The following is a 469288-nucleotide window of genomic DNA, read 5'->3' on the forward strand; positions in this document are numbered from 1 at the left end:
GCTCTGAACTGTCTCCAGTCCTGTGGCTTAGAAGAAATGCCCATGTCAGACTCCTTTCGATGGAATCCTAATGAGACTTCAAAGAGAAAGGACCAAGCTCCTACCTCCAAACCATTCTCCTTAGGGATTTAACCTAACCCAGCTGGATGTAATGGGAGTTTTCTATCATTTCAGTTGGTGCAGTACCAAATCTAAATGATCAGAGATGGGTTAGGGTCACAGAACACAGGTTTTGTGTTTTCTTCCCCTTATCACTCAGGGATCATGTCTTTACACAGAAACATCCTCCATCAAAGTCTTTTAGTGGAGTTTGCTTCTAGAAAATTAAGAGGCCTTGGTTTTCTTAACAAATCAAGTTTTAAGAAAAATAAATTGAGCCATCATGTGAAATTTCACAGATTTTCATTCACTAAAGTAAACAAGAGCTACAAAGATCTTCAACTATCATGTAGAGGGGATAAGAAAGTTTATGGTTTAGAAACTGGTTTCCCAAAGGAGGAAAGAAGCAGATTATCATCTCATCAGAGAGAGACCCAGGGTCACTTTTTTCCCCTAACAGGGCCACTTTTATCCTCCACCACCACCCTCCCCTGCCATGGTTTTGGTCTCTGGCTGCCCAGACAGATCTGCTGGCAGAAGTTTCCAGCCAGGCTTTGCTGGATGTGGCTCAGTCACTCCCTGCAGACCCTCTGGTCCCACCTCCATCAGCTGCTTCTTTGAATCTATTGACCATGGTGTCAGAGTAATGAGGCAGGAGTTGTCTGTACAGCCACTGACTCCATTATCTCACACAATATCAGGAGTGAAAAAATGGCTGCTGGGTTTTTTAATGGTCTGCCAGAAGAGCCTTGTCGATAATAATTCTTTAGTTGGGTTTCCTGGAAATTACAGCCATCTCCTCCACTGCAGCATCTTGCAGTTCTATGGGAAATAATTCTGAAACAGATTTTCCAGCCTTAGAAAAAAAAGAATAATGGAAAAAAAAGCAAATTTGTCCATGTTGAACATGTCTTCCTCTCTCTTAAGCAACAATAAATGAGACTCTGGTTTCCGAGCTCTCACTCCTGCCTTATTATTTAGGAGTCAGTACTAGCAAGATCCTCTCTGGTTCTCAGTTACAATTTTGGATTTATCTGACTGATCCCAGCACACTCCTGGATCCCTGACTGCAGCTCACTAATGCAGATCTCAGCAGCACTTTGTGACACGGGGCAGTCTCAAAGGGACAAGCAGCTGAAAATCTTCCTTCTGTCGCTTCCCCCTGAGCCCAAGTGAGCACAGCATCAGCACATCCTGCTCCCCACAGAACCTTCCCCAGGTCCCATGCAATGCTCCACAAGCCTCTTGATCTCATACAAGATGCAATAATTGCCTAAAAATCCCCACCCCTGCTGTAACTGGGGCTGTGCTGGGTTCTGTCCCTGTTACGAGAACTTGCTGTGACACTGCTAGCAGCATTTTTCTCCATGTTAAAAAAAAGAAAAAGAGACCCTGGGTCCCTGGGTCTCTCTGTTGGCTTGTTCAGTGCAAAACCAGTCTCATCTAAAGCTTGTATGAAATATGAAATTTCTTGGGGGTGCAGAGACTCAGCTGGTATGAATCTGAGTTCTTCCTTTGACTTCAGTAGACTCATGCCACATTACACCAGGTGCAGCTCTGATTTGAGGTATTTAACTCATTTCTTCTCTGGATGTTGTGCTGGCCATCTCCTGAGATATTTCTTGCAAGTTGTCCTTTAGTTTGGGTTCCAGGGAGAAATAAACTCTGCCTTCTATTATTTTAATGACAGGCAAAACTCTTCTAGGCATTTCCCGCCACTAATCAAAAGAGACAGACTCTCTCTTACCTCAAAATCTTCAGTAAAGAAGCTTTTCAGGTGAAGCTGGAACTGCAAACAGTGTGTCACTGTGGTTGCCTGGTCATTTGGCAGGGGCAGGGTGTGAGGGGTGAGGGTGACCAAACTCAAACGTGGCACCTGTATTGTGGGTGTCAGTGGTGGGAAAACAGGGCTGCTTCAGACCTGACAGACAGCAGACAAAGAGTCCTGCATCACCACTCACAGCAGCTGTGCAGCATGATCTATTCCATTCAAGAAGCAGCTGTAGACCAGGAAGAACAGACTGAGGGTGGAGCACCTACAAAACTTCCAGACAGAAATGTTAATATCATCTATAGAATCCAGAAATGTTAATATCATCTATAGAATCCAGGACAGTGTGAGAATCCACTGATTGGACATACTGTGAGACAAGAAAGGATTTTTGCCTGGCTTGAGTAAAAAATATGGAAAATGGAGGACATAAAGCATGCCAATGGGATGGCCAGGAATTGTGGAATCATAGAACATAGAGTTGGAAGGGACCCACAAGAATCCTTGAGTGGCTTTACAAAGGACAAACCCAAGAATCACTCCATGTGCCTGAGAAAGTTGTACAAACACTTCTTGAGCTCTGTCAGGCTTGGTGCTGTGACCACTGCCCTGGGGAACCTTTTACAATGCCCAACTCAAGTAAACACAGGCAGGAGACCTTTCTCCTTTTTAATGCTTTTATTAAAAGTGATCAGCTCAGGTGGGGAGAACCGACAGGTCTGCACTCACGCCGCTGCTGCTGCTCCCAGGAGTGACTCGGAGGAGGAGGAAGAGTGCAGCTTTGTCCACTGGTCTGTGGGCAGAGCTGGGGGCTCTGTCCTCACCAGAGCATCAGGAAATCCCTTGGTCTTGTGGTTCAACATTCAAGGTCCTCTGTCTAGCTAACATGTTTAGGTTAGGGTGAGGGATAAAGAGGGTCTTGGAGGATTCTATTTTTCACATCTAGACATTGCTTTGATTCATCAATTTTGTGTTGACTCATTGTTTTTAGGGATTTTGTCTAGGTTTGGTGAGGGGCTTCTCCTGTTGCATGCTGGTTCTGAGGTAATTTGCATGCTAACTCGATGTCTCCACCTCTTCACCATCCAGGTGCCATTCTCCAGGAAGCAGCAGGGTGCCACTCACAAAAGGGGGAATTCTTAACCATCAAGGACAGGTAGTTAACGAAAACTACTGGTGATTGCAATAACAAACAGTTAGAACTCTACCCTGGCAGCAACTAGCCCAACCTGTGAACTCTGCAACCTTTTAAAAAAATGGGCAGCTTTTTTACTCATAACACTACCACCCTTTGGATTTTCAAATATCCAACCTGAACTACCCCTGACACAGCTCCAGCTCTGTCCTCGAGTCCTGTCACTGGTCAGCACAGTGAAGAGATCAACATCTGCCCCTCATCTCCCCCTCACAAGGAGGTTGTAACTGCAGTGAGGTCTCTCTTCAGTCTCCTGTTCTCCACACTGATCAAACCAAGCTTCTCCTAGTGCATCTTCCCCCTCAAGGCCCTTCACCATCTCCACCCTCCTTTGGACACTTTTTAATGGATCTGTATCTTTCTTATATTGTGGTGTCCAAAACTGCACACAGGACCTGAGGGGAGTGGTTTTTGGGTTTTTGGGGGAAAGGAGTGTGGGACACATAGGAGAGCTACAGGAGGGAAGCATTGCTGAGTCCTTGGCTGGTGCTGTGTTTCTGCCATAGCAAGAAAAAGGCATCCAAAAAGGGGCAAGTAGTGGAAGTTAGGAGCAGCCACAAAAGAGGGCAAGAGAGAGGTGATGGAGAAGGGATTCGAGATGGCAAAAGCAGATGGAAACATTTGTTCAGAAAGAAAATCTCCATCAATGCTTAGGAAGACAAGAGGAACCACTTCCAGAAGAAACAAATTAGAAAACAACATGAAAACTTCCTCCGAATTCAAAGAGCTTTTAGAGAAACTATGAATGAGAGAACTCAATACAAGGCTGATTTATGTATGAATAAGTTCACCTTCTTTTAACTCAGGCTAAACCACCAGCTACTTGCAAGGCCTGTCAACCTCTCTCTCCTGTCCCCCAGCCAGCAGGGCAAACACATCATGTTTGATCTCATCTCTGTGCATGCAAAGCCAGAAAGGGCTAAAGATCCACTGTCTGTAGGTCTCTAAACATTGGCCATCTTTTAAACTTGACAGTCAGTCTGTTTTAAAACCGTGTGCCGCACAGCAAATCTGGGAATTCTTTGCCTTGTCCTTTATTTTACATTTCTCCCTGGTTTTTCTCAGATGGGGGCAGGCCCCTCACTGCTGAAGTCTCCCATTTACTTCCAGATGTTCTGTCCTGGATCACAGTCCTTTAACAGGGTTAAACTCAAACCATTATAAAGCAAACTGAATTCAACATGCACATATTTGCCAGACAAATTGAATTTGCTTTCACTCAGTTAATTAGGATAAGCATCAATTCTCACATCAACCGTTTTGCATTCGTGCACAGACACAGCCTCCTCTTCTTCTCCCTACAATTACAGCAGAAGGCCACCAGATTTCAGATTTGCAGACATCCACCTTGTGGCTCCTCTGTGGCTCAGTCAAAACCATCTTCTGGTTCTCACAAGACTCTTCCTAGACTTTGATATCCAGCACCTCCTGGAGAAGGCATCTCAGTTTTCATGATCACATCTCGGGGCTTCAAAAGAAAAACTTACCAAAAAAAAAAAAAAAAAAAAAAAAAAAAAAAAAAAAAAAAAGAAAGCAGACCAAAATTTGCTTAAGAAAGTTGTTTAAAAAGAAAATATCTTGCTTTTTTTTTCACCCTGTCCCAAACAGATAGCTTCAACTCTCTTGTAGGCCAGCACAGATTAGTTTGGTTAATCAGGAACAAGAAGTGGCCTAGAAAACACCCATCCCAGGACTTGGTGGTGCTGTGGTTGTTACCCCATGTCAGTGGCAGGGATAGCCACATGTACCTGTATTTCAGTGTCCTTCACTATATGCCAAAGCACAGAGCCACAAGACACTATTGATTTATTACAGTATTCATTTATCATTATTATTATCCAAAGTTTCCTTTTTGCTCTATCCTAAGGCACTCCCAAAGAAGGATTATTCAAAGAGGTGAGCTCAGCTCACAATAAACATATTTCTTTTTAAAATTTAAACATTATATCAAATCTTCACCTTTTCTCCCCCTTCTCCCCCACGTGTTCCAGAGGCCTGAAGTACAATATTATTGCTTTTAGCTGCACTAAGATCTGCAGAATAAGGCCAAATTCACTCATCTACCCTCATTGACTCAGCCCAGTTCTTCTAAGATAGATGCAAGCACACAGGAGCCTAAAGCACTGCAAAAGCTGAATCTTAATCAGAGATATTTGGTTACAGAAAGATCCCAGGAACATCCTTACCTAGCGGCAACCTTTGTCTTTGAACCCTTCTTCCTTGTGTTTTCCTGTGAACCTAAGTCCATGCAGCTCCTTAATCAAATCACAAAATAATCAGCTCCTGATCACATTTTAAGGGATAAATAGCACATGACCAGCATTAATCACTCATTACACCCCATGTGGGTGGCTAATTCCCAAGGACTCCCAATAAAATCTAGAAAGTGCTGTGTTTTCCTTTGAACTCAGTAGCCTTCATCTGAATCAAATGGAATTTTTTTATCACTTCTAATTTGTTAACACTGCAGATCTCAGAATAGATATTGGCAATGCTGCTAATAAAAACATTTTAAAGTTATTACCCTCATTGAAGTCCTATAGGATTTTATTAAAGCTAATGCAATTCCCCCAGACTCTAATGGTTAAACCACACTTTTCAAATCATCTTACAGGCGTATCATTGCCATTACTGTACTTATTGGTTTCCTTAAATACCAAAATATTTCAAGGAGGAAAAAGAGATTGTTTAAGCAGGTACATTTCCCACAAAACATTGTATTAACCATGCTCTAGCATAGCTCTAAAATCAATAGATTTATATCTGGGAGACAAAAGCAGGAAAGGTCAGGGAATGGGTTATTGTGAACTGGTTGGTGATCAATCCTGACTGAAGACATGACTTTCCAGTTCCCATACTACAGAAAACCCCAGCCCCCACTGCATTTTGTTGTGTTATGCTTTTCCCATTATGCAATGTAGTTTTAAGAAGTGCACCCTACAGATTGTGACTGCTTTGCTAATATTCTCATCAAGCCAAAGTGTTCAGTTGTTGCAGCACAGTGGGTGGAGGGGGGGAATATAATCTTTAAAAATAGATCCTAAAGTCTTTACTTAGAATGCAAAAAAAAATTCTTAAAAAAAATTTAAAAGAAATCCAAGCTACCACATACTCCCCCATTCATCTGAAAGTGATTTGTTGGCAAGAATAGAAATTTGGTTTCCAAGGTACAGTGAAAGAGCATAGAGACAGCCTGAGGAATGGGATAAATATGCCATATTTCTCAGTTACACAAGGTGCTGTAGCTAAGGGGAGAGGCAAAGGGGGTACCAGCGTGAAGCTGCTTGCCAAAAACGCCCCAGAACATTTGCATGTAATGCCTTGTGTTGGAAAGTGGAGTACAGGTGTGACTCACTGCTGAGGCAGCCGTGCCAGCCACTCTGCACAGACCCTGCAGGGCTCAGAGATCCTTTACAGCTTGCTCAGACAAATTCCATGTGCCAGCTGCTCTTTGAATGGGGACAGGCTCCCTCCAGCTTCCACAGAAGGACCCAGTGATACTTGCATTGCTTGTAATCCTTCTATGGGTCTGAATCCTGCAGGAGTTTCTGGTGCCTTTGCTGCAAAAATCAGTATTTAGAGAGATGCAGCCCTGCACGGCCTTTCACAGGCTGCCAGCTCCTCTGGCCTGCAGAAACACAGCCAGACCTGCCAGATGTACCAGGGGACAGGGGGGGCTTGTCAGGCCAGGAGAGGGATGGTGAAAAGTTGGGTGTAGGGGCATGAAACCCAAATCCTTGGGGTGGCTGCTCCCTACAGAGCCGCTTGCAAGAGAAGGGGGATTTAATTCCACCTGAATTTGCAAAGGGCTCTGAGGCTCCTGCTGAGCCTGGGGCAAAGCAGCAGAGGCTGTGGGAGAAGGGGTTGGAGGAGCATTTCACATGCTGAGCTGCCTTGGGGGAGTCACAGCCTGTGGTGGGATGAGTCTCACTAAGGCAGGAGCATTCTCAGTGCTGTTTCCCATTGAGATGTCTGTTCCCATGCTCAGCCTGCAAACCAGAGGCTCTCAGGGGGATGCTCACCCATTGTTCAGCTGCTGGGCTCAAGCCTGCCTGGGCTCCTGCTGCAGCTTGGCCTTTGCCAGGGCCCCTTTTGCTCCTGTGCACACAGAGGGTCCTGGAACCCAACTGCAAAGGGGACATTGCCACTTCAGATGGCAAGGTGGGGCTAAACTGGATTGTGAACGAGTCAGAAATGAGAGATAAGAAAACACCAGCAGTGCTGGAGAGGAGAGAGCAATGTGCTTCAGGCTGCCATGGCTGGAGTAGCCCTGGGAAGGCTCCAGTACATGAAGACCAGGCTAACTGTGCTGATCACTTTTTCAGTCCCCATTGTGAGGTATACTTTGTGACCCAGCTTTCTTTGCAAAGTTCCTTCTCCAGACACCCTTTTTAGCAATAAAAATTGCTTTAGTTGTCAATCAGTCAGTCAATCAATCAGCCTCATTTATGTTAAACCACTACCCTTACTGGAATATTACCTTGGAAGCTGATACACAACAATGCATAGTGGCCATTCAATTTCATTCCAACTTCTTCCCTTCAGGAATAAGAGATCTCAGCTCTTTCTTAGGCTGAGAAGCCCCTTAATCCATATTTCCCATTCCACAGTCCATGTGAGATTCTCCTCAAGCTTGTGGTGATGTGAAGATCAAGCAAGGGCAGTGAGGTGCCCTGGATTCACTGCAGAGAAAAACATCCAAAGACACCCATAGATACATATTTTCTTCTCATGTGAAGTACTTTTGCATTCCTGGTTTATCCCATAAAAACTCCCAGCCCTGGACCTTTTGGTTTTCCAGGTGGGCCCAGCTGGAAGCATCTACAAACTCCTGTGGTGGAGTGGGAAAAGACACCAACTTTCTGTGTGTCCTTCCAGCCTGTGGGAGTGCTGGGGGAAAGAATGAAAAGTTTGAAAGACATCAAGACCCAGACACATCCTCCTGTGAAGTGCCTACAGTGTAGCCAAAGCTTCTTGCAGGTTATTTTAAATCCTGGGAGTCAATAAAAGGAAAAAGAGACAGACATAGGACACCAAGCACACTTCTTGTGCCTCCACCTAAACCATAGCACAGAAATGCCCCAGCTCAGTGCTGCCCTGGCTCCTTGTGGTGGTTTGACAGGAAATGCGTTTTCTGGGATGCTGTGGTTAGGCCAATGAATGTTCAGATTTTAATATTGGCACCTAATGTGGCCATTGGGACATTGGATCCGCCTCTGAGAACACGGGGTTAAAGCAGGGCTCTACCCTGGGAGGCTCTCTTGGGTTCCGATCAGGGAAAGGTTCAGAGCTCCCCTGCCCGGCTGTGGGCTGGGCAGGGCAGGGGAAGCCACACGGCCGAGTGAGGTAGGCCCAGGGGCAGCCATGGGGCCGGGTGAGGTAGGCCCAGGGGCAGCCATGGGGCCCGGTGAGGTAGGCCCAGGGGAAGCCATGGGGCCGGGTGAGGTAGGCCCAGGGGAAGCCATGCGGCCGGGTGAGGTAGGCCCAGGGGAAACCATGGGGCCGGGTGAGGTAGGCCGGGCCCTGGACAGAAGGGAGGGGAAGGCCCCTGCAGGATGGAGGGTGGAGGAGCACTGAGAGGCATCGGGCAGCCACCTCCCCTCAGGAGAGACAGAGACAGAGCTGGTGCCTGTGCTTGGCCGGCCGAGAAGGAGAAGGGGGGGTGGCAAGAAGGTGCCCGGCTGGGCAGCCATGGGAGTTCTGGACAGACAGAGCCTCAGATTTTTAACCCTTTCCTTGGATGGTGGAAACCTTACAAATGCTAATCCTCCTGGAGCTCAATGAGAAGAGAGATATAGAGGAGATAAGAGGAAATGGGCCACAAGAGAAATAGAGAAGAACTCAGGTGGAAGAGATGATGGAGTAGCTTATGCTGGACTCTTTTTGTGTAGCCATGGACAGAGCCATGTTTCCTTGTGATACAGAGACTGCATTCTAGGGGGAGGCAATGCCTCAGGACCAAGAGGGTTCGGTGTGGGTACCCCTCAGCCCCAGGGGCTGAAATATGGGGGAACAGATGTCCCAAAGTTGAGACTGTGCCTTTTTGGAGTGGGACAAAGCATCCTTAAAAGTCGACCCTAGAAGGAGCTCTGGTCCATGTTCAGTGGTGAGAACACTGGACATGAAAGGAAGAGGTCACCATTGGCACAAGAAGGACTCCTTCTCCTCTTGATGAACTGAGGATTGAGTATTCTGAAGGGTGGTGCCAGACCGAGAGTCAATGATTTGGGGGATGTATTGTATTGGGAATTTGGTGGGGAGGAGGAGATGTATTTGTGAAGTTTTTATTTTCATTCTTGTGTGTTTCTTTTTTTTACCCTTTCCCTTGTCCCTTGTAGTTTAGTTAATAAACTTTTTTTTTTCTTTTTTTCCTAAGTGGGAGCCTGCTTTGCTTATTCCTGGTCACATCTCACAGCAGAAACCAGGGAGAGGGTATTCTCATGGGGGCACTGGCATTGTGCCAGTGTCAAACCATGACACTCCTGCATAGCAGTGGCTGCACAGCACTGATCTACCCCTTGGGCAGAGAGATTTCTCAGGGTTAATTCTTGAGGCTGAGAGACCCCTTATCCAACAGCTGATATCTAGAAAGAGATAAGAAATATTTCACATTGGACTTACAAGTATATTGTGTGCTAACACCATGTATAGAGCCACAGGTTAAGTATTTGAAGTGGAGTAAGTAGCAGTGTTTGACCACTTTTTAAATCCCTTTTAGAATCATTGTCAAATCACTGTCTAAACTATCATTCAAATCATCACCAAAATCACCATTAAATATTTGCCAAATCATTGTCAACTTGTTGTTAAATCCCTGTTTCACTAACATTCAATTATTGCTCAATCACCAATTGATTTTCACTCAATCACTAAATAATTTCCATCTGATCATCATTTGATCATTAATAAAAACTTTAAGTTAACCTCATAGCTGTGGCTTCTCATAATTCTCCTCTGACAGAAGTCTCAAGGGACTCTCAAGACACATGGTAAAGTAAAGCAATTTTGGCACATTTAGCCCCAAACCCCCCAGCTGTGCCCACAGGTCACCTCACTGAAACACCCCTCTCCCTGTGGAGCATTGAACTCTACTGAAGCTGAGCTGGAAATGCATATGATTCATAATACAGATAGCATCTAATGGTTGGGTTATTTTCCTTTAATAAACCTTTCCTGAACCCAACAATTTTTCCTTTCTGTGTCCCCACCCCTCATCCTGCTTCCGCCCATAAAGTCATTTCCTATTGCAGCCACAGGAATGCTCCGTCACTGCACCCAAATTTCCTACAGCCCTCTCAACATTTATCCTCTGGATCTGCATGAAGGCATTCACACAGCTGAACAGCTCACAGAACAACTGGAGGAGAGCTCAGCAAGATGCTGAAAAGTCAGCAGCAGGTGGCTGGGTCAGATTTGCTCCTCCTTCCCTGACAAACCTCTGCAGGGAGTGGAGGTGGGAATGGAGCATCCCTAAGTTGGAACAATGCTCTGTCTCCCCTGAACTCAGCCATCACAAGTTTCATCTCAAGGCTTTTGTTTTGAAATCCCTAATTTTCATGGTGTGTTTATTGATTTGAGCCGATAAAGCATTGGGTAGATCAAATAGCTTATTAACTTTCAGCAGAGTTACATTGCATCCTGATTCCATAATTTAGATATTTTCTCGCAGAGCTATACTAGGTTTGGGTATTAAATCACCTTTGTATTTTTTATTTTTTTTTAATGAGTATGAACATGGGTTATTCCTGGGTGGAGGAACATTATTGTTGCAAGCCTGGACTGTGCCCAATCTCACCTGGAACATCGGGAAGAAAAGCTCTGGTGACGTGGTGGGTGCTGTCATTTGTGTTTTGCTCACTGGAAAGGTCCCACCCAAGCCCTGTTTGTCCTCAGTGAGCCTGGGGGGGTGTCCCTGCTGCAGAGATAAGGGGGATTGGGTGACACTGGGGTGGCACTGCAGGGCTGGCAGTGCTCATGTGGCCCAGGCTTCAGGATCTGGCTGGAGGGATCAGGGCAGGTGATTTCAGGCTGTGCTGTGCAGCTCCTAGGGGAAACAGCAGCACTGCTTCTCAGAAAGATTATTTTTCATTTGATTTCACTTTTTCTTGCCAGTAAAAGATTCCCGCAAACACTGAGCTTTTAAATTAAAGGGAGTTAATGAAAGTGTACCTGTGGTAACTATTACCAGGTCCCTTGTACATTCAACAGTCGCATTAAGATGATTTCTTATTATCTCTAAATCCATTCCAGAGGTATGTTCTTGCTGTTACAGCCCTCCTGTGCACCATTGCAGGTGCAGGTTTGCTGCCCAGCATGGCAGATAAAATACAGCCCAACTGTGTTGCTACAGCCCTGACTTGGTTTTTTAATTTTTTTTTTTTTTCCTGAGACAGAGAAGCTGGGGCTTACCAAGAGTCCTGCTCAACCTTGCCTGTGGATAAAGCATGTTCTTGTATCCACATCCCCTGGGCATTCCTAATGCAAATAGATACTTCACCTAAAAGGAGAGATCTTTTGTTCTAAGAACAGCAATGCAGTTTTCAGCTGAGACTGTGCTGCGTTGTATGAGACAATATTAAACAAGACAGAAATGGAATATTATTTTGGTATAGACAAGGCTGTCGCAGCCTCTCCAGTCCCCTGAACGGATTAGGCAGGGTTTACTAGCAAGGCAGACTGTCCAAAATATACTTGGTGCATTGTCGGACACAGGCAGCCCATGAAACACACATTTTCATACAGCAGTTGCTTTATTTTGATTGAACCAGGCTTTGGTCCCTGAGCTCTTCTCTCTGATACAGATGGGGAGTTTTGCCACTCTTTTAGTTTTGGTCCAATTCTGAGTAATTGATTGTTCCTAATTCACAATGCCTGGGGTTTTCCTGGAGGGATATTTCTTTACTGAGAGGTCAGGTCGAACACTAGAAGCAGCTTCCTAGAGAACTGGTCAGTTCCCCAGCTTGTCAGTGCTTAACAGTCACTTGGATAACAACCTTAATAGCTTTAATTTTTTGTCAGCCCTGAAGTGGTCAGGGAGTTGGACTGGATGACCATTATAGGTCCCTTCCCTTCCCTTCCCTTCCCTTCCCTTCCCTTCCCTTCCCTTCCCTTCCCTTCCCTTCCCTATTGCTGTTGTTGGACCCACAAGCCCAAGGTGCTCCACAAGCACAAGCTGAGGGTGCCTGGTCCATCTTCTCCCCTGCTCCTGTCATTGGGGTTGTGACACACTCTGGCTGTCACTGCCTGCAGCTCCAGAGCCTCCTTTCTTAATGTGAATTACAGTATCCTCAAGACAGAGGCTTGAAAACAGTTAGGAGTTGTCTTTTTATCTTCAGGTGGAAGTGAGAAAAAAAGCTGCTGAAGTGTTTCCTCCTGGGAAAGACTGTGGAATAAAAATAAACTTTGGGTCAAAGTAAGAAAAGCCATCTCTACACATGTGTGAGACAGTTGTCTTTCACTCCTGAGCTCTGTGGGCTGGTCTGAGGAACTCTGTCCTTCTAGGCAGCAAGGATCTTCTCCCAGATCCTCCTACCCTCCCCTGGACACAAACAATATTTGGGGTGTTCTGAATATGGCAGAGAGCAGAGGCCAGAGCACCCCTGCTCTGGAGTGCCATGGAGCTGGGGTTGGCTGTGCCCATCTGCAGTGCCAGGGCCTGCTGTGCCCTTCAGTGTTTGGAAGAGGAGCTGGGACCCCATCAGCAGTGCTGAGTGAGATGTGACACTCACCAAAGCTAAACTTGCTGCGTGGCAGCTTCACATTCAGCATTTCACGTGTGGCACTGGGACCGAGTACAGAGATGTTGTCACCAGGCAACAAAACACAGATTTTGCAGGAGACAGTGAGGTGATACTAAACCTCCTCTCCTCCTGCCTCCTCTCCACTGCACCAAGGCCACCAGAATCAGTCTTACCTGTGTGCCAGCAGTGGACAAGAGTGTTGTGGATTAATTCAAACCAAACGTGCCAGGTGTGAAGGGAGAGCCCAGACAGGCAGGAGTCATCCTGTTCTCCCAGTGCCTGACCTTGGAATCAGGCAGGAGCAAGGCAGGAGCTGGACAAGCCATGAGATGCACTTGAACATAGAGAGTGAAGACTCCATCCATGGCACAGGATGAAGGACTCTGAGCATTCCAAACCCAGAAACCCAGGGCTTGAATGAACAGGAAAAATGGTATGGTCTGCTTGCAGAAAAGAGACACTGAGAACAGTGTGGAGCTATGAAATAAATAAATCTGATGTCAGGAAAAAATACCTTGAAACTAAAAATCTAAAGAAACTAAGGGAGAAAGAGGTTTAGAACTGAGCAAGAGAGCAGTGAGCAAGAATTGTGCAGGGGCTTTTATGGTATTGAAAGCTGACGTCTGCCTGGTCTGTCTGTCCCCAGCATTGCTGCCCTTTGCATTGCCACCAAAACAACCAGCCAGTGTCCCCAGCATGACGAGCAGAGACAAGCTGACCCCAGTGGTGGTGATGGGTGGCACATTTCCATTAGTGTCCTGCATGTGCAAACAGATAGAGCATCACCTCCCAGCTGCCAAAACACTGCTGCCTTATCTACAGCACAGCCAGGGGTGCAGGGCACAGAGAGAGGGAAAATGTGACCATGCTCATTCAGGAACAGCTCAAAAAGCCTCTCAGCTGAAGGTCTCATCAGGGCAGGTTTGCACAAAGCTGAGATAAAGCTGCAGCAGGTTTTCCTCTTCCCCTGGACATTTCACATGGGTGCTCCCCAGGAGAGCTGCATTTCCCCATCATGTGGCTCCTTGCTGACAGGCTGCCTGGTGCCCTGCTGGCCCAGAAGGTCACCCTGCACCTGGCCCATGGTGGGTGCAGTGAAAAGGAAAAGTACTGGGAATGAGACAGTCCCCATGTTTGTACCACAGCACCTGAAGTACAAACCTGAGCCCCATGGAACTGCATCCTGGATGGGGAGGGAAAGGGTTTGCTCTGTCTGATCTGCAAAGAAATGAGTGTCCTGTGCTCAGAGTTTGGGTTCAGAGGTGTGTCCCTTGGTCCTTTGAAACTTTTAAACACATTTACTAACTTCATCCATGCTTGATGGGACAGGTCATGGGGATTTATAGGACAAGGGGGAATGGCTTTAAACTGACAGAAAATAGGTTTAGATTGCTCATTAGGAAAAAATTCTTTACTGTGAGGGTGGTGAGGCCCTGGCAGAGGTTGCCCAGAGAAGCTGTGGATGCTCTGTCCCTGGAAATGTTCAAGGCCAGGCTGGTCTAGTGAAAGGTATCTCTGCCCATGGCAGGGGGGCTGGAATGAGATCCTTAAGGTTCCTTCCAACCCAGATCATTCTGTGGTTCTGATTTATCTCATCTGAATACACTGGTCAGATAAGTGGATGTATCCATGTCAATTTATCACCCTGGCCTCTCTTTACAGCCACTGGCAAAACCAGACATTTCAGGTTGGAAATTTTTCTGATGCCGGGTGGGTGTCTCCTTACAGAGCCTCCTTGCCCTGTGGATATTTTGGGAAGCACAGATCCTGTGACTCCTGTTCATATCCAGTGTTTTTTAATAAAGAAGTTTGTGTTAAGAGCATCACTGATCCCTCCTGTTGTTTCTCTCAACAGAGCTTGTGTGACCCTGAGCCCCCAGCATGGACAAGCCTTACAGGATGTGATTTTATATTGAAACCAACAGCAGCAACACTTGGAGAGCTACACAAAAGGGAAAATCTGGTAGATCTACCCAATACTTGTGTTGAAAATAATATTCCAAAGCATATGCACCTATTTTGTCTTATTTTTGTGCGACATTTAAATGCATATTGTCCATGGGCTTTGTTCTGACACCACATGCAAGTGGCTAATATTGATACTCAATTCAAACATTACAGAGCTGGGCCAGGTCCCAGTGCCCTCCTCAAGAGACTTGGGAAAACTCAGTCCTGGCCAGGACTTCAGCCAAGGAAAGACAGGAGCATCTTCTTTCTCTTCCATTGTGAAAAGAGTCTTGAGAGCTCTGCACAGGAATGAGATGGGATGGGATGGCTTGGGATGGGATGGGATGGGATGGGATGGGATGGGATGGGATGAGCAGGCTTTATGCCTTCTCCAGGGTTATGGAGGATGACATGCTAGGGAAGGACAATTCTTACCTGGCCTGCCTTGTGCTGAGGGTCTGCAATGCATCTTCTCTAGGTGACATCCTCCATGTAAGCAAATGGCCAGAGCTAGATGTAGGGTTCATTTTAATAAATTAAATTATAATGTTCAAGTCTTATTTCATGGCTCTTCTGTTCTTCTCTTTACTTAGTTTACATTCACATTACTTTTGCACTTGTGCTTTCTCCAGGGATCTGCAGACACCCTGGCTGGCAAGGTGACATCCTGCTGGGGTGACATCCCTCTGCATCCCTGGAGTCCACACCCCCAAAACACACTAAACACATTTGCAGCAGATGAGAACACATCCAAATACTGTGTGTTCCATAAAACCTTTTAATTCTCAGGAGCCTGTGGCCTTTCTCAAGCCAGAGGTGAGGAAAAACAATCATTATTAAACTGGTGAATTGAGAGTTGGAGGTGGGGGTGGGGGAATTGGTGTTGGTGTTTTGTTGGTTTGGGGTTTTTTTAGGAGCAATAAAAAGGATGAAAGGGGCAAAAGTTCCCTGTTTCACAGTTCCTAAGGTCACACTTCATATTAAGGCTCCATTTGCAAAGAGCACATCATTCCTTGATACATGTTGAGGTGATTGATGAATCATTTATGGTGTATTGCTATTGAACTGCAGGTCTCCAGAGCTGTGATTTTACCATCTGTAACACCTGCAGCTGCCGTGGACACGGCCATCGATAATGCTGGAACACAAAGTATTTGTGTGCAGAACGTGCTTGCCACATCTAACATTTATGAATGCTTTATAAACAATTCATAAATGAAATCTTAATATACAGCATAACCTATTTTTAATGTTGTGGCAGTTACATAACCTGTTTCACCTTGATTCATCTCAGTAAACTTCGGGCACCTTGTGGAGGTGTCTCTCTTTGTAGCCCTGTATCATTGCCCTCTGCAATTTTTTCCCTCCCTTCCTCCCACTGGTCATTTACCCCTGTTCTGCCCCAAAAGTTCTGGTCTGGGATGCTGCAGCCTCACAGGCTCCTGTGTAATGATGCAGCTTCACATCAGCAATTCACTCACATGTGCGCACACTAAAGGAAAACACTCCCCTGCCTTTTCTTTGCCCCTTTCAACCCAAATCCATTACATGGGTTCAGCCTTGTGTGGCCACAAAAAGAGGTGAATCAGGCAAAGGGAGGGAGGGAATGGCATCTCTGCTCTGGATCTGGACTGTTGGGAAAGGAGGTGGAAAGCCTGAATCAGACCATGGCATCACTTCAGCCACCAGCCTGGACCAGTTTGTAAGGACATGGGCAGACTTTGGAGAGCAGAAGGGCCCAGTTTCTGACACAGATTAGTGATGACATCCTCACAGTCATTAACAAGATGCTCATTGTTAAACTGTTTCAAAAGCTGGCCTGATTTCTCTCTGGCAGTGTCTACATTGTTTTTTTTCAAGCTGAATCCAGGCTGAAGAGGGGCTGAAGTTGCCCTTCTCCAGCCACAGCACCAGAGAACTCTGGGCTGTAACAAATTCTCTGCAGAGCATCCATCCCAGAAATGGTGCTGAGCTGCCTCATTGTTAACAGATGCCTTCCCTTATGCCAAGTGATTCCTGAGCTGCTCTTGAGGAGTTTTCCTGTAGCTGTGAAGATGAAGAGGCTGGGAGGCACCAGCTCTTGGGGGAGAAACACTTGGAAGAGCAACTGCAAGCAGGAGGTGGCTGAGTCCTGCTTTGCCTGGTGCACAGTGCTGGGGACAGTGTGGCTCCCCAGGCAAGTCTGTGCATGTGATTTACACCTCCAGGGTGCATTTCTGTGGTTGGTACAGCCAGACACTGAGCACATCTTGGCCTGGGAGGATCTTCTGCACTGCCAGACTTGCATAAATGCAGTGCCAGATTTTGGTGAGATGCCTTCTCCCTGTGCCAGGGGTCCAGGGAGCCACTGGTGATGGCCCAGGCAACACAATGGCATGTGAGCCTCCGTGTCAAAATTGCAGGTTCAGGTGAAGATTGCACATCTGGGCACAGGGTTAGCAAATTTCCCAGGGAGTGACTGAGTTAGCTGTCAAAAGACGGCCTATTAATGTGTTATTAATGTGTTTTTATTGATGTGTTTAACAGTAGACACATGCTTGGATATCTGCTGAATCAGGAACACAGGGACAGGAAGGGAGCAGTGTATGTTAAATGAGATGTCACCTACACACAAAGTCCCACTGGCATTAGGGAGCTGATGCATGGTGAACACAGAGGCCTAAAGTATCCTTTCAACAAGAAACATCAGATTGTAACAAAACAGACAAGATCCTTTTTCAACTGAAATAGCTCAAGATGCTTTAAGGAGAGCATCAAACTCCAGTTTAGCAGCTGAAGTTGGGTTTGAAGCATTTTTTCTCCATCATGGCCAAAGTGTTAGGAAGGCTCTAACAGAGATGCAGAGGAAGGAAAAAAAAGAAAGGGACAAGTTGATCCTTTCTGTTGGGACCAAATAAAGAAAAGCAGAAAAGTGGAGTGAGTGGAAGAGTCAGTGGGAAGGATGAGGTGAGAAAGAGCAAGATGAGAAGCTGAGAGCTAAGGAGATGCTGAACAACCCAAGAACCCTGACCTAACCCCAGAAGGAAACAGCTATCATGGAACACTTGACACAAAAATTTTGTTCAGATCTTTTGGTGTCTTCTTTAAGAAAAGAGCACGAGTGTTTGCAAAGCTCTGCAAAGCAGCCACCTGTAGGAAAGCCTTTAAATGCCCCCTGTGCCCACACCTGAGCTGCAGAGGGCTTGGTTCCACCCCAGGAGCTGGCAGCCAGCACTGCTCTGGGCTGTGCAGGACAAGCAGGAGGGATGCACAGCCCAGCTCCAGGGGCAAACAAAGTGCCCACACCCAGGAGAGAGCCAGAGGAGTCAGGGAAGGGAGGGTGCAGCTGGCCCTCACTGATGAATCCTTAAGAGCTTCTAGGTTGGGAATCCAAACACAGGAGCCCCAGGACTGAGAAAAGGAACTCAGACAAGGCTGGGCATCAAATGGTTTTTAGTGCTTGCAGTCAGTCTTCCAAGATGGTCCTTCCAGCCTTTGAGCTGTTTCTCAAAGGATGGAAAGGGTGAAAGAATCATGGAATGCTTTGGGTTGCAAGGAACATTTACAGGTCTAGTTCCAGTCTTCCAGCACTGAGCAGGGATATCCTCAGCTGGATCAGGTTGTTCAGAGCCCTGTCCAAGCCAGCCTTGAATGTTTCCAGGGATGGGGCAGCCATCTGGGCAACCTGTGCCAGGGCCTCACCACCCCCAACACCAGTACTGGGACACTGAGGCATTTCACAGTCACAGATTAAGCCAAGTTGGAAGGGATCCACAAGAATCAACAAATCCAACTCCCACCCCTTCACAGGACCATCCCCAAGAGTCCCACCCTGTGCCTGAGAGCATTTTCCAAACACTTCTTGAGTTCTGTCAGGCTCTGGGCTGTGACCCCTTCCCTGGGGAGTCCATTCCAGCACCCAACCACTCTCTGGGGGAAGAACCTTTTCCTAATATCCAACCTGAACCTCCCTGGACACAACTTCTGGCCATTTGTTGGCTTTCATGTGAGTGCCTCTCCCTCTCCTCAGCTGACACAGGAGCCACACCACAGAGCAGACAGGGTTCACCACCCCTGAGTTCATCTAGGAAGAGAAAACTTGAGTGTCACCATGATATTTTCTGAAAAATCTCTTCACCAGGGTTTCTTCTTCTGGGAAGTTGGGAAGCTTCAGCTTCTCCTTGTTTTGCTGTTTTGGAATGTAATTTGGAGAATTGTTTATCCACCATGGGAATTGTTTTAATTTAATGACCAATCCCAGTCCAGCTGTGTCGGACTCTCTGAGTCTGTCACGGGTTTTTATTATCATTCTTGTCCAGCCTTCTGATGTCTCCTTTCTCTTTCTTTAGTGTAGTTTTAGTATATAATTTCTTTTAATTTAATATAATATCACAAAATAATAAATCAGCCTTGTGAGAACTTGGAGTCAAATTCTCATCTCTCACCTCGTCCTGGGGACCTCACAACACCACACTTGAGTGAAGCTGAAATTTCAGCTCTGGAGTCCAACACATTCTTTCAGAGACACAACACAGAATCAAGGGATACACATTATTGTCAGCAAAATCACAGAACCCACCCAAGGGCTACAGACTAAAGAGACTGGCAGAGGTGAAATAACAAGCCACAAGTATTTATTCAGGTAAAGTTACATAACTTATGCTTCTCCAGTGCATTCATATATGGGATCAACATCTGCTCTCAGCAATGGCCATTTAAATTAGGAATAATTTATTGCAACCACTGGTTCGTATCAGATTTACAATGAACAGTTCAGCTCATCATGTTCAAAATAATTGCTGGGTGTTTCAGAGAAAGAAAAAGAAGTTTTGAGTACCAAGAAAGGAAAGCAAATAAGAACTATATCATCCTTCTTTCAAGCAGTACAAGGACTGACCCTAACAGCAACCCCAGTGATTTTAAGCACCTTTCCCTCAACCCCTCTCCAAATTACACTAACACTTAAATATCTTCCTTCTGGATAAAGTTAAAAATGATCCCCAGAAGGAAGAACTTCTTGTATTTCATCTCTTCCACCAAGACAAGTAGAAGTCTGGAAAATTGGGGAAGATATAATAAATGCCAAAATCAACTAAGTGTCCAAGTTGACAAGGGACAGAATCTGCTATATAATGAACAGATACACCTTTAAGGGTCAGGTCACACATAAGAACTTATATTTATGTTCACATATGGCAGATTTATAATGGCATATTGGATACCTAGAAAATATGCAGCCAGCTTTTGTTATAACAGGACCTGTTCCCATTCCAACAGCTTCAGTGGGCTGTAGATAAGGACCCTTCATAAGTAAAAGGCACAGGATTGTTGCATCCCGGGATAGGCTCCACAGAACAAGACTCTCTATTCTCAGAGAATGCTGTTGAAATATAATTAGAGAACAGTCCCTTAGCTGAGTAAATTAAAGCATCCTGACTACAACAGCATCTACTTTACAATATTTTTTTTTCAGTGTGGTCCTTATAAAGCCTTAGCTATATTCCTAGAATCTGCAGATGATCTTCTGGGAACACTGAATAAAACCCAATTTGAATTTTATTCCAACAGTGTTGTGCAACATAGTCCAGACACTCATGTCAAAACCAAGCTTTTAGAGAAGATGTACTGAGGGTTTAGTTCCTGCTCTCCTTGGATCTTATTTTTCTGGGTGTTACCTATCCAATGACAGAGGATTCAGCCTCATGGCACAGTCTGGTCAGCCAAGCTCCACCAACTCAGAAAAGCAGGCCCAACTCTGCTGTTGGACCCTCTTTCCAGGGGTTTTGTTACTGGACCTCACTGGCACCTGACAGAGCAGTGAATCATTGCAAATAAATCCTCAGCAGGGCTCAGATTTTCATCAGGTCAGGACTGAAAACTTCCACTTTCAAGGCTGAGTCCAGAGCCCCAGCTCAAGCACAAACATTGATAACATTGCCACAACACAGGATTTTAGAGATAATGCCCTGCATATACTGGAAATGCAGCTACCATGCTACAGCCACAGTTCCCTAGGTTGGGAATATTTTTAGGGTGAACAGTCACTTGCAATGAATGGGGTTTGGAGCACTATGGGAAACACCAATCACACCTAAAAGTACCCCTGGGCTTGGTGCAGAGAGCCAGAACTGAGCAGGAAGGGTCAGGCCATGCATTCAGAGGGGGCCCATGTTTGCATGAATTCTAAAGAAACAAAGAATCTGCAGAGAGGTTGTGCAGGTAGATTTAAATAATGTAGAGTTAACTGGAGTGTCCCTGCCACATCTTGGTGTATCCACCCCCAAGGCATACTACCACCAAATTTAACTATGCATTTAAGAAAAGACTGAGATAGTTTTTAAACATATGGTCCACGAAATAATGTATTAATCATACAGATAAAACATCTCCCTGCTTTACATGGGGTAAAAACATGTCTCACTATACAAAAACATTATTCTGAAAAATAGGCTAAATTATCAGTACATTCAACAACTACTCTCACACTCAGTAATTCCATGGCCTTAACTGCCTAATAATTAAACTTAAAAAACCCCCAAACTTTAAGAAAACAAAAAAAAAAAAAGGAAAAAAACTAGACACATTTAAAAAGCAGTATATCAGTATGAAAAATCTGGTGAGTAGAGTTTGCAAAAACTCATGAAAAGTTATATTAATGATCATCTGATTAATTCTGGTGGATCTTTTAGAGTCTGCAAATGTTTCAAGTGACTATGACTGTGTAGAACAGAACTGTGAAAGCCTAAATTCACAGCCAAGCCTTAGGCAGCCCAAAAGTTGGCTTATTTATTCTCTCAAGGACAAAACTCCTTTGCTCTTCCTCACCCTCTCTCCTTTCTAGTTCATAGATCTGCCAAACTAAAGGCAGTGACTTTACCAGGAGCAAGTGGCACTGGGCTCAGGGGAGGGAGAGAATAACTGGAGGCTATTCTTACTTTCAGTAGCACACTGAAAAGCACCACTACTGCTATTTACTACCAAAGACACCAAATTCTCAGCAAACAAATGAACAAGAGCAAGCCAGTGAACAAATCTAACAGAGATCTATATCCCAAGGGAACATGCCATGGGTCCAGCATAAACCAAGAGGAATTTCATACAGACACACAAATCTTACTGAAAAAAATGATCAAACAGGATTATTCAAACAGGATTTAAGACCTTCAAACACATGGCAAAATTCAGCCCTCAAGACTCTTTCAAACCACTGATATCAATGGAGTATATTGAAGTACAATGCAAATAGTTTCAAAGGCTTTCTGAAAACAGAGGAAAACTTCAGCATAGTTATAATCTCTCTCTCTCTCCCTCTGAAATTAGCTGAAGCAGCTGTCCAAATGACTGTCAGCCAATTCAGAAAGTGTTCAGCTGTTCCTCCAGAGCAGAGACCGTGTCCTGGGGTTGGACAGAAACAAGCTGGGGTCAAGCAGAGGATGTGCCAAGCTCTGCTGTGTGCTGTGGGTGATCAATAGCACCCGGTGCATATTCACAGCTTAGCTGGGGCCACAGGCTCTGTGGCACGGATGTGGACACTGGGAAGGCAGAGCCAGGACAGAGGCAGCTCCCTGCTGCTGCTGTCTTCATGGAATTTGATATTCAGGTAGAAATCGCCCGTGTAGAGGAAGAGAAGTGCTCCAAAGTACACAGAGTCTTTGGCTGGCTTTACCTGGCAAAGAGAATACAAAAATCAGTACAAATAAACCATTAACAAAGCAAATTAATTGCAGTTTGCAATCCATTATCTCCTTCAAAGGGTCTCAGAGTACTCCAGATTCACATCTCAATAATGCTTTCATACAAAAATGAGTAAACATCTCGTCCCTATTCTAGTAAAAATGTTACTTTAAAAAATTAATCCTGTTATTCACTCATGCAGTAAATCTGTGCCACAGCTCAAAACAGAATATGAACCTTTAGGAGTACCTGATTACAAAACAGAATTTGTTTAAGGTAGAGATCACCCTAAATGTCTCCTTAGACTGCATTTACCAACATCTCTATTAAAGTTCTAAATCACATCTCTGAATTAATGTTAAATACATGGTTTAAACACCATTTAACAGCTTAGCAATAAGTAAGTTCATTCTCCCTTATTACTGAGACACAATCTGACTGCAAATTCTAATCAGCAACTTGGGTGACTATCATTGAAATAATGAAGTTTAGAAAGAAACTTCCCAGAAACAGTAGCCACCCTGATTTTACTTGTCCAAATTAAATATACAGAGTTCACACTGTTTCTACATTTATGTATCTTCCTTCATTACAAATCCATCTACAATCCATATCTTCACAACAAATAATATATCTCAGTCCATCATTTCAGCAAGACACTTCAGTAATTTCTAACTTTAACACTCCCACCACTGTTCAGCATGTGATAATGTTTGAATTAGTATCTGCTTCCACAAGATGTTAAATCCAGTTTCAGGACGCCTAGAACTGAGCTACAGCAAATGCAAAACACCAAATCAACACAGAGCCATTCCACTGGATGGGATTTTTCCAAAAATTGTGAAAAGGCAGCTTCATCCCAGCAGAAGAGTCCCAAAAAAGGCTGATGCTGTGAGAGAGGTGATCAGGGCTGTTCCCCACTACAAAAAATGTCATTATATGGTAAATTGGGACATGAACAATGGGTTGTGAACTGGGCAAGTGCTCATGGACACCCTTTGCTGAAGGACAATTTGCCACTGCTTGGGAAGACCAGAGCAGGGATGATGGGAAGGTCATGGAGGGAAAGAGGGGGAAGGCAAATGATCAACAGAAGATTTCAAGGGTGCAGGAAACTCAAGAATATTCCAGAGAGCTCCCAGCCACCTTCCATGAGGCAGATTCTCTGTAGCTTTCAGAAGTGAAGGGAATGAGCTGTTTCCATTTTCTCCTGTCCTAGCTTTTTTTTGGACTTTCACTGCTGGGTTCTTTAGCCAGGAGACATCATCCCATATAGTCCCCTGGGCTATCAGTCTGCTTTGTTGGACCTCCCTAAACTGGAAGAAGTCCAGAGAGGGGCCACAAGGTACTGGAGCAGCTTTTCTCTGAAGTCAGGCTGAGAAAGTTGGGGTTGTTCAGCCTGGAGAAGAGAAGGTTGAGTGGAGACCTCACAGCACCTTCCAGTATTTGAGGGAGCTACAGAGAAGCTGGAAAAGGCTCTCCATCAGGATCTGTAGTGATAGGACAAAGAGTAAGGGGATCAAATTTAAAGAGGGGAAATTTAGGATATAGATAGATAGATAGATAGATATAGATAGATTAGATATAGATATAGATATAGATATAGATATAGATATAGATAAGATATAGATAGATATAGATATAGATATAGATATAGATATAGATATAGATATAGATACAGATATAGATAGATGTAGATATTACTGTGAGGGTGGTGAGGCCCTGGCACAGGCTGCCCAAGGAATCTATGGATGCCTCATCCCTGGAAGTGTTCAAGGCCAGGCTGGGTGGGGCTTGGAGCAACCTGGGATAGGGGAAGATGTCCCTGCTGGAATGAGATGAGCTTTAAGTTCCCTTCCAACCCAAATCATTCTGTGCTTCTATGACTCTAAAATGCAGCTCCTGCACAAGGGGCTCTCTGTTCACATCCTCAAGCTGCAGAGCCCAGGCTCCCTTTGGTTTTGGTGCTGGGCACTTCTGCTGACCTACAGCAAACTTGTATCATCATCATGTCATCCACATGAGGGATCAGAGCAGCCACAGCTGTTGCCCTGACCCTGTCCTTGGCATCTCCCCTCCTGGCTGGGTAACAGCTCCTGCCCTCTGGCACCGCGTCTGGACACGCAGAACAACATCCAAACATGTCCCCTCTTGCTCCCCTGCCCTTCTCCCAGGGCTGCCTGCCTGATTTCTGCCTCACTGGAGCTGGTGTGGACTTTCCTGCAGAGGAGGGCAGAGGCAGGCACTAATGCCAGCAGTGGGTGCAGGCAAACAGCAAACGAAGCCTCCTCACACCCTGAGCTATTCCAAGCTCCTGGTCCATTCCTCCTAATCTGGCTGCACCATAAGGAATGTCTGTGGCAGCACAGCTCAGAGCCCTTGGCAAGCAGGAAGGTGGCTCCAGGCTCATCAGCATCAACACCAGACATCACCTTCATGGTTTGGGCTCTACCCACGTCTGTGTGACACCACCGCTGTATCCACACTTTGGAGAAGAAACAGGGAAGCAAAATGAGCTTGAAACCTTTGCCTTGCTCAGGTGCAGGTGGCTCTGCAGAAGCTACAAGATGTTTCCTTCAAAACAGGAACCAAAATTGGAATGTAAGGCTGAGTCTCCAGTGGGGCTGCCTACAAAGATTCCCAAAAGATCAGACATCCAGCTGCAGCAGTCAGGTCAGCAGAGGGTCACATCCAGCCCAGCTGCTACACCAGGCACAGGACTAAATTTGAGGTTAAACCTACATTTAGGAGTAAAAGGTATCCAAGGTCCTACTACATAAGGAGGATACCTAGTCAGTGAGACAGTGGAGCAGACACAGAATGGTATCCCTAGGCAGCCTGCAGAGCCAGAGCTGAGTTGCCTAAACACAGGTAAGGGGATGGCCTAAGGCATTGAGGACTGGGAAGGTGCCCAGGATGTCTTACAGGATTTCTGGCAGCATCTGGTGGCTGGTAGGAAACCCACAGCACCTGTATGATGGCAAACATCTACTTTTAGGCAACTGAATCTCAGCCCTGTGTTAATGAGCCAGGTTCTAGCTGCTGCAAGACCACATCTCCATGGCCTCCTGGGAGCTTAGTGGGGCAGCACCCCTGGTAACCTCCTCATTCAGGTGTCTCAGTCTGGATCTGAATCCACTCAAGTGTCTGAAAAGTGGATATCCACATCTAAGCCAGCTGTTCAACACAAGGGTTCACCTGATCAAATGCAGCATGAGGGGAAATGTTCCCTACACTGCATTAGTCTGATTACTTGCTCAGCCACTCAGAGTGGCCTGTTCAGGTGGTCACCTCCATGGCTGGCAGGACACAGCACCCCACAGCCTGCAGTGCCTGACCCAGCTCAGCCACGAGGAGCACGGCTCCTGCCTGAGCCAGACCGAATTCGTGTTGTCCTCCAGCCCAGCAGCACACAGCTCTGGTGTGCCATGCCCAGACCTGTGCCTGTGTGTCTGCTGAATCATTCATCAGGATGCTGACATTCCTGAGCCAGGGCAGAGTTAAAATAGGTTTTATTGAAATTCCACCATTCATGGAAACAAAGATGAGCAGCTTGTACCTCAGAAAATAACGATCGAAAGAAAATCAAGGGAAAAAAGTCCACATTAGTCCTTTGTTCCACCAAGATAGAAGAAAAATTAAGTTTCTAGCTGCATCCTAATCCTTCCCTGATTTAGGCTACCATGTGGGACTGTGATTGCTTAGAACTAATTACTACTTATTTATACTGCTGTAGTACTTAGGGAGCTCAGTTGGAGATTAGGGCTGGTGCCAGCTACTGCTTGCTGCCCCAAAGAGTTTACAGTGTGAATAAAACAGTGCCAAGAAAAATAATTTGTTCCAGATGGGCCACAGAGGACCTGCCAGAAGTGAGCAAATGTTCACCATGGCTTCTGAGCTGATTCAAAATGACCATCTACTAATGAATTTCTCCTCATCTCCCACTACCAATCGCTTGAGCTTGTGTGTGATAACACACACAGGAAAAAATCCTGCTTGAAGATAAGTGATGGCACAAGCAGGGACAACAAGAGAGGATGAATTGTTGAGAGTTACAGGGTTCTCCGCAGAAGGCAATATTTTTGGTTTCAATTTGGCAAAAAAACAACTCTGTCTGATCAACTAATTATTCAACAAAAATCAGAGGTAAGAACTAAGAAAATTTAATAACAGAGCAAAAGATAAACTTTATGTTGTGAAGCAACATAAAAAAATAAATCCACTGTATTTTAATGGGTAAGTTCCACCATGTTAACTCGTGTTTCAAAATCACCCACTGAATAAAAAAAGGTAAATATTTAAGTCATAATGGAGAAAGTCACTTTTTCTGTCAAATACAGAGAAAAATAAGGTTAGCCAAATTAGAAGTTTTCCTTAAAAATGCAGACTTTACTTAATTTAAAATGCATGGAAATAACTCAATATCCTTCAAAAATTTTCCAGAAAAGACTTTGCTTTTTGAAGTATCATATCCAGCAGAGACTTTGTGACACAAACCCAGGCTGCTGCATCGAACTGAGGTAAAAGCACAAAGAGGTGAATAAGCATCACTACATTACTTCCAAGATAAATCTTCTAACTTTGACTTCAAGCCACAAAAAAGGGAAATACAAAATTGTGCGACTTTTACCCTTTCAACAATTTATATTCACACTGCAAAGCAGCACGTGCATCCTGAAAATTCCCATATATGTCCCTTGTCTTCCAGGTAGCAGCAGAAACTGCTTTGAGACTTTTTAGTCTGGAATCAAAAATAACAGTGAATTTTGAGCATGAGACTTAACATTTAGGAAGGCAGAGGGATCTGTTGGGGTTTTTTTTTTGTACCAATAATGAAGTTTCTGCATGACAGCAGAGTGAATTTTCAGGGTGTGAGGAGTATCTGCCCTTGCTGCAATACCTGATGCTCCCACTCCTTCTTGACCACGCACCAGTGATACACCAAACCAGACCTGATTCTCCATCCTTCCTCCCACCCAGCTCAGCCCTGCAATAAATCATGTCAGCATCCCTGGGCCAGTGTCAGTGTGAAGTCAGCCCAATTAACCTAAACTGCTGACCAATGTGGTTTTTGCTAAACTGGACAACTTTGCACAAAAACAAGTTCTCACAGCATCTGTCCTGATGGGCCTGCAGGGGGAGAGGGGAGCATCTTTCACAAGCAGCTGGGAAAGGGCAGCACCTCAAGCCACTTCCACTAAACAAGAAAAATAGCCAAGTGCCCATGACCTCAGGTTAAAAAAATGATGGGGACATTTTTAACAGCTTCCATACAGCAGCACTGAGTTGAAAACCAGCAGGGAATCTGGTCCACTATCTCAACTTTTGTTTATAAAAAAGAGAAACTCTCTTTGTCTTTCATCTCACCCAGCTATGAGCTTCTTTGGTTTTTTTAACCAGCTCCTGTCTGGCTTTTGGCCAAATTCAGAGCAAAAGCACAATTCTGAGCATGGTGGTTCTTCCCCAAAGCATCAAATGCACAAACCAGGACTTCTCATCCCCCCCAAACAGGTGGAACTTTCTGAAATTTATTCTAAATTAGTCATTATGAGGGGAGAAATGGCCTCTGGCAGACATAAAGGATTTTCTTCCACAATCAAGGCTCTACACCCCAAAGAAGGTGACCAAGCACTTTCCCTTGGAGCCTGTGTGGCGTCAACACCACACACAGTGAAATGTAACACTTCTTGTCTAAGAGTCGACATTTTGTTCATTTCACCTTTTTGTATGGAAAGGAGGACAAGCAGCAGAAAACAATTCTATTTTTAACTTCTTGGGGATTGTGTTTACAGGAGAAATGTCAAACTCCTGAGCAATGGGGCAAAGGCAGGGACCAGAACGTATGAGAAGGCTGCCTGGGCAGGCACCAGAGACGTGACCTCCTGACTTTTTGCCCCATAGGAGACTCAATCAGAAGGTAAGAATACATCACACTGACATCTCCCTTTTCCCTCATTAGCCTGGAGGGTCAGGCCCTTTGGCAGCTGGGCATCCAAACACCACCACTCTGATTAAAAACTCCACATTTTCAGAACCAGAGTCAAAGAAAGCCATCCCTGGATGATTTCTGTTGGCATATTTAAATTATTCAGCTACAAGAATGCAGTTAGCCCCCATTAAAAATCGAGCTGTGGTATATTTCATGCTCATTAGCTTTTAGAAATATTTTCTTCTGTGATGCGTAATTGAAAAATATGCATGGTGACTATCTCTGTGATTAACCTTTCATTTCTTTCTAACTAAAGTTCACTTATATATTTAATTTTGACAGGTACATTTTATTACCAATCTGAAGAGCTGACCTAAACAAAGGTCCTAAGCACAATCCCAAACATGCCATTCTTCATGTTTATTTCATGAGTTATCAGAAATGCTGCTCATTCCATTCTGCAGCATTGCCTGCAAATTTTCATTCCAGGTATTTTGTTGTTGTATTTTTGGGGGGGAAGGATGTGGGAGAGAGTAGTGTTATCTGTATTTTTCTCGCCTTAGAAGCAAAAAGCTCCCAGACTTGAATTTTCTAGAGAAATTGAGAGAAAAATCATAATCTCAATTGTTTTAAAAAGGGGCTTTTTTTTCCTTTTTTTTGCCTCATTTTATGCATTTCTTTATGGTTTTATAACAGTATGCTAAGCATCCAGGAAATGAACCAGCTCATCAGATTGGCCATTAATGCTTAGCATTTTCTTTTTGCAGTCTGTTGTGTTTCCTCAGGACCTGACTAGAACTGATTTGCTGAGTTCCTTGGCTCAGCCTGGGGAATGTTTCTTATGGACTGAAGAAAAAAAAAAAGTTATTTAAAATCTATTACTGCAGGCTGTGCTGGGAGACTCAGGGGACTGGCAATATGGTATTGAACATTCAATCTAGGGTTACCCATTCACATTCAGCCAGATCTGGAGTGACCAGAAATTGCTGCCTCTGATAATTTCCTAGTGGTTTACATGGTAAGAAATTGCAGTCTTAAACCATTTCAGAGACTATTCCAGATGCATGCAGCAGCACTGTTAGCAATAGCTGCCATAATCGTGGGTATTTCCAAATATTAATCTGCTTTAAAATGCACAGTAGAGCAATGAAGCCCCTTTCAAATGCACATCACTCAAAATGCTGATACTTGTGACCAAAGAACTCACGGCGTCGATGTGGAAGGTGTTGGAGCCCACGAAGGTGATGGCATCCTGCAGCTCATAGTTGTGCACCCCATTCTGGTAATCCTGGTAGGGCATCATGGTCAGAGCAAAGGGCCCCACGCTGTGCTTGCTCCAGTTGGTCAACTTCACCTGCAGGGGGACAGGGTCCCCCACCTGGCAGGTCACCACGACGTCGCAGTCACAGACCTTGCCATCAACCAGGATGTCTGCAAGGCAAGGAAACGAGTCCTCATTAGGCTGGACACCTGCTTCAGAAACTGTATTAATGTTGGCAGGAGGCTCAACATGAAAAAAGTAACCTCAATGAAACCAGGAGTGTGGGACAGTTAATTCTGGGGGAGAAAACCCAGCGCTGTGCTGTTGTACAGGGCACCTGCTTGAGAAAAACCAGCTCATGAGGGGCTGATATCTGTCCAAAGATGTTGAAAGAGCTATGAAAAAACCCCAATTATGATATATACACAGGCACCAGAAGATATTTTTTTAACCTCCTCCCTTGAAGGCCAAAGCCACAGACCATTTCTCATGGTTCTGCAAATCAACAGCACAAGGTGAAGGGAAATACAAACAGGAACCATCAATACAAACAACAGCTAGAGAGATCCAGGGCTGGAGGCTCATGTTCATGTGTTACAGCCAGAATAAATCCTTCTGTGTGGAGGTGAGCTTTTGGAGCAGGACAGACATTGGCAGAATTTGCAATGTAATACATAAATTAAAATACTGATTATAAGGAAAAGAGGGATTTTAAAATTATACTGAAGTACTACAAGCTTGTTCACTCTTTGCACTTTAAATCACTCTGGGATTTCTATTTTTAATTTTCTACTTTTCTTTCCCTTACTGGGACAGCAGAAAATATAAAGCCTCTAAATTGGTTACTGCTGGGACAATGACAGCCAGAGTAATGTGTCCATTAACCTTGCCCATTTGCTTATACAGAACCAAAATGTTTCATTACCAACACACTATGAAATTGCCAGTCCAATTCCCTGCTCTGAAAGGGTTCCCAGTTGTGCAGTATTACTGTATTTTTCAGATGAGGGTTATCTCCAATGCACTATTAATACAGGAACATTTCTATTTCACTATGGGTTCATGTTCAGAGATAAGAGAAAGCCCTGGGCACATGTAAGAAAGCATCCTTTCTGTGAATACCTATCCCCACAATCTCGTATGCCCATGAGGCATTTCCATCACTCCTGCTCCTCCTTGGATGCTTGCCTTTTGACATACATCATACTATTCCTCTGCATTGGATTTACATTAGTAATATCCCCTCTTCAAGGAAAGACACTATTTTTATGCTTCAGGAGTTTTCATAGAAAAAAAAAAATACGCCAAAATGATTTTTTTAACTTAGTTTTGTTTTGTTGCCTTGGACAAAAAGTGCAAAATGATGCATGCTCTTGTGATGCCCTTTAGCCTTGCAAACTGAACAAGCCTCAACACAGGCACTGGATAAAAAACAAACTAAAATTACTGCCAAAAAAGAAAAAAGTTCAGAAAGGAACATTTATTCCAGAGGTCAGGCCAGCAAAGCTAAGATAGCCAGATGAAAACCTCTCCTCGACCAGAGCTGCCCAAATGCAGCAGTATCAGATACAAGAGGTTTGGCAGAAAGAGCACAACAAAAACCCTTCAGTGTTCAAGCTGAAGCTATCGAAAACCAGTGTTGGTGTCCCAGTTGGAACAGCCCCTGTTCCAAAATTTCCTTTCTCTCTTTTTTTTTTTTTTTTTGACAATAAGAACACTGTTGAGGAGTCCTGGAGTGCTGTGTCCAGGTCTGTCTCCTCATTACAAGAGAGACAGGGACACACTGGAGAGATTCCAATGCAGGGTGATGAGGAGGATTAAGGGACTGGAGCATCCCTCCCATGAGGACAGGATGTGAGCATGGGCACTGCTCAGGCTGGGGAAGACTCCAGGGAATCTCAGCAGTGCAGATGAACACCTGGAGGGAGGTGAGAGGACAGAGCCAGGCACTTTCACTCAGTGCTGCCCAATGGCAGGATCAGTGTGCACACACTGAAACACAGGAGCTTCCCTCTGACCACCAGGAAATAATTTCTTTCCTGTGAAGGTGGCCCAGCACTGGCACAGATTGCCCAGGGAGGCTGTGGAGTCTCCATCCCTGGAGATTCTCAAAACCCATCTGCACATGGTCCATGGCAAGTGGCTTTAGGTGGCCCTGCTTGAACAGGGATGGGACCACAGTGATTTCCAGAGGTCCCTGCCCATCTCTGTGATTCTCTGAAAGGAAGTGATAATCACCACTGCATTTAGGGAAGGGACAGAAAACCTTTATGGCATTGGATTTCTCCTGCAGCAGCACACTCTAATGCCATGGCTGTCCTGCCCAACATGATCAATCTGCTTCTCGCAGTTTTGCCCTAAGATCATAGTGGTGAAGTAGTGGTTATAATGGTATCCCATTATCAGGGATTAACTGACTTGGGTTTCCCAAAATCTCAGGTTTCTGTGGTTGGGATGACCCTGAGGTGTCAGAAAGTCTCTTTTTCCCAGCCCCACGACCGAAGAAGTCATCGAGATTCCTCAGTCCCGCTTTCAAGGTTGTTTATTTTTTCTTATCTATTACATTCTTTCTCTGACCTGCTGGGATCTGTCCTGCAGGTCAGGTTGTGGCACAGCACTTGCCCTTCGGGTGGTGTTATGTTATTTTTTATACTAAGAACTATGTGTACTTTATTTACAACAATTTTCCAATACCTATCACCTATGTTAGACAGTCTGTCTCCATTCTAAACCAATCAAAAAGTGTCACCATCACAGCAGAAGATGAAGGACAAGAAGAAGGACAGGACATGTCCAGATTCCTCCATTTTACTTCTTGAACCCCCATTCTAAATCCCCAAAATTCTGCTTTTTCACCCTGTGATAGTTAATTTTAACTATCATTCTACTCAAACTCTTGTGGCTTGTGAATCTTTGAGCCTCTTGCCAGGGTCTCAAATCATCCAGAGCAGCCAGAGGAATGTCCTCGGCTCCGACACCAAAACACAAAGAATGTGTGTTTGTGGATAACCTTGATGCTTCCCCATGTCCTGGCACAGAGCTGAAGTCCAGTTGCTTCCTTCAAAAGCAGTGCATTTATATCAATTCATTACTTTACATCAGTTCATGTTTCCAAGCTTCTCCCTGCAAGGTGACTCCTTTCATTAACTAAAAAAAAAACCCAAAAACAACAACCCACTTGTTTTCTGCTTCCTGCACCCAGTGGGTTTTACTGCTGTATAAAGGGTTAGATCCCCAGACCAGCACAAACCTTTGGAAATACTCCCTAAGCTTAGTGGATGAATCTATATTTTCAAGCTGCTCATCAATTGCCTCTTAGCTTCAATGGTCTGCTGTAGGAATTGTAAATGAACCCTTTGCCCTCTATCTCTACCTTTGTATCTAATAATAGCTCAGAGCATTTCTTTCTAATATCTTCATGAGAAAATAGAAAATCCAAACACAAGGGAAGCATTTAAGTCTGGCTCAACCAGATTATTTTTTTTCCTCATTCCTAAAAAAATAAAATAAAAAATTTCCATTCTTTTAGATTGATTTAAAAGTGTGTGTGTGTGCACACATGTGTTTGTGTACATATTGAGAGATAATTTCCTTCCTTCCCAGAACACACTCCCCTCCTGCAGTACCAGAGCCAAGGATCTCAATGAGATGTCAGATGAGAGAGCACACATGGCTGGCGTGCAAAATACTATGGAAAGGAGTGTTTAAAAACAGCCCCCTTTCATCAGGGAGAACAGCTTGGTTTGACAGGCAGCTGCACTCCCTTCCTGACACAGAAAACATCTCATGGACCAGACGGATTTGCTTTAATATTTTCATCCATGAGCAGAGGAAAAGCCATGTGCACAGGGTCCCGTTTCTGCAGATTCAGCTCCCTCTCACAGATGGCATATAAAAGCTGAGACTGCTCACACCACTGCTGTGAGAGTGAATCATTACTGGCTTCAGAGTACAGGAGCTCTGAATCAGAAGATGCAGTCACTAGCACAGAAATCAGTCATGGCTGTATCTCCATCCTACGAAGATTCAGATATGAGAGAAACAGCGCTTGAGAAAATTAGAAGGACCAAGTTGAGTTCCAACTGCATTTATAAATTGTATTTTAAAAGTGGCAGCATAAAACCTGGATGACAGAAGGGGGGGAAGCATAAACACCTAGCAATCTCCCAAACTCCTTTAATTAAAAGTTAAATCATTTTTGAAGTAATGCAATAGACCAACAGAATGCTGTCCTCCCCACCCCTTTTCCTCCTCATTTACCTACAATGCCCACTTGTGTTGGCATCCTTGGGTGTCAAAATTACCCTGCAGTGCCTGACAGCCATGAAAAAAGGACAGGCATTGTCTCTGCCACACATTAATGAACAGGCACAGGGCCATTCTCTTTTCCCTCCAGGACCTTCCCTAAGTGATTCTTGTATCAAGGGAGAAAATGTTATCCAAAACATTTTAGAAGGTGGAGGATGAGGCTGCTACAACCACTGAGAAGGGTGATTAGGAAGCCTTGCTTTTTCATTGACAGCCTTTGCCAAGCCTTTTAGGATCCCAATGAATTAATCTTTAAGATGGAAAAGCTGCTTCATGGCCCAGCTGATGGGTGATGCTTATTACCACCACAGGAAGTCTGTGAGAGACCATTATGTAAAACTAATACATCAGTATTCTTATAATGTCTTTCAGGACTTCATAACTCTCAAGAAAAGAGAATGAATGTTACTATCAGAAAGACAATGACTATTCCACAAGAAAAATATCATTTACCATCACCTGCCAGGTGCACTTGTGTCTACATCACCCAAAGGAGCTGCTTGGAACTGAACACCAAACATTAATAACATTTTTTGTTATTTACTCTGCTCATATTAACACACAGTAAGTTGTTCTTGCCACTTTGTCAAGCTCCCATGCAAGAACTCATTGGTCCCCCTGTTTATCAAGAGTCCTGAGTCATGGTTAATTGCATTTTCACACCCAAGTCCCTCTTTGCCGCTGTCCAAGTTTAATTTTGGAAAGCCACATACAAATACATTTAATCCCAGTGGAAATGCATATTCCAGCAATGTTTTCTCTCCTCACTCATTTTTGAGCTGGTTTAAAACAAAACAGGCTGCAGAGAAAGGCAGAGTGGTTTTGCTGATCTTTACAGGGGAGGGATGGAGAAATGTCCATTGGATATTTCCCTTTAAACTGGATGCTGAGTCCCCAGCTGATGCACTTGCATTGGCCTCTGCCATTCTCTGCAGCCCTGAGGACTCTGAGCAAACACCTCACAGAGGAATGGCTTTGCACAAACACTTTGGCCAATAAATCTCAAGGCATGAGATGCCCAGATGAGTAAAAACTGCTCACATAAAAGAAAAACCAGAAAATCAAGAAAATCAAGTCTTGCCTAGCTTTGCTGTTATAGTTAGGGTACTCTGTCAATCAACCATTGCAATTGTTAATTAAAAAATTCTAATTTAACTCATCTTGGTCTGTGGACCAGGAGAGCCATGGCCTGGGGAGGGGAGAGGAGCAGCAGCATCACTGGCATTTCTGGATAATGTCCATCAGGTACTTTGATGGAGGAAAGCCAAAGACCCAGAGCCCATGCTAGAGCTGCTGCAATGAAGATCTCATGGAATGATTCAGTTTTGCTGTGCTCAAAAAATCTAAAATGCTGATTTAAATGTTTGCCCAGGCCAGCTTTCCTTCTAATTGCCTTAAAAGAACACAGAAAAGGCCAGCCATGATGTCTGGAACAACTTTCTATATTTCTTTTTTTCCTTAACCTTTTTTGCAAGAGTATTTGTTCAGGACTTTGCAAGAAGCTTAACACTGAAAAGGGAATTCTTTTTGACACCATTTATTCAGAAATAGGTTTAGTTTAATCAATTCTCTCAATTTCTGACCTTACATTTTATGCAGCTGCAAGAAAAGATCAGAAAGGAGGAAAAAATCTGTACTACAGGCAAACTCTCTGTTCAGAGCAGTCTCCACACAAGCAAGTTTCCCATCCCTCCCCTCATGCTCTGTGTCAAGTCAGCAACAGATTTATCAGCCTGGTTTTTGGGGCAGCTCAGAGGAGCAGGTGGCATGTGGCATTCTTTTGAGACAACAGGACCCCTGGATTTTCCTCTTTTCCTCTAAAGTATGAACCTAAACACTGTTTCTGTTTTCCCTCTTTGCACTTGTTCTCCCTAGAGTGGAGCAGTTTCCTTTCATTTTCCAAACCATTCCTGCAAATTATTTGCACAGAGAGGCAGATTTGGTTACATTCATTTGTGCATGATGAGGTCCTGCAGCCCTTTCAGAGCTGAATACATCCATACAAAAGATATTTCTATGAATATAGAAACTGTGCTCCCTGTCACTTTCATCAGGAAAATGCTGAATGATTATTTAATAACACAAGACCCTCTTAGATACTTGCATTAAACCTTCTGTCTATGATTTGGACCTGCTCCCTGCACCAAACCTGAACATCTTAATTTGGAATAACATCCTCATATTCATTCATTGCTATACTGACACAACAGTGAGGCAAACCCAGCCCCTGCCGAACTTCCCTGCAGTCAGCAGTACCAGAGCACAGAGGTATACAGATGTTTGTGTTGTAACAGCTTCAGACTACACAGATATCTCACCTTTTCAACCACTGCTAGTCCTGTCCTAAAAACTGCCCTCATACTCGGCTTCTGCTTCTCCAAACCCCCTGTGGGCCTAAAGAGTTCAGCTCCTCTTTGGGCCGAGGCCCTTGGACAGTGATGAATGAAAAATACAGAAAAGGATATGAACAAACCATTGCAGCTTCCTGCAAGTACCATCAACCCAGAGACCTTCAGCCAACATTGGAGCATGAACCAGAAAACAGGAAAGTTGGCAGAGAATGGGATAACTGGACATGAATGTAGGCTGGTGAAAGAGGCAATTGCTTTCACAGGACCTCTGAGCTGCCCCGTTCGTGGCAGACTTCCCATTCCCAAACATTTTAGAATTAAATTAAGGACACTTTTTTTTTGCTCCAAAAGCAATTAAAAAGAAAAACACATTTAAAATCTAGTTCTAGCAACAATAAGCAATTAGTGTTTGATAATTGTCCGTGTCTTCCTATTTAATCACTCTTTTGCAGTGCCCAGTATGCTGATGACAGATCCCAACTGGTCCCATTATCTTTCTTGCCAAATTGTTCCCAGTTTGTGTCTGTTCTTAACTCTGTGATGGCAAGGGGCTGAGGATGCTGCAGCATCCCCTGGGACTCGCTTGCAAAAGGATTCCTCAACTTTGTCCTTTGCCCTGAGTAAGATTTCTTCCTCCAAATCAGTGCAATGTTTATGTCCAATTTAAAACTTCAAGACATGTGACCAGCATTCAGTTTTAGCACTACTTGATCTTGGCTATGAACATTTAAATGTGGTACAACCTTCTTCCATTAACTCCAAAAAACAGGGTCATGCTGGCTGAGGAGGGAAGCATGAACGTGATTCTGGGGTTTGACTGCCTCCAGCTTCTGCTTGGGATCTTAAAACCTGAATGCACATTAAGCACAGATTTATTTCAGAAATGTGTCAGTTCAGTTTAACCTCCCTGGTTTTGGTGGGAGTTATTTTACTTCACACATGCCTTTTATGACAGACATTTCTCCTTCCCTAAGAAACTGCTGGCACATGGATGGCACCTGCTTGTCTCATCCTCTGGCAGCCAAGATAACCTGTGATTTGGTGCTTTGCCCAATTTGCTATCAAGTGAAAAATCACTTCAGAGTTTATTCTGCTTTTGCCCAGTCCTAATCTAAATGCACAAGGGCAGATCCCTGAGATTTTAAGATGCTCAAAGCTCTGTGTTTTCCAGTAAGCCTGAGCTCTTTTTGACTTATTTTAAAATATTCCATGACATGGCCCCAGCTTGCTGAAATAGTCTCGTTTATGAGCATGGGCCAACCCTTTTTTGTCTGTTAATCACAAGCAGGTTTGATAAAATTTCTTTTATTATCTGCTATACAGCCTGGAGGTCAGGCTGGCATACAGTGTGTGCCTTATGTTTGAAATTTCACAAGCCTGGGATTTGCATTTTATTTTAAGTTATTGAGAACTTTATTTCTATAGCTTGTCTGTGTCAGGACTACTTTCAGAGCATTCTAATGCAGCCCTGTGGGGGAAAAAAAAGGAGAGTGGAAAAAGCCCTATAATACATTTAAACAAAACTAAAACCTATGAGGAAGTATCATATAACACTGGTTTTGGTATATTGGCAGCTTTGTGCAAGACCTCTGCAGGAACTGAACTGCATCATATAATACCCTGAATTAGAAGGGAACACACAAGCATCATTGAGTCCAACTTCTGGGTCTGCACAGGACAAGCCTAAAAATCACACCATGACATAGCTTAACCTATAGTTCACTGAAAGCAAATCACCTCTTTCCTCACTGGTTGCTTAATGAGACTTTAAATTTTCTCCTTTTTTTTCCTGCCATTCTGCAGTGATGGATGTTGGACAAACCTCTCCCTCTGTAGAAGAGATTTTCAAAAGCCTCATGCCAACTTTGTCAGAGTGTCTGACTTGTGGCTGCAAAAGTTAATGGTAAAAAAGGAGCCTATAGCACTTTGTGCTGTTTTGGGAGCATGTCTCAACCTCAAAGCAGGTTCAGTCTAGACACTGGATGGATTGCAGACCTCCAGGGAGTGTTACCTGCTCTACAAATCAGTGACAAGGGTGGTGATTGTGGCACGTTTGCCATGGAGATGGCAGTGAACTGCAACTGCTCACAAGAGAAGCAATGCTATTTAACAGCAGAGGCACAAAACTAGGCTGCTGCACTCAACTTTGTGCATGCAAAGTCAAATATGAGAGTTCAGCCACGCAGTTTACTTACCCAAAATATCATGGAATTAGGCAATATGGAAGTGCATTTTTTTCCCCTCTGTATTTTCTACCATTTGAAGTGGAAACAGTATTTTCTGCATTACCCATTCAACAAGCACAGAGTGATGCTCTGGATTATTACAGAGGTAACACCTAACAGGGAGTTGGGTTTTTTTTAAGTTGCTGATTAAACTAATCCTACATGCAGTATGATTGTCTTTTTTAAGGCCTGTAGGAAGAGATCTCTGAGGTCCTGTCTGAAGCAGAAGGAACTCAAATGCAGGTGAGTGGAGAGATGAGACAGCAGTATCTCCCTGCCCAGATGTACAGAGACAGCAGTGCAAGATGCTTTAAGTAAAAAAAAAAGTTATACTGACTATTTGAAGAAAAAAATTGTGGGTCTGTGACTCATTTTCCATACCTGTCTTTAAAAAAGCCCATGAGACACTGCATGAGATATCCAGGCCATAAGAATTTTTGTGTCTTTGCAGATCAGGCACAGCCTGGTACGAGATAATGTATAACCCCCCTTTAACAGGCAGGTAGATGATTTACCACATTTCAGTGGCTGTGTAAACATGAGCAGGAGGACACTGAGCCTCCTTTAGCCCAGCCACGACTGAAATGCACCCAGCTGAGCTAAATGAGGGCATCAAACAGGGCCAGGCACAGACATTGGGGCTCTGTGCAGGGCAGGGGTGACCTGTGGGTACCAGGCCACTTGTGCCCAATGTCCACACCCTGGGGATCCCACTAAAATGAACATATTCTCCATGAAGCTTCTTTGAATTTAACTCACAGCATATTTCAGTCTGATGACTCTTAATTGTTTCACTTGCCAATGGATTGTCTTATTTTTTTCCCATTTTCCCTATGTAAGTTTATTTCACTTTTGCATTAAGCCATGAGACAATAATCCAGGCAGCTTCAAGCTGGAAACTCTCAAACTCTACTATGACTTCTTTATTCTGATTGCATCCTGCTTCTATATCTGACCTGTCTCAAAATCCAATTTGAATGCACAAAAGAACTCCAGTAATAGATATGTGTAGATGGAAGTTTCCAGTCATCCTCTGTGACACAAATCCATAGTTTTCCTTGCTAGATTGGATATGAACACTCAAATAACAATCAAGCTTAGAGAAAACAAGAAATCTTTAAGCCTAGACTCATCAAACCAAACTACTTTTGGCCCTTCTCGGAGGTATTTCTGTTAATAATTTACTAGTTCTAAAACTGAACATGCTCAAAACCTAGCTCCTGAATTTTTCATGAAATCCTTTTCCCCATACCTGTCTTAATTTCAGAAATAAAATCAGATTCCTTCCTGCCAATCTCAGCTTTCACTTTGACTTGATATCTTCTCATGACTCATACCTCCACAGCCTGTGATTAAATCCTGATGCCACTTTCTAGAGAACTTCTCCAAAACTGACCTTTTTGCTCTGCCTACACTGCCAAGCTCTCCTCTGAGATCTAACTGGATTATACACTTTAAAAATTAAAGTCGCTTCATCACTGCTTTTGAGACCTTCAAACTTTCTATTCTCCTGAAGTCCCTGCACCAAATATCATCCTCTAGGTCCATGACCTGGCTATGTCCACATGGCACCTTGCATAGATCTCATTCCCAGCTTTCCAGATATGGCAGTAAAGCTCAGCCCAGGCTAAATTCCCTCATAATGACCCAACTTTTCCTGTGCCAGCAGAAACCCATTGCTGAGGTCACACAGCAATAACCACAGAAACCTGGTGATAATTGCTGCAGAGGTGGCAAATTGTGCTCACTGCTACCTGTGGGCTACAACCTGTGTGCAAAACTACTTCTCTCCTATCACTCTGGTATATTATTTTTCCTATTCCTCCTCCCTGCTCACCTTTTTTTTTTACATATACCATATATGTATTTATAGCATACAACACAGACATATATACATGCATGTGTACATATCTATATATTTATATAGATAGATGATGTAGATATACAGATATGTAGATATAGATGATAGATTAAATATAGATATAGATAGATATAGATATAAATATAGACATACAGATAGAGATATCTATAGATAGATATCTATATCTAGCATTTTATATCTATATCTATCTATATATCTATATATTTATATCTATCTAGATAGATAGATATAGATATAAAATGCTGGACTATAAGCACTCAGGGACAAAGACTATAACCTCTTAGGGACCACAATACTCATGTTCCCAAGAGCTTAGCAGAACAATTTGTATGGCACCTAGGACTACACAGACCTACTTTCCTGGGATGGGAAGATGGCCCTGTTAGAGAATCAGAAACAATTAAATAAAAAAAAATACGCAAACCTAACCCTAAATAAATAAAACAATTCTTTATTTATGTATCTCAGATCTCAAATCTGATGGGGCAGGGAAGTGAGCACTGCACCAGCTTTCCCCATGGGGATTCTGAAACATTTTAGGGAGAGTTAACCTGTCCTGGGAAGTGAAGTAAGGAGTTCTCACTAAGCAGAAATGAACTAATAAGCTACCAAAAAGAACTAAGAGGGGAAGGTGACTTCCAGAAGATAAAGCAAAACATCTTAATTGTAAGTTTTCAAAATCCCCATGCTGGCTCACTGAGGTACCAGCTTCTTACAGGAATAACTCTTACATTAAACCAAAGGTAAAGCCTGAGGATTTACAGGACATGCAGGAAGAGTGTAGAGGGGATAAAAGAAAACCCAACCACAAGGAAAAGTAAATTGAAATAAAAATAATGCTGTTTAAAGGAGAATTCTCTGAGAAAAGGCTTAAAGTAAGAGCCTAGAAGTCCTTTCTTTCCCATCACTGCATTTTGAGGGAAAGGAAACCTCAAATAACAGCACAACAGAGTGCACAGAGGATGAAAATTTTGCGTTTAAATAAAACTGCAGATATGACATTGTGGGAAAAGAAGAAAAGAAACACTGAGTTCAGCTAGACAGAGTAAAAAATTAAATCCTCTCCATACCCAAGACTGCAAGGCATGCCTTGGGCTTCATCTGTCAAGTGCTGCAAAGCATTCCTGCAAACCCCTCTCCCTTCCATTGACAACCCGGCTGCCAAAACCTTTTTCCTCGCTCAAACCCTGCAACTGTGCTCCAGCCTGGAGAGCTGCTGGGGAAATGAGCAATGAGCAGGTGTCAAATTCTGTCCTTTTATCTCTGGCTTTAAAAGACAGACACAATTATGTACAAATCAGCCTAGTCAGGCAGCTGATTAAGTCCCTTTTCTAAGAATTATTTTCCCAAGGCTCCGTGCGCAGGCCAGCCAGAGTTATCAGCTCATCTGCAGACACAGTATGGTGGCTGCTCCACCTTCTAGAGACCCATAGACATAGAAACAGAGATGAGAAATTACTAATTCCTCACCCTCCACATCAGGCAAAGAGCCCTGCATCGTCTGACAAGGCTTCTCTGGCACAATCTTTGCCTGGTTTATGTATTTTGAGATTATGTGGGTATGTTTGATACCTATTAGTAGAATGCCTGAGAAATGAAATGAGATTGTAAAGGACAGGAAGTTGAGAAAGTTGAAAAAACTAAAGGTGAAAGTCTTCAAAATTTAGTGCATGGAAAGACTTTATGGCTTCTTCAGTCTACCTCTGAAGTCACGTTTCATTCTGTGATTTTACATGTGAAGTGCAAAGAACTGCATCGTGTTTCAACCTACAAAACAGGAGCAGAAAATTCTCCCAAGACCCATCACCTGCTGAGACCAGATTTTTAACCTTATGAAAATCCATGGATTTACATTACCTAGGGGTCTGGCAAATGTTTTTTCTTAGCCATGCTGGAAAATAGAGTTGGGGGATTTTAAATTAAAAAAAAGGGATTAAAGAAAAATAGCTTTTGATGGTTTGATGGTTTGAACTGGCCTAAGAAAGGAAGTTACCCATATCATATCAAAAGGAAATTTTCCTTGCAGTCTTAATACAAAGCCTGAGTGTACTTCCAGGGATCCTGGTTGCCAGCCCAGCCCCAGAAGCTGTGCCCCTGGGAGGGCAGTACTAAATAAAGCTCCTGATGCCATCTACATCAGTGCTGCTGTTTGCATAAGCACAGCTCCAAACTGTGCCTGTGGGATATGCCCCTCAGTGCTAACTTATCATCCTTACATCCAAACCAAGAGAGGCTTTATATGCATCCTCATTATGCAAAGAGGAAAGGAGAGAGGATCATTTTGTCCTGATCCTTTCTAAACAAAAGAAATAGAAGTTTTCAGTGCCAGGGAAATTTTTTCCAGATTTTTTCAGGTCTCTAGCAACAGTTTAGCCTATGCTTTTCCAAAAATATCTTTGAAGTAAGGGAGTGGAGAGAAGCTCATGAGAGGCTTGGAAAGTATATAAAGCAAACAGTGACATATAATGGAAACTGTTCCCAAGAGCATTTGGATTTCAGCAAGTACACGGCGCTGGGAGTTAACCACTCTATTATGAGGGTTGTCTTTTCCAGCATTAATTTGTGAAAAAGTCCATCTTTTACACACTTGCAATCCAAACAAAAGAACAAATTAAGAGAACCAAGCACAGAAACCATGCTGGGCAATGGAGCACTGCAGACAAACGCTGCCAGTAATCTATATTCACATTGGATTGCATGAACTGACCCAGAATTAACTATGGCTGCCCTCTCCTGGAAAACTCTCTGGAACAAATGAAGTTCTCTCATCCATTTCCATTAATGGCATTAGCATGCTTGGTGGCAAGACCACAGCAGAACAACGGGATAAACAGCTACAAGGAAGCAGAAACAAGCAACAATAGAAAGGAACTATTTTTCCACAGAGGTCCTTAATAGATATTCCAGTGCCTCTTGTAAACCAGGGATACAACTGAGCTCACCCAGAGAATGCAAACTGTGCTTCCTGGCTTTAGGTTTTAAAATGGATGTCAAATGTCAGGATGGGAGTAGGAAGAAAGCAACTTGCAGTCAATTCATAGAAGTTCTTCACATTCAGATACCTGAGAGCTTTAGGAAACTTCATTGGAAATCGTGATCTCCTTGAGGTTCACTGATCAAATATAACATGAGCCCATGAGCTCCAAGGGACTTAGTGCTGGCTCCAGGCTCAGCAGATCATCCTGCTGGTATGACTTTGTGCACATCTAGAGAGCTCTTTCTTTCTTCAAATAAAAATGGAATTCCCAGAACAAATGAGGATGGGCAAGGATGCTACTATAGTCAGCAAAATGTCCTGACCCATAGTCTCAGTGATATTGCCAGAATGCAGGAAGGGTGCAGGTGGTTTCAGCCTCCTACCCACAGCTACATAATCACCAGTTAGGAAACCATTCACAGACCTTCCTCTGAAGACATTTTTTGGTTGACCTCATTCAGTAAGAATCTCTTAAAATCCTTTCTTGATAAACAACGGAATAAGATGATCATTTTGGGAGATCACTGGCCAAATCCAAGTTATAACTTCTTCCATAAAGGTATCACTGAGTCATATCTCGTGATAACAGCACAGAATTACATGCTAATATTGTAGAAACACTGTGAGATTTCATTAGATTTAGTTATCAAATTGATCGATAGAGTATCCCCGATCAAAACAAATGAAAGGAAAACCAGAGGTAAAGAATTAATCACCTTCATGAGAGGTTTGAGTTTGAAAGCATTTTAAAAATTGCATCAATCTTAAATATCCATCAGAGTAGAATAATCTGTTAAATGAAGCATTCCTCTCAAAACTACAAAGTTCAGTTCAAGCACTTTAGAAGCTCAGTAGTAAATATCTACAGACATAGGATTTTAGTAAATTTTCTTCATAATTTTCCTCTTTATCCCCATTGTTCCTGACCATTTTTAATGTCTCCAGCATTTGCCTCTGACAGCATCTACAGCACACCAGGCCCTACATGAAAACAGGCAAAATCTGTGCCCTTAAATAATCACTTTGTCACATAATGACCAGAGAAATCTCCATGTATGCAATGAGCCCTTTCAAATGCCACATTCAATCTGCCTCAATGAAAAGTAGCTATAATAGGAGGCAGATGCTCCCCAACAAGTCTGCCAGCTGTTCAAGCCATATCCAGATGTTGTGCCCACTGAACTCCAAACATACGACCTTCAGGAAAACAGGAATTTGTTCCCTGTCTTAAAAATGCTGAGCCAAGATCTTTATCACTATAAAATGCAATAAAGTAACTCTGCTCCTGGGATTCCTTCACAAGTACAGAATAACAAACCCACAAAACTAAGCACCAAAAAATGACAGAAAAAATAGAGGATAATTGAGTTTGACAGGAAAGATCAATTCCAGTTGTCTTTAATGACCTGAATGATATAAAACTCAACTTTAGAATCCACCCTCTTTTTTCCCAATTCTATTTGTAGCTGGGCTCCATTTTTATCTTCCAGAGCATGGCAGCCTCAAGGAAAAAAAAAATGCTTTGTATGAGCAGAGGTTTATTTCCTCTGACACTTTTCTTTGAAATCTAATATAAATAAATATCACTATCTTCTCTGTATAAGGACTAATAAAATTGTTAAATTGCTTGAAAATCAGGCAAGCTTGAGCTACTCTTAAACTAATCTAAGTATTTCTTTAAAAAAAGAAACCAGTTTCTGCCACAATGTGCCAATGCTTGTTATTAACAACAATCTGAAAATGAATTTTTCTTGAAGGTGTGGCACTAACAGGAACTGAATATTGTCTCACATCAAAGAAAAACCAGTAAAGACCAGCAGGAGGTCTGTTGGTATTTAGAAGTTTTATTTAATTTTTAACATCTCAAAGTCATTCAGCAGAATGGATTGCTGTCTTTATCATCCCAAAGTACCTCATTAAACAAGTGAGTTAAACAAGTATATTCTGCTAATGAGAAAACATAATTAAAAAAGTTCAGAGAAGAGGGAATGAGGAACAAAATTCACAAGAAGAAAACATCCTTTCAACCCAGAAACATGCCCGTGGTTCATAAAATGTAAGTTGCAGTTTGGATAACAAAATGTAAGTGATAATTATGTCTTCTGTGAGTAAACAGTAAATAACCTGGTCAAAAATACGTGGGGATACTTTCTGATAGGAGTCATGGGGATAATTTCTGTCCTGCCCATGGTTTGATGGTCTAGAAAGGAAGAATCTTCCTTTAAGATAAGATTCTGTAATTAATATACAGGGCTGTATACCCTGCTATGGCTTTGGCATTTGGGCTATTTGCATTTATTGAAAATTGGTATTAGGACCTTGCTGAACTCCTGATAGGTATAATTATCTATGTATACACCCACTATGCTTACAGAGAAATACAGGTAATCACGCATTCCAGGTATCAGGTTCATTTTTAAGATAGCTAATTGATTAACTATTAATAATAGTTAATAACTGATTGATAGCTGGGAGCTATCTATACATATCAGTTACATCAGGTACATTTAACCATGGCAACTTCCTTTGCCCTTTGCACACTTGAGAGTCACTGCAGCATTTCAGATCTTGGAAGTTCTCGTACATTCCTTACCCATCCCTGTCCATAGCTCACTAAATATAGAATTTTCTTCTGAATTATGCCTGTCCAGAAGGACTCCTTCCTATTCCAGTAACAGCTTTTCTATGCCTAAAAGTAATACCTGGAATATTTCTACCTGATACCAAGACGGAAAAAGGGCTTCATTTGCTCAGTCAGCCTTTCCCCTGCAAATGCAGGAGTATTTCGTGAGCATATTTACTCATGCACTGTGAATTCATGGACTTACAATAACCCCAGCAATATATCTAAATATTTGAAAGCAACTGTGGCAGAATCACTTTGGAAAATCCTTCTGAGAATGGCGTGATGCTCATTTTCTTGCAGCCTGCTGAAATATTTACACAAATCTTTGTTCTGTGATGCAATTTGCCTGTTAATAGTACTGAGCAGCAATCTACCTTGCCTAGACTTATCAAAATGGTCCTAAATACTTGAATCCTGTAATGAGAATAGGCATTGTCTGGAACTTTGGACTGTAATGTTCTCTTGGATCATTTGCAAGCGTGGCTCTTTATTGCTTGGCCATGGCATGAAATGCCATCAAAGCCAGCAAACACCATTTCCCTGACTGCCCACTCACCAAGTCCTGGGTAGAACAAAAATATGACACAGGCTGTACTGAGAGCCCTGGAAAACCACCTGCCATCTTTGGCCCTGGGAGCTGAGAAATTTGTCCTTTGCAGTCACAGGAATGGCCTTTCTGTTGAGATTTCCAGGAGAGAAAAATACAGCTGTTAATCAATAAAACAGCCAAAGTTTATCTGCAGATTGTTTCACTAATAAGCAGAGGCAGTATTATGACTGCAGCTTTTCCAGCTTCTCTGATGCCTTGCAGAAAGAGACCTGGAGCAATGAAAGTAACAGTGATTATATGAAGTGTGTCCTAAAACTCCTGAAAGAGTTATTATTCAGAAAGATCACTTACATTAAGGGGAGATAAAAAATTCCTTTCTTCTCCAAAGACTAAAAATTTTTTTATTTGTCTGGTTGCTTTCTCTTACATTTCTCTCCTTTATCTTCACTGCATTGCTGCCATGGGTCTGTTAAATTGGCAGCACCCAAAAGATGCCTCAGGAATGAATGAGTTTCCAATGAAAGCTGGTATCACATGTCTAACACACCAAACAGGGGTGATCATGGCACAAGACTCTTGATGGGTTCAAGGAAAAAGACTCAAAAGTGGCAAAATAGCCTGGCTTTATGTCCTGGCCCTGACTGCCTATACTTCACTGCAAAAAAAACAGTCAGAGTTGCTGCTTAGAACCACAGAATTGTTTTGGTCTGTAATGCTGTGCCCCCGTCTCCATCCATGACCATGGCCTTGGTTTTCCTCACACTCTGCCCTGCTACCAATTGGTCTCAAATGCTCTCCAGCTTCTCCTAAAATACCTGTTATCAAACCCAGCTCTTCAGAAAGGCACAAACCTCAAATGAAGAATCAAAATTCAATTTTATCGTATAACTGCTGTCAACACAGACATGCAAAGAAATCTCTTTTTTTCTGCATTCTGCATATTTTGTCCCAGAAAATTTTGTTAACAATGGAAACAACCAATCTTATTAGTTCTTTAGGGAGCAAGGCAGGGAACAGGCATAGTTCTGCTCTCCCCAGCAGGTAGAATTGGAGGAAAATCAGAGCTCTGGTGCTCCTCGAATATACTGGAAAAAGCTACAGATGTCTTTGGCAGTGCAGCATTCTCAGGTAATCCTCTACACAAACACAGCAAACTCTCTTCTCTGTAAATTCTTTCCAGTCCCACAGAATGAGCTCTATAAAGCAAAGGAGGCAAAACAGCCAAATTTGAGATTGAAAAGACAGGTAATCTCCCTCTGTAAGAAGACTATGATTGCTCCATGTGCAGTAATTCTTCTGAATTATCCAGTCTAGTTTCAACTTAAAAATGAGGAGACTTCCCCCATATCCTGCAGGAAATACCTCCACAGTTCAATAGATCTTACTGTCAAGGCTCCTTCAGTCTCAGTCTAAATGTTCCCATTCTAATTTTATCCCATTACTCTTAGTTATTGCCCATATTCTGGCCTCAGAGTAATTCCACTCGCACATGGTGCTGGTATCCTAATATTTCTATCCTCCTCTACCCTCTGGCAAAGGAAGACATTAGAAAAATACACTAGAATAAATTAAAATTGTCAGAAAAGCCAATGAATGCCAGATAATTTTAAGATAAATACAATTAGAGCAGTTAAAGATGGAGGAGGACTATTAGATTACCGAATGCATCCCTGAATACAGGATACCTTAAATTAATCCAATATTAAATGTGATCTAAGACAAAAGGTCAAGAAGAATCTTGCATATCTTCTTTAATTTAGAACTTCCTGGCCTTTATACAATATCTAAAAATGCCATACAGCAGCACCCAAAGGTATGCTCATTTATTTCTCAGAAACCCACTTAATTTCTTTTTAAAAAAATGACGCACTTTGTCTTTCAGCAAACTTATCTCCAGTGGGAAGGCCTTGGACAGGACTTAAGTTGCCTGTCAAGCCTGTGCTGTCTCCAAGCTGAGTGGGAAATATTTCTGTGCCTGTCTGCAGTCAGGTACAACTGCTGCATCCAAGCTCATTTCAGCTGCAGTTTCAACAAACACACATGGGAATGCAGTACTGGAATAATATTTGATTGTGTTTGTTTACCAACAGTGTTGATGCCAAGCAGCTCTGCCTGGCAAAAAAAAAAAAAAGAAAAAAAAATTAAAAGGAAAAAAAGGATTAAATTTGTTTTTTAATAATTCCACAACTCTGATAGGAACTGTGCCACAAGAAATACCATTTCATCATCAGAAGATAGATGGTCTTAATGAAACTTCAAAATACATCAAAATCTCAAACCTCTAATTCTTGTGAAAGTTATTTTAAAGGGAATAATAAATTTAAGTACATATTCCTAAAGTCAGACCATGTACCATGGCTGTGATCACCAGCAGTTTCACTTCAGTTTGGTGTGGGATTTTTTTGTTTAGTTTCCTTTGTGGTTTTACCTGGATTAGTTCAAGATACAAGGAATTTCACTTTTTTCAACATAGAACCCTCAGGGAAGAATGGTAAAGTTGTTCCTAAACTTTTAAAACTAATATATCCCAGTCAATTTCCAAAATATCTAGCAGGCTTCAGTTTGTTACAGTCTGCATTTACTTTTAAACATTTTTCTGAAGGACCAAAAAATTACCTTGAACACATCAGACAGCTCAGTCCAGAATGAACTCTGTTCCTTTGAATGACATTGATTCAGATATCTAGACTCAAGAAAGCATTTTCATGTAACAAAACTCTTCATTTTGGGGTCAATTAAAAATAGATTCAGGAGCAAATAAGGTTCCTTAGCAACTTAAACAAAGCAGGAAAAACCAGCCATTGCTAACACCAAGGGAAAACCAAAGTGTCTCATCTCCCTGCTAAATTACCTTCTTTTATTTCATTAGCAGCCTCTTCAGGCCTGTTATGAGGGACATTTGCTGCCATGTGTAATGATTTCAGAAAGGATATTTTCACTCTGCTAACAGGCTTGGGTAAGCCAGGTTGTGCTCAGGAGTCCCCATTTTTGTCCTTGGGGTGACTCTGCCCTTTGCTCTCCTGAGACCTCACTTTGAGCTTGGGGGCTCCCAGCACACGAAGGACCTTGTTGGAATGAGCCACCAAGTTGAGGGAGGGATGGAGCACCTCTGCTATGAGGAAAGGATGAGATAATTGGGATTGTTCAGTCTGGAAGAGAGAAGGATTTGAGGTGATCTAATAGTGGCCTTTCAGTACCTGTGAGAAAAATGGAGATTTTTCCCAAGGGCATGGAGTGACAGGACAAGGGGGGATGGCTTCAAACTGAAGGAGAGTAGGTTTAGATTAGATATAGGAAGAAATTCTTTCCTGTGAGGGTGGTGAGGCCCTGGCACAGGCTGTCCATAAAAAAATGGCCCATCCTGGGAAGTGTTCAAGGCCAGGGAGGGAGCTCTGAGCAACCTGGTCTAGAGGAAGGTGTCCCTGCCAATGTCAGGGCATTGGAATGAGGTGATATTTGAGGTCCTTTCCAATTCAAACCATTCTGTGATTCTGTGTTTTGCTTTGTGCTTCTTTGGCATCTCATTTAAGAGGTCATTGCTTTGCTATTTTGATTTTCAGGCACTATGAGCAGCAAGCACTTCAATAACAATACTCTGGTTTGTATGGAAAAAGTAGTGTATACAGCAACAATGATGACACCTTCTACTTGGAAACTGCAGGGAAAGAGATCTGATACATCATGAATAAATGAGAAAAAAGCTTTTATTCATGATGATAAAAGCCTGCAGAGTCCAGAAAATCTTTTTCAAAAATTTATTTTTTCTCAAGATCAGTCTGGCAGACTGTAGGTTGAACCATATGCCCCAAACACTATTTGGATTCTCACCAGTCTTTGGAAGGTCAAAGGGATCAATTAAGATTTTCAGAATTTTAATCCAGGGCCAATTAGTTTTGCAACAAACTCTTAAACCAGGTCTGACCAGCATAATTTGGATATCAATTACAACTCTTTTGATTTGGATTCTGCAAATAGCCTCCTGAGTCATGGGCTGTGTTTAAGAAGCTGTTGCCAGACACTGCAGGAAAACATAAGACTTTTTGGTTATTAATTACTAACTAAGTGATTACTATTTCATATCAAAGGGAGAATTTAAAAGTCTCTAGTATGTGTATGACCTTACTGACTTAGACTTTAAGGAGAATAACTGGCAAAACCAGATGAGAATGGCAAAGAGAACACAAAGCACCGGGAAGAAACCAACCACAACTCCATATTTATGAAAATATGTTTTAGAATCTCAAAAATATTTCTCTTCAGCTGGAAAGACAGGTTGAATCAGGTCAAGAGTTTATTATTTATGTTAATAATATGAAAAAAAGCCCTGCTAATACACCTCAGCTCTTCCATCCTATATATCACAGTGACTTCTGTCTGAGAGAAGGAGAAATTTCCTTGAATTTCTTCCTGATCTTTCTCAAGAGAGAAAGGTGACTGCCAGCAGACCAAAGCAGAGCTGTGCTGCTGATGTTTCCCTCTTCTTCAAGCAGTGTGCACCAGCTTCCCTCCACTCCTATCTTGCACACAGGCTGAGATTTTGGTGAGCAGAGTAAATTCACTGAGCCCTGGAAATGACAGCAACATTTTCCATCATCTGCTGGATAAAGGAAAGGCTGCTTTGCCTTGGTGTCCTTCTGCAGCATTTTGTATCATTAAATGTTAGACCACAAGGACTGGTAAGGGAGAAGCAGATGGCTCATGCCCTTCTCCTGTCTTTTTACCTATTTTCCAGGGGATGATTCCCTTTTTATCCTCTCCTTAGCAAAATAACTGTGTTCTGCCTGTGCCTCAGGATTCAAGTAATTTTTAGATGCTACATCAAGGCACTTACACTAAGTGGCTCATCAAATAAAGGGTTTAATAACTGGTATGAAAAAGGTACCTAAGTATCACTCCAGACTTAGAAGACTAGACTTTGTTTGGTTTTTTATCATTGTAGCAGAAAAGTATCATCTACTATAATAACAATTATTATTATTAAGCACAGCTATTAACATAAAACTAAATTATTTCCTTTGCCTGACTAACCTATGGCTTCCTTTTCTCCGACATTTTAAGTGCCGAGACAAAAAGCCCACACACACTTCACAATCCTTTTTAAACTGATACTTTCAAATTTTTACAGTATTTTAAGGATCAAATTAATTTTTAGCATGTAAAGGTGAAACCTCAATAAAAGTCATAAGCCAAGTTGCACAGGGTGGACCATGACATAAGGAGGGGAGCTCAGGGAAACATTGTGCTGCAAAAATGTGTCCTTTTTCCCCAAAAAAGGCCTGGGCACTATTGTTGAAGGTTTTACATAGAAGACATGAAGTCAAGAAGCGGCAACTGTTTTTAGAAAATCATAGAATATCCTGACTTGGAAGAGACCCACAAGGATTACAGAGTTCAACTCCTGGCCCTGAACAGGGCAGCCCCAAGAACCACTAAGAACCTACAATAAAAATTACAGAGTTGAGGGGTGGAAGGAACCCTTTCATTTACCTCAACTTCAAGCTGGATAAAGCAAGCTTTTCCTCCCTCCTAATCTGTTTTGTAATGATGCTTGCACAGTGCAGAGAATTATTTAATCCAGCCCCAGCAGCCACGGTGCTGGACTGGCACAGGAAATGCACATCAGTGGCCAAAGGGAGGATCAGATTACGGCCCCCAGGTGCCTGGGGGTTTATCCCCGGACAAGCACCCCAATTCCTACCTCCAGATAAACACCCCATCCCCATCCATTACACAAAAAGTTGGAAGGGAGGTGCTCCTAACACGAATAGCAGGGCTAAAGCAATATTCCCCCCTACCACAGTGTTACATGAAGGGCAATTTTCCCATTTCTCCCATTGCTTCCAACATTTGCCAAGAACACTAATCCTGAGGGTGGAACATCCTAGCTGTGTTAGGGCTCTCAAATGCTGACTGCCCTGCTCATTTTGACTAATAAAAATGAAAGCAAGCAGCACATTGAATGTATCCAGCCATTCTATATTGCTCACAAATTCCCCTGTATTAACATCTCATCTACAGTGCAATGATCTACAATTTTATAGCTTTCCAGCAGCAAAATAAGGCACTATTTGGAACATTCTGTAGAGTTATTTCACATCAAAATAATGGCACATTTGCAAACGGTTTTTCAATCCCTGGATAAGTTTTATCCATCTGCCACTGAAACCAATCTGTCTTCAATTTTTTTAGCTGATCCTCACCTATACAGCAGTATAACAAGCTCCAGTCTTCTACCTGCAAAATGAGCCTGTGATGAGGTACAAAGTTACAAAGGTACAGAGGAGATTTCCACCATAGCATATATAAAGAACAAGGGGAAAAAAATCCCATTACTTCTCATATTAAGCTTTTTTGCTCTTTGTCTTAAAATATCCCCTGATGTGCCTCAGGAGTTGCAGGGAGAAACTCAGGTTGCACAAGCATGGGCTGTACAACTCAATTACCAAGATCTGAAGGAAACTCGTGTCCTCAGACAGCATCTCTGAGGTTTCACCATGAACACTGCCTGATCTAATTAGGAAACACTCAGCATCTTCGTGGCAATTACTAAAGAAAATAATTATGACATGATATGACCACTGTCTTCTTTCAGCTGGAAAAGCAGCATAAAATGACAGGAAATGGAAGTCGGACAGGAATTAATAAAACAGCCTTGGGCAGGAAAGCAGAGAAGAGATGATTCCATGAGAAGGTACAAGGTTTTTTGACTGGAAAATGAGGAAAAAGTAGCACATTGCAAGCTAAGGACCAACAGAAAGAGTCCATTTAGTCATAAATGAGCCACAGTCTCAACGTAATAAAATAGGTTATGCTTGCAGACAGATGCCTATCACAGCTTATTATAAGAAAAAGAGGTTTTATGGTGCCATGGTTCAGTTCATGGCTGTCCTACTGTCACATGCTTGCCTTCAAGAGATACCAGGTGACAATGCATTGACAATCCTACACCCATTAATGGCATGAATTAAATCTCTTCCAACACAGAAAATTATCTGAATCATTGAAAATACTTTTAAGTCCCCACAGGAGTTAATCTGGTGGTTACAACAGAGAACTGGGAAATAAGATGCTCTTAAGTGCAGCCCCAGCCTTAATTACTGATCTGCAGGAATTTTATCACGTGAACTTAACTGCCCTGCCTCAGTTTACTGATGAGTACAATATTAACAGGTGGCTCTGGAGTAATCAAAATATGGCAGACACTTTCCAAAACAATGCAGGTGATCAGTGCAGAGCTCATGCAATGCAGAGGTGTGAGTCTTAATTAATGTTTATAAAGTGCCTGAAGAACCTGCGAGAGCTGGCGCCGAGGGAATAGAAAGTATCATTACACTTATTTTGCAAAGAGGCATGAATATGTGATTATAATTTTATTACCCACGCAGATTTATAAGGAGGGTTTGAGCACAAAAGAAATTAAACTTTTTTGACACTTTCTCCGCAGCGCAGGTTCATTATCAGAGCCGTGTATCAAATGAAAAATGTAAATTTAACAACTCACTCTTAAGATCAACTGTGAAATCATACCCAAACCCTCACTATCTTCAAGCAATGTATAAGCAAAACACTGTGTGACAAGAGTGTTTTAAAAGTCAGGATTGTTATGTGGTTACAGCATGACACAATCTCAGTACTTTCAGAGCATTCATTTACTGTAGCAGCTGTATTTTCCCCTATATTTTGATTATCTTGACATTTTCTAATCATGAGAGTTATAAAATTTAAAATTATATGGCAGGCTTGATGGGCTGCAGATTCACCACCTCAAGTGAAGTTACTTTTTTTATTAAATGTTAAATTGCATTTCTACAGAAGGAGAATTGTGTTTTGGTTAATTTTGCTTTTTGAATACTACCCCAAATTTCTTCTGAAAATGCAGTGGTCTGAGTGACAGCAGAGAGATTTTTCTTTTCAATAATCCTTGTTAAATATTGACCAAAGATGCCAGTTCTGTCTTTCACCATTGAGATGAATTCATTTTGGCACAATAACAGCAGGGTTTTTTTTTTTTTATGTTTCCTAGTATGACTCAAAAGTTTCTAATCTGATCTTAGAATTTGCACAGATTTCTTTTTCCTCAGCAGCTCTATCAGTTTCAGGCATTTTAGGCAGGGTCTGAAATTTGGCTGGGGAGCTACAGCTGCTTTCATCTAAAGCACAATGCTTTTCCTCCTCAGCCCAAATTCCTATAAATAATACTTTCTGTAAAATACTGTCCTCTGCATTTGTAATCAAGAATTTTTATGCAGATGCCTTCCCTGTTCCTTTCACTGAGCAGTCCCATTTCCAGTACCAGGTTTCCCTCCCAGGCTCTGTGTCCAGCCCAATCTCTAACAGCTGTGAATCAACTTAGAGACAGCTCTACAACTTCTTTGCTTTCAGACAGATTTATGGCCCAACTGAAAACAATTCTTTAGTATGACCAGATTACCTATATCCTACCCTCTGTTCCTTTTCAGAAATTATTTATATATATATATAATAATAATGGTCTATCACATGGTTTCAGTTAAGAATTTAAACTTTTAGTTTAACTTTTGAAGAGACAATACTATCAAGCCTCACTTCTTTAGAGATACCATTTGAAATAGTCTCTTTTTTCATATTTATTTAACTGCTTAATAAATATACATAAAGGATTAAAAAATAAAAAAACCTTCATATTCTGGCAAAGAAACATCCCAGTGTGGGATTACAGTCCTCTGTCCTGAATCTACAGCTCACACATTGGACAATGGTGTAAAACACTTCTGGTGTTTTGACAGATGAAATGTAAAGATGAAAATCTATTCCAAGGCAGAAGGATTTCTAGGTTTTCAAACTGTAAATGAGTTTTGGCTTTGACCCCCCCTAACAACACAGGGAGGAATGTCACCATTATTAGTCCTAGAAGCAGGACATGAATTTGGATTTGAAGCTCAGCTCTCAAAAGGGGGTGTTTGTGTACAATGAAGTCTTCTCTCTGCTTAAACAGCAAATAAAGTAGGTGCAGACATCAGGTGGATAAAAAGGACTGAGATCTTCAACCATTTCTCAGAAGACAACTCTTAGCAAATCTGCACTGAATACCAACAGAGAGCTTAAACTGAGATTAACACACTGTGCTGAGAGTCAGGCCAACCCTTGCAGCAAACACATCTGAAATATTATTCCTTAGTCATATTTTTCAAGAGATCACAGGTTTAGTCAGGTTGACCTAAAGCCCCTCCAGAAAGTCAATGTACTGAGAAGTCTATTACTTTTACTCATCCATACCTCTCCCCATGGATCAGCTCAGAAAAAGAGGTCACAATGCAAAATCTGCCTTGTTTTCAGAACTCGTTCTTCCTGCATATATTTACAGTGACCAAGCTCTTTGTTTAGACACAGATTTTCACTCAAAATACAGCTATCTCAGAAGGCCAACAGCAAGGCAGAAAGAGAAAGCAGATTATCAATGCTGTCTCTGCAGCAGAGCCGAATGAACTCCCTAAAATACTTAACCCATGAATAAAAGTTCTGATGGAAACATCATTACCCAAGACCCTCAGGGAGACCAACGTGGGATGACCAAATGGTTAAAGAAACAAGGAGCTCAAAGTTAGATTGCCTTTGAAGTAATCAGATCACATCACTCTGTACTGTAATAAAAATACAATGCCTTGGAGAAATAAAGGAAGAAAAGGACTATTTCTCATTATTTTTTGGTAGATCCTGTGGTGTCCTAGTAACAGAACCACATCCCTTAAACTGTAAAGCTTATGGTGCTGAAGCCTCTCAAAGCCACTGCAACTACACATGTTTTATAGCATAGCAGAAATAACCTCATTTTACATTCTGTAAGGAGAGGAAGGTGGTTTAGAAATACATCCATTTATGTACTCATTTCTATTCTTGGCAATTTAAAAAGATCTACACAGTCAAAAGAGGATGGTGGGTAATAGAAGAAATATCCTCTTCTACATATGAACAACCAGCCACATAAAGCATAAAAATGTGGATTGGGCACCAACTCCTGTTTATTTGGATTCTTAGGTCTTAATATTCCAGCTGCAATGCTTCAGGCTGACTTTGGATATACATAGATGTGTCCTCTCCTAAATTTTAAAAGAAGCATTCAAAATACTTTGCAGTGTAATAGCAGCAGGATATGTACATTTCATAGCTTGGATCTCCAATCAGACTGAAAAAGCTTTATGAAGGAAAGATCATTAGCCCTACTTGATCATGACAAACAGGTACAGAGGGGGAAAACAATTTGCTTACAGTTACACCATCACCAAATCCATGGGTGGGAATAGGACCCCCAAATTCCTCAGCTCTGTCCCCTCTGATGCTGCCTCTAACAACAAATTCGTTTTCAACACACATGAGAAATAATTGCTCCAAATTTCAAAAAAGCAAAGAACTTAAAGCTAGGTAAAAATAGTTTTATTCCATTTTCTGCAGAAGAATGTCATCTTTTGAGGTTTGTTTTTATTTCATTTGTAGTTTATTCCCTTTCAGCATAGCAACCAACAGACTCATCACTCCTTTGAAGTCACTTTCTTTTTCCCACACTGGCATTAGCTACATAAACAATTCTTTTCTCCCCTTCAGCAGGGAAGGGTGAGCTGTAGTAGAGATGTCTGGCATAGAATTAGGATATTATTTGCTATGTCTCTGTAAATACTGTAGTGTATCTGCTTTCACAGCTAACTTTCAAAGCAATACAATGATAAATAATAATGGATTTTCTAGGAATCATCAAAGTGGAGACAAGGAAGTACAGCCCTGCACAAATCAAACTTCATGAAACGAAGCTGACAAGAAGAAAAGTAGAAATAAGTGAAATTTTGATGTCAAGGTGAAGTAACAGAGAGGGTGCAAGAGTGGAGACCCTGAAAAGTTCTTCCAGTTGAAGATCAAAAAGGCAGGTTCCAGAGGGCAAGTGGTCAGTCTGTCAGCAACAGAGTAATGGTACAATGAAAAATAAGCAAGGGAAGAAGGAAACCTTGCTGGTTATCACATCAACATTGGCCAGATGTTGCAACTGGAGATACCAGAGGTAGGAGAGAGGCTGTGGGGATGAGCCACCATTCACCCTTGAGGTGTTTGCACTCTGTGCAGGAAGAGGGAACAGACCAGACCTTCCCTGGGTGAGTGGCTGTAGCTTTGCTGCAAACTGGCAGAATGTAAATGGCACCTGCCAAAACCCAGCACACAATCTCTTATCACTCCATCACTGGTGATCCTGCACCCCAGAGGCACATCCTGGACAGCAGGAAAGAACTGATCCCATTTCTCTGCAAGGCAGCTCTGCAGCACTTGGCCAGCATTTCTGTTCATTACAGCTGCTCTGGTCAGGTCTCTGGCCATCTCATCTACCATCCAACGTGCTCTGACTCACTGCTGGTAACTTGGATGAATTTTCAAACTTTGTTTCTGCAGCTGCCTTCAGTACAAAAAATGCTTTTCTTCAGTTAAACAAGTTTACCATGACACTGACCTTACCTTTGCTACCATTTCTGCTTAAACCAAACAGCTTATTTTTCTATGTTACTTGAATGGTCCTTAAAACATTCCCACAGGTGTTAAACCTACCTCTCCTAAAATATGCTTCATTGAATACAATGCATGCATGACTGGAATTGAGCACTTAGAAAATGACCTACATTGAACATAATTTGCTACTTAAATACATGAATTTGTCACTCATTGCTGCTCTTTTCAGAATAAATGTTAAAAATCTTTTCAAAATGTTGGTTTATGAATAAAAGCAGCTATTGTCTAACTATGAGCCTGTGAAGTCTTTTCTTTTGTCCAGTTTGAGCTGAAATCCAGATAATTACCATCCAGCATCTGCCTGGTCATTCTCTTCTTCCTTTCCTTCCTCCACCTGCAAGGGCATCACATCACTTAATCTCTACCAACTGTACCAAAATGCTGTGGCCTATTCTGTCTCTGGATGATTTCCAATACTTTCAGAAAGCAGATTGCAGTGTACCAGTAATTGCAGTTAAAAAGAGTACATAGCTCCAGTAGCTGTTATTTATTCATTTGACATTCTTAAACATACACTTGGAATCCCTACAGAGTTTCAACAAAGCTTCAGTGAAGTCTACACCTGCACTTAGTTTTTCATCCCTGTAATTTGCAGGTCGGTCTTGGGGCTTCTTTTATTGCCAATAATTAAGTGATTCAAGGTAGATTATTTCACTCATGAAAATTTACATTTTGCTCTGAGGAAACATGCCCTGGGAAAGTTGTGCTGCAAATCCTTCCCACTTGCTGTCTCTACACGGAAACTCCAAGCACATCCCCAGAAATCAGGTACCTTGCTCCTCATGGCTGCTTCACTGATGTAAATGAAAAGAAGGAATGTGTTTTTTCACAGAGCTGTGGAGTCACTGAGGCTGGTAGGAACCTCTGAGCATCATCCAGTCCAACCTGTGCTCAAAGCAGGGTCAGCCACAGCAGCTTCCCAGGTTTGAACAGCTGCAAGGATGGAACACAACCACAACCTCTCTGGACAGCCAGTGTCAGCTTTCAGACACTCTCACTAAAAGAAAAAGGTTTCTTATGTTTAAATAGTCATTTCCTGAATTTCAATAGGCACCTGCCATCTCTTGTCCTTTCACTGGATACCACTGAGAACCTGGCTCTGTCTCTACACCCTCCCATCAGATATTTGTACTCATGAATAAAATCCCCTTCTCTGGGGTGGCTTCTTCCTGCTGTCCAAAGAAGGCCTCATCTCCTTCTTCCTTCACTGTCAGTCTGTGTAAATGTTCACCACTCATTGCTCTGCTCTCTGAGCGACCCAGCAGCTCCCAGCTGATCCATCATCCATCTCAAGGCAGAGTTCCATCAATTCTCCCTCCACTCTCATGCAAAGTGCAAAACCTGCTGTGGATCCTCACTACCCTCCCCTGTCATTCCTGTTCCTATTTTTTGCCCCACTTGGCCTGGCAGATCCTGTCTCTCTGTAGCCACCTTTGATTCCCAAAGAAGATCCCATTGTCATGGAAGCTAGATCGTCACTGCTGACAAGAGTGCTGACCTCCAGAATCTGTCCACTCCTTCTCTGGTCCTCCCCACTTAAGGAGAAAACAGAAAACAAAAATCTGGGCTGCACATGCTCAATCACAACCTGTGAAACCATCTGGAAATACCTGCTATGCTCCAGGTTTCCTTGACTACATCACTGGAGCCCACTTGGAAGGGGACAATTGCCCAAGGGCTGGACAGGCCTCAGCAGTCTCCAGCACTCTAGAACTGAGTCCTGGCCAGCAGAAAACATCCCAGGAGTGGTCAGGCTGAGAGATGGGGGCTACGGCCCCCATGGGAGGGAGTCAGCCCTGCTGCTATCAGCCACCCTCCTCTGGCTCACATCTTCTCTGGACAGAGCTCCCAGCCCCTCATCCACACCCAGAAGCTGCTCTGGAGCTGCAGAGCTGCAGGTGGAGCAGGAGCCTCCCTCCAGAGGCCAAAGGTCACAAGTTTCTGAGTTTGCCATCACAGAAGTCTTCATTTCCCACTCTGATTAGCACAGACTCCCAGCACATCCTTCAGTACAGCTGGGAGCTCAAGTCTTTTGTATCCTCAGCATCTTGGAGAAGAATCAGTCACTCTCTCTCTGGACCACTTCTGATCCAGCTGCTGCATCAGGGACCTGTGCCTTAAGGCCTGCAGCTGAATGGCCTTCTCCATAGCGTCACTGTCATATTTTCTGAAAAATCCTCTTGCCCAGGATTTTTCTCCTGGGAAGCTGAGAAGCCTCAGAGAAAAAGGAAAACAATATGATCTCCTTTGCTTCCCCTGTATTTTGTTGCTTTGGAATGTGATTGGAGATTGTTTATCCAACATGTGAATTGTTTTTACTTATTGCCCAATCATGGTCAGGCTGTGTCAGACTCTGAGGAGAGAGTCCAGAGTTTTTCTTTAGTATCTTTTAGCCTTCTGAAAGTATCCTTCCTCTATTCTTTAGTACAGTTTTAGTATAGCATAATATAATATAATATAATATAATATAATATAACAACAAATTAGCTTTCTAAGAACATGGAGTCAGATTCATCATTCCTTCTTTTGTCGGGGGGCCCTGAAAATACCACATCCATAGCACCTGCTGAAAGGGTACTTGATTTTCCCCAATTCTGATCAGGAATGGCTGGAAGAAGCTGTTAGAGCCTGCTGCAAGTTATCCTTTCCAACCAAAGCCAGCACCACGAAAATCCTTGAAGAGCTCCCAGGAGACCTCTGACAGCCCTGGAGGTTCCCAGGAGACCTCAAAGGAAAGCACAGAAAATGTTCATCTGTCGGCTGCCTCTTCCAGCTGCACTCACCTCCTGAATTTACTGCTGAAAGCATCCTTTTCTATTTGGAAATAGAGGGAAGAGTACAACTTTAAGGACAAACAATACAAAAGCCACCAAGTGGAACCTTCTTAGTTTGTAGTGGAATAGAGTTGCTAAATCCTATCCCATCACTGGCCCAGACAGTGAAAATTGACATTTAATCAGAAATACGGCAAATTTCTACATTACTTTGACATTATCCATTTTTCTTGGTGCCTTTATTTTCCTGTGCAACCAACAGCTGTTACAAATCTCTGTGTGAAAAATAAAATGGAAATACTTTAATGATTTTTAAAAGTGATGGGGGAAGCAAAAAAACAATTAAGTTTGCAATGTTGCAATTATTTAAAACCCATCTACCGAAACTCAAACTTCCAAACATTAGGGGGCCACTATGGTAGATCAATGAGGCATTACATAAACTCTACAAATGAGGTGCTGATTAGAAACTGCACTAGAGAGAACAGTAGTAGCTGAACTTCCCATGGAACAGACAATGTTGGCAGACAAATGACCAATTTCTGTTCTATAATGCTGACATCACTAGTCCAGAAAGAAAGCTTTTGTAGTTGTTCCTGCAGCAGTGGTTGTTACTCTTCCAGGACTACAGGTAAAAGTAGAGATCAATGCATTGCAGTGATGTATTTATGCATTTTTGCAGTAAGTGAAGAAATATCTTATTCTCATCCTTCTGTCTTCATAAAAGAAAAAGTAATTCCAAAGGTACTGATAACCTACAGCTTCTTCTTTTTATGGTTGATTGACTCAACATCAGCTTCTTTTGTGAAGAGCAGGCTAAGGGGGCCATAATCTCAGCCCACCACTATTCCAAGGGATTTTAAAGATGATGGAGACAAGAGCTTCTCAGTTATGAGCAGAAGATCACAATGTGGAGGTTCAGACTGGATATCAGGAAATGATTCTTCACTTGCAGAGTAGTGAAGTGCTGGAAATGGTTATTGAAGGACCAAATCTCTGCTCCCCAGTCAAATCTCCTGCCTTAGAGATGTTTGAGATTCATCATAGGCAAAGCTGACCTGATACACTTTGGACTGCAGGACTTGCAGCAGCCTCATCCAAGAGACATTTTCACCCCCTATGACAGGGGCTTTGTGGTGCCTGCAAGAGTTTTTGCCCAAACTGCAACCTGCTCATCAGTGCCTTTCCCTCATTCTCTCAAGTCTGTCTCCTCTCCTCCAGATTGCACAAATTTGTAGGAATGTCATTGTCACTGAACTCTCTACCTCTCTATAAAATTGCATAAAAAAGTGGTAAGCAAATTCAAAAGACATTTGGGGAGACTGAAGGAGAAAAGAAATTCAGAAATGCAAGCACACTTTCTCTTTTTTTCCAGACAGGAATGATCACACATTTAATTTTCGTTTTCCTCCCACACAATGGTTCCAGGGGCCAGTGCCTGTGGTAATTGCTGTCCTTTCCAGGATGTCCTGAACACAGATGTATGAAGGCACAGAACCACCATTCATCTTCCCAACACATGCACAGTCCAACTCTCCAGAACACTTCTTTTTCTGAGACCTATGGAGCCAGCTCTGCCAGACAGGATCCCAGACAGGGCAGACAACTGCTCTGACCTGCTGTTGTAATTCCTATGTTCTGGCTCCCATGTAACATCTATTTCCATCACCTGATCTGCAAATCCAGATGAGGATATAGGGCAGGACAGAGCAGATGGAACAGCACCTTATCACCTCCTGGTGGTATTTCTCCTCATGTAATGACTGAGTCGAGAAAAAAAGTTACAATGTCAGACTCTCCAAAATGCTAAAGCTGAGATCAAAGTTAGCAAATAAAAATATCAAGTGAAAGATGTTCCTGTGCATCACAATAGCAGCACTGTCAGGCAGTGAGTCCAGTGGGACAGATCTAGCTGCCCATGCTGGGAAGTTGTGAGGACAGAAGCTGGAACACTTCATGTTTCATGTATTTACCTGGTCATTTCCACACTTAATGATTAACAATGTGCACCCACACAGTGCATGAATGATGCCTGAAATACCAGCCATTACCTCAACTGGGTTGAGAAAAGATAAGTTTGGCTTGCTTGGAAGAGATTAATTGTCCATTATACACTCCCAGGCAAAGCTTCTGGCCCAATTGCTATGGGAAGGAAGACAGACAGAACTCCAGTGAGTCTTTTGAGCTCTGACTCCATCATAAAATGTCCTTTATTTACCACCACCTTTCACCAAAACCTCCTCAAACATCTCATGTAAAAAAAATATCAAAAGTCCTTTGAGTTTCTTGACAGCAACCTCTGTCTTGATAACAACCCTAAATGAGACAGAGCTGTTTGATCTTTCTTTTGTTTCACTGTTTGACAAGGTTGGCTTCTGCCTGGCAAGTGAGAGCAGCAGCACTGTGAATGCCATTCATTAACTTCCTCTTTTGGAAAGAAGTTCAGGCCAATTTCTGAGTGATGGTCAAGGCTTGTATGGGCACCATCTGTCCACAGGCACATCCCAGAGGCAGATCTCTGCTGTCACAAACTCCTCACCCGCAGATGAACATGCCCAGAGCTTTCTGACCCACCTTGCTCCTTCCATTTACAGAGGGGGAAATCAGAAATCCCAGTATGCTGAACTATTCAAAGCCATTCAAAACCTTTTTGTGCCCATCTGAGCCAAAGGAGTTTCAAGAGACTGACAGAATTCATCTGCTTCACCTCAGGGGTCCTGCTACAAAAAAATATCTTATGAGTTTCCCCCTGGATTTGGGACTGTGTATTGTGCATCACTCATCTTTTCTGTGTCTTATTCCTCTCTCTCATTTGCATTGTTCTAATTATTCCTGGTTTTTTGTTGGTGGGATTGCTATTTTTTATATCATATTTTACTTTATTTCAATTATTAAACTGCTTTTAACTCAACCCATTGATCTCACTTTCCCTGCTCTCCTCCCCATCCCCCTGGCGAGTGGGGAGTGAGTGAGTGCTGCAGAGTTAAACTGCAACAGAGGTAACAACAGTACTTTGCTCACATTCTTTAAGACTCAGAGTATTAGTCAGCTAAAACCCATTAGAAAACCACCCACAAACTTCCAATTCTTTTTTCTTTTTTTTTTTTTTTTTTAATCGAGAGGCTAAAATCATCTTTGTCAGAGATATGCAAGAGAATTGTGTAATGCACATTTTATTCTGGTTTTCTTAGCTTTTCCTACGCTTCTGAGCTCAAGCATCCCCATTTTCTCTATTCTTTGCCTCCTATTTGCACAAGTTTTTTTATTCACCCATGAAATTCATTAGACATTATTGAACACAACTCTAAGCACAACACACACCAACTAACAAATGGGGAAAAAACCCAAACAAGGATGAGTGAGCATAATGACTCACATGGGACAATTAAAATGTGTCTGTAATTATTATTAGTGCTAAAATTTTACAGCCTGACAATGAGTTAAAACCAACATAGGACTAAAAAAAGCAAAGCAATGCAAAACCAGCTTGACAACAAGCAACCATATAAAAAAGATAAAGAGCAATAGTGAATAAGTGAGTTTGCTAAATATGTTCATTGGCTTCACCATTATCAGCTAAACAAAATCCTATTTGCAATACAAGGCCTTTTTTGTGCAGTTCATTTCACTCCTGTTTTACAGGTTCCTGACTGAACACTTGGGATTTTCCCTTTGCACATGACTCAATCCTTGCCCAAAAATATGCATGGCCACTGGGGAAAGCACTATTACTTCCTACTTTCTCCTTATATATTTTCCCCTGAATTTTACCTTGAAGTCAACCAGATTTTCATGTTCCTCTACAGCTATTAAATTTGGAAATCAGAGCCAAGCAATGTGCACAATTCCATCCTTTTGGGTCTCCAGCTGTTTCAGCAACCTTTTTTTTTGTTAAACTGTACAAGAACTTCCTTCCATTCCTAAATCCAGGGCTTTATTCAGAATAATCTGCTCCCAGTAACTAATTTAGGTATCACGACTGCTCTTCTGCTCTGACAGCACAGCCAGCCTGGTCTGGCAGCGCTGGATTGTAGGTGGCCTGAATCACTGATCATTTTCCCAAATTCAGATGCTAAAGATAGGCTCCTGTGGAAAAACAGCCTGAATATGGCCCCACATCTCTGCCAGTTTTTCTCTCATGATTTGTGTTTGCCCAGCCCTGAACCTCTCAACATCTCACTAAGGATGCTGCAAGAAACTCTCATCACTTCAGTGTCCCTTTCCTGGAACTTGCACCATAACCACGTCTCTGCTTCACAGGGTCTATCCCTCCTTCTAAATGCTTCCCTTGATTTAAAGTATGCAATCCCTATTTGCAAATAATCCTGTTTATATTCTATTTAATAAAATTTACAGACTGGTGCTTAGAATGGGGCTGGTGCTGCACAAAGCATTACTGACCATGTAATCCAAATGCCCTCCAAACAGGACAGAAATGCTCTCTGATTCAAGCCATCATCTCTATTTATTTAAGATTTTTTTCCCCCTTAGCATGTCTTCAAAATTTTCTGATTTAGGTGAGCTGACTATTAATTCATCTACTTTCTATTTGCCAGGCTTCATTGCAGTCAAGGCAAACACAGTCAGGTGACTGACATGAAATTTGGTCGGAAATACAAATGGCTGTGAGAATTTTAGTGCTTGATTCTGCCAGCCTTCATTCTAAAAAGAAAACCTGATTTTTATAGAAGGTCACCTTTGAATGAGCAGCAGCAATGCTGATAAAAATCTGCAGGACTGAGCCTTATAAATGCAATTTTTTGCAGGTTATTTAGAGAGAACAAAACAAGCAGACAATCAGATTTAGACATCTGTTTTAAAGACAACTCTGCAAATTGTCTGGAGACCAAAATAGATTATTAGCAGGAAATGGAGTTTTCTTAATATTGAATTTAATCCTGCCCCACTGAAAATCAATGGAATTTTGTCGCAGATTTTCATGTGAAGGGGACTTATCAAGCAACATATACAAAAGCAGAGTTACAGGAACTGTCAAGGAGAAAGCTCAGCTAGGATAAACCTTTAATTTCAATATAAAAGCATTCCTGCTTGAGAATGAAAGAGAAACATGGGAAGAGATAAATGTCTGATTTGAGTGGAATTGCTGAATGCAGTAGTGGAACCATTCAGCTTTCTTCATAATCCTTGAAGTATAAAAACTGAGGGAAAGCAAAGAAAATCCAAATGACTTAGGTCCACAAGGGTGTGGTTCCATGCAGAAGTGTTCACATGGAAAGCACTGGTGCTTCCCTTAGTGACGCTATTTTCATTTTCTATCGTCAAACAAAAATATCAGAATATTTTACCCATGTCAATTAACCCAGAATCCTTCTGGGACACACATCCTTATTACACCCATTTTTGCAGCCTACAATGACACAGAGTTTGACTCATTAAAGGCCAGAAAATGAGTCAGCAAAGAAAAAGAACCCCAAAGCCCCAATCATCCATTGTCTGCAATAACCACTGAATAACCTCTCTCTTTGTCACTACTCAGCCTTGGGAATAAAGTCACTTATCTGAGAAATAAAACTACTCCTTACTTGATGTTTCCCTTTTTTGTATGTTTGTTTTCCACTATGATTGCCTCCCAACATTTCCCAGCCTTGCACACAGACTGATGCACTTAATTTTGACAGATACAAAATCCGTCTTGAATCTGCTGCAGTGTTTATACTGGGATGCATAAAAATGACTTTGTGAAACAGAGTCTCGGAATAGAAAATGAGATTAAAATATTTTGCACAAGAAGACTTCTCTAGGCTATGAGAGAATAAGGCCATACAAACCTTATTCTCCTTCTCCAGATCGCCTAAAGGGGCCCCTACAGCAGAATTATTATCTTTAATCTTATTTTCTCTTTTCAGCATGTATTTTATTTTCTTCTCTCTGCTAACAATACCCTAGCCTCTTAATAGCTCCTGAGTTCACCTCCTAAAAAGATATTCTAGGGTAAGCCTTGTCACTATTAGATTTGCAAAGGTTTAGAAACAGCTTGGGTTCTCTCTGTGCTAACAAACAATTAGTGATAAATGCCTTCTCAAGGAGTGTATTGCAGAAGTGATTTGGTCAGTGTATGAGCCAGTTTGCTTTACAAGCATGAACTTCCCTGGCCTGCCAGTATTACTGCAAAATAGAATAATTTTCCTAAATGGTTTCATTAAAGGGACATTGTGAGGCTGAATAGGAGCTATTGAATGAAAATGGACAGAGTGAATTTTTAGTCATGCCAAACCAGTCTGTGGCATCAGTCACAGGGGTTTCACTGAAAAAAAAAAAAAAGAAGAAGAAGAAAAAAAAAAGTCTCCATCACTTTATTTGGAGTTGAACTCATTTGCAATGATTCTGAAAGATTCACTGCCACTGTGGCTACAGAGCCCTCATAAGCCATCATTGAGCCAATCTGTCAGAAGAACCCAGGATGAGTTATTGTCTGACAATGCCAAGACTTTCATTTGCTGTGGAAAATCATAATCTTCCCTTTGCTTCAAACAATTCCCATTCAATTGTTTCCCCCCCCTCAACTTATTCAACCCATCCAAAGCCATGATGGGAATACCAAGAAGGAAGAGCGAGGCACACGGAGCAACCACAGCCTCTCCTCGAAGGGGTGTCACAGTGAGCAGCAACAAATTCTGCATTTTAATGAAAACCAGGAAGATGAGGGCCAGGAGAGCATCATGTGAGACAGCTGTTGCTATTTTTAATGTACAGCAAATGCTGGAGTACAGACTGTGCCTCCCATGCTTTGGGATTTTTCAACTTTCCCTGGGAGATGGGAGGATGGGAGGATGGGATATCCTGAAGGAATTCCACCTACACAGTAATTTAACATGGCCCATGGGCATGGGGACCAGGATTTTTCTTGCTTCTTTTTCTGCCTGAAGCCCACACTTGAATTTCTGGAAGACTGAAATCCAATCCCTAATGTCTTCAGGCTGGTAATGTTGTAGTTGAGTGACACTTAGTGGGCTGCGACAAAAAGAGTTGATGATCTGTCCTTCATTTCTGCTGAAACTCTGTGTGTACTTCCACGTAGGAGGGTTTTTTCCTCACTTTTTCCTCAGACCTGTCCCATTAAACAGGTGCAATTGCAAAGTCTTCCACATAAAAGCCTTATAAACTAATACAACCATTCCCATCAATAGGATTCATCTCCTCAAACTGCAGCCACGCAAAAGCAAGATCCTCCCTAAGTTCATGGAGATAAATACACTTGCAAATGTATTTCCACTCCATCTGTCCTGGGCAGCTCTTGTAGGTTGGAAGAACTGGCCTGGGATTGTATATCTCACTCCACTGACAGTGGACAGAGCCTGGACTTTCAGGCACTTCAAATTAAAGGAGATTAATATCTATATCTATACCTACAGTCCACAAGTGAGCTAATTATGCACAAACTCCTGCAGTCACAGCCTTAACAGTAATTCAGTGGGATGCCTTTTTATTGTTATCAATATTTTGAAGGCACATTTCTAACACCAAATCCATTTTCAGATAGCATGGGCACAATAACAGTTGAGAAATATGTAGGTGTCACAAGTGTAGGTGGGGTTTCTGTAATTCATCTTGCTTCATATCCACTGTAAAGATAAATATCAATGCATGGCAATACTCTTGGAGTTTGTTTATTTTGCTGCTGATTCATGGCTTATTGGTCATTAAAGGGAAATCAGTGGCATGAAGTTATATTTCTGTGTAAGTAGCAAGCAATGCCAAAATATAATGAGGACAAGCAGATATAAACTTTCCATGGCCTAGGGAAAACACATGATTTAGCAAATGTGTGGTGTTATGCACAACCTCCTATAAAATAAAAGGAAGAAGAGAAAGAAACAAGAAAAGGGGAAAAAAAAAAAAAAGGGGGCTGCCTTATTTCCCTGGACTCTCAGCCACCTTTCCTTCCAGCTTGCTCTGCATTACAGATCCCACATGCATCTCTGTCAAGACAGCCTATGTGGGCTCACTGAAAGCTCCTGTCATCCAAGCTGGGGCCTGAAACAAAACTGAGAGACCAATAAATCATGCTACAAAAGAGAAACTCACACACCACATAGTGGGCTCTTTTCTCCTTTCTCTTTTGATTTCCCAGTGCCTTTTTTTGGTCTTATGTGTTGCATCTTGCAAAGGCACTTGGCAGATCAACAAAGCTTGTGCAGCAAGACAATTAATCCTCATCATCCTCAGTGTGACTTGTGCTAGCCAACTAAATCTAAGATCATTTTCTTTGTAAAATGGGATTGGATCAAAACCCTCATATCAGAAAGCGACTGAACTTTCCAGAAGTTCACCAGAGTGAATTTTCTTGATATTAAGAGTTCCAGAATATGACCTCAAATATCTATTGATGGAACCAATTCATTCCATAGATTGATTGAACCTTCCAAGTACTGTGGGATGGTTTCTTTTTTAGACTTAATTCTGGTGTTACCTGCAATAATAACATATTTGTGCAACAGCTGTACATCTGTGTAGTTAATGAATTATCAGAGCTGAATCAGGCCAGTCATTCACTGTGTCTGCTTGTCTAGATACTGAATTTGATAATAGACTGTGCTCTTAGCAACAGGATGAGTATTTCAGGATGGATATATTATGGGGGGAAAAAAACCCCTAAATGAGATGATACTGACTACAGCACAGTCAGGGATGGGAAAGGACTGATCCTTGGAGAGGGCTTTAACTGAGCCAAGCAGGAAGCTTTAGCCACACACAGGGTATATTCATAAAGTATAAAATAAAAACAAATTGGCATCTCCTAGCCAGTGTTTCACTCCTGCTCTTAACAGATAATGATCAGTGCTAAAAATACATCAGAAGAAAAGGCAGTCTGGGTACCCAAAGGTTTCTTACTTCCACAGAAAAGCTTTCAGAGGAGCCTCTTTGCTGTGATGACAATCATAACCATGGAGGATTTAAATCTCCAGCATTTTCAAGAGAACAATATTAACCAATCTTAGCAATCATAAATTTTCTCCTCCCATGCAGATCATCACTACCGTGGCAAAACCCAAATTAATCTCTGGGCAAATATTCAAACCATTTTGCTGTGCTGTTTTTTTGGGAGGGTTGTTTGTTGGGTTTGGGTTGGGTTTTTTGTGGTGGTTGATTTGTTATTTTTCTTCTTCTATACTTGAAATAAGTTGCCCCAGAGGCTGTTCAGAGCAGAGTACCACCCTCCTTACTCCAAGTCCTGTGCTCTCAAATTTCAGATGCAATTACTCCACTCTGACCCCTGGAAATGAGAGGAGTTGGACAGAAAAATCTCAGTGAAAAACAACTCAGAAGTGGGTGATATTTACAGGCAAACAGTAATTTGCCAAACCTATGGTTGGGAGGCAATTTCACACATTCTTTTCCAGGATCCAAGGGCCTCTGTACCATGTTTTATGCAACTGCAGCTGAAAGCCTTTTGCACAGTGTGAACTGCCCAATTTAGTGCAAATAAGTTAGTTTGCCTCCTATATCAATACCTGCCAATGTTTTAGCATAAAAAGAAATGAGGATATTAAGGCTATTTATTTTTCAGACAGCATCTGGTTGGCTATTGTGAAAATGCTAGGGTAGTTGTTCACATCCATTTTCCATTTAGCCTAAATTAGCCTTTTAAATTTAAAAATACCCTAGATTTCCCCAGTTTATAGTTTTTGCCTTTGATACCATTTCTGAACTGATGGAAACTTCAATCAGAATGTTCTTAACCTCTGACAAATTGAATATTGGGAGAGTATATTAAGCAGAACACAAAAACTAAATAGATTTTTGGAAGGGTTGTAAAAGGCAATAAACAAACTAAAATAAAAGACAGTTGGAAGAAAAAATAACATTGATTTGTAAGACTGAGATCTGATTTAGGGCCAGCCCTCATTGAGAAGGAGTACCTTGTGTTATAACAAAAAAAGAAGTAATGATTAATGTTAAAATAATAGTTTCCATTTCAATTTGTGTGGGTACAAGTAAGTTTAAAAAATGTTATGCCTTCACAGTGGTAAATTAGTGCATTTTGCCCACACAGATCTTTTTTTTAAAAAAAAAAAGACAAAGTCATAAAAACCACAATTTCCCTTTTGCAATGCCTAGTCACTGAGCCAGGTGCAAAGTTTTAAGCCTCAGGATTCTCAGCCTCGTGTTCAGACCTCAGAATTAAATGACATCATCTCTTCTTTCATTTTCTTGAACCCAAATTCAGAAATACCTACTACCTCAGGGTGCCTGTTTGATACTGTCACAGACATAACATTTTCACAGGTTACCTGCTTTTGATTCCTCACTCTGGCTGAGGCAGGGCTACAAAATCGAGCTGACCCAGACAATAATTATTGATAATCAGAGAGTTTCCTGCCTTCAGATGAGATGGAAGAACAGCAGTGACAGCCTGTGCCACGGCACTTCACTGTCTGTCTTTCCATTTGTGATCTGAATCTGTGTGCAATGCATGTGATTTGAAGGTAATGGAAAATCTGGCTTCTGAGAGAGATCACTGAAAATGTGGTATTTATTTTTCCAAAAATATTTCAAAGAGATGAAACCCATGAGGGTGAGCCCTGAGATCTAGCCAATATTTCCATTGACAATTTAAGTTCGAGGAGGAGGGGAAAAATAATCTCAAAAAATAAAGGTAAACGAATTCAACTTAGAAGATGCTGCTGATGACTTGGAGCAAACAATAAAATTCAACAGGATTTTGATGACAGCCCAAAAGTCAGCAAAATGCAATTCACTGAAGAGGAGGACAAAATACCAACACACAAATCTTCAGTAAGAAAACACAAATGTAAATATCCAGCTGCTAAAAAAAAGAAACCTACCCAAAAACCTGGCTTGGGGACCAGCAGCTCTGGTCCAGACTGGCTAACCAGGCACAAGTGGCTTGTAAAGAAAAATACCAGAGGTTCCTCTGGGCTGGGCTGATGTTCAGGAGAGTCTGAGGGAGCATCACTCCACCCCAGGCAGTGCTGCTGGGGCTCCAGCACCAACAGAGCTTTGGGTTTGGCCCACACTCAGCAGACACCAGTGGGAAAGAGGTCAGAAATCTGGTAACAGGAGAGGTAAGAGCTTTCACTTCACCAAGAGGGAGTGTGTTAGTTATGCTAGAGAACAGGGAAAAGCTGTGAGGGGGAAGCCAGCTTCAACCAGAAAGGCTTTTAAACAGGATGGGGCTGGAGAGCACAACAGGGCTCAAATGTCCAGTGGGAATCTGGTGTTTATTACATCTTGAAAGCCTGTTTCAGGTAAGATTGTATTTAAATCTCAGCTCCCAAAGAGACATAAATTCCCTGCTTCTCATATAAATTTTTAATGCACTTCCATTATTAAAGCAAATTTTATTCCAAGGCGCTTTGCCTCTAAAATTAATCAAAAGATTTTTGTTGTACTCCAGATGAAGCAAACGCAGAATTCCAGGAGCCTAACATAGAAACCAGACTTCTATAAATAGACTGTGTGGAGCCTGATTTGCTGCAAGTCAAGGGGGTAGGTCACATATCACATCTCTCCAGGCTGATCAGCATTGGTCAGGTATTGCTTGAAAGGCAGCCCAAGATGGAAAGCAAATAGATTGATTCAGCACTGAGCTCAGAAACACACACTGCTAGGAAATGAGAGCTGAAACTCACTGAAATGCACTGATTTCTCTATACATTTGAAAACAGAGTTTGAGGTGTCTTTTTTTCTTTCCTGCCTGTTTATTATTCTGCATGCAAATGCTGAAAATAAAGCATGATGGTTATGAATAGGTGGAAGTTATATCTCCATCCCAAACAGAAATATATCCTAAAGCATCTCTCCTGGTTCTTCCCAGTTTGGGCAAATTAACTCCTGCCAACAGCAGAGGTGCTTTGCATGACCAAAACCAACAGGAGCTCCAGCTGGGAGCACTAAACCACATGGTCCATGCCCATGGTCTGCCCTCTGTGCTAAGGCAAAGCCCAGCAGAAGATCATGGAAGGGGTTTTCTGATTCTGGACCCAGTGTCAAGGCAGAGATGGTCAGCACAGCAGCACTCAGACATGAGCCAATGAAGGGATGAAGATCTAAGGGAGGCAACAAAAAAGTGTTTGCAGATACAGAGAGGTCTTTTGCCTGCCCCTCCCAACTGTTTGTGGGGTTACACAGAGCCATGATCACACTCATGAATTTCATGCTATGGGTTTTGTTGAAAACAGGTTTAAAAATGCCTTCCCAATCCTCTTTCATTGGCATGTGACAAATAGTCACATACCTAAATACACAGCAAGATACCTTCAGTGAGAAAATCTTTCTCCTTGAGAGGAGGAATTTGGTCCAAAAATCAATTTTCTCATTAATTATTTGTATCAACAGAATGCTGACACATCAAACAATTTACTTGGCTTCTTGTATATTACCCTCAGGTAATATACAGCCTTTTGCTCAGTGCCCAGAAAAATATTTCAAAGATTTCAAAGCTGCTGCTTTTGGGGACCTCTCCCCAAGACTGCAGAGATGAAGGAGTTCCAGGCACCTGGCATTCAACCACTGAGCTTCACTCACTGCTTTCACATCCTTTTCTTTCAACCACACACTCAAAAAGGGCAGAGTCATTTTCTAACCCACTGCTTCAGAAATGGAGAGGGGGAAAAAGAACATTCATAACCTTTGCTTGAAGGTTTGTCCCACAAAATTTCTATTGTGAGACTGAGAGAAAATGGGAGAGTAAAAACCTGCATGGATGCTACTTTGATCTTACAGCAGGAACCCATAACACCCTGTGTCTGACTCCATTTTGGCTAGACAGGACTGGCTTTCCTCAATGTAGGAGACAGCAGAGGAGTTAGGTCACGTGCCTGGTTCAATTCCAGCTTCCATCCAAAGTTGCTCTTGACACAAAACCAGAGAAAACTTGGCAGCATCATCTCCCAGCCTTGGGTTGAGTCCCGAGCAAAATACCAAATGAAACACAAGGTCCCAGATCTGCATGGAGCCAACAAGAGAAAATGCTGGCACTGATGCTGGCAAGAGAAGCAGCAAAGTTTTGCTGATATCTACGTGGTCCTTCTCTTTCAGCTGCCCACAAAGAACTAATATTGCTTTGTGTGGGCTATTTGCCCTGGAAATTGGGATCTAAAGCCAGTGAGAGGGATGTCATGGGAAGCAAAACTAGTGTCAGGCCTTGTGGCAGGGTCACCATCTCCCAGGTCACCAAGAGATCACAGCCAACCCGCACTGGGCAGTGCTGGAAATCCCAACAAAGAGAACCAAAAGGAAAATTTCAAGAATGACTAAATAGTTGATCACATCAAAGAAAACAGCTGCATTTTAGCTCATGAGGATGGATGGATGGATGGATGGATGGATGGATGGATGGATGGATGGATGGACGGATGGGTGGACAGACGGACGGATGGATGGGTGGATGGATGGATGGACGGACGGACGGACGGATGGATGGATGGATGGATGGATGGATGGAACTATTCAAATTGTCTCTGTGTAAGACGGAGGATTGGGGGCTGATCTTTCTGGAATATTTCCGGCATAATTAGGTCAAAATCACCAGAACTGTGACATCTTTGCTCACATCAAGCAGGATATTTATACAGGGGTTGAAATAGTGCTCAGAGTGAGTAAGGATGCCAAATTGCCACTTGATGCTTTCCATGATTCAGCCCTGGCTGCTCCCTGAGATGCAAGGCAGCACTGGTAACCACCCAAAGTCAAAGCAGCCCCGCACAGGCCTAAGTGCCATGAAATCATAGCACAGATGACACTGCAGAGACACTGAACAAGCCTGTGACCAGCTTCTTCCTCAAACAGAGTCACTTTTTCATTAGCCCAAACTGAATGGTGCCCACAGAATAGAGTCAGACCTCCATGGCCAAGCGCTCAGGAGAACGATGTTCTCAGAGCATTACAGACTGGGAGGAAATTTTTCATTCCCTGGAAGTGGGCAGAGAATCAATAGCTCATTTTTCATGTTATGGTTATTATGCCCAGTGCATCACAGGCATTGTGTCATATACAGCCTCTATAGCAACGGCTCAGATTCCTCACTCCTGTTTGCTCTGTCAGTGGCAGTAATTGCAAAAAATCCCCAGGGCTCAGGAGTGTTTAGCTCCAACTGGGAAACACAATAGTGGACCCAGTAAAAGTAAAGTAATAAAGAGAGGCCACACAAGTATGAAAACAACTGCAGCATGACACCTTTCCAGTTCCATTAGAGTGACTACCCCAGTGGCAACCCAGGTCCTCAAAGAAAGCCTCTGGTAAATGGTTGGGGTTTTATTGAAAGTGCCTTTCACCATTCTACAAGAATTGCTCCTGAGCACTGTAGAAACATCACAACATTGCACACACTGTTTGTAGACATCCTCTGCATTCCTTGAGCAGCAGGAGGGCTGGGAAGCTGATAATAACTTGGAGTATGACTCTCCTGTCCCAGGCCTTCAGGCCAGGGCAGGGAAACCTCATCTCTGTGTTCAACTTTAATCAACCTGTGAGTGCAGAATGGACGCGCCATGAGTATGGGCTGGGAGCTGAGGGGAGAGAACAAATAGTGTCTGGTGAAACACCCCAAGCTATGAATCCCCAGACCACAGCATAGAAATGAACATATTTTTGTTTTTGGCCTGCAAAAGAGCCTGAGACCTGACAGCCAAGAGAAACATTAAGACAGTAACAGCAGAAACAAGAGCAAGCAGGTTGCTAAATACCCCTGCAATGGGCTTGTCTTTCAGGTAAGTGAAACAGGGCATTGACTACAAAATGGCTCCTTGGTGGCAAAGACTTCCAAGCCAGTTAAGAATTGTAGAATTGTTTGGGTCAGAAGGGACCATTAAAGGTTACCCAGTCCAATCCCCCTGCAATGATCAGGGACATCTACTAGATCAGGTTCCTCCCAGTCCCATCCAACGTGATCTTGAATTTTTCCAGGGATGGAGCATCCACCACCTTTTTGGGCTACCTGTGAAAAATTCCAAAAGTTTGTGGGTCAAGGGCTGATTCCAAGAGTACAGAGCAGGGACTGGACCCGCAGCTCCCCCTGCACTGAGCAGGACTGAGATTGCAACAATGCATCATCAGTAGGTAAAACCACCCTGCCTCACAAAGACCTAATCCCAGCTCACATCCCCTACCACAGTGAGCAATCCAATGCTTGGTGAATTCTGCTTCCCAATGGCAGGAAGAGCCAAGATGAAAGGATCAAAAAGCAATGTTGCTATGAGCACTTGGCTGCCACAAGCCAGTCCCCCCTGGTAACTTTCCTGACACCTCCTGCTTAAAGCACCAAAAGGCAGAAGAACCACAAAATTTGTGGCTTTCATGGGCTGCATTTCTACTGAAAATGGGCATGGAGTGAGCTCCTGCCCTTGCTCTCCACGGGAGGTTTCTGTCCCCACTGAGCTCCCTCAGGACCCCCATGTCAGGCTGTGACAGCTGTACCCCCCTGTGACACCCCCAATCTGCTCTGTCCCTGCAGCAGGACCCTCCTGCACCTGCCAGCTCCTGGTGCCAGGGGGGAGCAGGAGGCAGCAACTTCTCCCACTTCACTGGGAAAGTGAAAAAACAATCAGAATGAAGAAGGCACTGAAGAAAGACCCCCCCCCCCCCCCCCACCTGGCTTTCTGCACCAACTTCTGTTCAGGGCTGCTTTTCATTCAGTGCAGACTTGGGGATGTATAGAGGAGAATCCTTTTTTTAAGAGCTGCCCTGCAGAGACAATGACAGGATACACTGCCACTGTTACCTCTCCACCTTCCATTCCTAACCTCTATAAAAGTTCCTCTGACAGCTTGTGTAGCAAATAGAAGTCATTTGCTACACCTTCAATTCACAACTATAAAATCCCAAAATTTCTTATCTCTGCAAAATATACATATTTATACATATATATATTCTCATAAATATCTTTAAGTGTAAAGAAAACAAGAATATTTTCACCCAGGTATACAGTAGGAAGGTTGAAGCTAGACCTAACAAACCTTTCAGCCTAAATGGAAGTTGCCTGCTTGTATTTACAGGAATGTAGAAAACATTTTCATCAAATTCCTTATAGACAAGAAATGAAAAGCACTGATGATTGAACAGCAGAAAAAGAATGAGAAAGCTGGTTAGACTCTCATTTTCTCCTGACTACACAAGCAAATGATCTATCAATAAAACTAAAAGATAAAAATTGATAGGATGAAGCAGCACACACAGACCCTAATTCAATTAACCTGCAGAAATCCCTGCCAAGAGTTTCAAACCAGGGCTGATTTTCATGTGTATTAATACAGTTTTCACTCACTAGATTTAAAATGTCAGAATAATTTATAGCACCAGAGAGCAAACTGATGGTTGCCTCTGATCAAAAACCTGCAGCAATGTTCCAGCACTGTTTACAGTATTTACAATTGCTGATACACGTTTGTCTTCTGTACAAATATTTAGCTTTGGCCACTGCCAGAGCAAAACCAATTTGGTCCTGAAAAGATATTCTACTATTTGCTTTATTCAGTGTCTTTAAAAGGGCTATCTATGCATATAAATAAAGGGTATTTGATGAAGGTTTTGCTACCATCAGCCTGTGCTGAAGTGGTAATACACGTGCTCGACCCAGGTTGTGTTGGGCACTGTATTTCCAGGCAGTGAAAGGGGCTGGAATGCCAAATTTCATTAATTCACTTCATCCAGCAACTGCTTTAAAAGGATTTAGCATGAGAAGCAGAACACAAAGCTATCAGAAGAGCACTGCATGAGTGAATAGAAATTGAAGACAAATGAGTTCCTTGTGAAATACTGCAATCACTTCTTTAAGCAATAAAGAGGTGGTTTGTTAAATAATAGACTAGAACAAGTCCAATAAAATAAAAACTGTCAAAGTACCCTTTTCAAAGTTGCTACATAATCTTCCAATTTTGCTTTCATTAGTAAACAGTAACAGATGATCAGATTCTATCGTCATCTTGTCTGGACAATATCTTAGCAGCATTTGAATACATTACAAAATGAAAGAATACCAGAAGAAGAAAATTTAATGTAATTACCACTTTCTGAAAATAGATTGAGCATAACATTCACTTAATATAGCTCAAATAAAGTGAGAAAGAAATCAAGGATGGGGAAACTGTTTCCTGTTCAAGACCAGATACCAACAGCTTGTCCTAACCATCTCTTCAGCATCCACTTCCCTACCCTGTCTGTTGGACCAAATGAGCAAAAATATTTCTGCCAAAAGTAGCATCACGTTACTGCCTGACCAGCAGCCTCAGCCTCAATCACCCAAGGATGCTCTGGTTTCCCTGGCTGCAGACCTTGAGTCAGATGAATCCTCTCCCACAAACACTTTTCCTTCACAAAAAGAGAATGAAGGGACACAAAGTGAGAAATTTGCAGTAAATTGTGTCCCAGTGCAGCAGCAGCTCTGCCCTTGCACAATGCCCTCCCATGTGCACACAGAGAATATGTTTTCCTGTAAGCAGGAGAATAAAAAAATGCCCAATTTCCCTCACAAGCTTATGATTACTGTCCCATGTCCTGTCCCTGGCTCCCACCCAGTCTCTTGTGACCCCATCAAGGGTACAAGAAACCCTCTCTGTCCCACGGAGATCTTCACCTCTGCCAACTTGTAGAACATAATTACTTTCTGAGATTTCTGTCCTGTTTCAAATACTGTTGAAATCAATTACTAACTTGAAAAATTACTGGGGACAGGCATACAGATAGCATTGCAGCTACCAATTACCTTAGGAAATAAAGCTAAAAAACAGCTTCCTGCCTGTACTGCCAGACAGAAATCCTCCTTCCTTAGCCCCATGTGTCTCTAGCTCTACCTGCAGCCATCCTAACTTACAGCCAAGCTAAAGAAACAAGGAACAGCCTTAGTTACATCAATCATTAACAAAAGAGCAGCTGATAACCAAAGTGCACCATGTCCATGTATCTGTTTATCATTAGAACTGCAAATATCCTTTGGCCTTTTTTTTTTAATTCTCAACCAGCAGAGAAAAAAGGCACAGTTTTGAGGGAAGAAATACTACATTGGGGCTTTTCTTAAAGCCCTTTACCCCTGATTACAGAGAATGTTTTTTGTCCTTTTCTCAACCAGTCTTCACCTGTTGATCACAAACTGAAAGGCAGAATGGAAAAAAAAAGGACCATCACCTGGGTCACCATATCTGCTCAGGAAACTGATATTAGAGACTGCCTTCATTTAGTTGACATTGAAAAGGTGCTCCACTCTAGCAAAATCAGCATGACATCCACTGGCAGAGGCTAAACCTAGAGGAATTAGAATGGGAAATTAAAGATGAATCATAGGGATGGCTGACTTTTAAAGGACATGGAAAATTCAAAGCAAAATATGGTATTTGTCTGAAAATCCTGTGGCACATCAACCAAAATGTAGTGGGTCCAGTGCAGAAATGAAGAAGTTAAGTAGTAGCATCTGTGATATTTCGGAACAGAATGAGCACAGCAATTCTCCTTCAGACCCAGTCACCAGATCTGTGAAAAGGAAGGAGAGAAGGGAAGCAGGATGCCTTAAAGGAAAAGAATACATTGGTCAGGAACTCTGATACCAGGTTTTTGCAAAGAGATTTCACGCGCAGTTTGCAATTCCAATATTTCCTTGATGTTTCTTGAACAGGAGTTGGGCAATGGCTGAGCTCCCTGTGCCCCAGTGCACGATGCCCACGGCACTTGGAGCACCCAGTGGCACAGCAGAATTCTGAAATCCTGCATTTGGGGCAGAGCCATGCCACTGGTGTGCTGGGCAAAGCTCACTGTGAGCTTTGTTTTTAGCACCTGTCAAGTGTGAAGGATGCCCTTGGGGGTTTTCTGTTCACTGCTTCAAGGTCTACTGCTGAACAATATTTCAGTAAAGTCATTGTTACTGTTAACTCAGGAAACTTTTTCTGGGGTTAATTGTAAATCTTCAATACAAAAGATAAGAGTGTCATTTTTTCCTAAAATAATAGGCTCACACTGTAGCAAGCATCTGCTTTGGAAATTAAACACCTTACTCAAAGTGAAGGCAAAACCCTTTGAAAAGAGAACAAAAAGCTTACTTTTTTTTTTAAAACTTCTAAATTCTTTCAATGCTTTTCTCCTCTGCTGGAATCCAGAATTAAAACAAAATTCTAAATTATGTATCTCCAGTTTTATCAATGGACACCTTTGATTTTTTGTTTGAAAGGTTGCTTACTTGCCACCCCCCATCTGAAAAGAATATACAAGATTCCTGCTGCATTGATAATCTACATGTCTATTAGGAATAAATTTCAGGAAAGGTTAGATGACACATAACTTACTGGGAACCACTCTGTAGGATTGCAGGCAAGGTTACAGTAATGTCCTTTCAACAGGATAAATAACATATCCATTCACCACGAGCCAACCCTGTCATGTTACCTCATTTTAATCAGCCCTTTCATGATACAATATTCATGTGGAAATTGGGCTAAAAATACCCCCTGCCAAGGTGATTGAAGAAATAAAACTGAGAACTTTATTTTGCATATTTTAAGATCAGGTTTTGTCCAGAAATAATGTGGCATATTAATTTGAGTTTCATGTTGGGGAAGAGAGGGAATGAAAGCAAGGGGAGGGAAGGAGGAGACAGGCCAGGAGCTATTGCCTGTCCATCAATGATTAACCAGGCCAGGCTAAAGCTAACACCATCTCCTTGCACTCCTCAGAAGCAGTCATTCAGCACCTGTGATTGCATTCAAACAATCAAAATTAAACAGCCAAATGCTGGGCTTGCAGGCTGGACTGTCACCACTCAGCAGCATCCACAGAAACCCAGGTGGCCAAGTCAGCCCTCGAGCTGCTCCTGGCTGGGTGTGTGGACAGACCTGGCACACATGTGCTTTCCCAGGAGAGGAAAATATTGCTCCTGGGGATGTGTAAGGGGAGGAGGATTTCCTCTAGCTCTAATCCCCACCACACAGCAAAAGTCAGCTGCCTAGGGAGTCATTAAGAAGGAGAAAAAAGTCATCTTGCTCTATTTGAAGAGGTTTATAAAGGAAAGGGAGAAGCACTGACTTTGTGCATGAAAGCCATGCACAGCCATGGCATTATGTGGTCTCAGAGCTACTCCCCCAATGGGTCTCATTCTCTGCTTGCTCAGTTTGCAAATCAAAACAAGATATTTCATGTTGTTCAGGCTGCAAGCCCAGCCTGGTGCACGGAAAGATCAGCCAGTGACCTTTTCCCCCCCGGTATTCCATCCTCATCCCTGCGCCGAGGAGTCCAGAGACACAACCAAGCTCTGCTGGATCCTTCACTCTCATATTGGCTGTGCCACGCTGACAGCAAAGAAATTTGTATCTGTCAGGTTATTAAACTGATCTAAGTGAAAAGAATCACAGGGGACTGAGGCTGTGATGAGGTAGTTCTCTCCACAGCCACATGCTGAAAACCTCCTCCTCCTTTTTCCCCAAATCCTTCAGCCAAGCACACACAAACTTCTGTCAATCAAACTCATCTGAGGCTCAGTGTGTTCATCTTCCTCAGGCATAAGGACACATCAATAGAATGGAGACCAGGACCAGTCCTGGCAGTTCCATACCAGTGGTTCTGTGAAGCTTTAAGCTGGTTTTTGAAAGGGCATTTTGTCAAGAATAACTGCAGCAGTACTTTTGACTTTTTGCAGCTGAACTGAAATAGATGAGAAGTAATAGTAAACCAATTAGAACAAATTTAACTATCACACTGCACACAAAAAACGACAAGATGATCCTTTTCTGCTTTTTTATGCAATAATTCCACTCTACTACACTGTCATAATACTCAGCAAAGAAAATTTTCATTCAAAAAGCCCCCATCTAATATTAAGAATTAGACTTTCTCATTTCAAGTAAAGAAGAGCTTCTGTTACTTCTATTATTTTCTTTTTCCTTGCATAGAAAGAAACTGAGCATAACCAGCGAGGTGCTTCTGAGCATGAACTTTCACAGGGATCCAAGGGATGTTTCTCTGGGGTCAGTACCACAGCTGACACCATTTCCCATCTACACTTGGCTGATCAGATGAGCTCTCAGCAAGTCTGCAGATGGCCCCAAAATGGGGACGAAGAGCTGTCAAGGTGCTGCAGGATTTTACCGTTCATGGGGACACCCAGAATGGGCTCCCAGAAGCTGCACAAGGCCAGTCCTGCATTGGGGAAGGAACAATCTCAGGACAGGTGTCCAGGCAGCTAAATGCACATTGGATTGCTGCCCTGAGTCTGCAAGTTCCCCACCCAGCTGCTTCCCCTGGGATACAATGTCCAGCTTTAGAATGCCCCCAGCACAAGAGAGATGCTGACAAAGTGGAATGAATTCACAAGGCCAGGGGCTGGAGCACACCATGGATGTGGAAAAACTCAAAAAAGCGGGAGAGGAGGCTCAGGGGCTGCTCACCATCAATGTCTTGACAACAAGGGGAGCTTACACAGAAGACAGGGTAAGATTTTCTCAGAGGTGCAGAGAAGGAAAGGGGAAATGGTTAAAAGTTTTAGTGAAGGAAATCTTGATCAGAGATATGAAAAAAAAAATATGCACACCAGCAGAAAACTCCCTATCCATGTAGATTTGCTGGTGCTATTCAAGCAATATGACCTAGCCTTGGAGGTTAGAGCTCTTTTGAAGGGCTTCCAGGAGGCCCTTCCTGTCACAGACATGTTTTATGAAAAATCCTTTCCTTAGGATTTTTTCTCCTGAGAAGTTGAGAGGCCTTGGGAACAAAATGTAAACAATGGTTATCTGCAACAGGTGGATCTGTGATTGGTCTCATGTGGTTGTTTCAAACTGATGGCCAATCCCACTCAGCTGTTTCAGACTGTCTTGGTCAGTCACAAGCCTTTGTTATCATTCCATTCCATTCTCTGCTTTCCTTTCAAGCCTTCTGATGAAATCCTTTCTTCTATTATTTTAGTATAGTTTTAAAATAATATAATATATATATCAGAAAATAATAAATCAGCCTTCTGAAACATGGAGTCAGATCCTCGTCTCTTCCCTCTTCCTGGGACCCCTGTGAACACTGCCACACCTTCCAAACAAAAGTTTTATATGATGCTCAATACTTAGATCTCCATTCCTGAACTATTTTTTATGATGGCTGCTGCAGGAAAAGGCAAGCCAGGGAGTCAGTGCTTTTCAAGAAGAGAGAAGTAAGGGTACAACTTAGACTTGGCACAACTTATCCACATCTTTAAGGACTCCAGAAACTGAGAGGCAGAAAGGAAGCCAAAATCTACTGCTCATTAGAGATGAGATAACCTCCCTGTTTCTTGTGGTGTTAAGAGAAGGAGCACCTTCAGCTTCTCAGTCTGACCAAAAGCAGTTGATCTGCTGTGATTCAGTTCCCAGTTTTCCCTCTGGGAAATGAAGAAATAAAATCCAGAGGGCAATAGCAAGCACAGAGACAATTATTATGTTCTTCACAACAACAGCTGTGTCTCTATTTCATTGTGTCATGCTTAGATCATTTTGAAAAGCAGCACCCCTGCCATGCACCCTGCTGCAGGCGGGGAGCTTCAGCAGCCAAACGGGCAGAAAATCACCTCTGCTTTTCAAGTTAAAAAATTAGAGATCAAAGAACAGGGTGTTTTCTAGGTCATGGTGTCAGATTCCAGAGCTCACAGTTATCAACAGGCTTCCTGAAGAACAGCACAAAGACAAACCTGCACAGTGGTTTTATCTGCTTAGTCCAGAGAATAATTTCACTACAGGCTGGGCTGGGGAACAACTGCTCTAACTGTGCTGAAAACTTACATCTTGTACTTTTAATTGTAAGTAATTAAGCATCTGCACGTTTTTCAAGTCAACAACCTTTTGACAAAAGAGACAGATTTATTTAAGAGCAATAGAGCATGAAAAGAAAAAATATTCTTGGGATAGTATCCTACTTTTAATATTTTGCCTCAGTAACACTTGTGTCTTAATGGCCTCAACAAAGGTTTAACAGAGAATTTACACCTAGCAAAATTATTTTTAAAATTCCTGAATTTAGACTATAGGGAGTTATATTAATTCCATTAAAATATTCAGGAGAAATGTAAAATCATTGTAGAAATAGTCCCTGACAGAGCATGGGAAAGGACTGAGCTCTGGTGATCAGGACAGTAAAAAAGGAAAAGCAGCTACTTGAGTATCTGTGCCCCTTCTCCTATGACTACTGATTGAAACAGTATTTAGCTAGCAAAAGTAAAATTACTTTTTCATTTTATTCATAATAAAGTCACTCATATACTGGTATAACAACACTTATTTTGTTCTGGGCTTTTAAGAAGTTTCCAGGGCATTAAGATGATGTATGAAATACAAACTCTTAGAGGGAAATTTTAAAAAATAATTAAATAAAATAAAAAACCCAACAAAACAAAACACCTACAGTTTTAGTGCCTTGCAGCATCCATCCCCAAAACTCGAAATTAAGGAAGCAGCAGCTGAACTAAGAGTTGGCCATTTCTTTGCAAAACTTTTCATGCTGGGATCATAGATCATGTTTCATTTTTATGGAAGATATGTCTTTAGCAAAGAGGCATACCTGAATATCTATAGGCTTTGATCCAAATTTAGCAACTGGAATGGCTGTGTTCTATAAAGCACAACATACACAGGCCTTCCACATGGGATCTCCAGTAAATAACTTCTAAAGAGCCAGTCTGGAAACAGTAGGAAGGAAACAAACACAGCTTCTTTGTAATAGCAGAGCACCCCAAGGAAAGGTATTTCTATACAGGCAGCAGAAAATTGAAAGAAAAAGGAAAGCATAAAAATGAAATGGAAAGTTTCTGGTTAACCTATCAGAGCTCCTTTACTAATTTTAACTCGTGAGTCAGAGAAATGTCATTGCTCTATTGACTAATCTGTTTGGAAATCAAAACAGCTTTGGTTCTGTTATTGATTTACTCTGTTAAGTGATTAATTAGTTGGGGTATTCCATCCCTCTCTTTTCCTCATCCTTTTTCATTTATTAAGCTATCCAGGGGTGCAAAACTTCACAAATTCCCAGAATATTCTGAGTTTGAAGTGACTCTGCATCCCAACAATCCCACCCTGTGCCTGAGAGCATTGCCCAAACACTCCTTGAGCTCTGTCAGGCTTGGGGCTGTGATCCCTTCCCTGGGGAGCCTGCTCCAGTCCCCAACCACCCTCTAGGTGAAAAACAATAACATTTTTCTAATATCTAACCTAAATTCAAACAAAGGAAACTCTTTGGGTTTTTTTTTTTTTTTTTAATCTGTGGAAAAACATTTCTGAGGACTCATTGCCCTAACAGCAATATCTAAGTGAACTGGAAATTTAGGAAGAAAGATAACATGGACATTTTCAATTACTTTAAAACTCTGAGACTAGAACTAGACATGCAGTTCTCAACAAATGATGCTGTAGCACCAATAATGTCTCTAAATTGCTTGGGTGAACTGAAGCTATTAAAAAGGCGTAAGAGCACGCTGTAGTTCCTTCTCCTGTGCACCATTTTCTTTCCTGTACTCATACACAAAGAAGTGTGATAACTTCCATTTAAACTGAAGGATTCACAGCACCATGGAACAAATATTCATTACTCAGGAGAAAGGATCTTTGAAGACAAACCAGCCACCATCAATCTTACAACTCCAGCTGACCCCAGTTACACACACACACACACTTTATCAGCACTCCTTTATTTCAGAGTTAGAAAGACTCATCCTCTTACTAATATGATCAGGCAACAAAGTTTATATCAAGGCTATAAAAAGTAACAGCATTTTAAAAAAACAGAGGCCTATTAATTTTTCCACAAGCTAAAACAGGCCTTTGAAGCACAACCCAAAATTAGATGCACTAGGTACAACTTTAATCTGTAGCACTCTGGGCCCCCTACAAAACATCCAGAATATTAAGAAAAGTATCCTAAAAATTTAAAACAGGGAAGTTGCCAATCATGCAGGAGGAAAACTGGAAATTCTGGGTTCAAAAGGGGGAAAGTGGGGAAGAGAAGAAAACCTGTTATTCCTGAAATGAAACTTTAGAAAGCAATTTTTTCTCTTCCCTATTTCCTGCAGAAATAGCTCTTCAAAGGCCATCTTCATGCTCTTTGGGTGACCTTTCTGCTGTTACATTTCACTGCCTGCCCTGAAGGATATCTTTTTAATATCTTGTTAAACGGGGAGGGAAACGTGCAACGAGCAAAACACTCTGAAATGGAGGCATTTCTGCTTCAGTAAATACTTTGAGGATATATAAAGTGCAAAAAAAGGGTCTCTTATTTCCAAAGGCCAGAGATATTTAGAGTGCTTTTTATCAGTGTGTAGGGAAAGTGGTTGCTATACAGTAAAAGAAAAGGAAATGAGTGAGGGTTTTATTGACTGCTGTACATACTGGCAATGAGAATATCATTATTAATGCAGCTAAACCCACAATTTTAAAATAAACCAATAGTGGCCAATCCCCTAAAGTCTTTGAACACAGCCTGACATTTTATTAGGGATTCCAGAATGCAGGAGGAGAGGCATTGCCCTGATCAAGCATTAAATGAGATATTCAGCTGGGAACATCTTTCAGTATCACTGTGAAATAACACACCGATCCCATTCACCTATAATGAACAGAAAAACAACTTTTTCAAAAACTTATAGAAGATATTTTCTTTCTTACCCTCATTTTTCCTGCAGTGAGAATTTGGTTAAGCTTTTGTCACCTAACAATGGTTCCCCCAGTTCCTCCCCTTCCGTGGGACACAGAAAACTTGAAAGTCTCTTTTGTCTAAAAATTTTGTGCTACATTTTCTGCAAAAGACACCAAATTACCTGTATTCAGATAGACTGCATTTCATATGTATCTTTTCTTTGGAAGAAAACCCTGGCTAAGATTAACAGGCAAGCAGAACACTGGTTACTATTTTAAGGGCATTTTGAGGGGACAGAAATCAGGCTTTGACATTAGAACACTTCTCGAGTCAGAAAGTTTATTTAAAAAATAAAATGTTGGGAGAAACAACAATGCAAAACCCCAAGGTCTATAACAGGAAAGATTTCTAACTCTTCACTTTCACCCTTTCTGATCTCCTCAGCAGCAGCAAATGCCTTGTATAGTCCCTTCCACCCAAGTGTGCTTGACAGGAAGGCTGTCAAGTTAAAAATTACTTTTTTTTAAATGATAACTTTAAAAATAATTCATTCCCACAAATCATTGGGACAGCCAGGGAAGAGAAGCAGAAAACCAAAGAGGGAGAATTTACCACCCTCTGCACTCATAAAATGGATACTTAGAAAGAGCAGGACAGGAAATTTCTCCAATTTCTCCACTTCGTAGTCTGGGGGTACCAAGCCCACGAAGCAAACCTGAGTTATGAAGCCCAAGACCTCTGCAATTCCCCTCCAGCATGGCATTTCTGGCCACGTGCCCCTCTAATCCAAGGCACAGCTCAGCCCAAACCCAGGGTGCTGCCCCAGGCAGTTCCCAGCAAATTTGCTGATCCAAACCTGTGTTTCTCTGGAAAGTGCCCAGGAGGTGCCTGAGGTGAGACAGTGCTGTTAGAAAAATCAAATTCTCCTCTTGCTCATGATCCTCCACACCTGGTGATCATTCAGTGATCAGCCTTGACTCCCCAGATCTTACTGGAAAGCTTTTGGGCTTAAAACAATGCTTCATTTCCCTTTTTTAGATATGTCTATCAAGTAAAGTTTTATATTCCACCTAATGCCTTCATTCACTTGGACATTATAAATTTAAGCTTTAGCTCTCAACCTTAGACCCGACTGTAAAATAAACTTGTAAAAGATTATTTCACTCTCTAAATCAGCAGTGTAATAAGAGGTAGAAGAATGCAGCTGACAGGAACTGCCCTGGACATGTCATCAAGTCATTGAACAGAGATGCAGTGATAATCACTGAAAAAGTCATTTACTAAGTTATTCAATCAATATTATGCTATTTATGAGTTATTGTTCAAGTATTTATAAATACTGAGGATAGTTCATCAAAAGATATTAAAATCCATGAGATTCATTGTCTTCTTGAGCAAAATACCCATTCTATATATTTTAACATCTTTATGCTAGAATTGTCACTGAATCTATATATCCTTTTGAAAATAAAAATATCTTCTGCTTTCAAATTACAGCTCTCCCCACCTGTGTGATTTTATACTTTCAATAGTATAAATTACAACTTTCAATAGTCTGAACTTAGACTACAGATTTATTTTAGGGTTTTAAACATATGCTCTGACACACAATTAATTAAATCGACATTCTTTGCTATTATCCTTGTACTGATGTGCTGGCAAGTAAAAGCAAAACTTTTAGCACTTAGGAGAATATACTACTGGTACAAAGAGACATTTGCTTGGACTAAGAAATTATATAATGTAAATTAGATGGTTCTGAAGAGTTAGAGAATTTAGGTTTCTATCAAAACATAAGGCTCAGGTTTGCTCCCTGGGACAGACATGTTCTTTTACTATATTTTACTGCTGTATTGCATTTTGATGGGAAGGTCATCCTGCACCCAAAAAGTGAATAAACTGATCTATGGGCCTAGAGTTTGTATTTATATCTTGAATTATGTCATGGCTGATGGACACAGGTGCTCAGCTCCAGAATCCTGGTTCCCCAAAACCCAAATCAGGGTCCTCTTGGAGTGCACCATGGCTCCCTTGCTTTTTGCCACCTGACAACTGAGAAATATAGAATACAACTCTATGACAATCATGAGATTTTAAATTTTTATTCATTAGAAAGCATTTTTGAAGGCAATATTTGAAGATTCCTTATAAAGCCTAGACGTGCATGAGATTGTCAGAGCAGAGTTGGGCATTTGGAGATTTTGCAGTGACAATACAATGACTTGGACCTTTAAATAACGAAATTAAAATCACTGTCGAACAACTGCAGTATGAAAGTACTGAGATGTTTCCACGCAGTTCTGCGTGAAGTATCATAAAAGCTTTCACACCCCCCTCCAGCAGCACCTCAGCAGCTGTTCCAGGCCAGGTTGGATGGGGCTTTGAACAGCCTGGTCTAGTGGAAGGAGTCCCTGCCCCTGGCAGGGGATTGGAATGAGATGAGCTTTTATGTCCCTTCCAACCCAAACCACTCTGTGATTCTGCTGAAGGAATCACAAAAAGTGCTGCTCCCTTACAGTGCTGCAGGGCCATCAGAAACCACTCACGGCGTGTGTAGATGGAACATCTCCACATCCATATCTTTAAAGTCCCATCTGGACAGTTTATTTAATCTTCACTTTTAGAGCAGCATAAAACCCTGTAAAAAGCAATGCCCAGAATGGGGGCCCTGAGGAGGCAGCACAAACTGCCTGTGGCTAGAACGACTCATTGTTTAGACTGTGGAGGGAGGACAGAGATGGAAAGCCATAAAAGTGATCCATGAGACTGAGTCTCTGGAAAACAATGTGTTCCTCCAGCAAATCAGCCTTTCATCACACAAGATGTATTTCAGTATGTGTAAAGCCATTCTGAAAAAATTGCTTATGCTATTGAGCAATGAAAGGGATTTTTTTGGGTGCAGTTCCTCATCATTTCTGTTCATTGTGCAGATGGTGGAAGCACAAGCAGACCCTACCCCATTGTTAAATGTCTGCTTTACTTTGGCAATCCTCACCATCAAACACTGACTGCCACACAAATGCACCTCACCAGGACATGAGGCCAGAAAAGTGAAACCAGAGATTTTAGAAAGCCCTCACCAATATCCTAATGGCCTCTCCTCTCCCCAAAGGACCAATCCTCTATCAAAAAATGGAGACCTAATATTATGGCAGACCTGAAAAAAGAAAAATTCTCACCCGTTTTTATCATTTGTGACTTAGAGATTAACATTTGGTTGGTCAAGGGAAATGCTGGAGGATCTAGCTGTGCATGCAAAATAATCTCCCATCATTCACAGTACAAAATTGTCTTCCTTACCCCAAAGTGGTACCCACTATTTAAAAAAAATATTTATTTATCTGTAGATATCTATCTATATATATATATATATATATATATACTCTTTCTACCTGGGGATACCCAAAACCTCATTTCAATTACTGGAGTTATGTTCAGAATGCCAGAATGCACAAAAGTTTGCAGAGCCCAGCTCAGAAATGAAAAAGGGAGATTGCTGCAGTCCTCATTAACATGCTGCATTTCAGTTTGTGTCTTTCCCTTCGGGTAGTCACAGGCACAGCACTTTCTTCTGACTTCATTAATTTTTGCTGCTATCAGGTTTTGATTACTTTCCTCTCAGACATGCTCTTAAAGCCAACCAGTACAGTCACATTCTAGCAAAATCAGACCAACATCAAAGAAGCCTGTGTTTATGCCATAAAGTCCACACAATCTAAAATTATCCCCTCAGTGACAGCACCAAATCATCACACAGGGAGACAGGAGTTTCTCAGGAGCACGAGATGTCACAGCAGGGCTTTAATTTGCCCACTGGAAAATCCATTCTCAAGTGTTTACAGAAAAGTGATAGAAAGATAATAGATGTGAGACACTGGAGACAGATTGTATCATCTTCTCATGAAATTCATTCATATTCCAGCTCCTCCTTGCATTCAAACTGAAGAGTCTTGCAAACCTGAGCTGTGACAGCTGTCCCTGCTCCCAGCAGCAGCTCCATGGATCCTTCACCCAAGTGCCCGTGCCAGGCCCTGTGTACTCAGGAAAAAGAAGATTATGCTCATCTTTGTCATCCCTTTACTGTCAACAGCTGGAGTCTCTTTTTTGGTGTTTAGATGATAAATTCAGTGTATCTTCTCTGCATGCCATGTCTACTGCAATAAGGCTGGGAGCTGTATAGTAACAGCAACACCAAAAAGATCAAATCAAGACCCTAAACCTAAAATATGTTCAGTGAGACTTTCACTATATTATTATTGCACTATAGCCCACAATTACTGCTAACATAGGACTACACACAAGTAATATTTGTTGGGGAGACACTTTTCCACCATGTATTTTAACAAAGTTCAGATAGATACAGAAGAGTATTCCAAGAGAGAAACAAGTAACCACATAACTGATTTATTTAGGTAGTGAACAAATTCCCAGAGCACTGGGCAGAAGTTAGTTCATCCCCTGAGATGAATTCAGCTTCCTGAACTATGTAATTGTCTTTATTTGTCACCATAGAAGTCTCATTAAAATTCAATTCAAACTTCTATTAAAATTCAACCAATCATGACATCAAACACCACTGGCTGAATTTATACAGATGCCTAAAGGAAAGATAAAGGCTAAAGAGCCTTATCTCCTTCAGTGCCAGACAACAGCCTGTCAGTCAGTTCACAAGTTCCTCTCAAAAGAAGTTCATCCCCTTGAAAAGGGCAGTTTAGTATGTGAAGGGAGCAGAGAATGAGAAACAACTCAATGTAAGAAGTCACAATAATTGACTGGGAAGTTCTGAAGAGAAAAAAAAACAGATTTTTCTTGTTCTCTCCACTGACTAAGCAACAGAAATGCTGTCACAAATTACTGGTGCAGAAGGGATTTACAGGAAGGAGAATCCTTCCAGGTCAGACACTATCCCTGCAAAAAGGTAGAAAAAGGAGCAAAGTCTATCACAGTTCCCCCCATCACTCCCATTTCCATATCTTCTCCTTGAAGACATCTTACCTCTTCAGGACTATGAAAAAAACAAAAAAAGAAAGAAAACTCTAAGCCTTTTGGAAATCCAGAAGTTAATTTGTCCTTCAGTAAGAATTTATATAGTTCCTCTATATTATATTGTATTAGATATTCCATCATGCAGTTCCCCTCACCCATCCACAAAACACCACCCCAAAATCAAAATCTAGCTGCTCTTTATAAAATATGCTTGTGGCTACTGTTTCTTCAAGTCTTGATGAAGACAAGAGGTTTAATAGACAGCATTTCAGAGGGATTGTAGAGGCATCAGGAAAAAAGTCTGTCTCTGAGCCTCTCAGAATACAGTTATACTGGATTTAAAGACAGCAAGGTCAGAGGCTTTAGCTGTACAGAGAAATTACTACATATTTTGCAAAATTAAACAGAATTCTGATTAGTAAGGAGAGGAAGATAGGGCTAAAAATGTTTCTTTAATGTCAGCTACTGAGGGATGGAAATGAGCAGGTCTCTGAGCATGCTGAGACACAGATCTCCTTGCACAAAGTCCATCATTTGGAAATGTGCACCCATCAAACCTCCAGCACAGGGGAGCAGAGAGCAGCATTTCTCTCAAGGCTGCCTTTGAAAGGCATCCTCCTACAGGCAGAAAAGAGCAGAAATACCATAAACTCTCTCCAGCTTACAGACTTTCAGTACAAAAAGGACTGTTCTGGGACTTTTAACTAAATCTCAGTATTTTTCAGACACTTGAGGCCAATTGCCCAAGTAATGTCCACAAAGAACAACCAGAAGCCCCCTAGAGATGGAGAGCTTGGAGAAATTCCAAAGACAAAACTGTTCTTCAGAATGGTGAGTAATCCAGAAACATATGGATTATGGTCTGGATTATCTGGACCCAAAAATGCTACTGAAAGGGCCCACCATGAGGGACAATTACCATGTTACAGATTAGGACCTAAACTTAAAGGAATCAGCCTCTGAAGCTGATGTAACCCAGGGAAAATGGGAAGAACAGGAGGGCTGAAGCTCCCTGAGAATCATGTCAACAAAAATATATCAACAGTGTCTTACTCTACTGAAGGTGCAAAAGCTTGAGACACAGTAGAGCTCTCAAAATGCCCTTTTTATCCTCCTTGTGCCTCCTTCAGGGTAGAGACTCCCTGCACAGTAATGGAAGGAGAGGCACAGCATAAGGAATTCCAGATAAGCTCCTGGATGGGTAGATTTGCTTTATAAACCCAAATCCTGCCACTGCCTTGTTCTGACAGGACACCCAGAGTGAGGTGAGAGGGAATCTTTCAGCTTGGACATCTTCCAGTCAGCCAGAAGATTTTGCAGAGCCAGATCTGTTTCCCTGCACAGCCCAGAGCAGCCACATCTGGGGCTTTTCCTCCATCCACTCCACTGGGATTTGAGAAGCCCTAATGTCCTTCCTAGAGCTGGATGCAAACAACAGACAGGATCAAACAGAGAGGCCATGGAAAGAGTGCAGCCTGGCAGGAAGAAAACCTGGAGAACCAATGCCCTGCCCTGCTGCTTTGGAAGCAGCAGCACAGGAAACCCCTTTGGACAAGATGATAAAAGTAAATTAGAACTAAAAGGGCATTGCCTACTTCTTTTTTCCTCAGCTGGACACCTTTCCACCACAGGCACAGAGTCTTGGAAGGTTATTTTGTCTGGCCACTGGAAGCTTCTACCTCTTCAAAAGCCCGTGCACAGCCTGGCAAGCAGACCATGCAGACTCCTGACATTACAGATTATTGGGTTTCCCACTGTTTGTTTTCCATCTCAGCCCTTCATAATGCCATCAATTAAAGGCTAAATTTATAACTGGTGTGTTCTTTGTAAAAGAAATTTACTCAACACTTCTCACTTGTAATGTGATTATTTTTTCTTATGGTCTCCTAAAGTGTTTCATGAAATTAAAAAACTGCAGTTAGCTGCAAGACAGGAAAGAAATACTGGAGCTTATTCTAAGCAGCATGGCATCAACTCCCAATTACCGTAAAAAACTATTTATTTAATATGTCAAGGCTAATTGTGGCAGCCCACCCAACACTTCCAAATAAATAATTAACAGCTGAATTTAGGAGCATGAGGTAATCAAGTTATCCACGGCATATGACATGTTAAAAAAATGTATTGGTTTTACTTGAAAAGAGAAGAACCTTTGCATGAAGAATATGCTATTTCTGAGTGTGAATGTATATGTATGAGATAGGAGAGGGGAAAGCTGGAGGAAGAGCCATTATTCACTTATAGCCCTAATTCATAGAAATTTCAACAGAGAATTTTTAGAGCAAGTAATCTATTTTCCTCTCCTCCTGGTAAACTAGAAGTTAGGAAACTAAGAAAAAGTGGGAAAACATGTCTGAGTCTCTGTTTCCACTCTGATATGCATTTAGTTGAACCTAGGAAAGTTTAAATCAGTCCCAGTGAGGTCCTATGCAAGAAATAGTTTATAGTTATCTCTGGATTTCTCACAGCATCTATTCTTTTTTCTGTGAAGTAACACCCACGCCTATTTTCACTCCCAAATTGACTTTTGATTTTGGATCAACAGACTAATTGGTTATTCCAACAATTCAATTTAGTACAAGAAAAGTTCTATTTTGATGTGCCAAGAAGGAAAATCACCTTCTCAAAATCCCAAAGTCACTGCTTGGGACAGTGTTGATACTGAGACCCAGCATCCATCTGGATTACCAAAAATTACTTCTTTATGAGAAATCACATTAATTAAAAAACAAATACAAAAGGCAAGGCAGGTTCATAGGACACTGCTGCTGTAGCTCATGATTAAATTACGCTTTAAAAAGTTGTGCAAATCTGAGAGGGGCCATTGAAATACTGAACTTTGTGGTTTCACACACAAGTCCACAAGTCAAGCTTCCATTCTCTCACCCTTGCTAGAACTGGGGAACCTTTACCTTCCCCAAATACCAGCCACAAGTGTGTGAAAGACTCATCTTCTCTCTTCACTCTGGCAGAGAGCTGTGGTCAGGCTCTAGACTCATTTTTCAGTGTATTGCAGGATTGTTCCAAGTTTCTACATGACATTATTCCAGGTTTTGGACAGGTACTCATTAGAGGGACCTAGCCCTATCTGTATCAGGATCATAAGAGGCAAACACAGCTCAGAAATGGATTATTATATGGAAATATACTCACATGTTCTACTCACATCTGCTGGAATCAAAAATCTGTATTACACAAATCCTGGAGGTGTCCCAGGAAGCACTGAGTGACCCAGGTGAGCATATTCCCTCTTCAAGACTGCAAAAAACTGCTTCTCCCCAAGCCTTTTACCCAATTTCCTTTTGGAATTCCTTGGGAAGAGCCTTCAGCACTGCACTGTCAACACTTTCAACAGACCAGTGCCGAGCCATTGCCCATTACTTCCCCTGTTCCCATTTTAATTAGAATTTTTTTTCTTTTTGTTGTAATAGTAGCATACAGAAATGAAATAACTTGGTTTTCACTCTAAGATTATTTTTATGAAATATTTTGCAGGTTGGGTTTTTCAAATTATCACCAGCATCATGTTAAAAAGCACTCCACCACTGAAACCCTTTTATGCAATGCTGTTTCCTTAGGTGACCAAGCACATGGAGCAAGCTACTCATTCAGGAGGTGACTTTGTGCCAGTGTGTGACACAGCCAAGAAGGGACAAGATTTGCTTTTAATGTTTTCTAACAAGAAGTTCATAACTGATCCTCTCCATGTGAGGCAGGGTTTGAAGAGCTGATCTTTCCATGTCGAAATGAACCCTTGATATTTTGTATGGATAAGAATGTATTTTAACTGTGCAAAATAAAATATTTCAGCAACAGCAGATCACAGGGTTAAATTCACCAGAAGTCATGGAGCTTTCCTAATCTGCCTCCCTAGAAGAGAAGAATTGATAGAGTGGTTTTTTAAGTATTAGGTATAGCAATCCTTTACATTAGAGGATGGTGTGTATTGCCCCATCCCAGGAAGTGTCCAAGGCCAGGTTGGATGGGGCTTGGAGAAACCTGGGCTAGGGAAAGGTGTCCCTTTCCATGGCAGAGGGCTGGAATGAGATGATCCTAAAGATCCTACCCAATCCAAACCATTTTATTTTTTATTAAATAGGTAACTTTTCCTTCTAATGCCACACTGCATTAAAATTTTTGTGAAATACATAAACAGGCCATAAGGAGAAATAAATAATTTACTTTTCCATTTGCCATTGGTAACATTAAACCTATAACCATAATGCTGGTCTGATGTCAGAACAGAATGCAGGACAGTAGGGAGGCAGAAAAGAGGGGGGAAAAACCCCTTGAAGGTTGGTTCATTTTCAGTAACAGACTTTAAAAGCCTAACCTGTTTAGGCTTTTATCAGAAAGTTTATAAAAATTGATTAGTGAGTATCTCTATGGAAAGAAACTTAAGAGCAATAAAAAACTCTCTAGTGGGGAAAACTGTTACTAAAAGTAAGGGCTGGAAGCTGGAGCAGAAATTGAAATTAGGCAGGGAACAGGAGGATTACTCCTATCCTGACCTCTTCTTATGAAGACCAGGGCCTTTGTACAATCAAACCTGAGCTTGTGAGCACAAAGTATTAGCAAGGTGGGCCAGGTAAGCTCCCAGAACAAGGAGGAGATCAGACTGAATGGCACCTTCCCACTGAAGGTGTTTATAAATCCCATGGAGTCAAGGAGATCCATTTGCAGTGGTTAGTGGGAAAGGAAGGAATGACAGCAATAAGCTGGGGCTTAGAATGGGATATCAGAAAGTCTCTTGTCAAAACTGGGTAGAGAATCTGCCAGAAAGTGCAGTCAGCAGCTGTGAAGGGCAAGGCTGGGTGGGAGGATCAGGAGTGAAGGATGTGAGGGGTGAATGCAAATAAATGCAGCTCAGCAGCTCCTGAAGGGACACAGGCAGGGAATGACAAGAGCAGGGTGGCTTCCTGAAGCAGGGAATATGGGGCATGAGCCCCTCCCCTGGGACAGGGATTCAATCCCTCACAGTTTTGCTTGTGTTGCTGCTCCTTAGTCCCTTCTGGGGGTGAGCAATGGGGGAGGGCAGGAGTTGGGGTAACACATTCTCATAAAGATGGAGACAGAGACAAAGCAATAAGCCTAAAACACAAATACAAATTACAGCTTTTCTAGATGTCATAGATATGAAATAGATGATATCTGAGTTGGCTTTGGAAAAGCAGGGAGCGTCTGACAGGGATCTAATTTATTGGGTCAAAATGGCCATTAACAAAGGGTTCTCTACAGAAAAGGAGATCATTTCCAAAGATCTTCTTAAATGCAATGCTTTTTAAAGAGATCTCAAGTCCATATTAGCTTGTATTGAATGTAAAAGGGAGGACAGATCCAGTCAGAGGTCTGCAAGAACTAGGAGTTTTTCCATCTTCTTGGACTCAGAGCTGTTCATAAAACTGATTGACTGCTCACCCTCTCACATATTTATTCATTTGGCAGCCTGGTTTTCCCAGAAAGCTATCTCAATTCAACAATGCCTGTGGAGCAGAGACAAAGCCTGGAAACAGGGAATGATGGATGGTTTGCTGGTATGGCAGTGGAAGAATGGAATGGCAAAGGCCTCATCCAGACGTCCTCACAACAAATAGAGGAGCGTAAAAATATTCATTACCAACTAAGAAAGAAGGCAGCATCAGAAAAAGAATGGGAGCTAAAGGGAGCCAGGCAGAGCAGTTGGAAGACAGAGAGGGGATGTGGAAGCAGGAAAGGGAATGTCTGAACTGGTGCTACAACACAAAGATGTCATCCCTCAGAAGACAAAAGCAGCATGTTGATCTTTGTATCATGCAAGAGGCAGAAGCCAAACCAGTCTGCAGCTCCTGTGAGCAGAGCAGGGGCCTGAAGGCATCGCTGCTGTCCCTGCTAAATGGAACTTAAGGTGCAGCCTCTGATTCCATTTCTGTGTTGTGCTTCCTATATTGTTTTATGTCATTTTAAATAACTACACCCGGTGGATCTCAGTGCAAGCTGGTCTGTGGACCAAGAGATTCCACTAACAGCTGTTTCCTTCATTTTCCTTTTCCACATAAAATCATGTTGTGTGAAGTTATAGCTCCCTGTGCAACTCTGAAGAATTTCTGGGAGCGACTCAGCAGTGGGCAGGGGTGAATTAGTTAACACAGAAAACCTTCTCCAAATTTCTTCTTGGACAGTGAGCAGTACCCAAGAATACACATGGGGAAGACAGGACCAGGAGGTTTTCTGAAGCTTTGTTGTGTGAACTGGAGACTGTCAGACCCAACATCCCAGTCCACCTCACAGCCCAGTTCTGTAGTCCAGTTTGTCTGTGAAGATGTTATGGGAAACTGTGTCAAAAACTGCTCTCCTGAAGTCCAGGGCAGTGCAACCACCATTTTTCTCATCTCCTCAGGATCCTGAACTCCACCATCCCATGGTCACTGCAGCCAAGGCTTCCATTGACTTTCAAAGCCCTAACTAGTTCTTCTTTGTTTAAAGGGTCAGGCCCAGGCAGATCATGCCCACCCACCAGCTCCTCAACCACCTGGGTCTGGAAGCTGGCACCTATGTACTCCAGAAGCCTCCTGAATTACTTTTGTCCTGCTCTGATGTCCCTCCAGCAGTTTTTGGGATGGTTAAGGTCCCCTGTGAGGACCAGTGCCAGTTTAGGTGAGGCTTCTTCCAGCTCCTTGCATAGGGACACCCAGCACAGCCTCTGCCCTCTGAACCCAACCCAGCAGCTCCCAGCTGTCTCTTCACCACTTTATGTTTACATCCTTCTGTCTGAACATATTGCACTACTTCCAGCTTTGTTTTCTGTTTGGTATTAAAAGCAGAGAGTTACAAAGTGCTCTGGTTTATCTTTCCTGTTAGCAACACTCTGGCGCTTCCCAGGGATCCTGCTGAACCTACCTCAGCTCCACAGGGAGAATAAAACTAGAAAAGGCTGCATAAAAATATTCAGAAAATATTTAGAAAGGAGTCACAGATGGAGATGTTTCTTGGCCATTGGTATTGTGGAGAGTCCTTGACCTCACTAAAGTTCCTTCCTTTTTTCTAGGACCATTCACTGTGAAATCATTTTTAGATGTGCATCTCTATAGCCAAAAGCATGCTCTTGAATGTCTTTATTTTCCATTGCTTTGAGAAATTCTGCAAATAAAGTGTTGTTTTAACAGTTTGCATGAAAACACAGCAGTGACTAAGATCCATTACACTACATTTTGAGCCCAGACACCTAGAGAATTAGCTAAATGTGCACAATCTACCTCCTACGTAAGGGAAGATTATGGTTAACTCTCTTGAAGTCGATGCAGATAAGTCAGTGTAAGGTAAGATAAACAGGAGTAAAGTCTACAGCATTATTTTAAAAAGGAGGAAATACAAAAAATAGAAGTAAACAGACCACAGTCTTTCTGCTAGAAAGCACAAACAACCACCTACATGAAGAAAAGTGAAGTAGGTGTGTGTTGGCCATTATTGATATAATTAGGAACTGTTTTTAAAAAATATGTTTTTACAGAGGAGAAGTTACATAGTAAAAATGTGTGTCAGCAAGTTATGTCATTTTAGTTATGTAATTGAAAATTAGGCTTACATACATTACATTTTTTCTGTAGAGAAATCTCACAGGATGCAGAAGATGGATATTAAAGAATTTAATGTTACTTTTAAAACTATAATTTCAACATTTGACATCCTAAAAGTTGCAAAAAGATCAGAGCTTCATTTGAAAGAAGACACTGCTGGACCTTGCTCACCTTTTTTAGGGTGCTTTCACCTAAGCAAGGTAAACTGAATTAAATAAGCCATTTCCTTCTCAGATATCTGTGCACATGAAGAAGACTGGGATGAGCCCTGGAAGTTTTGGACTGGCAGCAGAGAGCTGGTGGGATGGAATGGGAAGGGCTGAAGGACAGAAAGGTGGGGATCAATGGAGGTTAACAGATGAGCTCTGGCTGCAGTGGCCAGCACTGAAGTGCAGGAGCAAAATGTGACCAGAGTGGCCAATTAAAAGAAATGAAAAATTGCTGGGGAAAGAACCCGGCATTAATTTAAGAAGCCTGACTGTGAAGCAAACATATTCCAAGCTAGGAATGAAACTAAGTTTGTGGATAATAAAAAACACTGTAAATCTTATTAAGCAGGAAGTCTAAAGAGGCTTTTCTCTCGTTTTGTACCTAAGAGTCTGAAAATCATTGCATTATTAGATTAGCTTACAGAAAGGTAGTCATTCATTATCCCAATCTTATCCATGGGGAAAAAAATTTTTGAAGAAGAAGATTTATAAAAACCACTGATGCCAGGGCCTGTAATTGGAGAAGAAGGATGGTTTAGCCCAGAGTTGGGATAACAAATGCTAGCCCAGGGAACTCAGACATTGAGTTCAATGGGGATTATAAAGCTTAATAAAAGGCAATACTAGTCAGCTCTGGCTCATTTTTTTCCCAGCATTGAGACAAGAAAGAGTTGCAAGTGCTGGCTGCAATTGTTCACACTCTCTGAGCAGTTTCTCTCCGGCCCTAATCAGAGTCAGAGGAAATGTCCAAACCTAAAATGAGTTCTCACTCCTTGGTCCAAGTGGGACTGAAAGGCTGCATGGAAAGAAACAAATCAAGAAGGCAGTTCACAACTGCAAGATTTAGTCACATTGCTCTAGTCAAGGACTTGGGGGACCCAGGCTTCTCTCCCTGCTCTGCCACAGTGTTCTTGCACACCTTGAGGCATGCCACAAATTCTCTCCCCTTGCTTCTCAGCTGCATAGCAGAGATAAAAGTTCTTCTCTAATTTAGGAGAGTGCTGTCAGCCAAACAAAAAACAAATAGGGGGTGCTCAGACATAACCACACTGTAAAAAGTCAAATCTTAAAATTAAAAATTCAGGAAAGGACTTGCATTCAAAACAATGTTAAAGTACAAGCTAAATATACAGGTTTATTTAAACCACTGTGGAATAATTAAAAATTTAAGGGCACTTCAGTTTCAGCACATTTTCATTCACTATCCTAAACAACATTTTGAATACAGCCAAAGCATGTTCATTAATTCCTAAAGATGCACATAGAATCCTGAAACTGTCAAAAGAAAAATTAGCTGAAAGGAGTCCAGGAATTGAACTTCCAAACTAGTCTGGCATAGTTAGCACAGTAGAAACAAGACCCTTCCAGGAGATAAAAAGAACTTTTGATTTCATACAATTTTGTATCAAAATTCTCTAAACTATAAATCAATTTATCAGCTCAGTGTAATGCAAGCTACAAGCTTTGTTAAGTATTAATTATTCCTAAGTATTTAATACTTAAAGCAAACCAAGCATAGTCTCAGCTCCTGTAACTCACTCAGATGAAACAGAAAAAATCGAATTTTCCAAACCATCACTATATTATAACCAACCTCCTTTTTTTCAGATGTTGAAGGATAGTCTTTGCAACCAGATATCAACATGGAGAGACAGTTAAATATTTTTCTATCTGCTCTTCACTGCTGAAATTTAATCTCATATGCCACATGCCAGCCATGAAGGTATTAGAGAGCTTCATGTCCATCACTTTTTAATCATATGCCTGTTGTACTTTCAACCTCTACTAGTAAAAAACTCAAAAATTGGATTTATCTTAGCAGCATTTTGGAGTTCTTTTTGGTTATTTCCTACATATCAGCAAACATTGCCTGCCAGGTTGTTTGTCTGATAGCCTTCATAATCTTAACAGTTGTTTTACTCTTTCTGAGGTTATGCTTTGGTTTTGGTTAGCAGAGCTGTTTTCTAAAGCTCTCTGTAACATCAAACATGAACAAAACAGGGAAAACACATGGACTTTAAGCTAGTAAAGAAGAGTTTACCAAATTGATAAACTGGCTTCAATCTGAAGGATTCACAGATTTTTTAACTGATTGTCACAGCATAGGCTCTACCCAATATCCCACAAACACTCAGCACCTACTAGGAGAGACAAACAACACTTTACCCTGCATTTACAGAACAGTATTTTTAATTGGCCAGAAAAGAGGCAGATTCAAGCACGGGATGTCTGCACCAGTCTCAGTGGGGTGTTCTCTTGAAGAGAAGTTGGTACAAGCCATTGACAAAGGCAGAGGGCAGCTCTGTGTCCCCATTTCTGATGCTGCATTGTTGGCACTGGCTGAACAAGCTCCTGTAGTGTCAAGATATGGAACAATTCTGTATTTCCAGAATTTAAATGTAAAACATCCTTTTTTATCTACATAAAAAATAGAGAGAGGATAATATACAGTTTCCTTCTGGTAATAAGATCCTTTTTAAGCAAAGCTAATATATTCCTATTTGAGTAATAATTACAAATTTTTGCTGTTTCCAGTTTTACTTCAAGTTCCTCTTATTTCTCATTACCCAGTCTTTGCAGATATTACACTTATTGTCATTGATACCTCTCCAGAGCTTTTCTGTCAATTTCTGGTGAATCACCAACACAATTAACAACTTCTCTGTACTATTGATATTACAGAACACAGAATGGTTTGGGTTGGAAGGAACCTCACAGATCATCCTGTTCCAACCACCCTTCCATGGACAGGGACACTTTCCACTAGACCAGGACGATCAGAGAGTCTTTATCACAATTATATTTTAAAGGAAGCACAGAATCCACACACTGCATAACTTCACGTTGTAGAAAATATCAATTTTTTTTCTGGTTGCTTTCTATTTGCTGCAAAAGGCTGATTTTTCTCTGCTGTATCATTCTCATTAATTTGCCTCCCAGGTTTTTTCCCATTTATTAACAAAAGGTTGAAATCGCCTCAATGTGAACAGAAACAAGAGGTTTTGAAGAGATCCACCAAATCTCCATTCCTAAACCACACAACTTCAAAGAATTTTTTCTAGAGATAATGACAGTTACAAAATTCATTTTAATGTACTATCTTGGGATAAGTGGGAAATGTTCTGGCACCCCCTAAAAATACATTTTTGAATCAAGAATGGTAATGTCCTGCTAACAGCAGCTCTGAAACTTTTTCCCACATGAATTTCCATCTTCCTTCAGCTGTTGTTTATGTCTTTGTAGTGCCTATGTTGCATCCTTTGTTATGTTTATATTCCTTGTAGACATTGATGGAGACCATAACTATTTAAGGTATAAAGTAAGGAGTTATTTTCCTTTAAGAGTTTTAAAATTGAAAAAGTTGTTGAGAGACTTGTATCCCCTTCTGGCCCCAGTGGTTCTTGGGTTTGTACTTTTTGCTTCAAATGTGTAGCCTAACATTGAACCCTAAGCTGATTAGAGATGTAAATCAACATATTCTCCTGAAATTCTCTTAAATTCACAGAAGTCTTCATTCAAAATTGGAGAAAAATGTCCTAGCACTGACTGCAAGCAACTTCCTGGTGTGGTCACTTGGCACATTAGTGCATCTCAAGGCATTGTATCAAGAGAACATTTCTGCCATAATTTTATTTCTGTGACTACCAAGGCTGCTCCAAGCTGTTCTGAGTGATTATCTAGCACTCATTTTCACTTTCTTAATAATAAGTTGACAGCATGCAGCAGATAAATTGATTCACACAGCCACAAAATTGATAAATTCTGAACTGGAAGGAGATTGCTGTTGCCATGCAAGTCAGCAGGAATCCTGAGTTTGCTTGCTTTCCTCCTCCTCTCTTCTCCACAAGCTCAGGCAGAAGGGAGTTTGTCAAGAAAACTTTGGGAGGGATAAAAACAATTATCAGAGGCACAAAATGCTTTCACAGAACAAATAAAAGAACAACTGTGCATATGTACACAGGGAAGGAAAAAGCTGTAAAAAGCTTTATCATCTAAACCTCTCTGAAGGACCACATCTGTAGTGTGTCCATTCCAGAAGGGAAAACTGTTCACAAGGTCTCAGCAATGGCAGGAGTGGGAATAGAGCAGGATGGCTGTCAAGCACCTCCACACCTCCTCAGCTGCTTCCCCACACACCATCAGCCTCAGGAAAGGAAGCCCAGGAGTCCTGGCAGCTTCACATAAATGTGGTTTTCCCACTAGAGTCCACATCTAAGATAATGAAAGAAAAGTAATGAGACCTCAATCAAAACAAGTTCACTTGTAAAATAACAAGAATTAACATGGAGCCATGGTAGGTCCCACATCTGTATTTTGAGGCAGGCCATTAACTGGGGCCTATGAAAAGCTTCAATGTCCATCAAGATCCAGAGTCATACAAGAAGCCTTAATTTCCCCATTTCCTGACTCCTTAGGGACTCAATTTTGCCAGTCAGTCTTACCTTTCCTGGCCTAACCCTCTTTCAGCATCGTTTCAGAAATCACAGAGGCACACACTGACTCCAGCAGCAAACTGGCTTTGGGGTGTCTCATAACCAACAGGTTTTGATGATGAAGCAAAGAAAAGCTGACCAAGAACCTCACTGCTGAGATTTACAGGCACACAAATCATGGCCTCACCTTGAAACTGTCTTGAATAAAGAAAGTGCATTTTTCCTTCCATCTGCAGAACCTGATATTGTCACATTACAGCTGAGGAGTCTGTGCCCCATTTGGTGGAATCAAGACTGTTTTTAAGCAAAATGCGGCTTTAGACTACTCTGGTATTTTTAGTGACTAAGAAAAACTACCAAAGGGAATTCCCAAGCAGTAATGCAATTTAGCAGGCTAATACTCACTTGTACTTTGAAAGAAAACCATTAAATTATGTCAGTATAAAATATGCTGAAGAAAAATTTGCAATGTAGGTACACAAACAACTGACACAAACAGATTTAAGGAAAGCTACCACCCAAGGAGACAATGTTAGGGTTTAAGTGTAAATAAAATCAATTTAAGGTGCTTGATGTGTCCATACAAAGGCAAAGACTTTTGGTAGTGAGAACAGAAGGCAAAGTATTGGGAAGAAACTTCACTGTGAGGGTGCTGAAACCCTGGCACAGGTTGCCCAGAGAAGCTGTGGCTGCCTCTGGATCCCTGGAAGTGTCCAAGGCCAGGCTGGATGGGGCTTGGAGCAGTGTGGGACAGTGGAAGGTGCCCCTGGCCATGGCAGGGGGTTGGAACTGGATGATCTTTATGGTCCCTTCCAACCCAAACCATTCCATGCATCTCTTTTTGTACAGCCACTCTCAAGGAGCTGATGTTCCTAAGGAGTCCATCCATACTTTCTAATACTTCCCTCACCTCTCAGACTTGAAGTGATTCTTAACTGCTTTCAAATTAAATCAGGATGTTATTTTTCCCTACATTTGCTCTGATTTAAATATTTGGTTAAATACTTTCTAATTAAGACAGGATATTATTTATATGAGAAGGCTGATACTTCATTAATGATGCAATGAGAGAGCTGCAGCTCTTTCCCATGGAACAGTCTCAGATCACAAGATTTTCAAAATTATAACTTGAAACTTGAAAGGCTGAGATTTATTCCCTCCCTGTTGACCTTAATAAATAAAATCTAAGAATTTCAAAACTTGGTGTCTGGAGTGAAGGAGCCTTTCTTCTTCAGAATATTCCCTCCAAAGATTACTTTTTCGAGGAAAAGCTGAAACAATTTCTGAAACTGTGATGGGTTAATTTTCCAGAAATGAAGCTGCACTGAAAACAGCAATGAAAATTGACATTTGACAACAGTATTACATTATTTAGTGCTGACATTAAACAAGTAATATCTTTTGCTGCCACTGCAAAGCTTTATATTGCATCTATCAAGCACTTTTCAGGTTTCCAATGCAGTCAAAATGCTAATCAAGTTAAATAGTTACTGGGCACATCCTGATTTAACGTTTGCTTTGAGAACTTGCAAACTTCATATTTCTTTATTGGGCCTGAAGTTCAAAATATTGCGTGGTGTCAGAGAGGAGAAGGACCATAAGAACCCAGATACAGAAAAATGAAGAATCAGCAATCAAGGGTCTAAAAATCAGCCTATTTGGGCCCAAGTTAAACAAAAAGCCAGAGGTAGGGAGATGAATGTTAAACCACACTGAATTCCCATTTGCAAGATTAAATAAAGATAATGAAGAAACAATTCTTTTTCCTTCTGCACAAACTAAGTCAGCCTCTGATCTCTGAATACTAGAATACTATCATTATTATGCTGCATTAATATGCAATATAATACTTTTCCACCATTTTGAACACTCTGCAGGAGTCTGGTGGTTAATATTGCATTTTAGAGAAGGCAACACTGTGAAAGGGATGGCAAGTAGCAGGCTCTAGACCACACATTAAGACAGAAGCATCTATTAAGGTAATTGCTTCATCCTCAGGATATTACAGCATGCTAATATTTCCCAATGAAAACTCAAAGTCTCAGCCCAAACACAGCATGAAAATGCAGTGCCCAGCCCTAGCTCCTGGACAAACATCACAAACAGCATTTTGCTTAGGTTCATGCAGAAACCACACAGGCTGGAGTGGCCAGCAGTGCCTGCCTAGTGAATCATCCCATTTCTGCAGGCTCTCCAGCTACAACAGCCAAGAGCCTGAACCACCTGTTTGCAGTGTAATGAGCTATTAGCACCTTTGCTTCAGCAATTCACTGATAAGAAGTGTCCCAGCACAGCTATTTGGGGCTGTAAATGAAATTCCTGCAGTTGACAGATGCTACCACGACAGAGCTGCCTGCTCCCACAGGCAAAGATGTTGTTGCCCTGATTATTAAACTCTATAAACCCCACAGGGGGGAGTCAGGGCCATCTAAGCAACTCTATAGGGATCATCATCTATTTTACAGCTGATTTATGTGCTCCCTGTTGAGAAGTAACACCATGCTTTTAACTGCAGCTGTTTGTTATCTCACCACACTCAGAGTGGGGGTGTAAGAGGAGGACTGGGATGAGCCAGAGGCCCTGGTGGGAGGAGGACACTGCCCTTGGTCTGATCACCCTTTTCTTTTGTTTCTTTAATCGGTAGAATCACAGAATCATTAAAGTTTAAAAAGACCTCCAAGATCATTGAGTCCAACTTTTGACCAAACACAACCAGGTCAACCAAACAAACACTGAGCACCACCTCCAGCCATTCCTTGAGCACCTCCAGGGATGGTGACACCACCATCTCCCTGGGAAGAACCTTCCAAAGCCTGACAAACCTTTCAGTGAACAAATTCTTCCTGATTTCCAACCTGAATCTCCCCTGGTGCAGCTGGAGGCCATCCTGTCACTGGTCACCTGGGAGAAGAGGCTGATCCCAACCTGGTACAACCTCCTGTCAGGGAGCTGTAAAGAGCAATGAGATCTCCAATGTTCACATAAAGAGTCAAATACTGAAGATAAATATGTCTAAATATCTGAGATAATCTGGCACAGAAAGTATTACCAGGAGTTTCTTCAGTAGTTTCTTCCATTAAGAAAAGGCAGCCTGAAGGCAGAGCCATTCTAATTAAGGTATTTAATGAAAACTGAAGAAGGGGAAAGGCTACTACAGAGCACCTCTCACTGCCACATAGCAATCCATTGTCCAGCCACAAGAAAGAAGGAAAAAAAATCTCAGTATTGCCCAGAGGATGAAGACAAGGTTCTGTTTGAGGGTGGGATAAAAGACAAGTCATATTTTGGGAAAAGGTAGAGAGGGGAGACAAAATCCATCCTGAAAAGGAGATGCCACTTCAAACCTCTTAGAAATAGTGAAAAACAGTGACTATAAAAATTTCTCTGACATTTGGCAGGGAAGGAGAGCTCCCCATGAGATCTTATAACAGTTGAGAAACACAAACATGCCTACATTTGATAAGATAAAAAATTTGAGTCCAAGCTATTAAACTGATTTGCCTCAGGCCATTTGAAAGTTTCACAGCCTCTGGGTGTCCACACAGAGACCTCCACCAAAAGCCAACGTCTGCAGGGGGAACTTCTCTGGCTGTCAGACTTGGTCTGCAAGATCAATGTAGCAACAGAAACTTTTTCTGATCCTCATCCAGATCATCACACTATCCAGCAGAACAACTCCCTGTGAAAGGACTGGTACCTTCACCTGTATTTTTTAGAGCTAATCTGCAATCCACTGATCATCTCACTTCTTCTTCAGTAGGAAAAAGTCAGCAGCAAAAAGAAAATGCAAAAATTTGTAAGCTTTATGTCACCCTTTTTTTCTATTCCTTCCATTTAGATTATGATTTTGTTTATGACCCAATTCCTAAATATTATACTCTAGATAACTTCTAAATTTTTCCTGGAATATGTGAGGTCATACTGTCCTCTTAATAACTATAAAATAAAACATATCAAATACAAGAACAAATACCAAAAAAAAAATCCTCTTCTTTTACCAGATTCATTCTCATCTTTCATAGATATAAATAGAGAAGAGATCGATGTTTTCTTAGATAAAAAAAAAACACTAACCAAAACCAAAGAATAAGTTATTTTTATGATATATTTTGTAAAGAATTGAAAATTACAAATCAGTGGTTCATTTTTTTAATTGTACATCTTTTCCTGATACATTGAGAATACATTAGCTCAGCAGTATCTGTAGTTTACAGTAGCAATTAGCATCCTGGGGAGTCAGCTGCAAATAACAAATTCATAAACAAAATATAATTAATCAAGGGAAAAATTAAAATAAGGAGGAGCTTGCATAATCTTAGGATGACAGAACACCTAAGGGAAGACCTTGCTCCAGGCAAGGATTAGTCTGTCAAAATTATGGTCAAATATTTAAACACTCTTTCCTTAATTGTTTCTGAAGTTAATGCAAGGTAATTATCCAATTAAATAATAACTATATTATGTCCTGTCTAACAATTAAATTCAAACTATAATAACCTTGCTAAACTTCAAGATGTCCTTGCAAATTTTTCATTTCAGTAAGAGAAGGTAGAGAGGAGATGCTCTTACCTATTAATAATATTTTGTCTGCATAAGCAGACAAAATAATGGACAGCAGTGAAAAAAATCCCAAAGTCAAACTGTTCCTTAATGTAAAGATGTGGAAGAAATTTTTTCTGCCATTACATGGTTAAATTATCAGACCAAAATCAAGTAAAAATCAGCCCATGCATTATTTTATGCACACAAGATGGAAAAGGGTGGGAAGAGCACAGAGCTGCAACCTCACCTCTGCCAGCTGAAATCTGCCCTTCCTAAAATGGAACCAGGCTGGCTTGGGTTAAGCCAGGCTTTTCTCAGGCAGTGCTGCCTCATTATCCTGTGCTGGGTATCAGGCTACAGCAACAGAAACAAATCCACAAATCCCACATGGATTTCTTCAAGCAGTGAGAGAAGAGGATGGACAGAGAGGAGGCAAAGAGGTCACTTGGCTCATTTACCTTTTCTTACAGGTAACAACTCACAACAGAAACTAAAGCCACAATTCTGAAATCCCAGTCATGCTGCTGCATGAAGTGACCACACACTTCATAGTCTGCTAAAATTATCTGCCAAATCAGGCCAAGACCCCTGGCCAGCCCTTTACCTGGCTCTGAGCTGCAATCTCAGACTGGGCAGCAATTCCCACTAATTATTCTATTCATATTATCAGGGCCATCATTTCACTGGCAATGTGTTGGGGTTTTTCATTGTTCCCAATCCATGCCAGTCTGGAAAAAGCATTCCTTAAGGAGGATATTTTTAACAAAGCTCAGCATAAAACAGAGCATGGATGGGGCTACAGCACTTTTGACCAGCAGACAACTCCCCCAAGAACACCAAGCTCAGAGACATTTTACCAGCAATACACAATTTTTAGTTTGTTTGGGGTTTTTTGTGTAACAGTACTTTACCAAGCATATTTATAAGGAGGAAACCACTTGAAAGAACAGTACATGCAGTCTACTGGAAGCTTGCTATGGTAAATTTAATTTACTTAGAAGTGCTGAAGTACTGACAAAGAGAGAAACTGTAAAAAACAAATAAACCAAAACCAGAAAGAACAAAGACAGAACAGAGATAGAATCATCTAAGTGTGTAAGAAAGGCTGGAAACACTATCTTGGATACACTTTACTGGAGTATACCTTGAAAACCTACAGGAAAATTCACAAGTGCAAAGTTATGTCCTTAAACAACAAGATGAGGCTGTTATTGAAGTGCTATGATTTGTTTTGCATCTCTATCTAAATCAGTTTCCCTTTAGAACATCCTATTGAAAGGCAGAGAAGGGCTCTAAAGTGTTATTTTCTTTACATTTGTGAGAAAAAGCCTTTGTACTTAATATTGGTTGAGACCCAGAGTATTTTAGGATTGCAAAGCCCACTTAGATTGCTCATCTCGGACATGAAAGCCCTGAGAACAATTCCAAAACAGCAGAATTAATACAGTCTTAAAAGAGAAAAATCAATGCAGCATTTGTACTTCTTTATTTTCTTTTTTTTTTTTTTTTTTGCCCCCATGAGCACCAAAACATTCCCTAATTAGACTTCATAACACTGCTCCTGGCTAGGTAACAATTATCTCTTCCATTTTACAGGTTGCTAACGAAGGAGTTTTGCTCAATTAGAAGTGAGAGGATCAATATCAGGCTATACCACATCTCAAAAGGACAGAGGCCACTGCAGCCTGAAGTGCCTCAATCCACTGGGTGACAAGATAAGGTGCAATTAGTTTTGCTTTTTCTCTGATCAAAGAGAGAAATTTCTAATGGACTGCCCTGCTCTGGCAGAATGTGCCACTACCTTTCCTCTTTGTAACAGCAAAATTACAGTGAAAAGAAACAATTTTCTACAAAGCAAGTCCTAAACACAACAGCACAGGAGCTATTTTGGCAGCTAATGCTCAATGTTTTGTGCTGCCTTTATTCTTAAGGCAAAGGGTACACATTTCATCTGAGAAGTGGATCTGTACACAAAACGAAGATATCCCATGCCTTAACAGAAAGGAAAGCAGATGAGTCACTTTAAATTATAATCAATGGGAACAATAATCCTACAGCTAAGTCCTGATATTTCTCAAGTACTTTCATAAATTTTCAGAAGGGGCATTTCTACCACTTAAGCTAATACAAAGCAAGGGATCAATATTACAAGGGTTTCTGTATTGCACCAGAGACTTGAAAAAATTCAACTTGCTTCTGTGCTTCAGCTTTTCCTATCTAAATTCTCTCTGTTCTCACTGGCCTTCAGCAACACACAGTAATTAAATGAACAAGCTCAAATTTTTCTAAATATCTGAAATATTTTATTATTTGTACCATTTTATGCAAGGTATGCATCTTAAAAGTTTTTCAAGGATATTTATGAGGTCAAACAGAACTCATGGAGGGCTTTAAATCCATGCTATCCATGAGGAGCTATTTTAATTTCCCAGAGCCTTGTACTAACTGGGGCTGGCTTGCCAGGAGAACTCAGCACTGGGCAGGTGTTTCAATTCTTGGCTACAAAAATACTTCATCTCCCTTCTCTTCCCATTTCTTTCAGTCTCTGACCTTCATTACAAATCTCTGCAAGGTCTTCAGAAAGCAGAGTTGCTCTGACAGTCAAACTGAAAGCCTGGAACTCTGTGGAATGTCCTGCACAGTAAAACCTCCTGTGCATTATCACAAGAGCCACCTTGCCCACAGGCTGCTCCATTGCTGTGTCTCACTCAGCCCCTGGGACAAGACCCAGAAAGGCCATCCTGGCTCCAGCAGGGAGCTTGCCAGTGCTGCCAGATCAGGAGTCTGTGCTCCAGCCCATCATCTTCTGGCCAAGACTGTGATGCTCTCATAAACAAGGAGACAGATTATAAACTGACTTGATGGATTGTAATGATGGAAGTGACATACATGGAAATAACACTTTCTCTCTTCTGGCTGTGTCTCATAATCTCTCTCTGCCTTCCCCCATGACTTGAGTTTTTCTATTTATTCTCTTCCATATGTTTCTGTATAATGGAGAAAGCACAAATAAACTGCAAAGTAAAAAAAGGAGAAGAGACATCTCTCTATAATTATAAATCTTGTTGTGTGATGCTTTGTATCTGTGGAGCATTTGGGGAAACAGATTTTAAGAACAGGTTCCATTAACAATAATGGGACAAGTTTCCAAAGTAATACAAGCTGGTGCACTTCACAGGAGCAAAGGCTTCCATGACAGGCTTCATGTCTCATTCATATTTTCTGGAAAAATCCCTTCACCCAGAATTTTTCTCCTGGGAAGATGAAAAGCCTCAGAGAAAAAGGAAAACAATAATTATCTGATTTGCTTCTCCTGTGTTTTGCTCATTTGGAATGTGTTTGGAGATTGTTTACCTGTGGTACCTGTTTACCAATGAACAACAGGTGGTTGTTTCATTGGGTTTCTGGTGTGAGTGTTTTCATTTTTTGGCCAATCAGGGTCAGGCTGTGTTGGGACTCTGAAGAGAATCATAAGTTTTCATTATTATCTTTTTAGCCTTCTGTAAGTATCTTTTCTGTATTCTTTAGTATAGTTTAGTATAGCATTCTTTAATATAATATAGTATCATAAAATAATAAATCAGCCTTCTGAGAACACAGAGTCAGATTCATCATTCCTTCCTTTGTCTGGGGGGAACCCAAATACAATAACTTCAGGCAGTTTTTCCCTTTGCTCTGCTAAACCACTAAATCTATGGAGTAAAATCTGCAGGTTTTGCCTACTTCCATAGTGACAAAAGCTACAGAGTAAAACTCTGCCCAGGCACACCAATGACATAGTGATGCACTGAAAGAATAAACTGCACTGATGCCCAAGCAGGGTCAAATTCTTGATCTCTAACACTCCCAAGCAGGTCCATTACCTCTATATTGTGTCCACTAAAGTGCTCAAAATAGGCAGAACTACCCAAAAGAATTTAATGGATGTCCAAAAGCATATTTAATTTGGCAGAAGCAGCACAACAGAGGAGCATGTGAACCATCAGCACACCCAGCTTAGTTATTTCCATGAAGCAACAGATTTATAGTAATGGGTTTTAGCTTGTTTCTCATGAAGGAATTCTTTTGGACCCCATGAAGGAATAGGTGTCCACCTGTGCTCATGGGGATTCCTGAAGCCAATGGAAAAGAAAAGCCTGAGGTGTGAAGGTGAATGTGAAAAGATAATGTGAAAAGATAACCAGGTGGCCACTGTGGTCCCTTCACACCTCACCCCTCCTGTGATTCTGGGGGTATGTATTTTCCCCTTCTATCCAATTAACCTGGTGATCATTTTCATGTAAAAATTTGCAAACAGGCTCTACTTTTAATATGCAGAGTGCTAGAAAACTCTTGTGCTAAGACACTTTGCTAGACATATTTCTAGTTATGCATGCAAATCTACTGAATTTCACAGAAGCTGGTGTACCATACCTCAGCTTTACCAACATACATCTCCAATGCTCTTTTTTCACTTAGTTCTTTAAATAATTTAACATATGAAATTGGAAGGTGCTGATTTTTTTTAGTAAGTCAGAATTTAAAATTTCTTCACAAAACTCAAAAGATGCTCTGATGACATTGGATGGGACAGCAACAAGCATTGCTGCAGCTCTCTCTCAGCAGGCACAGAGAAGTTTTCAAATACATACTGAGGATGAAGCAGATAATGCTGTTGAAAAGCAAGTGCTTTGCTTAACTTTGCTCGGTAAATTTCAGAAATGTTATCATTAAAAATTGAAATTAACTTTCAGTTGCTTGGGTTCTATATTCTGTTTCAAGTGCTTCAGATGCAGTGGTCTGGTTTTCATAAAAAATTCTAAATTTTTGCTCAAGGATGTTTCTGTATGATTGCCAAGTCTCCCTTTTAACTAATCTCCCCTCTCTTCCCGTCCACTGTAGCATTTATCATTGCTGCACTTTTTAATTTTTAAAGCTGCCCTTCTTCACAGGAGCTAAATAGGAAAAAATGGGAAGGTGGAACCATGACAGATAATATAAATCTGGAAAACAATTTCCTTCTCCATTCACAGCTGCCAAAACTCAAAATACCCCCCTCTTTATGACTTCATGCACTGCTGGTGACTTACAAGTGAAGAAAGAATTCCTTCCCTTGCATTTAACAAATATGAGGAACAGCAAATTGGCATGGATGCTTCTTTTCAGTAGCAGTCATCTTGTCTGGCCAAATACACTTTTTCCTCCTTCTGTGGAGACAGAGAGATCTCCTGGCTGGCCCCTTTCCTACAGAGCAAAGCAATACAAATCCAGACAAATCCTGTAACTTCCAAGCATTTTGTCAATTCTGAGCACCCTGCCAGTGATGAAACCAAAAGGTTTCCTGCTGAAAATATCACCTGCACTGAGCTAGGGACAGTTCTTTTCCAAGTTCTGCCCCAGTTCTTCTCCACAACAAAACTGTTACCCTTTAGTGTTATGGCATTTAGCAAAAGAAATTCCTGGACCCTCTGGGTGCTCCCCTAAGGTGGTACTTTAATACAGATAAAAGAGGCAGAATAGTCTCAAGAGAAATTAGAGATTGGGTTTAGATTGGGATTAGAGATTGGATTTAGACAAATCACTGTCTTTGAGATCACATTGTGGCTTACAGGAATTATGATGCCATTTTTTGATACAAAGCAGTTGCTAAACTGACAAATTTCTATCCAAAATTCTTTTGTTTTGTTTTGCTTTTTTCACATGCAGTCACATTTGAAATAATAGTTTAAAACCCTATGTGTTTTCTCTTTAGCCATAAGAAAACTTTCTTTAAAGGAACCACAAAGTCTAAAGCAAGAAAAAACCATTACAGAATCAGAGAATCACAGAATGGATAAGGTTGGAAGGGACCACAGTGGGGTCCTCAGTCCAGACTCAAATACTACAAATTCTGTTTAACCCTTTAAGGGTTAAGTTATCCCTTAAAGTCCCCTTAAAAATAACTATAAATTATTAAAGCCTTTAAATATATTCAAGCTGTGGCTGATGGTGCTCTATACAATCAAAGATATAACCTGAGCTGCAAGATCTATTTGCTTGTGCTTATTTAATAATAAGAAAAATACTATTTCTGTCTCCCATTCTGTTCAAAAGTACATGAACAAGTTTTACTCAAAGTTGAAAAGCCATGTATTAGTCTTCAGGCAGATAGGAGGATGGGAAAAATTCTCCTCAGAGGAAAAATTCAGAAATGTTTAATGTCACAGTCAAAGAATTAGGATGGAAATATTCATGCAACCCTAAACGTGAGGATTTTTGCAGCGCTTTTTGTAATCAGTGTGGATGTATTTAGGTAAAATCTGATTTTCCAGGGAAATCATAAACGCCTCATTTTCCCAAGAAGCCTGAAGGAGACTGCATGTACCAGAGATAACACAGAGATTGTATCAGAAGGCAATATCTTTGGATATAAATAACATGAGGAAGCACAGATGCAATTTCATCAAATATCACCTCCCCAGAGTACAGACAAGACTCAGCCTCCTTCCTGGTACACACTGAGCATCATCCTGGAGCATTCAGAGGGCTCTGGATAGCAGGACTCACCACTGCCCTGCTGCCCAGCTTCAAAATGTGCCCCTCACCTGCCAGGTGCTGCTGGGATTTCTCTGGATAAGCTCAGACAGGGCTAAAAGCTGCTTTGCAAAATAGGAAATGGTGCTGGTTTCAAAGTGTTTTACAGCACAGGTCTGTATCCACATCTTCCAGCCCAATTCATCCCTCTAGCTACGAGGCTGGATGCTTTAGCTCTTGGCTAGGAAGAACCACAATATCTGCAGCTTTTCCTAATATGGTTTTATTTCTCTCAAGAGAGGGCAGGGGAAAAAAATTGCCATAATTTGGCAATTGTAAAATGCTGTTCAGCCCCAAAATTACAAGAGAAATGCAAATATTTCCATGTTTTATGAATACTAAAATAACAACCATTAACCAAATTAAAAAAAATGCTCTTTTATCCATCATCAACAGGGATACTCTCATTACTTGAAATAAAATACTGATGTTTCTTCATTCTTCTATTTCAGAGAAAGGCTGCAGTGCAGCTGTTCTAAAAATACTCTTTCTTTTAAATTTTTTTTCAGAATCTTCATGATCACCTTTGAAATTTGTAGCTATAACTTCAATTTAGTACGTGGAAGAACAGGACAGCTCTGAGTACTGTTTCAGATCCTGGCAAACATCTTGGAAAGAATAGATGAGCATCCAAAACCACCAGCTGAGAAAGTGGTAGAAATCCCACTGCTAGATCTCAAGAGCAGATTAAAAATAAATACTAAGAAAGAAGTCAGCTTTCCACAGAGGTGTTGGAATAGGCCAGGTTTTGTTTCAGAGCCTCACAAGTTCAGGTTTCAAAACCTGATAGAAGTCCAAATTTAATTCCTTACATTAATGTCCACTCTCCAGACACACAGAGCTGGATCCTATTGGTCTCCCTCTCCTCAGGACATTGGAGATGTTTTTGTGAACCAAAACACATCTCCTCCAGGCTCCCTGATGGTCCCACCTTTCACACAGCACTTGGCATAGGCAGGTACATGACCAGCAGCAGGGCTGGGCACTCATCCAGGAAAAGCAATCCTTATTTAGCCCCATGTGCCACTGAGTGCTTCTTTAACACAGGCAAATCTTGTTTTCATTGACACATTTTAAAAACCAAATTTTCTTTTTGAAGAAGATTCAAATCATATCAGCAATTTGTGTCTTTCTTTTTTTCTGTTTTCCCCATCACTATGTTTCTCTTTAAAAAATCATTTCAATTGGATTAAAATAGAGTTTTTCTTCTTATCAGATCCGTTTTTCAGAGGGAACTCCCCAGCTTTAGTGTTTGGTCAGGCTGGCTCTTTCCACCTTTCTCTCTTGTCCAACAGAGGCTCAGGAAAAGAACAGCAGGAAGTCAAAACACAAATGGAATAATGTCCTCTTCTGACCAGTTGTGCTGACCCACACATAAGGCACCTCCCCAAGCAACTTCAGACAAATTTACAGGAGACTGAGCAGAAATTCCACCCCAGTCTTCTCAGACCTGTGGAGGTGCCCATCCTTCACTGCTGCCAGGTTGAATGACTGAGACACAGCCCAACGAGCAGAGATCCATCACAGGATTCCTCCAGGGCATTTGGAGAGGGAGGTGGAAGAGAGCACCAGGATCAATGTTCACAAGAGACCATTTCACCAGCACTGGAGTGATGAGCCACCGCAGCATCCAGAAGGTATAAACTTGTCAGAAGAACTGGATTATCTTTTAATTGTGGCCCTTGCAAGCATCTATCTGGAGACAAAGATGCAAAGCCATGGCAGTCTGCAGCAGTGGTTTCTAAACATTTCTAACCACAAATTCTCCTCCCTGAGCAATGAACTCATTTTCATTTACTCTGCCAGGGTCTTTCCCCCAGTCTGAGAAATGCTGGTCTAATGGGGATGCACAACATAACCCATTACACTCACAACTCATTTCTGGGATTCTGTATGACCTAAAGGATCCCACCAGGCACAGGATGGTTTGACCTCACCTCTTCTGTGGAGATCAGAACCATAACTTAAATCAAATTCTGATGACAAGGTCTTGACCCAGGGTAGAACACATGAGTGTGTGTGATAGAGCAGCACAAATACTCATTGGAACATGGTTCCTCTTCTCAAGATTTTATAAATTTTTAGTGGATTTTTGTTTTCCCTTGGAAACTGACTTGCCATTAAATAAAGTCCAATATTAGTACCCTCCACTAAAAATTAAGACCTGAATTGTTTCCTGGGCACTGTAATTAAAGCAAGTCTAAGCAGACAGAGCAGCTCTCAGCGCTCTGCCTTCCCTGCAGCCATTTGTTAACAGTGTCTGATTTAAAACAAGAAAAAATAAACCCCCTAATGCAAATTTTACACATCTGAAAACACCCCACATTGACACCAACTAGCTGATTAGTGTTTTAGATGCAGTAAAATCAAAAGGCAATTTCCTACAAGTCTTTCAAACCTATTTCTCCAAACTAAATCCAATGGCTCAGTAAGACTTTATAAATTTCCTTCCCCTACCAAAGGAATGGGTCATTATTTCAATTAATAAAGAACATGTGGTGGAGAGGCACATTTTGACCTTCAGAGAAGCAGGTGAGACTGTGGGAGGGCTGTGGAGTAATTTTGTCTGTTGTCAAGTATTTTCAAAGGTGCTGGACCCAAGTGTGTTCAGCTTTGCTCAGAAGACCCAGAGGAGCCTGGCCTGGGAAAAGTGACTGGCAGGAACCACAGGAAAGCTGGTAGGACAAATTTTATGTTCCTATTTCATTTTACATCTACTGCCAATGAGAAGAGAGAAAAAAAATGGAGGAGTCAACAGCCAAATTTTATGAAAGTTTATTCCCTAAATATGACTTTTGAGTTTTGTACTTACAGACAACACAATAATGGGGTGTGTTTATTGATGGGGGGAGACTGCACTCAGTTTAGCACTATAACAGACTGAGAGACATTGCAGTGATGTGTCAGGAAGGCTTGGTAGAGACTAAAATTAAAAGCAAGCCTCACTAAATCTTAAAAATGGGATTGCTACATCAACAGCTTGATGTATAGCTTCTATTGTTGTTCACAGATAATAGTTATTTTCTGTACCTATGAAGTGCTTTCTGTATTAAAGTACTCCTGCCATCATAAAACACTTGTGAAAATTAACAGCCAACTTCTCTTCTGCACTGAATATTAATTACTGTATGAACATTTCTTGCCACACAGCTTTCAAAACATCTTCTCTCCTAGGATATTTAATTTCATGTGGAAAGCAATTTCTCATCAGCCTCCACAAATTAGTGAATGGAGAGGACATGGTGCATCTGACTGCCTGAACTCCAAGCAAGCCCTCTCCCCACTGTGAGTTACAGGGCTTGAAATGAAACATTAATTATGGTTTTTATTTATAAACAGGAATTGATCAAAGGACAGATATGGAGTGGTAATGGTAGATGTCAGTGGGTTTATTAATAAATGTTAGAGCTGTGAGGCAAATGATGGAGCTGGGTTTAGTTAAAATGAAATGTTTCATACATGTCACTGGAGTGAGCCTTGCCAATACTGTCAAGATGGAAAAGGTTAAAATACAGGTATGAATGAATGTAGAGTGATCAGGATTGGAGTTACAGCAAGCATTGTAGGTGAGGGGGATTAATATCAAAAAGATATTTTTGAAATAGATGTTCAGGAGGAGAGAAAACTCTTGAAAGCAGCAACCCCAGAGCCCCCAGAGAACCAGTAGACAGTAACTCAGACACAGCCTTAAACTGGCCAAGACAGCAAGGTCACTGGCTGCTTATGGAATACATTTATTAGCCCAAATTAGTAATTCTTGTTTGTCACAGAGGACTTCACATCAAAACCAGTTCATACACTTCAACACATCTCAGGGCTGGAGAGGTTCAATGAGATTTCTGAGCACAGTCAACATTAATCATTCAAGAGCTGAAGTGCCTAAATTAGTATGAAAGATACTGCAGTAAGTGCAGCTTGGCCAAATAATAATTAAATTACTACTGTGAGGAAAAGAAAAAAGACAGAGAGACTGCACTGTACAAGTCCTTGGTTTGAGGAAGGGGGGCAGGACCCAGCAGAGCTGCCTCTCACTGCTCCTTCTCCTTCTGAACATTTCTCTGTTGGATGCAAGGTGAATCAAAACCTCTACCAGCTATTTTCTCTTTTTAGACTTAGCCCTAGAAACATTTATAAACAACACTAAATCTTTGCTTCTACACATCTGAGTCGCTGCAAAAATGTGTCCAAGATCAGCTTTCTCCACCCCTACTGAAACTTTACAAGGGATTTGTAAAGCTGTTCATAAAACGCAATCTAAAAGTTCATACCTTATTTCCCTAGGAAAAGCAATTGAAATGATGCTCCATGGTATAAACTAATTAAGTTGTTGCTTCCTTTCACTTGAGTCAAATACTCAAACCTGTCATATTATTTTCATTTTCTTCCTGCTTTGAACTGGTATCAGATAGCCCAAATAAAATATTTTGCTGGTCAAAACCTTAAAGAAAGAAAAGGGAAAAACATATCAGCTTTCTAAATTGTTTTTATATAAAGACCCTTTCTTGTTCTTGATAGTATGCCTATAAATAATTAAAATACATGAACAGCAATAATAGCAAAATACTTTTCTTATAAGGCTTGAACTCAACTTTCTATCACCATGATGAGCCTCTATTTATCTTGCCTGTGGTAATACTTTATAATCATTTTACATAAAGAGGTCTATTTTGGGGAGGTTATATCTTTGATCTCTCATTATATACATAGAAATCACTTGCAGCTGACAGATCCATTACACTTACACATGATACTCTTTGTCTGCAAACAAAATACTTATGGAATCATTTTGTTTCCTGCTGAAAACTGCTTTCCTGCTTCTCTTAACACATATCACAGAGTCACAGAATGCTTTGGCTTGGAAGAGACCTTAAAGATCATCTCATCCAAGCCCCCTGCCATGGGCTGGGACACCTTCCACTGTCCCAGGTTGCTCCAAGCCCCATCCAGCCTGGCCTTGGACACTTCCAGGGATGGGGCAGCCACAGCTTCTCTGGGCAGCCTGAGCCAGGGCCTCATCACCCTCTGGGTACTGAATTCCTTCCCAGTATCCCAACTAACCCCGTCCCCTGTCACTGTGGAAACATTCCCCCCTGTCCTGTCACTCCACCCCTTATCCAAAGTCTCTCTCCACCTCTCCTGTATGCACTGGACTCTAAGGTGTCCCCAGAGCCTTTCCTTCTCCAGGTTGAACAGCCAAACTGTCTCAGACTGAGTCAGAAATAATTGAAAACACACAGTGAAAATGAAAGAGGGCACTGATTCCTCAGGCAAGCACGTAGAATTCATCACATAGATGTTTGTTATTTAGATTTTATTTTTTTTCTATCAACTGACACATAAATACATCCATTTTAAAAAATTCTGCCTGCAAACAAGGCATTTCTAAGGCTGGTACAGTTTGCTGGAATTTTCTAGAAAGCAGAGAAAGTGAGAAAGGTGAAGGAGGCTTTTTTTAGTTTGCCTTATGGAGGAAGCACACAGCCAAGCCCTTTGAAGCACAGGCCTTGTTCCCAGTACTGCTGAACCCATCTTGCCTCCAGCACCACCTTTCCCATCAAGTGCTTCACCCCCTCTTTCTGAGGCCTTGTCTTATGTAAGATCATTAAATTCTTCATGTGTTCTCCATCAACTGAAGAAGTTCCAGGAATTGTGGACAAAATACATTTCCAGTTGCTTTTCCCCTAATGTCTTCAGTAAATGTCTTAAATAGGTTGTGTTCATCGTGTGCCTCACCTGAAAATAGTTGCAGTGATAGTTACTAGACCACAAGGAAGACACACAGGGACAAAGCCAAGATGCCTTGATATCTTCTGTCAAAATCTTGTATCAAATTTGACCTACATATTCCAAAGGAAGAATGAGGTCAAGACCACTGGGAAAAGGAATTTCACAGGACCCATGTATCAAGGAAACACTATCATCTCAGTTTCTCATCAACAAACCTGTCCATATCCAAGTGTCAAATAAAAAAAAAAAAATTCCTCTGCCTTGAACTTTGATTCCTGAACAAGAACAGCTCATGGGTTTCTCATGTTTCAAAGGGTCCTGAAAATGCTGTGCTGTTTTATCTTTATTTATCCCACACAAAAGACATCCCCTGGTTTAAGTCAGATTTAAACATGGTATTAAATGGGGAGAACTGCTGTTAGGATGGCACAAGCTTATTTACATTAGTCCCAGATTGATCCCAATGATCTGCAAGCAGTTTCCTCTGCTTTGATGAACTCTATTGACAAGATAGAATGAAGGCTGCAAAGCACTTATTGATGTGCAAATAAATATGCATTTGCCACCAAGACTTTGTACAATATAAGCTCTAAGCTCCAGAGACAGGGAAAATATGGGCTGTACTGGGCTGCATGCTCTCTGCTAGAGTGTGACTAAATCTACTCTGCTGGCAGAGTAGATTTAATAACGTTCTTCTCCCTCCCAAGAATGTTATAAAGCTGCATTAACATCCTCAGGCAAAAGTCTCCACAAAAATGAAAAGGAATATTGTTTCTATTTTAGAGATGTGATAAAACCCCATAGCCAGCCACCTACATAGTAAGTACTTCCATTCATCTTGGTAGCTGAAAACCCAACATTCAGATCACTTCTAAGTTTAGAATAAAGTATATGGGAAGTTAACCACTTGAGGAAATTCAGGATTGCAATTACCTTAGTTAAAGTGCAATCCTGATTTATCACCCAATTTTTACCAGGAATCTTTCTGTCATCTTTCCAGAAGGAATGCAGATGACTGCACAGAAGGCTCAAGGCATACAGCAAATAATATGCACTACATGGATTTTGGAGAAGACATCCTTTCATGAATACATCAAACCCTAAACACTTCATTGAGAGACAAATTCACATCCAGTAGAATGGAAAAGAAACCACCAGAAAAAGAAAGGTAAAAAATCATTTCAGCACAAGGAATCAAACAAACAGACCCAAACTGCACTTCCTAAAATAATTTAAATTCCTATTTATGATGCTGCTTTAGGTCTCTTTGCTAAACTACCTGAAAAACAGACCAGAGAGTTCATGCACAGAAATTTTCAGCAAAGCTCTGGTTTTATTGTTAATGTGGAATATGAAACAACAACTCATTGTTCATGACCAGATACTATGACAATGAGCAAATTTAAAACAGGCTCAGCACTGGTATCTGCAGCAGCAAGGACTGGGCATGTTACCAGCACTTGCTGTACAACTGTTGCCTTACAGTTGTACTAACACTTAATCCTTACCTCTTTCACTTCTCTTTTACAAAGCCTAAGTGTAAAATGGCACTAAATGCAGTGTGAAAACACAGTAATTCCCAGTTGCCTTATTAAAACATTGACAAGGTTGCAGTGAGATGTGCTGGAGAGGCAGCTCTGCAATGTTATTACCATGTGGTGGAAGGAAACCTTGTCTAGAAAGTGAGCTCATCGAGATGATATATTCATATTTCTTCTGACTAATTACCTGTTCAATAAATAAATATATCTCTATTTTAAATAAACATGAAAATTGTATATTTCTTCATTATTACTTAATGTCCACCAATAAAAGCTTTTTTGTAAAGGAAGGGCACAGTACCGGGCAGAGATTCACCAAAATCTTTCCAAATGCTGTAATGTCATAGTGGCAGCACAAACTACCCATAAAAGCACTTAAGCTGCCAGTACCCAGAACAGCACATAAAATCCAGGAAACTTATGGGAATTACACTGGTACTTACAGAAAAGCTTAGCACACAGACAAATTCCTAACAACATCAGAAAGCTCCATCACTGTCACCAAGCTGGACACATCATGGGCAGGGCCAGTGTTTAGGTGACACTGTACAAGCAGGAATAATCCACTTGAGTGACACCTTAATTAATGGCTCTTGAATTGCTGGGGCATACATGCATTTCTCAGATACTTCAGAATTGTTAAATAATGTGGTGAATCCATTACAACAATCCTGCCTGAAGTTCCTGCAAGTCTTTGAAAAGTTCCTGTAAGTCTTCCTGGTTACTGCTGTGATCTTTGATGCTCCACTGTCCCCTACACCCTTGGCAGACAGCAGCACATAGGCAGGGGCATGGCATTGCTGGGAAGCTGGAAGATGCTGTTCTTAGCAGAAAAGGAATGTGGTGAAATCAGTAAAAATGCTGGAGCTGATTTCAAACTGCAGCTGCATCTGCATCTGGTCTCCTGTCTCCTCCATCCAGACCTGGACCTGAATCCTGGGCTTCCTGGCTTGGCCCTGGAGCTGTCTCCAGGCTGTGGATTTCCTGGGCTGTGTGTGATGCTGAGCAGAGCCTCTGGACCCACTCCTGGCTCAGTCTCTTTGCCATCACCTGTTCCAGGTGGCCACCACGGCACCCTCTGGCCTTTGGAGCATCACTACTCAACAAGAGGCACCTGAAATCCTCACAAATCTTCCTGAAATGCTGCTGAGCACAAAGCAAACCCAGGGAAGGGTTGGATCCCATGTTGGGATCAGGATGTGACACAGCAGTCAGTGCCTTGTTCCATGACCAAGGGATGACAGATGTTGGCTGCTCCCTCAAAGTGATTTCATTGGAGTAACACTGCAAACCTGGAGGAGATATTAAACACGACCTGTGCCTGCCCCTGGAACAAAGAGCCACTAACTGGAATTCTCATTCTTACTAACAGCAGCATGATTCTAATGTGAGCATGAAAAGGTCCTTGTTCCTGGTGGTCCTCAGGTTTGTGTGAGAGGCAAAGACCATCACTTCCCAAAACATTTACAGTGGCAAAACTACCAAGATCGTAGAAATTTAAAAAGGCTTTTATCACAACTGTCATTTTGTTGTTTTAATTCTTCAGACAAATTTGGAAGACAAGTTCTGCTCTGCTAAGACTTGTATAATGCTTTTTGCTTCTGGCCTTGTCACCCATCCTGACCCAACCAGCTTTTCCAAGAAAGAAAGCAATTTACAGTAGGGACATCTTTCCATGAGAACAGGGGTGGTGGAACCTTAAACTGTGAAGTTTTTTGAGAAGCAGTACCAACATGGGCACATGTTATCAAATTATCCATGTGCCAATACCAAGATGAATCCACTTTTTAAATCTTTTTATTTTAAATGTGGTGCCTGGCAACAAAGATGAAGATCCTGCTGTAAACTTGTATTCCAAAATGGATTTTGAGTTGTAAAGCACACTTGGACAGTGGGAAAACTTGGTGACAACTGTGATTCCTTCAGACTGTTTTTGCTTGTAGCTCAAATGTTTAACCTTTTCCTGTGACCAAAAGGGACAGCAGAATGCCCTTGCCTACACAAACATATTCTAGATATAGAACATGAAAAATTCAGATGCATCTCTGAGATAATATTAAATCCAAAAATTTATTTGAAAACTAGATTCTTTATTCAAAGGATAATTCATAAATGCCTTCAAGAATAATGATTCAATGCCATGAACATGGAATTAACAACACAAATCCATTGCTCATTTGTGACAATTTCACAGTGAACAGAGATGAAATGTCTTCCAAACCAAAGAGAGGATTTTTCTAAGATTAGAAGTAATATGTAGCTTTAAGTGGGTTAATATTTATGTTAGACCAGTGTAGCAAATCTAAATACACAAAGAAATGTAATTCAAGCTTTAGAGAAAACTGCAATTAAAAAATGAATTAAAATCAAATTAATCTTTGCCCTGTCCCAGTGTAATGATTTAATTGCAATTATGAAATCTGTAGCAGAAAATAATTTAAATGAAGAATAAATTACACATATAACTGAACAAAGGCAGAGAAAGCTAAAGGAGAAGTACATCAACTCAACAATAAAAGGGCTTTGCTTGAGGTCAATGCTTATTATTTGCCTTAGAGGTACTTGGGAGTCATCTGCATAGCAGAAGAAAGCAATTTTATAGCAAACTTGTGAAGTTTTGAATGAAGTAGACTGGCATCTGGGAAAGGATATTTCCATAAACAAATGTTGACACGTGACAGATGGATAGAAGGGCTATTTGAGGACTACTGTATGCATTCATGCTTTTCATACCACATTTCCCTTTACAGGCTTCCTAGCAACAGAATTTCTAACTAAATCCCTCAGAAGCCACATGCTCTCTGAAGGACTCACTACCCTCCCCCTGAAAGAGTATTTGTGGGGGGAATTCAAGAAAGTCATTCAAGAAAAGTATTAAACAAATGTTCCTCCTGGTTAGCAGAGAAGTACATGAGCCATCTGAGCTGCTTGAGATGGAAAATTTTTAAAAATATCTTCCAGACAGGATTTGTTCTATTTGTGCCCCATTTTGTTTTATTAAAGCTGAGCCCTGAAAACATTTCCATTACCCAGGAGAGGACAAACCACACATGGTGAAGGTGTGACTCCTGAAAGGTTCACACATGAGGAACGTGTGACTCCTCAAAGGTTTTACAGGTTGTACATGCTTTAGGGGCATGAGCCAGGTAAGCACTGGCAGCAATGCTGAAAGCTGTGAGCACCTGTAGCTGTAAGCTCCTTGCTGGCCTCTGCTTTGGCTTTTACATTTCCCCTGTCTGTCAACAATGCTGGAGATATTTTGTCTGAGGATATTAGCTCAAACATCATGAGGTTCAAGACCTGAAAGTGATGTGAAGCAGCCCTGGAAGACAGGGCAAAGGGGAATGCCCAGGGAGCTGACTGTGGAGCAGTAAATTTAAAATAATCAAACCACACAAGGTCTTCAAGGCATTGGACTACACATTTCCCCAAGACAAGCATACATTGCTTCTCTGCAATTGAAAAATAGAATTCTGAAGGAAAAGTCACTGGAGGATGATGGTAACTTCCTTCATTTGCCAAAGGAACAGTGAAAAATAAAAAGCCAAACTATTCTGCTACAATCTGGTATTTCTGCATTTTTTTTCTAAATTTCAGAGTGAAAGATGTCAGAATTGCACTGGACATGGTCCTAGTAAAGTTTGACCCTGACTCCATCTCACATTTTTAACACATTGCAGCAGATATACCATTTGAAGCCATTAATTCAACCCAGAAAGAATATTTTGGAGTATCCAGGACAATGAACACAAGATAGGCAAAAAAAGAGCATTATCGTTAAATGCATTTATATTCCTAGCCATGAACTGGGTTGTTGCCTTGGGGTATGTTTAATAATATATTTATATTTTTATAAACAAACTTTTTTATATATTTTTAAACAAAATATTTTTAAACAAAAAAAAATTAAAATATTTTTTATATTTTTTATGTTAATAAACATACCCCAAGGCAACAACCCAACACTGGGTTGTTGCCTTGGGGTATGTTTATTAATATATTTATTTTTTTTCCTTTTTTTTTCAATTGGAGCCACATAGGTTTTTATGGCTTCTCAACACACACAGTTCAAATAAGGAGACATTGGATATGAAATACATCCGAGTTAAAATCATGGTCTGCCATTAATTCACTAAGAGAGAGCTACATGATTTCCCAAAGATCAAAGCATGCATTTCTAAGCCACAGAGTGTGAATTTATCAAGAATTACTCTTCATTCACTAACACATCATAAGGATCCTTTCATGATTTAACCATGCACTGCATATGTGAACTTGCTCAAGTGCCAAATACTCCTATTAGCTCAGCATGTACTTCCCTTAAAATCTTGAAGACACAAAGATGTTCCTCAAAATCTCCTCACATGTGTGTTTCAGGCATCTCTTCACCTTCCATTTTAACAAAGACATTCTTTTAGAAGGTTCAAATGCCTTTTTTGATTGTCCAATTTACACTGAAAACTTCTTATTTGCTGCACGGCAATTTGTCTGGAGATCAAAACCCTTCAAATGGATAATTAGTCCTGTGCTTGCTCTTATTTCCACTCAGGACATGTTTTTTACAGAGTCAGGGCAATGCTTCATCCCACTGCCACTTCCAAAACCCTTTCTTGGCATGTTCCTGTTATTTTAATACATACACCAAGAATCCACAGGCTGTCAATTTCTCTCAGAAGACACAGGCATCAAAGAGAATACTCTTTTCCTTCCAATCAAAACTAACACACAGGAAGTATTATGCTAAAGCCTATATTGACTGTAGTCTTTTTGAGTATTGTCAGCAAAAAATGTGGAAACACAAATCCCTGGAGGCAGCATGGACACCCATGGATGTGGCAGCCCAGCCCAGCACACCTTGGACTTTTAGGGAATTAATTTACCCCAGTCCTTGCTATTGCCTCAAACACCCACTTACTTACATTAGAGCCAGCTCAGTTTTTATGCTCTAGTTTTGATAATTCATGTACTGGTTTTTGATATATTATTGGGCATGTTTGCTTGTTCCTTTTTTGCCATGGATTTGGCCATGTCCTTTTATTGCCAGGGGACTTTCTGCCATATATTCATTACGATATCGGTCGTAATTTTTAGAGAATCTATTACTCTGTAGTTCACTGAGATATTTCTTAATGCCTGTCACAAGGAAAACTGTAAGTTTTTGCATTTAAAAGATGGAAGAAACCTCACAAACTTCTGGAATAATTTATTGGATTTATGCCACTTGGTGCTTTTAAATCAGAGTGCTGATGACAGATGCATTCCCCTCCCAAATGCTGACTGGGCTCATGACACAGAGGTTTTTCATCTCAGACTTCCAACATCACAGCATTTACAAAACTAAAGATATCTCTCCATCCATGGTCACTCCTCTGGCAGACACCTCCAGCTATGTCAAGTCTCTCTGCAGAGATGTTTAACTTTTCCTTGGGTTTTTATGATATAAAAACAACTTTTAGTGAAGATGCATTTGGCTACTTTCCCACTGGGAAAGGAAAGCAATAAGGAATGGTGCATTCTTGACTGCTGCATACCTTCAGGGATCAGGTTTGTAAGAACCACAAATTAAATGGAATAGATAAATGAAAATCCATCTGCTGTTGGGAAAACCAAGCCTCATAGCCTTGAATCCCCCAAAAGAAACTGTACAAATTTGTCTTCTGAATTAACATCAAAGGTTGTGGGGAACAGACACATATGAGATCAAAATAGGAATGTATCACTGACTTTACTGTGGTTCTACCTGGTAAACTTTTGAGGGAAAGGAACTGTGACTTATTTTGGTGAATAGCAGGGCATAAAGTGATGCTGTTTGGGTTTTGCCTTTTTTTCTTTTATATGTTCTTTCTATCTTCACACCTATATTTGTAGCTCTGTAGCCTATTGTATTAGTGACTGGTTTTCCTGTATTTATCCTTGGTCTTTCCCTAGGCAGAAACACAAAACAAATTCCAGAGCTCCAAGCCCCAGGAGGTACAAGGCCCTCCACTATCTTGGTTCTTCCTGAGAACCAAAACCAAGAACAACTCATGGACTTCAAGATCCATTCTCATGGACAAAGTACAGCCAGTGCTGACTCCAGAGAAGGGGCTTCACCTGGGGGGAATTGCATCACCACTTGTCCTCCTAATTGGTGCTTTTTATCAATGATGCTAATTTCCTAAAACCTATAAAAATGTACCCACCCCTGGGGGTATGGGCTTTTGTTGGCATCTTTCCATAACAGCCCCAGAAGGCCTTCATTAAAGATCCCCTTTTATATTACCTCCTTACTAAAATTATCTTGAGTTTCATTTCCAGGTTGGGCAAAAGGCAACAAGAGCAGTCAAAAAGACCCCAGTATGTCCCCAAGTAGGACTTCAAAGGCATTAAATCAGTGGTTTAGTTTTGAGTGATTAAAGGAAAACACATGAAGTAAAATCTATTTGATGTAGTACTAATAACAGCTGCAAGTGCCTGGATGGTGAAATTCAGCTTACCAGCAAACATATTTGAAAAACTATTCAAATTTACTCACCTATGTTTATCACAACATTCTGAACCAAAATGTCAATCCCTAATTTAATTTTGCTGAGGAAGAAATCAAGTCATAGTTCAATGGCTCTTTCAAGGCCCAGAAAGGCCTCAGTGAGAAGCTCCTATTTAATCTTCCATCAGTGGATAACCCATCTTCCTTAGTACACAGCTCAGTAAAGTGCTTTATTTAATCCCCTTCTCATTCAAAATATCAGAAGCTGGAACTTTGCTCTTTGTTTTGTGTTACAGATTAGCACCTTTGTTTTTGCTCTGAAGGAAATCCCAATTACGCTGTATTCCCCAACATCACACAAAAACCTGCAGTTTCTTACTGTATTCCTTTACTAGTTTCCTTTAAGCTGAACTTAAAGTTTACAGCTTGGCTGTGAAAAATGTAACTGGAATAATTTCTTCCTGAGGTGACAATTGGAAAAGAAAAAAATTACAGAGGAGGCACATGCACTTTTAATTGACTATCATGACAATTGTATTACCCCAGAGATACTCATTTGGAGGAAGAGTTCTGGCAATAAGACATTAAAACAACTATATTTTCTATGTCTTGGGTATCTTTCATCAGAGGTTCTCAGTGCATTGACAGTCATTCATTAATTAAACTGTAAGAGCTCCCAGTGTCATCAAGCAATTACTGCTTATCTCCCCTTAGTAAATACCAAATCAGGGACAGGGACAGTTAATTCCTAGGAAGATTTTCAATATGTCCTTCCCAACTGACATGACTTTTATAAATGAATTAGGTTTCCTAGGTGGGTATTTGAGGTGCTGATGAGTTGGATGAGGCAGAGAGAGACGTGAGGCACAAGCTGGTGCACACAAATGATGGAGCATCCGAGGCAGCTCAGAGCCAAAGGCTCTGCACAGAATTGAACCAAAGGAGTCCCAAGGTAACTCCAGCCCTCCCTATCTCGTAAAATGCACAACAGCCCCAAGGTGCAAAGTTCCTTTACAAGGAAAGCTGTAATAATTGTTGAAACTCATAATTTCATTGATTTACACAACAGGCTATATCCTTATGCACCTTTTTTGGCTTCTGTGAGCTTTCCTCAGGTTTTTGGTCACGATTCTTTTCATTGTTTTTGGACCCAGATGCAAGCCTGTCATAAAATCTTCTAGTAGCAGTAATGTCACACCCAATTCTCTTGTAGGATCAAAATGTAGTTCTAACACCAAAAATATAAAGTCCTTACTCCTTCAAACAAACCTAGGACATGAATTCTCCTCCTGTCTGCTAACAGTCGGCTTTGTTAAGTATTTCAGATGCACTTTTTATGCTGGACTATACTCATTATGCTTTTAATGTCCAAGAATTCTGAAGACCTCGTAAAAGCCTTATGGTTTAAATAAGAATGTAGTCATTACTTCAGTTTAACTTTAATTAGTCCTTTGCCACAAGTCAGAATTAAAAAGAGAAGGCTGCCTTCCTCTGTCAAGTAGGTGTTTGAATCACCCTGAATGAGCAGAAGTATTTCTTGGGGGCAGATAAGTACTATAAACATTGAGAGGTTCCAAGGCACAATGGTTTGCATATAATGTAACAGCCTTTTCAATTCAGGAAGCTGAGATTCATATCTACATAGGACAGAAAAATTAATTTGGTGGCCTCAGTACAGACCTCTTGGACCTTATCAACATTCCAGACCTCTCTCAGAAACAGCACTTGAGTAGTTTCTTAAATGAGAACCCAAACGAAATAACTCTGTAAAGCCTGAGGTGACAAAGCTCAAAGGGAGCAGTCATTTTGGTTCATGATTATGTTTTCTATAGAAGAGGGAACAGAAATGCATATTAATGAGAATGAAGGGTTTGGAGAGAGATGACCTCTTCTTACAAACTTTATCTCATTTATATCATTAGATATCAAAAAGAGTCAGGCCACCCCTTTTGCACTGTTGTACTATTTGCTCCAACTTTTCACCACCTGCTTCCAGACAATAGTGAAGATAGAGAAACTCAAATTCTGTTTCATCTACAGTGCTAAAAAGATACTGTGGATTAAGATCTTTTATCAGCACTAAACAATGCATGACTGAAAAATGAGTTCCATAAACACCATCCCTCAGCAGGCTCCAGAGCAGATCTAAAGCCATTGGTACAATATGATACCTCAGCCTCCACCTGTCCCTTTATGGAGCCCTTTGAGTGGTACTGATAAAGAAAAAAAAAGTATAAAACATGTTCCTACTCACAATTTTAATCAAATGAAAATATTAAACTGGGGAGATCATCTTTTAGGCTAAGAGAAATCATGGTCAGTGTAAGTAAGACAATGAAAATGAAATTTCTTAGAAACATAAACAAACCTACCTAAATCCCATGTTAATTCTAATTGCCCTTGCAGTTTTTAAAAAGGACATCTGAGAAATTTCACTTGTGTAAGTTTGATGCCAAGCAATCATCAGCTGAGCAATAAATGGAGCAAAAGCGATAACTTAGCAGAGCCCAAGTGAATCAGTGAGGTGATCTTGTCTTACCCTTTAGCCTCAAGCAGTCACTTGGCACATGCATGGCATGAGGCCCTTTTCCCATTTCTCATACAGAGCAGAATTGCCTCCTATCAGCAGAAATGAACATTTCTCCATCCTTTAAAAACACTTCCCTTCGTATCTCTCTATTCTGTGTGAGCCCAGTGAAAATTCCAACAGCAAGACAACAAGCACACTAAAAACCCCAACAGCAAGAATCTCTGCTCCTGTAAAATAAACAGCAGGAAGCTTCCTAGCTTCTCACGTTCAACAGCAACAAATTTATTTTAGTCCAGCAGACCAAAGACACATTCCTGCTAAAGTGACCCTCACTCAGTGAAACAGCAAAGCCATTTTCACCACTGCTGACTCCTGTTTTGAGCTGCATTGCACCAAACTGCATTATGTGGGGAGAGAGCCTACAGAAAGCACCATAGCAAGCTGGTCTGAGGGCATCAACGCCTGCCTTTTCATGGACCTCCCTAATGAAGAGTGTGGGCACATATGTGAGGGCAGCATGAGAACTCATTGTGCTACGGAGGCTTGCTGTGAGCCAGACGTCTGAGCTACTTGAAAGTCCCAGCAAGTCTTTGTCTGAGAAAACAAGTAAATAGCTCTTTTTATTTGGCCTTTATTGGAATAATTGATGTTGCTATAGAGAACACAGTCATAAATTTGATCATCATTCTCTCAGAAAACCAAAACAATCTTTCTAAGGAGCAGTCTGAAAGCAAGCATAGTAATTTAGCAGATAGATTAAACACGACCATAACTGCAGAGAGAATTTACCTTGCAAATTAAAAGCCTACAGGTCTAAATCTATACATTTAAAATGGTACACAATGCCACCTTTCCTCAAAGGCAGTTCCAAATATCAAGTGAAAACAGAATTTTCAGATATCATACACTTCAAACATTGACTTTTGACAGTTTGTACTTACACAGGAGAAAATCATCCCAAAGAACCGAGGTTCCAATTAAATCTCAAACTTTTTTATCTGAGAATTTGGTGGCCAAAAAACTCTTTCAACTATGGGCACAGTAACAGAAGGGATTCAGGATACTTTTTTTTTCCCAACCCAAAATAACTTTCAGCAGATTTTCACAAAACTCTCTTGTTATCCATCCTTTTGAGCATAGATGCCAGTGAATCCTGGGGGAGAGTTGGGAAAGCACCCTTAGAGACCCTTCTTGCCCTTTTCTGGCCCTTGCTTGCTTGAGTTCTGTCTTGGCAATCATGTGTTACTTTCTGAGTGGTGGATGAAGTTCACAGTTCAGAAAAAGGCATTCTCCATTGGGGAAACCATCCACAAGGCCACTTACACTCTCTTTTCCTCTCCTGACAGCAATTTGTTAAAAAAAAAAAATTAAAAGGACTTTAGGCTGCAAGGTAGATTTGAACCCATTATTATCCAGACAAAAGCAGCTCAACGGGAGCTTTCCGCTGGTTCTTTAAAATCCCTTCTCTCAAGATGGGAAGATGTAACAATTTTCCCACCAGTATGTCTCAGAAGCATGAAATTTCACTCATCTTTACTCATCCTCTGTCAGAAGGAATCTGTGGTTTCAGTACCCAAAACATCAGGAATGTAATTTTATGGAAGTTCGTGTTTGTGGAAATCAGATGCTGAATTGCACACAAGACTCATCCAGACCAGCACTGCCTCTGCACCAGGTACTCCAGGAGGAAATGAAAGAGCTTCATCCTCTGGTACAGTGGAAGAGGGAGAGACAAAACCTGAGCAATAAATTATTTTAATTCTTCTGCCATGGTCCCAAAATACCTAGCATTTTAAAAAAAACGTGAATTTTCCAACAGAGGCTGGAAAATGGTACTAAACTTTTTTGAAATTTTCTTCATAAAATATGAATTAAATAGAAAGTGAGTACCAGTTTTAAAATAAAAGTAACTTTACCCATTTCCCAAAAGTTTCTCAGTTTTCTGAAATGCCACTCAGGTTGGCATAAAGTGATTTCGTGAAGGTTCCTTTGCACCAAGGCATCCCTGCCCAAACTGCAGGGAGAAGCTGGCAGTCACCCCCTCAGCATGCCAGTGGCACAAAACAGGATTTTTATGGGACTGCAGACAAGATCAGACAGAAAGAAATAAATTCTCCCCAGATGAGCCAATGGGAATTGCGTGTCAGCACTTCATGAGGAATCAAATTTCCTTCATTTACTACAAATCACATTATATTCCAGGAATTCCTACATGAAATAGTCATTCCTCAGGCAAGGTCTCCAGTTACTCTTGCCTGAGGTAGACTCTGAGTCAGATCTGCAGAGCTGGGCTCCTGGGTGTTGGTGACACACTGGCAGGGGGAAAAGCCTCCTCCAGCCTCAGTGTCACAGCTGATGCAGGGCAGAGCCCCTGAATTTCAACAGGAACATGGATTGGGCCCATCACTTCTGCCTTTTAGAACCAAAATGCATAAATAAGTATCTCAGGGAGTTCTTTAATTGGCAGCTTTCTCTGAAGAGAAGACCCGATCAGTTAGTAAAGAATTCTTGGTAAAAACTCTCAAATTTTACTCTTTACTCTTAAAGGGTAGAAATTCAAGTTTGTAGCTCTAGTCTGGCATGCTTCCAAAACCTGAACATCTGCAAACTTTAAATCCTCTTTTTACTATAAACTCAAAACAGGCTTAACCAGGAAAGAGTTTGAACTGATTACTGAAGCCAAACAGTACTAAAAAAAATAAATTTAAACCTGAAATACTAATTATTAGTACACTCTTTCCTGAGACAAGAGTGCTTTGGAAGAACATGAGCAAAAATAAGAGTAATATCCAAAATATTACAATTCTACTTCACATTTTGGGATTTTGATTTATCAACAAGGGCCTGTGACTTTAACAGATGATTCAAAACCCAGGAAAAAACCAAAACAATAACTGTATTTCCTGGGGAACTTGCCCAAAGTTAAGACATTTATAATTTCTGCATATTAATGAAACAAACAAGACAACTTCATCTATTTTTCAGGGTGTTAGAAAGAAAACAAACAAAAATTCTCCATTGTCCTTAGCTTCCCTTAATCTGTCCAACAATCATGTTAGATACCTTTTCACTTCACAGTTAACCCTTGGAAGGGAACGCTATTGATAACAACTATGAATATTCAAGAGTTCCTTTCCTTTCCTTTCCTTTCCTTTCCTTTCCTTTCCTTTCCTTTCCTTTCCTTTCCTTTCCTTTCCTTTCCTTTCCTTTCCTTTCCTTTCCTTTCCTTTCCTTTCCTTTCCTTTCCTTTCCTTTTTCCTTTCCTTTCCTTTCCCCTTCTCCTGTCTTATCATTTTTATCATTTGGGGTCAAAATCAAACAGGTGCTGAGGATGATCAATTTACCTGAATCACCACAGGCTGTGGAATCAAAGGACAGGCACCAATCTCCTCGGGGTGAGCTCCTTAATGCCATGTTCTGATATTTACACCCTTAAAAAGGAAACCTGAAGAGGGATGGAGTATGAAGGCTCGAGGAGAAAATGGACATCTATTCTTTTTCACACAACTATTAATGGTCAAAATGTTTGGGGCTGTGTGCAGGAAGCAGAATGTCCAAGGCTTACAAAGAGCATTGCCTGGCACAGAAACACACTTCTGGTAACAGAAACCCAAATTTTACTAGCAAAAACCCCCTCAAGGGAACCTTAAATATAATGTGGTGGAAGGCGAAGATAATTTCTGAGAAATTATTTCCCAATGGCTTCCACCAGAGAAAGGAAAGCAAGATAACTGAAAACAGAGCAGACCTGCCTTTGCTCTAGTCCTGTGGCAGAAAGACACACATTATTCACAAACTCAGTTTCATTTATTTTCTGTAAGTTCTAATTACAACCAGTACTTTAATTACTGCATTTTGCAGAAGACCCACACAATAACCATTGAGAATAGTCATTAAAGCTAATGAAAAATTCAATTCCAATGACTTCACTAGGTTGGCTTCCAAATTCAGCTTTTAGAGGCTTGGAATAAAAAACTTTGACAGTTTACATCATTAAATAATTGAATGTCATATAAATGCCCTCTTTTAGTCATCATTCATTTAATTATCTCCACTGTTGAAATAATGCAATAAGCCCATGCTGATCAGTATGACTTAGCATTTCCAAGTCCAGATCTAAGAATACAAAACCAGTTATAGTATTTTTCCTCCAGAAAGTTCAATTTCAATTTCAGGAGTGTATATCTTCTAATATACATGATTATTAGCTCCTACTGTTGGGTTCACCATTCAACTCAGACTATAAGAGAAATATATATTTACATATACAAAAAAAATTTAAGAGGGTAAGAATTGCTGATTCAACTAGGGATTGAAATAAAGAAGGAGATGGTAAAACCCAGATCAAATATTACTTTTTTTTCCTCTGTATCTCTACAAATAGATTATTTTCCCTTTTCCAGTAACTTGTCAACCTTTTGTCCCTGGAGTGTAGTTGATATTTCTTGTTTAAAACTCCATGGTAGCAAACTCATCACGGTTGTCCAGGTGTGGGATTTGAAGGTAGAAATACTGCTATAAATTTTTTTGAAGTGTATGTGTATTAAAAGTCCATACTGGAGTTTGTAACATAGTGGTATCTGAGGTATTCTTAGAATGGATGTCACAATGTACAGAAAACACAGTATTTTGTGTTCTACTGATTAGTACAGACCAGTAAATGTATATTTTTATTATGATTTATTGGTCAGTAATAATTTTCAAGTAGCAGTACTTCTATATTACATCCATATACCAAAATGTTTCAAACTAAATTTACAGGAACTCACAAATATGGAGATGTTTACGTGTGCCACTGCTACAGGTTTCTGTGCAGAAGAGAGATGCTGTATGTGAAACAGAGGTACTGTTCCTAAAGGCTGTAAAGTCACTTTTATTCACACTGAAAATAATCAAGCACATGCTGGCTACCAGGAGGAATCCTCAAGCTTTTCCTCTCCAAAAGGGACATTTCTGCTTCTTACAGGTTGTTCACTTGCAACAAAAGAAACCTGGGACTTAAATCATCACCACTTCCTTTTAAGTATTTAATATTCCAGCTTCATTCATCCCATTCTCTGAATTGTTTTCAGCAACTATAAAATGCAGAGTAATGACAATTTTTTAAGGAGAGCATGGTAGCATGGAATTAATAATCAACCAAGAGTCTGAGCCTTTGTGACATTCTTCCAATATTGTACTACCTCCAGTGAGGGATGAATGAAAAAAAAGTCTAAAGAAATCCTGCATCCTTCTCTTTGATCACTGCAGACTTGTTTTGAAGGAGATCTCAATTTAGAAAGAAAGTAAAACAGAAAAAAATAAAACAAATCTGTACAAAAGGTCTTGAAATATAACAGGCACAATTCTTGCCATCAATAAGCATGGACTTCTTTAACCTCCTCTGGAGAACTCAGCTTGTGGCATTAAGCTTGCACTGGGAAAAAAATGCAAACTGCAGCATTCTTATTTTCAATCTAAGTCATGCAATGGGATGAATCATGTGCCTGAGAGTGGAGCAGAAAAGCTTGTCACTTTGAAAAATCATTACCTAGGTATACTGGCTACACTGATTTCCCTCCAACATTCCTGAGTAATGAGGAGAACAACTGAACTTCCCCTTCTTCTCATGATGGAGCAGGGACTGCTCCTGCCAGTCTGCCTACTACACACAAAGGACTTAGGGCATGAGGAGTATTACCAAAACATTCAAAAATTCAGAGAGCAATCCCAGCCCTGATGAAACCAGGCACCAAGGCTGGCTGAGCTCATCCAGAGATCACACTGTCACTTCCACAGTTGCACCATCTCTAACACACCCACCTGGCCCCAACCCAGGGAGAAAACAGAATTTCTCAGAACTTGCAGTGTGACCTCTACAACACATGCCACCAGAATCCTCCAATTTATCTGTGCTCACATGGGAACAACTTGTAGAAAAACATCAGGTGCTGAGTGCTGGTAAATCCAAACTCTTCATGTGAGTGTCCCTGTGATTACTGAGTTGTTCTCTCTGTTCAGAAAAGCAACCTGGTTCAAGTCTGATGTCCAGCTTCAAACTCCAGTTTGGTGGATTGTTTCTTTGTCACCACCAGATTTTTTCTCCAATTTTCCAATTCCATTCCTCGAAAAAGATATGCACAGATTGTAATCAACAGCCTGGATCCTTGTCTTCCTACAACAAAATAAACTGAGCCCCCTCCCAATACTTTTAACACATTTTTCTACTCATCTGAGCATTTCTGAATCTCATTCAATTTTTCAAAACTATTTCTATTTTTCTTTACATCAACAGGCTAGATGTGACTATGATGGTCTAAAGATGTAAGTACATCAACATCTGCTCACGTGTTGGGAACCCATATAGCTTTAACATAACATTTTAAAATCTTTATTATAAAGGTATTACTTGACAAAAAAGGAAACATAAAAATAACCTACAACTGAAAATGTGCAAAGAGTATATATAAAATGGATATATATATATAGATATATATATTTGGATTATCATATTCAGGTTTTATCCAGATTTCCACAATGCTGTTACATAAGATAACTGGGAAAAGACTGAATTTAATGCACTCTACATGATGTCTGCTGCCTTTAACAACGAAATCTTGCTGGTTAACATTTTCTTAAAGGTTTCTTTGTAAGGAACAGGGCCAGCTCAGAGAAGAGGATGGGCATAGACAGCCTCAGCCTGGGAAACTGAAAACACGGACAATGAGATAAACCTCTAAGAAATAACAAGTCTTCCTTTGCATGCAAACACCTAAGAAAAATAAAAATGCCCACAGTCTATCACGACAAATTTATAATTAATTCTTATTCTGGGCTGGCAAGGGATGGCTGGTTAAAAGACACACATCAAACACATGCAACTGAGGCAATGTGACACACCATATGGGTGTAGACAGACTGCAAAACCTGCATTATTCCATGATGCAAATTTCTTTCAAATCTAAAACATTTCTGACATTGAAGTATTTGTCCTGCCTTAATGATAATTTCAAGTGATGAGCTTACAACATGACTACAACAGCACAGTAGGAACCAACTGGAACCTTTAACTTCACATTTTGCAGGAGTGATGTAAATTAAGTAACTCTGGTTATCTGTCTCACAAGCAGCTCTAAATTCACTGATACCTGAAAAATGCTGAAGGTAATCAACAAGCAAAGTGAAAATATTTCTGTCTTATAGAGTTGCTGTCTAGAGTTAGTTGCTCCCAGATTTGAAAATAAGCATTTGGGTGCAGTGAAATGAAAGAGGCAATTGGAAACCAATTAGCTGAACTGAAAATGGAAATGGTTTCAGCCCCAGATCTGCAATCTGCACTGAGACTTGCATCAGTGTTCTTATTATATCTTATGCTTTGAATTGGGCTTCACGTGTTGAAGAGCTGCAAACACTCCCTGGTTTTGTACAACTGGAGTATTTTGATATTTATCAACAATGGCAGCAACACAACCACCACCCATGTTTTGGGTTATTTCCTGAGTTTACAGCTGTTTAGGCAGGTGGGATTTTGTCTATTCAGAGATATTAAATTCAGACTGGGCATTTTCACCCAAGGCTGCTCCTGCACACAGTTAGAAATTAATTCACCAATGGGATTTACCATACCTAATACAGCCAGAGTCAGGACACTGGAGAAAGCCTTCCTGGGCTTCCCACTTCCCTGGAATGGGCATTTGAAAAGCAGATATTTGGTCACAGTTGGGCTTAATACATTGTATTAAGGAGCAGCACATGAAACACAATTATTTTTTTGGAGCTGCAGAGATCTGTTAATGAGACATGGCAACGTGGCCTGCTTGCTCTCACTTAATGAACTTTGCTGTAATGGTAACTGGTGAGTAATCTCCCATTCTTATTTCACCCCATGAACTTTATTTCTTACTCTCTCCTGTCCTGTTGAGGTAGAGGAGCAATTCAGTGGCTGGGGGGACATCTGGCAGCTGGTGAAGGCCAGCCCACTACACACCTCCCCCAGGAAACGACTGCTCGTGTGCTGGATAAATTTAATCCTGTGTGTGCATCCCTTCCACACACATCTAGAGTTCCAGTGCCACAGACTTCATCCTGAATGCACATGGTATTCCTCAGACACTATCATGTGGCTACAGCCAGACAGAAATACTCCATATGGTGTTGCTACCGTACCTATAAAAAGGCTTTAACGAATTCTGACTTCATCCTGCCACAGAAGAAGTATGGAAATGTAATGCCTGCCACATTTTGTTGCTCTCAGCCTCTCCTGAAGTCTGTCCTCCTGTGTCTTTTCCTCTCTCATTCTGCACTAGGAGGCTGTGCTCACCTCTAGCAGGCATCTAAGAACATCCATCGCCCATCTGTTTGAGTTTAAATCAAGCTTTTTTCTTCAATCTGTTGCTCATGCTGCCCATTGGCTCCTGGGAGAATTTTTCTGCTTTATCCCCTCCTTGAAGCATTTCCTTGGCTTCACAAGGGTGGTGCTGTTGACATGTTAGAGATCACTTCCTATTGTGGTGAGCCACAGCATCTCCTGGTTTTCTTGCGTCCTCCCCAGCTCATTCAGTAATTTCCTTTCATCTTTCACACAGATGGTTATTTCTGGAAAATCTCCTTTTTTTGTCTCTTTGCTTGCAGTGCACCAGTTATTCAGCAGGATTAGCAGGATTTCTAGGCTCCATGCTTGTACAAATAAGAAATAATAATCAACTGATTAGGAGTTTGGGAAAATAAATAAGCATTTTTTCCATTTTCATAGATGGTATTTCCTAATTTGCTTTCCCACTTTAGCACTTATTAATGCTTTCAAAAAAGATACTTTATTTTAGGTTTCTCCTTATTTTTCCTCTTTTTTAAAGAAAAATTATCCTAATACTAGCACTAAAACTATTTCTAAACATTAGAAAACTATTTCTACACCTGAGACACAGACATGTGGAAATACAGTCTAACTTGCAGATACCAATGGGATTTTCATTGTCGAGCAGGAGCAATTTATATCTCTGGCTAGTGCTGGATTTCCAAAATCCTCACCAGGATTCATAGACATGGACAGAAAAAGCAGCACTATTTTAGGCTGCTGGAAGAAGGCCATTAGTCACCATGAACACTTTACAGCTGGTGTACATTGCAGGGGCTGTTGACCAAATGAACCTTTAAAGGAGAGCAATTTTAAGCCTACTAAACTTGGACACATGCCAACTCATGAGGAAAAAAAAATCTTGGGAATTAAGGAGAAAAAAAGCTCTGTTAAATCACACAGCTTCTTGCTCAACATGTGCAAGAATCCCTCCTACAGCCTCAAGAATATGGAGAGTCTCATGGAAGGGCAAATTAAATACTGTCCGTTTAGAAGGTGCTAATGAGCTCAGTCAGTTCTAAATACATAGAATAAAGGGGGTTAGGGTTGCTGATTTTATGTTTGGGGGTTTTTCTAAGTTTCTGGATGCATAATTTCAGGTGATATTTTACCTGAATTGTCTGGTGGCCAAATGTGTCATGAAAGACATTCAAGCTTAGTGAGAGAAGTAAAGGAATTCCAGGCTAAGCAGTCAATGGGAAACAAGAGAAGGAAGTTATGAGGCCAAGGCAGTTCCAGCTGAATATTTCATTTTGGGGTAGGAAATACACTGAGGAGTTCAAGCATATGAAACAAGAAAAGGATTGGTCCATATTTTCCCATGTTTTTTTTCTTAAATAGTGACAAAGGCCCTGCAGTGATGGGACAACCACAACTTTTCCTGCAAGAAGACCTAATATGCAGAATTTTCCTTTTTTCTTTGGTTTTAAATTACATTCCTTTGCATCACATAAAAATTCATGGTCTACACTGCTGAAGAGCAAAACTGTAACAATAGAAAATAGGTGTTGCAGGGGAAACAAAGGAAAATTGCTGCTATATTTACAGAAATTCAGTATAATGCATTATAGCTACCTTTGGCAATGCTCTAGAGAGAGCCCTACAGAGCTGTCAACAGAGGATTCAGCTCAGGAGATCTCATTTGTTTTGAAAATGATCTCTCTTTATCCGAGTAGCATCTGATTTCTGGGCTACAATTTAAAATAAAATATAATGAAGAAAGTTACTCAACTCCAATAACTCCAAAGATCAAGGGAACAGAGAAAAGCAAACAAACAAGAACAGTTTAGCAGCCAGTTTCATTTACTTTCACATTTTCAGAAAACAAATTAGTGTTTTAATATTCTAGGGGCAAACTACAGTAGTTGAGCTGTCAGATTTCAAGACACACTCTGAAGCTGTTCCTCCTCTCAATTTTGTGTATTAAACATCCCATCTGGTTTGGGTCTGATCCAGTAAAACTAACCTGCATCCTTCAAATGTCCCCTAAATGCTGCATGCTGGAGTTTTAATAACTTTATGAATATAATGTATATTCTGCTCTTCCTACTCAATGAATCGAGGGCTTGCTCATATTTCAGTGTTTAGCACTTTGTGTGCCCCTTAAATCCTGCCCTCAGACACATTTAGAAATATTACAGAGCATTCCAGGTTTCCCAGAAGCAAATTCCATTCTGAAATTTTTATCTGAGACAATAAACATTCCCTAAATTACTTTAGTGCACAAAGCAACTATTTAAGTAGAGTTCTTCTAATGGTATCACCTTTTGGTATTACCAATCTCATCTCATTTATAGTTTATATGCACAGTGCTTGCACATTCCCTTCAACATTTAAATATTTATATACCAGTACTGCTCTGGGAGGGAACACATGCCAGTGGCTGTTAGCAGGATGTAAAGCAACATTTGGGTTGGTAGCTAGTGCAAACCTTGCTTGACTTCTTAATAACCATCAAGATTTCATCACCATGCCACCCTAAAGCATGGCTGGAGTTGTTCCAGTGCCGTGCTCTGCAGCTCACAGAGCTGGGGGAAAAAACCCAAACTTAGCTCCTAATAATTAAGGCAGAATTCATCTGAGCAAATGTAGCAGGGTTTCAGCAGTTTTACACCTCCCTCTGCTCCCCTCAAGGCTGGTGGGGGACACAGACATCCTGAACCAGACAACAACACAACAGCTCCAACCTCGCCAGTGCCTCCTGCTACACTTCCAGCATTAGAGGCAGCCCCACACAACAGGGTAACTCATGGACAACTACACAGGGTAACATGAATCTTGTCCTTCCTGATTCTGTTTGAATACACCTTCCTTTCACCAAATATCACCTGAGATAATTTTAAAAATACATATAATTTTTTCTTGGATGTTTACGCAAACAAATGAAGAGTCTTTCTAATGAATGCAAGGCTGCTATTTAGTTGTGGTGGTATCAGTTGCTGGTTTTTTTGGGTCTGGATTGAAGGCATTTGAGACAGTAGTTCATGTTTGCACTCAAGTGTTTATTATTTCTTATCAGTAAAACAGTCTCATTACTGTGAGTTTGGCAGCTTTTCATTAGAAGGCACAAAATGGCCAACAATCTCTTGTTACAAGGTCTTTTAAGACTAAACTATCCAATTAAGAGCTGACACCTGGATTATTTTCCCTTTTAACCCAATAACTGATCCCAAAGAGCTGCAATGTAGACTTTTCTGCCCAATTACAAAATGCCACCCAAACCCATGAAGAAGAAGGAAGAAGCAGCATGAAGAAGGAACCCAGGATGACGCCCTGTGCTCCGCATCTTGTTTCCATCCACAACATACTGAAAATCCCAAAACCTAAATTTCTCACCAAGTGATACACCTACACTACTCTCTATAATCTATTTCACACTTTTGTGGATTCTAGTCTATCTTGAAGTCTAGGAAACTTTCTCCATGAATGAGGGTCAAAGTCAGTGCTCCCCTGGGGGTCAGGGCACCCCAGAGCAGACAGAGAAATATTCCCAGTGCCCTGGGTTTCCACATTTTCTTTCTCCTTAACTACTCAAATCACAAACCCTGTTTTGAATGGAATAGATTTATTGATTTGTTGGTTCTCTTCCACAGCCTACAGCAGCCTTTCTTCCAATAACCCTGCTTTGCACCTCTGATGCCAAATGGTGGATTGGTTTTGAGGGGTTTTTGGGTTTTTTTTGTTGTTGGCTAGAAATGGAAAGGGAATAGTAGTGTGTCATAATATACCTTCATCAAACAGTAAAATGTGATGTTAAGCCTTCATGTAAACTTTGGGCAGACCAGGAAGTAAGAAATTGTAGGTATGGTCTTTCCTCTTTTATGGATTTCATGGAGCCATGCAGATCAGTGGGAAAATATCGGGCAGGAACATTTATAATTTCTGCAAAGATAATCTGAGATTTCAGGTTCTCATATACCAGGTGAAGTGACTTTGCTGCTGTTCATGGTGCAGAGAGGCCAAACACCAACCCAGCAGTTTGGCTTAAAATAAATTCAACAGGAAAGTTGCTCAGATTTATGAATGTTTCCTTGGGGACTTTGCTCCTCATTCACAGACATTGCCACCAACAGGTAATATTATAGCTTCTTCTCTGACCTCTTGTATGTCCCAGCACACATAATTTCATTTCTTCCTCCTACTGAAACTCCAGTGCCTTGAGTTTGGACACAAATCTCCCCCACAGGTTTTCAGGAGATAAAGTTTATGGTTTTCCCTTTCCAAGGGGTCACAGATGAATCTCTACTGAGATGCTGGAAATTCAGCCTTCTAAAGGAGCTCCAATGGCCTCAAACACTAAATTTGTATAAAGAAGGAAAGCCTGACCAGGCAGGTAAGTTCCATGGCAAGTCTCACAGGCTTAAACTCCCTTCCTCCCCATAAGAGTACATCCTCACAGCTCCTATTATTCCCTTTAAGGCTGACAAATTGTATGATTTGTGACTGCAGAGCTAGAAGGACTGCCGAAGAGATCTTTATATCTATAGATACTCTATTCCATATTGTCCTTCTCATTTTCTCCTGAAGGAAATGGAAGACAGGGATGGAAGGGGTGATTCCTCAACAGGAGCCAGCCACTCTGGTTCTCTTATTTTCCTCTTGTATCAGCAGAAAGCTAAAACAAGCCCCTCTGGCACAGGGTTAATGGCTCAAAATGGACTCATGCCTTTGATTTTCTGGCTTTGCTTCCTGAAACATCTGCTGGCAAAAAGCTTTCCTGAGAGAGCTCAGCAAAAGGACTGTTTTTCCCCCAAAGTAAGTGCAATTCCAGGTATAATTCAGAACTAGAAAAACACACTGCAGAGACAAATCATTATCTAGAAATAGTGATTTAACTGTTTCAAAGACAGGAATTTCCCTCTAAATGAGAAGAACTAGCAATCAGGAGTGCCAGGAAAACTAATGGAGGCTCTAAAGACCCAAAGTTGAATGGTAGAAGCAACACAACTTCCTCCACTATGGTTCCTAAGAGTTATTTACTCTTTTAAGGAGCTATGAGCACCATGTAGAAGGCTACAAATGAAGTAATTTGCTGCAGTTAATATCATTAATAATAGGCAATAAAACACAATAGATTATATACCATGCAAAAATAAATAAAGCACAAATCCAAGAGGATGGGAAACCATTTGACAAACTCTAAGATCCTTGCTTGGTTCACAGTAGTGTGAGGAAGAACCACATTGTGGTCACTTCCACAGGGAAATTTCCTGCATGGCAAAATACCAAAGCAGAATCTAAAATGGGAATGTCTACTTTGGGACCCTGTGGGAACAGGAGGAAAAAACCCCAGAATCTTTACCTCTATATTAATTATTTCTTAGTTTTCCTTCCCCTCAGTCCTAATGTTGTTTTTATGCAACTATTTGCATTTATTAAATTATAATTTATTTCAGATCAAAAGGAAAATAAACATCTGAACGCCTTGTACTGGAAGAGAAAACCAATACGACAAAGAAAATTACTAATATGATAAAAAATTTATATCTAACCAAGGCAGAATATCAATCCTGCTGCTTCTGGCTCACATTCAATCTCACGAAGAGGCGGAATGAAAATTTTTAAAAATATTTTAATAAGCAACACCACCCCTGTTAAAAGCAGGCTGCCAGGGCAAAAGGCAAGCCTAAGCAAAAGCACACTCTGAAAACTTTGTAGATGCAGGAAGGGTAAGCAGGGTAAATATAAATTTTTTCCCTATCTATTTTTACCAATGAAAGTACTAATGGACCAAAAGGAGTCAAGAATAGCAAGTCCTTGGGTATTTATTTATTTATTGCATTCATTGAGCCAGTGACAATCAGGTGCCTTAACTCGGTCTCATCGTGACTGGCAAACGGTCTCAACCAGCTGACAAGAAAAGCAGAGAGAGAGAGAGCCAGGAGAAATCTCTCACCTCCCCAGATTTCAGCAGCTCCAGAATCACTCCCATGGCTGGAGATCACTGATGTGACTGTGGATGTTCACAGCTCTGTTCCACCCCCCCAGCACAGCCACGGGCACGACACGAGCGCTGCTCTCCCTTCTCAGAGCCAGCTCTGCAATGGGCACACAACTTCCAGGGAAATTATGTTACACCATGCTCTCAAATAAATTCAATTATTAAACAACACCATATGTCACTCCCGTCCAGCTGGAAGCACAGCATAGACTTAGTTTGGTAAAAAATCAAAACCTGCTGGTGGAAATAATATTGGGTGTGACTGAGGAGCCTCATTCTCTGCTGTGGGATGGGGTGATAGCGTGATTATAAATTTGGGTAAACTTTCACCTCCTCTCTGAGCACTTGCTCAATTTCTCTTTCATTTCACTCTCCCACCTGCAAAATGTTTGCCTATGTAAGTTCTCACCTCTGCTGTTAAAATTACCTTCCTAGCCTTGTAGTCTGGAAATATCCTTCCCTTCCTCCCAAGCTACCTAAGCTATTACTGTACAGAATCATCCCCTCCACCCAATGTGCCACCTCTAAAAACAGCACGTGCATGTTCTTGGCTCTTGATCCTTGCTTTGTACCTTGGATTTTATTCCTTCTTGTGGCCCTTTGCTCCTTCTTGAATCCACCAAGCCCACAGCCTTTCCTTTCTCCTCACTTTTGTTCTTATTGTTTCTCTTTAATCCTCCCTCAGTTTTCCACAAATGGAGCTGAACAATATCTATTGCTGCAAGGTTTTCCATTAAAAGACTTTTCATTACAGGAAAAGCTCAACAATTTCCAGACAAATTGTATATAAACAACTATAAAAATTTGAAACACTTAACACGTTATAATCTTGAAACCAGTGCTTTATAACAAGAACAAATTTTGGATTCTTAAAACTATATTTTCCTCCTGTGCAGAAATCATTACCTGCAGAAGTTTTACAATTTCCTCTGGGGTTTATAAGGATACATATTATGATAATAAGGAACACTGGCAGCATGGATTGGCAATTTAAAAGCAAGCTCAGGTACTTTAAAGTCCCTAAGACACACACACTCTGGTATTAATCTTTTACAACCGCCTGTTAGTTGCATTCAAGTAGTTTTTTTTCTAATTTCTGAATTTGCCTTTATGTTTAAATTTTTAAAAATATAAAAAGGAAGCGGAACACTAATGAGACCAGGAGCCTAGAGTGCCACTGCTTGATGCCAGAGTTTGAAGATGGAGAATTCAAAATTTTCCAAAAATACCAGTGCCTGTTCACTCCCTAGCTGTACTCCTCTGGTTATGAAACAGATACTCCATGGAAGGGGGGAATTACCTGTGCTATTCCCAACAGAAATTCCCAGGAGGATTCACAGCTCTGGATACCACGTGGGATTTGGCAAATAAAATAAGGTGGCTCAAGTGGGAAACAGAAAATTCAGAGGAGATAAAAAAGAGCCTTTACAAGGGAAGAGGCTCCTGATGAGCTGGGATCAGAAATCCAATCTCCAAAACTGAATCAAAGAGGCACTGCAAGTGCAGGCTCTAAGTCAGAGATAAATGCATTTTACAAGCTACACCTAAGACAAGACCAATAAGATAAAGATTATTGGAAAAAAAAAAGAAAAAAAGAAAAGTGCCCTACAGAGAACATGGAGAAGAAAAGCTGTGTATTATAAGGCTTCCAGAAGAGATATCTTATTAAATATTAAAGCAAGCCCATTATTCTCCTCTGCCTGCTAAGAAATACACTGAACACTGTAGATACAAGATCACCCACCAATTTAGGGTGAAGAGGCTGGAAATAAAAAACAAGCAATATCCTTACAGATTCAGCCCCTTAAAACTATGAAAGATTTCTCAGAATTGGAAGAAAAGGATAAAAAAGAAATGTATAAAACCCAGAACTGGCTACCAGCATGGCTATGATGAAAGCACCCTTAATTGATAAAGCTTCCAATCCTAAAACCCAGGCACTGAATGCTATCTGACAAAAATCTCATTAGCCCTGGAATTTAAACACAAGGAGATCTAAAACTTTACAAAGAAAATAAGGAAAGGAGAAACAGCAAAAGACAAGGTAAAGAAAACAGTAGGATGCTAAGTTTAAGGGAAAAAATGAACAATGAGACCATTCAGTTCATTAGGAATAGCAAGAAATATCTGATAACTAGTTCAGAAGAAACAGTAAAAGTTTTTGGACATGTTTTATAAAGGATTATGTAGAACAGATACATCTTCACATAAAAGACAACCAACCCTGCTATGGATTGACACCAGCTTCAGTAAAAACAAGAAGGTGAGAGGATAAGGCTGGATAATCCAGTTATACATGAGTTTATATCTGAATTTTACATGCTTTAAAGGAGCTTAAAACATTTATTAGTAAGTCTCTTTTATAAAATCTAGCAAGTAAAAACATTTCCTTCTCCCACGACTAAGGAGAGCTGTACACAGGAACTGGAACAGCAGCTTGTTATATAAATCTGTTGATAAAAATGTTGATGCAGAAATGCTTGCTAAAATGCCAACAGATAGAATAAAAGCTATACTAATTGGATTTATGCACTTAGAAAAGGATTTGTGGTAAACAAAAAACCCCACAATTGCAGGTAATCATAGGAGCTCCTTTAGGCTGCCTTAAAATATGCATTTAAAAAAAAATCACTCCCTATGATACAGGCACTGAAAAGTACAAGTGTGGTTTGAAAGACTAGTTAGATAAATCTGTCTGAGAAAGTTCAGCATGACCTAATAAACACAAAGCTGGAGATCCAACTTCTGGCTCAAAAAGTGCCCAGGATGCAGTTTTCCAAAAGTAGAAGGGAACTCATTTGGTAAAGTGTTGCTTCAGACTTGACATTTTATTCCCTAAAAAACCCTTAATGCTACTGGCCACTGTTGGAAGAGGGATACTGGGTTGGGGACACCTCTGGTCTCATTAAAACAGCTTTTGGTGTGGCTGCTCTTTCTACATTCCAAAAAGCTGAAGAGAAGAATTGAAGGGCTCTAAGAAAATGTTTATTTTTCAGTGCAACCTATGGGCACCTATTTCTGGTTTGTATGAAGGCTGGATGGAAACACAGGAGGGTCAGGGTGAGACTTTCTGATATGTGACATCCCACAAGCCCAGACACAGAGGATGCTACACAGAAGTTCAGCAGTAAAATGCAGAAAGGGCTTGTTATTTATAGGTAGGCACCAGACTGAGAACAAAAGGGGCAAAAGGACATCTCAGGTCTGAAAAATTCAGATCACTCTGTCTGGAAAAGAAATGAAACCCCAGTTATTTTTCAATATGCCTTCACTTCCCTGCCTAAATATGAGAAATTGTGATCTTCTCCTACTAAATAAGAGTTTTAAATGTGGTGTGATCTGACTCTTCAGGTTCCAAACCTCCTTGGTAAAGTATAAGAAATCTTACTAAGAAAAATATCCAATATCCCAATTTTCCAGTGTTCTCCAAAGAAAAATGAGAAATTTATATGAAAGAGACCTCTGCTGACCCCCTTTTGAGGGCCTGAAATGCACAGACCAATGGTTATTTTTATTTGCTTCTAGGCTGAGAACTTTTCAAATGTAGAAGGAATGAGCTTCTTCCCTTTCTGAAATCTTTCTGTGTTCTAAGAAAACCTCAGAGCTAAAAGCAGACCTCAGTTCCACCTCTCAGAGTAGCCAACTTCCCAGACTCTGTGTGCAAAGGCTGAAATGCAGCCCTGCTCTGTGTTTTAAGGCACTTCAGAAAACATCCAAACATGCTTGGGGTTTAAATGTGTTTGTCACCTAACAAAAAAGTTTCAACAGTAAAACCATGCAGAAAAGCAATCATTTGTCCTCTCACACAAACATTGGCCTCTACCCATGTGACCTTGCAGTCTCCCCTGTTCAGCTTCAAATTGTCTACACTGAAAAACATGGAAGTTTTCTATTTCTTCCCCAAAATGCACTATTATGTTAAATATATTTAAATAATGAATATATCTAAATATATCCAAATAATAAATATATCTAAATAATATATCTAAATAATATTATATCTAATAACTATGTTAAATATATCTGCAGATGAAGAACTCTGTATTTTTCCTTTTTGTATTTTTCCTGCTGAACTCCCAGCATCAGGTAATAGCTTCCAACAACAGCTGGGCCTCTAAACTCTGGGAATAAATTATTTCTTTGGTGTGAGTTAATTTCTAGAAGAGATAATCCTTTTGGGTTAGACCAACCACCATGGCTGGCTACCACAGGTGTCCAGAGCTCTTCCCCACATCCTAAAGTAAAGCAGAGCATGTTCATGATCCCATAAGTTAAAGATTGGCCTCATATTGAAAGGCATTGAGGAAGCAGATTCTACCAGGATCCAGAAAGTGGTGAATCCTCTGTAAGGACATTTTCACCATTGCATTGGGAAGGTGTCAGTGAAGCCAACGAGGTGATCCTGTACAGAGGGCAGCAGACATTTTCTTAAGCTGGTGACTTGCCATAATGCAAATCTAGGACCAATGTTTCTCAAGAAAACAACTGAAAGGGCTTTTTTTTGGCCAAAAATAAGAAAGTAAATCCATCAGATTTTCCATTTTGTATCACAATGAGGAATAACTGAGTGACTTCCTAATCACTGCTGCCAAAATGGGAAACCATTTGAGATGGCCTGATGAGAAAGAGGCCACTGAGTGACCATTAGCCCCTGACATAGAGGATGTACATCAGAAAGAAGGGGTGACAATGACACACAAGATCAACTTGCAGCATAACTTGTCTAACTATGGTATTTCTTTTTGCTCTTATTTGTGCTGCAGACAATCTTTATTTTACTCAGATGTGCCCCATGCCACCAGGCAGTGGCTTACCCAAGAAATGTGCAGTACTCACTGCTTAGCACTACAGGACATTTTCATGTGAGCCACAAACACATTTGGATACAGGACTGATGCTGTGTGCCCACTCTAAAGATTGTCCTGGGCTCTTCCAATCCTATCCCAGAGCCATGTGCTGAAAAGAAACCTAAATTCAGCCCAGCTTGGTACCTCTGCTGTGACAGCCAAGATCTGGAAGTTACTGCAGTGCCCATGGCAAAGCAGAGCTCTGCTGAGGCACCCAAGCAGGAACCTTGTCCAAACAAAAAACCCACATCCCCCTGACAGAAGCATTTTGACAAACACCATTTACACAGCACAAATGTGTGATTTTCGGGGTTTCCTCCAGGCATGGCATGAGTCAGCTAACAGAGGAGATTCGTTTTTGGTGGGAACTTAATTCTGTTCTGAGCCCTCTATGCCAGACACCACAGCCAGGCTTCATGACCACTGCGTGCTGGTAAATGTGCCCAGTCTAGAATTACATATAAAAATCTGCCTGCAGAGGGATAAAAACACATTGCTGTTAATCAAGACAATGAAAACAGGGCAAATTTTGTATATAAATTAATTATTGGAAATTAAAAAACAGGTAAGGGATATTCTAACTTTTCTGCATTTTCTAGTCATTACCAATTATTCAGTGACATAAAAAAGCTTGACTTCTACACCTGGATATTCATAAAGCAGTTGAAGGAGTCACCAGCAGGGATTTCCTAATTGCAATGAGAATTTCTCAACCTGTAGAATAGAAGGGACCATTTCAGATCCACACCTTGCCTTCTCCTAGTCCAGGAGTTCCACTAATAATTCCCATTGCCAGACATATTTTGTTGTCATGAATGAAGCAAGGTCTACATGAACCCCTTGAATGTTCAGCCTTCAGATACAGGATATCTGTATCCAAACTGATGGGATACACAAGTGGGGAAAAAGGAATAGCAAGGATGAGACATCATTAAACAAACTGTGTCCTTCAAGGCATGACACTGACACCAAAATTGCTCCTAAAAATTGAATTCTGTCACTTATGAGCAAAACAGAGCACTCCATTTGGTAAAGGGTGCTCAGTAGTATTTAACATTTAAATACTACTGAGTATTTAAATGCAGCACACACAAGACTGGACACACCAACCACCCAAGCTGACACCCAGGTGAGGGAAGCTTTGGAAAGTTGAAGCTGCTTGCCAAGTTTGATAGGGAAGACTTGAATCCTGGCCAACATGTTCTCTTCTCTCATCAGCAAAGTTTCAAGAGTCTCTCTGTATGCCCAGTACAGCAGGGCTTTGTTTTCACATCAAACCCATAAAAGGCTGTGAGAGTTGTGGTGCTCGAAGCTCATTTTGAGCTAATTCAAAGGACACAAGAGAAAAGGCTGCAGAGATGAAAAAAACTCTGCTGGTCATTTTCAACCAGCTGTGAGATCTGGCAATTGATTAGAAACTTTAGCTGAATATCGATGACTGACACAGGAAACAAAAGAAGGAGACAACTTTAAAAAAATTGGAATTTCAGAACATATTCAAAAACCCCCTTTTTCTTGTACTTGTAAGTTTGAGGCCTGGAGTTGACCCTTCAGAACAATACACTGTACTTACAGAAAAATAAATTTTTCTATTTTTATATGAGGCTAAAACAGATCTAAGATTGAAAGTCTACAAAATTGAAAGGAAGCATATGGCTGTTTTAAACTGTTATTAGCCTCATTCAACTTTATCATTAGCTCAACTCAGAGGTTAACACGTTACATATTTCAGCTTAGCCAGTCATATCTGCTAGAGGCATGCTGAATAAATATCATATAAATCACAGAGCCTGACAAGACTTAATAAGAAAAGCTGCTAAATTGACCTATAAATATAATGGATTACAATGCATCAGCTGGTGTTGCCACTTTCTTGGAAACAGTGGAAGAATTGGGATAGTTGTCTAATATCCTCCTATGAGCTTTTTTACATGACTGTGGGATGAATATTCAAAAACTTAAACCCAGGGAAGTAATCCCACTATCAATGTTTTACACCTGAGTTATTCTTCAATAATATGTTGAAATTTACAGCAAGACTCCAACAACTTCCCCTATTCTAATCTTCTCTGATCTGTCTGAAGCAACACTTCACCTCTTTGACAAGTGCATTTACAGTTATTTTAAAATCACTTTTTTGAAATCCAGCAGTTCTGCAAACCCAATTTGCTTTGAATCTCATTCCCTCTTTGCTGGGGGAGGCAGAATTTAATATTCATGATCTGTGCTCCTGTAAGGGAGTATTTGCAATTCTTCTGATACATGTTACTGGGTTAATCATATTTTCTTTCTTGAAATGTATCTTTTGTTCCTACAAAGGTAATGAAGGAGAGTTACTCATCTCCATAATGAATCTTGAATTTTAATTAAACCTATTAGCTGAACATGTCAAATGTTTGTCACTTTCAAAGCAGCATAAAAATTACTCTTAGTAATAAATGTTACTTATTCCCATATTGCCCTGGATTATATTGCAGACACAGTATCTATAACAAGATCCTCATGCTATTTTATTCTATATTAATATGATTTATTATGTTGTAACAATGTATTTTATTCACTCCTCTGCACGACCAGCAGCACAAGGATAAATTGTGTTGTAGAACAAGCTGGCATGTTCTGTACAGTACACCCTGAAATAAATGAGTCTGCAATGACACAGACACACTTTCCCTTATCTCCCTTAACTTTGCATAACACACTCAAAATGCACTACTTATGCATCTCCTACTCTGCAACCAGTCTAGTCAAATGAACAATCCACATGAATAAACATAAGGATGTAAGAAAGCACTTGAAAGATCAGAGAACAAATTAGCAGGGTTGGGATATCCTTTGCCATGGTACCTGAATACCTGATAAAAGTACACAGTTTGAAGGACACTGGAGATGAGAAGCAGACTCTGCTTGGAAAAGTATTCCTGGACTAACAGCCTTATGGATTTCCATGCTACGCCAGGCTTAGCACAACAATTCTGCTCTCCTCTAACAGCTGCTGCTCCATGATCAACCCAGCATCTAAAACTGAACCTGTGTTACCATCTCCTCACAGAGCACCACCAACAGCAAAGATCACACCAATGCCATCAACACCAGTTAATTAACACAGCCCTACAGTTCTTAATGCCTCCAAGGGATCTGCAGACACCCAAATTATCTCCAAATACTCACTTTGGGGATAAGAAATCCATTCCTCAGATACAACAGGATCTGAAGGCTGAGTAATCACTGCCATGCCCTCACATCCCAAACAGAAATGTATCATGTTAATGAATTATTCCCTTAACTAGCTCCTGTATTTCCTTACATCAGTTTTTCCTGGGAAACATGGCAAGAACACCAACAGTGTTTATAAAGTGAGATGTCATGATGGATGCAGTACAGGTAACTGCATCAAAGGGAGCAGAAGAGTGTGTTTCCAACAGTCCAGCACAGCCCTTTCAGGAAGGCTTTAAAGCCTCATGATGATGATGCACAGGCATTAGTTGCCTGTCTTTGGTGAACTGCCTCCTAGGGTCCCAAGGAATAAAAGCAGAAAAAAAAAATTGCCACACAACTCAGGAAAAAAACTACATAGATAACAGAGCCATGAGCAAGCTTTAAAGAGTGGCATAAAGCTCCTTTCTAGATAACTTCCTTCTAAGTAAAACTGGGAAAAATCAGGTTGTTTTATTATTATTATTATTGCCGTTGTTGTCATTATTATCTGATAGCTCCAGCTGACATAAACACAGTCAGCTCTCTGCATATTAATATGCAAGTGTGACAATGTCATTTTAGTTTTCATTACTATTAGTCTGTAGGGCAGGAGAACAAAGCACATTAGCACTGAGATGTTTGGCTGTTGGAAATCAGTGCTTTCACTCCTGTTTTGATGTGTTTGGTGTAAATGTAAATATAGAAGTGTTTTAATCAAGGAGGGGGTGATATGGAGCATTCCCTGTAGCTACAAGATAAATAAGAAGTAACTGCCTTCACAGTGGGCTTTAGATTGTAGCATAAAGCACCCTCGTTTACTCTGTTAAAACATAACACAAACAACAAACAGGACTCTTTACCTGGACTCCCAGGCAAGAAAACATCACATGAACCACCTCTTTTATACAATTTTTGTCAGTCAACATCATCCCAGCCTTCTGAAGGGCTGGAATACAGAAACGTTAAACAACACTAGAGACACTGCCTAATTCACAATCTTAATGGATATATTCTTGTTCCATTACACTAAATATCGATTTACTCTGTATTATTACAAATATTATGGAAGCTGCTTGACACTGATCTGCTTTGCATGCCGGTAATCAAAGAGAAAGAAGTGTATTGACCAAATCTATAAAGAGAAACATTTTTTTGCAATCAGATAATTGCAAGAGCAAAGTATGATGATGCTAAAGTTATAGAGATAAGGACAATCATGGATGTTCATATGGAAAAAAAGAAAATCCATCTAAACCCTTTCCTCTCCTGATTACCTATGTGCTAAAGCCAAGGTGGCCACATGGAAGCTCTTGGAATGATTTGGAATTTCAGTGACACCCATAACACGCAGAATTACGCAAAATAATATGCATAAATAGCCCTTAGAAAGTGACTGAAACAGTAGAATTAGGAAAAAAATACACAGGCAATGCCTTATATCTAAATGAGATTACAGTAAATGAAAAGAGAACAAGAGTGGTATTTAACACTTAAACCAGATGAACATAGATGAGGACAGAAATAACAAGTTTTGGCCAATGGGAGAATCAGCCTCAGGCTGGTAAAACTGAGATTTCCTCTGCGTTTTCAAATGCACCATGAACTCCGTGGCTCAGGCTCCAAGGAGTGGAAATGACAGAGGACAGACCTGCAGCTGTTATGGCAAGATACCCTGAAGGAACTCCAACAGGAGACACTGCTGGAGACCAGGGCAGGTGGGAGGGAGAGGAGGAGCCACACAACTTCTGCCAGATGCCTTGGGGAGACTTTCTCGCTTGCTCCAAGTGACAGTCACACATCCTCAGCTGAGTGCAGAGGCACATTGCACATCTATTTCCATGGATCTCAAAATGATCAGCTCCAACTTCCATCCTTACAGAAGTGCTTTGCCTCTTTCCTCTCCAACATTTCCAAAACTTCCTCTAGGAGGTTGTGTGAGTTGGTCAGGAGACTCCTCAAATCACTTTTTCTCAGTTATTTAATCAAGCTGACCGTGGTCCTCTGTGGCCAACCCAGCATATGCATAATTTCATTGAACCATAAAATGGTTTGGGTTGGAAGGGACCTTCAAGATCACCCAGTTCCAACCTCCTCCCATGGGCAGGGATACCTTCCACTAGCCAAGGTTGCTCCAAGCTCAGTCCAACCTGGCCTTGAACACTCTCAGGGATGAACATCCACAGCTTCCCTGGGCAGCCTGTGCCACAGCCTCCCTATCCTCACAGGGAAGATTTTCTCCCTAATATCCTGCCCTCTGTCACTTTGAAGCCATTCCCTCTGCCCTATCACTCCATGCCCTTGGCCAAGTCCCTCTCCAGCTCTCTTGCTGCTCCTTTAGGTACTGGAAGGTGTCCCAAGGTGTCCTCAGAGCCTCCTCCAGGCTGAGCCCCAACTCCCTGAGTCTGTCTCACAGCAGAGCTGCTCCAGCCCTCTGAGCATCCTCGTGGCCTCCTCTGGACCTGCTACAACAGCTCAATGTCCTTTCCATGATGGAGGCCCTGGAGATGGATGCTGTGCTTCAGGTGGGGTTTATTGATATACAATAAATACAAAATATCTTTTCAGCATCTTAACAACACACAAAACACTGCTCTGCATAATCATTACATGGGTAAGCTTGTATTGACTTTTAATAAATGTCTTATGTACAATTTAATCACTTCTACAGCAGTAACAACCCAGGACAGTCTTTGGAAACTCCATCCAGGCTGCCAATCAATGCTGTTGGGCACTCAATTCAGACTAGACAAAGCAGGATGATCCTCCAATGAAGAAAAAGGCCAAAATTCGGCTGCATTTTTGTTACAGCTATTAGACAGTCAACATGCAACAGTTGTTGCAACTTCTTGCAGCTGATAGGTTTAATTAGCCATTTTCTGATACAGAGCCAAAACTATTTTAATCATCTATCTTAAATAATTATTGACAAAATTAAAAAAGTACTGTGATCACAGAAAAAAAAAAAAAGAAGGTACAAGTAGCACTCATTCTCAAAGCAACTGGAGCGATGAAGGAAAAGCCCTCAACTCCAGCAGGAAGAATGATTTTTTTAAGTAAAGGACAATAGTTTAGACCTGGAAATAGATCAGAGCAACTTCCCAGGACTTGTTCTGTGTGTCCAAATATAGACTGCCTTGAAATTCGTCATGATACTTTATAGCCACACAACTGATTTAGGAAATTCAGACCAGTCTGTCTGGAAACATTTGGAGAAAGGAAGATAAAGAGATAAAATCTACAGTTACAGCCAAAAAGGAAAAAATTATTTTCTAGTCACTGTGCACATGCAGTTATCAACTGAAATACATGCAATGATATTAAATTAATTCATATTTAAAAAATAATAAAAACAAAACCACCAAACAAAAAACAAAACAAAAAAAAAACCAAAAAAAAACAAAAAACAAAAAAAAAAACAAAACAAAACAAAAAAAACCCAAAAAACACTGAAAAAAATAGATGACTGGAGTCTCTCACTAAAGATACAAATTCAGAGCATTGTAAAGCTTCTAGGAACAGAGATTTCCCCACATGTCCATGCAAGCCAATGTGTGGAGAAGCACATCTGTGTCTAATAGAAAGGATGCACAGAAAATGTTACAGATTATAACAAATAATCTCCAGCCTTATACAAATACAAACCTGTATTACTTCTCTTCTTTTCCCTCTCCTCTTAAATATTCATTTACAGTAGGCAAGCAAACACTCTGTAGGCTAAAAGATGCTTGTTTCATTTTTCTTCTACAGAAGACACTGAGCAAGGATGCTCCAATGATGATTCACTTCAAGAGAGGCAGATGGATGTTTTTGGTCTGATGATCTGATGTTGCACCACATACCAATGTTGATTAACTATTACTGCTTAGCATATGAAAAGACAGAGTCCAGAAGCACAGCTCATTCATTACTTTGCTAGTTCACATGTACTTTAAATAAGTATTTTAAAATGCTGCATCCTATCAGTGATGGATACAAAAAAAAGTGATCATCAATTTACAGGCCTGATTATGCTTAATTTTCTAGAAATGACATGAGGGGTAGAATAAGGGAAACATTTTTCCTCCATGAATCAAACCATGCAAAAGGAATATAAACCCAAAGAAAGCTGCCCTTTACTGATCTACCTTGAAAAAAACAGGCAATCCATCCATCCATCCATCCATCCATCCATGTACCAGAAATTATCTTGAAAACTGCTTCTCCTCTCCCGTTTCTTTGTCTTCCACAATGAAACTTTTCTGTTCTACACAAACATCAAAAGATTTGGGTTGGAAGGGGCCTTAAAGGTCAACTAGATCCAAGGTTACTGCCGTGGGCATGGAAACATCTGTTCTGACAAAACTTCCCCAATATCCACAGAATTCCCTGTGTGTAGTTCACACCTCAGCTCAGGCAGGGTTCACACCAGAACAGACACCCCATAGACACGTGGAGCTTTTTTGCTGGTTGTGTCAGTCTGAATTTCTGCAGTGTGCACGTGCGTTCCACTGGCTGACAGGTAACAGAGTAAATGTGGGGTGTCTACCTGCACACTCAGGGGCCTCTCTTTCTGGCAATGAAGGCAGAGATGAGACAGAAGTGGGAATTTTATGTAACACAATAATAAAAGAAAAGCCTTTTGGTAAGAATATAATCAGATGAGCTATATTCCTCAGGAAACTCTTAAACCTGAAGGATTAAAAAGTGTAAAATATGGATATATTTCTTTGGGAGGAACTAATACATGCTTTGCTGTAGCTGTAAGTTAATGCACTGCCTCACTTTCAATTTAACCCGTTCCACCCAGACAGGCTGATGTAACTTTTGAGCTTCAGTAGGTGTAGAGGACAAAAAGAGCTACAGAATGTTAACATGACCCTTTAAAGAGGACAAAGGGAACCACACAAACACAGAATGGCTGGGTTGGAAGGGACCTTCAAGATCATCAAGTTCCAACCTCCTGCCATGGGCAGGGACACTTTCCACTAGACCAGGTTGCCCAAAGCCCCATCCTGAACACTTCAGGGGATGGGACAGCCATAGCTTGCCTGGGAAATTTGTGTTAGTGCCTCACTACTCTCACTGCAAAGAATTTCTTCCTAATATTCAATCATCTCTTGACTGAATATTGGATATTGATTAGTACTCTCTTTAAAGCCATTCCCCCTTGCCCTATCACTCCATGCCCTTGTGCAAAGTCCCTCTCCAGCTCTCTTGGAGCCATTTTAGGGACTGGAAGGGAGCTCCAAGGTCTCCCTGGAGCTTCTCTTCCTCAGACTGAACAGACCCAACTCTCTCAGCCTGTCTCCATAGCAGAGGTGCTCCAACCCTCTCATGAACTTTGTGGTCCCCTCTGGGCCTGCACCAGCATTTTGGGGGCCCAAGAGCTGGATGGCATCAGTGTAAACAGAGCACTGTGATTAGGTATCACGGTCCTGCCTCCAGAGGTGCTTTATTTTATAGATTTTGATGGCGTCTGCCTCATGAGCTCACTAACACTTTAAATCTGTGCCTTGGTTCGGAAGCCTTAAACAACACAACTTCCACAGACCTTGAAAATACAAGATAAAAAATGAAGGGCCAAGTGCTCCCCACTAATTTTGTGGCCCCTATGTAAATGGTATTTTGAGTATTTAATTCCTTGCATACCAAGCAGATGTGGGGAGCAGGAGCACCTTCTGAAAGTGACTCAGCACTGACTTTCCAGGGAAAGGTGCTCTGATATTGTATAGCCATGACAGCAGCACCAAGTGTGGGCACAGAGGTATTCACATCATATACAAGGGAAAAAAAGTGAAGCATCAAGAACATGATTAAATGAATAGATCAGACAGCAGAGTCTATTTTTAAAGTTCCAATAATAACCACCTATGAGAAAACAAAATAAAAGTGCTTTAGGAGATCAGCCCTAACATCAGCTGCCCAGTATGCTCCTCATCTTTAGGGACACAGACAACATAGAATGAGAATATAAAAGCTATTTTGGTCATAGTTTTATGTACTTTAAGTTCTTGCTTTCTTGACACAATATAAACCATCCATTGACAATGTAATTCTGCTGCCATACCTTTCCCTACCAGAAAATATTTGCTTGATATTTTTTAATTGACTATCCCAAGAAAATTCCAGGACTGTCTGCCTGATTTGGGATGAGTTTGCAATGCACTGAGATGTAGCAGTTTGATTATAAGGAGACCACATCAAACTAAGAGGTGTAATGACCGAGCACACAGCAGTTACTCCTCCCATGGAGCAGTGCTGTGGATGTTATCCAACAGCAAGTACAATCTAACACATGTACTCTACTAGTTGTAGAGTCTGCAAGCCTAAAGCAGGGTCAAAACAAAAGATTAAAAAAAAGAAAAAGTCTTTCCACCCTAACTGCCAAATTCTGAACTTCTGTTTCTGCTCCTTGGAGACAAGCAGTAGTATTTCTGGGTTTGCAGAAGCAGCTCAGGAATGTGTGAAATATAAGACATGACTGGACAACATCCATGCAGCTCCATGCTGTACTTCAGTCTGCTGCCTCTTCCATGCAGAGCAGAAGGGCTTTTGCAGAGCTCCAGGGCAGGTGATCCGTGCCAGGCCAAGTGCAAAGCTCTCCCAGCCCGTGACACGAGCTGAGCACAGCCCTGGCAGAGCTGCAGCCCGAGCGCTGAGCGCTGCCTAAAGCTCTCTGCTCCTCTTCCAAATGGATTAATTTTTAAAGATAACTTGCTTTTCTCTTCCAGCAGGGAAAGAGTGGGGACAGACTTCCAAAAATAGGCCAGCCTGTCACAACTGCTAACTGTCACACGGTGCTGAGATTGGAGCTGATCTCTTGGGGAGGCGGCTGAGAACAGAGGGGAGTAAGGAAGCAAAGAGAAAGAGTAATTTCTCTTTCCATAGCCCAGCCAGAATGGAAATGAATAGGCAACCTGTAATCAATCACAAATAGTACATAAGCCAAAAATCAGTCATTCTGAGTAAAAATACATAAACCTATCAGTTTACCAGCATTTATTAGCACAAGTGCTATATTCTGCAGCATCAGAAATGATGCCCAAATGTACTCTCTGATCAAGGTCTCACCAGGAAAAATACAAGATTATTGCCCATTTAAACAAATTGATCCAGCAAATTAAACCAAAATGCTCTCTTTAAATTCAATTTTCAAAATGCTATCCTAAAAAGGCTCCTGTCCACGTGGCCTCTGCAGTACATAGACACTGAAGTCACAAGATGACTAGAAAAAATGATGTTTAGACTTTTGTGAGATGAAGCTCCTTTCAGATTACACAAATTGAAAGCTTATTTTAAAAAATTATAATAAACTCATTTAAACCCAGGCAAAATTTGCCCAGTACCAAATATTTAAAGAGAAGGTAGAAAAAAAACTACAGCTGCATCATTATTAAATGGATGAGAACATAATCTCATTCAACAGTGATCTTAGCCCTGTGCATTCATTTTATTAAGAGGTCTAAAAAGGAATATTTAAAAACAAAATCTTATTAAGAAAGTCTTCATCATCCTTGCTGCACAAAGGAAATGTATTTTTTTCCTGTACAATCTTTACCAATAAGAGACTAATTTTTTTTTCATTGCCTGCCTTCATTACATGTTGTTGTGGAACATTAAGTGTGCACTTAGTTGAGTTGCAACACCAGGTGTTTTCAGATGCATCTGTGCAAGATGCTAATCTCAGCATCAGGACAAAAAAAGTAAAAGATGACATAAAATTGGATATCATCACTAATTCATGAATTTAATTTCCCTTTTTAGGTCTAAAACACAGCCTACTTGTCTGCAGACAATAACAGGCTTTTGTTGTGTAGAGTCATGAAACACTGATTTAATAAGACAGAGATAGTGACTGAAGAAGATTATTTGATTTTTTGAATGATGACCATACCTAGAGGCCCCAAGAATGACACACCCATGATTTCAGGGGCTGGGTACAAACTGTGCCAGTGTGTGCTCTGCCTGACAGCCCCTTCCTTCTGTGTGCTCACTGCTTTATTTGTACTTCTGAACACCACTCTCCCAAAACAGAACAGGCATGGGAGCTAAACTTTATTATTATAATACTTCTTGAATCCTATATAAAGCATTGCTCTGCTCCAGACATGAATGTGCAGTACAAACACCAAATATTATCACTTTCATGGATAAACACTGCAGTGCTCCTCCAGAGCTGCACACCAAGGGGCAGATCCCACGCCCGGAGTCCGGGGAGGGACAAGAGAGCAACAGCTTCAATTCCTGCTCCTCAACTCAAAGTTCTTCTACTAAATGTCTATGATAACCCATTAAAACAAGGTTGATTTGATAGGGAACACAGATGAGTAAGGCCTCTGGCAATGCACACCATCATTACAGTCATTGTAGATAACTGAGGGCTCTTACACAGGTGTATCATAGCTTTGTCCTCCCCTCCAAACTTCAATTATCTAAATAAAAGCCTACTTCAAGAAATAATAACCAGTGGCATTTTTTTTCCTTAATGTCAGATATAAAATAAAACTAATTCCAGTAAACAACTGTTGAACTGAGAGTCTGAAGAACAGCACATAAAAAACACAACACACCTTTTCAACAAGCTCTTGCTGGGAGCCCTTTATTCTCACCCAGTGTTTATGGGAGCTTTTTATGAGAGCTTTTGTGGGGCTCATCCCTATCAGAGCAGACACAGTGATTACTGTCAGGGACAGTGCTCTAATAACACACATGGCACCTCGCTGGGAGCCAAAACACCAAATATCAGCAGCAAAATATCAGCCAGATCACAAAACAGCCAGATAGGAACAAAGCAGCAGCTCCCTCTGGGTACAGCAGGAGAAATCCTTCTGAAACGAGGAGGTGACTGGAGTCCCAAGGCAATTATTTTGTTATCTAAAAGTGGCTTTCAAATTCAGACATTCTGCCCCAAGACCTGAGCAAAGCAGCATTGAGGTGGCTGCATGGAGGTTTGTCACAGTTTTCAGATATTAACTCTCTTCTAGTATGAGTAGCTCAGGGAGAAACAACAGATTTTACATGTATCACTGGCTCTTTGATCATATCCTAATGGAAAATTTGACCTAACTTGGATCTTCTCTTTTTGTGTTAGGGATGCCCATTCATTATTGGTGACTTAATAGAAAGAAGGGGATAAAAAAGCCAAATATCTCTAATGAAGTAGTTATAAAAGACCATGGCTTTAAAGCAACTGATTCTGCACAGAATAAGGCATCTAGAAACAATTGCTGCAATTTCTTCCCTGATTTGAATCTCCTCAAAGATAGTTCTTTCAGGCAGATGGCAAAGAAAAAAAATACTGAATGTATGACATGGCCATTACTTATCTCCTGAAACACCTTGGCAGCCTCAAAAATTGGCACATCCCATGACTCCAGCTCAGGGACTGACCCTCACTGAGAACATCCATCTTAGGCAGTCATCCTGATGAAGGAGCCAGGGTCAAGAAGCAAACTTTGCACTGGTGGGGACAAACCTCTCAATTCCACATTTCTGGATGGAAGGGCAACTGGATTTCTGGATGGGAGAGACAACTCTTGGGGGCACATAAAAACATCCTCTTCCACTTATTTTCTCAAATCAAATCCAAAGGCTTGCCAAATTGCTTGGACACTAACATGCATTTACCAAAGCAAAATCCTGATTCGGTGCCCTCACTGGAACAGAATGATGGTTAATACTTTTTGCCAATTATCTGCTCCTACCTTTCCATTACTGAGATAGCAATGCATGTATCACAAAGGGGTTTTGAGTGTGTGACAAAGAGTTTTGGCTACTGAAAAATAGTGCTGCACAATTTGCAAACCCAGAAGGTTATTTCAAGACAAAATTGCCATGAAACACTGTCATTTAAATAATGAATGGCTATGCTTGCTTGCTTGCTTGATTTCTTTCTTCTAAAATAATTTTTCTTGCTTTCTGTCAGTTGGCAACAAATTCATCTTAACATTTGCATTTCAAGCAAGAAGAGAAACCCAGACAGTTGCTCCAAAAGGACTGGAAAATGTACTCTGAACTCTGGTATGTACAAAGCTATCAGAGCCATCCAAACTTAGCCATTTGTAGTTTGCCAGGAATTCAGAAGGAACCCCAACTTTGCTTAGAGGATTTGGAAGTTGCTCTTCCCTCCCATTTGAAAATGCTTTTCAGTCTCATCCCAGTCTGCAGCACCCATTAATTCAGATGAAAAAGGGCACCTCATTCTGCTCTCTCCCCATATCCACACAAAGAATCACAAAATGCTCTTTGCATAATTTATGAGCAAAATGGCTCCCATGGGGTCAAGTTTGCAGTTGTTGCATTGGGTTTTTTTTTTTGGTGGTGCTGTTTTATCACCAACAGTCACTGTGGAAATCACAGGTCAAGTATTCAAGAAAAAAATGCCTATCCAAGAATCATCAAATAGGTCCAACTCTCATTATTATTCAGCAATAAACCAAAAAATGGGCTCCACTGCTACCAGAGTTCCTGTTTGCAACAGTCTACCTTAAGCAAAAGAGAGATGTGGAAAGAAAACCTATTTCAATTGCTTACACCACTACAGAGAGCAGGGCAAATTTGGGCAACAGATTTTAGCCCAAATTTTAGTTAGTAAAAAACAATACAAAACTACAGCATTTGTTTGGGCAGAAGGGAAAATAAAAGTAACACCCCCCTACCAGGTTTTGTGCAAATATTTGGCTATGAGATGCCTATGAAGCCAACTGGTCAAGCATTTTGTCTGATAATTGAGTTTGCAGCCTCATGGACACAATGAATCTCCTTTGGAAGTGGTCTCAGCTGATTTCTTTGTGTGCTGTGGGCATTGGTCAGAGGTGCCAGGCTGAAAGGCTGCAGCCTTGGCACATTCTCCTCCCCCCTCAAATGGAAAGGAGCACAGAACAAGCCTTCCTAACCCTAAATTCCACCCCAAAAGCAGCCTCACCATCCTTTTGCTGCAGTGACTTACCAAGTTAACACTAAGAGAAAACACAGTGCACAGAAAACACTGCTCAGGAATAGCCTTGGAATTTTTTTAATCTAAGGTAATAATTATGTTAAATGTGATTACTTCACTGATGCATTACCACATCAGAGTTCACCATACATAATTTGCTGTGCATGTTGGCACTGAACTAATGGTGTGTGACATAAAGAATCTGATTGGGAACTGGACACAGGAGTTCTACAACTTCAGACACACACACACACACACACACATGGGTATAAATGCATTTAGAGAGACAATAAAGATATCCACACACATTTCCACTCTTGACTCTGAGCTTACTGGGTGGGATGTTTTTAAAAATTGTGTCATTTTATCTCTGCCTCTAAGACAGCTTCCTTGTGAAAAGAAAGAAAATATTCCAAGGGTTTAATTATTTTTTAAATCTTTTCAGCGATCCCTCAGTGAATTATTTTCACTGCATTCAAACAGCCAAAATAAATCCACCACAGGCTAACTCCTACCTCCCTCCCACCCACAAATAAATCCTAACTTTTGCCCACTTCCAAACACAAAAGAATGGTAAGCAGCAACAGCACAGACTTTTAGGTTAAGCTGAAATTAAGAGAGATGTAACATTCAAAACTATTTTAGAATAGGGGCAACATAAAAGCCACAGAAGAAAGGCACAAGATACAAGCCACTTGTTGAAAAATATTTCATTGAGAAGTTCTATGAAAGATTAGCATTGAGGAAATGCAGATGTGAGAAAACAAGAGATTTCTTATCCATATTATTAAAAATGGCACAATACTCTTGTTATACACAAATATATGTTAAGACTGGTGAACTTGTACAGGCAGAGGGTGGGTGAGATGGCCTCCAGAAATTGTCATCTTTGGAACTGAAATTATTCTATGGAAAGGAAGCAATGACTTTACAGGATGAACTGAGGGTGGCAAATCCCTGTGGAGAAAACATCCTCTAGGTACTTGAATAATTTATAGCAGCATGGTGCAATGGTCACTCCTGGTAAAACTCTGCTGTACTCAAAGATTCCACAAATTCAGAAGTTTTAATCATTTTATATATTAAACTCACGTCTCTGCATCAACACAGCCTTTCAGAATTAAAAAGGTTTTCACAGTAGCATATCAAGTGGATGATTTTAATGGTCTTTCAAACACAGTGCCAGGCAGAGACTCAAGTGACATAGCTTTGAGGAGAGAAAGTGAATTTAGACACAGCTATTTATGTCTTCCTTATATGCCACTTTATTTCAAAACACTAATTCTAAGGGATTACAAATGCAACAATTTAACATTAATGCCTATTGTTTGAGTCTCTAATGAAGAAATTAAGCCCCAAATCCATCTGCAGTCTCATACACAATTGTCCTTTGCATTTTTTATCCATAAAGATGCTCCAACTCAAAATGACTTTTAGCTACATTTTTTCTCACAAACTAAAATAAACACCAAGAGAAGCTTGCAGCATTCAAAACAATCATCCCTGAGCTCAAAACACAAAGATAACAGCCCCAAACAACAGTTATTAAAGAAAATAGGCAGAAAACAGTCCTGTCATCAAAACCTGGAGGCCCAAGGCCATCATCACAGAGAGCTACAGCACCCAGGAGGTGACAAAGGTGTGCATAAAACCTCTCACAGCTCTGAGTGCACCCAGCACCTCCAGCTGCCCAGAGCCAAGCAGGAAATAAACCAAAGCTAGGTAATAAACCCTGCCTTAGGGTAAAAAAAGTGGTGCAACTTTGTCCATGGGCATGTTTATACATGGACACCCCATTTGGTAAAAAAATCCTTCCAGTTTCTGAGAGGTGCTCTACATCCATTGCTCACTGTCACAATTGCTGCTCCTTTCTGACATATTGCATTTTTTAACTCCTGTGAAATAAACCCATGGACAATGAGAGTCCAGATCCAAAACCAGTTTTTACCTGGCTAATGAGAAGTCTGGTAGGAGCTCAGCCTGCAACCAGAACTTTGAGAAGTTCTGCACACAGGTGCATGTTCAGCAGTGTTCAGCACCTTCTATGTCAATGTATCAGGGCCCATTTTAGCTTAAAATAAACAGCTGCAGGCACCCAGATCAACAATTCCAGCACAGCCTGGCAAACCTGGCAGTCAGATCTCAGTGATCTCAATCCCATCTTAAAATACTCATGTCTGCTGTGTTTTACTATTTGCAAGGATACTCCTAAGACTGAATACTTGGTAAACCAAGTATTTAATATAGTATTGGTTTATAGTATTTACTATAAACCACTAGAAATCTCTTCCTTGGATTTTTCTCTGTGTGTTCAGATTATTCTGCACACTGTGTGTAGGGATGCCTTTAAATCCAGCAGCAGAAGGGCTCATCTCTCATGCACCACACTGCTCTGAGGAGACACAGCTTTTTTGTCTTCAGGTTCATAGGACCTATGCTCCTACTGGCCTCAAAAGGACAACTTAGGCACAGGCATTAAATGTGCCTTTTATTATCTCACAAGAACATGGCCAGTGATCAGGACCTTGCAGCATGCAAAGCAATTTTCTCTATTTTGTTACCCAGAAAGTCAATCACTAAATGTAGTGATTTTCCTCTCAGGATCTGCATTTATTTTTAAAAAACATGATTAATGGGTCTTAATGTAGCAGCAGCTCTTACACTTGACAGAAAATAAAAACTCAACCCAACATGCTCAACTTTAAAAAATGCATAAGGGTAACTAGAGCAAAAACAAAGCAGTTATGTTCTACAATGCCATCTCAGGTCTGCTCCCAGAAAGCATTAGCAAACTAAGATATATTTAGTAAAAATTAAGGTGGCACTATATGTCTGATTTATTCAAAAACCTCAGAGGAACTGGGGAAAAAAAAAAAAAAAAAGTTTTACTTTCATCCCTGCTTTTGTGCTTCCTGAAATGTTAGCAACCATGGCTACCAGACGTCAATGTGCTCTCATTTTCATCACCATGAACTACCAAAAAGCAATACATTCCCACTAAAATTTCTCCCTCTCTCTTTTTTTAAAATAGAATCTTCACATAGTTCAGTATCAGCACAATGGCAAGGTGACCCCACATATCTGACCCTTTTTTGCCTAAGAACTTGTGAAATCAGCACTCCTTAACCTGCAGGGTAGATTAAAATCAGGAGCTACAGTGGTAAAAATTCACAGAAACACAAAACCAGAGAATATCCAGAGCTGGAAGAGATCCACAAGGATCATCAAGTCCAGCTCCTGGTCCTGCACAGACACCCCAACATTCCCAGCATGTTGTTGTCCAAACACTTCTTGAGCTCTGTCAGGCTTGGGGCTGTGAGCACGGCCCTGGGAACTGTTCCAGTGCCCAAGCCCTCTCTGGGTGAAGAACACTTTTCTAACACTCAACCTAAGCCTCCCCTGACACAGCTCCAGCCATTCCATTGGGTCCTGGCACTGATGGCCACAGAGATCAGGGCCTGCCCCTCCTCTTCCCCTCGTGAGGAAGCTGCAGACCAGAACTGGGCACTATCAGTCTTAAACAACCTCAGGACTTTGGTCTTCAGTAACATCTGGGCCAGCACAATCTACAAAAAGAACAATGAAGCCCCATGTCTTCAGTGTTCACTTACTTTGGAGACAAGAAAATTAATAAGCAAAACACATAACCCCCTGGGAGATATGAACAGGGGTTGTACTTGCTGGGACGTGAATTTTGATTACCTTCAACCACATCCTGGTTCTCCCATCCCAAGCCAGAGCAGCTTTTGTGGGATAAGAGGCTGCCTGTCTCCTCTCCTCCCAGAATAAGCATCTGCAGCAGCTTAATTATCAAGTTACAAATAAACATATTCAGCTTGGTGCATACATTCAATTACAGATAATGAGCTCTAGACAAAAGCTATTGAACTATAACTGAAATTCTATGAGCCGGTACACAACAAACCAAGATTAAATGATATGGACTAAGGACAAGGAAAAAAAAAATTCTTCCCTTGCAAGGCATGCAAAGTAAGGAGATTTTCTGGGGAAAATCTGACAAAGAGGTAATTGTCAATACCCATTATTTTCTCTAGTCTCATCCATTTTTCATAATGTTCCAGCAAAAGTTCAAGTGGTACTCAAATTGTTTCACTCTGACTGTTGCTGTTAAAATGAGATGTTTACAAATAAAAGCTTAGTGTTTGCTCAAAGTCCAACTTTATAGTACCATCAGGATGAACCATAATGTGCCACAAGCCTGCAAATAAAAGCTAAGACAAAGTGAAGCCTGAAGGCACATTTTGGAAATTTCTGTAATTTTAAACTCTGCAGTGATCCACCAAATAAACTCCAAGTATTAGAAAGTTGGGAAATTCAGACATACAGTTTACTTTAAAGGAAATGAAAACATCCAGGGTTCAGACAGGGAGAGATGAAGTCAGTGGAAAACCCTGACGTCTGTCCAATGCGTCAGACACGGTCAGGAGCTGCACAGATTAATTTTCTCCAGCTTCAAGACAATTTACAAATGTACATAGAGTTCTTTGAACACATTATGACTATGAATGGTTATGAAAATGTTTTGCTCTCTCAGTTTTCTGACATATGGGAGTACTCTTTACATTGGCTTTTTTCCTTATAAACTGAGTTTTCATTTGCAATGGAATGAAGATTCTAGGATTCTGCATGCAACCCTTATCAGAAGTACAGTTTCTTTATCTCTTCAAAAAGGGCCTGTTGTAGTGTTCCATCTGAAAGGTTTGCTGTAATCCTTCATCCTGGATTTAGTTTATTTAGATTCTAAATATAAAATAATCTGGAAATGCTAACAATTGCTTCTGCTCAGTATCTGCCCAGTGGCTGCAAGTTCATCATAATTTTTTATTTCGGACACGTCAGTTCAGACTGCACTCTCCTGATAGAACAAAATTAAAAACTCAAGTGCTGCCTCCTACTTCCAGCATAGCAAAACCCAGACACAGACAAGCAGGATGATTACAGATCACCGAGGGCTTTTGCAAGAGACATTTCACTTTGTTTCCTATTGCTAGAGAAAATTGATTTCTCTAACCACAACCTGCAGCAAGCTTTCACAAGACTGCAGCTGTGACCTTACAAGCATCCCAGTCAGCCCCTGGATAACCAGGGAGGGAGAGCAGGCAACTCTGAACAAGTTCCAAAGTTGACTTCTTCCACATCCACAGGATGCTGAGAACTTGCTACACAGCAAGAAGAGACAGGTTTTCCTCCTTTCCAGGGTAACTGCAAATTAGTGCAATCTGCCAACAGCCAAGGAAAGTTCACCCCATACAAAAGAACATCTCCCAGTAGACCTGGAGCATGTTACCCTGACAAAACCCAGCTGCTTTCTCATAACTCAGCTGTCAGATGGCCACTGTTTGGAAAATATTGCTCTGTGAAAATTCCTGCCTCCAGAACCCACTGTCCTGATATTGCATATTCAATGTCTCTGCATCCCCTCTTGGAGCCACCACACTCTGCTGTTGGGGCTCTGAGGTCACTTTCTTCCCCTCTTTGTGTTATAGCTGAGGACTGGAGCTGTATCTGGAAGTGGTCACAAGCCTGGCAGAGTTCAGGGAGTGTCTAGATGAGGCTTTAAGTCAAGTCATATGGTTTAGTTTTAGGTAGCTCTGAAAGGAGCAGGACTTGGACTCCACAATCCCTATGGATCCCTTCCAACTTGAGATTTTCTGTGATTTTATTATTCTATATAACCCTTTCTCTGTTATGCAAACTCCAAAACTGACTCCTGTCATCCAGGACTTATTGTAGGGATGAAGAAATTTTTCTCAGAAGATTTAGTCTGAATGATTACACAGAGTGAGAAAAACTGGGCTAGACAGCAAAAACAGAACAAAAGAACACAGAGTTTTGGGTGAAAAGGAGTTGAATTTGCTTCATGTTCCTGTAGTAGCCACTGGCTGCTGCATGGCAGTACCCAGTGAATCAGATTTTCTAATGAGGTGGGAGTCAATCTTTTGTAAGGATAAGCTTTGGATTTATTTCCTCAGGTATTTTTACAGCATAGGACACATCTTGTCATTTCAAATGGTCTGGTTCTCTCTCAGCTGTATCAATTTTTCTGCTCCAATCTTGGCACTGAGGCACTTGATGTTTATTACTCGGTGCCTGGCACAAACTGTGTGTCCAGGGAGGTGAAACAGTCACACTCAGAGGGTGCAGCTGGCCTCACACAGGCTGGGCTTAAACTCAGCAATCAGTGCCAGCAGCTGAGGAACAGATCATGCAACAGCTCCTCTAGAGGGTCAGGGATGGGTGATTGGAAGGATGGAGATAAATGTGCAGGAACCTCTGAGGAGACTGAGGAGCCCCCTGATGGACAAGGGACATCTGAGCTGACCCACTGCTGGCAGCACCTCTCTCTGAATGGGAGACCACCATGGGGTCACCAAAGTGTCTGCAGCTCAGTGGAGGCTGAAATTATATGAACATTTTATAAATACCAAGAGAAAAAACTTCTTCCAGCCCCATACAAAAGGCTGCTGTAAACAATGTAATATTGAAGGTCAGGAGGACAAAGCAATCAGTAAAACCACAGAGGGGATTAACCAAACAGATCCTCAGGATCTATTATTGTTGTTCCCAAAAATACTCTCTGTCCCATGTTGATGCCTATATCTTATCACTAGGCTGATTTAAACCCATCCTTTGTGGCCAGCTACATTCAAACCTGTTCTACACATCAAGTTAATTGTGGTGTCTCCATGTCTCTATGGTATATTTCATATTTCTGAAAACTATCTTCTACTTATGACTATCCTGTTAGAAGACCCCAAAACAACAACAAAAAACCCAAACCAAACCAAAAAAACCCAAAAAGAAACAAACCACAAACTTGCTACTCTAAATAATGTGCAAGCATCAATACCTAGTCGTGTGTTGGTTCCATAACAATTGACATGTTCTTTAAAATAAACTGTTATTAAGACATAATTCTAGGAGTACTTGTGCTTCTAACAATCTCTGCTCCCAAAAAGGCTGCACAGCTTTTTCCTTCCTCAAATCTTTCACATAACTTAAATAAAACAGAAAAGCAATATATCTGCTCAATGAAACTACAGGGTAAATTCCATTAATTCACTAAAAAGTAAGACAACAGATGAGCACATGACAGCTCTGAAGTAGGAAGACATTTCCTGGTACAGGCAGCAATGGGAAGAAATTGCAAAGATTCTTGTTAAAATTATTTTCCTTGAACTTAAATCTAGTTGTCACTGTGAGAATGCTGAAAACTCTTCCCCTAGTCCCACCAATTATCTTCACTTCATTCTATTTATAAACTGTGCTCATTTGTGCATTGCTTTTACAGAAGAGGAAGGGAACTTGAAGAAGCCAGAGATGGTCAGAACCAGGGCAAACCAATGTGGCATTTATTCTGCTATGAATAATTTGCAGTGATGAACAGAGAAAACGAGTGCCAAAGTGCCACATCTTTGTCAAGAACTGAACTTCCAGCTCTTGATCCCTGTCACATCTTCAGGATGCAATTTTAGAAAGAATTTTGAGTAATACTTGTAAAGAGTTTGAGAAAAATCACAATGCAGTTTTAGAATGAATTCCCAGTAGTAACATCCCCATTTAACTAAAAAAAAAAATCTACAAGATTAAGTCTTCTGCCACTGGAATGTGACAATGTCTGATGCAAACACTTTAAGGATGAAGCAAACTTAAAAATGAGGTTCAAAACCTGTGAAGCTCTTGGAGGAAAAAGCAGAATTGAAACACAAAAGCTGAGGGCCAAGACACACAAACTAAAGTGAGGTGCAAGCAAATAAGGTTTGATACAGGATCTTCATGGAGTTACAGTCTGGTCAACAGAGGTTCAGGAAAGGAAAATCACCCTTTTAATATGAATTTAAACATAAAAGTTCTGATCAGGAATCTACATGATCTTAAAAGTGAGCTAAAAGTGACACAAAATATGTTAGAGGCCACATAAGAGGAAAAAAGAAGTCAATTTGCTTAAAAGCTGAAAAAATTAAAGCAAAGCAGAGAATGTGGAACTTGCTTTGAGAGGTGAGAGCCACACAGTTTTGGAAGTGAAGCCAAAGCTCTTGCTACCTGATCAAATGATGAGCTGGGAGCCATGTGTGAGGTGTTTGGTACAGTCAAACACACAGCAAGGATCTTCCTGCAATGATTTCAGTTCCCACAGTATCAGAAGGGTACAAAGAGTGCCAAGAGGGTCAATTAAGAACATTTGTGAGCAGCTGAAGGACACTGCCACAAATCTGTCCAACAACTTGAACTCCCCACTGTCTTTTGCATCCTGTATCCAATGCCTGGGCACTACAGTAGCTGAAATAACACTGGGTGAAATAACACACAGGGGCACCTTAACAAAGGCCCAAGTCAAAATGCACGTGTGAAGAAGCTGATGTTACTCCCCTTCAGCTGGATTTGGGGGATGCTTGCTCTGCTGTGGGGAAGAAGTGAAATTCAGACAGCCCAGCTACTGCACCCACAGCTTCTGTCATTAATATACACTACAGTAAAATTCTTAAATAAGGAACCTTAAATGCATTTTCTGCCTTTTCTCTAAGAGTTAGGTAAGTCAAAAAGAGATACAGCAAGTAAACCACAATAAAATCATACCCCCAACATCTTAAAATAATTGGTTTTGATGACTATCTCATTGTCCATATTTAATTTTTTTAAAAAGTCCAAACAAATGAAAAATAGAAGAGCCAGCACAGTGCTGTTGTTTGATGTAATACTTGAAGGCAACCTTAAACAGATCCACATTAGAGTATTTCCTCTCATCATCTAATTTCAGACTGACTGGATGTGTGAAGGACACCTGGGCTGAGGAGCTGCTGCTCCATGGACCCCAGGGATCCAGGGAGGCTCCAGAGGGGAGGATGTGTGGAGGTGACAGGTGCATATTTACATCCTACCCCTGACTGAGAGCAAAACCCTTTCAAACAGCAGGGAAGCAGTTTTGTTTCACTGAAAGCCACAATCCTAATTTGTCTCTGAGTGAAATGCAAGTGTCAGCCTCCCTGAAGAAACAGCCACAGGGTAAAGAACTGATTCTGCCTTTCTTGGATACTCCTAAAATGTGGTAATCTGCCTCTCCTACTGCCCCCAGCATGAAAAATCTTTATCAGGAGCACCACACTTCACCCACTGTCACATCTTTGGGACAAAAAAGTAGCAATTACTCAAGAAAAAAGGGAAAGACAATGAAATGGCTGTGATGCTCTGCATTGCCTTCCAGGTAAGATCCTCCAAGCCAGGTATGCTGAAGAATCTCTACACTGTGGCTCATAATAACAATTTTGCTTTCAAACACACATGGCCAGTCTTCCAATCAATCATGCAACTGGTGTGGTTAGCACTCCTGCTCCCATCATTCAATAGCTTTGTCCAGTCTTCTCTTCATCACTTCTGCTAATAATAAATCCTCTGCATATTTCACAAGTAGTTTGGCCACAAAAATATTCACTTCAATAATCAGCAGTGTGATCTCCCCACTGGTGCACATGTATTATTCATTACTACGTAATCTCAACAGCTTGCTCAACATGCCTGGGGCTTCTTTAACTTCCCACAAAAAGGCTGACAGAGAACTTTTTTCCCATTTTTAAGCATCCACAAATTCAGTTTAGTCTATATGCTAAAGCTTTTCTGTTTTCTCTTCCCCCAGCTCCTGAGCATAAAAAATCACAGGAAAATCCATCAGGAAAAAGTTTGACTAAATGATTTCTAAACTCATCATCAGACTATAGTTTCAGTCTGTTGTTGGGATATGAGTAAACCTGACTGTGTTTGCACTCTTCTCCTTCTATGTGAATAAAGGACAAAGTAACTAAAGTAAAATTTTGACCTGTTTTCTGCACCGGAATTAAAAATCCCCCATGTATGATAGCAAAACCACATTTGCTTCAAGAAGCAGAAATTTAAAATGGGCAAAAGCCTTATACAAATACTAAGAAAGTGAGTACCACCACAGGAGAAGGGGAAGGACAGAGAAACATCAGAAACTTCATCCTGTTTAGGACAATCAGGTTGGCATAGGCATCTTTTTCCAGGAAACATCTCTTGAGTAAAAACAAATCAGTATGACTCACTAGATCTCACTCACCTGGTAGTCACCAGATGCCTTTTCACTGCTGAACTTTGGAGCTCTCAAATGTAGATTCAAGCAGGGTAATGAGTGTTGCCAGGCTCAGAACAGCTTATTTCTACATGCCACTCATTCCCGCAATTGTTTCTTCCTGAGGTAAACTCATCATATGAGCTACACTAAAACAACTCACCAGAATACCTTCCCCAAAGCTCTGCAGTAACTGATTCCTGCTGTTGCAAAGAAAACCAGGCTGCAAAGCAAGGCTCTTCTTGCAAATGAAAGCCATTTAATTCCTCCTTTCATTACCTCAACTGCATCTTTGTCTTCCTCAGCTCGGACCATGTGAGTGCTGGCCTTCAGCTCAGTGACCTTGCCATTCCAGTGTGCCATTCCCTAGGGATAACATGCTTTCTTCTAAGCCCTATGGGATGAAGGATCCTGGGCTGCCACCTCCAAAAAAATTCTTTTCTTTCCCATCCCTTTTCATCATTGTCCAGTAGCTCAGATAGAAGCCAAAACAGTATTTTCAAATAACTTTGCACATGCTGCCAATCTGTCATGTCCCAGAGTGTGGCTGAGCAAGTGTGTGAGGACTGACTCTGCACCTCTAAACTGCATTTAGTGTTCTCATGCACCAGTCAATAAGCAATTCACTCACAAGCACATACTAAAATGACATTGATAAAAAGCTCATGAATGTGATTCAAAAGCAATTGAACAGGTGAACAGCCAGGTGCCAGCTGTGTGCAGCCCATGAGAAGAAACGTGAAGCATCTTCTGAAAAGCCTAAGTCTGGATTCTACTGGCAATTGGATTTTCAGGAGGTTTTTTGCCTTATGAATTTATTTCTAAATTCAAAATAGCTATTTTTGATTAGCCATCAATAATGCAGGATGCCTCTGAAATAACAGTTATTCTTTCCATTCCACTACGAAAAGTGCCAAGAATAAATCCTTCCATTTTTTATGATAACCGAGTAATGGAAAAATTCTACTAACCCAAAGCACGTTGCACTGAATCTCACTAACTCACTGATTCCAGCAAAGAAGCCTTTCAATGACAGCTCAAAGTCATATGGCCAATCAGGCAAAAAATAAAAAACCCAAGTACTTCTAAAAATCAGAGCCTGTGTTTATGGTCTGTCAATTAACAGATGACCAGGTTTTTGAACAGGTATTAAGTAAATATTCTGACTTGCTTTAAGACTAAAAAGACCTCTTGTTGATTATATTAACATCCTCCACTATTTGACATACAGGCTTGAACATTGTTTTAGCACATATGACAGTTCAGGTCAGGTCCCAAAGAAGCAGGTTGTGAAATTCACATCAGTGACAAAAATAACTGGGTCTGTAACACACCTTGAGAACTGCCAGAAATGCCTGATTCTTATGAAGAAGCGTGATCTTTTTAAGCATGACTTTTGATGTCGTACAGCACTGCCCCATATGTCCAACCAAATGCCATTTTTAAACCCTGAGGATATATTTAGCACCACATACATCATCCTACTGTCGTCATTTCACCAAACAAAGCAAAAGACAGGATCATGCTAAATGATGCAGCCTCAGCTTGTGTGAGGAGCACAGCAGTGAAAGGACTGCAATACCAATGATGGCTAAAAAGCAGCCAAGGAAGCTGAGGAAATAAGATGGCATGGTAGATATCAATGGATTTGAATTGTGAAGTCAAAAATAAAGAATGGAAACATAAAACACGCTGACATATGAACTGTATCTGCTCCTGACTAATCTCTGCTCCCCTGCCATTTTCATAAGGCACCATCTGATCTTCCAAGTTCCTGCATGCATGATGAGCTCTTGGCTACAGCCTGGGCTGGTGCAGCCAAATCTTTGTGATTCCACCTGGGCAGGACAGAATGCAAGTTATCACTTCCGACTGGCACCATTTCCTATGCCCAGAGTGACCCTGCATGACAACTCTATGCCTCATTACACCAGCCAAGAAATTAATGTACATCACCAGCCCTGCAAAGCTTACTGTCATCTCAGCAGAAGCTTGAATTATTTACCACAATTCAGAACAACTGATGAGGTTTTTTTTATTTTTTAAGAGCAACATTTAGTAAAGAATAAAATGTAACTGTTTTGGAAAAAAACCTACAGATATATTTTGTTATTCTGTACTCAATGTCCATCACAACAAATCATTTGTTCCTCTCACCTTCCTGCTAATAAACTGCCTTTCTGATGTCTTTGGAGCCTCGTCAATCACTTTGTACTGGTTTGTAAAGGATGAGAGCCCCTTTCCCAACAAACCTGAGTGCACAATCCTTTACTGCACAAAGGAGAATCAAAAAGCAAAGCCAACTAATTCAGCCTGTATTGAAGGACAAAAGCAAGCCAAACAGCTCTTGGCATGTACCTGAGTTTTAAAGTAGGCTTTAGAAAGTGAGTTTTGTTCAGTATTTAGGGAGGTCTAGAAGGTACTTAGACACACTTCAGAGAGACACTTCACCATTGGATACTGCTGATCAATCCTAAGGGAATCATTTTGGTTTTACCATTTACCCACAACAAAAACCAGTCTTTGTGCTGAGCAGTATAAACCAAAATATCATCTAGTAAAGAGCCAGCCGAGTGAAGCAGCTTCAAAACCAGGAGTTTGAGAGGAAAGCAAAGCACAGCCAGGGCCTCGTGCAGGAGTCCTTGATGCACTTCATGTGTCCACACCAGACAGCTGCTATTTCCTACAGCTTCTGTTCAGAGCTTCCCCTAAGACTCAAAATAACTTGTCCAAGCTGCTAAAAACCACCAGAGCAAGCAGGAGAAATGCCAAAGGATGTGTGTGCTCTGCCCCTCCAACCTCTCCATCACAAGGTCACCTTCACTAAGCAAAAGCAGTTAAGCACTGGGGTTAATTTGGACCTACAAATGGTTGCTGCCAAACACAAAATCATTAAGGTTGGAAAACACCTCTAAGATCACTGAGTCCAAACATCAGCCTAGCAATTCCAGGTCTACCACTAAACCATGTCCCTAAGCACCACATCCACATCAACCAGACAAATTCTTCAGATTCTTCCCAAGTTCAACGACATTGGGGTCCTTTTCTTTAATTTTTTGTAAAACTGATAGATCTTTAAATGACATTTGAGTCCTCCTCCACTAGTTTTAAATTTGGGGTTGGTTACCTGACAGGTTAAAACATAGTGAGAGTGAACAGAGATAAGCAAAAGCCTAATTCCACAGGGATTAGTCAAAACAGACTAATAAATGCAGGGAATAACAAGTGAATTCATAGTACAGGTGTGCAAGAATGGGACTCTGCTCTCAGCTGAGATGATTGCCTAAAGACTTGACATTAAATGAAATTCCTTCTCACATAAATCACTTCAGTGAGAAAACATGTGCATCTTTTAAATATTTGGAAAGGAAGCAGTTAATTTTGTTTTATTCCTTGAATGTCCCAATTAAGACATTTCTACTAAATTAGTATGGCATTTTCAGTATTGATTTGGGGGATTATTGTCAGCATTAGCTTGATACACACTTCATCCAGTTCTTCAAATCCAACATTATCAAGGTAAGATTAAACAAAAAATCCATAGTTAGACTTTCTTGAATTTTTACTGTATCAAGGAAAATGCTTCTCTCTTTTCTCCCCATGCCAGGCACTTTATTTCCCTTGTGCATATTCAGAGAAAAAAAAAAGGAAAAAAAAAAAGGCTATTTTCATGGAATTGTCTAACATAGCAAGCTCATTTTTGGAGCCCAGCTCTGCTCAAAGAACAAGACAAGCCAAGCCATTCACCTGCCTCTCTGGACAAATCTGTTCTCATCACCAAGAATTTTCTGGTCCACAACAGAACATGATGCTGCGTCAATTTGGGAGATCATGGACTCACAGTCCTTAAATGGTTTGGGTTGGAAGGGACCTTCAAGATCACCTCATTCCAACCCCCTGCCATGGGCAGGGACCCCTTCCACTACCCCAAGTTGCTCCAAACCCTGTCCAACGTGGCCTTGGACACTTCCAGGGATGGGTCAGCCACAGCTTCTCTGGGTAACCTGGTCCAGTGCTAAATCACAGCACATCAGATAATTCAGGGAACTTCATGATTTCACTTGTGTCTGCAGTGAAACATCCCCCCTGCTGGCTTTCTGTCCTGGGAGTTTCTCTTTGCAAATGCTAGGCCTGCATTTGATTTTTATGAAGATTTAGTGCTCAACTCTCCCAGAGTTTGCTCGGAGTTCACGAATCTTGAAAATTTGACATGCATGGGAGATCACCCCTGAGGGACAGGTTACCTGTTGCAGACATCTTTTTGTGAAAATCTTTTTCTTAGGATTTTCTCTCTTCTGAGAAGCTGAGGCCTCAGAAACAAAATGTAACCGGTGGTTATTTGCTGGTGTGGAATGCATCAGGTGTGTCTGTGATTGGGCCGTTTTGAATGTTTACAATTAATGGCCAACCACAGACCAGATAGCTCGGACTCTCTGTGTGTCTGAGCCAGCTGCCTTTGTTATTCATTCTTTTCTATTCTTAGCTAGCTTCTGAGGAAACCTTTCCTTCTATTTCTTTTTAGTATGGTTATTATATAATATATATATATATATTATAAAATAATAAATCAAGCCTTCTGAACATGGAGTCAACATTCTCGTCTCTTGCCTCATCCAAGAACTCCTGTGAACACTGCCACAGGTTACCCACTGCATCCTGTGCTACCTGCTGCTGTAATTAAACAAAACCTCAGTTTCTCCTTCTCAGGACTTGTCTTGCAGAGTTTCTGGGGCAGTGGAATCCCCAGAGCTCCCACAGCTGCTCATTCTCTGCCTACACCTCTGACACACCTCAGGGGACTTTGAACTCTGCTCTTCCTGTAAGTGAGAGAAAACCCCAACTACAAAAAAACCCCTTCATATTAATACAGAAAAAAAATAAAAGCAGAGTGTGAAGATAGATTAATCCAGGTTCTCAACCACAGAGAGAGATGACTGAGAACTACCACCAGTGCCCAGGTCCCAGCACACCTGAGGTTCACATGAAGGTCTCCCATCTCAATTCACACTTACCATCATCTTGGCAATCTCTTTGCAACCTCTGCAAGGCTTCAGGGGTGAGACATCCAAATTTCAATTGGAAGAAGAGCTACAGAGAAAACAAGGGATGAAAGCAGGGCAAATCAAGGAAAACCTCTAATAGAAGTGGGAATGAGAGGATAGTCAATTTACAGATAGGCAACACTGAGTACCAGGTACATTGTCAGAAAAATCACCAGTGATGGCAGCAATTGCCAAATATTCCAATTGTTACTGCCACCAAATAACAAATGACTGAAAACTAAAGCAAAGAATCTAAGCACAGGAATCATCTTCTGGTCGTGACTGCCAGTTCCTTCAGATACCAAGGGCTGGAAATTTCAGGACATGAGAATAATTTCTAGGGAGTCAGATTGACACGTGGGGCTACGGACAGAGAATATGTTCACACCAGGAAGGGTGGAAGGGCAGAGCACAGCTGACAGTCTAAGGCACACAGTCTTTTTCCTGTAGCACAAATATTTAGATATGCTACCCAGAATGCCCAGACCCAAAAAAACATTCTTTATTAAGTGTGGCTTGATTTACTCTGAATCCAAATACATTTTCTCTTGTTATGCTACAAAACTGAATACTAAGAATACGACAGCACTGCAAGACAAAAGCACAAATACTGCATGTACCATTTGCCTTGTGCATATACATTGTCTGTGTGTGTCAAGATGACATCTACTTTTTCATCTCATTCTGGGAAGTATGAAATATTTAAAGCATGGCCAACCCTTCCATCCTAACTACAGCAAAGTGAGATGTCCCATGATGGACTTTTTCCTCCTCCTATCAGTTCTTTTGTTACACCTTTGCTCAAGAAGCTCCCAAGTCTGTAACAACATCCTTTCTGAAGCACCCACTCCTGTTTGGAGAAGTTCCAGGATTCAGGGTAGCATTTTACAAACATAGGACATCACTGCTTTGAGGGTAGGTAATATGCTGAGATGGAACACTTCACACGTGTTTGGACAATACTCTTATTTAATCACAGTAACTCAGAGCTGCCTGTGCCACAGCAGTGTGAAAGGTATCACACCACTGATCCTCATTTTTAACTATGACAATATGTTTAGCAAGAAGATGTGTGAGGGGACGTTTAGGATGGATATTAGGGAAAGGTTCTTCACTCAAAGGATATCTGAGCATTGAACAGGCTTCCCAGGGCAGAGGTCACAGCACAAGGACTGACAGAGCTCAAGGAGCATTTGGACAGCTCTTTTGGGCACATGGTGTGACACTTGGGGTGTCCTGTGCAGGGCCAGGAGCTGGACTCAGTGGTCCCTGTGGGTCCCTTCCAACTCAAGATAGTCTATGATCCTATACATACCAGTCTTCCTTCATTCTACATTTATCTGCTGGTCCAACTTTGCTGGCTTCCAAGTTTTGTTCCATGCCTTCAGAAGCTTTTTTTTCCCCGTAGAACACATTAAATTTTTCCTCTTGCCCTCCAGATGTACATGCCATCAGATAAGGACTCTACCATCTTCTCAGGACATTGACAAATAATTTAATGCCAAAATTTTAACATTTTATATGAACTTTTACTGGAAACAGGTTCTGAAGCACTTTAAACACTTCAAACTGATTGCATGAACTATAGAACAAATTCTGCTCTTCCGTTCATACATAAAAAGTTCTGTTTCTATAAGAACTGGGGCATAAACCATGGTGATAAGGTGAAGTTCATTGCTTGGATGCAACATGTAGAGGATAGTTAGATGTCTACCCAGAAAAGACACCCTCATTTTCTCTAGGGAGGTCTCCTGTGTGCCCAGGGGAGTTAAAACAAAGCCTGCTTACTTCATTCAGTCATTGCTGCGGAGTGGAACAGTGAAGAGGTCCCTGGATAAATTTTGAGGAGAAAGTCCCACTCCTCTGGATATTTAAGGACCTTTCAACAGTCTTGTTTTGGGTTCCTGACTTTAATATGTGGAAAAAAAAATCAGAATTTTTAAAATAAAATTCAAATTAAAAATGAAAAGGCTTTGCTTTAATTATTAAGGATTAGAGAAATTGCCTGATAGTCTGAAGTGCTGAGCATCCAGCAAGTCCCAAAATATTGTTTGGCACTGGACTGACCATAATTTCTACATGAATTTAGGAACAGAAGTGCATGGTGTTGGGTTTTGGGTGAGTTTTGTTCAAATCCCTGGGCAATTTCACGGAACAAAAGATTTTACCATTCATAATTCAGCACTACAATATTGGTAAAATTGATTTACATTAATCTATTTGTAAACATAAAAAATCCAATGCTACGAGTGGAGTCCTTATAATTGACACAGTTGTGTCATACTTATGGAATTGCTGCCTTCCATCCTTGAAAATCATTCAGGCAAAGCCAAATAACACAGTAAGATCAACACTACAATTGAAAAAAAAAAAAACCCCAAACTGAAACAAACACCAAACCAGAAATAAAATGTGCATGACTACCAAAAAAATAGTAAATAGCCCACAGAAATGGAGGCTCCAGGGGATGCTGCCATCTACAAATTGCCTCATTTAGGATTAGCTGATACACAAAAATGACTGAAAACTTGCCTGAAGAAAGGATATTTTAAATGGTTTAACTAGCCATGTGAACACACTTTGAAAAGCACCAGCATGTGTAGGAGTACACAAGAGCAATTTGGCAATTTTATGGTTGGACTCAATGATCTCAAGGGTCTTTTCCAGCCTGAATGATTCCATGATTCTGTGATTGGTGGCGTGCAGCTAAGGTGCTTCTCCTCAGATGGAAAAGACACGGGACCGAAACAGTCCTTGGCATCACCACTTATGGGAACAACATCAAAGCACAGCAAAGACAGAGACACAACTCTTAATTAGCTCTGTCTTAATTAACAAAGGTGATAAAACCCAACAGAGAGCAGAAAGGAGCTGTTTCATACAGGTAGATATGAAACCTCTTTGGCTCCTCACCTGGCACCTTGGGGCTCTGGGCTTGTCCCACATTTAAAACACGAATTTCATGATTCTGTAGAGAGCACTGAGGATGGTTTTTACAAAGTACCAACGAGCTGTACTCAGTCCTTAATTTTTGGCACTGATGTGAAGGCTCCATTTGGTGATGCATCTGCAGTGCCGGGGAGGTGTTTGAAAGGTGGGAGAGAGGGTGATTCCCCTCCTCCAGCATATGCTGTGATTATTTGGTGATTTCAATACACATTCCAAACGCCAGCTGTGGTCAACGGGACCTTCTGTTTCTGTGGTGTGTTGTGTTTCTGTGTGAATTGCTGCAGCTCAGGAAAAATCAAAGAATGGTTTGGGTTGAAAAGGCTCTTCAAGATCATTAAATTCCACCCCCCAGCCAAGGGCAGGGACATCTTCATTATCCCAGGCCGCTCCAAACCCCATCCAGCCTGGCCTTGGACACTTCCAGGGATGGGGCATCCACAGCTTCTCTGGGCACCCTGTGCCAGGGCCTCCCCACCCTCTCAGTAAAGAATTTCTCTTTAATATCTGATCTCAATCTCTCCTCTTTTAGTCTGAAGCCATTCCTCTTGTCTGGCCACTTGAGGACCTCATCCAAAGTCCCTCTCCAGCTCTCCTGGAGCCCCTTTTAGGCACTGCAAGGGGGGCTGCAAGGTTTCCCTGGAGTGTTTTCTTCTCCAGACTTAACAGCCCCAGCTCTCTCAGCCTGAATCCATAGTGAAGGCTCTGTATCACTCCCTGATCATCTTTGTAGCCACAAAATGCAGCTGATTTCTGTGTTGGAACATTGCCAATGGGTGGAATTCATGCTCAGATATACAGATTTTTGCCAGGCATGTATTTTTTATCATCCACTGCACTTTATGGAACTGTTGGGTGTAAAACATACATACAAGTGCTCCTTTCTAATATTAAGTATTCTTTATGGTCTGACTAGGCTAATTACCACTGAAAAGCATAGCAGCTATGTCCTAGAAAAAAAAAGGTAAACTTTTAAAAATCTTTAGGTCCAATTTGCTTTACATGCTTTTGCTTCACTTTGTTTCTAAATAGGCAAAAATAAAACTTGTCTTTTCCTTTTTTTTTCCTGGAAATTCTGGTAGAAACTTTGTTCTGTTTCCCTTTGTACTAAATACTGTAGATAAATAGCCTGAGAACAAATACAAAGAAAAGAAATAATTCATCCTGTGATCCTGGATTCTGCTGACACCAAACTTTTTCTAAGAATATGCATTACCTACTCACAGTACTGTTAATTCCTGCAGCACTCTCATGTTTTGTTCATTAACTTCCTTTTAGCACTACTGTAGAGTCGGGGAAAAATATATGCAAATGGAGCAGGAAACAGAGCAGGGACTACAGAAGTTTGCTAGTTTAACATGAAGCTCCAGGAGCAATAACATTTTCAAACAAATGCAACACAAAATCTTCCCACACTGCAGTGTAACAATCAATTTGTTTGCCCAGAGAACTTCTAAAGCTCTCATAAGGGAAGAAAAATCTAAGACAGACACTTCAACAATATCAGGAGATAGAAATCCGTAGCAAAAGCTCCCTACAGCAAACTGTAGGCAAAAAAGAAAGCTTCCAATGAATAGACACAAATTCATTTAAAAGCAATAATTACCAGTCCTGTCCTTATTGCAGTAACACTGCCCCCTTTCACGTGAGTTTTCATGCGGGGAATGCTCAAAATAAAGTAACAAAGTTGGGATTTTTTTGCAAAGGGAAAAAAATACTCAAAAGGGAAGATTCCTGGGAAAAACTGGAAAGCTGTAGGAACATGGAATGCTCCAATAGTACCTTATTTCAGAAGCAATCTTCCCAATCTCATCCCCCATGCATGAACTGCACTGTAAAACTGTGAATAAAGCCCCACTTCTATGCATGTGCCTATAAATGTAGCCATTTTCACAGAATAAATGAGAACATGGACACATTTGAGAGGAGGGAGAGGAATTCACAGAAATACAGAAATAAAGTACAAATAAAGCCATGAAGAGTGAAAACACCATCCTTGATACTAGAACCTGTACCTTGTTCCCCTTAAATAAAACTCCCTGCAAAGATGTATTTCATTATAAATTCCAGAAGTTTAAAATAAATGGCTTCCCTGAAAGAGAAATCTTTAATAAAGACAGATGCTCTGCAGATGCATCAGTGTCTGTTCATTTTTCTTCCTTCTAATTAAAAGACCATTCTAGCTCCTGGTTGAATTTTTTCCCATCCCAGTGCAGCGTATTCCAGAGGGCTGCAATAACACAACTTCACACACTCATCCAAACAGGATTTCACATCTGCCCAACAGGAACTTTGCCTCAGATTCCAATTTACTCCATAATGGATTACATGGCAGAGATTCATTCAGCTGATTTCCATAATGACAAGAGTAGCTGAAAAGAAGTACTTGCCTACTAAATGGAAATGTGACATCAATATTAAGGTAAACATTCGAGTCCGTTGAATACTTTATTGGCAGCAGCGCTATTTTAGCTTCGAAATAAATTTTCCCCAATAGCAGCTTTTATTTCATTTCAAATCCATCAGCTCTTCTGGCTGCTAATTCCCAGAGCTGCCCCTTCAAGTTTTTTATCTTATCTTCCTAGTGTGAAAGAGCTGCAGACCAGCACTTTTAAACACAACACTGCAACAGTTTTTGAAAGCTATATAAATCGTGTGAAAGACTATCCTATTAATTCCCTTTCTTATGACCAATTTTTCTCTTTTATTTACACGGCTTGGGGACTTGAAAATTCAGTTACTCCGAGGGAAGGAAGAACTTCAATTTCACTGGGACCTCCCCTCTGGCTCTTGACATTTTCAGAAACCTGTGGGACAATACCATTCGGGTCAGCCCAGACATGGAAATTGTGCTAAGCCTGAACCAGATCAATTTTAGTTTATAGCTCTCAGATAACGACTTTGTGCTCAAGGCATTGTACAGAGACACCAGCAAAACAAGATATCCACCTTCAGAGTATCAGACTGGTAGTACTAAGAAAACCCTGGCTGGAAAAAAGATTGGTAAACTGATTAAAGAGCACCAGAGGGTAGAGAGGCAACTGGTTGTTTTATTCTGCTCACAAGGACCAGGATCTTTGTGCCAGGTAGGAAAGAAATCATCCTGTGAGCTGTAAATAGACAACTTTCCTGGTTTAGATGCAAACATCTGCAAGTAGCAGACAGAGAGCAAGTGAAAACAAATATTTATTAGATAATTACCAGAGTGCAAGCCTAATGTTTTATGGGACTTTTGTTTTTTAAACATTAATTCTCCAAAGAAAGAAAGGATTAAGATGATGCCAAATGCCACTAATAAGCTACTGCTGAAATGTTTTATTTATCTTCTCTGAGTTAGAAGGGTTGATCTAAGTGTCTGGAAGTTATGAATATTAAAGATAAGCTAAAATAACTTGTCTCTAAGGCAGCAAGTTCTGGCTGATAATGTAACCTTTGGCACCACTCTAATCTGGGCCATAAAATTGCACCAGCCATCTGGATCAGGATCTCCCCAGACCAGCCTCCTTTTCCCTCTAGTGGTGCAGTGGCAGCTGGAAGCACTCTAAGAAAAGAAGATTTGCATCTCTCCAAGCCCCCTTAAAGGAGATGCCACACACAAAAATTCTGCGCTTGCCCAGTCCAGATAAAAAACTGAGTTTGCTGCAATAGATGATCTTACAAACATCAACATCTGTATGGTCAACTCCCACCACCAAATGACCTCCTCCAGCTCACCCAACCTCTTGAATACCTGTTTGAGACAGTGTCCCCATCCCATCCATCTCCCTGAGCTCAGACATCGATGGCATTCGGTGCCACCGAGACACTTCTGGAATTTCACAGGCTCAAAAGTTTCTTGCCTGCATCCCATCCAAAAATAAACCTTCAAAGATATGAGTACCCTTGAGCTGTGCTCAATTCCTCCTTGTCACACATTTGGTTTGCTCAGAGAATTAATTGGCTTTGTGGAGCATGAAGAAACAGAAATGGCAATATGTACCTCAATTAGACTCTATTTTTAAAATAATTTTTAAACTTCATAAATTATGAGACTTTAAGGACTTTAACAAGTTTGCTTGATTCACTTTGATCAAACAAGGTTAGGGATTCATTATACCCATACATGCAGCTGTTTAACAACATTAAAATACACCATCAAGTCAATCTTTCTCTAAGTGACTTCGCATCACACAGCAAGCAGATCTAAAAAGCCCTGTCATTTGCAACTGGCAATCATCATTCTGGCAGCACTGTAAGAGGCTTTCTTAATTCCACTGGTGTTTAAATTCATGAGCCAAAACTCATCATAAATTGTCTTCTATGGCTGTCAAGAACAATGATGTATATTCTCTTATTTAGCCCTTTGTGACTTATGGGAGCCTCTGAGTGCCGGAGAAGTGTTTGCTACACTGAACAGTAGACTGAGACTCTTCTATTTTTGTGTTGGAAAGACACAGCACACAAAGTAACAACCTTAGAGCCTGCAGTCAGAACCCACTGGTTCTTTATAAGCAGACTTATATCAGCTCTTAATTATTTTTATTGAAATTCTATTTATTAGAAATTTTTAGTATGGTGAAAATAGAGGGTGAATGCTCCAACTCTGAAAGAAAATGCCACCTTCTGCCAGAAAACTGAGGCTGCTTTGCCATGCTCTGCCAGAGCCGAAGGGGAATATAAATGGACTGAGGAGGAAACACATGATGTGTCACTGATAAAATAATCTGGCATTACAAAAGGACCAGCAGCTACAGCTCCACCAAGAGATCAATATAAGTGCAAATAGCAGCCTCTTTAGAAATCATTGCTTTCCCTCCAATATGTGGTGACAAACTCTGTGACAGCATTTACTTCATGCTATCAGCCTCATTAAATAAAGCAGCCTGTCCCCATGCACCCAGAAGGCCAACTCCAGAAGTCTATGGAAAATATTGATTTTTCTTGACTATGTTCAGGTCAACGATGCAATGCAATAAAACAGCTTAAGACAACTATTCCCTTTCCAGCTCGTAATTAGAGCCTTGAAACCGTGTTTCTAGGTCTTGGTCTGAGATCTGTTGTCAATTCACTTTGACCTTAGGCAAGCAAATTTCAACACTGGGGAACTCACTGCTTGCTGTAAAATGAGCAGAGTTAACTTCTCTCAGAAGGCTGCTTTGCTGGCTTTGAGACTTTTTGATCCTTTAAGGTTTAATGATGTGATAAAATGCATTTCAGTTTGAATTTGTTAGATAAAACACATCCTCAAGTGCAATCATTGCATGTGAATGATTATGCACCTGAGGATCTGTGCCAGGAATTGAGCCTCCCTGGATGTCAAGGAAGAGGAACAGAGGAGGATCTCCAGAGACACCCTGCACCATCAGTGGAAGGAGTTTTTCCTGCATTGCCACTCCTGGGAGGACCCACATATTTTCCAGGAAAGGATGAAGTTTAGAACAGCAAAGAGACACCATCAGGAGAGTTAAATCCAGAAAAGAAGAAAAAGCAATTTCAATTTCTAGGTTTAGGTAAGACACAGAACTATTTCCCTGCTATTGCAAGGACCAAAATCAGCCTTTTTCTGCTATCTACTCTATATACATCCTTTATATACTGCACAAAGGATGGAGCCCTGAGGAACAGCAGAGATATCAAACCAGATATCAAACCTCATCTTGCCAGACCTTCTATACAGACCTACCCCTAAAGGACAGACATAGAACATCATAATTTTTTTTTCTTGTTGGATTATCTGATCCTTCTTTGATTATTTTTACCATTAATAGTGAGCATGTATAAACACCACTTTTTCTTCACTCCATACAGCAGCTGATAGCTGGGGTAGGTGCACCCCACAACAGCTACAAGGAGAACCCTTGAGTCACACTCTACACTCACAGAAGGAAAAAAAATCTTCAGGTTCTGAAATATATTGATAGGGAAACAGTTCAATGTTTTAATAAGAGAAGTAGAAAAAAATTGCTGGTCTCTTCAGCAGTGCTACTTAGTCTTTTATTGCACTGCAAATTTAGACAGTGACCTATGGGAGATTCTTGTGTGATTTCAAAATTTGGAAGAGAATCCTCTCCATCCTGAAGTGCTCAGACAGGCCTCAACAATAGAATCAAGAGTTCTGGTCTTTCCAGACTAGGACCAAGCAAACACTGGTTATCCACATTATAATTTCAGCCTCTTTCACTTTCTTTCCTCACGCTGTCTGCTTCAATTTTTGAAGCAGACAGCATGAGAAGAACCTGAGTTTTGTGGCATTCCATGAGGTTATAACCCCTTTCTAGTTTAGGAGCTGAATAGTGAAGGCTGTGACAAACATCAACCATCCTTAACTACCTTGCACATAAAAAGATACACAAAATCATACAAAGTCTTTGAGACTTTTGGAGTTTGAGGCTCAGCTTTGAAAGAAGAAGAGCTATCATCTTGTTTCCCATTTCTGAGAGTACAGCCTGTGACAGCAGTGTGCTGACTGTTCTTGCTCAACTCTGTGATTTCAAGGTGATTTACTCTTCTTGGGCACTGCACACCCACCTGCTGAGAGTTAAACAAAATTTCCATCTTTCTCTACCATTTGGGTGATCACATAGCTCTCAAAGGAACTATGGTTTATATGGTCCAAAAATATCCATCCAATCACCTGAAAGTCAATCTTGTTCCCTCTCTTCCTCATGGAAAACAGAGTAATAAAGGGACAGATTTGAGTCCAAATGTTGGTGCAAACTCTATGTACTTTTTCAGTTTTGGCTTAATATTTTCCCAGCAGCTGCATCCCAAAAATTGTGCATGAGCATGAGCTACACAGAGTCTAAAAAATATTTTGAAGACAAAAATTCTATTTAGTAGTGAAGTATCAAAAATACCAAAATTTAAATCTTTATATCTGATTTTTTCTAGATGGCATACAAGATGCACATTCAGGTTGTTAAACTGCCTCTTCAGGATATATTTATAGGATTTGTATGAGCAAAGAGCTGCACAGAGGCAGGGAGCTTGATTCCCATGGAAAAACACCTGCTCCTCCAGCCAGCAGAGCAAGGCACTCACTTGGGCTCTTATGAAACCTCCTGGTCAACATTGGGCTGCCACTGACTCATTTCATACTTTAGGTCAATGCCACCATCCAAAAAGTGACAGGAATTCACTATATAGATGAAAATAATAGAGTGGTTTGGATTGGAAGTGACCTTAAAGATCATCTCATTCCAGCCCCCTGCCACGGGCAGGGTCACCTTCTCCTAGAGCAGGGTGCTCCAAGCCCCATCCAACCTGGCCTTGAACACTTCCAGGGATGGGGCATCCACAGCTTCTCTGGGCAGCCTGTGCCAGGGCCTCCCCACCCTCACAGGGAAGAATTTCATCCCAATATCCCATCTAAACCCTCCCTCTGTCATTTGAAGCCATTCCCCCTTGCCCTATCACTTGATGCACTTGTCCAAAGTCCTCTTCAGGACTCTTGGAGGCCCTTTATGCACTGGAAGGGGCCCTAAGGTCTCCCCAGAGCCTTCTCATCCCCAGGCTGGGCATTCCCAGCTCTCTCAGCCTGTCTGAGCCCCAAAGACAGCTTTAACCTTGTCACCAGCTGGCCACAGTGGTGTGGACCATGGGCTGATTCACCTCACTCTCCCGGGATGATTCCATCACAGCATCAGCAAGAGCACACAGACAAGAACTCTTTTTCCATCTCCAAAGCTCAAGTGCTGTCTGAGTGTGGCCTTCAGCACCACTGAGGAGGAGCTCTGAGTGATCCACCAGAACTGTTTTTTCTCCAGCAGTGAGAAGACACAGTCTGCTAAAACAACATCCCAAAGTAAAGGAAGAGTTTTTTGGTTCCTCACCCCACAGGTACTTGACATCCCCACAGTGCGCAAAATCTTTCTGTCCTGGTGCAAACAAAATCATTTCAACTTAAAAAGACATGAGATTTAAAATATAGGAATAAGAAATTATTTTTTTAATGTTACAAGAGGCAGCTCTCAAAACTGTTCAGAACAGAAAATGGCCACCAGCAAAAAGAAAGCAGAGAGAGATAAATGAAACTGCATCACCAAAGGAAAGAGCAGCTCCAAAGTCTCTCCTTTTTTGGGTGCTTTCACCATAACTTGTTGCCATGAGCACACTAAGCTTAGAACATTGTTTTGATATTGATATGGAAAAAACCTTCATAAAGCACTACTCATAATGTAATGACAATGTACCAAAGTTATTAAAACTGTCCTTTTATTTAGCTTTATGAAATTGCAGGAAAATTAAGAGGTCTTGAATACAAACACAGTTCCAATGTACTACACTGCAAGCAGGAGAAGAGCAGAAGCAAAAACATGAACATGCTGAAACTTGAACAAGCTGAACATTTCTTTTTTTTTTTTAAGCCATCAGGATTTGAAACTGATCCAGAAGAAAGTTGGTATTTGGTGAAATTTGAAATCAAAAGTAGAAGCTTTTAGAAAAGGCTGTTGTATAGAATCTCTTCCTTATTTTTGCCTGCAAAAAGCAATAGGATTTTGTGAACGGGCCCTGGCTCACAGTGCTGGAGGGATTTTTAGCACCATCCTTTTCCTTCTGGTTTGTTGTCTGTTATCAAACCTAGTGATGTTAAATGGCTGTATGAAAGCCATGAAGTCTGGTATATGGAGTGCAAAAGTAGACATGAAAAATGAGGAAAATAAGAATGTGATGCTTCAGCTCAGGTCCTTCCTCTCAAGGTAAAGTATCAGCTAAATATAATAGTTACAGCAGCCTTAATTACAACAGTCATCTTCAAATATTACACAGCTTGACAAAGCCAACTGAGGGGCAATCAGGGGGGTCAGCATCAGAGCTGGAAGCAAAAAAACAACTCCCTGACTTTTAGGAAATAATAAAAAACAAGTGTTAACATGCAAACACAACTAAGACTATTAAACACTTCAAGATCTTCTGTATTGTCATTTGTTACTCAAATGCAAGCTGTGCTTGCTCTCAGCAAATCTTAAGCCATTATTCAAAGGAACTTTTAAAACAGCCTTTGAAACATCTCTCAGGTTGTTAAATTCCAGCCTGATGAGACTTTGGAGTTCTTTGTTTTCCTGTTCTCCCATTTATCCTTAGATACTCCCCTGTTCCTCAGCATGTGGTTTCTGAAGAAAGGGTAAAAATGAAAACTTTCTATTGCTCCTTTTTTCTGTATTCTGCAGAACCTTAAACTTAACCTCACCATTTTAAAATTAGACGTTAAATTTGTAAAGCTTACTACACATTCCCGCTTCCACTGCTAATTAACAGCTTAAAATAAAGACATTCATGTTCTTCAACTCTGCTGGAACACAATTATAGAACAAAACACAGAAGAAAAAGTCCAAGTTACTGAGACAGGCTGTTCCTAAAATGCAAAACCAAGCAGAAGAGTAACCAGCAATGTCAACTTGTCTATGAAGAAAATATTGGGCAACTGAAACTTAGAAGATATTTTGGGGACCAAAAAGAGGATATCAATTGGAAGGAAGGTAAAAAATAATTGGAAATTGCTAGCAAAATGAGTCAATGCAAAGGAACAGCTCTTAACAGTATTAAATTTTTGTACTTTCCTTTAGTCCTACTGTATATAACAGCTACAAAAAGTAGACTGAATATTTATAACTGAACTGGCAAAGCAGCGGTTTTGTTGTGTCTTTTTCATTTAAAATCATCACAGTTCAAGAAGTGGCTCAAGGATGGAATAAGCCTCATGAAAAGACCTAAAATCTTGAAAAAGAGGAAAGAATCAACCTAGTCATCCTAATGGAAAATGTCAAACTCAAAAACTTTCAGGCTGATAGTTCTGCAAAATATTATTTATATACATAAAAGTAAAAGCTGTGTCCTTTTCTGGAGGCAGCAATCTCAGAAACAAGTTAGCACTACTGACTTTGGGCCAGGGTGTTATACTCAAGGATTTAAGGATGAAACAGTTTAGATCAAAGCCCAGGATGCAGCTGAAGTGAGGAGGTGCCTCAGACAGGGGGAAAAGCTACTGATATTTAGCTGCATCCATTCAGTGAGGGCTCAAATTCCAATTTTTCAGCTAACAGGACAATAATCACATGTTACCATCAAGGGAAATTTAAAATTTAGCAGCATGCTTTGAATAGTACAACTATTTAAGAAGCAAATCTCTTTCTGAATGGTAACATGCAACACATGGTCAAGTTGTGAAAACAGCACTTAAATCCCCGTGTTCTTCCTCTTTCCTAAGTGACCTTTTTCTATTTTCCCTGTTAAAGAAATCTCCTCCCTGAGGCCCTGTGTCCTATGTCATTTCCCTGACCTCTTCCTTAATTCCCTGACAAACTTTTCCTGGTGAAATCTGTTATTTCTAGGAAAGAATGAGGACAGAAGAGAGGGATACAGTGCTGAGGTCTAACACAGGGAAGCACAGCCCCCACTCTGTGGCTGAGGCAGCCACTGGCAGGGAGTGAAGGAGCAGAACTCGAGTGTTGCTCTCTGTGGTGGAAGCTTTTTGCTTTGTGCTTCATTTCCTCCTCTCGAGTAATGCAAGCCAAGTTCTCAGAACATCACTGAAGTGGGGCTTCACTCACCCAGCACTGCTGTGGGTCCTTCTGGAGCCTCTGGGCTGTAAAGAAGCTGCTGAAAATGAGGGAGCTCAGAGTTAGGGCTGACAGGGCCTTAAAGGACCAATTTCTTTCTGCAGCTCCCACCTGACAGTGGGAAAGGAGAATTAAACAGAAACTGATTTCTCCATCTCTTGAAGCTCAAGTCAGAACCAAGCGTAACTCAGGGATCTTTTTGATTTAACACAATATTACAGCTCATACAGTTGGAGAAGTCTACTTCCCATTTACATAGAAGAACTGCTGTACTTTGCAGTGTTTGAACCACAAGCCTACAGAACATTGCCATTGAGAGAGAGCTCCAGTATTTTTCACAGAATGATGAAATGGTTTGGGTTGGAAGGAACCTCCCAATGGTTGGGCAGGGACACCTTCCACTGCCCCAGGCTGCCCCAGGCCCTGCCCAGTTTGGCCTGGGACACTTCCAGGGACGGGGCAGCCACAGCTCCTCTGGGCACTTTTCAGTTTATTCCACAGGTTTGAAAATCAATCACCTCCTCTGCCACACAAATGAAACATGAGGAATAGATAATCTCTAAGCACAGAGAAAAGGCAAGAGTTTATTTTGGTAATTGATGCTCCACACCAGAGCTGGGCAAAAGAAACCCTCTAAGACCAAGATCAGTGTTTCAATATGTTTTAATATAGGCTTCTTTTTTTTTTTTTTTTTTTGGTTTTACCTGATTTGTGCCTGTACAGGCAGCTCCCTCATTTCTGGAAAGCTGTAAGACAACACTGGGCTACCTTAATACAAATTCAAAAACAGACTTCTGTCATTTTTTCTGAAAGTACTACACCATGTACCCAGATATAAAAATATCTGCTGTTTAGCTTCTTACATAAATTGAATAATAACAGCTAAATTATTTCTAAATATTCCATTTAAACTTCCCATTGTCACTCAAGACAGTTTCTTTAAAATGTCTGAACAATATTAAATGTCTCAGCATCTGCTTTTTTCTTTGGATTTTTTTATTTAAAGCAAGCTTCTGGTAATGTTATATTCACATGTCAAACAGCTTTATGTGTTGTTCTGTAATTAAGCAAAATTTAATATTGGGTATTTAAAATATCAGATTGCTAAGAACTGAGCTTCTCCAATATCTTATTTTCAAATAAATTGAAATTCTAAATAAATTCTTAATTGAAGAACAAGCAGCAAAGAAAGCAAATTTTCACTTAGCACTTACTTTTCCAAAGTTTTGCTAAAACAATGCCAATCTGATTCTGAGGCTGATATACTTCCAGTATGAACACTGCATCCCCTCTTACAGTTTTCAGATGTTACAAAATACATATAATGATGAAAAAGCAGCCCACTTGAGCTGAGTGCAACACAGGCCCTTGATAGATCAGTGTTTTCTCATCTTCTGCCTCCACCCTTTTTGCCAATTGCAACCACTCAATCACACATAAAATCACCAAATCCTGCTAAAAGAGAAATGGGTGTTTTCCATTTTACCCATTATTACAAACTTTTGCTTCTAGTAGGAAGATAGAAAGGTAAAAATGGGGGGAAAAAAATCAATCAGTCAGTATTCAACATGTTTTTGTACACGAGAAGCCATTGTTTTAGATTTTTTCTTGAAGTACTGTTCTCAACTGTGCTGATGGAATCAATAGCAACATCTCAAAATTGTGACAGATTTTTAAACAAGTCAGTAATTACAAGGTTTTTATCTTTTTTTCATCTACATTCAGAAGATAAGACTAAAGAATACTAAAACTCAAAACAAATACACTATTATGAAAGCAACCATTAATTTGAGATTGAGCCACTAAACATACAGGAAGTCAAGGAAGAAGTTCTGGTTATTAAGAAAATAAAATATTAAAAGGAATAACCATAATATCCTCTGTTCCACCTTAGAATAATACTTTATCAGCAGTAAATAAAAAGGAAACTGAGAAATTGTCAGCCTTCTGCTTGCACAGCTTCAGTTAGACACAGAAATCAAGGTGTGGGCTGAATTTCACTGAATCAGTGAATTTATACTGACATAAAACTGCAATGAGACAGAGCTGAATGGGAACTATATTCCTGCAGGCTCAGCTATTTCACCTTCTCTAATTCTACCTGTAGACCACTGAGCTGCTGACATAATTTTTCTCACTAGTAAGAAATGCTGATGGTAAGTATAAATATGCGTATATACATAAAGATGATAACATTTTTAATTAATTCCACCTATAGCACCTTCTTACACTTTTACATTATAACACCTCTCCTGCAATTTAAATTCTTTTTTTAAAAGCTCATTTTTTATTCAAGCTGCACCTCTTCTCAAAGTTGTTTTGGGTTTTTTTGGTTTGTTTTTTTGTTGGTTTTTGGGGTTTTTTTTGCAAAGGGAAATCTGCAGCATGAATATTGTTAGGGCTAGGGCCCATTGAGTTATCTAACTTTTTATATTCATAGGGTACACACAGGACTAAGAGATGATCCATTCTTGGCAGCAAACTCTCTGTATCACACACTAACATAGCATCAGAATATGGAATAACAGCAACCTCGACCACAGTTTTTCATTTTTATTCACTACATGTGCAGGGAATCCATTTATTTCAAATTCTTTATGAATTCAACTCAATATGTTGCAAAACAGTCCTGAAAAAGCCTCAAGTCAAATTGCCTAAAGTAAATAAAGAAAAGCAAATTACTTTAAATTCTTCACCTCTACACTTCCTGCAAAAACACAGGGTTGTGCATATTGCCAAGCATCTTTTCACAATAATCAGTTTCAGAGAAACTGGAGATAAAACAAGATTAGCAGGCTCTTTCATCCACTACCCTGAAATATTAACAACTTCTGCAGATTTTCCAGGGTTTTCAAGCAGAGGAGAGAGTCCCACACATTTGGGCACAGAGAGCACTGCTAAAGGTGACTTTTCCTGGGCCAGCTGGTGCCTTCCTGCCAAAGTGCTTGATCAAAATCCTGCCTGGGGGTAGGATCCAGCTCAAGAGCAAGGCATCTAAATTTGGGCAGCTGCAGGTGGGTTTGCCCATGTACAGTTGGTTTTTCCAGCCCCGTGGAATGGAGATGGAGCTACCAAAGCTGGTGATGTGCAGGAAGAGGAGGAGGAGCACCAGGACAAAAACTCCTGGGAAGTGCTCTACCTCCTCCAACCTTTCACTGTTTAATATCCCAATCACACTGAAAAATCCCTCTAAAACATATCATAACATACATATCGTGCAAATTTTTTCACACATATTATAACAGCATAATCTAACATACGCATTTGAAATTTCTTTGGTAAGTTTTAAGACATTTTCATGTGCTTCAGAAGTATTTTATTTAGACTGATCAACATCAGGCAATAAAATTGGCCTATCAAACAAAAGAAAAAGTCCAAACAGTTTGGATTCTCACCTGGTTATTCTCTTGTTGTTAAATGTAGTGCTCATGAACATACCCCCTGCATCTCTCATTCCAGGTTTCATAAAACCACCTCCCTTCCCACTCTTCCACTTGCATAAGAAGGCACAATTTATTACCTTCAAATAACAGCTGGCACCTTGTGGAAAACTTAAATAAAACTTTCCATTTTGAAGGAGTTTTCATCATGTTTGGTATGGGTTTTTTGTTGGCTTGTTCATGATGTATAACATCAAACTACTTGTTCAGGCAACACCTCTTTTTAAGGTCCTGTTCTCAAAGAGAACAGTGGTTTCTACAGCAACCAGATGTGAAATCTTAAGTCCAAGATTAGCACATAAATAAAGCAAAGTGTGAAGGAAAAGGTTCCTTTCTACCAAAAACCCAGCCTCAACGAGGTCTAGTGAAAGAGCTATACATAAATATAAAGTTTCAGGAACTTTATCAGCCACATCAATTTACCAAAAATTTCTTCAGCAGTTATATTGAATCATAAACATCCTCATCCTGTGTGCAAGAAAAATTCTCAAAGTCAGCTCTTGTATCACATTTATTTCATGGATCTTCATAAGTCAATATTTTACTGTCTTTTTTTCCTGATTCTCTCCTTTTTTGGCATAACCAAGCAGAGTCAAATCTTTCTGGAGGCTCCAGTGTATGAGCAGTGTGCAGCATGGAAAAAAATCATATTTGGAGGAAGACTCAGCCTAAGGATCATCAGTGGGGCTAGAGAGATGGCTTTATCAGAGGGACACACAGAAACTGGAAAGGTCCATGTGTCTGGACAATAATTGGAGCATCAAGATGTGGATGAGATGACAGCACTGAATGAGAAGGGAGCAGGGAAGGGTGCTAGAACATTTGCAAGGCAGTCATGGGGTTATACTTTTAAGCAGAGATTAAGCAGCTAATTAATTGATTAATCAAAACAATTAGCAAGATGTCAAATCACCACAGTGGCAAATTTAAAGTCAATTAATTCAAATATTCAAAAGAACAGCAAATAATTAATAAGGAATTAAAGAGTTTGTTAATTATGTGGCAGTAGATTAGTTATGCAGAAAACTAAGTGAGAAGCAATTAATTAATTATGCAGAGAATCAAATGAACCACAAAATAATTATGCAAAGAATCCCCACAAATGGGCAGTTTAAAAGCAGATGGTGGGAAAATGCTGGGGTAGGTTTAAAAAAAAGTTTAATAAGTTTCAGTTGCTGGCAACTGTAGTTAGCTGAGCTATTAAGAAAACCATTTGAAACAAGAATGGAAGTGAGGTCAGGAAGCAATTGACTGAGAAGAATCAGGTTGTCAAACAGATCTATGGCAAAGCCTCATGGAGACTCTGGTTGTTCTTGACATCTCCAAGGGGCAGGTCTGGGTTAGAAACACAGGACAGTGAAACTCAAATGGATGCTGCAAGCAGACCTTTGTCACATTATTTTATTATCATAATGTCACCATGTGCTTTGCCTCTCCCCTTTGCTCACTGCCCCAGTGCTGTACCCTGCACTGTGTTCAGTTTGGACTAGAAGTTAATTAGGATTCTTGTCTTACATTCATGTGCAAATTGTCGTGCATACAGCTGTAGTTTCAGACAAAAATAACACTCTGCACCAACATGCCTTGGTTAAAATTGTAAATGAGCTGCATAAGGGAGCTGAGAAAAAGGCTCTGTTTACATCAGTAAAAGGGAGTGAGATTCACATTGTGGTGTCAGTGGAGCTGGAATGGAGCTTACACAGATGTGATGCTACAAACTTCTCTGAGCAGAGAAAGCTTCCACGCTCAACCACAGACAATACCAGGCCTCAGCAAGATGAAATGTGGTGTCTACTGAGTAGAGATATTTCATTTCAAATGCCTGATTCATTACTCAGAAGACTGAGATGAATGTTAACACTTCAGCTAATGCTGACTTGTGGGAAAAACAACCCCACTCAGCTGGAAATGATCACAGGGCTGGAGTCGCTTCCCTGTGGAGCCAGGCTGGGAGAGCTGGGGGTGCTCACCTGGAGAAGAGAAGCTCCAGGGACACCTGAGACCCCTTCCAGTGCCTAAAGGGGCTCCAGGAGAGCTGGAGAGGAACTGGGGAGAAGAGATGGAGTGACAGGACAAGGGGAAATGGCCTCAAACTGAAAGAGGGCAGAGTTAGATTATGTATTAAGTAAGGATTGTAAAGAATTTCTTTACTGTGAGGATGGTGAGGCCTTGGCATCGTTGGCCCAGAGAAGCTGTGGCTGCCCCATCTTTCCCAGACAGCAAGATAGAAGCTTTCCAAATGGAAAAAGAACTGCTAATACTTTTCCATCCTTAGAAAATCTAGCCTGAAAATTTTTGTTCAGAATTTTAAATTCAATAAATCTTTTCAGGAAAAACATTCACCCCACTCCCCTCAGACCCGCAGAGGTTTAGAGAAGACACCATAAAAACCTGACCTGAGGTCTGGAGCTCCAACATGAAATGCTTCTACACTTGTGTGAGATTTGGGATAGAAGCACTTTTTATCAAAGAAACATTTCACATGTTCAGGAACATGGTCAGAAACAATGCAGAGTTGTGCAAATCTGTACAGAGCAAAAGTGGAATAAATAAATGGTGACAATAAAGCACCACATTAACCTCTCCTTGATTTAAAACTGACCCCTCACTATCATTTCAAGACAAGTCTCAACAGAAAGAGACAATCACCATAGCTGAAAGGGCCTTTGTGCTCCCTTAATAGCTGCAATGAAAATCACTTTTAGGAACCACAGTTTTATCACCTGAATGTTTTCTGGAAGTGTATTTGTCATTTAGAGTGACTACCTGACAGGTTATATGCACTGCAGTGAAAAGCAAAGTAATTTTTATTTTTCTGACACACACCAACTATTGAATGATGTCATAGGAATATAATAAACTCATCTTGGCATATAAAGGCATTTAGCAGAATTGGAAGGTATATTCTTGTAAGTGCCCTCTCCCAGACTTCTCTCCAGGCACTGTGGTAGCCCCTTGCTCTGTGAGATGCTCAGTCATAAATAAGAAAGAAAATAAAACCAGTAAATGATACTTAAAATAGTGTTAGAGATAGAGTGGAATGAGATTCTTGACAAGTGGGGGAAAAAAAAAATCAATATTATTTAACACATTTCTAGATTGCCAACCACCACAGCACACAGGAGCTTACAACAATAAAAATACATTTCAATACAGAACCAACAGCAAGCAGCAAGAGAATCGATCAGGAGCTAAGTGAAATGCATGAGGCCTTGGTTGCAGCTGAGAAAGCTCTCCTGTCCTCCCAGAGCAGCCTGCAGAAAGGAGAGGGGGCTCTGGATAGAAACTCTCATGGTAACAGCAAAACTAAGGAAAACCAGCCTACAGCCAAGGTTGAGAATTGAGAAAAAATGTTATTAAGTGGAAGGTAAAATAACTGAATGCACAGTATTTCAAAGTGACTCAAAGGTAAGAAGAGATGGAAATGCACCCCAGTATTATTTCTCCAAAAATAATTCTGAATTCATTGCAAGACTCCACATTTAGAGCTAGAAATACATGTACTGGTCAGGGACAGTCACATGAGATTTTTTTTCCAGGAAGAAAAACCTAAAGCATTCAATGAAAAAGCCTATTGACATCAAAGATCTCAGTATACCACTTTACTCTGCCTAAGGACTCAGAGCAATGAGCATTTCCTAGATTTACAACTGAATTTCAAGTGAAAAATTGCTTTCTTCCAAGTGTTCATTCATTAGTAAATGAGAAATAAGAAAAAATGTCATTGAATGCTTCTCATACAGGGCTTTATCTGACTGGGAAATTACTTCTGTTTTCAGGGCAAATACAGCATTTTACACATACCCTTAGTATCCCCCCCCACAAAACACATGTCCACATTGCTGTGACTCTTGGCAGCTCTGAGCACATGAGGAAAAGGGGGAGGCAGCCCCAACCTTTTGATTTACATAAGGGCCGATGAGGTATTCCCAGATATCTCTGCTAGGAAATGATGTTCAGACAAATTCTGAGGTATTTTTCCAGATAGCTGAGAGGCAAATCTGAGTCAATCTGAGTGTCCAGAAATTCAGCCTCCAGTACACATCAACTCCATGGGCAGCAATTCCACATAAGCCAGCAAACAACAGCCAAAAGTGTGTGCTGACATTGCCATGAGCCCAGAGACCTATGAGGGAACAAATGCACAGTGAAATTTCTCTCCCAAAAAATCCTGTAGAGGAGCATGCAGACATGTGCTAAGCACCTGATGCATAAATGGCAGCTGGTCCCCGCCTCCTGTGCAGCCTGTGCTGCTCTCCCCTCTGACTCTTGAGGGTGGCAGGACAAACAGATCTCCTAATGAGCAAAGTCACAGGGTGCAGAGAAATGCAGGAGTGCCCCAGCATCACCCCAGAACAGCCAAGGCAAAGCACAAGACTGGAACCACCAGGACAGAGGCAGGGGAGGAAGGCTTTTAGCCTGGGGAATGTGCAGCTGGAGGTTCACAAAGCAGAAAACTGAAACCCAGGCAAAAATGGCCTCTATCCCATTTCACCTGGTCACAGAAGTATTTTAATCAAAGTTAAGCTCCTCAGCCCAGTGTCTGATTCACTGGATGACATGAGGTGCTTTCAGCCCTCAAGTTAAACAAAAAATGATGAATTTTAGTATTAGGCCTGGCAGTGTGACACCATCCAGGGCAGTGACATCTTCTCACAACCCAAATCCTGGCTTTGCAATATGCAGAAGCAGAACATTTCACATTCCAGACCTCCACCTGGCCTCATGCCTTTTCCAGTTAGGCAGTCTTTATTAATATTATTAATACAAAGAAACATATGAGCCAAATGCTTTTATTGCTTTCCTAATCACCTTTATTGATATTTGCATGGAACCTGACTATTTTCTCAGTCCATCTGTTCCTGCTGCTCATTTATAATGTGAACTCTTAATTCTGCCTTGTTAGAACTGGCTCATATGGAGGTAATTATGTCAGCAAAAACAAAGGATTGTGATTTCTAGAGGAGAATGGGAAGCAGAAGCTACTATAGGCTTGCTATTAATGGCATTTCTAATAATCCTTAAATAGAACTGCTTGTACATACAGACCTTTTCAGGATGTATCGACTGTATTAAAAAGTCAAATAAATGTTAAACTAAAAAGCCAATCTTTTTTAAAAAGAGTAAACATATTATCTCTTTTAACCTTTCTTGAATGCAGCCAGAGCAATAAACAATAAGATCTGTGATGTTTAGAAGACACCAAGCTAATTTCACTACCTATGAAATGTTTAATTACACTAGCCAAGAAAGAATAATTTTTGACAGGATAAATTATATCTCCTCTATACCACCATGGGAGCAGCCCACTAAAACATTTGTAATGTAGACTATTGATCATGTGCTTCACTGTGCCACAGTAAATCTGAGATTCAAGCCTGCTTCACACATCCTAATCCATATGTCCAATTTTATTTTTGAAATAAATATATATGAGAAGGACCTGAAAATTCCCTGAGCTCACATCAGACCTATTCAAGAATCTATTTAATTAATTGTACTTCATTTTTCACTGGGAAAATAAAATGATATGTGTAAGACATTCACTACTTCATTAGCAACTTTCACATATTTCTAGTTTGAAACTCATTTCAATTTGCCAAGATAAATGCCTTGATTTTCCCTCTCTGCTTAGTAACAGCATGCAGGGTAATAGAAGCTGGGAAAGGCAGCATTTTCCTTTGAGCAAATTCTACTCAGCAGGATCCAAAACCTTAACTGGAGAAAATCACCATAATTTGTTGAACATTAAATGCTCAAGAAACATTGAGCCCCACCTTTCTGAGAAGTCCTGAAAAAAAAAACCCAAACAAAGAAAACCTGTACTTTTTTATTAGTGTGTTAGCCTGCAGAAGTTCAATTTGATTAGGGTAGTCAATAATCCTTGGAAATGGTGATACATAACCCCAAAGAGCTCTTTCCTAGAAAACTGAGCTGTAATGAATGAACCAGGCACAGCCGCAATGCAGAGCTCTCCCAACAGCCAGAGCTGAGAACTTCCCCACCAATCCTCCAAACTGCAGCTGTGATTTCTTTTTCTAATTACAATTCACTCCCATCTCCCCCCACCCCAAGCCCAAACTAATTTTAACCTAGCTTCTTGTTAATTAACTACGTTAATTGCTAATGCTTCTTGGCAAATTTAGCAGGTTTCTGCAAGCACTGGCTCTAATATCTGTGTCTAAATGCACAGTCATCCTGATAAAATTCATAAAAATCCCTCCCTCCAGCCTTTACATACTTCTAATTCAAAAATCTATCTTCTCTTTACCTGAAATCTGGCTGTGAAGTCCCAGAAAATTCGGAGAAAATCACTGCTGAATACCCTATAAGCCAGAAATTAATTGAGCACACCTCATGCTATAAACCTCTGCTCTTCGGGATATTTTCTCCTCAGGGTCTCTGGATACAACATAGTTACTAATTTCTGAATTTATTAGTGGAAGAAAAATAACATGCAAGTGCAAACTAATTTTATCCAGCCCTGAAAATACATTATTAAGTACTGAATCTTCTCTGAGATTTGGAATTTAATGAATTAAGGAGTCCAAGTCACCTGTAATGGCGTGGAGCTGAATTTAGCCACAACCATTATTGACTCAATGGAAGCCACTGGGATTTAGCTTCATTGAAAGCTGTTTGTTTATTTATTTAGGCTTTCAATTATTTATTTACCCAGGCACTGAGCAAACTATAGATTTCAAAATGCTGCCTTTTATTATTTTAAATTAGTTTTTAAACACTTACCTGTGCATTACAGCAATGCAACCAAAGGATGTCATCACAATGATGTTTTAGCAGGATTTTAGGGAAGGGAATCTTGCATCGAGATTGATCAAGAACTCAACACCTTGCACTGAGAAAGTGCTGTGGATACCCTTTATAAACAAATGCTTGTTGAAAATAGTTGCAGAATGCTACTGCACAACTCAATATTCAGGTTTTGTGCTTTGAACAGAGGTAAAGAAAATAAAATCAGTAGACAGCAGCATGCCCCCTACTCTTGTCTTGCCCTCCTTCCTCGTGCACTTTGCACAAATCTGGAGCAGGACAAAGGGCTTTTAGGATATTACTTTCTAGAGGAGCACATGCTTTCCTGCCATACTGTTCACTGCAGGGATGATCCTGCAGTACCTAGAAACAAGTGACCTCCCCCAGAAGTGTGGGAATCACTCCAAGCTGTGACTCCAATTTGTGCTAATAGGAATATCCAGGGGAAGCCATTCCCCCTTGCCTCCTTGCTGCTGTTCTCAGGGCAGGACCACTTCCAGCATGCTCTGCAATGAGGTTTGTTAAACACAGCCCTGCAACAAGACTGGTGAGAAGGGGAAAAAAATACTTGAAGGCATTTGAAAGCAATTTTAGAATGAATTCTGCAGCCACATAATAACAGCACTGGGCCCTGGGAAACAGGAGCTGCCAACTGAACTAACAGGTAACTGAGTCAACAGGAGAGTGGAACTGCTGGAAAATAACTGCTAATAGGACTGGGAAGAAAAGTGATAACTTCATCTGCACCAGGACTCACATCCACAGCAACTTATTCTTGCAGCAGAACAAGCAGTTCACAAGTCTTAGTCCATAGGGTAATGAAAAGCTCTAAAAGCTGCTCAATTTTCACTCACTCATTACAAAGTGACAACCATTACAGTGTCAGAAAGGTGTCATCACTAATTTGTCTCTGCACCTCTTTAATAAGATAGGTTGTGATTTTAATGTATGTCTAAAAAAAATACACCATGTTTGCCCTCTCTATTCAATCTTCAAAAGCAGTTTTCATGATTTTGTGTACTGTTCCAGTTTTTCCTGGTGGAGTTCAGAAGTACTATTGAAACTTTCTCCCCTCAAATCCAGCATAAACTCTTCTTTCAGAAGCCCTTCAGAGCTGAGAGACCATAACTTCCAGCAGACAAAGGACTGAATTAGAATTAATACAAGGAGTAATTGGGGAATAAAACCCACCCTAATTCAAAACTGCCTTCTGAAAAATCTTCTTCACAGCTCATCAGTCCAGAACCCTGCCAAGCTTCTTCATTCTCTCAGATCCTAATCTCCAGCATTGGGAAGAATAGCCAAATATATCAGCTAACCAAAATTAAGTGTGAGTTAAAGTAGCAAGTAGACAGAAGCAGCTCACAGAATGCATCCTCACCACAAACATGAACAGCAGCAGTTGGGATTTGCCAGAATTGTCACAGCATGTGACTCCTGCCAGATTTCCTGGACAATTTTAATGTACAGCCATAGAAAATTCCATACCATTCCACAGTATAGGAGAGCTCTCAAGCTTTAGGTACAATAATAAATTAATAAACTTCAATATATCTATTTCCCCAGTGGGGTTTCCTCTGTACCCAAACTCTAATAAATGTACCAGTCTTCAAAATCCAGGTGGATTTTGGTCTAATTACCATTTATACTGAACTTTTTTTTTTTTTTTATAAAATATTTTACACACCCATTTTTATTATTTTTCCTTTTAGCTACTTCCAAAAAGATATAAATTCAACCCTAACACTAATAAGCAGAGTCTCCAAGGGTTCCACTTACATCTGCACAAAAAGTACCAAATTAAAGAAAAGTTGTTGCATCCAGCTAAACTTCACATTTTGTGTGAGATTTCTTGAATTTAACTCCACATGGTTAAGTATCTGTTAGGTATAATAAAATATATTAGCTTACAAATAACATGTTGATTTACTGGTAGCCTGCCCCATTTGTAGTTGCAGGAATACTTTTATTTATTACAGAACCACAGAAATATTTGGGTTGGAAGGGACCTTCAAGATCATCTCATTCCAATCCCTGCAATCACTTCTGCGGGAACTTTCCTCAGATTGACAGAATTTGGCCTTCCCTTAAAAAAAAAGGCAGAACAACAAAAACAACAACAAAAAAACCCCTGCAATCTAAATATATCAATGCATCTGGTAAACAGCTCACATGATGACCATTAAAATCTATCACTGGAATACTACTGAAAACTACTGCAATATAAACTTTTGATACATTATGCTGTCTAGAGTTTTATTCCACCATGGCAGCATACACTATCATACAATTTAAGAAAATACAGCAAAGGATATTAAATACAGCAGCATTGATCAGACAGTTCTGCTTTAGAAAAAAAGGACCATAAAATTGAAATATGTAAACATTACTTCATTGTGATGGCCAGCCTAGGGCTGTAGAGCAAACCAACAAAGGGAAATTGTACTTATGTGCATCTAAATATGGGGACTATCAGATGATCAATAGTTTCTTGCTTGCTATTTTTCTGTCTAAAGAATCATAACACAGCAATGGCTGCAGCAAAAAAAAAAAAAAAAAATCATTTCACAGCTTCATAAATCTTCCTAAAAAAAAAAAAACCACTTTTCATTTATGAGCAATGCCTGAAGGCTGATGGTGATTCATCCTTAAATGTCCATCTAATCCCAAAAGAGGGGATGAATCTCTCCCAGCCAAGGCAGTCATGAGCCTCCCTCCAAACCCAAAAGGTGAAGGGAGTTCCCTTCAACACCTGCTCAGGTGTAATTTGGTGGTGATGAGAGCCATGTGCAGAAGCCCAAAGACCACCAAATTCTTTACATGTAGTTCACTGGAAAGCTTCAAAAAGAAACATGTCTGGATATTGCAGGAAAAAAATCCATAGCTTTCTAAAATTATAGTTTGCTTATCAGTTCTCCACAGCAGGGAAACACACAGGGGACCTGTGGATTTGAAAAGATTAACACATGATCTGGAAAATGATTGACTAGAATAGTTATGAAGTTTGCTGACAACAGAAAATCATTTGGAATAATCAAAATCAAAAGTTTGCTGCAGCCTTGCCCAAGGCACCCAAGTGATGGGGAGATAAAATGGGAGCCCCCAGCTGCACTGCTGGGGGGGAGATAAAGGATAGGAGAGTGAGCTTAAACCCAAGAAGGGAGGGATGAGGGAAGGTGTTCTAAGATTTATTGATTATTTCTCATTATCCCACTCTGATTTCATTGGTAATAAATTACATTTTCCCCCCGTCAAGCCTGTTTTGCCCATGACAGTACCCAGTTAGTGATCCCTCCCTGCCCTTTTCTCAACTCATGAGCCTTTCATTCTATTTTCTCTCCCTGCCCAGCTCAGGAGAGCAGTGACAAAGTGGCTTTGTGGGCAGCTGCTGTCCAGCCAAGGTCAATCCCCCTGGATAAAGCACCTGAGGGATGGGGTGATGAAAGAGCAGCTGGAATGCAAAGGGAAGCAGAGAGCTCTGGAGTGGAAGGGAAGCACTGACAGCTTCTTACTCATCACCACTGTGTGAAGCAATCTCAGCTACATGGCCAACAGCCCTGTGAGAGCCACAGCACACTACATAAAACAATTATTATTGTGAGACAATAATAAAGAGAGCAGGAAAAAAAAAAAAAACAACAAAAAATCTCCAAAAGGTATGACCAAAAAAAAAAATAAAGAAAGAAAATCAAAACCCACAGTACTTTCAACATGAGAAAAAAGCCAAGCATTTTCATTACATAGCTGGTAAAACAGGAACTGATACAGATGTATAAAATCAGGAAATATAAAATAAAGATGACAAGGAACTAATTTTTCCACAGTTCCACATGACACAACTGGGACACGAATACAGTTATCAACTGACAAATGTAAAGCAAACCCTGGAAAATACATTTCAGACAGCACAGATGAGCTGTGGGACTTTACCACCACCAAATGCCATAGGGGCCATGAGTCCAGAAGCCCACAGAGACATCAATACCACTTGTGGAGCATCACACCATTAGCAGCTATTAAATCACTGGAGCTGCAGATGAGAAAGTCCTGAACGTGTCGTTCCCAGAAGCTGGGAATGTAAATCCTGGCCATGAATTTATGGGAAAGGATCGTGTGGCATTGTCCCTGCTCCTCACACTCCCTTCTGAGCCACCAGCTGGGACTGGAAGACAACTTGTGCCACCAGAAGAAATAAATCTGTGTCCTTCTCCTGTGGGCAGGTGGACAAAGACCTGCTGAAAGGTCCAGAATGGGAACTGGAAGGTTCCAAGGGGAACTGGAGTGTCCCAAAGTGGACTGGAGTGTCCCAAGGGGAACTGGAGTGTCCCAAGGGGAACAAAACTTCACTGGGAAGTTGAAAGGACACATTACACAACCCCATACTCCTCCTCCCTGCTTCTGTGTGATTTTGATGTTCTGAGTGGCCACCTCACTGTTCCTCCCAGTTTAAGGACTCCAGTGCTGTGGGATCCTTTCACTATTCCATGTACTGAGCCTCTAATATCACAGATCTGTCTTCCTGCTCCTGGGGAATTCAGGCAGTCTCTTCTTCCCCAAGAGAATATTTAAGGGCAGAAATGTGGTTTATGATACCAAATTGTCTAATGTTTACAATCTGTTTCTGTGTAAAGGTGAGCATTTTTCCAAGCAATATTAAAGGAGAAATACAACAGATAGCAAGGGCTGGATAAATAGTCTCCTCTCCCAATTTAGAATCTATAGTATTTTACACAAAAGTAATTTTAACTGAAAGGAAAATCTAAGTGGTCATTCATCACTGGGCAGAAATGCTGTTATGAGTCTCCAAGTCTAAGAGCTGAAGCTGTGAGAGGCTGAGATCACTGTTCCCAACAAGTAAAAAATGCTTTTTTTAAGTACTGATATAAAATTCTGCTGCTTGGTACTTCCATTACGACAACTTCCAAGAAAATTTTAAACCTGTGATACATATTTAATAACATGGATACCTTACACATCAATAACTTCTGCTGACACTTTATCTTTTCCCCTCTTTTCCTTTAATAATATTTAAATTACAGAGGATGATTTTAAGGTATCATTTTCCAGATCTTAGAGTACTACTGTTAATGTCTAATAGGTTTGCCAGCACTGTTCTAATGAGATTTGGGGGTGATTCCTACTGTTGCAGTTGAGTTTAGACATTTGAACAATCTGTAGGTAATTTGTAGGCAACTACTTCAGAAAGATGACAATTAAAAGACAGATACTTGGAGAACACTCAAATTCCCATTATTTTCTTTTTTTTTTTCCTCTTTGTAATCAATATGCAAATTTAGGCATTTAAAACCAGATGAGAATTAGAGAAAAATGGTACATGTATAAATAAAACAGGCACTGTGATTACACTCCCCTTTTAGTAAATGCCTTTAAAAGAATAAAATGCCTATAAAATTCACTGTTATAGTTTGTCTACAGTTTTGTCAGCATCATAATGGAAATAAATCTTCTGAGGGGATCTGAATTTTACAAGGAGAGTAGGCATGGGGCTGGTAAGAGATGAAATAAAGACAAGGGCAGATGGTTAGGCATGGAAAAAAGGCAAGAAGCTTGATGTAACTGAAGTGATGGACACTGCCTAAAAATCTAGAGACAAAGAGACTATGAAAAAAATCAAAGTATATGTAGAATAGTCTGTTCCAAACAAGATGAGAAAAAAAAATTGAAAGCCAAGAGAATACAATTGATATAGCAGTAAAATGAAAATGAGGAACATCAGAGGCAAACCTAAAGCCTCCATCTGATGATTCAAGCTGACATTGTGTGTGTGTGTCCAAGGCCACTATAAAAGAATTCCACTAAGTGTTTCAGAGATGAATTAGAAATATTTCCATCTAGTAACACAGAAAACTTATTTCTAATCACATAAATCACTCTATTGTTCAACACATTCAGTACCAGTTTATTTTTATAATAAGTTTGACCATCTTATAACAGGGGTAAGAAAAAAGACATTTTTGAGGCATATATTATCCATTACTAGAATAATCCTGAGTACAGCTTCCAGCTTGAATGGTTACTTGTTTCAACACTCTTTATCATACAATTTCAGAATTCATTTTATCAGCAGTCTTCAACATGAGAACATCAATCAAGCTGCAATTTCCACTGGAACTGGAATTCACTAAGAATTATGTACTAAAGGACTTGAGGAAGAGGCACTCCAGTGCACAAGACAGGGAAAAGGTATTGTCCTTCAGAAGACTTAAAAAGCACCTAAAGGTCTATAATAAAATTGATGACTTCAAGAGTTTTTATACTGCTAAAACGTTTTAAAACCACAAGTCCTAAAGTTTTATGCACACATTGAGTGGCAGGAGGTTAAATGCTCTTGTGACTCTCATGGATTTATATTCTCACAAATGCAAAACAACCAGCTGGGAAGAGACTGCTTGGAAGGACTGATACCAAACAACTACATTCCTAATAAAAAGGGGAAGGTCTCTTACATTTGATTATCATAAGTAATGAGCTAAAACAAAAATAAAATCTAAAAAAAACCCCAGGCTGTCATATCACCTCCAGGTGCAGTTTTATGTAAGTGCACATTCTGATCATAAGGACCAAGCCAGCTCTCAGTTACAGAGGTGAAGAAAAGCCCTGATGTAGAAGAGATTGATTGATTGATTGATTGATTGATTGATTGGAGTTCATGCTATTCAAAAAGGGACATTTGTAAGTAATGTCCCTGCTGCTTGGAAAATGTTGGAAAGTGCAAATTCTCCATCTCAAAACAGCTGTAACAAGGAACATTTAAAAAGTCAACTCTTCTCTCAAGAGAGAGTGCACAGAGACATTTTAAACATTTCCAGAGAGAACAGAGCCTTCCACAGCAACCAGACAGTGCCTGTTAATGAAAAATCCTCAAAATGCCAAACATTATTTGAAAAGGAGTTTAGTTTTCAGAATAATCATGTTATAGCTTGAAGTTACTTTGAATAAATGTTTATATGTCATTCCGGAATTGCATAAACCATAATTTCAGAAAAAATGGTGTAAGACTTAATTTTAATTAAGAAAAAAATATTTTTTCTCTAAATCCAGAAAACTTTTATTACATGACCTGATGGGCAGGCCATCTTAACATATGACATTAAAGGTGAAAACCTTGTTGCCACTCACCCAAAAATCAAATTCTTAAGAACTGAGATAAAACCAGGATTTATCTCTGAGAACTTAAAACCACACTCATGGGATAGATGACATGTTTCACTCAGGGAAACATCCAGCACCTGTGGAAGCACCTAGAAATACACTGCCCAACACTCAAATGGAAATTATAACTGCTTCAGGAAAAGAATTCCTGGGTTTTATTCACATGGAGGAGAGAGGACTGAAAGCTCAGCAGCATCAGTTGCTGCATTTTGCAAAGATAAAAAGAAGCAGCAGAGTAAAGTTCCCCTTCACCACAGCTACAGTTGAGTGTCTCCCAGGAGTACAAATATTCAGTAATTAAGAGGGTCTAATCAGCTCCCAGGACCCACCTCACCATTTCATTCTCTTCAGACTGCCAATAAAGATGCCAATTACAGCTAAATATAACAGAACAAGACATGCTCTTGTGAAGTACAAAGAAAGATCACATCTCATTTCAAATTGGTCATCAAATAGCTAATAAATTCTAACGGGCTTTCATTGCTTTGATTTTGAATACAAGAGAGTAAACTGCAGTAAAGATCTTTCAGAGCAGTTGCACCACAACTCAGCCAACTCTGCCAGGTCTGGGAATGTGATAAATACATTATTTTTTCATAGAATCAGAGAATCATGAAGGTTGGAAAAGACCCCTAGGATCAACTATTAACATAAGACTGCCAGGTTCACCAATAGACCATGTCCTAAACACCATAATGTGATCTACATTTGAAAAAAATACATATGTTGAATTTCCTGACATTCCCCAAAACAGCAGTAGTTGAGCAATAGTAGGGTTTATAACCCACACCATCCTAAGTGAAACTATGAAAATTGAAGTAAAATGCACAGCATTTCACTTTTTCTCCTTCAACCATCATGGTCTGTTCTGAAACAAAATTTAACAAATAAATAACACCCCACACACATTTTTCTACCTGCTCTACTTATTGCCAAAAGTAATCCATCTTTACACACTGGGCAATTAAATACTGAATATAAAAGGTACTGACACTATTAGAGCTTCCTCCCCCTGCCTGAGTAGCAATGTGCAGAGCCTGCAATTTTATTTTCACTGAAGGAAGTCATAGACCCCTTAAGGCTGCCACAGCACAGCTGCTAATCTTGAATACCTCTCTTACATCTGGATCAGTAAACTCCAAATGGGAATGAACAAACAAGGTAGGTGGTGGATTTTTAAGAGGCAAGTGAAACAAAAATAGAAGGATCTTTTTATAGTAAGAAAAGCCTGGGGGAGATCTCACCACCTCTTCTCTCTGCTGAAAAATGCTATTTGCTTTTTAATTAAAGCTTCTTCAGTCTCTTTTTGCAGCCCAATTTTCTCTGAGCGCCAGCACGTCTGAGGAGATGAAAAATGCACTGAGTAATGAATTTTAGATTTGAAGAAGTCAGCTCTAGAAATAAAAAAGGCCTCCACACATAGCCAAAATTTGAAGGTGAAGTGATTTAATGGCTGACTCGACTTATTATAATTATCATTATTCATGTTGTGGTGCCACCCAGAGGCTTTGTGTTAGGTACCATACCAATGATACCATTTCAACAATAAATCTGTTTGCAGAACTGTGCAGGGGTTGAAGAACCCAGGCAGAATTCAAGGAAGAGGAAGAGCAGAGGAGTGGCAAGAGGTGGGAAATGAAGCTCCAGCAGCTACCAGCACTTTATCCAGTATGGGTTTGCTTGTTAACAGGAGAGCAAACACTTCTAGGGAAAATAAAATAACCTGGCACAGGTAGCAAGGGAGAGAGGACACCAAGAGGGACAAATATTGCAGCAAGACACCCATGACAGAATGGGATCCACCCATCTCCTCTCCTGTGCTGGGAACCTTAGCACTTGCATGGGTATGGCAGGAACAGCAGAGGAAGAAGGAAATACAGTGTACACTGCAAGCTGAGGGTAGGGGGAGGTCAAAAAGAGTAGTTAGGGCCAAGAGGGAATAAAAACAGAGGTGGCATCATGAAAGACATTAGGAACAAGGGAGGTGCCTGTGGAGCAAATGTGAAGGGTTGGTATTATGTGGGTAATTTATAATGAGTCAAAACAAAACAACAATGCATGGCAATGTTGGTATAATGGAATGGCAAAAGGAAATTTGATGCTTCAAGTGATTGTCTTTAGGCTTTTTAATTTTAGATTATTCCTTGCCCAGTAACAATGCTATGCTTTCTTCATAGTAAATTTAGCAAAACTCTTTGTGGGCAGCTGCCCACCACCTTACTTACACAAGAAAATCCACTCTTTATATAACTTTCCAAATTAATAATTTAAAATAATTATGTAGAAATTCTGATTAGACATACCCAAACAAGATCAGAGCTGTAGGATGGGAGAACAGATTGAAAATGCATGTACAGAGGAGAGGGAGGAGTCAAGTTACTGTCAGTAAGAAGTGTTTTTTCTGATGTCTCAAATTATTCAGGCCATATCCTTCACTCTGCCAATCACAAAGCTCATGTAAACTTCTCACCAAAATTTAAATTCAATACAACTGATATGAAATTCAACTTTGCTAAATTGATAGAAATCTGACCTTAATTGCAACAAAAGCAAAAAAAAAAAAAGACAGTAATTTTCTATGATGCTGTGGCTATGCCCTGAGAGCTCTCCAAGGTTTACTCATGTTTAGTAGTAATGCTCAGTCTCTCTTCAAAGGATATTCACATCTGTGATGATAACAACTATTAAGATGCTTTGACCTGTGTGTTCATCAGATCCAACTAAAGAAAACAATAATATCACTAAAATAATTCCAATTATTATACCCAAACTCATGCTGTTCCACAAGTACATTGGAACTTGGCTGGGGGACTGTAAAGCAAAATATTCTGTATTTGCCATGAGAACCTAAACTCAGCAGCAGTTACATTAATGTACATTTTCTGCTTCACTTCCTTTGACTTTATCACTGCTCATCATTCACAAGGGTTTTTCAGTCCATCTTTGTGCAATAAGAAGGTTATCAAGCACCAAAAGTCTTTAACCATTTAACCAGCCCATCCTCTGTGTTTATTAAAGGCAGGTGTCCATTTATTCTCACAGGCACTACTGGTTAAATAAAACATAACTGCAGCCACTAATTCCCAGCCAGCCCTGTAAGGACAGAAGTCAATTATTTCATCCTTGTAAATTAAAGACTGGAAACAGCATACCAAACAACTAAAAGCCTAACAAACAGGCTGCTTTCATTACACTTCATATCAATAGCAGTTGTCAAAATGAAAAGAAGCAAATTCAAGCTTCATTTGGTTCCCACAAGCCATTAGAAAATGTGTAAGTTTCTGTTTTGATATGCAAAGGAAGGCTTTATAGACTCATAAATGTAAAAATAAAAGAGCTAATTTATGCACTCATCAACAATGGAGGATACAGCTTGACAAGTTTATATGCCTGAGCACACACCCACCAATTAAAATGGTGAGGATGGGTGATCACAGAGATTTCTGGTGTACCACACAGGGCAGCCTCACGAGGCTGTCATAAAAATCAGAGGATCTTGCTCCTGGATAAGACATCTGCTCCATTCCTTTCCCCACATGAGTGTCTTGCTACACCTGATCATTTCTGAGACATTTCTGTCTTGTTGGACCTCAGAGGCTTCCATGGTGAAGCCACCACAGCCTCCCAAGACAACCTCTTCCCATGACTTTGTTGTTTTTTTGTGTTTTTTTTCCAAATACACTGTATAAAACCACACTTTTCACAGAACTTTACTTCAAACTTTTTTCTTTTTAACCAGAAAAACAATAAATGTGTTATTTGTGTGTTGAGGTTAACCCCAGCCCTGCACAGCTGCTCGCTCACCCCTCTTACTCGGATGTGGGGACATCTGGAAGGGTAAAACTGAGAAAACTCATGGATTGAGACCAAGACAGTTTAAGAGGGAAAGCAAAAGCTATGAACACAAGCAAAGCAAACCAAGGAATTCATTCACCCCTCCCCACGGGCAGGCAGGTGCTCAGGAGAGCCAGGATCCATCCAGAACAGTGATTGGGCAGACAAACATCACCCCTTCCTCCTTCCCCCAGATTTTACTGCTGTGCCCAGCCTGACAGGGTTTATGGAATATCCCTTGGGTCACTGTCCTGGCTGTCCCCTCCCAACTCCTGGTGCACCTCCAGTCTCCACTGGCAGGGCAGAAGCAGGAGCAGAAAAGGCCTTGATGCTCTGTAAGCAATACCTAAAACATCTTCATGTTATCAACACTGCTTTCATCTCAAATACAAACCACTTTACAAGCCACTGTGAAGCAAATTAACTGTCCCAGCCAAAATCAGTACAAAGAGTAACATATTAGAGGGCTGTCATGTACCTCCTGGTCTTCTGTCAAGCCAAGAAAAGATTCTCTCATTCTGCTCTCAGCTCCCACTGTGCAGATGTCTAAGCAAAACCACAACTGAACTCTGAATTCTCTGCCTGCTACAAAGGCACACCAGAGAATCAACAAATGCTTCTCTCCTGAACTCAGGAGCTTGTCCTCATTCCTATAAAAATCTTTACATTTTCCACTCTAGTTCTTCAAGTAATTTCTCTCCCAGCTTTCCTTCTAGTCCACCAACAGGGCTGGTAATGAAAATACTCATCAGAAAGTCTTTGCTGAGTTCCATTCCACAAATCCTGCCAGTCTCAATGAACCACTCCTGATTCTTCTACAGGTGGTTTTCCAAGGAATTCCACATTCCTGCACAGAAGACTAATCCAAACCACGTGTGTCCAGCTTCAAGTGTTATGAGAAGCAATGTCAAAAACCTTACTAAGCTCCCCAAAATACACAACCTGGTTCTTCTCTCTCCTTTGAGATTTTCACTTCCTCCTGCAAAACCAGATTATTTTTTTTTCCTTGATGATTAATTTTTTTTCCTGCTCATTAATTTTAATCTCTCATTTGAGGGTATTAATGCCTTTTTTTGGTCTTCAACTCAAAAGGATAACAACAATTTCAATCTGTATGTAACCAAATGAGAGGTGGACAACCCAACACATCAGAACCTGTGCTACTCTCAATTTGATGAGCAGCACACATACAAAATTCACCAGAAGTGCCAAAAACCAACTCCAAGTAGAAAATTCAGCTGTTGGAAAGGGCAGAAACATGGCACACATGATATTCCTTACATTCCAGCCATTTCAAATAGGTTGTTGGCCACTTTAAATTGTGAGCGCAGTGCTCATTCTTGCTGCACTCCTGGGTTATGCCTCCTCTCCTTTTGCACAGAGCACTGTGGCTCTGCCACATGAGACTATTTCAGAAAGACAGTAATAAATGGCTTTGGAACACTGATATTTTTGTGACTCAAGGTTTCTTGTCTGGCAAAGACTGCAGATTAAACTGGCTGAGTGGGCACTTAGCAGGCCACTTTTTCAATTATGTACCTTCACAAACCCTCAGGTTGATACAAGTGTCATAAAGAATGAACACAAATACACCAAACCTAAACAAAGTATTACTTTAAAAGATATGGATTTATGTTCCTGAACAAACACTAGCAAAAGCCAACTGCCTCATCTGAAAGCAAATGTGCACCAGGACAGCTGCAAAGTATTCCTGAAATATTATTTCTTTTTAATGCCATATTTTAATCAGATTCTTAGTAAAAAGTACCAAGTGTCTTTAAGCTGGTTGTTTTGAAACAGAAAATCAAAGGGAATGAGAAGCAGAAGTAGCACAAACAGACACATTCCAGTTCAAAAACTGGGATTTCCCAGGTGAGTGCAGCTCTACATTCACTGAAGTGAAAAACTAGCATGAGAATATTAAGGAGAAATGAGGAATGTTATTGCAGAACTATTTAAAAACTTGGTTGTACACCCATCATCTCTGTGAGCAGAGCTTTAAAGAAGTGCAGGGATTTTAGAAAGCTGAGAGATTTTAGAAAATGCAGACTCCTTTCTGATGGAAAAAGAATTCCTTTCTGCAGAAATTCAGATGAAAGTGAGAAGAAAAGCATTTTTGTCCTGCATTTGTAAATTAGAATTCACACTTGTAAGAACTGAGCAAACAGGAATTTTTATGCTCTCACATCACAAGCCCAGGTCTCCTTTAACACAGCTCTCACTGGAGTTCTCACACCAAAGAGGAGAGGAAATTTTGGGGTTTTGTTCGTGAATGCTGAGTGAGCTGCTAGGAAAGAGAATGTTCAAGACAAGAGTTTTTGACAGAAAGATGCTCAGCACAAACTTCCCACTGCCAGGGAAGGACAGAGGGGGCTGGGAAAAGCAGAGAATATTGGTCCCCAGTTCTGCTTTTCCCATTTCTGGTTTATTCCAGAGTGCTGAAGAGCCCAGTGGTAGCTCTTGAAAACTTCACCTTACAACAGTAGAAAGTTACAAATTTTCAAGTAACATGTCAGGAAGGTCACTATATTTCCCTGTAAACACAACAAAATACCAAATGCATTAACCAGAATTTCAGAGGTTAAAATTTTATCAGGTAAACTTGACAGGTTTGATATAAAATTCAGAGATAACCATAAGTGACCCATCTTTACACATCCTTCTGCTCACAATTCTTTCCTATACCCAAGGCAAAAATTGTGGCAAAATAGAAGTAGCAACAGTTTAACACTTCAAGACACCAATCCTTCTTTGGATTAGTAAGAGAGAAATAATTTTATGAATCAGTATTTGCTTAGGAAAAGCTATGACAGAGATGTGATTCTCATGTGTGGTGATTTATCTCATCAGGATGGATGAGAAGAAGGCTTTTATTGATAAACAATCCTTCTTTTCATCAAAAGTTTTGTGGTAAAAGAAAGCAGACCTAAAAAAAAAAACAACTTACATCCCATCTGGTTTAAAGCATATGGTTTTAATGCTACTGTAACAAATCTTGCTCAGATCCAAAATATTGCACACTTCAATACTTCTCCCTGTGCCACAGAAATTAGTTCCAGGGGAAAATCAACTGACACAAAGTGATTTTATAGCACAATGACATTTATAAAAAATTAATGTTTTGCTAATTGATTGGCTGGGGCAAAACATGGAGCAACTCAGGCGAGTTTGAGTTTGATGACAATTCCTGCAGAGTGGAAAAGGCAAAACTCTTTGTGTGTCTGATTCAGATTTGCTCAAGTGTATCAGGTTCTGTAATAAAACAAGGTTTAGTCAATCACACCATCTTCAAATTAAGTTGTCCCTTTCCAATAACATTTTTTTAAAATATATTTTATTACTTCAACCAAATTTGACAAAATGAGGAGAGTTCCTAAAGTATAATATTCTGAAGGGCTTCTCAAAAAGTTAATGTTATAGAGGTGAGGAACTTCACCAGTTCTCAAATTAAACTAAATGAAAGAAGAAAGCAAATACCTTTTAGCTATTACATCCAACACTCATTTTCAAGTATTCTCCTTCATCCCTGCCTACAAAGGAAAAACAAAATCCACCTCCCTGCATCTCCAACATGTCACTCTCCAAAATCAGGCACAGCAGTTCTGCTCTCCCAGGATGTTCCAACATGGGCCTGGGGAGACACCTCAGCATCATTTGTGCAGAGCCCAAATGGTAAAGCATTTTGAAATTAAGACTTTTCCAAACATTACCTGGCAAGGTAAAGCAAAGATAACATTAAAAGGTAAAGCATTAAAGGTAAAGCAAAGATAACATTAATGCACATAAAAGCTGTTACTTGCTTTTTGTTTTGTTTTCTAAAGTGGCTGAAACAGAAATGGGAGATATCAGAGTTGGTTCAGGTCTGAAACAACACCTGAGAGTCCACAGCAACTTTTGTGTTCAGTTTCATTCTTCCACTTGGGTCACAAATGCAAAAGAAAAATAGTATTATTTTTTAATTAAAGGAAAAAATTTTCCTGTGTCATTAGAAAAAAAACCCCAGCATATCAACACCACCAAAAAAAAAATTAAGTCTGTGTTGAATCTCCCCCTTTATAACCAACAGAAAAACTAGAGACAAGATGTGGGACTTAAAACTTTTCCTCTGCTGGTTTCCAGCCAGCTGTCTCCTCCTGTGCTGAAATTAGAAGTAACAAATACATTCTATGAGTTACCAATTTTAAATCTTGTCCAGTCATTTTTAAAGTATTTATCAATGCATTTTACTGCAACTCTCTCTTTCATTGTTTTAAAGATCTAATTTGCATTTCCTTTGTCATTTCATCATGACAAAATCCCATTTATTTAGACCCCTATTGCCATGAAAATGACAAATACTTCAAAATAAATTTACTCAGCTAAGTTATTTTAATTATGAACACAACTTGGACAGGTTTTAAGCAGTCCTAAAGAAAATACTTCAATTGCTGATTCCAGCAGCAGCCTACAATAAGAAGGCATATTTTCCTAAAAGCAGAGCTCCAGAGTGAGGTCATATTTTCCAATACTCTGCCTCAATCTGGGAAAGAAACCTTGCAGAACTTTTGATTGATAATTTCCCTTCCAAGGTGATTGATGCTGACCTTTCTGCCAAGGTCTGAGGTGCCATTTTCAGACCAGAGACTCCTTCCCTCAGCATCCAGCAGTCAGGTTCATAATAATAATAATATTTTCATGAGAACTCAACACAGCATCCACAGCATCCTGTAATATTTCACATTTCCAGCTTCAACTCTTTTTCCACCTTGTGACATAGTCTCAAGCCAACACTTTATGTTTTCCCTTTTCTTTTTTCCCCAAGAGGAATTGGTGATGCTAATGAACACTTGGAAAATAAAACCCACAAATTAAGTGCTCTCTCATGCCACCAATAAAATGACAGCTCAGAGTCACTGGTTCAGCATCCTGGAAATCACTGAGGGATTATTCCACTTGGCACTGTGTGGGTGTATTACACATCATTAGGCTTCAAGCAATACAAATAATAGATTTAAACATAACAGAATGTAATTTTTATCTTTATTTCATCTACACAAGCCAGGGACAATTGATGACTTCCAAACCTGCAGAGAAGACAAGGGCACTCTTATTTCAGGAGCTGAGATTAGCAAATGAACTGAAAAATTTGCAGAACTATGTCTTTGCCCAGAAAAAAAAATTGTATCACCAGCAAAGCATCCACCAGCATTGATTCACCACCTCTTGAATTTTGTCATAACTAAAAATAATGTTAAAAATTAATACTTCAGAAAACAAGCTGAAATTAAACTTTCTTCTTTGAGTTCTTAGGAAAACCGATTTTCAAATAAGGAAGTAAATACTGTTTTCTCTAAGCCCCTGTCCCTCTTCATACAAATGACAATTTTCAACAGGTCTGCAAGGCTGGAGCACTGCAATAAAAACTCCCCTCAGCCTTCCCTAAAAATCTGGGCTTTATTAGAAGAGTTAAGAACTGGTCTGCTTCCTCAAGAAAACAGGATTTCTTTATCTTGTCCCTTCCTGACAATTTAGGATGCAAAGAACACAGTGGTCTGCAATAATCCCTTTTTCTGTGCTATGCAAACCTGCCAAGGCAAATGCAGTCACTGCTTTCCCTCTGACACCCCAAACTGAGACATGCATAGGATTTTTTTTCTGAATTTTTTTAAAACTGTGGTTGCATTTGACATTTATTTCAAAACCAGGAGCACTCACACAGGCACCCTCTTCCCCCTTAGCTCCTGAGAGAGCCCCAAAGAGAAGGAGCTGACAGTGGAGCTGAGGAAAAACTGAATTAATGCTTCCAAGAACCACCTGCTTTGTGTCTCCAATTCTCTCCGCTTAATCAGAGCCCAGGGCAACACTGCTTAATGTCAAAATTACCCACTCCCTTTGCTACCAAAATACATCAGTGGTCTGAAACCAGTGAATAAAACCCATTTCTATTATTAATGTATATCTCATTCATTTCTATTGCCATCAACATTTGGAAACTCTTTACTTTTTACTTTTTTCTCCTTGCAGGAGAACACATTTCCTAGGAGTGCAAACACTGACAAACTGAAGGTAAAAAAAAAAAAAGAAAAATAGATGAACACATAATATAATGGAACATCCACTGGAATGAGTACAAAAAGATTTATAATTTATTTATATTTTATGAGAAAGAAGATTTTGCTATTTGCTTTGGGAATCAGGAGAAGCACTTACAATGCCTCCTAAAAGCAGCACAAATGAAGCAGCAAGAGCCTGAAGCAGCTCCCACATCCCTACTCCATCTGCTGACTTTACAGTGCATTATTTGTATTTCTACTGATGCTTACTCCAGGTAATACCACTTTAAGCACCTAAAACAAAATACCACACACATGTCAACAAACTATTCACCTTCCAGTGTAATTATGAAGGATTTCTCAGACTCTCATTCCAAAGTGAAAACCTTATAACTATGGCTTCATAAAAATGAATGCTAAAAAAAAAAAAAAAAGACATTACTATGAAAAAATAGATGTATTATCTACTTTTTTTTTTTAATTCCTCTTGATTGGCAGTGCTGCAGGCACACAGTTTGATGTGTTCAGGGAGAACCACCCCAACTCTCTGCAGCTGCCACTTGCAGCACGAGGATCCTGCAGCGTGGGGACCCATCCTGGTGCCCTGAGAGAAGAGCCAGGGTGTGATGGGAATCACAGGACCTGTCACTGAGCTAAAGCTCTGCTACATAAACTCAGGAATAGGGAAGGCAGCCAGTGCAGTACAGTAATCTAAAGCTGATTTCATCAATATTTGGGCAATTTTGGATTTCTTAGAAAGTTTTCATCTACTTTGCAGACATTGGTAGAGAACTTTGTTCATGTGTTGTATTATTGTGTCCCTAAAACTAGAACAAATCTAGTTCTGGGAGTGATCCTGTGCCTTCTGACAGTGGTAAAACTTTAAACCTGAAAAGAAGAAACCTGAAAAGAAGAAAACCACTTTTTTTAGTGGTTGAAGAACCCCTCATTTTCTACATTGCCTGTTGAAGAAAGGCCAGACTTTCTGCCAGGCCTTCTGAGCAGAGCATAAAAACACCAGTAAAACTCAGTGTACAGGGCTAATCCCCACTCAGGAGATCAATCTCAGAATGCTCCCATGGGAAACCATTGGGTGAATGTGAATCCATCACAGATACCCCTGGCTAAACCAAATTTCAAAGCTTCAGCTGTGCATGGGGGCTGCTAACCTCCAGCTCTGAAGGGAAACTCTGCTCTGAGAACCATTCCATTCTCCACACAGTCAAGAAGACACAGACTACACCCACAAAATTTAAAATATTGACAGTTCTATAAAGGTTTCCAGCATTTTTAAAAAAATAATCCTGAGTACAGGCAAGGATGGTTACTTTACAGCAAAACAAAATCATCTCTGATTTATTTCCCATGTTGCACTGCACATCAACAAGGACCTCAAAAATTCAGGATTATCCACCTAACATTCTGACCAACACAAAGGAACTTCAGCCACTTCCTGAGATAGTGTTGAAAGAAGTTTAGAAGTACCTCAAAACCAATTGATGGATGGCTTTGTGAACTTCCATGATACTTAAACAAGGATAGATCTTGTTGGAATTCTTCTCTGAAGTGGGGGTTGCTTCGTACAGGGGAATGGACTGATCGCTGACCATAATAGAGAGGACAATCCTTCTTTTTAATTTATTTTCTTTTCCTGAAAGCTTCCTGTTAAATTCCTTGTCTTGGATGAAATATTACTGTAGCAAATTGTGAAATTGCAAGAAGATGCTGCAGTAGTAAAAGCCCAGTTTGCTGCAGGAGCTAGCAGGGAAAGGAAGCACAAATACAATTGCAAAGGCTGAAGTGAGACAGGACACAACCCTCAGAACTTTTGGTGGAATAACTACAAATTTTCCTACAATATGAACCAGAATTTTCTTTGAATGGAATTTAGATTTAATTTTAGGTCCTTCCAAACCAAACCATTCCATGATTCCATGGCATTGCAGGGTCACTCTCACACCAGGGTCTGCACATTGAACTTGGCTGCAGATTCAGGTGACCAAAGGAGGTTATCACTCATTAAGATTCTGAATGAAATTAAGACTTTTCCAAACAATTTAAAATGAGAGGAGGAAGCCTGTTGGTTTAACAGCACCATGTTCTGACTGTGAAACAACTGCCCTTTGCTTAACTTTAAAAATGAGGGAGAAATGGAATGTTCAATTGAGCATTTTATATAATAAATATGATTTTGTTCACTTCAGCTCCCTGAAGTTAGGCAGGTGCCTGGATTCATGCCCTGGACTAAACCACTACATTGAACTTCATTTGATAAATTTATTAAACTTGGTAAGTTTGATGGAAAAAAATAGAAAAAAAAGCCAAATGAGGCGAGGATTGGCTGAAAGCTGAAGTTTGTAGGTAACCATTTGCTGTTGCACTCCACAGGCAATGCAAACCTGGTACAGCAGGAACTTTTTGTGCCCTTTTTGCCCTTATATCCCTTGCATGGTCACTCATGTGTGGTTTGTAAAATATTTCAGTATGAACTCATTCTTGATACTACATATTTCCACTTTCAACTTCTATTCTGTCAATTCAGTTCCTAAAAGAGGAAGAATGGGAAGAAAAAAAAAAAGTAAGCATGGAAATTATTTTTAGTCTAGCCAAAGAAAGCAGTAGTGCAGAGAAGATAAGCTCTCCTGGTATGTCATGTAAGAATTGGGTGCAGACAGAAAAAGTAAAATACACAGCCTATAGAATTACCTTTTGATAGCTTTGCTGCAGCCACAGCCTGCCCAGAGCCCACAAAAAAGCCCAAGAGAACTCAGAGCAGCTCAGTGTGCACCAGGAGAAGATGCCTGAATGAGCATCCCTGAGAAAGAAGAGTTCACTCAAGTGTGAGACTGCTTCTGGTTTTAATTCTGATTTTATTACAGGTCCCCTTTAGGATTTGTCTCTACAGATCTGTGTCCTATTTATGCACAGGGTAAAAGAACTGCACCATCAAACAGGGATTTATAAATCAGGGAAGAAGAGGGAGATTTCCTAAAGGTTGATTTTCCTGCAAGCAATACAAAGGCAAAAGCAATTTTTCCACTGAAATGAGAGAAGGGCTGGTCCTGCAGGATAAGGGGTAGAATGAGGAGCTGGCAGATAAGGGCTCTACTGCTCTGCTCCTGATTTCTTGGAGCAGAATTTGGGAAATTTTTGACACAGTGTCAGAATTTTCTCTCAGAAATATCAACAGAACCCCAAAAAGGTCAAGGTCTGGATATTTTTAGTTTATCAAGGAGGCTGGTGGAGACACTGTGTGACCTAAAGGATCTCTGATAATATTGGATTGATGCTGTACAATTATTAAATGAAAACTGCTGCATCATTAAGACCTGTCTCAATATGAAGTATAATTTAATTAAACACATATTATTTTAATTCACTGTCCATGGTATGGCTTGCACTAATATCTGCTTTCCTGCCAGAATGGGTAAACAACTGAAATCCAGTAAAATAAACCTAAATTGAGTCTATCCTGTGGTATATTTTGTAAAGAAAATGGCTTTTTTTCACTTGCTTTCTTAGGCAGAACAGGAACTATGTAAAATTAGAGGGATGGAACTATAAAAAAACCACAGGGGAAGTTGGCTCAGTGTGTGTATCACTTTACACTTGGTTTTAAATAATTATTTTGTAAAATATGTTCTCACTGAAAATTATTTTTCTGAATACAGTTTTACATTTCTTACTTTCTTGTAAGCACACAAGGAACTTCAACAAATACTGGTGCCCACTCACTCAGGCAGAATTGGTGGAAAGTTAAATATAAAGTACATAGTGAGCAGGGGAAAATGCAGCCAATCTCCTCTTCTGAAATAAGGCTCAATGACTCTAAATTGGAATCTATAAGGAAAAATAGTAGAAAACAAAATTGTTCAGAAAATAATCAAAAGTCATAACTATCAATGCATCATATTTGGTTTTTTTAAAAAGGCATCGCAATTTTTTTAAGTTCTATATGAATATAAGGATAATATTTCATTTAAAGACAGCAGTTTTTAAAATATTTATAACGATCACTGGAGAAAACAAAAAGTCTTCAGAAAAAAGTCTCCTTGGGATTAAATGCTTGTTAATCAGTTTAATTTGTATTTTCAAAAGCCCTTGTGCTAGCCATCATGTACAGATGCATTGCAAAATTGAAATAAGAAGTTGGTTAAATTCAAATGGATTTTTGCAATGAAGAGCAAAAAAAATTAATCAATCCAATACATACAATCCTCAATATTGCTCCAAAATACAAAATAAAAATTCCAGATTCTTCTCTTCCAAACATTTTTTACCCATGGAATTGCAATTGTGCAATTGCACAACTGAAAGTGGCCCATAAGGGAAACTGTGTCAATAAATGAAAACTGATTTTCCATAATCTCATCAGCAGGTAAATGCCACAGCATCTAACACCAGGAATAACCTGACATTCCTGAACTAAAATCAGATCACTGATGTTTCCACCATCATCATCATCACTGAGTAGAGGAAATGAGCTACATAGGACATTCTTCAGGCATCAAACCAAGTCAAAATCAACTTGAAAGTCAAGAAAGCCACCCTCTTCCTAAGAACAAACTTCTTTTCAGGCTTCTCTCCATCACAGGAAAACTGAAGGCAGATTTTGTAGCTAAAGTTTCACTCTGAAAATCTTAAAATAAAATTTATCATTTGAAATTGGTTCTTATGGCAGGATTTGGTTGAGGCTGGTGAGTACAGTTTAAAATGCTCCTTGTAAGCCTGAAAGGTCTTGGATGTTCTCCTGTCTAGAGATCAAAGGACTGGGCCAACGTTATCAGCTGCTGCAGAATTGTATTATTTATTATTCTGTTGAAATAAGCAACTGTTGTGCTCCTCCAGAGCAGAAAGAAATCAAATCTCTCAGAAATCTGCATCATAACTCAACTTCTGGATCTGCTGCTGGTCACACTTGGGCTGGAAAGGAGAACTGTGCATCAAATGATATTGAGAGGGTAAAATCTGGGCCTTCCAAGCTTGATTTGGAAGGGATGTTAAAGAACATCTCATTCCAACCCCTGCCATGGCAGGAACACCTTCCACTGTCCCAGGCTGCTCCAATCCCATCCAACCTGGCCTTGGACACTCCCAGGGCGTCACCAAAAAAACACCAGAAGCAGCTGCTCCAAATGCTGCACTGGGCAGGCACAAGGACAGCTGTGATTAGTTTTGATCAGAAAAAATAAATTACTTTTAAAAATTGCTTTCCTTTTTTTTTGCCCCTTCAAAGCAGCTTTCATGCCCCAAGCATAACAGCATGTGGGAATCCAAAGCTCACTGAGGCATTTCTATCACACCTGATTTTTTCCAAATACAGTGATTTTATTATAATAAAAATATTGAATGAGAAATACTGAATGGGCTGGCTTAACTACAAAGATTTTCAGAAACATCTAGAATAGAATTTTTATTTGTCTCAAGTTCATGTCTTTCACTCTTTTTTAATTTAATCTGAAATGAAAGCAGAATTATTTTTATTTTATTTGCCACTTTTTCAGGGATTTTAAACCTGTATAAATCAACCTCTTCTATTGTAATTATTTACCCTCTCCTTAAAGTAGAATTACCACTTGTGATGTTTTCCTGCATTATGATTTCAAATTTCTGAATGGAAACATCCAAGAGATTTTTCTTTCCCTCCTATTGTAACATCATACATTGTTGTCAATGCAACTTTCTTATTTTTCTACTCAGTATTTTTCTTGTCAAACCTTGTGGAGCTGATTTTTGAGGTTAAGCCTATCCTGAGACAAGCTGGTTTTTCTAACAGCCTTTGTCACTGAAGAGAACAGAAAAAAAAATTCACCTCAGAGTAATTTCAAACAATGGAATTAAAGAGCTACAAAACAATTTCAAGGAACACAGGTCAGCACAAATGCCAGGATTTTGAATGGCCAAGAAAAATAGAAAGGGGAGAGCGAGATGAGGGAAGAACAGCCCTTAATTCTGGATTGCAATGAAACATTAAAATTCTTTCTGTGGTGAAGAGTGATCCCTGCTTGTTCACTGGGGCTGATGAATGCCACCAATTTTGGTTCAGCTTCACTTTGCTAAAGGGCTTGGAGAAAATTTCAGTAACAAAAACCAGAGCAATAATGTCATTATGGCTCTTTTCTCTTTCTGAGCTGGAAAATCACAAGTGTGTATAATAAAATTCAGCAAAGAGGGAAGAAGGGTACTTCAGGTGACCTGGGGATGATCATTCAAGAAACAGGTTATTGGAAAGCATTGTACTGGCAGCCTTTGCAGAGCATGCATTATTTAGATAAACTCACTTTATTTACCTCTAAATGTTATGCAATTCCTGTGTGCAGCACAAGAATTTATTAGCTAATTTGCTGACTTTATTTGTCCCTGTTTGCATTGAAAGGACCACATCAGTTTGTTCACCCACAGATTCAGAGTTTGGGAAGAAAATGGTTTCAGGAAAAGACAGTAAATTATCCTAATTATTCTATTTTTAAAATACTAAAACTAATCAAGTAGAAATTCCTTCAGCAGCCTGTTGCCAGTTTAGAACTCAAGGTCCACATTTCTGCCCTTTTCAGCATTGCTTTCCCATTTATCCTTTGTCACACACTTCTGGCATGCTTAAGAATATGGAAATATCTTAAACACAAGACAATTCTAACCAAAAATATGAAGTCCCAACGCTGCTCAAAGTCCCAGTAATACAAAGAGCTGTGTCTTTACAGTGTTTCTAACTTCCTATTTAGTTTTGAACATTTTTATTAATTCTCAACAGCCACACATCAGACTTTGACAGGGATGGTGTGTGTGTACCTTATAGGATTTATGAATTACTCTTTATGAAATGTTTGTAGAATTCAGTACAAAGCTTAATTAAGAAATACAGAAGTTTTAATCAAACACATTATGAATTTTACACATTTGCAAAGCAGCTAGTTAGAGCATATTTTCATCCCTTAAGGATTTGCTTATTGCAGACTAACCAAAATAGTCATGACACCTAATTACTTTCTTAAAAAGAAAAAAAAAACCCACAAAAAAAAGAAAAAATATTCACTTGAAATATTAATTAATTTCAATATTTCTTAAGGGCTTTTATACCTCATTCTGATACTCTAGGTTGTTCTATTTAGTGAAAAGCCAAAATGCAACAGCAACAAGCATTTATCCTATTTTCAGCTAGGAAAGGAACAGAGGAGGGAGTTGGGTCACAGGAATGAGGGAAAGTGCTGCAGGCCAGAGCCCACCCAAAGCAGTGCCAGCTGCACTCTCTGTATTCCATCTGTACTCTCCCATCCACTTCATGTTTGGTCATTTACACCCAGACACACAAGATAGGAACTGAAAGAGCTGCCATCTCCTCAAACATGACTCAGAACCCTTGGCGTCCACACAGGTCCTGAGGCTGGAGATGCTTCACAAACTCAGCAAGTTAAAAACTACAGTGAATCCTTTTTTAATTTTCTTTCTTCTATTTTTACTCCTTTTTTTTTCTTTTTTTATATATGGCTTTAATATACCCATATTCAAAGTTTAATTTGGTCTGCCTGGGATGGTAAATAGCAATGCACCACACTCAGCTGTTATTATGAAGAATGAGTGGCCCATAATCTGTGTAATAGAACAATTCTCTTGCTAATCCATCAAGCACTTTGCCAAGGACACTGCAGGGACACCACAAGCACCAGTCCCAGGATTTCTGCTCAGGATGGAAGAACTTGCTGGGATAAGGGAGAATATAATTTGTTGTTGACTGTTGACTAACAGAATTGATCTTTTGAAAATAAAAGTCACTCCACAGCAAAGCTCTTTTCTGCTGATCCATTTTTCTACCACTGTTAACATTTGAAAGCTGTGAGGTTTGCAGCTATCCAGAGCTGGACCCCAGCATTAAGTTTCTCCCTGAACTTCAGTTCCTGACAGGCAAACCAAGAATGGATGATTTGACTGGAATGTGACACTGCACACAGGTCTGAGTGGAAGCCACAGAAGTGCACAGTCCACTGAAACCACACCTTGTCTGAAACCACACCTTGTCAATCAGCTTCTCAGATTGTTCTGAAAATCTTTTGATTAGCCAGCACCAAATTCTTTCAGAAAATCATTGAGAATTCACATTTTTTTCCCTCTTTGAACTCTGCAGGAATTATCTTCAAGCAATAAAATCACATTGCCTGCCAGAAAGACAAAAAAAAAAGAAAACAAACCAAAAAACCTAAAAAACCCCAACAACCCAGCACTTCTATACTGCTCATAGCACTGCAACATTTATGAACCAGTGAGCTTTAATGAAAGCTGCAGCATTCAGCTTTTCCATGAAGCATGATGAGCTTTCCATAAATTGCAGCCACATTTCTCCTAGAGGGATATGAATAAAATCTATTTACAGAATATTCAGCAAGTGGTTGCAGGGTGAAAAATATCACTTGTTTCTTCAAAAAAACTAAATTACCAAGTTTCTGTATCCTGGATTCCACAATTTTTTTCTTCCCCTCCAAATCTGAACTTCTTTTTCCCAAATACACACGAACTGCATAAACTAAGCTGACCCACATACAGCCATAGTGCATTTTTGTACATGTAAACATGCAAAAGGAACTCTATAAATACAAACTCATAAAACTGTGTCAGAAATAGGAACAGCAGCAAAGACATTTTATGGAAAAATGTGAAAGCAGAGACAGAAGATATGGACACCCTTGAATGAATACCAGGATGATCAGGGTGAAGGAACAAAGACCATTAAATCTTGAAAACTCCCAATTTACCTTGGCCAATTTGATTAAGGTGGCAGGAATATATGCCACAGTGTGACAAACACAGGTAATAGTTATTCACCCAGAATTCATTATGTGGTAAAATCCTATTTCCAAGGAAACCAAATATCCATTAGTCTCATGTTTTGCTTTTACTTTAATATACAGAAGTTGTATGTTCCTGAACAGGGAGGGCATAATTCCAAAATCATTTTTCATAACATTTACCAAATAATGAGCATAATTAGGAATAAAAAGCCATTTCCTATAACATCAGGCACTTGATTCTAGCTAAAAGGTAAGAACAATAGTCAGACTGTATTTAAGTCAGGGATCCAAATATTGCTAATGCTGAAATTAATGACTGCCTTCAACAGACAATTAAAATTTTAAAAATCACCTGTTTTGCAAAGGTCTGAGGCTGTTAAAATTCCATGTGCCTTTTCTCTCTTGGGATGATAAATGCAGCCAGCAGCTGATAGGATGTTCTACCATAGGTTCTATTATTAAGCCATGTGAAGAGCCATTGGCAATAATTACTAATTTTATTTTAGGCTTCAGCACAGAAAAGTAGCTGGAAGAAGTTCTTTTCAAGAAGTTCTCTCAGTCTGTCCAGACAGATAAAATGCAGCCATCTTCCCAAAGAAAATGTGTGGGGTTTCAATATCTTGAAAGGTCAACCATTCTCACAAAATTAAGTTCTTAGAAGTTCTGGTGTTATTTCGTGGAAAGAAAACCTAAATAATAATAACATAATGAAGATAGCTTAGCAACAAGTTTCCAGGAAAGAACCAACTCTCTAAAGAAATTATTAGAGAAAAATTATTAAAATCTCTAAGATGGAGATTTTCATAGAAAGCATTCTCAGGGTGCCCAGGAAAAAATGGGAGTTAAAATAAAAAGCTATTACATCTACTGCATTACTTATTTATATGCATTAATAGACTCTGTAGCAGTACACACCCTAAATGCCAGGACCAATGAAATATACAATGTATTAAATACAATGCAAATACAATGTAAATACAATGTCAAAAATGTAACTGTAAATACCACAAATTTGCCCAATGGTTCAAGTAAATCTGGATTATTTTCAGTATATGTGCTCATCAGTAGGATAAGCACTGAACACAAATACATGCTTCTTTGGATTAAAACTTATTTTGTGGGGTTTTTTAAATAAAAATCATGTTGTCACACTTCCAAGACGATGCCATATACTTTAGCAGATGAAATTACACAAGGAGAAAACAGTTGTCTATGAACAAGTTTTCCTGTGTTAACCTTGCACCTTTTTAACACCTTAAACTAAGGCAACAGATTCTGAGCTCCCATTCTAGAAAAGCTTTTCAATCCTCACAACTTGTTTTTCCCTTTCCTCTCCATAACCCTAAGTCCTTCCTCTCACCTTAAATTCTAAATATAAATAATGTAACTACTGAAGAAAAGCTTCAGTGCATGTAAGAGGCCTCAGCAGAGATCTGTGAGGAAATTAACTGGGAGTGCTGGGGTGGAAACATGGAATCAAACCTGGCTCTAGTGCACATGTTGGGGTTGGGAAATTACAATTACTCCTTTCCAAAGCCTGACTTGGCATTTCCCTTGAATAACAGCACTGGCTCTTCTCTGAGTGGGGTCTGGAATGGGTGATGGCAGCTCCTGTCCACCCACATTCTTTAAAACTTCAGGAGCTCACTCACAATACCCCTTCAACAAAATTAAACCAAACCAAAATTAAACCAAACCAACCTCTCCAAAGCATCTCAACAGATCTACAATAAAGGTGGAAAACTCTCAGATATTCTGAGAGTTGAAACTTCAAGATTCCTCAGAAACTTATTCCTTCCTTTTCACTCCTCTTTACTTAATCCTCCACCCTTAATCTAAATGCTATATTCTGAAACTCTGGGTTTATGGCATTTAGGTGTGCTTGCAAAGCACTTCAAAAGTGGAATGTAACCACTAGGAGTGATTTTATAGCTATAAACTATCAATGTAATACATGGCATTTTTCACTTGTCTTTCTTCCTGTTCCAAAACATGCAGTGAGAGTGTTAAATGAAAGATGTTATGGTGCAGTCTCTACACAACATAGATTGGATTAGATTTAGATTATATTTTAGGAAGAAATTCTTCATTAAAAGTGGAGAGGCCCTGGCACAGGTTGCCCAGGGAAGCTGTGGAAGTGTTCAGGGCCAAACTGGTCAGGGCTTGGAGCAACCTGGTCCAGTGGAAAAGGTCCCTGCCTGTGGCAGGGGGGTGGAATGAGATGAGTTTAAAATCCAAATCCAACCCAAACCATTCTAGGATGCTATGATTCTACAATTCCAGGAAACTAGAAACAGTATAGATACTAAATAAAGTGTTTCCATCTGTGATTCAAAGCAAACTTCATACACAAATAACAACTATACAAACCTCCATAACCTCCCACATCATTATGTGGGTATCAAATTTAATTCCAATTCTGTATTTCCAACCCTCTGGGACAAAGCAGAAACATCTGTCTTTATTTCAGCTGCCAGTCTAACAGTATGTTTTAAGATAAATCACCCTCTATGAATAATTAATACTGCTTTTTCAGTCAGATTTGTGATTATTAAGTCATTATTTGTTTGTTTTCAGTGATGATTAATCTGTTTTCCCTTCTCATGCTTAGTCATACAACTCTGGAGGAAAACGAAACCCTCAGATAACTTGCAAATTCTGGTTAGAACTGAGCAGTCAGAAGAGCTTTGTAATTCAAAATATGCAGCTGAAAAGGTACACAGACCAAGGGATATTCTGCAGTGGGGTTTCCTGTGCACAGAAAAAACCCTGGGTTATAAATTATTCCAACACTGGAAGGTGTTGAGGTTGGCACACTGAAGCCCAGGGACACAGGCATTGACCATAAAACACAATTTTAATGAGGATCACATAAAGAAGGGTTGGGACAGGAGTGAAGGAAATTTCATGTCCTCAGCAATCTATTTTCTGTCTCTTTTTGGGAGCAGAGGATCTGAGTCTGCAATTCTCAAAGCAATCAAGGCAATCATCCCACCAGCCTTTTCAATCACTGATGCCATAGAAAGCTTCTGGCATTTCTCACTGGGTTTGTCTCCTGTCAGACTGGCCTGGTAAATCAGTACAGAGAATCTGCAACAAATTAGGTAGGAAAAATACACAAAGTAATTAAGGAAATAATCTGGAGGAAGATGGGTGAAAACTCCTTAACTTGCCTTGCCTGGCAGTGATACAAACACCAGGGCCAAAACCCAGTACTGAGAAAGATTGCACAAAGATTGTACCAACCCTCATCTTAGGTCAATAAAAAAATCATCCTCAAACTATTCTTGAGGAAGGAGAAGGAAAGCAGGAGGTTGCAGGGTCAGAAAGACACTGGGAATTTGACATCCCATCTAAAATTCCTCTGAGCCTTGAAAATGGGCTTGGAATAAACTGAGCAGAGACCTGTGGATCCTCTATCTTCAATTAAAAATCAAACCTCTTCCTAGAGGTGGCTTCTTGCAATTCCAAGATCAGGAAGGTCTCTGGATGTAAATCTTGCTGTGATGCTGAGGGGGATATTCAGAAGTCCCCTCAATTGGAAGGACAGAAGCCAAATGCCACCTCACTGCCAAACCAGGGACAGGCAAATGGAGCAACAGAACAAAATCTGCCAAAAAGGCAAACCACAACTCAAAGGACTGCTCTTATGGTCTGAACTAGAGATACTGACAGCAAGTCAGTGCAAAAAAAAAAAAAACCCATTTGCTTTGCTTATTAACCAGGGATGTTGCCAGAAGCACAATACAGTTACACAGTTTTAGTTTAATCTCAAAATGGGTGTGAAAGTCCCAGGTTATTAAAAACCCTGAACAGGACACTCTGTTCTGACCAATCACTTCCCAAGCTTTATTCACCACCATTCACTCCCAGGGCTTTTTTCAGCCAGTATAATGAGTCATTCACTGGTTAAACCAGGAGGCTGAGAGACTGAGCTTCCCACTATATTACTGTCTTATTTTGTAGCCTGAGGCAAAGTAATGATCTTTTCTCAGCCTGTCTATATGTAATATGCACATTATGCTTCTCTCAGGGATATGATTTGTTCAGTGATGATAAAAAACATCTCGGTTTTCTCAGAAAAACAGCATCATAAATCCACAAGAAGGAAGCAACAGGGGGAAAACAACTGTCTTCCCATATCAGTGCACCTGGACAATGCAGAAGTTGCAACAAACTTTTTACCTAGAATTATACCATTCTCCAATATCAAGTTCTTCAATATTTTTATTTTAAAATATTTTTTTTTAATAAAATCTTCTCAAGAGAGCTTCCAGCCTTATAAACATTATGTTGGCCAGAAGAAGGAAGTCAGAAGTTCATCCTGCCCTCAGACAAAGAAACCCATTAGACAATTCCAGGATTTCTAATCTGGAGCCAGAAGGGATGAGATCTTCCACATCATCCCACAAATCCTGAGAGAAGGGGAACAGCAAGACTGAGCTCTGTCAGCTTGGGAGAACCACACAAGCCCAAAAAAATGATGGAGATGCTGTAGAGCATCTCCAGCAAGCTGAGTTGGAAAGGAGGTGTGGGAGAAGCAGTTCAGGAAAGCAACCAGATAAAATGGAGGAGATGGAATTTGCTTCTGCAGTTAAACAGACTTGCTCAATTATTTTATCAAAATTCCACTGGAGACTTGGTCAGCAATGCAGTAGCAGAGGCTGATAATGACATTTCTTCAGAAAGGCACAGCATGAACCAGGAGTTCCAGCAGTTCTGCAGGAGAATTTTGCAACCTTTTTTTTTTGGGAACTAGTTAGACACTTGACCTATCAAAGATGCTATTTGCTCAGTCATGTTCCATGTTTCTAGCTCATATTTCACTTTGTTCTTAGATGCAAAACATAATGTCCAAATTAGACATCTTCAGAGGCTGTGCTTCCCCACACCATACCAACATTCTCCTTCCATGTTCTTAAAAACCTGAATTATTCACTGTACAGTTCTGAGGCTCAGAGTTATTGGGTGAAAAGGCAAAATTATCCTTTAATCTTCAACTTTTACTACCTAGGAACAGATTGATTATGTTAGAAGTCACGGGTATTCCTTTCAGAAGCGTCAAGGAATGTTTTGAAAGGAATTTTTTTGGCCTACTGAAATACAACTTGGCAGAAACAGAGTTCTCCCTAATGATGTCTTGGCTTATTTATCTATATTTGTCTTGAACACATCACAGAAGAATTCTGTGAATTAACAAAACCAGTATATGTTTCTATGTAGCTGCTTAGGCCTCTGCATGGAGCAAGCCTGTAGGTGTATTTGAGCAGCAAACAAATTCCATCTGTGGGCAGGCAATAGTAACAGCACCTTTTAGCACATCTCATCTGCATTTCCAGCATGTCAATGGCACACAAGTGAGAATCCTGAACAAACAGGAAGATTTTACTCTGAGACTTACTCATTTAATTGACAACAAGAACAACAAAGTCAATTTCCAGAGTGCTTTACCCTTTCCGCATCCCAATTTAGATTTTGTCAACGTGAATTGCATTGGATCCCAAATGCTGAAATGCCACAGAGAGAGAGATGCAGTCAGACAAGGCAACCTTACAGCTCTTAATTCCTTACAAATCTTGAATGACACCCAACCACAAGCAGGAAACCACAGCAAAAATGAATCTAAAGACTCTTCCAGAGATTCATGAGAGCTTTAAGCAGACAATAAAACACATCAGCACTTACCATCCACCAGCAGCAAGTCATTAGCTGCAAATGAAATACATTCACTTAACAAATAGGACTGGAATCACAAGTCATCCTGGCTTTGCATGAGGGAGACAGCATTAGCATTGACAAGACTCCCAAAATGAGCAAATTTAAAGGACAGGACAATTAAAATGTTAACCACTGCCTGCAGCCTTCTTTGCAAAAGCGTTCCCAACATTGCCACCATCAAACAACTGCTGCTGCAGATGGGAGGAAGTGCCAAGACCTTGCACTTTGTTTTCATTTGAACTGGATCTGCAGCATAGGCCGGGTATATACAATAAACTGAAGTCACAGATTAACTCAGATAGATAAACTGAACTCGACAGACACTGCTCTGAATCAGCCAGTAAAGTGAAGTGAAAAGATGACACCCTTCAGATGTACATACACAGCTCTGCACCCTCCCTACACCTCCTGAAACAACTCCATCTGTCTCTAATAACAATCCTTGATATCTCAGATATTGCAAGGAGATTTAAATTGAGAAGCCTAAACTGGAACTTCAGCTGTGTCAGGAATCATTAATCCTTTTATAGAGTAACCAGGAGCCAAATCCATTTTGTGATGACAGACTGCAAAGAAAGGGACTTGCAGGGCCATCAAACATGCCAAGAGCATTGCTGCAAGATGCAAGGTAGGTATATCAGGTCAGAACTAGATCAGAACTATATCATTTCCATATTTCATAAGGTTTGCCAAGTTCCAAATTAGAGGCAATCACATAAATCTTAAAACGTGACAGTAAGAAGATAAAAATTCCCCTTGCTTAACAAACAAATGAAGACAAGAGTATACAAGTCTCAGATAAAGCAGAAAGGAGAAGAGATAAAACCTCCCCCAGAAAAAGAAAATCATTCAGAAAACACAAATTATAGGCAATTACAGACACAGCTTTGACATTTCCACTCTCTCACAAAAATTATGTATTTAAAGTATGAAACCAGTGGAAGACAACTGCCAACTGCTGCATGTCCATTGACTGTGTCAACAGAGGCTGGAATGTCTTTACTCTGTGATTATTTTCAACCTACCTCTGCACAAGGAAGAAATTCAGGGGAGAATTTAATGGTGACAAAGTGTTTTAGCAACTGACTTGCATTGAATTTCACAAATTTACTGCAAATTTGAGTGTTAGTAGATACCAAATTTACCAGCCTTCAGTTTCAGGCCAAGGCACAACCAACCACTGGACTCCAAAAGACCTTTCTTTGGTTTTACTAATCAAAACCACCAATGGTAAAAAAAACCAAAACAAACAAAACAAACAAACAAACAAAAAAACAACAAAGAAAAAAAAACCAAAGAAAAACAAAACAAAAATTTTTTTAAAGCCCTCTGTCTCAGAAATGTTTGTCTAATAAAGCAAATTGGGTGGTGTGTGAACAGATAACTGTGAAAACAGCAACTGTGGGGGAAAAAGAAAAGGATTTCATAGTGATTGTAAAATGTCAACAAAGACACAACCACTAAAGGTCTAAGCCCTAACAAGTTGGAAATAGTCTAAAAAAGCAAGAGAGATTGCAAACATGGGACTGCTCAGGACTAATGAGTACAAAAAGCATCAAGATTAACAAGAGAGGTGGAGGAAAACTCACATACAGCAATACTCTAGCAGCTAGTGCTGGGATAGAGCATTTTCACAGAAAATAAACACTATTTTATTTTATTCTAGGTCACTAGGCTGTGACCTAGAACTTACTTTCTTTGCCCACAATAGCTGGGCTGTGAAAGGTACAAACATATGAAGCTGGAATAGATGTGAAAGCCATAAACAAATAATTTATTAATCTGCAGTTAATATCATGGATTATGAGTTTGTGTCATTTTTTAATCACATTCTCTGCTGATTCCTTTTGTAGTCCAAATGAGCCTCTCTCCACCTCTGGTCCCTGCTCCTCTGAGTGGCTCCTGTTTCACAAGGTGGCAGAGCTGAATTAGGAGCTGCCCCCTGCCCTCCCCAGGGCTGCAGGACACACTGACTCAACCTCCCAGCCTCATCCCTCCCAACACCAGAAGCTACTCTTTACTTCTGGTTTGGTTTTGGTTTGTTTTTCCCTGCTGTTTTAGTGAGTTGAATTGAGTCACTGTGCCATGAAGTGACACAGCCAGAAACACCTGAGTTTCTTTCACATAAGAGTGAGAAATGAGAGATAATGTGACTAAGCAACATCTGGCACTTTTGATAGGAACAACCCATTACTGCCTTTTCACAAAGCCATACCCTCCTTCCTCTGTCTTTCCCTTCAGCCAATGCCCATTTACCCAAATCTCATTCAATTATGGAAAAAAAAAATTGTAGAATTGAAATCCCTTCAATTTCCCCAATTCTTTTTTGACAATCTTTCAATTATTTGGTTTATTTATGTAGTGAGGACAGGAGCTGCCTGTTAATGTGTGCTCACTCTGTGCTGCTGCCTGGCACAATTCTTGCAGAGGGAACAATTTATCAGTTATAAGCACATGGATTTAGCCAAATACTGCACATACAGAAAGCTTGGGAAAGATGGTGTTAAAAATTGGTTTGGGTATACAGAAAGAGTAGAATTCAAATAATTTCCTGATATGAAAGAAACTGTTTTAAAAGGCATGGGATAATGGACTCCATGTGTCAGAAGATAGGAACCTTCAGCAGCAAGACCTTGAATAAATTCTCAGGGAAGTACAATTAATTTCATTATACCCTGAGAAGAATGTGTACCCATCTTCTCAGTATGTGAGTATTATTGTACTCACACTTTTCCTATGCTACATCTTTGGTGAATAAAAAGGGTTACATAGCAGCTTATTATTATTAAAATATGATTACAGTGCCTGTGCCTCCCCAAGCAGCAAAAACCTCCAAACTCATATCCTCAGAAAAATCTTTTCATTTTTATAAGCCATCTGTCAACAGGCCATTTCTTCTCTGCCTTCCCTTTGATCATACAACCCTAATTTTCTCAATGTGGCAATTAATCTCTTTTCCCCCTGATTTTTATATAAAGATATTAGAAAACCCTCTGAAGCCTCCACACTGTAGACTTAGCTAATATATGCAGACTTTATTCCTATAATTATGTTTTTTCCCCCTCCTTTCTCCCTTCTCCCTTTCACATATCATCTATCATATCTTGTTTCAATAGGACCACATGATCTTTTTGTGCTCCCTGAGTACCTACCCAGTGTGCTACATGCTGTCCTGTGCCAGATGTAATCACCCACCACCCACAATTCTGCTCCTCACATTACCCACAGAAATGTCCAGGCTCTTTTTCCTTTGGCAAACTCCACACTGATTTTATGCCTCCTGTTCACGCACTGCTAAAAAAATGAATGGTGTGGATGTCAGGCAGAAAAGTGTGTGCCTGAAATCCTTCACTATTTCAGCAGATTGTCTTTTGCTCACATTAGGTTTTATCTCCTTTAATAAAAAAAAAATATTTAAAAAAACCCCAACTTTCCTAGAATGAATCTTTTGAAGAATGGGTATTGAGACAGTCTTTGGGAAAATAAAATCATCCTCCTAAGAAGCAGAACATTTAATGTGATTGGATACATCACTCCCCAAGCCTTCATTTCATGCACAAAATCCTTTTGATGCTTTATACCTTTGGTGTCACAATAAAAATATCTTCTTATTACTGAGGCACGATAAGAGAGTAAACAGCAGCTGTGTGATAGCACTGATGTAGCAGAACAAATCCCCCTGAGGATTCTTGACCTTTCAGCCTTGCTTTTCAATGCTGCACCTAAAAATAGCTTTTCTCCACTGACAAACATTACAGCTCCATGCTGCAGAATAGCAATGAGGAGCTTTATGCTCTAATGGCTTTGCTATAAATAGAATCTCTTCAATGCTAAAAGCTCTTCATTAAAAGGATTAGTGACTACAACACACAACAGGAGCAGCCAATACCAAACCTCAGGCTTTGCAACACAAGCTGATTTTAAATTTACTTGATTTTAAGGTTTGTGAAGTAACTGTGTGATTTGGTGAGTAAAACAGAATGAAAAATAATCCCCTTCCCCCTTCCAGGCAATGTTTTGGAGGGCTGATTTTGATATAAAATTAATAGTTTGAGGAATCAGCTTTCTACTACTCTCGTTTTCTCCAGTTCGATGCCAAATTGACTGTATAATGCAATGTCAAAATGGAGCACAAAGCCACAACAAAACTGATGTCAGTGCTTGAGCATAACAAATGATCAGTTCTCTGCTAGAGCAGAAAAATTCCCATTCCTGAAGGGATGCAAATTCTCCCAGGGCTGGGCTGTGGCTCGCCTGTGCTGCAGCAGGTGCTGAAGCAGGAGGGTGACAAAGGCAGGGATGACAAGGTGAGCAGCAGAATGGGAATCCCACTTCCCATGTCAGGGTAACCACTCAATAAAGCCAGAATTAGGGGTTACTTTGAGATACACTGGCAAATACCATTAGTGATGCCTCACAAATACCCAGCTGTGGGAAGAAGACCAGAGACAAAATGTAATTAAAGCAGAAATAAGGCACATTTTTTAAGTGATTAGTTATCCCAACATGGCAACAGTAAAATGCTGACCAGCAAGTCTGAAACCTCCAGGAAAAAGCTAAACATTACTTGCCAAATGTGAGATAAATTGACCACTTACAAATATTAAAAGAAAAGCTTGTCAAATACTCTGTTAACAAAAATGTGTCTGAAGCAGAGATTTTAAACTTCACTGGTACAAATGGTGGAGAATGAGCAGTCAGTCAAGGAAATTCAATCCCTCTGAGACTGATTGTATTTGAAGATATGCAGTAACTTTGCACATCCCATGGATAAAGGAATCTATCCCATTCCCAGGTGCAGTTTAGTTGTTCCCATCTTAGCCTGGCCTGCAGAGATATGAGAGCCTGGCCTCCATGAGCCACAGCAGCCAACAACCAGCAGTGCTCACAAATAACCTCACAAATGGGCTACTGCATGTTCCAAGCACTGCTCAGTCCTGGGCCCATCTTATCCCAAAACATCCACCAGATAGAAGGAGATTGGAAGATATTTACTGAATATCAAGCCTTCAACCCACTGAGGTTCTTAAGGACAGGAACATCTGTCTGTGGAGCCATTCTGTATTTTTAATTGACAAACCAGTGCAGCATCTGATTGCCCATCAATGAATTCCACTCATGGGTCTTTGATTCTTTGTTCTAAGGTTCTGCAAATATGGTCTTGCTTCAGTACTTTTGTTTGAATTAAAGCAGATGTGGTAATGTTGTTCAAATTAATTTTTTTTAATAAAAGCCACAGATCTGAGTAGTTGAAAGCAATGGCACATTTAACTATATTCTGGGTTTTCCTCTTTTATATTTGTTTACTTTTAGAGAACAGAAATTTTATCAAACATAAACCAAATTTAGATTACCAAAATAACTAAGGATGGCTTTTTCCCCCTCTGACATTTAGACAAATGGGAAATTTTGATTGCCTGCAAAAATTGCTAATAGGCAGAACTGCATCCTTTTTTTCATTTTAAATTAGAGGATTTGCTACTAACATGCCATATGCTGTGTGATATGTTTAACAGAATGTTACACTTCTAATTGCATACCAATCAAGGCCTCATATTTTTCAACAATTAGCAGAGTAAAGTATAAATTTCCTCGTGTCGTTGGTGCTTTCAGGCATCCAACAGTGCCTACAATATTTTAATTGACACTTCTTACAAATCCCAAACATGATTTCTCTTCAGGGAGAGACCTCCAGATACAGGAGACTGAAAAGGAGAGGATGGGGGCAGAGGAGAAAGAAAAATGTATTTCTACAGCACCATCCTTCTGACTTTCCAGGATTTCCCACAAAAGTAAAAAAAAGTCAAAGATATTCAACCCCAAAAATGGGGAGGGGATCTGAGCTGGGGTTTTATGTGAATCTCTATCTCTTCATAATGTCTTGACTGGATTTATATATATATATATATATATACATATATATATATAAAAGAAGAAAGAAGAGCTATTTCTGGTATTTAAGGATCTCACAGAATTAATTTATCTGTACAGTCAAAAATCACCCATTCAGGGCTGAAGAAAACAGATGTTCTCTAGTCTTGGCAATTACACCTAGTTTGAATGGAGTATGGGAATGGAAAAATCAGGAAACAGCTCTCCAGGTACATCTTGGTAAATTTCATTTTTAGGCAGCAGAAGGTATCCAATCATGATTTTCACCATACAGTTTTCAAAATTTTTAAGACATTTGATGCTGATTATAGCTCATTTTTTATTTGTATCTATTAATTTGCTTACTGATATTCAAATTTCACTAATAATGATGAGTTTTCCCATCATATCATTTATTATTTGTAATGGAGCACAAGTGAGCTACCTAATGAATAATAAGATGGCTTGGATTCATTTTAATCCCTGTTTCAAAACAGAAAAAATCCCCAATGACTTTTCTCCTAGACATTATCAGAAATAAGTGAAATTTTACAGAGTAAAATATTTACTTGTGTTTATTCCTGTGTTTGCAAACTTTAATAAATTCAGTTTGCCATCAGAATATGAAGTAATAAAATTAAAGACTGGATAATCACTGCTTATAAAGGTGGTTGCAATGTGCTATTAATTAGCACATACCATGTACTCAAATTTAATTTCTAGTGAAATGCTCAGGGCCAGTGGAAAGTTTAGCACTGGAAATATTTGAAGCTGCACATGAATCCCCTGTTTTATCAGTGTTATCTCAGAAAACCTCTTCACACAGCCTCCTCTCTAGATTTTTGCCTGTCTGGAAAGGCACAGGAGTCATCACCATATTATTTCAGTTTAAAGCTTCTTCTCAAAGGTGGTTCCAAAACTTAATTAGTGCAAGTTTATGTATAAATAGTACCATCCAACAGTATTGCCTAATGGTATACTGGGAGTAAATCTGAATGCTCTTAGCATGAACTTCTGGGAATAAAGACAATAACTGAGCAGTTGAGGGTCACATTTGGAACCTGTGCCACTGAGAAATTTCCCCAGTCCATACAGAAAATAGTGAGATTCTACTTAGAGGAGTAACCTATAATGTGAGAGAACTGATGACACAGCCAGCCTGCTCCAAAAGCTCTGAGGAGCAATGTTTTAGAACCTACAGGCCATTAAATCTGAAAATAATGTAGTTCCTGGGCTAAATGACATCTCTGGTTTTCAGCAATGTTTTGGTCCCTTCACCTTTAAATTTGGACATGTAACAATTTTCTGCTGAGTTCATACCATCAAAATATCCAACTGAACTTAAGGTTTGCTGATTATTATGGCACTTTGGCAAACAAACAGCTCCACAGTATGAAACTCCAGTTGAATGACAGAGGTAAATGCCATCTGTGGTATTTTACATAAATTAGGTTAAATGACTGGATTATTACCAAGTTGCCAGCACCAGAGGAATACAAAAGACATTTTAAAGGAGAACGAGAAGGATTTAGAATGATGCCGTACCATATATCAGAGTTGTTGGTGATTTCATTCAATACATAGCCTAAGAAATTATTTATTACACTAACAGAGGGGTTTGTGAAGGTTAATTCTGCATGATGAACAAGTGGCTGGATTTGTTTTATTCTCTCAAAATAGCAGAAGAGTTTCATTGTCTGCCACCATGCCTTTTGAAGAACAGCTTCCAGATTATCAGCGCCAACCTCGATTACGAGCTGCCTCCCCTGTCAGATGTGTATCACTCCATGCCACACTCCTGCTCCCTTCTGCTCATTTTTACTTGTCTGATTCATTCACAGCATTCTCAGAGGTACAAAACCAGGTACTGTGACAGCCACAAAGCCAAAACAATTCCTCACAAGCAAACAATCCTCTATTGCCTCTTTGTCATTCCTTGTCTTGTGTCATTCCGGAATTTTTCTTACCTTTGTGTAGCATCTATTTGTTCTGCAGGGATTTCTGAGTATTAATGACTCCAAACAACTGCACTACAACCTTCCCAAAAATGCAGTTACTGTGTAAAGAAAACTAACATAAACTTGAAATTCACTTGCACATCTGGGGTTGCTAACAACTGTTAAATCTCCAGCCTGCAAGGCTGACACTGCTTTATTGCACTATTGGTCATGGTGCTGAGTACTTGAAACTTGAAATTTAATCAAAATTAACTTCTTATGTTTTTGGTGCTTTAATTATTCTGTATTTAATCAAAGTGACTACATTATTATCCATCCTAAACATTCAAGATCCTACTAGAGATACACTAGAGAAACACAGCAGCAACTTGTCAAACACTGTGCTGCAGCCAGGCACCAACAACTCTCACTTTGGTCTCATTCATAAACTTTGGTATGAGCCAGAAGGTTTAACAAGCTGGATTTACTCCATCACTGCCTGTTTCAAACTCCTGCTCATGAGACAGGCAGTGCTGGTTTCAACAGCTTACATCATGTTCTGTGAAATACTAAACATTCACTATAACTTGGTGGTTAAAGAAGGACAACAGAGAGCCTTGGAAATGATAGCACAGATTCACTCTAAGGTGGATCATTAAGGATCCATGTCAGGAATAATGCTACTGAAGATCTAAGCTTGTCAAGCAGATCTAAGAAAACAAAAACCACACTTTACACCAGACACAGACAAAGGCTACTGAGATAATTGTGGGGTGAGAAATAAAAAAAACAAACCCAAATCTTCTGCTATCAAAGAGACTCTGAGAGTTAGTCCTGACTGCTGCCTCAAGATGCACAAAAGAAAGAGCAAGAGTGATAAAAGGCAAACATAAGAGACTGAGAAAAGCTATTTCAACTAAAGAACAATATTGACATGAGAACAAAAGAGCTGGAAATGAGTCACAAATAAATTTAATCTTGAAATTCCTATTTGCAGTGAGGATCTCAGACGGAGCTCACTAAGTTTACAAAAGGCTCTCCAAACAAAATTATATTGAGACACCTTCTGCAGTCGACTGAATTAAATAACATGAAGATGTATATTTCATGTTATGAGATTAATTTAAAGCAATATGCAGACAAAGCACAATCTACTAAGTACCCATGAGCAGAAATCATCTCCTTCAAACACAGCCAAAATGTTTGACAAAAACAGTTCATAATTAGTGAATGGTGAACACATTGCTGATTAATACCTTCATTAGGAACAGATGTTCAGAAACTCACTCGTTGATCCAGCAAAAATACATACAAAATTATAGTTGCTTGGAAAACAGAAGAGGTCATTTTGACTCTAACAGGCAAAAGTTCAGGTTGTTCACTCCAACTGACAGCTGCTCGCTGACCTTATTTCCATCCCAGCCTCAGATCAGAGATCACTCTTCTCACTGGCTTTTATTTTCTGTGCTCCACAACTGCTTTTTGGCTATTTGGTCAGTGAGATAAACCTGGATATTTTCTTCCTGGAAGTGAAGCATGTATGGTAAAAGAGAGGTGATGCAGTTTGTTGGGAGTTGATCACCACGAAGGAGCTCAGTGGGCAGGACAATGTGGACACCCAAACCTGTGGGGTCAGCTCCTCTTTGGGGGATTTACACGTGGGCCTCAATTACTGGGCCCAGTTACAAAGAAGGAGCTCTAAATATGTCTCACTTCAGAGAAAGGTTCCAAGTGGCCCAATGCAGAGGTGCAAAGTTGTGTTTTACTCAGCTTGAGCTCTGAGTAAGGCCAAGCCCCAGCCAAAAAACTCTGCCAGGTCTGGGCTGCTGATTACACCCCAGCAGGTGAAAGCCCCAGCTGAAATCTGCAGCTTGTGAGCAGCCTCAAAGCAGCTCTGGCTTCATGCCCTGCTAAAACAAATTTACTAAACACTCCCACAGCTGGGAGCAATGATGGAAGGCTTCCCACCAGAACCATCTGAGGCTGGTGGCACCTGATTCTGCTCTCAGGTTTCTGATTTATGGTCTCCAACGCTTTTAATACCTGCGTTTTTCCTTTGACTTGAACAAGTCAACCCCATCTTTCACTCAGAAAACTGACAGTTGACTCTTTATCAAAGCACAGAAATGTAATTATCCTCTGACACTTCTTTTAATTATTGAGGATTGCTCCTGCTGCCTTTTCTTTCTCTCCTGAAGTTTTCACATGAGGCAACCAATTACTTCTCTGCGTAATTCCAAATACTGTCGAGATATTTTACCCTTTCCATATCCTACTAACATTTTTAATTGACTCTTCCTTATTTCATCTCATGTGTCTGGCCTTGATATAGAAATTCTGTAACAGCTCTGTATGTGTCTGATATTATTGAGCCACAACTTCATATGACACTATGCAAAATGAAATGAGTAATAAAAACCAACTCGAGTATCATTTGACAAAAGTCCTTTTGAACAAAGCCATCCTACAGAATGCATTTACTCAGCTTCCCTTTTATATTCTGAGACGGAAAAAATGTCTCTCCTCCTTCTGTAACTTTTTCTAATATGTCCACAGGTAATGAGAAATATTACTAAAGTGACTCTGAATTTATGCTTAGTAAGGAAACAGACATTATATAAAAAGTCCAAGTTCCCTGTTGAGTATACATTATGAAAAAAATACACACAATTAAAGCTCAGAAAATATTTTCTGTTTCACTGGCTCCTTTTGTAAAATCAAATCAATTAATGATTGAAATAAAATAAATGAAATTAAGTTTTATTATTTAAATTAAGTTCATTAAGTTTCTTAACCCAAAGGTCTGGAATAGAAAATAAAAAACAAAAGTAATACCTAGTTCTGATATTGTTTTACTAAAGGGGCAACAGGGAGATGCAATAGACTAAGAAAAATCACAAAATGGAGGAAAAATTCATATGCTAAAAAATAGACAGCTAGATGTCAAACTTGAGAGAGACTGAAAAGGAGAAAATGAGAGGACATGAAAGAGAGCACTTCAGTCAAAGCATATGTTTCTTCATACAAATCTGTCTGCTCTGATCTCTGTTTGTACTGCTGAGGTTTTGACAGTTGGAAGCCATTAATTTCAGAATTACAAGGCTTATTGAGCTGGATTTATGGTCTTTGCAGTTGATAATTCACTTCTGCTTCCTTGATGAAGTAAAGGACTCCTCCAGAATGAGCAATGGAAATGAAGCTGACTTCCCTCACCTCAAAACATCTGGAGAACTTCTGCTGATGGAAGGTCATGCTGGCCTTAACCAGCGAGTCAAAATACATGAGGTGGGGGAAGAACTTGTGGAAATATTTGGAAAAATTTGCTTTTAGTAGAACAAAACGAGAGGGAAATTTTCAATTTTTCTTGATTAAGTCCAAACTCCAAACTACAGCAGAGTACATGAGCACTTCTACTGAGAAGATGTCACAGTCCGGTCAAATAACAAATTCTCTTGGTGAAAAGGGGCTGATCCCAGGCACAGCATGGCCACTGAGGCAGCTGCTTTCATTGACAGCATTCTTGGCTCTCAGGCCCAAGCATGTGCATTGGTTTTTTAGGTGAAATAAAACCAAAGCTGAGAAGTGTCAGCAGCCAGAGAAGGAAAGCTCAGTGTCAGCCTCTGGACTGAGGCCTCCCCTCCTCTTTATTGTCCCAAATCAACCTCACCTAAAACCCAACCTACCCAGGCTGTTCAGAGCTGGGTTAGTGAATGGTTAGTGAATTGTAGTTCTCCACTACAATTAGCATATTTTCCATTTCTCATTCTCTACACTCTTAACTGTACCATTCATTTAATTGTTGGGCAATTAAAATCTTACCTGATCAAAGCATTTTTCTTCCTTTTCTTGTTAATACATACATCTTCTGATCTAATTTCCATTTTCTAAGATGTCCACAAGCTGAAACACTTTTTTTTTCTAAATTTTTATTCAAATGGTATTTTCTATGTTCATTAAAGTAATAGAAATCTATTTCCCTGCAGATTCACTGATATTTTTTCACCAACTACCTTACAAGACAGCTTTTTTGTCTTTTCAATCTTCTTCCTTACAATTATCTTCACACAGTTCTTTTTCAACATGTAACCCATTGTCATAATTACTACAGGAGCTTTTCATTTTTTAATTTGGATGTTCATTTAATCTGTTATTCAATTTACTTCTAACAATACCTAGAAAATGAAGTACCTTGCATAACTGCATGACAATTCATCATCATTATGGTGTTTCTCAATCACCTATTATGGCTTAACTGAAATGTCATAAGGAATACTCCTATAAAGAAATAAATAAGGCATGGCTGCTCTTTTTTTTCCGTTAAAATAGAATGGTTTTCTAAATGAAATATTGAACATAGTCACTCAACAGAAAAAAAAAAGTATTAGGCCTGATCAAGCTTGAATGAGTTAGTTTTCCTTCTTCTACAATGTCCTGTTTCTTTTTCTCTTTTTTGTATCTGATTAAAAACCATTTTTTCTACTTTCCTCTCCACCAGTATCTCTACTGGAACGTTATTCTAAAGCCCTTACCATTGTGCTGAAAACCATCTATGCTCCCATGCCAAAAGTGGCCCTACTTCAGCAATTTTTCTGCTCTCCTGGTCTTCTGATGGATTCCTGGAGAACAGTCAACTTTTGATTTTGCTAATTAAAAAAACTGCATCTCAGAGATGCTGCAACTCAAAGCAAGCAGACTGTAGATCTTCTAAATAGTGAACACCAAACTTACTCGCCAGATTTTCTCAACTTCGCAGAATTGATGAAATTTTATTCAGTGTAATATCTTTATAGTATAAAGCTGCTAATTGTCTTCATTCCTAGATCACCTCTGAAACTACATTTTCTTGTTCTGGTTTGACTTGAGCTCTTCTGGTAAGAAGTTTCATTAGAGTTTCATTAGAGGTTTGGACAAATGTCACATACACCTTTCCTCACAACTGAATTACTCTGGTGGCTCAGAGTAACACCTAATTAAATAATTTCCAACCAATTCAGACAGCTGAACTTGTAGCAGATTTCTGTGTTTCTTGTCTCAGAACAGATAAACACCTTTTCTGGACTACATTTCATCCATTACATTAATGGCATTTGGTTTTTGAGATTACTGAAATACTGTAGAAATACAGGGGGAGACTTTTGACCAAGACCTGCAGTGACAGGATGAGGGGAAAGAGTTTTAAACTGAAGATGAAGGTTTAGATTGGACTTAAGGAAACAATTCTTTACAATGAGGGTGGTGAGACAGTGGAACAGGTTGCCCAGCATATCTGTGGATGATCCTGGACCAGTAATTAGACTTCTCCAGTATTTATTACCCCATTTTTCCTCCCAGTCTTCTCATTGCTTTGTTAGAAGTTCTGGACCTGAAGCTCCAGCTGCCAGTTCCTTCAGAAATCTGCTATGAAGCAACCACTGGCACTCACACAACCTCTCTCAGACCATTCCATAAGAGGTTTTGTTGATTTATTTTCACTTCAGGGTGCTCTATTTATTCTTAGCATCTTTCCTTTGAAATCCCTACTGATCTGGTTATATCTGAAACCTTTTCTGTGTGAGTTTTTCTCTTCAGTTTTGAGTAACCAAGGCTTGGGTAGGAATCAGAAACAACAGCTGCTTCAAAACACATCACACAACAGTGTGTTTTGACATGAGAGACCATTATTCCTGTGCCAGATGCCCCAGTTTCATCAAGTTAGTCCATTTTTTCTGAGTACTACCCCAGTCCCTCAACACTTCCCAGGAACTAAAGCATGTTGCTTGCTTGACATTGCCAAAATATCCTCCAAAACAGCCTGCACACAAGCTGCTAAGATATGGAAGTGTTCCCACCTCTCTTGGATCTTAAAAATAAAAATGACAAACCTGAAGATTTTTCTAAATGGATGAGAAAGGTCGGTTACCTTGCAAAATCCATTTATCACCAGATTGTTTCTCAGTTTTGGTCATGCTGTGAATCAGACTGTGATTTTCTACCTTACAGACAGCTTACTCTTGAGATCTCCTGGCTAATGCTCTTGGGTTCATCTTTCCAATGATGACAATGGCCAGACTACTGTAATGCTAAAATAAGAAATAATTGTAGAATATTTTAGTTTGGTGAACAAACACAGCAACATTCACCATTTTTCTCAAGGGCAGGCCTTTTTTTACCTTGCTGATTTCTTTGCATTTCCAAGCCTGTATCTACATAATATAAATGATCCTGTCTAGGGCCTAGGAGGGATTTGTTTATTAAAAGAGAAAGCAAAACTACTTCCTTACAGTTCCCCATTAAGTTCAGTCTTTGAAAACATATCCAAGACAGCCTTGGAATTTCAAATATGGAGCAGCAACATTGTAGGACTGCCCTGGCTAAAACCTAACTCTGAATAATGGTCATGTGTGCAGAGATCTGGATCATTTTAACTAAGCCCATAGAGACAAGATTGTCCAGGGAGATCCAAAACACAGCTTAGAGGTGCATTATTTACTCTCTGGTAGACAGTACAAAATATTTTCCTGTGTATTTGGGATGCAGTTATCTCACACTGCTGAAACCCCTTAATCACATGAATTATGGAAAGAAAGATTTAATTATTGTCTAGGGTCAGGCTGGAAACTACAAACTAAAATTGGTGTGCAGCTTCAGTAATTAATGTTAATATCCACAAAACATAAAGCTGTGAAAACTGATTATGATTTGGTGCTCTCTAAAACATACAGTAAATTATTAAGATAATTTATTTTAAAAGTAATGCTTCCATAAGATGCTTTGTGAAACTTAACCAGACTGAACTTCCAAACAAGCTGTCATGAACCATATGTTCATAAAACATTTCAAAAGACTTTTAAATCAACATCTTCTATTGATTCCAGCTACCTCTAAGGAACAATTTAACACCACCTTCATTTCTGAGTTTTTTAGTTTTCTCGAAGTACAATACTCTTACATGCTGCAGTAGGCACAGAATTTATTGTAGACCCATAACAAGGAGTGCAGCATTTTCTGCCAATAAGTAAATAATCAAGGCTTTGTCTACTGCCCATCCCTTTTCTTATTTATGACCTGAGCAGCATCCAGCAGCAGTGATTTCAGTTCTCCTGTAATTACATACTAGGAAATAAAATGCACTGCATTGTGCAAAGGCATCCAAGTACACTTAAACATTAAAACTGTACTGCAATTCACATTTTTTAATGAAGAAGGGAAGAATAAATGAAATTAATGAATGAAATAAAAGAGTGAATGGAAGCAAAATCTATTTCTGGATTTTTTCCATGGTGAAGCTTGACAAATACATGTTTCTTGGAACACTACTGTTAGTAATATTAGAGTTCATGTATGATCATTGATTTTCAGTTATTCAGTTAGTTGCTATGGAGAAAGAAAAGCATTTGCTTGATATATTAAAACCTCTAGCACTTTTCAATGTCTACAGTTCCAAATTCCTAAACCAATTTTCTCCAATAAATCTTCCCTCTTATACACATGAGGGTCATCAGAAAAAGATTTCTCTACCTGGTGCTTGCAGGCAGTGAAGGAAGTTAAGCTTATTTCACTTTATGCAGAACTCAAAATAAGTTTCTGTTGTGAAAATTGTTTACAGCATTCAAAGTGTCAGGAGCCTCTTGTTTCAGAGGAACTTCTCACTGAATGCAGGAATATCCCAAGCCCAGCCTGCTCCAGGGTCAATCAGGAGCCGACTTCAAACTCAGTTCAAGTTCAAACTCTACTTCAAGTTCAATAAAATCTGGTGCACACATTTGTACCTAAGATAATTTTGCTATGGAAATCAGCAGAGCACCATCAAAACTGAGAAGTGTTCTGTCCTGGGATTTTTCCTGCTTGCAGTCAGTGGCATAAATCAAATAAAGACTGAAAAAGCCCTGCCCAGGCAGCAGCCACAGATGACTCCATCAGATCATTTCCAACCCCAGCATGGCACAGGCCTTTGAGGAGGTTTGGTTCTCCTCATTACACTCTGCAGGCTCTGTTTCCTTGATTTGATGGAATTAATGTATTCACCTCAAAACCACATCTATGCCTACATTTGGTTTGGTGCCCAGCTGTAAAAAGAAAATATGTCATAAATTTTAGAGAACATTGAAGCTGCTGGTGTTGAACAAGATGATGCTTTTCAATTACATGTGATTTACTCACCTGCCTCACAGACAACTTCATTTTACTGAGATGTCCTAAATCTTAAAATCAATTCTAACAACACATTAAGAACTCTCACTCCAGCCTTTGAAGTATTTTCTTTTTTTATGATTCCTCATGTTTTAAATACTTTTCCCTTCCCCAGTCATTAAATTATAAAACAAAGTCTTCACTACAGACCACTTTTTTCCCCTCTCTATGACAAATTTCAAAGGTAACTTCTTACCCTCAGACTAAAATTTCAATGTCACCAACTTTTGATTCTACTCTTTGCCTTCTATTTAATGAAAAAAGGACAGGATTGTCAAATTTACATGAAAAATTATTTCAATATGCTTTCATAATTCTAGAGATGTAATATTAACTCTTATATGAATTAAATATGCCAATTTTAAAAGGAGTGTTGGAGTACAGCTTCTACAAATTTGAATAAGAGCCAGTCATTTTTTTAATCAAAACCATGTTAAATATTCATTCATGTTTCACTGTGAGCACTTATAATAAAGTAAACCCTTCAATGTGACCAGCAGTGTAGCAAACTCCTTGAATAATCATAGAATCAATTTTATTGCATGAAACTAAGCCAAATTTTTAGCCAATTTATGCAAAGGCTGTGTTACAATGATGGCCAGTAGTAAAGAGTTCATATTAAAACACAAGTTATTGTTAACATACAGAAAAACAAAACTCAAAGCAAAGCCAGGTTGTAAATACAAACAGTGTAATGATTAAAAGAAAAAAAAATCCAGCTGATGCTACAGTATTACAGTATTTTAAACTCTTAACATGTTTCCATGCCTGTAAGAATTGAATAGGAAATGTATTCTGGCCCTGAAAGAGAATTTAAGTCCAAAAGACAGTGTGTGACATTGTCTAAGTGCCTGTACATGGCACACACATCCCCTGGCTGTCCAAACATTTCAGCAGCTCCTCATTACTCCCACCCACCAATCAATAATAGCAATCTCCTAATTCCTCCTGCATCCCACACATTATTAAAGAAAAAATCCTCCTGTATTGCCATGGTACAGTCTGGAGGGACTGCAGGAGCTGCAGGTAGGGTGACCTGGCTACAACACTACCAAAGATTTAACTGCTGAATATTCCAAAATATGGTGAACTAAAAGAAGCTAAGATGTCTCCATTGTCATTAATTTTCAATTTTTGCTCTCGTTTCCAAGTAAAATCAGCCATTTAACCAAAATGTCCTTTTCAATAATCTCTGCAGTAAGCTACAGCTTCCACATGGACATACTCTGTGTGTTATAAAAATTGATAATATTCATTAGCAGTTTAGGACTGGGAAAAATTAAACAAAGAAAGTTAAGTAGACTTCTGCAAAACTGAAATTTCCACTAGGAGATATAATATAAAAGTGGTAGCAAACCAAGCATTCAATATCCCATAGGATCTCCCTTTCCCTGCTTTGCTCGGTGTAGAAAATTAAAATGTACAACACCATCAGTCAACAGGCTGTGCTTCAAAAGATTTTGCAGCTATGAAGCAGAGAATATCACAGAGTTCTGGCTGAAAACTCAAGTAACTGGGACTCTTTAAGTGAATTAATCAGCAGCATGAGAAATAACCAACTCCACAGGAGATTTTGTTGTAAATCAGTGCTATGCTCATGTTTTTCAACCAGGGGCATCAAAGATCACTATTGAGGCAGGAATGCCAGGCACAATTCTATGACTCAAAAAGCCTCTTTTCCTAAGAAAACAGTGGAATTTGGCATAAAGAGAATTAAAAGGAGCAAACCAAGGGTGCAGGGAAAGAAGAAACACACGTTTTCCATCCTTACAGTGATGCCTTATGCAGAAGCACCAAAGGAAGGTTTTTCACCACAGAGCCCAGGTTAGAAACCTGCTGATGGTCAAAGCCACTCTGCAGAGCCAAAAGTGACCACTGAGCTCAGAACACACAAACCACTGACACAAACCACTGGTTTTACTGGTCCAGGGCAATCATGGCCAAATCCCATCAATCATACTAAAAATGTCGCCAAATCTTTGAATCCTCTGAAGAACTGAGACCAGGTAAGCTTTATTTCAGAAGTTGCTGATTATGGCTAAAGTTGGACATACTTACAACAAAATACTTTAAACCATTTTTAATCTTCTTATTTATACACAAAGTGCTCACAGGTTTTAACATATGAGTTGAGGGTGGTCAACACACTTGAAAAAGACCAAAGAATTAAAAGAGTACACAAATAATGGAGTTCGGGGTCATTTCAATTTTAATAATTAACACAGGCAATAGTGATGGATCATTGCTCCTTAAAGTTGCTCCTCACTAGGTCATCAAAGAATTAAAATATGAAGCAGAGAGTTAAATTTGCTTTAAAAGCAAAGGTTTTAGCAACAATTTGCTGATGATCTGGGGACTTTACCTGAAACTTGCAACTCACATGGAAGTGTTGGGGATGAAACATCCCATGTTCCAAAGCCTCTGAACAAGCTTTATTGAGAACCTCAGACAGAAGTTGCATTATTATGACTCTTCAAAATTAAATTGATTCAGTTTTTCATTGTGGGAACATCATTCTAAATGGAAAATTAGGGCAAGTAATTCTTCTGTGCTACCCAGAGTAAAAATATTTTCTGTATCTCAAAAGTTAGTAATGCAATTGTCTGGACCTTAATAAGAAATATATCACAAGAACATTACCATTCATATGAAAAAAAAATCAGAGAAATTACTTTAAAAACACACACTGTAAGAAAAAGAGGAAATTTAAGTAGCAGCCACCTCTCATACAAGACAATCAGAACTGAGAATTACAGGAAAAAGTGCACAGTCAGGTTTCCTATTTACTATCAACCAACAGTGGTACTTAAACTAAAACAGATATCAATTCTACATTTATCTTCAGCTAAGTAAAACACCTAAAGGAAAATAAAGTTCCTATCAAATTCTTTGCTATCACAGACTGTCAGTAAGTGAAAACATTATCATTCTTCCCATGCTGCTGAAAATTACAAGCCAGTAGATTCTGTATAAAAGATCATCAATCCATTTTGACAGCACTCACCCCACTGGAGAGGAGCCAACTGCAGATGCTCCAGGACCAGCTGATTCAGAACCCCTTCCACACTGGCCTCCCCTTCACGCTTCAAGGAAGGGTAAATTGGAATTAAGGAAAATTTTGTTTCAGAGAGGAAAAGGGTATGTGACATGCACAACTTTTATTATTGCAAATCAAAAACTTCCATCTACAGATTCATTAATATGGTTTATTAACCCATCAATTGACCGACAGTAAAAGCACAGCAGTTGATATCTTCTGAAAATTAAAATTTAATTCCACTGAGGATGGTTAAAGCAAAGGTAAAATATACTTGAACCATAATAAAACACAAGGGTAAAAAAGTCTGGGAGCTGCAAAAATGCAAAACCTTTAAGTATGTGGTGCAGGATGAGAATTCAGAATGATAAATCAGGAATAATCTGAAAACAAAGAGGTTAAAATTTGATAGGGCAATAGAAAACAGAACAAAATTTAACAGGGCAACAGAAAACAGAACAAATGTCTGCCAGGACAGCCCTGACTGCAGACTTGGTGCCAGTTCCATGGGATATTGGACAGTGGCAGTGTCATTACTGAGGGCAAACATCAGACCAGAACCACAGGCACAGAACTTCCAAGCTCCCCTTTCTACCCTGCATGAGCTCAGAAACAGGCCCAGACTGAAAAGAGAACAAATTAGAAAATTTTTCTTACTCAAAGGACAGCAGAGCACCGAAATAAACTGTTGTGGACAGAAGAATCCCTTTTAAAAGGGCTTCAAAACAGGTTACACAAGTGCTAAAATAAAAGCATAGACAATATCCAATGTCATGCAAAGCCAGTATTATCTACTTAAACAAATTAATAATAATTCTGTTTGATGAGTCAATCAAGATAACATTTATTTGTAACAGGAAGAGTGCTGGATTTCTTTTTTCTAATTCCCTGACTGCAGAAAGGCACTGGATTCACAGGGCTTGGAAGCACATGCAGATGTGAGCACCATCTTGTATCCAGGCATGTGTCCCACCACAGTTAAAGAATAAGCTCCTGGTGAAGTTCATCAAGATTTCAGCCAACTACTCCAAAAGTACTGGAACCCTGGTCCTCAAAAAATACATAAAAAATGAAATATCTGAGCTTTTATGAACAGCTTCTAAATGTGATCAGTCCCATTTCTGTAAACTCTGGAGATGGACACACAGCATCTGACTGCTGAAGTATAGATTCACCTGTGGCAGTTAAAAGAAAATTAACAAGCACTGCAGACAACTAATTTCTACCACAGGATATAGTCTTGCAGGGTCTCCAGAAGATTTAAAGAAAAGTCTTGAAAGCTCAGAACAAGCACAAATCTAACAGTGATTGAGACTCAAGAGCTCAGAGATGATAGAAGTGGAAAATCAATACCAAGTGCAGGATTCTTGCCATTATTTTTTAAAAATATTCTCATTATGCCCAGAAATATGTCATAAATAGCACCTTATTTTTTTCTCCTAAAGAGACCACAAATAAAGAATTCACAAACCCCAAAGAGTCTGAAAGCTGTAAACACCATTAAAGAAAAGCATCTATTTGGAAAACTGAAGGCAGCAGAATATCACCTTAGAATAGTGCTGCTGCTGAAAAATGAGACTCAGAACACCAGCACAACTCAATAATTTCCATAAAACACACTAGAGGGTAGAGAATAATTTGAATTACTTCACAGATACAGCAGATAAATAATTCTGTTATCACACCTTTAATCTAAGGACTGTAAGTGAGAGAAAACACTAATAAAAAGGCAGTATTTAAAAGATGCTTTAGAACAGAGTGGCTGCCATTAACTGTAACATTAAACTAACTTTAATGTAATTTACTTACAACAGACTCACAGTGGTGCCTGGAATATCACAAATTTTCACTGTTTAGTGCTTCATGGAAAGCTTAATGTCTCAACTAACACTATAAAATTATAATAAAACAGGTGATTCTCCCTTCTTTATCATTGCCAAATGCTACCAAAGCAGATCCATGTATTCAGAGGTAGAATATTCCTCCTGGAACATAAAAGCACAGGAGGCAGTGAGGCACATCTGGGGTGCTGTGTCCAGCCAGGGCTCCCCAGGACAGGAGAGATGTGGAGCTCCTGGAGCAGGGCCAGGGCAGGACAACAAAATGAAAGGGCTGGAGCATCTCTCTGGCAGGGAAAGGATGAGGGAGCTGGGGCTGTTCAGCCTTTAAAAGAGAAAACTGAGAGGGGACCTCATCCCTGCCAGTGTCTGCAGGGAGGGCTCAGAGCAGGGGCCAGGCAATGGCACAAGAGGAACAGGCAGGAACTGATCCCAGGAATGTCCACCTGGACATCAGGAATAATTTCTTCCCTGTGCAGTGACCAAGCCCTGAACAGATTGCCCAGAGAATGTGTGGGGTCTCCCTCACTGGAGATATTCCAGCACTGTCTGCACACAATCCTGTGCCTGTGCTCTGGGATGGCCCTGCTGGAGCAGGGAGGTGGCACCAGGTGACCCCACTGTGGTCCCTTCCAGCCTGAACCATTCTCCAATACTATTGGTGGTTTTCTGGTCACACATTTCAAAAAAAAACTTTAGAAATCAAACTGAATGGCTCTTTGCAAAAGCTAAAAAATGCTTTAAAAAACTCCAAAACCAAACCCCAAACAAAACAAAAAAAAAAAGGAGGGGGCAACAAAAACAACAACCAAAATAAAACAACAAAACCAACAAACAACAACAGAAAAAAAAAACCCAGAAAAACCCACAAACTGATTACCAGAGAACAAAATTATGTCCTAACCCAAAAGTAGTTTAAGCCTTCACAGCCCAAATTTTCAGATAAATAAATTTCCTTATTCTGTCACAAGCACCAAGCTCATTTTTAGCACACTGCTTATTGTCATCTAGTGGCAAAATGAATTCTATAGACAAGAAATAGCTCAGTGAGTGTTCTTGTAGATTAATTCTGGAGGTTCAGGGTCTTATTTGTTTATTTTTCAAACAAATTGATGTATTAGTTTATCTTAGATACATGGCTATGGATTGTAGAACTGATGAGAAATTTCAACTTTCACAATTCTGTGTTAAAGAAAGATGCAGCATTTAAATGGTTAGGCCATGCAGAGATTATTTGACTTATGAAATAAACTGAATTTGTCTAAAGAGATCATTGAATGAAGCAGCAGAGAGGAGCCTGGTGGCAAAGGAGGGAAAGGTGAGGCTGAGATGCAACCAAAGAAGTGGAGTTGTTAAAACAGAAAGGAATAAACACATAAAGGATTTATTTATTTGTTCACACGGACCTACAGAGGGATCTGGATCATGGAATTCCATCTCACTGATCTCTGTCTCCTGACTATACTGTCAGGCAATTGCACTAAATTGTTCACTATAGGACAAATACAAAACTGAAAATTGCAACAAACTCATTACCTTGGAGATGAAAAGCGACCAAAATATGCAATAAGAAAATATAAAAGAGAGAAAAGCTTAACTCCAGAGTTTGCCTAAGACAAAGCCTTTAGAAGTCAATGAAAGCAAAGGAGTTGAACAGGGGTTGCCAAGATACCCTTTTATTCTTAGCTCAAAGTCAAAGACGATAAAACGCACAAGTGTAAGATCCAGGATTTAAAATTCATTGAAAAAGACTGCCCAGATAAACACGAGTACAGGCTGCCAAGGTGAAGTCTGACCTTGCAGAATTTATCTGCTTAACCAAATCTCCACACATTTTGCTGAGGTCTCACTGCCATCACAAACCTGCTCTTCTTTTGGAGCCACATTGCTGACCCAGGCCTCCCTTCCTAAAGTTAAATCTTTGTTATTAACAACACAAGAATCTGCCAGGATTAAAAAAGTTGACTTCCAGCTTCCAGCACCACAGTTCACATTTAACAGCTCAAGATATTTTCATCTGCACAATCAAATCAGCCCCAGTGGGGGCCTCAGAGCTAACAAACACACAACCACCAGATGCTGTTTAAAAAAAAAAAAACAAAACAAATCAAAACAAACCTAAAAACCTAATTTTTCACAGTTGACACCCTTATTTCACGTTTCTGTGGCAACAGATTGAATATGATATAAACTGTTTCATACCAAAAGCTAAATGACAGTCAAATGAACCAGTTATTTCCCCAGGGAAAACTTTGGTCTTTTACACTCTCTGGATTGCCTCCTGTGTAGCTGGGTACTCACAATTGGAACACAGTCTGTTACCTAAAACCTACTGCTTAAAAAGACAATTGGTTTTAAAAAATGGCTCCTATCTGGAAATTATTCATGTTTTTTCTCCCTACAGCACTCCACATCTTGCATCCTAAAAGAAATTATTTCCAATACATATGTCCTTTGCAAATAAATGCAGGTGGGAGAATGCACATAATCATAAAATATAGCAAATGTTCATAAATAAGAATTATACTAATTAAAAATAAATCTGCATGAATTGCATATTTTACTTACAGCAGTTGCCTTATTCATATTTTAAGCTTTCTCCTTGATTATTATTGTGGAATTTTAATATTAGAACTAATTATAAGCAGTTATTTAGGGTCTTAAATAATAGTTATTTTTGCAAACAATAAGAAGCAGCATAGAAATTTAAAGAAACCTTTACTGATGCACAGAAGTTCCACAAGATGTAATACTCTCATAGCTGATGATTCATATTTATGAACAAGATAAAGTCATCAAAAGTGGAATAGACACAGAAAAGTGAATTTCAGTAAGAGTTATCAGTAATTTGCTGTGAAGCAAATGAGATGACTCAAGGTTCTGTCTGATAGATAATAATTTCAAAATCCTGATTGGCTGCTTCCATGATGAAATACAAAAACATTCATAATTTTAATGTATTTGGAAAAGATGGCAGTGTTCAGAAACTTAACAAATGAGTGGAATTTATGAAGATCATTGAGATGAAATGATGAAAAGTCCCAAGTGCCATCCTAGAAGAAATCAACAAATCTATAAATGAAAGCTGGGAATAATAATTCAGTCAGTTATGCTGGACCACATGAAAAAAAAAATCAGACAATAGAATTAAAGAAAAGTTCTCAGAGAAAACATCACCTCTGAAACCTGGAAGGTCCAATTTTATTCTGTGAGAAATTTCACCTGCAGAATTGCCTCCAGCTTTGGATCCCACATATTGAGAAAAATAGACCTGCAGTGCAGGACAAAATCAGCAATATGACTGAAAGAAAATGTGCTTTGAAAGAAATTTTGGCAATTAGGTTTAAATATGGGAAACAAACTGAGGAAGGGGCACAAAATACAATTCAAAAAACGTAAGGGAACATTGCAAATAGGACAGACTTCCTATACATCACAGATATTAAGGCTGAAGTAAGGAAAAAAAAGTCTAACTATTAAAAAAGTTAAATATGGAACATGATATTTAAGGTGGCACTGGAAGTCTGTCTCATTTTTTAAAGGCTGTTAGGGCCAGGTTTAGAATATTTTCAAGAAAATGACCCCAAAATGTTATAGTCTCATTTCACTGAAATAGCAATTCCTTCACAGTACATTAGAAAATTTCTCTGGCTGCAATCAAACCTGGGGATAGGAGAAGATGGATGAAGGAAAGAGCTTCGTTTTCAGAAGTCATTCTCTGACCCAGCCCTCTGCCCAGCTGCACAAATCACAGAATAATTTATATTGAAAGGCAATTCCAGTCACTGTCCAGCCCTGTGCTCAAAGCATGGAAAATACTGAAATTGCACCAGGCTGTTCAAGGCATTGTCCGGAATTTTTTAACATCTTCAAAGACAGCAATTTACAGCACTTTTGGACAACCTGTTCCAGTATCTGAGTAGCCTCATTGTGAAAAGGAATTTTCCTAGTACCTAACTGGAATTTAGCAGTCTCCTCATGGCACACCTTGCTCCAAGGGTCAGATGAACTTTGTTGACTGCTGTAGCTCCCAGGCTTTGAGGAGGCTGCTCCTGGAGGCCCAGAAGCTTCACTGGGAAAAGACCCAGCATCCCTCCCAATCCTGCCTTCCCCAAGTTCTCCTCTGCTCAAGTCTGGAGTCATTATCCTGCCATGTGCCTTCCTCACTTCCCTCTGGATATTGAACTCCATCACCTCAGGACAGCTGCAGCCAAACTTCAAACAGTGCAGCTGGATCATTTGTTCTGGGAGCAGATCTTGCACGGCATCTACCAAATCAAACCATCCACCACCTGTACACAAAAACTGCCCTGAAAGTATTTCAGAAATAAGCTCATCTGCAACTGGAAGACATCTCCCAGTCCTTAAAGTTCATCCAGGTTTGCTTCTTGTTTGGGTGGTCTGTAACAAACACACAGCAACTCACTCTGTTGGACAACTCTGTCCTTGGTCAAATTGTCAATTGTCTCATCCCTCTTTTCCTAATAATTCCCTGTGCACACTCTATTTTCTCCTCCAGATGCTTTTGCAAGTCCTGGTATGAGCATCTGGCAGGGGCCTTGGGTCACACCTCAGGGCAGATTCTGTGACATTCACTCACCTCAGACCATCCCTTCCCATGCCATGCACACAGTCAGGACAGAAAAGTTATCTGGGGAGCTCTGAGTTATCTGAGCAGTTGTTATCTGATCAGAAAAGTTATCTGGGGAGCTCTAAGTAGTTCAGAGATGATGGATAACAAAGGGATCACTTGGAATTACTATTCAAGAGACCTGCAAAAATGCCTCCTCTAGGAGGAAATCTCAGTAATTCTACCCCTTTGTCATTTTGCAAATACTTTTCCTCTCTTGGCTGCACTGAGGCTGAGTCCTGAAGGAAGACAAAGCTAAAGCAGCTGAACCATCCATCCATTTCTCTGCCTGTCTGTCCATCAGCATCAACTCTCCTGACCTGTGTCCAATTACTCTGATGGGAGAAAAATATCTCAGAAATCAAGTTTCTTACACTTAGCAGAATGGAGAGTATAATATTTTTTAGCAACTGGTTTACATCTAAATATTGCTGCAAGAAATAAAAGGATGAAGCCAGAGAGGTTCAGGTAGCACATAAGGAAGAATTTCTTTATGGAAAGGGTTGTCAAGGTTGGAAGGAACTGGCCAAGGAGGTGGTGGGGTCACCATCCCTGGAGGTGTTCAAGAAAGGACTCCGTGTGGTGGCACTCAGTGCTGTGGTTTAGTTGGTGGTATTTGGTTCAAGTTTGGATTTGATGATTTTGGAGGTATTTTGGTAACTTTTCCAACATTCATGGTTCTACAATGCTATGGGAAAGACTAACTCTAGTTGGGACATGACACCTGGAAAAGAATGTACACATTTCTTCAAGGATTTTCAAGCACCTGTGAAACTTGTTGCCTTTCATTAATTAGGTGAGTTTTAGTTCCTGAAACAGAGAGAAAAATCATGACAAGTATTAAAAATACAGAAATTAATGCTTGCACTGAATTTAACACACAGAACTCACACACTGTTCTACTGGTGTCCAAGGTACTGACCAAAACTGGGATGAAAACTGGGGTTAAATCCAGAACACAGAATGGATGTAAACAGTGTTGCCCAGCAACTGGAATGAGTGAGGATGAATTTTTACACCTTGACAAAATGATTACAACTGTGCACTCAATTCCAGTGTAAGAATTCATCTGTGCTATCACAGAATATTTATATCTTCCCATAACACAGACATTTTCCAAGCGAGTTCTGGTTAAATATTGACATTTTTTGCATAAAAGGAGCTCTCCGAAATGTTGCTTGGGGAGTCTGGACTGAACCAGGCATTAGGAATCTCATTTATGTCTCAAGCCTTGCCTTTGACAAATCCTGATCTGATTTAATCATCACACGATGGTTAAGGGTGGAAGGGACCACTGGAGGTCATCTTGTCCACCCCCTGTTCAAGCAGGGTCCCCAGAGCAAAGATCTTCAATATCTCCAGGGCAGGAGACTCCAGAGCCTCTCTGGGCACCCTGTGCCAGTGCTCAGCCACCCTCACAGTACAGAAGCTCTTCCTCACAATAATTAGCAATGAAACATCATTTCAGATCACTGGATTAAAGTATAATTAAAATTACAAACAGATCAAGCACAATTTGATTGCCATTCTTCTCTCATCTTCTGCCACCCCCTATCATGTGAATTCAAGGATGATCTGAGTGAAAAATATAAATCTCCAGGGAAGTGCTGAGTACCATCACATGGCTTGGGGGACTGTTTACTGTACAGAATGTTTCCTGAAGAAAATCATGAGAAAGTGTATTTTTGACAAGCCAAGCACAAGATTTTTTTATAGAAATCACGAAATTTATAGCAACACCATTGGTTTATTTTAACTCTAAACTGAATGCTATTTCTTATTAATAATCATAAGGCAATATTTTACTGCATTTAGAATTATTGTGGGGATTTTATGCTTAGAATGACTAAGTCATCACACAAGTCCTGTCTAAGCCTTAAAAAGCTACCTAAGATTAGATACATTACTAAATCTATAGAGAGGACTTGGAAATAAATTATTCTAATATGTTCTAATTTACCCAAATTTAATTAAATATATGCAAACTCTCTAAATCTAGCTTCATTAATTTCTTCATGATTCAGTTACTCGGTGTGGGAGAGAACAGAAAAATTTGACCCCATGAATCTACTACTCAGCAATCCTAACTACACTTCCTCAGTTCCCTAAAAGCTGGGAAAAACACACAGGATTTATGACATGCCCAGTGACTCAGAAAAAGCCATTATAGGATGACCCAAGCATTGCCTAAATAATATACAGCACAATTAACCTCAAACAGTCTATAATTATGATAAGCTTCACAGTTCTAATTACTTTTCTTTTCAGTAACACTGCCACGAAGTGAGTTGAATTATAAAATAAAATGTATCAGAGGGCATCTATTTATGTACTTTTAAAGCAAGTATTTATGAAAGGATATAATTTTCCAGCAAATATCCAGCTTGCTGTTAATCTCCAGGCCTCTTGCTTGTTGCCTTTCTTCTTCCAGCTGCTTTGCATTGGCCAACTGTGCCCCATCAGCTGGGGATTCTGGGAAGCTCTCAAAATTGAACTTGTCCACTTGGATAGCCATGCTGTAGCAAAGGAAAAGAAAGAAAAAAGCCAACATCATCATTCTTGCTGATATTATTTCTGCAGAAACTGCAGACACTGTGAACACAGGCAATACAATGTCAGTATATTGGTTTCAGTGGCAGCCAGTCTGTACTCAGTGATATAGAAACCATATGGTTTATGCTACTGAAAACAAAAGTCTAAGCCTGTTGATGGTAAAAATGTTTTACAAATCATCAATCAACATCTTGATGACTTTGTGAGAGGTGCACAAGACATTCATTTTGCAGTTGCAAGCAGATGACCTCACTGTGGTTCTGCAGAGGTTCACCTGCCCCACTCTTGGTAGGTGCTCAAGACTTGCTGAAAACAGCAACAAGACTGGGCCAAAAGCTGAAGAATATTCTATTTAAAGTTGTTTATTAATACCAACCCATACAAAAGGGAAGCAGAATATTATATATGAAAGTGTCTCCTGAAGTGAACTGTAACACATTGGAGAGTCCATTGGTTTCACAAGGCAACTTCCTCACTTTTCCTTGCAAAACTCAGGAAGGAAAAACAAAATATAACAGAAGCAGGGCCTTAATGTGGCCCTTGGACACTTCTCTCCTGCTTTGTGCATCTTCATGAATTACAGACCATATTAATTTCAATATCACAGTAAAATTCATTGGTAGCAAATGGTTAAATAATTGCTTTATTAAATGTACGGTAAGGCAGAAAAGGTAATCAAATTAAATATAGTACACTATAATGCATACTAAGTACTGATATGTTAAATTAGAATCACTAATCTAATATAAAAGGGAATTTAGACCAGCTCACATCACATGAAATGTGGTTATGGAAGATCTAATATACTATGCTGCCAAAACAGCTTTAATTTCCTGAATTGTCTGAAATAGAAAAATAATTAGGGAAGAATTAAAATATATTGCTCTTGAGATGACTTTGCACTTAAGGAGACCAAGCAACAGCTTTGAAAACCATTCAGGATGAAATGCAACTGCAAACTAAGAAGCTGGGAAGGGCATTTCACAAAACACAGGATTACTATTATCCTTTTATCTATTTCTCCATATAAAGAGGGAAATATATTCCATGAATGTTGCCAAAAGGAAAACACCAGTAACAAATGTCAACAAGAAAGAGCTTTGAAATCTCTCCAGACCAGAAAATATTTTCTATAATTCTCATTAATTCAAAAGAATCTTGACCCCAAAAGAAACTGGGTGAAAATAGATGGCAATTACAAGGAATTATCTAGAGCTTGTGAAGTTTGCAGTGAGAAGGTGAATTCAAATAAGCTTTATCAACACTGAGCAAAAACTGATATCTCAGGAGAAGCTTCTGAAGTTTCCCCTTCAGCATTCTAGTGGAAGGTGTCCATGCCCATGGAAGGGGGGTGGAACTAAATGTCCTTTAAGGTCCCTTCCAACCCAAAGCATTCTATGATTTTATGACAAAAAAAGTTCAAATATAGCATTCAGGCAAAGGTTTCTATAAGCTCCCACTTCTGCAGCCTGCATCTTTGCTGATCCTCACATCCCAAAGGCGGAGGAATTAATCTGTTCCTCTCTAAGGGGGGTTTTGTTTTGGCTATTTTTAATGCAGTAAGAGATCATTAGAAGTTCTTCATTTGCATGCAGAATCCATCAAGTGCTGGGCATATTCAAAAGCTAAAGATGAGTTATAAAAGTGGATCACAGTAACTGCCAAATTCAAGCCAGAAATAAAGACCATAATGAAAAACACCCAGATACAATCTGAAGAGTGGATTCTGAAAAAAATTACCAGGCCTGAAACTATGACTAACAACATCAATTCTTACTGGCATTGAAGTATGATTTGATTCTGCAATGGCAGGATAGGTTTCCTGGATTTTGCACAGGCAATGCACATGAACAACACAACTGGAATGTTCTGAATTTCAGTCTTTGTTTCCGAGATCACTCCACCCCTCTGTGGTACACGAGCAGATGCAAACCCAGTACTTGATTTCTATGATATACACAATAATGCTGATATTCTCACAGAAATATATATATAGTTGATTTCCTATGGCCTTATTTTAACAAATTGCCTTTGCTTCTGAACAGTCAGAAGTATTTAGAATCCATCTCTGAAGGGACCAGGAAAACAGCTCCCATCTAATTAGTGCTGCACTTTTCTAAGTGATTGATATTTGAGAAATATGTACCTGCCTAACAATATTTAATATGCAACTGCATCATTCAGATTGCATTCCTCTGTTGCAGGATCATTGCTGGCATTATGGTCAGTATAGTAATTTTTGTCTGGAAATTAAATATGCATGTAAGCACTTTGTACCCCAACAGCCTCCAATAAATCCACATCAGCTTTAGGAACACAGCCTAGACTGCTCTTAACTCTCCATTGTGTATTTCTGCTTGAAGTAATTTTTATTAAGCTCTAAGTTATGGAAAACTTTAGTAAACAGGGCTCTCAGTACTCAGAGACTCTACTAAGTTTTCAAATCTTCTAACTATGTTTTTATTTATAATGTTTATACTGTATTTAGCACAGTAGCACCTCATGTCACATGAGTAGCTACAAAAACACCCCCAGTGACACACTTGCCAGCTAGAAAGTGAAGAGTCTGAGTAAAACAGAACTACAGAGAGAAAAATATCCCACAAAACAGTACTATGAACACAGCTCTAGGTAGGATATATGAAAGCAATAAAGAGAGATAAAATAAAATGTTTCAAGACTATAATTCCTCTCAAAGCAAAGCACAACAGAATTAAATCCTTGCTCTTTTTCTTAAAAGTATCTGCCTTTTATCATGTGTATTCTGCTTCCTCTTGTGCTAAAAATATTAAGTTTTGTCTCTGCATTTTTTTTATCTGTAATGTTGCTTCAGTATTTTTTCCTCAGCCTATGGAACATGTAGTACATGGGAAGGCTTTGCACAAGAATCAAAACAAAATATAAATACCATAACCTAAATCAGTCATTCATCCTGAAAAACGTACCCCTACTCAAACCCAGCTTCTTCACTTTCTTTTTAAATACAAAGATTTCTCCCATCTCAAGAGATGCATTTCACTGGGGAGGTGTTAACCAGTGGACAAACAATTCCCAGAGCCAGCTGATGGAATGAGAAAATGGATAAGCTGGACAATGAATTGCAACCACCAGCTGAAAAAAGGATCTTTTTCAACATCTAAGTGATCTCTAGAGATCACATGGACCTCACCCTGAGGAAGGAGAGGGCAGTGAAAGGCAGCTTTTTAACATCACCAACTTTGTTGCTGGGCTGAGCATCAGAATGATGAGACTGAAATGTGTTTTAGCCAAAGAAATAATTCTCTGCTGTCTTCTGCAGTTACTTTGTGACTTGTTTCCTGTCAAGAGTTCTCTGCACCTCTCCCCAAATTTGTCCTTGCTTGTTGTGATATACAAGAATCTATGGATCTATACAGAAAAAGGTAAAAATAGACAATTCAGTCTGAAACGGGCATTCAATTTGTTGCAAACAGCCAGGATAATGACAGCTCACATTGTGCAAGGGCACCTGTTCCTTGCCCTTCACAGTAATTACATATCAGGGAAAACAGAGAAGATCTTAAAACTCAAAAGTTCAGAAATAAACTTGTTCCAGGAAAGGGGACTAGAATTCCATTTTAACTTCTTTGCCTCATGGGGAGCTATATAAATTTTCTACTAGATGAGTTTTCAATAAATGATGAGATATTTGTATAAAAACACTGCATTATGCAAAAAAAAAAAAAAAAAAAAAAAAAATTAAATATCCAATCCTGCAAAGGCAAAACAGGTTTTGTTTCTCTCTGGCCAAACTTGTCTGAGCAGGAGGAGGAATAAAGCAACAACAGTTTTCATGAATAATGAAACAACCATGTTTTGAAACTACTGGGTTTTGTCACGAAAGCAGCCCAAGCCACTGTGACAGCTCCTCAGACAAGTGAGCATCGATACAGGGATGCAAATTATTCAAATACAAATGAAAAGGATGAAGAGGAGAAGGTCAGCTCATTAGCAATGCTGATGATGTGTCTGCACGGTCTCATCTCACGTCATCTGTCAGGATGGCTCACAGGGAAACAAGTGACAAACCTCCTGATGGCACAGCCAACATCTCAATGACAGCCACCTAAACTCCCATTAAAGTCACAGTGCAGAGCTGCTAAAGGCACTGGACAGCTCATTTCACCTCTTCTCAGAAAAAGAGCTGCAACTTTACTGGAAATCTTACCCTTCCCTGACAACAAAACACTCAGCAGAAAGGATCTGCAGGCAGGAAAACAACTTCCTGCAAATGACATCACGACTGCTCCCGAGCCAGTGGCACCCAAATCCCCCTTGCCCAAAGCAGTGCCACTTAAAACCAAGCAGCACTGACAGCTTCATAGAAATGGCAACTGGAAATAAAAAATCATGGGTGAAAAACTGAGTAAGGAGCATCACTGGCTGTGCTGCAAACTCCTGCCTTTGCTGCTGGGAGGAGAGTGGGCAGGTCCCAGGCACGTCCCATCCACCAGTGATGCACCTCAGGTCCTTCCATGTCCTCCTCTGAATCTATAAAGTGAAATTAATTAAGGGATACTCTCCAAATAAAACGAGGTTAAGAGCAGGCATGGTATTAAAAGAAAAGCAGCAATCTGGTCAACATAAGTAGATTTCAGCTTTCATTAAGTAAATAAAACACTGCTGCTTAGCTTGGAAGAATAGAATATAGAGATAATCCTTATTTGATTATCCTTGGGAAAAAACAATATAACAGGAACCCAAAAACTCTTCCTCATGGCTAACTACCTATTTAAATACTATCATCCACAGAGGAGTTTGCAAGCTGCTTCCAAAATGAAGCTGACAGAAGGCAGTTGGAGACTTTACTCAATATTATGTTTCATTCTCCTTTCTTATATAAAAGTAGACAGTAGGGACACTATGCCAGACCATGTTACTGCCACTTATGCAGAATGCTTATGTGCATGAAGAATGCCTGTACACTCAATGATTTTAAATTTCAGGAAAACTTGAAGTGATGAGGATACTCTTGTTCTCGCATTCAAGAGGGTGAAAAAATGCATGAGGCAATTTTCCTTTTAAAATTTTGCCTGATTCTTTCATTGTGTAATCTCACTTGTAGTGTATAACCTCATGTTTCAGGTGCACATAATTCCACCCTAAATACAAGTCCTGCATTTGGTACCAAACTAGACATGATGCCCCAGCACAGAATAATTTACAGGCAAAGAGGGACCTCAAGAATCAAATCTCTTGTGAGGTGAACACATATATATGATTGGCTGGAAATAATAATGTAAAGTAATGCAAATTAACATATACCTTGTGTTTAATTGTAATTACTTCACAGATTTAGAAGAACAATCTGTGTTTCATTCACTACTATAAAATACAAGTGTAAAATTCCATAGCTCAGGTGACCCACAAGTAATGGTCTCTCCTCCTGGCCTAAAACTGACTGCAGAAAGAAAAATGATGGCTTTAATACCTGAACCATGCAGAGCAGAAGATAAATTTTTCTATGAATCTCAAGAAAGGTCAATTAAATTTAAAAATTTTCATTTAGAACTTAATTATTTATTTAAAATAATTGAAGAGGAGATAAAAGTCAAACTATAGTGCTGAATATTCAACAGTTTAGACTTATCTGAGCGACAACATTAAAGACAATAAAAAGTTAAACCAGAAAAAAATTGTTCCACTGGATATAATGTAATATTTGAAAATAGAGCAGTGCCAAGAGATAGTTGGCTACATAAATCTTCTGCTTAAATGTGATTATACTATGCGTGCTGGGCATATAGCTTCTTAATTCCTAACTCCAAATCTGAAAACCATAAACTGCAAATGAAAAGGCAGAACAATTAACTTCAACTTGCCTCTTTTTTCACTTAAATAATTTGGACTTCCATGGTAATCACCATGCACAAAGCCCTTAGCTACCTAAAGAAATAGGAAATTTAAAATAATAATAATAATGGTTATAGCCTACTTTATGAATACACGAATTTCCATAGGGGGCATAAAGACCATTAATCAATAGCTTTTCATTCTAGGAAATTTGGAAAATCCTAAGTACAGTAATACTTGAAGATTGAGTTAAATATCCTCTCTTTATCACAGCTGAACTACACAAGGATTTCAAAATTCTCTTTATCCAAAATAATGCCATACTGTACCTCCTACCTCTCTCTCAGTGGAATACCAATAATCAGAGAAATAAATGTCAAAATATATATGTTCATATTCAGCTGCTCATTTGTGTAACTCATTATTGCCTTCATATGGCAGGAAGTTCAGAAGAAAATATATGCAATTTAAAAACATGGAATTTTGTGCCAGATATAACAAACAAGATCAAAAAACCTCAATTTTACAGTCATGCAGTTATCACTCCAGCTGTCTGAATCTCCTCAGGAAAAGACTGAGAAGATTGCCCACCCCAAAATACAAACAGCAAAAATAAAAGTGGAATGGGGTCAGTACTTCTGTTCAAAGCATCTTTGCCAGGGAGCCTCAAAAGAAGGAGCCAGGTGCTCACCTGGTGCAAATCTGATTTCCATTCTCACACTGAGCACTGAGGTACATATCCACCAAATGTCTCTGCTCCTGGAATGTCCCAAAGAAACCAGAAGTGCTGGTCATGAATCCCCCCTGGATCATCTCCCAGCCTGGGCTCTGTCCTGAGTCAGCACTGATGGTTTTTGCTGGTCCCAGAGCCCTGCAGGATGGTCCAAAGGGGTGGAGCTGGGTGTGTGCAGCACCCAAAACACTCAGAGGGGTCTCACAGCCTCCTCCATGTGATAAACCTGGACCACCAATTCACTTTTGACTGTAAGAAAAAAGAAAAATTCCCAGTGCTCCTCTTTTAAAGGAATGTGAACACATATATATGATTGGCTGTCTGTGACATGTGGCACACAACTGGAAGGCTGCTTCAGAGAAGATGCTCAGATCCTACTCAAAAACCAAACTAGGGGGCAAAAACCCCCAGGACAGCCTGTACATGTGGGAAATTATTCACATGAGAGGAGTCCATCTCAGTGACTACTCCAGGGAAAATGCAGAGATACAGAGCTTTATATACAACATAAGGAAAATGTAAGTTTTTCACAAAGGAAATGATTCAAACATTTTTTGGGTAGAATCACAGGATGCATGAATGCTCAGTCTGCAAGAATACACATTTCACCATGGACTGTCACTTCAAGATACAATTAGACTTTACATTCACAATGAAATATTAATTTACCTTCTACTTGCTTGTCTTCTCTTTTTATACACAAAGGTAACATTTTCCCTTTTCCCAAAGCACTGCAGCAGAAGTTCACCTCAAGATGATTTAGTGTAATAAACAAATACTTTTTCAAGTTTCCCCTGTTTTCCCAGTATAACCTGTATAATTTTATTACACCTGCAACTTTCACATTTTCTGTTTGGAGCACTCACTCTTTGGTGAGTCTCTTGAAGAGTCTTTTATTTCAAGCTAACCCGGTCCATCGATTTTAAAATATTTATTTTGCCACAGACATTGCTTCTTTTCACCTCTAGAGTTGCATAGATTCTATTACAGATTCTCAAGTCCTAGCTGCAAGTTTTGTGAGTGATGCTATAGTTAAAAAAGGAAATCTAGAACTTCTGCCAAAGAGCAAAGCTGGGGAACAGCCAGGACAGCCTCAGTTTAAGAAACCAAAGCACCAGAACAGCAGTGAACATCTCCCAGCAAAGCAATGTGGTCCATGAGGTTCAACCTACAGAATTTATTCTTTCACTAGTGACAGGAATAATGTTCACAGACATGAGTGGGAGCACAAAGGCTTTAATCATGCTCCAGAAATCTCAGCTCACAGTGAGCATGTGTCACAGGTTCCAGAGCAGTCAACTGCTCAGCACTAATAACAGAAATGATACACATCTCACTCACCCACACACTATTTCACCTAAACCTTTTTTTTTTTTCCCACAAAAATCACTGTACATATTATAAGTTTATTTATTGCTTTCACCAGCAATGACACCTGTATGTGTGTTTTGAAGCATGCTCAGAAACAAGCTATTTTCAGAAAACAAACCAGCAGGGATTGTTCACCCTGGAGAGGAAAATGCACTGAGGACACCTCAAAGCCACCTTGCAGTACTTAAAGGAGGGTTATGAGAAGGATGGGGACAGATTTTTCATCAGGACTTGTAGTGACAGAACAAGGGATAATGGTTTTAAACTGAAGACAATAATGGGTAATAAACCAAGATGCTGCTTCTATTGCTCATGATACTCAGCCTTTGGCAGCCCTGGGTGCAGCTTCAGCCAAATGCAGAGCTGGGCTTGCCTTCACTTTCATCTCATGTTTATATTGATTTATCCTCACACACTTTGCCCCACATATTGCTGAGCTGTGTTAATTATCTGATGTGCTTTACCAGTTTAGCAGAAAATGAGCACAGCTCTAAAACACCTTTTAATTTCAGCCAAAACTCCCCATGTGGAAATCACCATCCCACATAACTGCCCTGCCAGGTGCCCTCCTCCTCCTCAGTGAGCCTTGACCTTGAGCTCCCCTGGGAAAGGACAGCAAAGCCAAATGTCCACCAGACACAGATGCGAACACTACAGCTAGAAATTCAGTATTTATTTAATTATTGTGATGGAATGATCCTCATTTAGGAGCAGTTTCCTGCCACATTAACCTCCCTTGGTCAATTAGGGTGGTATAGAGCACATATTATACATGGCCAATGGATCCTGCTCACCTGTGGCTGATGTCCAGGCAGTGACCAACCCATCCTCAAAGAACTAAAACAAATTAAACAAACCACCAAAGTCAAATGAGATCAAGGGGGTTTTTACTCCTCCTTACTGTGGTTCAGAAATAGTTTGAACATAGTAGTCTAAACTTTAGCCAGGGAAATTCCACCTGTCAGCAAAGCAATGCTTGGGAAGCTTTCACAGAATATGCAGCTGTGTGAAGGATCTCAGAGGTAAATCCTGGATTTTTGGGGCCACTCATAAAGCAACTTTCCTTGTCAGCTTCATATACACAAATCTCTTATATGAGAATGGATTTCCTCACTACATTTGGAGGAAGTGAGGGAAAAGGAACTAGAAATACTGAAAGTTATGGGCAGTCAGCTCATGGTGTCTGAGACAGACACCTTGGTTTTAAAAATCAACTTGTCCAAGCATCCTTTCTTATCATGGCAAGCACAAAACCTCCAGCTGGGGAACAATTCAAAACAAAACCCCCAAAATATGACCTTTCCATTACAAGTTTGCACTGAAGGTATAATTTGAAGTCTGCTACTAAACTTCTTCAGAATTTTCATGATTTTTAGGAGAAAGTATTATTCTTAAAATGAGGCACACAGTAACATGACAAAGGAGTGACAAAACTTTTTATTTAAGTATTTAAGTCATATCTACTTGAAATTACTCTTTGGCAATGTCTAGCTTTAAAAATATGGAGATTTTAGGCTTATCTTTATAATGCTTCATAAACTGAGAAGGGATTATTTAAAGTAAAACATTAACATGGTATTATTTAGAAGCTTTGGCAATGTTTTAAAATGTTCAAGTACTAAAGATGGTTTTTGTCATCATTTATGTTTAGCATAGAAATTTTAAAAGTCTTTTCAATCACCAAAATCTAAATTTTATGAACTGATAAAAAATTTTAATCAATATTCTGTTATTCTCTGTTTATTTGTAATATTCCTTTACATGTAATAAAAGTCCAGAAGATGATGGTATCTAAACATCTGCCACACAAATTTTCCTTTAGGAAAAAAAGGGAAACTGAGAGGTAAAATTCAAAGATATTGAAATAGAAAACAGTGCTTTGCCATGTCTTATATGAAAATTATATCTACTTTTCACTCATTGACTAGATTTTTCTGACTATAAAAAACACAGGCATATCTAGATTTAGGCATCTATTTTAAACTGAATTCCTGTTTAGGGAATCAGATTGATTCTCTGCCTTTAAAGAATGGCAAAATTATCATAGTTTCACTTCCAGCTTACGAAAGAATTGAAATTCATTTTTATACCAACATGATTTATCTTAAAATCATGCTGTGCCATCAGGCTGCCAGTTCCTGCAAAGACACAACCTCCAAAAACCACAGAGAGCACAGACATTAACCTACACAGAGCTTTGGGCCAATTTGACAGTTCAAAGAAAAAATTATTTTTTGTTCTTTTCTATCTACAAAGAGCAATTTAACATAGAAATTCCAGACACAGATTATCCCAAAAGGACAGACTCCTAGTACCAGAAAAACTGTACCCCAAAATTGTGTAGCAGTTTCATGAACTCCCCATCCACAGCTGAGAAGTCACCATGGTTCTGATGCGCTGGTTTGCCCTGAGTTATGCAATTAAACAATTACAAATGGATTAGAGGGTTAATACTAAAACTGAAAGTATATTATTATTAAAATTGGTTGTATATACCCTATGCTAAGCAAATAATGCTGCAAATACACAAAGCAAAGATTACATGATCTGCTTTGTTCCCAACATAAGCCTTTAACACAAAATATTTCCTTTTATTACTTACTATTCTCAATTTCTCTTTTTCCATACAACTACAAAAGAGATGCCATCAAGCAAGTAAATCAAGGAATAAAGCTGCAGAGATTTTTTACTCCCATTTATTCCCATTGAGCCTCCCTGAGGGACATACAAATTGGAAATTGCTAAATTGTCATCTAATAGGCAGAAACAACGGAGGCGAGACCAATTAAGTAAAAGGCAGAAAGTTGTATTACACATGTAATTAAATTAAATTCTTTGACTAGACTACATTAAAATTGTTCCCAAAAAGGACAAAACTCGACTTTAATCAGCACATGACACATTGTAGGACACGTCACTAAAATGGTACATTAGGAGTTTGGATATTACCAAAAAGAGCATTTTTCTTAATTGTAAATCAAGTTACTTCCAGGTGGTAGGAAATTGGCTAAACAGCAGCATTCCCTCCCAGATATACAAGACTTTAATGATGCATAATTGAGTACAAAGTCATAAAAAGTAGTTTTCTTCTCTTTTTCAGGTGTAATATCCTGCAGCTGGGTACCTACACACATTTTTCTAGTGGGACTGTTCTTTTATAGAGATCCCAGAACCCAGGAAACCACCAGATCAAATGTGAGTAACAATAACTGGGGATAATATGGCTTGTGTTCACAAACATCATCAAAAGGAACAATGCAGTGGGGAACAAAAAAAGTGCAAACAATTCTGACTTACAAGGTTTGGGTTCTTCATCTCCTGCCATTCCCAGCACTGAGCCCAAAACCTGCTCATTGTAGGCACCAGCTCAGCCTCCTCCTTGTGCCACTGCACAGCCCCTGGAGCTGGAGCCCAGGCCGAGATGGAAATAATCCCAAAATGCAGATTCAAGGGACTGTCCTGGACTACAGGAAGCAGAGGAGGAGGAGAAGCAACATTTACCTCTGCCCGTGGTGCTTTTCCACACTTTTCCTTTCTGGAAATTGGCTAAAGCAGGCAAAAGGCCATCAGCACTCCATTTTGAGAAGAGCACTATTTAGTTAAACTATTAATTGTTCATCTAGATGAAAATCAGAATATCAGAAATGGATTGACAGCTCTAAGCACAAACTGTCTTTTGGAATTAAATCAATTCTGTGATCGTCCAGCAACCAAGGGGGACAAACATTTTCACAACGTCTGTGCCCTAAGCCAAATTGGTATTTTCCTCACAGTAATTCCCAAAGATCACTTTGTATCTATCTCTTTTTCTGTTATGTTTCTTAGATAGTACCATTTCAATGGCAAATCTGTGACTTACTGTGTAAAGAAGTTCCTATCCTATAGGAACACATTTGCCAGGCAGGCTGAGAAACCCTGTTTGAAGCATTATCATTACTACAATATTGGAAAAATCAGCTTATTGTTTATGTCATACACATACACAAATTAAAATGGAGACTTGGAAAGGAAAAAAAGTGATCTGCTTTCTTGATTGAATAGCATGGAAATGCAGAAAATGAAAAAAACACATGGCTTAAATTGCCTTAGGAAAAAATTAACCCATTTATATGAAAAGAACAAACAGCTTTTAAAAATTATAGATATTTTTAAATGCTAATTATTTGTGTAAACCAGTTCCTGTGCACAAAGGATCAAATACAAGTGAGTTAGTGTAGCTGTCAGCAGCAGTGAGAAAAGCAAGAGGCCAGGAGGAAGACAAAAACCAGGGCTTGTTCTGTTCTGAGGACAAGTAGTACAGACATAACCCACTGTCTAATGTCACCATGTGCTTGCAAATATCACTGTACAGGAGTCCAGCCTGCACAGCCTCTCAGATAATGCCAGATAAATGGCAAGAAGCTCTCCTTCAAATTACACATGGATGGTTCTTCCCAGAAAGGGAGACATAATGTCAAAATAGAAGAGATAACACAACAAAGGAGCTGCCCTGAACCTACATGGAATGGCCCCAGAAACAATGAGCACTGGCACGAAAATATTCCTCATGTAAACTCAAATTCCATCATTAGAGCCTGTGTACATGTATTTATTGTCTGCTGTCACCATGTAATCAGCAGTCACTAATCCCCCCAGAGCTCACTCTCATAAAATTCTCTATTTCATGTTGGAGATCATGACTGAATATTCCAAAGTCCCATCCTATTCAAGTCCTTGTGATTCTGAAAGAAACTAAGTGATAGCTTGAAATAAGCTGCTAGTGATGCCCATCCTAAGAGATGCTTTCCATCAATTTATCAAGAGGGAAAAGGAAATATTGGTGAAGTGTGATGTGGGTTTATTGTGCCTGACATTGCTGGGCTCAGTAGAGTTGCTGTAGGAAGAGATGGAGAAAAGGCTGCTCATGAGTAACACAAAACACAATAATAAGAAACAGGTTACAGCATTATTTCAAGAACACAGCACAGCTCAGGATTTTATGTATTATTATTATAGATATTTTAAAAAACATCTCAATGACTTATAACAGATTTCCCTTTCCAAATTTACTACTTAATGAGTCTAGACCCAAATGAAAAATAGGATTTCACTCAATTTTCATCATGATGCCTCTGCTCTTCTACCTTAAAATTAATGGTTTTGAATTTTTTAACGTTCACCTTTCATTTCATTTTACATACACACTGTGCTTTTCTCTCCAGTGGATAATAAATTATATAGAATATAGAGTATAATGCCTGGAAATAAATCCAAACTGAATTCAGGGGGGGAAATGAAACAGTGTTGTTACATCCATGTGAGGATCTAAAACAGTAAGGTCTGATCAAGCAGCTAAAAAGACAATGCTTGTAACAATAATAGGTATCAAATATGTAAGAAGAGAAAAAAAAATCACCAAACCCTAAAGATTTCCAAGTGCACGGACTTAAAAATGGTGAAATATTTATTTAGTCTACCAATGTCACTGCATTCTTTAACTCACATTTCCTCCAGAGTTCAGTAGACTTCATAATGCAGTTTCTTCTCTAAGGGAAACTCTGATTGTTCCATGATTTTTATTGTCATCAGCCTTTCTACAACAACAAATTACCCTTCCTTGGGACAGCTTTAGAAGGAATGTGGGTTTCATGATGTGAAGGTATCAAAACATTTTGTGTCTTGATTTACCCTTTTTATTACAGTGGAGAAATCATCTATTCTCAATCTAAGCTCTATTAATAATTAAGAAGGGGTTTTTGCAGCACAAAAGCTTTTTCAAAATATCAACAAGTCTTTAGACAACACCTTTGCCCAGCCCATAAATGCTCATTGCTTAAACTGAATTAACTTGAGGCATAATAACACTTTGTTTAATATGCACTTATATTCTAAAAAACTATCCTACAGTTTATTGGGTCACTGACTCCAAATCAAATTTCTTTTGTTTATCATTTAATTCCTTCCTTCCAGCCTTCTAATCCCCACACTCAGATTAATAATGCTTTTTTTCTATTCATCACTATCAATAGCAAACTTTTCCAAAGTCACTGTTATTCCCAGAAGAGGAAGAAATGCAAAGAAAGGACAAAATTTGGCCAAGGAACAAGAATTCAGTTAAAAGTTCTGTAGATAATACATGGCCCAGGCTATAATGACTCTCCATGTCACACTCATGCACCCCAGTAGGCAATCAGTTTTTAGCATTTATAAATAAGGAAATTTATTTACCAAAAATTGGAAGTTCTTTTAAGATGCCCATGTCCACTTCAGTGTTTATGTTCTGCTTACACTCACCTCTGATTTAAGTCACCTTTTTAGCCTCAGCCCTATAACCTCACTCAACATCTCACTCAGACTCTGACCCATCCACATGCTGCTGGAGAATGAGCCAAAAAAGGACATTGTAATTCCCTGGCCCCCTCCAGCTTCTCTCAATGTTCAAACTGAATTCAATATAAAAAAATGAGACAGATAAAGGGAAAAATCAGCTGAGTATTGCAGGTCTTGCAGAGTTTGTCATCAACTCCATCAAGCTGGGTGTTAAATCATCTCTGGCCTCTCCACCACCATTAAGAGAGGAATTGCATCTTTCCCTGCTGTCAGTGCCTGTCTGGCTGATTTGGGGTAAATTCACCACTCAGTTAAGTGCAGAGAGGCTCCCAGACCATGCACTTCCATCCTGAACTTCAGGGCATTTTCATAAATCAAAAGATCAAGCAGCTGCTGGAAACTCATTTATGGCAATATGAATATAATTACTGCAGTGAGCTTCAGTGAGTTCTTCCTAAGGTATTTTCAGTAAGAGCTGGAACTGAGGTAAAGCATCCATCATTAATCACAACCAGTGAATCAGACACTCAGCTGGGCTGGGCCAGCAAAGCATCCACAGCAGAATGCAAGCTTTGCTTGGCAGCCCCCACACATGAAATTCCAGGTGGGTTCAGCGCTGAAAATTAAGTAAAGGACATTATTTTTGATGTTACCTCTTTTGTTTGGAACCCAGAAATGGCACAAGCACATCAAGATGCTTTGGGCACGATGGAGCCCTGAGCTCCAAAGCACTTCCATGGAACACAGATCCTGTCTCCTAACCAGGGAAAAACTTAAACAGGGTAAGGGCTGAAGATGAAGGCTCCTTTCTGCAGATGCTGGCCATGAGTCATCATCAAACAAAAAGCATGGCTCAAATTATCTCCAGTAAGTGAAACAGCTGCACCATCATCTCTAGAAATCTTTGTACCTGTTTGAAATAATGACAAAAAACCCCTTTACTTAACCTGAAGTGCCCACATCTAATGCTGCAGGGACCTCCATATGCAGCTCTGGAGTTACAGAGAATCCAACTCCACATCCTGGTACAGACAGGACTTCTCACCTATGAAAAACTGATTCTATTTACACAAGAACATGCAAAATATGAAAAGCACACCAGCCCCCAGCCCCCTCAAAGATGGATAGATACAAATCAGTTTTCCCCATGGAGGGATATAATTTTATTTCAACCTCAATCACAATACTTAACTTGAACCACCATTTTCTGAAATTCAAAGTCTCTGTACTTTTTTCCTCTTTGTTGCCACAAAACAGCTGTCGTAAAACTGTGCTCAAGTGAGAGGAAACCTTGTGAGGAAGACATTGAGTAGTGTTTCCAAGCAGCTTTCACAAGCCTTTTCCTAAGGGTGGAGGAAAAACTGGTGGGCAAAGCAGTTGTTCTCACCAGCAAAGTCCACCAGTGCTGTCTACACTGGTGTTGGAACACCCATAAACCTGAAGGAAGGTGACAAACAGGATGGTTCCTGCAAGATCTGGGATGCCACCATTCCTGCTGTGTTTCAACAACTGCCCCCAAGGCAGATAAGGGGGAAAGACAATCTCCTTGAAAGGCTGAAGATCCTTGCAGGAGCTCCATCACAGGGTCAGAGAACTGATGGCAAAGCCAGGTCAAGCCTCAGAGATTCCCATTAGGCACAAGGAACTGCATCTTCCTGTTCTCCAGCTCCTTAAACAATTGGATTTCTTATTGGCAGAGTGCTTTGTCTCTTCTGAGAAAACACAATTGAAGCTGCAGGACGTGCCCACTGCACCCTCCTGTGACACAGCAGTGACACAGACCTGCCTTAATTCAGCACAGCAGCTTGAACAGGCATGTTGGGAATAATGCTGGGCATGGGAAGAATTCCAGGTATCTCAAGGATGCAGAGAGATTGTACACTTCCATTAACATAATTGTGTTACCAAGAAAAGGCTGGCAAGGTGTTCTTGGCAAGTTCTGTGGAAGCCTCATGGAAAGACAGAGACTGAGATTTCCCTGGAATTACAGAGGAGCAGTGGAGGCTGCAGGAGGGCATCGATGGCAGAAATGCTCCCAGGCACAAGCAAAGCTGAGGAGGACAATTCTCCTCTTTGGCTGGGGCTGCTGAATGCAGCTTGGCTGAAGTCTGCTCCACCTCTCCCTGTCAATACTGAGACCTTCCTCAAGACTGGGTGTTCTGAGACTTTGTTGTTTTCATTTGAATAGAGAAAACCAAGGGAAGATCAAACATCAAAAATCGAGTGAGGCCATCAAAGCCCAAGCTTCAAAGTGTACACCCACAAATTCAAACCTCCTGTACATGTTTTTTGTCAAAGCTCTCAGAACACAAGCAAAGCAATATTCTAGAAGAGACATTAAGGAAAATAAATGCAGCTGCAATGCCATGTTAAGAGCAACACAGGTAGATTAATCTCCTCCTGCAGATGCACACAGATTTTAAGGGCATTAATTAATTGAGAAGTTGAAGAATTTGGTGACAAGCAGAAGGAAATACATCTCTGTTAGAAAGCATACATGGGGCAATCACTGAAAGAGGAAAAAAAAAGCCCATCTATATCTATTTTAACAACACCAAAATGTGTCAAAAGCCAACTACACAAAGAGAACTGACGTAGGTGCTGTAAAGCATTTTTTCCACAGCCAGTTTTCATTAACAGAAAAATACCTGCAGATCCTAGACTTTGATCAAATAACATGTGCAGAAGAAGCAAGGTATTTTATGAGATTCCAAGACAAGCTTCTCTCAATCCCATCAGGGAAAAAAACCCCAGAAATACAAAATGCAAGTCATTGCTGGAGAAACTGCCACTCTACCTGTACCTTACACATCAGCCTTTCTCTGGGCATTTTCAATTGTAAATTTATTGAAATTTTAATGAATAATGTGCAGGTAGTTATGGTATCTATTTTTTTCTTTTGGTTTAAATTGCTGTTTCAAACCTTAGGCTAGTTTAGATAAAGCTGGGACTTGGGTTTTACCATGAAAATGGACTGATTTTCAGAAATGTCTACAAATATAGCATAAAGATGATTCACAGTACAAACTACACCTGTTTGGGTTTTTTTAAGGCAGAAAACCATACAACCAGACCAAAGCAGCCAGCAAAACATACAGTTGCATTGAATCATTAAGCCAGCACAAGGCTTAAAAGGATAAATCTCAGCTTTTAAGTGCAAAATAGAATTCAGTTTTAACCACTGAGCCATGACCACTGCCTCTTTAACAATGCTATAAAAAGCTACTTGGCTTTTCAAATTTAAAAAAAGTCAATGCCACATAAATACGCTCACAAAAGATCCAAAAATAACTTTAAGCTGCCCACCCTCAAGGTCAGAAGGAGCAGATGCAAAGAACTAAAGCTCTATGAAGGGTTTCCAACAGGAAAATACTACTGACAAAGTGAAGGTGCTGCCACTGGCCCACAGCTATTTCTTCACAGTTCTTCTGTGTCAGCTTCTGCTGAGTTCTGCCCATGCAGTTCTCATCGGTGAGGAACTTTGCTGGTGTTGAGAGAACATTTATTCAAACTCACTGACTGAAAACAAACTTTGGTGTGAGTCCTTTCCACTCTTTACAAATGATGCACTGAAGCAGAATAAAGATGGATGTATTTGAGGTGCATGAAGGCAGAAACCAGCAATTTTCAGCATTTCAGGGTAGTACAGAAAGGCTCATTACCACAAATGCAGAGGTCACAAAAAATGCTGATCCTGCGACATCAAGAAACTTCTCCATGTGGATCTGCTAATGGATTCCTCTCCAGCTCCTGATGGAAACCAGATCATCATAGCCCAACCATTCCTTTAACACATTTCACACTTCTCAGAGTAGAAAAATTAGAATGGAAATAGTGGCAGTGATAGGGGCTGAGACTGCCCAGAGAATTTCCTTTTTTTGGCTCTAGCAGGTCCACACTTGGCAGAATGTCCTGTCCCAAGGGACAGAGCTGCTCTTTGTGGACCTTGAAGAGCAATCTAACAAGACCATCAATAAGTGTGCTCTGAACACCAGTAAAGTAATTCCCTGATACAACAGTTTAGGCATTTCAATGATTCTGCACTGAGCTGAGTTGATGTGGCTTGCAAAAGATGAAGGACTGAGCCTGCTCTACTGTGATTTGCAAGTCTGATTAAAGGAATCTAAATATTTCAAACCTGATGTTTCAAGCATGCTCCCATCCCCTGAAGCTACACCTTTTTTTGGTTTAATTACTATTATGCCTTTTTTAAGCTTTAATGTTTTCCTTAAGAATGGGCACAGAAAGTATTCAATTACTGAAGTAAGAAGTCACAGGCTGAAACAAAGCTGTAAGAAATACTGCAGCCTGTCAAAGGTGATAAGGGACTCTGATTATCCTTGACTGCATTCCCTGGGCTCAGCATTTCATTTAATTGCAATGCTCTTTTTTAAAAATAGATTTACCACCACATCCTGAGGGTCTTTGCTATTTTTAGCTAAAGCTATGCACAAAAATACTACTTTCCTCACTAATTGTATTTGATTTTCGGTTTCAGTGCTACTGGTAAGATTTGTTAAGTTTGGGTGATGCAACCTGAAACAAGTCATGAACATTACAACAGTTTTTTAACTCATTTTCATGAATCTCCCTTCAACTTGATGAATGAATAACTTCCTTGGAGAAACTACAAAATGCTTTAAAAATTAGGTATTAAATTAAATGAGATGAATTCGGCTGTAACATCCTTGAAGAAGAGCAATACATTCAACTATGGATCTATGCCAAAATAAATGAGTTGAAAGGTGAAGAAACAAAGCAGAAAGGGTGGTCAGGCACTGGAGCAGGCACAGGAGGGAAGTGGTGGAATCAACATCCCTGAGGGGCTCAAAATACAGACAAATATTGTGTTTAAGGACAAGGTTCAGTGGTGGATCTGGCAGTGCTGGATTAACATTTGGACTCACTGATCTTAGAGGTCTTTTCCAACCTTAAAGAATCTGTAATTCTATGAATAAATGAAGTTTTTTCCCCGTGTGTTAAGAAAATTCTTCTAGCACATACCAGGATAGAAAGTGTTTGCACCAACTGTTTGATAATGCCTGATGAAAAGCTGTAGGTTTTGTTTATTTGTTTGGTTTTTGGGATTTTTTTACTGAATATGATATTAAGTAAAATAGCTGACTATGTAGTAAAAAAAATTGTGTATTTATGTGGGTGGAAATCTTAATGAAACATTGAGAAGAGCAAGTTTATTTTCAAATAAATATTCTCCTTGATGCAATGGGCATAAATGGTTCTGCTCCACAGAATAGTTACCAAAGTGGGGAAACCAACAGGAAAGCTGAATTGATTTAAGTGTTAACTGAAACTCAGAAAACAACATTTTCTACAAGATGTCAAATATCCATTTCCATTCTTCATTGGCAGAAGTTTCATCAAACATCAGTCAGAACAGAAAAAAAAAAAGAATTTAAACAAATACTGTATTTGAGGAGAAAGGTTGTGAAATTCCATAGATAAGCTTTAAAGTGTGACACAACTGCAGAATAATTACTTCTAGGAAAAACACAGCATTATCTCATGCTTCCACAAGTCAAGATGTTCTTCTAAATGAAAAACCTAACTCAAATATTGGTAACTTTTTAATAGTTTTGAAATGGTTTTAAGCTGAAAGAGGAGAGGTTTAGATTAGGTACTAGGAAGAAATTCTTTATTGGGTGTTGAGGCACTGGCACAGGTTGCCCAGCGAATTTGTGGATGATTCATCCCTGAAAGTGTCCAAGGCCAGGTTGGATGGGGCTTGGAGCAACCTGGGATAGTGGAAGGTGTCCCTGCCCATGGCAGGGGGTGGAACTGGATGATCTTTAAGGTCCCTTCCCACCCAAACCATTCCAGGATTCTGTGATCCTTTGAAGACTAAGCACCATCAATGAAAAAGATGAAGATGTGAAAAGAAAGAAATGAGGATTGATCTGGTGTCCCAAATCAACAACTGACTGAAAATAAAGCTAGGGCCACAAGGAAAAGGAAAATACATGGCAAAAATATTCAGTATTTTGTATTCTCTCTTTAAAATAAATATAGCAGTGTTCTCAAATAAAGGCAAGTCTAGCCCAGGGTCATGAAGACAATTAATGGATACAAATATTTGTCTTACAAGGAGAAGCTGGGAGAGAACCCAGAGAAAAGAAGGCTCAGGAGGATTTTATCCATAAATTCTTGATGAGAGCAAGAAGTAAAGAAGCCAGACTCAGGCTCTCTGTGGTGCCCAGTGCCAGACCACAAAATATGGAAAATTTCACCTGGACATGGTATAAACCTTTATTCTTGTGAGGGTATTCTGACCCTGGAACTGCTCAGAGAGGCTCTGCAGCCCCTGACTGTGGCTGTGATTCTGTGACCTTGCTCATAAAATTATCAGTTCTGTCTTCAAACTAGTTAGGAAGACTGAGAGGGAAAAACCAGTCTGAAGGTTATTCCAGAATGTTCATCCTCTAATATGTCCCAAGGCCAGATTTTGCTTACTAATAAATAATTAGAAAGTAATGGGGGGAAATCTTCAATGGAAAAATGAATAAAATGTTCCAAATTATTGAAGAGGCTGAAAAACACAGAATAAAACATTTAGGGGATCGCTCTAGATGAATAAATATGCAGAAGAACAGCATTTCTATTATCAGGTGGAGTTATGCAGAGTTGGGTTGTTTTTTTTTTACATTCAGTACTTGAAGCATTGCTTGCATAAGGCACAGTTAGTTCAGAAAACATGTTTAACACAATGGAAGAGAAATGTACACAAGAACTTCTGGGATCATCTCCTGCTCATTATCCCTGCCCTCTCAAAAAATTGAAGTTTTCTTTTACATTCATTTCCTACTGCTGTTTCAATTAATTTCACCAAAATGAATTCTCTGTAAGGAAATCTCCAACCTTCAGCTACTCCCAATGTCTCAATAAAATATTGCCAAAAGGGAGAGGGGGCAAAAAAGGGAAAATTTTCTTTTGCTTCCAAAATATGTTTACTTGAGATAGGGAGCAGCTCAAGGTGAAGAGATGAGAGAAAAACAGAGACTAAACCAGGAAATGAGTGAGAGAGAGAAGAGGAATGAGCTGCAAAAGAAGCCCTGAGGAATTTTATAATTCTGGGGTTTATATATGGCTACTTAATGCAGTCAGAATTGATACAAGGCAGAAAAAATACACATTTCAGATCAACACCTGATGGACACAGCCTGCAGAACTTGGAACCCAGCACACACGGAAAAATACAGAGAGAGCACAAACCCCAATGAACTCATACAGGTTCTCTGAACCAGCAAACAGCTCCCAAACTGAGCTCTGAACTTTATAAAACAGAGTTTTTAGGATAAAGCCCAACCATCACAACAACTGCAGAACTGCATTTTACTAAGACTTTTATTTACTACAGTGTTTCTGGCTGCCAGTTCACTCAAGAACAACATTCTGTATCAATAAATCACTTTGTTTAAGGAGTTCTTGATGAACAGGGAACTGGGTCCCAATGGGAATCTCAAGTGCTGAGCTCTGTCACAGGAGGAGGAGGCTGCTGGGTCAGAGAGTTTTAAGGAATATCAACCATAACACACCAGGATAGCTCAGGTGAAACATCACTGAACTTCAGATAGATAAAGAATTTGCTGCAACAATAGAAGTTTTATTCTCTTTCCATCTAGGAAGGTGAAAGTTAGTGCAGATAAGCTCAGTATCATTTATCTTCTAGCAGCATCCTGAATAACTAACAATTGGGATGCAACATACTTCTTCCTAAATTGCATTTCAGGGATGACTTTCTGCTGGATTTGGGGGTGGGGGGGGAATCTTCCTTGATTAAATTCTCAGATTTCTGATTATCTTGCAACAGATTAATATGCAGGGTGACATGGTTCCCTGCCCATGGCAGGGGGGTTGGAATAGATGATTCTGTTATTCTGTGACTTTATAAATCAGTTAAAGGAACTCAAAATAGTATGCTCATTATGTGACATTGATTCACTCCTCATGAGCAGACAGCTCTCCTCCACCAGAACTCTAAACCTTCTTATTCTCATGTTCTCTCTCTGGCTCATCAAAATGTTCCAAACGTTCCAAAATCTCTCTAGCAAATACCTGACTCAAGGATCACAAAAATACTGACAACAGCCAGTTCAGTAACACAGAAATAGCAATAAGGAGAAAATTACCAAAACAAGTAAAGCACTGTTCCAACTTTATACACCAGTATGTTCAAAACAAGTTATTTTAAATTAATTACCACTGGCAAGTACAAGAAGAAGAGAGAAGTAATATCCCATCATTAAATCACAGCAAATCAGCTAATTTGGGTATTTTTTTCATTTACGTCCTGTAACTTTTACTTCCTATACTTGCATTTTCATTCCACTAGCTAAGAAAAAAAAAAGATACAAAATTGTAATAAAACTATCCATCATTATCAGGCCTTTTCTGACTCCTGCCTGTTTAATTCCTTATTGATTCTTTCTTTTTTTAATCATATCCAAAATGAAACTGATTCTTTGCCTGCTGAGGACAAATCTGGAAAGAAATCCATGAATTTGTTGAGCAGCATAACAAAGACTATCCTGTCTCAGGGACAATGCTCTCTGTAGGAGCAAACCTTTCCTTTACCTTGACAGATGCAATTCAAAACGGGGCTCGGTGTGAAATCAAAATATTGAAACTGTCAAATATAATCACTCTTCTGGCACATCATGCAAAATTGAACCTTTGTTTTATAGACAAGAAGGATGGTTTATTTCTTTGGCAGACCAAGGTGTCAGAGATGATTCAGCCTCCAGCTGGGGAATGCAGAGCAAAGGAGGAAGAGGAGCACAAAGGGGAGGAGTTTGCACCTGGGAGGGGACAATTGTCCTGCTGGGCACTGGATGGCCACAGGCACAATTCTGCTCTTGGTGCTCTTGGAAGAAGCACCACAAAAGGAGGGGTTTGTGCTTTTAAAGCTCTCAGTGAGATCAGCCCTTCTGTCCTGATGTTTTCTGCTGTCTCACTGATCTTCCTGTGGCACAGGAACCCGGGTTCCTACATTCTCATTTCTTTCACTTGTTTCTTCTTTATACATTTCCACTTTATTAGACTGTGACCCTAAAATGCAAGTTTCTTTCCAGTCTAAGAATTCCCAGCATTGTCTTCTCCATCCCTGGCCAGAATCTCTGTGTAAATCTGAAATGACTGAATGTGGTAAACAAAATTGGAAATTTATTTCCCTAAATCAGTTTTTCATGTTCTCCAGTCTAATTACTGCTTCTTGCATTTCACAGCCTCAACAAAGATTATAAACACCTCATCAACAGCAAATCATTATTTCCAGAAATATTTAATCTTTATTTCCAGATCACAGATATTCTGAGTTGGAAGGGCATATTACTGCTTCTTTATCTTGTGCATGTTAGTAATGTTTTCTAAAACTGCTTCTGGAAAGCCAACTTTTGTTTCCCTCAGGTTATATAATGTATTTCTTTATCATGTTCTGTACATTATTCAAGACCTTTGACAATAATTAGTTTTGCTTTAAACACTAAGAGAACAACACTGGGTTTGGAAACTTGACAGACTTATTTCTGAACTGAAGCAAGGAAAAATGGTTAAAAAACAATGAAATACATGTGTAAAAGTGAGGGATGATTATTAAGACAAAAAAAAATCCCAGCCAAACAGCAGAATATTGCCAAAATATGTATTATTTACATTAAATTATTTTAAACCCCTGTAGGCTGTTATTTCTGTTATTTCTACACACAAGAGTGTAAATTCTATGTAAACGTATTACACACCACACTTAGCAGGGAATAAGTTTAATTTGTATGATCTGAACCAGACTTGGAAATGGATGAATTTCCAAGTGATCAGCTCTCAGCATGTTTGTTTTTCAGTGGATTCAGAAAAGCAAATTCAATTCACTGTTAGTTTTTAATGTAACGTATTTACAACCAAGGAATTGCAATTGCACACTTCTCCTGGAATCAGGAGTGTTGATAATCAACAAGGAGCAAAAATAAAACATGCAACACACCCAGAGGTACCTGTAAGGCATCACTGATGGACTTGCCAGGTACTGACAGAACTTTGGGGAGCTTAAATCAAAACTACACTTTTTTCAGTCCAACCATTCAAGGAGCTCATCAGAGTAAAAGGGGCTAGAAATAGAAAATTACAACTCCTTCCTCAGATTTGGTGTCCCAGTTCTACTGAAATAACTTCCTACTGCCTTGTGCATACAGTATTGTGACTAAATCAGTTTTTAATTGGACCCAACATTCAGTGAAGGTACCAAGGGTAAAACTTTCACTAAATTCCAGTATGGAAATCAGGAATGCAGGACCTGTTCTTCTTCCAAGCAAGAACTGAGAGCCCAGCACACATTAAATTCCTAAAGGTGCCCAAGCACTGGCAGAGGGGGATATTCCACACCTAAGAAATGGCAAAAACATTATATTCAATCTTCTTCAGTTTTACTTTTCACTCCATTTGCAATCATTTGAAGTGAAGTACAGCACAGAATACTCCACTGGCTTAAATCCTCTACTGTGAGGAACAGAATCTCAAGTCCACAGAGTAATGCCTGCAATTTCTACCCTTTCTATTGAAACAATTCCACAGCATTTCACGCCTAACTAAGGAGAATTTTTTTTTCTTTAAAAATCTATTTTAATGTTTTATTTCTGTAATTCCTGTCTACATTTCTGTGTCATGCAGTTGCTACTTCTCTATCTGAATCAGCTTAAAATAATCAAAATATTCCAAATAAAGCAAAGCAAATAATCCCTCAGGTAGTCTGTAACACTACAGTTGGAGGTTATTTCACCTTAACTAAAGAAAAAGACATGTGCACTGCTTGTGTTTTCTCAAGCATCCTGACTCTGAGGCTTAGCTGTAATTAGGATGCCACACAAACATGTTCTTGTAAATAAAGTAATTTTGAAAACCTGCTAATTTCTTTAAGATCCGAGTATTTCATTCTTGAGAGCATCCATTCACTCTTCATGCACAGATGGACACAACCTGTTTGTAGTTTTTCTTCAATGAAACTAAGTAAAATATTTTGCCAGAAAAGAGGGTACAAAAAACCTTAAACTGATCCCAAATTTTCTTTTAAGAGTATTGAGATACTGAGATATCTCTTGGAAGTAAAAAAAAAAAAAAGCTAAAACCCTAATAATTCTTAATCTAAGAGATCAGACACCCACCACAAGCACTGCCATCATTTTAAAGTGACAAATTTACTTACACGTCATAAATTGACCTTCAAGTTATGAAACTCTGATTATTTTTTAATTACTATATGAAACTAAAAGAAAAATCTGAACTGGAAAAGCAGCTTCTGGCTTTCTAATATTCTTTCAACACCCCTCAAATAAAGGATAGGAAAGGTAAGGAATACACAAGATAAAACTCAAAAGCTTTCAGTATAAAAATGTAATTGTGAATATACATACATACATCTGTCTCTACATATATCTATAGATATCTAGATAGATAGATGAAAGAAAGAAAGAAAGAAAGAAAGAAAGAAAGAAAGAAAGAAAGAAAGAAAGAAAGAAAGAAAGAAAGAAAGAAAGAAAGAAAGAAAGAAGAACAGTCAACAAAAGAGTGAGGCACCAATCTCTGCCATGGGTCAAACCTGGATTAAAGAGAACTGCAGGAAGCTCACTAATAAATGGAGATAAAGCTTTATTTTAAGATATGATAATGATGAAAATTCCCCCTTAAGATACTTAAAACCAGTGTATTTGCTAGGGAAGAGAAAACCCATGAAAGAGGGAGAATGATACAAGTGAAAGAATCTCCAGATTTTCTGGATCTAGGCAGAAGGCAAGGCAGATTTCATATCCAATCAACAAAACCACCTTAAAAAGGGATAAGGAAAAGGTCAAATAAACTGAACGTGATAGTGGAACTATTTTTTACCTTGGAAAGAAAAAAAAAATTAAAACCATTAAACAAAACAAATCCTTTGTAAAAGGTAAGGGGGAGAAGCCATCAGGCTGGACCCCAGAAGGGCCAGTTTTTCTTGGACACCACATTCCTTGATCATTGTAATTCCAGGGAGAACTTCCAGCATCTCCATAAGTCACTCATCAGCTGCTCTGTGAGGACCCCTCCTCCCCCTTTCATCACCCAGGACCAAGTCCCATCAGAGGCAGAGATAAATGCCTGGACTTCTAAGAGTGTTCTTCAAACACCTTTGGGAGCAGGGAGAAACAGCAGCTTAAAAAGAATCCTGTCTGAGGAAACTCAGTCCTTAAGAGAAACAGCACACTTAATACTGGGATTCTGTTCTTTGTGAAGTCACTGTGCTCCTTACAGTCAATATAACAACTTGGCTCAGGTGCAGATAAAAACTCAGAATCCTTTAGTTAAAAAAAAAAAAAAAAGAAAAGGAAAGAAAAAACAATAAGTAGAGGAAAGCTCAAGAAGTATTTGGTCAAAATCTTTCCCCCTGAGAAATTTTAGCAATTTTAGCTGTACATTCTGTACAGCACTACAGCAGATTACACCTGTGCTAGTGACCCTGCTTGAGTAAGGGCATGGCACTGTCTGACCTCAAAAGATCCACTCCAACCCAAAAGACCCTGAATGATGCTGTGACAAGACATTTCACTGATGTTTTTGACAGAGCATTCACATCCAAACCAAAATGGTCTCAAAGCTCCTAAGTATTTAAACTACATTTACTGTCACTAATGATAGATGAAGAAAAAACTTTGAATGGCTCAAGCTGTCAGGAGCATATGTTTCATATTTAGTACATGAGGATAGAATTTAATGCCATTTTAAACAAGTGCATTTTTGCTGCAGATTTTATTAGGGAATTACCCTCCATGAGCTTTCACAAGCCTCTTACTGTGAGCCATTCATAAACTGGATTCTCACAGCAAGAAAGCACAGAACTGTGTCAACAGCATGAGCACTTCATTCAGTTTCTAACTCTGCTTAGTTCTCCTGAAATATCCAGGCCTAGAATTTAACACAAACTGCAAAGCAAAATGTGAAAAAAAAACCAAAAAAAACCAAAAAACTGAACCCTTTTGGTAGGTGAGCTGAAATTCTTTTAGAATCAGGTGTATGACTAACTTCCATTGAAACTTTCTGTAGTTCCTCCAAAAATAACAAAACCCATAATTATGACTTATTAAATACTTTCTGTAAACTTAAGTGAAATACATGAGAAAACATTTGCTGCTACAACTTAAATTACTATTTTCCTCTTTTCCATAATTTTGCATTACCCCTTAATCTTTTGTAATTCCTGCAACAGCAAGTGTTCAAACATAAATACTGATCAGAATCACTTTGTGTCAGGGAGAAAACACACACAGAAAAAAGGCATCCCACTGCCAATGGATCTATGATCAAAATGAAGATATAAAACTGCTGAGAAGAACAAAAACCATAGTCAAAAAGTTATAGTCAACACAATATAAAAGTCAACAAAATAAAAAACAATCTTCAGTAGATGTTCAGCTACAAAATCTAAGCAGCAAATGAATATAATTTGCTACGTAAAATTAAAGTTTAAATGCCGCAAAAAATTATGCCTTGAAAAATTACCACAGCATGTGAACACTGTTTTATTCAACCCACATTTAATTTCAGACTTCCAACAGGACTCAATTTCCAGGACTGACCACTGGAAGAAATTGTCTTGAACAACATTGCAAATTTCTACATGACTGCAAGTTATCATTTTCATTTCAGATCACCATTGCTGATGTATTTCAAATAAAAACTTCTGGAAACCTTGAAGATGCTCTATCCAGTACCCAGCTCTGGTATTGCCATCTCCATCCAGGCAGTGCAGGTTCAGCTGCTGCCAGGGCAGTGAATTCAGCACCCACCACAAACCCAGAGGAGCAGATTCTGCTCCTGCCCTTTCCTGCCCAAAATATCACTCCCCACTTGGTCTCTCAGGCTCCAAATCACACCTTGCATCTCTCTAATAACATACTCACAGAATATGGGTAAAAAAACCACATGAGAGGGACTTGGTTATCCCAGGTCACCCATTAGATGAAATTACCAAAGTTTCCAAAAAATGAGCAAAATTCCAGTTCTCCAGTTCTGTTCCTGTTGAGACATTCCAAGTGAAGAATACAGGAAAATCTGGAAAGCTCAACAGTGTGCCTGGAATTGTAGCATCCAATATCTCAGGGAAGAGAATGAGGGCTCTACAAAGCCCATAGAAATGGCTTCACAGTCACAAAATCACAATTTTGGATCCCACAAAGCTCTGCTAACTTTGTTTTAAATTACATGGAAGGCAGACTTACTGTCAACAAGATATAAATCCTGTCCATCTACTTAGCACAGAGAAATCCTTCATCTTATCCTTCATGCTAAAGAAGAACTAAAATTGCTGAAAGCCAATGACAGTCTTCCAGATTTTGGGTTATTTTGTTTTATATTGTAAAAGAGGCTTCTGCTCAAAGTTATATACAGGGGAAAAAAAACAAACAATGGCAAATGAAACACAGCCCTGCACAGCCCTTGAGGATGTGTGTAATTCCCAGGCCTCCATTATTTAATTATTTTTTAAATTTCTAGCTTTGTAGAAAATTCCCATTCCCAGGCATGAAATTGCAGTCCTTGTAAATTTCTGCTGAGGAAGCATAGGAAGAAAATGAAATTGTTCTAAGCAATGGGAGGAAAATTGAATTGTGCTAACATGTTCTAGTGCATGATTCTTGGACTCCAAAGCAATTGAATGCATCATCCTTGGTGCTTCAGAGTCAACACTGAATAAACATCTCTTACATCTTCTGAGCTTGCTTTGTGCTAAACTTAAGTGCTGATCTACATCAGGACTGGTTTGATATTACAGTGAGAAAGCTCAGTGTTTAAAGGCTGGGAAGTTTTAAGAGTTTTTCTCTCACATTTCAAAAAGAAGGAAAAGGTCAAGTGACTGCTGGCTGCACCTTTGGGTGAACTCTGCCACACAGAGATGGGCTGAGTGGTTGGACATGCATCTGTGTCCTCCACCTCACTGAAAAACTGAGAATTTCCTTTCCTTTCCTTTCCTTTCCTTTCCTTTCCTTTCCTTTCCTTTCCTTTCCTTTCCTTTCCTTTCCTTTCCTTTCCTTTCCTTTCCTTTCCTTTCCTTTCCTTTCCTTTCCTTTCCTTTCCTTTCCTTTCCTTTCCTTTCCTTTCCTCTTTCCTTTCCTTTTTCCTTTCCCCTTTCCTCTTGACCCTCACCCTTCTCTTTCCCCTTTCCCCTTTTTCCCCTTTCCTCTTCCCTCAGTGCCATGGTCTGATGTTCTCTGACTTTGTTGCCTTCCTTAAGGCCACATTTTGTGCCCATATCTGCAATCCCATCTCCCTGTTCAGCAGAACTGAGCTGTTCCCAGCCCCTCTCCAGCTCAGGTTTCTCCTCTGCTGCCCATGGGATGAGCACCCTGGGAGGGCTCATCAGGTCACAGCTCCCTCCATCCTGAGCCTGGAAAATGATGCTGCAGTCAACCCAGCAATTAAATTTGAGACTTCTCAGCCACTGGAAGTGCAGCAGTCACCCTCTAATACACCTACAGGAAATTAAACAATGATATCATCAGCCTATGAATAACTTTTAATTCAACCTGCTGCACCAGCAGATGCCAGGTGGCTGCATCTGTACCAATAGAGCACCTGGCCCAGGTACCAGTATAGCTCAGCACAAGAAACTCTTCTGTTTATCACAGGCTTCCTTTAAATGAGCTTTTCAGCTCCTCAGGATATGGCTTGTTTCCCTCTATATCTGCTGGTAGTAATATCTGCTAATAAACAACATGACTAATACTTGATAATAAACAATAGTAGAAGTCTGCACAAACCAAACCCATGTCTCAAGAGCACTGATATTGTTTCATATCAAAACATTTGGAGGACAAATCTGATAACCTTTTAGTTACCACTGGAAGTTATGATTTAGATTTTTTTTTTTTTTTACACTGAGGAGCAAAACACAGAGTTTAGCTGCCAATTAGTCCTACCCTGTAAAGCATTTTCTCACTAATTCTCCTAATTCATTCCACTTAGGATCTGGAACTTATAATGGAGGAGGAGGGGATGAGCTAAAAATAGCAGCAGCAAAAAAAGAAAATGAAAAAAAAAAAACAAAAAAAACCCCAATTAGTAGGAATTGAGGAATTGCCACAGTAACCTTTGTCAGGATAAATTTAAGGTATAATGCTCCAAGAGAGTTACTATGGTGACCATGGGTCCTTGCAAGGTACCTCTAATGAGAAATGCAGTATCTGTCACACAGGCAAGCAGATGCAGCAGCAGCAGCAGCCTAACAGGCTATTTAAAGGCACTTTTCTCCCCTGCCCCATTTTTTCAAAGAGCAGCAGGAAAATAAACTGCTACTAAAGTAGTTTTACTATGTGCATTTTTTCAATTTTTTTATTTTTTTCCCCACTCCTTCAGTCACTGAACTGTTAAGATCTCAGTGTAAGATTTATCCAAATTGAACAGGTTAGATTTACAAACATCATCCACTCTTTGCCTACTTTTTGCAAAATAAATTCAACTCACAAGACATCCAAAACCTCCAGGGAGTGAAAAGTTTTTACCTAGAAAAATTATATAGACACAGGTTGAGAGAAAGAAAACAAGAAAAATGTCTGTGAAAAATCTTGCATAAATTCCCTTATCTGCCAATACAATGTGCAGCTGTTAAAATTTTAAAAATGTATTTTACTAGATGGAAACTATTTCAGATTTATTTTGTTTTTTTTTTTATTTTTTATGTTGTTTATTTTTTTGGTTGGTACTTTCTCCAAATATACACAGGCAATACTCAAGAGTGAACAGCTTAAAAAAATAAGGTTTCTCCTTTTTCTACACAAAGTCCACTTCATTTCCAGTGTTTACAAACAAAGTCTATTTCAAATCTGGGCTGTCACTGCCACCACAAGCACCTTCATTAGAGACAAGCTTGGATTAACTTGTTACAGCGCACACAAAATGACACAGTTCCCATCAGCACCCTCAATAATAAACTTCAGGACCATGAAAAAATGATAAAATGTGTGTTGCTTCAACTCCTTGGTAGCTCTCAGAGTGCTGCAGCACAGCAGAGACCTGAGACCTGCCCAAGGGGCTCCCAAAAAGAGCCATGGAAATGCTCCAGGGCTGGAGCCCCTCTGCCCTGAGCCAGGCTGGGAGAGCTGGGGCTCAGCCTGGGTGGGAGAAGGCTCCAGGGAGACCTTAGAGAACCTTCCAGGGCCTGAAAGGGAGTGAGAAAACCTGAGAGAGCCTTTTCAGCAAGGCCTGCAGTGACAGGAGAGTGGTTTTAAGTGGAAAGAGGGCAGATGTCAATTGGATGTGAGGAAGGGGGCTTTTATGATGAGGGTGGTTCTGGCACAGGCTGCCCAGAGAAGCTGGGGATGCCCCATCCCTGGAAGTGTTCAGGGCTGGATGGGGCTTGGAACCACCTGAGATGGTGGAAGGTGTCCTTGAGCAGGGATTGGTAGTGGATGATCCTCAAGGTCCCTTCCCACCCAAACCATTCCATGTTTCTATGATTTCAAGCTACACTAAATGGAAAGGTTGGTTCAACACCACCTCAGCCTCAAGCCTGGGCACCATCTCCCTCCCCAAAGCCTGGGCAGCTGCCAGGGGTGACTGAGCTGGGCTGGGAGCAGAGAACAGCCCTGACTCACACACAGGATCAGCCCTGCTGCCACCCTCGCTGCTCTCACACACACACTTCACTGCAGCTTGCCACTCACAGAATTTTCTTGATCAGGTTCTGGTTTTCTTCATCCCAAACTGAATCTTCATGCAGTAAAAGAATCCTTTTCATGCCTCTTCTTAATTAGCAATAAATTACTAAACTGCTTTTTTTTTGCCTTTCTCAATGCTAAAGAGGCAGCTTCTCTCCTTTTAAATGCTGCAAATTAAATACTAAAATCTTTCTTTAAGTAATACATCTAAGCCCAAAGCACTCAGGAGAACACACTGTGAAAACCAGATCAATGGTAGCTTGTGATTTAAATAGGTTAAATGTGGGTTTGGCAACTTTGCAGCCAAGCTTTTGCATTGATATTAGCAGGTGTTAGATCTCCTTGAAGCTGCAAAAGCTCTGCCAACTCATCAGGAGATGCACAACTCATTAACTCAATTTTGATATAAAAGATAGGGCTGAGAAGCTTCCCTGATGAAGTAACCCTGGAAGGAAACTTTGGTGGTGAGTATGATTTATATGTAAGGCCCTCACTTGTCAAAGGAAAAGGTTTTAGCTGAGATAATCCCCTGGCTGGGATTTTACCCCACATTTCACAGCCCCCTATTAACAGAATTAATATTCTGCCATGTGTTCTGCAGAGCTGACACATATTTCAGGTTCAACTTTTTAAAAATAAAGACAATGAATAAATACTTCAGGAAAAATCCTCCTGACCTAGTAAACTGTCAGAGCAGGAGTCAGTTAGAGAAGAAAACTCCCTCATGCAAGCAATGACTCAGTAGATTCTTTTCAAAAGAAGCTTTGTTTATAGAGACTTATACAGATGGGAAGAAAAAAAAATTCATTCTATGAAAGGCACACTAAATCTCTGGCCCAACTCTGTTCTGCTGCACTGAGTTTATCTAGTTGCAACAAATACCTGAATTTATCCAGATTATAACTGTTTTGTTGCATAGTTTATAACTCTTTCAGCTGATTAAAAATATTAAAGCAAAGGTTTCTCTCCTGCTTGGCCACTGCCTTCCCCTCTCAGTTACAGCACAGACCTAAGCCCACCTGCTTGGCATCGGCACAATCCAAGGGAAGGAAGACTCTGAGGAGGAGAATAAGCCACAGGGGAAAGGAGAAATAGAGTATTTGAAGTACCTAAAGGAGCACCTGCCATTGGTGAGGAAAATCTCTATTCCATCCCAAAATGATCTACTATAAACAGCCTCCAAGCAGCTCCTCTCCTCAGCAATGCAAATCCTGCAACCACTGCATGTGTGGGAACATTCCAGAAACCTTCAGGTTAGGAGTCAGGAAAAAATCCGTGGACAACAGCAAAACCTTCACCACAAAGTAAATAATTCAGTTTGTGAAGACAAGAATCAATAAACCAGTTTCCATTTAACCACCTTAACAACACTTACACCAACCAGCAAAGTTGTATCCTGAATTGGTTAAGGGGAAAAAATACACTACCAATTATCTTGGACTATTATACTTGAAATTTTTTTATACTTCATTCTTCTATTCACAATGTGTGCTTGCTTTTATTTTCTCCTTTTTCCCTTCAAGTGTAACATTGGATTCCTCTCTCATATCAGACAGGTTCCCTTTTGCAAATATTTTTTTTCCTAGCACTTCCTTTCAATTTAAATAGTTTTCAAGTATCATCTTCTCAGTTGGTGAGATCATTCCAAAGAAGTGAAAACATCCTGCCTTGTGCTGATACAAAACATTCTGCTCAAAAAATGCTTTTTTTGGCTCACTACTGAGCCGTAGGTAAGATTTTCACAGATGTATTAAAACCTGGATCCAATTCCTAAGAGGTAAAAGGCAGCCCTGAGCTCATCATCCACTATTTAAAGCTCAGATTTTTTTTCCACCCTGTTCATCACTCTGGATTTATTAAGACTGAAGTTCACCTGACAATTCATCATCTTGTTCTCTCTAACTCCTCACATCAGCTCCCTCCTTCACAGTCCAGTACCAGGGACCTGCCCAGTCCTCTGCTCACCCCTCTTCAACACAATCCCAAACAAAACTGAGCAGTTCAGGGCCCAGCCCACATTCCAGAGGGGCTCCAATGAGGACCTGAGCTCTACAAGTCATTACTCCATTTCTGAACTAATTAATAACTTTCCCTTCCTATGCCAGGGCAGCTTGGTTTTCTATCAGCTTCTGGTGGGGAACTCCTTCCCATGTCAATAATTACATTAATTCTTACTCTTCAAGCTTGTTCATTCCTGACCAGAACTTCAATGTTCTGGAAATGGATAAGCTCATAAAAATGGATTTATGAGCTACATCTTCCCTGCATAAAACCCTATTTACTCCTTCCTTGTTCAGCACACTTAATCAATGCAGATGTACACATAAAACTGAAATAAACACGTAAATAACCTCCTTTAGCACAAGTCACCCTCTTTCCTCCATCTTCTTATTTGACATACCAAATCTGGAATGTTTCCATGATGCCAGGATCTTTCATAGCCTGAAAGCACCATATAAGATAAGGAGTAATTTGATAAGTATATATAGGGAGGTTTTAAACACACCTCCTGCATGAGACAGAAATCAAGCTACTACACAATCCAGACTGAGAAATGGTCTCCCACTGAGGGCCAGGAAATCAAACAATTTCCAGTGATCTCATTTCAGAATTGTCAATTATACTTCAAAAATCCAAGGCTAGAGCAGAATTCTTCATTGTTATGAAGAATTAGAAAGAATGTGCATTTTTGAAAACCTCAAACATGGCAAAGCTCTCACTGGGAGAGCCACTGGAAGAGTGGGCTGGAGTGGACAGAAAAAGAGGTTGAAGAAGAAAAATTACAGATTTATCATCCCCCCCATTCCCTGCCAGGGTTAGACACTTTTATAGGGCAAATCAGAAATTGTATTCAAACTTAGCAGAATACTGGTTTGCTTTTTTAATTCAGGACCCTTAAATCTTCCCATTATTCCAAAGAAGGCATCGGCTTTTGGCCTGTGATCCCAGTTATTATGGTGGCATTGGTGAGGGGGGAAGAAAACAGAATTTCCAAATCAGCATCTGGAGACACATTTGTAACTGCAAAATGAAGATGTCATAAAAGGTTGGCTTTATATACTACAGCACTTACTTAACATCTTTCAGTGATCTTTTCAAATCACTGTTGTTTTAGCTTTTGTTTCCAGTTAATGAAAGCAGAATTAAATGGATGTCAAGAGTAAGGAATAAATTCAAGCTGATGAAGCACTAATTTTAAATGAGTGTTCTCTTTGAAGGAAATACTCACAAACCAGCTATTTTAATTATACTTTTGATCATCTAAAACAAATTAATAGAAATTGGATATTTTCATTTCCAACTTCAGGAAATCCATGCTGCGCCCTCGTGATCTTTTACAGAACATCAGAGAGCAGGCAGGAAGCCAAATCTGGGCAACATCTGAGTGTAACTTTCATAAATCCTTTGGCCATTAAGGCAGACATAACTGGCAGCCACTCAAGACAATCTTCTTTCATCCCATTAACGCAGCCACCGTGTCACCACAGCCACAGAACACAGCCAAGTGCTCCTCAATACAGGGAGTGCTGTGCTCCAAAATAATCTATTTATCTACAGATATTGATCAAGCCAGGTGTGACCTGGAGCTGCACCTAAACCCAAAAGCTCAATCTCTTACTGGCAGCATAAACAAAAAATGACCTGAAATGTGTTAGGGAGGTTTTCCACAAAAAATAAAGATGATGGTTAATTGGGAGATGGACTAAAATTATTCAGTTACCTTCATCACTTTGTCCTGCAATCTCTAAAGAGTCTAAGTGCACCCAGATACCCTTCACTCCTTATGTCCAAATATCATAACAGAGCAATTTATTAGGCAAAATTAATTCCACAGAGTTTTTCCATCTGTTAGATGAACATACAAGGCACCAGGTGACAGTGAGCAGAAAAAGTATTGCACCTACCTGAACCAATGGAGGAGGAGTGTGCAAATTCACATTTCTCACAATAACACACTATTTAAAGACATGAGTTAGAGGTCAAAGCCTTACCAAAAAGAGGCACTATAACATCTGTAACAGCAGAAAAAACAAGGAAAAAAAGGCTAAGGAAAAAAAAATCCTCCAGAGAAGGGTAAAAAAAACCCAAGACAGATTAGGACAAATTATGGAAAGACAGGAAGTCTTGGAGGACAAAAGAAAGCAACAGAGACACCAGTTCCTATGGACACATGCCCATAACTGCTGGCTTTGGAAGAACAAACAAGTTTACCAGTGAGTAGGTAGATTTTCAAATCAAGGAATAGTGTAGGTTGGGAGGTCCCTCTGGAAGTATCCACTCAAACCTGGAAGTTGGCCATGGAAGTTGGCCATGGAAGTCGGCCACGAAGCCCCAGGCTGGCAGCACAGCACCAGGCAAGTAAATTTTTCTTTGCATTGCTGCTCCCGTGCAGGCACAGAGCTCAGGGCAGCTCCCCCTGTCTTGGGCACTGCTGCATCCCACTGGGTGAGAAAGAATTCTGAATAACCTCTGCAGCAACAATCTCTGCAGCTTGCCTTGAATTCACACTGCAAGGCAAGTCTGACAGAAATTTGGGCTGTGCCAACTGTGCTGCAGCTGCACAATTCACTCCCCCGCTTGTCTGAGCTCCTGTGGAGGGAACCTCTTCTCTGCCATGGTTTCACTCAGGATTCCCAAATTTCTGACATGGAATTCAGGAGGAGAGACAGCCAACAGAATATCTCAGGTGTGCTGGCCACAGGGCAGACTGGGGCAAAACAGAAATTTTGATTAAGAATCCATCTCACAGAAATACAGACAAACATGGGGAGAAAAAAACAATGCTGATTAATACAACTTTCCTTTCTCCTTCAATGTTCAGAAACCTACAGGAAAAAAAGACAAACCCCAAAGTTCCATGGAATCTTTTTTTCCTGGGAATATTGGTATTTTTGCATTTCATTCTAGCAGGGAGATTAGTTCACAGAGAAAGGCTGATAATGTTCACCTTCATCCCCCACTTTTTTCCATCACCCATCAATCTTAAAACATGATTTTCTAAAATTACAGTCTGAATTTATTGGTTTGAATATGTGTGAATTAAGGGCAAGCACAATTCATTTCAACTCTAATTTCCTTTAGGAAAAGTTATTTCTTCCTGTTTAGCTTGTTTTTCCATTGTTATCTAACAAAAGAAACAATTCTGATTTTTCTCACATTCTTACTTTTTCTTCCACATTCCTTGCACAGAAATGAAAACCTAATTAAAAAGTATTAGCACTTCAGTCCATTTTTTTACCATGCCTGCACTTTGTCAAATGCTTCCACAACTGTGCCTAGCACCCAAAAATTTCAATACAGAAATAATTTTTGTCAAGTATTGAGCAAATTAAGGAAGGAAAAAGTCTGGCTTCTTCTATGAGAAAAAAAGTATTTAAAAAAAAAAATTCTAAATCTAAATCCTGAAATCAAGTACTCTGCCTTTTTTTCAAGAGACAGCTTTTGAACCCTTCAAGTCCTATAACCTGTAATCTACTTAGGATTTAAGGGCAAAATGAAGATGACTGGTCTGGATTTGGAGTGATTTATAGCTCATTTAAAACTGGAACAGCAAACTCGTGCTACATCTGTGGGATATTTTGTATAAGGGCCAAACTACCCAGCCACATTTATGTTGTACCCTATTAAACTTAATGAATCCTGTCAGAGACAAACTTGGCCTGTGCTCACAAAGCTCCTGTTTCCCCAGCTGCATACACAAAATATTATAAATAGTGCAAATTGGGTCTTCTGAGGCCAAGGCAATGTTCAGAGAGGTCAGAAAAAGTGCCATGCAGGCTAGAACCAGCGAGTTAGTCACTCCTGATTTAGGAAAAGGCAACTGAAGAAGTGGGAAAAGAAAAAGAACCTTAGGGAAAGTGATGTAATATCAAAAGAGGTGCCTGCCCAGTGCATACCCCAGGATTGATATAATCCATACATTGAGGTTTGGGGAAAGGAGGGGAGGGAAGAGGAGAAATAACCCCCTTTTCTCAGACAAGTCTGAGAATGCTGACCCAAAGGAAGCTCTTCATACAGCAGTTGGAGAAGGAAAGTTCACCTCAAATACACATTTCTTGACAGAAACCAAATGCTAAATTCAAATGCAAATCACAGGAAATTGTCTGCACATTCCCTATGGAAATACATTCTAACTGGGAACAGGACAGGGAGAGGAACAGAAACATATTGCTGTACAACCTACAAGGGCATTTGTTTTGATCATGATTACAGGGACAGAACACTGGAAAAGGCCTTGCAGTGGGAAGTGGGGCAGCTGAGGCAGATCTTCAGCAATTCCAGGAGGACACCTCAGAACCAGCCTCTGTGAAGGTCTTTGCCTCCACTTCTCCATGGGGGACGTGGTCTGAGATGATGCCTGAGGCCTTGAAATCTCTTCATTTCTAGATGCATTCACACACAGCTCAAAGTTGATTTTTTTATTCCCATGTTCACTTCCCTTAACCTTTCCAGGACAGCCCTCCTCTGTCCCCACCTCATACAAAGCATTAAATTGCCTTTCAATTTTACTGCACTTGTCAAGCCAAAGCCAAAGGCTTTTATTTTCACTGCTCACCTGAATCTTCACCCATTTGATCTCCTCTGTGTCCTGTGTGCGTGACCAGAGCTGAATATCAAAATTCCCTCCTATCATTCCTTCTTTGTGTTCCTGTTCTCAGATCACATCTGCTCTGTGACTGCTCTGCAGTCACACTGAGGCTCCCTGTGAACAGCCCCCAGCTGGGGTGGGACACTTCACACCTTAAAAAAGAACCAGGACCAGGCAGGGACAAGCTTGGAAAGGACCTCAGAAGAGCATCTGGTTTTTATGGGATGCAAAAGGAATCCTGGAGTGCTTCAGCTACAAAGCAGTCCAAAACTGAAATTTCTCTTTATTACTTCTTCTTTTGCTCTTTCCTTTTTTTTTTATTATTGTTTGTTATTTTGCAGTTCTATAGGTTTTGCAGAATCCTCCTGTAACATCTCCAGTTTTTGCAAAGTGCTTTGAAATAAATATGAACATAACTGGTACTCTGACTAGTGATAGATAATCACCCTTTCCTACCCAAACATTTCCTTTACAATTTTTTTGTTGAAAATAACTAATTATTCACTAAAAATTATGGACTATGTTTAAAGATTGATTTGGCTATTAGTAGAAAACAGCAAGCCTTAAAAAAACTAAAAGTGTATTTAAAAACTGTCAAATAAGAGACAAAAACTATTGCCCTGACAACAAAGGGTGATTTTCATGTTTTAGTTAATACAATTTGACTTGAAGGTATCTCAGAAATATCCAGCTGGCCATAGATTTAACACGAAGACAAAGGGCAACTGCTGTGAAATTTTATTTTCTCTTGACAGGAGGCAAAGCCTTAATCATAGCAGCTTTGTCTTTAAAGCATAAACTGTAACAGCAATGTATGGAAAAAATCATTAATCTCCCATACAGACAACATGCCCTGTCATAAACAGACACACAAATTAAACACTGACTTGGCAGCTGTGAGAAATAACAATCATCATTTACTTACATATGGGCAATAAATTTATTGGGGGAACTTTTGGTTCAAAATGGGGCAGAATTTTTAGTTCTTGCTCCCTTTGAAAGAGGACTTATTTCAAAGTGTTTTCAAAATGTGCATTGTTAACTAATACTGCAGAAATTGCAGTGTACCACTGCACAGGCTTCACAGCTCAATTAATCAACGCATTTACATCAAATAATTAAGCAGCAGAAATGGCACTCATAATTAGTATGCACACAAAGGACTTGTAAAAAATTCTTTCATTTCCATGCATAAAAAAAACCCACCAGACTATGGGATAAAAGACATAAAAGTGAAAATAATAAATTGTTTCTTTAATTATTCTTGTCTCATTAGAATGTAACAGAAAAAAATCACACTGGGTGAAGTCAATACACACAAAAGTTCATTTAGCAAAACTGAGCATTATACCTATAATTCTGCTGACTATAAAAAAAAAAGAACAAAACTTACTGTAGAGTATATGTGTAAGCAAACACACTCATTTAACCCTGTAACCCTGCTAAAAGACAAGGCAAAACTGCTGACCCAGAAAGGAAGCCTGAACTTGAGTGTTGACTTTGCTACAGCAGGATTTCTTCCACTTATTTTTAATTAGGCAACTTCCAATTAAAAAAAAATGAAAAGGCCAAAATTCCATCATGTTCTTTCACATCAGCATCCCCTGGGTCACCAGCACTTGTCAGAACTTGTAAATTTTGCACAAAAGCCTCTCTGATTTGAGTTACCAACAGAACTATTTCCTCATTTACCACGACCTGTCCTGTTTGCTCTTCATCTCTCAGCTCCTCACACCAGTCCTGTCCTGGGCATCCCAAGCTTTAATCCCCATGGTCCTCACACCAAGGGCAGAACAGGCTGAAAAATGCAATGTGTGACTGTGCAGAGCCCAGCTGTGCAGTGCCACACATGGGGAAGGCTGCAGCAGCCCAGCTGTGCTGTCCCACAAGGACAGAGGAGAGAATTGATCTGCTCAGACCCTCCCCAGCATCAATCTTCCCCCAGTGCACAGAATGGGGAGGGGAAGGCAAGGCAGGGTGTGTGGTACAAAATGAGATATCCTGGGGCACACAACGAGATTACATCTATTACCATAAATTATGAAGTGATTTAGGCATAAATGAGGGCTGTCATGAAATTTAATTTTAATGGTTTGATAATCAAGTAAGAAACACAATAATTACCATACCTAGGGTTTTTCAATAAATTCAGATCACTGTTAGTGGCAACACTTTTTTATTCACAGACATTAATTCAATTCCCTCCAAGAGCTGTCTGCTATATTTTTCCATGTCAGAACAACCTGTTGATTACCTCATTGCTGGGATAAACAAGCTCAGATTTCCCACTGATTACATTCAAAACACTTGCACTTTGCTCACTGCAAAACTCCTTTAACAGTGCAGCTGACTGCTGCAAGAAACAGCTTTTATTCTTCTTCAAGAAATTGGAGACTCAGCTAGTCCAGAAAAAATCTCTGGAGGCTGAGCTTTCCAATAGCAGACATGAGAGAATTTGCTTCCCTCATCATCATCACATGTCATGTGTTCCACTGGAGAGGTGAACAAAACATGTTGATAGCACGGGGTGACATTTGAACTTAGCTGAAGACATTGCCAGCACCTCAGCACCACTCACTGCAGCCAGAACTTGCACAGAGTAACTTGGCTGACATCTTTTCATCAGGTCTCCAAGTGCATTTCCCTGTGGATATTGAAGTTTAAAAAAACTCCTGCAGGTGTGAAGCAGCAAAAATTAATTTGAGTTGGAATTTAGCTTTGCAATGAAGCCTAAAATTATTTTCAGGAGTTCAAGAAATGACCATCCAAAACTCTTGCTCCTCTGTTTTCTTCAACCAACCTCACAGGAAAGGGAGGACAAATGTCTTCTCCTGTCTTTTCCTTCTCTACTCCAAAGAAATCTTGGTTTTCTTCTCTCTCCATCATAATATCGTGGGAAAAAAAGACCTCAGACTAAACCATGTCACTAATTGTCCCACAATGGGATAGGAAGGAACATTTCAAGTCATGTGGAAAGCAGAGATGGGAATATGAAGTCTCTAATTAACATCTTGGGATATAGGGGAAAAAAAAGGCTGATCCTTTCATTTGTTTGTCTGCAAAACAAGCAATGATGAAAGACAGAAAGATGAGCGAACAAAATAATCACTGAGCCCAAATTATCATTTCTGACTATAAAATGACAGGGAGCAAAATGTTTCTCTATCTTAAAATAGAGGGAGAAGAGTGTCACTTCCCAGAAACACTGCTTATATATATCTCCAAGAAGAGCTACAATGCACACAGTAAATAATCCAAATTATTGGCATAAAAAGTACAGCAAATTGTAAATTTAAGCTTTTCTGAAAGCTAAAATGATAATTTTCCCTAGTCAGCAGAATAATCTTACTGTAGAAAAACTGTAGAAAAAGCATCTATTTTCCAGATAGTCTTTTAATGGCCTAAAGGATGTCACTTTTCCTAACTAGTATAATACCAGTTTTTCCTGACATATGCAGTGTTATTGTAGCAGCTATTATTGCCCTGTCTCTAAGTTAATTGAAGCAAACTGCCTTTCAGACCTTAAAATAAAAATATTGTGCAGCATTCTACACATTTGATTCATTTTACATGAATACCAATAAGACAGAAAACAGGACAGGGTATAATATGGACCAAATAATGTGGATACTACAAAGTGGATCCCAGGGACTCCTCTTGATGGGCTCAGAAAGGTTTGGCAGTGCCAGCGCTGATCTGCTGACAATCCCAGACTTTTTTTGGCATTTCTGTTCTGATCTCCTCACCCTTCCCATTGCCAGCACCATGGTCAATTGTACAGATTCATTATAAATCAAATTATATTATAGAGAGTGTTCTAATAAGTGCAGCCCCCATCAGGATTCCCCATTTTCTATGGGAGCAATGAAAGAATCCCCTACAAATTCCCTCTCAGGAGGGAAAAACTTACATTCTACAGTGACCACTCAGTAATATAGAGAATGGAAGCAACACATCAAAATTTCCAAGTTATTTTACTTTCTAAGCATCCAAAGTGGGAAGCAAAAGAGGCCAGAGTAAGCAGGATGCAGCATTATCCTTCTATGTGAGTCTGGAGACAGAGAATATGAAAACACTTAGAGTCCCCAGCAATAACAAAAGGGACAAAGAAAACAATTTCCTGCTACCTCCACTCTGTCAGGATGGGAGATTTCAAAGTGAGGGTGATGAATGGAGACAGAGTAAATTACAAAAGGAAGAGAAAATGACCAAAGCTGGCAAAAAGTCGTAATTTCAATAAAGGTAGAATGAGGCAAACATTAAGAATGAGGGCAGCATCAAAAAAGGTACAGGGGAAATGAAAGAAATAATGAACTTGATTGAAAAGCCTCTCTTGAAATATTAATCTGGTATTAATAACAATATCCAAAGGAAAAAAAAATTCCTAAAAGGAGACTCCAAAAGAAGAGGGATGTGTTGAAAAGCTTTGTATACTTGGGTTGAAAACCTTGGTTCAAAAGCAGATTGCAGGGAATGCCTGCCCTGTATTAAAAAGCAAATATCTGGAGCCATTGCTTTAAAAGGGAAAAGATTTCTCCTTTTTTTTTCTCTTTCCTCCCCCCCCCCAAAGTGCAACAGAAGCCTTTTCCTAGGAGCAGGGAGCTTATTTTAAAGCCCAGTGTATGTTTCACCTGCTTTTCTGCAGTAGATCTATTGGAATTAAAATTAAAGTTCATGCCAACATAGGAGCCATATACACAGTTTTACAATGAAAAGCACTTACCTTCAAGAAATAGATAATAAATGAGTTTAGAACCAATGGAAAACTGTGCAATTTCTAACTAACATGAAAAACGTTTTTTGCAATAAGTATAAAAATAACTTTAAGGGTTTAAATACCTGCAACACATATACAATCTCCTTTGATAAATGACTGTTTCAAAAGACTTATTGAAAGGGTTTATATCCATTACAATGTAATGATTTAAATATATTTAAATTTAAATCCATAGGAAATGAAATTCAGTCAAAGGGATGCAAAGAAATTTTATAACGTGATTTGTAGCCTAATTTCTATCTGTTATATATTGTCCCAAAAACTGGGAATGAAAAATTTCCAGGGGTTTTAAAACTACAAAAACAATGCAAAAAAACCAAGAGGAATGAAGATAAAACTATAGAACAATATAGATAGGAACAAGAATATTTTGGTGACTGTTTATAGCAGTCACATTCTCTGATAAAATCCTTTCGCCCAGGATTTTTCTCCTGGGAAACTGGGAAGCCTCAGAGAAAAAGGAAAACAATTCTTCTCTCATTTGCTTCTCCTGTGTTTTGCTCATGTGTAGCATGTGTTTGGAGATTGTTTCATTGGATTCTGCTGTGAGTTGTTTTGACTCATTGGCCAATCAGGACCAAGCTGTGTCAGGACTCTGGAAAGAGTCACAAGTTTTCATTATTAGCTTTTTAGCATTGAGTAAGTATCTTTTCTGTATTCTTTAGTTTAGTTTAGTGTAGTATTTTTTAATATAATATAGTATTATAAAGTAATAAATTAGCCTTCTGAGAACATGGAGTCAGATTCATCATTCCTGCCTTTGTCAGGACATTCCCAGCACATACAATAACTCTTTAGACTGCTTTTTAAAAAAGAAAAAAGGCAATTCTTTCCAAATAAAAGGAAGAAGCACTGTATGTTACTGATGGTTTTGTCCATTGCTTGGTAAAGTAAAATTCAACCTGAGTTTGAGTCAACATATTTCCACTTGGTTGTGCTTTGGGAGTCACCAAGGCAAAAAGGATTTCAAATGTGCTGCTATTTTACCTATTCTGTAATTCTTTTTGACAGCTGCATTCCTTGCAATTAACATGGTTTGACTTTGAACTTAATATTCAGCCAGGGATTTGCAGACATCAAAACATCTCTCTTTAACCAAGTTTCTGAGCTGCAGGCCTTAAACTCTCCCAGGGAAGGGGAGCAGTGCAGGGAGCCCAAAAACAAGATACCCCTTTCCACTTGTCCACATTATCACCTTTCCAGGATGAAATTGGAATTCAGATGCAATGATCACCTGAAGGAGATTAGTCAGGCAGCCCTGGGCTACAGCCAGCAGCAGGAACCTGAGGCAGGTGTGTAATGGCAAATAATGGTTAATAATGAGCTGTACATCACTCTAGTAGGGTTGTAAGAATCAATACCCACAACAGCCTGCTTGATCTGAAATATATTTTCCCACAGAGACTGGAATTGCTTTTTCTTCAATTCTATTTTTCTTTCCTGGAGTTTTCTTTGTAGGAAAAGTGAGGAAATGGCTGGGGAACCACATAAAGAAAATTTAAAAGCGGGAAGGGATAACAAACTACTGAGATCAGGTTTTAACACCAGGATTACATTCAGAGCACATGGAAATTACATTCAAACACTCTACAAAAGTTAAATGAGCTGTAGACCTCAGTACCAACTGCTTTGTATTTCATTATTTCCAGTATCACTACATGAAGAGCCAAAATAAATTTACTTGAGATATTGCTAAAACTTAGTGATGCACCTCCAAGAAAGAAAACTTTTGTATTCTTTAACATGTGTACAATGTTTAAAAAGAACAACAGGCACCTAAATGTCATCAATTGTGTACAGGAAAACACCAGGGCTAACTCTGGGCCCCTTTGGCAGCAGCAGCACTCACCGCTGGCACTCCCCGGCGTGCAGAATTAAATCCTCGTTGTTCCTGGCACTGATGGTCAGCTCATGCTCTGTGGAATTGAAGACATCAAGAAGGAGGTGGCACTGCCTGGTGCTGTTCAGATGGAGGGAAAAAAACACCTTTTCAGTGATGATATTATTGTATGTTTATCAAAATTAGTATTTATACATGGATATAAATATATATACAAAGAATACATACATTCACATAGAGGTTTTATCTTCTCCTCCAATTGTAAGAATATCCTTACAAAAACAAGCTTTTTAAAAATAGATTTTTTTTTTTTTTGCTAGAGTTAAGCACAAGGGTACATCCTAAAGAGAAGCAGTCCCATGACAATTCTGCCCTGCACAGTACCAAGCCCCACAGCATTTGTTCACCTCTCTATATTCTCACTTTGCAGCTTTCACGCTCACTTCTGTGGAGAAAGCCACAGGCATTTTTCAGTTCTTTAAGCCTTCCCATAAAAAGAAAAAAAAAAAGGAGTTGCATTATTAAGAGTTGCATTATTTTAAATTACCTTGACATTACCTCTTTAAGACACAAATTTGCCAACAAAAATTTAAATTGGTTTAAGTTCATTATAAAGGAGAAATTCCATTTCCATGGCTTGTCTACAGACCAAAACAAGCTGGCAAAGGGAGCACTTAACTTCGAGAGGAGCTTCTCTGAGAAGAACTCTCCCACCTCTGTAGGACAGGTAAACACAGGCACTTCTCACAGAAAAACTTAACATTTGTTGGCTACTATCCTTCAAATTTCCCCAGATACATTTGATAGAAATACACCAATTGCATTTCTGGTAACCTCAGAAAATCATAGTTGTAGAATAGAAACCTTACTGCAAAAGTTAATTCCAATAAACCTTTTCATTGTAATTATTATTTTTATAATAGTCACTATTCTTATTAATTATGTTAATACTAATAAAATAATAATTTATTATTTAATACAATTAAGTGTTAATATTTTCAATTATTTTATTCAAATTAAGATTCTGGAAAACTTTATTTTAATTTACAACCTTTTCTTTTTTGTGAGAATAAGCAGAAATAGCAGCATTGATGACAAAAATACAATACACATGAAAATTTATTGGAACCAGGTACCAAAATACCAAATACTATCAGACAGCTGCAATAACACTTTACCAATCTATCTTTAATTCCAACCTTCCCAAGAGGCTACTGAACAACCCAGAAATATCCCCAAAAGGGAAGAAAGAGGAATATTGGTGAAAGTTGTCAGTCATCCTTCAATGTTAATGATCAAGCTACAGCTGTGTGTCTAGAGCAACCAAAACCACATATTTATATTTATGGCACAGTAGTTTACAACTGAACTGAAATGCCATTCCAAAGGCAATTAAACCCAGAGGTACGAGAGTTTAAGAACTGTTCTACTCTGAAATAGGTTCTCTGGTCCATAATACAACTCTGTTCTGAAAATCAAAGTCCCTTGCAGAGCACACAGAGGAGGAAATGTTTTGCCAAGCCTTGGGTTGGGAACACTCCCAGGACAAGCCCAGGAGGAGGAGGTTGAGGTCATCAAGTGACAATAATGTCACCTGCAGCCAGGCACTGCAGGACAAGCAAGCACTGCTGGGGTCAGGATCAAGTCTCTTAGGAAAAATTAAAAAAAGCAAAAGTGGGGGTGGAGGCTGTTTTAATATATATTTTAAGAGATTTCTCTCTCTTTGTAAAACCCCAATGACTACTGAGTATAGAGGGGGATGCAGGGAGGCAGCTGAGTGCCTGAAGCAAACTTGTCAAAACTTAAGAATTTAGAAGAGATAAGGAGATGTGGCTCTTGTTAGAAACTTCCTTCCTCAGAACTCACAAGAAAGAAATAACTGGGAGGGCAGTGCTTGAGTCAGTTACCAGGAAGGAATGGAAAAGAAAAGGGGGAACAGCTTTTATTTTTTATTTATTTTTTTATCAGCTTTGACCTCATCTTTGGCAGAGACCTGTGAAGTCTCAGACAACCTCTGCCTCTACAGCAGATACAAGGTGATGGTCTGGAAGAGCAACTTCCAGTGCAGATTAGTTTTAAAAACTTCATGTGGAAGGAATTTGTTATTTCTGCCACAGCAAACCCAAACAAAAAACATTCAAGCCTCCTGCAGTATCTTATGGCAGCAAAGCCAAAGTTTTGCAAATAAAACAAATCATGCCACAAAGGACCTACACAAGCAGCTGCCTTTCAGGACTAAACAACACTGATTTTAAAAATTCCCAAATAGGAATTCTTGAAAATTATTCATCACCACGACATTTATTTCCTCCTGTTCCAACACTACACAAAATAGACATATAGGAAAAAAATCATTCTTTCCTTGTAATTTTAAGTAAATTCTCAAGGGAAATCTTTAGGTAAAAAAATATAAAACTTGAAGTTACAGAATTATTACAGTACCTTGAAAACTTAGAAGAAAAAGATATTAGTGTGAAATAATGGAAAGTAACGTTAAGACTGTAGGAAAAGGTAGCACTAGATCTTCAGTATAAATACAGGACATTATCAAAGAGACTATTACAGCAATGAAAACCAAACACAATTAAAGATTAATTTTACTTTTTTTTATTAAAACAGGAAGCTTCAAACAGAAGCTCCATCCAAGTAAGGAAACCAAGAAAGCATCAGCTGTGGAAAATCAGATGTAAAGCCAAAAAAAATTTTAAAAAAAGGAAAAAAAGAAACCGTGGCATTATTAAAGAACAATTTGCTGAAGATCTGAGAACTAGCAGGAAGTTTTTTCCTTTTTTGTTCTTTAACATTCTGCAATCAGTAGGACTATGTAGAACTCATGATGCTGAGTTAGGAAAGGTCCAGGAAAACAAAGAATTAACAAGAAAGCCAAAAATTAGTATCAATTTTTCCTCCAGCAGAACATACAGAAGGCCATCCTTTGCAAGACTGGAATTAAAGAACTTATTTCAGCGTCAGTAAAGGAGATTTAAGAGGCAAATCATATTCATGCAAGTTTGATAAAGGAACTCCAGTAAGATTTTGCTGAATTCCTACATTTAAGTGCAGTCAGATATGTGTTGCTTAAACCAAGCTCTTTACCAGAAAATTTCAAACATCAAATTGTTTTAAGGATTTGAAGGCAATTGACCAAATTTCAGACCACTTGTGCTGACCTCAACACTATGTAAATCAGTTTTTTCTAAAATCTGCCAGCTTACAAAAAAACCCTTAAACCACTCAAAATAATAATAAAGTTGATTACATTATAAACCATAATGCCCTACTGACATGTTTGGCAGAGAAACCCCAGTCCTAAGCCACAGATTTCTGGAACTGGGAAAGACTTGCCCATATACACACAATTTCTTCTCCCTTGCCCAAACTATCCACCACCATGTAATAATAGTTTACACTAAATATTTATTTGGTGGAGGAGGGTGGAATTTGAGTCCTCTAAGTTTAGTTAAGTAGGTGTTAGCTACCATTCATCCCAGAGAAGGCAGAGAACAGCATCCCCCAACAGTTCCAACATTCTGAAGTGTCACCAGTGGCTTCCCAGTCTTTTTTAGGGGTCATTATTTGTAACCAGCCCCTTTTGAAGGTTTGGGATGAACACATGCAGAATGAATCAGTTTCTGCTTGGGTGGGGTGGGTTGGTGGTTTAGGATGGTGTCAGACACACAACATGAAACCATCACCAGCTGTGCTGGACCAGGAACAGACACCAGGATGCAGAAAAAAAGTTCATGAGAGGGTTTGACTCCTCTTCCCATCTAATGGGAAGGAAGGAAGTCTGGTCCAAAAGCTCAGCCTACCAAAAAATCACAGCACTCAAAAAATTTTCCCATTTTAATAATCTTCCTGATTTGTTCATGATGCTTGCTTTTGAAAAATTTTCCATAGATGTCATGTTCAAGATTTTCTTTCACAAGTAACACAAAACTGCAGAAGGTTCTAGAGGTAAAACACTAGAATTAGGAGGAAATATTTTCAGCAGATTGATTTATCATCTGAACATCTCAGAATTACAAATTTAGGTCAATGCTGATATCAAAAAACAATTAAGAAATCTTTTTTTTAATTGAAAATTGAGTTAGTTCAACAATGTCTTAGAGATTTAGTGTATAAATGAATTTCTCTTATCATCTACTGCAGAATTGAGAACACAGCACAAGCAAAAGTTAGCAGCACAATGAATCATGCTGTATTTTTAAAATCTTACAATGCCAGTTATGGTTCCAAAAACAGTCACAGAACTGGGGCCATGGGAACTTTAGGCAAGTGACAATGACACTGTGATCTAAAAATCTCTTTCAGGAGGATTGTGATTACTTGAAATGACAGCTGAGGATATTCTTCAGTAACACTGAACACAGAATTAAACCCCAAATGCAGCTGCAATGATGGCTCACTTCAGTGAACAATCTCTGCAGTTCTGTCTCCAGCTTAGTTTAAAAGTCACTTTAAACAAGAAATTCTCAGGAGGGCTGGCAAGTTTTCTGCATCCTGACTCATCTCCCTTTCCCATCAACTGAAGTCATGGAGTATTTTCAGATACCCTTTTTTTTTTCTTTTCTTTTCTTCTGTTTTCTTTGAGCAGCCATTGCTACACAATGAGCAATGGGAGAAGAGAAGGGAAGAGAAGCTTTGGCTCTGGTGACAATGGTGTGACAGATGACAACCCTGTTCTCCAAAATCCACTGACCAGCACAAAGAGCTGCACAGCAGAACAATGATCTACACCACCTTTGTTGATGCTCTTGTGTCATCAGTATGGTCTCTTTAATTTTTAATAAATTATCTAAAAATGGACTTCTCAGTACTAACTTCAGATGATTAAGTCAGATTCTCCACCTTACTGGCAAAAGGCCTTTCCACAAATTCCAAGAAGAGTCCTCATCTGACTTCTCCCAATTGTAAACCTTTTCACTTATGCTAAATATTCCCAGCACATCTATAAATATTTGCAGATATATGTTCTGACATCTTCATGTGTCAAACCATACATATTTAACATCTGGACCTCAAAAATCAATTCTCTCAATCTGCAAGCTGCTTTCTGCTGCTCTTTCATGAACCCACTGCAATGTTACACCATTAGCAGAAGTTAAATACCTCTGATTACCAAGATAATTTAACTATTGGGTGTAACCTCCCACATGCCATGAGTTACCACTCAGTAGAATCTATATTGAGCTCAATAGTGTATAAATAAGGAATATATTTTAGAATGACATCCGCTCCTGAGAACATTAATATAAATCCATTGCTTGACAGATTTTCCTAATGATTTGTCAGTTTAATTGCACCAAATGAGAGCTTTATTTGCTTTATTTAGTTGAATTTGCCTGGTTCCCAATTTGACTGACTTTTATTATTAATATTTTTCATTAACAAAACAGTGTATTTAATATAATTATATTCTCCATGTAAAAACATCAGATCAATTTAAACAGGTCATCTTAGTCCTCCTCCAAACCAAACATCTTGCTCTTCAAGCACCCAAACAAGAGAGGTTTTCCTCCCCTTTTCAAAGCTCTATGACATTTTGAACACCAAAATATTAAGAGAAGACTATAAGCAGCTGCCTATCAGTAGGTGACTGATTCTCATTCTGAAGGTAGCAAATGGGAACATTTAATTTAAAAATCTGACTATACAAAACCAACAAGGGTTTCAGAAACTACTACATAAATTTTTTATCATATAACAAAGTCTGTTAGAGCACAACTGAAGAAACAATGCTGTTTACTCTTTCCCTTGGACAATTTGTAAACATACAATAATCAGGATTTTTGATCCAAACCTCACATGTTGCAATTTATAGTAGTGAAAACAGGGGCAACCTTGGAAACTGGAATGGAAATTCTAATAATTATGTCTGATTTCATTAAGCCTCAAAGTTATACTCACCACAGCCAAGACTTCTCTGTCTCCAAACCCTCAGTGAAACCAAAAAACAGCATCCTAACTTTAAATACAGAACATGAGAAATCTCTAGGAGCACACTGCAGACCCTGCTATGAACTGATGTCTGATGAACAAAACCAAATCATTTCATCTAAGGATGTACATTAATGATACAATGGACAATTACCTTGGACCTACAGTTAGATGAACTAGCACTTTGAATTTAACAGTGTCAGACCTGATTTAAACCCAAGAACAGAGTCTAAGGCTCAGCACTTGCCAGAAGAGATCTGCAGCTGATGTCTCAGCAGTTGTATGGTGGCTTTAAGATAGAAAGGAAAGTATTCTGCCCCACAAAAAAAATTTAAATATTAAAAATCTTATCATCTTGAATTTGTAGAATTTACAGGTAAGAGTATTATTATATATCTGGATTCCCAATTTAACTTAAAAGTGAAGACACCATCCCTGAGGATTGACTTCATCTACAAATTCAGACTGTCTCACCACATTTGTAGTAAGCAAGATCAACTTTTTCTGGCCTTTGTAGGCTCTTGTTTAAGACACTTTTGTACTGATGGCACAGTGGCAAGGGACACAAGGGGACCAGCAGGTACCTCACAGTGGGCAGAGCACATTACTTGAATTCTTATCAGACTTGCAGTATTTTTTCTGGCATTTTTCATGCTCTTTTATAAAGGCAATAAGGAAGGACATTCAGTGCCTATGAAAACTGGCAGATAACATACCTGAGAGAAACAACAGATATAAAGAAGATTGTTCAAGACAACCTAGATAAGTTTCAACAGCAGACTTAGAGCAAACAGGATACCAAAATGAGGAAAAGAGTCACCCAAAACTACCAACAGAATGTTTCCTTACACTGAACCATCTGCAATCCATCTCCAGTGGCAGTTCAGGGTTAGACCATGGGATCCCCAGGGGCAGCCTGGAACCTGCTGGGAACTGCACTGCCTGGAGGCCTGGGAGCACAGCAGGGTTTGGGGCTGAGCCCTGGTGTGCAATCAATTAATGTGGTAAGGCAGGAGATAATTAGGACAATTTTACTATATAGATGTATCTGCACTTTGTGGTAAATAAGTGGTTCAACAAGTAGATCCCTGAAGTTCTTCAAGATTTCATTGAGCTGCAGGACAGAGTGGGAGAACTTTCAACATTAATTCCTTATACCCCATTCCAGGGCATTCCTGATGATGCTCCTGGGACGCTCCCCTGCCTGCACACACCAGCAAGCAGAGCCAAGGATCAGAGGGAACATGCTCAGAGGGATATTTCCCAGCACAAGGCTGCTCTGCCAGCCCCTTTGGGTGCAGGCAGCTGAGGGAGCATGGGTGACACCTAGGGAAGGACCTGGGAGCAGATGAGGGGCTCCTCTAGGATGTTCTGTCAGTTCTTCACTGACACAGCATCCTCTGTACCAACAGCAGGGCTGAGATCTGACCCAGAACTGGGTGTGGGCAGAGCAGAGATCTGAAACAGAACTGGGTGTTGGAAGAGCAGAGATCTGGACCAGAATTGGGTGGTGAAAGAGGAGAGATCTTAAGCAGAATTGGGTGTTGGAAGAGCAGAGATCTGGACCAGAATTGGGTGGTGGAAGAGCAGAGATCTGACCCAGAATTGGGTGTTGGAAGAGCAGAGATCTTAAGCAGAATTGGGTGGTGGAAGAGCAGAGATCTGGACCAGAACTGGGTGTGGGCAGAGCAGAGATCTGAAACAGAACTGGGTGTTGGAAGAGCAGAGATCTGGATCAGAACTGAGAGTGAGCAGAGCAGAGATCTGGACCAGAATTGAGAGTGAGCAGAGCAGAGATCTGGACCAGAATTGGGTGTGGGCAGAGCAGAGATGTTAAGCAGAACTGGGTGTTGGAAGAGCAGAGATCTGGACCAGAATTGGGTGTTGGAAGAGCAGAGATCTTAAGCAGAATTGGGTGGGGGCAGAGCAGAGATCTGGACCAGAATTGGGTGGGGGCAGAGCAGAGATCTGGACCAGAACTGAGAGTGAGCAGAGCAGAGATCTTAAGCAGAATTGGGTGGGGGCAGAGCAGAGATGTGACCCAGGCACTGCAGTGTCCCAAGGGCTGCATCCACCCCATTTCCACCCCCCAGAGCAGAACAGACAAAGGTTAAAAGGATCTGTTGTCATGACTAAATAACTGAAGATATATTTGAGGTGTGGTTAATGAAGCTTCTCCCCATGAGGCAGAAGTTGTGCATGAGTGGAAGATATAATTTTGCTTAGATATTTAAAAAACAAAAGCCAAGCCCAAATCCCCAGTTATTTCAGTGATATTTCCCATGCACTTCTGCTCCAGAAGCTAAATAGAAGAAATACCAATTAAGTTTGGAAGACTTCTGCATAAACCATAATCTTTATGCTACAATGGGGGGAGAAGTGTTTTCATTAACATTTTTCCTGAGGTTTTTTCACTAAAGGCCTAAGGGAAGAATCAATGCTCAGAGTCTTTTTAGTTTGATTTGACTTTTTAAGCCCAGGAGTTAGTAAGCTAATGTTTCTTACTTTTGTGGAGGCAAAAATGTAAAATAAAAACAATAAAATGAAAAAGGAAAGGAAAAAAATTAATCCAGATAATGAAAGCAATGATAACTTCCATTCTGAAATGACAGCTAAGGAGGCAAATTATAAAATACAATTTCTTGTAATGACTAAACAAAAATAGCTCAGCACCTCAGACAGTACTTAAGCAATGAAGTCTCAGTTGTAAACCAAAAGGAAATCAGATTTGAGTTTTTACAAGAGCAAGTAAAAGCAAAAAAAACATAATTATAATTTGCTGTCATTGTGTCTCAGATATTGGCAGAGATTATCAACAATAAAAAGCAAATTTTGTTTCCTCTATGACAGGTCTGGCAAGAAAACATTTCTGAGAGCCCTGTAAATATTACAGTCTTTTGCTCTAACTCAGTAAAGCTTTTAAGCACCCTGAAAAGCAGCCACATCTTTAACTACATCTCCAACCATGAAATCACAAAAAGTTTCCATGACTTAACTGATCTGAGTTGTGAACAAGCAAAGGAGGAAGGAAACACGAGGTGAGATGAACTGGAGCCACTAAACACAGCACCAGCTGCCACATGATGAGGGGAACTGTCCTGCTAACCCAGAAACTCTGAATTAGCACCTCCATCTGTGTGTAAGGATTCCAGGATTAAATGCCTGCCCCACATCAAGAACTCCAGAGAGCAGATGGACAAGGCAGAGGTGGGATAACTTTGGCCTACACAAAACACAGCTGGGGAAGCCAAGCACAAAAAGCCAAAATCCCAACAAGGGAGAGTCAAATAAAAGCATCAGGTTGCATTTGAAGCTTTTGTGGAAGGTTTGCAGCTTCACTCCCAATCCACCCTATAAGGAGTTGCAGTGAACCACAGAGCAGTCTGTCCACTAAAAATATACAATTTGACAGTATGGAGAGCTTTTTTGACACTGAATGGAGGGAACTAGGCATTCAAATAATAAATGAAATCTGGTTATTTTAACCTCTATAATGAGTCTTCTTGAAAACTATTTTTAGCTGATGCTGTGGTACTTCCAGGTTGTTCAAGAGAGATCACTTATTCACTCTTGAAAACCTTTCAAAGGCTGAAGAATGTGCCATTGCAGGGATGAAACTGAACATCATTAAAAAGGGGCCCAGAATTTTGCAAACAGTTGTTCTGGATACTGTGTTCTGACTTTGCCAAGCAGCATCAGATTTGCTTTACTTGAGCAATTTCTAAAACCATGTTATGTTACACTTTCAAGCAGCAAAATGCTCAAGAAATTTGCTTACCAATAGAACCATATGGTTTCATAAGAGCTGGACACAAATGACTCATTAAAAATAATCTTGTTTGTCTCATTTTTGAACATTTTCTTAAAAAAAACTATTGCAGAGTTTCAGTACCTGTCCTTAACTTAAAATTCCCTTGCTATCTGCAAAGGTCATTATTTGCTGTATCCCCTGTGGGGAAGAACAGGATCCCATCCCTCTTGGCAGTGTCATGATTAAAAACTCAACCCCCTTGTCAGTCATCTTCCCTTCAGCAGGAGCAGAAGTTGCTTTAAACATATGTTTTAGCAAAAATCCCATCTTACCACTCTTCTTGCTCCAGACTCTAACAACTTTTCTGCATGTTCAAGCCTAAAAACTTTCCCTGGATGCTTTAATTCTTCTGCTCATAGCCTTATTTTTCAGGCTATGTTGCTGCCACAGCTGTCCATCTACCTTTGGACATTTCTGCCATGGTATGATACTGGGGACTCAATGCTTTCCTTTGAAAATGAAATATTCACCCAGTATCTCCTAGACTGGCATTTCCTTCTTGCCCATCTTTAAATTTCTGAAGTTTTTCATGAAAGGGTCCCAGGCCCAGCAGGAATTTCTTGGATCAATTAAGTTCCCTCTCAACTATTATTATTATTAGTGTTGCATACATAACTGCACTGAAATAATCTCAGAATTCAATCAAACCAAATTCTTGCTCCCATTGTGCAAAGAGGGTTTTTTACAATAATCCTACTAATTATTAAAACTGATTGCATTCAGTGGCTGATAAATTTTATTCAAAAAGATTTTCATTATCACAGCATTTGACTACCATCAAGTATTGCCTTGATTTTAATATTCACTATGGCATGTGAAACTACTCTGTGGTTTCCAGGAGAAAACAAACACCAGAGGAGAGTCTAGTCACAATTTATTTGTCACATTATTCACACCTGCATTTTCAGTAAGATTCTGTCATAAAAACTACAAACTCTGTTATACACAACACACCACAACTGCTAAGAGATACAGAAAAAGTCATCAAATTGTACAATAAACATGAGATTTCCAGGCCCTGCTAAAATACATCATCATGAGAAAACATCTGAACCTCAGAAGCTGCTGAATGCCCATGAATTACTTCAGTAAACTCCTAAATGAGCAATTTTGCAAATTTCTTCACATCATTCTTTACCTACATGCTACTGATGATACTAAAAATGTTTCCAATATGGTCTTTAAGTTATATTCAATGGAACAGAGACAATGAGTGAAAATTCAAGAGTCAGGGCAAGGCTCACCTTGTGGCTGGCAGGGTACTGATGCGAGTGAAGAAAACAGAGGGCTCCACCTCCACGTGGAGACCCAGGGCAAGGTTCCTGTAGTATCCTTCAGCATGTCCTGGCCCACCAGAGTACTTGAAGTTCAGAATGGCTTCCAGTGTCTAGAGGAATAAAAGCCAATTCCTTGTTAGCTATTTTTCACTACCGTGCATTTCACAAGTTCAATTAAATTAGGCCACAGAAGTGATTTGCAAATTTGCTTTCCTAACCCATCTATTCTGTTATCTCAGGAAAAAAGGCAATCTAACAAATAACTGCAGCTTAGGCAAACAGTTGCCTAATCCTCTGGAAAACTAAAGAGTGCAGCACAAAGTCAGCTGGACTTCCCTTTACATAACTCCTCTCCATATCACATTCAACACCAAAAAAATGAAAAAAGTTGCTTAAAAGAGTTAGGGTTTATTCAATGTTGCACTCCTTCATTCTCTTCAAAAATATTCACCACTTCACTATCTAATCAAATGGAAAAGCTTCAAAGTTGGGGGGCAGATAAAGATTATACAAAGCTAAAAGAATCTGGTCTCTCATTCTCATGTCCATGAACTAACAGATTGGAGCAACAGCTAACTGCATGCACCTTGTCTTTGTGTTCATTTTAGAGGAAATGGCTGGCTAGTAAATATTTAAAATGATTCTCTAGCATGAGCCTTCTGCACTCATTGCTCTCAGCAGCACTGAGCCTTTACTTTTGTGAGGAAATTTGGGGCTTTGTGCCTCTCCCCTCGATGACCAGCATGGGAGCAGCTTCCCAGCACAGCCCCCATGTCATCATCAGTGCTCAAACCCAGAACAACCCTTTGATTGATCCAAAAAGATTATTCACCACCTCCTCTTTCATTATGTCCCTGAAATATGATTTGATGGAAGCAGGGTGAGAATTTGGGAAATGTCACTGGATTTTTTTTTTATTTTCTCAGTTTTTATCCTGGTCCTCAGGCAGCTGCTACTGCCACACCTCAGAGCAAGGACAGAGGCAGTGCCAGCCCTGCAGCCTGACATGGACATCACATATTATGCTGAAACCTGTATCTGGAAGGAAAGACACTTCTTAAAAGGCTTTAGAAACAACACCCATTTCGCCTTTGTTTGGCTTTTAGCTCATTCTTTATAAAAAAAAAAGGCAAAAAATGCCAAACTTCAAGTCAACAACTTATCCAGCAAATCTATTTATCAGACACCATCAAGCCTCAGAAAGGTAAAAGCACTCTGCCTTTCAACAGAAGATTCACAAAAAATTTATGAGACCTGTTATTTTTTATCAAGAGCTCTAAGGGACAATCTAAGGATTTTTCAACTCGAAAAAAAACTCCATTTCTGTTTGATACCATTCTGTTTATAAGTCTGGCTGAAGGAAAAGAAACAGAGATAGAATCATTTTCCTAAAATAACCACAGTCCAGTGATTTAAAGAATACCAAAATCAAGAGTTTAATGTTCTGCTGCATGTGTGCACTTAACTGTTCTGCCTATTTCCAACTCGCTTTTAAGTGGAATAATTTTAATTCTTAATTTAGTTTCATTAAAATTCATGAGAGCCACCTTACAATACAAATAAAACCCTTGACTGGGCACTCTGGACATACCCATCTACTCTGTTTATGTCAATTCCTAATTTGTACTTAATGAACTCAAGTTTATGTTATGTCAGAAGAGCTAATCAATATTAAACACAAAAATAAAAAAGCACAAACCCATTCAAAACATACTTCATCCTAATTAACCAGCTGGACCATTTCATAAAAATCAGAGCCAGGCTCTGTAAGTACAGGGATCTGACACTACTTATGTTGCAATGTGAGAATGGACTTCAATTTCAATTAGGGGATGGTGAAAACTCTGTGCATGTTCTGCATTACTGCTGTAATGTCCACAGAGTCCTGCTGGGAAAAGCTCCATGGTTCCCTCTGCACAGGACCATGGGAAAAAGCTGCTTAACAGGACCAGCCCTGTGTCATTCCAGGTAAACACACAACAGATTCCAGCTTGAAAGGTCACAGAGCATCACTATTCCAGATTCAAACTCCTTTCCATCCTAGACCAAGTGAAAAACCTCCAGAAAAAAGGTTAAAACCACAACCATTATGTGCCACTGATGAGCAGGAGGGTTTAAGGGCACCATCATAATTTTGGTCCTTGTTGCAGTGAGGAATTTGTGGGGGAAATCCTGCTGATGATGCTGTGTCTCCTGAAATCCCACTGGCAAGAACAAGGAAAAGGAAACCCAACCATCTTCTGTTAATCCAGACAGCAGCAGGACATCCCTTCCCACCCAGAATGTGAGACCTAACTGGGCACAGTAAAGACTGAGGAGACAGGAGATTCTGACAACTGCAGAGCACCCAAACCTCTGTTTTTTCTCTGGCCATGATGGTTTGCAGGTGTCTATGAACGTGCATGTGCACACAAAGAAAAAACATCAGGCACACTTCACATCAGGACTGTAGATGGATGTGCAGGGGAGGAGCATGACAGAAGGAAATAATTTTTTTTCAGGAGCCTTCAGGTGGTTAGAGAAAGTTTCATTGCTTAGGATTTATGTAATATGACCAGAAAAAAATATTTTAAAAACCCCACAACAACTACAACAAAATTCAATCTCCTTTAAAACCTCAAATATTACTTCACCTATAATATGAAAGATTTATTTTCTATCTCAATGATAGAAAAAGAAAATCCTACACTTTCATAAACCTACAAATTTCAAATAATTTACCACTCCCTCCCACAGCACCTGCAGAGAATGGCCCAAATGCTACGGCCCCCAATTTAAATAATGTTGTACCCTCACTCCTTGTGAAACCTGCAGAAATCACAGCCTGAGCTGCAGATTCTCTTCATCCTTACAAATCCAAATAGCATCACTTAGAATTCTCCAAATTGCATCACTGCAGACTGAAAATGAGGTGGCAGAATGTGAACACCATTCTTCCTGTAGATTATTTATAAAAAACAAAAGGAAGGAAGGAGAGAGTGCACCAGGCTTACAGGGCAGGCAGGAAAAGAATATTGATAATTTCAGATGTTGAACACATCTGAAATTCAGAAACCTGTGGACTTTGGGGGATTCTTGTTTTTAAGGCAGAGCTCCATTCTGGAAACTCAACAGTAAATATTTACTGCGATGGCTTTGGCTTGATAATTTTTTTTATGATTTCATTGGTCCTTCCTTCTATTGATGAAGAAAAGGAAACAAAAATGTTTCTGCATCTAAATTCCAAATGAGAGATTCTTAACCAAGAGCACCCACTATCAATGACACCTACCAGAAACATTCTGCAGATAAACTATCCAAAATTGCTGGTTTGGTTTTTCATGCTTCTTTTCCTCAATGTATTTTCAGCTGGCACCAGTTTGTTGACTCATAATAAAATTTAAAGCAAAGTTAGAAAGGAACTGAGGTTTGATGCCACAAATGAAAAGCAACCATTGGGAACTAAAGTTTCCTCACTCGCTGGCACCAGTCAGTTCCCACCTGCCAACACCTCAGTGGTGACTCTGAGCAGCAACACCTCTAATACTGATTTGTAATTGCTAATTTAATTGCAATCCACAGCTCAGAACAACTATTTCTGCTGAACTACTTCCACAGTACTTCCTCCACAGAAGCAAAATCAAATCTAAAGAGAATTTCCACCTAATTCTATAGATTATTGCTACTCATGCAGAAGTTGGAATGTTACTGAGAACAGAAAAGTCCAAAACAGACAATGACAAATTAAATAGAGAAATGAATGGGGGGAAAGCTGTGTGAAGGGCATTTCTTGTGCTGGCAAGTGAAATATGGTGCTCAGCCCTTTCTCTCAACTGAGGGATGGTTGACTGAATCCCAGACACAAGAAAATTTGTCCCCCAAAATTGCTCAGACTTCTGTGTGGCAACTAATAAAATTTTAGCTGAAGAATTATCTCAGACCAAGAAATATCCTTGATTTATAGTTCCTTAACATAAGGGCCCACCTGCAGAGATGCAATCATTATATTCTCTATGTAAAGGAAAATAAAACTTCCATAGAAGAACACAAAGCATCATCATCATTTGTGAGCAAGGCTCACATTCACTGTGTTTCCAGGTCTTTTCTAAATTCCCTTAGTACAGTAAAAATGACACTAAGTAGATCTCAGCCCTTAATAGAAGATGAAATGTCAGTGCTACAGGCAGTTTGCTCCCAAGGAGCTGCAGATGCTGACTGCAGTGACTGAAGAAATACCAGACTCTAGCACTACAGACTCCTCCTTAAATCCACAACACTTAAAAACTAAAAACTAAGGGAAAAAAAATAGCACGAAGACCAGACTCAAAAATGTACAAATTCAGCACATAATCTTTCCATTTTAGCTTCTGAATGGCTTCTAGAATGCAATTCTCATTAATGAGTATAATTTCTTATGCAATTAGGGCTTGAAATTTGAAAAATAATTTATTCTAGGTGTGTACCCTTTCAATACACCTTCCTTTGGAAAAAAAAAATACAGATTACTTGCCCATGAGATTTATTCCCAAATCCTATCCTACTCCTGATTCCCATTAGCAGCTCTGGCTCCACACGTTCCTGAGTGTTCAGCCAACTTTTCTGACTTTAGCCCCTTTTCTCACCTGTTGCCTTGTGCTTTCTGGTTTGGGTGTGGGATTTTTTTTCCTTAACCTTACCCTAAACCCCAATTTTGTTAAGTTCTCTCTGCCTCCCTCCCTCATTCCTCTTCTTCTCTGACCATTCCACTCTCATACTCAACTCTGAGCCACAATCAGTAAAATCTCATCAGTAAAAAGAAAGAAATAAAACTTTGCTACTTCATCAGTTCCATTTCACAAAAGGCACCAGAGGATCTGTCTCACCAAAATGAATTTCTCCATTTCTTCTGCTGGGTGCAATGTTGAAAATCTTGAAAGAGCTTTATGTAAATAAACCATGGATCAGGAATTTCAGCTGCCTAGCTGTAACTAATTAAATGATCTGGCAGTAACGAGGAAAAAGTGAGTTTCTCTAATTAACCACATTCTTTTCAAGGGCAGCAGGTGACCCTGACAATGCTCAAGCTCCTGACAACAGCAGAGATGTCCCCAAAAACGTGCAGATCTGGATCAACCTCAAAAAGTCCTGCAAGCTTTTAATCCAAGCACGTGGGATACGCTGGTCCAGGAACATGTTTCAGATACAAATACAGGGCATGGACACAGCTGAATCTTTCTTTTTAAGGAAAAGGCTAAAAAGTGAGCATTGGGAAGGAAATGGAGATGCCTAAATAGCTGAAACCAAGGAAGATGAGACTCAAATACATCAAGCTTCCACTTTGGAGCAATTTGTGAACACAAGGACTGTGTCTATGTTTAGCACTGAGCTCCAAACCCAGTCCTGGCATTTGGAAATGCACACAGCTCTGCCTGTGTATTCATCTGGCTATCAAAATTAATATAGATTAGCACTTTCTTGAGCTTCATTTACAATGGTCTAACAAAAGAATTCCTGTCATTTTTGCTTCTCACTCTCATCACTGAATCTACAGCCCTTGGTTCCACATGGTAACCTGACAAAGAATAAAGTCTATATAAAAAAAGAGGCTTAAAGGATGATTTTGTGTAAAAAGAATGAGGCTTAATAGCAGTGTTGGGAGAAGCAAGTGGTGCCTCTATGTCCATGGGCTGAATTTCCTCCTGCCCACTTGCTCTCAGGAGGATAAATGGAAAAAAAACCACACTCCCACACTGCTAAAGAGGAAAGGCAGAGATACTTCTGGATACCTTCAAATCCTATAATTCTACTTGGGAGGACAAAAATCTCCAATCTAACAGGAAAAAAAAAATCTGCTAGTTAAATGACAGAAGTATTTATTCCTTCTTTATTCATCCCCAAGGAAAGAACAGCACTGCTGGAATCTGAGGTTTGAGATCTGCACAACTCCTTAGCATGGAGTCTCTGGTCCCAGCTTCCTGAAGAACTTGGATGCTGATATCCTCAAAGGGTTAATTCAAGGTGAGTATTGTTTCAAAATTGAAAACAAATTGTTTCTCTCTAATGTCTTTAGTGTCTGCCACAATCTTAGGCAGTCATGAAAGGTCCATGTTAATAAATGAAGGTAAGAATTTGAACATGTCAACAAATGTTTATAAAGTTTTCTGCCTGTAGAAAACACTACCTCATTATTATTATTATTATTAAAAAGTAATAATAAATTGAATTTTTACATGAAAATAATTGGTGGGATAAAGTGCACAGTGATATCACAGTAACATAGATTCACTAAGGTTGTAAAAGACTTCCAAGACCATCAAGTCCAACCATGGACTTGAGATAAGCAGGGAGAGATCCATTTGCTTTGCAGAAAGAGATTTATTCATTGCACTCTCACTGGACAGTATCAATCTCTTCACTCATGGTTAACCTATCTTATTTTCTGATACACAAAAGGTCCTTTAGGGTTTTTGCATTTTCATTGATGATATGACTGTCTTTTTTTTTTTTTTTTTTGCTAAAACATAAATTCTACACTTTTGTCTGCATGCCAATCCTGAAGCAAATCTGAATCCACTGGAATACTTCATTGATCAAGGTAGAATTTCTAATTTTGCCCAAGTAAGAAAAGGAGACTCTCCCTGTAGATATTGTTCCTTAGAGCACCAAACAGTGCAGTAATTGATAGCAGAAGCTCTGATACATGCATTATAAAAAGGATATGCATGTGTAATGATCTTGTAGTGCATATGTAATCATCCTCCTGGACCCAACTGCAGCACACACTCTCCATGCTAATTTTTCTCTTCTCTATTCCACTGAAAATACACTTGGCAACTACAAAAGCCAGGATAAAATTCTTAACAACTGATTAAGCAATGAAATAAATTGTGCCTCTGCAGCAAGTCAGGCCTTTACATGTACAAATACAAACAAAGCCCACATTGCCACTCCTGGTAAACTTCTCTATCAGTCTGCAATACAATTCAATGTCATTTTTAGCACCTGTGTTAACAGGTGACTCTACACACCCTGTTTAGTGAACAAGGTGCCTGTTGTGTGCAGCTCTGGTGCAGTGTTACTCAAGTGACTTTCAGCAGTAATTCTTGCACCACACCAGGGTTTATGGAGCTCATCCATCCACATTTCTGTCTAGTTAAACCCCTGAACAATGGAAGTGCTGCATCTCTCAGCAAAAATAGCACAATGGCAAGTAGCTGAAGCTAAATATAGCTCCTGCAGGCATATACTGGGAATTAAATAGTACATTTTACCCCTCCCCAATCCTAAATCAGTAAGCTTCAACAAGGAATCTCTAGTGAATACACACAGGAGCTCAATAAATCCCCCTTAAGCTTACAAGGCATATTCTGAATCTGTGCAGGCTAAAAATAGCCATGTTTATAATGAGAATGGAGATGTGAGCAGAATAATATTAAGTTTAAAGGCAGGGCTGGTGTAGTCATTCTGCATTAACAAATAGGGTGAATCAAAGGTCGCTCTGACAAACAGATATACAGGCTGACAGATAAAATATAATATCCAGCAATCTTGGACTGAAGAGCATTCATCTCTCATTAAACTCTGCATTTCCTAATTGACTATTGCAGCCACACATTCACAAGTGATTTTGTGCACATTTTTTAGCTGGAATACAAGTTCTTAGTTCCTACAGACAGAAGGTAGGAATACACAGCATAATTCCCCTGAACAATATTCCCTCCTAGAGTTTCAATCCCCTCTGAAAATATTCAGGAAATACATAATTATTTTTGTTGTATTAATCACAGAATTCTGCCTTCTTTAACTAAAGGCAAATTGCATCCAGGCCTCCTGGGTCCCACTATTGCAGCTGGATGCCCAAGGGGCTGATGCCCATTCTCAGCTGCCTCAAAGGGTTTACCTTAGCCTGGGTGACTGCTGACCACAACTATCTCATTCTTGGCTGAGCTACAGATGAGAGATTAAAAATAATTTAAACACAAGTAACTTTTATGTGGAACATTCCCATGGAGAGTTTTCTGTCTGCTGACACTAAACTGCAAAATGTGTTAGAAAAACACGCTGGAGAACGAACCCTGCACGCTGGTCTTGGAGGATGAGAAGGAATGGAGGGGCAAGTCAGAACACATGTTCCTTGACAGCTTCTCTGATTCTGAAATCAAAGAATGGCATCAGTTGGAAGGAACCTTAAAGGCCATCTCATTCCAACCCCCCCTGGCATGGGGACACTTTCCACTAAACCAAGCTGCTCAGAGCCCCATCCAGTTTGTTCTAGAGCACTTCTGGAAATGGGGCAGCCCCAGCTTCTCTGGGCAACCTGTGCCAGTGCCTCACCATCCTCATAGTAAAAATGGTTTTGCTTTTATCTAAACCAAGCCCACTCTCTTCCCGCTGGAAGCCATTCCTCTTTGTCCTACCACTCCAGGCCCTTGCAGTCTCTGTCCATCTTTCCTGTTGGCTCCCTGCAGGTACTGGAAGGCCACAATGAGGCCATCCTGAAGCCATCTCTTCTCCAGGTTGAATACTCCAAATTCTCTCAGTCTTTCCTCACAGAAGAGCTGCTCCATCCCTCCAATCATCTTGGTGGCCTCCTCTGGAGTTGCTGCAACAGCTCCATGTCATTCCTGTGCCCCACAGCTGGACACAGCACTGCAGGTGGGGTCTGACCAGAGCAGAGGGACAGAATCCCCCTCCCACAGTGCTTTGGATAAATCCTGCCCTGACTCTGAAGTAGGAAGGCAGAAAGAAAGAATAAATAAATGCAGGGACACAAGCTGATGAAGAAATCACAGACATACACACACCCTTCCAAGGGGAAATGTCTCTATGTGGAGACCACCTGGTTCTCCTAGCGATGGCTAGGAACATGCTGGGTGCTGTAAAGCAGCATCACTGCACCTATTTCCTCACTGAAACCTTAGGTTACAGGGTACATATGTTGTTAGGGGTATGGGGTATTATATAGGATACATTTGTACATTGAACCTGTTCAGTTCACCCTCCAAGCAGAGTCCCCAAGAGTAAAGGCACAAATGCTGGCAGATCCCTTCTCACTAAAGGCACACCCCAGGGAGAGGTGGATAAAACCAAGATGTGGGCATAACAAAGATATGTCTCCAGCATAAAAACCTCACATGTCATGAAACCCTAAATGAAATTACATATAAACCCAGTCACAATTCAGAAAGAACTTCAGTAAAAACCAGAAACAAGTGCTGAAGAAGTGACTCCCAGCTGGGACTGACACCTCTCTGCTCATTGCTGCTGCTCATTCACAGGCAGGTCACCTCTCACTTTGGAGAGAGTGAGCACAGGACTTTCTTTAATGGCTCCACAGCACATCTGGCTGCCCCAGACCCAGCAAACAAGCACTACCTCCCACAACATATTCCCACTTACCAAGTGAGACTTTTGCAAACCTCTACAACGCTACTAAGGTCTGCAAATGGTGAGTCCAGGCTGAGTCCTCCTCCAACCTTCCCACAAAAGCAACACTACCAAGCCTGAACAGGCTGAGAAGCAACAACCTCAAATCCCTGGGTAATAACACCACAACATTATTCAGTTGTTTTTTTCATGCCAAACATTTCTACACTGTTTCGCTCTTCCTCAACCCCTTCCCTGTTCCTTCTATTTCCACCATGTCCTTGGTGAGAAAAGAGGGTGAGACTGCACACAAAGAGAGGTAAAGAAAGAACTGCTTGGTTTGTTCTCTATTCCTTTTCTTTCTAATATTCTATTCCTTATATTCTGTTTGCCTTTGTAGAGCATCTCATGCTTCCAAGATCTCTACCCTGCACTGCAATGATTAATTCAGAGTCCATCACTGTGCATTTGGAATTAAGACTCCAGATTCTTCATGTGCATTAACTTCACCATGCACATGTGGATCAGTGCTGATCTTCACCTCAAACTTTAACCCCCAGCCCTATTGCAGGATAAGCCTGTAATCCCTAAGAGCTGGTTTCCATGTGTGCTACCCTTGCTGATTTTTGGCACTTTCCTAATCACCCTAATGCCCAGATCCTTTAAGAGCATGCACAGGCACAAAACAATCCCAAGGAATTAGGCAGGAGATCACCCTGCAGTGTGCAAATGAGCCCCTTACCCTACCTTGAACCAACTCAACTCACAATGGGACCATCACTTTCATCTCACAGCACACTTGCCTCTCTCAAAGAGCTTTTTGTAGAGTCTCTGGGAGTGTTTTTGGAATCAAGTGAGCAGTACCAATGATTTTCTCTTTGTTCAGGAGCTCTGAACATGCTTCAAAGAACTGGGACAGATTTGCTTACCATGATGCTGCCCTTCATTAACAAAACCCATTTCAACAGTTTCCCAACAAATGTATCCTATAATAATACCCTATACCCCCTAACAACATATGCACTCTTTAACCCAATAAAATAACCCTGAAACTCTGCAGTTTCATTTCTGGTGTTACCACATTTACCAACAGTAAGTGTAAATTAACTGGTTTAATTGTTCTACTTCCCCAATGGCAACATACAACTTGTCAAAGTTACAAACTTTTGAACCACCAGAGAATATAAAAATAATATTCCAGACTAAGAAGGAAGAATCACATGCACCCCCCTATGGGCACAAGATCTTACAGAGGTCCAGAGTTCCTATTTTACATCACAGGGATCCATCCCATACAAATGGTTTTAGGAAGGTATCAAATCCACTCACTGTTCAAAACACTCTGCTGAAGAAGCCAGCTCCCTTCACTATGTGTACAATTTTTATTCATAATATTATTGTACTACACTCTGAAGAAAAAAATATACTCTAAATACATCCTAAAAGATAAAAATCCTCCTCTTCAATAACTGAGGTATCTTTAAAAGAAACAATGCATCCCAGCAAACCAGAGAAAAAAAAAATCAATTCTATAAAAGATTCTTGGAACTGATAAGATTTTTATAGGAGAGCTCTTTGGAATTCTCAGGTTAAATAATCCTCATTTTTTTAGGAATTCCTCTGATTAGAAGGGATAAGCCCAATTAGTGAATTTTCAAAAGTAGAAGCAAATGAAGAAAGGGGCTTTAAGAGGAATGCTTGAACAATTTTATCTATAGATCTGTTTATTCAGCACAGACATTAACACATAAATATGAGAGACTAAGCACTTCAGATTTTTCAGCTGCTGCTTGGGTTGGAAAAAAATGCTCCAGTAGCACAATCAGTTTTAAAATCAGTAAAGTTACTGAGCTAAATTTATCACTGATTTAATGAGTTTAATGTGGAATGAATAGTGCAAATTCCTTCTCCTTAATATGATGATCAAAACTAACAGAATAAGAAAATAGTGAAATTAGTTTTCAAGAACTAAGACTTCAGAAATTAAATCTGTCCTCTACTCTGGCTAGAAATGGGTTCTTTGAGTTGCAGAAAAACAACACTTTCCATTCTGATATATCTTCTTTCCCTGGGCAGGCTCTTTGAAAGTCACTCTGCCAAGCAACCGAGCCTTTAGTTACACCTTTGAAACACACAGTCATTGCTCCTATAAACTCTGTATGTGATTCCCTCCAAAGTTTCCCCTCAGGACAGGGAATCTGGACTTAGCTCTTCAGTAAACACATGGAAAATAATTTCAGATATGATTCAGACATAGGGATGACATTAAAACTCATTTCCAGTCCTCACTGATGCCATTTTGGCACAATTCAGCCAGGTGGACACGGCCTCTGCTCGCTGGCTCCAGTCCCACCTGCACTGAGGAGTCCTGAAGGCTGAGAATGAATGACACTTTAAATTGTGTGATGTTACCAAAAATACAGAGAAATCTTCCAGAGGCAAAGGTCACAAAGCAAATGAGAGGTGTAACACAGTGCTCTCTCAGAAATATAGATTTATAAAAGACTTGTCAGTGACAATTTGACCAATCTGCAGCAAGTGTTTGTGCTGATTTCTGAGCATGAGCTCAGACAATACTTGAAGCATTCCTGTTTTCAAGCTGCCACTACTGATACATCTGTATTCTGCACACAGAACAATAATGCTTTAAAAATAACAAATCATCCTACAAAAAGAAGGGAAGGAAGGGAAGGGAGGGAAGGACCTGGTACCTGATGTTTAAACCACTATTTTGATTTTATTTAGGATGCCAACTTGATTCCCAGCCTAAGTGGTTAGCACACACTTAAAACGATTGCAAATGCTTACTTAAAAAACAGACTGAGTCATCTCTGAGCACTTCATAAATATGCAGCAGGAAACTCCCAAACAGTGACTCATCACTTCAGAGGTCTAAAACACAATCATGCATTTTCCAACTGTTACTCATACTCGATTAATTCCTAAGCAAAACCCATCCTTGTTCTGTGAATTCCACTTGACCACCCAATAAGCTTGGCAGAAAAAAGAGCACAATGGGGAAATACAACCAAAAGCAGAAAATTGGGAAGACTGTTGATTCTGAGCAGCTCCTGTGGAAACACTATTTCATCTAAACATACTTTGAATATTCTTTACCTTGCAACTTATGCCATGTGTGGCTTTTATTTTGAGTGAATGAATGACTGACTGAGGAAAACAAACAAACAAAAAACTAAATAAATTTTACAACTTGTTTTAATCTAGAAAAAAGAAAAACAACATGCAACAATCTCCAAGTTTCTTCTATTTGTGCACAACTATTTAGAGCTGCAGCTCAAGAATCCTTACTCACTCCTGGTCAGACAATGCACTGAGATGCTCTAGGTACCTATTCCTACAGAATTATGATGCTAAGAATACATGCTTAATGGGTTACTCTGCTAAACTTCACCATAATACTTCCATTTCATCCTGAAATTGATTTTTTTTTTAATTTTGACATAACTAAAAATGTTGTTACTGCAAACATTGTGATTTCTATAAAATTACCAAGAACTCCTTATAATTTTTCTAAATCATAGTAAAATACCGGCTTTGTTAGAAATAATTGCACCAAAAGGCAAGTTAATGTATCCACATTGTAAAAAACACAGAGGTGTTATTGCTTCCCATTGATGGCAGCAACACCAGCTAAAAGACAGGAATAATTTTTGGTATGATCCCAGGCAATTACACAATAGTCAGTAGTCAAAAGAAACAGAGTCTCCTATTCTTGAAGTATTTGTATAAAGTACTAATTTTCACACACAAAAAGAGAGTAGGGAAAAAAGACAATTCAAATAATTATGATAGAAAAGCAATGTTATTTTCAAATTTGATTTTATTTAACCAGAATGATGAGGCTTTGCTTTATTTAAAACGTTTTTTTTTTGTCTTTAGTTTGTTTGGAAGATTTCAGGTGTTTTGAGATTTCTTGGGTGTGTTTTTTGGTTTTTTGTGGGTTTGGTGGGGTTTTTTTGACAAAAATCTAAAAAAAATTAGATTTTTTAGAAATCAAATTTGTTTATAAATTGTCAAAATACATAATTTCAGCCATCCAGAATTCCCTCTATGCCCACTCCCCTTTTTTTAAGCTCAATAATTAGAACATGGTCAGGAATTTTATCATTTTAAGGTCAGGAACAGTTTGGCAATAAATTTGTTTGAAATCCTCATTAACAGAAGAAAAATAGTAGCCAAAAGTTGCTTTTAAAAGTCAAGGAACAGCAAAGCATCAATACGTGACTCCATATTCCTGCATCTACATGACAAGTGTCTCACCCTGCTTTAAAAAATGTAATAAGATTATAAAGAATCAAGTTTTTCTTGTCCATCTCTTAGATTTTAATTTTATCACACCAAATGGTAAACAATCTGCTTGGCAACTTATGATCTATTTTTACCAGGTAGCAGGAGCATAACTTTTTCCTATTGAAATAAAGACACACAAGAAATCAGTTCAAACATATCATCATCACAGCTTTAACATAGGAAAAGTGTAAATTACTCCTCAGTTCTCTGCTTGAGGGTTGATTGGTAATTGTTTGCCTAAGGCAACCCACCTGCATTCAACCCAGGTCAGAAAGAAAAAGAAGCTAAATGGTTTTAAAAAAAGGAAATTAACTTTCTAAAGTGGAGAAGAAGCCCTAATGAGTTCTGAAAAATGAAATTTATTAGACTTATGTGTAATATTACAAATTTTTGATGATACACTTGTGCTAAGGTAACTGCATTAAGCTCAAAATGTTAAAAAGAAACATCCAAGTTTAAAATATTACAGGATAATATGAACCACAACATTATGATGGGACCTAAAGTCAGCCCAGTTTTGGAATAGAATCGTCTGGACTTCTGTCTCCTACCATCCTCTCTTTCCATCCACTAGAAATTGTAATATTCTGAGAACTGGTACCATTTAAAAATAAATAAATAGAAAGTAGAACAGAAATTTTAAAGTTTTGTAAGTAAGTTTCCTCTGCCCACTATATTCTTACACTTTTTTAATCAGTTCACCTTGGTGATAATCCACCACGGGACTTTATGGGGACACTTTCAGGACTTGGTTTGTCTGGATCAGGAAGATGCTTTTGTGGTCAGTCTTATTTCTTGACTTTGTTCTTGAAGAATGAAACTGGATCATTTCAGGGTTAATTACAAGAATTGCATCAGGAGAACCAGCAGCAGGTCAGGCCAGGGGTGATCTTTCCTCTACTCAGCCCTTCCCAAGAGCTGTGCCCAGTGCTGGGTTCCCCAGCCCAGGAGAGACACAGACACTGGAGCAAGTCCTGCCCAGGGTCACCAAAGGCTGAGGAATTTGACCACCTGAGGAGAGACTGCTAATGATGAGAGAAGGGTCAGGGAGATCACACCCATGCCTATAAACACCCAGTGTGATGGCCTAAAGAAGATGAAGCCAACTGGGTTCCAGCAGAAAGGTGAGGAGCAATGAAATACAAAAAAATCCCTTTCATCACAAGGAAGAGCTTTATTACTGTTAGCATAGACAAATGCTAGAACAGGTTGCCCAAAGAGCTTATAAAGTGTCCATTCTTGGAAATATCCAAAATCTGAGTGGACATGGCCATGAGAAACCTGCTGTAGCTGACCATGCCTTGACCAGACCAACTTGAGATATCCTTTCCAAGAGAAATGACACAGTGATAGCAAATTGGAAGGTGCACTCCATCCAATACCAGACATTCAAGTCCATAACATCAGATTAGAGACAGTTTGAAATAAAATCCACCCCTCCTCAAAAGCATTGGCAGCACAGACATCTCCTATCCTCAGCACTCCCTGCTTCACTTTAAAACTCTGCAGGCTTTTTGCCACATTTCTTACCAATGTAAATCCATTTTGGTACCAGAGAGAGATGATGATTCAATTTTTGCATCTCCAATGAGTGTCCCTGGTTGCTGAGGTCTAACATCCTGATGGCAGAGCTTCCATCTTTTCAGCCAATCCTTTTTCCCCCTTCTCAGTACTCACTTACTAAACCTCCCTTCATGAGCCTTCTGATCTGCTTCCACAAATGGAAAATTCTCTCCCTCTCCAAAAGATTCAGGTGGGTATTCTGCTTCCTTTTTCTACCTCTATCAGGGTGGGATTGAAGGCACTTGAGACAATAGTTTGTGTTCAACCTCAGGTGTTTATTGTTTCTTATCAATGTTACAGCTCACAGCCCTGAGCTCTGCAGTCTTTCATTAGCAAGGCACAAAATGGCTAACTACCTCTTGTTACAAGGTCTTTTAAGGCTAAACTATCCAATTAAGAAATGACATCTTAATTATTTTCCCTTTTAACCCAATAACTGATCACTCAAAGCCCACAATGAGGACTGTTCTGTCCAATTACAAAATTCCACCCAAACCCATGAAGAAGGTGAAGAAGGTAAAGAAGAACAACCTGTCTCCACCCTAAAACCTCCATCTTGCTTCATATTTATTACCATATTCTAAAACCCCAAACTCTTAAGTTTTCCACCCCGTGTTATTACACACTTCTAACCAACTACACACTCATAAACCCAGTGCTATTAATCAATTTTGGAAGCCCTCTCCACAGCCTCAGGTCAAATGCAGTGTTCTCTTGCAGTCTGTGCCTTTCAGCACAGAAAGTTTAGAATTCTCAGCATCCAGGGTTCCAACAGTTCAGAACAGGCAGCAGGCAGGAAACAGGAGACAGGAATCTTCCTGCCACCTTCTCTGCCACCCAGGGAAGCCCTTGGAAAGAGCACAGCCCACAGCTCTTCTTACCTGAAGGCCTCTGAGTTGAGCTGTGAGCATTTTTAAGGGTTATAATCAACTTCACCACTTTCAAAAGTGCTGTGGACAATGTCTGCACCATTCCAAGTATACCCCAAATTCATAAAAGTAACTTGCTCATGCTCTCAGGCACTTAAATGCAGCTTTTGTGCTTGATTGATGGAATCCCTGTCCATCACTACCTTGAGCTTCTCTCCAGCTTTTCTGTGTGCTTCACTGAGCACAAGTGCAAGAACTCCCAGGGTTTTCTCAGCAGGGTTCAGCCACCTGCTTCACTGAGCTCTCATGTGTTAAGGGAAATATTCAAGGTTTCTTTTATTTCCTAATTTAGCTCTAGTTTAATCCTTTCCAAATACATGACATAAAGAGATCCAAGGGTAGGACAAGCAAGTGTTCATGTAAGGTTTTATAAAAACATGGTACAGCTAGATAGCATTTCAGCCTGTTTCCCATTTAATATTTCAAATCATATAGATAGAAAAATGAGAAGGAAAAGTGAGAAGACAACTCTTACAAATTTAAATAAAAACGGGGTTGCTTTTGACATACATAAATTCCACCTTTTCCATTTACAGGATTGCCAGTTGTCTTGAATTTTGTCACGGGAGACTCCCAGTTTTGATAGACCTGTCATGTGCCCTGTCAAACAAACTTACAAGATATTGTAAAATGTGTAGAGGGAAGTATCTTTCTACTGTGGTGTGGGGATGACAGCTTTATGAATAGTGTCAAGGAAAAATGCTGCTCTACAGAGCAAATATCTGGCAAGTTATTATACACTGCTCACCCACTGCCCACATTACTCAAATGTTTCAGGCCTTGCTCTCCCTTTCTTCCTGCTTCAAATTCAAATATTTTACTTTTTCATAGGCTATTTAAAAAATACAAAGAAATACCAACACAATGAACAACTTAAGTTTGGTAACTGGAGAGAGAATAATTAAGGGGTTTAGCCATATAATGGAGATTATAATAGAAACTTAAACTACAAAAGTCCTGTTAAGTGGCTGCATGTTTTCACTGATTCTCTTAAAAGTAATAACACCATGTTATGTCTAATCTTGTATTTTGAAGTGTTTCAAAGAAACATCTGATTAAATAATCAATGCATGAACATACAAATGTAAATCAAAAATAAATCCTGGCTTGCACTAAGAGTTCTCATACAAATCCACACTCTAAAAAGTTACAAATCAGTGCAATAATGTAAAGAATAGATGCTTTACACTCCAGATTTCTTGTAGCTCACAGCTCTTAGTACTTGCTAGGATGCATCTTCAGAAATATCTAAGGCAGCACATTTTAAATGCTCATTTGCTGTTCTGTCTTTCAGTGAAAAAAAGTAGTATACAACATGTCTGAAGTTTTCCATAGCTGGACACCTGCTCACATGCATTTACTGAGATTCACTGCTATAATCTAAAAGGAAAGAGTCTTTATCCTAACTAAGATAAAATTCACTAATGGCACATTCTGCAGAGAAAAGTTCTCAGTTCATACTTCTAAGAAATGGCCACATACAGCAACAAAACCAGGATATCTAAAGAACAGTGCCAGAACACAAAATATCTCTCAACCCACTCTCCCAGGCACAAACAGCATGAGATTCCCTGAAAATGATAGGAGAAATGGGTGTGAATGTCTTTTTCTGCACAAAATAAAGCGGAATTCTGTGTATTCAGTACCCCTCTCTTCTCTGATCCTACTGAAGCTTTCTCTGAATCCAGAAGAACTTTCACCATCTCCCTCCTTCAAGTGTTTCTTCACATCTTCAAAGACCTCCAGTGTGTCAAGCATATGGACTGTGAAGCACTGACTTCAAAAGCAAAACAAAAGCCTGGTCCCCAGTCTATGGGACACACTCATGTGTCCACTAATTCTGATTACAGCTTCTGTCAGTGCCCAAAGAGCCATCAGGCTCAGCAGTGTCCCAGACCTGGAGCTCTAAGAAAGTACTGGCATCATGTTTGCCATCTGTCAATCCATGCACAGGCACAGAGATGGCTGAAAGCAGGAGGTGACAAACTGCAGTTGGCAACTTGAACCATCACAGCACTTCCCAGAGGTGCTTGGGGTGCAGCAACAGTGATATTTTTTTTTGTTCATTTCCACCACATTATTTTCCACAAAAAAATTTTCAGCCTGGAAGAGAGAAGGCCTCAGGGGGACTTAACTGCAGCCTTCCAGCACCTGAAGGGAACCCACAAGAAAGATGGAGAGAGACTCTTACAATGGCATTTAGTGACAAGATAAAGGGGATTGTGGCATTCACATTCTCTGAAAAAAATTCCTCCAGCCACGATTTTTCTCCTGGGAAGCTGAGAAGTCTCAGAGAAAAGGAAAACAATTCTTATCTCATTTGCTTCTCCTGTGTTTTGCTCATGTGGAATGTGTTTGGAGATTGTTTACCCAAAGGTGATTGCCTGGTTGGATTCTGGTGTGAGTTGTTTTGACTCTTTGGCCAATCACAGGGCCAAGCTGTGCTGAGACTCTGGAAAGAGTCACAAGTTTTCATTATTTTCTTTTTAGCATTCAGTAAGTATCCCTTCTGTATTCATTAGTAAAGTTTAGTATAGTATTTTTTAATATAATATAGTATAATAAAATAATAAATTAGCCTTCTGAGAACATGGAGTCAGATGCATCATTCCTTCCTTCATTGGGGCATCTCTGCAAATAAAATAGGGGATGGCTTCAAATTCAAAAATAGTAGGTTTAGGCTAGATATTAGGAATAAATTCTTTACTGTGAGGATAGCAAGACAGTGGAACAGGTTGCATGTATTCCATGATTTTATGAAATTCTGTGTTACACAGTGATATGTTTGATCTATTAATCCATTTTGCTTTAAATCTTCCCTGATTTGCAGCAATGTGCCACCTTAAAATGATCACTGTGAATTCACTGAAATGCCCATCATTGTAATGCAGAGGAAATCATCAAACACCTTGAATTATGTTAACGGAATTTGTAAAATTAAGTTCTGCAGTTTGTCATTCTGCTGAGGTATGGTTGAGGTTTGGCACTGACTTCAAAGCTCAAATATCCACAGCCTTGTCTCAAAGATCTCCTTTTATCCCACAGCACAGTGAGTCTTCCTCACTTCTGGAATACCTGCACTCATCTCTAAGCCTGGAAGTATGTGACAGGTAATAAATTCAGGATTAATCTAATATATTTTAAGTCATTATTAATGGAATCCACTAATCTGCCTGTGCTTTTAAGTGGTTGTATCACTCAAAACATTAAGAAATGTGACAGACAATTCCTGCATGCCAAGTTCCAGGTTGCTGATTTATCCACACATGCAGAATGTTTACTTCCATCAAGCTAAGAAGTTGGTGTCAAATGTTTTAATGTATAGAAAAGCTACTCAGAAATTCTGCTTTGTGCTGCTGCAGATACACAGCACCACATGGAGGAGAGCACAAGGAACAGGAGAAAGTATTGTAGTTTGATTTCCTGCATGTTACCTAAAAATAATTATCTCTGAAAAAACCTCTTCTTTGTAAAAAAGCCCAATACTTCAAATATGCCTGAAAATGTTCTCACTTCAAATTTTCTGAGTATTTTAGCAGCAAATTACTCATTAACTTCACAGCTAAACAAACTAAAATTGGGTTCTGCTCTTAAAACAGCAGTTCCTTTGAATGATCGTGATGGATGGTGTAATAAGCGTTTTGCACAGTAATATTTTTGTGTTTTAATTACACACACACTCAGCAGAGCTCCCAGGTGTCTTTTCCTGCACCAGCTCACAAAAGATCCCATTATCCACTGTTACTTTGTCCACAACTTCTGTCTAAGGAATTTTATCAGGAAGATCTGAGAAGCAAAAAGCCAACAAGGAGGGCAAAAGGATCCTCTCACTTTTGTGTGGAGGTTATTTCCAGACCTCAAAGGCTGCAGGAGGAGGAGAAGAGCAGGAGGGGCAGCCAGCCCAGAGCAGGTCCCCCCCTGCAGCCCAGGGATATTTCCAGGGGGATTCTGCCCCTCTGCTCTGCTCTGGGATTCCACCTGGAATGCTGCATCCAGCTCTGGAGCTCCCAACATCAGGAGGACACGGAACTGCTGGAGAGAGTCCAGAGGGGGCCACAAAGATGCTCCAAAGGCTGGGACACCTCTGCTCTGGAGACAGGCTGGGAGAGCTGGGGCTGTTCAGCCTGGAGAAGGCTCCAGAGAGACCCTTAGAGCCCCCTGCAGTGGCTGAAGGGGCTACAGAAGAGCTGGAGAGGGACTTTGGACACGGGCTGGAATGACAGGACAAGGGGGGAATGGCCTTTAACTGAAGGGGAGTAGGTTTAGATTAGATACAGGAAGAAATTCTGGGCTGTGAGGGTGGTGAGGCCCTGGCACAGGTTTCCCAGAGAAATTGTGAATGCCCCATCCCTGTCCAAGGCCAGGTTTGATGGAGCTCCTGGTTGAGTGGAAAGTCTTTGCTCATTGGACTGGGCCAAAATCAGCACCACCAACAGAGGAGGACACACAAACACCAACCCTTGGCCCTTCAAAACAAAACATTCCCCACAGTTATTCCACTTTCTGGCAATGTGCAGTCTTGACTCTTGCCTGTTTCTGTCCTTATAAGCATCCATGAGCTTTTACATCTTACTCTGCCCCCATCCTACTGCTGGAAGGAAGCCAGGAGGGGTGTCTGGCAGCCAGCCAATGTCATCCCACAATACTGGAATTGTCTATAAAAACATAGTTTTAATTTAAATTTTCTTCTTACTAAACCTCAAATGAGTCATTTTCTTCTCTCTTAAAATGGCCTCAGAAAACAACTGCATTCAGTCACTCAGTAGCATTCTAACATGAACTCACTTCTCTCCTGATTTCTTTTTTTATATCATTTGATGTCAAAATTTTAAGCAATTCTTGGTAGGAATCCAGTGTATTTGTCAACAATAAATTACATACTGGAAATAACCAGAAAAACACAAGTTCTGATTCAGGATCATAATAGGAACTCAAAAAGGGTAATCAATAAAATACAGCATGTAGAAACTTAACAATATGTTCTTGTACTTGTAAAGACTGTGAAGAACCAAATCTTTCCAGGTCTTCAACCCTATGGCTCATCCCAGTTATTATATATAGTATAACCCAAAAAATAAAGCACTCAGCACTTCATGGATGTCAAACTGACAGATTAAAATTAACAATAATAATTGCTCTCAGTATTTACTTTAAAATGTCTTTCCTAACACACTGCCATTGAATCCTTTATTTTCTGTCCTTTTCAGATAATTAGTTCTCCTGTTCCAGCCCATGGGTCATCATGGGGAACTGCTGACTTGGTCTAAATGCAAGCAGTTTGTCAGAAACATCACCAAATCTGAGTTAAATATAGGTGGTGAACCATAGTAAATGTGTCACACTGTACTGCATCCTTACCAGCTCCAAAACCAAAAGGAACTATTCACATTTTATATTTTTGTTAAGTAGAAAACAAAATATACAGCGGGTAAAGTTACAGAAGATTTCAGAAGTGCATTTGAGCTGTGGAAAAAGAGAATATATAGTTTAAAGTCAATAACGCAGTCTAAAGAAAGGAAATCCTTCATCTTTCAGAAGGCAGCACTCTTACTTTGGGACAAGGCACTGATTTTATGTCCTAGTATTTAAATACATTGCTGAAAGGATTCTATTTCTGCTGAGACATAAAACCTGATTGTTTTCACATGCAGAGAAGTGTTAACCTTCATGTTTTGGACAAATTTCATTTGGACAATTACATTCCAACTAACTACTCCTGTGATTTCAAATGTCTAAGAGTCACCAGAACAAATGACACCTCCTTAGCTCTTAGACCAGAACATGAGGAACTAGAAGGTCACTGAGATAAACAGCAGTGTATGGGTAGACAGTTTTAAATGTCAGCATGGCAATTTGTGTAGGATATAAAATGCAACTGAGAATTAAGCAGCATTTTTGAAAATTATGCTGAAAAGTTTATGGGATCTTTGGTTAAGTCACAGGCACAGGTTAGGGACTGATTCATTAACCCAAAAAACTAAGTTTTAAACAGTGAGTCCTTTATTTATTAGTAAAAGCTACTTCTGTGTTAAATGGAGTTGCCTTCTGTGATATGGCCAAAGAAAACCCTGCTTTATGTGCATAACCTCTGTTTTCAGACACAAGAGATTGGAGTAAGGATAATTCTTCACACAGGAAATACTGGATCAGAGGGAAACAGGTAAACAAGACAGGGAGTTATAAAAAAATTCATACAAAATAATGACTGTGCAAGACTGAAACCATTACCTAAACCATTACCTAAAATAGCCTTGAAAATGGGTAAAGTCAAAGCAACACATTGCTACGAACTGTTTAGGCAAGATTTAAAAAAATAGAACTTGTTTGATTTGTTTGAAGACTTAAGACTATAGTATCAAAGGTATAATTTTATAAAAGCTTGAGAAGGGTAAGAATAGGAAATTATTTTTTCATAACATTTATATTTTTTCATATAGGAACTTTCTCTGTTTAAATCAACTCCATGCATCAAGCACTGGAATGGAACCAAGGTGTTTCAATTGTTTAAAAATTGGGCAAAACAAAGACTTTGGAATAAGGGAAGAAATAGACAAGAAGAAAATAAAATAACTAAATCCTCTTTTTGAAATATGACAGGAAAGTTTAGCACTTACCCTACAGTTTTTTAAGGTAGCAGCCATTCTATAGACTATAACTGATAAAAACAAGTATAAAAGTACTTCTTTTATGGTATAAAGAAGTACATCAGGAAAATAAGATAATATTTTCTGACTAGATTTATTTACTTGAGATTACTTTCAAGACCTTGCATTGCCATTGGTGAGATAAAACATCCTGCTAACATAAGCTATCACTCCTCTGAAAAATAGATAGAAGCACTGAAACAACACTTGACTACTTGGCATCCAACTGCACCCATCTAGCAAACCACAATCATCTTGCTGAAAAAGTTTCTGAAGCCCTCTCTGAGGAGTTTATACACTAATCCCAGAGTAGATTTATAGATATTTGGTATATTCTATGTAGTAAGTGCGTATCATATTTATCTGTTGGAATAAATTGGCACCTAATGTAGTAATCCAGAAGGTTGGTTTCCTGTAGAGGGGAAGAGATTATCAGTCTGGTTCTTGATGCACCTCAAACTCACAATCAACCACTTCCATTTGATATCACAGACATAAAAGCCAGCCTTTCAATGACTCCACTAAAACTACCATGCTTTTTAACCTTTGATGGTAAATTCACTCTTCTTTAAACATGAGATCCACCTTTTCCTTTCGTTAATAATATTTTCCATAACACTTCACTCTGTTGAACACTTCAGTAACATGTAAATAAATGCACAACACATCTTAATCCTAAAATACAAAACCACTTTGTAAAGAAAGAGCTAAAGTCTGTAAGCAAATGTTGAATTATTTGTTAGCTCACCCGTAAGACTTCTAAAAAAATTATATTAGACATTTGCAGCATGACAGTGATTTGCTCTGCAATATGGTATCTCCTTATGAAGACATTTTGTATTTTTATTATAGACATTTTTTAAAAGATCATTAGTACTTTACTTGTAGTGAATCCAATTAATTGGTCTGAAACTCATAAAACACACCTATGCACTGCTTAAGAAAGATGAATTTTCCAGTGCTTTCCCACAGTCTTCTGTCCAAATCCACTTAAGGTGAGGAGAAGCAAGTTTTGCCTTGATCCACAGTTGCAAAAAGGAATTAACTTCTACACACACCCCAAAGTGAGATTAAAACACAAACAACATTAAATTTTTGCATCCAAAGTGATAATTCAACTTTATTTTTTTCCCCATAAAGGAGGAACAAGAGACATAAAACAGGAAAGCAGGAGAATGCCAGCAATGATGATGAGAAGCACACGAAAGGGTTACCCCAGCATGGCTCCAGCACTGCTCACAGAGTGCATGGCAGATCTCCCTGCCAGGGGCAATTCCCCAGGCTCCCTCCCAGAGCTCCCAGCCAGGGAGCAGAGCCAGGGCAGCAGCACCATCAGGGTACAGCAGCCTCACAGGAGCAGCCAGGACAGCAAAGACTCCAACACTTGGTAGATTTTGCAGCACCCATGGCTGGGCTGTGGAATCCTCTGGATCCTCCCCCTCAAGGGAAATCCCCAGGGCTTTACCTTTGAGGAATAGATCATAGAGTTTTCCCCACCTAAGATGATAGAGAGGACTCAGCCCAAGGTGCTCTGCAGCACCACTGCCAATCTACACCAGATTTCTTCTCCCATTGGCCAGCTGGCACTGCCCACCCCAATTATTCATCCCTCATCCCCCCTAGAGGCTGCTGCCCTTTGCCCACCCCTGTGCCCTCAGGTCATTGGTCACTGACCCCATACTTAAGGCTGCGCACAGCACACGGTGTTGTCTTGGTTGCTTTGGAATGAGCTGTTTCTGGAATACATCCTACAAAGACCCTTCCTGCCTTTCCTCTGCTGAGATATCTGGGTGTGGAAGGAGTTGAAATTGCTGTTCTTGTGGCCTTACTCTGAGCAGCTGCTGAAGGAGACACTTCAAAGAAGGTTGCAGCATTTCTACCACCCTGCCACGCCGCAACATGTGGCAGGTTGGGCACTTTCTTATTATGAAAGAATATGAACCTCACAGCAGCAGCACATCCATGCAGAACTTCATCTCTGCTCCCCAGAAATTCATTGCCTGCCCCTTGGCATCCAGGCTAAGTTTGCCTGATGGATCAGGAAGTTTACTGCTTGCTCACCTATGGATCAACTACAGGCTCTTTTAATGACCTTCAAACAGCCTGCCTCATTTTCTAAAATAAAGCAGTTTCCAAGGTTTTTGCTAGAGGCAGTTCAAAACTTTAACTTGCAATGAAGAGGCAATGGAGAAACATTCCTTATTTTTTACTCGTTCACCACATCCCCAAAAGTCTGACAGGTTATTTACAGAAAAGCAGAATGACTGTTTTTGAGGTCCTCATCTTGATACCAAGAAAATTACTTTAAAATCAGACATTCTTTCTCACAGACCTTTAGACTTTGTAAAATAGCTTAATGTTTGTCAGTGAACTTACATAAAGGTACAAGAGAATAGAAGGGGCCTATTTTCTCTGCCAGATCCTCATTCACAAGGTCCTTTTGACCCATTCCCTTAGTACTTCAAGGCAAGGGCATTTAAAATTCAGGCAATGAAAACAATACTTGGAGAGTTATTAATGCAGTAATCACCTAATTCTGACTAATAATTAAGCAGACTAGTGAAAATGTATCTAATTACATACCTCAACAAATTAATGTTCTGATGCTGTCATGCTGTTTAAAAACTACTTTTCTTCAAAGCAACAGCTTGGTGAGCTTTTTCACAACCAAGCCAGTACTTTGGAACTGGTATTTCCTTGACCTTTCACATCTACAAAATTCTAAGATCTTGGAGTACAGTGAGTCCCAAAGCTATTTAAGTTGGCTGAATTAGGATGTGGCAGTGAGTGCAGAAATCACAGCTCAATGCAATATTGTACAGAACAAAACCAAGCATCCTTACAGGATGTTAATGTGCAGTCTCAAAAAAAAACAAAGCAACTCAGGAGAAAAGACCACAGGCTCAATGAATTGTCCAGAATATTGGTTTTGAAGCATTACACCTGTCTCCCATTCTCTGGAGAGATATCATATTATTATACATGACAAAGCCAATGTACATCTTAAAGGATTAAAAGACAAAATACAATACTGAGACAAAAACAGGATCTGGAAATTGAGGGTTTTAACGGTTTTGTTAAGCAAGATCATTGCCAATAAACACTCTTTCCAATAACTGTAGTGACTGAAATATAATTGAACATCTGTATAACTCCCAGTTAGTCCTCTTTCAAAAAAAATACTAGCAGAAGCAGTCAAAGGGACAACAAAATTGAGAGAAAAATAAATTAAAAGGCAGTAAGTACACCCATTGACAGAAGTTCCTTCAAAGTTATAGCCCAGAGACAACTACCACAGTACAGAAAAGGAGAGCAGTGTAAGCCACTGAGCTAGAACAGAAAAAATACATAAATAAAAGGACTCAAAATTCCTGTGAAAAATCATATCTGGATAGCCAAGAAACAGACTTTTTGCAGATCAACTGAATCCTCCATCCCAAGTCAACGTCATTCACGAGGTACAAAGTCCAGCACAAAAACAGCAGCAAGCATATCTAGGGATTCCCCATCCCTGGAAGTGTTCCAGGCCAGCCTGGATGGGGCTCTGAGCAACCTGGGACAGTGGAAGGTGTCCCTGCCCAGGGCAGGGGGTTGGATGATCTGGAAGGTCCCTTCCAACCCAAACCATTCTGTGATTCTAAGTGCATGGCCTAGACAGAAAAAAAATAAAGGCTCCAGCCTTGAGCATTTCATGATGCAGAAAAATGTACATTATAAATACACATTTAAGTGCTTTCTGTTCAAAGCCTGCTTAATCAAAATTTCAATTTTTCCGTAGTATAGCTAGAGTCCCCAGAGAGTTTTTATTTGGGTTTTTTTGCAAGTAATTTAACCACTTTTTGCTCCTTTATGGTAATAACTATCTACCTGATTATTTCAGCAATGAGAAAAAAAAAAAATCTAATCAGAAGTGTCAACTGTGAGCACAATATTATAGCTGAGTCCACTAAACCCAGATGAATATGACCTTAGAGACAACAAGTTCTCACCATTTTATAGCTGGAAATCAAATGAAGGATCATTAATATTACTGTGCACATACTGCAAACACATGGTTACACAGGAAAAAGTGATCTGTTTTTCTAGGTTATTTTGAGTAATTTGTACAGGAATATCAAAAAATCAGTGACTGCTGAAATTTCGGACAGTAATTTTAAATAATGCTGAAGACTTAACAAAACACCATCAGGCTTCATTTGAACTTGAGACTAACTGAAAAACATTTAACAACATATGGGAGGATTCCACCTAAAAACATTACACTAGAACATACACAGCCTCAAAACTCTGCAGAAATGCTCATTGGCTACTCCCAGACAAGTTGAATATCACTAAAACATGCATGGTAATAAGTCTTTCCTCCCTGCAGGAAAACATTGAAAAGGCAAAACCATCAAAAAAAGGCAACATTTTCCTTCATATATTATCAAATGATTGAGAGTTTTCATGCTTAAGAAGGTTTTATGCAATATTTCATCCTCAATAAAAATTTCCACTGTTATTATAAAAACCTCTGAAAGTTCCAAATTAATGACTTAGGAAGGCAATTTTGGTTCAGAGTGTATCAGTTATAGAGTCTTCTAAAATATTTATAACTAATAGTTATTAGAAAGAAATGGTTTCATGTGTAGTAAATCACTTAATATATTCTGTGCAAGGTTAAAACATAATAAAATACCTGCTCTGGCAAACTGAATTATCGCCTCCATGTAGATCACTCTGCTACTTCAAACTAACAAAAAAGAAAAATCAGTCTTCTCTGAATTAAAATGTCTCCACCAATCAGCTGAGTTCTACAAAAGGTAACAGAACTAGTGCTCAGTGCACTTAAACCTTTCACAAGTAGTAAAAATAACTTCATAAACATAAATACCATGTATAAATAAAATAATTCCTGCATCTTTCCACACTTCAGGTATACACTGGTTAACTTGGCCATGTTCAAATTATCCATGGTCAAAATAACAAAATACATCTCTACAGGCAACCAATACATTCCTTTAACCATTTGATCTCTGCAAGGAACTGCTGTATATAATTTAACATTTCATTTCAACACTATCTAAGATTTTGATAAGGAAAAATAAAGAAAGGAAATGGGAGAATGTATTGTTCAATTTCATATCCCTGTTTAATTGAGAAATTTTGGAAATTGTAATCAGTTAATGCAGTTGAAACTGATAATGGAAATTTAAAAAAAAAACCAAAGTACTGGAATGAAATAGAAATTATGAATAATTAATCCATATACTAAAGTCTAAACTATTTATTTAAGGGACTCTGTGCTGAACTGAGTTTCCATGATCAATAAAGTTACTGGTTGTCTTGGCTCACACATGTCCACTGCATTTCCTGTCCCTGCTGTGTCTGTCAGCATTCTGGACTGCTCAGCCAGGTAATTAACAACAGCTGTTGTTAATTTGTTTGTTTTAATTCAGAGTCATCCACAGATTTCCTACCTTTGGCAGTTTAGTGAAAAAAGTTTTAAAAATGTAAGGTGAGAAAAAAATATATGGTTTTTTTCCTGAAGCTCCAGTACTATAAGATACATTTATTTTTTCAATTCTTCTATTGCTTGGTGACCCATCTGCCATATGGTACTTCAGTCTGTAACAGCCTAAAGAAAAAAATAAATGCCCTGTTGAATAAAGCCTTAAAATAAATTATAACTGCATGACACCCAAGAAAGCAAAGGCATTCTAAACTCTGTACCACAGATGAACAAAGAATTCACTCCTACTTTCTCCAGTTGTATGCTAATAGTGCTCACTGACCTTTTTATTTACCATACCTTTTAAAATCCTTTTCTAGAATAAATATCACAATTGCAGAAATTTTAACAATTCTGCTGTTACTATAATCAGTTTTATTTTCATGAACTAGTTCATTAAAAGCACAAAATGTTAAGATACTGTTCAATTTATAATCAAAGGCATTCTGGTATTAGAGATTTGCTAAGTCAACCCAAACATTATAGAATGCCAGAAGCTGGTTTAAAGCTTTTTAATCCATGAAAGTTTTCTATTTCTTACATAGACCACTGTTTTTATTTACAACATTGCTTTTTTTAAATTCAGTTTTGTGTTCCATCTGAAACAGCTTCATGACTATAAATGAAACACTCTCCACCCCAGGAAATGAATTTAGCCCTGCTCAGCCAGATGTAGCAGATCCTCATCTTCAATCAGGTTTTTGCTGAAATGACTGTATTACTTGTCACTCCCAAAGAAAGCAAATGAACTAGTGATGCAGATTTGGATTAAAATTTGGTTGTTTCCTATTTAGTCCATTCTCCTAACTTGAAAAACTCAGAGAGTCTTGATAGAAAACATCAAATAACAGCTGCTAAGTCATCAAAAGTTCAATGTGCAAAGGATGAGAACAGTTTCCACTGGGGACAGGAAAAACATGAAGAGGAAGAACTTACAGAGAAAAGAGGAAAAGCTGTCTGTAGTTTCCTGCAATAGCAAGGGCTGGAGATGATTAAAGGCAGACTGTGGAGCTTCTATCACCAGATCTTCTTCCAGAAGGGGCAGGGCATTGCTTCTCTGCAACTTTCGAGGGAGCACGATGGAGACTGGGTGTCCTATCAAAGTCCCTCCCAGCTCTACTTTCTGTGGTTTGTTCAGCATCTCTCATGTAAACATGGGCAGGAAAATTCATTAATGGCAGCAGGAATAGTTGTTTAAGAAGTCAGTACTGAAAGTGAGAACAAACTAACTGAAATCTTGCTTTTCTCTGGGAAAGCTGCTTTCCCATTAGGTCAAATAGGAAGCTTTCTAAAAATATTATGCTACAAAAGCTTATCATAAAGCAGCATTATTAACTGAAGCTACTTTATCTTAATGGCATACACAAAAAAGAACCTAACATTTGCTTTTGGTTAACCGGGAATTTGAAAATAATTTAGGTTTTACTGACTTATGTCTCAGCTGCAGAAAGGATATCAATGTGTTTGGCAGCTACAGACCAGATAACCTCAGCTCTCAATGAAGAAAGATGACAAAGTAAAGTATAATGAAAAATGTAAAATACAATTTTGTAGTAATGCTCTGTCACATCTGACAGCAATCTCCTGTCTATGACGAAATCTGCAATTTTTCAAGTTTTAAATTTTGTCTATATTACTATGTTAACCATTCACGAGATCAAGCAAACGTCAAGTACTAGAAAGCATTTCATGACTCTAAAATGTTAAAAGAAAACTATAGTGTTACTGGTAACATTAAATACCATTCCTATGACTTTCAGCAGGTGAATGACTGATACAACCCCAGGAGTAGCATGAACATTTTTCTCATCAAATATTTTAAAAGCAGTATTATGTGATTTTTTAAGGAGTAGTGATCTAGCACTCAAAATAGTCTGGAGATATAAATGCTTCTGTATAGCTGAGAGACTGTCTTTTCTTACATATGAATTTATTACCAAAACCTCTTAGTGCAAAAATGCTTGCACAATTTTTAAAACATTCCAGTCTAATAATGCTGTTAATAAGTACATAAAGATATAGCCAATATTTGTCTAAAAATTCCTAACCAAAAAGTTCTGAAATATCACACAAAAGATAATACTCTTTATAAAAAAGACAGCACAGCTTTTCAAATACAGGACATTAACCACAACCCTGCTATCTTCTTAGTCTAAAAGTACATTTTCACTGCTTCTTTCAGCATTTCAGGTCAACTCTGATCCTGCTTCAAAAGTCAGTCTTCACAGTGCATTCATCTGTGCTTTCAGTTATTTTGTGAATCACAAAGTAATTAACCTTTATTCAGTACATTTCTCGTTCTGTGACAGGCATGGCATTTCTCCCTCAAGCGTTTCCTCAAAAAAACCATTTCTACTATTCTGTTCCCAAAAATGTATAAAAAGACACGCTGCTAGAAGTATACCAAAAGACAAAAATGTAAGAACGGTCAAGAAAAAACTCATCCCTGCTACATCCCTGTAATATTGCTTATTGGTAATTAGGGCAGAAAATATCCTTCACAGAACATTCTGGTCACTGCCAGGAGGCTCTTGGGAAACAGCTCCTCTGAACGCCCACCAAGGAGCTACAAAAGCCATTTGTGCTTAAAAAAAGACTGGATGTGGCACTTGGTGCCATGATCTAGTTGAGGGGTTAGAACATGGGTTGGACTCGATGATCTTGAAGATCTCTTCCAAACTAGAAATTCTGTGATTCTGTGATTCTGTGAATGGCAGGAGGGGGAACAGAGATCCCAGCCTAAGGGAGCTGCCAAGCCTGTCCAGGGGCTTCACCTGTACCATGAGCAGGACAAAAACAAAGACATCTCCACCTTGACCACCAGGCCTTTGTGAACCATGGCAGCATGGTGCCCAGAGACCGTCGTGATGCTGGTCCTCAGGGTGACCCAGAGGGCAAAAAATCCCTGCAGTGGCCACTCCCAGGAGAGCAGCTCTCTGAGGAGGCAGCAGCTTCTCTGCAAGCAGCAGCTCCCCTGGGTGATTGTGGCCAGTGTTCAGCAGAGCACTCCCACAATGTCAAAAAAGCAGGAGGCAAATGCCAATGGTGAGCCCTGTGAGGGGCAGCCATTCACACCCAAGCAGCAAAAGGTGAGGGGCAGAGATGAAGGAAGAGGCTGCAGTGGGACCTGGGGGAAGCCCTGGGGCAGAGAGAGCCAGGCCTGGCACCAGGCCATGCTCTGTGCAGGGCCAGCACTGGGATGGCCCAGGCCCAGCAATGGCCCAGAGGCAGCCAGCCCAGCTGGGAACCCGGCCCAGCCTGGCTGCTGTGGCCAGCACCTGCCTTGGGGCCAGGCCCGGGCTTGCAGGCACGTGGGGGACACTGTGCTCACACAGCCACCACAGGCCGCCACAGCTGGCACCTCAGGTCACCTGGACAAAGAACACACCACACAGCCGTGTCACAGGGCCACAGAGACTGTCCGTATCGGACTTGCCGCCTCTCCATGGCCCTCAGATGCCACCTGCAACTCCCTGCCAGCTCAGCCCTCAAATGCGAAGTGCAGCCTCTGCAGGGGTCAGGCTGCCCCATCTGCCAGCACAGCAGCAACAGCAGCCACTGGGTCTTGTCCAGTGCCTGGCCAGCCCCTGGCACGCAGCGTTCCTGCTTGCCCCGCTGGCAGCGCAGCCGTCCCGCAGCCCCCGGCCCCACGGCCATGGCGCTCAATGGCCAAAACGGCCCGGCGGGCTCTGCGCCGCCTTTTCTCCTTCAGCTGCCTCAGGGGGCAGCCAGAGGAGTGAGCCCAGGGCCAGCACTGGGACAATCACCCAAGACGCCGGCTCACCCTGAGCTCGCCCAGCTCCCAGGGGAAGCGGCAGGTCGCAGACCAGGGAGTGTCAGTGCTTCGATGGATGGGTGGACGGTGGCCAAGGCAACCACTTGCCAAAGGTAGGTTCTGCTGCCAGCCCCAGCCCTTCACCCCCAAGCCTCAGCCTGGTCAGGGAGAGCCAGCTGAGGAAGGATGACAGCACTGCCTTGTGCACTCCACACAAGCTGACTTTAGGCCCAGGCTGCAATTTCAGGGGGCATCCCTGCCCTGCCCCAGCCTGGATTCGGAGTTGAGAAATACTCCTTGGGCCTCAGCATTGCAGATAGATGAAGGCAAACCCATTCTTTCTTCACAAGGCAAATAGAAAAACGCCTTCCTGGATACCTGAAAGAAGGCCTAGAGAAAGGTGTTAACGCTGGATGAATGACCCAGGGTCCTCACTTCCATAAGAACTACCGGGACCCCCAGTGCAGAAGCACAGCGTGAGGAGGGACCAATGAGACCTTGCTGGAGCCAAGAGTCTTGGACTGCTCTCTGCTTGACCCCTTCCCCACCCCAGCCCTGCTCTTCCCCACACCCCAACACCACCTAGTCTTCCCCATCCCACCCCACTCTTGACTCACTGTCCTTCTCACCCTCCTCTGTTCCATCCCTATCTCTCTACCCCACATTTCTTGCTAAAGAAAATCCCCATTGTTTCTTTTTGTAGATGGTCTAATTGGCACCTTAATTCGCACAGGAATTTCTAGATAATCCCATCTCAACAGGGCCACACATCTGCACACAGCACTTGAGATGTGGCCTCCCCAGTGCCCAGCACAGAGGGACAGTCACTGCCATGGTCCTGCTGGCCACACTGGTGCTGACACAGAAGGCCAGGATGCCACCCTCCTTCTTGTCCACTTGGGCACATGCCACCTCACGTTTGGCCACTGTCAGCTGGCAACCCAGGGCCTTTCCTCCTGGGCAGATTTCCAGACACTCTGCCCCCAGACTGGGCCACTGCTGGGGCTTCTTGGGACATAAGGCCAGGACCAAGAGCTTGCTCTTCTTGAATGTCACCCCACTGGCCTCACACCAACCAGCCAGCATGAAGAGCCAACCAATCATTCAGCATATCAACACTCCCACCCACCTTATTTTCATCACAGTTTTACTACTGAGGGTACTCTCTATGCCCTTGTCCACATCCACAGGACAGACACCGATCAGGACTGGGCCCAGGGGACACAGCTAGGGACCAGGCAACACTGGATTCAACACCATTCCTCATCACTCTCTGGACACGGCCATCCTGACAGTTCTTAACCCAGCAAACAGTGCCCCTGCACAAGGCCTGGGCTGACGGCTTTTCCAGGACTCTGCTGTGGCAGATGGAGTCAAAGGTTTTGCTCAAGTCCAGGGAGACTCCATGCCCCGCTTTTCCCTCAGGCCTGAGGTGGGTCATCCAGGGCCCAAGGGATATCAGGTTGCTCAGGCAGGACCTGCCTTTCCTAAACCCAAACTCCCTGGGCCTGATCCCTCAGCTGCCCACTCTGGGCCCTGTGATCCCCCTCACAATCATCAGGGCAGTGAAATATGAGGGGCTAGGTGGGAGTCACACTTTGGCACAGCAGAGGGCTTCCTTGGGGATGTTTAGGGGAGGAACACACAAGGTGGAACAAGAGGGAGCTGCAGGTCTTTGGAGAAAGAACAAGCATAAGCAAAGACAATGGGTAGAGGACTAAAAAAGACTTTTCTGACCAGGGACATCTTCATGGAAATCGCCAGGCCTCTGGGACCACAGGGGGCCATGACCACCAGGCCTTTGTGACCCACAGTGACATCGTGCCCAGAGACCACTGTGATGCAGGTCCATGTCATGGCCCTTGGGGCTATAAATACCCTGCAGCGGCCACTCCCAGCAGAGCAGCTCTCTGAGGAGGCAGCAGCTTCTCTGGAGGCAGCAGCTTCTCAGGACACAGCAGCTCACCTTGGTGATTCTGGCCAGTGTCTGGCACAGCAGCCTGAAGATGTGGAAGCAGCAGGAGGCGAATGCCCACGGCCAGCCCCGGCAGGGGCAGCCACTGCTGCACCAAGGCCTTGGGCCAGCAGCAAGGCAGGGCCGTGGCCTGCCACCCGTGCAAGCCGCACGTGCTGTGCCGCTCCGCACTGCGACCCAGCCGGCTTGGAAGCACCTGGGGCACTCTGAGACAGAGGTGCTCATCAAGGTGCAGGTAGGGCATGGGGGAAACACCTGCAGTGACCTGTTCACGGGCCTGGGCCCATATCTGAGGGAGAACAGGTCCATCAAGTCCACCTTGAGAAGCCCTAAGGGGTTAAGTACACAACATGAGGGGGAGGAAATTCGTTGGCTAGCCAAGCAAACTGTGCATCATAAGCAGCTGTGCCCAGAGGATGAGGAGGCTTTGGTGCATCGTTTGCGTAAAAAGAGGGAGGAGCTGGAGGAGATGGAAGACAAAGTCTTCCATGATGAGACGTTTAGAGCCATCTTCTCCTCCCTGGATGACAAAGAAAGACCCATGAGGTCCATGTGCATTGTCAGCGATGCACCAAGCCTCTCCCTGGAGCCAGCTGCAGGCCACTTGGTCTCACACAGCACTTGCAGTGTGACCAATGACACTGCAGATGAGACACAGACATCCTTAGAACTTGTGTCTCTTGACCACTTGTTGGCTGAACTGTGCTCTGTCACGGATAATGCACTGACTTGCGATGCTCTTGTCAAGGACTCTGCAGGAAAGGCAGAAAACCATGCAGAGGTTGCACATCCTGACCTGGGTGCAGGCCTGTGCTCTGCCTCTGGTGATTTGCCCTCCTGCGCCTTTCTTGAGAAGCTCCTGGAAATGTGGGAGGAAGAAGAGCTCCATGACAGAGCAGCAGCAGGAGAGAGTGACAGCGAGCCAGAGAGCCTCTTGTTTCTCCCACTGCAGGAGGAGAAAGCAGAACCACCAGCTTCTCCCCTGGACAGCGATCCCTGCATCGAGCAGCACAGCCAGCCTCTTCCCTCGGCACTATTTGAAGACCCAAACATGTCTGTGGGTTGTGCCTTAGCCGCTGACCCTGCAGAGGAGGATGATGCAGCAGGCATGGAAGCTGGCTGTGCCCAGGCCGCCCCTCCCCAGGAAAAGCCCTGCGGGGATGAGCCGCCGGCAGGAGCTCTCCCGGTGCCTGTGCAGCCCCTGGCACGCAGCGTTCCTGCTTGCCCCGCTGGCAGCGCAGCCGTCCCGCAGCCCCCGGCCCCACGGCCATGGCGCTCCATGGCCAAGAGGGCCCCGCAGGCTCTGCGCCGCCTTTTCTCCTTCCAGCCAAAGGAGTGAGCGCAGGGCCAGCAGCAGGATGGTCACCAAAGACGCTGAGTCACCCTGAGGATGCCCAGCTCCCAGGGGCAGCAGCAGGTCCCAGAATCAAGGGCACCAGGCAGAGAAAAACACTGCTTTGATGGATGGGAAGATGGTGGCCAAGGCAACCGCTTGCCAAAGGTAGGCCCTGCTGGTGGCCCCAGCCTTTTGCCCTCTAGCCAACAGCAAGGCAGCCTGGTCAGGGAGAGCCGGCTGAGGAAGGATGACAGCGCTCCTTTGTAGAATCCCTGAGGAGCTGAATTTAGGCCCGGGCTGCATTTTCAGCGGGCAACATTGCCCTGCCCCAGCCTGGATTTGGAGCTGAGAAATGCTCCTTGGGCCGCAGCATTGCAGGTAAATGAAGGCAAACCCATCCTCTTTTCACTTAGCAAATACAAAACCCCTCCCTGCATACCAATAACAACATAGACTGGAGAAAGGTGTTAACCCCTGACGAACAGTCCGGGGTCCTCACCTGCACAGGAAATACCAGGACCCCCAGTGCAGAAGCACAGCATGAGGAGGGACCAATGAGACCCTGAAGAAGGCAAGCTTCTAGGACAGACCTCTGTTTGATCCCCTCCTCACGCCACCCCTGCTCTCCCCCATGCCCCAACACACCCCAGTCTTCCCCATCCCACCTACACTCTTCACCCTCTTTCCTTCTCGCCCTCCTCTGTCTCATTCCTGTCTCTCTACCCCACATTTCTTGTTAAATAAAACCCCCACTGTTTACTTTGGTAGATTGGTGTCATTGGCACCTTAATTTGTGCACAGGAATCTCTTGCTAATCCCAGCTCAACAGGGCCACACATCTGCACACAGCACTTGAGTTGTGGCCTCCCCCATGCCCAGCACAGAGGGACAGTCACTGCCATGGCTCTGCTGGCCACACTAGTGCCACCAGCCTCCCTGCCCACCAGGCCACGCAACGACTAGTATTTGGCCACTGTTTGCCAGCACCTCCAGGGTCTTTCCTGTGGGACCAGCAGTGCCCTTGTGGCCACAAAGACCACCAGTGGGATCCTGGGGTGCATTCGGAAGAGCTTTGCCAGCAGATCAAGTGAGGTGATCCTGTCCCTCTACTCAGCCCTACAGAGGGGCATCTGGAGTGCTGTGTCCAATTATGGGTTCCTCAGATCAAGAGAGACTTGGAGCTCCTGCAGTGTGTCCACTGGAGAACAACAAATATGATTAAGGGACTGGAGCATGCCTCTTACAAAGATAAGCTCTGAGACCTGTGCCTGTTCAGCCTCAAGGAGCCCCACCTGAGAGGGGGCTTTTATCACTGTCTCTCAGGAGGATGTCAGAGGATGGACCTTCTCAGTGGTGCCTAATAACAGGACAATAGACAACAGGCAGAAACTGATATAAAGAAGTTCTGTCTCAATATGACAAATAATGTTTTTACCACGCAATGACCAAGTACTAAACAGTTAATCCAAAAAGGGTGTGGAGTCTCCCTCACTGGAGATATTCCAGCCCTGTTGGGACACAATCCTGTGCCATATGCTCTACGATGACCCTGCTTGAGCAGGAAGGTTGGACCAGACAACCCACTGTGGTCTCTTCTAACTTGATGCATTCCATGATTCAGTGACATTCTAACACAGACTGGCTCACCCTGAAATGGACAAAGTCTTACTTAAACAAATCAAAGCCATCTCCCACCTCCTTCTAGTGAAGAACAAAAAACTTTCAGCATACACTAGGAAGGTAACATTGCAGGACACAAGAAATCCATGACATTTCTGGATCGTGGAAAGGGTAATTTTTTGTCACAAGTCTTGGACAGGCCTTAAAGATTCTTTGATCTTTTGGAAACTTCCATCTGCCTAAAGAAACACTGTTGCTCCATGTCAAATTTCTTTTACCTTGGTAAAACACATACTTTTTGTACTGGTCTGCTTACCCAGCACTTTAAAGTAACCAGAGTATTCTTGGCTGAGTCAGATCTTTCTGAAGCAGCTTACTCCTTTTTCTCATAATGGAGCATTCAGCTTTCATCAGCAGTGCTTCCACTAACAATCCTAAAACCAACAGCCAAAAAAAAGCCATGATGAGTCCTTACAAGGAGTCTGGCAGCAATAATCTTCTCTTAAATACAGACAGACCAGATAAATGCTGAGCTGGCCACAAATTTTCAGACAAACAAGAACTTGCTAATGATGGATTTTGAAACTAAGAGGAATGGAGCAGTTGGACAACCAATCATTTGCAGGATTTCTCTTACGATGTAAAAGTGCCAAGCTCTGCTAAAAAAAAAAATGTAGCAGGGAACTCAAGGTTCCTGGAAGAGTGGATGTGGATGCCAAAATTTAGGTGTCACTATCAGAGGATGTTCAGAAAAAAGTTTTGAGAACCCCATTCAGTTAACTCATGACATCAAAGAAATCTGACCAAGCCCATCAGTCTTCTTTAGAAGACCAGGAAGAAGAAAAAGGCCTTTGTGATGTTAGGCAGAACATCCAAAAACATGGCCCATATCTGCATGGTGAGAATAACATTCCTCCTCTTTTCCAAAGACCAAATTTCAGAGGTTTTGACTTGTACCACAGCATTCAGGAATTAAAAGACTTCATCCCTTGTATCCCCTCATAATTATCAATGTTCTATACCAGTTTTTAGACAGATTAAAAAAAAAAGTCACCACACAAACCAGACATGGCCTTTCATGGAATGTTTTGCAAAATAAATTTCCACTTTGCCTATGTACATTCAAAATTTCAGCCAGAGTTGCCTAAAAATTAATGATTTCTATGCACACATGGGTGGAACTCTTGATGTGTGGCCCCACTGGAATTGGTTACCCCTTTATGAAGTTGGTAACATTTTCAAAGATTAGGTAATATTAATATTTTAGGCTTATTGAGGTTTTTTTATATAACTTCATATCTCTTGTAAATCTCAGTTCAAATATAGGCTATTTGCTTGAGACTTTTAGGCATTTACGTGCTACCAAAATCATGTCATGCAGAACATCTCAGTACAAGGGGATATGAACTGTTGTTGGCCATGCACACTTGTCGATAAGTGAGTGATGGATATTATTATTTCTTAAATGGAAAGCAACAAATATGCCAAGCAGAAGATGAATGACAGCAACTCAATCTACAAACCATATCTTCAGAATTCTATCTGTTCTCAGTCAAGAGAACAGGAAACTGAGATACACAAATGCAAACAAAGTTTGTTTTAGCACTCCAAGCAGAAATAAAATCCATTCTGAGAGGTGATGCTCTTTGCAAAAGGCTGTATATAATGTGTTCTTTGCAAAACACCAGAGGAAGATAACGTGCTGTATCACAGATAGTATCAGTAACTGGAATTCAATACACTCAAAGGCAAAGCCACAAAAATGACATTTGATGCCACCACCTAAAACCAGTATCTCATCAGTAAAATAAAAGTTGCATTTAAAATTAACATTAGGAAATGTGACTGGATGCCTCTTCTTCTTCACAGCTGAAAAGCAAAAGCAATGTGACCTAAGCCAAGCACCCCATGTCTTAACAACTATACAGCTCCACACCTTCCTGAAGAAACAAATTCCTACCTTTTCATCTTTTCCCCTTAGTCAACCAGTGTCATCTGCTTCAGTTAGGATGAGTTTCAGCCAACACTCTTAGCCAAAACCCAATTTCAGTGACACACTAATCATCTAAAAAACCTGACCATCTGTGTTTCATGAAAGAGAGACGTAAAAATGAGTATTAGCAGCATATTGATGAAACTGCAAACCAATCTGTCACAACCTCCTTTGCAGTCTCACATAAAAAGCACAGTTGGCAGGAATCTAAAAAATTCCATGAGAAAGCTTCTGGAAGAGAAGAAACAACTGCTTCAAATAACTCAGTTGTCTGGAAGAGAATAAAAAAGGGAGTAATTAAAGCATGGAACTGCCAAACACTAAGATAACATGGAGACCTGGCAACCATCTCTCATGGCCAGTGAAACCAAACACAGCACTTGTGCTTCACATCCCCTGTTGTCGATACAATACTACTAAGCAATAAACCCAGTGTGATTTCTGCATGTTTGGAGGAAGTAGATGAAATGTACTTGAGAACTTGACAATGATCAAACTTTTTTACCTTCACAAAGGACTCCATAACACTCCATAATATAAAGCAGGAACAGCTGTCCTTTATTCCCAGTGAGAATGCTCTCCTGGCTCATATTAAACTTGGCATTCAGTGTGACTACAAAGACCATTTCATCAGAACTTTGCATTTCTCCTTGCAGAACTTCTGAAATTCCTATTGGTGCCAGCCTCAAATTTCCCAAGATACTTTTACACTCAATCTCTACCACTTACAATGTTTACTCAACACTCAAGTCTCATCCAGGAATTTGCTGAGGACACATTCTGTTTCACCATCTGGATTTTTCATATATTGGATGGTACCAGCCTCAGCATCATCAAAGAATCAGCCATTTCTGCCAGGAAGACAAAGAGGTCAGTCAAGTTTGAGCTGAGGTTGGTAACTCCACACTGATTGTGCTCAACCATGTTCTTCTCTTTCACATGTTTGGAAAAACTCCATCATCTTATCAGAAACCCAACTGGGCTGAGTAACTTAGGCAACCCCAAATCTGCCTCCTTATCTTTCCTTTAGATAAAATACTTTTTTCAGTCATCAGGAGCCTTCCCGAGTTACCAATCTCAAACCTTTTGCCCCTTCAATGTGAAAAAAAAACCCCTGTCCTTCACCAGACTTCAAGAAAAAAATTCTTGCATCACTTTAAAAATCACACCTAGTTGCCATCTATGGAATGCTACTCAACAATAAACTAACACTTTCCTTCAGAATTCCTCTGTCTACCAAGAGAGATTAATTTCGTGCCCTCCAGCACTATCTTTACAAATTTTTGGGGTTCTACTATAACTTCAGGTATTTTTTCTTTCTCTTTCTGTACATTCCCAGGACTAAACACCAAGCTCTCCCACAAGCAGCTGAGTATCTGCCTCATTTCTAGACACAATCAGGCACATCACAATTCTAGTATTGAACAAGAAAGATAAACTGCAGCATGATTCACATTTCCGGTGCAAAATTTAAGCAAACCCATGAAAAGAATCTGGATTTGTGTCCATCCACTCCTCACCATCTTCACTATTAAAAAACACAGACCTCAAGCCTTCACTGATTACAACAAAAGTTATTGCCAAGAACACCAGTTAAACCTGTAATTGCTATCAGCTACATAAAAACACCTGCATTACTTGAACATTTCTGAGGGTTTTGTTGAAAACAGGGCATAAAGCAAAATTATTATGGAACAAGCCATTGCATTATCTTTTTTTTAAAAAATAAACTGCTCAGCAAACTAATGAGATTTGATAAAACCTACTTAACAGAACAGCAAAAAGCATGAAAATACTAAAAAAAAATTCCTCGGAGCAGTCAAACCAAACAAACTTGGGTTGTGAATTATGTAGTTCTGGGTCTTAATACAGAGCTTTTGTTACTGAAAAAACCAGACATTTCCATAGCTCTGCATCCTACAATGGACAGCAGTACCTGTCTGAGGAGAAATATGACAAGTAAGGCATGAAACAATCATCACTCTCATCTATACTCAGTATCAAACAAGTTTATAGCACAGACACTGCTTTTGGGCCATCTGGACAGCAGACAATCTAGCAAATCCAGTTTTCTATTTCTCTTGCTCATTGTTGAACCTGTCTTTTGTCATGGCCTCCCTAACATTTAGCAACAATGAATTTTACAATTTGCATTATGCATATTGTGAAAAAAAAACTCCTTTTTGATTATATTAAAATTTCTCCACTGCTGAAGAAATCTATTAATACTAGCACTGTCTTCTTCTAAATATTAATCTTACTACAAATCTTCCGACAAAAACAAAGTTAATTTTAGTTTCCATTTCTCAGGCAGGTGTGATATGTATTCCACATCCAACATATAACAGAAAATGGATACATTCAATGACAATGATGATGCACTAAGAAAGCATACTGCTATTTTTATGATTACAGTCATTGTATAAAAATCAATATACCTTTTTTTTTTAAAATCTGTAATCAAACAAATTTAATGGCAAATTAAAATCTACCACTGCTGTCCATGAATCACAGAAGCCCCTTCCCCAACGCCACCGCAGTAAAACCGGACTGGGTCCTCTTTTCCAGCATGGTGGATGATAACAAATCATCCCAAGCCCTGTTCAGCCATTGTTCAGAGCCTGCTACTGCTACTGATGGCCCCAAGTGCAATTCCCTACAAACCCTACAGCACAAGCAGAACAAAAATAAACCAAAGATCTCCAAAACCCTGAAAGCTCCACTACCACGCAGGTCCACGCTCTTTTCTCTGGTGTCTTTTTCAGTCATGCCACAGTGCTGCAGCTGCAGGTTCCTTACAGGGCAGGCACTAAAAACAGAATCTGTTCAAAGGTGGGACCTGATGGCCTCACTCCAGTCACAACTTCAGCCTCCCCTGTGCTCAGACAGAGCAAACAAAGCAGCTGAGTCCCAGACTCTGCATTAATGCTACCTCAAAGAGTCACAGAGTCATGGAACAGTCCCAGGGACGAGGAGTGGGACTAAGAAAGCTGCAGAGGACCTTGGCTCCTGTGGGGTTTAGGCCCAAATGAAGGCACATCCAAGGCTTTCACAGGACACCCAACCTCAGGCAAGCTGTGGTGCCAGGCAGCCACGACTGAGGCTCCACAGCAAAGAGCGTCTCACAAACCCTGGAGCACAACACACAAATGTCCAGCCATGGAAAACCTTTCACATCAAACTTCACCAGAATGCAGATGCATCACTAACTGAGTACAATTCTGTTATTTCTCCAAAGGCCCAACACTAACCTCATCAGCATAATGACTTGCTACAGTACCGAGTGTGTGCCCACACACACTCCTGCTGTACTTGGTGTCAATCCATTACCAATCCAACATGAAATAAACCCCACTGAAATCAAACTGCTAAACAATAAACACCAACAAAATACAGTAAGAAACCCTCTTACAGTTTGTTTCACACCCAGACTTCAGAATATGTAATACTCGAGAAGTTACTGTATTTTTTTTCTGATTTTAATTTTCATGTGCTTTTCTGCATGTATCATTTCTTTGATTATCATGTCTAGCTTTGTTCGTTCTTGCAGTGTAAAAATGTGTTGGGATATTAAAATGTTACTAAGTGTGTACAGATGTATAGCTTCTATTTGAGCAGCTCGGGGACTGGTAACCATGGCACTGCTTCCAAGAATAGAATTATCATCTGTAACAGCACTCATGCTGTGGCAGTTGACAGAATGGTTATAAATATATCTATTAGCAGCCTGAGCTGAATCTTTAAACAGCACTATAGGGACAGCAGTTGGCTAAAAATAGCTTGACAATATTGCATTTGAACACTTGTCCTCAGAAACACTTTGTCACATCCACAGAGCGAATTTCAATATTTTTTTTTTTCCTGCATGAAGCTGAAAATGAACTTCTGTGGCACACAGGAGACAGACGGTGTGACATTTTTTGACCTCCCTCCCCCCTAGAACACTACAAATAAAAGCACAACAGCAACAATCTTGAAAAGGCTGCTATAAAACATGAAGTGATGCCTAGAATTCAAAGTACATGAAGCAAGAGCAGAATCAAAACTCATTTTTCAAGGAGGGAAAAAAAAACCACATGGCAATCAAGAGCACACAAATAATCTGTGTGAGCTGCTGGAGTTCAGCTTCATTCTAACATACATCCATAGAACTAGAACAGGGAAATGATGGCTACACAGTTGTTACTAACAGCTGTATGAGCCACCACTCAATATGAAGAAAGAAAAACTGTCTTAAACCAGGTTTCTAAATACAGAAGATTTCATTAATTCAAACATACATTCTCAGTAAATACCTTTTGCTTGCTACTTTTATTATTTTCCTCATCTCTTTAATCCCAGTTGATACCAGTGCAGTAATACCACTGTGACCAGTTCAGCCAGCTGACGAAAAACAAACCAGTGTCCTTTATTACTCAGGGAAATGCCTGCATTTCTTTAAATTATCAAATACAATTACTAATTGCCTAATAATCATCTGTACACTGGAAAATGTGACTCACTAAAAAAAAAAAGGTATGAATGATGAAGGTCTCTACAAAGAAAAAGATGTGCTCACAGAGTACATCATGTCACACAGCATAAAGTATTTTAGCTGAGAAGAAATCTCTGGAGGTTCTCTGATCAGCCCCACTCAATGCAGGGCTAAATCACAGCAGGTTGTTTTCATTGAGCCAAATTCTGAAAATGGAGATCCTGCAACATCTCTGAGCAGCCATTTTGTGTCTGAGTGAACAAGAAACTCCCTAATATGTGACTGCATCTTATGTTCGAGCTTCTTCCTACTGCTTGGAATTTGGGTGGTGCCCAGTGACAGACAGTGGGCACAGAATGAAACACAGGAGGTTCCCTCTGAACATCAGGAAACATCCCTCAATTATCAACCTATTTCCAGCACAAACCTAAACTACAGTCCCACACCAGCCACAATGAACAAAATTAACTCTACTGCAGCCAAAACCAGCGCAGGGTGAGAGCATGGAATGGTTTCCCAGGAGGCTGAAGAATCTCCCACCCAAAATATACTCAAAAGTCAACCGGACACCATCCTGGATGCCTGACTGCCTGAGCAGGTTGGAACAAAGATGTTGTCCAGATCTGCCCTCCAGTCTCAGCCATTCTGCAATTCTGTTATTGTTTTTTCACTGTGTGTTTCCCAGATGAGCCCAGCTCCCTTCACTCTACACTCTCCACCAGGTAACGCCCTCAGCCACCTTCACCTGGGGCTGCAGAAACCTCAGATCCCACCACATCCTGGGGCTGCAGAAACCTCAGATCCCACCACATCCATCCTGGAGCCCACTGCCCTCACTCCAGCATCTCCTTGTCCATCATACACTGAGAACCCAAAACTGGGCACAGCACTCCCAAGTGCTGACCAGAAGGGAAGAATCCCTGAGTCTGCTGACCACACATTTCCTGGTACATCCAGTTGGAGTTGGCCTTCACTGAAAAGGCACAGACACTGCTGACTGTTCCTCCACCAACATCTATCCAGTTTTTTTTCTGCCATGACTCTCTGTCCAGTCAGCATCAGGCCTATGCCATTGGTAAGGCAAGATAAGTATCCAATTTTATTTTATAAGCATAAATATATGTGTGTGTAGGAAGTTTCATTAACAGTGGTTTTGAAGGGTATTATCTACATTAAAAACAAGAAATTAAACACAGCTTAAAATGCACTAAACTTGTGTTCTTCAACAGTAAAGGTAAGACCTTTGATATATACTTCCAAATGCAAGTGAAAACAAGACCCTAGGAAAAGAAAAATTACCTCCCACCCAAAACTAAATACTGCTTCTAAAATAGGTTTGAATTACACCTTCCATCTTTCGTGATGATTACTTAAAGATGAACTAAAACTTAAATAGAACAAGCTCCACGTGTTGTATCCTTCTTAAAGCTTGGTTTTGGTAAGGGAATGTAATCTGACATTTAAAACTTAGATAATGAAAGTCAACTCCATCGTAGTATGAGACTTGAATATTCAGGCAAGAAAATTAAGCTCTTGGGATAATTAGAATTGCTGTTTTCATAAGGCATATGGATCAACTTGACTGTGGCAGTGAACTCAGGCTGCAAGGCAAAAAGAATTAACACTTCTACTCAAATTTGCCCGTTATCAACTACACTTTCTTTAAAGTTTAAACACTTCCAATCTTTTTTCTAGATTTATCACAGGGGAATTAGAACATAGAGCACACATTACAACTGTGAACTTCTGAAAATCTACTGACAGTACTACTCCACATCTCTCTAGGATTTCTGCATATCTGCCAAGTGATATTACCACCATGAAGACTTTTCTCAACCAAAGTGTGATGCTGAGGACTAAAGAAAAATCATGTCAGATCTGGTAAGATACTTCATCAAACAGAAAAATTAATGAGAGAATAAGCCTTTAGAATGAGCAATAGCGTGATTGATACCATTCCTTTAAAACATCATCTAGGTAGCTGACTTTACAAATAAAACAAAAATTAGGTTAAACCTCTATGCAAAGGAAATTAATTTTTGTTCCACTTAACTTCAGTGTCAGCTACAAAAGTGCTGTTATTCCAAGGATGTCAAAGCTTTGCTAAGATCTCCAATTAAACCTATACCACAAAATTAAACAGAATAATATCTGACTATTACTTTATGACTCTGTCCTGGTATAAATATTTGGTTAAGTAGCATTTCACAGGATCACAGAATGAGTGGAAGAGTCCCACAAGAATCATCGAGTCCAGCTCCTGGCCCTGCACCATTCCCAACATTTCCACCATGTGCCCTGAGAGTGTTGCACAAACACTACTTGAGCTCTGCCAGGCCTGGTGCTGTGAGCACTGCCCTGGGGAGCCTGTTCAGTGCCCAACCACCCTCTGGGGGAAGAACCTTTTCCTACTATCCAACCTAAACCTTCTCCAACACAACTTCAGGCCATTCCCTCAGGTCCTGTCACTCACTGGTCACCACAGAGCAGAGATCAGTGCCTGCCCCTCCTCTTCCCCTCACAAGGAAATTGTAACTGCAATGAGATCTCCCCTAAGTCTCCTCCAGGCTGAACAGAACAAGTGTCCTCAGCCACTCCTCATGTGGCTTCACCTCCAGAACCTTCACCATCTTCTTTACCCTCCTTTGGATGCTCTCTAACAGCTTTACATCTTCATTACATTGTGGTACCCAAACCCACACACAATATTCAAGGTGAGGCCACCCCAGTGCAGTGCAGAGCAGAGCAGAACAATGCCCTCCCTTGCCCACCTGGTGCTGTTGTGCCTGATGGCCCCAGGACAGGGTTGGTCCTTCTGGCTGCGAGGGCAGTGCTGAACCACATTCAATTTTCCATTGACCAGGATCCCCAGGTCCCATCCCACAGCTGCTTTCCAGCCTCATTCCCCAGTCTGTCTGTACACCCAGGGCTGCCCATCCCAGGGGCAGAACCTGGCATTTGTCCTTGTTGAGCCTCAATGGCTGCTGATTGCCCAGTCCATTTGTTCAGGTCTCTGAGGCCTCTCTGCCTTCGAGGGCATCAACAGCTCCCCTCAGTTTTGTACCATCTGTGACTCGCTCACTGTCCCTTCCAGTCACGCGTCCAAGTCATTTATGAAGATGCTGAAGAGCACAGGGCTGAGGATGGAGCCCTGCAGAAGCCCACCAGTGACAGGTCACCATTCTGATGTCACCAGTGTCATTGTCACCCTTTGTGCCTGACCCCTGAGCCAGTTGCTCACCCATCCCATGATGAGGGCTGAACCTTTTGTCCAGAGGGACACCACGAGAGGCAGTATTTGAAAGCTCTACTGAGATCCAACAAGATGGCATCAGCTGGCTCCCCCTGCCCATGAAAGGCAACCAGGTTTGACAAGCAGGACTTGGCTCTCCTGAAGCTGAGCTGCCTGTGACCAGTTGTGACAATGCATTGCCTTCCAGTACCTGCATTGTCTTTCAGTACCTCCCAAAATAATCTCCTCCATAACTTTACCAGGCACTGAAGTGTGACTCTCATCAAAACGACTTTTTCTCAAGTAATTTGTTGCATATATTCCCTTAGAAGTAAAAGAAGAATACCAGAAGTTGCCTGAATTTGTTATAATTTTATCAGATAGTCTAAAATTAATCATTAGGAAGTATCAATTGGCTGGCTGCATTGACACAAATGGTCTTGATTGGATAAAGCACAAGCTACTAAAGCAAACAGAGCTACTGAAGTTCAACACAGACAGAAAAAATAAAAATAAAGTAATTTTAAAAAATCCTACCACTGTTTGATATAACAACTTCAGAGCAAACTAACATTTATTCTGAGCTGTAGCTGACTATATTTATGGGTGCTGTGTTTTATCTCAGTCACAGTGCCATCTGGTGACTATTTATACCCTTATACATTTTAAATAGATGGTATCTTTTAGGCTCATCCAACCACCTCATGTCATCCATTAACCTCCTCCTAAGTCTGATCTGAAAGTGAGGACAGGAACAGTTCTGCAGGAAATGGAATGATTCCAGATTTCCATTTTACATGTTCTTCAAGTGAACTCAGAAGTTCATTAGGAACAGAGTGGACTTTAAGCACTAAGGTATATGAATATTGCCATAAAATAATAAAATTTCTATTGCTAGAAAGGAAGAACATGGTCTCAAGAAAGAGATGAATGGAAGGGTTGGCTTTTTTTTGTTTTTCCCTGGAAACTGGCCTCTAAAAGCCAGCTGTGCAAGGACAAAGAGCACAAACTGCCTTTCAAATCCTGCTGCTAAAGTTACCACAGCTTTCATTGAAAAGTGGTGGCAGATACATCCATTTAGTAAAGATAATTCAGTATTGATCAGCTTACTGTGTCCACATATGAAAAATTCAAATAGACTTCCCCGTCTTGTTATATATTTTATCTCTTTTAACAATTTACAGCAGTTATGAGCCAGTTCTGACACTTTGATGAAAGCAGCAACATGGGAGAAAGATTCATGTTGGTGTTAACCTTTATTTTTATCCCTTCCCCAAACTCACAACAAATATTCCCATCATTATTCACCCTTCAACCCTTCCCACAACAAAATAAGTGACAAGACTGTAATACATGGCATATCTATAAAAGAGGAACACATATTATACCTGGCACTGGTTTTCCTTAATAAAAAAAAATGCTGTATGAAAAACACCTGATTAGAAGTTAAGGCAGTATAGACAATTCCCCAAAATCCCCAGGCAGAGGGACTGAACTAAAGGGTTTTTATGGTCCCTTTCAACCCAAACCAGTCTATGATTCTATGCAGCCAGAAACTTCTCTTACAGTAAGAAAGAGGCAGTTATTGGACATGAATTTTAAATAGACTGCTGTCTCTCTTTCTTTCTGGAATAAAAGGATTTTATGTAATATTACACTTACTTCAGGCTTTCAACAGGCATAACCCACTTCATATAAAATGAATGTGCATGAGTTAGATGAGCTAGAAAATTAATTCTTATTGTTGTTTCTTATGCTGATACCACCTCAATTTCCAGTCCAATATCTATTTTGTTATTAAGCATATTCACATGGAATCAAGTGTATAAAACATTAAACATTACTTCAGCTGCTACCAGTACCAGTAGTAACAAAATGCTTCAACCATCCCATAATTAAACACTTGGGATGCTCAGAGAGAATAATTATTTCCTATTTTTCTGTGGAAGACAGTGTCACATTCCATTTAGGGAAGAACTCAGCAGGCCTGCTAATCACTGCATAAAATAGGAAAGGCTGTTGTTCAAAACCCCAAATCTGCTGTTTCTGATACTTTCACTGGAAGAAACTGCTCTGATTCCACACTCAGTAAAGCAGAACTGTTCTGAATATGTTACACAGGTCAACAATTTCTGATTAAGTTTTCTTTCCATAAACCATGCTATTAATAATTTTTTCCATTATCCACTGTTTTCTAGAAAGCACTTCACCCCCCAAAAGCTACAGTTTTGGTTCTCAAGGGTAATGCAACCTACTCCTGACAACAATGAGCATACACAACTATTTGATAAATTGGAGGGGAAAAAAAGACCCAATCTTTCCCAAGTAATTGTAATTAAACTCATCCATTCTCTTTCATTAATATTCTAGAGTGCCACAGAATCATTTTCTATTTACTTGAATGCATATTCATTAGAGAACTGACTGGAACCGGTGTCCACGTCCCTCACGTGCTCATCATTTCAAACCAACCCTCATCCAGGCTGGGCAGTCTTGTAACACTGCAGTGTCCTAGCTAGGAAAGGGCCTGAATTTGTATTATTTGTGTTTCTGGTGCATTGTATTGACCTCACAAGGCCTCAGGACTGAGATTTGTTCAATTTTCTCTCTGACTGACCTGCCTGCAACTTTATTTTATGAGCTTTAGCTGCCACAACAATTTGTCCACCTGACCAGGATACTGTTTCTCATTTGTTTTAGTTGTTTGGGCCAACCACAGCTTTACACACAGAGTTGCAAGAGGTAGAATGAGATATTCAGGAACAAGAGAATCATGTGGTGTAAATAAATAAAGGCCCTGTCTGATGACAGACATTTTGAGAGGTGGTTGCAGCACAGCTGTACAAGCAAAACCCCACAGGCTGTAAATCACTCACCAAGAATCAGATAAAGAAATGCAGGTACACAACTGGACAAAGCCCTGCTCAGGGCTAGCAAGAACAAATAACATCTAACATATGCTGATATGGGATGTAACAAGGAACCACAGACCAATGGAAGAAAAAGTAAGGTGTAAAAACACATTGGAAAGTGCATCCTAGAAAAGAAACCACCTGTGGCACGTTCCAGCCAGTGAAGGACACCTCACCAGCATTGGGAAGAGTGGCCATAGCCCCTGCCCCTCTTCCTCTGCTAAGAATTTGATATGTAATAATTCCAGCTGTATTATTGTCCTCTCTGTAATGATTCAATCTGGACTAATAATGACTAAAAGGTAACAATTTCAATACTAAATACTGCACTAATACTGAACTGACTCAGCCATGTAAGGTGTTACCTTCTCATTGACTGTAAAACAATAAAGTGGCATTGGGTGATTTACAGAGGTGCCTCCCAACCTCAACTGTTCTGAGTCTGATTCTGTGAATGATGCCTTATTAATAAATAGCTGGATAAATAAGCAGATGAGATTGGACTGTTTCCTTGAACTCTCTGTGCTGTGTTCTTCTATCTGACCTTAGACTTACAGCTCTGCTATATTTGGGACAGATATTGTTCTGATTTTTGCTGTACAGCTCCTAGTCAGTGAACAGAAGTCTGTAATGCAACTATTAATTTTCCTTAATGGATCAGAACCTAAAAGTTCAAATAATTTTGTCCTTTTACTTATGTTTTTCACCCATCAGTGATGACTGATGTTCAATATAACTTGCACTATATAGTTTCGAGACTTTTTTGTGTAGTGGTAAAAAATGCCACAGGAATGCTGCACTTCACTCAGGAAAAACAGAAAGATGATAACACAGCTAAAAGAACACAGTTTGGTGCTGAAAAAATGTCTTCCATTTTTTTTATTTTTCAGAACTTCAACCCTGAAGTTCTTGGGTGAAATATGGCACAGGGCAACCCACAATAAAATAGAAAAGTAGTCTCCAAAGAGAGTGCACTGCCCTGAATTGGGCTAAGGTCCTGAAAAGGAGACTTTTGATCCAAAATTACTGTGTTAAGATTCTGGGTCTTCTGCAGTTCTCAGAAATATTTATGTCAAGAAAGAACAGTTGACAAAAGTCAACCCTTAAAGTGCACTTTTATAATAAGTGAAAAATCTATTCAAAATGCCTTTTCCTGCTCGATTCAAGCTGAACCACTCCAAGCAAGTGCCCTATCACCAGCCTATTCATCTGCCTGCCATTAACAGCTTGTTGTAACAAGAAATCTCCTCTTGACAAGAGGAAGTTAGAAAATTTCATTCCAACTGTGACATCCCAACCAATGCCTATCACCTCCCCTTTCATGATTAAAACATTCAGCACAGAACCTCAGGGAAAAAATTCAGTTCACAGAACTCCAACAGGGTGAGATTTCATTGAGGTTTTCAGAACTTCACAGGAAAAAGTGAGAAGAATCTTTCTACATTTATAGACATCCATGCAATCTCTTACTCAGTGGAAATAAAACAGCCCCACATTCGTATTAAACAAATAATGGTGGCTGGTGTTAATTCCATTATTAAGTTAAAAACGAGCAGGAACACTGGAAGATGCAGTCAGGTTGCAATTGAAACAGATTTCTGAAAATAAACAGGCTCAAATGCTTGACTTCAGCTTTCACCTAAAGAAGCATCTTCAAAAGTAGCACATTTTCAAGCATGTGTTAAACAGAAACAGCAGCAGTCAACTTTCCATTTTAAATGAACAAATTTGTAAACTTGTTTGGAAAGAAGTAAATTAAGAACTGACAAAAATGACAGCTGAAAGCAGTAGAACAGTCACGGTATTTTTTTTTTCTAAATATAAATCAAGTAAGACTGAAATATCTTCAGTTTCATTTATAAAAACATGTTCTATTTTTCTTTTTTTAAATCTACCTACTTGTGTACAATTTTAACTGGCATTATTCAGTTTAAAATTGTTTTTCATACTGCTGAAGTTATAGTTCTCTTTTTTTAAATCTCCATGTTTATATACTATCTTAACTGGCATTAATCAGTTTAAATTTTGTTTCATAATGCTGAATGAATTAATTTTGCAGTTTCCAAGTAACTTGTAGCTTATGCAGCTCAAAACCTGAGCCACAGATCAGAATACTAAAAGCACTGATACATATATTTAATGAAAGTATACAGTTTTCCAGGGAATACAGGATTGAATTAATAGAAAAAAAAAAAAAAAGAAGGGACACAACAGGAGAATGTGAAGGCTACATCAAGCACCCATACCAGCTTAGTAACCAGGCAGCCTTCAGCAATATTCCTTAAAAATGAGCAGCTCCATATCCCTCTGCTCCAAACCTAAACATTTGTACTCACTCAAGTCTCTTTCCTGTGTGCTCACAAAGCCTTGCTTGCTTTGGGGTTTTCTTCCTGCAAACTCTGTTATTTAGTGTTTTTATCACAGATCTTCCAACATTTGAGTAACTGAGGGGTCTCACCAAGTGTAGATTACTTGGTCTGACAGGCTTAGCCTGGGTGCTAAATAAATGGGGATATTTCAATTCTTTTATGTAATGGAATCTAAGAAAAATGATCTTTCTGAACACTTTTCCATATTATGCAGTCTGAATATTCCCAAATTGGTTTAGTGCATTATAGTCTTCAGTTTTTTGAAATATTAAAAATTTAGAAACTCATAAAGACCTTAAAACTGTTACTTTCAGTCTTTTGCATGAATGGTATTCAAGACCCAACAGATCAAATACTTTCAATAGAAAGATAAATGTGTCTGCTGAAGAAGATCCCTCTTCACTGTTATTTCTGGAGTTTTCCCCACCATTTCATGGTACAAACCTCCAACACAGACACAAAGTATGTATTTAAAATACATACTCCAGTATGTGGGATATGAAAATAAATTACTTTTCACAGAATATGAATCCACAAATGAAACATTTGCATGTATTTATAAAACAGGTTTATCATTCACAGTACCATCCACTTTGTGGATATTTAATTAATAGGAGGGAATCATATTTGCACCATGTCTAAATTTCATTCTTGAAATATGAAATTCGTATCCGAAATTCCTGCTTAGATTACACTTCCATTTCTTAACTTAAATAATGTCCAATTCCATGTAGGCAACAAATCTTTTCAATTTCCAACAGTCATTTTTGTAGTCTCTCTTCAAAATCAATCACAAGTTGGTGGTAGGACAGGCAAACTCCAGGTTATAAATCACAGGGAATTAAGTATCCTCTAAGATTTTATTTTTGCAAATATAATGAACTCTCAGTCATGCATAGCCTACAAGCAAAAAGACAAGTTAAATTACACATGCATTCTCTAGCAGTCACAAATTATTTAACTCAGCTTTATCCTAAACCATATATTAATGGAAAATAAAAATCTATTTAAAATTAAAGTCTCTGTGAGGAAATTTCATTTCAGTGGCATATTAAATAATAGGCTTAACTTTCAATCAGATTTCTTTTGAAAAAGGTTCAGATTTCAGTACAAAAAAAAAATAAGGAAAAGGAAAAAAAGAAACCACCAGAAGTTGCTGGGATGCTGTGATAATTTAAGCTGAATTTTATCCAAATAGCACACAAGTTTGGGTAGGACATAAGGATTAACACATTCAACACTTGCCAAGACTGCCACAACACTGAAACGTCCTCTTGAATTCATTTCACAACAGGTGCATCCCTACAATTCCAAGAACGATTCCAGCAAGATCCAGCTTGGAGAGGTCCCGGGACAGGGACAGGGAGAGTCGCCCATGGGGATGGGGACACTGCTGACATTTTCACACTGCAGCCACAGCAGAACCACAGAAGTTTCAGAGCCTCAACTCCTCCTTCTAACTCCCCAGGTGAAAAAGTAAAGGAAAAGTGGAAACCTCCTCAGGAGGAAGCAAAAGGGAAGCGATGCAGTCAAAAGGGGGAACGTTGACAATTCCCTTCTGTTTATTTGCAGCTAAATTATTTTGTTTATATTGCTGCTTAAAACCTCTAGCTGCAGAAAAAAGTCTTAATTCCTTCTAGGAGGTCATAGATTTGTTTTCACTCTGTGCCCTGATTATTCATTAAAGATGCAGGGTAGCAATTTGTAATAAATGATATGATCATAAGCTGATAGAAAGACCTGATGAAGTGGCACTGGCAGGCAATTAGGGAAATTCCTGAGACAGGAAGAAAAAAAAAACAAAAGCAGCAATCACAAATATTGTAAAGAACTTGGACATTATCATAGAATGTAAAGGAAAAGGCAAGGAATACTCCAATTTCAGAGTTTTTCCTGGTTATTTTCTTTGCAGCCTTAGTTATTCCCACTGATTGCTGCTGGGCTAAAGCAAGGATAGACACAGAGGAAAACAGGACCTGAACTGAATACAAAAAGGAGATGAAAAGCATCATCCTGATACTGTTAGTTCACAAAAAGGTGTATCTTTGCTTCATAATAGATAAAGCATTACTCAAATTGGGAGCTGTATATGCCCTGGAGTCAAATATGGAGAAAAAACCTCAGCTATTGCTAAATTTGTGTGACAATAACCAAAAAAGCTTTTCTTATTCTTCCTGTCTCAGCAATTTCGGTCACTCTGTCTCTTGATAAAAAGTATTTAGATATAAACAAATGTATTACAGAAAAAGAGACATACAGATATTCATCATCACTTCACATTAAAATTAATTTAACAGTAGGCTTGACTCAATCAACCTTTCTTTCAATTTAGAATTCCCGAGAAAAAGCTCAGAACCTGGTGTTTAGGTTAAAAATTGAAATACTGAAACTGCACATTTGATCTTCTCCATCATTTCAGAGCAGCCACTCCAGATCTGAACCTACTCCCCCCAGTATTAAATGCTGCAGAGAAACTCTAAACCTGTAGTGTCTGTTTTTCATTTAATTGCTTTCAAATCAACCAGAGCCTGAACAAAACCCACAGACAAACCTGCAAGGAAATGCACTGCACTACACAGAGCATAACGTGGAAAACACTGTTTCAAACCTGCTGCTGATCTATAAGATTTTCCCAATTCATAAAACAGCAGGAAAATGTAAACCAGCAAGCTGGTGATGCAGAGAGAGAAGTATGGAACATTTCAGTTTATCCTGGGTGAGGAGCTAAAATTCAAGGCTTATTTTTAAGGGTCAGAAAAATAAAACGCCCGCCACAACTCCAAACAGGTAACCAGGCAAACGTAAAGGAATACATCTTTTAAACACAGGAGCTAAATGATCAAAATAATCTGTACCTTCCTCCAAAGGAATGCAGCAAGGGGTAGAAAAAAAGAGGGGGAAATAAAAGCTGTCAGTGAAGCAGAGAAACTGTGCTGTGATGCAGAACTCCACGCTGCTCCAGAGCCAGCCCTGCCTATTTCTGTAGGATAGTCCAAGGCTGACTCTTTGGCCTGGCTGACAAAATTTTAATGAAGAGTTTCACTGTTCTGGAGATTTTAACCATTTGAGCACAAAGGATGAACAGCTCCTCACTGCATTCTGAATTTTTCAATTCCTTCCAAAAAAAAAAAGTCTTGTCTTAGAGACCAAGTTTACAAAGGACATTTTTCCATTGTTTTCCTAATCCTGAAACCTGCAGGTTTTGGTGTCCAAAAGCAAGTTCAGCTTCTAGAAAATTCAGACTCTGCTGGGAAAGCACAGGGAGCAGTGGCCAACCAGGCTCTCTTTCCTGAGATACACAGAAAGACCTTCTAACTCTTCTGAAGGCAATTAAACCTTCAGTCACTGAGACAACTGCACAAAGTTTTTACTTTTTAGTTCTTTTTAGCAGGGACATGAGCCAGATAAGAATCATAGAACTATCAATCCAACATCATCAAGTCCAACCTTTCACCAAATATCACCATGTCCACTAAACAGCATCACAAAATGCCACATCCAGATATTTTTTGAACACTTCCAGGGATGGTGACTTCCCCAACTCCCTGGACAGCCCCTTCCAGTGCTTAACAACTCTTTCAGTGAAGAAATTGTTCCTAATACACACTGGGAGTGTTTTGAAATAAGGAGATTTTGTTGTTCTGAGGAAGGAAGGTAAAAATTAAGATGCAAAATGAAAATGCACCAGCGTCAAAACCACAGGCAGACTTTTATCCCCATCTGGTGTTCTACATATCCTTATAAAGTCTGATGGTCATAGTTTGATTTTTTTCCTGAGTAAGATGCAAGCCTGTGAGCTGAACAAATGAGGCAAAGAGAGCATGAGCTGAGCCTTACAGATTTTCACACATTAGGCTGGTACAAGGTACTCAACAGATGGCAAGATTCCTGAAAAACACAGCCAGGAATTTGTACATGGCAAAGCAACAGTGAGTAGAAAATACTATGAGAGATAAGAGACAAAAACAAAAACCAAAATAAAAAAGGCAGAAAAGCTTCAAAGAGCTCATTAAATCATATTAACAAAAGACATTTCTAGACAAAAGTAGAAACATGTCAGTGTTCCAGAGGAGGAAAATCAATGACACAGATTTTGTTCTTCTGATGTTCTTTGTGCATGGGAGACAATCTGCAGGTGTCAGGACTGATCTGGGCCCTTTCTCCTGTCTCTGGACAGCAGCAAGCAGAGCTATTTGAGATTCCTGCTCTCAGCTTGTCCTTCTGGAATTATATTCCATATATTCATCACTGGAGCAAGCTGGATATTATAATAATGGACATTACAGCAACATCAATGAATTTTGTCCAAAATGCAGAATGTGTTTTTTTCTCAAAGCAAAATTATTAAGTTGATTAAATTAATTCCTCCTCCCTTTCTCTTCCTGACAGTATTCCCTAAATATTTGTTCCTGGAATATAAAGACTTATGTCTTTAATATAAAGACCTATTTATGTCTTCCTGTTCCTTGAGAGATTCAACACACACTTCTAGGAGAGCCTGTTGTGATGAACACACAGCTCAGGAACACTCTGGCACTGCAGAGTGCAGAAAAACATCTTGTTGTGCACACAGTTATGTCACAAATTCTGATTTTTCAGGGGAAACAAGGTCCCCTGTATACAGCAAATAAAGAGGTAATGTCCACAGGCTCATTGTGTTGCCTTTTCCATCAGGGACTTCTCAAAGCGAGTGGCTTTCACAAAGGAGGTGAGGTGAGCAGAGCTCTACTACACAAACATCTGAGGACTGGATTGTTTGGGTTTTGTGGGGGTGGAATATTTTTACTCCCCAGAAATCAAAGTTACTATTCAAAGTTATTAGTAAAATACAGGGTTATAACTTCTCAGATCTGGGGACAGCTTTTGCTTTTCCTCAACTCACTTCCCTTAATTTGAACATCACTCCCAGGAATATTCACTAAAGCGGTATAGAACATGATAATTAAATTATTTCTACTTTTAATAATTTTTCAGTTAAAAATCCAACAATCACCCACAATTTCAACTCCATTCCATCCAGACTTGGAGATCATAACCCACACTTGGATACCAAGTACAAAGAACAGTTACAATTCAAGCTATTTTACTTCTTTTGTGGTAGAAAATTTGCCATGGTGAAGTTATGCATTATAGTTGCATGACAGTGCCACCACAAAGGAAACCCAAAAGGTCAGCTTCAAAACTGAAACATTAAAAAAATGTTCATTATAATTCATAAAACTTTCAAACTTTACAGGAATACAGCTTCAAGAGCAAAACCAGCACTTTGGGGGCAATCATCACTGAGCTGTATAATAGTGAAGGAAAAGCAGTGTCCTCCTTCCTTCAGAATTTGACATTTCTGTCATACACAAAAGTTCCCAATAAAATTCTAAAAATAATTGGTCCCACATTATCTCATTTACAATAAGTAGAGAAAAAGGATACCAAGGGCAGAAGGCCTTTATTTGCTTTAAAATCCAGTGGTGGAAATTGAAGGTAAGACGAATTAGAGCTAATGGTAAAATGCACTTTTAAAAGGCTATTTCACCATTACAGGAACTGCTCTAAGGATGGAGAAAGTTTTCTGCCTCTGAAATATTTCCACAAAATTGGCTAACTTCCAAAAATGCCTGCTTCAGCTCGGAGTTCTTGGCATGATGCTGAAACCTCAGAGGTGAATTTATCAGGATCAGATTAGATGGATGATCAGTACAAAGTTTTCCACCAAGGCTACAAGAATAGATTCCTAGCATCTGGATAACATTCCAATTTGTTTATAATTCAGATCATTTTCTCTCCATTTGTAGCTATTCCCCTCATTATTCTAGCCTGGAGCACCTACAGTCTACAGGTGATGACCAAGCAAGCAGATAAACTCAGGGAGAGGATGTGGATTGCCAGCAGCACTGCACTGACCAACAAGAGGTGGAAAAAGAAATGAAGAATAACATGGAAGAATTAAAACAAAAAGACCCAAACAGCTGCCCATAGGGAACAAGCACCATGCAAGGGGCAAAATCCAGAAATGGCTTTTGGTAAAGGATCAAGGTTCTAGGCAAAGAAATCCTAATGCTGAATTTCTCCAGCAGTGAAGAATGCAGGATTTCAGACGATTTTTTCATATTCTTAAGAAACAAGATTACATCACCTGTTTCTCACCCTCTTAATGGGATGCAGCATTTGGTGCTTATTTTGACAATAGTTCACTTGTGTGATCTTGGGCAAGTAATTTATTCCTTGTTCTGGACTCTCAGCTGCTGCATCAAATGGCAGGAACAGTAATAATTGATTATGACTTGCATCTAATAGTAATAAAAATATTACTTGCATTTGCACAGTGTCTAACAAAAAATTAGTAGAATTTCACATAATTACTCAAGAAAATTACTGAAATGGACTGCTCACCTTGCTGGGCATTTGATACAAAGATATAGCTGAAAATAAACTTAGACAAAATTTAAATTTAAATTTCAATTTAAACTTAGATACAATTTAGACACATTAGTTATTGCCATGAAGCAATCTAGAAGCTTCCTTGCTCCAGAGATTTACTTTATTACAAAATATGTATTTTAATTGCTTCTTGTCATTTGTCTTTTTCTCTTCTCAGACTTATTTCAGCTAAACCAATAATGTTTTAAGAGCCCCAGGTTTAAAATTAGCAAGTCATTCTGAGTCCTCCACTCTTACCAATCTGAAAAGTGTGATGTATTATGCTCACTGTATTTAATAACTACAGACAGCTGAAGCACATCCAAGTCACTTAACAGTAATATTTATACTAATTTATCATCAAACTACACACCTCTAAGTGGCACAGCAAATACTCCACACAAAAACAACATGCACCAGTTAAAGGATAAATTTCCCAACGCAATATTCATAGTACTTTTGATCTTCTACTACCAGAGAACATGCTTTTTATTCCATTTAAACACAAGAACATTAGGAATTTAATTTACCCTAAGATTACACCTACAGAAAATCAGGTCTAATGAATCACAGAGAAACATCTAAGAAATGACACTCTATTTGATCAACACCCTCAAATTCCTACACTTTTCCCTCTTCACATAACATTTTTTCATCACCTGCTTTTCCCTCTCTCATATCATCAGTCACTGCAATTCACAGCAAGATCAGCAATTTAATGACAACAGAGAGAAACCAATTTCATAAAATGACCAACAAAATATGAGCTGGATCTGTTTTATCTAACACAGTATTAAAAAGCTGCATTTATTTCAGTCTCAGGGCTTTTTCCTCTTTGTCTTACAAAGAGTTTCCTCTCCTCTATTTCTGATAGTTTTAGATAATTTTTATTGCTTGGGAATTTCAGCATTTTGAAGTCAATCTTGTCCTACTCCTCCTAACAAAGAGTTATCCTCTGACTGATCAATGATAAATTTAGCACATAATCATTATTAGTACTAAATTAAAAAGCTTTAAACACACTTGTAAATAAATTTATATTCTCTTAAGCAATCCCTCTTGCAGATCATCTTACTGAAAACTTGCAATCTATCACATTTAAAACCAGGTTTACCCACAAACAGCAAATGTGGAGCTTGCTGGAATGATTCTCCAGTCACTTCCCTCAGTGAAACAAAGTTGGTAAAGCAGATTCTGAGGAGCCCTTTCAAAAATGCTTTGGCATCAATTGCAGCCACCACAGTCTGTACTTCCCATTTCTTCTGAGTAAAACTACCACACCTGACCTGCTCTTCTGGAGTCCCCACAGTGATAAATTACTAAACTGCATGCTCTTTCTCATACTCCTGGGGAAGGCAGCTATTAAAAATGCCACTTCTAGCTAAACAGAACACTCACAGTCTGAAGATTTTACTTTTCTTTTATCAAGATGCTCTTTATCTCCTTGGCCAGCTTCCCAAAAATCAGAACAAAACTCCAAGCCTTACTATGATCTGCCTCTATGACTGAGGAACTGAAAATATTTCAACAACAACAAAAAAAAAAAAGTTATTTGAAATATTAAGAAATTGAACTTGCCTGCAGATTATTTACTCTCAAATGGAGAGAAAAAACTATGGCACAGTGTTTATCACAGCCTGCAGTACAGCTATTCTTCATTACTTCTAAATGCACTGAGTTTTGCGGGTAAAAGACCACAGAAAATTATTAAATCAATAAAATTTGTGGAATTTCAAAAAAGTTCCATCAAAATTTGAAATGAAAACATTATCATATGCAGGATGAGCAATATTTAGGTAAAAATGTCTGGATCTATAACACAAGCACTGTAAATGTGCACAGGTAAGAACCAAGTAAATAAGGCACCTGAAATAAAGAGTGGTCTTTGATCCAAACCCTGTCTGACCTCCCTCATCTGTTCTTATTAAAAGAGGAAAACTAAACATGCAAGAACTTGCAAGTGCAAAATGAATGTGCAAAACCCCAAAGGGATTCTGCATTTGTGACACCTGACCGTGGAGGTCACACTCTGAGAGCTCCAGGCTGCAGGGGCTCTCTGACCTCTGCAAGAACATTTGGAGGAAATTTATGACCTAATGCAAGAGCATTCACACAAACATCTCAGTTTCTCATTGTTCTTAAAACTTCTTACAGAGCTGACTGGACTTTCACCACCCTGTTCCAGATGTTTGTCCCAAACCTCCCTCCCTCCATGTCAAGTTTCCAGCTCAGGAGGTCTTCACATGAGCCCATCTTTATTATTTCTCCATTATTCTAACCCAGTCAACTTCTCCTCCTTTTCTCCCCTCACTTTCTATGCAGCCAACACCCTCTTACAAAAGCCAACCTCAGTATTGAGATTTTTTTTTCCTGACTTATCACAATGTCATTATGGATGTGACCACCTCCAGCTGGTCCCATAAGCTCTGTTTATTGTGCTGGTGTCAACTTTCATTTCTCTTTGTCCATCTTTAGACAACAAAGAGATGCAGTGTGGTTTATACAGGAGATTGCACCTGCAGATACTCCTGATGAGAGATTTGTTTGGGTATGAGCAGGGTATCATCACTTGTTTTCTGAGTGACAGTGAAGGAAGTCCAAAAAAAGTCTGCTTTTGACAGGCAGACAGTGAAGCCATCCAAATTTTTTCTACTAGTACTTTATAAATTTTTTAATCCTCCTTTCATGTCAAATAAAATGGGGAAAATAGCAAGTTCTGAAACATATTGCATTGAAATTGTGGATGCTACTGTGCTAATATTGAATGTAAAATACAAGACAAGCTGAATGAACTGAATTTATCCAAATCCAAGGGGCAGTAGGGTTTTTTCCACCCCTGGCTCTAGGGAATAGATTTAATCAAGTATTTTCTTCGTGTTCTGAATTGCAGTCCTCTCTAGGGCACAACAGACTGTTCCTTTCTTGAGAGACCAACTCACAGGAGGAGAAGAAGAGGAGTGGAGAGCAGAAATTGTGTGGAATACTCAACTATTTATAGAACTCCAAGGAAGATAAGCAAAGCTGAACTGGGCAGGGAAGGAAAGCTAAAAGCATTTAGACCCAGAAAAAATTGCCAGCTTTCATCCAGATCCAGATCATAATCAAATTTTGCCAGACAGGTACCAAGTGCCAAAAACCCATTTCTCCCTTGTTTTTGCAGAATGACTCTATTTTTATAATCCACTTTATCTCAAAGAAAACTGCAAATCTTGGCCAGGAAGGCAATAAAAAACACCTTGCTGACCTGGCAAAGGTTGATGTGGCTCACAGCTCCAATCTGAGCAGGCTTCGGGAGATGTGAGCACTCACCTCACAAATTGTCAATTATAAAAAATAAGATATGTATTATTTTGATAAAAATCAGATTTGGAAGTGAAAGATCTTTGTTTATTTTTTATCTTCTACCATCTTGAAAGTTATTAGGGAAACAAGATAGAAACATAAAACTTGACATGTTTAATATTGAGGGAGAACTCAGGGCCACAGAATTTATAAGAATAGTAATGAATTCCAAAATAGGACAGTGTGGAAGTACAACATCCAAACTGGACTATATATTTGTGCCTAAGATCTCATTCCTATATTCACATTTCTTCAATGAAAAGGAATCTAAATTTCAGTTGTGTTCTATGGACTCTACATCTACTCTAAATTCAGCAGCACCCGAAATTATTTTAAAAATTAAAAAAAAAAAAAATCCCATTTGTTCTGTTTAAGGGCTTAAACTTAGAATAGATATAAGGTTTATGAATAAAAGGAGTTAGAATTTAAAGTATCAACAATATAAAGTTTATCCCTATTAGCAGCACACTTTCAAATAGAAGAGTAAAGCCTGAGAACTGAATAGAAAAAAATCCAATTAAGGCCTGCATCTCATCTTAATACACTGCTGAGTAAATCAGAAAAGATTCATTAAAGACAGTGTGTTAAATTAAATTAGCTCTACATACTGTATTTTAACACTTCCTAGCATTTAGTGAGAGTGCAGGAACAGAGCAGTTTTATGAGACTACTTAAACCCCTCCAGCTTCTGCAGCTGAATCTCCAGAATTACAGCTCACATTCCGGATGCAGAAGGAAATTCTCCTGAACGAACAAGTCTCAAAACAAATAAAGAAGTCAGCCAAATCCTTTATAAATTATAAACCAGCCCTGTCTGCCAAACAACTGCCCAGTAAGCACTGGGAATGTTTAACAGCTTAAATCAAGGGTTTAAAGAACTCACAATATGCTTTCAAAGTTTTCATCACCCAGCTAAAAGAGTTCTCCATTTCCACTCTTCATCTGGGTTGGACTGATCTCTAAAGCTCAAGTCCATATGGAATAAGGACTGAAGTGCCAGTTTGTTTCTTCCATCTGACAAGAACTAGACCACACCAGAATAATCTCAGCTTCCAAGCATGAAAAGCAGTGCAGAATTCCCCAGGTTCAAACTCACACTTGTGTTTGCTGAGAGATTCTGGCATCTGGTTACATTTCTCACTGCAGCTTTTGCATGAAGACATAGAATAGTTGAATATCTGAACACACTGCAGTGTTACTCAAAAAGTAACAGGTTCAGCCTCAAACCTGACACTCACACACCACAGCAATGCTGAAAGGCTGAGTTACCCTAAGGAAAGTAATTCATCCTTTCATGCAGATGCACCCTGGAACAACCACGGAGTTTAGACAAGGCTCAGCACAACAAGCCAGCACTGAACAGCAGAAATGAGTATCTGAACATAATATTACAGCCTGAGATTCCATTCAGCTTGAGGGTATAAGCAAGCTTTATGATGAGGTCATAAAGCAATTTTTACACTGAATTTATGAGCTCATTGTAACAGTCATTTCCAGAAGCCAGTGACTGGTTTATTAGGAGACAGCCTACAGCAAAATTGGAAACAGAGATTGCAAGAGAAGCTCGACTGCAATATCCAAGACTGAAGCACAAAATCTGTAAGGCAAACAAGTAGGGAGGGAAGGTTTAAGCATGAGGCTTATAAATATCTGAACAAGGACATTTCAGAATCAGCAACACGAGAAGCATTGATTTACACTCACTTTCATTTGCAGAAATTCACTTTTATTTGAAGATGAGCTTATGCACAGCATGCAGGATTGAAAAATAACCACTACCCCTGAATATTCACACCAGACACCTATTGTTAAATCATGAATAAGTGACAGCAGGGTGTTTTCACCACACATACAAATTGTTTAAGATCCATCTTGCTTCTTAAGTTAAAAACTCCCACTTGCTTCTTACATTAGTCCTTGTTAAATCACTCTAATTGGCACAACAATAAAGCAAATGTAACCCAGAGCTCATCCCAAACTGCACTGTGAGGGACAAACAGCCCACAAACCCAGATTTGTTCTGCTGCCACAGGGAGAAACTCAAGGATCTTTTAAGAAGGTTCTAAGGAACTCAAAAAGGTTCATAAATATCAAACATTTTGAGACTCAGCATCAAAAGGAACCTTGGATCCTATCTCGTGTGCAGATCCCAGATTGTTTCATTTCAGACAGCAATGTCTGAGCAAAAGCATTTGACAATGAACATAATTCATGTGCTCAAAGACACCCAGTATAAACCAGAGAGACTCAAATCCAAAACTACAGCAAATTCCTCAAAACTCAGCCAAGACAACTGGACCCCAGCACATTCTAATTATATCTGTAAATTCTTAATTGACTGGATTGTTTACAGTAACTCCCTGTATCTGTGGTTTGGAATTTATCTGGCTTTCATTTTAAGCTATTGGTGGTTCCTATGCTGCTTCCTACTAAAGAGCAGTGTTAAAGAAGTCACAAGCAGAAATCCACATTATCACAGAATCACTGCCTAAAGAAGCAAATACATCTCCTCACTTATAAGAGGTAATTTTTTCTGGTCATTTACCCACTATGTCTGTCCATGTACATAGAGACTTAATTATGTGCAAAGCCAAGTGAATCAAAAAACATTTTTAGCATAGCTCTAAATAGTTGTGAGCTCCATAGGCATTTTTAATCCAAGCAGATCCAATTATTGGTTTATAGTAGTTTAACTGGGACAAACTGCAGGCATGCTACAGGTGCTGTACAGCAGTGATGCTCATCAGGCTCAGGACACAGAGACATTTACTCAGCAAAGAACCCTTTGATGCTGTTGGAATGTGTATTCCCTACCTAACATAGTTTTGATCATCTGAATGGTTCTTCTATCACAAAATACCAATTAAATCAAAATTCATTCCATAAACCTGGCAACAGGATCCAGCATGTGCCTTCCCACCACAGTTTTTCTACACATGCTGAAAACCAAGTTTCTGCTTTACACCCCTTCAATCTCCTTCTAATACTATCACACAGATCATTGGGAACCTGCAACTTCTTGGTTGCCAGGACAACTGATTGACAAGCAAAAAGTGCACTGAAATGCTTTTTTCTTTGTGTACTTGGTGCAAAGTTCTGCATTTGTAGATTTTTTTAGTCCTATCTTGAAGTAACACTCCCATTGCTGCTGTGACTGAGAAGTGTCTACAGGTCAGACATTCTACACAAATCTCTGAACTTAAAAATTAATGCTGGACATTTTGTTCACTTAAATAGCAAATTATTTCCTCAATCATGCTCATTTATATTTATAAACAATTTGGAAACACCTTACTATACCATAAAACACAAAGGCTTTAGTAATTTTGCTAAGACCTTTCCTATGCTGCAGAATCAATTGATGATGAATTAACAGTGCTAATGATCCAAAAGAAACACATTTACAAATTAACAGCTTCAGTTGTTCATTGCTCAGATAGACTTGTGAATATTCCCATTGTGAAAGAATCAAATTCACAGGCAAAGCAAGAGAAAAGCAGAGCCTGTGTTTGCTTCTCAAACACATCTGAAGCCAAATTTTGCCCCATACAACACTCACTCTAATTCCTGACAGGATGGGCTGATGCAGAACATGGATCTGTACAGGGAATGTTTCAAATACTGCACATAACACAACATTCACCAAAAGCTGGGAAGAGACCAATGAAGTGCTGCAACCCATTATTTACCATCTTTCTTATTTTCATCTCAAATTATATCTCCTTCAAAGCTGGCCATTATGCAGCTAAATTTATTTCATGCTCTAAATAACAACTTTACACCTTCAACAGGTATGATCTGTCCCAGAAAAGCAAGAGCAGCTTAGGCCAGGGCAGACTCTGGGTAAGCACAGTGCAGCTTCCACCTACACAACTCTTCTTCCACCTACACAACTCCTCTTCCACCCTGCTACTTTTCTTTACTTTTCCTTTGACTCTCTCAACTATTCTGTTTTATTACTTGTATGAACATCACTAAAAACAACTCACTGCAAGAAAGCCAAGAATTCACAGAGAAGCACCTTCCTACAGAGTAAATAGCTTGAGAAAGCACCATGAGGTGAGCTGACAGCTCCCCCAGTACACCACAGGGACAGCAGCTCTGCAATTTCCACTCTTAGCCTGATCTTTCTTCACCTTTTTTGTTTGTTGGCTTTAATATAACAATCCAAACACAGAACATCAAGCTGTGCTAAAGGAAACCAAAGGGAAATATTTATGAGACAAGGAAACCTTTGTTTTTTAGTCACACAACAAACCATAGCACAGTACAAGTAAAAAACCACAGGTTTTACTTATTTTGATGTCATTCCCCTACCTTGACGTGACTGAAATCACCAACTTTGCTGCTTTCTTGGGGATTAAGAGGTTTGGTCTCCACTCTTGGTTTGACAACCTGCCTGAAAGGACTGGAGAGTGGGAGTCCACTGACACTGATTCCATCTGGAAAACAGAACAAAGAGAATTTTGCTCGTCTCATGCTATGTTTTGTTCCCATTAATTTATAGCTTATTATCAAAGGGAGAGAAAAGACACAAAAAGTGATATTAACCTTTTACACAAAAAGACAAAACAAAAGACCAAGATTGTTTGGCTGTTTCTCCCAGGACACCAAAAATAATCAAACTTGAGCACACCAAAAATTTGGTGAATATCACAAGAAAGGATAGAAACTGCATTTGAAATATCACAACAGAGGTGTCAGAGTTAATAATATAAAATTAGCTATAACATTTACAGTATTAAAATAAAAATCAAAATCAAAGTTTGTGGTTTTTCATGACAATGTCATCCAATCAGCTCCTTAGGATCCGTAAATTAATTTCTATATAAAGATTTCATTTTAAAGTGTATTGTGGAAAATGACAGAAAATAGAGATGTCATGTTTTGTACATCTACTAATGCAAAAATAGATAAAATAGTTCTCATTTATAAAGGAGACAGAATGGAAACTTAAGGTTTCCTTTTTAAGAATCAACAAAAATCTTAAAAATACCCTGGGAAGAATGTCCTGAGAGTTTGGTGCTTACTCCCAGTCTGGGTCCTGGCATACACTGGATGACAACACAACAACTTAACAGCTTCTTTACTGCCAACAGGGTGTAACTTGAAGGTAAATAAATGCACTGCAGCACATTTGGGGTCCTTAACCCAAAAACTCTAAGCACAAATTTAAAATACTTGGAAATTACTGCTGAATCAAAAGAATTCGAAGAACAAGAGAATTAAAACAAGGAAGCTTTAACAAACAGTAAAAATATATTCACTATTTGTTATTATTTACATCCAAAGAAGAGAAACACTTTGTTACTTGATGCTGTGCAGAGCAACTGCAATCCACAAATACCAAGTAAATACAAGCAAAATCTCATGTACAGCAGCAGAGACATAGAGCTGAACACACAGGAAAAACCAAATCGTGACACAAAATCCAAACGAATTTCCTAAATTGCTCCTATGAAATTGGGACATATTGAGGATACATTCCTCAAAAGAAGAAACCATAAGAAGAAGATGGAACATGAAAAGGGTTTTGCTTCATTAAACTTCACAGGTATCCAAAGGAAAAAACAAAGGGAGTATTCCCATATTCCCTTACTTGCAATTTCCTTCACTAAATAATTCTAAAATTCACCTTAGCATTGAATAAATGTCCTAAAAGTGTCCTATCCCTTCCTGGGGGAGAGCAGGACAGGAGGTGAGAGCACCCTGCCCATGCAATGCAGCAGGACCATGAACAGGACAAAACACAGAAATAAACTACATTTGATCACAGGCTTTGAAAGCTGCTCTTTCAAAATGAAAATTAGAAGTTTTAATTGAGGAAAAATATTCTTCTCCAACTGATGAATGATTTTCACTAGTTCTATATTTAGAACAAAAACTGACACTGACTGGTGCATAAAATTGCAAATTAAAACATGAAAAGAACCAAGTATGAAAACCTGCATGGCATTAGTCAGATTTTCCACTTTTTATATGGCATGAGTTTTATTTCTTTGAGAGAAGAATAGATAATACCTAAAACAACATCACAGAGATACAGCTAATGCCTTTCTTAATTACTTTATCCTTTAAAATCCCATTTTATTTTTAATTTCTATAGTGGGGGAGGGAAAGAAAAGACAATAGTTTAAACATTTTCTCTGGAAAGAAGACATTTTTAACTCTAATTTGTATCTGGAAAAGGAGGTTTTCTAGCAAAGGAGACATCAGGATGAAAGGGAAGTCCAAGTTAACTTGGTAGTGGTTGAACTTTCTGTGTCCAGTCTGTGGCACTCTCACAGAGCCAGTGCCAGGCACTTTGTGATGCTGCAAATGACTCAGCCCTTCTCAGCCTGGACTGCTCAAGACAACTTCTCTGCCAGAGGACACAAAAAATAATTTTCTACCACAAACAATTATTTTTTAAATTTTTTTTTGTTCTGTTCTTTGAACAGGCAGCAATGGGAGAAGAGACCTTGCCCAGCTCCCCTGCAATACATTAAATAGTTAGAATGGGGGAAATCCTGTTAAAAACCCTGCTAGGCTGCAGAACTTGATGGCAGGAGAAAACACTGAGCACCAATGAAGCAGGTCTCCAGAAATTTTACATTATTGATATTTTTTGAGATTTCATACATTTTATTTTCTCTCGTGAAGTTTAGAGAGATGAAGATGCTAAATGCTCCATAGTTTCCTTTTGTCAATCCCTACTGTCAAACATCCTGAGCAGCCTTGTACTATATAAAAAGTATCATTATCTTTCTACTCTGTCCAGAAATTTTCCTAATTTCAACAATCCACCCTGAATATTTCCATGGTAACAGCATATGACCAACACTTTTCCCATGGTAACTGCAAAAACACAGCTTGCCTTTCCAACATCCCAGTCACTGCTGTCACAACAGAGCAAAATCTCTTACCAGCATTTCCTCTCTCCTATCAAATGTTAAGTAAATTGTCAATTTAACTTCATTAGCCACTTTCCCAGCACACTGCACAGAAGAATCCCACAGAATTTCTTACTTGAATGAGGGAAGTGCATTCAGGGAGTTAAACCCATGGATGTACACTGCAGTAACTGAGCTCAGAAGGAAGAAGTGGGACAGCTCCTGTCCCATGTCACACTCTGCTCTGCCTGTCCAGGGGACAAAAATGCATCCACTTTTCAACAGGTTCATCACAGCCATGGAGGTGCCAAACTCCACAGCAAGGAAACACTTTAAAACTGTTCCAGTGACACCACAGAGGTTGGGGTTCTGAGGCAGTGTCCAGGCAATTCCAGTCACACAAAATGAAACTGTGGAAGGTTTTAGGCAGAAGTGCTGCTTCTTTCCAGGAGAATGTCATACAATCCAACAGCAGTGCAGACCTGCTTCCTGCAGCTTCCTCAACAGCAGCACAGGGACCCTGAGAGGGGCAGGAGGAGGAGGAATCCCAGACTTATTCAGGTAAGAAAAGGCCTCAGAGATCACTGAGTCCAGCCTGTGACCAGACATCACCACATCCGTCAGATCAGAGCCCAGGTGCCACATCCAGTCCTTCCCAAAACACCTCCAGGGATGGAGGCTCCACCACCACCTTGGGCAGCCCATCCCAGGGAGGGCAGGGGGGGCTGCTGGCCTGGAGCAGGATCCCCTCCTGCAGCCCAGGGATGTTCCTGGGGGTGTTCTGCCCCTCTGCTCTGCTCTGGGGCTCCCAACATCAAAAGGATTTGGAGCTGCTGGACCAGTTCCAAAGGAGGCATCAAAGATGCTCAAAGGGCTGGGATGCCTCTGCTCTGGAGACAGGCTGGGAGAGCTGGAGCTGTGCAGCCTGGAGAAGAGAAGGCTCTGGGGAAAACTCAGAGCCCCTTCAGGGCCTAAAAGGGATCCAAGAGAGCTGCAGAGGGACTTTTTGCAAGGCCATGGAGTGACAAGACAAGGGGGGTGGCATCAAACTGACAAGGAGAAATTCTTTATCCAGAGCATGATGAGGCCCTGGCACAGGTTGCCCAGAGAATTTGTGGATGCCCCATCCCTGGAAGTGTTCAAAGCCAGGTTGGATGGGGCTTGGAGCAACCTGGGATAGTGGAAGGTGTCCCTGCCCATGGCAGGGAGGTGGAATGAGATGATCTTGAAGGTCCCTTCCAATCCAAACCATTCTATGATGCTATGTCACAGAATAATAGAGCTTTTGGAAAGGACACAGCTTGATCATAACATATGAAAACTAACTGCCACTTCAACCCATTTGTTTATTTTGTCAACTCTTGCCTGATTGAAATTTCAAAACAAAAGTCTCTTGGTAGGCAGTATCTCATAAGAACACTGTAACAGCTTTGAAGTACTTTAAAGATGCAGAAAAATAGAAAAAAAAAAAAAACTTGAGACAGGAGACAGACTCTGCTTGCTGAACTTGAATGTCTTTTATTTATTTCCCCTAGAAAAAGAGAACTGTATTCTCATGATGTGTGCAGAATTCTAGAAACTTGCTGTGTGCAGCAACAAAGAGTAGAATAACTCCAGAACACAGAGTTTGAGGCAATATTGTAATCCACCCTTCACACTTCAGGTGGGCACTGAGATGCAGCTCCTTCCCTCTCTCAAAAATGTGGTCAGGACCATCACAGGAAGGAGGGAGCCCAGGCAGCAGCAGCACTCCAGGCAAGGTTCCTGGGAATGCAGCAGCTCTCTGGCTCAGCCAACATGAACCAGACTTGAGCCCTTCTTTGAAACCCCATTACCTTTGAAGACAATAATTAACAATAACAAATGCACTGTAAGGAAGGATTTATGTCCTGAGGTTGTTGAACTGAACTAAAATTGGAAGATAAATTTACAATAAGGGTGAATGCAGTGAAAGAGAACAAATGAAGTGTAAAGAAGTACATAATAAACACTAGAGATTATGTATGCAGATTACATTAGATGCTAAAATAAAGTGCCCCAGCAAAGGAACAGTATAAAAGGATGGCAGGTTTATTGGCCTGTATGTGCCAATAATCAATTTATTGTTATTTGCCTCATGTCTGTCCTAGTTATTTACATTGTAAAGATTTGGGGTCTGAAACTCCAACTCTCTGTGCATTTGTGCAGTGGCTGCAGTACTATGGCACTTAGATACTGTTAAAAAATCCCACCCTGTATTAGTCAAATCATGAGACAAGATGATTTATCAGGTTTAAAGTGCAGTGGGAAGAGGACACCTTATCTTCCATAAGCACTAAAGCTGGAATTCAAGAAGAATTCTGTAGTTCTCAAAAAAATTAAGAATATTTTTTAATTAAGAATATTTTTTATTTTACACAGTGATGAATTTATGGAGGACACAGAAGCATCTGTATTTTTAAAAAGTAGAACAAAAGGGGAAAAACCCTCATTTGCTCATTTCAACAGTACAACCAAACTGGCATCTTCAAACTGCAGAGACAAAAAAAAACTTCTTAGAAATGAAGTCACTTCAAAAGAATACTCAGAATAATTAAATGTAATAAAGGCTACTAAGCAGAGTAACATGGAAATTATAATACTGCAACATCTCTGAGGACCCCATCATCATCATCACTGATACCATTATCCTAATAGAGTCCTCCAGGCTACTTAGTTTCTTGGAAGAACTGTCAAGAGAACATTTAAATTCCAAACCAGGTATCATTCCAAAAAAAAAAAAAAAAAAGCTTTGTCTGTACACTATGTAAGTGCAGGGACATTTTAAAGCAGATAAAATCTGGCCATTAAAGCAGAAAAACAACAAAGGGAGTATGAAAAATACACTGGTCTTGCATACCAATGTTAAAAAATATTCGAGATTAGTGCTCCTAGAAATATGCTATTATTGCTCTGCAACCTTTTTCCCCATGGAGTGATGCCTTCAGTTTTAGCTTTCATATTTCCAGATTCTGTACTGCATTAGTGTATAACTCTGAACTTCATATAAAGTGCTAGCAAGTTCTCCTCACAGCTTAGTCAGACAAAACAATCCTTGTCCAGCCCCAGAACCAAGGATGCTATTGCAGCTTCAGGCCCAAGAAGTGCAAACAACAGAGAATTGAGGAGAGCAAACTGGGAGGATGGGACTTCATAACCTGAAGCTGTAATTGGACAATTAACCCAATATGTAAATGGACCAAAACTTATAAAAGTCTGGAAACTTGTGACTCAGGGTCCATCTTGGGTGGAGCCACGGCCAGGCTCTTGCACTGCCCAAAGTGTGTCCTTTAAAGGCCTTTTTAATAAATCCCTGCTTTATTCCTTTAACACTGCCTGGCCTCTATTCTAGGCAGCCTCTCCAGGCATCAAGAGAAGGGAAGGAGAGACTTAAGGCACAGGTTTGCTTCTCTCTCAATGTGTAATTAATTAGTTCCTTTGATGAGTTTATGAATTTAAATATTCTCACACTTGTCTTCAGGTTCCCTACACAGGGAATAAATGAACATTAACATTCTACATAATGAAGTACTCATTGCAAATTAATTCATTAACTTTAAAAAACTCTGTCCCCACCTAACAGGAGCTTTGTTAAAAGCCTCAAACGAGTCACTGTGTACAATACAAGAAAGAGCAGCTTTTGTTCTCACCCCATTTTTAGTGCCAGGGAAATGCTGAATTTCAGAAACTGCAGTATAATAGCTGGAAAGGGGAATTCATTATGCTCATAATGTGAATACCCTGTTGACCTTTTTAGTCACCTTAACAGGTGACAGAGATCTCAGTGCTTCAGCTGCTTGCACCTGGCTGCACCAAGCACATCCAGGGCTTCCCCCTGCCTCACCCAGTGTAGCGACCTCAGAATCAAATTAAATGCCCATGCTGACCTTCTCAGCCAGAGGAGGAACCCTGAACCATCCAGCTGAGGGACAAGAGATCCAAAATTTCACTAAGATTTGTAGCAAACATGGATCTCCCTGCATGGATCTCCCAAATCTTGGTCAACTGGCTTTAAGGCATGGAACCACAGAATTGTTAAGGTTGGAAAAAACCTTGAAGATCATCCTTGTTCAACTCTCAGCCCAGCACCACCATCATGTTCACCACTAAACCACGTCCCCAAGTGTCCCATCCACACATTTTTTGGAACACTTTCAGGGCTGGTGAAGCTGGTGAACAGGGCAGGCTGTTCCAAGGTTTTCCAACCATTTCAGTGAAGAAATGTTTCCTAACATCCAGTCTAAACATCCCCTGCTGCAACTTGAGCCCATTCCTCTCGTCTTTTGCTACCTGGGAGAAAAGACCAACACCCAATAAAATGACAAAATTCAGCATAAATAAATGGGGGGAAAGAATTCTAAACTTATAAATGCAGCAAGAGGCTCTCAGGATGTCATTTTTGTTGAGAAGCAACATCATGGAATTGTGGTTCACACATTCATGAATCTCCCAAATCAATATTCAGCAACAGTCAAAAAAGCAAATGATAAATTGTGCATTACCCCATGATTGTAAAGACAGTAATCTAAAACAAAGAGCACCATTAGGTCATCACATGAACATATAGATCAGCTTTCAGTGTGTACAGCCTCCTTCAAACAGACAGAACTGAGAGTCCAAAAGGGACAAGGCTGACAGTGGAACAGTTCCCATAGCAGGGACAAGTAAATCAACAGTTGGAAATCCCCAGTCTGCTGTGACAATACCCTGGGAAAATGCATTGAATCACTGCAGGAACCATGTTGAGAAGATGTCCTGTTACCTCTCTCATGGAATTAAAAACCTGGGAACACAAGGCCACCACTAAATGCAAAGCTGCTAAAAAGTAATTTAGCTGTGACTCTCTTTGCCATGGCGTGTTGTGAAGAGCTGACAGGAAGAATGGAGAATTTTAGGATGGAGAAACCCACTAAGGATGAGTAGAAGTGCCTAGAACCAGAGAAACCATATTCAGCCCTGGGAGCTCCTAAGCTAACAACAGTTAGAGGTCTGGAGGAAAACAGAAGTGCACAATTTTTCCTGTATTTTCCCACTGGAATCTGCTCTTAGCCACTGTCACAGTCAGGATATTGGCTGGATGGTCACTGATCTGATCCTGTACAGCCACTCATGGTTTTGCATCCTTAAATCTGGAAAAACACCCAACATTTTTCTCTGTGAGGCAGCACACCATCAACACACCTCAGCAATTCAGATTGATAACTTGGTTTACTTTCCAATTGGATAAATGTGTATCATCAAAAACATCAGTAATTTATCCCTTCTGCACCATGTCCTGATTATACAGTGCAAAAGGAAACAATTCCAGCAGCAAATGAAAAGACATGGAAGTAAAAATTGCCCTACTAAAGACATTGCTTTTAAGAGACAGAAGTATTTTGATCATCATTGTAAATGTAGTTGGTCTTCAAAATAAAAAGGTACCACAGTACCCTATGATTAAAAGTCTTGTCATAGTTGCCATTGATTTTTCTAGCTCTTTACTGTTCTTCCCATCAGGCTCTTACCTCCTCTTTGGAAACTTCAGCATTTGTAAAGTTAAAAGCAATATATAAAAAATAAAGTAGCAACTAAATTTTCAATATACTTAACATCCCTAATAACACTTTCAAAGGACAGAGAGTACACAGCACCCACAGATACCAAAGTTCCAACGAAGCAGGAATGGATCCTACTCCTTTGTCATCACTAAATGAGGAAAGGTAGAATTGCTTCAGCTGCACGACCTTTAGAGAAGCAGGAGGTAATAGTAGGGTAAAAATGGTGTTCAAAGATTTTGTTCATCTGTGGCCCCATAAGAGCTGGATGCAGTTTAACAGAGGCCAAAATCCAAATCCCAAATCCCACAAGTGTTCAATGTCCATATCATGAAGTATGTTATCTTCACCTCCTACAGAATATTTGGGGTTTATGTTATTTCATCAGAAAAGCTCCCAGACAAGTGCAGCTTCAGAGCTTTTTGGAAACTGGGGAAATGAAGGAAATTTTCCATATATTTGTGTGCATATATATCTATATATATATACATATTTACTATGAAATCTCACTTGCTATCAAGAGGAATTTCTCAAAGTTCAATTCCCTGGCACCTGTGTCTTCACAATGTCAGGGTGTGCTCTCCCTTCACTATCAGCATTTTCAACAAGCTCTAAACTGAACTGCAGTGTAGCAACACTGTAGAGTTTGTGCAGTAAAGTTTTAAAATATTTTGAAAGTATCTTTATGTTTTACATTAGGGAGGTTTCAAAACCAAAATCTTTCAATCATTACTAACAACTACTATAATTTTTGTCTAAATGCATTTGCAAGGTAACTCACAGAAATCATTCCTATTCAACCTGAATAAGCTCTGCATGTAATTTTGTTGTATTCTTCTGTACTGAAAGATTACTTATAAAGGTAATGCAGACCTGCAAGTGGATCCTGGGAAAAAATCCAAATAAAAGGGAGTTTTTAAATACAGGACTATCTTGTTTTATCAAGGTAATTTAATCAGTGCAAACATATCAGACAAAGGAAAAAATACAGAGTAGAGTAATTACTCCAGAAAGACTGTGTGTTTATTAGAAAAAGGAAATCCTTATTACAAGTATCTGGTACTTGTAATTCCAAATAATTCTAATAGAAGCAAACACTGAGGCTTCCTTTTATTCAAAATAAGTTTAAACACATGGCACTTTCTCTGCAGTACAAATATTAGGGGGATTCTGCCTTAAATTTCAATCTGTCACTTTAGGCAAAACTGCACTCAGCAATTATTCAGAATTCTACAATCCTGGATAATTAAATAATCAACTCAATGCTATTTTTCTTTAAACCCTACTAAAGTTTGTGAAATATTTTTATTTACCTTTACAATGTAAGGACACAAAGACACCTCAAAACCACCAAAAATATTTTAAAAGGCAACAGGGCAAGGTCTCCTGATGGGGAAGTTGGGCCAGACTCTCATGCCCACAGCTCTCTCAAAAAATCCCCCTTCAACCTGCAGAGCTCAGCCAAGGGCTGACTTTGCTTTACAAGACACAAATACTCAAACATGCAGCCACATCCCAAATCAGTTTAACACAAAGGGCACAGCAATTAGCAAAGTGTTTCCAGCAGCACATACAACCCTCCTAAGCAAGGAGAAATGAAAAACTCACCATCACTGAGATCCTGCAGAAGGTTTTCTTGGCAGGAAAAGTCCAGCTTCACTTTAATGTTTACAACAAATGTTGCAATCTTTCCAGGTTTTAGAGGAAACTGGCAGAGGGTGTCTTCTAGATTCCAACTCAAGAAATCTCCATACAGCTTCTCTGTATCAAAAAAAGTAAATATTTCATAAGCATAAGCCCTGCATTAAGGAAGTTTCAGTTTTGAACTGCTGTAGAGAGTACTAACCAATCTCTCATGTCCTGTTTAAAATCTAAAATATTCAGAATTAATGTATTAAAATTAATGTAGCACTAGAAAGATAGAGAAGTTACTTGGTACTGACGCTGACCTGGAATCATACAGATCACAAAGCTCAAAATATGAATTTATGTGAAGAAGATCACTACCAGAAAAAAAAAAACCCTGCACAATAGGCAGCATTAAATATAAACTTTAAATATAGCCTGCAGGGGTTCTAAATGTTCATGTAGTTTTGAATCCTACACAGTTCAGCTCAGGAGGTGTCACATGAATGCAAAGCACTTTTCATCAAAATAACCCAAACTTAATCAGCTGAAATTCTGAAACAGCTGTAACATCATTCTTCAGTTATTTACTGAGCAATAGAGAAGGCAAAGAGGACTACTGGCCTTCAGCCTTTTATAAAGTCCTTTCTTAAAGCTGAGAAGCAGCTTTTTAAAAACCCAATCATGAAGGATGCCAGACAGAATTAGTCAGTGACAAAAGAAAATTTGTTTAATAAATTATTTGTCATTTGTCCACTTGATATAGGGGACAAATTAATTATTAAGTAATTAATGTAATTATTAAGTTCTTCCTCATGCCAGAAAATTATACAAGGGGGAAAACCCCAGAATTTACTGTTCATCTACACTGGGTCTTCAGTTTTGGCCAGGGTCAACCCACCCCCTCCATCAATTCACTCCTATATGCAAGACCAGCCAATGCTAAATACTACAATAAAGTCTATTGGTACAATAAATAATCATGATGGTTTGGCTGGGAGAGCCCTAAAGGTATATTTATTGATTTATTATAGCAATGCATGTTATCACCAAAGTATATTGGAGAATTCTTCTAAAAGCTGATTTAAACACCTTTTGAGCACAGCTTTGCATAACAGGGACCACTGAAAGTCACCAAGTTCATCTCTACATCCTCCCAGGCTACTTGGTAAGAACAAGGTAATTAAAATCTGCTGTGATTTCAGAACCTTTCCCAAACCACCCTCTTAGATCCACAGGTGAGGGAACAGGATGGGCAGACTGTCTCAACTACCACAACCTGGAATAAAGGATCTTTCAAAAGCAGCAATCAGAATTCCAGATAATGTCCAACTCATGTTGATTTGCATAGGAACCTTTGGTTTCCCTTTCTAGGAAAAGAAGAAAACAAAGAGAATATTTTTTCCATTAACTTCTACCTAAACAATAAAAGCTTTGCCTGACAGATATTCTTTTTACAGAGCATCAGATGTTGTCTTGTGTCTTTTCCCACCAAATCAACAGTACAGATTTCTTTATAAAAAAAATAAAGACAAGGTAAAAATAAAAAATCCTCTCAAAAATTATTTCCTTAATCTCACTTCCACCTCACCTAATGATTTAGCTGGAACCATATGACCATTGATTATTTTCTTCTACTTTCAAGGAAAAAAAGTAAGTTAATAAGTATGGCATTCTCTATCCCTTTTTCCAGTTAAGTAAAAATCCAATATGCTCAAGGAGTGTTTTCCCTCAGTGTAAACAAAGAAGGACATATCCCAGGCAGTGGAGCACCAAACTCTTTCCAAAATGTATTTTCATTCATTAAGAGATCTATTTGAAGACATTACAAGTGAAAAGACTTTTGAAGTGAGAACAGCCCTTGCAGATACTTTCTAATTAACACCAGTAATTACAACACAAGATCTAAATGCTGGAGCTAAAATCTAAGCTGTAGATGTGGAGAAACAGCTAATTTATATTTATCTGACTCTTGGTTATAGTTTAACAATGTTGACCTAGTTCAGCAATGAGCACTACAGTGAATTCTACTCTGGCTTCAGACCTCAATTCAGTGGAAGGCTGAACTGGGGCAAGCCTGCACTCAGCTCTTTCTCGAGCCCAAAATTTGTGTTTAGCAAACAAGTTACAAGCAACTGTTTTCAGGAGTTGCAAATAGAACCTGTTTCGTTTTAGTGGGTGCTAAATCACTAAAATCCTAACAAATATCACATAAAAGCTTATCCAGAAACTAACTTTGGGTCATCCTAGACCACTCTAACTTTTAACAGATATTAAGGTCTGCCAAAGAAAAAGTCCACACTGATATTTTGCATAGAGAAACTTGGTAGAAAAGTCTTCTGACAACACAAGAACCTCAATTCTTTTCAATCTTAAATCCCCTGGTAAATCTGGCTTTTTGCTATAGTTTATTTTATAAACTCAAAATAACTATCAGTTCTAAATGCACAGGCATTGCCATTCACACATTTTAACTTCTCCTAGACTTGGTGGATAGAAATGAACCTGCAGGACTTGTTATGCTCTTTCCAATGAGATAAAACATTTAGGAAGGAAAGAAGTTATTGCACAGAAGCAATTGTGTTCAGAGCAGAGTGGGAATATGTGAGAGGAGCAACTCTGCAGACACCAAAGGTCAGTGGAGAAGGAGGGGCAGGAGATGCTCCAGGTGCCAGAGCTGAGCTTCCCCTGCAGCCCAGGGAAGGACTTCTCTCCCTGAACAGCAGCAGGACCAAGGTGGGATGAGCTGAGAGCAGCCCCCAAACCCCCTCCTGGAAAACCTGGGAAAGAGGGAGTGTTGGGAAGAGGTGTTTTCAAGATATATTTTACTTTCAATATATATTTTATATATTTTATATACATTTTTTGTTTTACTTTAATATATTTTTATATATATTTTCAAGGTATTTCACACTTCTTATTATCCTGTCCAATTTTCTTAGCAATAAAATTAAATTAATATCCCCAAGGTGAGTCTGTTTTGCCTGTGACAGTGATCCATGGATGATCTCTGCTGGTTCTTAATCCATGAGATTTTCATTATATTTTCTTCTCCCCAGCCATTTGTGAAGGGAGTGACAGAGCAGCTTTGATGGTGTCTGACATCCAGCCAGGGCCAACCCACCCCAATAACCCAACTCCAATTTAAAAGAATTACCAAGTTTTCTTTAGCAAAAAAAAGGCAAATAGATCCAGCCCTGGATATTCACAGATCTTCCTGAACCTCAGAGTAGATTTTTCATTTGTGCTCTGGCAGATGTGTTCAAAGGCCATGGGAAGAATGCAGCTGGACAGGTGAACCTGTTTCTCTACATTTAAATTCCTGAGGTCTGTCACTGATAGGAAAGATGAGTGAGGATTTGGCTTTATCCAGGTTCATTCCATGTGTGTAGCTGGGCTCACCACTCGTGCTAAGATTGCCAAGTGGGCTCTTGTCAAGTCTCAAGTCTGAAAACACCAGGGTTATATTTGCCCCTCAGTGGATCAAATAGTTGGTTTATCACAGCATTTTGACTGCACTCCCTTATCTGAGACATAACAAGCCTCTAAAAAAAGCTGACTGGAGCCAAAGGGAAAGCATCCAGCTCTGCACAGGTCATCTTTCCAAAAAAAGGATTAAACTGTCTGACCCGGTGAGGGACACTGTAAGGTGACACAGAGCTGACCCTGACAGCATGGACATGTGATGTCCAACCTACAGAGGCCCCAGCCTGGCTCAGGGCTACAGTGAGACACTAAAAGCCATGACAGACATGTCTATTGTGGCAGCCTGACAAGTCCCTCTTGCTGATCTGCCTCAGGATCTGTTCTGTAACACGGAGCTGCTGAAGGACTCAGAACCCTGGGATGTCCTTCATGAACTGCACAGGGGGAGCTGCAAGCCCTTATTTATCCGAGGGCCAGAGCAGAAAACCCAAAGAGCTGCACCTGATGGTGACAGAAGAGAGGTAAGGGAAGGCAAGGGTGAAAATCTTACCTCCAGAGGTTCTCATTAAGATGACACCACCCACAACAATGCCAGAGGAGTTGGTTTCCTCAGGGACAGTGACTGGCTATAAATCCAACAACAGTAAAAAAGAGAATGTTTGCCATTTACAGCACTCATCTTTGTGCTAAAAGCTGTGGCTCCAGAAACAGAAAGTAGGGAAATGGGTCAGGCAGGCAGCAGCTGCAAGAGATTCACAACTGCCAAGACAAAAAGAACCAAAGGAAATGGGGTTTAACAAAAGATGACTGAAAGCTCTTTGTGTTTGGCTGGAATTGGCCAAAGCTTCTCATGGGCTCCTGAGCTGACTGGCAAGCTGTGGTCAGGCAAATGAAGGTGACCACCAGCTCTCAAGGACACCTTAAGCAGTTTGAACAGGGACATTTCAGTACAGAACCACCAAGGGACAAGTTCTTAACACGCTCTGGACACCTGCACATGCTCTCAACTTGATGTGGAACACCAAGAGTTTGTGTGGCTGTTAGAGATGGTTTAATGCCCTGTCCCCAGGAGTTCCTGCATGTATTCATGACCAAAAGGAGCTGCTGACATTACAAACCTTGTGTTCCCTGTTGGCCACCAGAATCCCATCTCACTGAATTGTCAGCCCAGCCTCATCCATTTGTAAGAATTTAGGGTCATAACTCAAATGGAAGAGAGCCCATGAAAAAAGGCAAAGGTTCATCCCCAACACAAGAAAGACCTGTTGGAAAAAGTCAAGAGGGGGCACTAAGTTGATCACAACACCTCTGCAATGAAGACTGAGAGAGATGAGGTTGTTCATCCTGGGGAAGAGAAGGCTCTGGGTGGATCTTAAAGCCCTGTCCAGTGCCTAAAGGAGCTCCAAGAGAGCTGGAGATGGACTTTGGACAGAACCAGGGGAAATGGCTTCAAACTGATAGAGAACAAGTTTAACTTAAGTATTGGGAAGAAATTCTTTACTGTGAGGGTGGTGAGGCCCTGGCACAGGTTTCCCAGAGAAGCTGTGACTGCCCCATACCTGGAAGTGTTCAAGGTCAGGCTGGATGGGGCTCTGAGCAATCTGGAATAGTGGAAGGTGTCCCTGCCCATGGCAGGAGAACTGGAAGTCCAAGGTTTTTAAGGTCCTTTCCTACCCAAACCATTCAGTGACTGATTCTATGACACTCTGCAACACCTCCATGCAATCACATTTGAAATAACATAATTATTGTATACTTAATGTAGACTATTATTTCTTCTAATTAGCCTTTTCCAGTGCTTTACATTGTTTCCACAGCAGTCATTTGAAGAGTCACACTTAAGTTTCTTTTTTTCCTCCAGTAACACAGTTCATCTCTAGCACACAGCTCCAAATACAGGGGTGCATTTCACTTCTGTGAGACAATGCAAGAAACTGAACATTCTGCTTGACAGGACCCTGGATCACCTTAAGTTCTGCTTTCAAAAGAAGGTTAAGATGATTTCCAGAGGTCCCTGCCCACACAGACATTTCTGATTGCATGATTCTGATGGCACAGTTCTCATGCTGTCAGAACAAATATCATTCAGTGCCTCTCAAAACTCACTTCTGTTTTTCTGAGAGAAGGACTTAAGTTGCATTTTTGAGTATGCATGCTTATAGCTTTCTCATCAGAAATTTTCCTTTTTCTGATAATATGCCTAATAACATTAAAGACACTGTCAGATACACAAAGGGGCTTCATTGCAAATATCTTTGATAGAGAAAGAAAATACAGGATGAAGCTCAATTAAAAGTTTTACTGAACCTAGAGGTGAGTGTATCAACTATTCTCCTTTTCCCCCACTGCTTTTAACAAAAGTTGTCATGCAGATTTTAAAGTTAGCATGAGTCTTTTTCAACATTGTGAACCCATTAACTGTGTAATGTTACATACAAAAATTCTGATTAACATGTGACTCACAGGCCCATATATTCCACTATTCAATACATAAATTTCTCCATTTCACCTGAGTGCTGTATTTGGCCTCTCCACTCCATACATGCAGCCCCTGGCCCAGGAGGAGCACGTTGGAATTACTGAAATAAGAACTGTATGTCATCATAGGTTTCAGCTCCTAAAACTATTCCTGGTAACAAGTCTCAGACCAAAAATCTATTTTGAGATGATTGGCAACTCCTATTCTCTGAGGTTGTGGAGAAAGGGATACTCTGTTATAAAAACATCAGAAGCTTGAGTACTGAAATGAACAGAAATCACAAGGTATCACACTGCATTTTAATGCTTTGGCACTGACAGAATAAAACCTGCAATAAAATAAGGAATTTCTACTGTCAGTAAAGATTATGTGCTTGTCACCTGCAGTGCTTCTGTTAAGATCATTTTCATAACAATCCCTCAGAGGACAAACCAAAAAAAAATACATCACAAAACAAAAGCAGGACTCACCTATCAGACCATTTTTAATACTAACATGGACAGAGCATTTCAACAGAATTAAGTGTACACAGGGGATGTGCTGTATTTCATCCAGAGCTTCAATTATTCTTTTAACTCACAATAGTTTATTTTATTTATTGCCTTGTCTTTTAAAGTCTTCTCTCTATTTTTTTTCCTTACTGCTCACTGAGTAAGACAGAAACAGGCTTATTTACTTCCACTCCCTCAAGTAGGACAACATTACTGCTAATAGTAATTTATTTAATGAACTAATCAGCATATTTAGACATAAGGAGAAAATAATTTAAACCCAAGATTCTTTCTCATTACAAGTAATTGCCTCAGGATTTTTTCCCCAAGTAACACTGAAATTAAATTTAGATTTCCAAAAAGCAGATGACCCTTTAACACAGGGATGGTTCTACAATTTCCTTCATCTTTCTACATTTTCTTACATTCTCTTTCATTTCTATATTTCTACAATAAAATCAAACTTAATTATTTCAGCTCTGTAATGGGGAATATGATATTTATTCTAAACTGACCTAAAAGAAGTATAACACAAATAATCTCCCTTTCAACAGAGAAGAAGTCAGGATAAATATTTCCCAATGTAAATCAGCATACACACCCTTGGTGTTGACTGTTTTTGCTGTCACCTCCAGTTTCTCCAAAGGTTCTGTTCCAATATTTTCTAATTTAATGATGAGCTGCTGGGTCTCTCCATTGTACAGCTGGACAGACACATTAGTGGAGATTTCATCCCCTGAAGAAGGCTGAAGTGTATGAGCAGACCTACAAAATGTGACAAACAAATCATTATGATGAAAATGTTAAAAGCCTGTCCTGGTTACTCTATTCACTATTTTTTTGGAAGACTCAGAAACTACTGCTGAAGACACTAAATAACATTTTCCATTCCCATTTTTAGAACCATTGAGGACCAAAATTAATAATTTATGCATGAGACAAGTCAAATTTTAAGCAATATAGAAGGCATATTCTAACTCTGAAAGCTTGTTAAAATACCTGCAAAAACTGTAAGGAAGGGGAAAGGAAAAAAATATCAAGAGCAGGTTGTCGTATTTGCAGGGTTCCCAGACAAAGGGAGGAATGATGAATGTGACTCCATGTTCTTAGCAGGCTAATTTCTTATTTTATGACACTATATTATATTAAAAATACTAAACTAAACTATACTAAAGAATACAGAAAGGATACAGACAGAAGGCTAAAAGGTAAAGAAGATTCATGACTCTTTCCAGAGCCTCAACACAGCTTGGCCATGATTGGTCATTAAGTTAAAAGAATTCACATGAAACCAATGAAATAATCACCTGTTGGTAAACAATGTCCAAACACATTCCAAAGAAGCAAAACACAGGAGAAGCAAATCACATAATTATTGTTTTCCTTTTTCTCTGAGGCTTCTCAGCTTCCCAGGAGCAAAATCCTGGGCAAGGGATTTTTCCAGAAAACGTGATGGTGACAGCAGGTCACTACAAGGAGCAGGTTCAGTGGACAGTGCAGGGCAGAAACCTCACAGCAGTGGATCCAGGGAAAAAATTCCCAGTGTGAAAGGTGGAACAGTGCCTAGAGATGAACTCTTTGGAGCAGGAATGAGAGAAGGACGTTGCAGAACAAGACAGATGGGCAGAAGTTCCACTCCTGACTGCACTTTCTGTGCTAATGCAGAGTGGTCAGAAGGCATTGAGGATACAAGGACAGAAGTCACTGAGATTAATCACCAATAATTCCACTTCTTTTTGCAGGTATGCCTGCCATCCTTCCCTTTGATCCTGTCCTTCCTTACCACAAGACAAGCAGCCTCCACAAACAGGAGCAGATTTCAGTCTTTCAGAACAGATCTGTGACAAGGACTTCAACCAAGGATTTTTTGATCATTCAGAAAGTGCTGTCATGTACTGTTAGCATTTCAGGACTCTGAAATTTGAGCATGTGGAGTGAAAGGGAAGAAGGAATTTCTTTTTTCCCCCTTATATTGAGACAAAAGTATCACGGAATTGCATACTAAAAAGCAAAACAAATTATGTTTTCTGTTACTGTATAAATGTACATGTAGTTATTAGTGATTCTTCTTCTGTATATTTTTCTCTCTTATTTTTTCCTTTCTTCTGTGATAATTGATCTGAACTAACTGTCACGACTGGACTGAATTGCTAAGATATAAACAGTGAATTCTTGGCTTGATTCATCCCTCTTTGCCCAAAACCAAAGTTTTGAGCACAAAAAATATTGCAAAATTATTTCTGCATATTTCTGTGAAATCCCATGGTTTCAAGCAGTAAAACAAAAAATTCAGGTTTGTATTCTAAAGCAAATAATGCAGACTTAGATTATGTCCTGTTTTACTCAAGCATTGATGATGCACTCAGGTGGAAAAGCTTTTATTCAGCATGTGACTAACACTTAAATACAACCTAATAAAATCATCATTTAATTTAATTTTTCACCTTGGAAGGGAGGTGCTGATCTGCAGCCTTGGCAAAGCTGGAATGACTTCAACAGTGCAGCCATTGGTCTTCACTCCTGGCAGATTGTCCAGAAGGCAATCACTGAAGACTCCAAAAACTGAAGTGTGATAACCTGATTTTTAGAAGAAAACACCAGTTATGTTGTGAATTGTACTGTTTTCTGGTAGGTCTAAAAGTACCCAAACCACCACCTTCTCCACAGGAAAATCTTCTCAGGACACATAATATGTACAGGACTTTCAAACCCCTGAAATAACAACATTAATAACTACCTGACAATGTACAAACAACACATGGTCACCTCTGCATCTGTGGCATGTAAAATAAAATAAATTGTAAAGAACTTCTGATTTCTACAATTCATTACAGTAACTTCTGCAGAATTCTTTACAAGATCAGCATCACAAGTCATAGCATGGACACCATTTTATACCTGTCACCAAATTCCTTGGGGCACATAAAACATGTCAACCTTCAACATACATTCCCTATTTCCTCTGAAAAATGTTTACAGGAAAGAATCTCAACTACATCCAGAAGGATAAAAGAATCCTAAAGGAAATTATTAATGGAAAAAATATGCATGCATGAACACAAACACCTGCCATGAAAGACTACAACTTCTGAAAGTTCAATTTAGTAGAAAAATACCTCTCCACTGATTCCTTACCAGGCAATATTTATGAGTTATATCTGAAGGAAAATTTGATACATTGACAAACAAAAAGCTGCCAAGTACAGAAATCAACTCCTCTACTTGCAATACATTTTTAGTATGTGGAACTCAAAAGGAGACAACTACAGTACAAATGTTCTGAATACTTTGATGCTATTCTGTATTTACTGAAATAGTTTCTGAGAAAAAAAAATCACATGAAAAACTGTTTTATGAGCAGACACAAAAGCACTTAAGAAGAACTCAGTGAGAACAGCTTCTTCAAGTTCAAATCCATCCTCTTTTAGAGCTTAGTTTTACCAAAATGGTTCTTATCCTGTATCCTAACTTTGCATTCCAGGAAGACATATTTAAAAATGTGATTTGATAAGATGATTCACTCCTACTACATGTTGAATCCTTCCTCTCCACATATGCCTCCTTTTCTAGGTCTGCTAGCCTTTTGTAAAAGCCCTTTAATTTTCTTCCTTACTACAAACACAGTTTTATTTAGGCTTATTAATGAAATGATATCTTGACTGCAACAGGCCATACACCCTGGCTAAATCGTTTCCACGGAAGCAATCTGCAAAAATTCCTGTAATCTTACATGAACATGATTAATTAAGGGAAAAAAAAACCCTCAAGATTATCTTCTGCATTCTTAAGAAAAAAGTTCAAGTAATCCTCCTCAGAAGCTTTCCAAATGAAAGCATTAATAAAGGGGAGCTGGAGTTCATTATCCTCTTCCTCTCACACATGAGATACTCCAAGAATGTGCTGGTTACTGCTGCTGCAGCCAAGTGATTCATCAGGCTGTTTTTAATGAAGCCTGGTGCAGGGAACAGAGTCCCTGTGTTCCTTTCTTCTTTTCCTGACTGAGGAGAATTCAGAGTGGTGGACACACACGTGGCAAACAAAGCCATGCAAGCCACAGGGGTGTAAAACTCAGGTTGTTCTGCCAACAAGGAGTGAGTGGAGCCATCCCTTACCATTGACAGTGATCTGCCCTGTGGTTTGGGGAACACCAACCAGAGTCACAGGATAGAGCCCGGATTCTGCAGGGAGGGAAAGGGCAGCAGGCAGAGACTCAAATTCTACTCCAGTTGTCAAGAGACCCTGAAAAAACACAATACACAGATAAATTCATTTATGATATACACTTACATTTTTATGCTACATACTTATATTTTAATCCCATGCTTTACATCAGCCAAACTTTTATGATTTATTCCAGTTTACTCATAGCAGTTATTCTGAGGTTTGAGTTGCAATGACTGCAGCGTGCATCCAGAATTACAGCAGGATTTGCATTCAACATGGAAATGTGTTCCAGGAACTGAGCTGGGAATGATGTATGAAAAACTAATAAAAATTTACACTCTAGCACAGTAAAAAAATCACAGATATCATCTGCATGGTGCTGTTTTGTACCTACATTTAATTGTACTTGTGACTTCAACTTGAATATTTGATAGATAGTGGAAATCAAATCACTGTCTATCAATATTTGATAGATAGTGGAAATCACAGGACTTGCTTAGCTTTGATTACATGCCCAAAATATGTTTTCTAAGAGGAAAAAAAAATTGTATTTACAGATAACAGGGCAAGTCTAGCTTAACCATCCAACCTAAATATTCCAGTGAGTTGGAATAATGCATTCATTTTGCTGAACTGATCCTCTCAAGCCTAAATGCCTGCAGTTACTCCCTTAGTGTCAGAGAAATCTTTTAGCATTCTAAATTTAAAACATAGGATAAAATGAGAAATTAAGCAGAGAATAAAATCATTGAAAAAATTTCTGAGCACAGCATTACTGTTCTTAATAGACTGGGGCTTTTCTTTAAGCTTGGTTAATGAAGTGAAGATGCTTGAACATAGAATATGCTGTTAAAAGTAAACTTGATTTTGGAAAAGATATAAATTCAAGTTACCTGTTGTTTTTCTACACACATATTTCTTTTTATTTTTGAATAAAGATGCTACAAAGATCTCCATCAATAAAAGCAGTAAGCACAACTGGATTAAATCTTAACTCTGTGTGGATGCTTAATGAGAACTGAGAACCCTGTTAAAGAGGAACATACTTTTGAGAGATGAAAAAACTCACAGTTTGAGCCACAGAAAAACATATAACATATCCAAAATCTGTAAAATCTCTGTTCTAGCAATTACTTCTTTGTAGACTTGACACTCTTGAGACAACACCTAATTCACCCAAAGCTACTCTGGCTTTGTGTAAAACTGCATTAGAAAACTCTGTCCTTGAGGCTGCATAAAATTCCATTTCACCATTGCACTCGAGTTGTAAATAAATATTCTGTCACACCCTCATTTCTACTGAATTTTTGCTTTCCTCCCATTTAATCCACAAAAATCCAAGTAAAACCTAACTTTGTCTTTCTGTATATTCAGCACCCAGTGTATCAGAGCACTGAGACTCTTGGATTCCCACATTAATCCTTCCAGTGAGATTCACCCCACAGAAATGGGATGAACATTCTCTCTTTAACACTGATGTAGCCTCAATTTTCACCGCAATTCTGCTGCTTTTGCTTTGGCTGAAGCAAACCTTAGAACACAAAAAAAAGCTGACCCCATACACTCTCCAGAACCCACTTTTAAAACTGGTACAGAAGGCTTTAAAACTTTATTTTAGTCTCAAAACCACTGATCTATCACTTGGCTTAATATTCAAATACATTTGAATTATTCAGGATTCACCTCAAATAAAAACTTTGATCCAAGGACTTCAAGTCCTGCAAAATCAGTGATTAAAAAAACCCACAAACCCTCCAGTGTCTTGTTTACTATCAGCTGTAGCAAATGTAAATAAAAAACTGGCAGGGACCCCTAAATATTCTCTGATATGTAATGCAAACCTTGAAAACAAAGGGACTTTTTAGAGAACAGACACAATTTAAGTGCACTAAGCACACACTGTGCCTGGACTAGAAATTGAAGAGCTTCAAGTGAACTAATACAAAACCAAGAAAGCAGCATTCAATTCCTCCCCTTTCAGAGTTCCACTGATCAGTAAAACTTCCAAGTCTTGAAAAGTAAAGACATTAAGAAAACATTAAAACTCATCAAAATGGGGGAAAAAATCAATATAAAAATCAACTAGACTTCAGATTTCCAGACATAAATTGAAATCAAGATACTTACCCTTAAAACTTAGGCCACACAAGTGAGTTTTAAAAGACAGTGACACATCTTAGAATGTCTGAAAGACGATTTCAAGAGCACAATTTGCTGAATTGCACAATTCTGCAATATTTGCCCAACATTGCCCTCTGGTGCCTGAAATTTTGCAGTTTAACATTGAAAACCCAACCAAGGCTGAAGTACTCTCACATCCATTAACTAAAACATTTCAGCCACACCACTAAAAGTAGGGAAATGTGTTAGATTTCTTTGCCTGAGAGTTATTATTACTTTATTTCAAGTAGTAATATCTAGTAATCATTTAGTCACCACTTGGTAATCATTTCTCTTTCTGACCCTACAGGAATATATCATCCAAATCCAAGGTTTCCTCCATATGAGTCATGCACACAAAAAAATGTTTACATTTCTTTGTATTCTTATAAAACAATTTAAATTGTCTTGGAGAGAATGTATGCATGCTTTTATCACAGCATGTCTTTCAATCACTGCAGATCTCATTTTAGTTTTAGAGGAACAAAACAACTTGCATGTAAAAGGCAGCATTTGGGGATGCTGTTAAAATAACAGGAGTATGTAACTGCTTTTTTTAGGCTTTACTTACCAATCCCAAACTGCAATCATTCTTTTTTTTAAAGTAACACGACCTTCAAAGTTACTTTCCATGCTGAACATACTTGTATACCATGTTGTCAAATACTTTACACAAAAACTGTCGAATATTTATTTTAAAGGAAAATTTCCCTACTATTTCTAATATGGTTATTTCAGGCAGACCTAGAAGAACACCAAACACAACCATTTTTATTCTTTTCCCCCCTTCACCTTTCTGTATACATTCTTGACTAAAACATTCTCCACTAAACGTAGTGTAGCAGTAATTAAACATTCTCTCAAGACAGCAGAAACAGCAAAAGATGTGAACTCAGGAAAGAGCAGTTCATGGAAACAATTTAAACCATCATAAGCAAAGTTGTGGGACTGATTATACATTCAGATTTATCAAAATTTTAGATGCTCTTTTTAAACATCAATGTAGAGCTCTTGAGTAATAGCACAATTTTCAAGTTTTTTTAAAAAAGCAATGGCCATTCTTAAAGCATCGTTAATCAAAATACCAGAGCTGATTGTGTTCAAATAAATACAGGTCCCAAACAGAAGGAGAACCACAGAAAAAGTACTTAATTCTTGAATAATGACAAAGTATTGTAAATTATAATATTCTCATGGGTTAGGGGGTAACTTTTTTTTGTTTCTTGATATTTATTTATTAAATACAGACAGATCTACTGTCTGTAGATCTTGTAGCTTTCTTGGAACCATGGTTGTACTTTCTACAGTAAGAGCAGAGAAAATGCTTTCCCTCAATACATAATATTAGTTCAAAATTTCTCAGTTTTTTGGGGGTTTTTTGCTTTTAATAGGAAACTTGATTAAAAAAGATGAAAAAGTAGTTAAAATCTTAGAGAACTTAACATTTTGCACTGCATCTTCATATGTATTTTAGTAGTAAATCTCCCCAGATCGTACTGTGGTTTGCTGCTTCAAGCATTTGTCTCAAGATACAAAATAAATCCACAGGAGATTTCCCAGAATTCTTTAGATTGTTTTGGAAGGCCTGAAATGTGAAGATCATTTTTTCCTGCAGAGAAAACTGCAGTAATGGCAGTAACATCAGAACAAACTGCAAAAGGGCTGGAGGCCATCACTCAGAACAAGGCTGTACAGAAATCAACATTCCTGGCAGGAAAGGTGAAGTGGTGGCACAGATGTGCAGCTGAACATCCCCTCTCCAGGTGAGCTGCACCCCAGCACCACCATGGCAAGAATATTCTGTCTAATCCAGTTCTGGTTAGGCTCATTTCTGTCTCTCATTCTGCTGATTTAAGGTACCTGCTGAGTTTTATTAAAGCATTTGTTCTGATCAACCCCAAGATCTCTCCTACTTCACTTTATTGCTCACACAATTGTGGGAGCTAATCACTTCCATGCTCCATAACTGAACATTTTCATTTGTCATTTTACAAACACTACTGCACTTTCCATTAGACCAGCCTTCTAACTATATGGACAAAATAGAAACATGAAATAGAAAAAGACAGAAAATGAACACAAAAATGGGAAAGGAATGAAGAATAGGTACCTAATTGGAGTCCCAAATCAGGAATATTCATGACAGGAAATTAACAGTAAAAACAACAAAAATGGGCCAAGATCCTTGAGAACAATAAAATAAAATAACAAAAGAAAATCAATTGTTTAGGGTTAATCATCAGAGCAACACTAATCAAAGTCTTGTGTCCTCAGTCTCATATCAAGCCTAGAAATTCAATGCCTTTTACTTAAGCACACCTCAATTAACCTACATGGACACAGCATTAATACTTCCAATTAATGAAAAAGCTCTGGAAGCCTTTCCATGGGGAATCATTCTCCTTAACAACCTGTGCTCAATGCTAACTTGTTTACCAACACAACAGAAATTCAACAAACAGAGAGACACAGTAGAAAAAGTACCATGGCAAAAGCTTGCGTTTCATTTAACACGAAATGAGTAATTTATCAGAACAACAAATCTAAATTGAGGGAAAGGGGAAAATTTTAATAAATAAATAGGACTGTAGATTTCAGTACAGTTATATATTGGTGAATGGTGGAGCATGGAAAGGACAAAGAAAAATTAAAGCAAGCAATGGAAAACTCAAAGATGATTGGAAACAAGCCTGAATGATCTTGCAAAGGTGAAGTGCTGAGTCAGGCAGGAGGAAAAAAGTCGTGGGAAAAACAAGTTGAAACTGCCACTAAATGACAGAAAAGGATACACTTGCTATGAAACTGAGTCAGTGAGAGTAAATAATCTGAAAGAATCTGATAGGTGATGAGAAATCAGACAAGAAAAGGGTATGGGAACTGCAGGCATGGGTACATGTTAATAATAAAACACACCATTTTAAAATATTAACCAGCCCTCTGAATTATTCAAATGAAAACAGAGGAGTTTATTCTTATGATAAAGTAATGCCTATTTCCACATTCCAGAAAGTTCACAGATGAGACTGGAAAACCAACAACTTAGGCTGGAAAGAAATTGTAGAGGTCATCCTGTTCAGCCCAGTGCTCAAAGCAGGGGTAGCTTTGGTGGTAGTTTGGGTTTTTCCCATCCTGTTCACTCAAGTTTTAAAGATTTCTAAAGATGGAAGTCTCAGGTTCTCTCTGGACAAGCAGTCCCAGTGTATGATCCCCCTCCTGCCTGGAAAAGGGAGTTTTTACCAGGAAGTTTCCCAAGGCTGCAGCTCCTTCCCTGACCCTCTGGGCACCTCTGGGAAGAGCCCAGCTCTGCTTTTGCTGCACTTTCCCATTTTGGGATTGAGCAGAGCAGTAGGAATTACCCCAATATTCTCCTCCTCTACAGGCTGAACAGATGTCAGTGTTTTTGTCATTTGGGCAGCTCCCAACTGGCCTCAGTTCCAAAGAAATTGTCTCTAAAATTCCAAATCAAGGGGAACAAGCACTTTCCTCAACTTGCTACAGTCTTGATAATCTACCAAAATCAACCAATTTCTCCAAGTGAGGCCACATTAGTGAGGAGCAGAATTTCTCAAAGCACTGACTAGAGTTACATTAATCACTTCAAAGATTTGCATCAAGTTGGCAAATTAATTCCTCTTGTGCTTTCCACTGGAACTGGAATTCAGTGGTAATTCCAAGACAGAACTTTATCACAACAACAGTAAAGAGAAGTATTGGTGCTACTACAATTAATTTGCTCAGGGAATGCATGTTGTGCAGATCTACACAAATAACTGCATTCTGAATTCTGGAGTGCATGTAAGCACTCAGAAGGAATTTCCTCATTAAGAAATTCTCCAAGTTTTTTAAATATATAACAACATCATTACTTACAAAATACAAATTAGACTGTAAATCAAAATGTTCCTAATCAATTAATTCCCACAGAGACCCTTCTGATGTGCAGCTTTACAACTACTTTTTCTATTAATGCCTAAAAAATTTGAATACTTCTGTGAGGGAGAGAGAAAATGCTGCTGGAGAAAGTGGCATGTTAGCATCCAAGAATTAATTTTATTGTGCTATAAAAACAGAATCTTTGGGCAGTTCACTTCCCATCGAAAAGCACTTTATTATATGTGGTTTATTATCAGTAATTTAGGTCAACTTGTTTGACTAGACACTGCAGTAGACATATCAATAAAAACAAAACCCAAACAAAAAATCATGAGTAAATAAATGTACACTGATTCAATTAGCTTGACAGAACAAAGGGATGTGATTTATATTTAAAGCAATACTAAAGGAAAAGATATTTAACAGAAAGGAAAACACTGGATTAGGACTGAGTGGGTATTAAGTTGGTCTCGTAGTTACAGAACTTTTAACCTTTAAATTGGTAACAATTTTTTAAAATCCTGTTAGATGGAATAAAGAAAGGAAAAAAACCCCACAGTTTCCTTTTTTTCAGGATACACTACAAGCAGCCAGCTGAAATAGAGAGCTTAGGCTTGATCCTTCTAACCTCACATATTTCTCCAGTGGTTTGGCCTTTTTTTTCACTCCCTTCTGATCATCTGATATTAGAGTGTTTTCAAATAACATAAATCACTGGGAACAAGAAATCTAGGAGCTGAAGTTTTTATTAAAACCCAAAGCTTCTCAGATCTAAGTAGTTTAGTTCATCAAGTTTTTAAATTGTGGTCAAAATGGGAATTTGAAAAGCAAGGATGAATTCAGACTTTTAAACAACAGTAGGAAGGGTACAGTAATTATTAGGTTTTGGGTATAATTATTACTTGAAAACCACTCTATGTAAATCATGTAGCAGGAGTTTTACTCAATGCAGAAATGTACAGAACTGATTTATGGGTCAGTGCCAGTAAAGCATTTAAATGCTCTGAGTTGCAGAGATTTTTCTTTTCAATACCTCATCATCAAAAATATGAGAAAATTGATAACACCACACTGTTAAACTGAGGTTATGCTGGCTTAAACCATATTTAAGGAATATTTACACAAAAACTATTAGAAAGTCCAAATGAGATTTTTCTTCAGAAAAATAGCAGGAAGAGAAGATTTTGGAAGATGCATACCATGTTTTCTACTCGGAGCTCAAAAGGCATAGGGTTGTACACCATCAGCTGAACTTCACACACATCTCCCTGGACCCACTGGAAGTCTGCAAGGAACAATCACAAAATTAAGGCAGGAATTACCTAATCATAGGGCTGTAAATAAACAGCAGCAGCTGAGCTGTCAGATTGCTATAATACTTAATATGTCTCTATAATCTTCACAGCCCAAGTCCTGCTCAAGAGCATTGTGTGACACAAGATGTAAATCCCAGGCAAAGCAAGAGGTGAAGGGACTGGAAATGTTCATTAACACAGCAAGAGTGCTCCAAAGACCCAATGCTTCATTGGCAAAATTAACTCAGGCAGCAATTCAAAACACTACTTCAACACAGCCTTCATGTTCAACACTTAAAGGTTTCCATAATTGGAGTTTTGTGGAGTGCACATGGCCTTGACATGGGAGACCTGGAGAAGAATCAGCCAGGTAAGAAATGAACACAACAGGAAGAAAGAAACCACACGTTCTCATAAAGACACAGCTGATTATATAAATAAAGAGTAAATAAAGAGACAATGAGGTAAAATGGGCCAGGAAAAAGGATGTACCTGCAGTTTATATCTTAGCACAAGAGACAGGTCAACTCTAAAGATACTTCACTCTGCCAATTTTAAATTTTTTTTTTTTTTGAGTTTTATAATTTAAGGAGATGAAGCTGGACTAGTGGAAGGTGTCCCTGCCCATGGCAGGGGAGGTTGTAACTGGATGATCTTCAAGGTCCCTTCCAATCCAAACTATTCTGTAATTCTATGGTTCTGTGGGAGATTATGGAGGTCAGCAGCAGAGATGCAAATTTTGAGCAATTGTTCAATGCAAAAAGATTATTTTATATCAGCACTTCATAACCTTTTCAGCTCTCAAGTTTGTGTCTACCTTCCAAATTTCTCACAATGAACCACATGCACCTGAAGTGCAGACTTTAAACTGAATGTGGCAAGATTCTCCCTGCAAGCTGAGGATTTGCAGTCCAAGTAAACAAAAGGTGGTTTAATTACATTTGTTAAATAAATCATGATTATAAGCTAAATTATAGCATACAGGGATTAGTTCTTACTAGTTTACCTAATGATTTTAACATACATTGCTAACAATTTTTCTACTAGGATATTAGGAAATGCCCAGTAAAAAACCTGGATAATCAATATTAAGACTTTAATGCACAGTTGAAGCAATCTGTACTCTAATTGTACATTCACAATCATTTACTTTCTGATTACATTTTGGAGGCAATATTAGAGAGCTCAAGGGAGATGTACTTAATGCAAATGTTTAACTCAAATTAATGCTAGTGGAAATTAAACACATACATCCACAGATGTTAATGGGTGATATTACTGTGAAACCTGAAAAGCAAAACTGTTGATTAAAACAAAACATTCACATTCACAGTGGTATGAGATGTTCTCTACATTTCATATTTAATTGCTTATTAGTGTCCATGATGTCTTGTGCATTCTGCAGCCCCCAAAACAGCCAGTGACTGCTCTGCACAGGTACAGAGTTAAACACTGTGGATTACTACAGCAACAGAGGCACCTGCAGCAGCACAGCAGCCCTGAATCTCGACATTCTAACAATCACCACAGTGAGGAATGTCTGTTCTGAAAGAACAACACCCAACAGGGCTCTCCAGACCCAGGACTCATCCCACCATGATTCACTTATGCCAATGATGTCAAACCTCTGGGACTGGGCCAAAGCTTCCAGCTGGTGTTTGTTCCTCATGCTCTGGGCATCAGGGTAGAAACATTACAGGTGTGGTACCTTGTGGCCAACACCTGGTGAAGCAGATTGTGGGATCCCATCAGGATCCTCAAGGTTTGGCACAAAATCCCATTGCTCAGCACTGGGGAGCCTGCTTTTTCTCCCTTTCCCCCTTCCAAGCTAGTTCAAAGCTCTGTAAGCAAGCCCCATTGCTCCTGTGCTAGAACTCCTTTTTCCATCTGAGAAAGGCTCATTCCATCAGGTGTCAGCAGGCCAGGTGTTGATAGATCATCCCATGGTCAAAAAACCCACATTTTTTCCATTGACACCAACCTTGGAGCCACACATCAATGGAGCTGCCTGTTCCTATCAATGTTATTCCTTGCTTCTGGAAGGATCAAGGAAATCACTCCCTGTGCTCCTGATCCCTCCACCAGCTGTCCCAGGGCCTTGAAGTCTCTTTTGATTGGCCTCAGACTTCTCTTTGTCGTTTTGTTGCTGCCAGTCTGAACAACCAACAGCAGATAGGAATCAGAGGGTGTTTCTAGACTGGAATTTTCCAGTGATGTCCCTTACCTGAGCCCCTGGGAGACAGCAAACCTCTCCTGAGTTGGGTCAGGTCTGCACATGGGGCTCTCTGCTCTCCTTAGAAGGGAGGGAGTCTCCTGTGAGGACCACCCTTCTTCTCCTGCCAGTAGAGGAGGTTGTGATGCAGGGTCCAGGTGGTGCTGCTTTAGGAAGTCCCTCTGCCCCAGAAGGACCCTCAGCCACCTCATCAGTTGTTTGGCCTTCTCATTCCAGAGCCTCACCCCTGTTGTAAAAGGTGCCAGTCCTACTTGTCACAGGAGGAGGAGGAGGAGGAACCTTCCTCCTGGTGCAGGCAGTGACCTGGCTCCATCCTTCCCCTGTAACAAATCCCTGACTGTCAATCCCTCCACTCATCACCCTGCTGGGCTCTGAGTCCCTCTGCTTTGGGCTCTGAGTCCATCTCCTTTGGGCTCTGAGAGTCCATCTGCTTTGGGCTCTGAGAGTCCATCTGCTTTGGGCTCTAAATCCATCTCCTTTGGGTCCTGAGTGCCTCTGCTTTGGGCTCTGAGAGTCCATCTGCTTTGGGCTCTGAGTGCCTCTGCTTTGGGTCCTGAGTCCATCTCTTTTGGGCTCTGAGTCCATCTGCTTTGGGCTCTGAGAGTCCCTCTGCTTTGGGCTCTGAGTCCCTCTGCTTTGGGCTCTGAGTTCCTCTGCTTTGGGTTTTGTGTCCCTCTGCTTCTCCACTGCAGAGAGAGGGAGGTGATCACTCTACTCCAGCCTAGGCTTGTCAGGCACAGCTGTGTCCAGCTCTGGTCCCCACAGCTAGAAGGGACACAGAAAGACTGAAGAAGATCCCAAGGAGCACCACAGAGGTGGTCAAGGACTGGAGAACCCCCCTGATGAGGAATATCCTCTCTGGGGTAAAGAGAAGGCTCAGAGGCAATATCATCATAGTATTCCAGAACTTCAAGGGCTGCATGAAGAGGACAGAAGCTCTTTCTCACAAGGAGCCACAGGAAGAAGACCAAGGGTATCAGACACCAGCTGGACTGAAACAGGTTTTATTTTCTAACTAATTTTTTTTTGTTTCAGTAAGAACAGTCATTCAGTGGAACAGCCTCCCCAGGGACATGGTGGAGTCTGAATCAATGGAGGTTTTTAGAGATGAGATTGAAATCCCCTGTGAAAAATGTGCCAGGGCAGGGCTACAGAATTGTTCCTTGGGGGAAAAGGTTTTGAAAGGAAAGGTAAAATGAGCTATATTTGTATCAGCTAATACTGGTATGACAGAGCTGCTGGATTTACTAACAGAACTATATTATATATTCTTGCTGCTTTGGACTATCAGCGCTCAAAACCAACAAAACACTTCATGTCAAAAATCAGGAGGTTTATTTTTTATGACTAGCATGCTATTAAAGCAATTTAAGTACAATATAATTATCCCTGTTATTGTTTCCAATCAGAAAAGCTTATCAAGTTGAAAGCTGAAAACATTTCAAGACTTTCTAAAGGGTTTTGTTTCCCTTTGGTTTGTCAGCAGTGCTTGATTTCCTTTGCTGCAAAACAATAATTTAACCAAAATATGGAGTACTATCTCCATGTAAGACAAACAATTCGTTATTGTTGTTTTTAATTAATGTTTAATACACGCCATTAAATTACTCTCATTAATTTTGAAGTTAATAAATTTCCCAGCTTCTTTCAAAAGAAGTATCTGCTTTTATTTTGTATTTTCTTTTGTTTGCTAAACTTTGAAACATTAGAGGCTTTTAGCAGGGACTGCAATGTTTATATACTTCAAAAGACAAATGCTGTACAGGATCAGAAGCAATCAGACATCTCCTTGGGCTAAATAAAAACCTAAAAGAAGAATGTTCACTGTAAAATGTAAATCTCCAATGGTACACAAAGCACTGAAACAAATGCTAACCAGTTCAAAAATGCAGGTTCCTTTTGTATCCATCAAGGAATGAAAATACTGCTTTGTGCAATTATGTGACAAAACTGGGAATAAGGTTTTATTTAAATGAAAAAACCACGACACGGTATAGCTAAGAGATTAAATGTTGAAAATTTAATAGTAATTAAACTTTCAATGAATTATTAAGAGAAATCAAGAGAGCACTTTAAGATGTTCCCCTATGTGCACATTTTTTCAATTTATCCTTTAACTAATTCTTCTTAATCTTTTTTTAATTTCTTATCCTTTCTCTTTTGAAATCACAGCAGTGCTGCAGCAAAGTCACACTGAGCCAAGTGCATCCAAACTGCCAGATCATCATCCCTGCTCTGCACATCCCAGCTGTTCCTGTTTCAGCTGTTTATTGAAAATACACACCATAAACCCAAGTGGAAAATGTGCATGTTCTTCTCAGGGTGAGGGATTTCACCTTACTCATAACCAGGTCCTCAGCAGGGGCACAGCCCATTTTTGTTGGAAAGAGGAAACCACAGAGATTCTTGGAGAACTGACCCTGCAGGCAGGCACAGTCCAGAAGAACAAGGAGCCAAGTTAAGATAAAACATCCTGCAAATTTCTCAAGTTTTTATAATCAGTTCTCTTCCACAGTCACACAAATCTTTTTTGTGCTGACATTGATGCCTCTGGTAAAAGTTATCACTCACGTAATAGGCACAAAAGCCACAAAAAGAACTACCAATATTTGTAACTTAATCCAGGATTTAAACAAACTTCTAATCTTTTTCCAATGGCACAATTACTGCACTGAAAGGCTTTATAATCTTTACAAAAAGAAAATTACTCATATTCCTAAAAGGGTTTAAAAACTTTTTCTTGGCTGATCTGTCCTAGAGTAAAAGGGACCAATCAGACAGTTCATCACTCTGAGTTTATGTTAAATCAGAATAGGAAAAGGAAAAACCACAACAGTGCACTTTCCTCAGGGCACCGAAATTGTGGTGGCTGCCAAGCAGAGCATGTCAGAACTAAGTCTTCCCTGAATTCTCTTTTGTTTGAGAAGGAAATAAAACTAGTTTATCTCTTCTTGAAAAATCAACATTACCATCTATGAGACTTTATTCCTCTTTTGAATATGAAACTGTGCCCCAGAGAAAAAAATATTTGTTCCTTCAGGACTTGAGGCTAAAAAACTGATTATCTCAAATGAAAGACAGCAATGTTCAGGTTTGCTTTCCTTGACCACAGAAGATTTTCTAATTTAACAAAAGAACAGAAAATACTGTGAATTATTCTTACCTATTTTCTTATTTCTTTCTTCCCCACGACTGTGAGCAATAATTGGAGAATATATGAAGGGGCTTTTGGTTGACACATTCTGACCAAGTAAACTTTTCATTTTGTGAGGTCGGAGACTGGTTGGGAGGTTCAAGAGCTTCACAGACCTGGTGAGTAAAAATAATTTCTAATTATTTCATTTATTGTATTTTGTAACAGGTGACTGTGTTAAAAAAGAACACTGATAAAAAAGAACACTGACTGATAAATATGAAATATCACTCCGAGAACAAAACACCTGAAATGGAACACTTGAAACAAACATTTACAATACAAAAGGAAGAAACACCAACCCAAGGAAACTGCAGTTTCAGAAAGCTCTCAGAAAACAAATAACAAAAGAAAAAAATCTTCTTTAGAAACCAACAAAACACAAACTAGGCCAGAAGAGTGATTTGAAACCCAGCTATTAATTTTTTGAGTACAGACTGAACCAGAACTCCAGTGCAGAAAGCAGCCAAATATTCAACTTAAACCCAAACTAGAATCCAGACAAGATTTCATTGGGCAACACAAATAAAGAAACTTCTCCACAGTGAATAAAGCTGATTTTAATACAGTGAAAATGCAGAGTTGCTGCTGGAAAGAAGAAAATGTCCCAGAAATTTGAGTGGGTTCGTTAAACAACCAGAAAGCAAATTACAAATAGAAAACAAATTATTTATTAGATTGCATCCCTGCTAGACCCAATTCCTACAATGCCATGCAGGGAAATCAATGCTCTTCCAATGCTCAGGGGAAAGTAAAGACTAAATTGTGGGCAGAAGAACAAGCAATAAATTGGTGGATATTCAGTAAAATCAGCAGCATTCCATAAACCTGTAGGACACCTAATTACTTCAAATCAGGAACTCAGCACAGCAAAGAACAGATATATCAGTATCACACTAATAGAAAGTAGACACTCACAAGAAACCAAGATAATGTGTTTCTGCTGAAAAATAATGGAGCTGTAAGATTAGCACCACACAGACAAGTTCTCTCTGTGAAACAAAACACCTGATGAGAAATTACTAAATAACACTCAAAGTAGGTTGAACAAAAAATAAATCACAGCCATGCGTTACATGTTGGTGATACTTGGTGTCAGCATCAAAATCATATGTAAAATCATAGACAATGAGCCTGAGGAATAAGAAGGGAACTGTAAGAGACCCCTGATATTCCATATTTTAAAACCTCTTCTGATAGAGGTTTTTACAAATTAGAATGCAACTTAAAGCAAAAATGTGAATTATACTTATTTGAGGAAACAAACACTGAATTTGATATAGAGGTAATAAAAAGGAATTTTATTTGATATACAGAGGAAAGTGCTTTGGCTCCTTCATAGTTATTATATAAATACTGGTGGATAACTTGCTTTACCTGAATGCATGACAGTGGAAGGAATGTTCCTCAAAAATGTATCAGAGAGCTGTACCCTCAGACATAGAAAGGAGCAGATTTTTAATTCCTTTGTATGAAAAGCTTCAGTCATGTCCCCTGGCCTGCCACCACTGAATGCAAATGAGTGACAATTAAGAATTACTAACTGATTTCACTAACTACCCAGAAGATCTAAATCCTGTATTCGGGAAATGTTAATTAAAAACAACCTTGCTTAGATGGGAAAGGAAATTTCTTTTTTTCTTTTTTTTTTTTAATAAATCCCACTATACTAAGTAAACAGAGAGAAGGGAAAAAATGGCACTGAGACAATTTGAAGTAGTAAGGAAAGTATGTAAGGACAACTAAAAGCAGCAGTGATGAAAAGAAAGGCATTTTTCTGCTTTTAAATATATTAGTAAGACAATTACCTTTAACATAGGTAAACCATAAAAATGGAAATAGTGATTTTTTTTTATCTGAGAAAATACCAAATGATGACTTTATATTGAACATGAGTAATGGAATATAAAGATTTTGCCTTGCCAAATCTTTTCTATTGCTTTTAAAGTACTGGGGAGAAAAGGTAACATTGCCACTGTGCTCCTATTTCACTGTGGCATTTCCATGTCTGACAGTATTTTGATTAAGAAATTCACATCCAAAATAAGCACCCCACATTAAATGGATTAAAACTCTTAGACCATGAAATGCCAACAGTAAATAGAAGTCATCCCCATCAGTAAATGTGTGTTTCTAGAGGGCTCTAACATGGATTGAATCGTAAGCTGAGGTTATTCAACATTCATCAAATTACATTTCCACACATTTATAACTGATGTCACAAAAATTAGCACAATTTAGCTCAGAGAGCTCAGCTCTTCCCAATGGGCTGGGCAGCTCTACAGCACCAGATCTGCTGGGCAGATGTAACCAGAGACTTTATATCTAAATTCAACTAATATTTTATTGGAGCACAATTTTTTATTATGATGGCTTTTATAGAATTTTTAACAGACAAGAAGGAGGAGGAGAGGAGCAGCAATTCTTAAATGTTAAAGTTGATGCTGGGTTCCTCACCCCATGGCAAAACAGAAAGAGCAATTCCCAATATTCCAAGCACAGCCAGGTCAAGACAAGTAGATAATGTAAGTGGATATGTTTGTCCCCTTCTCAGCATAAAAAACATTTTAATTGACATCAAGTCTTTCCCACTGAAGTCTTGGGAATCTCTTGCCAGAGTTCTGACTGGCCTCTTCTTCCAGTCTCTTCTCCCAGGTAACAAGACTCAGGATAAGAGGAAACGGCCTCAAATTGCACCAGGGGAGGTTTAAATTTAGAAGAATTTTCTTAGAAGAATTTTCTTCATGGAAAAGGTTGTCAAGTATTGGAAGGGGCTGCCCAGGGAGGTGGGGGAGTCACCATCCCTGAAAGTGTTCAAAAAATGTCTGGATGTGGACATGGTTGAATGGTGAACATGGTGGTGGTGCTGGGTTGATGGTTGGACTTGATCACCTCAAAGGTCTTCTCCAATTTTAACTATTCCATGATTCTGTGATGCTGTGACTAAATTCATGACTCCCATGAAGGAGGATTCAATCAGCATTTCCCCCATTTTCTTCACTATTTAACATACTTCTTCTGAATAGGAATTCTCTCTCCTTCAAAAAGAAAATATTTCCTTTCACTCTTCTATTATTGATACCCAGTGGCTACTTTCTCTCTCTCTGACTCCCTCTAATGTCTCATGCCAGCCTTCAACCTGAACAAGTTATTCTTCATTGGCCTGACTGCAGGATGTGCCTGAATGGAACTGAGATTTGGAACAGGCCAGTGAAGGTGCCAGCTTGAAAATGCAGCATCTGGAAAGGGAGAGGTACAAAAAGCACCATTTCCAGGTGAGTTCCAAGCTCTGTGGATGGAGACTGCATCCAACTCATGCATTTTCAGTATTGAAATGATCAAGTACTCAACTAAAATCTCAGCTGCAGCAAAATAGCTTCCTCCAATTGAATAAGAAACTGTTGAAGGACAGTTCTTCAAAAAACAAAACTTCTCTCTTTCTGAAACTAAAGGCCACAAAGTATTTTCTGGTCAAAGGCTCTATTTTTGATCAAGAGCCTCTCAAAACAATTTGACATTTTGACATTTTTCCATGTTCCTGTGATCCACATGCATAAAGTGAGATGACTGCATCCTTTCAGTATCCTGTAAAATTTGACAGGTACTGTGAAAAAGTTAAAGATTGTGTTTTGGTCTTACTTCACAATAGGCAATTTGGTGAAGGGAACAGGAGGTAGCTTCAAACCATCTGGAAGAGTGATGACTTCCATTGTCCCAGGGCATTTTGCCGTGTAGCTTTCCAAGCTCTGCGTGACATCTTTCTTTTCTAGAAAATAAAATTGAAAAACAATTTCAAACTCACATTTAATTGAGACTATAGCCTTTTTTGTACAAAATAACTCAACTGGCATGCCAACTAATTTCTGCATTCAGCACTTGGAGTTATGTTCAACCTCGACAGATGGATCAAATAGAATTAAGTGACCTTGAACAAAAGAGTTTTCTAGATTTCTCAGAATTTTTCAAGTGCTAGTCTATACCTACATTTTGTTAGGGTTTTTTATTATCAAAATACAATTTTTTACAATTCCACCTATTAAATCTATATATCCAAACAAAACAATCAGCCTCACACATATTAAGGTTATTAATAATAGCATTGTATGGGAACAAAGACTGCTCTGAAACATTAGATTAAATAATATCAAAGGCAATGAAGAGAAACAAATTACTTTCGATGTTAACTTGTGTGAAAACTATCTAATCTTCAAAATAATTACACTGTGTTATGCTACTAAATCATAACAACAGGAAAGAAAGATTTTCTTTGGTTTTGCTTAAAAATACAAGAATGTTCAAACAAATATATATTATTTGGGTTATCTTCAAGAATGTACAATGATTGCATATTAGTTTTATCCAACAATTATTTTCAATAATACATAAAACTGTGTCTCCAGAAAAAAAATAAGTCTGTTTGGAAATATAAAGCCTCAACACAAAATTGTATTTGATCTTTATGATGCCTTCCAACCCAAACCTTTCTACAATTTTATGATTCCCTATTTCTCTGATGAAATGGAAGTCTGCAAATAGAGAAATAGAGTCTGGCAGTGTTTGTTTAGAGGGGAGAATGAGGCAGCTGAAAAGACCTATATTGTTTTAAAGTGAATATTCAAAGAGTGTTGGAAGGAACCTTAAGGTCCAACCCCCCTGCCACGGGCAGAAACGCCTTCCACTGGACCAGGCTGTTCCATGTATGTGCTGCCAACAGAAATAATTATTCAATATTGAAACTGTATCTAGAAAATACTTAAAATATCAAAATACTCAATGATAAAACTCAATAGGAAAGGGGAGGGTGATAACAATTAGCTATCAGTAGCAGTACTACAGAAAAACCTGAGGTGTAACTGGGTTATGCAGCAAGGTTTTGGTAGCAAGGAGTGGCCTTTGGGAGAAGGTACCAGGGTATCTCCATTCCAGACCAGCCCAAAACAAACCTGCTGCTGCCCAGAGCTGGGCCAGCCAGTTATGCTGGTGGCACCTCTGAGAGAACATATCTAAGAAAGGGTAAAAAATGCTGCATAGCAGCTGTGAGAGGGAGGAGTGAGAAAAATGTGAAAGAAACATATCCTGTAAACAGTGCCAAAAATACCAAAACCTGCCCAAAACACCGTCTTGGGCCTTGAAAAGCACAAACATCCAGCAATGCTTGTGCTGCCCACACCAATCCAGCTCAGTTTGTGAATTCTACAGCCACAAGGAGTACACACTCCTCCAAAGCAAATCAACATTGATTGTAATCCCTTCACTATGGAATTAATGGCACGTAACTGACAAATTGCCTTGCTCGTGTCTGTGTTTCACTGAGCCATTCCCCACATTTTAATTGCCTGTAGGGAATGCTCCCAAAACCACATTCATTAGACATCCATACAGACTCACAGCAGCACAGCACAGCCAGGAGTTGTAGTGGTTCAAGGCTGAGTATTACCATCAAAATTTCAGGTTATTTGCCATATTATGAGCAGGGGCACATAGTGCAAGCAGAATCCACCCAGATGGAAATCTTCACAGCTACCAGGAATGATGAAGGTAATGCTACAGCATCTGCTTAATTGGGCTTGAAACCAAAGGTCTGCCATGCCAGAGCACTGCCTTTCATTCCCTAGTGTGAAACACTGCCAGTTATTGTTCTCAAAGAAAGCAGGCTGCCATTTGCAAGAAGAATTTGTTTACAGATTTTTAAATCACGTGGTTATTTCCTGGTAGCAGCTCCCCACACTTTCTGTGAGAAAAAAGCCAAACCAAAGCATTTTTCTATGTTGATGTGGTGTGAAACACAGCTTTAAACATGCTGCTGCCAGGCCAGCAGCTCAGTTCCTTTTTCTTAGCACCACATCTCAGCCAAGACGCTGAAGGAATCCACATCAGCAGGACACGATGGGAAGCATTCCCAATGCAAAACAGCTGCCTAATCCTGCCCAAGAGCCACTTCTGAAATCCAGCACTGGAACCTTCTCCCACAAGCAGCACCTCAGCTCACTGACCTCTGTGGCTTAATGGTTGCCAAAAACCTGCTACAGAGATTGGAGCTCTGAATTCTCACAGCTTCTGGCTGCCTGACATCCTGTTCTGACAGAAGCTCCTGGGAGGAGCCACTGAACTCCTCAACCTCACTCCTGACCCACAGTTAGGAGATTTCTGTGATGGTTATCACCAGCACTTACCTTTTTGAAAAGAAGAGACAAAAACCAGCTGCTCTTGGAGGTCTTTACCCACCTGGTGCCTTCATGCTCATCCAGCAGGAAGGCAATCACCACTTGATCCTGTGACCTGTGAATTCACCTCAACAGCTTTAAAAGCCTGTCCTGCAGCTGGGAGCACTACTGGATACTCTTGTGTAGGTATTAGAGACTCATTTCTGGAGTGAGGAGTGACAGCTGATTTTCTCATCTGGATTAACTATGTTCACAATTTTTTTCCCCTCACTTTTCCTCCGGACTCACTGAAAGACCAGGATCACAGAATGGCTGTAACCAAATAAAGCTGAGCAAAGCCTCTGGCAGCACTGACATGTGAGCACATTCTGCTCAGTTTGTTCAGTATAACCCCACTGTATTTTCCCCATTTCATACCAAATTGGCTTTGACTGCTTCTGACAACCAAAAAATTTGCAATTTTTTTCCACCCATACTCTTGGAATTTCATTGCTCAACTACTTCACCTCAACATAACGAGCACTGGTTTTGTGTCCAAGCTCCTTCAAACCTTCTTCTAATATGAGAACACAAAAATCTGAGAGCTTCAGATGCACAGTCAGAAACCATTAGTGATTGAAAGCTACTAAATGTGAAAAAGACAAGATTTTCTGCTCGTTTCACAGTCCTGTGGAGCAGTATTTCACAATAATGGAGCCATTGAAAAATCAGACCAGGACAGGACAGAAGGTCAATTATAGAATAACAATTTTAAGCACTTTAGTAACTGTGATTTAACAGTGTAACACAAACAGCAGTTCATGTCTTGGCAGATAACACAGAAAGTTGGAAGAACACAATTGTTGTAACTGTGCTCTTGAATATTTGAAGAAATTTAAAATAGCTGTACTTGGGTTCAGTCACTACCCAAAGCAAAGAACAAAATCACAATATTTTTTGTTTGGCAACAATTGGTTGATGTTGTGTTGATCAAGTCACAGTGTCCCCTGCAAAACAATTCACAGCCAGGTGGAATAAAGAAAGGGAACATTTCCTGTCTGACCCACCAATCCCACTGGAACAACTTCATTTCCTTATGGAGCTCACTAAAATATTGAAAACAAATAGCTCCACACCTTCTGACTCCAATTTTACCTCAGTGATAGGCCCAAATCAACATTTTAACAAAACCCCCTCATTGCCCAGGGTGCTTTGTGCTGGCTGAGCTTTCTCCTTCTCCCTTGAAGACATCAAATAATGGTCACAAAGGAGAAGTCTGAGGAGAGCTCCTGCAGCAGTTCTGACCCAACATTCTCAGGACAGACTCAAACATCTCCTTAATGAGTTAACAGTAATATAGAACAAGACAGAAAAGGCAGTCTGATTACTGGAAAAAAAAATATATAAAAAGCAGTTTTTGCACCCATAAACACAGATATGGCCTTCCACTGCATGGAGGGAGCATACAAGAAAGATGGAGAGAGACTTTTTACAAGAGCATGTAGTGACAGGATAAGGGGAAATGGATTCAGACTGACAGAGGGCAGGTTTAGATTAGATATTAGAAAAAAAACCTATTTTCTGAGTCTGGTAAGGCTCTGGCATAGGCTGCCCAGAGAAGCTGTGGCTGCCCCATCCCTGGAAGTGTTCAAGGCCTGGTTGGATGGCACTTGGAGCAAGCTGGGATAGTGGAAGCTGTCCCTGGCCAAAGCAGAGATGATAACTTTAAGGTTGCTTCCAACTCAGACCATTCTGTGATTCTGTGATATTTCCTTCACACACCCACACAAAATGAGAATTGCTTGGTGAGCCCTAGAGAAGAGAAAGTCCATGTCTGCTTCCAGAGGAATCTTCAGTCATGAGACTGAAGATACAAGATACAAGATACAAGACCATGAAAATACAGTGTACTCTTTAAACCAAAGCATTTCAAAAAGGCTACAAAATACATTAAGATCCTCACAAAAGCTGCAGTAGGAATTGATTATTCACAGACAGCAACCACCACACACCTTTTACTCTGCAGTTAATCACAGATTGCAGGGGGTGTGCAAAGCTCCTCAGCCTTTCAGGCAGTGCCTGAGCTCTGGTTTGGACAGGGAGCACCACATTTGTGTATTCAGGGCATTCCCCTTCCCCAAGCACAGAGCCAGAGGTGTGAGCAAAACACCTGGGCAGGACCTGCAGGATGAATCCACTCCTGCATCACCAGGGCTGGAACTCAGCAGACAGAGCAGCTCCTGTCCCTGCAGGCAGCAGCCTCTGCTTCTCCACCCCATGAACTCTGCCAGGGACTGGGGGGTGGCATTTTCTACACTTTCAGTAACAAACAGCACCGTTCATATTTTTCTGAAAAACACATGGAGCAGGTAAGCACAACTTCAAAGTGCTCAGAAATCTCCTACTTGAACAAGCTGCTTTGACAGCAGCACAGGAACCCTGTGTTCATTCATGAACCCCCCTGAGGGTTCATCCCACTGCTGCAAGAAATGTGTGTGTTCCCCACAGACTCCAAAGCTGTTCTTAGGGACAAAGGCACTGGCAGTCACCAGAGATTATGAATTCCATTTCTTTAAAAAAATCAAGCAACATAAATCTCTAAATAAACACAGCAGAGACTAATAAAATTCACTGTTTGACACAGAAAAGAGCAGAAACTAGAAGAAAATAATTAATCTATGCTATGAGAGAGTTAGACCTGCTTTCATGAACAGAGCATCAGAGACTGACTCCACCCACACAAAGGATTCAGTTATTTGCTGTGTAATAGCTCATCTTTGAAAACCAAGTTCTCAATTTACTACTAACTTTGCAGGAAAGGGGAAGAAAATAATAATTTAGATACGAATAAAAATAGCTGTCTTTTATAGAAGCAGAATGTTTTCCACTTCTAAAAAGACTGCCACAGAGACAAAGAAAAGGAAGAGACCACTAAACACATCACAGCCTTCCATTACAAGGGTTTATATAATTGTATAAAATGTATACACACAAAGTCCCAGCCAGTTTGCACCAAAATATTTCTATTTAAAACCTGATTTTAAAAATTGACATAGCTGAAGACAGTTCATAAAGACACCATCAAAATTTCAATGTTGGTTCTCCACCATATCTCAGAACTTCAGATATCTGCATACTTTCAATACTAAAAAAAAATACATTTTGTACACACACATTCAGGATATAAATCACTGAAATCAATGCTACTTTTTTCAGGTTAAGGAACACCAGGAGTCCTACCTTTACAAAAAGTGGAGTAAATTAGACATAGATAACTTCTATAACAATAAGTGAAGTTCAGGACTGCTGTAAAGCTGCTTATAGGCAAGGCAGGTTTTGTAAATATTCCCAGATACAATGGTGTAACTGTTAAACATATCTGATTCTGGATTTATGTGGAAGAAGCAGAGGTAGAGGATGGAAAGAATAACACATTGATTTCTGCAGAACATTTTCCCCAATATACTGTTATGCACAGGAATTTGGCCAGAAAGGTTTATCAGGATTCAAAACTTCAATGTCTCCACCAGTGATGTAAACTTGCTTCAGAATAGGATGGTTTAATCCTTGAAAAAAATGGGAAACTGGCTGAAAACTTAAAATGAAGACATGTCAGCTCTCTCTCCAAATGTCCAGTTGATTTTTCCCATCCCTCTGTGAAAACATCCCTTCAGTATCATTCCTACCCCTCTCATCTTCCCTTGGCACATCCAATCCCACTCAATGGACATCACATGGGGAGTTCACTAAGGTACATGGATGATCCATTTTTAAACATGGACATTTCATTTTCCATATAAACTGCCAATTTCAATAGCAGCCTTGACTCCAGTGCTTTAATTTGAATTTAGGGTGAGAGAGCAGTATTGAGTCTGTTAAATGTCATATAAAATATATTTGAATTTTAGTAATATAGCACCTCCTAAAATAGCTTCCTTTGGTACAAAAAAAAAATTAGCACTTAATAATACAGCATAAATTCTTCATGTCTTCATCTGTCCAATTGAAGTAGCTCTTCCCCAAAGGAATTTCTTTTTTTTTTTTCTGGAATAAAAACCTTGCAATCTGCCTCCAATTGCACACCTGTATATTCTCCCACAATTAATTGAGGGAAATCACATTTCTTCAAGATCAGAGGTACCTACATGAAGACAGCAATTTTGGGCTAAAGCTCAAAGACTTCATTTTGTTCATGAATGACCTTAAAGAATTAATAGCAAATTTTGCCACAAAAAAGCACTATTTTACTGTAACAATTGATCTGCTGATCATAGCCTAAGAATTTGGCTATGGCATTGCCTGGAGTTTTTGTCTGTACCTCACTGACCCACAAGTCTAAGCAAATATAAATCATATGTGAGACTTTCAGATGGGTCTGTAATGCTAAATATTTGATTCGCAGTACATTATTTTGACATATAACATATGACTCAAAATTTTGTTGTGTTTCATATTTAGTGCTATGCAAATGAATTTAAATCTTTTATTCCTGTTGCTAGTTTACTCATTTCATTCAAACTTCCAAAGAAAACTCAAAGTCTAAAAGGCATTTAATTCAGGTAAATAAATTACACCCTCTTAATAAAGCAGTTTGAGCAAAGTTATTTAAGAAGCTGGCTTGTCTCTACAAAACACAAATTCCAGGGAGATATTCTAAAAGTGAGGGGTTAAAAAAGCAGGAAGAAGTGTAGCAGGAACACAACAGTGCTGAAGTTTGATAGCACAGAACTGATGAAAACACAGAAGCAGATGAAAAGCAGCAGCAGTCACAGTACCATGATGAATAAGACTTAACTGGCTTCTAAGGAGTCTCCTTCTTCAAATAAAATCTCCCAAGTCTTTTATTCCAACACATCAGAAAGCATTTCCATTCAGGCTTTTTTAATATATTCATTCTTAGACCACACTGTGCCACTGCTATAGATCAAACACACAAGGTGACAAGTCTGTTTAATTACATTTTTATACATATATATACACACATACATTTATTTATATATAAGTACACAGGCAAGATATGGCATTAAGCTGAAGCTGTGAAATATTTCAAAGTAATGGCTAAGAACTACCAGGCTGCTATAAATATTCCCTGGTAATTATACTGTAGATTTCCATCTTCATCCTGAAATCAGTTAATTTGAATATTACAAGACCAACCAAAGTAGCTCCCTTTTGAAAGGTTTATTGGTTGGGCAATACCAACTTGCAGGTACTTTGTCAGCTGAAATACAACACAGTGCATTAAAACCAGTTCATCAGTGTCAGTTAAGTAAACCTCACTCCAGCTCTGAAGTTTACACCAAGTTTTAATTTGCACTAAATTCTCTGTTCAGTCTGATTAAAACATCATTCTTTTTAGCCCTTGCAAGTCAGTAACATTTACCTTTCCAGAAATGAATTTACACACTACAGATGATCTATGCTGCCCTAATTTAAATGCAATTTAAAGTATTTTAAGCCTTGCAGAACAAAAGAGAAGCTACAGAGCAGTTGTGCCTTCAGTGCAGAGCTTTGGGGATTACCTGGGACAGCACCAGCAGACTCTGGAAGAGCAGGATTCCAACACAGGACCTCTTATCCTCCACTCTCAACTAACATCATCACAATCAAGTCTACTCTAGGAATTCTTCCAAATAACCTTGGCTTGGCAACAAATTGTGATATTGTCACTTTTGCAGTTTTCTAATAGCTGACATCTGTTTTGACAAGTGCAGCTTTGCGCTGGGGTAGAGATAATTTCCTTGACAGTAGCTGGGCTGGGGCTGAGTTTTGGGATTTGTGCTGAAAATAACATTGATAATACAGGGATGATTTGGTTATTGCTGAGTACATGACTGGGAATCTCTTTCCTCAACACCCTAAACTCATTCACTTATTGTTTCTATCTTTTCTAATCATTAATGAACCAACATACACATAGATGGTTTTGGTTTTTTTGTTTTTTAATTCAGGAATACTATATCAACTAAATACACTCATTTCAATGCTCCATCATTCCTTGAAAATAAATCAGGCTTCAAAGATGCTCCAACCTCTTCCTATTAAATCAGAATTATCCACACACCTACTAGTATTTACTAGAGCTTCTAATAATGCACCCAATACTGAGTCAAATTTATTGAACTCCAGAGGAGTTCAAAGGATGGAATTTGGTTTACCTCACTTCAAGAGAAGCATCCATGACCAGGGTCACTTAGTCAGTACTGAAAAAGCCACAGATGTGTAAGGGGAATGATGAATCTTGTAAAAAGAATCACTGCTGTGGCCAGGGTCACTAGGAAGTCTATGACATAGATATATCAGTTGGAAGAACTTCCATCCCTCTTGAACTCTTAAAAAAATACAGCAATGCACTTGCCATTTGTAATTCTAAAGTGAGGATAAAAACGCTTTAAGAAATTAACTGCAACTGTAATTCAGCTGTTTAAAATTAAAATGCTTTTAGTGCCTTTGAACCTTATCTGGTACCTGAAATTTATTACTGTTCATTTTACAGTTCAGATCACTCCCCACCATAAACCACCTCTAATTACATTTCAAAATAATTTCACAGATTTATTCTCTATAGAGGAAGGACCAGCCTTGGAATCTTCTTTCCTAAACAGAAAACCTTGATCCAAATGTTCTGATACAGCTCAATCTTCCCTGAGTGTCTCTTTCCATACCTCAGTTATCTTTCAGTTCTGGCAGGCTTCCTGCTTCTGTGTGAAGTTATTATTTTTCATGAGTTGAGAAAGTTACACCTCAAAATCTTTTCTGGGCTTATGTCTTTATTTGTAATATTTATAATCTTGTTTCCTCTAACCTAAATATAAAAAACAGGAGAAAAAAAAAGAAGAGCAGCACTATGAGAATAGGCAGGAGAAATGGCAAACAGAGGGGAGAAATGGTGAGCAATCAGCTCAAACTGAAATGAGCTGAAACTCTCAACAGCCCTGGCTACAGCTCTGAAAACATGGGGGAATCAGAAAGTCACAGCAAGATTTGAACAGGAGAACAGGAGGCAGTGAGGTGAACAGAGTCACAAGCTGCTCCAGCAGTCCCTCAAAAAAAAAAAAAGCCATTTTAAATTATTCCATGCCCAAAAGTTATTTATGGGCTCATAGGTTATTCTTATCCCCTGCTCCAGTGAAATTCATTTAGCCCAATCTCTGTGGGGAGGTAGAACCCACCAAGTGCCTGTGCAGCTCCATTTTCCCAGGTTTGGATGGAAATTCAGGACAATGTTACAATTTTAAGTAAAGATCCTCAGAAACCAAGTCTGGTCTTTATTGCTGCTTGGCAGGAGGGCTACAAAGGGTTAAAGTCATTTCCACATTCACTTGTGGCCTAGCTGTCAATTTTCAGGAGCCCAGTTTAATATTCTTCCTTATTTTCCATACTTTCCACATAGCAATTTAAAATTTAAATGACACTGAGGGAATGCATATGCAATCTGTTCTATAAATAAAAATGTCTAAAATACTGCATAATTTCCTCTTTCAAAATGCAAGATGGAAAGACATATTTTAAGAGTTGTAAGACACCACGTCTGACATCACCAAATTACACTCAGTTCAGGCTTAACCATAATTCCTGAAGATTAACAAAGTTTGGGGTTTCTTTCTTAGATCAAGCTCATCAATTCTTTGCAGAGTGCACAACCTCACCCTGGCAGCTGATATTTCACCTGAGCACAGCAGGCATGAAAGGAGAAGGTTCCAGAAGTGCTCTCACATTAATGGTGTGAAGACCCTCAGCTACCAACAAGTCCAAGCTGTCAAGGCAATCAAGGTGGCCTTCCCAGCCAACACTGACAAGGCCATCCCAACTCATCTACAGGGTGAGGGGAACTGAAACAGCATTCAGCAGAAATTTTGGCAGAAATTCTTCACTCGTTACAATGATCTCAGTACAGGGTGAGAATAAACATCTTTAAGAAACATCATTTAAGAAACAGCTACACAGAGGAAGGACAGACACACCAGGATATTCTGGGAAGTTCTCTCAAGAACAAAGACATCCAAACCCCTGATCAACAGATGAACAATTACTTCTGCATGTTTAATGCAGAATCAACAGAGAGTCAGTAGTTTAATTCATTGAGTACATGACAGAGCAGTGGAGAGCTCACATGTGAAGGCTGTCACCTCACCAGAAGACTGCAAAGAACTGAAGTGCAGCAACAATAACCACAGGACAGGAAGATCTTGGCAGAGCTACACTAATAAATACACATTACTTCTCAAACAACAAAATAGATGAACCCTGAGGATCTTTAAGGAGTTAGCCCACAAAAAAAAAACAAAAAAAAAAAAAAATAAAGGAATTGAATACTCCTAGTTCCATCCCATGCTATGCACAGTGGGTTAGAAAACTTCACCTTAGCACATGGAGGTCCCTGCCACAGAGGCAAATGGCAGGAATCCTGAAATCCTGGAAACCTGCTGAATGTCTGAAAGAACAGGAACTTGCAGGGGTGAGGGACTGTTCTGATCTGCTCAAGCTGAAAAGAGACAAGTTTTGCCTTGATCTACAAATGCAGGAAGGAATTAGGTTCTGAACATACCCAAAACAAAGATTAAAACACAAACAAGGTTAAATGTTGGGATCCAAAGTAGGTAACTTCATTTCTTGGCAGAGGAGGAAAGAAGGAGAAAATAGGGAAGTAGGAGAATGCCAGCAATGATGATGAGAAGCACAGGAAAGGGTCACCCCAGCATGGTCCCAGCACTGCTCACAGAGTGCATGGCAGATCTCCCTGGGTGCCACAGGACACCCCAGGGTCCCTCCCAGAGCTGCCCAGCCAGGGAGCAGAGCCAGGGCAGCAGCAGCAGCAGGGTGGAGCAGCCAGGACAGCAAAGACTCCAGCACTTTGTAGACCTCACAGATTTTTGGGCACTTGCTTAGAGAGGATTTTGTGAGTGGCAACCTCACATCCACCTCCCAGAACAGCACATCACTGGTGACCTCCATCTCTGCTCCCCTAAAATCAATTGGCTGCTCCTCAGTACCCAGGCCAAGTTCACCTGATGTTCCCAAGTTCATTCCTCCCTTCCCTAACAGATCAACACCAAGGTCTTTCAGTGGTCTCCTAACAGGTGCCTCATTTTCTAAAAGGAAGCAGTTTAAAGCTTTCACTTTCAAACCTCCAATCTTCCAAGAGGCAATGGAGAAACATTCCCAACTCTGTACTCATTCACCAAGGACTGCCTGGTGAGTGGACAGTCACACTTCCTTAGCAGCTGTCTCCATATAATTATGTTGACATAACAGATGAGCCAACTCAGAATTATTTGCACTCAATGCAAGCCACAACCCATTTAAGTTGTATTAACATTATCAGTGAAGAGCCACAGTAAAATAATGGTGATTTTTTTCCAAATATCTGACATTATTCAATTCAAATTCACTGAGCTGTACACACAGTTTTGTTTCAAAAAGCATCATGCAAAAGATAGTTTCAATTCCAAGCAACTTTGCAACTGCACATTTTAATTCTTATTTAAAGAAAGTGATTCTTAATTGTTACCATTAAAACATAATAGCTTGAGATTAGAGGTTTTACACAGAATTTAGTACCTCTTTTTGCTTTGCAGAAGACTGCATTTTACATATTTATGCAACTAAACAGCTTAATTTTAAATCAAACTTTTAGCTTCCATGTGGTTAAAATAGTGACTGACATCTCCCATTTACTTGATGATATTCTTTATTTAGATTTGCCAGGCTGCATGGTTGGAGATTCAAGTAAATTCAAGTAAACATAGACAAGCTGTATTTTAAAATGCATGATTCAATTCAAACATTAAATTTTGTTTTAAACACAAACCAGTTTTGAATGCATTTGTGTTCCATTAATAGAAGCAAGAGTTTCTAATTAATAGATCTAGATTTCATTGGAACAAGTAAATCTCAGCAGCTGAACTTCTAATTGGAGAATAAATCAGAATCCCAGCTTCAACTGAACTAGCAAATGAACAGAATTAAATTTAAAAATGAGAAAATGTTCCTTTTCTGTGTCTAGAGGCAGCTAATTCCGAGAGAAAAAGGGTTAGAAGGTCAAGTTCCAGAGCCAAATGTTTAGGTGGTAACTTCTCAGCTTAAGAGTTTTCACTTCTATTTATTCTAATTTTAAAAATTAACTGCAAACTACCCAAACTTGAAATACAAGAATAGGATTTAGCAGATAGTAGATAGTCAGTAACAAGCTTTAAAAATATGAAGGAAAGAACATATTCAAGTGAAAACTGACTTTCCAAAAGAGTGAGTTTTTCTCCACCCTTAGCAACTGGTGACTTTCTATGCAGCATAGAAAAACAGGAAAATCTGAGCACTCTTGAACTCCAATACCACTGCATTAATTCTGTTTTCTAATTAAACCTTCAATTGATTAACAAAACCTGGAAATTTCAGTCATGTGGCATCAGAGAACTCTAATGACACCTTTTTACTGGTTTATAAGGGAACAGTTCACAGTAAAACTGTAACCTAATCCTCTGCCTTCAATTCTCTTGCTTTTGTCCTTTACTACAATTCAAGACTGAAGGTTTGTTGGTTTATTTTTCCCTAATATTCCAATATTTTTATAAGAACTATAAATTTTAAGTAATTTTTCTATGCTAAATGGACTCTTGCACAACATCAGGTTGGACTTGATGATCTTGGAAGCCTTTTGCAACCTTAATGATTCTATGGTCACACAATATCAATCTCAGCAGAGTTTCCAAAAAAAATACAGGCCAGAAATACACTTCTGGCACTTCTTATCAATAAAAGACACCAAACTCAACAGCAAGTTCCATTTTGGATGCATTCAGGAGAGAAGGAAAAAAATATTCAACTGTTTTTCAAACACATGGGAGAATATTTAGTTTGATTTTTTCAAAGGCACTAAACATCAGAGTTATCCTAGGCCTTAGGAAACTGGAAGCTTTACTCAGACATACAATGTCTGAAGGCAAAGAACACAGAAGATTCTTGTCTTTGGGAGTTCAAACCTTTTTAGGATTGGGGATTAACAATATCACATGTGGAAATGCAGAGTGGAAGAGTTTTAAACCTTGTCTTCAGCACAACTTTCCATACATATATCAACAAAGCTTCACTGTAAGTCCTGGAAAATCCAAGGACCTTTTGACAGCAAAGAAGATCTACAGGCAGAAAGCAAATTTATTTCAGTTTATCAGTTCCCCTCCTTCCTCCTGGCATTGATTTGAGCCACTAAACAGAGGGAATAAAGCAAGCAAATACCAAAAGTTTGCCAACAAAGTTCTTTGCTGCAGGAGTCACTAAGGGGAGACATTTGGCCATAACTGAAGGGGAAAAGAAAAAAAAAAAAAGCCAACCTATACTTTTTCACTTCCATCCTCTTTATTGTAAACAAAGGAGTAACTGGGAAAAATGCATTTTTTGCCTGACTTACTGAGAAGCAAAACCAATTTTTAAAATCTTTCAGCACTCATTAAGATCATTGATTTCATTAAGCTGGGTGATAAACAAGTCACTATGGAATATTTTTCCTAACAAACAAAATACAAAATAACAGTTGTCACTTCTGGCTTTTTCAGGTGATTCTGTAAATATTACATGGTTCTATCCCACTGAAGGGTCGGTCCTCACACACATCATTCCCATTGCTGAAAATCATCCACAGACGTTAATTGCATTTCAACCTTTGACAAATCAAATCCTGTTAAAATATATTGACTGCAGAATGTAGAGGAACTTAAGGCCACTGTCCCAGTGAAACACTGCTTAACTTAGGTCCATCACATTCAGCTTCCAAAAGTTAGAAACACAGAATGGTTTGGGTTGGAAAGGACCTTAAAGATCATGTAATTTCAACTCTGTTGACTGACTACCATCAATAACCCACTGAGGCATACACAGAACTCCCCAACTTCCCTGCTCTCCATTCCTTCCCAAATTAATTCTATTTCAAAACAGAGTCACATTATTTGATTATGGATCAGAAGAAAGTGCAAATCTCTGCTTCTTTAAAAATCCTACCTTGGTCAGAAAGGAAATCCAGCATGGTCTGGAGCAGGAAGGAGAGATGCCTGACACACAGGGCAGGATTGCCCATCCTCCTGGAAGCATAGACCAGCTCATGGAGCAGACGCATCTGCACTGCAGCCCATCCCCTGTGAGTTCCTGGGGGAAATGCAGGGAATATATCATCATATTTAATGGATTGTAAAGGTGGAAATCATCACAAACACCTTGGTTTTGGTTTTCTTCACATGCTAAGCAGTAATTTTATGGCACTCATACCAATCACCCAATGACTGTTACAAAATCCAACCCTTGTACTCAACACAAAAAATAGGATTGTTGTATTTGCTTGAATATCTAAACATGAAATCAAGTTTTGTTTTGTATGCTTGTCTCTTGATTAATAAATGTACAGTTAAAATTCTGAAGATGAAGTTAACACTTCCCAAAATCCAAAATTATACTCAAAACTTTTAATTTTTTTAAATTCTCTGGACAATGCACATGAGATTTCATACAGAAATTGAAATCATAGAATCACAGAACGGTTTGGACTGAAAAGGACCTTAAAGATCATCTATTTCCAACTCCCTGCCATAAGGCAGGGACACCTTCCCCTAGACCAGGTGGCTCAAAGCCCCATCCAACCTGGCCTTGGACACTTCCAGGGATGGGGCAGCCACAGCTTCTCTGAGCAACCTGTGCCAGGGCCTCACCACCCTCACAGTAAAGAATTTCTTTCTAATATCCAGTTTAAACCTACTCTTTCAGTTTGAAGCCATTTCCCCTTGTCTTGTCACTCCATGCCCTTGTAAAGAAAAAAAAACTACCCAGTAATTCTTAACTCTCTTTAAAGATCAAGCAAGAGATATTTTTTTATACATGCTTTCCCAGGCAATAAAAGCAATAAAACTTTAGAACACAAGGCACATTTCCTGATTTTCAGTCTTTAAGTTTCAGGCTATGAATTACTTCATATTTGTAGAGTATCTATGGGAAGAATAAATAGATGATCTTAACATAACCTTCCTTTCAGAACCATAATATGCAGCACTCTTCATGAAGCTTAACCTGCTTTTAGTAGTAAGCAACAGCAATAATTTTTAAATAACAGATATTTCAAGATGTTCAATACTTCATAAACTTCAACAGCCTTCCTTGTAATATCACCCATCAGCATTTGGCAAACTGTTTTAGGAATATTTACTGCAACCAAACCTTGAGAGTTTATATTTTGAGAGTCTCATTATTTTTCATGTGTGAAATGTCATTTCTATCTTAGAGTTTGCAGTGATCTTTCCATATGTCTCTAAAAGAGCCATTTCGGGGATAAAAAACGAGACAACTCACTTCAGTGCAACATGAAGGTAAGGGAAAAATGAAAGATAAATACCAGTCATGTCTTTTCTTTGCTTTTTTATTTATAATTTCTTGCAGAACTTCTACAACTTCCTCTCCCAACACAGTTCTATCCCAGGTCACAGCATATTTTTCCCAGCACATTCCTAGACTCTTAGCATCTTTCCACCAAGTCCACTTGGCATTTGCTACCTCCTCTCACATATAATTTGACTGCCAAATCACAACAGTTTTAAAAAACCCCAACACCAACCATCCACAAATACAGCTAAACCCATCTCTTCCTGCTCCTCTCCTGCAGCTACAACATTCAGGGAATGGTCCCCAAAACTGCTGCCCTATAACACAATGCAAGGTGTTGGAAAGGTTTACTCAAAAGGAGCTGCCAAGCAGCAATTTAGCTGTCTCTGATCTCATTTGTGGGGAAATGTGACATATTTGACCCTTTAATTACATTAGCTGTATCTATATACAAAAATATGTAAAAGGATTTTTACTCTTTTCTTATAAGATCAAACAGCCACAAAACAAAAAGAAATACAATTTCTGATGGGACAGCTGAAGGCACTTGAATTGAAAAAGTAATCCAGAATAATAGATGACCTTTTCATGTATTGAGAAGCACATTATCAAAACAAAGATAATAATGTTTTTTTGAAAAACATAAGAAAAGAAGTTTTCATAAATAACACATAATTACTTCCTGCAACCAGGGAACCACAGCAACACATTCAGCAGTGACTTGCAGAAATTTGAAATTATTGGAACAATATTAAGAAAAAATGAAGGCACAGTGTTAAACAACTGCTCTATCTGCTGCCTTAGTTTCAGATTACCAAACAACTTAGGTCCAAGATGAAATCTCTCAAGGAAATGATTATGGAAAGCCAGCTGAGTGGCAATCCCACTGACCTTTGCTGAAGTCCTGGGGGTCCAGGGAGAGGCTGTAGCCAGGCAGGGTCTCCAGCAGCAGTTTGTAGCAGGCCCTCCAGCCGGGCTCGGGGATGCTGGGCGCCGCGCACTGCATGGCCGCGATGCGCTTGAAAAACGCCGATTTGCGGTGGAACCCGATGCGCTCGTACAGCTCCGACAGGATGCTGTAGCGCTGGATCTTCTCCTCTTCTGAGAGCTGCACTTGCAAAGGAAAGGAGGAAAGGGATGGTTTTGAGCAAAGATTTTAAGTGCTGAGTTTTAAAAAACAAACAGGAGTAGCAGACATTGGCACTGCAGAAGGGCAGGGATTTGCACATAGCCAGGCATGACAGCTTCTGCAGCCAGGGAAAGTTAAGCTTGGTTCAACTGTTAATAAAAACTGCAAAGATGAAGTTCTGCAGCTTCAACTTTATTTGTAAGTGGTACTAACAAGTAAACAGTCAAAACAGTCAGTAACAGCTAAACAGCTCCACATTTTATGGAAGATACTTAACATGATATTGGCGTGAATGAAAGGAGTGCAAAAATATTCCACTTCCAAGATTTATTGATTCACTAAAATTTTCATCCCTTGAAGATTAAATCTAATCTTGAAATCTCAGGCTATGAAGGCAAGCGACTACTGTCTGGATTTTTATGTCTCTAATCTTGTAAACCACAAATTTTTCATTCCATGAAACCGCACTGTGATTTATACACCGTGAGATTGAATCACAGAATCATAAAATGGTTTGGGTTGGAAGGGACCTTCAACATCATCTTGTTCCAACTGCCTGCTATGGGCAGGAATGTCTTTTTCTAAACCAACTGGCTCCAAACCACATCCAACCTGGCCTTGAACACTCCCAGGGATGGGAGATCCACAGCTCCTCTGGCAAACCTGCGCCAGTGCCTCACCATGAGCAAGTTTTGAAGGGAAGCAGTGAGTTCAAGGGGAGCTTTTCCCAACAAGGTAAAAAAATAATGGTAAAGTAGCAAAATGTCATAGAAAGACACAGATTTCTTCACTGAGTCAAGTATTGGAACAGCCTGCCCAGGGAAATGGTGGAGTCACCATCACTGAAGGGCTTTAAAAGATGTGCAGCTGTGACACTTGGGGACATGGTTTAGTGCTGGGCTTGCCAGTGCTGAGTTAATGGTTGGTCTTGAGCTCTATTCCAACCTAAACAATTCCATTATACACTTGCACACAAGTGAGGTGGAATTTAGTTAAAGTCCTGTTAGGCTTAAAGCTGAAACCAACTTGATAAGGAACTACCACCATGTGCTCCTTTAGCTTATCAGTGTATTGGCCTAAGTCCCAGGTAACTTAATTCTTTTTGCCTCTGGCCTGAATGATAATCTTGCTTTGGAGTCAGCCAGCCATGAAGAGACTGCCACAGAAACTCTGGATGATTCCTGCTCTGTGTCCCAGGAACCAGCAGGCAGAGCAATGCTGACACCTAGTGCACGGAATCTGGCACAATCAAAAGCAAGAAAACGTACTTGAAATTACTCTAAAACTGCCAACACGTTTTGCAAAGTGTTTCAAGTGACAAACTTCACCCAAAAATAGCCCTAAAGGACAGAAACAGCAACTCATTCTTCAAAACTGGAAGTATCAATCAGTCTGCTTAACTTCAGGCACTTAAAGGCTTGGACAGGCAAAGGGAAGTTGCTCACCACACTGCTGGTTTTTACAGAAAGGATTAGGTCTTGTAAAGCAGAGCTTCAAAATGTCTTTTAGCCACTCAAATCCTGATATAATTACAAAAAGCAGTCTGTTCTCAAAAGTCACTTCTAATTTTGGACACAGGGATATGAGACACATCAAAGAGGAGTTATCAGAGGGCACCACGACCTTATCTGACAGTTCAAATTTTTGTACTTCAGGATATGAAGAAACACACAGAGTAGCAAAGCATTTTAGAGCGTTTCAGACAAATTTTGAAGCTGAAATTCCTATTTTTTCAGAAATGACAACACAAGACAGTGCTGACACAAAAGTACCACCCATCCCTAAAACCAAGCCCTGTATATCATGAGTTGTGAAAAAAGGTAATTGCACCAGGGTGAAAACTTTCAGAAACCAGTGGAGCTGGAAAAAAATAGAAAACACAAAAGGAAAACACAGAAAAAATTTGGAGAAGTTACCATAGTTCCCAAAAGCAATCACTCAGAAAGAACATGAGGTATCATACTGAAGTCACCTATTTATGCCATTTTTAACAGGTTAGAACAATGAAAAATATGGCAGCAAAGCTGAAAAGGGCACAAGCACATGATCAGGAAATAAAGCAAAAAAACAAAGCTTTAAAAAACCCTATCAAATCTATTCCTTAAATACAAATACTGACAATGTTCACTAAATTCTTTAGGATGATAAAAGACAGGGCAATGCTCTTTAGGTAGACAGGAGCACTCACTAATAATTGGAATTACTATGAGAGAGGCAGTAGATTCCCAGAAAGTTTTATTTTCATCATATCTAAGTTTTTACCACTGTTACATAACCTGTTGCTTGATGGTTGTCCCCAGAGTTAATCAAGTATTTTCCTCAGCTGCAGAAAACCTTTTTTTCATCACCACAAAGACAGCAAAATTGCATTTTCCTAAGCACAAACAGTTATGTGTTACCATCCAGGAAGTTGAAAGAAGAAAAATGAGAAAAAACCCATCCAGATACTCCAAGTAATTAATTCTGGGAAGATTGCAGGAGGCATTCTGCAGGCCATTGGTGCAGCACCTACAAACATCTTTCCTGACCTCACAAATTTATAAAAGCTTAATGCCTGTAAAGTGACTGCAAAACAGCCACCACCTGAAGCACAGCATTATTTCCACCTGGTTAATTTTTATTTGCCTGCTCTACCAGACAAAACTACAACTGTACCTGGAAAGGCTGTAGGTCACTCTTCAGGTAATAGAGTTTTTCCTCAGGCTTATTTCAAGTCAGGCTTTCAAAGAATGAAGCTTTTTATTTGTTTTTTAATTATTCCTTACTACATTAAAATTTTATAATCTCACTTTCTCTGTAATTATATTTTACAATTTATTCCTCATAACTGGATGCAAAGTTAAGTCTTATTACCCTGCAGCTCATCAGAAAATACCAATTACATGATATTACTAGACTGAGTATGAAATTAAATTTATGGATAGGAACTAGTTTTCCTGTTTATAAGTCTTACACTTTAACCTGTGAGGTGTTTTTTCTGCTGCAGAATATTGGTTGTGCTGATGTTCTATTTACCTACATATGAAAAACACTGCCCTACAGTTTATTCCCTCAGCTAGCCCAAGATGACTCCTCCTCATGAGTTAGTCCAAATTATAAATACAACTCTTATTTGTTTCCATGCTTCATACATTAAATCTTAAAAAGCTGTAAATACAATTCCCAGCCATAGCTCTTTTTAAGGAAAACGCATTTCCCAGCCCTGGAAAGCCCTGGAAAGATTATCCTACAGTTATTTCACACAGTGATGCCAACACAATCTCTGCTCCCAGCCCTGCAGAGACCCAGTCTGAACTGCTTTGGGCTGGACTGGCTGCAGGTTCACTGGCAGCTCAGATCAGGGTCTGTTTTTCATGGTGCCAAGCTTTGTGTTTGTGTATCATTAGGCAATAAATATCAGCTATTGAAGTGGCAAGTACTTTGCCATTCACTGTGTGTTAGGGGTTAGGATTTCTCCTTTTGGTTCTTTCTCCCATGGAATTTTGTCCCATCTGTTGGTAAGAGACAATAAGGACCAGGACTTAAGGGTGACCAAAAAAATTGGGCAAGGTGGGGAAGGGTGCAGCTGGTTCCTCTCTCACCTGGGGTTTTTCTCTTCGGGAAGGGCAAAAATACCAAGAGATTTTGGCCAGGGGGTGAGGGTACACACAGCAGTGAAGAACTGTGATTCCTTTTCCCAGGGCTTTGCCTGAAAGCCCCAGATTTTCAGAGTTAATTGGAGGGAAGAGGGTCACATTTTCTATTCCAAGAGAGGTTCCTTCCCTCCTTGTCAGACACCTGCCCTTCAAACCAAGACACTGGGTATAACAGGTCTCCTCTGGTAAGAAGTGAAAGTTGCAATATCAGTGGTGGCAGGGAGAACTGAGTATTCTCTTAATGCACTAATTGCTTCCAGAAAAAGAAACAACAACAATCTTGGAGTTTGCAGGCAACAAGGATAACAGCACCAGCACAAGAGTTTGGGTGAATAACAAAGGGTGCAGAACTGCCAGCAAAAAAACAGGTTAGAGAATTAAAGAGGGCCTCTAGCACTACAAGGATTATGGCAATTAAGGCACTGTCTAACAAGACTGATGATTTTTATGACAGCTTATCAATTAATTATTGTCTCATTAATGCTTTGTTAGAAAATTTATTCCAGAGAAAGGATTCTTAGCAAATGAAAGGAAGTGCTCTACCTCTCTCATAAATCTGCTGTTCCTGTCTGGGCCTAATAAGGTCAATGGTGTGAATTCAAAATGCTCATCTTACCAAGATGTAATGAGCAAAAACCAAAAACCATTAAGAAACCTAACAGCTTTTTATTAATCCTTTCAACCACAGCAATCTCTCTGTGAGCAGTGACACCAAGCTTAAGACACTGCTCAAGTGTTAATGTTGTTTTTGTGGTGATACTGAGCACTTTCCACACAGCTCCAAACACTGATTTCCCTCCTGAATTCCTTTCTGATTTGGCTTAATTAAGACTTTGCACTACACAGCAAAAATTCAGTTGATTAAGAACACTAATCAGACCCTTCAGCTCACTCTGCAACAGGCCATTCCTGATTTGCTCAGTTCCATTGAATGAGATGCAATCAAGAAAATTTTTAAAATCCACTGCAGAGCCATCCCAGGCAGCTGTTTTTCCCTAGTACAGCATCACAAGAGAACAACAATGGGATTTTTTTTAACCTTCACAAGGGAGAAGAAGCAACAGAGTTTAATCTCAAACTAAGTCCTCATGTTTTTAGATGAACTCTCAATACCTTTTAACCCAGACTCACAGATGTGAAAATCCTCAGAAGTCAAGCTCTTGTCAGAAGGAATGCAGTGGTACAGAAAATAAACTGGAGTCTCCTGAATCTAAGTAATTTTCAGTATATTCTGTCAAATGACAAGAGAAAAAAACCTGGACTTTCCAACTGACCTGCCGAAGGTTGATATAAACTGCGTTCTGCAGAAACTCAGAGGCTTCCATGCTCCTCTTCTGCATTGCCAGGACTCTCACAGCCTTCACACAAGCTTCCAGTTCAATCACCCCAGCATTCTTGTACTTGGAGAGGGAGAAAATTAAAATAATATTGAAATATTGCACCTGTTAGATTTTATGAGCATTTCTGCTCAGCACATAAATCAGCTGTCACATCCTCCAAACCCAGCAATTCCTTCATGCTAATGACTACACTGTTAAATCATCAACATATGCCCAAGTGAAAGTTAAGGTGTCATCTAAAATATTATTGTGCAAAACAGCTGCTTTCACCCTCTTCACTCACTGCTCTCATTTTGAGAGTTCAGGTGAGGAGAAAAGCTGGGAATATTGGAACCATTTGGGATAACCTCATATAAATGGTTGGTTGTGGTGCTGTGTCTGCAAATAAATTCTACCTTTACAATGCAAATATTTTTATTGCTGCATCCATTTTCTCTTTAGTTAAAACAATATTCCTGATGAGAGAATTAGAAATCCATCTGACTGTTCCAATATTTGTTTACAAAACATTTGCTGTAAATGACTGTTTAGTGATTTAGCTTGCTTAAGGAAGCTAAGGAGACAATGCAGATGTGCATTGAATTGTTTGTGCTCAGATAACAAACAGGCAATTTTCTAGCCAGACAATCTGGTCTGGTAATTTCCTCAAAAAACACTGATACTAGGTATTTGATTTGGCCCACCTTCTGCTGAAGTTAAGCTCTCTTCAGGTATTTGTATTTGAAAACCAATGGGGGAAAGAAAGCTCGATAAAAAAATGCAAGAGTTACACCAGCAAAGCTGTCACATATTCCTCTCTCATGCATTTATATTAGCAAAAGCAAATCAGTGGAGATTGAATCTATTTTAGAAGGTGCTACAGAAGTTTTTTCAGTTGAGTGAGAACATAAGAAGTCTGCAGAAAGTGCTGCTTCCTCAGCATTAGAGCAAGGAGTTACTCTGTAGGTCTGGAACAGACAGAAGGTAACTGTGCTTGTCTTGAAGGGTTATAAATCAGTCCTGACACAAATCTCTTTGTTATTTCAAGTGAAGCTGCAGTGAAGCACAGTTATTACTTGCTGAGAGCACAGTGCATATTATAAATAATCAAAATATAAATATCCTGCCTTAAGCCCAACTAAGTCCAATAATTTTACACTCCTAGAGACATCACACCCTTTCAAGATGAGCAATGTACCCTTAAGGTAACATTAAAAAGCTGAATGCATCCTTGACAGTTATTGTTTTACTGATGGATTCTAATTTATCTGACACTGTGCCCAGAATCATCACCTTTCATTGCTCCTGATCATAAATTAACTCATGCACACAATTGAAATTGTTTCACTTGGAGAGTCTCCCTTTAACATGGACATGAAAATGCCTGTAGTAAATATTTATAAGCTTAGTCTAAAGATACATTATCAACCAAGAGAAATACCTGAAATTAAAAAGTGATTAAATAACTCCACTGCAATACAATCAAACTTATCTTTAGTGTTGATGTAGACACTGAGCCACTATTTTCACAGTAAAAAACAATTCTTTTTCTTTTCTTATTATGACTGCAGACATTAAGTTCCTTTTCCATCTCAGGCTCTGAGCATTTGCACAAAAACCTAAAAAGTACTCCAGCAGAGCTGGAAGCTGTTTTACAAACCTCACTGTCATGCTTTAAAAGATCTCCCAAACCAAAGCCTCAGCAGTTCATGGTTGAAAAGAACTTAAAGTGTTCATTTATAAATAACCAGGATTACCTTGCCATAGTAAGAAATGGCTTCTTTGTATTTTTCTATGATGTCTTCAGGACTCAGGCAGTTCTTAGCACGTCCTATCTCAGCACTGGTATCTGCATTGATGCCGTTGGAAGTCAGAGCACCTGAAACAGGACAGGGTCAGAAATGAACACAGGGACTCTTGGCAAATGCTAAATATCTAAAAAGCAAGCTAGGGTATGCTGTAGGTTTGACACAGAATACACAAGGTACACTTGCCCTACCTAGAAAGAAAGGAAATAATCTTTCACTTAGTAAAAAAATATACATTCATGATTTTTAGCCCTTATCTGAATGTTTAGACTATGAGTAAAATATAGATTACTAAACTTATATCATGGCCACATCTGAATAGCCAGTTTTAATCTTTGAACTATTCCTCCTTCTACTTTAAAACTGTGTTTCTAAAGCACACCATAGGAAAAAAAAAAGGCTCAGACAAAACAGTAAGAAAATGGTTTTCTTATATAAGAAAGAAGGCAAGAGACAGAAGGGGTCTATATAAGGGATAAGAATTTGAAATAGATGCCAAGGAAATCTGGGGTATTAGAAAGAAATGAAAATTTTATTTTTAGAATTTTATTTTATTAGAGTTAACATCATAAAAGTGGAAACATATCAAAGGCTTGGCAAGGCTCAATACCTTCTTACATATTACTAAATCTGCAGCATTATACTGTAATTTATTTAGGATTATACACTAATTGGTTTCTCCAAGAGGTTTCTCTGCAAAATGGCAAAAAAAAATCTCTGTATTTCAGAGCTGGCCCTAACTGTCAACAGACAGTTAAAAACTACTGTGAAAGATATTTCTGAATTTTTCTCAGGGAGCAGAAAGAATGTTTCTTTACATATTTAAATGCTTAGGGAACTTTTTAATATGCTCATTAACCTTAATGAATCAGACCAAGCACATCTGGAGATTAAGATTATTTTTATGGAAGTGCAAGATGTTTGTTCATGATGACTGAGGGAGCACCATGACACTACAGAACCACAGGACCATTCATCTTGGTCACTTCAAAAATATTTCAAAATCCTCACTACTCATGCAAAGAAATCCTATTGATTAGAATTTATTGAGACACAATCACAGAACTACAGCATTTATTTTGTGCCAGTTACCCTTCAGTCTCTATAATTTCTCAAGATTTATAGCCAAAAACTGAAGCATCAGGGATCATTACTAGTTTTGGCAAGTGACAATAACTATACAATTGCAAAACACATCAAGTAATACAAGAAAATACTTTGGAAACATGCAGAAAAATAATGTACCTGGATCAATGAGAACTTCTTGTGCCCCTAAAAGGAGGAACAAAAATGATTTTTTTCAGCCTTAAATAGAGCCAGCAAAGTAAGTTCTTATAATCTTTTATAACATCAGGCTTGAACAAAATCATCAGATTCATCAGGGTTATCACTGCTGTTGTGAAGGACTACCAATTATAATTCAAGTAGTCCCCATAAGTTAAATCTCATTTTGTTAATAAATAAATGTAAAAGTCTATAAATTTGCAATAAGTTCTAAGACACACTAGGAAGAATTTCAGAATTTGCAGTGTATAATTTAAATCCATCTATTTTTTCCTTTATTGTTTTGGTTAGCAAGTTTCCATTACAATCCACTTAGTATTCATGCCAGGACCTACAATACTTCTATCTCTTTGTGGGAGCTCATTTAATCTGCACAATACTCTAGAATAAAATTTCCAAGTAATTTTATCCCTTTTAATTATCATTCATTTCTCTCCATCTAATTTTCTGAATAATTGAGTCATGTCAAGCCAAAAAGCCAGACTGTCCATGTAAGAGCTGCCAAGAGTACTGCAGAGTTGGATTACCAGTATGGAACACCTCGCCCTAAACTTTGGTTAAACATGACAAGAAAATTATTCATCTCAAGGGTTAAGCAGTCAAAACCAATTATTTTATCAGCAAGACAGACCCTCCCTTCAGTTGACTTGCTCAGATTCCAGACAAGTGAAGCAGAGATTTAGATCTAGATTCAAATATAAACCAACACTTCACTCAGGGGTCATAATTCTGCCTGGGGAAAAAGCAACAAATTCAAGATCTTAGAACTCTCAACAAATAAAATCCAGTGGAGAAATCCAGACCAGCCAGTGACCTAAGCATAAAGCAATCCAGACTCATCTTGTTTGACATACAAATCCCACAACTGTTACATCACATCCAGATTTCCTGGCCTGGAGGAACTGAGCAACTCAGAATCCTCCTTTACACTGAAGTCTGCAGAGACACATCCAGGAATTCCAGGGGACACAGCCTAAATTTGTCCCCATATACAAACAGAAGGGTTTAGATACCTGAGAAGTCAAAGCACCCTTCTCACAGAATGGTTTGGAAAGGGACCTTAAAGACCATCAAGTTCCAACCCCCTGTCCATGGGCAGCAGAGGCTCAAAAACCCAACCTGACCCTGAGCACTTCCAGGGATGGGCAGTCACAGCACAGAGCAGAAGCTCAGCTGTAATTTGGAGCTTTCTTTCCAAAGTTGTTTCCACATAAAGCAGATACCCCATCTGCTGAGCAGGTCCTGTGCTGCAGCCTAAAACTGCCAAAGGATGGAAATCACAAGGGATTCCAGAGGAAGATGTTTCTATTGGCTGGATATGGGCAGGAAACTTCATCCTTTGAAGGCTGAAGTACAAGAGGTGCAATTCCAGGTACAAGAGGAAGCACTAAAGGTAACTCTCACATCTACACACCTCAAAATCAGGCACAAGTTTCAGTTCCAAGTGTGGCATTTCTTTGTGCAGAATTTGGAATCCCTTTTTTTCTGGCTTTATCCCACAGAAAGATACAGTGGAATTTGTTCCCCAGATTGAGCACTGTCCTCACAAAATCAATTACACTGAAAGAGACTATAACCAAAGGTGCAGTTTGAAAGGATTTAAAATGAAAGGCACTGCAGACTCAGGAATAGGCAATAAAAAGAAACTTTCAGGAAACTTTGTAGGAAAATGACATCACAGCAACAGCTGTTTGGCCAGAGGGAGCTCAGCAGTTCACACCAAACACAGAGATCATAACTAGACTTAGGGAACAGTATCTAATGGGCCACAAAGTAATATTTTTGTCTGCAAAGGATGACAAAAAAAAACCTGTAATCAGTTTTTCTTCACAGAAAAGTCCTTTGAAAAATCTTTTCATATGAAACAAAAACATTTTTAAAATACAACTACAGTACCAAGTTTGCAAACTGGACTTTGAAATACAAGACAACTTAAATAGAAACCAGCAATAATACATCCAAAATTCATTCAATTATTCTGATAGCTGTGACTTATTTGTTACCTTCTTCAGTAACCAGGAGTACCCATGACAAACAAACAGATTGCAACATTCCTGATAAATATCCATTGAAAAGGTCACTAACCAGGTGAAATTGTAACAGCCAATGTAAAATGCATTCACAGGTCATGGGACCAAATGCACAGATTTTAATGACTAGGTATTGTATAAAAATTAGTATTCTGTCCTGAAATAAGGTAATTTTACTATCACAATTATCTGATTTCAATACACACAGTTCATAATAAAGGTAATACAAAACAAGTGTTTACTAGATTGTGACTTATAAAAGAATAAAGATGGGTGGATCTAAAAGATTCCTTCTTTTAGATGAAGGAATTAATTCTGACCACAGTGCACAAAAGAGAACTTAAAACCAGCACTGAAACCCAGCTATGTTTCAGTCCTGAGTGAATGCTTACACAGCAGCAGCTGTGCTGGGTTAGCCCACAGGCCAGTGCAGCTCCCATTAATCAATGGATTTCCATTTTCCTACCCCAGCCCAGCCTCTCCTGAAGGCCACAGAACCTTTCAGGAGCTGTAACACCATGTGACAAGTGTCAGGTTATGTGACAGGCTCATCTGCACAACCACAGAGGAGTGGAGAGGATCAGTGACCATCAGCTGAACCCCAATAACCAAATCAGAGCCACCAGAGCAGGGGGGGTGGTGAAGCCCAGCTCAGTTACCCCAGCAAGTCTCTGGATCCCCTTACAGACAGACTGGGGGTCACTCCTACAGGGATATGGGGCTCACTGGAGGGAAAGAACATCCTGGGATTCCTTCTGGGGTGTAGGGGACAAGCCAAAGACAAAGAGAAGGAGGGACTGAGGCAGTTTAGGGACCAGGCATGGGAAAGCAGAGGGGAGGGCATGTGTGTGTGCTGGTCTGAGCACCAACAGCTGCAATGGGCTCTGGCTCTCAGCCTTGTGGGTTGAGGTGCCAGCAGCTGGTGCAGAGCAGTGCCAGCTCCTGGACAGACTGAGGCTGTGTCTGTGTTCCCTCTGTGTTCTCCAGGCCTGCTGGGAATTCCTGCTCAGCCTCCTGTCTGCCTGGACCTGGGGCCATGGAGCTGCAGCAGCCTTGCCTCTCACACACAGCACCAGATCTGGCACCTCTGAATGCCAAGGAGTTCCACATCATACCTGGAGGCTGGATAAAGAGTAACTCCTTTCATCTGCTTCTCCATCTGCTAAGCTCTGTTTGATGTCCTCCAGTTCTTCTCTGGAAACAAACACTGAGCCTGTGATCCCTACCCATCCTTTTCAACAATGTTCACTGCACTACAGATTGCTCATATTTCTCCTCAGCCACCTCCTTTGCAGTCCAAGAGTTTAGAAAAAGTATACTAAATCTTAAAAATTATGTTGGTTTATTGGCATTTCATTTTAAAAAATCTATTTGTTAGTCATTGACTTTAGAATAGCAAAAGAACCCTGAATAAAATTTACCCAACTTAATTCTTTTTAATACAAACAGCCCTGCCAGATCCTATTTTATGAAAACTGTCTGCATCTCCTCCAGCAAAATTCAAACACACACAGACACTACTAACAATCAGGTGAAGAAATCAAAAGCTTTGCAATTCTATGCAAAGCATATGTGTTGACATTAACACCAAAACAGAAAAATAATTGCAAAAATCTGGAAATAAAAAAAAAAAAATTCTTCCCCAAACCTCCCTCCTCTGATTAATGTTGTCATCTGTATAATTTTACACAGTTAGGATGTAGGGAGAAGTTTTCAGATGTGGTGGCAGAGAGAATAAAACAGAAATGCCATCCTTACCTGGCCTGTGCCTGTTGCCTGCCTCAGCAGAAAGAGAACCTCCTTGGGCCCTGCGAGACCCAACTTTACCCCCAGTGCCACCTGGGTAGTGATAGATGACAGATGCTGAGCACAGCCCCTCCAGGGCAGCTGCAGAGAAAAGGAAAAAAGGCCAGCAGGTTAGCAGAGACATTTGCAGGAAGTGAAGTACCCTGTGGTGAAGTCCATTCACACAAACAAAATGTGCCTGAAATTAGAGATCTAATGACAAAGCCCATGGAAAATTCTGATATTCAATGTGCTTTTCACATCTGTGTTCACCCTCAGAGGCCACACTGCCCCAACCCACTGACAGAATCTGCAGGAGTAAGAACTTGTCACAGTAGAGGAAGCTCACGTGAGTAGCACTTAATCCAAGTGGATGCAATTCCACAAAAGCAGGTAAGAAGCCAAGAGAGCTGACCAAGGTAAAACCACTCTCTGATCACCTCCAACAGGTTCATGCTCATTGGGGGAGGTTTCTAGTGGCTGGGAAAAGGGAAATGTCATCTTCTTGGAGAAGGAAGTACCAGCACAGAGAGGTCAACATCAGCTCCCTGGAGAGGCTACAGAGAAGCACATAAAGTGAAAGAAGGTGTCTGTGAACAGCTCACATCGATTTATTGAGGATAAATCAGCCTTTGGTAGCCTCACTGCCCCCTCTGAGGAGATGCTAAGCTCAGTGGACAAAGGAACAGCAGTGGATGTTGTGTATTTTGGCTAAAATCTTTGGACATGGTCTCCCACAGAATGCTTGAAGCCAAATCAGGAAGATTGAGAAGGCTGGCCTGGAAAGCAGGTGGAAAATCAGGTGAAGGCTGGTGCTCCTGCTGCCTTTAAAACATCCAGTAGGGAAGAGATGGAGGCAGGAGCTTCTCAGAGGTGCAGGGACCAGATGAGAGTCAACACAAGAGGACACAAGAAATTCTGCTTTAAGCTAAGACCAATTTATGTTTTGTAGTTCGTTTTTTCCAAAGTATAATCAGCAAAATGTTAGAACAGGTTGCTCAAAGACTGTATAACTTCCATCATTAAATATACCTAAAATTCAATTGGACAGGTCCCTGAACAACCTGATGTAACTGGACATAAGAAAAGCAGATCAGACTTATCAAACTATTTGGATTGGAAGAGTCTCTCTCTCCAGAGAGTCCTCTGGAGGTCTCGAAGTAGAATTTGAGGAATCTTGAGCCCTTTAAGTTTTTGGAATTGCAGAAGGAAAGAAATGGGAGATCAAAAGGTGTTAAGGTTTTCATGGTATGTACTCTACAGGGCCATTAGGAAGATAAATGTTTTCCACGTGGAATGGGAAAACTAAAAGCAGAACTGGAGACAGTGATTGTCCTGGAAGGGTATGAAACTGAGAAGCAGAAATTGTGCTCAAGGATCATTTGTATGGCCAATAAATAACAAAAAGCAGGCATGGAAAAAAAAAGGAAAGGATGGAGGAAAGGCAGAGGAAAAAAAGCAAATCCTGGCACCTAATATGAAAAGAAATGATGCCAGTGGAAGTTTAACACTTGCAGCTTTAGGAGATGGAAAGGCAAAAGTCTTTTCCTAACAGTCCACAGTAGACACCCATAGGAAACATTTTTAAAACACCTACACAACCCAGTAAAGAAAAATCAAATACTTTCCAAGGAATCACGAAAAAATCAGACACAACTTTTTTTAAGTACATGCTTTACTACAGTAACACAATTTATCCTGTTTAGGTTTTCCTAAACACATTCCTTTCTCACATCTTATTGACCAACTTTTGCTTCAACTTCATCCTTCTTTGTGAAAAATGCATATTTTATGATTGGCTTTTTGCAAGTATTAAAATGAATATTATATGTGTTCTGTTAGAAAGTTATGCTGTATTAAGTTTCTTAAGTAGTCTGTTAAATATAGTTTAGGTTATAACATAATGTTAAAATAGAAACTATGCTATGTAGGATGCTTTTTTCCTAAAGAAAGGACTTGCAGTGAGAGAGCAGCCACAGGACACCTAAATCTTTCAGAGAAAGAGAATTTATTGCCCCATTATCAGAAGAAATTAACTTCTTCCTGCCTTGCTCAGCCATTAGGACTAAGAGGAAGAGGCTGACACTGACCAGACAGAATCCTGTGTTTGAATGGAATTCATGCATCATGTATGAGATGTATGAATATGCAACAAGTTATTGTTTTTAAGGGTTAATCCTCTCTTAACGTGTGTCCTTTTTCAGGCTTATGCTGCCCAGAAAAAGGCACCCATAACTCTTTGTTTCTATTGTCTCATATTGTCCTAATCCAAATTGTCCAAATTATTATTACTCTAATTATACTGCTATTTTTATAACCATTTTATTACTATTAAACTTTAAAAAATCTTAAAAACAAGTGATTGTCGGAGTTCAAGACATCCCTCTGGGTGTCCTGGATTGTCAGAACCCCTGCCAGGGGGCTCAGAGACCCTGGCACAGAGCCCAAGACACCTGGGACTTTGATTATGACCCATAGAAAAAGTTACCAACCTTCTGTGAAGACAAAGTTACCAACCTTATATGAAGACAAGATACAAAAGCTTAAGTAGAATGACAGTGAACTTATCACAAGGTGAAAAATAGATTTTTTAGTGTTTTTAGAATGGGGGTTCAGGAGACAAAGTAGAAGAGTCTAAGCGTGTCCAGTCTTTCTTCTTCTTCTTCTTCTTGGCCTCCATCTTCTGCTGTGATGTTGGCACTTTTAGATTGGTTTAGAGTAGAAGCTCACTGTCTAACATAGGGGATAGGTATTAAGAAGTTATGGTAAACACTGTACACGTAGTTTTTAGTATAAAAAGAGAACACCGCCTCTGAGGCAGGCAGTGTGGCTCAACCCAACCTGCTAGACAGACCTCAGTGAGTCAGAGAAAGAATTTTATAGATAAAAAACAATAAACAACCTTGAGAACAAGAATAGAAGAGTTCTGACTCCTTCTTCAACTGCTGGGCTGGGAAAAGAGACTTTCTAATGCATCTCAAGGTCACTCTGACCAGCAGAGATTCCAAAAAGTGATTGGCATTTTTCACATTACTCACACCTGATATCCAGATTTTGGTGACTAAATTCATTACTGTTTTTCACAACACCTCAGGAAATTACAAAGGATAGTTTGATTTACTTGGTGTGAAAAATGTCAATCACCTGTTTTTAAGCTTTTAAAAGTTTAATAGTAATAAAATGGTTATAAAAATAGCATTATAATTAAGAGTAATAATAATTTGGACAATTTGGATTAGGACAATATGAGACAATAGAAACAAAGAGTTATGGAAGTCCAGGTACCTTTTTCTGGGCAGCACAAGCCCAAAAAAGGACACACGTTAAGAGAGGATTAACCCTTAAAAACAATAACTTGTTGCATATTCATATACCTCATACATGATGCATAAATTCCATTCAAGCACAGGATTCTGTCTGGTCAGTGTCAGCTTCTTCCTCTTAATCCTGACAGCATCATCCTGCTTGAGCGAGGTGGGAAGTTTGTTTCTTCTGATAATGGAGCAATAAATTCTCTTTCTCTGAATGATTTAGGTGTCCTGTGGCTGCTATCTCACTGCAAATCCTTTCTTATAAAAAAAAGTATCCTACATAGCATAGTTTCTATTTTAACATTATGTTACAACCTAAAACTATTTTGAACAGACTACTTAAGAAACTTAATACAGCATAACTTTCTAACAGAACACATACAATATTCATTTTAATCTTTGCGAAAAGCCAATCATAAAATCCATATTTACACCAAATACCCATTTTTCCCACTTGGGATTACAAGTGCCACCACCCAGTCGTACCTCCAAGCCAGAGGAAGTCGTTGACAGAGCGCAGCAGCTCCACTGCCATGTGGTAGTGCACCAGGGAATCCTGCAGCATCCCAGCCTGCAGGCACAGGTCCCCCACGTGCTTCCGCATGCGGCCCTGGCAGCGCTTCTTGTAGTGTCTGCAAAAGAAAGGTGCACTTCAGGAGTGCTGCTCGGGGATAACAAACACCTCAAGGCAGTTTTCTTCCCTCCTTCATAGCACATCAACATGGATTTACTCTCAGCTTTCATATTTGCTTAGAAGCAAACTAATGTAATGTGCAAAAGGAGCAACAATGTGAGGATATATTGGAAAAAGCAATGTATCACATGTTTTGGCTACACAGCTAGAGTCACATGCCCTGAAAACCTGCAAAGCAAGGCTCCTGCAGACTACAGTGAGTATTTGGCTGCCTGTCCATAGCTGATATGCTGCTTTTTTGCTCTTCCAGTACACCCAAAAGCTCATTGTTAAGCCAGGGTGGTCTCTTGTTCTGCCTTTTTCCTTTCCCTCAGCAGGGGATGGATTGTTCCTGTGCTTCCAGGAAGCTGTTCTTGAATAAATCCCACAACTCCATGGATGCTTCCCATGGAATCCCTCACATTTTGGCTCTGAGCATATTAAAGGTGACCTTTCCAAAATCCTGCTCTGGGCCTCTGTCTCCTCTGCTGGGACCCTCTCCACACACAGCCCAAAGGTATCGGGGGCCAGAACCCCCTCAGACCCCCCAGACCTCACTCACAAACCTCCCCCTGCTCCCAGCCCCTTCCTTTAAAGGGATGATGAGTGAAAAAGCACCATCACTTCAGGCAACAGCTGACAGGGTTTCTTCCTCCTACTCTTTTTACATGTTAAAATAAATGGTGATGTTCTTCCCAAGTGAACAGACAAAGCCTACTGAATATATTCAACAGACACCTTGGTACAGCTGAAAAGGCAACTTGGCCATAAACCTGTGTGACAAAGGCACTAATCCTACTGTTTTGTTTGGTTTTTTAGTACATTTCAGCTAAAGAAAAGTTTAAAAAGTAACAGATGCAAAGCAAGACATGCTGGACTTGGAAAACACCTCATGGTTTTTAAGAGACAGTTCAGAACAACTCTGCTCTCCCAAATCCATGAACAATCCTCCTTTTCTCCTTCCTGCAAACGTATTCCCTAGCAAGAATGTCCTTGCACTATAATTATAAACTTGTTTTATGAGGAAGAAATTTAAATGTGAACTAAGATATTTTTTTAATTTATCTATGTTATTTTCAATAATATATCCTGTTGTTCTAACCGTGTCTTCTAAGTACATCCAGAGAGGTATGCAAGTTTACAAACATCACACTGAGGAAAAATAAACTCTTACTTCTTTGGATAGTTTAAACTAAAATAAAGGTCTATCAAAAATGAAAATTTAATTAGAAGAATTGATGCCGATGTCATTATTTATTGTATACATGAAATCCAAAGAATCTGGTAAAAATACAAAGAACCATCTTGGATTGACACAGCTGTAAACTTTGAGCTTTTAGGAGGTGTAGTGATACTTTTTCCATTTAATTAATTTAATTTAAATTAAGTTGAACAGGTTGCGCAGAGAAGCTGTGGATGCTCCATCCCTGAAGTGGTCCAGGCCAGGCTGGATGGGGCTTGGAGCAACCTGGAATAATGGAAGGTGTCCCTGCCCATGGCAGAGGGGCTGGAAGAAGATGATCTTTAAGGTTTGTTCCAGCCCAAACCAGCCTGTGATTTTTTTAAAAGTTACCAAGACTATTTGAACTTAGCAACTTTAAACAAAAAAGAAACCCAAAAAAACCCTAAGGTTACACCCCCACTCCAGATGCTGAACTCTTATTCCCTGGAGTGAGACCAGATTATAGGAGGAATGCCACTGTTATGGAATAAAACCAGGTTTGAGGCAGAGGGGTTTTTTCAAGTGAGGAACTGAAATGTCACTGAAACAATCCCCATAAGGCATCTGAACAAACTGTCCTCATGAGGTCTGTGATGTAGAAATGACAAAGGGAGAAGAGGCACAGAACATATGAAATGTAAGGGTAGGAATAAGGACATTCATTTATTTCCTTTAGATTTGAAGGCAGAAAGGCCAGGAGGAATGGCAAGAATCCAAACAATTCCATGTCACTGGTTTATTTGCCTTCAAGGCTATCAGTTTGGCTTGGGCAGTTTACACCACAGAGAAGCATCTTTTCAGCCACCAAATAATGTCTCATTCCTTGCAGTTGGTTTGGGAAAAGGAGATGAAGAGAAAGTAACTGATTTACTGATTTATATGGACAGGGGACAGAAATTGAAAAAGAGAAGATATATAGAAGTACAGAAAATAGCCTTAATAAAAACTGAAGAGAGAAGCTATCAGAACCAGTGTTATTGTCTACAAAAAAAAGAAAAAGGAAATAATAAAAGGAGACAAGCAATAGGTCTCCTATTGCTTCTCTCCATCTAAAAAGTTACAAATAATTCCTACATAAATGTTTGCACTTTTCTGATCTAGCACACCATATTCACAATTGATGCGAAGGTGTTGCCATTAAATGAAGCTCAATACAATTGTTGTATTCTTCATCTTTCAGATGTGTCAGGAATTGAAATATTTGTCTTTTATTTTTCAACAAGTACGTATTTTATGGATCTTTTAAGAACAAAAATGCAAGAAAATTCAATGTGAAAACTAAAGCTGCTCTGTATGAAATATGGAAGGGCACCAAATCTTACCAAGATTTCAGTCTGAGCTTTGAGTTATAGAAAAATAACTCCAAACTCAAAAAGTTCCGTCGTTATCTGGAGTCAGCATTGCACAGGAGAGTTTAAATTGGTTATAAATCAGATTTTCCTACTCTCTGCACTCCAGAATGAAAATAGCATTGTAAATGTTAAATTGCTTTGACTTTTTTTTTGGTTTTTTTACATAAGTAGTGGAATTGGAGAATCACTGTTTCCTTACCCAGCTATAATTCCTCTCAAAGATGCCACTGCTTCCAACTCCATCTCTATGCTTTCAAGCAATCTTTATGTTTATGAACAAATTAAAGTTCTTATTCTCTCAAAACTGTACTTTATAAGCTTTCTTCCAGATTTTCCAGCTAGCAGATGATTAAATTCATAAATATGAGTCATACAGCAAAGGAAAAGAGATGATGCCTGACTCCTAAATCAGGACCTGATACCAGAATAGTCTCAATCACACAGCCTCACCATCAGCTCTTCCTAAACTAATTCTGCTGCTGATTTATGCCCAGTCAATATATCTGAAGTTTAAAGGCATTTATTCACCCAGACATCAATAAATATTGCTCATAAAACCACTGTTCTTTGAAAAACTCTCCTTTATTTATAGAAAACCAGATAATTTATTCCTGGTGGTGAAGAAATTTACTATTAATTATTCAAAAACCAAATTCACTCCACCTATTTTTAGGCACTTCAAGGTATTGCCAAGACAGGATAAATCTCCTACAGTCCCTGCAAGTCACTGCCATCCTCTTGGAAAATATTTTCTCACTAATTATAGAGTAAGTTTGTACCAAACAAATGTATAAACTGTCTTAATTAGGCAGTCACAATTAAGTACAGTGAATTCAATTACTTCAAGTATGTCCAAAAAGACAAAAGGCAAAGATTTCATGGAAACGAAACCCACTCTCCACAGACAGCAAAACTTAATTCACTTCAGATTTGGGAAGCCTCTTTTTAAAAAAATACAGTCTCTTCAACATGAGGCCCTTAAAATCATGTCCAAGGGACTCATTGTTTATTCTGTGCATCCTGGGGTGTAAATTTAATGGGGAAAATGCCCTATTGCATGTATATTCATTATATATATATATATAATATATATATCTCAGCATAAAGTGATTGCTCATTTTAATACTGAGCTAGTTTTGCTTCACAGCTTTAGCTGAAGAACCTGAAAGTGAGAAGCTTACAGATATCTTCTCTCATAATTATTTTTTATTAAAACCCCATTAAAATATTTCAGCTCTCTCCTGCTTAATCCTAACCTATTTAGGGACAAGAAGCCCACATAAATTAACAATTACTTCCTCTAGGATAAGAGGACAACCTTTCTCTGGGCCAGTTCCTTGCAGCACCCTACTGCCAAGAGCTGCTCCTATTAATTGTACCTCTAGAAAATCATTTAAACATGAAATTTCAAAGAAGCACCCCAAGTGTCCCCCTACAAACCCTCTCCTGAGTGTGATGCACTCAGAAACATCCCCAGGGAAGGAAGGCAGTGCCACCTCCTGCAGGGCCACCCATGGAATGCTCCTTGGTGTCACTCACCCAAACTGCTCTTCTGAAGGTCCTCACCACACAGAAAAATCCCATTGACTACAAAACTACTTGAAAATCTTATTTTCTTAAATTAGTTGGGTTGAAGCTCTACCAAACACACTCTTATATTCAGAGGAATCACCACAATCATGACCAGTGACCACTGCTACCACTTCAAAGTGGAGGACAATAAGTCTGTTCCAGGAACTATGAAGAACTACTTAATTTTCATTTCTGCTTTCTTTGCTCTATAGGATATGTGCTTTATTCTTTCATCTCCAGCTCTTTTCTAGGATCCCAGGATAATTTTATGGAAAATTTAGTGCAACAGTGTTATATTTGAAGACAGAATTTATTTTCACTCCAAACCATCCAGAAACAAGTTTGACGGAATTTCTGGATCCTCAAAATTTGGCTAAATTTACAAACAAGAAACATGCAAAATCAATTCTCAAAAGTGTATTCATGCAAAATGCTCCAACAAAAATTTCCATCAAGTTCTACTAATTCCAGTTAGCATGCAGAGCTAAAGATGTCACCAATCATAACATTATCCAGACTTCAAGAGACACAGCTACGGCATTGGATCGACTGCCAGAACTTTTGAATTCGGAAATCAAACACAGGCAGCAACAGCTTCATGGCTTTGGAGTTTAAAAAATAAAGCAAATTCCAGAGGCCAGCAGCCACCTAAGCAGACTATGTGTGTCCTACAAAAAAACTCAGCATTGCTACCAAATATAATTGCCAAATGCACCAAAAGGGGGCAGCTGCAGTGGTGAGGCTCCAGGCAGCAATTATTTTTGTGTGTACTGAAAAAATAAAGATAAAAAGCAACACTAAAATATGCAATGAAGGCGAAGTGAAGAGGCAGGACATGGGAAAAAAGCTAACTATTTTCAAAGATACACAATCACATCCTACCTTTTTAGACCCAACAACAAACTCACAGGGCAGTATGAGAGAAGAAGGGGGGGAAAAAAAACAGAAAGGAACAAAACAGAAATTAGAAAGACAGAGAACAGAAAGAAAATTAACAGCCACATACACATACTGAGATCATCAACTTTGATAAATCAGTGCACAAATCCCAGCTATGACACTTCTGTAAACAGGGCCCTACATCCTCATCCCTTCACAGCATTAAATGATGCCAGTATTAAAAAAAGAAAGAACCTAAGACACAAACTGATGTAAACAACATTAAAATGAGCTTATCCAAGTAGATTTACAATCATACTTAAGTATGTTTATTTTTAGCTGAAAACAGAAATAAAATAGAAAACTTAAAACAAATGGGATTTTCAGTATTTCTGGCACGTATAATTCCTAGTTTTCAGTTTGTAGGACATTTTTATCATCATGAGAACATGTGTTTCCATTGTTCTCCATCAATCTCCCAGCCTCTACAAATAACTATCAAGTGCAACTGATTTCAGAAACTTTTTCAACTATCCTCAGCAGCCCTGTGACCACATAAATATTTAACCAATTTACAGCTGAAGAAACAGAAAGAAAAAACCAATAAATTTGCCAAAATCTCTTCTTGGCTTAATGCTCCAGGAATTAAACCACAGTCAGCCTCTCAAGTCCTACAATTTCTGTTTAACAGGACAACCTTTCTTCAAAACATTTTAGGACTCAGCCCATTATTTTTCATACATAATGTTCTTTATCAGCCAAAAAAAGTTCTTCTACCCACAAAATTCAGTGAGTTTGTGTATGTTGTCATCTCAGTCAATTCTGGGAAAGTGTCTCTCCTGCTCATTATACAAGCAACTTGCAAAAGACAAAGATCATCCTCACTTTTCCCAAGAATAGCCTTATTTGAAATAATAATCCATCTTCCTAATTTATGAACTTTGCATCCTAAAAGAAGCCAATCAGTTGACTTCCAGGGCAATTATCATGCAACCAACCTAATGAAAGTCTTATAACTGGGTGAGGGAGAAGATCAGGTTTATATATAAAGCCCTGATCATCACATAAATACTAACATTAATATTTGACCATAAAATACTTGCAGAAAAGTATATTTTAAGATACAAACCATGTTCAATAGTTTTAATTAGTCTCCAAATCATGTGATCAGAATTATTTGGCCCATGTAAATTCTCAGCATATTTCCCTCAATCTATCATCTCAATACCTCCAGATTACAACTGCACTACACATCTAATTACACCTTTGCTACACACTGCCATTTAATTTCAATTTCAGAAATTATAGGAAAATGTATGTTTATTTGGCTTAAGTAGGTATCCACAATTACAGCAGCAGAGATACATCCTCTGTTACAAGAACAGTGTGTCTTCTCTGACATTTATTTAACAGAGAACATTTGTGGTTTTAGGTAATTGGTTGCACACTGACTGGGAGGTCAGGATACATTATATACCAAAATTGCAAATAGACAGAAAGTATACAGAAAATATCAAGGGACTTTCTTTGCCTTTAATCCTTTAGAAATTGTCACCTGTTCTAGAAAAAGCTGCTTCATTTGCCTCAATATCTCAATATCATCATGTTTTTATTTCTTTCTGAAAAATCATTATGCTGACAGACTCAAAACCAACAAAGTAGCAAAAGTTGTTCTACCAGATGTACCCATTTCCTGCATTCAAACAACCTTGAGCCCTCCCTGAACAGAATTACACATCCAGAAAAAACAGAAACTGCTCTCGATTGGAGAAGGTCCTTTCTAGCCCTGTCTCTCCCTGGTATGCAGTGCTTTCCCTTAATTAGTCAATCTGTCACTACAGAAGGGAATGTGCTAAATTAAAATCATGTGAACTGCAATCCAAGCACCAAAAAAACTCACAAATAATAAAATGCAATGTTACTATCACTGGCTCTCATCCAAAGACTTTGGCTTGAAAGTATAAGTTAGTTTAATAAACTGATCTGAGTTCAGGGACCTGAGTTTCTTTAGAACAGAGGGCAGAGAGGCATCAGGCTACATGAAAGGTGCCTAGAAAGGTTCCTGTTCAGAGAAGCTAGAAATACATTTTCATTCAGCTTTCTGAAGTTTTAATGTAAAAATCCTAAGTTTTATAACAATCAGAAGTACTAACTCCACAGCAATATAGAACTGAAGAACTTTCTTACTACTGAACTGAAAAATTAGAATATTTAACACCTTTTCTTTGAGCAGTTCAGTGCAGCAAACATTTCAAGTGCATGCATTGATCCAGACTTACAGAGAACCTGTTTGGTATTCAAACCTGCCAGCAAGGGTGTGTGCAGACCTGAGCCAGTGATTAACTCTGGATAAACCCCTGTGTCTACAGGCAGGCTCACACACCTTCCATTCTGCAAAGGACTGAATCTGAATCTGTTTGAATTCCTCACTGCAACAGCATCAAATACCTGCTTGGAGATGTGTGGGCACACATTGTGCTGTCACTCCATTCCCCCCCCAGCTCAGAACCTCACAAGGAGTATTTCCCACTAGTAACAACACAGCCACTGCTCAGAAGTCATTCATCTAAGAAACCATTTCCAAATCACAGTTTTTTAGAAGACACAACTGAACAGCAGAATTCATTCTGATTTTGAGATTCCTGGCCAACAATTATAATTTGCTACCTATTTGGAACAGGCAATTTTGATTACATTCAGCCAAATTCCATTCAAACTGAGTAATTAAAGACAAGATTCTAAAAAGGCTTGTTGTCCAAACGTCTCAATTTTACCACCCACGTGCAAAAAGCAGTAACACAGTAATTCATACTGATAACTGAAGAATAGTGCAGGGACAAACAGGGACCAACAAGTCAGAGCCAGTTCAAGCGCTCACCAAAGAGAAGCAGGGCACTGGGTTACTGATGGTCCTTCAAACCACCACAGATAATTTAAGAAAAGGCTCCAAACTAATTAGAAACCTGGGAAGCTTTCTTCCTGTTTCCAAGGCCAGGACCAACTATGCAGGCAGAGCTGATTAATTTGATCTAAAAACTTCACAAACCTGCCTGGACACCTCTGAGCTTTTACACACAATAAAAACCTCTGATATGAACACCACTGTTTCCATTCACAGCCTGAGTTTTCATAGGGCTTCCCCACCCCTGCCAGAACGAAAGGTGGATGCTTCCATTCCCTGGATTTGACTGCAAATAGCAGAGTCAAACAGATTGTGCACCTGCCTGTACCTATCAAGCCAGAATTACTTATCCCTTGCAAAGGAACTACACAACATTGAAATCTGACAGATGAATATGCAAATGAGCAGGAAGGAAAAATGGGGGGATAAAACTCTAACCAAACAGCTAGCAAAACAAGACAGGTAAAAGTGATGACAAATAATTACATAAAACAAAGAAGGACAGGGAAAGATGCTGGACTTCATCATCAAAATAAACAGTCATTGTCTCATAGAATGAAAAGGCAGACAGAGATTTAAAGAGAAAAAATACACTAAGTAGGATAGTCAACTACTACTCAACATGATATAAAATAAGTTTCATTGATGCTAACTGAATTTTTTTATTAATACTGGATATCTATAAAACATTGGAAGTTTTCCAGCAAAAAGTCCCATTAGAGCAGAATCTGTCAAACCACTCCTGTGACTTCTTCCTGCTATTTGATGAGCTTCATCAATTAAATGTATATATAAAAACAAGCTCAGAACATCAAATATGGTGAGCCTACACATTAAATTCTCTTAAAACTACAGCAAGCAGACACAGAAAGGTCAGGGCACAGCTCTGCTGGAACAAGGCTCACCTTGTCCTTTCTAATAGGCTTATCCTAAAAGCTGGCAAGTGCCACAGATGTGGTTTTATTAAGACTTGTGAGCTGACAAAAGCAGCTACTTACCTACTATCGGTGTCCAGACCTACGAAATCCTTCTTCTCAAAAGGAACACAGAGCAGGGGGATCTTGTCTCCAGACTTATCAGTGGCTCTGTCAAGACGCTTGGACTCCAGCACTATGAAGAGGGACTCGATAAAATCTTCTATTCTCTTCTCCACAGTTTCACACTCATCATAACTGGGATAAAACGCCACATCTGTGCGGGGCTGCTCAGCAATCTCTCCTTGAAGCCCAAAGACAAACAACCGAGAATCATAGAGAGTAGAGCCGTACATTTCCTTCTGAAGATGGAATTTTTCAAAAGTCTGAGGCCATTCCTTTGCTGAAGAGCACTCTGTGATCGTGATCAGCCCCACGACCTTGCGGTGTGTCTGGAAATCCCCCCACTCGTTGTTCTCTGGGGGATAGTGGTGCCTGTATCGGATGTAGAGCACTCGCTGCGAGTCACGCACGTTCACCTGGCTCACGGCTGAAATCCGCTTGTAGATCCTGAAAAAGCTCTCTTCAGGGACAATGCCAATGGGCTGGACCACCACCAGGAGGGTCTGATGATCCTCAGCACACTGCATGTAGTCAGGAACACTCATTTTGCATCAACTGCAGGCTAGTGGAAGAAAAACGCATATTATTTTTTAACCTTCAGAAGTTCATGGGACTGCAGGATCAAAGCAGGGCTTTGATGCTAAACACTTCTGCAGCCTGAATTTATGTGCTACAATACCACTGTTTGTTTCATTATTTTACTAAATCTTCAACCATGCAACCTACTGATGTTACACTGTGCACAAGGAGTACTTTTAGTCACTTATCAAATAAAACTCTGTAAATAAGGGCTTTCCAAGTGAATCTCACTCCCTGTGCAGCTACACAAGCCAGCTCACACAAGTCTCTACCACAGCCACTGGGCAGAAATACCAGCTCAGGAGAGCCTGTCAGACTCAGGCTCTTCAGTCCCATTTTATTGGGGAAATATGCAAAATTGTGTGGTGTAAGGTGTAAACAAGTAGCAAATCACGATCACCAAACTTTATACAGCTGTCAGTGTTCACATGCGGCCAAGCAGAGGAAAATCAGGACCAGAACATCTATTTTTGAGGAAAAGCAAAGTCTTGCTTTCTCAAAACACACACGGGTAAGGACCAGGAAATGTTTTCTGCCTTTACATTGAAGTATTTAGAATCCCTTTTCTCCTGAGCTCTCTAAAACCGATTATTGCACTGCAGCTGAGTCTTGAATGAAGATGCACATCCCTGAATCCTTTCATGTCTGAGACCTCCTGGACCCCACGGATCCCTTCGTGAATTTCAGCTCCAAAGCCCTGAACCGTAAATACCACCAAAAAAACCATAAACAAAACCCCAAACCTCCACAAAAACAAACACACGGACAAAACAAAACAAAACAAACTCAGCCCAACTTTAGACTTGACACCATTGGTTTTACAAGCAGAGCGACGAGTTCCGAGCCCACGGGGACACAGGTGAGAGAGAAACAGCTGCCTGGAGGAAAGGCTCCTCACAACTACGGACTGTAGCTCCCTTATCCCACTGCACTGCCCGGGGTCTGCCCAGCAGAGCAGCCCCATTCCCGGGGCGCAGCCCCATTCCCGGGGCGCAGCCCCATTCCCGGGGCGCAGCCCCATTCCCAGGGCTGCAGCACCGTCCTGCCACTTCCCTCAGCAGAGGCCGCAGCGGGTGGGAGCTCCCCCTTTTCCCCGTCCCCGGGCATACGCCGCTTTGGGCCGGCCAAGTTTAGCAGGGGAAAGGGATAAACTGCAGAAGAGCCAAGCGCGGCGGAGGCGCAGAACCCCCTGAGCCCCGTCAGGGACAGCGAAAGGCGCGGGGGAGCTGCTCTGGGACAGCGGCTGCCGGGTGGTAACCGGGGAAGGGGCACTGACAGCCCGGCAGGAGCCGATCTTTGGGCAGCTAGGGTGGGCGGTAACCGGGGAAAGGGCACTGGCAGCCGGGACGGGAACCGCTCTAGGATGGGGGGACGCGGCTGCCGGGCGGGAAGCGGGGAAGCGGCACTCACAGCCGGGACGGGGGGACGCGGCTGCCGGGCGGGAAGCGGGGAGGCGGCACTCACAGCCGGGACGGGGGGACGCGGCTGCCGGGCGGGAAGCGGGGAAGCGGCACTCACAGCCGGGACAGGAGCCACCCCGCCGCCGCCGGAACTGACGGCAATGGCCGCTCCGCCCCGCATGCGCGGCGGGCCACGGCGTGAGAGTCGTGAGGGGAGCGCGGCGATTCTCCGCCGTTGTCCGCGGTGCTGCTCCCGGGGCTTCCACGGAGACTGGAAGCCTCTGTCTGTGAACACGAGGCATTGCTCCAAGAGCAACGCAAAACAGGAGTGGACGAATGACGATTCACCTGATGAATTTCAGCCGACTGTGTATGAAAACCTACAGGGCTCTAGCTAGCCCTTAGAACGAAGTGAGCCTCCCTGGCATTCCCAAATTCCGAAACTGGTCTGGTGCCATAGAATCATCCAGTCCAACTGTCAACCCAGCAGTGTCACTGTAACCCCTAAACCACATCGCCAGACTCAGATGAAACCCTCCCAGGAATGGTGATTCCACCCCTGCCCCGAGCAGCGTATTCAAATACCAGACCAGTAAAAAAACCCTTTTTCTTCTAATATCTAATCTGCATCTCTCCTCTCTCAAGTCCATTTTCTCCGGTCCTCACACCGCTGGCACAGCAAGAGAGGCCAGCCCCAGCTCACTACAAGGTCCTTTAAAGCAGTTGTAGGGAGCGATGAGGTCCCCCGAGCCTCCTCAAGAAGAGAGAGATCTTTCTCTGAGAGGATTTCTCAGTCATGTAGCTTAAATGGCAAAATCTTGAAAACTTGAAAGTATAAAAACTCCAGAAGTATGAGCCTTGTATGAAAGTTCAGGTGAATTTCTGGTGGAGGATGTGGGAACCTTAATGATGCAAGTGTGAGATGCTGCACCTGGATGACCAAACCCTGGTATCAACACAGGCTGGGGAATAAGTGGGTTGAGAGCAGCCCTACCAAGAAGGACTTGGGGGTGCTGGTGGAGGAGAGGCTGGATGTGAGCTGGCCATGTGTGCACTTGCATCCAGAAAGCCAAACATGTCCTGGGCTGATCCCACAGTGTGGGCAGGAGGTGAGGGAGGGGATTCTGCCCCTCTGCTCCACTCTGGTGAGACCTCACCTGCAGTGCTTCATGCAGGTCTGGAATCCCCAGCACAAGAAACTTCTTGGAGCAGGTCAAGAGGAAGCCATGAAGATCAGAAGGCTGAAGTGCCCCTCCTATAGAGACAGCCTGAGAGAGTTTGAGTTGCTCAGCCTGGAGAAAGGTCCAGGGACACCTTATTGCAGCCTTTCATAAGGGGCCATGTCATGACTTAAAGTAGTGGCACTCCAACAAAATAACTTCAATAGAACTCGCAGTGTTTGAAAAATATGGATCAACAATTGCATTTAGGTAGAATCACAGAATCATTTAGGTTGGAAAAGACCCTTAATATCATCAAGTCTAACCTAGTACTGTCAAGGCCACTTCTAAACCATGTCCCTAAGAGCCCTATCTACATAGCTTTTATATCCCTCATGGGATGGTGACTCAACCACTTCCCTTGGCAGATGGTACCAATGCTTGACGACCCTTTTGCTGGAGATTTTTTTCCTAATATCCAATCTAAACTTCCCCTGGCACAACTTGAGGCCATTTCCTCTTGTACTGTCACTTGTTACTTGGAAGAAGAGATTAACCCTCACCTGGCCACAACCTCTTTCCAGGTCTCCTCAGCCACTGTGGCACAAGCTATGGGCTCCAGGCAGGTCTCTCTGCTCCTCTTGCCTTTCCCCAATTTGGGAGACGTGAGGAAAAACAGCAGCATAAAAGGAACTGAACAAGCTTTAGCTTTGACCTTCAGTTATCTTCCACAAAATGGACAAAATTTCCCAGAGGGGAGGGAGCTGGAGATATGGCAGCACCAGCTGGACTCAGAGTCTCAGACAGAGGCTGACCAAGCCCAACAGCAGCACAGCCTTAGGGCCAGGGAGGGATGGGGGAGCGCTCAGCCCAGTCACTCACAGCCTCCCTTCTCCTGCCTGGGGCAGCTCCTGCTCCCTTTGTCCCTTCTCTGGGAGACAGTGACTCACAGAGACACCTACACCTGGCCAAGCTCACTGGCAGAGGGGAAAAGAGCAGCTCTGAGGAGCTCAGAGCATCCTTCACCTGTGCCTTCTCACCACCAAGCTCAATGTCCTCAGGAATCCTGGCAGTTTGATGAGGGTTTATTTGTATATTGAAATCATGAAAGACCCTGGTAGTATTTTTAAGAAATTCACTGCTGGAGCAATGTCAGCTGTCTCCACAAGATGTCACAAGACAGTAAGGATAAAGAAAGAAACCAGTCCTTCCAGACAACATCCCAGGATATTTGTGCTTCCTTTCAGATATAACATACACACAATGGCCTCATATAAAATGTAATCTCAAAAGGATTATACAGCCTAAGAGATACGGATTATTTGCAATAGCTAACTATAAATGATGTCCCCAAATGCAGGAATTCTGGAATTTATAATATATTGTTGTAATTCTTGCACTTCCAACTGTTCACAGTGCTATATTTTATTAATAAATCACTATAATCTGTAGCCTTGGCCTTATGTACTGGGCAAATTCTGTATAAGGTAGTAACATTCAGTCAATAAACTCCATGTATTTTCCATTTAATGATTCTTCATGGGTACATTCCTTTCTCCCCTAAATTCCATGTGAATTATTATTGTATATTTTGGAAAAGGTCCTGCTCTTCTCTCATTAAGTAGAGATAATTTAGTGACTTTAGCAGATTTCTTACCAATACAAACCATCAGGCACGTTGTTTGTACAGCACAATTAAAACCACTAATGAATTAATGCAAACAATGTGTCATCACTTCTGGAAGTGCTCACTCACCCTGCAGCTCTCACCCAAACAGGCAGAGGCAAACTTCTGGAGCAAACACTCCCAGCATCAAAACCCCATCCACAAGCACGTTACAACCTTCCCATGCAGCAGGCCCACAGTGTAAACGTGGGGAATGTGTTAATAATGAAGATGCAGCCCCATCATCACTTCACAGTTTACACGTGCCCTCCACACCTCCCCCACAGCTCTGACAAGTGTCAGGATGGCCAGACACATTCCCTGGTACTGTACTACAGCTGCAGAGGCGTTGAGCAGCCTGTAATTACAGTTGGGGTTAACAATTTTGTAAGCAGTGGCCTGTAATCAGGATACACACAGGAGATGCCCAGTTTCCATTAAAAACAAGCTCCTCACCCTCCTGTGCCAGCCTGGGGCTGAGGAGCCATGATGAGAGCTGAGGAAGGGGAACCCCCAAGGCTGCTCCTGCCTGCCCTGGGGCAGCACGAATCCACCCAGGTGGGAGGAGTGACTGGAAAGCTGCTCAGCACAAGATGACCTCGTGGAAAAGGACCTGGAAGTGCTGGTTGAGAGCAGCTGAACGTGAGATGCTGTGTGCCCAGGTAGCCAAGGAGGCCTCCTGAGCTTCTGTGTCAGCACCAGTGTGGCCAGCAGGACCAGGGCAGTGATTGTCCCTCTGTGCTGGGCCCTGGGGCGGCCACACCTCGAGTGCTGTGTCCAGTTCTCGGCCCATCAATTTAGGGAGGACATTGAGGTCCTGGAGCATGTCCAGAGATGGGACACAAAGCTGGTGAAGGGGCAGGAGCACAAGTCTGAAGAGGAGCAGCTGAGGGAGCTGCAGCTGTTTAGTCTGGGGAAAAGGAGGCTCAGGGGTGTGACCTCATCACTCTGCAGCCACCTGGTGATCGGTCACAGGTTGGACACGATCATCTCAGAGATCTTTTCCAGCCTACTCGATTCTGTGATTCTATGAAGGAACTCGCAGCCGGAGCCCACGGTGCCTCAGCCCGCTCGGGTATCCCGGGTCCGCTGTCCGCCCGCGGCGGAGAGGAGAGCGCCGGTGGGGCCGGGGTGCTGCAGAGGGAGCGTCCCTGTGTGGGTCCCGGTATTGCAGGGAGATGTAGGGAGCTGTAGTCCCGGTGCGGGCGGGTCCCGGTGCTGTAGGGAGCTGTAGTCCCGTTGCTGTAGGGAGCTGTTGGGAGCTGTAGTCCCGGTGCTGTAGGGAGCTGTAGGGAGCTGT

At 40.0% G+C, this 469288-nt stretch overlaps 1 protein-coding gene across 5 annotated transcripts; it reads right to left on the bottom strand.

Moving 5' to 3' along the window:
- Positions 1-19343: 19343 nt before the first annotated feature.
- Positions 19344-465332, bottom strand: TRAPPC9 (trafficking protein particle complex subunit 9). Of its 5 annotated transcripts, none has more exons than XM_071421860.1 (23): positions 465281-465332; positions 463145-463745; positions 454033-454178; positions 450209-450337; positions 446382-446408; positions 445086-445207; positions 443284-443409; positions 438137-438353; positions 435881-436024; positions 421386-421512; positions 417717-417862; positions 412225-412310; positions 404941-405067; positions 403273-403405; positions 401430-401593; positions 394415-394567; positions 384697-384821; positions 318643-318785; positions 307657-307767; positions 262346-262499; positions 253483-253573; positions 29542-29765; positions 19344-22397 (listed from the first exon to the last, which is right to left on the bottom strand). In XM_071421860.1, the coding sequence occupies exons 2-23, from the start codon at positions 463726-463728 to the stop codon at positions 22218-22220; spliced, it is 3459 nt and encodes a 1152-aa protein (XP_071277961.1). In that variant the 5' UTR covers positions 463729-463745; positions 465281-465332; the 3' UTR covers positions 19344-22217. The 5 variants fall into 5 exon arrangements, with proteins under 5 accessions (XP_071277961.1, XP_071277960.1, XP_071277959.1 ...); XM_071421859.1 differs by having other exon boundaries at positions 465227-465331; XM_071421858.1 differs by having other exon boundaries at positions 465173-465322.
- Between the last annotated feature and the right edge of the window lie 3956 nt (positions 465333-469288).

This window comes from Agelaius tricolor, unplaced genomic scaffold (assembly GCF_023055355.1).
Source record: "Agelaius tricolor isolate 1412-34295 unplaced genomic scaffold, bAgeTri1.0.p SCAF_2, whole genome shotgun sequence".
NCBI classification, from domain to species: domain Eukaryota; kingdom Metazoa; phylum Chordata; class Aves; order Passeriformes; family Icteridae; genus Agelaius; species Agelaius tricolor.

Bases quoted from the DNA above. Each gene is read 5' to 3' on its own strand.
- TRAPPC9 (XM_071421860.1), bottom strand. From the start codon at position 463,728: ATGAGTGTTCCTGACTACATGCAGTGTGCTGAGGATCATCAGACCCTC. The intron at 445,208-446,381 runs GTACATTATTTT...GTCCTGTTTCAG, and splicing joins AGAAGTTCTCATTGATCCAG to GTGCTCTGACTTCCAACGGC. The intron at 417,863-421,385 runs GTAAGACCAAAA...TTTACTCACCAG, and splicing joins ACCAAATTGCCTATTGTGAA to GTCTGTGAAGCTCTTGAACC.